Genomic DNA, 482,753 nt, shown 5'->3' on the forward strand with positions numbered 1-482,753 from the left:
AGAATCGGTTGGTGAAGGAAGAACCGGTTTCACGGGGGTTTCAGCCTCCACAAAATGATCCCGTCTGGCTTGCCGGTTCGACTCCGCTTGCCTCCACTGTTCGCCTCCCGCGAGAGCGCCTTTGCTCTGGTGCACCATCTACCTACCTACCTACCTACCTACCAACCCACCTACCTACCTATCTACCTGTTTCTTTACCGCGTCCCTGCCCAGACCTACAGACGAACGTGCCCCGATCCAACGTGAAGGGTTCCAACTCGCGGCATTCCTCGATGGAACATTCCTGCTAGCAGGGTAAACGGGCGCTAAGAACTCTGATCTTTCTCCTTTTAACTGGTCGTTCTACAATTATTGGCAGAATTACGAGATTGTAAGAATTATAAGATTATTGGGAGAGTTACGTATTGAATACAGTAACTCGGCAGTTCTAGTGTTGAATTTTTCTCCTAAGTCGTCGTTCTACAATTATTGGGAGCATTACGAGATCATAAGGATTATAAGATTATTAGGAGAATTACATATCGATCACAATAAAATTAAATTTTCTAGTTCAACACTAGAACTACCGAGTATTTAATACGATTTATATGTAATCCCTAGAAAAATTGCAACAATAGATTATTTCCAGTTTCTTCAGGCATTCATTATAGTACTATAGGTACGGTGGTTCTAGTGTTAATGTTAAATACTAGAAAATAAGGAATGTACATATAAGTCTTCTGCTAAGAACTCTCATCTTCCTCATCCTAACTCGTCGTTCTACAATTATTAGGAGAATTACATATCGACAACAATAACTCGGTAGTTCTAGCGTTGAATCTTTCTCCTAATTCGTCGTTCTGCAATTATTAGGAGAATTACAAGATCATAAAAATTACAAGATCATTAGGAGAATTACATACCGACCACAATAAATGCTTAGTAGTTCTAGTGTTGAATCTTTCTGCTTCTAAATCGTTCTTCTAACTCTTCTAAACCCTTATCGGACGCTAGCTTTGTATACATAATTTTCACTAAGTTATCGTTGTTCCCAGCAAATATGTGAAAAATATTCAATATTGTAAGAACAAGATTTTTGTTAGAAACGATTTATTTTATGAAGCAGCATTAGAAATGTATGACTTTCGAATAATTATTTGTATGCTTTCAATGTATGATACTATTTGCAGCGACAAATTACTGTTGTCACGTTAAGGGTTAATAGACAACTCGTTACATAACTTGATTAACTCTTAGTAGTACGGTTAGTTTCGCAACTGCGCTCGACAGGAATATTTTATTGTCCGTTGGGAAAACAAGAGGATTTCATGATTATTCTATGTACATCTACTTTGAGACACTGCTATTGATAATGGAAAAATCATATTTACTTTAAACTTGAAAGAATTCACTAATACTCGATTGCATTCGGTAAATTCTATTCGAAATCTTCGCTAAGAGTGTGACAGGATATTACAGGCTAAGGGATCAACGTGGATCTATATGGAATTTAGTGTTTCAGCTGAATTTCTACCGTTTGTCAGTTGTTAACGATTGATCGAGAGGTTTTAGAGTATACCGTTGATTCATTGGCTTAAGGACACTCGTCCGAGGGAACGCGTTCGTTGCTGGTTTCGTGAAGGGTTCCAACTCGCTTTCCAACTTGCGACATTCCTCGCCGAGAGCCTGGGCATACTTGCTACCGGGGTAAACGGGCGCTAACAGCTCTGATCCTCTTTCTCTTACATCGTCATTCAACGCGACTATCGTACATGTTAATAGACAAGTCGTTGCGTCATTTCATTAACGAGAGTCTCACGTAAATTTCTGTCGTATGGTTAACCGTTTACGGACGAAGAATCTTTGAGACATTAAGTACCTTGACCATAAGAAGCTAACTTGCACGTCAATCTTTGAAATACTACAATAGAAGAAAACTATCTATTAACCCTTCGCACTCGAAAGTTCACTAGAAATATTCGACATTTTCCGATGAAATATAGACGATGATCTTTGAAACTAATAAGAAAATGTATATAAATTAAGAAGGAAAGTTACTTTATTTCAGTAAAGTAACTTTCAATTTCCATGTATTGATGCGTCATACAGAGCTTGATATTATATATAGGACTTTATAATTTTGCAAATAAAATCAAGTGGCGACTGAATCACTTCTCGAGTGATTAACGTTTTTTTAATCATTATGCTTAGTAAATAATTCAAATTATATACGTTAATCGAATTACTTTCTTGTAAATCACGATTTGATGTACTAAAGTCCTATACGTCGACATTTGAAAGAAGTAAAGAATTAAGGATCGACGAAGAGGATTTATTATTATTTCAAATGTGTCTCTATTGTTCTATCTATTAACCCTTTGTACTCGAGAGGCGCCAAAATTTGTAATAGAAAGTCAATGTTGATACCATAATATCCACAAATAAATAAACTTCATATCGTAACGTGACAGTAGAAATTCAGTGAAGTAATGTTACATTGTAATAAAGTTACTATGATTATTTCAATCGGCATTCGATTCGACCGAACAAAATGATAAAACTTAAAATTCAATATTCAATTTCATATAATGTATCAACCCATCGCACACCGAAATAAAATAATTCTATCACTTAATTTCTACAAGATATTTCTTTACGTTTGTTATAAAACATATCATTAATACTTCTTCAGAAAATAATGAATATTTGTGACGAAAAACATTCTCGAGTGCAAAGGGTTAAAAGACAGAGCGGCACGGAAGAAAACAATTATTTTTAAGCAGGCGTAGTACCATAAAGATTGGAAACCGTTGATTTATAGTATACCGTTGATTCGGTTTAAAGAATTCCTCTAATGAGGAATTGATTTTAAGGATACTCGTCCGATGGAACGCGATCAGTGTGCGACTCTTGTCAGAAGGGGAAGTAAGTATATCTCGGCGACCTTGAACATTACAAAGAAAAGAAGCATGAAAACGAAATACGCCTCGTATTACGAAGTACGAGGGAGACGCGAAGAGAAAACTGGTTTCAGATGGTGGAGAATGTTCTGGTAACATTTGCATCTAGTGTGCGTGCACGGATCTCGCGCGGGGGCTCTGTCAGTGTTTTACGAGTGCCTCTACAATGCACGCGCCGTGATTATGTCAAAATGACATTTCGAATCAGGCCAGGTCCAACAGACGATGGAATCGGCCGTTGATGATCCAACGATCAACCAGTCGCTCGTACTGCTCGCGTCGTCGCCGGCTATTAATTTTTTCTCTCGTCGAATTAGAGACAACAAAATCAAAGCTAATTGGTTATTATATTTTTAGCTTGTGACTGAATCGTCAAAATCAATTTCAATATTTTCGTCGTTGTATCGAAGGCGTTTCGAGTTTAAATGATCGATGAGACGTGTCTCTCGGGGGACTGTTTTGTCTTCTTTGCTGATTAATCTCAAGATAATATGTTGGTAATAGCAAAATAGTTTTTTACTTTGATTCGTGTGCATTAAACATCGATGTTTATTAATCTCATACCAAAATCTTCATCATGAGTCCTAATGGTCAATGTATGGCAAGCGGTTAACACTAGAAATGCCGAAAACTGAATTAGACATCGAACTCTTAATAGTAGATCTACTATGATGGGCGAAATTGGTGTTTGTTTTCTTATTTATTATTGATGTTTCAGAAGTTTAATATTTGGCATGGGTTTGGGAATAAATGGTTTTAACTAAATATTCTAATGAATATCAGAGGAAATCGAGGAAGAATGTATCGTTACAATTATTAGGAGAATTACATATTGATTACAGTAAATCGGTAGTTTAACACTAGAACTACCAAGCATAATGTGATTCATACATAATCCTTAAAAAAATTGTAACAATAGATTATTCCCAGTTTCTTCAGACATTCATTATAGTACTCCAGTGAAACTATTTGCTTTGAAAATCATTTTGAATATCCAATGCGTCGAAGATATCAATAATTACTAAACAAAACAATCGAAACCAGTGATTTTTACTAATTTAACTAGTTCTAACCTTAATGTTAAATACTAGAAAACAAGGAATGTATCTACAAGTCTGTCACTGTTTACATAATTCGATTTTTCGATCACAACTTTGAATTGTTGACACGTGTACCTAATGTGACCAGTAGAATTGTCTACGAAAGGTCAACTCTGCAACGTTGACCCAAAAACGTTGATTAAAAAATGAAATCTTCAAAAAAACAAGTCAGGCATAAACGGAAGTCTATATAAATTGATCACTGATAGAGTGAGTAATAAACATTTTATCGAATTTCTATACTACAGACATCGTTGTCGCGTGTTCCGTGCACGGCCGGGATTAGTGCAGACAGCCCCGACACTGACCTTGGAACCGAGCCTCCGACACTGTCTCCCCCTAGGAGTCCCTGTAACGATAAGTACCCAAGAGCATTCTCTCGGCGTTGGCGAAAGAAAGCGCGCGCAGAAATGGCTGAGCTCCGCAACATGCAGTACCGGAGAAAGATTACCTTTTCCAAGACTGACGCGGCGTTAACATTATTGACTCTTTGCACTCAAGAGGTGACTCTCACCACTTGATTTCATACAGCAAAACTATCAAGTTGAATTTGATTTGATTGATTTAGTACTTTAAATTAAATTTCGAATTGCATTGTGAAATATTTCAATAAAATAGCTTCGTTGCTTAATTTATCTGTGAATTATCGTTAGATTAGCATTAAACAATATCATCTGTATCTATAAATGAAAAAGATTCAATATTAAACCATTTGATTGAATTGCATCATTATTATTGCACGATGATCTAGCTGAATGTGATCGTATTAGGTAGCATTATTTAATTGAGTGAACTATAGTAATTTAACTATAGTAATAAATAATTTAACTATTAACTTAACTAATTTAACCATAGTAAATTTAATTGACTGAACTATAGTAATTCGATTTGGTTACCGGTGACGCCCATGGCATTCAATATGTCAACAATTAGCGAAAGTTTGCTAATCAACACTAAAACTACCACTCGAAATGCTTATTCCTTAATATCTCCTTTAATAATTATTGACAAAGTACAGGTGCTTTGAGAAATCATTAACGAAGCTGATTCACTAATGAACTGAAATCGAAGTCAATTAAAATCTTAATGAATACATGCTTATACTTTGTATAAAGAAAAATTCAAGTTACCTATCAGGTATTTCTAGTGTTAGAAATAAAGAGTGCACTGATCTCGATGGAACAGATGAATGAAATTCGTTGAACGTATTTTTTCCCAGTGCTGCCACGTAACGGAGTGAAAAATATTGCTGCGATAATATTTTATTATATCCGAGAATTTCACGTGGCTCGGGGAAATGTGAACTGCTTCAACGATGGCGGAAATCGAAACAGATGTAACACTTAGGTAACTCCAGATAACCGATACTGATGGCTGCTTTTACTGCTCGCGTCCACTACAAGTCTGACTACTGTGTAACGGCACAATTAAGACTAGTCCCGTTGGGCTTACGCGATCGCGGAGAAATGGGATACACGTTTTATACACCACACCGAGTGACTTTTAATGGCACGCGAGTGATCTTGTTTGTTATTGCGCTATCTGCTTCTTGATTACGCGAAGTCCATTATTTAGGACACCGGTTTCCAACCTGGGAGGCGCAGACTATTGGGTTACCGTTGCGTCATTTCATTAACGAGAGTTTCACGTACATTTCTGTCGTATGGTTAACCATGTGCGGACGAAGATTGTTTGAAACATTAAGTACCTTCCCCGTAAGAAGCTAACTTACACGTCAATCTTTGAAATATTACAACAGAAGAAAATTATCTATTAACCCTTTACACTCGAATGTTCACTAGAAATATTCGACATTTTCCGATCAGATATAGACGATGATCTTTGAAACTAATAAGAAAACGTATATAAATTAAGAAGGAAAGTTACTTTATTTCAATATTCCATGTATTGATGCATCATATAAAGCTTGATATAATATATAAGATTTTATAATTTACAACAGAAGAAAACTATGTATTAACCCTTTGCACTTGAAATTTTTTAGAAATATTCGACATTTCAATATTCCACATATTGATGCTTTATACAAAGTTTGATATTATATATAAAACTTTATAATTTTGCAAATTAAATCAAGTGGTTACTGAGTCACCTCTCGAGTGGTTAACGTTTTGTTAATCATTATGCTTAGTAAATATTTTGAATTATATACGTTAATCGAATTACTTTCTTGTAACTCATGATTTGATGTACCAAAGTTCTATACGTCGACATTCAAAAGAAGCAAAGGGTTAAGGATCGGCGAAAAGGATTTAGAGCCACAGTTTGCAACCTGGGAGGCGCCAAAATTTGTAATAAAAATTAATGTTCATACCATAATGTCCACAAATAAATAAACTTCATATCGTAATGTGATAGTAGAAATTCAGGGAAGTAATGTTTATTTTGTAGTAAAATCATTATTATTTCAAATCTGTCTATATTGTTATATCTATTGAAAGATAGGGAGGCGCGGAAAATAAAATTTTGTTTAGGGAGGCGTAATAGCATAAAGGTTGGAAACCACTGATTTAAGATATAATGGCTAGTAAACTGAAGAAATTCCTCGGTTTTTGCAACTATAGTTGTCAAGTCAACTGATTTGATTCATAACCATCGAATATGTTGCAACCACTATTTTTCGTACCCAGTCGACGTCATGGTAAGACATCGACGGCCGGTATCATTTTCACTTCGCTCAGGCATCAATGACCATCACGCAAACATTATTTTACAAGTTTGAATCAAATGTACATTATATTTCAGTTATATAAATTGTGAATATATTAATATTTTTAAAGTACCTTTTAGATTAGAATCTCTAAGTCTCTAAGATATTTTAATCAATGGATGTCTCGTTAGCAATGTATGAATTCATAATCTTGTATTATTATTTTCAGAAGTGCCCCCAACAAAATTCCTTAGATAAACAAAAGAATATAATACCTGTTCCCTACATTCACTCCAAAGGTTAGGGATCGATAGGAAATATTCACATTTCTCAAATTCAATGGAGAATCTTCGCGAACCCAATACGATAGGACAAGGGGTTAACCGATTCAACCAATAAGCGAACCAACCGATTCAACGAATGAAATATTTGAATTAACCCTTTGCACTCGAGAGTTTCTCGATAGAAATATTCCATATTCTCTGACGAGACAGAAACATCTTTGAAAAGTTATTTAAAGAGAAATTACACGTGAATTAAAGAACAAAGTTGTTTCATTTCAATATCCTACATACTGATGCGTTACACAAAGACTAATGTTAACCCTTTGCACTCGGGAGGTGACTCTCAGTCACCATTTGATTGAATGCAGTAAAACTATAAAATTTGATATTCAACACTGAACTGTGTATAATAAAAAGGCTTTGTTTTTCAATTCAAGAGTCACCTTTCGAGTACAAAGAATTAACACGTTGAATGCCGCACGATTTCAACGTGTAAAATATACAGAATAAAAAAGATACATTAAATTATTTCATTGAACAGCGTTGTTGCTATCCCAGGTTTGTTTCGCCGAATATCACTACATTATCTAACATTATTTACAATATAGAAATATTTTCAAATAATCATCAAGTGACTTCCATGGAATTCAACGTGTTAACCCCTTGCCCTATGATTTCTCAACTCTGATCGATACGATTACATTGTCATTAATAATTTGTTGGAAAAAGAACAAATTACAGACATATGTTATGCCTATGTTTCCTTCTAAATAGATTAATGAATTACAGAAGAAGAATATTTCCTCTGAAATCAAATGAACCGAGTAATATTTATGTTTGATGACTCATGTTAGAAATCTTCACCACGAGTCTAGCACGTTGTTATAAGGCAAGGGGTTAATAGGATATCAGGTTCGACTGGCCGGAAAAGATGATGGCGGGTGTCAGGGTGCTGATAAGACGCGGGGAATTAGAGAATACCGGATGGCGAGCGTGCCGAAACGTTTCGCGGTCTCGTACTCGCGCCGAGCACAATTCCTGCCGGCCGATGGAAAGTTGGCCTGCGTGTTGCTCGTACCATAGGAATTTAAACGGGGATATAGGTATAAGAACACGGAGACGGGGAGTCGTTCGCGGTAGTGTGAGGCATAAACGCGCCGGCACCACACCCAGCGTGACCACCATTGCGAATACGGGACCACGGGACACGGCCATGCGCGTCGCAGTGATCGTGAGTACCCAAAAGTGTTCCCCTTTTTCTCTTTTTTCTTCTTCGTCTTCTTCGTCTCCTTCGTTTTCTTCCTATTCTTCTTCTTGTTCCCGTGAACCCCCGTTGAACCCTCGGAATGGAGAACATTTTTTTACGAACTGTGACTAAATCTCTTTCGACCCTTACTTCTTGCAATGCTGTTCATATTTATTCGAACGATATGCTTTATGTTCGTGCGAGGTTAATAATAATTAAGGTAAAATCAATGAACAGTTAAGAAACGTTGTCTGAATAATCGTAATGCTGCTTGAATTTCTTGTTTAATAAGAACTTTTTCGAGATATGTTAGTCCGGTTTTAGACATTTTTGAATATAAGATAGTTGCGTCAGAAGTTGACCGTTCTAGGAGGAGGAAAGTAGTGATTGACCATATGTTAGTTAGCAGTTGACCGCTTGTAGTAAGACTGAAGACACTAAGGTGGTTACTTTAATATCGTGCATTTGCAATAGTTATGAGAATTAGAAGTAAGAGGATAAATAGGAATTAAATGAAGTTCGTTGCACGTTGAAAATTGCATACGACCAACGTTAATGAAATAGATTAGTTTTCGCGATAAACTATTATTACTTTTAGAAACTGCACTTTTTTACTTTTCCTGAAGAATGATAGCTACTGATGCCAAGTGAATTACTGATACCTTTGCTTTAATGGTTTTATTCTTTTCGTCGATGTGGCTGGTTATAACTCTTTCCAATTGATTGCTTTTTGCATTTGTTAGTTTCCCATGGAATATTGATACTTTTTGTAAGGAATTTAAGGAAAGTCTTGTACATTGAGAGAGCGATATTTCGGGATTTTATGATGTGTTATGAAGAATTTGGTATTGAAGTCTGAATTTAATGATTTTACTGGGAAATGCAATTTTATAATTCTTAGAAAAATTACATATTAATGGTAAATACTTAATTAAAAATACTATTAATGGTATAATATTCTTAAATAACTTAAAATAAAAATACTATTAATAGTGTAATATTCGAAATATTAATATACTTAACGTATTGCCATTCTGGTTTCATTTTTTCGAGACTGACTTAAACGTTCGAATAATTATGAGCAACATTGTACGTCTCGCGGAATGTACGCTATAAATTTTGTATCGTTAACGTTGAATTAAAATTGAAAGATTCGTTAAGATTTTGTTAACCGAAAGAGTTGAATTAACACGGATTTTTCTAATAAATCTGACGTAAGAAACTAGCTTGACTAAGCTACCGTTATGATTAGTAGACTGCGAATACGTTTATGAATGTTTCTAGTATGAAATGCTAGAATGAAAGTGAAATTTCTTATTTGCATCAATGAAACGAAAAGTTTGCTCGAGTTTTTCTACTGGTTGCGTTCTGTTACATTTTATACGGATGAATTAGGTGAACCTTCAACACTAGAACTACTAGAGAGGTCAAACTGACCCTGCCTGATTTCTTTTTTTTACAACTATTAATTATCAATTGTAGGAATTGATTTACCAATAAAACAACAAATTGTAAATCAACAGAAATCTCAATAGCACTATTGAAGTTTCTATAGAAAAATTTCAAAAAGTCAATTTGACTGTTCGGTAGTTCTAATGTTAATGATCTATGATTTCGATGGTGGGTTAACAAATATTTTTTCTCCACCCTAGTAAATGAATAATAATAAACAAAGTGACCGCGTATAATTTACGAGCGCAAATGATATAAAATGAAAATAATTCGATTCAATTCATATAATTCAATAATAAATTTAATCAAGTAACATTCATTCAAGTTTATTTTTTATATCTGTTTTATTCGCAACTGACAGAATCCTTGACATAATAGAAAAATTTTTTATTTTCGTATTTAAATGTTAACTTGTCGGTTGATCCTTAAAAAACTAGTCGATTTTTCAATAAGATCAACTTATAAGTATTTTATTATTATTTCATTAGTATTAAACAAGTAATCAATTCCAATAAAATTCAATATCATTTTAAATACTACAGTCAGCAAAATTACAAAGATAGGTTTCAATCAAAGCGAGATTTCTCGTTTCCAGTGCGCAATGTGTTAATCATATAACTAGATTCCAATTCTCACAATTTCGTGCCTGGAAAGTGTATAATTGTCTAAACAGCTGCAGCGATAGTAATTCAGTAGAATAACATAGTTATTCCATGGCAACACCTTACAATCTATTTTAGAGCGGGATAGTTCTCCACGCGTATCAAACGAGTTAGCAAAACACAGCGCACTCAATGAACCGTAGTAACGCCACAACGCCGAGAGAATGAAAGGGTAAAAACACGAGTAATGTTCGTTCACCGCGTATAATAGAAAACCGACTGAACTCTAATCGTACCACGCGTTTTTGTAACGAATCATACCACGATGTGACTGTCAGTCGCTTATGAGAATAAAAGGAATGATTAAGATGTTATTGTTTTCGTTTATAGGGCCGAGATTTTAAAAGGCCAAAAAATTTTTGGAAATGCAATATGAAATAATTTAACTTAGACTTAACCCTCTATGGGCCGAATTTTTGTTCGTGATTATAACAAAATCTATGCAGTACAAAATTAATAAATATCCACATATGAATACGAGTTAACAATGTATCCAATAGTTTCAATAATTTCATCAAACGAGTATATTTTGTAACTTTCAAGTTACAATGACGTTAAACTTTCACGCCTGAGCGTATAAAAGTTGAAGTTAACTGATTACTTAATTTCACTCGCCACTTTGAGCGCAAAATGAAATAAATCAACAAGATTCCAATATACTGACATGTGATTTCAACGTTACATGGGCCTACAGAGGTTTAACTCTAATCGTACTACGCGTTTTTGTAACGAATCATATCACGATGTGACTCTCAGTCGCTTATAAGAATAACAAGAATGATCGGAATGTTATTGTTTTCGTTCATAGGGCCAAAATTTTAAGCCCAAAAGAACTTTCGGGAATGCGATATGAAATAATCAAAAAATTTCAGTAAAAAGTTCAAATGTCACTCGAAGTCACATCGTGGTCCGATTAGGGTTAACAATGAAGGTACACCTCGATTTACGTGAAAATCCATTTCACGTAGGTTCGTTTTACACGAGAATCGCGTAAATAGAGGCTGTCGGTGCAAGAGAAAACGAAATATTGAAGAGAAAAGCTGGTATAAGTTTTAGAAATACATAACTTAAGAAAAGAAATAATAATAATGACATTTTAGAAAAAAAAAGTATATTTTATTCGCTGTTACTATATTTATATCATGTAAAAACTACCGCGTTAACAGTGTTCTAATTTACCGCGTAAAAAGCAGGCTCGCGCGAAAAAAGTCCGCGTAAATCGAGGGTCAGGCGTAATTCGAAATCCATTCTTGAACACACAGTCTTCCGTTCCACTCTGTTTCATTCGCCACACATCTGAAAGCGTCGACCGCGAAGTACCAAATAATACTTCGTACTGGAAACATTTATGACGAAGCATACGAGAAAGTCAACGGAACCATCTAATAAACAAGCGAACGAACAACTTTCTACTTTACTTGAGTCTCTGTGAACCATGTATTTCAGAAAAATACACATCTTCGTGATCATCGGTTCAAAATCCTCCTACGATCTCTTTCTTAACTGTATATGATAAAACTTGTGTTATCATTAATAATTCATTACAAAAAGAAAAGGATTGTATACTTATTTTATCCTTACGTTTGTACCAGACGTTAACTGTTCATAATACGAAATAATTTATATAAAATTATCGAATATTTCTAAACATGATTCATTTTTTCGAATATAAATTAAGTATTCAATATTAAGTATTCAATTAAACGATTAATCAAGCTCGTGAATATTTTCAACTGATTTCGACAAATCTGAACGTTGCTCAACTTTTCCAAATATAAATCGAATATTAAATCGAATAATTTAATATATATATTAACACTAGAACCACCAGATAGGTCAACATTCCATTCCTTGATTTTTTCTTTCGTGATTACTGAAACGGTACGAACACCTCTTCGAGAAATTACTAAACAAGCTAAATTAAGTAATATCTAAGCTGAAACTTAAAGCCACTCGAATTCTAATAAATCCACGTTTGCAGTTTCTATAAAGAAAGGGTTAAATTATCAAGGATTAATTCAAGTGCTCGGTAGTTCTAGTGTTAAGTATTCAGTTAAGTATTCAATTTATTCAGCAAATCTGAATATTACTTACTTTTCCGAGTATAACTCGAATATTAAATCGAATGATTTAATATACATTAAGTATTCAATTAAACGAGTAATCAAGCTAGTGAATATTTCCAACTAACTTCACCAAATCTTATCTTTCCAATACAAATTTCACATTACTCAATGAACCTCAACGAAAACAAGGGACGAAGATCAACCTCAATCTTGCGAATACTTTCAAAGAAAACCACCGCAGTCCACAGAAAATCGCGAAGGCAGACAGAAACACTGTCACCGGGTTTAGTAACAGCAAAACGATCGAAAGTCATCGCGTGATGCAACAGCCGCAAGCTGCATACCCAGAACAGGATACCCCGGTTCGTAATATTCGCACTTAAAAAGCGTATCAGAGTATGAAGTTAGAAGATCGGCTGGCGAGAAGTAATCCGGAGCGTAAGCCTGAGTCCACAGACGAGTTGTGTTAGACAATATATAAAATGTGTATCGGCTTACAATATAGAGTTTCCATTATACTTGACATTCCTTTCGATCAGCCCTCTCGAATGTCTTGCACGCACACGCTCGACCAGCGGGCCCGCTTTCCGTCTCAACCTGTTACTTTGTAATCGGATTATGTAAAACCCACGGACGGGCTGCATATTTCCCTTATCAGGCTCGCGATCTTTTCAGCCGTTTACTCTCATTCAGCGGAACAGAGTGTTATCAAGCGGCGAAGCTGACGCGGGCGAGATCGTACTCCGCTGCGATCGAAGAAATCGTACGAAGCGTTCGCAAAACTCGCGATGAAAAACGCTCGAATTCGACCGAAACTATCTGTTTCGTTGCGTAACTCCGACGTCGTGCTGCTGTGGAACGGTTTATGCAATTGGAAATCAAAACCAGCTATAATCTCAAAAATAACCGTTCTACCGGCGTTTACGCTGGGTTTACCGTACCAGCAAAATGGCTGGTTTCGGTTTTGTTATTGAGTTATTGGTGTTTTTGAAGCATTGAATTCAAGCATTGAGTTCAAGATGATTTTGAGAATATATAGTTTCACGTGGATATTGCAATCGATGTCTGAGGAAACTGGAAATAAACAATTTTACAAATGTTTTTACAATTTTTAAAGTACAATTTTCAATAGAGATAAACAAATTAGATGATAAATTCTTCTTAGTGAAAACAGAAATAAGGAAGGGTGAAAATTGAGCGGCGCGATGGCGGTTCTCCGTTGTACTGTCTAAAAGTGAATCAGATGAAGCTTATCTATTTCTTTTCCTCCTAATCGTTCAGTTCTATTTTTCTTATTGCCCGCTTAGAACAGGAACAATGTAGCGATAGCACTATTTAAAATTTGTTTTTGTAAAAACAAGAAAGAGTCATTCAGTTTCTGAATTGAAACGAAAGAAGCGCGATCGCACTGCTTGGAATTTTTCAATGGAGTTTCTTTTTAATCCTCGGCAGTTTTAGTGTTACAAAGTGAACAAAACAATCGCGATTTACTGAAACCATACGTTAACACGTTAACCGCCACGAAAAACTCCAGCGTTTTATGCGTCACTTAATCTTTTGTAGCAAAAATAAAAAGGAATTATCAATTATTTGGTACACGATTATTAGGTTATACTATGATCCAGTTATTTGCGTTATTAAACATTTTCATTCGGCGCTAGTTACCTTACGAATTATAATTGTTTTCGAGTAATTTGAAAACTCTGCTCATCGGTGACCACCGTGGCAGTCAACGTGTTAAACTACTCGACGCAACAGCGAACCGTCGACGATTCGCTCGAAGCATCGAACGTCTAAGTGATTCAATTTCCAAAAAGACGCGGGACAAAACGAAAATCACCACGGACGTCGCTCAAAATCAATCGGAATCATAAATAATTAATATCTCCGGGATCCGGTAAAAACGTGGATGTTTTTTTCTCGATCGACGGGTTCGATCCCGCCGATCTCTCGTCGCCGGGTTAGATCAAAAGGGTTACCGAGATCCCGATCGAGAATATTGAAAAAAATCTCACGTCACCGAGACGTGACGGCGATCGCGAATCTGGCCCTGAATAGAGATGAAAATCGTCCGAGGAAGAAAGTGAAAGTGCGTCGAAGGGTGGGGCAGTGAATGAACAAGCTGGCCCGCGGTCAGTGAAAGAGAATAACCGTTTGAGTGCCACGGATCTTTGCAAACACCCGCTCGAAAAGTGGCAAGCGATCATTCTTCTTTCGTTTCAGTTCAGAAACTGAATTATGCTTTTCTATTTTTACAAAAACAAATTTTATATAGTGCGATCGTTACATTGGTCCTTGAATAATTAGAAGGAAAAGAAATAAGTAAGCCGATAGACTGGCACTTCTAGCTTGGCACTCAAACGGTTAACAAAACCAAAACTAAAAGGTTAGAAACTACTTTTCTAATAATCTTACATCTCGTATATCCAGAAATTTTGTTTATCCGTCTCAGCAGTTCCGATAAAATAACTCAATGTATATCAACAGTTGCAAACTGCCATCGCGCTCGTCAAACAGACAAGACAGAGATACCGAAAAAGCCGGCGGAAAGAGAGAGAGAGAGAGAGAGAGAGAGAGAGAGAGAAATTGTAGCAAGATCTTGAACGTGTTCTTTAACGATCCCCGTGCACGAAGGACGAAAATTAGTAGCCGCACCGGACAGTAGGCCGTGCCCGAGTGAAAGTGACTCCGCAAGAAAGTCGAATAGGCTTTTCGTCGTGTACCCCGTATAAATATATACGCGTGCTTCGACTCGGAACGAAGTGCAAGCCCCGTAAGAAACAAATCCGCGTCCACCTCGCCTCTGTCTTGCCTCTCTTTTCTTCTGTATGCCTGCGCCACTGTCGCTCTTTCTCTCCTTGCTTCACTTTATCTGTATCTGTCGCTCTGTCGCTGTCTCTTTCTCTCTCTCTCTCTTCCCGCCCCCCTTTCCCACTCTCGAGCCGACGAGACCGGTGCATTCCTGCGGACTGCAGGAACTGTAGAGGATATAGCGAACACCAATACTCGGACTTGAATTCGACGGGGATCGCTACGATACAGGGTGTTTCGCGTGTTTCGAAGAATAAAAATGTTTGATTTCCGTTGCCGGTTGTTTTAGGGATGATTTTGAGGGTGGGTTGGATTGGTTAACATGTTGACTGCCACGAGAATTTCGAGCGTTTTGTTATAGTAAGGTTTATTCCTTTATGAGAGAGGAAAATAGTATTAGAAATAATTATTAATTTTTTTGGTATTACAGTACTGATATTACACTATTATCTAGCTTCTGGTGTTACTAAATATTTCGATTTAATATCAGTTTTCTTACTTTAATTGTTTTCAAGCAATTTGGAAGCTCTGGCCATCGGTGACCACCGTGGCAATCAAAGTGTTAACCCCTTGACGTACTATCTTGTTTCGGTATTAACCCTTTGCACTTGAGGTGACTCTCACTCACTACTTGATTACGTACGGTAAAACTATAAAGTTTGATATTTAATGTCATACTTCGTGTAACGTATCGATTTGAGAAATATTGAAATAAAATAGTTTTCCTCGATGTACGTGTGATTTCTCTTCGAGTTAGTTTCACAAGATATTGTCTTTATCTGGTCAGGAAATGTGAAAATATTTCTAGTGAAAAACTTCCGAGTGCAAAGGGTTAAACTCGCGTGACAGTTTACTATATAGAAATGGAAGGAAATTGTACATTCTACTTGAAGTGAATATTTCATTTGAAGATAATATATTTATAATGGGGAAATAGTTGTTTGCTTTGGTTCGTGATTTATTTCTTAACCCCTTGCCTTATAACAACGTGTCAGACTCGTGGTGAAGATATTAAAAAGAACTTAATAATCATAAATGTTACTCGACTCTTTGGAATTTAAATGTAACATTAATCTTCTGTTATCAATAATTATACTGTCGAGTAATCAAACCTTCGCCCCTTGCCTTATGACAACGTGCCAGACTCGTGGTAAAGATTTTAAAGAGAATTTAACAAGCATAAATGTTACTCAATTCTTTTGAATTCAAATTAAAGATTATTCTTCTGTTAACAATAATTATACTTTCGAGTAAACATGAGCATAGGATATACCTACAAATTTTCCTTTGTTTCAATAGATTATCACTGGCAAGGTATTTGTATCGATTATTGTTGAAAAATAAATCGTAGAGCAAGGGGTTGAGTATGATCGATACGAGTACTTTATCATTGATAATGTATTAGGGACAGAAACAATTTTGATGCAGTTGTATTTTCCGGTTAATCAGTTTTTCACTTTTTGTCTCTGAATTTGCTTGCGTTTAGACTGAGGAAAGGTTATCGACTAACTTATTTACGTTTCTTTTATAGCCAGTTATTTGTCTGGTTACAATATTAAGTGTATAGAAAGTGTGGTTAGTATTGAAAGAACTGGTTTTAGAGTTTGTTCTTGTGTGTTTTGGAATTGTTTTATGATCATGGGCGTTATGTTTCTGTGGGGATATGGTGAATGTTATTGCTTGATGTGGATTTGTTCGGAGTTGCTGTAATATAAGGTGTGCCATGTTTTTGGAGGATGAGGAATAAGAATTCTTGACTGTAGTTGCAGTGATTCCCAGATTTTCATTTGTTTCTTTAAATTGGGACATTACGAAAGAAATCCATGCAGTTATAGCTGTAATAGTTGCTTAAAATGTTGAAAAACATAGCCTTGTTGCAGTGAATTATAGATAAGTCGCTCTAATTACTCGGTAGTTTCACTGTTAGTCGAACGTTACAGGTTTCAAAAGAACAATAAGAGCAACAGGCGATTCGCTTTTCCTTAATTTTCGGCGTTTCAAGGTGAAAGCGGTTATTAAATGCTAACGCGTGCTTTCCTATTTCCTGCATACCTAATTTTTATGGGCGTGTTATCTCCTTTTACGCTCTGTAAAATTCAGAAAACTGTTTTCCGAACGGAGGCCACCGAGAATACTTTTTACTCGAACTACACGTTTCAAACCTTTCGTAGGATGCGTTCATTCTCGAGAAACAGGAAGCGGGGAAGGAATAAAACTGCTGTTTCCGTCGAGGTCTTGCAGAGATTTGCAAAATTGAAGAAACGTGAAATTTTTGGGTCGCCGGAACTCATTTCGTGTTATTAAAAACCTGCAGCCAGGAAATTACTAGCGGTCTTAGAAAAGAATATCGCTGTTTCTAACAAACTGCAGCGAATGGAAGAAAGTTTCCTCGTTTCTAAATTCTCTCGTTGTTTTACTGGGAGATTTTAGTTTAGTTCCCTTCAACACTTTTAGGGACAGTAATAATCATCAAATTTTCCAACCTTTTCAACCCTTTGCGCTCCTATGTCGAGCGTTCTAACTATAAGAGCAGATCTTCCTTCGTTCAACCGAAAGGGATCAATTTTGCTCAATGACAATGCTTGTATTCTCTTCTGAGATAATTGATTAGCGTTAGATTGTAACATATGAAACGTCGGATTCTGGGTGGTCAGTACTTTAAGTTCTGTTTGAATGAAAAACAGAAATCTTTCGACATATTTTATATCTAACTTTGACGACAGACAATTTTGCTCAGCGACAATGCTCGATCACATGTGTTAACGTCTTGCCTAATATCGAATGAGAGTCATAAAGACGATTGCAGGATCGTTTCTCTTCTTCCTTGATAATCATTAAAACATTAAGAACGTTCTGTTTGATCCATTGAATTCTAATAAGAAATATCGAAAAAATTGAAAATAATCTATTGTTACAATTTTTATAGGGAGTACATATCAATCACATTAACCTTTTGCGCTCCTATGTCAAGCGTGAGTCGACATCAGTTTTATTCATAGTTGCGCTTCTTTACCAAGATATTTTTCAAATCGATTATATTACTATATTATTTCCAATATTATCAGCAATAAGAATCATTTACACTGCTCTCTACAAACTATTTTTCCAAATGCATCTCAAATAAAACATCCTAATAATACAGAGTTATCGAGGAAACAATGCAAAAGAATGTTTGCAAATTCGAAGTTAAAGATTTCCATTCGACATCGGTCGTCTTACACGTCGCGAACACTCGAGCAATTCGGAAACGCCGGTCACCGGTGAGCACCGCGGCAGTCGACGGGTTAACCCTCTGGAAACGAGCGTTCTCTCGCGCGGATCACGCGTTATATAAGAAATATGAAATACCGGTCGCGTTGTTACCATGAACGTAACAACTTGTCGCGCCGGAGCTCTATCGTACGATCCAAGAGAAAATTAAACGAACGAACGAACGGCCACAGCCAGGCACGCGCGTTATCGGCGCGTCAGCGGAGCAACAGCCCGTGAAAGAGGGGTGGGAAACGTTCAGCCGTTTTCCGCGCCACCCGATGTTACGCGCTAAACTCATACATAGTGTGACACAGCTTCCCTATCGAAAGCAACTCGTAATCCCCAATAATATTTGAATCTTAACATTGCGTACTGGTAACGAGAAACCTCCTTTCTATATAAAGACACTTAGCTATGCAAATTGCCAATTACCACAGCATTTAAAGAATATTAAATTCGATTCGAATTGATTATCTATTTAAAATATATTACATAACGTTATGATGTCTGAGTTTTTGTATGTATAGTGATATAAGTTGATCTCACTGAAAATTGCCATCTGCATAATTCAGTTTTCTGAAAATTAGTCGGTACGCAGTGTGTTAAGTCACCAGCCTTGCCATCATTTGTAAAACACTGTAAAAATGAGCCCATGGCCCAAAATACAGCAGTTGCATTCCGCTACGCTAAGAAGAAACGTGTCAGTTTCTTTCTCCCTCTGTTACGCCAGCTACGACCCGTACGAGTTTGGAAGTAAAGTAATTCACGAGGAAAATACCGTAACACCGGGAACGATGAAGCATTGGAGGACATTTAATTCTTACTTCCTCGCGTTTCCAATAGCTGGAATTTCGTCGGCCTACAATCTGTTAACCCCTTGCGTTAGAATAATGCAACTCGTGAAACTCGTGGACATTTCAAATAGAATTGAACAAACATAAATATTACTCGAGTTGTTTGAAGGCGATACTGTTACGTACTATTCTTTTGTTATCAGTGATTATACCTTAGAGCGGTTTATGTAGAATAAGACTGGAATTTTCTCTTATTTTCGATAAATTATTAAGAACGAAGTAGTTAGATCAATCAGAGTTCACGAAGAAATTATAGGGAAGGGGTTAACACTTTTTGACATTTTAGCTTATAACTGTTCTTCCAGTTTCAGCATTTTTCCTCAATTGGATTTCGGACATTCCCGGTAGTTAACCCTTTGCATTTCGAGTGTAATAATAATAAAGATAAAAATTCAATATCAGTCAAATTGACTCGTTCCGTAAATCTAGCGTTAACAGGTCGAAAACGACCGTCGATCGGCTGCCTCGAATCGACGCCGATGTAATTCCGATTGTTCTTGTTTCGCGTTTCTGCGTAGATTTCGATGTATCGTTGCGACAGGTTTCCCTCGGGCCGGGACCGGTATCTCCTATATTAAAAGCAGGTACCGGTTCGAGGTTCTGGTTTACGCGTTTCAGCGGGCACGTACACGCATAATTAGGCCCGCGGTGCACCACCGACACGTCCGAGCGTTACGTGCGCACACGTAAAATTCGACGAATGCTGGAGAAAAGAGAAAGCCATTCGATACCGATACCCTGCGTTGCCAGCTTTGGCTCGGCGTACACGTAACACACCGAACAATTGACATTTACGCCGAACGCGATGCGAATAAGAGGAACTGGAACAGTGCAAACAACGAGAGGAGTGCGTAGAAGGACGCTCGCGTTCGCGGGTTTCCTATTTATGCATAGACGCGAGCTTACGTGACGGCCGGACGCTCACGCGAGCGTAGACCTTCACCGGAGGAATTTATAGAAACCGGAATCTGGGAAAAATTCTACGTAGGACCTCGCATATCCGAATATGTCAGGAACAAATCTGTTCAGATGAATAGAGATTTACCAACTATCTCTACTGTAGTAGTCTAATTTGCTTCGATAAGAGAACTCGATGCTTGGCGACCCTTTGAGACGTGACTCTCTTGATCTGATATAGCAAAGTTATAAAGTATCGTATATGGGATAATTCCGGGAACAATTTATTGAAATGCGTTTCGAAGATGTTTCCCAGGGAAATACCCTAATGTTAAGCTCTGTCGCATATTTTCTAGTTAGTTGAGGTAAATCTTTCGAGAAAGGATTAGATAAGGTCGGAAGCTCATGAGCGATTGAACGGTTTATTGCTCTAAGTGCCTTGTTACCATGAAATCGGATGAAAATCAATTGACGAATACATTTCGTTGCAGTTGTTGGCGAGCTTCACTGCTTTAGCTTCAGCACAATTCAACCAAGATGTGGACGGTGGTTTGCCAGCAAAGGGGCTGCCGCTTCCTCTAAGATCAGCACGGTTTCAGAGGCTGCCAGCCTCCAGACCAGCGGTACCAACGCAGGCTGTACTTGCCAATCAACGAATCAGACGTCCGATTACATTCAAGTGATTATCCAACGCGATTAGTATGCTCTATAATAAAGAACAATTGAATTTTCATCGATTCTGTTCGCTAATTCCAGACCGAGAGGCCCGGAAGATAGTCCGATAACTGGACCAGGACTGTTCACGCCGTCGAAACCTCTGCGGCCGAGTTTCCCGTCAGGGCCAGGACCAACGTTGCCTTCGCAGATCAAGCCAGTGAGCGAGGAGCCGGAAGATGATTCGCGAAACAAAGATTCAGCGCGGAACCATGATCAAGACGATGATATTGAGCTGAGCGACGAGCAATCGGAGAGCCAGGAGAGCGAGGAGAACGTGCCGCGCGGTCTGTCGAATCTTGGAGGTCCTATATCTAGAACTGGACTGGCGCCTCAACCGTTGCCAGTACAATATCGTCCACTTCAACAAATACCGATACCAACTGCCAGGGGACCACCCTCTCAACCAACGACACCGCCACCGCCACCCATTCAATACCGACCCGCACCGAAACCCAACAAACCCAGGAAACCCGTAGAGGAAGCCTTCAAACAGCCCGCTAAACCACCCACGAAATCTGTGAAACCGGTGCCGGTGTACGACGGACGCGGGAAGAAACCTGTTGCGCAGGTAAGTTACGTATAGAACCGTTCTAATTCTGGCAATCTGGTTTTTAATACGTTGTACTCGGAAGCTTTTAACTGGAAACATTTGACACTTTTCGATGAAACGTGGACGGTACTGTTTGAAACGAACCAATGCGAAAATATACGTGAATTAAGGAACAAAGCTATTTTATAGAGATGTTTCACATATTGATGCGTTATACAGAACTTAATGTTATATATCGTACTTTGTAATTTTGTTATATAAATCAAATGGCGGCTAAGAGTCACCTCTCGAGTGCAAAGGAGTAACACATTTTATATTGATACAGTTTGAAACATTAATGAAACCGAAATTTGTAATTGACAAAAAAAAATAAGAAATTCGATTTTGTAATTTTAATTTGACTAAAAATCTCGCATTGTCAATGTGTGAAAGTGGGCAATTATCAATGGTCGAAAATGTATTATTCACTCTTTAGAGATGAATGTCGAGGTTTTGACGAGATTAAACTTTCATATTCGGAACGCTGGGTTGTAGACAAATGATTTAGTTACTGAAATAATCAGAGATCAGTAGTATAATCTTCTTTTTTCTATTATAATTCATCCAACATTGGGGATTCCAAGCTTTCTGTAAGACTGAAGGAACTCGATTTGATGTATACCGTAACAATGGCGAATGGCTTCGTAGTCTCCACCTCGAAACTTCTTCGTTCATTTTCCGAGTTTATAGTTATAATCGACGTTTCAGCGAGGTTATATTTTCATATTTGAAACGCCGAGTTGCAGTCAAGTGACTTAGTTACTGAAATAATCAGAGATCAGTAGTATAGTCTCCTTTCTTCTATTACAGTTCCGAGCTTTCTATAAGACTGAAGGAACATGATTCCATGTAAGCCGTAAAAATGGCGGATGGCTTCGTAGTCTCCACTTCGAAACTTCCTTGTTCATTTTTCGAGTTTATAGTGAAACGATTCGGTGAAATAAGAGAATTATTTATAGATCTACTCGGAGGAAGTTCGAATCGTATTAATTTTTAGGATAAATGTAATTAATCGAAGTGAAAAATTCGAAAGGAGATTGCCAAGCGGTACGCAGCGGGCGTCGCATTGAGACTTGATTATGAGTAATAGATTATGTCACTCGGCCGTAACAGGAAGTCATTATTGATACTGTGTATACCATTAACTGCTTAAATCTGGAACACGATACTTGTAAAAATTACGTAACAACGAGAAAGACTTTGCCTGACAAGTAATAATTGAACGCCGGTAAATCGTGCTCGTTTTATAAAAATACCTTGAACGTATTCGTTTTGTAACAGATCATCAGGAGGTATCGCAATGACAACCCGGACGGTTCGATCACCTGGGGATTCGAAAATGATGATGGATCGTACAAAGAAGAACTAATTGGCGTCGACTGCATCACGAGGGGCAAGTATGGTTACATTGATCCGGATGGTATTCGTCGAGAATACACGTATGAAACTGGTATCAGATGCGACGAGGAACAACGAGAAGAAGAAGAGAATGGGTTTGTAGACTACCAAGAGAACAAGCTAGTGCTTCCAGATGGTAAAACCATAGACCTCTCCAATATGGGTAAAAAGCAGGCGCGCAGACCTCGCTATAGCAACAAAAATTAGTAGCAGCGTTAAATTATACTTTTATTAATTGAGAGTGGTAACATAGATGTTCGAGGTCCGTCGTTGCCAAAATCCAATAATTTTTAATCCTTTGCACTTCGTTGGCTCCGCTATAAAGACATAATTTGCATCACAGATATATGATTCATTTCAAATTGCGCAACTCTTCTCCTTTTTATTTGAATAAAGCAAATTGACAAATGAAATTAAAAGACGTGAATCCATGAATATAACTTTCCTTTTCCTAAACGAAACTTTAGGTTCTTGAAAGTTCCTCTATAGAGATCAACTATTAAGGTATCGAAAATGTTCGGAGTGCAAAGGGCTAATGTTATTCTCGTTTCCCGAACGTTGAAGTATATTAACATTTCTATAAGATTAAAGAGAAGATCGAAGCTTCTTCTAGAAGGAGAAACGTATTGCGTAAAATAATCATTCATGTTAATAATGACAAGAGCTTGCGAGCCTCATATTTTCTTTAACAATGAAGTCTGGAGAGAAAATCAAGGCAACAGCGTTTAATGTTTTAAGTTTTATTGTGACAATTGTCGTTGTGTTTGTATTGTTCGAAATTCGTATTTAGATTATTTAGCATGTATTTCTATATCGTGTACATATGATTGTAGGTACCTGTACGAAGTTTATCGAATAAAAAGTAACAAGACGTAATAAGTAATACACTGCGTAATATCATGGTAATCGATAAATTATAACAAATTATCCTAATCGTCCTAGATGTCGGTGTTCCACAGATCCACGTAATAACGATAGAATTCGAATAACTTAAAGCATAGAGAAAACGCGTTCGAGCAACTATAATCTCCTTATTGCCTTACATGTTCTACCATTGTCTTTTCCCCCGTTCAATGTGCAGAATTCATAAATAAGTTCAGACAATTGTCTACCAAGATATCGCTAACAATGATCGATGCGACACGAGGCAATTAAATTGCCATTATACAAAATTAAATACGAAGTGAGTAAAAATAAGTTGGCTGTCTTCTGGTATGAACACAATACTGATTAAACGATCCTTATATATCTATACAAATATATATGTATATATGTATACATATACATACATACATATATATATATATATACCACTTGTCCAAAAATATTATTTCAATATTAACAAACGTTAGAGACTCATTAGACAATATACAATTATCATACGATTCCATTAACATATGTATAGATGAAAGAATATGCGTATGTTAGAATATCTGTATAACGTCTTCTTATAGTACAAAAATACGAGATTATCGAATATCGTGCTCGTGTGATGTCATACATGTGTAGGTGTACGTACACTATGCTACGTACGTACTACAATAAAATATAACAAAGTCAATAAGACTGACAAATCCGTTGTGCTCTGTTCTTATGAAGTGTGCCACGTTCGAGAAGTATTACAATCAGGAACGCACGAGAGATACGGCGAATCTATGACAGATAACCTTGACTCGTTACCGTGGAAGTTTGCTTAGGTGTGTATTGCCCCTGAGCCAAGGCACCACTTCTCGACAGATGGAATTTTAACCAGGCGTCATAACCGTAAGCCACCATCGCACAGAATCCAAAGAACTAAAAAGAGAAGTGTATTTAAAAATATTAAATAATTATATACACATTTAGAAGCTTCGAGGATATACTAGATTCTAATTGTACATTCCTTGTGGTTATATTTACTTCGACTTTTTTTATTTGCAATAATGATACAATAGTGTATAATTCTATACTATTAGATAATATAATTATACACTACACTATCATTAAGTATACGATTATACGTAAGGGCTATTTTACTATCTTATATATTAACTTACTATCAGTATATACTTAATGATAGTAATTATATACTATTATGTAATATAATTATACCCTGTACTATCATTAAGTATATAATTGTATACGTAACTACTATATTACTATCTTATATATTAACTTACTATCATTATATACTTAATGATATAGTATTATATACTATTATATAACACAATTATATTAATTAATTGCCTTATTCTATCATTAAGTATATAATTATATTATACAATAGTAGTATATTATATAATGATAGTAATTATATACTATTATACAATATAATATAATTATATACTTAATGATTGTATAACACAATCAATTACCGTTTCCCAGGCAATTTTCCTCACACAATACTCACCGCTGCAACTCCAAAAACTTCAGAGTACCTAGCGTAGTCTGCTGCGAGGGCAGCGGCCAATAAATAAAGTGCCGTCCAGACCGAGCAAAATATAAATTCCTGCAAATAGCGAGATCAATGTTCCCATTCGTACATGACATGTCAAGAAAGCTTAGCGCAAAGTACAGTCACGAAAACGATATTATTACAGATAAGATTTATCATGTAGAGTATCGCACGACCGAATACCCATAAATCTGTTTAACTTTTCAACATTTTCACTTCAAAGTTGATACTTTGTTCATAACTAAAAGTAATTCTTTTATTCCAACGCTTTCAAAAATGTATTTGCATCGTTAGTTCAATTCTAGAAAGAAAGAAAAAACAGAAGAAAAAGGGAAAATTATTTTTTCAACTCACAACTTTCAACCAAGGAATTTTAGAAAACTTTTCGATGATATGAAACAGATAGAACACGAGCAATATTCCCGTGAACCAAAAGCCGCCCATGGATACTGTATTAAACCATCCTCCCCTGCTATTGTTGCTCATACCCGACACGGTAATGCATATGAATCCTAGCAGATTCAAAACCTACAAGAATATATCGTTGATATTAAAAAAAATAAAAAGTACATAAATGCACGAGACATTAACAAATACATATTAAAAAATATATTAATAATTAAACAGCAATTTAATTAAACGCTAATCACATTACAATAATGTAAATCGTTCTGAATTATATTTTCAATTGTTCTCCTAAAATTGTATTATATGTAATATATACTTATCCTCCTTATTTTCTACAAATTTAATTACAATATAAATTATCAGACCACATTTGTCTTATCTCAAAAGTACATACGAAACCATGAACATTATTCAGAACAGTAATGATTACTAACACATTGAACGCACAGAATACACAAAATACCCAAAATGGAAAAAATCTAATATTAAATCATTTGATTGAGTTGCATTGTTATTATTGCACGTTGATCTGGCTGAATGTCACCGCATTAGGTGGCGTTATTTATAATATCGAAATGTTTTCAAATAATCATCAATTAACACGTTGAATGTCATGGGGGTCACCGGTGACCAAATCGAATTACTATTTACTCAATTAAACGGTGACTATTTGAAAACGTTTCTATATTGTTAATAATATTACCTAATGCAACGACATTCAGCAACATAAACGTGCGATAACAATAAAATAATTTAATTCAATAATTCTAATTATATCTTTTTCCATTTCGCGCATTTTGCTCGATGAAAATGCGCGGCAGTCAACATTTTAATTGAATTAATTGTAACAATTTGATTTGGTTGGAGGTCACCGGTGACTCCCATGGCATTCAACGTGTTAAAATGATGTGCATCTCTGTTTAGAATCCTTAATGGCAACCTTGTATAATTCAGCGTTCCGTTTCTGTTCGGGCGTTCTGCATATCAGACACGATAATTAAACGATAATAAATATCAGTATTCACGCTGGTTAATTTAGTAACAGCGTGTACTACACTGGGCGTGCCGTTCTTTCTGCGACGACTCGCGAGACGTTAACACGTTCGGTGCAATACCATTTTTTTTAAGACTTTCCGTTCACACCGTGTGGGGTGTATATGATCCGCACTTTTACAATGAACACATTTGCATCATAAGCGTATATATGCGCGCCACCATTGTGTAATTTGTATATCACAAAAACAGGAAAAGATACATTTTATGAGTGCAATAATTGCCGTGTGGCTATATAGATTTTGACTTTTTTATACGTTCCGAATCATTTTTATTTTGATACGATTGAGACATTTACGGTGGTGAGGACCAGTATTCCACTTTTTCCTATAAAACAAATGGGTTAAATAAAATTAAATCAACTTTATTTAATTTTATGAAAAATTCGTTTAACACGTTGAATGCCGCACGATTTCATAGAGCAAAATAGACAAATCGAAAAGATGTAATATTAAATCATTTGATTGAATTGCATTATTATTATTGCATGTTCATCTAGCTGAATGTCACCGCATTAGGCAGCATTATTTATGATATAGAAATCTTTACAAATAATCATAGTTTAACTGAGTGAATTATAGTAATCCGATTCGATTGGGGGTCACCAGTGATAAAATTAATTAATATCAGTACACATGATATTAAGATGCCTATATTTGACTCTACAATAAATATTTAAAAAGTTCCTCGTTTTTCAATGATAATACCAAGCAATCTGAACGGAAAGTTCAACGTGGGTCGTGTACGCCCAACGCGGTACGGAGCGTGTTAACGTTGGTCATGTGACACGATTCGAATTTAGCTAGATATGTACCAAGCAGTGGTAAAAAGGGCGAAATATCGATTCTAACGAACTCACCACTTGAGCAACCTTAAGCATGCCATGCATCGTTCTTATATAGGATGGGTCAAATCGAATAGTAGGCTGTGTGGTGGTGGCCGTTGTCGTCACCGTCGTTGTGGTGGTGTGTTGGTTTGGAAATCCTTGGTCCATCATATTTGGTTACTCTAAAAACGTCACATAATATTTGTAGAAACTGTGTGCGAGGATGCACTGAAGTTTCATTGATTTTAATGAAACCACATATGTTTCACAGAAACTTAACTGAATGACAAATAAAAAAAGAAATGGCTTAAGACAGAACCATTATTACTAATTAACAGGTTGACTTCGTAGAGCAAGTTTCCATTTTTTTGCAGTTATTAATATCTTGACAGTGTTGAATATTCGAAATGATCGTGAAAATAAATAGTTTCACTTGATTACTATAACGAGTACCCGAAAAAAACTGAAAATAATCTGTTGTTCAAACTTTTAAAGGGATTACATATTAACCGTATTAAATGTTCCGTAGTTTTAGTGTTAAGAGCATCGAATATTCGAAATGATCTTGAAAATAAATAATTTCACTTGAATACTATAATGAATATCTGAAAAAACTGAAGGTAATCTATTATTACAATTTTTATAGAGATTACATATGAATCGTATTAAATTCTCGGTGGTTCTAGTGTTAAAAAAACATTTTATGGTAAAATGGACGACTGTTTCTGTTTTCTTTCGACACAGATTATTTTATTATCCATTTTCCGTTACACAACTGCGCAAATTAATTTTCGTTTCGAAGTACTCAAATCGAATTAATCCTTGTGTGATAATTACTAAATAACAAATTACAAAAGAAAATAAAAAAGATCATAATTGAGTCGAATAAAATACTTTGTTGCCTCGGAAACTCCAACCATCTTACGAAAAATATATTTAAATAAATTCTAGGACAAATAACGGACCAATCTAGCTGTACATCGGTCGTAAACTCGATCGATAAATTCGTAATTTTTTGTTAGTTAAATTTCTTGCTCCCCGGTAACAGTCGATTAACCCTTTGCACTCCAAAGGTGCCTCTCAGTCACCACTCGATTGGTGCATAAAAATTGTAAAATTTGGTATTTAACATTAAGTCTTGAGTAATCTGTCGATACGTGAAATATGGAAATAAAATACCATTGTCCCCTTATTTTGTGAATAGATTAGTTTAAAAAAATGTCATCTATATCTCATAAAAATAAATTGAATATTTCTAGTGGCAAATTTTTTTAGTGCAAAGGGTTAAAACTCATTTTACGTAATTATCCATGAAACCTTAAAATAGAATTATTTTAATTTCTATATCATTTATATTAATGTTAGCTATAAAACATGTCTTAAGCTTCATATAACCAACCCTTTGCGAACGAAACGATTCGAAACCGAACACAACGTAGGGCTGAACCACTATTGCGATGTTCGTTTGAAATTACCAGCACGCACTTTTACCTACGCACTAGTATCGTTCATAGCACTCCAAATGTCAAATTCTGGACATTTGTGCACGCACAGATTCTCCATAGAGTATACAAAATATTTAGTTGATGCCTACCAGTTGTTCTGGCCGGATGCGTATAAACCGTTTATTTTGAAAGTGACTTAAATTTTAAAGTCCACTTAAAAAAGATTAAAAAACTATTAAAGAATAAAAAGGTTATATAGAATTGTAAGTATTATAATGATTAACACGTTGATTGACGCACGATTTCATAGAGCAAAGTACACAAAACGGAAAGAATTTAATATTAAATCATCTGATTGAATTGCATTATTGTTGCATATTCATCGAGCTAAATGTCATCGCATTAGGTTGAATTATTTGTAATATAGAAATGTTTCTAAATAATCGTCGTTTAATTGAGCGAACTATATTAATTCGATTTGGTTTGGGGTCACCGGTGACCCCATGGCATTCAACGTGTTAACTTGATTTGCTTGAAAAATGAACTTAACGCTGTTTCTACCGAACGTGTCAAAAGGCACCTTCTGAAATTTCAACTTAATCCCTTCTATAATATCGAGTCAGGCTCGTGATGAAAATTTTCAACCGAAATTGCACAGAATTCACAGAAAACGAAAAAATCTATAAAATATCGAAAGTGTAGTGCTCCCTATAATATCTGTTAACAATAATCATTTCCCACGTGATTCTAATTTTCTAATTATATATATATATATATATATATATATATATATATATCTTTCCGTTCCATCAGTTATTTTCGTCGAAGATTGATAATTTATACAGAACACATACAAGCTGCGGCAATCCGCAAAGGATTAATGCTCTTATCTCATTTAAGCATTCCCGACGTAAATATGGAAGTATCTGGAATAAAGGTATCGGTGAAAACAAAGTGGTGTAATTCCAGGCGCAAGGCATTACATCACCAAAACAAATAATTTCAATGAATGACTTTCTATTTTTGTCACGGCGAAACAATTCCACTCGCAGATCTAAAAAAAGACATTCCACAACAAACAAACGAATAAAGAAAGTTCGAACGCAACGGAAGAACGCAGAAAATGCCCGCCGGATCGATTGTATACGCGAAAAATGCGTACAAGTGTGTCTCATCTTCGGATAAAACCGGAAGATGAACAGATTTCTTCCTGGATCAAGATTACTCAACGTAATTATGTCATATTCTAGTAACATACCGTAGGAATTACTTAATGTTATGGTGTGAAGTCATCCCGCCTGAAAATAGCGAATGACATGCTTTCTGTCCTATGCACTACAAGCGAGAGAGCAACGTACAAGACGAAACGAATCTCCGAGTGCCGTTGCGTGTGTGTTGCCCGTACACGTATTTACCGTTGTGGGCGGTGAATTCGATTGTATGACACACTGTTATCGTCACTGAACCTCCAGAATCAACAGCACATACCGAAACGCGTAAAACGCGATGCACGAAGGAAAAAAGCGTATAACAACACGTAAAATCGATTTCGAAAAGAAGGCACGCGAGAAATTCGAATTTCCTCTTGGAAACGTCGTTTCAGAAATGATCGGTGACACTGGAATATCGTAACGCAGTTAGTGCGTTCGAACTTGTTTTCTCGTGAACACCGTTGAATCGTTACATCGTTGGAAATTTATTTTCGCACACGACAGATTGTAAATTAATTTTTTAACCTGCAACTTTTGTTTCCGTACGTTGCCACGAAGTAGCGGGAAAAAATCGTTTAGCATTCTACGTGTGTAGTTAAAATACTGTTAGCGCGTTCGTTGCGCATTTACCAGCGTTGTGTGTAAATAACAGTGTTAGGTGTGTTTTTTTCTCGGTTTATTTTGTTAGCGGTTTTTCATGCACATGTTGAAATATTATTTGTATGTGGCATACATGATATACCTTTCTTGACAGACTGATCTATGCGTTCGATTATTTGCGGGTCTTGTTTACTCCGTGCACGCTGCTAACAGGAACACTCACGTCCTTGAAACACTTAGGAACAAAAATATTTGAATTCCTTACTTTCACCGAAACAGGACGCATGAATATGTCGGATAACGAAAATAACACCGAACCCGTTTCGAAACAAACCACTCTGTGCAACAGTAACTTACAGTATTACAAATGGATCTATGAAACCTGGTGAGTATGAAGCGCTCGATCCAACCCCTCCTTGTTGACCATACGCAGCTCACTCCAATGGAAATGTCCACAAGTCGTTCTGTGAACTTCAGTCGGTAACGATGTTTTACAGGTATCTGTAACTGGTTCAATTGGAAATGTAGAGTAAAACTTAAAATATGATTCATCTATTATGCAAGTTATATGAAAATGTTGTATGTTCTTTTTGTTGGTTAATAACAGATTTATGGAGAGATTTAACAATTCTAAATAAAATAGTATGTAATGAATAATTAAAAAGTATATGATGGTTATATTATAAGAATTCAATTTCATTGAAAATTAATAGTAGCTTTTAATTAGTGATACAGTTAAAATACTTTAAGTGACTTTGTAATATTAATCATTTTGTAAAATATTATGGAAATCGTATAAGGATTCATATACGTAAATTTAATTTTATAGTATTAAACGATATTAATATTTTATATTGAGAGAAATAATACTATAAGTAAGACATATTTAGTTACTTTATACGAATATGCGTGAAGTGCTTCTGTGGAATCTACTCCAATTTCATTATTATTAGCACATTGTAAACTTCAGATTCCTTCAAATAATGCGCCGCACTTTTTGAACTCAAGTTAGGTTAGTTGTATACAAACTAACCAACGTAATCTTGTAAGCAAATTTAATACCGGGAGACTTAAATTTGTGTGTATACATTATTGACAGCACATTAATTGTGACTTAAATATATTCAGCAATCCAAATCGTTTAATAATTTAAATAAAGAAAGTTGTACAATTAATGTTACAACCTTCTGTGTAGGCGTCAATGTTTTTTGATTCAAATATTGATACACTAGGTTATAATGTCTGTTTAAACAATATTTGTAGATTATTTACAATTCTAAACTGTTATTTGTGAAATTAAGTGGATATTCCATTCTGTCATTTAATAAGAAGGAATGGTCTCCACTCGAGGACCAAAATTTAAATTCTGTGATGGTGAAAAAGTTCTTTGTTATGAACCTGATCCTACAAAAGCAAAAGTACTCTATGATTCGAAGGTATGTAATAAGAACTAAATTAATTCAGTTTTAAATTCCTATCATTGATCAGTTCAATCAATAAATTAGTTCTTTGTAGATTGTATTAACAGTTTCAATATTTGTCAGTGTATATGTATATATATTTTTGCATTACATTTTTTTTACAGGTGCTTGATGTTATAGTTAATAAAGACCAAAGAGGAAGAAAAGCCGTTGAATACTTGATACATTTCCAGGTAAATATTGGATAATCAATTAATTTTTTATTTGATCTATAAATCATTAAATTAGATAATTAAAAATATTTGTATACAAGGGATGGAATTCATCATGGGACCGATGTGTAACAGAGGAGTATGTGTTAAAAGATACAGAAGAAAATCGTCAATTACAACGGGATTTAGCCCAGAAAGCGCAATTACAATTGTATGTCCCTAAAGCAACTTTATTCAAACTACATTAGCTTTATGTCACTATATACTAACTATAATTATTTCTTCTTATTCCAACGTCTAAACAGGGGAGCTTATTTATATCGACGAGAGCGTAAGAAAAGAAGCCATAAATTATCTGATCGCTTAAATGAAACTGAAAATCAAGAACCACGAAGAAGAGCAAGAAGTGGTGGTAGTCGAGCAACATCTGCAACAACTGGATCATCAGAAGATGGTAGTTCAGGGCAACATGCTGATTATGACACAGAAGTCAGTTAATTAATTAATAATAATTGATTACTTATAAACCATTACAATATACGGAATTAAGAAAAAAATATTTTTATTACTAAAGGAAGTAATAACTGAAGAGGATACAGAAAGTAGTTCTGACTATGTTGGAGAAACCAGTGATGATGAAGATAGCGGAGGTGGCAGTCAGTCTGGAGCCAGTGTAAAACCAGGAATTGATCTTGATATAGGTACCATGTTAAGAAGAATTCTAGACCAAGACTATGATTTAATAACTAACAAAAAGAAGGTAATTATTTTGTAAAAATTTTTACTTTATATAATCTAATATTTCTAAATATAAATGGTATGTGTATTTTAGCTAGCTGTTCTACCAGCTCAACCTACTGTTGTAAACATGTTGGAATCATGGGTACAACATTTCACAACAACACAATTAACAAACATTCCAGAAAAACCTCAGAGAAACAAAACGAATAATACAATAGAGAAAACGATCAATGAAATAAACATATGTAGAGAAGTTGCAGATGGATTGCGTATATACTTTGATTTTACGTTACACGATCTTCTACTATATAGGCAAGAACGAGAACAGTACTGTAATTTGAAATCATCTTTTTTGTATAGTGAACATCCAACGCTTGTAAAGGAAGAACCAATTGAGTAAGATTAAAATTTCTGGATACCTTCATTTATTTCAAATTCCACTCTTTTATAAAAGTATGTAATCATTGTAATTTCAAGGAGTTCCGAAATATTAGTTAAAGAAGAATATGAAGATACTGAATACGCTCATTTACCACCATTTCAAGAACATGATTCAGAAATCGACAATGCATCAAAAACTGTGGCAGGTTCCAAACGAAGACTTAGATCGTGTAGAGTGAGCTCTATTGATGAGAATAGGCAACTGAGATCTTATGAAGAAATTAAACCAGATACAGGGACTTTATCAAGGTAAACATATATCTCAACATAATAAAGGGGTTAAGAAATCAATATATTTTACTTATCATTTTGTAGTTTACAGAATTGATGATTTCTTTTTTTTTCGTAGTATTGCAAGTACAAGTTCTCGTTGTTCTAGCCCACGCGGTGTAACGTTAAGAATACCGGTTGTTACATCTGCACAAGTCAATGCTTTGCTTCAGCAAGCAAATAAATGGAGATTAATGCCTGAATCATCAAAGACAGCAGGTCCGCCAAATCCTTCTACCTATTATGGTGCCATTCATTTAACTCGACTATTTGGTGTGTAATTTTATTACATATTTATCCTCGGAAAAGTTTACTAAATAAATTCATTTAACGAATTTTTGTACTTTCAGTTAAATTACCAGACTTACTTCAATCGGCAGATATACCAAATAAAAAATTAAAAGTTCTCCTGAAATTTTTAGATATGTTTCTCAGGTAATTTAGATTCATGTGTATTTTAAATATTTTTTCTTTTTATATTCTAAAAGCAATTACTATGTTTTTATTATTACAGTTACCTAGAAATGCATAGAGAATGGTTTGGAGAACAATTTTACATGCAAATGGAAAATCAATTGATTCCTCAAGCAAGTAATTCTTAACATAGTAGCACTGACATGCATACCTTCCCTATATTCAATTACAGATATGATTGTGTATACATTATGTGAGTACTATGTATGGTGTACAGCGAATGTATGTGAAGTCGGTGTAAGCGATAAACGCAATTTTATATTAATTACTAAGTAGTGTTTTATATGCCTTTCATAATACAACTTTCCCAGCAAATTACTTCTATTCAATTTATAATTATCTTTACACAATTTTCTTTCTAAATAAAACTTTTCAATAAAATATCAGTATTTATTTTCGTGCTCGATTAAACATTGAACATTTCTTATAAAAATATAGTTGTCAATTATCTAGAAAAAGGGATTTCTCGCTGATTTTTATGACTTTGAAATATATTGTTCAGAATCACATTTCCTATAATATATGAGGTCATTGAAATCAACAAGGAGGCCCCTTTTCCAAATAATCGCCATAAAGTCTTCTTCAATTATTATATTTATGTTTTCCACCATTATTGAAATATTATTTCACGAACTAAGCGTCATAACCAATGCGTCTCTGAATGCCAATCGGTTTTAGAATATTCAGACAAAGTTTTCTCTTATAAAATACAAGGTTGTGAGACAATTGAATAAAAGGAATTATTCAGGAAACGGTTGCACCCTATCTCAAATAACATACTTAGAAATCTTTTATTTTTACAGATTTCACACGAGCATTGCATATACAAATAACAGTAGATCTGAATTGCTATATAAAATATTTCCAAATGAATCCATTTTATTTATTATTCTTTAATTGTATTATAGATCATATAGCGCAGAGCTGTTCAGCAAGCCTTCTCACAAGTAAAGGCAACCACAGGAATTCGTTCACAGAGTGGAAGAAAGATACTTGTGTTAACATAATTTCCGTCAGGCGATAAAGGACGATAACTAACAAAATCATACCTAAAAGTGTATCAACTTATCCGTTAAGTCTGTGCTACTGCGTATCTCAAGTCTGTGGTAGTACACATAACAACCACCGTTGCTCATGGCAGCATTGCGATGCCCAGACAATCCGAGAGATGCCCGGAGAGGCAAGTACAAGAATAACAGATAGTCGCAAATATGTTTGGCACCTGCGTACAAGTGTTGTCGATCTCGATCGATAATTATTGATTAAAATCAGCTGTTCTAGTAAACAAAGAATCTCGTTTCACTATGAGTACCGTTGAAAATGAAGCGGAAAATCACAGGAACGGTGAAGAAGAAATAGTTGCATCAGATAATGAAAGTGATTGTTTGTTAGAGATACTTGAAGATGAGAAATGGTGTTACATGCCAGATTCTATTCTTTTAAATATTTTTCAATTTTTAACACCGAGGGAATTAATAACCGCCGGAGAAGTATGCAAATCTTGGCACAGAGTGTCCTACGACGAATTTCTTTGGAAAAATCTATTCTATCAAAAATATGAAATAGATTCGAATGTTGGCATGATGCCAGGTTAACTTCATCATATAAATAACAACAAAGATATCATGATTTGGTTGCCTTAGTTATGTTGGTACATATAAAGAGTTATTTTTTCCTGCTACTTGTATAAACAATTTTATTTATTTCTGTCTTCCATTAGTTGTGTTTGTAGTTTTGTATAAACACCTTTAAATATGTATGAGAAATAAGATTTATAGGTACCAACTTAATGTACTAAAATTTGATATTTTGTTCTATAATTTTTTTATACTTTGTACAGGAGAATATAATAAGTGATTTCATTTTGTAGGGAAAACATCTTGGCTACAAGAATTTAAACGATTGACATATCATATACCACTTGTAAAAACAGATGAACTTACACAGCACTCTAATGAAGTATTACACGTAAGCTTTTCACATAATGGGAAAATGTTTGCTACATGTTCAAAAGATGGATATATTTTTGTGAGTCACTTCAGTCTATGATCTGAACAATATAATATTCTTATAATGTGTGTTTATATTTATAAATATGAAACCAATTATAGAACTTCATTTAGGTCTGGGAAAGTCAATATCCTGTTACAATAAAGTATTTTTATGATATGAAAACATTTAGATGGCAATATACACAATTTTCACAGTTTAATTCCTCTGATACTTTATTGCTGGTTTCTGGTGCATATTTTGGAACTCCTTATGCCACTTCGGGTGAAATAGCAATATTTAGTTTAACACGTAAGAATATCAATGTATACTAAAATATTTAACAAATAATGTTAAAAGACATATAGTAAATAAGTATTCAATTATACTTATTGTAGCTGATTTTGATCTGCAATGTAGAGTAGCAAATAATCCTCATGACATGTTTGGTACATGGTATAGCGAACATTATCTTCTAAGTGGAAGTTTGCATTGGTTAACACACACTGTTAGTGCTAGTGTCATTTGGCTCAATAAGGCAAACCAAGAATCATCTAGTGAAGATATACCTATTATAACTCAACTTTTTAGGTTTGTTTGACGCTGTAAACATTTTTCTTTGCTGTATATATAATTTATTAATATAGATAAAGGAATAATTTTTTAAACCAGATTTTGCAATGGCAATGGTTCATCAGTTCGTGCAATTATATTGGCTGATTGTTTAACATCTGAACAAGATGAATCCGAAATACAAAAGGTTCAGTCTTCATCTTCTAATGTAGAAGAAATAGAGGAAACTCTGCCAAATCAAATTGTTCCTCTGGATGTATCATTTAAATCAGGGTAAGAAAAATTTACACAGGGTGTACAGATAAATGTGCAAATGTCCTTCGCATTAACCGAAGTATGTGCAAATAGGTCATGGAACTTAAAAGCTACATCAGAAGAACATATATTTAAGAAGTGGGAAAAATTCAATGACTGTTTTAAGTATATTAGTCCCTTACAGTACAACCCAAAATATAGTTATCAAAATAGACTATCCTTTCGCACAGAAAATTCTCGGCAAGCTAACGAACGTGAGGGAAATTTAAACTAAATTAAATAATTATAATATTCACAGTTTATATTTTTCGTTTACAGAATCCATAAATACGGAAGATGCCAACGTAGATGAGATCGCGAACAATTGTGAAAAGTATCTTATATTTACAACGGGAACAGAAACTTTTATTCCACATCAAGTGGCTTTCAAAAGAGTGAAAAATGTGAAGTTTCCTACGAGCATATATCCAGGACGTTTATATACGTTAAAGGAAAGAAAACGAGATAGAAAATTAGAAAGGGAACGAGAAAGAGAACGTCAAAGGCAAAATCCTAATGATAATGTTTTGGACATTGAAGCCATAGCTGACAAATTTGATAACGTGGATCATGTAATTGATTTTAATGGACACATAGTAGGAATGGGACTTTCTCCAGATCATAGGTCAGTTATTTGTATTGTGAATATATTTTACTTTGTTGCTAATTATCACATTTTGCACACAGATATCTATATGTCAACGTAAGACCATGGCCACAAGATTATGTTATTACAAACTTATATCAATATCCACCAGCAGCTAAAGAAGTAGACATACATGTAATCGATTTAATAACTTTAAAACAAGTTGGCTGCATGTCAAGAGCATATAAAAAATATGATCTATATAACAAATGTCTTTTAATTTTTCTTGATGTGTGTAACGAATACGTAGCCAGGTACTGTAAATACACATTTTAAAACAACATATACAAATATGTATAATTGATATATTCATATTGAAATTTTTTATTAGCGGCGCTGAAGAGAAATATGGTTATCTTTGGGACAGATATTATGGAGTATGTTTAGCTAAGTATCCTCATTCTGATGTTGTCAATTCAGTTGCCTTCAATCCACGTGATCCCGAAATGTTAATTACAACTAGTGATGATTGTACTATTAAAGTTTGGCGTAGCCGAGCTAAGGTGCATGCGTTAGGATTAAACAAAAATTCTTTCCCTAGAGGTAAGGAAATAAGAAATAGATACGAGTATTCTGAATTCTGGAATTCAAAATAGCCAAACAACAGTTTTCTGTGAATCTGCCTAAAATACAATGTTTTATTTTCAAACCATTAAACTTGTAATATATCATATACTTTTAAGAAATTGTATACTTGTATATACCTTAATGATTTTAAGAGAATGATTTATTTATGTAACTGTTAATAAACAATTAATAAACAGTTTTAACCCTAATATGGATCAAAATATTTATATTTTTTCTTTAACAATTAACAATAATAAGTGCATGTAAAAAATTCTATTATTCTTTAAAAAGTTTAATGCTTTTTAGATTTTTTTTATCTTAACATATATAATTTTAAACATTTGTAAGGTAATAATAGAATTTTTAAAAATACTTCCATGACGTATGTTAATTGACAATATTTGCTCTTTATATAATTTTTTAAAAAAATTAATTGTTTTAAGCTTGGGTGCAATAGTTTCAAATATTTCTTTCTATGAAAAAAATAATTTTTATACATTTATGTAGTGTATTACCATGATTGTACAAGTATCTAATCTAATTATGTATATTCAAATAAAGGAACTATGTTGTAGATAAAAATTAAGAAAGTGTTCTAACATCTATATACATAATATAAAGTTATTTAAAAGAAAAATACTTTATTGGTAATTTGTAACAGAATACAAGATGTTAAACATTATTGTAATGAAATAAGCAATTTCTTGTTACAAATATTTAATATATACACATACATATGAACCTAATATTTCAGAGAAGAAATATATTTATACTAGAGAGAGAAAGAGAGGGAGAAAGAGATAAATAATAGATAATCAAAACTTATGGAAAATTTCTTAGAATTTACATAAAGTATAACATTTTCTTTAGTACATTTAAAACTGTTATTAGCTGCTTCAAATTTTGATAACGGCGCAACTTGTTTTGTATTATAGTATTACTTTCAAAACTGTAAGGAAATAGCAGGATGCATGCATTATGTTATAGGAACTATGAATATTTCTACTCATACCAAAAGGACATGCGTATATATACATGTATAAATACATATATATACAGCTATAATAATTTGAAGATTACTAGTTATTATTGTAAAATTCGTTTCAATTTAACGTACTATATAAACATTAGATAATATAACAAGAATTGATCTTAGAATAAAATTCCATATTTTTCTTCTCTTTTTATTTAATAATGATATGTCCTACCAGTATCTTTTTATTTAGAATCAAAAAAGCTCAAAACTGGACTTGAAGCACTGATTCAAGAATCTTAACGTCAGTAGTGTCAATATTAATAATACAATTGCATTATAAATTGTAATATGTTCATTTAAATTTCCTGTAAAATTAAGTTTACACAGGTACTGTAATAAATTTGATTCAGTATAGAGTAGTATAAATTAGGAATGGCATACCTATGCTCCATCTTCTTCTTAAAATACACAGATAATGCATTTGTCTTCATTCGAAAAAATTATTTAAGTCATAAATGTAAGTTTATATGGATGCATTTACTATTGTTTCTGAAAAACAGTAAATGAATGCTCAACCCTTTTTTTCTGTTCATAAGTTCAATTATGTATAATTTATTTTAACATATTTTTTTGATCAAGTAACATTACCAGGATTAGGAGTAATCGCTTCCTTAGAAGTCTCTGTATTGTGTGGTAACGCTCTCTTATGAGCATCTTTGGGACCATTACAATGTTCACATTCATCATCACTGTCTTCCGAGCTACTTTCACCAAAATTTCTTGGTTTCTCATAAATGCAACAACCTTAAAATATTATATTAATAAATAAATAGTTAAGAGTAGGAACTTATTTAATAAGTAAAATTAATGCTAAATAAAATCTTACATTTAGATTTCTTTTTATTCATATGTTCATTATCCACAGTACCCTGAGTCCACTGAACTTTTTTATCAGACTTTGGTTTTCTGAGCCGTAAACGGACAGTTGGCACCTCCTAAAAAAAAGAAAGTATTAAAATATCATCTTTCACCGTTTTAATCGATTAGGGATATGTACTCAATAAACTGTACAAGCATGTATAGTAATATATTTATTTTTTTCACATTATATACAAAAATGTATATAGCACCCAATGTATGATAAATATTATGAGATTATTTTATAAAAATTATAATTCGATAAAATTTAATAAAATTCATATCTTTGCAGCATAATTTTTAATTATTAAAGGGTGATCTTTTTTTACTGCACAATCTTAGCTTTCTTTAAATTTTGTATTTTGTCATCTGAATAGTTCAAAATATTTTTTAATATTTCGTCGGTATGTTGCCCTAACATAGGAGGTGATAACCTAATTTTATTCGTGGCATAACTATAGACTACTGGAGGCCCAACAACTTTAATTTTTGCTCCTGAGGAATGCTCCATTTCTTGTATCATCTTTATATGCTTTACATGCGGATCTTCAAAAACCTATAAAATTGTCTTATATAAAGATGTTTCTAAGATACTCTGAATACAAATGTTTATTACTTTATACCTCTGCTATTGTATTTATTGGACCATATGGAAAAGAAGCACCATCAAATATAGCTGACCATTCTTTATTACTTTTTTCTTTAAATTGTTTTCTAAGAATTTCTAATAATTCATCTCTGTTTTTCACTCGAGCAGTGTTATCTTTAAATTTATCATTCTCAAATAATTCTATCAACTGCATTCTTTTAAGTAACTCTAAAAATTGTGCATTACTTCCCGTTCCAACTGTGATATATCCATCTTTTGTAGGAAAAGCTTCATAAGGTACAATACTTTCATGCTCAGAACCCCACCGTACTGCCTCTTTATTAGCATTCAAGTAGTTTGAACCAATATTTATTAAACTAGCAATTTGCGTCGACAATAAATTGCATTGGATCCATTGTCCATTATTAGTTTTCATTCTTTGATACAATGCTGCCATTATTGCACCGTGAGCATATAAGCCTGTAGCTAAATCAGTTACTGCTACCCCAACTTTACATGGAGATCCATCCTTAGGACCTGTTATATGCATTAAACCTCCTACAGAAGCAGCGATTACATCATATCCTGGTCTATTTGCATAAGGACCTTGATACCCATAACCAGTCAAAGAACAATATATAAGATGTGGTGCTATTTTACAAATGTCTTCATATCCCAAGCCAAATTTTCCTAATTTTCCAGGGACATAATTTTCTATTAAAATATCTGACTTTTTCGCTAATTCGTAAATAATATCTTTTCCTCCTTTCAAATCGATACATATACTCTTTTTATTTCTATTAACACTAAGGAAATAAACTGATTCTTGTGTTCCTTTTATAAATGGGGGACCCCATTTTCGTGCCTCATCTCCACTACCAGGTTTTTCTATTTTCAAAATTTCAGCTCCCAGATCGCCAAGGATCATAGAGCAATAGGGACCTGCCACGATTCTTGTTAAATCCAAAACTCTAATACCAGCTAAAGGTGACTTATAATCTTCAGCATTAGAACACAGAGCCCTTTGATTTTTTATATTACATGTACTCAGCACAGGTCTTATTTTTATTGTATACTTAAATAAGGAAGCAAACATATTGCTGTACAGTATTTTTTATCAAGAATGAGTACTGTTATTTTCAACAATAACTTTTTTTTATATTCACAAAAGCACTACTTTTCAATTTCACGAAACTAATGAATTAATGTAATACAATGTTTTGTAATAACATTTTATGAGATAAAACAAACAAAATTCAATTCTTGCATCTCATTGTTTAAATTTGTAGTTAACATACAAACGTGTGCTCACAGTGATTATTTACTATCATATCAGAATAATGACGTACCTGCGATACGGAATCCGTGACATCCGTCTCCAAAACAGTTTCCGTCTGAGTCTGACTAACAGATTGTTCAGACATCATTGCTCTTTCCAGTCGAAATCCACCTTCTTCGAGACAAAGCCGTGAAACTACATATAATCGTTTTACCGTGATTCAATGTTACGGTTACATCCAGGTTACTTCATACTGTCATCATTCGTAATCTGATAAAAACGACGCCATGTTTAGGACTGATACAAAGCTGTTTACTGACTACTATTTTCAATACAATCGTGAACGAAACATGTCTTTCGATTTGTGGATCAGAGAAACGTAACTATTTAAAAATGTGTTCATATACGTCTTACGTTTTCTTTATAATTACTGATTCTAATTATAGTTTACTATACAAAGAATAATCTCTCAAGCTTAAATTTTTGACAATAATAAATTCTGTTGATATCGTAAAGTATAAATGAATTCATTTTAATATTTAGCATTCGATACGAAGCATAAAAAAAATGTTTGTCTAATGTACTGAAATTATTTTATAAACAGTTCTTATACCGTTTACAATTATTACCCGTGTGGATGAACAATTTACTAAACTGTCGTGGTGCTGACTGTGTTAGTGATCTGCTGTATTTGTAAGATTTCCTATAAATACTCAAATACTAATGCCTAATTTTCCACGGGAACACATTTTAAGATCAATATCTGCAACTAAGGTTTCTCAGTATTAATTTGATACCATTTATAGACACTATCGATATGGAGGTAAGCACTTCTTCACGTTTCAATCATATGAAGGTTAGACGACCGTACTTAAAGTCCGTCGCATACATCAAAGACATGAGCATTCCGAGTTTACTAACATAATCTTTGCTTTATTTACAGCCAGTTAATAAAGTTCCTCTGCCATTAGAACCAATAAAGTCAAATCAGGTGGAAGATAGGAGGTTGTGGGTGGGCAATTTAGATTTAAGAATTAATGAGTAAGTATTTATTTGGATTATTTCTCATAAAGGAGAGTCATTATTGGGAGAAGAGTTGTTTAAAGAAAAAGTAGTTTAAATCATAAGTTAACAAAGAATCATATAATAACATGTAGAATACTTGTCTTAATTATGACTTTACCTTCAAGGAAAAGTCTCAGGTATTATGCTAATTCTTCTATAAGTTTCTACAGAATGATAAAACTTGAAATGTTGATGATACAATGTATGACTTTAATGGCACGTGACCAATTGTTATTTCTCAATTTATATAATTATATTCTTTTCTAAGTATATCTAAATCATGTTAAAACTTTCCTTAGTAGTCTATTTTTATATTGATCAGTGTAATACCTGGGTAGTCCTTGTTTTTTAGACTGTTGTAGAGCAATATTTTACTTTCATAAAATATTCCTTTATACAATGGAAAAAATCTGAAAAAACTAACTCTTTATCTGTCAACCGGTACCAACTCCTAAAACTCGTCCAAAAACATGGAACTATTGAAAAGTTCGACCTCCTATTCCATCGGTCAGGCCCACAAGCTGGTCAACCAAGAGGATACGCATTTGTTACCTACAAAACAGTTCAGGATGCAGAAACAGCCAAAGATGCTTTACATAACTTGAAAGTAGGAGCGAAAAATATTATTGTCAGATGGGCTCATAGCGTAACAGAGGTAATTTGTTAAACATTGTAACTGTTGATCTTCTCTTAACAAAAGATGATAACAATGATTTTTTTTATTAAAGCCTGACATAGATAAACCAAAGCCAAAAATAGATATACCTGCTTTAGCTGGAGCTAAGAAAGAAGATAAAAGGATAAGGTAAAGTAACATAAAAGGAAATACTATAAATATTTTTTATATGAATATAATTTTTTACAGCCGTGAAACAGCAATCCAAGCTATAGAAGCCAAACTAAAGCTCATGAAAGAATCGGAGGAGGAATTTGAATTAAACAAACCTTTAAATGGATCACCTATAATACATTTATATCAGAAACCAGAAAACCCAAAACCGTCCACATCAACTCGTTATCATAATCGAAATCACCATCACAACAATAAGCCGTATAATCGTTATAAACCTAGAAGATAATTTAAGTCCCTTTCTATCTCATAATATTAAAATTAAAAATACAACTTATTTTTACTGATCAACATTTGTTCCATGACTATAGTTGATATGTTATTTATATTTTCTATTTAAATCTCGTCTAGTTTGTTTTTTGTATACTGTAAACTTTTAAGTTCACATTTTGTACCTTTTTCTACTAATCGAACATGATTCCTACAGCAATGTGACCGTGCGTATGATACAGAAGTATCTTGATTCACTGATAATGCAATGCTTAATATGTACACTGATGTACATGTATTTTCATAATCTACAATATCTTTTTATAATAAACGAATATATACTTTGAACACGCATCTTTTTATTCTAAAGTAAACAGATCGGAAAACGTTTAAATATTTAAATGTATATAATATACTACTTGATAAAATAATAAACGATAGTTATATTTATTAATTATAATATGTTTACAGTACAATGCACAAAATTATTTTATGATTCTTTATTTTTGTTACATTGATGTTTCCCACGCATATGAAATGGTAAAGGTACTGTACCAGGACATGGTACTTGACCTGGAATCACGCATATACAACTTCTTTCACAACCATAACCAAAATATGCAGGATTATCCCTTAAATTTCTAATTTGTTCTTCTTTTTGCAAATTTTCAGTTGTTTTACCAACTACTTTTATAAGATGATATAATATATCTTCCTTGGATTTTCCATCTACATCTATTAACATGGTTTTTCCATCATCTGTGTAAAATGAACAGTTGGTTAAACTAATTGGTCAAATATGTACATACTTATATACTACAATATTACCTACCATAATAACATTTTATAAAAGGCGTTGGTGTTAAATTTTTAAATGTGATCACTTGCACTTCTGGATTTTTATACTGAATTTGTGGTACATTCCAGAATACAAACTCTCTAAAAATGAATGAAAGAAAACAATATTAAAATCATGATTTCAAATAATTATGTTTAAGACAACGAAAGATAGTATATTGTAAAAACAATTGTACTAGTACGACCCTTTTCATTTAAATTTATAATCTTTTAGATTGAGGGATAAACATATTTTTATAAACATAACCTTATGTCTACCTAGCTCCTTGATGATGTTCTCCATGTGTGTTATAATTGATTGAAAATATTTGTATTGCATCTAATAAAATTAATCTGCCAGCTCTTAAGTATGGTAATGTTCTTCGTATAGGTGCTGCACCGATCATAAACGGCATTTTGACAGTGTTTCAATAAAATCTATGCACCAGAGTAAATTATTTCTTTCCTGGTTATCTGAATTGATTTTCGTTTGCGTAGCACTGAAATATTGAAACCCTAGTATAAGTTTTAAAAAGTTTGCATCTTCAATAGTTGTATTCAGTGTAAGTATGTAATTCTTCTACTTAATAATAAAAAAAGTCTTAGAATCACAACATTTACCTTCTATTATTTACACGTAATTAGTTTACAACATTTGTAATTCAGAATAAATAAAATTTTACTGGTAAACAACAAGTTTTGAACCTTTATAATCTTATACATGAAATAAAGAACATTATTAACCAATCATAAAATGTTTAAAACAGGATCATGATTATGTTCGATAGTTTCGTTATTTATTGCGTGACCACGTTTCCCGTTGGTATAGTCTGTGTACTGTAGTTACGGAACGATCTCATTTTCAGTTGCCGGTTCGAATGGTATGCACGTATCACCGCTGAATTCTTTTATTTCCTTTCTCTTTTGAAAGACGTTATCAGTACTGCTGCATAACCAGCTGTTTTGACATAAAAGTGATTATTTCTGAAAAATTTATAATAATACTGCGATAATAATAATACGATATTATCAGTATTTAAAAAATTGTTATAGATAGCTTTAATGCAACATTAGTTGCACTAAAAGTGTTGTGTTACTTGTACATACAGTATTATTTATTCCCATATGCTATGATTATCTTTGAAAACATTAGTAATTTGTTATTTTTTTCAGAAAGAAAAGAAGATAATATAAAATATGGGTACATTTATGACTGCCAAGGATATTCGACAAGCTTATATTGACTTTTTCCAAAGCAAAGGTCATGAGTACGTACATTCCAGTTCAACAATACCTCATGATGACCCAACATTATTGTTTACAAATGCTGGAATGAACCAGGTACATTAAAAAAAAATGTTATACATCATATGAATATAAAATTGCATCATTTACTTTCATATTTCTTTATAATCTATTTTAGTTCAAACCAATATTTCTGGGAACAGTAGATCCTAACAGTGAGATGGCAAAATTTGTAAGAGTTGTTAACAGTCAAAAATGCATTAGAGCTGGGGGAAAGCACAATGATTTAGATGATGTTGGGAAAGATGTTTATCATCATACATTTTTTGAAATGATGGGCAATTGGTCTTTTGGAGATTATTTTAAAGTAAGCATCAAGCTGACAATGTTTTTACTTTATCAAGAAAATATTACATTTCTTAAATATGATGTAATATTTTTTAGAAAGAAATTTGTACTTGGGCCTGGGAGTTTTTAACAATCAAATTAAAATTATCACCTGATAATTTATATGTAACTTATTTTGGTGGAGATGAGAAGAATAATTTAAAGCCAGATGAAGAATGTAAAAATATCTGGCTTTCACTAGGGTAACTGGGTGTTAATTGATTTATTTAATTTATATTATTAAAAAACTAATCTTCTGTGCTTCCTTAGAGTACCTCCTACACATGTTTTGCCTGGAAGTATGAAAGATAATTTTTGGGAGATGGGAGAGACAGGGCCTTGTGGACCATGCAGCGAACTGCACTACGACCGTATAGGTAACAGAGAAGCAGCTCATTTAGTAAATCAGGATGATCCAGATGTTTTGGAAATTTGGAATCTTGTATTTATACAATTCAATAGGTAAGTCATTTATAAGATAGAGAAAATGTAACAAATCTTACTTACTTGATTCTATTCTGTTGCAGGGAGTCTGATGGAAGTTTAAGATCATTGCCAAAGAAACATATTGATTGTGGTTTAGGTCTAGAAAGATTAGTGTCGGTTATTCAAAATAAACGCGCTAATTATGATACAGATTTATTTTTACCACTTTTTGAAGCCATTCAAAAGGGTACAGGAGCACCACATTATGAAGGAAAAGTTGGTGCGGATGATAAAGATGGAATAGACATGGCATACAGAGTTTTAGCTGATCATGCAAGAACTCTTACAATTGCTCTCGCAGACGGAGGTGTACCCGATAATACTGGCAGAGGGTGATTAACGCATAATTATTTATATATACTACTTTTAATATATTTATTATTAAAATAATAATCTATAATATAGGTATGTGTTGAGACGAATTTTAAGGCGTGCTGTACGTTACGCGACAGAAAAATTGAACGCGAAACCTAGATTTTTTGGAACATTAGTGAATGTGGTTGCAGAGTTGCTTGGTGATGTTTTCCCTGAAGTAACTAAAGATCCACAATATATCATTGATATCATTAATGAAGAAGAATCTCAATTTCTTAAAACTTTATCGCGCGGTCGTAATTTATTGAATCGTACTATTACAAAACTAGAATCATCCACTATTGTTCCCGGTGATGTCGCTTGGCGTTTATATGATACATACGGTTTTCCTGTTGATTTAACACAATTGATGACAGAAGAAAAAGGTCTGAAGGTGGATATGGTAGGCTACGAAGAAGCAAAAAAACAAGCTCAGGTATTATATAAAATTCATTGTAATAATATTTTGAAAATATTGTCTATGGAACAACTGGTAATTATCCATTTTCTATATTAGCTTGCCTCCCAAAGCAAAACCGGTGGTGTGGATGATCAACTTAATTTAGACGTTCATGCAATTACTGAATTACAAAACAAAGGGATCAAGCCTACTGCGGATTTACCAAAGTATAATTACTCTGTTATCAATAATAAATTATACGAGGAATACGATTTTATTCCATGTACAAGTACGGTACTCGCTCTTAGACGAGCTAAAATTTTTGTCGACGAAGTGTCTTCTGGAGAAGAAGTTGGAATTTTGTTAGATCAAACTAACTTTTACTCTGAACAAGGTGGACAAATATATGATGAAGGATTTTTAGTGAAGACGGATGATGAAGTAAATAGTAAATAATTTGTTTACATATGTGTACGCATTATTAATAATAATGTTCATTATTTTAGGAGACAGAAATTCGGATAAAAAATGTTCAAGTCAGAGGTGGTTATGTCTTGCATATGGGCTCTGTAGGTCAAGGAGTATTAAGAAAAGGTGATACAGTTTACTTGAATATAGATACTACACGCAGGAGACTCGTGATGAGCAACCATACGGCGACTCATATACTTAATTTTGCTCTTCGAAAAGTATTGGGTACGGAAGTTGATCAGAAAGGCTCTTTGGTAGCACCTGATCGTCTCCGCTTTGATTTTACAAATAAAGGTTCGTAAAAAAAGAAATATTTTAAAATGCAATATGAAATATAATTTTTAAAGTTCTTTTTCAGGTGCTATGACTCCGGAGCAAGTGAAACAAGTTGAAGAGATTACTAATAATATCATACAAGAAAAGAAAAACGTTTATGCTAAAGAAAGTAAGTTAGCATTAGCAAAAACTATCCGGGGTTTACGCGCTATGTTCGATGAAACATATCCGGATCCTGTCAGAGTAGTTAGCATAGGAATTCCAGTTGAAGATTTGGAAAGTTATCCTTTGGGTTCGTATGCAATGGAAACCAGTGTAGAATTTTGTGGAGGAACGTAAGTAAACTTTAGATTATTAGTGCAAAATAATTTAGATTATAAGTAAGTTGTAACTTTAATTGAATATTTTTTAGCCACTTGCATTGTACACAGCACATTGGAGAATTTGTTATAGCTAGTGAAGAAGCAATCGCTAAAGGTATTAGGCGTATTGTAGCTCTTACTGGTCCTGAAGCAACAAAAGCTCAGAAAAAAGCGACAGTACTGCAGAATCAATTGGATCAGCTTCGAAAAACTATAGCAGCCGATAAAAATGGCATTAATTCTAAAGAACATGTGAAAAAAATTGTTGAATTAACAGATGATGTCTCACGAGCTACAATTTCAAGTTGGAAAAAAGTATACATGTTATAATGTTATTATATAATATTTTATAATGTGTAAATATATGAAACAGACGTATCGTTTTTGCGTAGGACGAAATACGTAAAATGTTGAAAAACTTGAAGAAAACAATTGACGATCAAGAACGCATTATAAAAGCAGCAATCGCTAATACAGTGGTCGAAACTATTCAACGAATAATTCAACAAAATGTTGGATGCCCAGTATTAGTCGAAGTCTGTGAAGCGTATAGTAACACGAAAGCTTTAGATTCTGCCTTAAAAAAAATAAAAGCTATATCTCCGGAAACAAGTGCATTACTTGTTAGTGTGGATTCTGATACTAAAAAGATATTTGCACTTAGTACAGCTTCCAAGGTGAGATGAAATATTTAATGATAACTTAATATATTAATATAATATATTATATTATAAATAATAACTTAAAAAATAATTATTTTTCCATTTTGTGACGTACACTAGTCTGCTGTAAATAAGGGCTTGAAAGCAAATGAATGGATTCAAGAAATTGCTCCACTTATGGGAGGAAAAGGTGGTGGAAAACCGGAGTCTGCTCAAGCTTCGGGTACCAATATTTCATGCTTGAATAAATTAGTGCATACAGCTAAAAATTTCGCTAATTTAAAGCTTGGAATTACAGGTAAATATTATGCAAAATACATACACTAATAAAAGAACATTACAAAAAAGGAAATAATTTCTAAATTAAAAATAATCGTGGTTTGAATTTCAGATATAATTAGAAAAGATAATCAGGATAATAAGTCTATAACTATTGAAAATTCCGTGTGTTCGAAAGTTTCAAAGGATAATTTAATACTTCACTGTGATGTTGGAAGTATGAAATATTATCGTGCTCAGATAGTAGCAAAGTATAGTGGAAAAGAATTAATTATATCAGAAAATAAAAGTAATCGTGAAATTCCTACAGATATAAAGCTTGAAGGAAATGGGTTTGAATTATTTGATAGTAACGCAATTGCTTTTTATTTAGCAAATGATCAATTGAAATGTTCAAAGGATTCATATGCATTTAGTCAAGTTTTACAGTGGTCAAGTTATGCGGATAATCATATTTTGCCTGCAGTTTCTGGGTGGATCGTTCCATGTTTGTTAGAAAATATACCTAATAATATGAAAGCGAATTTCAAGACATCTAAAGAAGATCTTCTTTCTTCTTTAAAAAAGTTGAATAATATATTACTTACAAAAACTTACTTAGTTGGAGAAAGAATTACCCTTGCAGACATTTCTATGTTCACCGCTTTAGTACCTCTATATGAACATATTTTTGATTCAGTATCAAGGAAACAGTATCCAAACTTAAATAGGTGGTTCTTTACCATTTTAAATCAGCCAGAAATACTTTCTACATTAAAAAATTTTCAGTTGTGTAAAAAAACTGTAAAACTTTAAGATTTAATGATCTTGAATAATTGTTTTTTTTATAACTGTTTCTATTAACAAACTTTATTACAAATATATAATATAATTGATTAGAATAATTTTAGTCTTTCAATATATTTTCCTCTTCACTTTCTTCTTTCTGTATGTCATATAAAATTCTTATCTCCTTTAATAAAGTAGACATATTTGTACCCATTTTAGCAGAAATTGGTATAATTGGTAAATTAATTTTTTGTGTAAGTATTTCTAAATTTTCCTGTAATTATATAAATTAAACCCATTATTAGATCCTTTGTTTCTTAACTTATAAGATTACGATATCTCACCTTTGCTTTTGGTATATCCAGCTTATTCGCGGCAATAAGTAGTGATCTTTCATTTAACTTTATATTGAACTGTGTAATTTCATACTTTAAAGTTTCAAAATCTACCCAAGGCTCATCGGATGAAGCATCCAAAATAAATAATAATGTTTTACAACGTTCAATGTGTTTAAGGAATTGTATACCAAGACCTTTATTTTTATGAGACTCAGATATAAGTCCTGGTAGATCAGCCACTTGAAAGTGAAAAAAATAATATTATTTCTGTATACAAGGTGTTCATCCAATTCTTCCACTCTTATTCTTTTGTTTATCACGATATAAGAAAATGTTACAGGAAAAAGTTATTATCAAAAAAGCAGGTCAACTCACTTAAGAAAAACATTGCTCTTAATAAAATCCCAAGAGATATATCTTAAGATGATTCGTTTCTCTAATTTTGAAACACAATAACTTTTTCTTGAAACATTTATAAATGAAATAGTGTTAAATAATAATTATCAACCTATAATTTGTTCATAGTCGTCATATAATACTATTCCTAAATGAGGTCTCAAGGTAGTAAATGGATATGCTGCTACTTTTGGTCTAGCTCTAGATATAGCTCTTAATAAAGTACTTTTACCAGCATTTGGAAGGCCAATCTGAAACATATTTATAAAATATGTATTTTTCAATAGGTATAAATATTAAACAATACAATCTAAACACACCAATCCAATATGCGCCATGCTTCTTATTTCTAATACATATTGTATATCTTCTCCAACTGCACCATATTCACATACGACTGGTGTTTGATGCATATTAGATTTAAAATATGTATTTCCATGGCCCCCAGCACCACCCCGTGCAGCAATAAACATTGATCCTTCCTTAATCAAGTCGCCCACTATTTTTCCGTCTACATTTCGTATTATAGTGCCGACAGGAACATTTACTATAGTATGCTTAGCATTTTTACCAAAACAGTCTTTACTATATCCTTTCTCTCCGTTTTCAGCCATAAGAACACTATGTATATGTGAAAGATCTTTAATATGTAGCGTTGCCTGCAAAATTTTAGTTTCAGCTAGATGTATCCCTTACTTCAAGAAATTAACTTTATACCTGAAATATTACATGACCGCCATGTCCACCGTCACCACCATCAGGCCCAGCCTTTTCATTAGCCCACAACTGAGAAAACGATATGGTTCCATCGCCACCTTTACCTCCGACAGTTCTTACCTAAATATGTATACAGATTTATATGTGTAAATATTATGTTAAAGTTATTAATTTCATACTTGCTTCATATCGAGAAACATTTTTTTTGTATTCCTTTCTGACTTTGGTTTTATACTGCGTAACGGTTTAGGAATATCTTCTTGATTTTGAAACCAATTGGAAGTATACAATGGTTTAAATACAATTTCAGTTATATTCATACATCTTTGATAGCTTACTAATGTTTTCATTTGACGGAAACAATTCATCTGTAAAGAATTGAACTTTTAAGCAGCTGTATCGTATCATAAATTAAGGAAGAATATAATATATTTTCCATATAAAATAAATGTAACTTTATTGAAATATAATTACATTAAATTATGTTTTGAAAATGTATATAATAGCATGTACTATTTTGAAACTAAAACATTTAAATTATCTTCCAAAATAGTTGAAATTAAATTTTGATGAATATCAATAACTCTCTTTCTATATAAAGGAAAGTGGACAGATTTATAACTTATTCTATAAGTTCTTTTTTGTACTTTGCCCATATCATATAATCTTATGAAATTAACACCACTAATAATGGCCCCTGCATAATTATATAATAGTGTATAAAATTCAACTGAATTAAAATCTTTATGCACACTGAAAGTTATATCAAATGCATATGTATGTGCACACAATGTATTTATGTTTGGTATGTTCATTATACAACAAATATCTTCCCAAGAAAAATTTTCATCTGGATGAGAAATATTTATTTTTTGTTTAGGAGCAATATTTTGTATACTTGGAAGCTCAGACTTAACAAATATGTGAGTTAAAGCTTTTTCAGAATGAAATTGTTTATCCAAACTACGATAGCCAGTTACTATATAGTTTTCAAAGGATGACCATATGAATGGTTCAATTGAGTTTAATATGAAATTTCCATATGCTCCCATTTCTGTGATTTTCCATGAGTCATCCCATCGTCTTGGTGGGTTATCAATAGATGTACCACCTTGACCATTGCATAAAGTAACTAGTACTTGACCATCACTTTTCAATACTTCTGCTGCACTAATAAAGAATTGTTTCAGTAGCTCCCTATTTTTTTCTATTCGCATTTTACCACCTACATGAGGAAAGTTAAAGATAATTTTATCAAATAATGCCATTCTTAACATTGGATACTTTCTTAAATTTGTAGCATCAACTCCTAATAGAACTCGAACTTCTGAAAAGAAAAGCATAGAATTGTTTATATAATTGATTACATCAAATTGTTATACAAACACAAAATTTTAGTCTAATTTTAAATACTGACCGTTATTTATTAAGTATTCTATGTTTTTCTTTCCAAATTCTTGAGTAATATCAGCTTCATAACATGTACTAATAATTGTAATGTTTAAATTAAGTTTGAAAAGAGCAACAGTAAATGAAAAATTGCCTTCTCCTACTAAAAGTACGCTGTCTTTCTCATTAAATAGAGAGAGTTTCATTGTATTAACAAATATCCGTCTTACACTAATAACTTTTTATTTAGAAAAATAATTTAGAATACAATCGGAATAGCTAACCTTAGTGAGTAATATATACTGCATGTACCAGTATCTATTTATCAATTAATATTAAACATTTTTAGAAAATTTATTTAATAATTTCAATCAAGTTATTAAAAACTGAATATATCAATACTTATATCATTCAAAATACATTCTTTGCGACTATTTCTGAGGTATCACAAAACTAACCCCAACAGTTCTAACTTACAATGATGAACCGGAGACAGTACTGCCTCTTTATTTTTCTGGGAACGCTATACACGCGTGCATACAGTCAAAAAATAATTATAAACTAAATAAATACTTGAGTACATATTTAACATTTATATTAACTGTTTCATATTTTGTATATATATTTAATAACATACGGTAAATAATGTACTTATACTATATGCTCAAAAAGTAAAATATATTTACACATCTTACATAAAAGTTAGAAATTAGAATTTAGTTATGTAAAATTAGAATTATTTAAATTGGTATCTATTAAAACATTCTTTTATGTTTCTTGATTGTTCGGAATTATTTTGAGAATCATCTGTATAATAATTATACATGCCCAGTAATCGTATCAGATGTTAGTCATATATTATATAGAATCAATTTAAAATAAATATCCTTTACGTTTCCCAAATATATACTTTGGCCAACATGCAAAAGTCTGTGATATAATAGCACGACGAATGAATGAAACTATTTTTATACGATAGTTCGATGAGTATGTTACGAATTTAGAATCATGAATTCACTCTACGATTCCATTTTTACATTCGTTAAAATATTTACGATTCAATAGAGTTGTTATGTGGATTTAATCGTACAAAAGTAAACTATGTACCTCTAATTAACGAATTTCTACTAGCATAGAAAAAATCGAAATAATTTATATTCATTGTAATAATTTTTTCGGGGAAATCTGAATCATCTGACCGAATAAAATCTTGTTATGCTCATACAAGTGGATTTTTACCGAATGGTCGTCATTTCAATGACTTGTAATGATTTATTAATAATTAATAATAAATATTCATTATATTTATTATACATTCATAATAACATCTATACAATTAACGTATCATTGACGTAACAATAATCCATATAATTAATGTATCATAGTAGCCATGATGGTCTTTTGTTAGCTACTAGATTATTATTATTATTATTATTATTATTATTATTATTATTACTAGCATATATTTCAAATACATTTAAAACTTTTATTTTTTAGTTTTCCATGCTTGAATTTTTCATTCACATTGAAATTCAAATTCCAGCGATCCTAACATAAGCATGACATTTCTTACAGTCACCCTCGTCCACATATCAATAAACATTTGTAACAATCAAAGCGGCAGGTGTTCGTGTACTCTCCCACGCTTTGACACCGTCTTCTTCGTTGTAATTTTGCAGCACGCAAGTCCACGGATGACCGACATGTGCTCGATTCACAACGAAAAACACGAACTTGCGGTTTGTCATTGTAGCACGCGTTGTAAGTATACTGTGCATTATACCGCGGGCATCTATGCATCATGTCACTCATAGTTACGCTGACGCATGCACAACCGATTCAGTGTTTTCCGAAGCTAAAGGAAATCTAGACTGATCACGATGTAACTGCATTTTGAATTGTAAGTTTCAAAACAACTACGTATCGCTCGGTGATTCTTCGTAACACGACGTGAATAGTACACATTCGTTCCCTGAAAATATTTCACATCGTGACCTGGTATATGTGACATTGCATATTCATCTGGTGACTATTTCAAATAACGCGATAAATCTTTTCACGGGGAACATGAAATAGAAAATCGTTATGAAAAATCTACATACACACATATGTATATCTATAAAAAAAACGAAAAAGTAAAAGATATTTCTAAAGGTATCATTTAACGCAATTATAAAGAATGAGGAACTTAGTTGCCGAGGGTCAGACGTTTAAATTAGAGATTAACTTATATAAGATTGCGAGTGTTAGTTAAGTACATTAAACTATACAAGCAGATTCGTTAGCTATATTAATTGCCATTGCATCCGTTTATTAAATTCGTTCGAGGGACTTTATTATAAGCAAGAATTATGTAAGGCGGAAAGTACAAAATAGCGATTGTCGTTTTCGATGACGATAGCAGTGACTACGTTGGTTGACCAAAATAAAAGTAGATAGTCTAGCTTCTACGTAAGCGGCCGAACGATGCTATCTTCATTTTGTCTTCCGGATCAGTTCGTAGGTACTGATTACACTTGGATCGTGTCTTCACGTTTGCATGCTTCACTATAAAAATTGTATTCGAATCCGTGGCTTGCACGGCGACAGGATAGTCCTTCTCGATAATTACCATTAAATTGCACACGTGAACACCAGTATTTCTTCTCTGTCGGCACGATGATTTTCGTCGGTAGGAAACAGTTGTTTACGTGATCGTCAATCATCGCTCGTACACACCGATCGCGCTTATCATAGTTAAGTATTTATGTCAACCGAAAAGTTTCGCACTTCTCAGTTTATTTTGGCATTATTGTAACTTGGCAACTAGGCTGATCGGACAAGGCTAAAACAGGAACAGATAACCTCAAACAGATAAATTACGAAGAGGGTTTGTCGCGGAATAGTTGAGGACTAATGTTGACTCCGGAATTAATTGGAAGATTAATTATTATCCTGATTACGATCGATCATTTCTTTTTTTGTTTATGATTTCTAATAACAATTATAGGATTAATTTCATTTTCATTATGTAAAGAGAAATGAAACAGAAACAATTGAGTTACTAAATATGTCGTAGTTTATAATTTTTAACAACAATATCTATAGGATTAATTTCATTGACTCGAGAATTAATTGGAAGATTAAGTAATACCCAAATCACCCCATTATAAATGTTGACCGATCATTTTTTTTTTAATACCACGTAAGTAGCGATCGATTCATTCATATAAAATTCCATCGTGAATTCGATACTCTCGATACGAGGAAAAGAAACGATTTCAGCGATCGAACTTGATCGATAAGAAACCTATGAGTTCCTCAAGAGGTTAGACTCTTAATCAAAGAAATAATCTAATGTTTAAAATTCCCAGCACGGCATGTATGCTTCTGAACATGATATCGCGTTATCGTGAACGTTATTATCTGTTACGTGGTTCGTCGTATCATCGTGATATAACTTATGAAAAACTTAGGGCCTAGCTATTCGGTCGATTTACCTTTGAATAAAGTATGAACGTTCCGTCAGACATGTGCCTACTCTAAAGGACTCTCAGGTCATGCGAGACTTTACAACACCACTGTACATCATCGAAGGTTAAGTCTGGCAGGTTCTTTACCTTCCCGTTGTACGATTTAACTAGTATCCGATAAGACGTTGGTTATCAGTGAACTATATTACTTGCACAAATTATTCTTTGAGCACGTATAAGCACTCTTAAGAGCGTTACGGTATCAGAAAAGTGAACAACTCGATGACTATAAGTATGTAAATACCATTCTGAATTGTAATATGTTGTTAACCCTTTACACTCCATTGGCTCTGCCATAGAGACATAATTTTCATCGCTAATTGTAAATCACACCTGACCCTCGACTTACGCGGACTTTCTTCACACCAGTATCTTTTTTACGCGGTAGTTTTTACGCGATCTGATTTTAGTAACAGCGAATGAAATATACTTTTGTTTTCTAAAATGTCATTATTATTATGTCTTTTGTTAAGCTATGTATTTCTAAAACTTACACCAGCTTTTCTCTTCAATATCTCGTTTTCTCTTGTACCGACAGACTATTCACGCGACTTCCGTTCGCGTGAAACCAACCCACGTGGAACGGATTTTCGCGTAAACCGAGGGTCAGGTGTAGTTTGTATCAATTTCAAATTGTAAAATTTTTCTTCTTTTTTCTACTCGAATATAGTAAATTGACAAAACAAATTAAAAATTGTGAATCCATGTATACTTGTAATTTTATTTTTTCAAAACGAAATTTTAAGTTCTTGAATATTTCGCTATAGAAATGAACTATTAACACTTGACCAACTATAACGAATTACGTCTGCAAATTCTTCTTATAGTGAGTAACTTGCCGATAAAGTAAATTACTTTTCTTAACATTTGATAACCATTATATTTATATCACAATATATCGCATCGAGTCTATGATTCAATTTTTAAGTCTGCTCTGCAATGTAAGTAACTCAGTAACTTAACACATCAAATAATTTCTTACTGTATAATTATATTTGAAATTCATTTTAAATACGAACATTTTTCTCGATAAATTGATAAATCCTTTTTCATTAACTTTAATTTACTTCAATCAACAGATTTCATTAAAAATTGTACGTAAAAGCAAGAGAAGTACTTAATAACTTGCAAATATTCCCAGTTGAAAGCTCACTGAGTAACAAGGAAGAAATAAACAAAATAAAAGGCAACACTTTGTTAAGAGAAAAATGAGAGATCTCTCTATTCGGTTGGCTAAGTGTTAAAGTATTAAAAATGCTCGGAGTGCAAAGGGTTAAATGTTGAACGATACTGGTCGATGATCGCATACTTATCCTTTGTACTTGGATTTGTGTCATACAATAAATATAGATACTTGAAGAACGTGAAATGTGATGTGGACAGGAATGGTCATACCGTGCTGCATGTTTCATCGATGACGTACTTATCATCCGTGGTCTCATACTCGCCTGCGCGTGTTTTACGTGTAAATGACATTACAATTAGTTGTAACATTATGAGAGATGTAAATGAAATTTTTTAATGGTACGACAGAAATCTTCTATTCAGATGAATATTCTTTTTGAAATAACTTTAATAACGTTTAAATGTTATTTGTATACTTTTCTTTATTTCTAACAATTTTCGTTTCTTGCAACCCACTTGCCGTGTCACGTGAACTTCAACAACTATTAGCTTCTCGTTGAAACGGGACAATCGAATGGCAGTGGAAACGAAGTATCGAACGAAGTGCGCCTCCAAAGCGAGACTGAAGTTATTCCTAGAAGTAAAGCACTTTCCCCTCCTGTAATTCCTTTACCATAGTTACGTGACGCCGCTCATCGCCGCGTTGTGCGACTGGGTTAGTGTTGCAAAAATGAGTCCTGAGCCTCCGTAGTTACAGCCGCGATTCAAGTCTTAAGAGCTCAAGTTCTCAGGGCTTTCAACCTCGAGCTCGAACAATCGAACCGCCTGTTGCTGTATCTATGTTGTAAAACCGAAGCCTACGGAAATTCGAAATGTTCAATTGAACTAATTGCATTGAAATTAAACCGAAACCAGTCAAATTAATTAAAGTGAAATTAAACCGAAACCAGTCAAATTAATTAAAGTGAAATTAAACTCAAATCGATTGAATTAATTCAATTGGGATTAGATTTAAATCAATCGAATTAATCATATGGGAATTAGATTTAAATTTATTGAATTAATTACACTGGAATTAGATTTAGATCCATCGAATTAGTTAAATTGGGATTAGATTTAAATCAATTTAATGAATTACATAGGAATTAGATTTAAATCAATTGAATTAATTACTTAATTAATTGGAATTAGATTTGAATCCATTGAATGAATTAAATTTGAATTAAATTTAAAGAGATTAACTTAATTAAATTGGAATTAAATTGAAAAAAATTAAATTAATTAAATTGGGATTAAATTGATTTTAAATATAAATCAATTAGGATAATTAGATTAAAATTAATTAAAATGTTTTGAAACTTTACGGCTCGAAGTTCAATCTCCAACACGCTTTTTATTTAAAACTATTAATCTTCCAATAGAACCTAGTAATTTACTATTTCGTCGAAAGCTCAAATTTCAGTGTTAACCTCCGAGACCTCGAACTCGACAGAACTCGAATCCTCCTCTCAGCCTTTACCTCTCTGAGGACTACCATCTTTTTACCATCAATGTGGGCCCGACAAAGGCCCAACAGTGATCCCAGAAACGTCAATGAACAAACAGCACCGTCTCAAGGCGCTTCATTAAATCCGGTTCAGTTTGGATTGTTCTGTCCGAAACTGCCGAAACGGTGAGTGGCCGCTCCTCCCATTTTGTAACCGCGATACACGAATATCCTCGGCTGATGTCAATTGCTGGTTCTTAACGCGGGCATCAGCTTAATAGGGCGTTTTCGGAGTGGGGTGAAATCGCGTCGCGTGAGAGCCTTTTGCGGGCACGACCGAGCAACGAATAAATGAAAACTCGGGCGCACGAAAGGAACGATCGTTAACCACGATCGAACGGAAATCTTCAGTGCGAGCCGGAGAACGACGATTACGTCGGAAAGGGTAGCCGTGTGACGGCGCCACGGGAGCGTCGCGACGCGGCGCGACGCGAGCTATGGTCGTCAGGCGGCGCCGGTCGTTCGTCACGAAACGAGGCGGGGTTGCGGGAGAAGTTCGCACGAAAGATAGAGAGAGGGGAAGAGTTCGTGAATTCACGCAACGTGAACTTGAGGAAAAGAGAAAGAGCCGAGGAGAATCACGAACGGACGGACGTGTGCGAGCAAGGCGAGCAAAGGCGAGGCGAGGCGAGGCAAAGCGAGACTAGCGCCCCGATTTTACTCGCCTCGTTATTTTTCTACCTATCGGTTGCCGAGAGACAACCACAGTTCCCGGAGTTAAATGCCAAACCGTGACACACCGTGCTCGCCTCGATCCTTGTCACCAATCCACTCCTGCCGCCCGTCCTTTTTTCTACGATTTTCTATCATCTTTTTTGGACGTTCCCTAACACACTGTAATACATTACTCTGTCTCTTCTAATCAGAGAATATAGGAAACCTGTTATTTGTTCGAGTTCGTGCGTGAATCTAGTGTTGCTAAAAGAGGAAGGAGAAGAAGAAGAAGAAGAAGAGAAGAGAAGGCGGAAAACCACGAAGAAAATACTTGTGCGTGAAACGACACGAATGCATGTGAACATCATGCGTGCTTTCCTTGAGTGTGTATGTGTCACATCGGTACGAGGTACGATAGTGTCTCGGCGTAGGTCTCTTTCGATCCTACCAGTGACTAATTGAGCGTGCACATTCAGCGACTTTATGGCTGGACAATGCGTCGACCAGGATAACACCGGAGCAACCAGATCAAGAGATATCCTCGAAATTTCTTGAGCACCGCCTGTCCTACTCGTCCCTGTCGTCCGTCTCATGGGTACGCTCTCGAACTTATACAACCGACGATATTTGATACGTTCAATCGCGCAGACCTCGAATTTTTACCGACCGACACCCCTTGTCTATATGCACACACATGGTCCCTGGTTTTTCACTCATATTCGGCTAGAAATCTGCACGTGTTGCACGCGTGTTGTATCGTGGCCTATACGTGCACGGTACGTAACCATGCACGCCGGTTTTAAAATATTCGTGTAGGCGCGGAGGTATCTGTGCGAACAACGCTGATAGAGAACCGTGTCTTGTGATCCGCACGCGGTATAGAACTCGCGAATCCAACGCGTCTTAACTCTTTGCACTCGGGAGCTGACTCTCAGTCACCATTTCATTTGATGCGGTAAAATTATGAAATCTGATATTTAATGTTGAATTTTCTCTCATGAATCGATACGTGGAATGTTGCGATGAAATAGCTTTGTTTCTCAACGCTTGTGATTTCCCGTCGAGTTTCAAGGAATATCGTCTTTCTCTTGTCAAGAAATGGTAAATGTTTCTAGTGAGATATTTGAATTTTGTAGCATGCCTCGATACGTGAAATATTCGGGTAAAATAGTTTTGCTTCTCAACGTCACACAATCGCAAGTAGATTTCAAGGAATATCGTCTTTCTCTTGTCAAAAAATGATAAATATTTCTAGTGAGAAATTTGAATTTTGTATGATGCCTCGACACGTGAATTATTGGAATAAAATAGCTTTGTTTTTCGACGTACTTGTGATTTTCCTCCGAGTTTCAAGGAATATCGTCCTCGCCTCGTCAAGAAATGGTAAATGTTCCTAGTGAGAAACTTCCGAGTGCAAAGGGTTAATGTCATAGGATTTTCAAGTCGGCCCGGTGACCAGTGAACGTTACAGTTAACGTACGCTCGACTGCCTCCGCTGCCGCGATCTCTAACTCAACGAGTCACCGTAACTCCCGTATTAAACGGGTTTCATAATCACGACGGGATCAGATTTCTGTTGATTTTCGCGTGCCCTCGCGAAATCAATTGATTTATTTGATACTTCTTTGTATACCGCATTGGCGGTTCGGTCTCGGACCCGAGTCAGCTCTCGCCGACACCGGACAGGTGTAACGTATGAAAATGGGTTATTTGGTGTATGTTCACGAAGGCAGGACAGTGTGTGCATGATACGAAGGAGCCTTTGAATTATTACGATTTCTGTGTGCACGCGTGGTCAAAATAGGAGCAGGGGTGGTCTAAGCAGACTGTCGGAATTGTACGTTAGGCTCGTGTAAAATTGAAGTTACAATTTTGTTTTTATGTATGTGACATGAAACGTGCTGGAAGGTAGAGATTGAACAAAGAATTTAATCTGTGAGAATATTTTTATTGACAATTTCGGTGATCGTGTAAAAATTGAAATCGTGCGAAATTATTCGTGTAAAAAGAGAATTGGGTGTCACTTATTTAACCGGCGTCCACATGTAAAATTGTACGGTAGACTAAAATTGAAGTTACAGTCAATTTTGTTTTTATGTAATGAATATATGTGAAATGAGATGTGTCTATGGAAAAGTATAGATTGAATAAGGAATTTAATCTGTGAGAATATTTATTGACAATTTTGGTGACCGTGTAAAAAGAGAATTGAGTGTCACTTATTAAACCGGCGTCCACATGTAAAATTGTACGTTAGACTAAAATTGAAGTTACAGTTAATTTTGTTTTTATTCAATGGATATGTGTGAATTTATACGTGGCTATAAAAAGGTAGAGATTGAATAAGGAATTTAATCTGTGAGAATATTTGTTAACAACTTTGGTGATCGTGTAAAAATCGAAATCGTTCGTGTGAAAAGAGAATTGGGTGTCACTCATTAAACCGGCGTCCACATGTAAGTTTGAATAATACTGCTGTGTCTTCCAACGGTCTGAATACTTTTGTATTGTTATCTTTGTTCTACTTGGAAGGACCCAGTTTGAAATATTTTGTTCTTGCCTAACTGGTTAGATTGAATCTATATCGCAGATGAATTTTCTGTATTAAAAGGTCGCACCGTGTACGCAATGGTACGTCTATCTACATCCACGAGTAGAAATCATTAATTCAATGAAACTAGCAATCGTGAAACAATGAAGCGTCGTAATTGAGGGAGATAAGGAAGCGGTTTCGTGTGGCCGGGCAAGGAACAGATCGGTGTTTATAACAGACCGCGTTATGACCACTACGAGAATCAATATTATTACTATCAATTACCCAGTAACGCAGTGCCCGTAAGGAAGACAGGGATATTTGAAAATCATTAAAAAAGAATTAAACGACGCAGTTCGAACAGCTCGTCCGTGGTGCCAGAATATATTGCATAGTTTATTACCAGCATTTCGACTTGTTTATCGATATTACTGATATCGTTACGAAAACTGTTATCTCTCGTGTAGCGACGTGACAAAAGACTGACTGTAATATTTCGAACAGATGTTATCAGACAAGGAAGATCTTGATATCTGAATTCGTCACTTTCGTTCGTTTTATTGTCCGTTGCCATTTAGAATGGAGGATAACACACGTATACCATGTACGTGAAAATGCTCTATACCACGGTCAATAATAAAATTATTCTATCATTAACACGTTCAGTACTAGCGCTTATTTCGGTGACGGCCCCATCAATTATATTTTCTTCGATTTAATAAATCTTTTAAACAAAATATTAGAAAAGTGAAACTGAAACGAGTCATTGAGTTTCAAAATATAATGTAGTTTATAATTTCTAATAAGAATATTTATAGGATTAATTTAATTGTCATTATGCAAAGAAATATGAAACTGAAACGAGTCATTGAGTTCCGAAATATAATGTCGTAGTTTATAATTTCTAACAACAATATCCATAGGATTAATGTTGACTCGAGAATTAATTAGAAGGTTAATTATATTACCCCACTTACCCCATTGTAAATGCTGACCGATCATTTTTTTGTTTGTTTATAACTTCTAACAACAATATTTATAGGATTAATTTGATTTTCATTCTGTAAAATATAATATTACGGCAATCACAAATATGCGATGCTACTAGCGAACGTGTTAAAACGATAAAATTATTATCGTCAGACGTTATCGATAACCTGTTGAAAATATTTCTCGTTGTATTAATAAACATTTCCGTTTGCTTTGTTTCCAGCAGGAATTCTGTTGCACAAGAAGTCAGTCGCAAAGTATTCAAGAGGGAAATCGAAAGAAGACACGACAACGACAAACGAAATCGTCGATACCGGCCGATAATGACACGATAACCGGCGAGGGTGAAATCGTTCTGAAGGCAGATGGATCGAGCGATAGATGATACAGGAATCCGTCGAATAATGTGCAACACGTTACGGCCGTGTCTACACGCGAAATTTAAAGGATCGTCGTTCACGACTCGCAAGCAGATTATCCGATAAAACATGAAAACTTTGGACGAACACGTATAGAGGGCAAACGGGTTTTACGATGTTTTCATTAGTACAACAGGACAACGTCGATTCGTAAAAAAAACAACAAACAAACAAATAAACAAAGCGGAATATAAAATAAAGAGAACGGATGTTTCCCGATCGTTCGCTCTGGATTGATAACCGTAAAAGTTATGGACGAAATAAAGGTGGCGAACTTAGGCCAAGCGGCTTCGGCCGCGTGCTCGATGGCAACGAATTTCTTGGCGCCAGTAAAAACCGAACGGCAGATCTACGAGAACTCGATGCTCGAGGACGATCCCAATGCCAATTCAGTGGTACCGACCTCGCAAGAGGATAGAATCGTGCCGAGATGGGGTCCTAATCACAAAGGCGCCCAGGAACTAGCAAATCTTTACAGTACCGGTAATTATTTTCAGTCGTTAACGTTTCTCGATTAACACGACTGATTTATTATTCGATTAATGGATGTGAATAATAATATATTATATATAGTATCCTAGTGTCATGGTATCTATAATAATATATTAATGGACGGAATATTCTATATTACTATCATAATAATATATTATATATAGTATCATAGTTTCTATAATAATATATTAATGGGCGTGAATACTCTATGTATTCTATCTATAATATCCTATGTGAATGTACATACGCTCTGAATGTTTTTAAGAAAAATTATTTCTGACGCGAATAACTTTTCGAGTAATTAATAGTTGCGATTATACCGAATTTAAAACGGTAGTGTAACGTTCATACGATACGTACTCGTGTTGCATGGATGTTTCCGATTTTAATACTTGCCAAGGTATTGACTATACATCGGCCGCACCTTGGAATCCTCGCTTGTGTGCAAAAATAAAGAGCGATCTAACAATATGTATCTTTGCGTCTATACTGCACGGCACTTATAAAGACATTATTATAATTTTCATTTTGCGCGAGCGGTTGTATGGTTCTAGAAACTGATTTTTGTTTATTTTTCTGTAGAACGGTGTTAATATTTGTTTATATCTGTTTTAGGTAAAAGGACGCAGGAGTGTATTTGCGTCGGTATCTGCATTACGCTCATGGTGGTTAATTCAATATTTATCCTTGTCAGGTTACGATTTGAAAATTTGAGCCCCATAGCGATGGCAGCGTTTTGCGGCATCATTACGGCGGACTTCGGGTCTGGATTGGTCCACTGGGCCGCCGATACATGGGGTTCTGTGGAACTTCCGATATTAGGAAAGGTATAAATAATTGTGATGGAATATTAGAAGAAAGTAATAAGGAACATTTCTTGTAAAAGATTAAGTGAAAATTATATGGCCATAACTGTATGAATGTTTATTAGAATTTTTCAATTAGAATTTAAATGGTTTCTTAAATATGATTTTTCTGGATTGTCATTGAGTTATCCTATTTTATGGTACATTTAGGGAATATTTCTTTTAAATATACGCGCGTAGAATGTTTCATGTGATGTCAAGTGTAAATATATATATTTATTTACAGAATTTTTTGAGACCTTTTCGAGAGCATCATATTGATCCCACAAGTATAACGAGGCATGACTTTATAGAAACTAACGGTGATAATTTTATGGTTACAATACCATTCCTCTGTAAATTGACGTGGGATTTTTTAACACTCCCGGAACCAGAGATTCAGCAAAAATTTGTTTGGACGTGTTATTGGTTTCTACTTGCCATTTTTGTAGCAATGACTAATCAGGTAAATAAATCAGAACCTTATAAATCATATTTTACGAAGGATGTATCACGAAAAATAGAGGAATAGAATATTTCTAATAAGTGTTGTAACATTATTAGAAATTTTCAAGTTGAAAGTCATTTGAAGATCATATCATAAGACACAAAGTTTTAAAGATATTAAAAACTGTAGTTTTATGTGGTATAATCATTCAAAAAATTGATAAACAACAAAAGGAAAGGAAATTCTTTCAAAACCACAAAGAATTGGTCGGCATTTTTTAATATTTTCAATTCCATTGAGTATATCGAGGTATCATGTTTCTTGTGTGTCATCCTGTACAGCTTATCTACCTATATTTTCAATAAAATAATTCACATGCTCTTTATTACTTTTATGCATATAATGTTAATAGAGGTATATAGTGGCAACAACATGAAAGATTTTTTTCAGATACATAAATGGTCTCACACGTATTTTGGACTACCTACCTGGGTTGTGTGGTTACAGGAACACAGGATTATATTACCTAGGAAGCATCATCGTGTGCACCATGTTGCACCACATGAAACTTATTTCTGTATTACTACTGGATGGTTGAATTGGCCATTAGAAAAGCTTCGTTTTTGGTACATACTAGAAGTCATAATTGAAAAGTCTACTGGTTGCAAACCAAGAGCGGATGATTTGAAATGGGCCCAGAAACGGTCTTGAGAATTAATGTGCTTTATTGTTTTATGCATTTTTACGGACAAAAAACAAATTTAGCAAAAGGGTGGTAATTCCTATGGATTTATAATTTCGTAGGAAGATACAGAGAGGAATTGCAAACGTCGGAAAGAAGATTGAACTGACGGATGTAATTTTTTTTTCTTACACATACGAGGCCTTTCCTACAAAATAGATAGCGTGATTAAAGACATTTAGTATTACTTGAACATGCTTTTGAAGTTTACACATTTATAATACATATATGCAATAACATAGATATGTATATATTCTATAAGAAAGATACGAGTACGAAATCATATTTGTGTAACTATGAATTAACAATTGGCCTGACAGACTAAGCAATTATACGTTTATGCACCGCACAATCATTATACAAGTAGCATAAACTTCAATAAAACTTAATTCAATGTTTTACATGCTGATTTGAAAAAAAAGAAGGTATTATAAAATTCAGGTCAAAGTATTGCGCAGATTGTAGAGAATCTTTTTATGATTTATGATGATTCATAAAATACAACGTCCAATGGCTATGAAATGAAACTGAATATAAAACATAAGCATCAATACGTACATATATAAATCGACATATATGTATGTGTACGCATGTGTATATGTAATTATACACACATATTTATATGAATTAATTTAAATTTTTTGCTTACACTTGTTTGCACACAATTTAAAGAGTGTAATTTCGGAAAGGATTTATAATTTAAATTAATGTGCTAATCCACACTAGTTTAGTCTGCTGTAACTGCTCGAGCACAGTCACCAATTTCCCTGAACCTCTGAAAAAATATTGAACTACGAAAGTTAAAAGTAAAAAGTATTAATTTGTAATAATGATATTTTATGTCAAGCGAATATTGTCAATTTAACTATTATCTACTTAATACACGCACACTGTAAAATCAAATACTTCTTATCTTTTCTTAATCGAGAAAGATTTCACTCACTGTACAATCTATACTTTATATTTTTAACACGACACGCCACAAATATTTATAATGTTTAAAATTGGCAATATGATCTTTAATTCTAATTTTGCTTAGAGAGTTGGATTGTATTGTCACTATTTGAGCTAAGATGTGTGAAACAGTATCCAATAGAGAATTTATAATAAAAGTAATAAAATTTTGGTCAGTGACAAGGGTCTGTAAAGTAATAATCAGTATTAATTGATGGTGAATTAATTTAAAATTTTAACTATATATATGTATATATATAGTTGAATTTACATTAATTATAAACCTTGTTATACCTTTATTCAATATAAAGGAATGTATGATGCTTCTTTCTACAATTAAATGTCTTAGCTCGTGACAAATGATCTAACAAACATAAAAATAAGGTGCTAAATATAAGTGAAGTTATAGGTTCAGGGACCAATCAAGGGCCTATTGCTCTATGCAGCAGTCTTCTAAGTGATTGGTTTGATTTGGGTAAAGTATACTGATGTACAAATAAATAAGAAGGTGGCTGATCACTTATATATAATAGTATCGAATTATATGCTGGTGACTTTAATTTTTATACGTATTATATTTTTTTATTGGCAACCACTTTAAATGCCTTGTGACTTTCAGTATACTTTATGCAGAGCTTTACCATGATATATGTTCCTTGCAAGCAAATCATTAGTAACGTCTTTTAAAGAAAACAATAATTATAAGACATTGCAATTATTATAAGTACAGTAATTGTTGTTGTTATTATTGTTATTGTTATAAAGAAAGGAGTATAAACTTTAAAGAAATTTGTCATATAGTAACGCGTGCCAGAACTGAAGCTTTCTCTTTACATAGATCTATTTAATAGTTAACTAACAATTACACAAAGCGAAGTGAAACACAGAAGTATATTTTTTGCTAATTTAATTTTCTATGCAATATATTAATGTCACTACCATTATTGCGAACTCTGATTACTTTTTGCAAATGTAATTTTTTAAAAACAGACTTCAAACAATGGCATAATTCTAAAACTGTATATTATGCTATTAATGAAGAAAAAACAAAAATCTAAAAAATTGTATAAGTACTTAGTCAAAATGCTTCAAACCATTTAGTCATATATTTTACTAAATGTTGATTTGAAGCAGAGCTTTTCAATATTCATCACAACGAACAAAGAAAATGATTAAACCATGAAAAATAATATATGAATGTAGCATAGACGTAAAATAATTACATAACTCTATTTCATTAATTTAATTAGTACTGAGTCACAAATTATCTTGATTAAAATAAAATGTCTTATTCACATTCCATAAGTCTAATTATGTGGAAATATTTATTGCACAAATAATTTGCGAATTGAAATAGTAGGAACTTATTTACGTATTATATTTAATAACATGTAAAGATCATTATTTATTTATAAATTATTTTATTTAAATTATTTCTGTATATACTTGCATAAACCTAATGGCAGTCAATATTAACAACAGCCTTATAAAATAAAAACGAAAAAAACATTTATTATAGTATAATCTTAAGCTTTAATATTTTGAGGCTATATTTATTTCAAAAGTTCATTTCTGTTCTAGAAAATATACAGCGATGAGTATTCAGGCAAGAAGAGGGAAATAATGCTATTACATAAAACACAATTTTAAACAGTGGTATTAATTATTTTGAATTTTCAGCAACATGTTTAGATGTAAAACTGTATGTTTTTAAGCTTAAATTTATAAAAGAGAAGTATAAACTGCATAGTTCAAATAAAACAAACAATATAATGGCTGTAAATATATTGAATTTGATACACAAAGAACATTTATATCTAATTCTAAATGAAAATGGCAAACCTATTTTCATATGATTATAATCAAACACTTTTAATGTAATTATATTATCTCATTGTTAAGCACAATTTTTCATTCAGTTTTATAAAAAATTTTAACATGTAATTCAATGACGGGACAATGAAATTGTAACAGTTTTAATAAGAATGTTGTGATGGTTTGCTTGATTTCATAGCATAAACTGCATTTAAAGTTTGTGTATTAAAACATACATTACATGTAAAATACAATTATTTGTTTCACAATCTCTAAAGACACAAACGTAAAAAAAGGCAGAATATTATTTTTAATCTCTGATATTAGTAAAGTATCTAAGATACTTTGGAATAATGTAGATTCATATATCAAACATAAAAATGTCTGAAAGAGATTAATATGTCAGAGTATCCATATGTTTTCTTTCAACAAATTCACCTTTTCTTCGTTGGTAAAATTTAATCAATAAGAATTAACAAAACTTGACTGACAAAAGAAACTGCATTTGCCACTATGCATGTGTTTGATATAATCAAAAATTATTACTTGGTAAGATAATAAGTATGTATGTAAAAGTGATATAAGTTCATAAAAAAACCTTAAAAACCATAAGCCTTATGAGTTTAAAACTAGTTAATGTTATTCCACTAATAATCCACAACGATGCCTTTGACAGTGTCAAAGTGATAGTCAAACAAAACTTTAAACTTGTATTTTATACTAATATAGACAAATGTTTGTGCTATCTAATTATGATTTTGCAATGCTAGAACTTTTACTTCTTTATGCAACTGACAAGGCATAAAGGGGGCAAAGACGTTATCTTGTGATATCGCAAATTTTATATGTTTATAATTTATATAGTGAAGTTGCACACGAAGATTTAATATTCATTAATGTCAAATTACTCTGTAAGTACCGATATTGTACGAAATTTTATGCCGCAAAGAAAAGGATCGAATGGTTCCTTAATAAATCGTAAAGTATTCATTTATACCTCTTATATCATCGCTTTTTTATATTTTATTTTAGCGACATGTAGTATTTCAGCAAACGTATTTTCTTTTATTTATGAATTCATACCAACGGGCTTTTTCTAACGAACATTCAAAAATTGTATGATACAGAAGGAGTGCCAATATTAGAGCATGCTTAATATTTGCTATGACATAATATTTCTGGCTATAGGCTTACGATTTGGCACCGAACACAAGCTTATAGTAAAATTTTTGCTGATCGAAGTTTGCTTTTGATTTTGTCAAAGAAAAAAATCAGAGGAAATAGGGAAGAACTTCCAAACGAAAGATCGTTCATACGATCAAGTAAAGAAGATAGAAATAACTATGAGTTTATAAATTTTAGTATATTTATATACATTAAGTTCTCTTTTCAATGTTATAATAAATTAATTCAATCATTCCTATGATAGCATAGCGATTACTATATTCTATGTACTAAACTAAAAATTCAATGGAATTTTTCATCGTTTCTCAAATTTTATTATTATCGTAAAAAGATATATAAATTATTTTATAATCTGAAAGATATTTCACGCATTACTGAGACAATTATTTAAAATAAACATTATCCATATCAGTGATATCGACAATTAGTACTTTAGTTTGTAGGTTGAACGCGCAAAATATTATTTGAGAAGTTTCAACTTTAAATTCTGCCCTGCTCCGTTGATAAAACAGCGTTCTGTTGTGTTGGCGTTGCATCGACGTCAACGCAGATCGATAGCTCTACTCACGGTACGAATCTACAGTATCTTGAGAATGTTCACGGTAATTCGTCATCCGTTTCTCTAAACAGTTGGCAGAATTTGAGCGTTCGGTGTGACGATAGTCTGCCGTCGGCGTCCGTTCGTAGGAAAGCTAGAAGGCATTGTAGGGTACCTTTGTCAGATTAAAGTAAAGCGAATTGGTTGAAAAAGGAATCTAATACTGAGAAAAAGAGGGTTTAGAAACTGAAGGATAATTGATTAGCAGTTTCAACTACGTTTTGGATTCCCTGATCTCTTGAACTCCCCGCGGGTTTTTTCTTTCTCGCGAGGTGAATAACAGTGGTACATAGTCGAACCCCTGACCCCTCCTCGGGAGGTTCGCGCCTCGGCGCCTAAGCCATACCAAAGGAAAGAGCAAGACATTGCGGAAGCAGGAAGGTTAAGAGGACGGCACGAAAGGGAGATCGCGCCGTCCATCACCATGAAGCTCGTTGACCACGTGGTGAGGAGCTTCAAGGTGGCCAAGGTTTTCCGTGAAAATTCCGATCGTATAAACAGCATCGACTTTTCACCGAACGGGGACACTTTGATCTCTTGTTCAGAGGATGACCAGATCGTGATATATGACTGTGAGAAAGGCACTCAGGTGCGTACAGTCAATTCTAAGAAGTACGGTGTAGATTTAATTCATTTCACACATGCGAAGAACACCGCAATACACAGCAGTACCAAAATTGATGATACAATCCGTTATCTCAGTCTACACGACAACAAGTATATAAGATACTTCCCAGGACATAGCAAGAAAGTTGTGTCGCTGTGTATCAGCCCTATAGAAGATACATTTCTTTCTGGTTCTTTAGACAAGTCATTGAGACTATGGGATTTACGTTCACCTAACTGTCATGGTGTTATGAATGTCTCAGGACGCCCTGTTGCCGCCTATGATCCAGAAGGTCTGATTTTCGCTGCAGGTGTTAATTCAGAGTTCATTAAGTTGTATGATTTACGCAGCTTCGATAAGGGCCCATTTGTCACATTTAAATTGTCACAAGAAAAGGAGTGTGATTGGACAGGATTAAAGTTCAGCAGAGATGGCAAAACTATTTTGATTTCCACGAATGGTAGTACAATTCGATTGATCGATGCATTTCATGGCACACCGTTACAGACATTTGCTGGTTACCTAAACAATAAGGGAATTGCAATCGAGGCCAGTTTTAGTCCCGACTCGCAGTTTGTATTCAGTGGATCTACAGATGGTAGAGTGCATGTATGGAATGCCGAGACAGGATACAAAGTTTGTGTGCTAAACGGTGATCACCCCGCACCAGTCCAATGTATTCAGTTTAATCCAAAGTATATGATGTTAGCATCAGCATGTACCAACATGGCATTTTGGTTACCAACTGTCGATGAAAGTGCATAAACTTAATGCATTAAACAATGAGCAACGCTCTTAAGAATTTACATAATTTTGTGCAAGAATGAGACGCCGGTGTTGGAATGAACCCAAGAAGCAAAAGGACTCGCTATAATATCCAGGATCGGCCCGCTTGGCTCATTGGCTCACTTTGAGTACGTCATGCACTGTTTACGTATTTTGCCATCTTCATCGTCATGTACTTTATGGTGCGATGAACGTGACCATTATAATACCTTGTCAATATTTAAGAACCGTGATATACATTGCTTCTCTTCTTTCTCAAAGTATACTACAAATATTGCTAGTATTTGAATGTGTCATCTTGTGTACATAATTCCTTCTTGTGTACCTGTGTGTAATATAATGATGCAGAATTATCTACCATATTGCTACGAAAACTCTTCAAATTCTACATTTCAACTGATTTTTACATGATTAATGATTTTACACGAGCATTTTATTCTTGCATTGCATCTCTCGTTATAATTCCACAAAGTCATATTAAACATACAGAGTTTTGGATAATTACAGAAAACAAAATTGACACGTAACGCCAGTATTCTCTAATGAACATAACGTACGCATACGCAATTTTCGGCTAAGCAAACTTCTTCATGCGAGTCAGCGAACTTGAAGCGAGTTCGAAGCGCAGACAAAAAGAAAATGGACAAAATTTTGATGAATTCGTAACGACACTTGAAAAGAAATATCATCATATGCTATGTACACAATGAAGTTCCACGACACACGCAAATACGCGCAGATGTGCGTTCGCGTTCAACTCTAGGATATATTAGTATCCGAAAAAAAGGGGGAAAAAACGGTGGATCGTAGCCGCTGATATTACGTATGAAGAGATCGTTATGCTCGTGTTGCATCGATGGAAAATTAAGCAATTGGTTATGTTGTTTAAATTTCTCCCCAGTGGCCGTCCGAGATCAGGGATATTACTTTCTTCTCCGAGCATTGTCGTCGACGGTGTCTGCACGAAATTTAAATAATATGCAACGATACATCGTTAAGTGTGTAAAAAAGCGAAAAAAAAAACAAAAAAGAGAAAAACGATAGTTATCGAGCTTATTTATTGTGCGAAGTAAACACGGAGGACATTTAAAATAGTTACTTCGTTGACGGCAGTAAGGTATCACGTATTTCTACGACTTCCATGCGATAAAGGTATAATAATTCAGAAAGTATACTGCCAACGATGGCACTTACGTTATTACATATGTATTATTCTAGATATGGTATCGTTTTTAATCTACATGCGTGGAACCGGCGGGCCGGGTGAGAAACATTCGATGACGGTAGGAAGTGCAGTTAAGTCTAATCGTCTCATAGTAGTTCAGTAAAATTTTAATGTTTATGTCATCGCGATATGACATCTCATCTTTAACAAGGAAACAGGGCGCTATCGAACGGACAAGCAACGCGCATATACTCACGGTGCGGATAACCTTTTTTTCTCTTTCCAATAAAAAACAAACAAACAAACAAACAAACAAACAAACATACATAAGAAAAGAAACATTGTAAAATTGACAATCTTGTTTTCTACCACGTGCGCACGAAAAATAGCCTCGCCAAGGTTCTCTCTCTCTCTCTCTCTCTCTCTCGTTTCATATGTATAGCTATTTTATACAAAAGAATATTCAATAGTTTTCTCGTTGCTTCGAGAGGAATCCGCTCGGTAAACTGTTACACAAGTTTTCTGTGTAACCTGTATTTACAATTTACGTGTGTATACATTGTCTGCTTGCCTGTCCTCTGTTCGACTATACAGCCCTGTCTCCATCATACGTGTATATACCATTATATTCACAATGTCCTCTAGAATTTCTAGACGTTTTCCTTAACATACTTTATGCAAGAGTAGATAATTATAATATACTATACAAACAAAAAACGCGCGTGTATGCGTATACGTACGATTGTGTTTTGCGCATTGTTTATCAATTCTATCGACGACAGTGTATGTATGATATGTATGTGTATGCATGTATGTATGTATGCATGTATGCGTGTGTCACGTGATGCGTATATGTGCTGCTTGTCTGCTGATTACGTGCGTGCGTGCGTGCGTGCACGCGATGTGTGTTGGGTATGCGTAAATTTCGCGTCTGTACAAGAACGTCTCTTTATTATAACGTGAAACGTGTTTGCTTGTACATCTTCGAGTTTCGAGTGCATCATAATCGTGCGTCGAATGCGGGAGAGTTCAGCTCGTCTTGTAAAATAGTATTTTTCTAAATGGCGGAAACGGTGTGCGCGTAGTTAAATGTCGCGATTCTAATCAGTGTCGAGAACGAACGAAGTATACCGATTACATGTTATTTAAGAAACGCGTGCCGTGCGACTCGAGATAAAGAGATTCAGAGTGCGAGGAATCGCGTCTCTCAAAAAGTACCACGATCGATCCACGTATATAGATTAAACACTCTATCTCATACTGCCAACTTATAAAAATCGAGAATCAATGTCCCAACCACCGAAACAGAGAAAGAAAGAGAGAGAGAGAGAAAGAGAGAAAGAGAGAGAGAGAGAGAGAGAGAGAGAGATAGAGAGAGAGAGAGACGGTAATACCAATTTAATCGCAGACTTTCCGTTACTTGCGCAGGACATCATATATGCGACGAAAACACTGTGTTCCCGGATAGGGAAGGAAAACGACAACGGGACAATTTGTATATATACAATGGTGACAAGTTACGGGGCGGAATATCATCCGATCGTGCGACACGGAAACGGAAGACGGTCGATCGTGTCCCATTTTACCTGTTCGAAGTCGGAGGCGTGAATGGAACGTTTAACGGATTCTCACTTTTATCGAGATCAACTTTGACGTGCCACCCTCATCACTTTGTACATATATATATTATCTGGAAACGAGAAAAGAGAAATCGACAAAAAAAAAGAAAGAAAGAAAAAAGAAAAGAAATAACAACGGAGGAAAATAACAAGAGATTTTTGTTTCTTTTTCTTTTCGTGGATTTTTGGATGTTTCGTCAGTTTTTCCGACCGTACATTTTTCATTCTGTTGTGTTGCGCGACGTGGGACATGCGTGAAGACGAATATCGATGTGTGTGATTTTGATAGATGGAAACAGAAAACGGAGCGGAAGGACGTCGCGATTCAAGTGTACTGACGTTCCGCTTACGCCGTCTTCTCCTCCCCCTCAGCCCCCTCGTAATTGTCGATTCATGCGGATACTTAACATAGGGATTTAGAATTGAACGTAAGACGGTTATGCCACACCCGTGTGGCGGTTGAAGTTAACACTAGTTTTACTGAAGGTGTCGAATGGCTCCTGAGATTTTGTCTTAACCCTTTGCACTCGACAATAGTTTTTATCACATTCATTATTTTCTGACGAAATATGAACAATATTATTTGCAACTTACATGAAGACACTTCGTGCGTAAATTACGGGGCAGAATTGTTTTATTTCTACGCTTCATGTGTTGATACCTTATTCAACATTTTATATTGAATTTTTCATTTTATCATTTTGCTGCGTTTTTTGCAATATAATATTATTTGCAACTTACATGAAGAAACATTGTGTGTAAATTATGGGGCAGAATTGTTTTATTTCTGTTTCATGTATTAGTACCTTATTCAACATTTTATATTAAAGTTTTCATTTTATAATTTTTCTGTGTTCAATTAAATGGCAATTGAGAGTCGCCTCTCGAGTGCAAAGGGTTAACGCTAGAACTACCGAGCACTTAAATCGTCTTTTTAAATTTTCTTTCATTTTGACCCATCTGGTAGTTCTACTGTTAAAATTCCTTTCCGAGTTTAGTGGTATATTCTGAATTGACTTTTAGAGTTTTCCAATGACAATTATAAAATTAACACGTTGATTGCCACGGTGGTCACCGATGACCGGTGCTTTCAAATGACTTGAAAACAATTATACCTAAGATAACTGACATCCGATGAAAATGTTCAACAGCGTAAATAAATAAATAATAACGTAAATTAAGAATTGTAGTACCAAATATTTGATAATCATTTATGTCTTCGCTGCAAAAAAGATGACACATAAAACGTTGAAGATTTTCGTGGCAGTCAATGTGTTAACTACGGGAAATGTCCAAAATTCAATTGAGGATAATTTATTAAACTGAGAAAATAATTGTAAGTTAAAACTTGAAAAGGTGTCTTTTGACAACTAAGGTAGAAATAGTGTTAAAAGAGTGGTACTGGTGAAATGTTGATTTGGTAAAGAGGGATGATAAAGGATAATTGAATATTTTATTTCTCAGACACGATTGTTTTTGCATTGAAATTATTCGTTATCTCGTTGCGTCCAGCACATCTAACGCTTCTAAGTTCCTACGTTAAGTTATCGTACGAGTAACCGTCGAGTGTTTTATAAACGAATCGTAGCCACGGTCAGTACTAATGTTTAAAATCGAGGATTCACGTTTTTTGCGCAACTTGAACCAGCCGAACGTTACGACGAACGATTACACGGTAGAATGTCTTAGGGAACTAGGAACATACGTAATATCTTCCAACGGTGACACGAGAGTACGCACATTTCTAATGTTACATTTTATTACAGATCAATGTTGTAACTTCCATTTCGTTCTTCTGATTGTTTAACGCTGGAACTACCGAGGATATTATATGATTTATATGTAATGCTTATAAAAATTGTAACAATCGATTATTTTCAGTCCCTTCGTTATAGTACTCAAGTGAAACTATTTATTTTCAAGCTCATTTCGAATATTCAATGCGTTTAAAATAATAATTGCGAAACAAAAAAATGAAAACCAGTCATTTTAATTATTACAGTAGTTTTACTGTTAATATCAATAATTGCCAAACAAAATAATCGAAACCAATGATTTTGACTGATACACAGTAGTTCTAGTGTTAAAAAGAAGGAAAGAAAAATATTCTGATTATCCGATTAAAATATTAAAGTCGTCGAACACAATTTGATTCAACATGACCTTTACAAAGTGTGTACTCTAGGTATCTTTTTTTAAATTGTATATGCTTTTCACTTTCCTACCCATGCAAGTAGGTAGCGAATAAGGGTTACAGTTCAGAACGTAAGATTGTATTATATACGACATACGAAAAGGTAATCCGTACTGTTTTGTATAATTGTATATCGCAGGAATCCATTTAAGACAGTAAACAAAGAGAAAGAAAGAAAGAAAGAAAGAAATGGAAATATTTAGTGATCAGGTTTATCTATGTTCCAGTTCGCTAAGTCTAGAAGAATATTAATGCGAACAGACGAAATTCTCTTCCATTGACAAATAAACGTAACAACATATCAAGCGCGTTTATTGACAAATTTTTCATTACATGTCTTTGAAATATGTATCTAAAAACAGAAACGACTATGCATACATTTGAATTTTCCTTGCTGATTAGCTCAGCGCGCAGAGTCAATTTTTATTTTCTTTGAAACGAGAACAACTGAGTAAGAAACACTTTCACAGAGCGAACGAGATTTTACCGAAGAATAATAATAATAATAATAATAAAAAAGAAAATAGAAAAATTCCAATAAAACACTTTTTTTGTACATCGAAATTTGGTCTTATCATTTTATTTCTATATTTCGTTTCCGACGTCGATTAGGTTACCACCTTGTCAATGAACAACCCAATATTAAAGTATAATTTTTTTCTACAGACGATTCTTTCATAATTATTCACATTCTGTATTGATTTTAAGATTCATTAGTGATACTACTATATATATATATGTATATATGTATATATGTATATATGTATATGTATACATATATATATATTATACAGCGATGAAATCGCTCGAAGCTAAATAATACGTGTGTTAATATAACTTGAAAAGTAAAAAAAAAACTAGCGGTGGAGTTTCTAGCAACTAATGCTGTTCGAATGTTGCGAATTTCATTTATACGATTCCCCTGGTGAACATCCGTTTTTCTCCCCATAGCAAATTTCCCATTTGTGATATAACGATAGAAACCGCAGAAGTTTCGTTCGAATTCGGTATTGTCTTTGATAGTTTATTTTTATACTTTTGTAGGTTGCATCTGCCGCATTTATCGCGATTTATTTGAGACTATTCGTATAGTGCAATACGAACGGGATATTTGTGAATTACAAAAAGAAAAAGAAAAAATAAAGAGAAACCGAATTGCACTCGTGATCACTGTCACAAGAATCGTTTCATTTATGACTGTTTGTAGTTACGGAAATCCAACGTACACGAATATTGTAAATCGTAAAACAGGTTCTTGAAATAAATCCGAATAATATGTATGATATTATGTCTGTTGTATTTTACGAAGGAATTTTTTGGATATTTCAATATAGTTTGAGGAGGACACAGACTTTATCGTCCCTTTGAACTAAACGATAAAATGACACGTACAAATGTAAACCGGGTAATTTATAAAAAAGAATAGTAGTAGATGTTAGAAGGATTTTGATTTTTAAAGTCTTTAGAAATTGTTGAAGGAACATTTTAATCTGGTACTGATTTAACAACTGTATTATTATCGAAAGAGTTTAATAATTCAAATAAAAGAAGTGTGTATCTTGAAGTACTCTCATTGGATTTTTAAGATTAAGGTTTAAAGTCGTATTCATTTCATAGTTTTATATCTAATAAAATAGATTGATCTTGAAAATAATAGGAATGATCATTGAAAAAGGTCGTGATCACCAGGTTTCTTATTTTTAGAATGAAAATGAACATTTAGATTTTGTTTTTCAAAATGATCATTTTTTCATAACACTTCCTACATTCAATATAATTTCTTTTAAATTATTTTTATATTATATTCAAAAGATAAAAAATATTTTACAATTATTTTATTATTTTGTTATTTGTATATGATATAATGCTTTATCCTTATCAGAGATTGAAACTGGTGCTCCTGACATCATATCACGACCTTCTGAAGTTTTTGGAAATGCTATTACACTTTTTATACTCTCTGTATTGCACAGCAAGGACATTAAACGGTCCAATCCTTGAAAAAGAATTAAGTTTTAAATAGTAATTGGATTAATTCATTGTTTATTCGATATTGTAAGTGAAAATACCTATGGCGATTCCACCATGGGGAGGTGCACCACACTCCAAGGCATCAAGCATATGTTCCAATAATGACTCATCTATATTTAACATTTTTAATATTTGTCTTTGCAAAGACGGTTCGTGAATTCGTATCGATCCTCCTGCAATCTCACAGCCATTTATAACCAAGTCGTAATGCAACCCTCTTACCTGTAATTACATGATTATTTTACTTAATCTTAAATGCATCGTGATAGTGATTACATTATTAAATAATAAAAGTACTCTTGTTGGATCTTCAGAAAGATACTGAATATCATCTGGATGAGGTTGCGAGAATGGATGATGTGTAGCTTCTAGTTCATTTGTCTCATCATTAATTGAAAATAATGGGAAATCAGTGATCCATAACATTTCATTGCCAGGAGTTCGAATTGTTTGCCCTGAGCTCTCTAATATATTCGTGAATTGCACACGTACTCTTCCTAATAGTGTTTGCTACAAATTTACAAACCAAATTAGTATATTCGTGAAAACTGTGCAATTTGTAATTTGAAACTTACCGTGATAGACTTCTCCCCGCAAGCTAAGAACAAAACATCCCCATCCTTTAAATTTAGTTTTTCCCTCATATTTCCTTCTACAAAAGTGGAATAAATTTTATTTGATGCTGCTGCTGATGATTTCTGAAGTATTTTTAATTGAATTAATTTTGCAGAACCACATTCGCACTGTAGTTTGGAGATAGATTCTCTGGTAGATTTTGTAAGAAAATTCTAGAATGAAGATGAAGAAACACATAAAGAAAATACTGCATACAAAAATAGATGGATTTATACAGAGACATAAATTTGTTTACAAACATACATGTTGATTGGGAAAAACTAAAGCATAAATTTCAAGATTCTCATTCCACTTTATTTTTAAGGTCTCTTCCATTATAGAAGGGTCAACTGCATTTGTAAGCCTACAAAGCTAAAATATTGGTATCATTAACTTCAATAATAAATAAAACAATTTTCAATGACATATACAAATCTTACTTGATATGGTATCCTTAAATCTGGCCGGTCTGAACCGTACAGTTCCATTGCTTCATTAAATTTGAGTCGTTTAAAAGGACTGGCTATAGGTTCTGCTTCTTCAGGCCAAGAATACATTAATAAATTCTCAATTAATTCCATTATCCCATTGCAATCAACAAATGACATTTCTAAATCTAGCTGTAAAAAAATGTATTTATAAATTATAGCTTGTTCGTATTGTTATACATTTACAAGAAAATACACACCTGCGAAAATTCAGGTTGCCTATCGTGTCTGGCAGTTTCATCTCTGTAACATCTAGCAACCTGAAAATATCTGTCAAATCCGCCAATCATTAATAATTGCTTAAACTGTTGAGGACTCTGGGTTAGAGAATAAAACTGTCCTGAATGTTGTGTCGGAACAATGAATTCTTGGGCTCCCTATATATACATTTAATAAATTCTAATATATAGTTATTCATAGAAATGATCACCTATTACAACATATGTATTGGGTTGATGCAAAAGTTTTGACATTTTTTTTGTAAGAAATAAAAAATATTCTTAACCATTCACTGGTTAAACTAAAATTAAGTAGAAACGAAGAAATAAGTGTCCTTTACGCATGTTATAATAGTTTAAAAACAGATGTATGTTTCAAAAAAACAAATGTGTCTGTTATTCATATGCAAAAAACATCAAAATTTGTGGGCATCAACCCAATATTATTTCAACATACATACTCCAGGAGTACATTTAAATAATGTTGGCGTTTCTATGTCCACGAAATTACATTCTTTAATTAAGTATTCTCTCATCTTTCCTATAACTTGAGAACGTAATCTTAGATTCTTTTGCAATTCGGGATATCTCAGAGCCAAATATCTGTGTTTCATTTGCGTACTTTCCTTTGCTTTGGTGGATTTTGCAATAGAAAATGGAAGATCTGGTTTTGCTAAATTCAAAATTTCCAAGGATTCTATATGCACTTCAATATCTCCAGTTTTCAAGTTTTTATTCTTTTGTCCCTCTGGTCTCTCGTACACTGTACCCACTATATTTAATACACTTTCAAGAAACAGACTACTAACCAGCTCTTTCAAGTCATTTCTCTAAAATAAAAATCAATTCTTACATTACTGTGTCATATTTGTTATTAATGGATTACATATGTTAAATTACATTATTTGGTATTATGAATTGTGTAAGACCATAAGCATCTCTTAATATTATAAATTTGTCCATTCTTAGATATGATATCCACCCGCATAGCTGAACATTCTCTCCCACATTTTGAATGTTTAATTCACCACACGTATGAGTCCTTGAAACAAATTTGTTAACAGGTTGTACATATTGTTTTGTCAGGTCTTGTTTTGTAATAGCCAAATCATGAGTGCAAGCTATTAAGATTGAACAATATTTTTTCATAAACTGAAATAAAATTGAACATGTTATTTATGAGTTATCATGCATATATTTTTTACAAATGAAACTTACATTATGTTTATGTAATTTGTTTTTACAAAATAACTTGAGGAACTGATTGCCTAGTATGATGGAACTCCGAAATTTAAACATTATAATAAATTATATTATAATAAGATGATTGTGTTTATGATTTATAAATATGATGCTGTGATGAATTCTAATATTAAATTTGTATGCGAAGTAAGTAAATTGGTATCATAGTAATCATAATAGTTTACATCAAAAACAAAGATATATTGACACTGTGCATGTACTTAATTACCCCTGTCCAATTAAATATTTCAATTGCACATATATTACATCATTATGTTTGTAACTTATCTAATTGTAGATATAAGTATTTATTGATAAACTATTAGTATGTATATACTATTAACGTCACACAAAATTCTTATAGCAACGAAACTCCGGAGTTCTTTAAAACCGACTTCTAACGTGTATGCGTACGGAAAATGTGTTTCATGAATTACGAGTATTTTTTAACTCTGTATTTTAGTTGGTCACCCTGATTACAAAAGCTTTGCCGAAGATTTGTTTGGCGTGAATGTTTGGTGTTTGGATATACGTCAAACTGATAAAAAATGGTATACTTAAGAATTATTAAATAAAGAAGGTATTGAGATAGCTTATTTTATATTTATTACAATAGTTAATGTTATTTTTCAGTTACCATTGTCGTTATTAAAGACAGCGCAAAATCATCCTATGGTATGTTTTTATCGTATATGAAAAAGAAATATATTTTCAACACGTATACCTATTTAAGTAATGGAATATAATATTTTACAGCTTGTTGAACTAAAAAATGGAGAAACATATAATGGACATTTAGTTAGTTCCGATAGTTGGATGAACATAAATCTCAGAGAGGTTATATGTACATCTAGGGTATAGTATCATTATTTTTGAAATTAATAATATTATACTTAGAAAGACAAAATATGCAATTTAAATACGATTAATTCAAGATGGTTATGTTTAAATTTTTTATAAGTATTTGTAATAGAAGTTCTACATATAACAAATTTTAATTAAAATTCTAACTTCCGATAAATTTTGTTTGTACATAAACTAAATAATATAAATTAATTATTCGTGGAAGTGCAATTCTTTCTATGTTTGAGAAAATTCATGAACACCTTACAAGTGATCACTTCATTAAACTGTTTATATCGGATCTAGGATGGTGATAAATTTTGGAGGATGCCAGAATGTTATATTAGGGGGACTACAATTAAATATTTACGAATACCCGATGAAGTTATAGACATGGTAAAAGAAGATGTGCAAATGAAATCACGAGGACGAGGAGAAATGAAAGGCAGAGGACAAAATCAAAGAGGACGTGGTAGTGGAAGAGGTACTCCCCATCTCACATAGAAATATTCATAAATAAAATGCGTAATTCTTTTGAGTTGTATGAATATTGTTGTTTCATTATTTTTTTAGGTACTTTTGGCCGTGGTGGAAGAGGTCCAGCACCTCTTGGTCGAGGTGGTGGTAATCCAGGAGGAAATAAACCACAGAATAAGGCAAGAACTAAATAAATCTAAATAATGTTATTATTTTAGACTAATTTAGTTAATTAATAGATATATTTTCTTGTATTTTATTTTTACATTTCTAAAAAAAATACAAATCTATTGTGAACTGCATTATTATCTCTTGAATTGGCACTTTGATTTTCATAATTTTGAAATGTATTATTGGAGACATGATTTTGAACAATTTTTTCCTTTACATGGAAATAATCATGAAAAACTTTTGCTATTACTACACTGAATTCTGTATTCATGAGCGCGTCACTTCCTGACAAGAGAGAGAGGGAATATAATCTTGGCAATTTTATAGTACATGCGTCTCCCCTCCTTCCATACCAATATCTATTATTTAAATGTAATTCATTTCTATATATTATACGGATCAACATTAAAAACTGTCACTACTGAGTAGAGAACTGATAAAACTTTTGTAGAGGACAGTATCCATGTGTAACCTGAGGAGCTCGAGGAGACCAGTGTGACTATGAAAGCCTTCTATTGACAACATATACAGGAAAAAGTTGTTCAAAATCATGTCCCCAACAACATACTTGAAAATCATCAAAATTAGAGCAGGCGTAGCACATCAACAACTTGACCTTTAAATTTAATGATCATCTGTACGTCATAGATACATTACCGACATGTGAAGATACAAAATAGATTAGGAATGAATTGTTTCAAAGATTTTTATATTTATAAAAATTAAATTAGATTTGTACATTAAAAGTTGTGTTGATATACATACGTACTTCGATGAAATGCATGTGACGGACACTTTCATAAAATTATGTATTCTATTTGTTAATAAATGTTAATGATCTTCCTACATTGAAGTTCTAAAAAATTTTACATGTATTTCAAATATCAACCTTAATATATACTGTTACCGTATAACGATACTCTATTAGTAATATTCCAGAATAAAGTATATAATAAATTCTAGTCTTCGTAAAAAAAAATTTATTTCATTTACACATACTACAGGACAAAACGTATACTCCTTAATTCTATTATACACAATTCTTATCCGCTAATTGTGGAATTCAAATTAACTAGTATTTTACAGTAATAACATGAATTATTTATTGTAGCTTTAAAAGAATAATAATTCAGCCATTATAATTCACTTTTGCGTCAATCGTTCTTGAAGTTTGTCAGATGAATGAAAAGAGATTTGCATATAGATACAAAATATGATTTATATGCTCAACATGAATACACAATGATAAGTGTATTGAATGAATGTTTTTTCATAATCTGGAACAAAAAGAAAGGTATTGAGATGTCAAAATGAAAAAACTTTACTATAATTTACCTTAGTAATTATATTTACCTTACGTGAGAGGATTTCGAAGTTTATAGTTTGTAAATTGGAATTTAATTTATCGTCCTTCGACTGAAATAAGGAAAAAAATAAATTAGTTGTAGAATTAAAATATTTTCTCTAAATTATTTATGTTTCAACATTCTTCCTATAAAAATAAACTTACTGTACGAAGCCAGATCTATCTCATCCGGTAATTCGGTAATGTTGACGTCGAATCTTTCCTGAACATCATTTAAAATTTTTGCATCACTCTCGTCGCTTACTAAAGTAATAGCAAGACCCTATAAAGATTAATAAATTATTAACATCGAAATAAATCAAAAGATATAGATTATTAGCTACATTAGCTCCATTCACCTTTGTACCAAAACGGCCAGCTCTAGCTACTCTGTGGAGATACGTATCTGAATCTTCAGGCATATCATAATTGAATACTATGTTTACACGTTCAATGTCCATACCACGTCCAAATAAATTCGTGGCTACTAGAATTCGCTAAAAACGTATAGATAAGCTGTTACTCATGAAGTATCACATTTTAATATGATGGATGTAATACTTATCTAGTTGAATAATTGAAAAATAATTAAAGGATATTTACTTTTTGGAAGTCTTTGAATTGTTGATATCTGGATAACCGTTCCTCTTGCGTCATGCCTCTGTGTATTCCAATGGCGGGGAAATTTTGTTCTGTTAAAAGTTGCGCCAAGGCCATACACCTTTGTACAGATTTTACAAAGATAACAACCTATAGAACAATACACGTGTAATTGATTCAATATTTACTCCAGAAATGTGAAAGTTCCGAACGAACAACGAAATTTTCATATATTCCATTGGACAAACCTGATTGAATTCAAGAACATCTAGTAATTCAAACAGCTTCTTATTTTTTTCGTTCTCCTTAAGTTTCACGTAATGCTGTTGTAGACCGTGCAACGTGAGTTTAGCTTCATCATCCACATAGACTTCCATGGGCTACACAAAGAATGTATTTTACAAGATTACCTATTTTACCCTAACAATTCTCATACCGTGATAAGTTTTGTGACTCAATAAAAGGTTTTCTTTTTTGTGTACTCTAACATATTCGAAAACATAATTGTAATCATCTCCGAAGTTAAAACATACTATAAAAAAAAAGAAGTAATAGATGCAGATTATCAGAAAATAGAATCATTAAAATAGAACGAAATACTTTTGAGACAATAAAATTATGTATCTACATAAACAATAATATATATATATACACATATAAAAAAACAACAAATGAATCAGATGATGCGAAGATGTAAACATTAATTTTGTTAATGTCCCAATTTCTCCCGCTTCCTTGATAATGACCATTTTTTTTGTCAATAACTATAAAAGAAAATGTATTAGACACACTTCAGAGAACTTTCCGCTCGAGCTCTCATTTTTTCAATTATTTTGTCGATCGGATTATCATTACTGGTTACATACGGTCCGGCGACTTCCACCTCTGGGTAGTGCCAACAATGAAAACTCAGCAGTCACCCCAACAGAAATAAGATGGCGCACCCATGAATGTTCTTTGTCACATCCGCTGGCCACTCGATGCTAAACCTCTTCTCCCAAAATTCTGGCGCATTCAGAATGTATGCCCAAAATTTGCCACGATTATTGTTGGTACGCCCGATATATCACAAAACTTTAAGGCTTCTGGGATTCTCTAACATCGCGACTTAATTAGCTCATGATTTGTGATACACGAACTGATTAATGCATTTGCTTTTTCACATACAGATGACCACGATCAAACTATGCATTTTTTTTTTTAACACTTCCATTGCTGTCCAATTTCACTCCTATTACTCGAATTACGGACCTCCGACAAGCTTTTTGTAAAGGATCAAAATGTGTCGCTTTCAATTACAATACATGAAACGCTAATTAATTTCTAGAGACATATATATAGATGCCACTTAATATGCCATCAACACTGGTAAATTCCTCAATCCTAGCTAACCCCGGGTTCCCCTTAATCCTCTTGCATCTTCTTTCTTGCGCTCTTCTGTCTTCAGGTTGTCTTGAAGTCTTCTTAGCCCCCCACCCAATTCGAAAAGTGCTTTCAATGCTGTGCTCTAACGCATTTCAAAAATCTACTACCCCTCCCTCGCACCTGCCACGATTATTGAATATTACAAACAATTGAAATTCGTTTTTCACCCTAACCCAATCCCAATAAACATGATGTTCTTCCCAAACATTTTGCACGACATTACATTGAACTTTTTGGCAATTTCATAATGCAGCAGACAATAAAAAGATTTGAACATCGAAGATTGGAACTAAATGAAATCATTTTTTTTGTAATATTCCCAACGTCATCTTCAGTTTGAGAAACGACACTAACTGAAGATTCTCATTTCCATTTCACGAGCAGATCTCGTCCAGTAAACGGAGGAAACCTTTGGAGCAGTAACTCTTTTACGTTTAACTCGTAGAACTTGACTTTGCAAAATCCAAAGACATTGAGGGGCTTATTTTCGTTATTGAACTCTGTGTCACTCCTTCAAAGTGTTGTCTAACTAGCCTAACCCGCGGGTGCGCCGTCAACGATATTTAGAGTACGGTCAGAGATTTGTCCTGGGTATGAATACAGGGCCAACGAAGTAGGAGCAATCGAAGATCGAAGTGAAGAGGAAGATTGGTTAATTACATCTTGCATAAATTTTTTGCAGACAGGACGTATTTCCTTGGATAACGTAGCGCTGAACATCATGACTTGCTTGCCGTGCGGTGTGCTTCTAAATATTTCCTGTACATCCCTACGCATGTCTGTAAAGATAAATTCAAAATGAATTTATATTTTGACATTTTTCATAAAGCGAATTATTATTAGAGGGAAAAAAGAAGGTGCATTAAATTTATAATTACCTAGGAGTTCAAGCATTTTGTCACATTCATCGAGTATAAAATGTTTTAGGTGCTTCAAGTTTAATTTCTTATTTCGTACAAGAGCGAGAATACGACCGGGAGTACCGACAACGATATGAGGACACGTGTTCTTCAAAACTTCTTCATCTTTTTGAATTGGCAAGCCACCGAAAAATACTCCTACCTGTAATTCCATAAAAGAACATTTCATTGTACAAGTGCTGAACTTTCAAGTATTTTTCAGTTATTACAAGTAATAAAAATCTTCTTCAGTGGTGAGTGGTAGTAATGAAGGTGTCATCATTATTTACTAAGATAGTTATTTCATCATATGAAGATTCTTTAATATGAACTTAATTGAAATACTATAATACAACTCGTTGATACATGTGTAAAGCTTACCTTTACATGAGGCATATATTTGCTAAATCTCTCATATTCTTTGCTTATTTGGAAAGCAAGTTCTCTTGTGTGACACATGACGAGAACATAGACTTGGTTTTCAGTCAATTCTAATTGTTGCAATGTAGCTAACACAAATACTGCAGTTTTTCCCATACCAGATTTTGCTTGGCATAATATGTCCATGCCAAGCACTGCTTGAGGAATACATTCGTGTTGAACTGTAAAAAATGTTATATGTAATTAATTGAGTTCTTTTTTAAGGGAAACATTCTATATGTTTATGTAATGCATCAGTGGTGTATATTTATACGATATGGATCATTCATTTGAAATCAGTTGTCCCTATCTATTATCATCATTCTATTTATTAAATACGTACTAAACACACAGCAGGAACATTGCGGGTGAAATATTAAAAAATTAATTATTAATATTTTAAACAGTTTAGAAACAAATTTAAGTGATACTGTTGCATGATTCACTCTGTGTGCTTTGAAATAAAATATTATATTTACAAATATAGTTACCTTCAGAAGGATGCTCAAAACCGCAATCCACAATTGCTCGTAATATTTCAGGTTTAAGAAGGAAATCCCTGAACCCGCTACTGTGGATAGATACATATGTGCCTTTAACTTCCTTCTTAGCGGGAATATCCCCACTTCCATCAACTACTTGTTCAGTCTGTTCCTCGTCTTCATAATCCAAAAGATCATCATTATCCGCCATTTTTATGGGTATGTATGTATTGAATTGCACCTGAAATATTTAATATGATATTCTAAAAACTCTTTACATGATCAACATATTTCTTTAATCATTTCACTGCCACAAGTCTTCGCAAAAATCGCGCTTCTTTCGTTTCAGCTCAAAAATTGAATAACGCTTTTCTACTTTTAAATAAACACATAAATGTGCGCAATCGATCCATTTCCTCATTTCTAAGCAGGTATTAAAAAAGATAAAAATAAATAACTAAAAAGAAAGCAAATAAACTCAATTAACCCTACGAACCAATAGACTGGCACTTTCAAGTAATATAATGAAGAAGCGTGATTACGCAGCTTGGCATTAAAACGGTTAAAGTAAAAATCATTTCCTTCAAATCGGTATTATATTTCGAATAAACTATACGTAATTTTAAAAAATAATATATATACATTAATATCTGTATCGCATTTTTAATATGTGATAAAACATTTCAGACATTATTTATGCAGTTGGACTAAGTTCTTTTAGGTTCTAAACAATAAAATTAGGTATATCCGAAGTAAAATATTAACACGAGCATCAATTATTCTTATATCTTTTCTTCATAAATAAAAAATTTCTTTAAATGCAAGAAATAAATTAACAAAGCGCTTGTCTGGAATGATAACGATTTTTGTAGGAACTATACACGTAATGTAACCGCCATTTTAGCGACGCTATGCTGTTCACCGCTAGACCGAGTAAATATAACGAAAATAAGTGAAATACTAACAATTTTCACGTTCTATTACAGCTTCGATGTATAAATTTGAATAGAAGAAATATGTGTAAACTTAAAATTTTAACTTATATTATTCATAAATCCCAAATATGATCGCGTATTGTATAACGTTGCACGTCTACAAAACAAACACTTGTGTATCATTTAATTCGAAGAATGTAACAAAGCGGGTAACGAAACTATTAATTCCTATTGAAACTTCAATATATTTCGCATGCAAATAAATATTTCTTTGAGTCGGATCGATTTTTAATAAATGATAAAAAATGGATTACACGCGATTCATTACACTTACCTCTGAACGCTACTTCGACAAACTGACGCTATCGATATAAGCACCACGTTCACTTCACATATGTAACTAATTCCGGAAGACTGGTGCTGCCACCTGTTAAATGATATACCAAAGAAATACAAAATAAATCTATTATAAAATACTGTAAAATGTATATTTCTTTCACGTAATTTAATCCAGCAAATTATATTATAATTTTAGTTAATAATTATCACGAATGAAAGAAAGTACGAGAATGAATAAATCATTAATAATGAGCTTGGCGCGATTATGAAGTATCCCGGATATGATATTTTGGCTACTTATAAGGAATTGGCGGTTTTTTAAAATTAAAATTGAAAATTAACTTTCAACCAGAGAACATGTGACAAAATTTACATTGTTTGTTATATCTATCCTATACCTCGTCTGTGCTTATACTTACTCCATACCGTTATTGTCGCATTAAAAAATAAATTTATTAAGATAGTTAATAAAAGTCACACAAGATTTTTATACCGGACAAAATTCCGAGGAACCATTTTCTATATGCATATATTACGGAAATTTCCGATCTCATATTCTATGCTAATTTACTATTCGTCAATATGATTACACATAACCAATCAAAATCATAAATAAAATCGTTAGTGAGGGATCCTTCTTCCCCTGTGCCAATCTGTTCATCATGTGAACAGCACCAAATAATTGCAGAATTTTGTAATAACAAAAACAGTGTGCAAAAAAGTGGTAATACCGTTTCATAATTATGTATTAACCCTTTAGCTACTGATATATATTCACAAATGTTTATCTAAACGTGAAAAAAAAAAAGAAAAGTTGTACAAATGCTGATACATTCATTTCTTATCTTTATGTGATGATTTATGTGCATAAGCATAAACATAAACAAACACTCTACGCACTTGTTTTATCGACGCAATCTCGATAAAATAAATAAAAGTAAATAAGCGACCCCCGTTCCATAATTCATCAAATCGTTTATTGACGACAGCCGTAATTAAAAGGTTATGGCACTCAATTTGTTGTTGTAAAATCAAAATTGTACAGAGAAGTTTCGTTTCTATAAGGTTACTCTTTTAATGTATGGCAAGGGCTTTTCTCTCATCATGTTTACAGTAGATAAGTATACTCTCTTCTTTACCGTTTAGTCAGGTGACATTGTAACTTATCGATAGTCGATAAACGTTGCATGTATTGTGCACTACGTCATATAACATGTCCTTGGTGCCCGTGGAGGTTGTTGGGCGGTGCTGCTAATGAGAAATGGAATCGTAGAAGGAGTAGGAAAGAGTGGGAGATACATCTTGATCTGGCTACACTGTGAGGAATCCTATAAAAGATGAAGACGGACATTATTGATCCATGGTGTGGAATAGAAACTCCAGAGATCAATGACAATAAATGCGTTGATCATTTTGAAGATTCCTTTGTGGAGTGTCAGTCAGAGCACTTAAAATTAGCCGATTCGGAGGAGTATTTGAAGAAACTTTGTAAGCAGTTAATATTTTTTACTTGTTTTGAAAGATTTAATGAAAATAATGCTGAACATATTGTAGCCATTATGCTTAGTTGTTAATTAATGACCTTGTTTCATTTTTTACATATTTTAAGTATGGTATGGAAGTGTATAAGACTTTTGCAATACGTTGTAGATACTAAACTTAGGAACCTTCAGAAAGGAACATCAAAGAAAGATTTGATAACATCATTAGTAGAAGTAAAAGAAGATTGTATTGCTCGTTTAATAACATCTGGTTATAAACTTGAATTAGAAGAGGAAACTGAGTTAACTTCAAATCCTTTGATAAGACACATAGCACCTCATTTACAAGTAACTATAATAATACTAAATGTAGTTATTTCAGGATTGAAATACTTTGTATAAAATAATATATTTATACTTTTAGGCCTTAACTACCAGTGAATCAACTCATCTTTTAAAAGCAGACATTCTTCAAGTAATCACAGAAAACGAACAAGAGAAAGAAATAGAAAAAGCATTTACAAATAAATAAAATCTAGTTGTCAGATTAAAAGTTCATAGTAAGAATTTATTTTCTTAATCAAATATGCCGAAAAAATCATTATCCGGAAAAGTATTCCTATTAATAACCGGCGCAAGCCGTGGAATTGGGAGACAAATTGCAATATCATTTGGTTCGATGCTAGAAGAGGGTTCACATGTTGTTTTATTAGCAACAAATTTGAATGGTTTAAAAGAAACTGCTAAAAATATTCCCAATAATATATCTGTGGACACTGTTAGTGTTGATCTAAGTAAAGCAACAAAAGAAGAATTAGAGAGTAAGTATAATTATGCATGTATATTGTGAAAGTGATAATATATAACTTAAAATATTAAAGAGTTATGAGAAATAGCATTTTAAATATTTTTGAAAGCAAAATGATACATTACTTTTTCGCATAGTCTATCTTTTTTAAGTAATAATATTGAATCATATATATTTTAGGTATTATAATGACTTCTCTGTCTCAAAAGAATAAAGAACCACAACAATTTGAAAAAATGGTTATAGTACATAATATTGGTACCATGGGAAATACTTCTCAAGCTGTAGATGTTGCAACTGATATAACTGCATGGCATAATTATTTTGATTTAAATGTTTTTATTCCTGCTATGTTGAATAATGTTTTGATGAAAATATTTAATGAAGCCAAAAATGTTAACAAAACAGTTATAAATATAACTTCATTATATGCTCTGGAACCATTAAAATTTGCAACTCATTATTGCACTGGTAAAGCAGCACGGGAAATGTTCTTTAAAGTAATAAATTTGTTTATATACACATTAGTTATTCATTACTTAATATAATTGTTACTTATTTTCTAATTTTTTGTTATGAAGGTGTTTGCATTAGACAATCCAGAAGTGGATGTATTAAATTATTCTCCAGGACCAGTTGAAACTGATATGTTCCATGAGTTATGCGAGAAACACAGCGATGATGCAATAAGAAAACAATTCAATGAAGTTGTAACAAATAAAACTATCTTAACGTGTGAACAAACAGTTAACCAACTTGTAAATGTTCTTGAAGCTCATAAATATACATCAGGTGATCATGTTGATTATTATGATCAATTGTAAATTATATGTGAATCTGTTCTGGATTAACCACATTCCAATAATATTTTTATTAAACTGTTTAAAACAACTAATTAAAGTTTTATATTTTATTTCATGTTTGTTCTCACTACATTGTAAAATGTATACAAGGTGTTTGTAATTAAATAATTATTAATAATAAAAAGATTAAAATCTTATCTGGTATTAAATTTTCCTACTTTTTTGTGCGTATCTTTGTACATTTTTTTGTAAACATCATTAAAAATAAAAGATTATTCATTATCTTGTATCAATGGCTCATATACCATACGATTATGCTTTTTATTTTGTCTTCGCATGTTTATCAGTACGAGTATTTCAATAATACAAATTCCAGCAGATACCAGCCAAACTGGTAGAGGATACGTAGGTGGCATAAAATGTGAGTATATCATCCCATACAATGAAGTTGCTGCAGATGGTATTAATGTTTCTATAGATACTACCAATGAAAAAACTTTACCTGCAGAAATGTATAAACATTAATAATTTAATATTAAACAATAATAAATGGAATTAGTTTATATATATATATAAAATACACTAGGCTTCTTATATTTTGTAATATTTGCATTTTGATAATTACAAGAATATTTCTTTACTCGTAAATTTGTCAAGTCTAGCACTTTTATAATCTATTTTCCTTTGTTTTTTTTTTATGCGACATTTAAGACATTAATATTAAGTACAATTCATACACATGACAATATCGATATAATTAAAAATTTCATAACGATTTTTACCAGTGTCCTTTGCAGGTATAGATTTAGATAATATAGTACGTATCATTGGAGTAGCAACACCACTGAATGCACCAATAGCTGCTGATAAATACATGTGCCAAGATTTCCATGTAAAACTTTGAACTAACGAGGAACATAAAATTGAAAATAATGATAGCATAGTTATTGCTTCTTCAGAAAATCCTAAAACAATTATTTCTTTTCAAAGATTTTATTTATTACTCCAAATTTATTTGTTAAACTATTTATCATTAAACCTGTATATGTTGTCAAAACATTCACTCCAAATATTATTCCAAAAGTTATGAGAGATAACTTAATTGCTATAAAAATGGAATATTTATTTACATCCCAGCCAAGTCTGGCACTTGTAAATAAAAGTCCAATGTTCATATCTCCTGTCAAAATTAATACTGACAAAATAATGACGATTATGCAGCACCAAACTATGTATCGATTAAAGCCATCTCGTTTTTTAGTACATGTACTAATAAGTTCCTTAACTAGATGTATATCGAACAGACTCCCTAAAGTTATCTACAGAAATAAAAAAAATGTACTAAACAGAAAATATTTGCTAATCCATATTTTAAAATAATATCATTGTTGATAGAAGAATACGTACAGAATTTCTATTGCATATAGTCTCAGGAGTTAAACAGCAAATATAAGATCCTGCTAAAATGCAACATATAGTAGCAATACCAAATACATATGTATATCCATATGTTCGAAAGATAATAGGGCCAATTAATAAACCACTTATAACACCAACAAATATTAAAGTTTCCATCCAAGCTAAATGCTTTGCTCTATCTTGTTCATCTGATATATCAGAAATATAGCAAATAGAGCCCAATAAAATTATACAAAATCCTCCAAAACATGCAGACGGAATATATGCAATTAATAAAAACCATGGACTGATATCCCAAATAGTCATAAAGGAAAAAATGAAATATGTCAGAGTTACACCTGTGATACAAAAATATAACAACAAATTAAAAATATTTTTTAAGATATGATATTAATACTTGAAATATAAATATAATACCTATATATCCCAATATTAATATAGGTTTTCTTCCATGTTTATCACTCCATGGCCCCAAAAATAAAGATAAGAATGCAGGAAAAATACTTTGAATAAAAGTTTGAGAAATTAAAATTACAGTTGCTTCAGGTTGTACTTTTGCATCTATTCTCAATGCTTCTGGAGAACTACTATTTTCATGCATAAGCATACACTCTGACTTATTTATATTTAACGTTACACTACAAACACGATACACTATCAAATCTGTTAAAATATTACCTAAAATTTTAATGTAATATTAATTTTACTTTACTATTAAATAAATAAATAATAGCAAATTAATTTCAACTTGTATAATGTGTTTGAAACATTTAACTTCATTAACATCAAACTCATTAAATTCCTAACAACAAAGAAATATTGTTTTTAAATGGTATCCTACTATTTTGATATTTTGTTAAAATATTTACACAAATATTTAAAAGAAGTATACTGTAATTACTTGATATTGCTTGAGCAAATATTAATATCATTAAAGGTGGTTCCACCAAAACATAACGTTTCCATCCTGTTATTCTTTGATCCATTCTATTGTTTAAAGATTTTGTCTAATAAGTATAAAAATAGCACCAATATTTCACTATAAAAAAAATGATTACTTAAACATTCACAACAATATAGTACATTTAATATAACAAAGCTAATTGCACCTTGCGTGCATTGCAAATTCTTGTCGAAACTGCCATATCTGATTAAATGTCATTATTTAATTCTTTGCGTATTTTAACGCGATACGTCATCCGTTGTAGTCAGCAGATGGCTTTATATTATTATTGTGATTTTTAGTACTGTCAGAATGCATGATAAGGTGAACTTTTATAAATTCTATTCTGTACCAAGTCCTCTCATCAGGATTGAAAACTTTAATGTGCCAGATGAATAATGCAGTTGAACAGCTGACAGGAAAATAGATCCATATTAATAACACGCTAATTAATCGGGAGTATACATATAAACAGATAATATATAGTTTCTGTCATATTGTAGGAAATAACTATATAGTTTGATAACTGATGGGGATAAAATAAGGCGGCTAAGCAGGCAACACTGATATTGTTGTGGATTAGGGGTGTCGAATTACCTCCTCTCAAGTTAATGACTCTGGATCAACAATTTCTCTAAGTACCTACCTACCTATAAAACTTTGTTCAGGAGTAGAGCTCTGAAAGGAATGCGGGTCTTATTGCTTAGCTTCCATCTTTTCTCATCTCATTTTTGATACTAATTTGCTATTCGTTAATACGGTTACACATAACCAATCAAAATCATAAACAACATCTCTAGCGAGAGATCCCCCTTGCATCCCTGCACCGCCCCGGGAGCAATCTTTCAAATACGATAGATACTTTAATCTTGTTTTAATTCTTATAAAATATTCTATGTTTCTGTTACAATTATATTCTTTGTTTCAATTGAATGAAGGAAATGTAATAATGAATTAAATATTTTTCTTAATCATATTATTATAAAATGATATGATAATACATTATTTAAAATAAGTTTGTATAAATGACTAAACACAGTCTTCAAGTTTGCTACATGTCAATGTAGGAAATTATATAACTATTTACCTATTAGGTTAATTTGAAGCTATTAATACGTCGACATTGTAACTAAAAATGAATTCATGAACATAATATTAAATATGATGTTACAGATTTGTTTATATATTTCCAAGCTGTACAAACTTTTTGATACATATTTTTATAAATGCATATACAAAAATAACAATTATTTATGATCGTATTAATTTTATTACATTCATTACACGTATCAAGCAGTTTGCATACCTTTTCTCCTTTTGGGTTTATTATTGTCTAGTGTTTGCTTAAGTATTCTTTTCTGTGAAGAATTTGGGCTAGTCTCTTCGTTTTGTGAATTTCCATTTTGAAATGGTTCAACTTCGCTTTGTTCATTGTGTGAAGCAAAAGCACTGAAGTTAAACGATTCAAAACCTTCTGATAATGTTTTCTCACGTAACAATCGTGCTTCTTTCTTTAATAGTTGTTTTTCTTTCTGTTTACTCTTATTTTTTTTCTTTTTCTTTACCTCGTTGTTCGTTACTCCAGAAGTATTCGAATTACTATGTTTGTCTCCATTTTCTACAGTATTTTCGTTATCTACAATGTTGTTTGACGTGTTTTTCGTATCTCCATTTACTTTATGATTTTGATCGCATGTATCCTTTTTCGTGGATCTGTAAAAGATACAAATGAGAAGCAACGATTATATATTAATACTTAAACAATGTTTATAATTGTTTTAGTTGCTTACATGTTGAATGAAATTCCAATTTGAGATGCTAGCCTATTACACGCTGTTTTTGTGTCTTTTGCAAGTGATACATGAGTTCTGTACATTATTAGTGCTTTTCCAATATCTTTCCAGTTCCATGCTTTTGGCACATGTTGGGTATAAATATGTCGCAACAATACTAAAAGGTGATAAATGTACCTTTGTTTGACTTCTTTCCCTATTTCGTTACCATTATTCAGAGTAGGCTGTTTATTTTCGGTTTTATTTACAGTAGATAATTCTTGAAGAGTACTTATGACATTTTTACATAATTTTTTTTCCATTTTCATTCTAATATCAGAATGTTTTGTATCTAAATGGACCAAACGACTATTATGATAGAAAACTGTTAGGAAGTCAAGTGCATGTCTTCTTCGAAAAGATCTTATAGTAACGTCGAAGGCAAAATCTACCTAAAAAGAAAATAAATAAATAAATAAATAAATAAATAAATAAATATATATATATATATATATATATATATATATCATTATATATATATATATCATTATATATATATATATCATTATATATATATATATCATTATATATATATATATCATTATATATATATATATATATATCATTTAAAAACATGAATTCGTTATAGTTTATTTGATAAAAATAGAAGTTTTAAAACGTACCAGTAATGGAGCTAGTTGCCAATTACCCTCCCACTGTAATTGTAATATACTTTTAAATAACACAGGTGATAATACACAATCTCTTCTTTTGAAGAAAACTGTTAAATTTTCACTATAAATTTGCACTATAGATGTAGTAGATATATTAGCTTGCTGTGCACATCTTACAAGAAATGTACAACATTCCGCCAATTTATCACTCATTTCCTGATAAACTGACGTTGTTCTCTCTCCTTTCTCTACTAAAACCTTAAAGAACAAACAATTGTCGATTATGTATTAATTTCATTTTATTATTTGCATTTTCAAATTACTTTTAACTACCTTCAATATCACTATTAATAAATCTTCATCTACATCTTTTGTGTCTTTAAATCTCTTTACAGCTGCCAATTTTTTTAAACAAGACCGAAGTCGGTCTTGAAGAGGTTTTTGATGAGGATCTTTTATACAGTACTCCAGTAATGCGAATAACGGAAGTATCATGTCAAGCACAATTGCCATTGACGGGCCACATTCTAGATACGTTTCTAATAAATCCATTACCCGAATCCTAAAGTGCGTCAAAGCTTGTGCCGATTTTTCTTGCTTCTTTGATCGTGACTGACGATTCTCTCGAAGAATTCTAAATGCTGCTGATAATGATTCGTTTAATCGTTTTCCCTCTTCTTCGTTGATTTCATCCACATCAATGTCTTCATCATCAGTTTGAACAGAAGCTTCACCTAATGCTTGACGCACTGCCATTCGTAATCGATCAGTTACTGTGTCATCTTCATCTTCATTAATTGATTCTTCATTAGACTCAGAATCATTATTATCCATTAAACATTGCGTCTCATCATTGGAAGATTCTTCTTCGGTTTCACTATCATCCTCACTACTATCGTTTGATTCTGTGTCTGATGAGTTTCCTCCACCAGCTTCACCTTCCATTACAAGCGGTCCCTTTTCATTTCTTACATCCAAAACCTGAAAATAACCTTGAAATGTAACACTATTCAATATTTAAAAATCATACTTACATACCTCTAAAATTTGATGTATAGCCGCTGGTGTTATGTATGGACAAATGTGTGGAAAAACACATCCCACCAATGATCTTAATAAATGATCGTTCTTAGAATAAAAAGATAGTAGTAAATCAACTACTACTTCCACCCATTCCGGTTCATTTTCTTGTTTTTCATTGATCTCCACTTTCCTTTTTTGAGATCTTTTATTCAATCTTTCATAACAACTTTGAAGTTCATTGATAGCCATGATTGCCATAGGTGGGTCTGAAAATAATTGTAATCCCATATGTAAATTCATTGTATGAAATACTGGTACAGCCTCTGCCTTTTTCGAATTATTCTCTAACTTTTCAATTAAATTTGTCACTTTCTCCCAAGCTACTTTTGCTTCATCCGATAACGGATTTCTTAGCTTTAAAGTTTTATTGCTCAGATGAGTATCTAAGTAATGAACTAGGTCACTTAATATATTTCGTAAGTTGTTCAGTGTTGGTAATTTGTGATCCAACGCATGGTAAAATGCTTCTTTAAGTTGTGCTACAAACAAAAATAGGAAAATAAAATATAGGAAAAGGAGATATATTGAAAATTATATACAGTAGTTTATACTTACGTGCTAGATCTACTCCAACATTTGATATTTCACACAAGCCTTGAGTAAATAAGAATTTTAATTGTTCCAATCTCCACTCTTGATCCATAAGTGTTACAGAATACCCCATTAGTCTATAGACACATAACAAATTACATATTTAATTGCTTTTAAGATTATTACATTAAAATACGAAATTTATTTCCAATAATACCTCTTTAAAAAATTAAATACCTTGTTAATAAACGAGCAGTATAAGTTCTTTCAGTATTTGTCCAAAGTGTCTTTGTTCCTGCATCCAGCATTTCTTTGGATATTATATTTTCAATAATATCTCTGTATATTTTTGATACTTTCTTAATACCTTCTAAACTCAAATTTCCTGTAATCATTTGAACTACTTTTATACCTGTTTTCTTTTCTATCATTAAATCGCCTGGGTACAATATTAATTTCTTTAATACAGCAATTTGCGTTTTTAGCTTAGTATCATTACTACTTGTAGCTGATACCAATAAATGTAAAATTTTCTTAAATGCAATAAGTACTTCATCTTTGTCGTGTCTTTTATTGCCATAAAACTTCCTTAGCATATGTTGCATATAGTTTGAAGATAATAATGATGGAAGTACTGATTTATCTATAGTACTCGATAATATCAATTTGAGAATTTCTACAGCCAAATATTCATCAATTTTTGATGGCTTTGTAAACTTTTGATCTATGTACATCCAAAATTCAGTGATAAGTTCATTTGATATTAAATTTTCACAAACTAATTTAAATACTGGATGGTGACACAATATAACTTTAGGCAAATCCTAAATATTAATAAAATATTAGTTTCTTTATAAAAATAAAAATAAAAATATCATGCTCTTAATGTACACTTACCAGTAATACTTTTACTACGTCAGTCATAGATTCTTTGGTAATAATATCAGCTGTACCAAAACGTTTCTTCCAAAATTTTGTATTTACAATTAGTGGACACTTGCTTCTTATTACTAATAAAGCGTAAATTGTATCTAAAGTTTGCTCTGACCATGGTTTACCAAATTCTACCTCAACTATTGGGTAAATTAATTCTTTAGTTGCCTTTGCATTAATTTGATTTACAAATTCAACAAAAAATGAAATAGTAGGAAATGATAAGTAACTACGTTGTTTGCCCCCCTTAATGAGATCTTGTATAATTTGCTGTTGAATTTCACTTGTACTTTTTAAAAGTATTTTAGATCGAATTAATGCTCCATATACTAGTATACGTCCCATATAAATATCTGCATTTTCCTAAAATAATATTGTTGAATTAAATGGATGATGATGATGATGATGATACATGATAAATATAGTTATAACAAAAATTTGTTACTTACACCTTTGTTGTTGCTGCTGACTGGTTGTAATTCACTGTCTACTATAGACAGTATGTCTTCTATTGACATTTCAGGGTACATTATTAAAAAAACTGTCAAAGTTGTATAAAATCCTATTCTTGAAGAGGTTTTTGATGCACCTAAACCTCGAATTAATCTTCTTATTGCATATTTAAACTCTTTACTATCACTTTCTGCCTAAAATATTAATACTTGTGGATAATTCACTTGTAAGAAAATGCTATGAACATGTTTCGCGCTCTATAAGAACAAGCAAGTTGAGGTTATTTTTAAATAAACACTTACCGAACTTCGTCCAAGCAAATACTTTAATAGTTCGATGCCGCCATTTATTCTGTCAAATTCAGTGTCATCTCTGAGTTTTGTAAAATAATCAAGAATTGTACAGTCCATTTTATTCTTTTTCCTGACTTTTAAGTCATTTGAAACAACCTCTACCATGTGCATACCTTCATCTGCCATCTTGCCTCATTTAACTAAAAACTACGTTAATCTTAAGAATACCCACATTAAAGTATAGTAAGATACAGAAAAAACAATTTAATATATTAATAATCTTTTAATAATTATTATTTAAGAATAACACATAACGAATAGAATACAAAATCAAAAGAGAATATTTCATATTTACATTGCATAGACTGTCAACCGTTTTATTAAAAAATTTCGTAACTTTGAGCAACACTTTCGAAATACTGTCAACGGAAAATTTTAGTAATACTAAACAATATTAATATAAAAACAAGTATTTTTCAACAAAGTATTATCGTAACTTAATTTTTTTATAAATTTATCGTCCAGGTAGTTATAAGAATTCAGTTCTACTAAATAAACATTTTAATTCCTTTGATGACATATTGTATGCAATTATCGATTGAAATAAGTAAATTTGCATAGTTTTGTGATTTGAAATTCTTTGATGGTTAGGAAAGTGCCATCTTGAACATAGTAACTCGCTCGACCCGCGCAGTCCCGGTCAGTTTCGTGCATCCAATATGGCTGGTCGAGGTGGTTACGAAGATTTAAGGTAAGTATAGACTGTAATTTCTTTTGTATACAATAATCATTGAGGTTTTTCTGAAACAGTGTAATGGTGGTATATGGTCAGTACATCAAACTAACAAAAGTATGCCTCGTTTCTTCAACAATCTTACGATTTTAAGGTTAAGTGAGTTTCGATTAGAGAGCAGCGCAGCAACTTGCAGATATGGTGCTTTCGACACGCGGCTTTATTTTGGCCGGCCAAACATTGATGTATTATACTTGCAACGTTATTGACGAAGGTGTTGCTTGATTGTTTGTGCAACACACCTCACCACTTGCTTGAACATATTCTTTATCGCAATGCAAAATATAATTGGGACTGTATTGTTTGTTAAAATCTATGATTAGAAAATTAATGTTTAAATGAATATTCTAAATATAAATTTCAAAATTTTATCACTATCACATTTTGAAGTACAGACATAAGATTTAATTTGTCTGAAATATATTCAATCATATAAATGTATTAATTCCACAGTCTCTTCATGTTATCAATTTTCTTTTTAAATAAATTTACAGACTCATTTATTAAAAATATGTATATACATATGTATATATATTCTTGTGAAAAACAATATCAGTAATGTCATTTCCCATGTGAAATTATTAATCAGTTATGGTTTTCTTGTTTCCATGTAGAGATTATGGAGGCGGATATCGTAATAACAAAAAGCCTTTGCCAAGTGAACCACCTTATACTGCATATGTGGGAAATTTGCCAAATGGTGTTGTTCAAGGAGATGTGGATAAGATCTTTAAGAACTTTAAAGTTAAAGGAATCAGATTGGTTAAAGATAAAGAAACTGATAGGTTTGTGTAACTTAATATAACTTAAAACAAAATTACAAGTGATGTTATTAATATTTTTTTCGTTTCATTTTTAGGTTTAAGGGCTTTTGTTATGTCGAGTTTGAATGTTTGAAAGATTTAGTAGATGCTTTGGAAATGGATGGTACAGTAGAAATTGATGGTAGTCTCGTTAAAATAGATATAGCAGAGGAGAAAAGAAATGATCGAAGTGGTTTCGATAGAAGAGGACGTGGAGGAGGTAGTGGGGGAGGTTTTAGAGGAAGGGATAGTGGTCGCGGTGGATATGGTGATGATTTTGGTAATTTTTTTATGCAAATACTTCTTTATAGCTCATGTTTAATGGTTAGATTGATTTACTTATTATAGTTATATTACTGTCTACTATTAATAAATTCGTAAAAATAGGTTAATAATTTATTAGATTAACAGACATTTTAAGTTGTTCATTTGTAATATACAGGAGGTTATGGTGAGAGAGGTCAACACGGTGGTCGACAAGGTAGTACATGGGATATGAGAGGAAACAGAGGTGGTAGTAACAGTCAGTTTAACGATGATCCAAGTGGAGGAAGTCGAGATTGGTCTCATGGTGTAATGTCTAGAGGATATGGTGCTGCTGCCAGACCACCCATTCGTGGAAAAGGATCTGATCAGAAACCACCTCCAGGTTTGCTCATTTTCTATACAATATATTATAATTAACTGAAATAGCCTAAAAATTATTAATATTATTAACGTAGATACAACTGGAAGGAAACGTTTGGTACTAGCGCCGAGAACAATTGAAGCACCTGTCAATGCAATTGCTGAATCAAGTAAATCAAGTTCAATATATGGTGGAGCAAAACCTCGAGAGGAAAAACTTAAAACTTATGACAAGTAAAAATATTATTATGATTAACAGTTTCTGATTCCCTAAATCGGAGGGAATGGAACTTCCTCAACAAAAATTTTGAAATCAATGCGAGATTCTTGTTTTCTCACAGACAATGGGAAGAATCTCTTCAAAGCTGAAACAATGAAATTACAATAATTTTTATTTACCCCTAAAGGGGGGTGTCTTCCCCGAAAATTCATAAGGACAAAAGGTGAATTAATGAGACTCTTAGGTTCTACGCATTTGACATTTTTATTTAAAAATAAAATTTTCTTGTCTAATGCCCTCTCTATTTACATTAACTTCTTAGTTAAAATGAAATATAACAGCAAATTGGGAATTTAATGCACATACTATGTGCACAATGCAGCATGCTTCAATAGTGTTGCTATTAAAATAAGTATATATATATGTATGTATGTATATACATATATATATGTAAATATATATATATTTATGTAAATATATATTTACATATATTTACATATATATGTGTATATATATTTATATATGTGTGTATATATATATATATATATAGATATATGTGTGTAAATCATAATTGTTGAGATGACACAAAAATACATTTTAATATTCATGTCAATTTCATGTTGGGTTTTGTATCAATGTGTAATAATACTGAGGGTATGTGTACAAACTATTAAAAATATATACTGTCATTGCATGTGTATTTGATCCCGTGCAAGCCGTATTTTCAAAAGCTGTACTCTGCAATAATCCCTATTACAAAGAGTACAAAGCATTGTCTGTATTATTTTTCCTTCCTTACAATTTTTATGTTTCACTTTAATACTGATCATTGTATGCGCTTGTTAAAATGGTTTGAGAATGATTGTTTAATAGGTAAAGTCGCATTTAATTAAAATTATTAAACAATTGTTTATTCGCTCTTAAAATAAATAATTATAAAGAATTAAAATATTTGAGTAATTGAAGAAATTTATACACCACCGAATAATACGAAAAATAATATGTCGATCATTAAGCAATAACATTATGTAACGAATTAATTAACTATGTTAGTAATAAATGTCGATTATTTGAACGAAGTACTGATGATTATGAGATAAATAAAGGAAAACTCGGAATAATTACAAATGCTATGTAAAACTATGCTTGTATATGATATTATTTCCTGAATAAAGTAGTCGTTTGCCTGGTATATTATGTATATGATGTATCATCAGAAAATTGGAATAGTAAATGATAAAAAGTTATGTGCAATTTGAATTGTAAACTATATGGAATATTCTCAACACATTTTGTAATCTATTCGTAAATATATTAAAACATTTATTCCGGCAATTTTTCATCAAATAATTCAATATTTAATTTTTGTTTAAATTTTTACGTATCTATGATATTTTAAATAAAAATATGGGAAAATAAATTACAGTTCCTAATTATAATTATACGTTTAATATTCATTTTTCATGATGAACAGGTCAACAAAAATAAAATAGTTATCTTATTTTTTATAGAACACTAGAGGTATTTTAGTTGCCACGCCTAAATTTCTCCCAATTGTAGAATATCTTCCTTCCCCCCACTTCGCACAGATATATAGTACATTTCCTGTACAGTCGGTACAACATCTTTCGCATTTCAATGAAGTTACAATAAAAGCTTTAAGAGTTTTGTTAGTTATGACTTTGCTCATCAATTAGTTAATAACAAAGGAGGAAAGGTGATGTGGATTGAGATAAAAGTTTTGAAGTAAAGTCACTTCTATGTCACTTTATTCAATGCATGCACATTCGGTATGGTCGTGATATCGCGTTCTGTCACAATACGGCGCCTGTTTGCTTGAAATTGGTTTCAGATTATTTTTTTAATATTCCAAGCCGCTACATAATCTGAAATTCTTTCCCTGTTCATTATTCCATTAGAAAACAATGTCGACTGAAAGTGTGAAAACTGTAAGTATTGTTTAAATAATATGAAAATGATTCGTGATATTTTTTTTTATCGTAAAAAATATTTATTATTCACCAAATTGATTAAATTTCGTTATTTTATATTCAATAGTTTGCTAGCCTTGAAACTCCTGGATATGTAGGATTTGCAAATTTACCTAATCAAGTACACAGAAAATCTGTGAAAAAAGGATTTGAATTTACGTTAATGGTTGTTGGAGAATCTGGTCTTGGTAAATCTACATTAGTTAATAGCTTATTTCTTACTGATTTATATCCAGAACGTGTAATTCCTGACGCGATAGGTAAGATTAATGTTGTATTTGTTTGTTTTATATGGATTTTATATTTTTTATAATGTTATTAACGTATTAATGTCATACAAATAGAAAAAACCAATCAAACTGTAAAACTTGATGCTTCTACTGTGGAGATCGAAGAAAGAGGGGTCAAACTTAGGTTGACTGTTGTGGATACACCTGGTTACGGAGATGCAATTGATAATACAGATAGTTTTAGAGCTATTATACAATACATAGACGATCAATTCGAAAGATTTTTACGCGATGAAAGTGGCTTAAATAGAAGAAATATAGTAGATAATAGAATACATTGTTGCTTTTATTTTATTTCTCCATTTGGTCATGGGTAAGAAATATATAATTATGATTTTATTTTAATAACAATGAGGAAAATGATAACTTCTTATATTCTTCAATTGTACTAGATTGAAGCCGTTGGATATTGAATTTATGAAACAGCTTCACAATAAAGTAAATATTGTACCAGTAATCGCTAAAGCAGATGTACTTACAAAAAAGGAAGTCTTACGCTTAAAAAAGCGAGTTATGGAAGAAATCGAGGGTAGTGGTATAAAAATTTATCCTCTGCCAGATTGTGATAGTGATGAAGATGAAGATTACAAAGAACAAGTTAGACAATTGAAAGAAGCAGTTCCATTTGCAGTGTGCGGAGCAAACACTTTGTTAGAAGTAAAGGGGCGTAAAGTACGTGGACGATTGTATCCATGGGGTGTTGTAGAAGTTGAGAACCCTGATCACTGTGATTTTATAAAATTAAGAACAATGTTGATGTATGTATTACTACTTTAATGGGTTATGGGCTATTTGGAAGTAAAAACAGATTATTATTTCTTATTTCTATATGTTTACAGTACCCATATGCAGGATTTACAGGAAGTAACACAAGAGGTACATTATGAAAATTATCGCAGTGAAAGATTGGCAAAAGGAGCACCTGTACCACCTCGCAGACAAACGTAATCTTAATGATTTTTATGTGTAAAATTATTTATATGTAGCATTAGAAACAGTTTTATTCATTCATTGAATTTTTCTGTAAACAGGATTGTGGAATCAGAGAAAGCCAATTCGGTATCTGAAAAGGATCGTATTTTACAAGAAAAAGAAGCAGAACTACGGCGTATGCAAGAACTCTTGGCAGTGATGCAAGCGCAAATGCAACAACAACATCCATAATTATATACTCGTTATGCACAGATCCATGAAGATACACAAATTCATCACCATTGCAGGTGCCAAAAACATATATTAAATGATTAATATGCTATTGAAGATACAATTGTAATGGGAGTGTATAATTCTTATGAATTTATTTGTGACGAACGTATTATATAAAGATACGTTTTTCAATTCAGTATTTCTTTTAACTACTAAGTCAAATAATATTATTCATATTCGAGTGTCTTAAAAGAGTCAAAACAGAAATGTACGATAAGTGCCTTGCATATTTCTTTTAAATAGAACAATTCGCAATCTCTCATTACTGAAATATAAATATTAAAGTAATAATTCATTGTATAAAAATAAATTTATGTAACACACAGCTGTTATAAACATTTTAAAGTACTTAGAAGATACAGTACAATTAAAATTTGATAAACGACTGTAGTAGTTATATAATAGTTATACAGTATAGGGAATATACTAAAATATGCACAATTTTTTAAGCATTATATGAAAAATCTCATATCAAAACAGATTTAAGAATTATTAATACAATTTGTATAGGTACATATATATCCCAATGTTCTCTGAATATTGATATTTTATACAATTGACAAACAAACTGAAAAAAAACATACAGTTTGACAGCCATATCTTCCAATGTTCCATGTATATTTTTTTAAGTAAAGCAAAAAGACTTTAAGACTGTTTTAGTATCAAACTGTCAGTAATAATTCAGTATACCTAAGAACTGAAAAATTTATTTTTTACTGTGATAGGCAATATCGTATAGAGAACATAGATTTGAACGTGTTTATGTTTCTGCAATATGTAAAGTATTATTTTTTATTTCAAAACAACCATGTATGTTATTTTTACTTAATATTAAATAAGACTAGCCATTAAATTCTTTCTTACAATTTATGTAAAAAGAATTTAAATAAATCAAATCGTAGCGTTATATTTAATAAATAATAAATTGTAAGAAAACATTTTAACAATGTAAGTGAAACAAGTATGAATGTATTACGTAAATTTATTATTTTCTTAACCATTGTACTTATTTGTATGCATTTTGGTACTGACAACATTGTCGCGCTATTGTATGTATTATACAGATACACTCAGAATGCGCTTTATTATACCTTTTTTATACAAATATATCGATTATAATTTGAGGAATTCATTATCTAATCCCTATGATTCATATAGTAGTCTATTGCAGTTGAAAATGCTGCAAAACCTGCTGCTCCAATTATACCTGCCTTTACACCGGCTGAAATATGAAATGAAATTAAGAAATATGTATTTCAAATTTGTTTACATTAATGTTTAACGTTTTAATAGCTATTGGTATCTATAGAGCTTCTTCATAATATGCTATTGATGCAGACAAGTATTTAATCAAGTATATTCGTCTGATGAATATACTAAAAATTGAATAAAAAAATATGGATTTATGAAAGTGCTGCATTGGTTGTGATTGAACTTTGATTGCAACGTAGTATTAATTTAATATACATAAATAATTAATACCTCTTAATCCTAATATTCCACCTGTAAATCCACCAGCATATGCAGTATTCTTCCAATCATTTTTACCTCTGTACTAAAAGAAAATTATAAAATATTTTTATGTATATATATAGTTATACATTTGCTTGTATCATTAATATTTTTTGAGACAATTGGGTGTTCTCAGATGAACTGAACATACTGTATAATAAAAATGAAAATACAATTTTATATAAATATATAGAAATATTACCGATTCTATTGAGCATTCAATTGCAGTAAATACACAACCAATCACAGCAAAGTTTTTTGCATAACTCGATATTGTAATTCTCATTTCTTTAAATGTTTCACGGACAGTTTGTACCTTTTCAATACTAGCATAATTTGGATTCACACTAGCTGAAAATAAACCTATTGCGCCTCCCAAAGCATATCCTAAAAATATCATTCTTTTAAATTACAGTCAGTTAAACAATAATTACTCAACACAATTATATAACATTATGTAACATACCTATGAGACAACTGCAAATACTTTTAAAAGTACAACTTTCTACTATACTTTCTATACGTTTCTCTTCGTTGCTTTTAATATACACTGGTCCTATAGTCCTTGGTATTACAATATTTTCTCTATATCTATGTTGATTATTGATGAGATAGACTGCTATTTTATCCCATTCTGCATCATTTAGAAAAATCCTTTTTTCACTATTTTCTGGTGGTTTGGGTGAATCCATAGTAAACATTTTTCTTTATGTAGTTTATACTTTTTATGGGAAATGAAGCCGCATTAGTTGATGTTTTAAAAGGTCAATAGAATTCCTTCAGATTTGTTGACAGTGAAAGCTAGAGTTTATAAGATATTTATTAGAAAGTTTCATTTTATACAAATATGTTTATAAATACAAGGAAAAATAGACTTATGATAAATACTAATAACTGAATTATATTTTTGACACGCTGTTCCCTTTAACCTATCAGTACTCGTTTCTATTAAATTTTAAATTGAAGTATGTTAAAAATGAATGTTTGTCACTTTAATATTAAATGATATTTTTATGTAAGGACAAAAAGCAATATCTCGATTCAAATAGAAAATGAATCTACAGTTTCTTTTTCGAAGAACGAACGTACCGCCTTACATTTGCTTTATTACGAATTTGGAAGTTATATATGCATACGTACTTATCAACATTCCTACAAGAATATATAAAATTATTCGTATTATCAGATGATAAAAATTGTTTTATAAGAAATTTATTTAAATTACATAATAGTAGAGAATATATAATCGTGAAACAAATTTTTATTCTAACTTTTCATTGCAAATATTCTAGAAAATGTCTAAGGAATGAAATATACTTAATGATATTTATCATACATATAAAAAAAATATTTTTTAATACAAAATATTAAAATCATACATTTTCGAATATATTAATTTGTCTTGCTGTAGATATTTTACATCCTTGTTTATAAGACGATCATGTGCAGTTTGACTTCTCAGAATGGCGCCAATATCCGACGATAATGACAGGTTACGTGCACGTGACAGTTATTTTATTGTCAAAGTTAAATAGCAAGATTTCAAATCTGTTGAATTAACTCATTGACAAACTAATAACGTGATTATACGATTAAGTGTGCTGTATAATATATTACTATTATGGAAGGAAAAAATCAAACTGAAGATGGTGAAAAATTTATTACTTACTTTATTTACATACAGTTCATATTCTTAAAAAAAGAAATTGAAATTTAATATATTGATATGTTTAGAGACTGATAATGTTATTGCGCTCAAGAACAGAATACCACTGTTAAAAGAGTTGTTTCATATACATGGAAAGGTTGGGGAAGGAACTTTTAGTTCTGTATTCTTAGCTACATTAAAATCTTCTGACGGATCTAAAAAATTTGCGTTAAAACATTTAGTTCCTACCCGTCATCCTGAAAAGATTGAACGTGAATTATTATGCATGCAACAAATAGGGTAATGGATATATTACATTATAATTGTAATTAATTATGAACCTAGCATAAAAATGATGTATGCAAATTTATAACAAACAGAACTTTCTTTTCAGAGGGAAAGATTATGTTGTTGGATTAGAATTATGTTTACGAAGTTGTGAAACAGTAGTTTTTGTAATGCCATATATGAGACATGATAAATTTTCGGTATATTAACATTTATATTTCAATGCAGTATATTTAATTTTATAATTTGATAACACTTTATCAATAATTTAATATAGGACTATGTAAGAGATATGACTGTTCAAGAAACAAAGGACTATATGATAGCATTGTTGACTGCATTAAAAAGAGTTCATCAATTTAGTATCATACATAGAGATGTTAAACCTAATAATTTTTTATATGATCGCTACAATCGAAGGTGATTACCTGTAACTCCTTTTTGTATAAAAAAGATATAGGATAAAATCAATATATTAGTTTCTTCTACTTTGTAGATATTTACTGGTTGATTTTGGATTAGCACAAGAATATGTTACTGAAAATAAATCTAATAATCCAAAGCCAAATAATGCTATCACACAATCTATCAAGCGGAAAAGATCGGATGAAGTATAACATTAATTATTAGAATTTGTATGATATTATTGATATCTTTATAATATGTTACATTTTATATTTTTCAGAATAGTATAAATCAATCTTTAAATTTAAGAAAAAAGGTGGAAGGAAAAATGGTTGGAAAATGTTATTGTTTTGGAAAACCTAAAGTTTGTTCTTTGTGCACTTCAAGGCCAGAACAGGCAGCTCCTAGGGCTGGTACACCAGGATTTCGTGCACCTGAGGTTTTATTGAAACATCCTTCACAGACACCTGCAATTGACATTTGGGCAAGTGGAGTAATGATGTTATGTATTCTCAGTGGTACCCAACCATTTTTTCATTCTCCAGATGATTGTACAGCTTTGGCAGAAATAACAACTATATTTGGGTCAAATAAAATGCAGCAATGTGCGCACAAATTAGGTATTCTAACAAAAAGTTTTATTATTTAATTTATACTGCAAATATTTTGTTTCCCTTCTACTTTTATTTTTGTTTATTTTTCATGTTTTATATATTTCTTTATCGATTTAGGAAAAAAGATTATCTTTTATGAAGATATACCAGGCATTGATATTGTATCTTTATGTCAGAAATTAAGAAAGAGAAGTAAGGGTTCGTTAAACAATAGTAGTGATCATAGCATGTATGAAAAGGTATTTTAATTTATTTGTTTATTTATAAACACAACTAAATATAAAAAATGAAAAGAATTCGAAAAGCTTTGTATAGTGCAGCATATTATATGTAATGCATCACATATATTTATTTATTTTTTATTATTTTTTAAGGTGTCATCGGATGTTCAATTTCCAAAAGAAGCTTATCATCTTTTGTTAAGACTAATGGACTTAGATTACAAAACTCGGCTTACTGCGGACCAAGCTTTACAACATCCATTTCTAAAATTATAATCTTTGTTATATTATAATAATTCCAGTTGTTAATTACTTTTGGCGGATTGGTATAAAGAAATATATATTAAGAGAAAAATGAATTTAACTAGATATTTAATTTTATTACAATGAAAAATATTGCATAGTTTATGCATACATAAAATGTATGTATGTATATAAACATATAAATACACAGTTTTTTATACAAAATAAATATAGATTTTTAAAAAATAAATAATTTTAATTACAATCATACTGCAAATTTATTCAACACTCTCCACATTATTTGAATTCTGAAGTGGTTGTTGTTCATTATTTGTAGTTCTTATGAGTTTCCACTCTGCTGCTGCTTCTAATGCACTGGCAGCAAGTTCTTTAATCTTTTTATTTTCTATAGATTCACTTTTTGTTAGAGCCATTAAAATTTCCATCACGTCAGTTTCAATTAATAATGCTGCAACATCTTTAGTACTTTTGATCATATTTGAAACAATCACAACTCCTCTGTGTTGTAAATCAGGGTTTGGATTAGCAAGTAGAAATCGTAGGGATTCTAACCATTCTTTCGAATCAAATATTTTACTACAGGATTTTGTACTAACTGATGTTAACATTGCTAAGGCTCCTGCTGCTGCCATACTTGTATTTATATCTTCATCTTCACAAAGAATCACCAGATATTTAACTCTATCGTTTTCTTGTTCATAATATTTTATAGTATCTTCGCACATCATTAAATTATTTATCACCTCAGTAGATGCACGTCTTAACATGTCATGATCCTCAAACATATAAACTTCTATTTTTTGGAAACCCCCTTCTTTTAATATCCGTCTTCTAATGCTATCATTGATACCTGCTAAATTACACAAAGCCATTAAGGCTTCAAAATTTTCAAGCGCAGAACATTCTGGATTTAAAAGATTTAGGAATGGTCGAACTACTTCCATTATTCTCTGTCCAGGAAAAGCAACTTCTGGATTTATTGTAATTCCTAACCGTGCAAGAGCTTGTGATGCTTGTTTCTTTCCTTTATCAGTTCCATCTAAAGCCAATGGTAAAAGAGCCTTTGCTCCACCTTGTTGAACAACAATTCCTCTCACTTCTGGTTGACTACAAATTGCATTGAAAACGCGCGCTATTAATTCTTTACTGTTTTGACTTTCCGTTTTAGAAAGGCTAACTAACGCGCTCGTAACACCAGCTTTGGCTAATGCAGTTAACCTCTTGTTTACAAAAGCAATGTCATCAAATTCATGTTCTTCAGGTATATGATGTTTTGCAAATTTTGCTAGCTCTATCATTTCTGGTATCATTTCTTGCTTGTCATAAGCGTTACATAAATTAACTAATGTCGTAACGACACCATAAATTACGGACTGATCTCCAGTTTTAGCGAGTTCTATCATTGCTTGAACTGCTGCATCATCTTCAATTAATTTTTCTTTAACTTCAGCATCGAAAGTAAGATAAGACAATCCTTCTACTGCCCATTTTCTCATGTCTTTCTGCTTCTTCGGATTAATTAAGAATCTCCTACAAGCTTCTGCTAATTTTATTGTTGCACCATCTGCAAATGGTCTTATTGTGGCATCTGAACCACCCGAACTACCCAACTTACACAAACCTACTAAAGCGCGTACTTTGACAGAATCATCTTTAGATTGATATAACTTTTTCAAAATATTTACACCTTGATTTATAATTGCAGCAGCTTTGTCTTTTTTAGATGCAGCAGCAACTATACATTCACAAGCAACTTTTTGTTGTAATAGGTCATCTGTACCTGCCATTACAAGTATCATTTCTAAAATACCTTCTTTAGCAATTATTGTGTTTCCAACATCCAATGGACCAAGCAATAAAGTAGTTATAGCAACTACAACGCGGACCTATTTAATATGCAAACAAATGCAAGTTTATGTTAGAAACTTATGTCTTTTGCAATAAAAGTTTCCCAAAGTGTAAAAAAATTGACTGTTTACCTTAGATTCTATGTCTGGCGTAAGTAGTTTATCTTTAATGAATTCATCAATAGCATTTCTGAATTTTTCTTTTGCTGCATCATAGTACATATTTTCGTAAATTCTTGCTAAGCACACACTGGTAATAGTTCTAGTAGATGCTGTAATATCCATTGAAGATTCATACTTATATTCTTCAAGTTCACTAGCTACTTCCATTAAACGTTGTAAACCATCTAGCTCCACTAGTCGTTCTGCCCAATTTAATGCAGTATAATGAATATTGCGTGTAATAAGTTCTATAATTGCATCTCTAGCTAATCCAGAAATAGTTCTGCTTGTTACACTGTATAATAAACAGGATAAAATGGTATCAATTTGTTTACTATATTTATCACATAGTTCTTTATTTGGCTTTGTATCTGGTTTATTATCCATACCACTATAAACATTAAGTATTGTCTGCAACATAGTTTCAAATGTAGATATTATTATTGCCTGTATATTGCTAAAGTAACAATGTTCCTTTGCATATATTAGATTTACGTACCTGTAAGCAATACTGAGCAGCATTTACTCTTTCTGTAAGTTTACTATTAATCATTTCTAAATACCAGGGTATACCAATGTCTTTCAAAGTAAGTTCAGTCCGATTAATATTATCTCTACATAATTCAGCAATGATACGAATTGCAATTATTATTATCTCCTCATTTTTTTCAAGTTTCAGAAGTTTTATTATTTTAGAAACAATTCCATTCTTAAACATAACTTCTGCTCCTGCCCTTTCTCTTGCAAGAACAAGCAAATTATTCATTGCTGTTTCTCGATTTTCGTCCTTTCCTTCTATTCCAAAAGCTATATCCATCATTTGTGATACCTGAAGGAAAATATAATTATATATTGCATTATAAAAAATTCTAATATAATTTATCGTGTTATATAATTAATGTTACTATACATACTTTTGAATGAACACGAGAACTTTCTTTATATCTTTCCTGTACAATTTCATGTAATCGTGCTGCTAAAGGTTGAATTGCTTTGTTGCCTGGATCTACTGAAATAATGTACCTAGCATCACGATATGCTTCTTCAAATCTTTCTAATGCTTCCAATGCTTGACATCTGCGAAACAATGCTTTCGGATCATTTGGGGATATTTTCAAAGATTCATCACAATCTTCGATGACATTATTGTATTTCCCTTGATTCAGATACACAGCAGCACGATTTTTATAATATATAGCTTTTTCAGAGCTATCTTCATTTGTAAGTTTTAATGCATTCGTATAACAACTTAATGCTTCTGACCAGTTCCCTTTCTTAAATTCCTCATTGCCTGCTTCTTTCCATTGTTGTGCAGTTAGATTTACTTTTGTCATATTGAATGACCTTTCAAACTAAAAAGTTATTTTAATATAGCTTTCCATACGAATTTCCATGAAATAAAAATTAAATATTATATATTAATTATAGAATTAAATGAATCAATGACAATTTCGAATTTAAATGGACAAAATTAAATAACACACGATAATAGTAAGAATGTTGATATAAATGGTTTAATTATATACTTACACTTAACAATGAATTTTATGTAGCGTCAATTTTTTGTTAAAACTTGAATGTGCACTTTTTGCTTTGATTACCGGTAACACCCTCGAAAGTCTGCAATGCAGTACTGAGACTGCTACCGCTTTTGCATCGTGTTAAAAAGGCTTCAGAAATGGCTAGACGTTACTAGAGTATTTCAAGTTTATTTTAAACCGCGTTCGCCCCACGATCTGAACAAAAATATAATCGCCGGTTAAAATAAACTTCCCACACTGTAGGTATCAATGTGTTACCTTCGCTACAGTATCGGCAATCCTATGACTAAATTTCCCTAGGAGTTTTTAAACTATAAATTGGTGGTAAAATTTAAATGTCGCGCCATTGTGTGTTATAAATTAGGTATGTTCAACTATTCCCTCAAGCTAGTAACTGTCAATCAGCGTTCCCCCATTACCTCTACTTTAGGAGCTGTCAGAGACTGTGTATATGTGTGCAGTTCCATGTAGTGTTCAATACAAACAGGTGAAAGCAGGTACGAAAAGAGTAACTTGTCGTGAGGGGAAAGATCCTAGAAAGCTCGCAAGCTCCCTATTCGACCCCTCGTGTTATAGATCACGCATTGACATGAAAATAAAATGTTACAAAATCATAATCATAAAGAGCAGCTATTTTTTAACATACTTTTATTTAGATTTAAGAGTTATTTCAATTATCAATATAAATAAATTATAATTTTGCAATTTTTATTCAAGATTATTTGTCTAAAATATTTACAAAATATAACAGCATTTTAAAAATTTTTCTTCTCTTTTTCTTTCCTCTCTCACAAATTTTCTTTTAACCCTGATTTTAAATGTTACAACATATGATCATATAATGTAGAATAAAAATGTTTATAATTCTTTAACAGAAAAGGAATTTTAATAATATTTACTAGTACAACTATCATTTATATTTTTTAATATTGCTACGAAAATATGAAAATATAATTATACAAATTTAATATGACAAACTACACTTGGATAAATAAATAAAATGAAGATATTGAAAAAAGTATTTTATTTATTTCACGTTCTTTATTACATTGCATTCTCCACATGGCAGTTATATTGCAGCGGCATACAATGATTTTAAATTCTTGTTTCTAATTCCTTCGTTATGTATGAGTTTATAATTTTCCATTAGATACTTTTCATCCATCAGTTTAAGATTACTATTAATTTGGAAGTTATGAGCGAAATTCGAAATTTAATTTTATATTATATTGCTAATGACATTATTTGTAATAGAAGTACACATGCAGGAAAAATATACATTTACGTATAAGTAAACAAATTTGATTTAATAATTAAACTAATTCGAAATTGTAGTAGAAGTGATTGCCTATATTATTATAATTTGACGAAAATTCGTTTATGGGATATTATTTTTAATTACATGTATGTCCAAAAATTCTGCTAAGTGATAAAAATAATCAGTTGATTGAACTAAAATATATTACAAGATTAGTTAAATAATCACCACACATTAATCTATTCAAACTTTCGCAAAAACTGTTATGATAAATGTATTTTGAGACTGATTTTAATCGTAATTATCTTTGAACTGGAAATAAGAATTAAATTAATGTTCATGTATAAGTTTATATTATCTAAATTATAATTTTATAACTGCATTTTATAAATGTTAATATTTTGGAAGAGATCTTGGATCTTAATATAAATCAATATTTCTAATAGTTATAAGGAGTATTTAATGTTATATTAAAAGTATGTGTCAATGTAGTACGTTTTAAATATAAAAGATCGCAACAATTTTTACACAGTATGTAAAATATACTTTTGTTTATAAAGCTTCTTAATAGTCTTCATATAATTGTTCTGATATAATAATAACAAATATTTAAGATAAACAAATTTTTTATTAAATGTATTTATCAACAACTTTGTAATTTTTATGTAACTATTTGTTGATTTATTAAGAAGCATAATTAAAAGTAAAGCGAAAATATTATGCGTCCTATTTAAAACTTTGTCAATTTAAAAATATTATCGAAAGTAGATTGTGTGAGTTGCACAAGTAAATCTTATACCAAAATATTTTATTTCTAATCATAAGAGTTTCTGCGACAAATTTTAGATTGACTATGAATGGTGATAAATAATTATTACTGAACTAGTCTCCAAAGCAGAATCTATTTAGAACATACTGCAAAATCATATTAAGATAAGCTACTTACATTATTACTGATTAATAAAAAATATAGTACGAATGGTGATAACTGAAATGTTGCGAGGTTATGACATAAACAGAAATTTTGTTATTAACAAAATATGATGATAGAAGAGATGAGTTCGTTTTATTTCAGTGGACTATTTTTATTGAATGTTTCAGCTGCCTCTAACTTCCGTTGACGATGCTTCTTTACCTCGCTGCATTTTTAACCATTCAACAAATTCATCAAGCATCACTGGCCCTGTAAAAATTACGTATATAGTAAGTGTTACAGTATCAAAAAATCACTGCTAGCAATATAATGAAAATACATACATGCTCCATCTAAATCATAATTAGATAAGTCGTGATTGATTGTACGAGAAAATTCTAAAATGTTGCACCATTGATCTTTATTAATCACTTTGTACTTCGATTGATCTAGGAACTGGGCAAATTGTGTAAAAAGTGGCCAATGTTTTCCCAAAAGTAATTGTAACATAACTCTAGCAGTTTCCATATCCATGCTTCTTTGATCTTTGTCCTGAAATGTAACAGTATTAATAAATATATGTGCAAACATTTAAATATATTTTGAATAACTTAATGACTTACTCTAGCAAAATCATAAGCATATCTGTAAATTCCTTTGAATGTATGTGGATCATTTAATTGATTCCTTAGGTACTCAAGTTTTTGTTGTATTTTACTAATAGAATCACACTGTAATTCCGAAAGGCCTTTCAACCATTCACTTAATGTAAAGAAACCCATCTGACGGGCATTCATTTTATATGCAAGAACAAGCATCACTACATTTTCAGGTTCTACACCAATGTCTTCACAAAATTTTTCCATCCCTTCAGGTCCAAGAGTGTCTGAATCATCGGGTGTTGTGTATTCTCTAAACCAAGTGATACAACGTTTTTGGGAAAAGGATGAAGTACTTGAAACATCTTCAGTTTTTGTGTAACGTCTTGCACTAAAAGAAAATGCATCAAATTTACTGTCTTCATAACATTGAAATTCATAACATTAACATCGAAAAGTATCACCATACCAGTTTTATCCACAATATTATTTTATAGAATTAAATAAAATATTTTTACATGCCCAAAAATATGTAGATTTTAAAATACCATACTATTTTATCTTTCAACATTATGGTTATTAGTGTAGATACTTGTAAACATTTTATGTTACTTCAAGCACATATATTGTAACTTTTATTAACATAAAAGAAATACTTTGATACTATTAAATACTTAAAGTAATAAAGTATTTATTTATAAAGAATTATTGCTATGAAGTTTAAGTTCATAATGCTATCGATTTCAATGCAAGTAATATAGATTTCTAAATATTCTTATATAGTTTACCTAGATGTATGTCTAAGTCGTTTAGATGGATGCCTTGGTATACCCTCGTCTTGGGCACTAGGTGACATTTCAATAGAAGTATGATGATGATTTGTGCTAGAGGGCGCTCTACGCTTGCTGCGTGGCATCCCTCTTTTAACTAAAATCAAAATCAAATGATTTTATAAATAAATATGACACAATATACATTAAGTAATAACTAAAATACAAATACATCTGCATTTGCAAGATACACAAGAATCAATAGTACAACAATTAACATAGAATACAAAATAAAAAGTATATTAAACATTATCAAACTTTTCATTGAATTCTTAATTTCATAAAATTATTAAGAAACAAGATAAACTTCAATTTCATTTTTGTATTTGAAAATTAATCTTTAAAAAGCAAAACATATATAAGCAACCTTCATAACTAATAATAACTAATGTGTTAATATTTCTAATATAATAAATATACATGTTTATTAGTATGTATTATCATTGCTTTTGATAGATACTAAATATAACAAGATAACATATTGTAACCATATTCTTTTTATCTTTGTACATACATCAAGTTTCTATAAAACGTTATTGACATAATTATTACTGTAAAAAGATTTCAATTTCACTTAATTAAGAAACAAATGAATATAAACTGATAAAACATCGTTTTAAAAATTAACCCAAAAAAAATTACATAAAATGACAAAGAAAGATTTGTGTATATTTTAATTTAATCATAAAATGAAAGGGATGTTTTACTTACCACGCAGCAAAGACGTAAGTAATCAGAAAAATTAAGGAGATTCAAAAGATCCGTAATACACCTGGTTTGAACTGGCTAAACTGACATCTCCTTCCCGTGTTACAAGTTCGAGGTTAGGTTCAACAATTAATTGAAGTATCACGTAACTTTCAACTTTCCTTACACTAGTTTTGACCGCTTTGTACATGTGATATTGTAAACGAATACCTAAGAGCCATTAATACATTGCATAAGGAAAACTAATTTGAAATTATGCTTGTAATGTAGAAATAGGTGTAGGTTACTACATAAAAGAGCTTATGTATGCAAATTATTTTCAGCTACGACACGAGACGCATTTTAATACTAGACATTTACAGGAAAGTAGATCGATGATTACCGCGTAATTATGAAGAAATATATAAATGTATAATGAATCGAAGTGACCCTCCCTACCTTGTTCAACGAATCACTAGAGTAATTGCACCAGAAATGTATTTCTCACAGTCAAAAGTCAACATCAATATAAATCTTGGTTTGCAGTTCGGTCTATAAAAATAACATTAAACATAGTGTCAGCGTTGTCAAATATTTAACGAATCTACTAATTTGGATATCTTGTACTACCTAAACGCTGCACAGTTAAATAAAACTTTTTCACAGATCCGCTTTATTTCATTTTATTGCCGTTTCGAGTCAGCATGCCTTTTTCGCAGGGATGCCAAACACAGAATCTATTTCTCACTAGTGGGGGTAACTATTGGAAAAAAGCGAACATTAATGTATTGTTATTATTAAATAATCGGTGTTATTTCGATACTATCGATACATACTTATAAATTAAATTAATGTAAGAAATATAATATAGTACTATATATAGAATATAAGATATTTTAATATCTTGAAAAATAGTGTTTCTAATCGTTATGAAAAAGATCTTTAACCATTAAAATTTAAACTATTATTGTACAATAACAAATAATCAAATTTTAATGATTCTTTTTGAATATCACTTAACAAGATAATATAAACGATATATTCTATATAGAACCATACAAGTAAGTTATATTTTCACATAAAAAAGTGTTGATGTTTCTATTAATGTAATTTCTGTAATATCAATTAAGAAAGTATTAACTGTAGATATTACTTACCTCCGTAGGTACATTGAAATACTCAAATTACCGACGAGAAACAGAATAGTCCGGACACCCAATGTAAATGTTTACCAACAGAGTATAAATAAATACAAATAAATAAATAAAAAATATATATTCTTTTCTATTTTCCTGCTGCAATATTAAATATTTCAAACCATCGAACACGAAATCCCATAAAATGCTCAGTCTATCCTATTTCTCAATAGTGATCCCTCTTCAAACGTCTGAAATATTCTATAAAAAAGCAAACGTTTTTACCAAGGAAAATCTACCTTACCAATAATCATTTCTCCTGTTACCGACACCGAAAAAATTCCTACCTCTTATCCGTCGCGATGCGTCGCGTTTGCGATGGTTCAGAAGAGCCACGTAATCAATAACGCAGCGCGATTAGTAATCCGCGCCCCCACGCAACGGGGTCGAGCCAATCAGCGCGCGAGTACGCGTAGAGCCGTGGCTCGGAGTTCGTTGGCAGTCAGTCGGTAAGGAGTACTCTGCGCGGCTGTCCCGTTGGTTTCGATGTACACGCTCGCATAGAGATACTCACGCCTTCTATACAAACCTACATTGAAATCGTTGTCAGCTGAAAGGACTCACGATATGAACCCGCGGAAAATCGACGTGGTCGCGTCACCCGCGTGAACGGTGCGGACAATTGCGCGGGTGATCGCGTCGCGGTGCCGAGGCAGTCGAGGTTTCCCCGTTGGAAATCGCGCGCAGATTTCCGACGGAGCTGTCAGGCTCGCGAACTTCGGTGTGCACCACGGGCTGCTCGATTAGAATGTCGGCGTTGGCCGCGTCCTCGACGTCGCCGCGACAGTGAGAACGACGACGCGCGCCCGCGATAAGGAGCCGGCCGAGTGTCGTTGATAAAAACAGCTCCAGGCTGAGCCGTGTTCGCGTCGAGAAATTTAGAGACCACCGAGGAAAATGGCGGACCTCGAGGCGGTGCTGGCCGACGTCAGCTACCTGATGGCCATAGAGAACAGCAGGGACACCCCGGCTGCTCGTGCCAGCAAGAAGATCGTCCTGCCAGATCCCAGGTCTGCGTTGTAATCGATATACAGAATCTGTCGTGGTTTTTTTCGCGATACGCCTATTAACCCTCTATAGACCCGACTTTCAAGTCATATACCAATATATTTCCATCTCGTTGATTTATCTCATTCCGCGTAGCAATGTGGCGAATCGAATTAAGTAGTTAATTCATTTCGACTTTTCTACGGTCACGCGTGAAAGTCATTGTAATTTTGAAATTATGAGGTATACTTGTTTTAATAATTATCGCAACTATCGAATATATCGTTTATTTGTGTTTACAGGGTCATGTTTGATAATTTTTTACTGTGTATATTTGTTTATAGTTACAAAGAAAAATTCGGACTATAGAGGGTTAAAGTAACGCCTTCCTTTAGCGATGGGAACGATACGCTCGTAACCTAGTGCCACTAGCAATTTTCTCGAACATGTATACGTTCCATTTATCGTTCTCAATATTTCGGGAAACTTTGGACATTGTTTATCAATTTTATTCTATGATGTATGAAGCAATTTTGAAAGTTTCATTGAATATTCTTGTAACCGTACAGGTGCTTAGGTATAGAACCATGGCAGCTGTGAAAAATATTTAATGATCATTGTACTGGTGGTTTGACAAATTTATAGAAATTATTAGTGTCATTTTACAGGAATCTTTTGTTTTGAGAAATTCTGTGCGCGATGGTTTAAGATAACGTGCTTGGAATATTGGTTTACTTCCTGTTCCGTTAGCGTTTATATGCAACGTACGATTAACTATTTTGTTAAATATCGTTTCGTTGAATGATCGTTTTCGATACAAAGAACCTTTCACGTTAATTCTTATTGAATAGCATTTAGTGGTTACCACCAACTACTTACATCGATTGTACGCACGCAAATGGTGATTGAATTAGGCCCATTACTACGCCTCACCACGTTTCTTGCCCCTCCCTTCTTCGGCTCCGTATTCGTCTTTGTCTGGCAGAGGCTCACCAGCTTCGGTCCTCTCTGTTCCTCTTACGCATGCGCGTCGAAACGACGCTGCGATACCCTCTCTCACACGGTTCGCCGCTCTAGCGCGCCATTTCGGAAAAATGTTTACGTACGATAAAGGCGTTTATAATCACTGCGGATCTTCCTGCAAATCCAAATGTTTAAGAAAATAAGTTTAAGTTACATTATCTTAAATAATGTTTAAGATAATTCTATTTTGAAAAATAGAATTATACAGAAAATAGTGTTTCTTAATGATCATTATACAGAACACTACGCTCCGGTTATTTCATATATTTTTTTCAACCGTGCATTCTATGCAACCTTGAAATTTTTAATTTCCCACAAATGCATAAAGATCCGCAGTCTAATAATCACCAGTGATAATTGTTGACATTGATCAATTAATAGCACGTTTCTCTATTAACTGATTTTAAACCACCATTGGATATATTTACGTCTTAATAATTTATTATAAGACACGTTTAAATTGAATACATTTATTGTTTGAACAATTTTAAACTACTTCAAATAAAAATGGGAATAGAAAATAAGAATAATTTGCACTCGATGAGATATAAACGACGTTCTTTAAAACTAACAAACAAGAAAACGTAGGTAAATTAACCCCTTGCCCTACAATATCGTGTCAGACTCGTGACGAAGATTTTAAATAAAATTTAACAAACATAAATATTTACACAAATTACATATTATTCCTCTGCTATCAATGATTATATTTTAGAGCACATGTTTACACAGAATAAGACTGCAATTTTCTTTTATTTTCAATAAATTATTAATAATAAAGTAGTTAGGTCGATCAGAGTTCAGAAAGAATTCATAGGGCAAGGAGTTAACAAACAAAGCTGTTTCATTTCAGTATTTCACGTATCGACTCGTTATATGAAGCATAGTATTTTACACGTAACTCTCGATTTACGCGAAAATCCGTTCCACGTGGTTCGTTTTACGCGAACGAAAATCGCGTAAATAGAGTCCGTCGGTACAAGAGAAAACGAAATATTGACGAGAAAAACTGGTAGAGGCTTTAGAAATACATATTTATTTCACATAGCTTAACAAAAGAAATAATAATAATGACATTTTAGAAAATAAAATTATATTTTATTCGCTGTTACTAAATTCAGATCGCGTAAAAACTACCGCGTAATAGTGTTCCAATTTATTGCGTAAAAAAGGGGTTTGCTTAAAAAAAAGTCCGCGTAAATCGAGGTGTATATAAGACTATAATTTTGCTATATCAAATCTGGTGGTGGCTGACAGTCACTTCTCGAGTGCAAAGGGTTAATACATATAATAATATAGATACGTTTGAAATAATAATAACTTTATTACAAAATAAACATTACTTCACTGAATTTCTACTGTTATGTTACGATATAAAGTTTATTTATTTTTGGATATTATGCTATGGACATTAATTTTTTATTAAAAATGTTGACGCCTCTCTATGCACTCCGCGATTTCTATGCACTTGCACAATTATTTCGACCAATTATCGGTCTTCAATCCTCCCACACTCGAAGTAGCTAATAACATTCCTCTGGAGTCTTCTGCGACTTGAAACATTAATATTCATTTCCTAGTTTCACATTCAATGGAATTCTTTTTCCGAGTTTAATATGATAAACCAAAACATGTAGTACACGAATGAGAAACACGTTTTATAATTTTGTCTAAGCTGAAGTTCTATGTATATAAATGTTCTCCCTGAGGTGTTTTCCTTGAGTTTACGCATTCACGTCTCACGTGGTTCTGCGATAAATCTTCGCCTCAGTGCAAAAAGATCGCGCGAAGTGCATGAACAATTAAGGAAGAGCGAATGTGCATAGAATATGCATATTTTCGCTTGTTCATGTTTTATGCATTTGTTGATTACATCATTAAATTTGTTGGTTTGAAAGAACTTATCAGGTGTTCACTCTTTGCATTCGAAAGTTTTTCACTGGAAATATTCAACACTTTCTGGGGAGATATAGACGACAGTTGCTTGAAACTAATTGAACGATAATTCATAGATAAATTAAGCAACGAAGTTATTTTATTGAAGTATTTCACATAGCAATACAACTTTTCAATTAACACGTTAGATACCATGGAGGTCACTGGTGACGCCAACCAAATCGAATTATTATAATTCATTCGATTAAACTATGATTATTTGAAAACTTTTCTATATTATAAGTAATACCACCTTATACAGTGACATTTGACAAGATAAACCTGCAATAATAATAACGTAATTCAATTGTATAAGTTGTTGGTACATTATTTTCCTTTTGTATAGTTTTTTCGGCAAAATCGTGCGACACTCAACGTGTTAAAATACTAAATATTCAACTTGATAGTTTTGTTGCATCAAATCAGGTGACTGAGAAACATCTCTCGAGTGCAGTGGGTTAATATGAATTCTGCAGAATTAAATTTATAAGAACCACGTGCCGCTGGATAAATTTGAAAGAATAGTATAGGGCAATAGAGAGCAATAGACAAAAAAGACTTAGTTTTCGAATGTTTAATGAAGATGTGTGTTTCAGAAACATTTTGGACAAGGTAAAAATTGCTTAAATCACGGTCAGAAAAATATATTGAAATGATCATTGTTTCATTCAAGATGATTATATAAATCTGAATAATACAAGTGATAATGTTATTATTGCCATTATTGGTATGTATCTGCGCAATATGAGGTGTCTAATATGACGTAATTATGCTGTTTAAAATGCGTGATGTGAAGAACGGATTGAAAATTGTATGAACAATGTTAATAAGCAAGACTTGTTCGTGATGTTAATGAAAGCAATAATATTTTACAAGGAAATGCATGATTACTTTGTGTTTAAATTTCAAATCATTACCGAGCTTTATCAATTTATATGGTGCAAATTATTTGTTTGTCGAGCAGAACACGGTGCCCTAAAATGGAAATTAAAAACAATTTTTCATGTTACAAACAATATTGCCTTTAAAAATGTCCAATCACCAAATGATTCCTTTTCTTTTCCCTTAAATTTTCCCTTTCCTCTTTCCTGTTCCTTTTTCTTCAAATTTCTTCTTTCCTGTTAATCCTAAATTCCTGTTTTCCAAAATTTTTCTTTTTCCTGTTTCTCTTTTTCAAATTTCTATTTTCCTTCCAAATTTCCACTGACCCGGAAATCCAGATTGTCTTTCCAAAGTAGTAGCTATTGCTTTTGTTGCACTCTGTTCATATCGGTATCCTTGAAGAGGTTAAAGACCGAAGAACAATCATAGCAGGCCGTGCAAAGAGAAGATCCGCTACGGGAGCATCGGCCTTTGTTTTTCGGCTGTGTGCGCCGGTATACGTGGCCGGCCGCTCAGCTGACTGGGATTCGAACTGCACTGCCCGGAAATTGAACCATTAATTTCCGGCCCTTTTCTCTTCTGAAATGATAGGCTCTGTTTCCTACGTACGAAATCTTTGTTTACATGATGTCGAGATACGTTGTCACTTGTACTTACTTGAAGAACATGTACATTCTATTCTTTTGAGACACCCTGTATGTATTAACGTCTGCATTACAATACCATTTCTTTATTTCTTCAGTTTCATGTTTCTTCGTTGGAAACTGTTACATATTTTTGGAACACCTTGTATATAGTAACAATTAGTACCTTATTTCTTCATATCAGTTTCACATTTCTTCTTTGGAAGCTGTTCTATATTTTAGGTTCTATTTTTCTTCAGTTTCATGTTTCTTCTTTGGAAACTCTTTTATAATTTCTGGACACCCTGTATGTAACAAATAGTACGGTTTCTTTATTTGCATTAATTTCAACAGCACATGTCTTCTAGGAACGATAGAATAAAGTGTAAAATACCTGTAAATCCACCGTTAAATCTATCCACGTTCTTATTATTGTTCTTTACCGGATCACAACTAAGTAAACATAATTAATTGAACAAGAGAAAGAAGAAAAAAGTAAAAAAAAAAGAAAGATATTTAACGCTAAACGATGTCAGTCGGTTCGTTTATTTCGCTGCATTGGTATAAATTTCCGGGAAACACCGCTCGGAGGAGAGCGTACACCTTGCGATACTAACGATACTCCACATTGATTATAATGTGCCCATGTTTACGCTATCGGTGTTATTTTCGATCCGTAAAACACGGACGTTACGAAGGTTCGCCGTGAAAATAAGTCGACTCGATAGCAGGCTTCCTTCTTGCTGGCAGCACGCCAGGCGGCGCGGCGCGCGGCTGAGCAAAGATTTCACGTGCTTGCACGGTGCTAGATAAGGAAACTCGGTTTACCAACTTCGCCAAGATATTTTATTGGTATCTCACTTTTTTTGAGTCACCAAATTTCCTTTGTCTTTAACCTGTTCACTCGAGAACACGCGGTTACTAGTAGAGTGATTTATTTGTTCTCATGGTGAATCGAGTTGAGAATAAAAATATGGTCGTGAGAGGCTTGCTAATCTTTAAAATTAGCTTTAAATTTGATTTATAATTAGAACAAGTATTATATTGATTGATTACGTTGATGGATTTTGATTTTGGCGTGGATCTCGTGGTGAATCGAGTTGAAAATGAAAATATGGTCGTAAGAGGGTTCGTAACCTTTAAAATTAGCCTTAAATTTGATTTATAATTAGAACAACTGTTATGTCGATTGATTACGTTGATGGATTTTGGTGTTAGCGTGGTTCGTAAATATTCAATTTTTCTTGAAATACTATGCAACCTTGTTTAAATTAATCGAATCCATTAAATCGTTGGCAACCAATCCCTTTTAAGCAAATTCAATTGTATTTCAACTAATTTTAATGAAATACCTTTAAGATAAGGTTGTTCCCGATGGAAAATAAATTGGCATGCATGCTCATTCCTTTACTTTATAACGAAAGTCAATATAAAAATACGTTTCATATTATTATTAAATTAAATATTTATTTTCAATTATTAAAACATTATTAAAACAACAATCAAAATTATCGAGTTTATCCAATGGAGTATTCAGATCGAACGGAACGAATAGATAAACTAAAGATTAATTAGGGCTGCGTGTAAAAAGTTTAGATTAATGCAAAAATTATTCACAGGATGGGAAACGAACATTGGATTAAAACTAACCGCAGGTACTTATGAATATTTTATACTGAAAGTTAACCTCGTAAAAACGACGTTACCTGCGGAACTGACCTAATAATAATGTTAAGTCCCGAGGGAACAGTATGAACTGTAATCCTGATATTTTAATCAAACTTTTTTAAGGTGCGTGAAGGGAGGACATCGAAAAAAGCCTCGCATAATAATAGGGTGTGCCCCGGCCTCGTCTCGTTGAACATGTGAGAATTTCAACTCTTTGCACTCAGAATTTTTTCATTTGAAGTATTCAGTACTTCCTAATTAGATATACAGAAGATTTTGTAAAATTAATTTATCAACTCACACATAAATTAGGGAACAAAACAAACATTTCCATTTAAAATATTCAATACTTCCTAATTAGATATACAGAAGATTGTTTCAAATTAATTTATCAAAAACCCACACATAGATTAGGGAATATAAACGAAAATTTCTACTTGAAATATTCAGTACTTCCTAATTCGATAAATAGAAGATTTTTCAAATTAATTTATCGACTCACACATAAATTAGGGAACAAAACTATTATCTTCTAATATTTCACGTATCGATGGAGTACGAAAAAGTTAACGGTAAACACCAAAGTTTACAACTTTTCTGTATCAAATCACGTGGCGACTGGGAGTCGCGTCTCGAGTGCAAAGGGTTAACCGTGCGAGTGAAATTCTTATCACGGGACTAACCGACATTTATGTACATATTCATAACCACGAAAAATCCGAAGGAAATCAGCGAAATACAGTTTTCAGGAATTCGATATCATTTCACATTATTTGCTATTGCGGAGGGTAAGATTTTTCGTTTGTCTTCAGATTCTCCGAATGTCTCTCTGATACTACGTCCGTTCCTGTGGTTAATTAAAAATACACGAAATGGAGGAAAATATAATATCAATGTATTTGACTGAACTGCGTTATCATCGTTACATGGTTATGTTGGTAAATGTCACCACTTTAGGTTATATTATTTCTAATATGGACACGTCGTCGAATAATCGTCGTTTAACCGAGTGAATTCTAGTAATTCGATTTGGTTGGGGGTCACCGGTGACCCCCACGGTATTCAACGTGTTAATAGAAGTTTAAGTTTTACATACTAGTGAATTATTGCACAGTAGTTTTTATTATAGACATTTCAAACTTAGTATAAGATATTTGAATCAATAATATTCACTTGATTAATGATTAATATGTAATTTAATAATAACTATAATAATAGTAGTAGTAGTAGTAGTAGTAAAAATAATAATAATAATGATAGTGACAACAATGATAATAATAGTAATAGTAGTAATAATAATGATAATGATAATAATAATAATTAATGGTATAAATATTTCTAAATGTTTCAAATATTAAAATAAAATATTGGTGTCACATATAACACAGTAGTGGAAGCAGTGAACTTTTCGCCAGTAAAACTTCATTTTTCTGTTTGACCCAGTTCAAATCGCCGACCCACTTATACTTTCTGTTTACCTTCTGGTTTATGTTCTTCCAACACTTTATCTATCGAATATCCGTATTGAGCATCATTAGAATAAAATTTTGTTCGAACGAAGTTGTCATGATATTGTTTATATACTTCGACGCTTTATCTCGGATAACGTTGTCTATGAAATAAATGTATTTTGCCGTTCGTCATTTGAATTGGGATTTCGACGTTCATTATTTAACTCCATTGTGTGAATAACGATGCTTTTTTCTATGTTTATCACGTAAAAAGCTCGTCGCCACTAAACGATATATAATACTGGACAAACGCCGTTAACGAATATTTCAACGAAATTCAACAGTTCGGCGGCGACTCAGCTTTCCGGGTTATTCCAAGTGCACTTCCGGTTTCCCTTGACGAATGGTCGAAATTTTTACAAGCGATGATTGTTCTACATGCCCTGATCGTGTTTCGCGCGGTAGAAGTTAAACGTGACTCGAAAATAGAAATATTACGAAGTCGAGAGGCTTGCGCAGTGTTTCTCAGGTTCCCTCTAGAGAGCACACGCTAATTTCGTTCGGAACTGAGTTTTAATCGAATTTCCAATAGAATCCAATGATTCTTTGAATTGTAACTTAATGGAATCCGTGTGTGTTTCATACACAAGATCGCATCAGTTTGGAATACTGTACATTCATTGAATTTTATCCTGAAAACACGGTTCTATGAATCATTAATCAGCTTCCTTATCTCTTATCATTCTCAAGAATTAATACCACGAATATTTTTACTTCTAGAACAAACGGGGAAACATTGACTTTAAACATTTCCTGCCTTAATAGGTTTAATGATTAATTATATAATACAAAGATTAAAAAATTGATTGCTCAAAAAACATAGAAATCGATATGAAATTATCTCTTGCGTTGGGAAATAATTGCTAACGATATCTTACACACATAGTAGATTCCTTTGAAAATTATCATTCTAAAAATTATTAATAAACAAAATCAGTTATCATATCCGTGTAGAATAGGCAAAAACGACAGTGTTTGAAATGAGATTAATTACATCTCGGAATGAATTTCCAGCGTAAGAGATTAAACGAACGAAAGAAAATGGAGAATTTTGGAAACGATCATTTGTTCGTTTAACGTTTTTCCTTTCCCGAGGAAACACGCGACACGCATTTGTTTAACAGGCTAAACATAATGAAACTCACAAATATTCGGTTTCTTATTGTTTCCGTCACGAATGTTAAATACACGAGGAAACGTTAGCATTTTTAAAACCGGTGCCACCAAGGTGATTCGTACGTAGATTCTTATTGGTACTTACGAACCACTGCGCATCATGACTCAATTACGATCCAGGAACAGTGTACGTTTCAAACGATTCGTTTCGCTACATTTAACCGGCAAATGTTGAGTCATTCGATTCACACAGCAAGCAAAGAAAGCCGACGGAAAAAATGAAATTGGAGGGCAATGGAAAAATCCTGTTAGTGCTGTAACTTTATTTACCAGAACATGAATGTTGCGGATAACAGAACTTTTCGATTAACAAGTGAATAATCCTAATAATTTTTTAAATTATTATTTTCCTTTTCATCGAGTATTTCGAGTCGCATCGACCACTTGTATGGATCATTAGCGACTCGGTTAACCCTTTGCACTATAGATGCGCCTCTCAGTCGCCAATCGCCTTACGCAGCGAAATTGTAAAGTTTAATATTAAATAACAAACTATAATATAATACATCGATATATGAAACATTGAAAAAAATAATTTTCTTCAATATATATGCGACTTCTCGCTTCGTCGCTTGTTTTCTCCGAAATGTCCGATCAATTATAGAACAGTTCAACGCTAGAACTACCGAGCATCTAAACTGACTTTCTTTTATCCTTCGAGTGTATCCACCGAGATTTTCATTGGCTTATATTTTCGTCTATACATCAGAAAATCAGGTCATTCAGTCAATTCTTTGAGAAACGCTTGTATTTTCTCAATGATCGTGGAAGGAGAAGCTAGGAACAGGTTAATTCGACTTGTCCGGTAGTAGTTAGTGTTAAAATATCTCGGTGTTCAGCAAATGAATCCGAAACTGAAGACCTAATTGTGATTCCCGAAAACGATGGAATACCGTGAACTGTCTCGAAGTATCGGTACACTCGATTCGAGATTATTTGCAAACGAAATGTCGATTTCGGTGCACGGGTTCTCTCCCTTTTTTTCGATTCTGCTCGTGAACGTGGTCAAGCCGGCGGCCGCTTACGAAATCGCACTATTTGCGGTGGAAAATTTAAATATTTAGGAAACGTCAGAAGCATTTCCAGCAGTCAAACCGATACTGGTTTTCGTTTGGCGATGTTTGCACGGAATCGGGGGAATTATTTTGATTGTTGGCTGCGCGTGAACGGTCACGTTTACGCGTCTCAATGGAACACCCGAATGTCTGCTAATATCGCGATCGGAATGCTCAAACGCGTGTTAACACTATAACTACCGAGCAGTTAAGTTGACTTTTCAATATTTTTCTACAGAAACCCCAAGAGTGCATCTATCGAGACTTCGATCGCTCATAACTTGATTTGTGTATTACTAAATCAATTTCTTCAAAAGTTTCTTAAAGAAAGATCTATTATCTTTTCAAATCTAACTTATCCAAATTTTATAGATATTTTTGAACATTCGATACTCGCGTCAGAAGTTGACCATCCTTGAAAACGAGGAAACTTAATTGATTTAATGATAATTATTAGTTGACCACTTATGATAAAACCAGAAACACTGAAGGTGATTGCTTGAATATCGTTTGTTTGCAATACTTACGACGGATTACAAGTAAAAGGAGAAATACAAATGAAAAGAAGTTAATATTATATAATAATAGAATTTAATAATAATAAATTTAATAATAATAGAAGAAATTCGAGATATACAATTAGTATCAATGAAATCAATTGTTAGTTTCTACGATAAACAATTTCATTCAGTTTATCAATCAATTATCGAAGGTTTATCACTTTGAACAACCTTACGATGGTTCCCCTAGAAATAACTGGGACTGGGATTATTCGATTCGACATCGCCATTATATTCAATTACGTAATTCTTTTTACTAATAGTACCGTACTAATGGCGAGAACACCGTATACGAACAAGAACCGCCCACCGCTGTTTCCTTCGTTGCGTTAGATGCCGCAACATCTAATTTTACCTTTTGTTAGACTTTTCTTAATTCGTTCTTATGGCTACAAACATGGCGTGGATATCGTAAATAACGATGCTTATTTTCGTCTATCCCCGGCAATGGTTGCAACAACGCGACGCACGGCAACAACCGTGTATTCGCTGGATAAGAAACTGTTCGGGCGAAAAAGTTAATCGAGGAAATTGATCCGGGAAGTGAACGATCCCGTTTCACCTCTACGATTTATTCTTCCCTCTCGTTTGCCACCTCCCTTTAGGCGCTAAGTTTTAAGGGACAACGAACCGACGGCGGTGATATTAAGCCGCCCTGATTTATGGTGTTCCCTCACGAACTCTATCTTCGCCTACCGTAACGTTGAACTAGTTTCCGGTCGGGGGTGAACGAAGTATGACATCTAATCTCCAATCCCCTTACGGTTTTCTTGATTCGAGTATGTAATTGCTCGGACTGGCATTATTCGATTCGACATCACGATTATATTGAATTGCGGAATTCTTTTTGCTAATAATAACGTACCAATCGCGAGAATACCATATATGAACGAGAAAATGGCGACGGTTCCCCTAGTAATTGCTGAAACTGGCATTATTCGATTCGATATCGCGATTATATCGAGTTACGGAATTCTTTTTGCTAATAGTAACGTACTAATTGCGAGAACATCATATATGAACGAGAAAATGGCGGCGGTTCCTCTAGTAATTGCTGAAACTGGCATTATTCGATTCGATATCGCGATTATATCGAATTACGAAATTCATCATTCCTTGCCATAGATCGGTTTCCCTTTCAACGACGACGAGGAATGATCATTGGGAATAACGAATTGTTTTTACCACTTTGGAATATTTATTTTAGAAGTTTCACGGGTGAAGTCGTTTAATTTTCTCCTGAAAATCGAATTGATCGTTTGTAAATGATTCCTTGTTGGAGTTTGTTTATTCGAGGTACAGGGTGATTGGTGAAGTGACAGTTGTGTCATTCAGAAGCTAATGTTGTTAAGTCCAGAAAACAAACATTGAGAAAATTAATGTTTTTTAAGTTGTTTCTAGTTTAAATATTTTCAGGAGATATATAATGGGCTTTCTGACCTAGAAAAAGCGAAAGAACGAGTAAATTCTTTGATAGCTAAAAGAATATTATTTACTGCATTAAAATTTACGAAAATTAGAAAATATCGAAAAATCGACTTAACCGCATTGGCTTCTGAGTGTCTCATCAATAAAGGAAATATCAATTTCATTAATTTCGATCTGACTTTCTCGAACGTAGTGTCAGTGGATTGTTGAGATCGTTTGACAGATCGTCTGTGGACAGTACCGTCCGTTACAGGGAACCTGGCACTCGTGACGTCATAGGGGCGGATCCATTCGCTCCAAGAAATCCAATTGTGAGTCCTGAAACGACTTTTCGCATTCTCTGTTGCGCGACCCGATTGATGGGCGTGAGCGCCTTAGCCAATTAAATATCAGAACCAAAAATTTACGTGAGTAAGGCGTGCGTCTTAGAATTTGACCACTCAGACGCAAGTGCCAAGTTCCCTGCAACGGACGGTACGTTTGTCCGATTGGAATTGATGAGAATGAATGTTTAAGAACTTATTTGTGGAAGCATTTGATCAAATGCAAACTCGAGTGAACATTTATTTCGTGTTTTAACTAAGGAAGGATATAATTCGGAGAAAGATCATTTGATTCTTCAGTTGAACTAACCCGTCGTTATTTTAAGAGGTAACATCGAATAGAATAAGATAATATATCGTTTGAATAATTATTTTTCGAATAATCCTGCGAGCCATTGGTTCCTAGTTTTCATAATTTGGTCAGTAATTGCTCACAGTTTCTTTGGATCGCCAACTATATCCTTGAATGTTTCCCAGTGCCAAATGCATTTTGATGCATCAGTGCATCGTTTGTTTTTGTTCCGTGCCCGTTCGCCGTGATTCAGTTTGCAAATGTTTGATTCAGTGTAGAGTTCCTTCCTCGGAAGTGAAGAAATGCCGATAAAACGTTCTGTCATTTCTTTGTTGTCGCATGGAAGTGCACTGTCTGAATCGATAAACCTGTTGACGACTTTATTGACGAATAATTTTATAAACGCCTATCATTAGTGACTGCGCAAACTATTTTTAAATTTTCATTGCACGCGTTACCACCGCGTGATTACGTATTAAATTTAGATTCCATCGAACTGTTTTATTTTCGTTCGACACTGGAATAGTTTTATTCTTAAGCTTTCGGTAATCCTCGTCGCGGTTAATTAGGATAAATAATACTATGCAATGCTATATGATAATACTATATTACATTTGACAAATAACACTATGTAATATTATACAATAATAAAATATAAGATAAATAATACTATCATCGCCTGTATGAGAATGTTATTATATCGTAGTCAATATTATTTACGAAAATATGTCTACTTGTAAATCTATTCTCTTAACGTAATTAGATTTCAAGTGAAAAGCGAATATTTCGAATAAATTTATAATAAAACTCACGAACAGTCTAACGTTCCCCTTATCGACCCACTTATGCCTACCGTAATATTTTAAACTAAATGAATGGGAAAGACTGTCCTCGTTCCATGTAATTAGTAATTGAATCTTGTTAATCGCTCTATAATCTTGCTGCTTCGTCAACATCTGTTATAGAGCAATCATTTTATTTCAATTGAACCTAATATATTCACTGTAAGTAATTGCTGACGATGACATTTTGTTTATTAGCAAAACTTAAACTTTAATTCGAACTAAACTGAACTTGGACATAACTCGAACTGAACTTAAACGAAACTTAAACTTAAAGAACAATATGCATCTATTTACAATAAAATTTCTGATTTCTTGCTAACCAATTAACACTTGATGTGTTTTAAAATAAAATATATACGTAGGAGTACTTGATTTGCAAAATGGTGAATTTCATTTGCAAAAGCATGAGTTTGATTTGCAATAGTGTGAATTTCGAGTGCAAAACCTACTTAAAATGGAGAACTCGTTGCTTCTGCCATTCCGTGTAAGCATTTATATTTTATGCTGGTACACACAAACGATGTAATGCACGGGAGAGCGCATAAATAAGGCAATCTACAAATTGCGAATCGATTTCCCGATTCTTTGCGTATCATTCTCATCGAACATAGAGGGAGGTTTGATCAAACATTTCGGCGACTACACGAGCTAGGCAATTACTAACAAGAGAAATATTGGTGGTATTCCCTTCCTATCTTAACTGTCTGCTTCTATAGTAGGATTAGGTTTCCCTTTCGCGTTCGACGTATACACAGGATGTCTCAAACACGCGAAGCTACGAAAGAAATACTTACTGAAAACCAAAGATTGAATATTAACACGTTGAATGAATTACTATACTCCACTCAATTAAACGATGATCATTTGATGACATTCAGCTAAACTTACGCGCAATAATAATAGTACAATTCAAACAAATGATTTAGTATCATATTACTTCCATTTTGTGTATTTTGCTGTATGAAATCGCGTGGTGTTCAACGCGTTAAATTGTTATTTAGTTAAATTCAATGTTAAATATATATTCCTTGAGTATTATATGTGATAAATATTTGATGATATATAATGTTAATGAACAATGCTGTTTACTATGTTTATTTTATACAAGAATATCGAAGAAGGCTGCAATTCTGTTAAATTCCCCAATTAATCAATTATGTAATTGTATAAGATCTATGAATGGATATTAAATTATGGGGAAATACGAATATTCCTCGAGTATTATATAATAAATATTTAATAAAATATAATGTCAATAAACAATGCTATTTATTATGTTTCTTTATTTTATGCAAGAATGTTAAAGAAAGCTGCAATTCCATTAAACTCACCAATTAATCAATTAAGTAATTATATAAGATCTATGAATAGACATTAAATTACAGGGAAATATGAATATTTTTTAATATTAGCAACTTTGAAGAAACTTTGCAACACGCGAACAGATGTTTAATTTTGTTTAACGGTTGGAGACAGTTTCCGGAAGTTTATTTTTATCAATGATGGCGAGTCCCTTGTTCCAGACAAATGGATATGCTTTACCATTGTTCTCGGAAGCCCTCGTTTCACAACTAATTTACCAGTAGCTGGTATACCTGCCTAGGATAATTTTAAAAATAGCGAAATCCGGACATCCGTATCATAAACCTACTTTCGACTGTTCGAAAATTTTCTTTAAAAATAAGCTTCTGATTCCGGGACGAAGCGATGATTATTTTGCGATACAAATCGACGTTGCCCAAGTCCAGTTTCAACGACAAACTAAAATGCAATGAGCGATTTTTCTCGAAAAAATGTCCTTCGATAGCTTACCTTTAGAAAACATTGTACACCAATTTTCAGCTGTCTATCTCAATCAGAAGAGTACCAGTTACAGGGTAAATTGGAACCATCAGTTTTTGCCCTATTTTTCCTATGTGATGGCACGCAAAAATTGTGAAAAAATTCGGAGACATTTCTAGTACAGCAGTGCATGGCTAAGAATTTTTTGAGATTTTTCCGATCCACATACGTAGCGTAAAAAATGAAAAACTTCGTGAAAAATAGGAGAATGTAAATTTCACAGTGAAGCTTTCGAGCGATGACTTTTCCATTTTTACAGTAGTCTACATATTAGTATGACAGACATTCTCAATTTTTCCGATTTTTTGACCTGCTGCGTCATAGTTAGAAATATGAAAAACTAACTTTTACGAAAATTTCTCGAGAAAAATCGGTCTGAGGCAATTTTCACCTCATCCTGCTATACCCTTTATCAAAATGGTGCTACTGGAATTCAGTGTGAGTCAAGCTGATCTGTTCCGTGAATCTAGTGTCGAACGATCGGAAAATTGAGACGAACGCGAAGAAATTGAAATTGGTACATGTTTTCCTCCTATTTGTTTAACCCCTTGCACTCCGAACGTTTTCAATATGTCAATAGTTCATTTTTATAGCAAAATATTCAAGAACTTAAAATTTCGTTTCGAAAAAGAAAGATTACAAATATTCATGGATCCGCGTCTCTTAATTTCTCCTCTCAATTTGCTTCATTCGAGTAGAAAGAAGAAGAATTTTACAATTTGAAATGAATCATACGATATGTATAATGCAAATTACGTCTTTATAGCAGAGCCAACGGAGTGCAAAGGGTTAATAGGAATAGATCGTTGCGTTGAAAACTGGGAAGGGTTTGAGCGAGCTAAAGAGGGTTCACCACCCTGTGACGTCTAAAAATATGTTAGGGATTTTGTTGGTGGATAATCAATACATGAAGAGTTCGGATATTGTTCGGGATATATAAATAAATCATAAGTTTCGACTTTGTTTCGCAATTTTCCGTTTTTTTTTTCTAAAAATGAACATACCGCGGGACGTCGCAGAATTATGTTTATAGATGCGTGATCGTAGGAAACTTGGTATTCCTTGTGTGTTGAGTAAGGTTGAATATTAAAGATTTTATAGCTTAAATGTTACACGAGCTAACCGTCGGAATTTAATTGTTACATTCGCGCTCTTCTTTCTGTTGCAGTGTCAGAAGCGTAATGCACAAATATCTGGAAAAGAAGAAGGAAGTAACCTTCGATAAAATATTCAATCAAATGTTTGGTGAGAAATTTTCAAGTATATATTTCATTCTTTATCCTTATTACACGTTAACGATTAAGGGAATCCGCCTTTAGGTCGAATCTTGGCGAAAGTAACTGCAGTGGGGCTCGCTTAAATTCCACAGAAATCTGCTCGGTTAAATTTCACAATGCAAGCCCTACTTTTCTCGCACTACTCGCTGTCTCAAGCTCAATGTATTCGTGATCCCAGTAGACAGGGATGGGAAATGAATGCAGTGAGAGGAAAGGAGACAGACAGATCGAAGAGATGTATAAACATGCAGTGAAGAATATTTTGATTGCAATCATTTTAATCTTATCTTCTCAATCATAGTACTAATGGAATGTTGAGATTCTTCTGATTAAAATGAGTCCAAACACGATGGTAATCGGACTAGTTTGATCGATTTCATGGAAATGTACCTTTAATTTCGTTAATTACATTGAGTCGGTGAAACTAGTCCCATTCCCATCGTGTTTGGACTCATTTTAATCGCGATAATCTCAGAAATTTATTGGCAGTACATTTGAGAAGGTAAGGTTGTATTTCTGCTTGTGTAAATTCCACTGCAGGGACCCAAATTTGTGGAATTTAAGCGAGCATTACTGTAGTCGAGATCCTTGTATCGGCTAAAAAATCAATTACAGATTTTATAATACCTGTCGGACAATTTTTAACAGGGATTCTACCAAGTAATATTTTATGAACAAACATAAGGAAAATATATCATACAATATGGGCTCATGAACGTTTCATTAAAGATATTGACATATAGAGTTATTTCTTGTATGTCAAAGGTATTTTCGCAGGGAATAATGTCTTACTCAGTTACACTGTTAATAAAGATAGTTATGTCACAGTTATAACAATTCCAATGAAGCATTTATGAGTCAACGTTTATATAATGCTTTCTTTATTTTAATCTACACAATACGCTGGTGGCAGATTCACGAGAAGGAATCCAGAACACCTTGTATAGCTTTTGTTACACTGTCCGTCATTTTGTTTACAACACGAAACACGAGGTGCAGCAATTTTCCGGTAGAACGGATTCAGAAAATTCCAATTCTGCAAGAAACAGCAGTCATTTGAATTGAAGTCATTTTCACCGTAAACATCCACTCTAAAGCGTAGCGTCTATATCGATCTGATTTTGCTTAAAATATATTTCGTTTAAATAGAATGTTTATCGGATTTCAATATAGTCGGTTCTCTTTTTTTGATGTATACTTAGGCAAACATACACATCGATGGACACCGTTGCTATTTTATGCAACGTTTTACTCTTGTTCTTATTTCTGATGTATTATAATGTTTGACAATAATATTTAAATTCTGATATATTAGTATTTTATATACATATTATATTAATTAATCATATTAATATAATACATAATTCTATTAATTAACCACGCAATTATATTAATTAATTATATTAATTACTTATATTAATATTATACACATATATAAAATACTCTAATACAGTTTTACAGATCTTGGATATAATATCATTGCCTTGTTTATTTATTTATACTACTGAACTAATTAAAAGTATTGTTCAATCAGAATTGACTGAGAAACAGAAAATGTTTTCTTTCTTCATTTAGTCAAAACTGAAAATTTGTTTATTAATTTATTAAATTTACCTTAGATAATATATATCTTTTTATGAAATATATTTTATTTGTTATTTCTTACTGGGTTAAAATGGGGAAAAAGTCTTTTTGGGGCCAATTCATGTACGATATACATTGAAACAGTGCAAGAAGTTTCAGGTGACCGCTCGTTCCTTAATTACGCATTGTTTGTTGCTCCTGAAGTGTCCTTTTGTAGTTGCAACGACACTTGAATGCCTACAATGCTTGTTTATTCTTAACTAGAGAATATAGAGTGCTTTTCACTCGCGGGACAAGTGATGCTGCATTTTAACACGCCATTGGCAATGCTAGATACGACGTTATTCAAACAGGATCATTAGAACGCAGATATTCACGCGAATAATTATTTTCATAGACGAATTTTAAAACAGCGAAATCACGTAAAATTTTATTTTCTGCCACTATAATTTTGCAACTTTGCGTTTTACTGGTTCTCAAAACTTTTCGTAAACTAAAACGAAGATTTTCCAATTTTTTAATAATTATTTTTACTAAAATTGAAGCTGAATATCTACTAACAAGAAATACGTAAAAAAGAATTTTCATTTTCACTTTTACCTATTAATTTTTCGCCCCAGAATTCGAAGCAAATCCGATTGCTTGCAAGCTTCTTGCTTACAAAACGAAGATTTCCCAATCCGTTTCAATTTTTATTCTTAACATCGAAGCTGAATATGCATTGACCCCTTGTCCTATGATGCCTTTCACAATACTGCTTAATAAACCAATTTATCGTTAACAATTTAATAGAAAATAAAAAAAATTCCATGCTTATTCGGTCTGTTTACACCGAAGCTTAAAGATTGACACTATACAAGTAATATTTCATTTCTATGAAAAATAACTGAATATTTAAACTTCTCGAATTACATCGGAAATTTTAATCTCGAGCCTGACTCGATGTTAAGGAGAAGTGGTTAATAACAAATTTACAAACAAACAGAATCTCCTAAACCTAACCAAGGCCCACTTTAAACTTTCGAAACCTGCAAAATTTCTTGAAATTCGCGATGCAAAACAACGCGTGGGAGGGCGGAGATGCTAATATTATAATGTGAGCACGTAACACTGTCAATGATATAACGAATGTTATCTGCCGAGGCTGTTTTATATCCGATTTTTACGTTACGCACGTGAGCATACACGTGCGCGCGGGTCTCTACGGTTCGTCGGCTCCTTTGATGCTCGTCTTCCCGTGAAATCGAGTGCCTCTCAAGTGAATCTCACAAAGGACACGCCGAACTGATATCCGCCGATATCGATGAAACTTCGGCGGGCAGTAATTCTTAGGAAAATATTCACGCACTTTTTTTATCGGCCATCATTCATATCGAAAGGGTGAAAACAGACGTCGACGTTTCGGGGGTGAGACCTATATTCAGTCGAATATCTTGGAAACTACTGGAGCTACGCGAATGTTGCACATAAGAAAATTATGTATTACATAATAAGGAATCTAGCTACGCGAACGGATTGCACGAATCTCAGACGATATGCTGAGTCTGACGCGTTCACTTATTTTCCGGGTCATTGATCTGCGAATTGATCAAATTTTACTTATTAATTCGTTAGATGTTCATCATTTATAGCTGTTAAGATTGTTTAATTATGTAAGCTTTGTATAATTGATCTTTTTAATGCTTGTTTCCTCTCATGATGCTTTATTTAATACAATTATCAATGACAGTAATCCTAAGTGAAGGATTATTGATTGTTCTTGTACCCAGAAATTAAATTTCACTTTTTATTAATTTATTATTTTCATTTTGATTAGTTTTAAGGAAAACTTCAGTCGATGCTGGAAAATACGAAGAGTAATAACTAGGCTAACTTTAATTGAATAAAATACGGAAGGAAATTATTTGAAATATGAATTGTAGTTTATATTCTTGAATATTTGTCAAAAAACAATCGTTTTCTGCTATTCTGTTTCTTATATTCCCGTGAATTCGAATTTGCACGATGATCCGATGTCGAGTGATAACGCACGCCACATTCGATTAATTAGCAGGAACAGTGGAAGCCGACAATAAAATGTAAGGAACCCGTTGAAAGCTCGGAATTGCCTCGATATGTGCTACTGTCGCCATATTTCGTGCGGAACGATTACATATTTATGGATAGAAGCCACACGACGAACAGCTTCTAGAAACATGCGTCATTCTCTTTTCTCGTTTTGTATTTTCAGGTTACCTTTTATTCAAAGACTTCTGCGAAAATGTGTCGGAGGAGCCGGTTCCGCAGCTTAAGTTTTACGAAGAGGTTCGTGTTAGCCCGCATACACACACTGACAATTATTAAGGGGGTATTCTACTCGGCAAACGCGAAGAAGGCCAATTTTTCAATCGAATTTTTTAAATCCATCAATTTCATGGCCGATAGGATTTATTTAATTATTTACAATTGGATGTTTATCAGGAATAATATTATCAAATTTATTAATTGATGTGATTCTTTATGATACGTATTATGTAATTGGACATTTTCGTTTTTCTCAATCTTTAACACGTTAAATGCCATGTCAGTTACCGATAACTGACGCTTCTGAATTACTTGAAAACAATCGTAAAATTCACATCACAAGAAGTTATATTTTTCAATTTACTATAAATTTTACTATTGATTCCATAATAACAAATATATTTTATGCCAGCTTTCACTTTTATTTAGCAATACTGAATTGTAAATCGATTAAAGTCTTACAGTTTCTATAGAGCAATTTCAAAAAGTCAATTTAAACACGTTTATTGCCACTGTGGTCACCGATGACCGGAGCTTCCAAATTGCTAAAGAACAATTACAATAAAAAACTTGATTTTAAATAAAATATTTAGTAACGTAAGTAGGTAGACTATAGCGTAATATGACTACTGTAATACTAAATCATTAATAATTATTTTCAATATCATTTGCCTTTGTTATTAAAGAATAAATAGCACTATTCAAAACGCTCGAAATTTTCGTGGCACTCAACGTATTAACTGCTCGATAGTTCAGTGTTAATCTATGTTCCTTCATTTCCTATGAGGGAATAAGATGATTAGCTCGAACGATTTCGCAGAGGACACGTCTATCGCTGCGAGAAACGTAGTTTCGAGAAAAATGACTCTCAAGTTCCAGAGTGACCACAATGTAGGATTTTTCTCGAGTGAAAGTTTGTAGAAGCGGATGGAATAAATTACCGAATGAGTACAGGTGGCCCACCACGTCCACGCCGAGAAGCGTAAGCTAAAAAGTCCCACAGGCAAAGGGACTCTCATTCGGGATGCTCGAGTCAATAGCTGTTGAACAACAATTGACGTTATTGGCAGGGACGCGTGTAAGAAAATCTAAACGAAGGGAAAGTCGAATGTTGATCGCCTGTGTTTCGACGATGCGTGTCTTGTTAGTCTCTTGCCTTACGATTGAATGTCCAAGGTGCATTTGTTAGAACTATTTCTCGTCAACACATTGATTGCCACGAGAATTTTCATTGTTTCGTACAATAATATTTATTTTGTCGTAAGGAAGTTAACCCTTGACTCGAATGTTTTTCATTGGAAATATTTCACGTAGCGATGCAATTCATTTGAAATACTAAATATTCATAGTTTTGTTCAAATCATATGATGCTATGATCTAACTACTTATGTTACTAAATATTTTTATTTAAAATCAAGCTTTTTATTGTAATTGTTCCTCGGCAATTTGGCAGTACCGGTCATCGGTAAACACCGTGGCAGTCAATGTGTTAGTAATGCATCAGTAAAAGAAAACATTCCATGCTCTCTCTGTGTCTAGATTTAGTATAAACCATATAAATTGCTAACTTTTTTTTTATTTGAACTTAATACAACTCAATGACATTTATCTTTGTTAAACCATATTAGAAATCTTCGTCTCGTCTGACACGATATTGTAAGGGAAGGGGTTAAAAGCACATATACACTGTGAAACATTGATGCTTGCATCGCTACAAGTGATGGACTTAAGCCTCTTTCACTTTTTGTTTGAGTACAAATGTCATGAAACTCTGGGGGACTTAAACCCATCGCTACAAGTGATGGGTTTGAGAATTTTCAATTTTTGTTTCAGTGCAAACATGTGTCATTAAACTTTGCAAGACTCAAATCCATCACTTGTAGAATTTTCAATTTTTCTTTAAGTGCAACATGTATCATGAAACTTTGCAAGACTCAAGCCCCATCACTTGTAGAATTTTCAATTTTTCTTTGAGTACAAGTATTATCCTGAAACTTTAAGACTCAAACCTATCGCTACAACTGATGGGTTTAATCCTCTTTCACATTTTATTTAAGTACAAGTATCCTAAAACTTTAAGACTCAAATCCATCACTCTTAGCGATCGTTTTATAACCGCCAATGCGACAGCATCGAAGTAAAACAGTTTCCATTCCACAGTTTCACATTTACTTACACCTACGGTCCTGCAGCCAGTTATTCCATAGATAACAATACTTAAGCATAAAATGTATACTCAAGTATAAAAATAACAAATTTCTTTTTAGTGCCCTTAACCCTAATCGGACCACGATGTGACTTCGTGTCACGTTTGAACTTTTTCCTTAAATTTCTTGATTACTTCATATTGCATTTCCAAAAGTTTTTTTGGCCTTTTAAAATTTCGGCTCTATAAACAAAAACAATAACATTTTAATCATTCCTTTTATTCTCGTAAGTGACTGAGAGTCACATCGTAGTATGATTCTTTATAAAAACACATGGTACGGTTAGGGTTAATATTCGCGTAGAGTATCTTTAAGACTCCGAGCATCCGGAGAAATGTAGGAGATACGATTTGCCAGTAGCCAACGAGATAGAATACCTCCTTCGGTTCCAGTAAAGCGTCGTGTCACGCGATTCCATCCAACTCCATAAGGAATTTCTCATTTGTGCATTGTAGATCAAGGCGTACGAGAAGCTCGAATGCCCTGAAGAGAGGAGAAAGCTTGCCAAAGAAATCTATGACAATTACATCATGAAGGAGCTGCTATCGCACACACATGTGAGTAATATTCTTCCAGGCTCTGTGCAATTTGTTTTTGTAATGTTTATGGGGTTACGGTGTTAAATACACAAGCATGTCAAATGAAGAAATTCTTCCGAAGGTGCGTGTCAATGTGAATTTTCTACTTTCACTGTGTCTTTGCTAGAAATTTGATTCAAAGTAGAATTAACACGTTCGTCCAGTAAAAATTTTAATGAGCCGAAAAAATAGACAAAATGCGAATGCCGTACTCCGAGGGTTAAAGTGCATAATAATTCCGAAAAATTAAGGCTATAATTGAATTGAATCCATTTCAACTGACTCATATTCAATTTTATAAGCATAACTCATCGTCTACTTTGAAACCTCTAACTTCGAAGATCTAAATGAATGGATGTTCATTTTTTAAAGAACATATAACGAACTGTACAGTGAATGTCCTTGAACTTAACGTTAAACAAATTCCACTGAAGTACATGTGATTCTCATCCATTTGATCCAACTCATCCATTTCAATTGACTCAAATTGTCTACTTTGAAAGCTCTGATCTCAAAGATCTAAATGAATAGATATAAATTTTTTAAAGAATAGAACGAACTGTACAGTGAATGTCCTTGAACCTAGCGTTAAATTCCACCGAAGTACACGTGAAACTTCCTTCGCCGACTCTATTTAGCGAAACGTGTTTATGTAAGGTTCTATCGGGAAGACGGGAAAGAGAAGCCTTGAAGAAGATCTTCACCTTTTTGTCTTTTAACGCGCGCAAAAAGCGCCAAAAATCGCTTCTGAACCATGAAAAACCGTATAAAAGCTCGGACCCTTCCTCGCCTTTAGCTTCTTCATGAATGCTTGAATAAGGTCCGGAATAGGTCTTTTGGTGTCACGCGAGGGCTTCTAATCTCTAGCCCTCGACGCGCTCAGAAGAGGAACTATTTCCGTGGTTTTTTCTTTCCCCCTTTTTCTTTTTCATACGACTTTTACTTACCCGCTTTCTTAGTACATTTCTAATTTTAGACTCGCATTCAATCGCTGTCCCTGCTTGCGATTTACCTCTTCGACACGTTTAATAGTCTTCTTTGTTTGGCAGGAGTTTGGAATACACTAGCTTCGGGGAATAATTTATTATTTATGTTGTTTGGAATAGCAGTATTTATGCTATTTAAAGTAATATTGTTTGTGTTATTTAAAATAACATTGTTGTGTTGTTTGAAATAGTATTGTTTGTGTTATTTAAAGTAGCATTGTTTGTGTTATTTGGAATAGCAGTATTTATGCTATTTAAAGTAGCATTGTTTGTGTTATTTAAAATAGCATTATTTATGCTACTTAACACTAGAACTACCAGAGAGGTCAAAATGACCCATTCCTGATTGCTTCTTCTATAATTATTAAAAACACAACAGATAATTCTCTGAGAAATTACTACAGAAATTGATTCAGCAACAGGCAAACTGAATTATAAATTTAGAGAAATCTCAATAGTAGTACTGTTGAAGTTTCCATAGAAAAATTTCAGAAAGTCAGTTAGACTGTTCGGTAGTTCTAGTGTTAATAACGTTATTTATGTTATTTAAAATAGCACTATTTATGTTATTTTCACATGCAATTGATTCTTATCCCACAATACGAGTACAATACTAGATTTAGTAATAATTAATTTCGTTTTCCTGTCGTACATTTTTTAAGTTCATGACAATATTAACAGCATAACCCAAAAACATTTTCTGCAGAAAATGTGAAGTTAATAATTAAGATGACTTACATTGTAGGAATTTTATATCTTTTCTCAAAATTTTATTCGTAGAAATAAATTTCTAAAAAATACCTTCGTTCATAAAAACTAGATTTCACTTCCCTCTTCTCAGAAACCTTTGTCCCCGACGAACAAAAGGTTCTTTTCATCCTCTGCATAACGATGCATGACAATCTGTAATAATAATAATTTCGATAACAAATTAAAAGTGTGTAACATTCACGATCTAATTGCGTAATGGACAATTTTTATATCAACCTTAATGTTCATGATAAAAATCATAGGTTTTGTTCGTTTTATGTCGTTTTTGCTGTTACATAAAAGGCAATATCTATAGAATCCTGTCTATTGTTGCATTAATCATTGTCATAACCTATAGATCGTAAAGAAATACGATAAATGAAAAATTAAAAAAATATCCTTGCTCCTCCCAGCTTGCTTTTCATTCAAGAAATGACTTTTTCGTAATATTTTACGAAATAGACGCTGAAATGGAAAATGCGTTTAAAATTTAGTAGAAATATTTAAAAAATAAAAATGAACTTCAATGAAAACTTCACCTAATAATTTCGCACAGTACATAACACGCGCGAATAGTTTAATAATTAAAGTTCGATGAACATGTATCACTGCATCGAGTTGTAAACAATTTTCATCGACTATCTTGTTCAATAGAAAACAATATTTATCACGTTACAACAAAAAGAATGACCGCAGTTGATAATGATGACGTCAAGTTATTATATAGTGTAATTCATTTAAGATTTAATGACTTTTACGTCAGTTCTCGATGAATTATTTTTAATAATGGCAAATCGAAGTAACAGTGTTCTACTAAACAGTAAATGCAAGTAAATACATAGGGAATGTCGAATAAGTTATAACTACGTTAGACGTTCCTATCATATGGCAATATATTTCACTTATATTTAAATTAAAAATTCTACATCGCAGACAGTTCTGAAATACAAACTGTAATACGGCACATTCCAATTATACTTTTTTAATTCAGCCGGACCATTCACGGAAGAAATAGAGTTTTATTTAATTTCAGTTCCCTCGTGTTTGCCTGCGAAAAATATGACTTTATAGAAACATTTCGAGTCACTTCCGCATTTTCCAAACCTCGAGGATTATTTGTTCAGGAAATCGAAGTAAACGCCGAAACATCACTATGAAAGCGACAATGAAGATGAATAAAACAGATGGACAAACAATATTTATATTATACAGTTGTCTACGCGATGAAATATTGCTCGATGCGCAGCATTTTTATTGTACACATATTCTTGGCCATTGTCACAGTTCAATTTACATTTGTTATCTTCGTTGACGCATATTAAACATTTCCCACGCTTCTGAGCTGTTGAAACAGCTGCCTTTTTATGTATTTTTCTTTCCACAGCCTCTATTGCAGAGAACACTTCATTATTTAGCATCAAGAACAGTATCATTTTACTATTGAACTTCAACTTCGAGTGTGATTCACACATTTCTCAATGGAACCATCGGTTTCTCATTAGAAATTTATATTGAGGAATTCACAGGCAGTTCAATTTAACTCGTAAAGATTTTTCGAACAATTTCATGAGAGTCCATGTTATTTATTATACATGGATCGACGTGACAAATTATTCTGCTGTTCTCAATGCTTTTATCCTCGGAATAAGCTTCCATTTAGAATCGATAGGGAATTTGTTTTTCTCGGGAATGATTCGTAGTAAAATTTGTTAGACGAACATAAGGAGAATAGTACGAAATAAATAATAGATAATAATAATAAACATCAATTTAGTTATTCTTTAAATACACAACTATGAGGACGAAATATTACGGTTTCTTTTGTAGTATTCCTCCATGTAAATATTTCCTTATTTATTATATTAATGGAAATTCCTTTTCTGGCTTCTAGAGATTTGAATTTTGCACAAAGAAGCATTTGAAAGCGTTATTTAGTAAATAAAAAGAACTCGGGAGGAGTAATACGAAATGATTTCTTGGAGAATTAATATTTTTCGTGAGTCAGAATTTATAACAATAGTTATGTAATATTTATATGACATTATTAATACGTCTTGTGCAGTATATTCATAATGACCAGGGACATAAAGGAACTTTTACGTTCATTATAGTTAAATGTTTGATAAAAGGGTTTCATTAGATTTTCTGTCATACTTATTTAACTAAATATTCATTTGCAAACGCAGTCTCCGTAACAAGCAGCGAAAAAGCTCTGGGTTTTCCGAATGAATGTTATAAAAGTTAATAAATTCGAGGGGGAACTTTATCATTTTAGAAAATTTTAATAAACTCAAAGGTAGCTTTTTCTTAAAGTCGCTTTTTAAAAATCATTTCCTCGTTAAAAGTAATACCTTCGAATTTAATCATTTCAATGACGTCAACCAGAATTTCATATAATTTACAACGTAACTGTGAGCAGATATTTTTATCGGTGGTTTTATTCAATGTTGTTTGAAACGCTACACAGTATTCCATTAAAGCGTAATTAGATCGCGAGAATCAGTACAAAAGCAGATTTTCACGAATGGCTTTGGTAAATGAAGAATAAAATAAAGCTCCATTAAATCCTATTAAACTTCGTGTGCCATAATTTTCTTTTAATGTGATATTGTTATTAGGCTGCAGACCTTCGAGCATATTTCTGTTTCCATAGGTCATTTTAATATAATCACAATAAGGCAAACATTTATTTGACCTTTCAAAATATCGTATGGCTGAATTGAAGTAGAAGTGTCATTAATAAGCTGAAAATTCTGAAAATGTTACATTTTATTGTCATTTTTGGTATTTCGAATTTCGGGAAAAGTTCACAGTCTCATTATCAATATTTCTTAATTGTAACATTTTCTTATATCTTTCAAACTTGCATGGAGAACCTTAATTTATTTATTATAATGCTCTGAATAATGTATCAATTAAAAATTTAATTGTAATGTTCTGAGTAATGTATCAATTAAAAATTTTCAATCCGTTTATTCAAACCACAAATGATCTTTTATTTCGCATATTTCCACACACGTAATACTATACTAATAAATATGGAATAATCCACATTTATTTTGATAGTATTACGTATTTCATCACGCGTAACACTAAAAATAATCGTCGAGTAATCCATAATAAGTGTATTTAACATTAGAACTAACAAATGGATCAAAATAACCCATTTCTACATTCTTATTCTACAATTATTGGAAAGGATCAGAAGCTTCTCAGTGAAATGAATAATGAAATCGATTTAAAAATACGCAAACTAATTTATAAATCGATTGAAATCTCAGAAAACACAATGTTCGAGTTTGTATTGAAAAATTATATAATTTAATTGAATCACTCGGTAGTTCTAGTGTTAAAAGATCTCACCTCCAACGGAAACGCAAGCTAATTTTGTTGTTCTCCGATTGTTTTCCAGGAATACTCCATGGAAGCGGTGGCCACCGTTCAGGATTACCTCATAAAAAACGAAGTTCCCGTTAATTTATTTGAGGTTGGTCCTTCACGATCTGATATCGCTTAATTGTAATAACGTTAACAACTTGGTCAAACTGCGTCGATCCAATTAAATCGCATCGATTACCTTTGCAGCCGTATATCGAAGAAATTTTTAATCACTTAAGGGGAGAGCCGTTCAGGAAGTTTTTGGAGAGGTAAGTTGTTCGTCTAATGCGAAATCAGATGAAACATTACATCCGAATGATCTCTAAAAGACTGCTATTGTTTGCTTTCAGTGAAAAGTACACCCGTTTCTGTCAGTGGAAGAATTTAGAATTAAATATGCAGGTAAATTCCAAATATTTTCTAACGCAATCTGTACATTGATTTGAGACAACATGGCGGACGCAAATTCAGGGATCATTGCATGGATTGCACAACTGGGCGGTCTTTTAACCAGTTAACTGTGGAATTTATCTTGAAAAATCTCTCATTGTTCGCGCAGTAAAATCAAATAGTAAAGTATCCACTCGCCCAACGCAGAGCATATGCATCTATAATATATTTTATCGAAAAACTAAAGCACAATGAAGAAGAATTACACGTTTACCTGGAAAAATAAATAATGTATCGTTGAAAAACTTAGTACAATTTAAACTAAGTACAACTTAGTTCAAATTCATAATATTATAGTATAATTAACTAAATAAAGATACCCAGGAGTGCAGTTCTTTTACTAGATTTATTGTTATCTTCTTTTCTATTACTGTTTTAGTAAATGGATAACACTCACTTGTCACATACTTCGATATTAATATTATTAATAAATACAGTGAGCTGCTACAGATCCAACATTGCAAATGATACCATAAGTTTCTTCTCTCACTGTGTAGCTATGTATAATCGTAATTAGAATCTAGAGAATATGGTATTAATAATCCCAAGAGGAAAAACACGGGAATGGGCTGCAAAGTAGCTAAGAGAGAACTTAATTAAGCAGTAATTGTTTCTTAAACTCTTGAACATACCTTCACTACAATGAATTCAAACGCTTTATGAAGTCGTTTTATATTTAGCTAACATCAATGCTGCTTTTTATTTAAGGATTATGGTTTATTTACAGCAAACAGTAGGAATTTGTGTTTTGGTAATTATCAGAACTATCAAACTTCACTTGTTATACGAAAATTAATTATGGATTATTTATTATAATTTTTATAATTTATTTCTTACCATGCTGTTCAAATACTTTCATTGCTGACTATATATATTAGAGATTCAAAACATGAACACTGCAGGGACGACTTCCAGAATATTACTCAATGGATTCTATTTCCATCGTACACGTGTGTTGGCCGGGTTGCATCTGTTCAGGCGAACTTCTAATTACTAAAATATAGAGAGCATAGTCAAATATTTGATTTATTTTAACATTTATATTGTCATGGTGAATCACTGTTAAACATTTTCTCAATTTGTTGGTTAATATTACGCAATCTTACATATTCTAGCGAATACATATCTAGTGTACGTCTAAAGAAAAAGAGGTGTCCGTAAGATCCTCGTTAGTATAGTGGTTAGTATCCCCGCCTGTCACGCGGGAGACCGGGGTTCGATTCCCCGACGGGGAGATAAATTTTTGTATTTAACAAATTCTATATCTTCTTTTTTATTATTTATTACAAAGTAAATTATGGACCATAAATCTGTATATATAGAATTATACAAGAAAATAGAGGAAACAATAATAAGGCAGCAATGGAAAAATAGAAGTAGAGGTAAAGACAAAGAGAGAAAACTGGTTACTGGTTCTCCAAAGTTAATTTTTTTATAGAGAGCCGTACCGTTTTTTATAAACTTTCCATTCAGACTTTTACAATTAAATAAATTTGTTTTTGACGTCCGCCTTACAATTTTACAATAGTACAAAATCATAATTAGCAAATTTTTCAAAAATCCTTCGTTTTTCAATGAGAACTCCAAGCAGCCTGAACGGAAAGTGTTAACCTGTTAACACAAGAATTCTAATTCTATATTGTATTCACAAGTAGCTTGGACGGATTACTGTTTCAGTTGACAATGAACGACTTCAGTGTGCATCGAATAATTGGCAGGGGTGGTTTTGGTGAAGTTTATGGCTGCCGGAAAGCGGACACGGGGAAAATGTACGCAATGAAGAGCCTCGACAAGAAGCGTATAAAAATGAAACAGGGCGAAACTTTATCTCTGAATGAAAGGATAATGCTTTCGGCAGTCAGTACAGGAGTAAGCTATGTTTAATATAATGTTCGATTACCTTAAAATTATTTCATACCGCAGACATTGTAGAATAGTACAGTAAGTGGAATGAAATTCCCGACGGAAATCTACATAAGCTATACAAGATACACCCATGCTTTTGGGAAGAGCATCATCAGTGTATATTATTCAGTGTACATATATATGTCTATGTTGGTTTACGTATACACATATATATGTATTTATTAATGTAGCCACCAAAACAGTTGGCTGGTCACGTTCTTCGAGAAATAAATCCTATCATTACCACCTTAATTAATTACTACTCCTGGCAGAAAGTATTCGATCAAACGGGTTAACCTGATCGCTATAAAAATTATTTGTGTGTTACAAATCGGATGTGTAATTGTATAATACTGGATAGATAACAATTGCTGTATAATTATGCTGCATGTACGTTATTGTTTGTTAAAGGGCATTGTGAATGTAGAAACGTAGAATCTGAAATATTAAAGACATGTTACTTAGAGAAGAACGACGTGGAAGAATAAAACTAAAGATATTGATGATAATTGAATATTGTAACGCGATTGTAACTTAAAATACTATTTATGATATTACAGAATTGACAGAACTATATGCTAATCTGAATTTAATAGGAAAATTCAATTTAATTTCGGTAATAGTTTACAATAACACATTATAAGGACAATAACGGTATTATTTTGCAAAAGTTCAGAAATGTCTTATGTAAATTTCTAACAGGATACATTTGTAATAATCTTAGAATATTAGAATATCCTCTGTATATAGAGTAACTACTACTCATGGAACATTCTTGTTTTGCATTATGAAATCATAGTATTAATTTTCTGCGATTTCATTAATCTTTTATACTTTCCTCAATTCAAATACACTCATTTGAAAAAAAAATAATCATTTGCCCAATACTGTAAGCATATTATATAACGAGATTTTTGGGTACTGTTTGTACCCGAAAAAAATATTGACATTATAAAACTTGTCATGTCTCTATGAAATAATATAACAAAACATTATTCTCTTTTATTTTCAATATCTGAAACAAAATAAGCAAAGAACATAACAAATCTGCTCCGAAGCTTTCATCAACTAACATTTAACCATTCGAGAGCTAAGCATGATGGTGGTTCTCGATTATACTGCTGAAAGGTGCCAAAATTTGTTTACTTATTTTTTTTCTAATTATTTCTTTTCATTTCTGTTATTACCAGCTTGGAAATGTAAAAACGAAACGTTGACAGTATTTAGAATTTTTTTCTGTAAAAATACAAAATCGTAATTCAGTTTCTGAATTGATGAAACAGAAAGAAGCACTCAAACGGTTAAACATTTCTTTTGAGAACTCCTTTTAAAAAATTGAATCTCTTTACCTTCGATCTGCGAAATAGAAAGGGGACGTTAATTTTCACATCGACAGTTCGCTCGAGCGAATAGAGGACCGGCTTACACGATTCCTTCCCGGCGCGTATTGTCGGAATACCTTTTACGTTTCGTCTGTAAATAAATCGAATTCTCACTCCACTGATTTCGTTTGTTTGATCAAATACTTTTTACCAGGGGTAGTATCGTTTGCTTTAATATTAACGGAGAAAAGTACAGATTTATTTGCTAATGAAAGAACATTTCCAGAAACAGAATGAGAGATTACATGTAACAAAGTGAAAAACAAAAACAGACAGTTACATTTAAACTTAGATGACAAACGAAGATAGTGTCACAGTGATGGTCATCTATGGATTCAAACATGTCCGCCTGTATCTGTGGCTGTACGGCAAAACGACGTAAGCCAAATGTTTTCATTTTTATTGTTACCGGTCAATATTCAATGCGAGTGTATCTTTTATTTGCTACTGTATCATTTCTCGACATTCTTTTGCTCCGTGTGAACAACGAACGAATGTACTAATTGGAGTGTCATTAAGACAAGGTCACCGTGAGCCTTGACTTAACCTCAATTCAACGCAGTCGGCCGCGGAAGTCTTCGTCCACCTGTTACTACTCAACGTCTTTGTTTACAGAGGTTAGGTCTGCCAAGAAGTTTTGTCGTGACGTGTTTGTTTGCTTTTTTCAAGGAATTTTTGTTAAAAGTATGACTTCATTAACCTCTTGGCGTACTTTAACAAGTTTGACTCGTGATAAAAATTTTAAATGATAAAATGGCATGGCAAGGGGTTAACACTAGAACTATTAGGTGGGTCAAAATGATCAATTCCTAATGTCTTCTTTTACAATTATTGCCGAGATATGGACACTTCTTTAAGAAATGATTAAAGATTAAAGAAATGATAAAGAATTGAGATATAAGTCAATTGAAATCTTGATAAATTCACGCTTTTCACTTTTATAAAGATGGCTTAAGTGCTCGGTAGTTCTACTGTTAAATGAATTTATATTTTAAAAAGTCGATTCGTATAAATTCCATCTATTATCGTTTTAAAACTATTTAAAAATCTGGCAAATTTTCATTGTGTCAGAAGATCTTTGGAAACACGTCATTGTTATGAACGAAAAATCTTATACCATGAAATCAAATGAGGCTGTTGTGCCCACAACTAAAATTAGTGACCATCACATTATAGACAGTATATATAGTGAATCATTAATTATGTTCAAACATATTAAAGCAGCACTTATTACAAAACAGTTTAATCTCATTAAATCAGCATTTATGAAATTGATCATAAAAACCAAGTAAAAAGAACAATTTGATATTTTATAAAAATTAGCTCCATCCATAGATGTTAATCTAACTAAACATTCTATATAAAATAAAAACAAAAATAATTTTAAAAACATCCCCTAAAAGTTAATAGAATTTAACCCTTTACAGATGAAAATATTGTTAAGATTCAAATATATCATTTACGTGATTTGTTACATTAATTATATATTTTTAGAAATTTCAATATTAAAAATTAAAAGAAACATATAATAACATAGTAATTGTTCAAACTAAATAGTTATTCATTGCAATAAATAGAATTTTCAATACCACAAATGAATTCGTCCGCGTAGAGTTAAAAGAATGATTTTTGCTAAAATAAAAAACAATTCCTTCCAATTTTACAGAAGAAACAGTAAACGAATTAATGCTCATTTTACACACAATAATCCTGTAACAGATTGATCATTTATTAACATGTAAGTGGACGAATACTTTTGCGTTCGACTTTTCCAACACATTCAATTTTTCTGTCGTGTGACAATTATAAATTTCTTTCCTGTGCTTTTTATTTAAGTATCATACACGTTTTTTTTTCCTTTATTATTTGAATGTACATACACACACGGTGCGCGGCCGACTGTGAAATCGACTGAACTCACGGACGTTTACATTAAAAAAAAACACTGTTCTCTGTTTTATCTGTAATAACGCACTTGAAATTCACGTCGAATGGAACGGGAATTGAATAACTGTTTTGATGAATTACACATATGCAGTATAAGAACCTGAGGTATTTTATTTCTGGCCAAACGTAAATTCAATAGAAAGATGAATGAAATATTCAGACTCGATAGACTTAAGCAGAATATGCAAATCTATACATAAATATTAACCCTTTGCACTCGACAATATTTCTCATTGCAAACATTCATTATTTTCTGATGAAATGTTAACAATATTATTTGCAACTTACATAAAGAAACCTTACTTATATAATACCTTATTCAACATTTTACATTGAATTCTTCGTTTCAGAATTTTCCTGTATTCAATCAAATGATGACTGAGAGTTGCTTTTCTAGTGCAAAGGATTAAATATATATTTTTTGAATGTCTATTTTATATTCTCCGAATATTTAGTTGATATTTTCTGAACATTTACTTTGCATTTCTTGTACATATGTACAATATTTAGATCTAATATTTTATTCATATTAAAAAGTGTGGCTTAAAAAATATTTTTCAAATATTTGAATAAGATCGTAAACCAATATTTTTGTACCACTAGTGTATGCTTTGAACGTGTATCACATAAGATTAATGACTGTGTCATCGTTTGTATAGAAATGTGATTATTTTATATGTAATACAGAAAATAGGAATAGTATTTGAATTTTTGTGAAACGATTTGTGAAAATGAAAATAAAGATCTACAATCTGATAATGATAACAATAAACATTTACTGAAATTTACAAATATTTCAATGAAATATTGATTATTAAAGTGGTTAGCGATTTTACTTTCTTAGTTCAATTAGGTTTTGAGTGAGAAATATGTTTTTTTGGAGGAATTTATAATGAGAGTTAACAATTGGTCAAATGCCTTTGTTTATTGATCGACTTCAGAAAATGCTGGCTATAGGTGACAAATTTTATAATAGAAATTATGACTATGAAAGTGTTACAAAGGGAATGTGATAATAGTAATAATTATCTAGTGTCGTTTTTCACTAATTGTTGATAACTGGTTCATCTAAATAGTGATTTACAACTTGACCACGGATTTTTATGAATTTGCAACTTATATAGATTATTCAGAAACAATAAAATAAAAATTTTTCATATAATTTCGTCATTTCGTAATATTATCTTCTAATACACTATTAATATAACTATTATTGTCACAAAATTTTATTTACCTTTGGTTCTGTAATACTTGTAACTGTAACAAATTAAAATTTTCATAAAAATCCACTGTCTATTGATGGCTAAGCTGCACAGTGAAAATAAAATGTCAGCAGCAGTGTTATTTACAAAAAAATTAAACGATAATCAAATAAATAAATGAAATCAATTAATTATAATACATACCAAATATTGTTGACATAAATATGAGTGTTAAGGAGTTGAAAGGGATTCTATATGAAACAGAATTTATTAGTTCATAAGTTTAATCCTTAATTCCCAACAAAAATTCTAACGATGATTCATTTTTCAGGTGGATTGTCCGTTTATTGTGTGCATGACATACGCCTTCCAAACGCCGGACAAGCTTTGTTTCATTTTGGACCTGATGAATGGTGGCGACCTTCATTATCACATTAGCCAACATGGTGTGTTCAATGAGAGGGAGATGAAGTTCTACGCAGCCGAAGTGATATTAGGATTAGAACACATGCACCGTAGATTCATCGTTTACCGGGACTTAAAACCTGCAAATATCCTTCTAGACAAGCATGGTCATGTCAGAATATCGGATTTGGGATTGGCCTATGATTTTTCAAAGAAAAAGCCGCATGGAAGTGTGTAAGTACAATCAAAGAATTCTATAAACGATCAGCAATTGATTTCTGTTGGTTGTTTCAGCTTCTCGCCTTTCAACCTTTTTACTTTCAATTTTCATTTCATATTATCTTCTGCACTCGTTGTTAAATATATTTTAGAAAAGCTTGTATTTCTTTGCATTACCCATTACTTCTGGAAATAAAAGATTCTATCATTTTGCAATAAACAGCATTTAATATAAGTGCATCATTGTAGCAAGCTCTAATTCAATTGCAGTATGACAGAATAAAATTTAGATAAGAAAAGAAAAAAACAAATCTGACAGATTTACTGAAACTTATTTTCATTTCAGTGGTACACATGGATATATGGCGCCAGAAGTACTGTCGAAGGGAGTTACCTATGATTCCAGTGCGGACTGGTTCTCATTTGGCTGTATGTTACATAAATTATTAAAAGGTCACAGTCCATTTAGGCATCATAAAATGAGAGAGAAACACGAGATAGATCAGATGACACTAACTAAGGTGTGTACTTTGTGTCTACTTTCCAAGATATTTCAATTTTTCTTTTGCACATGTGATTAAACAGAAAATGATTAATATTGTTTTATTTATATTATAATATTCATAATGCCTTTTTCCCTTTTTCATTTTTCTTCTAGCACTTTTGCTCATAATTTATTTTAATTTGCTTTAGTTTTGACTGTTTCATTTCACACAGTTTCTAACAACGATTACATGAGTAAAAATACTTTCAGAAGGTTGAGCTACCGGAAACATTCTCGCCAGAGCTACGTTCGTTAATGGAAGGTTTGCTGGAGCGAGACATCAACAAGAGAATCGGTTGCCGGGGAGGAGGGGCGGACGAATTAAAAGAACATCCTTTTTTCAAGGGTATTGACTGGCAACAAGTTTATCTTCAGAAATACACGCCGCCACTTATACCGCCACGCGGTGAAGTTAATGCCGCGGACGCCTTTGATATCGGGTCCTTTGACGAAGAGGACACAAAGGGTATCAAATTAACGGAAGCTGATCAAGAACTCTACAAAGATTTTCCTTTAGTAATTTCGGAGAGATGGCAGGCTGAGGTTGCAGAGACTGTGTTTGAGACAGTTAATCTTGAAACGGACAAGGTAACAATTTTTTAAAAATTGCCACATCTGCTTTCTCTTATCTTTCAACATTGAGTAAATATCTTAACGTTAATTCTTTCTTCCTTCTCTTTTTCTTTGTAGATAGAAAGCAAAAAGAAAGCAAAACAGAAACAAAGGTTTGACACAGATGAAAGAGGTAAGGAATATTGTTGTTTTTATTTAATATTGTCTTTGAGTATCAGTCAAGAAATATTATATTGATTGTAGTTATCGTTTACAGGCTCAGATTGCATTTTACAAGGTTATATTAAGAAATTAGGCGGTCCTTTTGCCAGCGCGTGGCAGACGCGTTATGCTAAACTGTACCCCAATCGATTAGAATTATATCCTGAATCCACAGTGAAGCCAGAACTTGTTTTCCTTGGTCAGGTAAGAAATGAATTAAATAATGTTGATACAGTTCTACAAAGATCAAATGATGCAAAAAGTAGTATAGTGTCATTTAAGCATTAGCAACTTAATATTTCTAAAAGTTGTACCACGCTTTTAACCCTTTGCACTCAGAAGGTTCTCACTAGAAATATTTTAACGTTTTCTGATGAGATAAAGATGATATTTTATTTCAATATTTCTCAAATTGATGCATTATACGGAGTATAATATTAAATATCAAATTTTATAGTTTTACCGTGTGAAATCAAATGGTGAGTGAAAGTTACCTCTCGAGTGCAATGGGTTAATATAAACTAAACCCAAACTAATATCAGTATTTTATCCGAAACTTTCAGGTAGAAGAAGTCAGTGCGGATCTTCAACAAGTAAAAGGAGAACAGTGTATTATCGTTCGTAAGAGAGATGTAAAAATAGTGCTCACAAATCCAGTAAGTAATACATTTCTATCCGTATTTTAAGAAAAAATGACATCATAACGTTTAATCTTTCAGGATGAAATCAGTTTAAAAGAGTGGGCGGTATCGTTGAGGTCCGCGCACAAGTATTCTATGGAAATGTTGGGAAACATGGCGAAGAAGGCTGGCAAAATCTATGGAACGAATGGCAACTAGCCCAATGCTGTTACCTGTATGCCGTTGTCATACTCCAGCCCCACTGCCTACCAGCAGCAGCAACTTTTTTTATACTGAGAATCACACGGAGAAAGAAAGAGGGAAAGAGAGGGGGAGAGAGAGAGAGAGAGAGAGTGAGAGAGAGAGTGAGAAAGAGAGAGAAAGAGAGAGAGAGAGAGGCCATTGAAGAATTCCAAGGAGAATGGCACCGAGTGGCGTCTTTCCACAATTGGAACCAAAAGTGTATCTAGGTCTCGTGAACTTTGAACGGCGGATAGCGTCGCGCTGTATAGAGACTCTAGGAAGTAGTGTCGTACGAATCGTCACTTCGTTATATTTGTACGTTAGCTGTATGTGCAATGTGACGTAGAAATTAGCAATTGATCAATGCCCATTCAGTATACACTCTTACGAATACAAAATTCGCGGACACAGGAAATTGTACACTCGTTACACGCGGTACACGCATAGACATAAACACACACGACACGCAGACGACACGGACAGAAATGCAACCAGTAGTATATTATTGTTATATCGATACGAAAAGTATGCCCTGGCCCCGATTATACTTCTCTACCGTTTTATACCGTTCGTTTACTTAATTTATTTAACTAACGCAGGACAATTTTATATTGTGGTTACGTATTAGTAACATGCGCGCAAATTCGTTTATTTATTGTGTTGAAAGAGATATGAGAGAAAGAGAGAGTGAGAGTGTGAGAGTGTGAGAGAGTATGTATGTGAGAGAAAGTGAGAGAAAGTGAGAGAACGAGAGAGCTCGAACAGTTTGTACATTGTCGGTAGCCAACCGAAGATGGTTATAATAATTGTATACGCTCGAGTAGGTACTGGCGAGTTCGCTCCGGCAATAAAATTGTGCGACGAACGCAGACTTTGTATATATTTCTTTATTCCACTTGGTCCTGTATACAAAATGATGGAAAAGGAACAGAAGTAGATGCATAAATTGAGAATACTGAGAAAGTTGATATTATTATGAAAAAAGCAATCATTGTCCTTTACTTCTTTTACACAGTGTTGTACAGCAACCATAGTGAAGACTCGTTTATCTTTAGAAATCTTGAATGACGACTATTATAGTATTGCACTGCATGTATAACCTTTTTTTATACATGTGTAAGGAAAATATCTTTCAAATTGTTTTCTACGACTCATTCGTTATCACTATACAGAATGTCGGACATAGAATATGACAAACTGTTTTTGACAACTATTTTAGCAATTATTACTGACAATAAAAATTGTTACTGACATAATTTTGTTTTTCTTTTATACCAAACGAGCCATCCGATAATAAGATATAATAAATAAAGGAACTTCATTTATATATGTAAAAGCAATGGAGAATTTTAATGTTATTAGCAATAAGTCTTCTAGTATGCTAGATCTCTTTTACTTTGCTTATTGTCACCTGATTGATTCTTTAATTTAAACATTTAAAATATTACAACACACTATCATCAAAAATCAAACGAAAATAATGACAGTTCTTGTGATAGTGATAACGATCATTAATTGAAAAAATCAGTTATTATAACTATTACACAGAAAACGAACTTCTATTAGTTTTGAATCATATTAGTAACTTATTTTCGGAAATTCTCAATATTAGGTAAGTATATGTTTTACAAAGATATACTAAAAAATAACTTATAAAACTTTTTGTGCTAAACATAGTCTGAATTGAAAACAAACGCAAGTGAATACTCGTTACATGAATACTCTAAGTACAAATTCTGTCACAAACATTGGTACACATTTGCAAACATTTTATGAAGTCATACAGCTATGTTATTTGACCGCTTTTGTTAATTGTTTTACCACTTAAAGACACATTCATTAACACTAGAACTACCGAGCATTTAATACAATTAATAATGTAATCCCTATAAAAATTGTAATAATAGATTATTTTCAGTTCCTTCAGACATTCATTATAGTACTCAAGTGAAACTATTTATTTTCAAAATCATTTGGAATGATAATGCCTTTAAAATATCAATAATTACTAAACAAAAAAATCGAAACCAGTCATTTTAACTGTTACAGTACTTCTACTGTTAATTGTTTCACTTGTCCCGAATTTCTTTTAAAAATCTAGCTAATTGAGGATCCACATCAACGGAATTAAGTCTCCGTTCCAGAGCCTCGAAGTCGACTCTTTCCAACCATGACGCTGGGTCGACGTCTTTGTGTGGAAGGGGACACAATAATCGTTCCACCGCACCGCACAAGCCGCACCAACTTCTAAAATTTAAGGACTCATTGATCTCGCCGATCACAGACTTCAAGTAGGCCTCTTGTTCATCGGTTATCGGCTTTCCGATAACGTCTTGAAGAGCTTCGCGAATGTCATCGGGTAAAATGTATCTGGTGGTTCGTAACGCATCCTCTTGAAATTTATTGAAAGCTCTACCGAAGATCAATTTCCTTCCGGATGAAATGGAAACGTGTTTGCCGAGGTAATCCGAAACTGTTAAATCTGAAAGAAATTATGTTGATTAGTGTCAGTTGCTGGCAATCTGTTCTGACACATGTAAATAGCATTACTATAATAAAAGACAAATTATTCAAAGATTATGATTCAAAGAAAAAAGAAGAAATTTTAACACTGGGATTCAAACTTCTGACCTCCAGAGTTATAGCTGCAGATGCTACCAATGTTGATACAACTTGTTAAACTAAAGTAAACTTAGACTTCGTATAAGTATGGAGTTATAATACTATACTATATAATGAGATTTAATTAATATAATATTAATATACTACACAATATCTACATATATATATATACTACACAACATGAATAGTGTTTCATTTAGACACAGATTTTTATGTCTGTCACTCTCGTCTGAGTGGTCAGATTCCAGAAACTAACACAGAGACTTTGCTCGCGTTTTCATTAAAAAACTTTAATTGTCAATAACTCGAAATCGTAGCAAGAAATGCAGTTTATATATTCGGATTTTTTATTTCTAATATCATGACAATAATAAAATGTCAGAATTATAGTTGAAATATAAGTCGTAGCTACTTGTTACGTTGTTATACGTACTGCGTAGACTCTCTCCGTCAAGGATTTCGAAGCGAACCACTTGACGGGAAAATACTCTTGGTGTATTTGCTACTTTAGAGTTCGAGAATGCTTGATGTCCTCTTGTACGTGAATAGCCTTCGCCCTTAGCTCGCAGAGCTTCCTCTAACGCAAGTCTCCTCTAAAGATACAAACGAAAATTTCAATTGGTATAATCATTTTGCACATCAATCTTAACACTAATCATACAAATGTATCAGTCTATATCAAATAATTAATAAACAAAAATTTCAGTTGGTATAATCCTCGACATCCTAACACGTGTTCCCTAAGATATTTCTAGACCGCGGATTTTTATGAAGCTATAGGGAATCTGGAAATGTAAAATTGCACAGAATTCACGGAAAACGAAAAAATCTATAAAATATCGAAAGTGTAGTGCTTTCTATAATATCTGTTAAGAATAATCATTATCCACGGTGGTTCTATTTTTCGAATTATATTCATGAAATTTTTAATTTGCATAAAGATCAGATGCTCAGATATCTCACTAATTCCGGTGTTCACCTTAAGTGAGAATTCTGCTTCCACTTTGTCCCGATCTAACTCTCGGAGTAAGTGTTTTAAAATGTCTATATCGATGAAACTGACAGGCGTCGCGGGAGGTACTGTTGTAGTTATCTTCTTGGGAGTCAATGACGGATTTTCTGTGTCCTCATTCGTTGTATGAACTCTGCAATAAAAACAAAAAGAACGAAGCGTTTCTTCCAAATTTTCGGTAGTAAAATGTTACACGAGCTCAGCAGCGAAAGTAAATGATACATCAAGGAGTTAACCCTTTGCACTCGAGAGGTGACTCTCAGTCATCACGTGATTTGATGCAGTAAAACTATAAAATTTGATATTTAATACTGAACTGTATGTAATGCATCGGCGTGTGAAATATTGGGATAAAAAAGCTTTGTTTCTTAATTTACACGTGATTTCTCTTTGAGTTCATTTCAAAAAACATCGTACTTGTCTAGTTGGACAATGTTAAATATTTCTAGTGAAATACTTCCGAGTGCAAAAGGTTAATAATAAGGAAATTCAATATTTTTACTAACGAAGTCCTTCTGGAACCATCCCCTATATGCGATATTTGAGTTTCTGTTGGTTCCAACAAATCGTGGACTTCTGTGTGTTGCCTGTAAGTTGAACCGCTGCGATTCTTCCCTTTACGCAGGCGTTTCCCTCTCCGGCGAATGATTCCGAGATCCTTGTTTGTTCTTCCTGTATTTTCCTCTTCTACGACTCTACTTGAACTCTTGATGAATGAAAGATTCTTTTATTGTTTAATACAGACTTTTATCAATAACATACACAATATATGAAACATATAACATATGAAAATATTAAGGAATAATTAATATTTAAATTAATTTCAATTAAAAGTAAATTAAGAAATAGGACTGTTTTATTTCGATGCTCAGTGTGTTGTTACATTGAATTTAATATTAGATTTTTAGTGTCGCCATTTTGTCGGGCCGAACTAATGGCGGCCGAGAGTCGCCTCCCGAGTGCAAAGGGTTAACAATACATTCTTTCCATTTTGTGTATTTTTCTTTGTGAAATCGTGCGGCTATAGTTTTAATATGTCGAAGAAGTGTCTTGCGTTTAAATAATTACCTATTTTCTTAATCTTAAAATTGAAAATGTGGAATCTGCTTTACCAACAGCTGATACTAACGACTCTATTTTATATATATTTTCTCATATGAAATTTCAATAAAATATCTTTATAATTTAATTCAATTCAAACCGAAAAAAGTGAAATATATGATTGGATTGAATAGAAAATAAGATCTAGTCCACACAGTGGTGAAAAGAGATGTTTTCAAGAAAAACTTGAAGTCTGTGTAATTAATATCTACATAAATGTAGCGAAAAAATATTACAATACATTTTAAAATTAACCTTCTATTTTGATTGTATTGAATTTACAAATAATTCTTACCGGCTCATATATTTCTTCACGTGGACTCGAAGATGACACGTCCGCCAACGGCTTCGGTGAACGTGATCGATGTCGAACGAATGATTTTGGTGCAACGATTCTGGCTTTACGAGAAGTTGGCGGTGGTTCTAGAGTCAAAGCATGCCAAGTAAAAGTTTCATTTTCCTAAGAACATAAAGAATATTAAACCGTTAGTCTATCACAATTTACTGTTTCAATGAACATATCAGTAACCGTTTTATACTTTACAGAAACTTTGAAATCAGAATACTACTCTCGTTCTCAAAAAGTTAAAAGTGATGAAACTCGCGATGAAAACGTCCAACCGAATTCAACAAATTTAAATGTCATTCCTCTCGTATAAATGAAACATTACTTGTCTATTATCACTCTTTAACCTCCAGAATAAATATAAACACAGACGAAGCATCAGATGCTTTTCTTCTCTTACTAAATTATTAACGATAAAGCAGTTCTATCGAGCACAGTTGAAAAAGAAGTCATAGGACAACGAGTTAAATGCAAATAAAATAATGGTACCGCCACATAATTACAAACCATCTGTTTCTTTGAGTTTGCCCTGAGGTCCAAGATCAAAGTGGTTCGTTCTTGAGGATTGCAGGTCGCTGGCAGATCATCTTGAGGTCTGTTGGTCAACGCAGGCCCACTGGCAAGCGTAGGTGCAGGTGTCAGTGGTCTGGAATCGGTCTCGGTGTATTTGCGAAATAATTCCTCTGGAACGGCGGCTGTGTCCACGTTAAATCCCTCCATGTTTTCGGTCGGTCCAGCCATGTCTGCAGTGCCAGTAGCTGCCGCTACACTTGCCCTAATCATGTCCATTTCTTCTGGTAGCAGCAGAGCTTTGCCTTCGGTGGCCTAGTAAATCCTTAGCATTAACTTTCTGATCCTCCAACTTAGTCCATAAATGTGCTAGTTTACAGCAGGAACATGGACAATCTGATTCTCAACTGTTGATAGATCAACACTGAAATTACGTCTCTGAGAGCTAATTTATTACGAGGCAGAGCTTTGTCTTCAGTTGCCTAGTAAACCCTTAGCATTAACTTTCTGATTCCTTAACTTAGTTCGTAAATGTGCTAATTTTCAGAAGGAACACGGACAATCTGTAGCTAATTTATTACGATGCAAAGCTTTGCCAGCGTTTGCCTAGTAAATGCTTAGGATTAACTTTTTGATTCCTCAACTTAGTTCATAAATGTACTAGTTTTCAGAAGGAACATGGATAATCTAGTTCTCAGCTATCGATAGATCAACACTGAAATCAGGCCTCTGGAAGCTAATTTATTACGACGCAGACTTACTAACACGTGCGCTTCTAGCGTCCTAGTTTTAAACTGAATGGCGATCCACGTGCCGTAAATCTTAAAACAGGCGCAGCTAGGCTCAGATCGACTTGCAGCACTTAATATTTGTTTAGTTGTTTCGAATAGAAGTTAATCTGACTGCGAGAAAAATTGTTGAATGAATTCTTCTTGCAATTAGTGGAGTATTTTTGTACCTTTTTCAGAGACAATTCTTGTGACAAAAGAATCGTTGTTATACTATTGTCTTGAATATCGAATGACGTTGCATTAGGTCGCTAAGATAAACGAGGCATCTGATATTGTACTAGAATATAAATAATTATAATTGTAATTATAATTATATTAATTTTATAAATGTAGACGATGGAATTTCTCGAGAAACAACGAATTTATTATCCAGCTTTTAGGAGAGAAATTTTTCATGTGTTAAGAGTAAAATTACCGAACAATTAGAGTCATTTATTTCCAATTGTTAATCTAAATTCCAAACTTTGAGTTAAATAATTTTAAACAAAAGTTCTAAAATTAAATATAATAGGTTTCTTGAGATTAGAAGAGTTTCTTAATTTTGTGTTTGTACAGATCCACTTTAACAGAAAATCTTTCGCAAAAACACTTTGATAATTTAAGTACTTGTAAAATACAAGTGTTCAAGTGAGTCAATTTGACCTGTTCAGTAGTTTTAGTGTTAAAATAATGCACATGTACCGGGTAATCAAAGTTATTGCTCCGACATGTATAATCTTACAAAGACAACCTGTGAAATGTTAAAATAAGATTTCTTACCCATGAATCTTTAGCTCGTCGCAGTACTTCTTTGGCTTCGCAGTCAGCTGGATGATTACACAGTACAGAACAACCATAAGGGTATGGATTAAAGAGACCAGAAAAGGGTCGAAGTATAAGAGGAGCTGGTTTAGAAATTCCTGAAAGTTCTACACGCTAAAACACAAAATACCTTCTAGTTTTCTTAAACTTTTACAGTACAATAAATTGGATCCTACTTCATTTAATTTTCACAAGAAATATAACCGAAATAAAAATTTACATCTTGACTGCTGGTGTCACGCACTATGTGTGACTTGTATCAGAAAACGATTAATGAAATAAGTAATGTAGTAAATTAAAAGTACCTAATTTATTTATTTATAAGCTTTGTGTATCTGAAAATAGTTCTCAATAATAAATTCTGAGTTGATTAACATTTAAAATCTGATCTATTAATACATTATGGAAATTTTAAAGAATACCTTAGTTTTAAGACGACGTATTGGTTGAATACGTGCTTCCAATAATCCTGTTGCACTTGTGATATTCGACATTGTCGTCCACAAAATTCTTACCACTGTACCTGGTATGTTCGAAATTACTGCTAATACTAACGAAACAGCTGCGAGCTGCCTCGAGTCGCGTTGCTATGTGTATTTGATTGATCGATCGACGAAATTATACTATTCGGTACGAAGTACCTTCTCAAGAATTTTAACAATAATTTCGTAAAAACAAACTTTTCAAAGACTTTTATGCCACTTTGCTAAGAAATAATTGTTCAAGGATTTTAACGTTACTTTTGTAAAAGCTAATCTTCCAAAGACTTTTATGGTATTTTGCTAAAAAGCAACTTTTCAGAGATTTCTATCGCACTTCGCTAAAAAGTAATCGTCCAAAAACCTTCGTGCCACTTTGTTAAAAAGTAATTGCTCAAGGATTCTAACAATACTTTGGTAAAAAGTACCTTTTCATTAACAATACTTTGGTAAAAAGTACCTTTTCATTAACAGTACTTTGGTAAAAAGTACCATTTCAAAGACTTTTACAGCACTTCGCTGAAAACTAATTATTCAAGAATTTTGATGAAACTTTCCCTTATTAGACTCCAATAAACATTTATTGTGACTGTCAGTATGTTCTCAGGGCTCTTCTTTCGAAAAGCAGACTATAGTCTCATTAGACAGGCCGCGAACACCTCAAGATGTATCGAGATGTGTCGGCGACGGCGCGCCGTTGGCGATGGTATTCCGGTCGATTCCGTTGGCAGCTCTGTTGGATCGGTTAACCTGGCCCAGATACTAAGCCGGAACTGCTGGAGGAATCAATGACCTTGGCACGAGTAATGCCAGGACACGCGTCTGCGAGGAAGAAAGTTTCATTTGCATTTGTTGCGCTGCGAAGCGGAATCGAGAATTCCATCCTCGTAACCAGACTTTTGACCGCTTCTCACTTGAAACGAGAGTACCTAACCACGGATGTCATAAAATAATGATTTCCATGGAAACAGAGGTCTAGGACCTTTTCTACGATAAAATGGGAACTTATAATACCAATACATTCACGTTGCCATTCATCGATATTTCTTTCTTCCTTTTGTCTCCTCTCATTTGTTGTCTTTTGATCATCGAACATCGATCACGACAATTATCAAAAATGTAATTATTGTATAAACTTTGATAACATAACATTTGTTATGAGAAATACACAGAAGATTCATCGATATCGATGGAATTGAACTTGAAACTTGATGTTTCGTTTGTAAGTAGTTGAACCATTTTCATCCTTCTCCTAACATATTTTTCTTTTCATTTAAAAGCTGGTATTTAACACTAATTATTCAACCTTGTTTTCATATGTTAAACTAACTAAGATTTGAACTGTTTAAAATTATATAAATATTATTATTTCGCCGGTATTTAACATTGTTCCATTTTCATTGTTAATTAACCGATGTCTAACCCTTTAACACCAACCATAATGGCACTTTTCCTAGCGTAACTAGTCAAATAACTAGCTACAAAATAGCGATAGACAAATTAGATGATAAATTCTTTTTAGTGGAAACAGCAACAAAAGAAAGAATGAAAATTCAGAAACCAATTAATCAGACAATACAGGAGCTGCTATAAACTTCAATGAACAAAGGAAAACGCAGAATTTGAAATCCGGCCGTTTCATCGGTCCTCAGTTAGGTTACTGTTAATGCATTTTATTTAAAGTAATTTAATATAATTTGCGATTCTTTCATAACCTTCAACGTGATTACGTTCACGATTAAGTATCATCGATGAGAATACTTTCAAATATGTGTTTATATACTGTAGTATCGCATAACGTAATGATTAATATTAAATTTTATCTTCCTCGGTTGGTGTGGCGTTACTGATTATAATTTCAATTGCGTCGCTGTTTGTCAAGATTTTCGTGTTTACTTAGAAAAAAATGGCGTGCACAGTTTCACAGCTTATCTCTAAAGACGGTATCAAAGAATATTTCCCGACTGTATTTACATGGGTACACCTATATCATGAATCACATTTCCTTGTACAATGCTAGATGCAACAACACTGAATTCAGCAATAATGACGTAGGTGTTGAGAATAGCATTAACATCATCACTAAAATCAACGTACAAACGATTACCATGTAATCCTGATAAATAATATCATATTACTTTCAGTATTCAACTTTTCATCCATCAGAAATTATACACACTACCAAACACAAAAGACGCTTCATATACAATAACAAACTTTAAATTAATCAATTAATTAATTAATATCCAATCATTAACACGTTCAGTGACACGTGTACCATAAATGGTACACGCCAATTTCTACAAGAAAATATCTTTAACAATATCAAAATATATAAAAGTTACCAAAAACTTGAATATAAGTTAATATTTTATTAAAAATATCAATACAGTTCACGAGCAAAATATGACCGAAATTTCCGTGGCACAGAACGTGTTAATAGAACTGCTTCCTATCACTAATGAAGTTCCTATAACAACCACCATACCACACAATTCATTTCCCAAAGTATAATAATATTCCACATTATTAATTGTCCCACATTAGACACCATTACCTTAACAATCCTTTATTCAGTTTACTTAGTAATAAATTGAATTAAAATTAGTAAGAAATTATAAATATTTGAAATTATTTTTGATTAATTTATTAAGTCCGAAACGGATAAATTATTGTCCCATATTAGACACCATTACCTTAACAATCCTGTGAAAAACGCGAGGAAAATAAGGGCAACGATGCCAGGCCCAGTGAAGTTAGCCCGAGTCCCCTAGCGGCGGGAGCAGGATCTTCAGGATGCGCGCCACTGAAGGTTCGAGTTCGTTCGAGTTCCGCGGGTGACGTCATATGACGAACCATCACTATGATCATGCACCAAGCAATTAACCCTTTGCACTCGGAAGTTTTTCATTAGAAATATTTGTATTTATTATTTTATTTATTAATATCTGTATCAAATTAAGTGGCGACTAAGAGACACCTCTCGAGTGCAAACGGTTAACTTCCCAAAACATAATAATATTCCATATTACCAATTATCCCACATTAAACACCATTACCTTAACAAGTCTCCCTATCCCCCCCTCCCCAAGAAAATAAGTGACACAAAACGCAAATCCTTTCCGTAACAATAAACGTGAAAAACGCGATAAAATAAGGGCAACGGTGCCAGGCCCAGTGAAGTTAGCCCGAGTCCCCTAGCGGCGTGAGCAGGATCTTCAGGATGCGCGCCACTGGAACGTTCGAGTTCCGCGGGTGACGTCAGACGCGGCACCAACAAGTCAGATGACGAGCCATCACTATGATCATGCACGATGACGTTGCCAAGGCAAGAGAACGCGACGGCGAGCTCAAGAAGAGGAAGGAATAACAGGAACTCGTTTCGTTCCGTTCCGTTCCGTTCCTCTCCTCATCGGCCAGTTCTTTCCAGCGCCTCGCAACGTCGACTTCGCGGCCGTTCAATCGTGGTGCCGAACCGCGCTGGGAAACGAGTTGCTCCATCCGCTCGGCGACTTCCTTCTTACAAATTACCACTGTACAACACGATATCGTTTCGAATGACAGCGACCCGGTTAACCGAGCGCGCCGTTTCTACGCTGTCACTACCGAAAATCGCTTCGACACTTGGACTACCGTGTCATTCGGACTCGAGTGACATAACCTGTATCGAAAATTCATTTTCTCTGCGATGCGTCGGTTAAACTGAATTTTCTTGGGTCGACAAGTCGTGAGAATATCGAGGGATCGACTGATATTAGAATCTCGATTTTTCTGTTCTTCTTTCGTTCAGGAACATAAGTTTCATTGTACCAGTAATTCAATGACCGATTCAGCGGTCAACGTATTGAATCTGTGTCGCGGATCGGCAAGGTCGATGGCAATGAAGGATCGAATTGTTGTCGATCTCCGTGATCGATTGGCTTAGTTCAGTTTTTACTCGGAATTTTGTTTCTTCGCAGTTGCGTGTGTCGTTTGCGGAGCTCTGTGGAACTTTCTTTGAAATTTTCTTTAGAATTTTCTGTGGAATTTTCTTTGGACTTTTCTTTGGAATTGCTCGTTACTGGTTGAATGGATGGGAATTTAGTTCTTGAGTAAATGAATAGAATAGTGTGAGGAACGGTTATTACTCGGAGATGTTTGAACAGCGAGATGTTGAATATTCGATCGACGAATGTTTAAATTTATTTCGAACGTCACTTGAGTTTCCTTTCGTGGTCCGATTGATAATAGGAGTTGCTGTGCGATTGTTGGTTGGGAAGCTAGCATATTGGGAGCCGTGATTTTGAAATTCCCATCCACCATAGGACGTCGGGCATCCACGTGGATAAATCGTCTACGTCATCGTGCGAGCAAGTTAAGTATCTTATTGACGATTCTCCTCTCGCGAAATTATGCACCGTGCGTTACACAACTAAAATGTTTCTTGTCTGGGTAATACCGTGGAATATTCAGTATTTATACTGTCCGCTGGGAAACGGAACTTTTCTGTGTATTAATATTAACCCTTTGCGGAATGTCGACATTTCGAGATGAAAGTTTCGTATTTGGAAGACTAAGTCGCTGACGAATCATTTGATTACTCGAACAGCAAGAGATCAGTACGTAGTTTCACTTTTTTTAATATTAATTATAATTATGATTTACATTTGAATTACTATAATTCACTCAATTAACCCTTTCGGCAGTTTTTCACTAGAAATATTTTAACATTTGACGATGGTATAAAAACGATATTTTGTGGAATTAATTCGAAGAAAAATCATACGTTTAAGGAACAAATCTATTTTATTTCAATATTTCTCAAATTGATGCGTTATACTGAGTATAATATTAAATATCGAATTTTATAGTTTACTGTGTGAAATCAAATGGTGAGTGAGAGTCACCTCTCGAGTGTAAAGAGTTAAACGATGATTATTTAAAAACTTATTAGAAAACTTGTTATTATCCATATTAGAAATAATGCAACCTAAGGCGATGACGTTTAGCAAAATAACCGTGCAATAATGATAACGTAATTCAATCAAATACTTTGATATTTTTTCGTACTTCGTGTATTTTGTTCCTTAAAATCATAAAAATAATAATAATAATAATAATAATCTGATTAAAATAATTAAGAAATTGATAGGTAATTCAGCTGCATCTGCTGAAAGATTCGTATATTTTATAGAATCTCCGTCCGCAAAGGGTTAAATAGCAAATTATTACCCGTTGTCGTTAGTATTTATTGATCATTTTATAGTGCATATTTTTTTACATCGTAAAATTGGCTGTTGCAAACAGGAACTTGCAAATGAATCAACTGTACCATTTTATATTCGTATAATAGCTCGATGTTAATGCCGGAAAGAGTTTATTAATGGATTATTATTATTATTTATGAATAAAATTGTATTATAGTGAATGGGACTCAGATCTTTCAGGTTTGAATGGTAAAAGCAGGAATCGAGTGTAATCATTAATACAACGATGAAGATTTTTGTAATTTTCAAAGATTTATTTAATTACTGTTATAATCATTACTCCATGGATATTGATGTACAGTGTAGTATATTTAAATACGTTACAGGTTATCAAAGCTGGTTTACTGTACTCATTATTGTGACGCACTAGGTAACACTTGTTTCAATGAAGACTGCGTCAGCACCTAATTCTGATTTTTTCGCTGACGTTATTCATAGTCATGAGTTTTCTACGGTACGCTTGTTTCCTACTCGTACGCAGTGTTGTCCTAACCAATCCGTAGTGTTTCGAGTGAAAGGCAGAAATGAATGGTCCAACTGTGCTACAATTTTTCTATCTGTATTATTTTTTTCTTTACCTAATTTTTCTGTATAATACAATTCTATCCATAATGTACAAATTGTTGTAAAATGTGTCGTTTAAAATTTATTGGAAATTATGATGCAGCTTCCAACACGTGCTGGTGACGGTACTTTTATTTATTTCATTTAATTTATTTAGTAATAATCATTGAGTATTAATCAATTAAATCAAAAATAGTAAGAAATTATAAATATTCGAAATTCTTTTCAATTAATTTATAAAGTCCGAAACGAATAAAGAAATACTCTAAATAGACATCAACAAGTGGCATGATGTTTTAAACGAATTTATTTCATATTACATACCACTGAGCTGATAAAAAAATTATCTCAAAAAACTTCGAACATTAAATAACAATAAAAGGCACAAGATTCGTCTAACCTGCTTATCAAAACCTCAGAATCAATCCTAAAAGATTATATCAAACTTTAGTAAAATTATCAAATTGCACCAAAATTGAGAAAGAAGAGTTCTTATTGCGCTAGATATGAAATCCGTTGCACATGTATGTAAATGAAAACTTCCTCAACTGAATCATCAGATGCAGACAGTGAGTGATTCATGTTCGCAATCTGCTTCTGTTTTCAATGTAAAATTTCGAATACACGTCTTAATTAATATTTAAAAAATTCTATAATTGATATATAATATATAATTAATTGATATATAATATAATTATTAAATTATTAAATATGGAATATAATTAAGTTATAAGACAAATTAAACCATAGGTTTTTTAATTAACCCTCTGTAGGCCCATGTAACTTTGAAGTCACATATCAGTATATTGGCGTCTTGTTGATTTATTTCATTTTGCACTCAAAGTGGTGAATAAAATTAAATAATCAGTTAACTTCAACTTTTATCTGGTGAAAGTTTAACATCATTGTAACTTGAAAGTTACAGAATATATTCGTTTGATGGTGTGGATATTTATTAATTTTGCGCTGCATAGATTTTGTTATAATCATGAACAAAAATTCGGCCCATAGAGGGTTAAATTATATAGGATATAATTAACTTGTAAGACAAAGTAATATAGATGTTTTTGATGGAACCTTTTTTTTCTATTGGGTGGCCGTGTAAGTACTCACTGGAAAGATCGCACGACGAACCGCATAAATTATTGGCGTCAGTTCCGTTCGACGGGAATTCATAGAGTTTCTACGTAATCGAAACTAGTGCCAATTGCTTCTGCCGACACAATTCTACTTCGGCTCCTCCACATCCTATTCGTGCCCGGGTTACGAGCCGATTATCTCCCACTGTGCACAACACCTTTACTCCTCCATGATATTTAACAGAATCGTTTATAAATAGATCGTGGAAGTTTATGTAAATTCGCAACTTTACAGGCAAATGAAAAAACGACCAAATGAAAAGGAAGAAATTTATTAAAGATTCAATCGTTTTCGTGTAAATGAAAAATTTTGTTGAAACTAAAATTTTATTAAATGCGTTTAAGTTTCTTATAAGAATAATAGATGTACTTTTATAACAATTATTTACGTTAAACTATTCGAATTTATTTATAAACGTAAATTAAATTTAAAAGAAAATCGTACGAAAATGTTTAAATTATTTTCAAGATGAACGCCGATCTGGCTTGTTTTTCGAAACGGGATACAAATTCTCAATAATCGAAATTTCTGTTATTTAACATTAATATAAATATATTAACATATCGAAAATTATACGTTTAATCAACCACAATGTAAATCACGGAACATACATTTTACTAATTACAAAATAGCATAGGTTTGTTATCTTGTTAAAGGATCTACACGTGTTTTCACTACCTGTTAATTCCAATGATACGATTTAAAAATGACCGTGCAAATAGTTTTCCTTATTTAACAAAGTTAAAAATATTCATTCTCCGAGCGGTGAGATATAACGTTACATAACCACTTGTACACGAAACATTGTCTTTTGCGCGGGCATTATGCAAAAGTAAATATTAGATAAGAGCACATATTTTGAACACCGATAGCACTTTCCTACGAAGAAATATTTATCGAAAAAATGTCGTGCAAATAGCTATGGGACACAGAACACATTCAAAAGCATTGTTCTTTCTTTGTTTCGGGAGAAACCGTTCACTAATCTCGGTGGAAAATTTTTCGGCCGAAAAAAAGTAGAGAGACGTAGAAAAGGATTTCGTCAGTAATTTTGGTCTGTGACTTCTTCTCTGTGAACCATAACGATATGATAAAACGACGTCTGCTAATTGGATAAAGATCCGTGAACTATCCTCGAATTTACGTAACACGCGAATTTGCCACTTAATGAACGATAATAAGAATGACAACGATGAAAATATCTGTAAGTTGAAATATCGTCTTGGAGAACCAGGAAAGTCGTGCTCTAAACTTAAAAGCTGTCTCGTGGAATGAATTTCAGGAAAAGTCTTTTCACGTTGAAAAATGAGAATTACTGTTTTCAGCTTTTATTTATATAAACACCGTTGTGATTCTTTGAAATTTTTTTAAGAGATCTTACACTGAGAAGTAGAGTACAGCTGAATAACATGACACACACCTGTGCACATTGAGGCTATTCTAAAGTGTGACTGAACGATCACGTGACACCAACATGTTACACTTATTTTATGGTTATGTTTAGAAAATTTAGTTAAAGGAAAGAAATTGATTATTCAAAATTGTTACACTTTGAGAATTCTATAGTTCCTTCTTTTATGAAGACGTGTACTGTTGCTCGAAAATATTTGATTATTTATTTGATTATTGAATAATGATATTTGTCGTCCCAGTGAAAATTATTAGTTTCTTTATATTTTTTTTTTACACTTCGATTATTTTTGAAGTTTTAGTATTTTTGAGGGACACTATATATTTTTCGTGTAGACTAAATTCTTTCACTGTTCTGAAAATATGTTAATACAAAATTTGAAAAATGTCACCGAAGGAAGGTAAAAAGAAAATTAGTGGATCAACCATTTGAATTCGATCGAAAAAGTTTTATGTAATTTGTCACCTTGTGATAGTTAATTTAGTCATGTCAAATTTAAATTCTATTTTAGTTCAATTAAAAAGAGTTTGCTGTTATTTTTATTATTTATTTTATCGTTAGAATTTAAATGTAGAGATCGTACAGAACGGAGCCATTACCGGTAGTGCTGAGCATCGATAAAACAGATTTTGTAACTTCGTATTTATGTTGCATTCAAGATGTCGCATGATTTAAACTCAGGAATTCTTTTAACGGTAAATTATTGATAATAAATGATAATAAATTCAGAAATTAATGATAATAATTCGCCAATGATTAATAACAGCCATTGAAAAATAAAATAATAGGGGAAATAATATTAGTACTCAAGTTACCTTTTAACATTTTCATGGACTTGTTTTAAAATATTTTACAATTATAATTTTTATATCTATTTTGGAAGGAATTGGAAATATCAACATAAATATCATTTCATGCGACACCACATGTCTAATAACAACCAGTTATCTCTTACAATAAAAATCCAGTAAAAACCATTTCGAATTAGAATATTTTAATCTATACTTTCAAAATCCTGTGAAATCCAATTGGTTTGAAATTTTGAATAGTAGTTCCCCTTAGATAGAAATAACGTTTGCTAAAAAAATTATTGTCGATTCGAAGCTGAAGATTAAAAATTTTACAAAAATCTGTTTTATCATTTTAGTGTCACTCCCTGTAACTTCTATACTCTAATTAAACTGACATTTTACATATGTCATTTTGCTTAGGGAAAATGTTTACGAGAACAATTTTTGATAATTCCAAATTTAAGGTACAAACTTTTATGAAAAAACGGTTTTACCATTACAGTGTCAGTCCCTACGTTACCGTCGGAGTATAGACAACCACCGTTTTATCACCGACGTAAGGCAGGACATTGGGAATATTAAGATACGCAAAACTATTTTTGAAAATGAACATAGAGGTTAGAAACATGTTTGTGATCACTAACAGGAGCATCTTCGTTATGTTCTAAATCTTAATGTAAAGCAATAATAATTTCGATAATTGAAAATGCAAACGGAATCACATATTTTATACTGACAGTGAATGATTTCAAATAGGATGTGTAATTGTTGAGAAAAAATAAGTAACTTAATAGTAATAAGCTTTTATCTACAATGAAACTGTTTGCAGAATTTTAACCCTATCGGATTTGACAGGTCTTTGGAAATTTTGACTTAATTGTTGTTTCAGTTATCATTGATTGCTCGTTATATTCAGTGTGTGATGAATAAGTTTTAGAATACAAAATTGGAGAACACGTTGTTCTGAAAGCTTTTCTTGAGGAAACATTACATTTTTTTTCAGAGACTGTTGTAAGTCTTTATTGAAGAATGAACATACAAACTCATATTTGAAGGATATCATCTGATGAGTGGTGCGCCCGGATGAGGTCTTCATCGGCCGTAAATAAATATCCACGGGTCGGTGGGACTTTCGTCCGTTTGCAAAACTCTTTAAATACGTCGAACAGAAATGTACTTACGGGAAATAATAATAATAATAAATAAAATTAATAATAATAATAATGATGATGATGATGATGATGATAATGATAACAATAACAATAACAATAGTAATAATAATTGAATGCATCAAACCCTCAAAAGATATGACGAATACATTAAACAAAATTCTAAACTATATAGAAGTTGTTCCATATTTAATGAAAATTATAATGCTTTATTAAAACTGGTTTTGAAAGTATTTAAATATTGTCAGAATATTTCGGAATATGTATATATATACATATACAATATAATTAAAATTTCTGACTCCATTTTCATGTGCAACTGTGTTAATACGGGTCAAAAGTGACCCAGCCTCGGCTGAACGGTTGAATAAAAGATTTTAGATAGTGCTAGTATACATATAACACTTCACTAAACTAAACTGAAATGTTTGAATTTTTCTTATATTAATTGCAATCACAGATTTACTGTACAATTAAATAGTGTGCACCAGTTTGAAAATGAACCATAAGTTAAAAGGTTAATCTGTTAATTAAAAGCGCCTTCTATATCATCACATGTCTAAGACACATATAAAATTTGTTCAATAAAATATTAAGTTATGTCACCGATCACTGACGTTTCCGAACTACTTAAAAACACTCCTAACATGCAAGATAACTGATGTCAAATAAAAATGTTTAACAACATAATTAACTTGATAATACTGTAATGCAAGAATTGTAACGTCAAATAATTAACAATTGTTCCTACTTTTCTTACTACAAAAGAATAACTCAACAAAAAAACGGTCAAGATTCTCGTGGCGCTTAACCCTTCGCACTCGAGCGGCGCCTTTCAATCGCCGTTTGATTTAACACGTTGACGCCGGCGCTTTTTAGATCCCGTTTAAAACAAGGCATGTGTGACCCACCGGTTGGTCACGCCGGCGTCAACGTGTTAACCGAACAAAATGATCAAATTTAGAATTCAATATTAAATTTTATATGATGTATCGACACATGGAGCATCGGAATAAAATAGTTCTGTCACTTAATTTATACAAGGTATTTCTTCATGTTAGTTGTAAAACATATTGACATCTCATAAAAAAATAATGAACATTTGTTGAGAAAAATATTCTCGAGTGCAAAGGATTGACGTGTTAAAAATATTTTCGTCCAAAAGTTGACGTGTACCACGTGTGTTACATATGAACGTATTAATCTGTTCTGTACTCACACCTTATCGCCCGATTGTCACTTTCCTCGATTTCTAATTTTGAACCAGGTCGTGGTAACTCGTTCGCGATTGAATTCCCGTCCAACAACCGATACCACTGAAATCTGTACTGAGATGGAATAACACCATTCCGTTGGAACACGCGGCCATCACGCGGCAGTTGACTGAAGATTATTCACAAATCCACGGTGTCTCAAGTCGACCACTCTTCAGATATACCTCTCGTTCAAACCGATATCCTTGTTATTCATTCGCAGACAGTTAGACCATTCTCATCTCCGACGCCTGTTTCGTTCCGGGCACTGTCCCACGCGTGTAGCAACACTACGTTGAAACATGTAAGTTCTACTTCCTATTTATTCTTCCTTGAACAATCGGTCGGTCTGCGCGCACCGGTTTTCCCGGCGAGGTGAGCTGGCAAAATATTTGTTTGAGGTTAACGAAACCATCTGCCAAATGATAATACTTATTTACCTATGGTTACGCGATGTTTATCGATGTCCGATGATGCAAAGTGTTATTGTCACACGTCGTTGTGAATACGCCAATCTGTTATACGAGCTGGATTAGATTATTCAACGAATTTGGGGAAATGTATTCGAGACTTCTGATCGTTGGACAAATTATTAGAAATCGCGTGATTTGTTGTAACTTCGGTTAACCCTCTGTGGGCCGAATTTTTGTTCATGATTATAACAAAATCTATGCAGCGCAAAATTAATAAATAGCCACATATGAATACGAATTAACAATGTATTCAATAGTTTCATTAATTTCATCAAACGAATATATTTTGTAACTTTCAAGTTACAATGACGTTAAGCTTTCACGCCTGGGCGTATAAAAGTTTAAGTTAACTGATTACTTAATTTTATTCACCGCTTCGAGTGCAAAATGAAATAAATCAACAAGATGCCAATATACTGATATGGGCCTACAGACGGTTAAAGAGAATTGTAGTTTTCGCGAGTTTAAAAGCACTTTTCTTTGTACCGTTGGATTCGTTGTTACACCATTGACTACGGCAGATCAGACGACAAGAAATATTACATGCTTTAGTAAAAATTATTTTTTACCTTAGAATTAAACGTTTTCAATGTTTATTGTTTTTTTTGTAATTGATATATTTATGAATATGTGATAAATTTTTTATTGTGAAAAGTATATGTTTGTATGTTTCGATTCGTAATTTTGACAATTAAATACTTGAGACCTGTGTATTCTTATAAAGCTTCTAAAGTAACTTGCTAGGTTTTAATGAACATGATTGTAATCTCCCACGAGTTTCTAAACTGAAATCGATTTTTGGAATTTTGACGATCGCTGCCGGTTTCTTGTGTCTTGAGAAACTATTATTATTTTGTTCAATCGAAAATAAAACTCTAGTTACAACTTTCTTTTATGATTTTTTATTTATTCCTGTCTTATAATGATAATATCAATAAATACTGTTGATATTAACGATTTGTTTAAATTTTATCTATTATCTACATACCTATTTAAATTTTATCTCGAACCCTTTTCAAAATAAATTAGTCACCTTCACAAAAGCTGACATTTTTCTTCAATATTCTCTAATTAAATCTAACTTCTTAAAAACTGAAACTAATCGAACAATCCTACTTCCGGTTTCGTGTTTAGGAAGAGAAACTCTACAAAAGCCACACTGTTATCAGTGGATCTCATCCAACTTAAGTGTATATACGACAGTAACAAATTTTATAACAATTTGACAAAAATTTTGAAATAAAACATTTTCGCCTAATTTTTTCAAAGAACGGTTACACTTTAAACAAGTACCTCCTTTCTATGGCTATAAATATTCTTATGCCTAATTCGACGAGATATTCAATAAAAAGAAATCCAATTTTTTGATATTGCACTAACATTCTTTTATCGCGGTCACTTCATGGAACTGTAATAATCAATAATTTCAAGTAGAAACATTCGATTGACATTTCTGGACATTTGATCTCACATTGAGTGTTCCCATTTATTTATAGCCTACCTATATACATATACCAAACAGATAAGTGAACATTGCAACGAGTGTTCTATTGTTTGGATCTTAGTCAGCCCTGAGGAAAACGCGTTAATTATGCGATGACCCGATTATACACATTATGTACTATTTAAAATATGGTACACTGGCAGAGATCACCCATACGACCTTCAAGTGTGCTGTAACAAATAGTAAGTTTTCATATGTCCTCATATTCAAATGAAATATTCTGATTAATCGCAATCTTATCGTGTCTAGACGCTTCTCATAATTGGCGACGATAAGCGAAAGTCACAGATTTTCAATGTGATTTTTATGTTTCTAATTAGTACATAAAATTCTGAAGACAGGCGTACATAGCGCCCGGCGGACGCGCCTTGAATCGATTCGAACGTCCATGGAAGCTCTGCGATTAAATGTTTTTGGACATTTATGATATGTTTGATAAAACTTGCATACACTTCCTTGTTGTTCTGAAGAAACTTTTCTAATGAAATTACGCGTCCCGCTTATGTCTTGTACTAATATATGTATATAGTATAATTATAATAATTATAATAATACGTTAATATAATAATATAAATATATATATATATATATTATAATATATATTATTATAATATAACTATAAATAATATTGAATAAATAAAAAAGATTATATTCTAATTACATATACTATACATATGTCATAATTAGATTATATATAAATTATAATTGTATATAGATTATAAGATTTATATTATATTTTATATATATATATATATATACAATTTTATAATCTATATATAATTACAATAATATATTAATATTTATCTATATAATAATCTATATTTTCTATTATTATTTATCAATTACTTATCATATAATATTTTACTATTTATCTGTATAATCCACATATAATCTTTATTTAAACACGGCCTGCTTAGTGAGTGAGTTTGGTGTACATAGTTGTTGCTATTCTCCACCATTCATTCCGTTCTTCGCTACATTCATTCAATTCTACGCACATTCTATTTCCCTTGCCCTCCTCTGTCTATCCATCACAACAATTTTACTGCACGTTTGTTTCTCTTATCCTTTAAAATGAATATGTATATATATGTAGTCGGTATTAAAAAATAAAAATAATATCCATTGTCTTCAATAAATAAAATGACAGACAAGTAGCTGAACAATGAATATTGTAGTCACGAAATAGAAAGTATTTTATAGTTAGGTGACTACAATATTCATTGTTCATCTACTTGTTTATAATTTTATTTTATTCAAGACAATGGATATCCTTTTCATTTTTTAATTTCTCTTCCTCTGGTGTCTTTCAATAATATTGTAATGGCGGTTTTCTACAGACACTGTGTCAGATAAAAAAATGTATTTTTAGAAGTCTTTATCACGCTTTCCGAAATTATCATTCAGTTTTTTTCATTATTTTTATACTAAGTATGAGTAAACTTTGACTTCAAACGAAAATCCAGTATTAGTCCCTTGATGCACTATTTACTTTCGCTACCAAGCTCGGGTATCATTTTACTGTCGACAATTTAGAAGAAACGCAACAACACATTACATTCTACTCGAAATGGAAATTTCATTTGAAAACGATAAACTGATAATAGCAAAATAATAGTTTACTTTGATCCGTGGGTAATGAACAACATTGATTGTTGTTAAATTGGTCTAAAAATCTTCGTCAAGTCTCGTTGCAGTCCATGCAAAAGGCAACCAATGCCTTTCGGTGCTTCAATCACATAATTCAATTCTTTCGTTATTTCTTGTTAAAATTGTATCTGATCTACAGCAAGTAATGAAATACTCCCAGTACAATACAACAGTATCGTTATCAATTTACATTATTTGTCTCGTTGCAATCCATGTAAAAGGCAACCAATGTCTTTCGATGCTTTGGTCAAGTAATTCAATTATTCCATTATTCCTTGTTAAAATTGTATTACTCATCTACAACAAGTAATGAAATTTCCATTATTTGTCTCGTTGCAATCCATGTAAAAGGCAACCAATGTCTTTCGATGCTTTAATTGCTAAAATTGTATTACTCGTCAGCAAATAATGAATTGCCTTGTACGACAAGGGGTTAAAAATCAGTTTCATTGTTTAGGAACACACAAGAAAGGAGGACGGACAGCATCAGCGGTAAAATGTCGATGTCGACAAAAGAGGTACTACCGGATAAGCCGATTCAAGAAATCCGCGTCGATTTGAAGCAGACAGTTCCGTCGGGGAAATTGAAGAGTCCTACTAGCAACTGTTTCGAATGTAAATTAGATAAGGAGAGTAAAGAAACAAAAGTTAAGACTGAGGAAAAAGAACAGTCGCAGAGTCAAAGTACCACGTGTCCGAAAGTGGAGAAACCGAAAATCGAGGCAGTGAAACCTAAAGCTACCGAGGCAGAGAAAAGTAAACGGAAAATAGAAGAGACGATGGTGAAAAAAGTGACTGAAGTTGTGAGCACGAATCAAAGCAAACCAGCGAAATGCAAAATGACCCCGATCGTCGGGCACTCGGTAAGTTTAGTTTACGTTGTATAATGTGCTGTTAATAGAAATAATTATGTTTTATTTGAAAAAAGAAAACATAGGAATAGTTAACACCTTAGGCGACCGCCTAAAAAGAACTATAACTACAACCTCCTCCGTTATCCTCAATTGAACTCGTTCGATGAATTCGGTTAGAAACTGTGTTTTGTAAAAACAAAAACCGTATTCGATGAATTGTGAATAATTCCACTTAAATACTTACTAAATAACAAAAGAAAAGATAAACAAACAACGTGATAATTTCCTTTTGGTGAGAGGACTGACCATAATTTGAATCCGACGCATTTACCCCTAAAACTTGAAAAGAAACTAAGTATATCTTCAATTTATTTATAAATAAAAATTACAAAAATATAAATTCTACCCGATGGGGAATCGAACCCCGGTCTCCCGCGTGACAGGCGGGGATACTGACCACTTTTTTTTTGTAACAGTATGTTTATTGTGCCGATAAATAATATTTTTTCAAAATAGTACAATAAACCTAAATATACAAAAAAAGGATAACAAAAAGATGTAGGATTATTTACAGAGATCTAAGGCTCAAACATTGAGCACGCATAATCTGGTCGCTGTATACATGGGAACTGCACTTAATGCTACAGGTGGTATTTACAAGTTGGTTGCTTATATTCTAACAGATTAATGTGTATAGAAGTGGCACAGGTGAACTATACAGTCGGTTTAAGATAGTGGTAGAAGGAAAGAAAGAATGAATATTTCGGAGACTATTATCGCTGTAGATTAGAACAAACCACGAGGTCCGGTGAATGCAAAATTAGGTTATATGCTTCTAAAACGGGCAAAAATTAATTTATCTCCCCGGCGGGGAATCGAACCCCGGTCTCCCGCGTGACAGGCGGGGATACTGACCACTATACTACCGAGGAGTTTTCGGATGATGGGAAATATGCATTGATTATTTAAAGTTTACAATTGTTTCTATGGTTAATATGAATGGCATACATTTCATAAGGTTACAACCACCAATATCTGTTGATGTTCTGTCTTTGTTTGTCTCTTTTATCCACATTAGATAATTTATAGTTGTAGTGCATGTGTGGGTCATTGAATCTGATATTCTTGTTGTATGTAATATGTTTGTCAAAAGTTCTTCTGTGTACATGGTAAATTATTGGCACATTTTCTGAATTTTGTATATATCCTTCACTATCGAGATAGATGAAGGACTCTGGTGAGGTATATCCTGTTACCATGGCTTTTCTGAAGTATAGAGGGTTTGGAAAAGTGGAGCACTGAATGAGACTATTGGTTGTAACATTATGAACGTTAGCCCAATGATTTCTGATTAGCTTTAAAATAAATAGGTCTATTCTGATGATGTTGGCTTCTTCGTATAGTCTGTGGTTCTTGGCGAGCTTGGTAAAGTTGGACTCCGGTGTCCGGTATCTGCTAAGACAGGCTCTCAGGCATTTCCTCTTGAAGACTCATAGTTGTTCTATGGTTCCAGCGCTAATGTTGTACCAGATGGGGCAGCTGTAGGTCAGGATTGGTCGTATAAGAAGCTTGTAACAGAGAATTTTGACAGCTTATCAAGGTCTTTCGAATAGAAAAATCTTTTATTGGATAAGAATGCTTTCTGTGCCTTTTCTATTTGTAAACTAACATGCAAATTATAATTAAGTTTAAAGTCTATATGTATGCCTAAGTAGCGAACAATGTTTTTGTGGGGTATTCTACAATTTGGATCTAACCTGTCCTGAATGTGAAATTTACCAGAGTGTCTACATATATCAAAATTGGCATCTGATATTATTGAAATATATGGTCTAAACAGTATTGTTTTACATTTATTGATGTTTAGTTTTAATTTTCATGTATGGAGGAAATCTTGAACTTTATTGAAAGTTTCCTAAAGGGTTTTTTGAATTTTGGATACTTTGTTGTCTCTAGTGTAAATTACTAAATCGTCTGCAAAAGCTATTACCATTTTATCATTATTGATATTTAGTCTGTACATTTGTAGTAAGTCACTTATAAATATGTTAAACAAGACGGGAGAATTCACTGTGTCTTGTTGTAGGCCATTGTCGATTCTAAAAGATCTACCAGAACTGAATTGTCCATTTACTACAAAGAATGTTTTTTAAAGAATCAGAAAAAACCCTTGTCAGAGACACTCAGAATAGAATTAGAAGAGAACAGAATTAGAAGGGCACTCGAAGAGACAAGTTACAGTCCGTGGCCATCGAATTAGGACCACTACAAATTTTAAGCATTTTTCGCGTTTTTCGTAAAATTGCCATGACATAATTTATTAACTACTAACATAATACACTACTACTGTACATAATATTGTTATCACATGTTAATACCGTGTATTTCCACCCTTTGCTTTGATGACAGCTTGTATCCTTTCTGGCATGCTCCGTATACATTGCTTGATCATATCCTTTATATCTTCATTATTTTCCTAAATATCTGTAATTTTTGTTTTTTGTTTTTTGTTTTTATTTTCCTAAATATCTGTAATTTTTGTTTTTTGTTTTTTGTTTTTATTTTCCTAAATATCTGTAATTTTTGTTTTTAAGAAATTCTAAGGATCTCTCATGCATATGTACAACACATTCTCATCATGTATATACAAACAAATCTTGCATTCTCCAAATCTGACCTCACGCGCCATCGACACTTAAGCCTAACGTAAACGCTGGGGCGACTCTTAATCGCTCGTCACCCACACAATTTGATTATAATCACGATAGTAACAAATCAATTGTTATCTATAAATCATTATCAACGTATTTAGTAATAATTTGAATGACCTAAGACAATTTTCCATATATGACATACTGTTATAGACATAAAAGTGAAATTTTCGTACGTGATTCTAATTCAATGGCCAGGGACTGTAGAAGTAGAAGGCCCTTGTGTCAGTCAAAATTAGAATCAGGAACACGTTCAATCAGGAACAAGTTAGAAACAATTCAGAAAAACTCCACCAGGGAGTTTAGTCAGCCAGTCAGTCAGTCAGTCATTTAGAAATCTTAGTCCCAACATTGGGTGGTCCTTCGATTAGTAAAAATTCAGCATGTGTTCAAAGTATTCGTGACAGTCTGATTATTTAACATTTGGTCCTACAATCCGGATGCCATCGGTGAACAGTCCAAGTGCTTAACACGTTAATTGCCACGAAGAACATCAGCGTTTTATATATCACTTATTCTTTCTATAGCAAAGATACAAAACAAGACTTATTAGTTCTGTAGAATTAATTTATTTAAATCTCATGTGTTGTCGTGGTGAGGAATAAAAAGAAAGAATTAGACTCACTAGATAACAATAACAAATACTTTATTCTATTATAACTCACTGACTCGCTAACTGTTACTCGCTAATTCAAAACGTCCCACTCTATGTCTCGCTCAAAAGATCACGCTCAACTGCGCCAGGCACGCATCATTTCCACTCGCTTTTCATGCACACCCCCATTCGCTCTGTCTTTCTTACCCTTGCACCCTTCTCACTCGCATCTTTCGTCCATGTTTAAAATTCACGCAGTCACGTACACGCTTCTCTATGACCGTACACTATGACCTGGTCGCCCGCACGCACACACAACAAACCATTCATCTCACACTCAGTCACTCATTTGGAAAAACCCTACAATTCTTTGATATGAAAATTCTTATATTACCCTATTATCTCGTTACTTACGATACGGAAGATTTGTATTCGAAATCAATTATTTTCCTAGTCATAATTATTTTCTTACAATTTGAAAGCTCCGGTCATCGGTGACCGCCGTGGCAGTCAAAGTGTTAAACACCTCGTTTCCGAAAGCTGGTTTTGCTTTCTTTATTGTGGGTCCGCGTGATGCGTCATGTCCTGTAGCTGATTTTGCTTCGGTCTTGAGGGCGAAGCTATTCTTTTTAACCCTTTGCACTCCAGAGGCGCCTCTAAGTCACCAAATGATTTGACACAGCAAAGCTGTAAACTTTGATATTTAATATTAAACTTTGTATAATGCATCAATGTACGAAATATTGAAAGAAAATAGTTCTCTTCCTCAATGCATGTGAGATTTCTTAATTCAATCTAAGAAAATGTCCTATCTCATTAGAAAATATTGAATATTTCCGGTGAAAAACTTCCGGAGAGCAAAGGATTAACCCTTAGCACTCCGGGTTGTTTTGTAATCTATCAGCAACTGCAACTAATTCTTATAGTATTCCTAGCGAAAATTAGAAATGCTATAACATTTATTCGATCTTTTATTTTCCTTGTTAGTACAGAATTTGGATGTGTGGAAAATCGAATAATTTTAGGGTGGTTTCTTTAAGATTCATTAAAATATTTAATATTATAACTGGTGTAATATTGGAACCTACAGAGTTCAAAGGGTTAACTGGGGGTGCGGACGTTCCTGCGGGTGGGCCGCTTTTCATTTTGCCTGCCGTAACGGTACTCCAATGTCCCGCGCCGCTATTTTCTTCGGCTTGGAAAATTCCACTCGACCCTTCTGGTTCCGTTGAGGGGCTCGATGTACTTGAAGTACTCTGCGCAGGTATATCTCCTCTCCTATTTTGTCCTTTTTCTTGCTCTGCAGCTATTTTTCTGTTTCTTTCTTCTTCCAGTTACTTTGACAGGTTTTCTATTGTTTTATTTACGTTTACTATTATTTTGATTAATTCTTCGTATGATGGTTTTGATGTCTTTGTCTTGGCCATCTTTATCGTTGAATTTTAGATGCATGTATTTTGCTTCTTGCGTTTAGGTTTGGAGCTTTTCACACTTTTCACACTAGCGTTGGTATGTAATTTATTAACTTGCGCCAAGAGCGCTGAATTTTTATTTAATAGTAAATCTTTTTGTTTGATTATTTTTGTTATATCTATCACATTAACTTTCTCGTTTCTTGAGCGCTCGTGACATGGGGGTTCGGCCCCCTGTATATTGTTTTCACTGTCTATTGTCTTCGAAGTATTTCACTTTCAACAACTTTATTATGGATATTTGATGAACTTTGTGGTTGATTTAAATAAAATAACTCCTGGCACTCTTTCACTTTCTAACTGCACTGTGTAGACTTTTGAGTAAATGCGTATGCGCAATAGATCGCACTCAGGTATACCAGAGCAATGAGATACTGACCATTATATTATCGAGGATTTAATTGTTACAACAGTTTTTTTATCGGTACATCAAGATTCATCGTTACAGAAATATTATTTTTTAGTATATTTTTCTTTTTTATAAATGTTTATTGTGCCAAAATTATATACAATATTTGCAAAGCTGCAGTGAATATAAATGATATAATGTCAAAGCTAAATTCGAAAGGATCATTTATTAATCCACGAGTTAGCTGATTTACGATATTGTAAAATAAAGAATGCCTCGAAAATGGCCATCGCATTGTTTATCTCACACCGAGTCAGATTGCTGCAAGTGGGTGAAAAATCGTGCGTCGCGTTAGAGGTAACACCCTGTATAATGTACTACGATGGGTTTACAGGATGAACAGAAGCCAACAAATGTTGCTGTTCCACGGAAATATCCACCTTTGTCAAAGCCGTTGTTAAACGTACGTCCCATCGTATTGGCGACTCACTTAGTGCCCTCACTACCGATCGGCTTGTTCGAGGTACTCGCGGAAGCAATAGAAGTTGCAACTGAAAAGCCGGTTGCACTGATGTACGAGCCTAGAAGTCATAGACCAGTCGCAAAAGATGTCGTTGATATCGGTAAGTTCCCGTACGAAATAATTTATAAACTTAATACTTTAATTCTGTCACAGTTAAGAAATTTTATTTTTCGAAAATAAACCCTTGCGCGATGAAATTTTATTACATATTTTCAACTTTTTCCTTTTTTGCGTAAAACCACCCCTTTCTAATGGATCATCCTGTACATTAACGTGAACTTAAAAACAGTATAGAGTCTAAAAAATAAAGGATTATTCACAATATTAATATTCTAACAACAACAATAACAACGATAATAATAACAATAACAACAGTAATAATAATAATAATTTAAGAATTAACCCTTTGCGGACGAAGAATCTTTAAAGTATACAAAACATTCTGCAGACTCTGCCAAGTTACACGTCGAATGGTTAAATAACCGAGGATAAAGGAACTATGTACTGATTTCTTGCTGTTTGAGTAGTTCAATCGTTTGTTTGTTACTTAGTATTCCAAAGATAAAAGTTTGATGTCAGCAAAATGTCGAAATTCGTCCACAAAGGGTTAAAAATTACATCTCCAAGATGTGCTATTCAAATCCTCCACAATTGTTTGTTTCAGCTATCCTACCAGCAAATGAAGAGTGGGAGGACGGTGAACTTCTACCCGCAAGTTTTTCTTTCAAACACCACTTAAATAAGAATAATTCACCCTGTGTTTACGCAGACGTTATAGTTGCAAGTGACCGGGCTGCACATGTTGAAGTAAAGTTAAAATTTCGGTAAAAATAATAATTGGAAATGTAAACGTATTAACATGTACGCGTCAATCTACAGGACATTATAGATCTCCGTGGTCATCGGTGTGCACTGCCAGATCGTAAAAAGAAAATTGGGGCAGCAGCACTGATATTTAATTACTTGTATACTAGAGGCGAGAATCCAACTTTCTTTGGTAACACACTGGGTTCGTATACCATTGAAATCAATTTAGGATGGGTAATTCTAGGGAGGATGGCTATATTTTTCTTTGACAAGCATACAAATGGAAAGTAAAAAGATTAAAACACCAGATTTGATTTTTAATCGAACTTTAATTACTTTCTTATAAAATGATCAAGAGAAATTAAAATTACAAGTGAAGAAACCTTAATTGTAATAATTATTGTCTCAATTATTTATAGGGGATAATTAAAGTGATCCCATTCTCCCATGGGATTATACTATATATTAATTGTTGTAACGTGTATGAAAAATATCAATGTCAAATAACAATTTTTAGATGCTGACACACAAGTTGCTGCCTTGCAGATGGTTGCAGGGAAACAAGCAGAAGTTGGAATTATAGAATCACCTGTTATTAAGTGTCAGAAGAATCTACTTCCAGGGATCGATTCAGTTCAAATCTTAACGAGTCTGGGACCTTTACCACCTTATCGCATCATGGTAAAGAGGACACTTTCGGGTAGGTTAAAAATTTAGTGCTAATGATAGTAAATTTATATTGAATATTTGAATATTTCATGCTTTATTTTCTATACGTAGTAAATGATATAATGTTTGTTTAATTTACAGATGACCTGACCAAAAAAATCACAACTTATTTGCTAAATGTACACCAAGATAAAGAATGGGTGGACAAATTTGCTTCATTTGGCATTACAAACTTTGCAAAAAATTCTATGGAATTTTATGATCAAACTGATGTAAAATCTGTAGTTACAAGTGTACCATATTACTAACACTTATCTTCTTTTTATTCAATTTTATAGTAGATATACACACTCACATCATTCACTTTTTTTTTACATTTCTTTACTTTTATACTTTTCACAAGTTAAAAGTTTAATAAATACAATATTTTAATAATAATTTTATACATATATACAAGTTATTCTAAATTATATTGTCTACGTATTATCTAATAATATATTAATTATTAAAAGTACATAATTTGTAGATAACAGTAAGGACCCATTAAATGCTTACAATTTTGAGACTGTTAATAAAATTTCAAGAAATATTTTAAACGATTCTCCACTAATGGGTTCAATTTAAATTATAAATGATGTGTACATTTCTTTTAACTATATAGGGACATTTACAATTTATAAATATTTATATCAGATAATTCAAAACATGTATCATCTTTTCTAATGGAAATAGTCTGAAAAAGTAATAAATTTAATTCAACTATTGAAATTATTTCAAACAAATTAAGAAATTATATGTACAATTATTTTTTCAATTATATTTATAATAAACTAAACTTAAATTTTTACTATGAACAATACTATAATTTTATTTCATTTGAAATCGGTGCAAGCAGACGTAATAATAAACTATTGATTTCGTTGACAAACATTTACATTCCACATTATGTCCACTTTGTACAGACAAAGAAAATACTTTAATAACTTTACTTACACCAATTGGGAGTTTATATAAACGCTATAAAATAGTATTTTCGAAACTTTAAGATAAACGTTGTAAACATATATCGGAGGAAGGTGTATTTCGAAATGTATCAAATTTCAAATTGTACAAAATAATACCAAAGCATTTCCGCTGGACTTGTAATTATCATTATTAACACAATAAAAATTAATTAACACATTTGAGACTGGTAACGTAGTCCTGCATCATTTTACAATTTTAAGGAGAATGCCAGTCACATAATTCTACGTCATTTCAAAATCCGTAGCTAAATATTGATAAGATAGTTTCATTATATACTTTTTATATTGATACATTTAAATAGCAGTCTCACTTACATAATTTTATATTAGATGGCAATAAACTTTATCGTTGAAGTGAAACATAATTAAGTTTTCTAATTTTACGAAAACAACATTTACTTATAAGTTAGAGATTACAGTTTCAAATAATAACGTCTCTGAATTATATTTATGAACTTGTTCATTATTCTTTAAAGTTTATGTTCGTTGCTTTAAGCTCAACATTGTCAATATAAGAAAATTTTTAAGTCTTTTTTTTTATGAATTTAGTAAAAATCGCCTTAAACCTAAATTTTATTCTTATTTGTTAGACATGTAACTAGGCATTACAAGTATGAATAAATAATTTAGTCGTATTAATGATACAATTTAAAGAAGGTGACTCTGTAGCATTTTACAAACTCTTATTGTAATTCCTGTGGCAAGCAAAATATTATCAAATAGACATTAGCAACATTCAATATTAAATCACCAAAAATTTGGAGGAAGTAGACCATCAGGCGGTGGAATAAACCCTTTTGCTAAAGTATTCTTCAAAAATTCTTGAAGTCGTACCAATGGACCACCACCAATACACCCTACATTCTGCATACGCGAATAATATTCTTCCGAAAGTAAAATTAAAAGTTTATGAAATTGATGTGGATAAGCAGTCCACAATGCATTTCCAGCAACTTCAAGCATGTCTAGTAATAGGGTGGCACAAAGATCTGCTATTTCTGTTCGTGGTTCTAGAATAAAATTACACATTAGAAAATATGAAAATAAATTTGTTTACAATATTCTTTTTTATCTATTACATACCAATATTTAAAACCGCAGCCAACCATCGCCACGCATACTGAAGTCCATGTGGATTATTTTTCTGGATTCCCTTTCTTTGTGGTGTGATAGTTATAGAAGCATACAATCTCATTAAACCAGACATTCTTTTCAAATATTTATCGTGTTTTTCAACTGTACCATCTTCAGAATATTTATAACCCATCGATTTGTAATAATCTGTGTTCGATTGATCTACCATTTTCGGTAAAAACACGGGAACAATAAATGGACAAGCATTATGAAAGTGCGACAAAAGTAAGAAACCGAAATCAGAATGATCGTTCCAAAGGGCTACAATTATTGCAGCAATTGGAAATGCCATTTTTGATTTACTTGAAACAAGTGTTTCACCTTGGTTCTGTAAAAAGAATATATGTTAAATGTTGAATAGAATTACTCAAAAACTTTAATAACAATGACAAATTTGTATAAAAGTACATACCACTATTTTTTTAGCTAATATATTTTTACAAAACGCTGCACCCTGAGGATATTGATTCACGTTTGGAGAAGATTGCCCTATGAGAAGATTATGTAACCTTTCATATTTATCGGTTAAGTGTTGTTTATTAATTCCAGAGATTGCATTTACAGGTATATTTATTGCCTTTTGACATTCAAAACGGAATTTCTTTGTGCTTGTAGATTGCAAAAATTCATCATAACTTTTTACATAATTCTCCAAAAATTGTTTACTATTCATATATATTTCTAATGATTCTTTGTCAACATATTCATACAATTCACCTAGAAATAAAGAAATTATATTTAGTACTTATATTCAATAATACATGTAAGTATTACAGTTGCTAAACCTACATTTACTATCATCCTTTTCATTCGTTGAAACAGTTTCTTGTGTATGAACAGTTGGTATGATTATCACTGGAATGTTTGAGGAAGTCATATTTTCTGGAGTTTGTATAATTTGTTGTTCTTCTTCTTCGTATCTGTTTTCACTATTCTGAACATTATTAGTACTAACTTCTTGCACACCAATTACTTCACTACTAGTATGAGTATTATCAGGTTCCTGTATTTGTAAAACTTCAGGTTCTAATGGGGTTTGCTTTTCAATTTCCTTATTAGCTAAATTTGCCCTGTATGCAGCGTTTATCCTTTCTAAAATTGTATCAAATGAAACGTAAAATTTTTAAAAATTTACACTTAATGGAAATATAAACAAGATTTTACCTATTTCTAATTTAAATATGCACAGTATTTCATCAATTTGTTGCACAGCTTTTTCCATAAAATTTAAATCAACTGATGTCACATCTCCAGCCTACACATACATAACACAAGTTAATGTTTTCTTGAACTACACTGTTTTACTGTTGTTTTCATAATTTTTTTTCAACTATTTCTTACCTTAATTTTTTCATTCATAAATTCTACTTGGTGATCTAATTCCTCCAATTTTATATTGCAAGAAGAAAACAGAACAGCGACAGAATTTTTATCATCACAGTTCTCAGATGCAAGTATAATATCGCTATACTTCATTTTAAATACATTTCTCAAATTCACTATTAATTTAGTTAGCTCCTCCTTCTCTTTTAATCGTTTTCTATACTCTTCAACCTCTCTTTGCCGCTCATGTCTTTTCCGTATTTCTTCTTGTTCTGCAATCTTTTCTTCTTCTAATATATACGCATAATTCTCTTTAGTTCTACGCTCGCGTTCTTTTGCCATATGCGACCGTGAAATTTCCATATGTTCTTTAATAGCTTTTCCATTTTCATTCATATGTTGCCAATGACGTTCAATTTCTTTCTATATGTAAAAAATCATATTTTATCAAATCTGTTTTATACATATTAATTTCAACAACTACACTTTTATATTATATTAAAAAAAATTCTATGTTACCCGAACTTCTTCCTTCCTTTGATATTCACTCTCCAAGAGAATTTTCTTTACAGAAAATGTAATACCACTTTGCATAGATATTTTGTTATTTTTTAAGTGAGAAGATTTTTGTGGGGCTTTAATATTACAAGAATTTTGTTCATTTTCTATATTCTCTGATTTCAGATCATCATTTTCCTTAACTATAGAATCAGGACCTATTGTAATTCTATCTACATTGCTTGATATAAGAGAAGCTTTCTTTAAAACTGACATTTTGAGACAAGAGAAATCAGCAGTGATATCATTTATATTCTGCATCTATCAATGAAAAAAGATATAATATTATAAGAAAAAATAAATATAAATTCAAGTATTAGAATTATACTTACAATATCGTCTTTGTCACTAACAAAGTGCGGCATGTTTGCATCCACTTTGGAAAAATATAATATGACGTAATAAATTTAAAAAATATCTACGGATATATACAGTATTATTATAACCTATAAATTTCTTTAAGTTTACAGTATTATTATAACCTATAAATTTGTACTTGATCACATTCACTCTAAATATATTCAAACATGGCTTAACGAATTATTCTGGACGTTGTCATTACAATAGAGTTTGTAAGAACTCTATTTTATTTAAAAGTATGAACATTCCTTCGATCGTTTGGAAACGTTTCAACAAATACACCACTCACCCTTCAATCATACCAAAACTAACTGCAATATACCTTGTAAGTATTTGCATGTACTATATCAATGTTGTACCTCAAATTTAAAATTTATACAGACGTTGTATATAACATAATTTTCTGTCAACTATTCTAAAATATTAATACCACGAACTTAATCTTCAGTCTGTATGTCCGAAATTTTAAAAAAATCACAATCTTTATGTAGAAGGAAATTCATTGTTTATAATATTCTTCTGTAACTAAAGTATAATCATTTTTTTTTACTAAGAATTAAAATAAATACATATTTAAATGAATATATTTTTATACTATACAACACTTTAAACTACTATAACAAATAAAAGAAGAAGTAAAAGAGATGAAATTTATTTACAGAAATTTATTTTTTAGCATTCTAAATAATGTTACATAAATAAAAAATTAAGTACAATGTACTATTTGAAACAATTGTAATCATGTACTTCATATTATATACAGTATATTTTATTTTACTCTATTATTACCTTAATCTAAAATGTCTTACAAAATTGATTAAATCAGGAAATAAAATTAGTCTTACTACCCCACAGTTATTTCAATCCTATAATACAATTGTATTTTTATAAGAATACAATTGCATATTTGTTTTATGAAAATAAAAATACATGTATAACGTAATGCTATAATAAAGGTATCAATATTAATGAATAATACAGGTAAAAAAAGTCATGTGTAATATTTCTCAAGAGAGTATAAAAAAAGAGGAAACATTGTTGAAGTACAATTTTTAATTGATAAACATTTTTGTTATTAAATGTATTATGCGTTTATCAAATCAGTTTAATGTTGAAGTCTTCAATTAAAATTTTTAATAATAATTTTATATTCGATTTGAAATGTATAGATAGTTTGTTATGTTTCATTATGTCAATATAAACTTAAAATTATATTCTAATCTTAATTTCAAGCTCTACATATACAATAATTTATACCATACAAAATGATGGACTTGTTTGGCACAGTTTCAATATCTTTTACTACAACAGATCATGAAATTCTTTCAATTATGATTAATTCGATTGAAATGTGCAATATTCTATATTGTCAATGATTATTACATTGAAACGATAAAGTAAATATAATCTTCACAAATTTTGAAAATCCGTATTCTTTGATGAAATTGGATATTTATATATTAAATGCGTACTTATAATATTTGAATAAAATTTTTATAAGTACATTGTAAGTGTATGGTATTTTTAAAATATGAAACATAATGAAGTAATTTATGATGGCAACTGTTCTGCAAACTTAATTATGACTACAGGTACTTGACTAATGTCATTGTATTCGGTACTACTTAATATAAAAGAAATAAATAAAATTTCTGTAACTACCCCGAAATAATTTGAACCACAGTGGAGCGGTACAGTAGCATGATACATGATTAGTAATTGAATAAGCACCTTATTAATTAGATTAGATTTTTAGTCGTTTGTTTTGTTATCTAATCTGGTTACACTCCGCTTTTGAGTCAATTCATTACGGGAGATGTACAGCGTTTCTTCAAGAATGTGATATATGTTAAAGAATAAGTAATTCAATGCAATTTTACTGGTGTAGTAATGGAAATTTATAGAAATTATGTTAATATTCAAGCAGTCTCTTCAATTCCATTATTATTATATTACTCTATACCGATATCCATTAATCATCATCCCTGAAGAACATATTTGCCCATTATTCATTTCACATAAAAAATTACTCGCACATGAATTCTTTTCCATAAATTTATGCAAACCATATTTACTGATAATGTTAATTATCATTCTGAATCACATAAAAACAAATAATTAAGACAAAAGTCAATTTTATGTAAAGTGTTTGTGTTCTATAGAATTTTATACAAAGTTATTGAAGATATTTCTCAACAGTTGCATATATTTGAGTGATATTCATTTAAAAAATAACAAAAAACAAATTTCTACCCATACATAATAGTAAAGTAATTTTTCCCAAACATATTTAATACATACACATTTATGTAACTTTTTTTGATCCATCCAAAAAATACAAGATACAATCAATTTTAATTAAATGCGAAAATTTGTATTAATATTAACTGTATTACTCGAAGAAACAAGAAAGAAAATGAAACAAATTTTTATTGGAATACTTCCATATTTGATGTGACAATCGAATAGTAATTATGTACTTACAGAGTAAAAATCCTTTACAAATATAAGTGCAACTGTTCAAAAATATAATGCTCATTATTAGATTTTGCACAACAACAATATTTCCATGTTATACTATTTGCATAAATATAAATTAACATCGTAATTCTAAGGTGCACGATAAATCTACAACCCTATGAAGGAGCAAAACAATCAGTGTTTGAATAATTTTCCATGTAAAACAAATTTGTATCTTGCAATCATTAAAATTCATTACTAGCTACCCTTATGTGCTGTTAATACGTTCGTAAAACAGAAGATATGGTGTAGCACACAGAACTTCAATGAAAGATATGTTTTCAACTACATTGTCAGAAGTATACAGCCACTGATTCGGTTTATTTCCATGTCTGTAGCAAACGAAATGCCCCGAATCAACGGGTCCACGATGTTCTACAACCGCGCGTAGCTGATACTTGTATTTATCCAGTAGTGTTGTTCGAGTAGCAAGCAACATTGTTGCCTCAGGATCACCCTGCAAATATTTATTATGCACATCATTTCTATTCTGAGTTTCTTTATATAAACATACTAGTTAAAATGAAATATACCCGAGCATTTCGTTTTTTTGTTTCTGTGAAAGTATAAGGGTCCAACGTCAGTATCTGAGGAAACTTTACTGGATCATCCCTTTTAATTGGTGTTCCTGTAGGACTCCATGTAGTTCTCGATATATGTAAGCATAAGCATTTAGGAAGTTTACCAAGAGTTAAAGTTTTAGCAGCTAAACAACGCATTCCACACCCATCACACAAAACGTCTTGTACAATTTCACTAGTTACAAAACGCGTCAATAATTCCTCCAGTGTATGGTGTGTTCTAATGTGTGGGCCCAACGGTGGTAAGGGTAGGGAAACTGTTTCAAGTTTGTCATAACGGACAGGAGACTGTTAAAAGATTATCTTATTTATTTTCTGTAATTGTTTGCGTTTATGTGATTAGTAAACTATAGAACTAACCTTCCACTTGCAGTTACTGCACTGTAATTGACTAGTTAATAATCCTGAAAATGGATGTACTTCTATAGACATTGGTGGAAAATTAGGAACAGGCATGGCACATAAAGAGCTCCACGTTCTAAATGATTCTTTATTTTCTTCATTTCCAATGTTCTTTGAAAGTAGCTCCGAAGATCTGGCAAGGATCTGACCAGGCTTACTATAAGCCAAAGATATACTTGATATTGACGATGTAGAGGACATAACATGATTGTTACAATTCCTATCAAATCCATTTGGCATATTTGACTTTTTGTTAGCTGATGCAATATCATTACAAGATACGCTTCTAAACGTTAAAGGATCTCCCAATTTTTCTGCATCTGCCAACATTGTTGGACTTTCAGGCAAAGCATCAGACAAGCAACCTTTCTGAAATGAGTTATCAATGCTTCTTATTTGTTCATAATATCTATGATTTCATTTTAATAACTTGTGTTCAAACATACCCTGTTCACAGGTTGAATTTCTGCTTGTAATGCATTAAGTACAATATGAAACAATTCATGAGCATCTTGATAACCTGGTGCAAAACTCCATAAATTACCAAGAGATGAAATTATTTCAATTGGTGTTACATCACCATACAAGTCTTCTGCGTATCCATTAATTTCTAACAAGAAACAGCAGATGTAAATATACCTCCTGTTCATAAACTTTAATGACTTCTACCTTACATATTTTATAATTCAGCTAATAGATTGTTTTATTACTAATGTACACCAAAACTAAGAAAGTACTAACTCCAATATATTTTTTCCAATAACAGTTAAACACAACTAACAAATGTTTAACATGTTTTGGTTCTACTTTTTATTTTAAGATTTCACCACCTTTGTCAAGAATGGAACATATTATAGTTCAATATACTAATAAAAGCCATCAATTAACTGCCACACACAAATTTCATTATGTACATTCTTTACTTGTATATATAATATATAAGATACTCTTTTTAAAAATACTTGATATTCTTTATTGCCAATTAAAATGAAATAACAATTTATAGAATTAGTTCTTATATATTCCTTTAATAAATCGATAAACCTAAAAATTTAGGTTTATTGATTGATTAAAAATAAACAATTCATATTATGTTAAATAATTATATGATTTTTATATACAAACATTAAAATGCATGTGATACTTAAATATCTGTTGTAAGCATATTGCATCCTTAAATATAAAGCATTCGTAGCACATAATTTTTGAACGATTTAAGATACTAATCAAATGATAAGTAATTTATTACTGATAATTACATACTTTTAAAGACGGAAAGCAAAGTTGAAATAAAATTAACTTTGCCATTTTTTTCAGACTGTTGTTTTAGCCACTCAATAAAAATTGGACATGCAGCCAAAGCTTGTAAAAGAGAATTTAAAAAACAAGTATATCCCAGATTGTTGATTCCAATGACTTTTCCTGGAAAAATATTTATAATATTATAAAACATTTTTCATTAGCAAATACACAAAATACTTTACACTTTGAACAAAAGATTATTTTATAAATTGTGTAAATTGCAGACTATCAATGATATACCTTTTTTTCTAGGTTTGGGAGAAGGTCCCCATAAAACAAATGCAGCAACGGCTATTGCGAATCCTAGGCTAGCAAATACAGCAATTTTTTCCACATCCATGTTTCTTGAATATTCGTAGGAGTGTTTTTCTTGTACAAACTAACCTACATGTTGATTCGGCTGGCAAATCTAGTTGTTTCGAATGCACGCATAATTCGTCGCTAATAACTAATAATTTCGTAACATACAGGATTAGTTTTTCATGTTCCGTTGTAAATTAATAACTTAAAAACAGAATTCTAATATACGATTCAGTCATGCCTGGTTAGTTCAGTAAAGAACGTAGTAAAATTAAAGCATCTCTTATTTGGAATGTAAATTTTCAAGTTCCAATGATTCAATAACGAAGCAAACAATTTTCTGGTTAAAAAGTACTTTAATTACACAAGGAGAAACGAGATGTATTCGTACGTGCGAATTCTTGCGTCCGAACACTCGTTCAGTGTCGTAAATACATGTACTAGTGCGTAGATTCTCATATAGGTTATACCGACATTCGTAACGAAAAATTCCATTGTGAGTACAGAATTTCATCGATAGCTTGAGAAATATTAGAAATAAATAACATAAATTAAATGTATTACAATAAAATAATATAATTCCATTATACATTTCTTGAAATTCCTATTGAAAATAATGTTATTAACTATACGCTATAGTTTCCATAAAAAACATAATGTTATTTATAAAAATAATAATTATTATTTGCATTACCATTAATCAAATATTATGCTTTGCCTTTGCGTTAATTGTTTACTTTAAATTAATCGCGGTGTCATATTATTTCAAATATGATTCTTTGAAATTCGATTATCGACATTTCGATTACTCGAAGTTTTTAGTATCGGGTTTACTTCACATCAATTCGTTCTTGCAAACAACACGATTGTAGTGACGTTGCCATTGACATGTTTTTCTTTCGATCTTTCTTGAGTTTATTGCTGTATGATCTTTAAATTTTATATTCTTCATTACATAAAGGTAGGATGACTGGTCATTAAAGTTCGTTTCTAGAATATTTCTGTGAACGCAGTGATACGTGTAAGACGAAAAATTAAGGTGACCGTGGGGGACTCGAAAATGTTCCCACGTTCCCGCTTCGCAAGTGTGTGTTGCGCGTGCGTGTGAAATTCCTACAATAAGCGAGAAAATGAACGCCCAAGGACAGGAACACGGTCATGCTGTGGTTGTGTGGGAGTGGGAAAATCGTCACGGACGTTGGAGGCCTTACAGTCCCGCAGTATCTCAACACCTAGAAAGAGCACATTGCAAAAAACTCACACGGGTCTTCCTCAATGATGCAGACCCAAATTTGGATAGGTTTGGCGATAAATATTATTTTGATTGATATATAGATATAATATTCCACCTATCTTTCTATGAAAATGTTATGAGAACGTGCAGGCATGGAAAATCCATTTAAAAAAACAATCTAGAATCATGTCCGATTTACACAAAAAACGATAACACAACAGTAAATTATAGGAATATATTTATATTAATGTTATATGGTTTTCATACTCTGAAGTTTACATGAATAAATGATACAGTTTTGTTACATTATGTTAAAGGAAAATAAATCAAAAATTCAAAAAATATTAATATTTTAATATTTTTATGATGTATTGTCTGTAAAAAGTCATTGTATACCCAATAATGATGCGTTTTAAATAGTCCTCCATTCTTAATATGTTTATAGGTAATGTATATATTTTATTTCTGTACATAGAATTAAAAGTACATATATGTATATATCCTTGTGAAATGTCTTTATTTTTCATTTGTATACATAATGTAAGATAAATAATGGTCAATAAATGAGTGTGTTCAATTTTAAGTCAAATGTAAAACTGTGCAATAAATAATATTATATATTATTTGAAAAATTCTAAGTGAATTTATAATTCTAAATAAAATTTAGTAAGTAAATGAAAATCAGTTTTGATTTCTGCATTATTGTAAATGCATTGCTATTTTCAATGTCATGTAACATAACATTGTTCATCAATGAGATATTAAAAATATTGATGTTTTAGTTTATTTGTAGTTTAAGAATATAAGTAACGTAAGTTATGTTTACAATAGGTATTACATAAATTTGAAAACAAAAATGCAATGTAGTGAAGATGGAAATGAGACACATAATGTCAGACGAAAGTTTTATCTTCCAAGTTCACCAGCTGGGAAAGGAGCTAAATGGGAGTGGGCTGGTGATTCAGATGATTGGCATACATATGATATGGAAGTGCAATGTCTCGTAGAAGAAGCATGGGCAAGGGTGAATATAAAACTAGCTTCTAGAGCAGGCACGTCTCATTGGAGCCCACATACGAATAAGAGCATTTTTGTAGCTCACGAGCAGAGTCAAGTATATACAGTATGTCCATTTTATTTGTATACAGTTGAATACTTGCGTAATTATTGAAGACATGAAAAACTGTTTCAGATAAGAATTATTCTGCATGATGGTGGGCATTTAGCAAGCTGTTTTGATTTCTTTTTACATTGTCATTTAAAGAGATTTCAAGGTCAATGCAATTTTTTTAAACGGAACTACATATTTCTGTTAACTTAATGTACTACCTTTATGAATAGGCTGTTTCTAGAATTAGAAATTACACGCTTTATTATACATTATATTGTCCATTATATCATATATGTCTTTGTAATTCTTGTTGGTAACTGTAAAAGGTCTGTAATCTTTCCATTCATAAATTACTCTGCCATGAGACTATTGCCCTTACAAATGTGGCTTGTGTGTTATGGCTTTTCGCACTTGCTCGTCGAAAATTGTTGACATACCTGTTCTAGAGTTACAAATATAGAACAGTTTTCATTATAAATTCATATTCTTATATTCTTTTATTTTAGGGCGACAAGACTATTGACATCTCTAAAACTTACTTGGGCTTCCCTTATATTATAAACTTTTGCAATTTAACTCAAGTACGTTGTTGTACTGGATATGTGAGGCCAATAAGACGTATTCAGCAAGCACCTTACCCCTTAGTAAAAGTTGCCCTAGAAGAGCTACAGGTTATTTCAGGCAAGAAATCCATGTGTGTAACTATAAAAAGTACTACACCAAAAGTAACACATAAGAAATCATCTACAGGAAATTCGAAAAAGAGCAATAAAAAGGTACACAATTAGCTTTCTTTTATCAAATATATATACATAGCTTTTTGTACTAATATGCATTTCGAATAGGGCAAAAATGGTGAGACTGGTCCATCGAACATAGCACGTGTTATACTAAGCAATTTCAACATATTTAGTAACAGACATAGCATTGAAAATAGTACTTCGGTTACAACCATTGAATCTGGTCAAAAAAGGAAAACATGGGACAATGTACTTGATGTGGATTCTAGCAGTACGAAAAGTGGGCGAAGACCTAGTGTTGACACAGTCTCCACATATTTGAGTCATGAAAACCCAGTAGATCTGTTAGATAGTAGTGTAGGAAGTGATGATGCATTTAAAGATTCTATTCTAGGTAATTCACTTTTTATCTTTACATTTAACCTTGATATGATTTGTATCTTACATACAATTTTATTTTATGTGAAATATAGATGCAGAATCAGATGTTATTTCTCAATATGTGAAAGTTGTAGAGAGCAATGATTCTGATTCTTGTCCAGTATGTCTTGGCATTCCCGAACCGCTAACTGTAGAGTTGACTCGTTGCAAACACAGATTACATTTAGCATGTTTAAATGCAATGCTCAACTGCCAGCAACCACCTATGTATATACAATGTCCTGTATGCAGATTAATTTATGGAGAGAAAAGGGGAAACCAACCCCCTGGTACTATGAATTGGACGAGAATACCACGTGCTTTACCTGGATTCCCAAATATAAACACAATACAAATAACTTACGAGTAAGTACGATACGATACTGAACGTTCTTAAATATAAAAATATATTTGACATCTGAAAAAATTGATTTTAGACCTATACTAATTAAACATTTTATTCTTCTATATGAAACCTTTAAATTCCTAAACTGTTAAATCCTTTTTTTCAACAATCTGCATTTTATAGAAAAAAAAAAACAATTTCAGCATTCCTTCAGGAATTCAAGGAAGAGAGCATCCCAATCCTGGACAGGCTTACTACGCTGTAGGTTTTCCACGAGTATGTTATCTTCCAGACAATAATCTAGGTCGAAGAGTTTTAAGACTACTGCAAATAGCTTTTGAACGGAAATTGATATTCACAATTGGACGATCAGTCACTACTGGACGAGAAGATGTAGTAACATGGAATGAAATTCACCACAAGACTGAATTAGGACCATCGACATCTGGCCATGGTTATCCTGACACAAGTTACCTTGAGAGGACTTTAGCTGAATTAGCAGCACAAGGAGTAACAGATGGATAACCAACGGCTACACTATATCAAGAGTTACATTAAACAACACTTTGTTTATTTAGTGGTATCAATATTACATGTACATAGATTACTGCCACAGTTTTTTTAATAATTAATAATAATAATAAAGTAAAGAAATAATTATCTTTGATATAATTAAAATTTTATATTACTAATTAAATCATAGACGTTTGAAAGATATATTTTGGGAATAATGTCCCTCTTTTCTAATGAACAACATAAAAAAATGAAGGTATTTTCAAATTAGTAATACCTAAAATTAAAAATTTTAATAATTTATTTGAACAATTTGCTTTAAAACGCGATCTAAGCAATAAAGTAGTATCATATATGGGACATTAGTTTCTACATGAAAAGAATATTTTAATCGACCAAGTGAATTGTTTTTCCAAAAAATCCATGTTACATTTTTCAAATATTATGAAATATTTAATGTTATTGATTAAATTTGAGTGTATTGTTAAAAATATAAAAAATTTATCTTGAATATATTTTTTATTATATTTTGAGTGCTAAAAACTCCTAACATCCACGGTATGGTTGTAAAACAATTTATATATGTAAGATGATTCAAAAACACATGTCAATATGACATTTGTTATTTGCCGTCTAGATTCACCCTTTGAAGTATTGACATGTATTTATGAATCACCCTGTATAGATAATCTTGCCTTTAATTAAATCACAGACGAGGTCGTTAAATTCAAAGAATAAATTGAAAAAATATATATTTTCTGTAACAGACTCATTTTCTCTCAAATGATATGTTTCATTTTCTACTTAATTTCAATTCAATTTGAACTTGTATTTGCTTACGAACTTCATTATGTTATTTCAAAAGCTGAAATGATCATGCGTAAGTGATTATACACGAAATTCTTCCATTCTTTTTATATTGGCAGATGATAGGTGGCGCGACTTTCAATACAATAAAATGGCCGAAAACTGATTTTTCTACGCGGACGTGAATTCTAAAAGATTTTTAATGTTTACATATGAATGAATAAGTGTTAGTTAAAGAGCAACAATGTGCTGAAAAAATAATAGTTGTGTCAGTGCAAATTGTAACTAATTTTAATTGGATTGGTTTACCTTAGCACGCGAGATTTATGTATTCTCTGGCACAGGCCGTCCAGCAAAATTTCTGATGTTTTTCTAAAGAATTCGCGCTTAAATGAGTGCTAAAAGGCAACATAAGTGTGTTTTGTGTGACTCAAAATTAGAATCCAAGGAAGCTTTACAGGCACATTTTAGGTACCAGCTGAAACTATTATTTTCATTATATTTATAAGAAATGAATTAATGAAATACACAATATCTTTATAGAATCTATACATATTTTTCTTCTTACTTTCATACCTAATTTGAAATATTGATATACAATGAACAAAAATGCACCTTAAACTGCATTGCCGATAGAGGTAAATTGTGCTGTTCTTTCGTTTCATTTTTACCTTCAAATGTTTACATCATAGAGCTGTTAGAACATGATATTAAGTGACAATAGTAAATGATGACTTTTTCAAAAATAATTATTGCAACATTTATGAATCAAATTGCTTATTTTAGATATTTTTCAATATGTTATTGTACGAAACCCTTTCTTTCAAAATGTATAAAGAACTCTATGACTTAAATTGTTTGTATAATATATTATACTTTTCTTATAATTACATGTTTAAATTTTATTTGTGTAAAATTGATATTCGTTGTAAATAAAAGTTATTTAGTTTTAGTAATAACATTTTTTATAAAATATTAGAAAACTTTATATCTTACTGATTGTGTTTTTGTTTAATCTATTTTGGATTAGTCTGATAATATTATCCTCTTATATAAAAAAAGAGAATTAACATATATTCTAATATACATAACATTACTGGTATTTGTAAATGTGTAATATGTAATTACTTTCATGTATGTATGTATGTATGTATGTTAAGTGTATTCCTAAATATTATTATTATTATATTTATTATATTTCTCATATATTATTACTGAATATATTAATTATTACATTACTACTGTTTTGTATTATTACATGAGATTAATTACAACAAACATTTTATTCATATTATAATTAAAACTAAATATTATGTTCATGGAATTTTTCTCATTTTTTAAATTTGTATTGATTCATTAATTCCTAAAAAAACAACAATAAGAGCAAAACAATATTTTTCCAAAGGTTTAAGTAATAAATATGACATTATTTTAAAAATAGAAAGTTTTACTGTATATAAAGTGTGAAATACTTTATACAGAAAGCATGCTAACAAAGAAATAGATACTCGAGGCAGACCTGTGAAATCTAATAAAAATGCTGATACTCAATGTGACATGTGTGGGCAAGCGTTTGATTCAATCACAGCAACAATAAGGCATAGATTTAAAGTCCACCCTAATTCACCAGCAAAATTTTATTGTCATTATTGTGGAATGCAGTTTCCTCTAAAAGTATGTTTCCTTCCTGATAGTAAGTGTATTTTATTTTTAATTTCCTAAACTAATTATATCTCTTGATAGACGCATAGAGATAGTCATCAAGCGTCGCACGATTCGTCAGAAAGTGAGAGGAAAGAACAACATAAAAAATGTGAAGACTGTGATGTATTATTTTATAATGAGAAAGCTTTAGATTATCACTATCGTTCTATACATAAAAGGTATAATACGATATTTTTATTCATTATTTGTTATAATATAAAATTTTATGTATTTAAGTCATACATTAATTTTACAGAATGGTACATCTTTTTCAACCAATTGCAACACCACCTCCTAGCAATAAAATCAAAGTGAATTCTATGAACGATGCTCTTAGTGTATATTATTGCCATTTGTGTGGAGCAGAGTACATTATAAAATTCAATTTACAACAACATTTGGAGCGAGCTCATACTCAAGTAAAACAATATATATACACATATAAATAGCTAGAAAGCCTTATTAACATGTTCACGACCATGTGTCACATATATGTGATATTGTTGATTAGGATTGCTATGATGATATTAACATATATTTGGCTTCTGGTATACTCTATTATCGCTTTGGCTAGATCAAAATACTACACATATATGACATGTATTGACCATGGTCGCAAATGTGTTAACAATGCTTTTGTACTCTTAGGTTTAATCTTGTGTTTTCAACAGGAAGAAAGAGAAGCTGTACCAGAAGATTTAATTAAATGTACTGTCTGTGCTGCATTATTTTGCAGTAAGAAAGCATATGAAGTGCACAATAGCTATCATCAACCAGATGATTTGTATGTAACATCAGAGGAACAAAGGTTACAAACAGTAACTAAAGTAGACCAAGATTTTGATATTAGACGTGTAGAAGGTGTAGCTGATAAGTATCTTCCAAAAATTAATACACCTAAACGGCCTTCTAAAAGTTGCAGACAGGTATAATAATTAAATTGATTAACTTTTTTCGTTATTGTCGTCAATAAAGCATTTATTCTATAGGCTAAAAAAACACAAAAACTAAATGTTAAACGAACAGAGAACGATTATCCCTCCTCTGACGATGAATCAACTGTTATTAATGAATCAAGTGATTCCGAAAGTGATCTTCCCTTAAAACAAAGGATTTGCAGCTAACGGAAGTCGTTTATTGTTTTTAAGATATTTACAAATATTGAAGATTTTTCAAATGTCACAATTGTGTTAAAAATGGTTGTCAGTATGAAATTTTTATTATTTTTGTTTTCAAATTTATGTATTGATATGTAAAATGTATGTCTGAATGATTGTAGATGATCAATACTATATTAGTATTTTTGTAACAACATCTGCGTATATTTTCATTTATTTCATTTACCCTTCTATAAAATCATTTACTTTATGTTAACTAATATGAATTTGTTGTATTTAATATAAAAGAATTTCTATATAAGGTAAATAATATTATTACATCTTCAACATATTTAATATAGCATACTCTAAATCTGACAAAAAATTTAAATATTGTAAAATGATTATAACGTGTAGAAATAATATTTTTTCATGTTTATAAAAGAATCCAATTCATTTCTTATTCTCCATTCTAAAATAAAAAATAAATTTTTTTAAAGAAAATATTTATAATTGAAATATATATATATATATTTTATTCCTCAAGGGGCACGAAGCAGGAACAGCAGCAATATTAACTTTATTTTGTTTTTCCTTTTCAGAATTCATAACAACCAAATGTTTTTTATAAAATAAATCTAAATATTATAATTAATTGTTCTTTATCAAATGTTTAATAAATATTTCATTAATAACACAGAATAATCGTGTTTAATCTATTGCAAAGCCGTTAAGATAATTTTTAAAAATCCCACTTCCTTATCCTGTAGCCAATGTGTCAGTAATGTCGGTTTCTACCTGTAGATAAAGTCAATTTTTATTTATTATTAAAAATCGTTTAACTATACATTTTATTAAATTCTTTTATTAATATCCGTGATATTCTTTTTGTAAATATTCAGTTAGAAGCAAGCCGTAATAGAAGTTGCTCGATAAAATATTTCAACATTATAATTTAGTGAACATTGTAAATAAATAATGTATTGAATAAAGAAACACGCTACAACTATTATGACATATACCTGTAGATATAGTAGAAAATTTAACCAAATTTATTAATTTACAGTATTTACTGATTGTTATATTTTTCATTGCTAAGATTGTCAATTTTATAATATGATTTTCAATCGTTGTAAACATTTATTCGATTCATTAAAAGTTCTTCAAACAGGACATGTTTTGTCTTCTCTTTGTAAAAGTAATAATAAATATAGTTTATAAATTACCAACCAAGCTGTACTATCCCTATCCTTCTTATTCCCATATATCTGTACTACTCGCCTCTCACGTTGGTGCTGTCGGCCGGAGGTTTAAAAGTATCAGGAACAAGTGGAGACGTTCACTCGTGCTCGGCTCAATTTCGGTACGTAATAGAAACATGCTGAAACTGAGCCGCCGCAACAATCAAGCCGACGAGTGAACGTCTCTAAATAGGCGAACTGTACAGAATGACTAATTCCTCATTTATTCTTTCATAATAATTGAAAGCATACAAATGCTTCTTCAAGAAATGATTAAAATAGTTGATTTATTAATGTACAAATTAAAGTATAACTTAACTAACATCTTAATCAACGCACTTTTATGGTTTCTATAAAAGAATGTTTAAAAATCAGTAAATTGCTCAGTAGTTCTAGTGTTAATGATAAAATCATAAACTTAATAAAAGATCATTTTTGTTTATTTTATGAAATCACATTTTGTTTGATATAACAAAAAATTTCTGTTCCTTTGTGTGGTTGACTTAATAGCCATTGTGATCTGTCTATAGTCACTGTTATAATTTTAATGTCATAATTAAAAAAAAAAACACGTTATATACAGAATGTGTACTAATTGATAATATATAATCTTTTGAAAAATATCTTAAATTAATTATAGTTACCATTTTAATCTCGCTGTTGTGAGTTATTGTTACTACTTATGTCATTATATTGTTTTGTTTTATATTTTTTATTATCTTTTTCTAAGTATATATGTAGTTTAATTTCCTATATATACTAATGTCGTTATAACCTTAAAATTAGGCATAATTACAATATCTGTACATGATAGTGGATTAATTATATTGGGAAATATAAATTAATTACAAGTCATGGCACGATGTGTAGTAATAAAAGCCAAATGCAGATGAAATCTGCTGCGCAAGCGCTGAACTGGATCACCTTTAAATCGCAGCTGCTGTTTACGAAATAATATGGTACAGAATTAAAAAATAAAAACTAATTCAAGTGCGTACTTCTTTAACGTGAACAGTAATTGCTTTTAGTATAAAATATTACTCTATGTATTACGTATTGTTCTTATAAACGATATTCAGAAACAAAAGGGGAGAAAATTTAAGGGGTAGTTTCTCCTTAAGTTTATCTTGTACATACAGAATTTTAAACTCAAATTTCCTATAGACAAAAGTCTATTCTAGAGAACGTTATGAGGTTTTAATAACACTAAATACATACTGCAAATCATATCTAGTGTTATTCTAAATGTGAATTTTACATTGTAACACAACCCTTGTCAGTCACACAATATTCAATAAATGAAATAAATGTTATTGGTTTCAGTTTGTATACATATAATATTTGTAAAACCACAAATGTTTTGTATATAAATACAATGTTTTGTAAATAAAACTATGTTACAATAAAATCTTTTATATTTCTATCCATAAAAAAGTTTGTATTGTAAATGTGGTCAAGGAGTTTAAAGATTCTAAAAGCAATACAATTTCAAATGCTGGAAACATTCATGTTTGTTTTATTTTCATGGCATCAGTAAAGATACTTTTCGATCGAGTATTTATGTATAATGAAAAACATATACGTTACAATATTTATAATAAAACTCGCAAAGAAAAGAAAGGTAAAAATCTATTGTAATACATAAAGTCTCGTTACTCTCTGGTTCAATAAAAGTTCAGAAATGCTTCCTAAAAATATGGTAATATTTTTTTCAATTCTCCTATTCTAATAAAATAATTAACAATGAAACATACATACAGCACATCAAAACATATATGTGTTAAACGACGAGCCTAGTCAGTTGAGACTCATATTTATAAAAGAACTGTCTTCGCTAATATTTGTAAAACGTGAAGAGTAGGGAGCACCCACCCGTCATCTGAGAAGGAATATGGCCAGGTGCTTCAATATTAGGGCCGGGGATTTCCGGACGATTACACCATTTTGGTCTACCTTGTAGGAAAATTTAATCATACCAGAACAAGCGGAAATGATAATCTTGTAGGCATGATGGAAGTAATTGTATGTTGAGTCTATTATTAGTAAACTTCTGACTTTTACATTCATTCATAGATCAATATGAATATAGGAGCATTTTTAAGATATTTAGACCATACATCATTACACGCGCAATTGGTAAAAATGGCCCAAAAATGAAAGCAATTGGTGGACTCTTCAAACACGACCTGGCCTTTTGTTAGACTCTTCAGACTTTGTTACAGCTGAATTTTCAATCAGAAACAACCAATTACTATGCAGTTTTAGTATCTACCTAGCGAGATCTGACGACAAAAACATTTGGATATCACCTCAGTGTATGATAATACCGAATGAAACAAAAATGAAGAGAAAGAACTATCAGAGTTAACTTTCATATATCTTAGTCTTAATTAACATTTAGATTTTGTAACCTGTAGCTTACAGCACTGCTTATTTATTCCTTATCTGCATCGCTTACTTTTGCACTTAATGCTGAGGTTTGACCTAATCTCGTGCATGCTTTTTTGTGCATGAACCAATGCAATCTCTGACATTCTCTGTCACAATATTTCACTGTTTTACATTTGCTGCATTTTTTACTAGCTTTATCCTCACCACACGTAACACAAACTTGTGCATTATCAAAAAACGCTCTCTGTCCATTAATTGCAGCTGATACTACTGATACAGCAGATGGAGGATCAAGGGCAGCAAGGGTTGCTACCATTTGACGAAAGATAGTGCACTCTCTGTATGGAAATTCTCTAACAACATCTCGTAAGAAAGCTTCCTGATATTCTGGAGTGCCATCACTTTTGCTACACTTTAAAAATTTTCTTATTAAAACCTCTATAGTGTCAGACTTCTTTTCATCCCTCTCATCACTTATTTTCTCAATTTTTTCCGCTTTCATTGCTTCTTGCCTCTTTTGGAATTTAATTACTTCAGAGACAACACAACTTAAATAATGATATTTGAAAGCCATTACTTCATTTGTTTCTGCTCCTCTAGTCATTATCTTATGGCGCATAGATTCTAATACCTTTTGCACCTGAAAACAATGAAAATGAATATAATGTTGTTTAAACGTTTATGTCAGTACATAGAAAATCATATAGTCTTCACCTTAGCAGCATTTTCTAAGAGCCCAGAGCACATTTGTAAGTTCATAACTACTCGAACAGGATGGACATTAACTTGCATGACAAATTTATGAAAACAATCAGCTAAATGTGGTGGAAGCATCGATTCAGTCTGTAATCCTTGTGGTTTTATATAATAATCTATATCAGCCTTTGGAATAAAATTATTAATAGTTGCTACGCAATTATGATTGCCCACAAATGCAGCCATCTGAGCTGGAGTCCGTCCTACATTGTTTGTAGCTGTTAACTTTGCTCCATAAGACATTAATAAATGGCACAATTCAGCATTTCCACTTAGAGCTGCGAAATGCAGTGCTGTATACGCATTATTGTGTTGACAAGCATTTACATCTGCTCCCTGTAACAAAAAATTAAAAAAAAATGATATCTATTGTTAAATGATTAATGAAACGTTATTAAGAACTCTTTTGTAAAGAAATTTTCTAGTATATAAAATGAGGGTGTAGAAAGAATTGAACTAAACGTTAAAACAAGTTCAGAGTTATTTATTATACTATAAAATTAAGATTATGATATTCATTAATGTTCATTATATATGTAAAGAATAGAGAAATATAAACAGAAAATATACATTTTCTATGTCTTCATTATAAAGGAAAATTATGAAAATTAAGAAAAACATAAAAGTAGGACTTATTTTGTTATATTGTTGTAAAGTTAACCTACCTGATCGAGAAGTATTTGTACTATTTCCTTTCTTCCTTTGTAACAGGCATGTTGAAGTGGACTTATACCATTTTCATCCACGAAATCCATTTTTACTTTATTCGCTACCAATAGCATTTTAAGCTCCAATACTGAATTGTCGCGGATTATATCAAAAATTTTCTTCTGCACATCGGTTATATCCTCCATGTCAGGCGCCATTTTGTCAACTATCGATCAACATAACGAGAAATCGAATGTTTATGGAATCATCGAGAACATTACGATTGGAATACTTTATCGATTCTTGATTATCGAAATTGAAAATTATTCTATTATATAGAACACACAATTTTTCATATAAAAGCGATCAAATATTCAAAATTTGATATGCATGTTACTTCTTCGTATAAAATTATATAAATAATACGATTATTTTAATACAGTATCAAAATAGAACTTTGATCAATAATATTTTTTTGTCTTTCTTCCAAGAATAAACCGTCTTATGTTTCATAGATTTTTTTAATATTAAAATCGTATATGGATACGATTAATTTATATTTACGTTTGTTTTTGTATTGATATGAAATATTTTGCTGTGAATAACAAATGACTATAATCTAGATGAAGAATTCAATTAGTAAGAATTTATTTGACTATTTTCTTTAGATAAATATTTATTCGAAATAATTGGAATAATTCGCAACTTCGATAAAGTTTTACGAACTCTAAGTTACCGTTGCAATTATTTAAGTACACTTTATTGGATACGTAACAAACGAAAACTGAAAGAAGCACTGGAGAGACGGAAGACATAAAATTTTATTGTATTTACTTTACTTAAGGGGTCACGTAACTAGATTAAAATTTATGAAACATGGTCGTGAGAAGAATAAATTATTTTATCCTGATCTTTGTCAGTCATATTTGTTAAACGTCTCTTTCTTCTTTTATCCAATGGTCCGCTGAAAGTGATGAGATGATAATATGAAAGTGGAAGATTATAAGTCTCATCGTTATACTTCAAGGTCATCCAATTTGGGAACGCAAATATCAAAGATCTGACGGATCATTTTATCTTTAGAAAATTACCCTGTATCTTAATTAATATAAAGCGAGGATAATATTGAAAATTAAGTTAATATTAAGTTAATTTATTTTAAACAGTAGATTTACTTGTTACTTGATAAAATAAACAATTTCACAGTGCAGCGACTCTTGATTTGAATAACCAATTAAATAAGCCAGAAAAGATAATGGCGGATTGTTTAGACAGCACCAGGTGAACGGATTATTGATATTCATTTTGAATTACTGTCTTATTTATTTAATTAACCTATAGTGTACAAGTAAGCACAAGCAAATAATGATCTTCCTTATTATCAGTTGTTAGAGTGTTTCCCTGCTATCTTTTCATACGCTAATTTACGTCATGCAATTACCGACTGCGAACATAACCTCTCTTTTATGTTCATTCCTTACCTGATGATATTTTGATGTGTTGCTTAATTTTAAAAATAATACGGATTTATATGTTTGTGCTATTACTATTTTTTTTATAACAGTTGCATTCTTTATCATAAATTTAACATTGTTATTCGTATTGATATTACCAGTAAATTTTGAAAAATAAATGTATAGTAGTCAGTGCCAATCAATTCTCACTCGTAAATCTACAATATAAATAAACACTCACTTGTTAATTATTCGTTCTAATGAAAATTTGTCATATAATTGAAATTTTGAGAAGAACTATATAAAAAAAATGTAACCAAATTAAACATTTTAACCGTGTACTCACAAGTAACGAATTGTCAACAATAGAACTATTGATAAAATGGTAAAAAAAGTTCATTTTAAGGGATACAGTGAAATCGAAACAAGTGCATGAATAATCCAGAAATCAAAAATAAGTTCTTCAGTTTAATTTAATTTTCGATTCACTTTGAAACAAGTTCACAGTGATAAAGAGACATACGCGTCGAAAGATTCGAATATAAACAGGAATTTGAGATCGTTTAACAATCGAGTAATCGTTACAAAGGAAGGAGTAGAAGAGTAAAAAATAATTCTATTCCAAAACAATTTGAAAATGATTTATTACATTTTATAGTAACGTCTTTAATTTCTTCGAACGCTATCGAAAAATATTGGATTGTTGGTTATAATATTTGCAATACGTAGGGGATGATTTTTTTGAAATTATTGAAGGAGATCTTCAAATGATAAAATTACCTATTCTTCAAAAATGTTTTCATGTTTCACAACGATCCACTTAACGGAATACATTAAAAAACTTGGTAAATCGTTACAAACCGTTTTAGAAGTACAATGAAAATTGCATACATTTTTTTTGTTATATAAAATGATAAGATATTAACATATTTCTCTTTGAATATTTCACATAAATTTTGATTAATAAAACGAATACTTCATTTAAAAGTTGAAACGCTATATTAATAATATGGAATAATTATAAACAGAAATCGAAATGTGTATATTAAGAAGCTTGAAATATCACGGATTAAACTGCCGTGATATGCAAACCCGAGATAAAGTATTGTCGCTAATTAATTATAGAATATTGTTTTATTTGCGATAGCCATCCAATTCTTGCGAATATTTATTTATTTATCATGTTAACAAGGCCCGAGCTGCTACCTATGGCTGCGGTCGCAACTCAGATGCGATGTATAAAATATAACATACAATTATACAGGATGATTCATTTTAAACGGAACACCAGATTATCTTTCTTTGCCACTGAGAATCTGAAAGACGTTCAAAATCCGACTCGACCGTTTTTAAAATAGAAATTTTTTACAAAATTACAGAATTTATTGGAATTATTAATTAATCGATTAATCACAAGTTGGAACAAAATGTGTATGATATTTATATTCAAGAGTTTTTCTTGTAATTATTATGTTGGAATAATTTGTAATTTTCGAACAAATGAATATAAAACAGTTTCAATATTATATAAATATATTACAAACATAACATTTCTAACTAATTAGTAACAATTACCAATAATTAATAATTAAAAGAAATTATAAATGTTTTTGTATAAGGCTATGTAATGTTTCTAAATGAAAAATTTAATAAACATTTTTTCGGATTTACCAATGAATAAATCATTTCTAATAACAGCAAAATAAAAATATTTTTAATTAATGAAAACAAAAAGATGGTAATTATAAAATACAATTGGCTTGAACTGAATTAATTTTCGGAAATTATTCGAACGTTCCTTGGAACTTTCTTTCAAACTCTCACAGGGACAGATGAGACATTTACAGGTTTTATATCTGGTGATTCAAGCTTGTACATATGTATAAATATATGCACATGCACCGGTCAACATATCATTATACATACATACTGTTGTGTCTAACAATAATAGCTATAAACTATATCGTACATATATGTATATCTGCACATAGAATATTTTCTAACAAGTTCACGATAATACTTTTTTTTCAAATACTTAATGTCTACTCAACCATTTTTGTCGTCGATAGTCGAAGTCAAGGAGAGACAGACAACTGCTTCGGACACGTCATTTAAAATCAACCGTCACGCATTTCAAAATGTCAAAACAATCAAAAGTATCCTACTTGATGTTCAAAGCATGTGGAATGGGAAATATTTTATGAAAGTTTCAAAGATTTAATTTTTTCTTTTTTTCTTTTAAGATTTAATCGATAACCTTGAAAAATAATCAAAAACTCAATGTTTAATAATAATTATCGAAAAAAAGTGAAATTTTATAAAATAGGATTAAGTATTATTTTATTTTACTATTTAGCGTTATCTTGAGTATATTAATATACGTTTCTTCAACTGTTCTAATTTTTTAATTAATTAATTTCGTGTAGAACGGAGATTACATCGTGTATAATCGAAAATTTCATTTTTCATTATGTCGTTACTACATAGTTTAAAACAGGTTGCAATTTATTATTTATGTATCCTCGGAATTGTCTGCCTAACGATTGATCTAATCTAAATATTAAATCGACAATAATACTTCTTATTTTCCATTTCACATAGGCTCCGTTATTTCAATAACATTTGAACGTTAATACATTTTAATGTAATGTTTTACACCTGATCGGTGATTACACAATTGGCGTATAGTCTACACAGCATGTTCGTCTGATCAAGCCAGACGATGTAAAAGCGTTTGTTGAACAATTAAGTGGAAACAATTAGTTTTGATAATACTGCCATCAATATGCGATCTTAATATTAGGCAAGGTATGTGTTAACCCTTTGCATTCTTTTTAACAGTTAATAGTAGTACATCCCCTAAAGTTGTACGTTCATTTTAGTTCGAAGGTTAGAACATTCATTTCCGATTAGTTTTATAAAACAATTTTATTCGTACACAATGCACAAGTCATGTTTTTAAACAGAAAATTATTTCAAAGTGCAATAGAACGAAATTGGATTTCTTTTATTTTTTTTATGTTACTGGAAAATAGTTTGTATTAAGGTTGAATCATAGATAATTTTAATCTCGTTTTTGCATTTATTTTCGACTAAGATTAAATTGTAAACTTTTCTGTTTAAACTCATATAAAATGGATAATAAAATTAATATTTTGTTTGTTTAATTGTTCTGTGAGAACGTCAAGGCTACAGTGCTTTGTAAACATGACCTTGCCAAGGGTTAGCACGATTGCAGCTGCCTATGGAAAAATGAATTACATTTTTTAAAATTAAAATAAAAATTGTTATAAAAACTCATTTATAAATACCAATAACAAAGGTAGGAAGTTTGTGAGCAAAACATAGCAACGAATGTTAGTTGTTCTTTGACTACATAAAATGAATTACATAGAAGATTTTTCTATTAAATTTTATCCACATTTGTTTCATGATATTTTGTAATGATATAGTAGAGATATTAATTCATACATTTTCTATTCTTCAACAAGATGCATGTAATTATTAAAATATTAACTTTCATGAAACTTAAAGCTGTTGACCAAAGAGATTCTCTTCTAGCTAATGTAAGCCTTATACACATTCATTAAATCTAGAATGGTATCAATAATCTAATTGCTTATTAACTTTATCTAAAAAACTCTGTAATGCCTGTAATATTTACAGGTTGGACCATCTGCAGCGTGTTCTCATGAACACAGTGGGAAAATTTCAAATAAAAGAAAGAATCAAATATTAATATTTCATTGATTACTATAATTTGAAAAAAAAATGTTTCAATGTTTTCATTATTTCTGTTTTAACAGTAACAGAACAATATCTTAGCAATAATGGTTTTTAACTTCTTGACATTTTTTTTCAAATGGAATTATATAGTTCTATTCCATGTTTATTAATATTAAGTGTACCTATGAGTAATCTACTATTTTCTTAATATGACAGTATAAGGTAAATTCAATATATTCTTTTATCCTTATGTCATGAAGGGATCATGAGTTTCCAATCTTTCTAAAAAGAAATAATAGACTTAGAAAAAACAGTGGATTACACCTTGATACGCTTAATATAATATGTCAGCTTTGCTAATTGTATATTCTTGTTAAAGAAATGGAATTAAACATTTGTAATATTTCATTACTATGTTGGTCATATTTTCATACTTCTAACAGTACTGTATTATTGCTAATTATTAAATACGTCCTTTTGTGTTATGTAAGGATGTAGAAAAACATGATTCTGTTTAAAAGAAAAAACCTTTAACATGGTATCTGAAGAAAAAGATAATTCTCAAAGGAATTCTGTAAGTTTTGCAAGTAGTGCCGGAAGATTTATTTACAATAAATAGAGTAAAAGAATGTGTAAGGGTAAAAGAATCCTCTCAATTGCAGTTAAAAATGAATATTTACAATAAGTTAAAACTAATGAGATACGAAAAATTGAAAAAGGATAAGTACCATAATAAATATTCATTTACACGTATAGTTTCTGTTTCTGTCTTCAATGCTGAAACAACATTTCTTTGGTTCAATTTTGTTTTTAAACTAATTTACCATAATGCATAACTCCATAATGCATCCACAGTCCAGTTGACTACTATAAACGAAACATTTAACTATTAGTAAACTAAACGTGATAGCGATGTTATTACAAACTTTTTTGGTACGCTACGCGTATTGTGGTTAATGGTGTAAATGATAAGTTGTATATTGTTTCGTCAGACAGCATTTATGCATATAGAAATGATTTACTTCTGATGTAGAAATATTTGAGTCCATTGAGTAGAGATCCTGTCAGGGATCTTCACCATGCAGGGAGTAAAGAATCGTTAAAACTACCGCATTTTAAGGTCTATGCGAGTGCGTTCGAAGTTCGTGTAGTTCAATGCAACGTAAAATAAACCTCAACGATGAAATATTAGCAAAGGTATACTTGGAACCGGGCACCGTGCAAAATCACAACCGCACTGTCCTAGACTGGCTCCGGAGGTGGATCTCCATTAATACCTTCCCTGGATTGGATCATGACCTCCGTTTGTTCCTTGGTTAATTCTCGTTGCTCGTTGGTGAGGTTAAGGTCTTGATCTGCTATGAAACTACGACGAACTACACCATTTGCTACTGAAGATAAATCCGCGTTCCTTTGTTGAGTATCTCTCCAAGGGGTAGTGAGAATCCTCAATCTCTATATAAAGAGTAAAGCGATCAATAGTAAACCCCTTATTAACATTCGATAAACAGTACAGTAATTATTTAAAAAATGTTGAAACGTATTGTCGAAGTTAACATGTTGAATGCCATGGGGGTCACCGGTGACCCCCAACCAAATCGAATTACTATAGTTCGCTCAATTAAACCATGATTATTTGAAAAAATTTTTATATTATAAATAAAGCTAGCTGATGCGATGAGATTCAGCTAGATAAACCTGCAATAACAACAATGCAATTCAATCAAATGATTTAAAATTATATTTTTTCCATATCAAGTATTTTGTACTAGAAATCATGTGGCATTCAACGTGTTAGCTGAGTACATTATGAATAACAATTTCAATGCTACGGTTATTTTCAAATTTTTCAAACTTCAACCTCGTTCTTTGAAGGTAGCTACTTTAAAGTAGTACTTTGATTAAAGAGTTACTAAGAAGTAAAGATGCTTTGATTTAGGGAGAGAGAAAGGAGGATTAAATTAGTGGTCTTAAAAATTAATTGCTTGTATCCCACTGGTTTGCTGATGATGTTACATTTTTCCTGGAAGACCGGGTACATGTAGGAAAATAAAACATGCAATGGCTATTAAATAATTTTGCTAGAATCGAAAATTAACGTATAAGGTTTTGATATTTGTTATATGCATTTACCACTCAATAATTATTTCTGTTGCTATAACAAAGTGATGTAGTTTAAAGGGGGAAATACCTTTAGAACCTTAAAAAATCGCAATATTTTTTTTCTATAGGATGTTAGTATAACATCTTAAGAGTATGGTGCCAAAGTTTTAAAGCGAAACTCGGAGCCGTTCTGATGCTATACCTCATAATCGGGACTCATAGGCGGTAACCCACCTTTTGTCGGTGGAAAAGGCAAGCTGACTGATGCGCTTATCAGGAAACTCACCGCATACTATGGTTTAGCCATACGAAGAAATATTCATAGTGTGGAAAATATGAAGAAAGCTATAATGCCCTCGTATTATCACTTATGCTCCACCAAAGAAAATCCAAGGCACGAATACTGCCCAGTAGGAAATGACAGCTGGTGCAAGTGGCAGAAAGCTCTAGCTACAGGAGCAAATTTGGACCTTATAGAACATCCTGCACCACTGCACGCAGACGTGCAGACGCACATCCTACCAATTTACGAAGATTTATCTGAAGAGAATTTACTTGAGAGGTGCTTGGGCGGACACACTCAGAACAATAACGAGAGTTTCAACTGTTTGGCGCTTCGCTCCAAAGCACCTGCACTTAGGAATAAAAATTATTGAAATTGCAGAATATTTGGCAGCTGGCTTATTTAACGAAGGATATGCTTTAGTTTTAAGAACTATGAGTGCTTTGAATATTGTAATTGGAAAACAAGCAAAACCATACGCCGACAAAATCGACGAACAGAGAATAATTCGACAGGAGCGACGCACCTCATTAACTACCAAAGAGGCTCGAAAAGCAAGAAGAGAGCAACGTATGGAGGAAAATCAGCTCTACGAGGAAACAGAAGGAATATTGTATGGCGCAGGAATTGCAGACTAGCTGGTAAGTTATTGAAATTATTGAGTTATCACTTATCGAAACTTTGAACGTGTTTATCTCGAAACTACATTTTCGAAATCGGAATCAATAACTCAAAAACTACTCAATCGATCTTGCTGAAATTTTGCACATATATCTATAACAATATTGTCTTATATATGAACCTAGAGATATGAAATAAATTGTAAATAAAAGTATCTTTTTATTGCAAAATATAGCGAAAATTTCATGTAAAATCCAAAGTTTCTGTTTAAAAGCGTGTCATTTTTTCAATTTTCAATATTTTTCACTTTCTGTAGGTTCATCTACAACCTGTAAATGTTAATTATCGAAATATGTCTTGCTGGTTTGTTTCAGATCAATGTAGCCAAAGCTAGAGCTTACATCATTTAATAAGACGCACCACAACCTTCCCGAAAAACAGGGACATAACTCCGCCATTTTTAAATATTTTGAAAAACAAAAAATACGTTGTAATAGAGAAAGAATATAATAAATGATAACCAAAGTTCCAAAAATGTAAAACAATCTTTTCCTTTTCAAAAAACTGCATAAAGATAAGCTCGTTTTCGTCCGTCTAAAGGTATTTCCCCCCTTAAGGGAAGTAATTTATTAGAAGAAATGATGTTGCATTTAGAGTATTTTATAATCTTGCGTGTATGTATTAAAATTTAAATATTATTTAGCGGAACTAAGAAAAACTTAAGATTTAGATGATTACCTGAATAAAGCTGCCGGGTGTGACAATGATCTTGTAAATTGCGATGCCGGGTATCATGGCAATTGAGGAAGTTGCAATTAACCAGCCTAGTACATTTGCCCAGACTGGATACATGTAGTCCTCATAGGTTAATGGCTCGTAGCCCATCAAACCGTAAACGATAATGAACTGTAAGAGTATTGCAACATGTTATAAAAAACCTTTCCGCCTTGTCGTTATTTACAATTTTAATCTCTAAAAATGAAGTTTCGTTCTGTTTTTAAACCAACTAAATATAAACGACAAATTTTACAAATCGAAAATTGGAATAAATTTATACATTATCTTCACTAACTTCTTTAGTTTTAATCAATGAAAAACATCACTGGAACAGTATTAAATTGTAGTTAATTCTGCATTTTATAAATTACTTTATTTACACTTTCTTATTTAATATTTAATCATTCTATTCATTGCACCTAATAAAATAACTATCAACTTAAGATATTTACATTAGATGTAATAATTAGATGCCAATAAATATCAGATATAACCATCAACTTAAAATAACGGGTGAAAACGGTTTATGAAAAGCTGGGTCCAAATGAACCACCATGTCTATAGCTTAAGACACGAACGAGCAGTTTACCATAAGGAATATCGGGGCGACAAATTTCCAGCAAACCCTCCAGTAGATGCCAGGTGAAAATCCGATCATGTCTTTGATGTCGGCGCAGAATCGGTCTGCCCCATAGATCCAGCTAATGGCTATTGCTTCAGCCAGAACTGCGAACAGCATCGAGTAGCCGGCTGCATAACGGTCCAGCAGGTGGAAGAAGTAAAAACCACCCTGTGTGCAAGAATGTGCAAGAATTCTGTATGCAAGGAAATTAATATTTCTTATATCTCGAGTCATTTAGTTTAAAAGAATAAATAAGATTAAATATCTTGGAAATTATGGGAATAATTTATTAAATAATTTAATAGGATTAAATATCTTGGAAGCTCTTAATTGCAATTTATCTTCTGTCTATATAAATTGATATAATTGATGTGATTAATGTTACATAGATCATACTGCAGAATTATTTGTCATTATTATATATAAGTAGAAATCATTGGTAGTATGTAGACATACTGGTTGTATTCTAAAATTCAAGTTTCATCTTATATTTTATATTTTTGTTCGTTTAATGAATTATCTCCTTCTTGGAGATGAATGATTGAATCCATGTTTCGTTGAGTTAAAGGAATGTATATTATACATAGTATATTAGATAGGTGATTCGTTTATTGTACCTGTGAGCACGAAGCCAATCCAACAAGGAAGTACAGCGTGAAAAGAATGGCGACGAAAATTTCACGGTTGTTCCCTATAATTGGGAACTCGTCGCTAAGAGCAGTGATTATTGCTTCAGAACCGCCGAACTATTAAAACAAATTCACATAATTACATCTCTCAAATGGTGATAAAATCGCATAGATGTTAGCAATAACTTTTCATAGAGAAACATTCAAATTGTCATGATTCAATTAATTGGAAAAATAATCTGCATATAATTAATATTAATAGATAATTCATTTCTCGAATTTTTTTAACCATAGTTCAACAACAATATTGTATACCAAGACAATCTTTTACACTTGACTTGAGTTTTGAAATGAAAAATCAAATGTATATATATATATTCACAATATAATATTCATTAATATATACACCATAATAAAGAAAAAAAATTCTAACGATACCAGACAAGATATTTCTCTACTATTATTCGAAAAAAGTGGTAATACTAAAAACTAGTAATACAAGAAAAAAATATTTTGCTATCTATTGCTGCACAGCACTAAGGGATCTCGAAAGTGCAACATCAGAGAGGCAACGCCACGTAAACACGCAAATAAGTTTTTACCGAGCTGTCCAGTCCCAAGGTGAGAAGCATCATGAAGAAGATCAATGCCCAGAACATGGATCCAGGCATAGTTGCGATAGCAGCAGGATAGACGATGAACACTAGGCCAGGTCCTTCCGTTGCTACATCCTGAATGGATTTTCCGCTCGCTCGCGCCATGTAACCGAGTACAGAGAAGATCACAAAGCCAGCAACGAAAGACGTTGCACTGTTGATTAGGCTGGTTAACAGAGCGTCTCTGAAAGCAAGAACAGCGTGAACTTTCAAAGCATTTCTTCTAAACAACCTGTTGATCTTATATGATCTACAAGGTGACAATGACGATTATACCCTAATGATCTGTCAAATACCAGAAAGTTTCTAAGTAAAATATATTTATTCTGAAGGGATGAACATTCTGATAAGAAGGATTTTTAATGATCACTCATCATTCCTTATAAAAACTAAACTTTCTAAACTTAATTAGTATAGAATATTCATAAGTGGCTTTCTATGTGTGCCTAGAAAGACTGTCTTTAGATAGGTACCTAGTTCATGTTCCAGATCAGTAATCACCAGTAGTTTTTAATTGGTCCGGTGAACAATTAAAAAACTAGTGGTGCTCTTCGATCCAGAGCATGAGCAAGGTATTATAGGGATCAAAGAACACCACTAGTATTTTAGTATAGAAGGTATTAAATTAGTTAGACATATCTAGGAACTATTAGTTTAGAATATATTTGAATTGTATCGTTAAAAAGTGTTGAATATTGACAGATATTTTGTGTTAATTAAATTACGTACAAAGCTTGGTAAACGAATGTTTATATCACGTTCGTCCTAATTAGTTGGATAACAAAATCTTACTATTGTTTCTTGCTTTTTCTTACTTGTAAACGTTGTTATGGTATTTATTGTAACTCGCGTAAGCCAGCAGCACACCGAATCCCGGGCCAAGGGAGAAGAACACCTGTGTTGCGGCATCTACCCATACCTAGAAATAAATTCAGTTTTACCCAAAGCTCCAGAATGTCCTACTCGTCTTATAATTAAAACTAGAATTGCCTTTTTTCAGGAATAATGCGATTAAAGCTTCACGTTTTGTAACTGTTTCTGTATATACAGTGTGTACGGTGGATTAAACAAGGTTTTGAGAGCTACTTTTCCTGAAATGGGAAGCATCGCTTTATTTATTTATTTATTCAAATCAGATGGTATAGAAGAGTTAATCATTTGTGATGAGATTTTTATGTAATTATGGTGTCAGGAAATCCGTAAGGTATAGAGAAGCATATGTATTATTAGAAGTTGGTAACACTGATTTGATTATAAAGACACTTAGCTATGGAACTTAACTAATTATCAGAGATTATCTATTTAAAATCTATTACACAACAGCGTGATATTTGAGTTTTCCTATATATAGTGATATAGGTTGATATTACTGATAATCGCCATCAACACAATTCAGTTCTCTAAAAATGCAATGTGTTAATTTTTTCCACTACAAATCTCTTTTCCATTGTTTCCTCGACAACACTCTGTATTATTACGATATTTCCATTGAAATACACGTGAAAAAATAATTACTTTATACAGAGCAGTGTAAACGATTCTCCTTACCAATAAAATTGAAAATTTCTATTTCCTCAAATGCATTTAAAAGGGAATATCGCGATAATACAGAATTGTCCAGGAAAAATGCAACACGATCACACGCTAATTCCATGGAACAACGGACGAAGAATCGCACCTGTGAATGAAACTGAGTCCTCCACATGGTAAAGGGTTAACACTACATACCTAACGCGTTATCAAAAAAAAAAAAAAAAAAGAAAAAAAAAAGGAAACACAATCTATCCATATCCACAATCTATCCAGTCAAAAAAGAAGAGAAAAGAAGTAAGTCTTTCCGAAAAGAAAAGGATTCGAAGAATCAACAAATTTCCTCGGTCGCTGTATAAAATCCATTTTAGCGATCCAGGAGCGCGCGGCCACGGTGCCGTGGAGAAATGCATTCCGCTTACGAGCCGGGGGAGGGTCGAACGTGCGGTTCCAGGCCTCTGACCCGCCGAACTCTAATGGTCATTATGACAGGTACACAGAGTTTCCATTTTCAGCGTCGTCGGATAAACCTGGCACGTTTCTCTCCCACCTAATATTTCTCGCGGCGCCGCCAGATTTTTCCGACCCTCTTACGCCACTGCATTAACTTCCCGGCCGCTGGTATTATTTTTTCTTATTCTTTCCTGTGACCGCTATATATAAGTGATCACTTCATATTCCTGCGATCATCCGCTGGGAAACGTTCCACCGAGCACGTTCGATGCGCAGCGTAGCTCGCCAATGCGAACGTTTGCAACTTATCGTTGCGTGGAAGGGTTAAGCGAAGCTTTTGGACAATTACGGTTTCTTCCTTGCCGTGTTTTTTTAGCTATTATATGAAGAGTAAAGCGATCAATAGTAAACCTCTTATCAACATTCGATAAACGGTACAGTAATTATTTAAAAAATGTTGAAATGTGCTGTCTAGGTTAACATGTTGAATGCCATGAGGGTCACTGGTGAAAAATAACAAAAAGAGAAAAATACTAGGTATATTCTACATCTATGTTTGACGTAAGCTATGATTCGTAAGGGAGGAGTATTATTCAATTTGTATTCACAAAAATTAAGTAATATTTATCTTTGTTGACTTCTGTTTAAAATAGGGGTTAAAGGCAAGGGGTTAAGTAGCGCGAACGTTTCGTTTTGTCATTTCCAAACTGGTAATGACACAAATGAAAATGAACCGTTAGAAGGAAAATAGACAGATAAATTTTATTTAATTCTACGAATCGATCGGTTGGCATTTTTAGGCAGCGTAACAAAGAACCGCGGTTTGCGCTTTATTATTTTAATTACCTCTGCTTTTGTAATGGCGGAAAAGTTCGGGTTGAGATAATAGCGTATTCCTTCCAAACTTCCTGGCAGCGTGACGCCTCGTATAAGCAGAATCAGTAGCACAGCATATGGAAACAAAGCCGTGAACCAAACTACCTGTGACAAAAAGTATCTTCCACGATTCTGCGATAGCTATTAACACTTCTATAAATTAGGAATCTTAATATCTTATTATCTACAATCGATCCTGATACATTTAAAATTATTTAGAAATTTCTTAGAAACTGTGATCCTTGTGTATTTACATAAAAAGAAACAGATATCTATAAATTAATGGATAATAATAAGATATTTTTTATACTTTCATAGGGTGCAAACTAAAACATCCTTGTTCGTACCAGAAATCGTTGAGGATAACACTTTATCAATTAAGCCGAGATTACGGTAGCTGTAATTATGTGCCTCGCTCTGTTCATTAGTATTTAATGAAGACGTAATAATAATAACGCGTAATATGCGGACAGTAATGAAGCAAAATGTTGATTCGTGAAAACAGCGAGTTACTAAACTATCGATTCAAAGAGTGTATTTTAAACAACCCATGGAAATTTCAAGAGTATTTAAAAATATGGTATCCAGGTTTTTGTACAATTTTCAGTGAAATATATGATATTGTCAGATCTATACGTGGTAATCTCACCTTTCCGGAAGTAGAAATGCCCTTCCATAAAGAGAAGTAACAAATGAGGTAGACCACCAGCAAGCACAATGCAATGTCCCACTTAATCGCCCCAAGGTCGTGTAGCCCTTGGCTTTCGTGGAGTTCCAGAATGGCTCGGCTTTAAACAAAATGGTCCGAATAATTTTTCACGAATATGTTTATTTTCTACATTGCGGCAACCTTTTTCCACCGTTTGTAACTTTTATCTCTGCTTAACCCCTCGCCCTATGAATTTTCTTCTGGTCTTAGTTAAAACGGTTCCTTTATTCTCAATAATAATTTTCCAGAAAATTGGAGAATATGAATTGATTGTTACCATCTGATAACAAACCTTCGTATTTTAATGAATTTTCTATTCCAAACTTGTTCATACCCTGAGGAAATATTTCCCTGACTTTCAATGTGGGTCATCAATTTTCTTTCATACGACTAATGCTATTGTTCTTTAATTATATAGAATATTTATACGAATTCACAATTTCCCTCCTAATAAAAACTTTACTGTTCTGTTTTCTTCTGAATTTTATCATTTTATCATTTCGTTGCGTTCAAATGGCGACTGAGGGTTGCTTCTCGAGAATAAACGGTTAAATGTTAATTAAAAAGCTCGCGTTTACTTGAAGTATTCTTGCGCGGCGCTCGTGTACCACGTGTTGTTGTAGCCTTGATTTCTGGTTCTCTCCAAGTATTCCTCAGTCAGGGATGAATTGCTGGTGTCACGTGGTTCCAGCGGCTCGAGAGGAGACGAATCTTCGAACGTGTAAGAGATATTCGCGTCGAACGCGCGACAATGCGGCGTGTTCCAAGGATTGTCGCAGGTGGTCCAAGGCAGGAGGCTGGAGAACGATGCGAAGAAGTACCTCAGCGCCCACGCGATGATCACGTTGTAGTAAAAGTCGACGTAGAATGCGATTAGTGCCACTGCGTACCCGATTCCTGGTTAAAGGATACGTCGAAACGTTTGAATATAGTTCAAGAGTGTATTGGAATGTTGAAACGTACTTGAAAGGTGTATAGAAATATTTAAAACTACTTAACACTAGAACACTACCGATCACTTAAACTGACTTTTACAAATTTCTTTATAAAAGCCATAAGCATGCGTTTATTGAGATTTCATTTGAGTTGCATTTCAGTTTTACTATTACTGAATTAGTTCCATTAATAATTTCTCGTAGAAGTATCTGTATCTTTTCAGTAATTGTACAAGAGGAAATCAGAAATAAGTCATTCTGACCCATCTGATAGTTCTAGTGTTAAAAAGTATATTGAAATGTTTAAATGCAGTTAAAAGGTATATCGGAATGTTTAAACATTCTTAATATATTGAAACATTTAAACATACTTAAAGAGTATATCATATCTATTTTACCAACGAGTTATTAGCAGTAACTATTAACGCAGCGAAACAGCGATAAACCAAAAACCTGAACAATTTTCATAGAACAATAGCATAGAAGAAACTTAAATTAATATTAGACACGTCGCTACTTAACACTTCATTCTTTTAACCCTTCACTTAGAAGATCTGTCAGATGTAATAGGATATTACAATTGAAAAGGATCACCTCGAAACAAATATTGGTAGCGATCATCAACATCAACACCGTACACTCGCAATACTCACCCTAAATGCTCACTCAACAAAAATATCAATAACATTTCTCAAATCCCTCGAAAGGATTAAAAATCTCTGAAGCGGACTGTCGGTTATACGTGTTTATCTTTTGAGGAACGTGACTGTTTGTGTTCAGGGGATGATTTTTAGGAGACATTTGATCGATGAGGGAAAATTATGAAATTAAATGGTCAGCTTTTGTATGATGAGTTGGAAATTGAAACGTTCGAACAGAATTATTGGGTTCGTCTGATTTGCTTATGATAAAAATCATCCCCCGAGCACAAACAGTCACGTTGCCAAAACAAAAACACATAACCAACATTCCTCTCGCGCACGAAACGAAGGACATCATTCGTCCCGAAAGGATTAAAAATCTCCGGAGAGGCAAAGATGGGGATGTGTCTTATGCCAGATCATCGAGTCAAGCGAATATTCCATTATCCCATGGGGAGGGTCGCCGGGAACGACGAATCAATTACGTAGTTCATCGATGCGGATCAAAAGAAAGGGGAAAAAAGGTAGAAGATCACGTGGGAGACAAGAGTCGAGGGGAATCCTGTGCTTACATCGATCATCGGGGCGCGCAATGTTCCCAGCTGGAATCGCCAAGCGACGAGGCAGGAAATCGACGGAAATGGAGGTTCTTCTCGAGTGGTTCGTTCGTCCACCCCACGGATTTCCCCGGATTTATACCCGTTACATAAAGCACGCCACGCCGCAGTGCACCGCCGTGTGCAATAAAAGAAAGTATACCGGATGTGCCTAATGCCTCGTTCCTCATTGTAAGAGATGACAGCGGAGTGCCGCGGAACGATTTTAGGAATCCTCCTGGAGTTAGGGGAGAGTAAAGTAATCGCCTCTGACTGTGGGACAGTTACGGGAATCGGCGAAAATCATTTTGACCCGTTCGCTTGGCCGAAGTGGCTTTATGAATCCCGAGATTCAACGGCGAATCGTTTGGGTCGGTTAGAAGATAGAAGTTAGGACGACTTTTTTTTGGTTAACACGTTCGCTACTTCAGCGCTTATTTCGGTGACGGTTTCTTTAATTATAATATTTTCTTCGATCCAATTGATCTAAACGAAATATTAGAAAAATGAAATGTGAGAGGAATCATTGAGTTTCTAAATATAATGTAGTTTATAGAAACCCAAAAATATAATTTCTAATAATAATTCTTGTATAATAAAACGATATAATAAAACAATAATTTTTAATAACAATTCTTATATAATAGAACAATATAATGAAACAATAATTTCTAATAATAATTTGCATAGGATTAATTTCATTTTCATTATGTAAAATGTAGGATAAAATCTAGGAACATGTTAAAAATAACTAGTTTGTGAGATGTTAAAAGATTCTCGGAGCAGTTGTTACGTATATTTTGTGGAGAAAGTCTGCTTAGGCTATGCAGTGTAGGTATAAGAGAAATATAAGGTTAGTATCCGTTAGTAATAGTAAATATAAGGTATTAGTATTTACTAATTGATAGTAAACATAACATAGCAGTGTTTATTATTTGAATATACTTGAAAAAACTCTGAATATGTTGTGTAATCATTTCAGAAGCTAAAATATTCATTTTCATCGCGAGAGTGACACGTTATTATAGGTCAAGGGGTTAACGCTTTGACTGTCACGTGACCCGAATTCGGTCAGTACTTTTTACATATACTTAAACGTTGATTTCCTTGGTGACGTATCGAATGAACCAAATTTTGTTTGATGCGCCGTGTAGAAGGAAGATAATAAAGCAATCGTTGTGAATTATTTTTTATTAATAAGTAATGAATTATTTCCTCGAAATTAAATTTCTCAGAGAAAATTCTCGGAAAGCTCTCCGAAAAAATCAGTAAATAAGGATCAAAGTTCAAACCAACAATATTAGTATTGATTATTTTTCCTGAAAATTAAATTTCTCAAAGAAGACTCTCAAAATCTCCATAAGAATCATTCAATGAAGACCAAAATTCAAACCAACGATATGAATTTTGATTATTTTTCCTCAAACTTAAGTTTCTCAAAGAAGACTCAATGAAGATTAAAATACACATCAAGACAGAGTTCAATAAAGAGTTACCCAATGAATACAAATATGAGGATTCTACCGAACCTAGCAACAGAGGTCTTGGAAATGTAAATACTTGTCCACTTACCCTTCAACAGGGGCACTATGCGACCCCAGCAGGTGATCGCTCCCTTCCTATTGAACTGGCCAAGTGCAAGCTCCATATAAAACAGTGGAATCCCGCCCACTACCAGCATTATGCAATATGGAACCAGAAAGGCCCCTGTAAACACAGAAGAATCCACATTTCACTTCATACACCAGCAACTCCATTTTCAAATAATAAACCTCAAAGCTTGAAAATTTCATAAATCCTATTATCTCAAGCATAAACGAATAAGCCTGAGAAAACGACCCACGTTACATTTCGTAAAACACATAAGACACTGTAAAACTAATATATTGATCAGAAAAATTGAAAACTAAATACTTATTCGATAACACGTTCGATAACACGTTCGCTACCAGCGTTACATATTTACGGCCGTAATCCTATATTTTACATAATGAAAATGAAAATCAAATTAATCCTACAGATATTGTTATTAGAAATTATATTTAGCAACTCAATGACTCGCTTCAGTTTGATTTTTCTAATATTTCGTTTAGGAGATTCATTGAATTGAAGGGAATATTGAAATTTATGAAATTAATCCTATAGATATTGTTATTAGAAATTATATTTAGCAACTCAATGACCCGCTTCAGTTTGATTTTTCTAATATTTCGTTTAGAAGATTTATTGAATTGAAGAAAATATTATAATTGAGGTCACCGAAATCAGTGCTGCTAGCGAACGTGATAATGAGAGAATCGTTTGCAAATCTGTGAACAATCGTTCAGATGAAAATGGCTGTTTTCAGTGATTTTTAAACCTATCCAAATGAAACACTACTGTTAAACCTCCTTTTCTTCTAATCAACTGTTCAAAAGAAGAAAACAAGGAACCTGTGATCAACATTTCGAAACGATATTAACCGTTTGCACTCGAGTGGTGAACCAGGAAAACTATGAAATTTGATATTTAATGTTGAACCTTATACAATATCTCGATACGTGAAATATTGAAATAAAATGGCTTTGTTCCTCAATGTACTTCGAGTACATACATACGAATATGATTCGAGTTAGTTTCAAAAAATATCGTCTTCGCCTTGTTAAAAAATGTTAAACATTTCTAGCGAGAAACTTTCGAGTGCAAAGGATTAACCAAGTTAACAACTGTTGGCGCCTAAAGGCTCCTGAAAACTTTAGTTAACATACTGTTAACGTCCATAATCAGCTATGAAATGTCATTGACAATAATTGCGACAAAGCTCGTTTAGATTAGACATAAGTGAATTCTAATTCAATAATTACACCTCTCGTTAGTCGTATATTATACAAATCTCATTATTTTAGATCGGTTTAATCGAGTTCGATCGAGTGTTTCGGTGGTTCCAATAGAGTTTCTTAGAAATAACCGTCGACGCAACGTTCTGCCGTAGCAGAAAGGGTTAACCCCTTGCCCTATGATTTATTTCTCAAGTGTGATCGATACAGTTACTTCGGCATTAATGATTCATTGAAAAACGAGACAAATTCTGTGCATACTCTAAGTCCATGTTTTTCCTACAATATAATAATTGATTACAGAAGAATAATATTTACTTTGAATTCGAATGAACCGAGTAATATATGTGTTTGTTGAATTATGTTGAAAATCTTCATCACGAGTCTCACTCGTTTTTGTAGGAAAAGGGGTTAATAACAAAGTAGGTGTGCCGATCATAGTTGAGAAATCGTAATTAAAATTCGACGTAATTGAGTAATACTTACGTTTGTTAAATTCTATTTAAAATCTTCACCACGACGTCTCACGCGTTGTTCTAAGACAAGGGGTTAACGAAAGCACAGGAGAGAATCGGTATAAGGATAATCGAGTGAACGCGTTCAGTGGAGTCGAACGCGATCAATTTGTCCGCGAGCAGCGCGAAAATGCACGGATTCTTATCGTCTTTGATGACATCTGCCGCGCGTCAAGAGGACGGTGTGGAGAGCAGGGGAAAAAAGAGTGATGAGCGAGCCACTCGCATCAGCGTGTGTTAGCTGCATAACTGAATTGCTGGATATCCAGGGCACCCGGCTGTAGCGGGATGCTTTTAGGTGTGTAATTTGATAGTGAACTTTCGAAAATGTGGCAAGGCGAAGCTAAAATGACGATACGGATGGCACCGATCCGCGAAACGGTCACGGGCGAGCGTGGCTGTCGGACATTTTGAAATCACTTTTTCGTTGGGCAAATATTGGATAGGTAAAGTATATAGTAATATGTAAATAAATAATATATGTGTATATATGATAAAATATAATATTTGAATCTAATAGTTGAATCTCTTCTATAAAGTCACGTGAAACATCCTCAACATTTTTTAACAAAATTATCCATAAAATTTTTTCATGAAACATGAAATTTTTCGTATATTCATCCAACGTTTATAATATTGTAGATACAGAAAAAAATTCAAAACTATTATTTACAGTTTTCATAACTTTCGAAAAAATATTGAACATTCTATTCAGTGTTTTGGAGCACTCTGTATCTAAATCATTGCATTCCATTATATTATATCAAAATGGTATAAGTCTAATAACTGTTACTTCAATGCAAGAATAATAATAACGAACGTACTAGTTGGCGATGAGAAAGCAATTGGAACCTTAAATGTAATTTAAGAAACACGATTTCAAATAAAAATGACGAACGTGCCAATTAGAAACGAAACAAAGAATTGAATTTTAAATTTAATTTAACCCCTTGCTTTACAATATCGTGTCAGACACGATTTCGAATATGGTTTAACAAACATAAATGTCATAAAGTTCTGTTAAGTTTAAATGAAACATTGTTCTCGTTAGCAATTCGTATGATTTATACTAAATCTCGACATGGAAAGAGCATGGAATATTGTTATTTTATTTCACTAGTCATTAACCCCTCATTAACCCCTTGCCCTACGGCTTATTTTTCAACTATGATCTACAAAACTACTTTACCGTTAATAATTTACTGAAAAAAGAGACAAATTTTAGATATATTCTATGTTTGCTCTAAACTATAATAATTAGTAACAGGAGAGTAATGTTTCATTTGAATTCACAAACATTGAGTAATATTTATGTTTGTTAAGTTCTATTTAAAATCTTCACCACGAGTCTCACGCGTTATTATAAGGCAAAGGGTTAACAAGAAATAGTTCCAACAAATGCACCCACGAAATTAAATCGTAATGCAAACGGTTAAGAATGAAGTTTTAATAACAAGTAACTAATTATAATGCTCAACATCGATTGTTTCATAAAGGACACGTTGTATATTCCATCTTTTCACCAAATAATCTTACAAAAACACTTCGATTCTGTTAAAACGTTTCGATATTTCTACTATATTTATATATATATATTTTCTAATCGAATAACTCTTGGAAATTATTCAGGACTGTATCGGATGATAAAGTGATCGTGGATCCACAATTCACGATTTAAAACGAGAATCCTCTCAAACGTATTGCGCATTCCTTTTTTCCGTTCTGTCTCTCTGGTTGCAGTTAAGTTCTCCCTCGTAACCACGGAGACGTAATCGCATTAAGAAAGAATATTCCCTTACTTCTTATAGCTCATGGTTACCTTGATTACTTCTTTCCCCCAATAATGAACAAGTTTAATAAAAGTGTACCTGAATGTTTTTTTCTTTCTCTTCTTGCCAGCTTACTGGCAAAAATCGAAGCATTTGATTCGATTTTAACGTAAACGAAATAAGAATCTTCTTGGTGATCGAAAACAAATGTGTTAAACTATTTCGGAATTGAGAAATAATTACAAAGAACAATGGCGAGTAATTACAGGGAAATATGAAATATAAGAAACAAAAACATAATGAACAAATAAGAAATAGTATATCTGTACGTTGTTGGTAAAGAGGATTAACATCAGAATTGCCTAGCATTCGATACGATTTTAAGTAAAATTGTAACGATAGATTATTTTCAGTTTCTCTGGATATCTATTATAGAATTCAAGTGAAACTATTTTCAATACCATTTCGAGTATTCAATGCTTTGAAGATATCGATCATTGCGAAACAAGGAAACCAGTCATTTTGAGTATGGTAGTTCTAGTGTTACGAATCTGTTGAAACAAAGAAAATAATAATATCATCATAGTCTTAAGCATTTAATCGATTAACAAAAATTAAAATCTAATAAGTTCATATCCAAATGTTCAAAAAAGCAGTCAGAAAGATATTGTGCAGTCTATATTAGCTACATAGAGTAATATCAATGGCGGAAATAAAATTCTCAAGCCGACACGGCATATTACGGTTGCCAGTTAAGATCTCGTTATATATAATTTTCACTAGCCACGTAAGATTCAATTGACGCATACAATGTGGGTTAGTCCACATTCTGCAAAGTCTAACCTAGAAAATGGTACAAACAAATGCTGCTTCGTTCACGTTTTATTCAAAGATTTCTCTTAAAAACCTTAGAAGCTATGTTTTTCTTCGAGAATTTTAATGAAGGTTTATTTCTTAAGGAAATCATATATCAGTGACAACGATTGTTCGAACGTTAATTGACGCGTATTCTCTGAATACAATGAGCAGCAAATAAATTCATAACAGCATCTGTCGAATCTGAAACGTTTAATAACAAAAACATTGAACTTATATACGTTACAACCCAACAAAGGAAACGAATAAACATTTGCTATTAACCTTTCGTTAATCACATTGAAGGACCACAATTAAATTCTTAAAATTAAAGCTACAAACTGTTTTATAATTCACACGGTTCGTTGTTCGAAAGAATCTTAATTAAAAGTAATCTGGCAAGGTACTATGCCAATTTATTCTCAATTAGGGGAAGTTCACAAATTTTGTGCATATAAAAGCATGTTACCTGTAACTTCAGTCGTTTAACGAGCGTAGCTCGTCACTGTACAGTTCCAACCAATGACGAGCTGTACTCGTCAGTTCACTCGACAATATTTTTCGAGTTAAATATTAGTTGCAGATTGCATAAAGAAGCATCTTGTAGAAATGATGAGGCAGAACTGTTTTATTTCTATATTATTTTATATCGAATTCAAAGGGTTAATATTGAATAGGGATTCACGCTTAGCCTCGTATGTTAAGGATACTTTAATTTCTTGTGATCGCATTATGATTCATCTGCGCGGCCAACGCACAAAGCCATTTCTTGTCCCGTGTCGAGCGCAAATGTCCGGATTCAAATAACATTTCCGTCCAATTTTAGTCCTTTGAGTACGCGATAATACTGGGCTTGAAACGTCTCTTTGTGTCCGAGACGTTGAAACGATCGTACGCGATGCATGAATTTCATCATCTATCTTTCCCTTCTGTGCCTGTTTACCGATCTCTTCTCGATTGCCCTTGAAGAGAAAGCATCCAGCAAATACAGTATCTGTATTCCAGTAATTGTAAAAGAAACCTGAAATAAGTCGTTCTGACCCATCTGATAGTTCTAGTGTTAAACACTTTTATCCGACGTCACGTTCTAATTCCGTTACGTTATAATTATTTTCCAGCAATTCGGAAGTGTCTTGCTTCGATGACCAACATGGCATTTAACCCTAATCGTGCAACGTGTTTTTAGAAGGAATCATATCACGATGCGACTCTCAGTCACTTACGAGAATAAAAGGAACGATTGAAATGTTATTGTTCTTGTTTATAGGTCGAAAATTTTAAACCAAAAGAAACTGCTGAAAATGCAATATGAAATAATGAAAAAATTTCAGCAAAAAGTTCAAATGTGACTCAAAGTCGCATCGTGGTCCGATTAGGGTTAACGTGTTAACCCCTTGTCCTACAACGAGTGAGTCTCGTGATGAATGAGATTATCAACATAATTCAACAAATATATATATATATATATATATATATATATATATATATATATATATATATATATATTACTCAGTTCATTCGAGTTCAAAGTAATTATTATTCCTCTGTAATCAACTGTTACACTTGAAAAGAAATATAGGCATAACATATGCTTAGAATTTTTCTCTTTTTCCAATAAATTATCAACACGTTGAATGCCGCACGATTTCGTAGAGCAAAATACACAAAGTGAAAAAATATAATATTAAATCATTTGATTGAATTGCACCGTGATCATTACACGTTCATCTGGTTGAATGTCATCGAATTAGGTAGTATTATTTATAATATAGAAATGTTTTCAAATAATCATCGTTTAATTGAATGAACTACAGTAATTCGATTTTGTTAGGGGTCACCAGTGATTTCCTTGGCATTCAACGTGTTAACACTATTTCTACCAAAGGTGTCACAAAACACTTTCTGAAATTTTAACTTACAATTCTTTTCTCAGTTTAACAATTTTCCCCCGATTGAATTTTGGACATTTCATGTAGTTAATGTTATAATCGTTATCGGTAAAGTTGAAGGTCAGTTCAGAATATATGACTAAAGTTGAAAAATAGTTTTAAGTCGAAAATTCGACAAGTGTCCGTCGACACCTCGGTAGAAGTAGTGTTAATGACGAAGTAGCTGTATCGGTCAGAGTTGAGAAAGAAATCCTAGGCCAAGGGGTTAAAAGTATGTTTACCTAAAGTGCGGCTCGCTGTAACGTTACGCGTGATCAAAGTGGCCGGTGGGACCATTTGCCTGGCTGGCCTGATCTAAACCTACCCTCGAATTCTTGCGGCGAGTTCGCGAAGATGCGCGAAGAGAAGGTTCGACGGAATCACGCGTCATAAATGGATCGCGTACGGTGCAGCGTGCAGCAGGTAAAGGCGTCGCGAGCGTCCATGATCAAAGGCCAGCCCGAATGGGAAATTATAATTAATTAAGGTAATTGGAAATTAGCGACCGATCTTGCCGGTACTAATGGCGCGCCCTACTCTCCTCTCAATTGAGTTAGCAGCCGCTTTTGAGGAGTCCCTGTATCGCTGATAGCCGGCTGTAATCGTATTCCTACGGGGGACTCGATAGCACGAGCTAATAGCATTCGACGTCGACGAGCGTAGTCTTCCAAGTCGTTGCGTGCTGCGAGCGTCGATCCGTTATTAGAAGGTTTGTACAACGGAGACTGTAATAGTTATGGGACGAACAAATGACCCGGTAAAATCCAAATTAATTAATCACTGTTTACACGCTCGGCTGATACACCACGCGAATCGAAGCATTTCGATGTTTAACCCTTTCCTGGGATCAAACTTTCATGTTTGTATTACTCAGTTGCAAACAAATGATTCAACTACTCAAACAGTAAGACCCCGATATACAATTTCCATGTTCTGTATTATTTAGGCATTCGATGTGTGACTTGGCAGAATCTAATAAAGATTTTTAGAGAAGTTAATTTAGAGAATCTTCGTGCGCAAAGGGTTAATGGTAGAACTACCAAGCATTTAATACGGTTAATATGTAATCTTTATAAAAATTGTAACAACGGATTACTTTCAGTTTCTTCACTCATTATAGCATCCAAATGAGACTATTTATTTTCAAGAGCGTTTCGAATATTCAATGCTCTCAAGATATCAATCATTACGAAACAAACAAATCGAAACCAGTTATTTTGACTGATACGGAGTTGTAGTGTTAAAGACCCTATAAGTACCATCCGTTGCAACGAACCTGGCACTCTCGTCTGAATGGTCAGATTCGAAAGCGCACGCCTTCCTCACATGAATTTTCGGTTCTGGTATACGATTGGCTGAGGCGCTCACGCACATCAATCAGGCCGTGCGACAAAGAGTAGGGAGAGTCGCTTCCGGACTCGCAATTGGATTTCTCGGAGCGACTGTCTCCGCCCCTGTGACGTCACGAGTGCCAGATTCCCAGCAACTGATGGTATATTATACTTGGCCAAAGTGGCACTGCTGTGACGTACAGTATCTAAAAGGTTAAGAAACGAAAACCTCAAGCTGCAGGATAATAGCAGAAGGGTATAAGTAATTTCAATTCAATTAAATTAAGTTTGGTGAGTTAAGAAATAGCCCGCCATGCATTAACTGTTAACACGTTGACTGTCACGGTGGTCACCGATGACCGGAGCTTCCAAATTGCTTGAAAACAATTATAATAAGAAAATTAATATTGCATTGAAATATTTACTAACATCAGAGGTTAGATAATAGTGTAATATGAGTACTGTAATACCAAAACATTAATAATTACTTCTAATACTAATTTCCTCTACCATAAAGGAATAAATCTTACTATAACAAAACGCTCGAAATTCTCGTGGCAGTCAACGTGTTAAAAAACGAGTAGTAAACAATTTTACAACCACCTAACCTCAAAGTGTTATAGTGTACAGAATCTTCTGAAGACTCTGCTAAATTCTATATTGAATGCTTCAAATATTCTGCGAAATTCTATATCAATACATAAACTGTAGAAAATGTTCCCCATAAAGATAATACTTAACTAAATCAACATGTATCACATTCATGAAGATTAAATCCTGTTTTTGTTAGAAAGCTAAACGCGATATGGAGAATATGAAGAAGCGAGACAATATTGTCTTCTTCTCTTTACGAAGACAATATATCATGCATGAAATAAAATAATATTTGCAAGTATGTATGTACTATACATGCACATTCGTTTATCCATCTCATAATATTCCACGAAGTGGTGTGCAAATAGGAAGATCAAGATTAAGGAACTCAGAGGAACGACGTAATCTAATGGAACAGCTAGATCGAAAACGTAATGATAATTCGTCGAAAATGAAATCTATTTGAACGGCGCAATCTTCCGAGACGGTGCGCGACTGTTGAAATGACACTTTCACTTTAATTCGGGCCAATTTCAAGTGCTGCGGACACTTTCGCAGATAAGAAGGCCGAAGTGAAATCTAAATCTCGGGGTCATTTTCCACGAGGTAAATGCCAATTAGCCGACCGGTTAACGCGGTATTACTTGGCTGCAGGAGTGCATTACTCGACGCATCCCCCGTTCCAGCAGCGAAATAACGCTTGACAACGTTACGAGGCATCGCCGGGACTAAGTCGGGAATATTGAAATAAAAATGACCGGCGGCTCGGGAAGTAACAGTGACATATTTACGATGTTATTCGTTATTTTGGAATTATAGAAACTGTATAATGTTCAGTTGATCCATAGAATGACACCATAGAAGATGTGCATTCTGAATGTGCACAACTGGATAATGTATAAAGTGAAATTATAGAGATTTTACGGAATAAGGTGGTTACTATCTGATAGATACGACCCTAGAGTCAAGGTCTTATCTGGACAAAGCCTCTAGCTAACCACCTAATGAGGGAGGTAGATAATTTTTCACCTAAAACAGGTCTAGACTATGATATTCAGGTGCCATGGAAATTAAAGTGGGGGTAGCTCAGCGTGAAGGGTCGTCAGAGTCATTATGAGAATCAGCTTATAAGTAGGGTAATTCCTGTAGAGGTAGCCATGCTTTCTTTGGAACGAATTTAAATGAGAACTGGAAGAATTAGAACAGATTTGATTTCTCAATAAACATTAGTTACTTGCTTAGAACATAATCACCAAGAATTGATGTTACAATGGTCAATTATTGATTATTTATGCGAGAGTTTTAAACTAGCCATCCCCCTGATAGAGAATAAAAGTCCAAAACGACTACTTATAGTTTTTATAACTTTCGAAAAGATATTAAACATTCAATTCAATGTTTTAGAGCACTCCATATCTAAATCTCACTAGTCCACTTCGAGAAAGTGTTTTTTTACGTAAAAAGACAGATACACGATTACGTAGGAACACATATAAAATTTGAGAAAACAAAGAAGTGCTCGGGAATAAGTAACAATCTTCGGTTACACAGGTACTTTACTGATCAGAGAATACTTCTACCGTCAAAGTTTCGAAGGATACTGGAAATATTTAACGAACAATACAAAACCAAAGTTAAATTCGAATCACTAAAATATTAATCAATTTAATATTATATATTAGATACCGGAGGAAAATTCCTGCGAGTTCCTAAATCAACATTTAAATACCGAGAACGGTTTAGTAAAATAGTTTTACTTCATTTGATACTCACGACATTAACTTGTCGTTAACACCGGTTTCATTCATTTAACCAACGAAACACTACTATGGACATAATGTTAAAATTAATGCATTGTTAACCCTTTGAACTCATTCGCTGTTTGATTCAATGCCAAAATTATGAACATTGAAATTCAATATTCAATTTTGTATTAGATATCGACGTATGAGCCGTAGAAATAAATTAGTTTCAACCCTTAATTTATATAAGATTTTCCTTTATGCTACTTGCTAACAGTATTAGCAATACTTCAACAGAAAATAATAAATATTTATAATGAAAAATATCGTCGAGTGCAAAGGGTTAACAAGAAAACCGCACAAACCTTCCTCGCTATCCAATAGATTATATCCGAACAATTTGGCTGTATACCTGTCTACGGTGTACAACAAGGCACAATGGTGGCGAATAAAGTCGATTTCGCCTGGAATCACAAAATTCACTTACCGCCGCCGTTTTTGTAACACAGGTAGGGGAATCTCCAGACATTGGCCAGATCAACGGCAAATCCGATGACAGATAAAAGAAAGTCGACTTTACCAGACCAGGTCTCCCGGCCATCGACGGCGCCGTCGAGTTTCGGAGGATTCTTCACCACCCTCGACGACATCGTGCGTCTTCCTACAAGAAATCGATCCATTAATCTTCGTCTATCGAAGAAATTTCCATTAACAATTGTATTTTTCTTTTCTTCTTTTTTCGATGACACTGTTAACCCGTTGGCCTATGATTTCTTTCTCAACTCTGATCGATACGGCTACTTCGTCATTAATAATTTATTAGAAAAAGAGAAAAATTCTAAGCATATGTTATGCCTATATTTCCTTTTAAGTATAATAATTGATTACAGAGGAATAATGTTTACTTTGAACTCGAATGAACTGAGTAATATATATATTTGTTGAATCATGTTGGAAATCTTCACCACGAGTCTCACTCGTTGTTGTAGGACAAGGGGTTAAATGTGTACACGTCGTCAGTACCGGACATAACGTGGTCTGTAAATAGTCAGCATAATGCGCTGGTTTTTCTCGGGAAGCGTCAGACTACCCAAATTTCCATTAAACGCTTTACCCCATGATTTACTTCTCAACACGTTGACACGTTGACGTCAACACGTCTGACACGTTGTTATAAGGCGAAAGGTTAACATCGAACGCGAACTTTTCGTTTGAACATCGGTGCGTGACACTGGCAGTGTCAATGTTAAATAATAAATGTTGTGGTTTTAATGAAGTTTAATTAAAACATTGTAAGCAAAGAACCATAGTTGAAACGAATATTGTATTCGGACTGTGCGATTGCTTTCTGCCACCTAAACGAAAAGTAAAAGAAAATCGGCTCTGCCGATATTTTCCGAATGGATTATGTTATTATGTTAATTTGTAGAGAGCAGTGTAAGCGATCCTTCTTACCAATAATATTGAAGATAACACAATAATATAGTCTATTTGAAAAATATCTTGACAAAGAAGTATCTTGAAACAATAGATAGTTTGTAGAGAGCAGTGTAAACGATTCTCCTTACCAATAATATTGAAAATATCTATTTTTTCAAGTGCATTCGTAAAGGAAATATCGCAATAATACAGAGTTATCCAGGAAAAAATGCAACAGAAACAGAGTGCAAAGGGTTAAAAGCAGCGATAAAGAAAGAACACGATTACACGGTAATTCCATGAAACAAGAGACTTCAGGCGGAAAGCGTTAAATTTGTCTGCGTGCACGAGATAGGTCTGCAACAGGTGGGAGAAACTATCAACGCTGATTCTCTGTCGTGATGCAAGGTAAAAACCGACAGCGACGAAATCACGGTTTCGCCTTCGATTTTCCAGTTATTAACAACTGAAATCCATCGATAACGCGTGAATCCGGTCGCTCTGTTCGCACTGACCTACCTCGCGTGCGACATCATTGCCGCGTCCACGTATTAGGTCATCCTATCGCTAATGTTTTTTATGCTAACTTTTACTGTAAAACATTAACGCTAACCGTACCGACACTTTTCCTATCGTAGTCGAGCAACTGGCTATAAGATAGAGATAAAGAAATTAGATGATAAATGTTTCTTAGTGGGAACAGAAACAAAAGGAACGATGAACATTGAGAAACAGTAGTTTCAACAAGTTCGCAACATTTTGTATCTTGCAAAGAGAAAATTAGATTATTTTCACGTGTGTTTGTATTTAAAACCGTAACGCATGATGTAAAGTATAGGAAGGTGACACAATTTTTTTCTTCAATTTCGTTTGCATTTTACGAAGATGATTTCTTATGTTTAGTAAAATATTATAACCATGAAGATTGCTACTGAAACAAACACTGGCCGCGGTTTTCTCCGATAAGTATGTTATAATTATTTCATGAACGTCTGTAAGAGGAACGCCAGTAGTAGACTATACGATTCACGCGCCGCCGATTCGTGAAAGTAACTCGCATGAAATTCGTAGTCGTCAGCGTTAAATTCTGAAATTCTCGAATATCTAATAAATATTAATGTGGTTTCCTTGGAATGATTTAACAACCTGGCCGTTGAACCGATGGGAATTGTATGATATTAAAACAATTTACTTAATAAAACAGAAATGAAGAAGTAAAAATCATCACAAGTTGCTGGCCTCTTAATTTGTCTACATCTTATATGTTCAAAAATTCAATTTCGAAATTACATGTATGAAAATAGGGTTGCGGAAGGAAGAGTTAACCCTTTGTTCTTCAATATTGTGTCAGACTCGTGGACAAAAATCTCAAATAGAATATACCGCTCACGAATATCAATTCTACCAAGTCCAAATTAAACATGATTTACCTATCATTTATTGTACAGCTTCTAAATAAACGAAGACATAGAATAACCATACAATTCTCCTCTGTTCACAATGAATCAAACAATAAAACACCTCTATTGACCACAATCAAGAAAGAAATCACAAAATCGTCTCAAACTCTTGAACAAAGATCTCAAATATAGTATACCGCACATAAATATCCTTCAACCCTCCAAGTCCAAATTAAACAATAGCTACCTATTACCAATCGTAACATTTCTGACTAACGCCCAATAAAACGCCTCTATTGATCGCAATGGAAAAAGAAACCATAAACCGAAGAATTAACGAAATTATGCCGCGGAACTGGTCGCGCAACAATATAAATATAATTTTGTAAGCCGAGCGCGGGGGTTGGAACACGGCGGCCGTGGCGGAGGGTGAGAGGGGCGTCGGAGGGGGTGACGAGACGCGTGCGAGCTGGGACGCGGGCGCGGTCGCGTGTGTAATTTGGCGACGACAAGTTATCGATAGCCCTTCAAGCGACAACGCTTAAGCCCCGAGCGAGGCTCATTGTGCCCCTGTGACGGGTCGCGGACAAACAGCGTATATTTCAAAGGCGGCCGCGGTGCCGGCCTCGAGGGGACTCTGACTCTCGACGAGGGGTTTTCTGTCACACGCACTGATCCACGCTTGTCTATGGAATCGACCCCGATTAATTGATATTCGGCGGTTATTGCCGAACGACGATGGAACACACTGTGCGAACAGGTGCGACGGAGAACGACGCCGCGCCGCGGAACTCGGCCTCGATCGGTGTACTCGGGACAGCGATCGACAACGATCGACGACGGCTGTCCGAAGAAAGTCGCGTGGAAAACGTGCATTGCTAGTGTTACACTCTACCCTATTAACCCTTTGCGAATGTTACGTTCGATGTACTCGCCCCGAACCGTAAACCAATCGACAGCGAAGCGAGAAGATAGTCCCGTAACCAGCAGGTGCGCGGCACTCCGAAATCTTGCTAATTCTAATGATGGTCATCATAAAATACTTGGACGCCACGTGTGACGCAGCGACGAGCTGTCACCGTGAAGAATCCGGAACCAGAAAGACCAAGCAAATAGTTATAAACCACGACGATGATGAGACGAACCTAGACTTTTGACGATTTCCCACTTCAAGACGCGAAATAGACACACTCTCGACCAATGACGAAACACAACTTTCCTCCGCCCAAAAATGCAACTGGTCAACCCCGAAAAACACAAGTTTACGTGAAACATAACCCTACGAGGAGAGAACGCTACGAAACCTCGCGAACGACAACTCTGCAACCGCGCTATTTTCACAAACGTTGCGAAACCTCGGGATCCGTGTAGTTATAATGAAGTATTACTTTTACACCAACAATTTGTGTGTCATTCTCCGATCGAGACAAGAACCCAATCGTTTACACGGAAATCCCTCCGTGTGTTACAACATAACACTTTCTATGTCTAGATTTAGTATAAACCATACAAATTGCTAACAAGAAAAATAATGTTTCATTCAACACGTTAACTGCCACGGTGGTCACCGATAACCGGAGCTTCCAAATTACTTGAAAATAATAATAGTTCGTAAGATAACTGGGGTCGAATGAAAATGTTGTACGCGGGAGACAGCGAATAAAGAGGAGGAAAACGGATTCCCCCAAAAACAACTGCATTCTTGTTGCAGTCCTCGCACGGAGCAAAAAAGAATATATAAAATATAAGATATAAAATATAAAATATAAAATATAAAATATAAAATATAAAATATAAAATATAAAATATAGAAAATAAACTAGAACGCTACATTTTGCACTCGGAAACCTTTTACTAGAAACATTCGACACTTTCCGATGAGACATGGACGACACTGTTTGAAACGAACCAATGAGAAAGCATACGTAAATTAGTCGTTTGAACCGCAAGCGACAAGATGGCGGTTCTCCGTTACACTGCCTAAAAGTACGTCTATCGGTCCGTAGAATCAGATGCAGCTTATTCATTTGCTTCCCTTCTAATTGTTCATTCTTATGTTTGTTATTATCCGCTTAAAATTGGAACAATGTAACGATTGCGCTATTTAAAATTTGTTTTTGTAAAAATAGAAAAGCATTATTCAGCTTCTGAATTGAAACGGAATTGAAGCGCGGTCGCGCCTCTTAGTATTTTTCGAGCGGGTTTTCGCGAAAACCAGTGGGACTCAAATGGTTAAGAAACAAAGCTATTTTATATAAATGTTTCACGTATTGATGCATTATGTAAGAGTTAATATTATATATAACACTTTGTGATTTTGTTATACCAAATGAAATGACTGAGAGTCTTCTCTCGAGTGCAAGGGGTTAAAATATATGAAACTTAACACTAAATTTACTGACATTTACTGTAGTTTGTTCTATTGTTCTTAGAAACATTGTTATCCGTTCATTTAAATCTTAGAAATTGGAGGTTTATGACTTAGGACTTAGATGTAGGCAAGATTCTCCAAAATAAATTTAACAAGAAATCGTACATAAATTAGGTAACAAAGCTATTTTGTTTCAGTATTTTACATATTGATGCAGTATTATCTATTTAAAATATATTACATGACAATATCATATCTGAGTTCTTCTATGTACAGTGATATAAGTTAATCTGAAAATTGCCATCTGCATAATTCAGTTTTCTGAAAATTGGCAACGTGTTAATCTAATATCTAACCGATAATATCGGTTTTGAATAATCGAGACCGAAGCTAATATAGCTCAGAACCGACGTACCTATGTTATTAAACAGTTATGACTCTATTCCGGTTCTCCATAACTATTTTAAGAACCAGAACTGATATCGTAACTATTTTCAACCTCTGAGTTCAACCCCTTGTGCTAAATTTACATTCAACTTCAACCCAAGCAAACCATTTCCTATTTACCGTATCAAAATCCTCCATAAAACATACGCTCTAAGATCAGCAATTTTCACACTCTATATCTACTTCCATAACATCCCTCCATCAATAATAAAAGAAATAAATCAAAAAATCATTCTCAAATATTATTTCTTATAAAACAAATGAATCAAAGAACCATTCTCGAATACTATTTCAACCAACATCGACTTAACCACTCTACTCAAATTTCCAGTTTCCCTACTTCCGGTATCGGTTTCTAACGAGCGTTCACCAATCATGTCACCCCATATCCCTTCAAATCTACAGTAAATTCGATGGTTCCAGACAATAGTTGTAAGGTATAGAGTTAGACATACACATATGGCGGTTATATTTTCTTTAGACTATGGAGCAATGGCGGCTAATAGCTGAAATTAATGATGTTGCTGCTCCAGAAAATTTTTAATCTTTATTTTAAGAAGTTTGTATCTTTCTCATAAATTGGGGGATGGCTACTGACGTTAACCCCTTGCCGTATAATAACGAGTGAAACTCGTGGTAAAGATTTTTAGGACAATTTGTTGAAAGTTATTTGTGTTATTTATTATGTTATTTATTATACATAGGTACAAGTGACAAATGACTTTGCTACTCTCAATGGTTTTATCTTCAGAATAAACTTTCGTTTGCAATGAATAGGAAATTTATTTGTTCACTCGCGAATTATTGATAGTAAAATTTGTTAGACGAACTTAGTCTTGAAGAAAATTATACTTATCACGGTGATTTATTTCATTTTGCACAGCAAAGTGGCTAATAACATTATTTAATTAACTTCAACTTTTCTACGCTCACACGTGAAAGTTCAACGTCATTGTAATTTCAAAATTACAAAGTATACTCGTTTCAATACAATTATTAACACTAGAACTACCGAACAGTCAAATTTATTTTCGTTATTTTACTATAAGAATTATAAGAATGCATTTACTGAGATTTCAGTCGGATCATCTTGTATGTTACTAAATCAAGTTTCATAATTTCTTCGAGTAGCATTTGTATCTTTTCAATAGTTATGAACAAAAAAATCAAAAATGGGTCATTTTGACCCATGTAGTTCTAGTGTTAAAACTATCGAATACATTGTCCATTTATATTCACAGGTTCATGTTTGTTAATTTTATACTACATACATTTGTTTATAGTCATGAACAAAAATTCGACCTATAGAAGGTTAAGCTTAAAACTAGATTTACGAAACGAGTCAATTCGACTCACATTGAATTTTACAAACATTTTTTGTCAATGTTAATTTTGATTCATGCAGTTACGTAAATACATACCCTAATTGACTTTTAAACCTCTCCGTTTCCAAAGTCTATATGAACGAATATCAATTTTTATAATAATAGGACAATATGAACGAATATCAATTTTTACAATAAGGATAGAACAAACTATATATTAAATATCCATAAATCTACTATTAAGAATTATATATTATAAAAATATAAAGAAAAAATTCAAGAAAAAAGGACTAATAAAATCTTATCAATAAAATCAAGTATAAATTGGTGCTGCAGGTCCACAGTGTCTGCGGGCCGCCACTGTTACGCAGATCCAAAGTTTTTTCCAGTTACAATGGTAACACTTACCGAAGAACACGTTCCGCGGGAATTAAACAAGACCGGCGATGTTACGGCTTGGCAAGACACCGCGGCACTGACCGCGTACCCCTTCGGTCCACACGGCTCCCTCGACGTGAACCCGGCACAGGGTCAAAGGTACCTCGAAACTCGAGTTCGTCAGACCCATTCCCGCGTCACTGACAGCCCACGGCGCGCCGTTTTTTTTCTTTACGCGTGAAAACCGATCCACGGCGTCGCGTAGCGCCAGGCCAGCTTTAAGAAAACTTCCTCTACCCCGTGACTACGCGCCGCCACACGGCACAGTCTCGCGGTGTTCCACGATCGGGAGAGTTCGGATAGTTCTGCTTCGAGTGGTTCAGTCGTACGGATATTCTAGTATACCGTCATTTACCCGTGTGACTACTCTCCGATCGTTCTAGGTTAGACGTCATCGTTGACAGCAACGGTCCATTGTTTCCAAGATTGGTTTCTGAATTGGTGTTCTTGGATATTATTATTATTATTATTATTATATTTTGTATAACGGTCACGGTGGTGGACTGATGGAAGATCGGATCGCGAATTCGAAAAGGGTAGCGCGTCGTAAAGGTTCGAAAGAGTGAGTGTGGAACTTTGCCGGCGGACGTACGTATATACGCGGCAGCGTCACGTGACCAGCGCGATCCGCGCTCGCGAAAACGGTAGCCAATCGCGCGGCCGGGATTCCGCGCTCAGCGAAAAAGGCGCGCGCATCGCGATTACATTGTGCGTGGAGTTCTGTTTTATGGAGTTTAATGATTTGCAGAAAGTTTTGTTTCATTCGGTGAGGGAGGATAATGGTTTCTTGGTGACAGTGTAAATCCTCCTTAGATACTATTCAATCAAATACTGTTGCACGTTATTTTAATGATTTGTAGACATTTTTGTTTTATTCGGTGAAGGAGGATAATGATTTGTTAGTGACAGTGTAAATCCTCCTTAGATACTATTCAATCAAATACTGTTGTACATTATTTTAATGATTTGTAGATATTTTTGTTTTATTCGGTGGGGGAGGATAATGAGTTCTTAGTGATAGCGCGTCGCGATTACTTTGTGCGTGGCGTTCTTCTGTTTCATGTCGTTTTAATGATTTGTAGAAATTTTTGTTTTATTTGTTAAGGGAAGATAATAATTTCTCGATAATAGTATAAATTCTCCTTAAATACTATTTCACGTTGTTTTAATGATTTGTAGAAATTGTTGTTTTATTCGTTAAGGGATGATAATGATTTCTCAGTGATAGTGTAAATCCTTCTTAGATACTATTAAATTAAATACCGTTTAATGTGATTTTAATGATTTGTAGAAATTCTTGTTTTACTCATTAAGAGATGATAATTTCTTAATAATAGTATAAATTGAGTTCTTCTAATAAGTGGAATATTTAATTCCTTTGGTATTTTATTTTACGGGTATTATTAAAATTAATTAAAGTTTTGTTAAAAATATATTTGTTAGGGGAATATATGTCGGTAGAATGTATATTTCTTTTTTCGGAAATAAAGATATTTCGGCGCTTAAGAATTAACAGAGTTAACCTATGATTATTCCATGATTTCTTTCACAACTGTGCTTAACAAAAGTATTTGTTTTATAGTTAATAATTTAATGGAGAAAGAAAAGGATTTTATAAGTAATATCTGATTTATATTAAAAATAAATAAGTAATACTTAAATTTCTGGAATTCGCTTGAAAATTTTCTTCACGAATTTAATACCATATTATAGAATATCCCTAGCGCATCCTGCAATTTGTTATAAACGTATTCTAGTGTATTTCGTAAATAAAATTGTTAATATTTATATATTACATTTATATAACGAGAAGTTTATAAAAATTTTATTATAATTAAAAAAGATATGCTATATTTGCTCTACGTATTCTAAATGCAAAATAAGCTATTAGAGAATTAGAATTTTTAATTTGATTAATGAATTAATGCTCATGATTAAAAGAAATTACTCTTTAATCCATCTTCCCTAACTGGTTGATAGTAGAATATTTTTTAATGCTTTCAACGAACCGAAAATGTACCCTCAACAATTCGTCCAAATGGCTACCTAGAGGCAGATGAAAAGATTACCTTGATGGACGTTAATTTCTCATACTAGATTGGTCAAAGAGGATCAATCTCTAAACATCCTAGATCACCAAACATTGCGTTCACTAGATTTCTACTTGAACGTAAATTTAGACTTATTATACGTATCCTCGTAAAGAAAAATCGTAACTTTGTAAAAAAATAAAACCTAAAGGCAACAAGAGAATAAAAAGAAAACAGAAGTATCTTTATAATAAGGTGTACTAATTAACACGTCGAGTGCCGCACGTTTTTACCGACAAAAATTTACAAAATGAAAATAATGTAATATCAAATTATGTAATTGAAATGCGTTATTATTATTGCAGGTTTATCTTGTTGCATGTCACTGCATTAGGTAGTATTACTAGTAATACAGAAAAGTTTCCAAATAATCATCGTTTAATTGAAGAAATTATAGTAATTCGATTTGGTTGAAGTTACCGGTGACCCCCGTGGCATCCAACGTGTTAACGACTTATTATTAACGAAGGAATTACGACAAATCTTTTGCAAAGTGGTTGTGCAGAAAAGTAACTCTAAGAGGATACTTTTATAAAATTACTAACATTGTAAATAAATATTGTAAATTATATGGTTTAATGCGCAATATAAACGACACAGGTACTTTTACAAAATCAACAGAATAAATGAGAAATGTAAATAATGTAGATTGAGTACATTCAAGATACCATAGTTCCTCAATCTAGAATAAAGCTTTTTTTAACCTTAATTGAAATTAGTTTTTTTGTTCCACCTTAAAGTATAGATTGTAAGCACCATTATAAAGCTTCCTTCGAGTATCTTTTTATGGTATTTTATGGTGTTTGATAATAGCTGTTCACCGTAGAAATTTTCCCATTATTCTAATTGTCTTTATTATATTTTCTTTAATCTACTTCCTCGTGATCTTACGCTGCATAATTTAAAGAATACAATAATTGTCTTTGATGTTCGTTTTAAATATAGTTGTCCGGCCATTTTAATTCCAAGAATGTATTGTATTCTAGGTAATGCAGTTTCTCGAAAGTGATATATTAAATAATTTACTTTGATTCACTTTTGAATTTTGATTTTTATAGATAATATTTTCAAGTATATTCTGTTCGAAAAATGTGGAACTGGAATTGCAATTTTGTGAATGAATATCAACAAATTTCATGAATATCGATAAAATTATAATTATAATATAACCAAGTGAAGAAAAATCTCAAATGGAAGGAAAAAATTTCATTGTTTAAATAAATGTTTATCTTCATTATCTAAATAAATATTTGATAAAATTTCTTTTATCAAACATGATAATGCATGTTCCTACTTCGACTGTTAGATGGCCTAAACCAATATAGCTAATCCTCTAATACTTTATGCGCACGCGCTAACATTACGCCATCTTTTAATGAAATTCGCAAATTCACTTATCATACAACATTCTCAATAATAATCAAGATGATATTAGTTTTCCAATAAATAATTCGAAATACAAAAACTTTATTGAACCTTAAGTAAACACTGATTTTATTAAATATTCCTTTTGTTCGATTAGTCTATAAAAAGAAAATTAAAGAAAAAAATATTCTCACCCCTTTTATTAATAACATTATCCTTAATAACATTACTTCTACTACTAAATTTTGACATTTCCACTTTTCCCATAATTAGCAATAATCAATTATATTTCTAAAAATTCTATTTAGACGTTATCAAGTATTCGTATTTCCGATTATTCTAATCTCTAATCAAATTTTGAACGAGGGAAATCAACTGAATGTCAACCATTCGCCATATTAGTTAAAAAATTATCAATCGCTATGCACATTGGAATTCTTATATTATGTTCAATTTAAATTTATCTCGATAAACTATATAAAATAATAATATACAGAATAATAGTGCATATTCGAAATGTTCATTTGACGAATGTAGTCGATATGTGCTGGCTGCACTTCCGGTTGCGCAAGTCATTAGTTTCGTCGCCATCATAGCGACGAGATCGCGATCGCTTTCGGCCGTAGAGCCAGGAGACGGGCTTATCGTCGTTTGCGACGAGAAACAGGACAGAGCTTTTGCTCTGTTAAGAACGTGTCCGTGGTAATCGTAACACCGTCTCATCGAGCGTCGATTATCGGCATCTCGAGGATATTTTCTCCATCTTTGACGCTGAAGAAACATGGCTTATTGAAGAAGATGAAGGGCCTGCAGAAATATACTGTTTCTCCATACGGAGGAGACCAAAGCCTCATTTACGTTGGAAACCAGCACGAACAAATTCGTGCCGGAAATGGAAAAGAACACAAAATTTTCGCAATCCTCGACCAAGGGGGGTACTACTGATGCAAAGAAAACTCAAGGTGCGTCGTAACGTGAATGTCGATCGCTTCGATAGCGACGTCATCTTTTTGCTGACGTCTTATCTACGTACTGTTATAAAAAGGAAACACTCTGTTTCGTAAGGCTTAATTGCTATTCAGATTCTGGTATTCCATTAAATTTTCTTTCCACGGAATGTTATAGTAACAGGTTAAGCAAATCGATATTTTTAACTGTTGCAATTAGAAGGTAACGTAATTATTTCGTATTAGGCTGAAACAAGATTTGTAAATTATTTGCAGAGGTACTTAGTACATGTACCTAACGAATTAAGAAATCTGATTTTAATTTGCTTTTTTGTAAGGTGTATTATTAAATTTATATATTCGTATGAATGATTGTAAACAAAGTGAATAAGATTTCAGTTCGTTAACGAAAGTAAACTGATTTATATTAGTTTACCGTGTAATTTATTATTAGAGATATTTAATGAAAATGAAAATAATGTTTCTATAAGTTAAATCTAATTTTTATATTATTATTTGTTTGTTATTTTTACATTGTGGAAATCATTATCTTTCTAAATGACTCATAATTTCCACGTACTGAAAGATAAACAGATTTGATACAAATTTTTTTATAAGATGTTTAATGTAAGTTTAATAGAATTTATATTAAAGTTATTTTAAAATAATATAGAATATTTATGTAACAAAGCTTATTAGTATCATATTGGTTGTTGTATGTAATATGTATTTCCATAATGACAGAAAGAATATTGGTGTCCTTGCAGAAAAGTATTATGTGTACATTACACAAATGTTTATACATGCGAACAGTTAAATCATAATCTTAATTTAAAGCAAAATACAATGTGAGTTTATTTAAAGTGATAAATACAAGGTAAGTCTAATAAAAGAACAAGGTTCTTGTCCATGTATATAAGTAACATTTAATAGTATAATCTCTAATGAACTTATAAGATCTTTGTTTAAATGTTTAAATATAATATGAAAGAGTTACAAAATTTGTGATTGGGTTATTTATTGCTTTACTTAGAAGAAATGTGTTAGGAATTAAAAAATATTTTATATCATGTTGAGAATGGTTATTTATTGAAATATTGGAATTTTGTATAGAAAAATGTAATTTTAATGCAATTACTGCATTTTCAAATGTAGCTTATTAATATTTGATTTTCTAAATCATTTATCCAATTAAGTTTTAATCTTTGTATAGCCTCCTTGTTATTATGTTTTTATACCCATTATATGTTTAGTTACTTTGATGTCCGATTATGAATGTTTATGACTATAGAGAATTTAATTTCATTTTTATTTTGTAGATGTTACAAATAACAAGCTCTTCCCAAGGACTTCACGCAGACGTGAACCAACCGGATCCTGCAGTTTTTCAAAGAATGAACTGCCAAGGAAATGCAATGTACAGAAAGCAAAAAGTTTTGATAAGAGACCAAAACCTAAAGGACAATATCATGGCAGTTCAAAGGAGGATACCAAGGTTTGTTCTTAAACTCAAATGAGTTATTAATATCTAATTTGCGAGCGAGACTTCAATTGAACTTCATATTTTGTTATAGGTAGTGCAAACAGAATTAGCTGAGCATGGCTCAGTAATGGTCCATGGAAGTAAAAAGCAGAATTTGAATCACTTGCTGAATTTTCATTATGAACCACGTGAAATGCAAGGTGGTTCAGGTATATGGAGTCATGGGAAATCTACAAAGGGTTATTCTCGCAACAGCAATAGATGGCTTCCACCAGTCCAGCGACATAAGTACAACAAAGAACAGTTTTTACAAGCCAGGTAATGTTACATAAGTTAATGTCTAATGTAATAAACTTAATGTCTTTACAAGCTAAATATTATTTATCTTGTAGCTGCCAATTTGTTGTAACTGCCAATGGAAATTATTCATCATATCTGACTGATCCTGACACTCTAGTCGATTGGAAACTAGTAGAACAAATTGTAAGTTATAGATTAAATTTAAAAAAAAAATGTTCGAAATTAATAAGTATTTCCTATATTTTAGAAAATTCATAGCCCTGAAAGCTTGTCGTGTCCAATTTGTTTATGTACACCGGTTGCTGGAAAAATGACCCGCTGTGGTCATGTTTACTGTTGGCCCTGCATTCTTCATTATTTATCACTGTCAGATAAATCTTGGCGTAAATGTCCCATTTGTTATGAATTGATTCAGAAGTCTGATTTAAAAAGGTAATTTTAATATTAATTGAAAATCAACAGATATTTAGAGAATCACAAAATAAACTCGTTAAAAAACTCTATGTTCACTTTTAGCGTTACAGAAATTACACAAACCATGCTGAACATAGGAGATATTGTTACTTTACGTTTAATGCGCCGTGAAAAGGGATCATTACTTGCTGTGCCCGTTGGGTTTGCAACTCAAAATCCAATAAATTTTTTCTCTGCTGCAGAGATTATTGGCAAAGAGGTGTATTCAAAACTTCTAATTGCAAATACAGATGTCGTAAGTATTTACAATTTTGGGAAATGTAGATACGCCATCTTTAAATCTTTTACTTTCAACTTTTTATATTGTTCTAATAAATTAAATTGTTCAGGTGATGAATATTATCGAAAGTGAACGTGTTCAATTGAAATTGGAAATGTTAGATAATCCTGATTCACCAGAAAATTGTTACATTGAACAAGCACTTAATGAACTTTCAAAAAGAGAAGAGGAACTATTCCATGAGGTAATATTAGTATACTTATTTGAAACGTAATGTGCCAAAATATAATCTTCAATATTTATGATGTTTCTCGGTTACAGATGAAACCGAAATTAGAAGAGGACGCAACTGCAACGCAAGAACAAGACAGTGTCGTTGAAAAACAGCAATTATTTCATCAAGAATTAGATAACCATGAAGTCAATAATGATGCAAATAAAAACGAAATAAAAGATAATGATGAGGAATCTTCTAAAATACTTGAAAATTTAAATAGTCCTCAGTCGACTTCAAGTACACAGAAATACTTTTACTTCTATCAAGGTTTTTAATTCACGACATACTTTCTGTTCATACTTTTCTTTTTATTGTTATAATCAATTTATTTAAAAGTGTTCATTTGTAGCGGATGATGGGCAACATTTGTATCTTCATGCGATGAATGTAAAAATGCTGGAACGGCAATATGGTAGTCTTGAGAATTCTCCTCATATGATAAAAGGAAAACTCTTGGAGAAAGAAGGAGGAAGTCTTACCGAAGATCTAAGGCGTAGATTGAGATATTTGTGTCACTTGCCACTTACTTGCCAATTCGAAGTAGCAGAAATCGACTTGAAACCACCAATTGTATCAGAAGAAGTTCTTACGTCGTTTCATGGTAGTTTTCTTTAGTACAGACCAAAAAGTTATTTTACATTTTGAAAACAGATAATCACTGTTGAAATTATTTTTACAGATCAATTGGCACTGAGACATAAACGCAGACAACAACGAGAACGCGAGGAAAGAAAAAGAGAGAAAAAGATCACTGAAGAGCAAAATAAGCGAATGGGAAAATATCCAAGGCCAAATGTACACATTGATTCGCAAAGACATTTTCCTGAATGGCAGCCGGAGTTATTATTTGCTGAGTATGTATATTGTCTATATTGTAGTATGGAAATAAGTCGAGATGATATAAACAAATAATGTTTATACAGAGAAAGAGAAGAAAGCGTTCAATCACCACCGGAGTCAACAAAAACTTCGAGCATGGCCAGCAGTCCGTCATTAAGTACATTCGACGAAATTGTTCATAACAGACAAGCCGACAATACCGCACATGAACAGGGACCATCGTTCGCGGAAATGTTACGGAATACCGGCACGCGCTTAAAATCTCCAGTTGCATGGCCTTCTATAACTTCTACTCACGACAAATCAGTTCCGATTGTATCGGCTAAGTCCATTTCAAGGCATACCGAGGAAGAAGAGTACACCGCGGCACCAACACACAGTCAAAGCTTTGGCGATGCTTTGGCAGCGGCTTTGGAACAAACAAAGTTATTAGGCAAGTATTACACTTTTATAATTCTAAGGTAGTAGTGCGTAAACAAAAATGAAATAATGCCTAAAATTTCATTTTGAATAATTGAGCTTTTAGCTACGAAATTTAACCAATAACAAAAATGTTGTTCTGTTTTTAATTATATTTGACTAAATATATTTATCTATAATAAATATTACCTACATAGAATTTCACTTTTATCCGTATTTTAGGAGGTAAAAAGGATGGTGGAGGGAAAAAGAAGAAAAGAGGAAAGTCGACGGTACTGTTTGCAACTACTATGGCACCCACATCTTAATTTCCTGCCGTAATAATGCTTGTACTTTGTTCTTATTTTAAAAATTTTCCCAATAATTTTTCATTTACAATATTTTAGAATCTTTGATTATATTTTAGAAAACCATTGAAGTATACTAATACTTATCACAGTATAATGGTGTCGCATTGCACGCCTGTCCAATTTTCGTCAGTGTATTATTGGTTACAGATTAATGTTTTTTGTAATATCCTGTTGTGCTTGCAAATAAAATTTTGTTTCATCGAAAAGGTCTTAATGTCTTGTGTGTTAATAAAATAATTTTATATGATCTAGAAGAAACTGAGTAATAATAACTGCATTTTATATAGTTCTTTAATAAAATTACTCATTTTTCTACTCGTTAAGAAAAATATAAGGGAATTTGTAGGTACACACGGTAATAATGGAAGGCAATGACTTCGAACTGGAACATTTTTTACTGACATCAAAATATATAAAAGAAATGCAATTGAATATATATAGATATTATTTAAATTTTATATATTCTTCAACACAAAACGAATGAAATATTTTATCTTAATTAATTTCCTGTGATTTTACAAATTTCATTCGCGACAAGTTGCGGTTCCTACTGTTTACATATTAGAAATTGAACAATTTTACTAAAAATGGTTGAAGTTTTACGTAAATCTGACTTAAGTTTAATTAAGTTACAGGAAAGGAAATAGTAGTCATGTAATAAATTTCATATGATTTATTTTTTTGACGAAGTTCTTCGAACATAGAAAATTAACAGACCTTTCTTTTCATGCTGATTATTAAATAAGTACAATTAAATTATATTTCTTTTCCTTACATATTCGATAGTAAAAAAGATCTAATAATTTTTACAGTTTCACAGAAATAAAATAAATAAATATAATGTTCTCAAATGTATACATGAAAACAAACATAGCTAAATTATACTGAGGAACGAAAATACCACAGCTGTAATGATTCTATGTTCTTCAAATTCGTTGGATCTTTTTTTTCCCTTCGCGGAACCATGTAGAGGGCAGTGGTAAGTGAGAAAATTAATCGACTTCTTCAATGGTAGGTCCACTACCTGCTCCGCCAGTAGGAGCTCCACCAGCACCTGGGGCAGCTCCTCCTGCTCCTGGGAATCCTCCCATACCACCAGGCATTCCACCTGGTACACCACCACTACCCTGGTACAATTTTGTGACAATAGGATTGTAGATAGCTTCTAATTCCTTCTGCTTGTGTTCATACTCTTCTTTGTCAGCCAGTTGATTGGCATCAAGCCACTTGATGATCTCGTTGCATTTATCTAATACTAACTGCTTGTCACTTGCGCTGATCTTATCCTTCAAGTTCTCATCTTCCACTGTACTCTTCATGTTGAAGCAGTAAGACTCAAGACTGTTTTTAACAGCAATACGTTCTTTTTGTTTGTCATCTTCATTACGATATTTCTCTGCTTCGTTGACCATCCTTTCAATGTCCTCCTTGCTAAGACGGCCTTTATCGTTGGTGATGGTGATTTTGTTTTCTTTGCCAGTAGACTTATCTACTGCAGAGACGTTCAGAATACCGTTAGCATCAATGTCGAAGGTGACTTCGATTTGAGGAACTCCTCGCGGCGCTGGTGGAATTCCGCTGAGTTCGAATTTTCCTAACAGATTGTTATCTTTTGTCATCGCTCGTTCTCCTTCGTAGACTTGGATGAGTACACCAGGTTGATTATCGGCATATGTAGTGAAAGTTTGAGTCTGTTTCGTTGGGATGGTTGTGTTTCTCTTAATCAGAGCAGTCATGACACCACCAGCAGTTTCAATACCAAGAGACAGGGGAGTAACGTCAAGAAGCAGTAAATCTTGTACTTCTTCAGACTTATCGCCATGTAGGATAGCAGCTTGTACTGCAGCTCCATAAGCCACAGCCTCATCAGGGTTGATGGATTTGTTCAATTCCTTGCCATTGAAGAAATCTTGCAACAGCTTCTGAATCTTAGGAATACGGGTGGATCCTCCAACCAAAACAATGTCATGGATTTGAGCCTTGTCCATCTTTGCGTCTCGCAGTGATTTCTCTACCGGTTCAAGTGTTCCTCTGAAGAGGTCAGCGCAAAGCTCTTCAAAACGAGCTCTCGTGATTGAAGTGTAGAAATCAATTCCTTCATAGAGGGAATCAATTTCGATACTTGCTTGAGTAGATGACGACAGAGTACGTTTAGCACGCTCGCAAGAAGTTCTAAGACGACGGAGGGCACGCTTATTAGTAGTCAGGTCTTTCTTGTATTTACGCTTGAACTCCTGAACGAAGTGATTGACCATACGGTTATCAAAATCTTCACCACCAAGGTGAGTGTCTCCCGCAGTGGACTTGACTTCAAAGATGCCATCTTCAATGGTCAATATAGATACATCAAAGGTGCCACCACCGAGGTCGAAAATTAGGACGTTGCGCTCGCCAGTGGTTTTTTTATCTAACCCGTATGCAATGGCGGCAGCGGTAGGCTCGTTGATGATACGTAAAACGTTCAAGCCAGAGATGGTACCAGCGTCCTTGGTTGCCTGACGCTGCGAGTCGTTGAAGTAAGCAGGTACAGTGATCACGGCATTGCTGACGGTCTTCCCAAGGTATGCCTCAGCAGTATCTTTCATCTTTACCAAGACCATTGAACTCACTTCTTCAGGGAAGAAAGTCTTCATCTCTCCTTTGTACTGTACCTTAATCTTGGGTTTGCCATCATCATTCACAACTGTGAAGGGCCAGTGTTTCATGTCAGCTTGAACTGTGCTATCTTCAAACCTACGTCCAATAAGACGTTTGGCATCTGGAAAAACAAGAAATCGGGATTAAGTGATACATATTAAAAATTCATTTTATTGTGAATAAGTAATAATATTATACATTTCGAAAAAATAGTATATGAACAATTGCACGAACGTTATAGTTCCAGTAATCTCGAAGTAGAAAACCACTGTTAATTTTGTTTTGATTTTACTATTATTTTGCACAGTTATAGTTAACGTAATTTTCACTTTGTAAACAAAAAACTTTAAGTATGTGGTAAATCATTTCGAAATTACCCGCTACTACCGACGATGACCTAATAAGGTACTAAACAGGCGTCCTCTAGGGACCATGAGACTAACCATACATGTATATGGTTGACACATATACACACATATATCGACCTTCCATTCCATTTCCATGTTAAATCTTATCCACGCCTATTTTTAATATTTCAAACTGCTAGAATTTATTACTACTTTTTTATTGCGTAACATTTTGCTTTTTACATGCATTCAAACTATATATGAATTGTGAAAAACCCTATTGTTACAACATTAATATAAAAATACTCTATAATTACTTATAAATTTCTCATAATCTATTTAAAATCAGCATTATATGATATTATACTATATCACTGATCAAAATAATCTCATTCTTAGCAATGTTACATACACCAACACAAAATTTTAGATCAATTTAACCAGCTTAAATAAAAATAATCAAAAAAATTCTGTGAAATTTAGAACTAACTTTTCATTCCCATGGAACCCACAAAAATCTCATTCATCCACTTTATCACGTGTACTAAACAAATTCGTACAAAATTCTCAATAAAATATACAAAGCCTAATTATCCAAATTTTACACTACTTAAATAAAAAAGAAAAATTGCATTCATGGTTAAAGATCTGAGGCAAAACAAATTTAAAATGTCCACGTTTTATACGTGAAGTTCGTAATTTATTCAAAGTATATTTACCGAAGATAGTGTTGTTGGGGTTCATAGCAACTTGGTTTTTGGCGGCATCTCCAATTAATCGCTCGGTGTCTGTGAAGGCGACGTAGCTGGGTGTTGTACGGTTTCCTTGATCGTTGGCGATGATTTCGACTTTCCCATGCTGAAAGACGCCAACACAGGAATAGGTGGTACCAAGATCAATACCAACTGCGGGTGCTTTGGCCATTTTGCTTTTCTGTAAATGCAGAGAATAAATTGAATTTCTCGTAACAAAAATGAAACGGCAGACTCTCCTTTTCGAATCTATGAATCCTAGACTTTACAATTTATACGCGTACAACGACTACACACCTTTCTTTATTCGCTTATAAAAATTCGTTTTACAGGACAGCGAAGAAGTTCTTCGTTCGACGATTCGCAACGTGAGTGAAGACACTGCACTGCGGTTCCGTATATATTACTTCTCCAGAGGACGCTTCTAGAATGTTCTTCCCACCCGTGCCCCTTAGAGGAGCCAATCAGATGCCGGTATTTACCGAATTCAGATGGCCATTGGTAATATGCTGTGAACTACGTATGTCAAAACTGAAATTCTCTGTGATTATCGACTGGATAAGATATACTTTAGATCTTGTAAATATTCAGATTTGCCTTTCTTTTATTGCAACCAAAATTAATTTATAATTCCATTAACGTATGCTGCAAGGATTAACAATTTTGAGACATCATTTTTTAGAATGACTTCCGCTTGGAATGGCAGACGACACGGAAGTAGAAAACACGAGAAATGTGGAGAAATATCTAGTAGATATTAACAATAAATTTGGATGTACAAGTATGAATATATTGTAATATAAAGAATGTAATTATTACTTATTGCGAATGAACGTAATAAACAAAAAGTCACGTTTGATTAATTTAAATCCTGCATTATTATTTCATCGTTTTAGGAAATTAATGCTTTGAAAGAAATGTTGAACGTATTTGCAACGCAATAATCCTAGACGTTAAACATGATTTGTACATATACGTATGTAGTTACATTTACATCGGATTATAATCGATGTAGTCAAGGACATTTCATTTCGTTGACATCTATAACCTTATAGCTACCTTATAGAATTTTCTATGCAGCAGTTTCGGCACGTGTACATTTATTTCGTGAAGGGATAAAAGGTATTAAAATAATACTACTGGTTTAATGTATATGTGAAATACAGTGTGTGAAATATATGTTTCTTTATCTCGAATCGATAAGATTCAACCATGAACTTGAATTCATTAGCCGAAGTTTAATGTTACTATAGTATGAAACGCATAAGATTTAAATATATACAGTTTTTCGCATACGTTACTCGTTTAATGTTACACTATATTAGAATAAATTATCCCAGCACCTATGGAATATTAATAAGCGAATTAATCGTTCCAGTAAAAGTTTGTCAATTTCTTGAAAGCTGCCTTACGTCACGTATAGTGACGCATATGTATATTCCGTGGACGCATATACATAGTGACGTACGAATCCTATATGTGTGCATGCACAGTTTTCGAGGAGCTTCAAAATATCTCAAATTTTTCGTGATATCATCTCTCAGAAATAATTACTTCGATACTGTAATTAATTATATATTTACTTCGATTCAATTATAAATCTGAAAATATTATATTCTACTGTAAAAAATTATGTTTCATGTACACGCGCACATATAAATTTTAAAAACAAATTCCAACACATTTGTACAGTTACAAATCACTACATATGTTTGTTACGTTCATTTTTAACAAAGAGTTACAAATTGGCGTACTCCTTTAATAACAAAATAAATTGTTGATAATTAAAAAATTTCATTCTCAAAATATCATAGTAACAAATATTTACTATTTTTTTGCAAGTTTGTTACAACAGCGCTAATGGAAAAATTCCACAGGTGAGTAAATTGCAATTCAAATTATAATCGGTGTAAATAAAATAAATCGTAATATTATCAATAATATTTAACAGATTGAATTGATCGAAAAATGTACTCTTAAAGATTTCACGATTTTATGCAAATATTAATTTTTCTATTCTTTCTGTTTCTTTGTTATATTATTATAACCTCAAAACAGGAAACAATTCGTAGGTTTGACAGGATAATAATTTTCAATGCTCCTTTGTTCACTGATGCCATCGAATTATACGAGTAATGTTATTAGAAAGAAAATGTAGTCAATGCAGCAAAAGACGGTGCAGAAAATCGATGACGATAAGCGTTGCAGTAAAGTTTGCTAGCTCTACAGAAATTTCCAGTGCGTTTCAGCATAGTCCAGACACGTCTGTATACACATGCCTACTTGCATTCTGTTCAATACGTGACTGTGTTCGTGCATGTGTTCTTTGCTCGACAATAAGTTATTCATTAGTGTCTCTGTTTTTACAATACTCCCATCGTAAATCTTGGCTATGTGTAAATTACGTCCGTTACAAGAAAAAAATGGGTTTTCATACACGTGTCACCAGTTCCTTTAATTTAGGTTATAAGAATGCGAATTTATTAATGTATAAATCTCCCCACTCGAGTAATCACATTCGTGAATAATTCTGCGAAACAATTGCTGGAAACAGTTATTTCCGTTCAATTAAGAGCCACGAGCAACTACGAAGATACATATTTAAAGTTAACTCTTGCTTCTGCTTTGACTGTACCTGCACTTCCTCTGTCAAATAAAAGGCATAATTTTTTAAATTAAAATAATTTCTACTTTTTTAAGGATTTTATATTTTTATTGTTCACTTTAAAATAATTCCCAATTTTGTAAGGATTTTATGTTTTTATTTTTTATTCGAAATAATTCGCGCAGAATTGTTTTTTCTTATACTAAATTATTATGTCCAGAATTTATTGGATATAACGAAGCAGTCGGCCTTTTTGTGAGTGTTATAAATCAGTGGAAAAATACGAGGAATTGCCATGTCACGATGTAATTGCAAGATCTTGTTAAATGATTCGTGTGACTTGCCAGTGTCATAAAATTGCAGATATCATTTCTTACGGAGCTATATAAAAATATCTTAAATAAAACATTCTCTGTTACATGAAAGTGTGACGGAATATATTCAAATATTTATAAATTAATTTTTAAAAATCTAACACTCTCGAGAATTGAATATCTCCATCCAAGTTTCTACTAACCTAAAAATGCAATGATATCCTCGTATCAAAGTCAGTAGTCTCTTTTTTTAATATTTTGCAAACTAAAACTGATTGAACGTTGAAAAAAATAATATAAATACAGTAATCAATAGAAACTCCTATGAAATTTTAAACAATTTTATTTAATCTTTAATTTATTTTTTAAATATAATAAATTTCATCTTCAATCTTTTTCCATTAGTTTCTGTAGAAATTTGATTTTCTATGATAAAGTTGATTAAATTAAAGATAAAATAAAATTGTTTCAAATTTCATAGTAGTTTCCATTGTTTATGGTATTTATATTATTTCCATTTTCAACGTTCACTCAATTTTATTTTATCTATAATTCAATCAACTTTATCGTAGAAAATAAATTTCAAGTTTCCTCGATCTTTTTACGTGAGTTTCTACAGAAATTTGATTTTCTATGGGAATCTGTTACACGGTTATGATTGACAGAGTACGACCAACAGTGGATAAGGAAACGGCGTGAAAATCCGTTTATCACAGCAGAAGATTGTCTCTGATACCGAAACTTATATTTTATATTGATCTCGTTGCTGATAACAGTGACTGTGTTACGACGAACGTATTTTCAGCGCGACTGTTTTATTTACGTTCGCTTTACTGCGAACAGATTCGTTTACATACCTATCAATAAAAAATTGTCGGTGAATGGAACATGCCACGGAGTTATTAAGACTATGAAGTAATCAAGTTCCGGGGAAAAAGAAATCGCCTTCGAAGTAGTTATGCCAGTCTGAATCTTCTGACAATATTGTTTAAACATTTTTACTATACTCGTTTTACAAGTTTCTTTTTCTTTGGTTCTCTTTACGTTCATTTATTTTATAGATCGATGATTATTATTTTTTAATGTTTTAGTATTATTATTTTCTATTGTTATTATTATATTTTTTTTATTATTGTTATTATATTTTTTTATTATTGTTATTATTATTTTTCAACATTTTGTAAAGTAAGCGTACGAGCTATGTAAATGTGCTTTATATTGTTTTATTTATAGTTTTATATTGCTATTATTATTTTCGATTGTTATTATTATATTTTTTTTCATTATTGTTATTATTATCTTCCAACATTTTTAAATAAGTGTACGAGGTATGTAAATGTGCTGTAAGGAGAATATATTGTATACTATACAGAGAACATAATACCAAAATTGTTTAGAAGAATCATGTTTTTATTATAATTTCTAGTTATCTTGAAAAATTCAATTTCCTAATGATTTATGGTTGACGGTATGTGTAACACACCGTAGAACGATCGAAACTGTTATATTTAACACTAGAAGCAATGATTTTAGATTTTCGATAGTTCAAATGCTCTTTTTTTAGTGATTATCATCAGTCTTCGTAGATTTGCTACTTTGTTAAAAATATTTTATTGTTATATTCGAATACTGAAATATCATTTTGTTTAATACTGTAATTTTCAATTCGCGTATTTTAAGAAGTCAATTGTATTTTAATACGCGATTAAAGTATCTTTACTAATTAAACTTTATTATCTCTGTTTCTTCACGATAGTAAATTAATAAAGTATTAAAAAAGTATATTCAATGTAAGTATTTAAATAAATATCTACATAGATATAATATTAATATATTATACAACCAGAAATGCCCTCTATATATATGTACAACATTAAAAAATCTAACAATATAATTTTCGGTTGTACAAATGAAAAATTTGGATATACTGTTTAGTATCTGCTAATAGATCATACATCGTACGATGTTAGACAATTTCACCTAAGTACTTGCACCGTACACAAGAGTGACCTTCATTTAAACGTTTCGAGGCAAACGACTAATAATAAGAACACCCATGAAGGGAATTGAATTTCAGCTCATATATATTACATATATACTTAAAACATATCTTTTTCTGCAGGGTTGAATTATGAATATCTTCGGCCATAAACGGTTACAAAATGGTACTTACTAAGTAGTTTCTCGTTTTAAAAACAAAAATTCAAACTATATCTTTGGCCATAAACGGTCACAAAATGGTACTTATTAAATAGTTTCTCGTCCCAGAAACAAAAATTTAAACTATATTATCGATTATAATGTAAAGTATCACATTTTAAAGAAGAAACAAACGTTGGTCGCGAACGTGTTAAAACAACATGAAATTGAAAGTACAAATGGAATCATGTATTCTATGCTGGCGGCATGCTCGATAAGATAAGACAAATCATATCCATCGTTATAAAAATTGATACTATTTTAGAATGAAATTTAGATCTTGGAAATTAGAGGATTAAAAGTAAACAGGATATACATTTGCGTAACTGCATTAATCGAATTGACTCATCGTACAATAAATATAAAATAAAATCTATACGGTGTTAATCGCTTGCGCTGGAAATGAATTCAAAGATTTAATCTAATTTTGTTCTAATTCTGTATAGAGTGATACATTTCGAAACAATCTAATAGGCGTAATGCGACAAGATTATCGATGCGTGAAAGACATCACACTCGACGTGTGTGGCATGTGTTTCAATTTTTAGGAATGAAGTCGACTCATCATACAATAAATATAATATAAAATGTGTACAGGTGAGACGACTTCATGCTTAAAAATCGTTCGATGTTTAACACGTACTATAAATATATATATATAAAGTAAAATTTATACAGTGTTAAACATCGAATGATTTTTAAGCATAAAGTCGAACTCCCATTTCGCTAAAGATCGGCACGAGATCAATATTAGCATACACGTCCTCAGAGAAGGATAAGTTGTATCAGCCTCTGGCCAGAAAAAATCTGTGTATTGTTCGGTTTTTCAAAGGACCACCGTTTATGTGTTGCGGGTATTGTAAGGCTTCCAGGTGGTAAGAAAAGGAAGACGGCAATGGAGGCAGGTGAGCGACATTCCCGTTAACGTCTTCTGAATGTCATCCAGGTGTCCCTTCGTGTGCGTTCGCCTTCGAGGAAGTTTGTTTTTATCATAGCTATCTACATTCGCTCGAGATAAATAGACATTATATGGTTTATCGTATAATACGTAAGTATTATTATAATTGAAAATAAAATTGAATTTAAAATAATTGGAAATAAAAATGAATTTAGAATAATTGAAAATAAAATTGAATTTAGAATAATTGAAAATAAAATTTAATTTAAAATTTAATTTAACCTTTGCGGACAAATGCGACACATCGACGAGATGAAATTTTCACATTTGGAAGATTAAATCGTACACAAATGATTTAATTACTCGAACAGCAAGAGATCAGCGCGTAGTTTCCTACTTTTCTGTTGTTCTGGTAATTGATATATATATATAATTTAGCTTTTGACTCGTAACAATCTCAATGTAGCTGTATTGCAATCAAATACTTAATAAAATAGTATTATCTAAAATTCACCAATGTATTATTATTTTTATATTCCTATTAATAGATTTTTCTTTGCTTCGATAACACTATTGAATTTTTTAAAAATATGAAATCATCATCTGAAAATTTGTAATAAATATAAACAAATTTCTTCGTAGTAATTATAATTATTCATATAATTAGTATTTCATAATTGTTATTACTTTTACAATAATAGATCGAGAATAAATGATTTAAAACATTATTTATGAGTGAAAATTTTAGTCGAACTCAGTCGGTAATAGTTGCAATAATATTAAAGGATACCAGTTCACCTTAGATAGAAAACATTTGAAAGCGTTGGAATAAAATGTATGTTAACCACAGATAATTTTAGTCTGAATTATACAAATTAATATTCATTTTCTATTAGATGCACGAAAGAGAAACATTTACAGAGTTCTGTAATCAACACTACTACCTTGTGCATTTTTCATTAAAAGCTGTGTCTACACACCTAACCTGACTCATCGATGACCACGTAATCCTAACGTGGCAGTCGTGAACGTATGTTGAGAAGCGCGTGTTTCGTGTCCCGAAGGGATACATAATATTTGTTGACAACAAATAGAACACAGTATATCAATTCTAATCAAATATAGACGAATTTAATTTGATTTGATAACATGTGTATCTTATCATATACGAAGTTACAATATCGCTGGCCTTAAATGTTTCTCTATTTCAATTGTAACCTCACTTGCCGGTCAGAACAAATTCAGAAGAGAAAAGTTATGATTACATTGTTACTTGGAGAAAGTTGAATTTCATTTTATTGTATGATAAGAAAAATGACCTCGGGATGGGCAGTACATTTGTTGACAATATCAGTATTATTATTCGCCCTTTGTGTGCAAAGTTTTCAGGGTTTGGAAGTGATATATGCAATAAATTGTGGTGGAGAGGCGCACACTGACAGTTTTGGAATTCGTTATGCCAAAGATCCATTAATGAGCAAAGTTGGTACAGCATCTGATTATGGCAAGCAGTTAATTATCGGAAGAATAAATGCTATCGATCAAATATTGTATCAAACAGAACGTTACCATCACAGTACCTTCGGGTATGACATCCCAATTAGTGAAGATGGAGAGTATGTTATGATATTAAAGTTCTGCGAAGTTTATTTTAATTCTCCCAATATGAAGGTAATGTTTCATACAATTTCTTTGCTTAATTCTTAGCTTATAGATATTATCTAATAAAATGTCCTTTGCTGATTAAAAATAATTCTTAGACCAACAATATTTATAAACTATATATGTAGGTTTCTTAGTTTTATAATATCAATACCTTTAGTGGTTCAAGCACTATTGATGACTAAAACTTTTATGTTTCAATAATTTGTTGTAGGTTTTTGATGTGGTTTTAAATGGAGACCATACTGTTGTTACTGACTTAGATATATTTGAAAGAGTTGGACGTGGCATAGCACATGACGAATATATTCCATTTAAAGTTCAGTCTGGAAAATTAATATACAATGACGAAGAATCAGATATTTTAGCTGGAAAAATTCGAGTTGAATTTATAAAGGTATTACCATTGGTTTCTTACTTGCTTCTTATAATTAAAATCGATTGTTATTTAATGAAAATGTAATTAATTTTAATCAATTGTCCACAGGGATATAGAGATAACCCAAAGATAAATGCAATTGTTGTTATAAAAGGAAATATAGAAGGTACTGTGTCAAGTTTTAGTATATTTAAGAGTTTCCAGATCATGTTATGCAATTGACTTCTGTAATTTCAGATATACCACAGTTAGGTCCAATTCCTCAAGAACCGGAGGAATATCAGAATATACAGGAAGACGAAGAAGAGTCTACAGTGCGTAGTCGACACACAAGTGGTCCTAGAACTCCAGATCCATATTCAATTGATGACTCTTCAATAATGTTACCAGTTTTTGTAGCAATCGGGGCATTTATTCCTTTACTATTTTGCCTCTGTAAATTATAGGCAGTGAAATTTTCTGCACAGAAATGCCTTGTACTTAAGAATAATAGTGTTCTAACCAGCTTAGGTAAATTTAGCGTGTGAAGAGACGCAAGCATCGGTCGTGTATATAGAAAGAGGATTTTCGTTTTTAAAGCTACGTCATCACACTTTATCATAGCTATTTATTATTAATTTAATGGAATGAACATATCTATGTACGTTTTTGTATAACAAACGATTAAAATTAGGTATGAAATGGAAGACATGAAAGGTGAGGATTTGTGCAATCATGACTTTTGTTGCCATTTTATGTGTTCATTGGTGAATTATTTAATACGTAATATCTTATGCGCAATTAGCACAAAGGTTTGCACATAATCACCTCTTCCTAAACTGTAAATCAGTCTAATAGCAAAAGAGTGGTAAAAAATGTAATGCGAATGGAGTATTTCCTTTTGTTAGGCTTACGTCTATTGTTTCAATTGAAATTTGTTGTTTCTATGTTCTCAAGTGTTTCTAATCACTTTGCGCGTGAAAAATATTGTATAAAAAATATTTTACACTCATTACATCACATATATTCAGTTGGAAATGGAAGTGCATCCGATAGTCTGTAAAATACCAAAGGGATTTTCATCTTTTGCAAATCAGAGTAAATAAAGCTGTTAATATTGTCCTATAATGTCAGATGCTTCTTTTATTACATGTAACTTAAATTTTTTATATATATGGGATGGGAGAACACATATATATAATATATACGAAATAATTTATATAGAAATATATTCTGTCGTATAGTATCAGTTTACACTGTCAAAAGATTTTAAGATTCTCTATTTCTTAACGAAATATTTTTTATTTTACAGAATATTTAATAATTTTTTTCTTTTTACTTCCAAAGAAATTATTTGACTGGTGAAATAAACTTGACTTTGTGGTTTTCATAAAACATTTCATAAAAATGGAAATTTTCACAAAGATCTATCATTCAGTAGTCACAAATTATTTATTAGATTGATTTAAAAAGGCATAAATGAAACAACAATTACGAAAGTTAAGAAAGAAGATAGTAATACAATTATCCATTAGTCACGAAGTTAGTAAAAAATATTTATTTATATTTTAAACATATTGAATTAAAAAAAAACGAAATGAATCTACCAAACTGTAAAAAAATAGGCAGTTCATTTCTTCTGAGAACAAAATTTTTAAAAAGATGTAATATATTATATTTGACGCTGGTGTCTGTTATATTTAATAGTAGGCTATTATTTAAAAATAACGTTCTCTGCGGAGATATACAGTGAATAAAAAAAAGGAGAAATTAAGCAAAGTATTCAAACCATTTGTAAATCATTTGGAAAAACTTGGAAGCGCGCAGTATTCAGTGTGTATTATCATCATCATTCTGATCATTTTTATTAATAGATATTGTTAATAAAGATTCTATTTTACGGAGTTTATTGTAAAATCAATAAATTGATAGTAAAATTACATTTTACTTAAAAGATTATTTTCGTTATAGTAAATTAGATACTCAATAGCTGATTAATCCTATATATTTTCTTAGAATTATTATATTTATACTTTTATCTTTATTATATACATAACTATATATAAATATTACATTACCTTTATATAGCGACCATTCACAATTATAGTTGTTTATTATCTTTCTCAAATATAATTTATTATTCTCCATTTATTATCCATTATTCTCTATTACAATGTATCAATTGTCTTCTACTATTATGTAAACAATTTTATTTGTGCTATATAAATATATCCACTCTATGTTATACGATCACCCGGTATATAAATATACAGTGACTAACAAGTGCGTATCATTGTTTGGAATACACTAACCTCCTCACGGTAAAACAGAAAATTCTACAAAACTCTAATTAAACTTTATTCGACTTTAAAAATTCCTCATTAAAGGTAAGAGACACTAATCTTCACCACAAGTTTGATAACAGTGTGAATTCGAATAGTCATTTACTATATCTAATTATTGCCTACTCGACATCCTTCAACTCTTCCTTATGTCAAATTAAATTACTTTAAATTTCAAAAATATATTCTGCAAATACAGCAATTTCATCGAAATATAGTGAAAATCCGAAAGAACAATTTTTCATTTTTGAAGTTAACCCTTTGTACTCGAGAGGTGACTCTCACTCATTTGATTTCATACAGTAAAACTATAAAATTTGATATTTAATATTATACTATGTATGATACATCAATTTGAGAAATACTGAAATATTGAAATAAAATAGCTTTGTTCCTTAATGTGTAATTCCTCTTCTAATTTCACAAAATATCGTCTTTATCTCATCATCGAATATTAAAATATTTTTAGTAAAAGGTTAAAAAAGAATTTGAGAAATTGTTGTATTCCACTCAATATGTTTATTATTAAAGTAAAATACAAACGAAGTAACACTAGATACAATATTCGTCGTTAGAATAGCGTAGATTCTAGTCCTTAGAAGGTTCAGAGAAAGTCTGCCCGTCCAGGAAAAATGCTGGGTGTTTTCATTTTACTCAGCAAAATTCATCCTTTAGACAAAATAATCCTCAAAATCATTGTAAGAATCCAAATCAGTTTCAAAATTCAAATCGGCCTAACAATTCAATATCAACTCAAAACTCGCACAGTTCAACTAATCAAATTCAATGTCGATATTGTAAAAATATGGGCCATTCTATCGACGAATGCTTCAAAAGATTTGCTGCAAACGTTGACGCAATAAGAATAACGGGAACAGATCAAACCCTCAAAATACGCAACACTCAAGCGTTCATCTAAGTAACCAGAATTATCAACTTCCTACGCAAAACTCCAATCCTCCAGAGCAAACGCTAACGAATAACGATGAATCTAATGTTTCGACACTTCTTAATTCATTCACTTTCCACAACGTCTACGCAAATAATAATGAGTTAACATTCGTCCTATTCGAATCTTCATCATCAATCTTCCCCGATGGGATCTTAAAATTCTTAATCGATACTGGAGCGTCTGTCTCCCTAGTGAAAAAATCAAGTCTCTATAATTATAAAATTAATGCGCCAATCGCAACTCTCGGAGAAACGGAACTAAATTTAGCGGTCCGTAAGCATTTATTTAATTGCAAATTTCAAGTTCTCGATTCCAATACGGGAATTCCTTTTGATGGTCTCTTAGGGCAAGACTTTTTCGACGCGCAAAATTGCAAAATTGATTTCCAAAAATCATCTATTTCAAACAAATCGATTCCATTCTCAATTTCTCTGCAACGAAATACAGCTCAACAATCGGACACGTCCCTAATATCAATCAGTCCGCGATCTGAAATGGTGGCCAAGGTATCGGTCAAAAACCCTCTTAATCTAAAAGAAGGAATAATTTTAAACCGGACATTGGATCAAAAGGAATCATTAATTACCCCCAGCGCGCTAGTAAAAGTAATAAACAAAAATGAGGCCTTAATCACAATTATTAATCGATCCACGGAAAAGAAAACGTTTGCTAAACCTAATTTACCACTCCTACGTCCTTCTGAACAAGCCCGTATCTTTTATTTTTCTGATAAACCAGTAGATACAATCGAAAGATTTAAGTTATTAAATGAAAATCTACGTACTGATCATCTAAATCCTGAAGAGAAAGATTCAATAATTAAATTATGTCATGAATTCGAAGATATTTTCCATCTCCCCAACGACTCATTAAAGCCGATACATCTTACAAACATCGATCTCACGGAACTCAAATACGCCAATAAGAAATTAGGTGAATTCAATGAGATCATTACCAAACAAATAAATCAGCCATTCATAGTGACACATACTAGGTGGTACGCAGTCGCCCTTGGAACAATTGCGGCACTTCTGGTGCTATTTGTGCTATTAAAATGCTGTAAAAATTTCGGATGCCTTCGCTGGTTACAACGGTTATGCTGTTCAACCGCGGATCCGAGACGTGGAGAAATCAATCCACCATTAATTAAGAACTTCGTTAACTGCATCTTCGATTCATCATCGTCATCATCACCTTCAAGCCAACCCACAACGCCGATCAACGAGATAGTCACTTATCAACCAAGAAGGGACCGAGCAGTAATCATCAACCCAATACCTGAGATGTCAGAAGACGAAGAAACGACCGCTGCAGTTCGAGTCCAATCACGGCAAAGAGCGCGAAGAAGTACTACTCCCCTCTAAAAAAAAAAACGCATATATCATTGATGTCTCTGTATGTTTTTATCACTTTATATTATTTTACCCATAAATTCTATATGTATTCTAAAAACAATCATGTAATCTCTTATATACATATATATTAAAAAAAAAATTTAAGAAAGAAAGGGAAAGATATATTCGTGCAACTATCTACACTCTATTTTTAATTGGATTATTGAACTATTTAAATTATTATTAGGAAAAATTGATACATATTTAAATTATATTTAAGACTATTTATAATCGACGTTTCTACACTATTTTATATTATTCTCAATGCAAAACTTATGTAATTTAACTATTTATATACTCGTGGCAGAAGGTCTTAGAATTTAACATAATTTATGTCAATTTTTTTTTATGCTAAACCCAATTGTTAACCTGCCGTTAACGATCTTATGGCGGAAGGTGTTGTATGCCGAATCAGTCACGCTACTGTAAACAGCAAACATCCCAAGTCCTTCCTTCTGTTCCTCGTGACTCGACCGAAGAAGTCATCTCTGAACCTTGTCCTCACCCTCATGACTCGACCGATCAAGTCATTCCTGAACCTTGCCCTCATCCTCATGACCTCATCCTTTACAGACCACCAAGCTCGCAGTAACTCCCCCCCTCCCCCTTCCTATTTTTCCGATCCTTTAAAAACACCCAGCATTTTTCCTGGACGGGCAGACTTTCTCTGAACCTTCTAAGGACTAGAATCTACGCTATTCTAACGACGAATATTGTATCCAGTATTACTTCGTTTGTATTTTACTTTAATAATAAACATATTGAGTGGAATACAACACTTGGGCTGTTCTACCATTTTTTAGCATAATTTTTAATCTTCTCTTGAACGTTTTTACTAAGTTTTCGGCTGCCCCGTTTGATGCCGGGTGCTTTACGGCCGATCGGATATGCGTTATCCCCAGCTTCCGTAAAAATGTTTTAAACGCGTCGCTGGTGAACTGTGGTCCGTTGTCACTTATTATTTGTTGTGGTAGCCCGTATCTCGCGAACACCTGCCTGAATGCACTTATTGTCTTTTCCGCTGTCGTCGTTTGCATGTGAAAAATCTCCGGCCATTTCGTTCTTGCGTCCACTAGTAGGAGGAAGTTATGTCCTTTATAAGGTCCTATGAAATCGGTATGAATTCTTTGCCACGGTTCCTGTGGCCAATCCCACGGATGCAATCTTGCCGTTGGCGGGTTGTCGCGGACTTCTGCGCAGTCGCGGACTTCCGACACCCTTTCGCTAACTCTTTCCATTTGTTTGTCGATTTGTGGCCACCAAAAGAATGACCGGGCTATCGATTTCATTTGAACTAAGCCTGCGTGGTTTTTATGTAGTTCTTTCACAACACCGCTGCCTGCAACTTCCGTGGCACTACTACGCGATGTCCCCACATTACGCAGCCTTGCTCCATTGCCAGCTCGTCTCTTCTCGCTTCATAGGGTTTCATTTCACTCGCTAGTGTACCTTTGTTTGGCCACCCTAGCTCTATGTATCTTCTTACTTCTGCGAGCGTCGTGTCCTTTCTTGTTTCCCGTGAAGGTTGCGGGGAAGTCACCAAACAATGCATATACTTTGGACACTTTATTATGACTGCTCTGCGGTCCTTCTCTGCGGTCCGCGCGTCAACCTCACGCACGCACGCACCACTTGCGCGCGCATTCATCCTCCCCTCTCCTTCACTCTTTCGCTCTCGCTATACATACACTACAGATGGACTTGATTCAAGTCCATCGACCTCCGTTCCTATTTTTACATCTTAATATTAACGCACTTAGAACTATGGCATTTAATATTGTACTGATTGTTGAGCCTATGCTGAAATACAACACTAACAAATTTGTAAAATGGTTATGAGGTAATCGTAAATGTGCTGCAGTAACATTAAATGAAAATTGTGGTAAGAATAAATGAATAATGTGTCACTGTTAAAGTAAAATTAGACTGAAATTAGATTAAAAGTAGATTACAATTAGAGCTGAAACAAATAAAAATTGTATTAAACATAGATTAATAATGTGTCGATGATAAAATGGCATTAGTTTAAAATTAAATTAAAAACAGATTAGAATTAGAGCTGAAACAAAACTGTATTTTTATAGTAACAAAATTTGCAGCCTGTAACAAAAACGATTTAAAGTTAGTTAAATTAGAAGTACAATTAAATACACTGAAAATCAAATTATACTGAAGTTAAAGTAAATGAAGTGTAAGAGGTGCAAACTGTTGAAGCGTTCATGTAAACCGCGGCAGTGGGCACGCGATAAACAAGGGAACACCGTCTGGGACGCGTTCGCCCCCGCGTTTTTGTTTCATTATTCAGTTATGATACACGTTCCTGTTCGTAGTCGCGTGGTCGTATGGTCGATCGTATAATGTGTAATCTCGTTTTGTTAAATATACTTTATCAATATCAGTCACAATATATTTAATATTATAACCAGCGAAAGTGTTATTGGAGAGTCAACCTCTCCCGTTACTCAAAGAATCCCTTCTACAGAATTGAAAACTCGTTCCGCCGAATTTTCTCCTAACATCTTACAGTGTTAATCCTCAGAAGTGGGATACGGGTTCAACGAAGACTTTTAAGTGAACTTTTATGTGAACTCTTATGTGAACTTTTAAGTAAACTTTTATTTGAAGGATTTTGGAAAAAATAGCATGTGTGTGTGTGATTTTGTGAACTTTGAAACAAACTGTGAAGATGAGTGAAAATTTTACGATTCAGCAACTGAAAAAGTGTTTGAAGCGATTTGATCTGCCAACGTCAGGATCGAAGAGCGAGTTATTAGTAAGGCTAAACGCGGCTGATCCAGAAGGTTCGTGGATGTCCCTTCCGAATGAACCTGGCGCATGCCAAGAACTAGATGAGACAGAGATGGTCGAACAACAGACAGGTCCATTGAGCCAATACGAAAGGGAGTTAGAATTTATTCGACGAGAGAGAGAGACCTTTTGCAACGTGAAATGGACTTGATGAGGCGAGAGAATGAAATTTTAAGAAATTCGCCTCGGTCAGTACAAAGTCATGGGCCGAATGTTAACGTGAGAGCAGTTGGCGATTTGTTGAGCGACTTTGATGGATCCACCAATACCTTTTTAGCGTGGGAAAAATCTCTCTTATTATTGAAGAATACGTATGAACTGGATGAAAACGCTATCAAGGTTCTCATCGCGGCGAAACTGAAGGGAAGAGCGTTAGAGTGGCTTCACTCAAAGCCCGAACACATTGAAATGAATGTGGAAAGTTTGTTATCCAACATGAGAAAAATGTTTGATCATCGCCAAAATAAGTTAGCGCTAAGGAAAAAGTTTGAAGAAAGATCGTGGAGAATTCAAGAAAACTTCAGTGAATATCATCACGACAAGATGATTTTGGCTAATCAAGTGGGTGTCGAAGATGAAGAATTGATTGACTGCATGATCGACAGGATTCCGGACGATCTGTTACGTAATCAAGCGAGAATGCATCGCTTTACGGAACCGTCCGGATTGTTAGAGGCGTTTGAGAAGATATCCTTGAAACCCAAAACGAATAAAAACGTCGTTGTCGACAGAAGAATTGTAACGAATCGACAGCCCAGTGACAATGTTAGTGCTGTAAACCCACTGCAGCCTGTGCGGCGGTGCTACAACTGTTATGGAAAAGGACATCTGGCAGGCCCCTGTCCCAAACCTAAGAGAAAGCGTGGGTCATGCTTTTCCTGCGGTGAATAAGGACACGGCTACCTGAGGTGTCCAAAATCTTCAAAAGTGGAGGCACCGAAGCCGACAGTGTGTCGCTGATATCGACGGGTCGCAGAGTTCAACGACTGAAGGACAACGAAGGCATTCACCACTCCAGGGTCCGTCTCAGGATTATTGTGTCCTATTGACGGAGGAAAAAGAAGAAAATTACTTTGTGGAAGCGTTAGTGGATTCAGGCAGCGCGATAAACCTTATGACTTGTGAGATGTTTAATAACTTTTTTAGTAGATACGAACTGCTGCAAGGTAAGGACAATTTTAATTATGCTAGAGTAAACCAATCACTATTGTCGGTTATGGAAATACTTTAATCAATGAGAATTATATCTAATACATCGCATTCTATCAAATGCGATTATTTAGTTATTCGCTACGCTATTTCAAAATTAAAAGAAGTACGTGATGGTTAACATAATTGCGCTTTATATTCAATAGTATGAAAGTGAAACGCGATCAATGTTTGTCATACGCAAAGCTATCTTAACAGCAATTTCAAAAAACAAGTATAAAAATCAATATTCTAGTAGAAATCGCGATTATATCATTCGCAACTCCAACATCCAACCCGTAATGTTTGTCTTGCTACGCTAATTAAAAATCGTGAAATGCTCTTTGCTGGACGTTGTGACGGCTATGGCCAGCCCGATTCAACTACAACGAGTTTTCTACTACCGCTACTACCATTTCTACTGAAGCTAAAGTGAATGCAGTGACAAAGTAGTAACATAAAATGACGCTCCATCTCCATGCTAAGACGGAGGACCATTAATAGCTGCCCTCTTGAGAGACATTTTGTCGGGGCCTCCTCGGCATACGCCTCTTCGTTTCTTCGGCAGTCCGCCATTTCTGAAACCCTGAGCTTTCTCGATAGCGAATGGCCAATGGCTCGAAAACAGCCATCGACCATTCGACCAATTACAATCGAGCAATTTCGAACGTTTCGCCTAATCGAGCCTGATACCGATCGCGAACGCGGTATTTATGTGGAACTTGAAAAGTCGAGATCAAGGTTGATCTGCAAACGGCATGCTCCGTTTTGCTGTCAACTCTGAACCGATTTTTCAAGTTCCCCGGTAAAACTGACCATCCCGCAGAAACGACGGCCAGCACCGGCCCCTGCCTTCTTAAATCTAACATTCATTTCAGAAAGTATGTTACCTGCCTACCTACAGCTATATTTAAAAAAGGAGTAAAATACACATTCTCACAAACACACGTCATTCCACGATTGTCACTGATGCACCCGGGTGCGAAAGAACCTAACTCCTAGAGAGAATGTCTCGGGACGTTCGTTGACAACATTCACACTCTAGTTTATCAATTCCTGAAATCGACTGGCAATGGATAACGATCTTTGAAAAAATATTTTACTTGGCACGAAAGATTCATTGAAATTGATATAATTCTACTGTCGTTTATTTCATTTCGTAACGCAAGGAGAGACAAAAATATTCTAATCTGTTAAGGTATGTAACATCCTCGGTGTGAAATACCTAAGCTGGTAGTCGTTATAACTAACTTGTAGTTGTACATAGATTTGGTTATACAGAGCAAGGAATCTTAAGGGCCACGTTCTCTGCCAGTTATTTTGCATGTATATATTTATTATATATTATACGAGTTAATTATATATTACACAGGGAAGATAAAAAGAGAACATTAACACAAATTTATATGGTTAAATGGTAAGAAAACATAAAATAAGGTTAACCTTAACATAAATTCATTAATATTAGTATGCATATAGTTTTTTACAATGTCAGATTTATTCTAATTTTAATCGATTGTTTGATACAATTTGTTTCTTTATAAAATGTTTATTCATTCTTTCAAACGTGTGCACTGTTTTCTGTTGTCATGTAATGGTAAATTTATAGAATCATCCGGAATTAAATCATGCTGGATACCTATTCTGTTACAGAGTTAAAATCCAATGTACAACAATGTTTCTGCCTCAAGTAATGAATACACTAAAGAATCCAATGCATAGGCAGTGAGTAATATTATGCATTTGTTTAGAATATATTATTATACAAACTTAGTTTCATTATAATTAATGTCATATTACGTCTTGATTAAATGGAATTTATTTTTTATAGTCAACTATATTGGAGATGTTTACAAAGTATTCGGTCACATTCAAAAATATTTTATTATCCCGATAATAAGAAGACAAAAAGGAATTTATATATAATAGCTGCTAATACAGTAAGATTTATTAAATAATTGTTTAGAATTACCTTACTTTACCTTAATTGTTTGAGATAAACACTTATTTTCAGCGACTAACCCACAGCTCTAATGACGAACAAAAGGGATTTCATAGCCAAAATGATGTACGTGTGGTATATTGTTTGGAACAGTATCAGAAATTTTTATACGCGTTACTAGTATAAGATAATTTTTACAGAAACATCATCGATATGAGCAATCAAAAATGTTTAATGCCAACCAGCATGAAAATCCAATAAGCCAACTTCATCAGATTTATTCTACTGTAAACCATGAATTTGGAAAACAACACATATCTTTCATTTATTCGGAGGATACCACAACTCATCCCCGCAAACAAATATGTACTATTAATGTATCATGGCCTGAGAAAGTTTGATGTGGCTGAACCAAACTGGAAACGTTAAAAATTTAATACCTAAACTTTATACGCAAACAGAAATTCAATCATTATTGGATCATTTTAAAATAGACCTTGATTCAAAGTTTAACAATGAAATCAAATTTATGTTGGAGACATATTATCATGTAAGTTTCAGGATTAGTAACAATGTATATTCTAGAATTCTGTATAAACCTTTTCCATAGAAAAAATATTGTTAGGAAATAGAGCCTATTATAACAGAATCGCCTAGTATGGGCATTGATGAAATTGATTTGGAAGCAAAACAAACACCATTTATGAACTCAAGTGAAGATCACGAGTTTCGTAATCGTAGATTATATTGGGAACTTGAAGACAGAAAAGATTCAAAGAAGAATCTTCCGATTGAGCAATATAAGTATGTATTAAGAATTACAGTGTACTAAAATTTACCTTAATATGCTGAAAATAACTTTTCAGATCACATATACTTAACGCTATAGAGAATAATCAAGTCGTCATAATCAAAGTTGATACTGGCTGTGGTAAAAGTACTCAAATACCACAATTTATAATGGATTTATACACAGCAAAACTTGAATCGCACGAATGTAACATACTCATATCGCAACCGCGAAGAGTCTCAGCTGTATCTTTAGCCCAACGTGTTGCTTCTGAGAGGAAAGAACGTCTTGGCTATGTGGTAGGGTACCATATACGATTTGAGTCTGTACTTCCACAATCGAGTGGTTCAATCTTGTTTTGTACAACTGGTATAGCTTTACGAAGATTACAACGTAATGCAATTTTAGAAAATTTATCGCATATAATTATAGATGAAGCTCATGAAAGAACACTAGAAATTGATGTTCTGCTTGGCATAGTGAAACAATTATTGAATGATAAACCATCTCTGAAACTTATAATTATGTCAGCAACTATAAACGTAGACATATTACAGAAATACTTTTCCTGTGATGTAATTGAGATACCTGGACAGGTATATCCAGTAAAAACACATTTTTTAGAGGATATTAAGATCTTTAAACAGCATAATCTCAGAAAAATGTTGAAGGAAAGAGAAACTCCTCTTGACGATACAGCAGAATTAATACGTTGGATTATCGAAAATAAACCACTTGGTGGTATTTTGTGTTTTCTACCAGGTTGGAGTGAAATTCAAATGCTTAGAAAGACATTACAATATCTACAGAATTATAATGTACATATAATTCCAGTTCACTCAAAATTAACGAATCTGGAACAACAGGCAGTTTTTAAAACTCTTCCCCACGGTTCTCAAAAAATCATTTTGGCCACAGATATCGCTGAGAACAGTATTACTATTCCAGATGTTAAGTATGTTGTTGATACTGTCCGTAAGAGAAATTTAATTTGGGATGAACGTACATCTATATATAATATATCCACTCATTGGGTAACACGTGCAAATATTAATCAAAGGTAATTATTAAACTGTAATATTTTACTATGTTTTGTCATTGAAGGGAAACAATAAGAGTGAAACAAGTTTTCGTCTTAACGTCTAGAAAAGGAAGAGCTGGTCGCGTTTCATCTGGTGAAAGTTATCACTTGATAACAGAAGATATGTATCATCAACTACCATCATTTCCAGAGCCCGAAATACGCAGACTATCGTTAAATGAATTAATTGTTACTAGTAAAAGATTCAGTAATGAAAATGTATGAGATTTCTTTAGTAAAATGATTGAACAACCTAAAGAAAGATCAGTATCTAATGCTATCGAAACTTTGACGAAACTTAATATTCTGGACGAGAATGAAAATCTCACACCTTTAAGGATACGAATAATGTATTTCTCAATGGATGTTAGATATAGTAAAGCGTTAATACTTTCTTGTATTTTTCAGTACGTATGTGTATACAAGTTTCCGAAGTGAAAACAAATTATTTGTAATTAATAGAGTTCTTCTATTTTGTAGATGTTTGAGTCCTATATTGTCATTAATCACAATGCTTTCCACTACAACCGAAATGAATACTACTTCGTTGATGTCAAAGTCGGTCAAAAAGGATATAAAACATACGTTTCACAGTACAAGTGATCATATCGCTTTGATACGGTATTTTAGGAATTCCGTGTCGGATCAGCAAAACTCAACAGAATTTCATAACAACGCGGATAAGAATGACAATTCTCAGAAATTATGGAGTATGATCTTTACACATTTACGGTAGTAGTATAAATCACACGACGATTGATTATTGTGTTATTTCTTTATAGGTATGTACAATATAAATGACCTTATAAGTTCTAAAGTTCTACTTTCTGCGGATGACTGTGAACATTTAAATACAAATGCTAAACATTCAGAACTACTTCGAGCTATTTTATTCTCGGCCAGCAATCAATTATTAAATGTTAAACCTTTTGGATTTAAACGTGGGACCTTTACAAAAACTATAAACACAATAGTTTCCGAGTGAGTATCAAAAACATTTAGGACGTTCATAATACAATAAGAAAAAAATAATTGTGCGACCTAACATTCACGTTCATTTAGAAAAAATACAACAGTTGCAATATCACCTGATAGTGTAAATAGTAAAAGAAAAAATTGGCCAAGTCCATTTTTAATGTATTTTCACCAAATTGGTCAAGATGGAAGGAAATCTTCGATTTCAGATACAAGTTTACTTTCACCACTGTCGGTGGTGTTATTTAGCCAGAATGAAATCACTTGTGACTGGGTAAAATAGTTTTATATATTTTAATGTCTATATATGATAAACAGACATTAACAGTTAATGTATTTGTAGGTAAGTGAAGAGAATGTTGTTATGACTATGAAGGATTTTCAGAATGTACGCCTGTATTGCGATAAAAGGTGTGTATTTTGAAATTCTTAATTTTTATAATGATTATTTTATGTTGCCTTTTTTCCAACAGGACAGCAGAATTACTATTAGAATTTCGAGGTATTTTCTGGAAAGTTACAAATTACGTAATTCAGCACTTGACCGAAAAGAATAATAATGATGTAATATCTGTCTATTTCTATAAAGAGAAAATGTTGCGTTTAGTAATAAAAATAATCAATGAATCGGCAAAAAATATAGACAAACCCGTTGTAGTAAAGGAACCACAGCAAGAGACGACGTCATCAGATCCATTTATGTAAATAAGGTATTCGGATACGATACGGATCTCCGTTAAGTCAAAAGTTTTGAAGTACGTTCTCGTAACTGTGACACACAATTACTAATTTTTCGCGTTTCTTTCTTTTACTTTTTTTGAAACATTTGAAGAATTAAACGTCTGCACAGATAAATTGTTAAAAACAATATAACTTTCTATGCATGTAAGTATTATGCACATTAAAGAAGTATAATGTAAAATAAAATATATATGTACATATACATACATATACATACAAATTTAGATTTCAAAATTATTTATTCATATAAATGGAAGTTTCACGCATATGCGTGAGCATATGATCACAGTACAATGTTTTGTATGATAGTTTTATATATTTATTATATCTGTCCAATAAAAAAATTTTAAGTAAGTACGTAATTCAAGTCCCGAATCCCTACCATCACCGAACGCAATTCTGAGAGTAATACGAAAGATTTATTCTCGACCCCAAATGAAAAAGTATCCTTTTCGTTCTGGAGAAGCATTAGTATACAATTCATTTTTTCGTTCATTTCTACACGCGCATGATCTTACAATGAATCGTATATTTTTTCATATTTCAATCGTTAATTTACCTAAATTCATTCGCGGTGTTCCATTCGTTACACACGTGTAAAGTCGCACAACCGACTTAATTTGTTTGGCCGTATAAAAATATGACAATCGGTTCGCCATTTGCACTATTACAATATGTATATATCTACAATTCAGTTAAATACACTTTTTCATTACAAGCTTCCCGTTACTATTCATACAGTGTATAAAATGTACCATCATTATATCCTAATAAAACATTATATTCTATATAATTATGCATATGTTTGGCAGGTACATTGAAGCGTGCGCTTCTGATATAAAGAAAAAAAAAAAACGTTTTTGTCAAAAATAAACAGGCAAAATTATTACATCCTAAATAACAACCATCTATTATTCTCTCGTATCTTCTTATATGTACAATTCTATCATAAATTAGTGCAACAATTATGACATATATTAATCTATAAGTTAAAAGATGTATAAATAGCAATGTAGTATGTACCTAAGTAACTTATGAACAATATATCGCCTGCATAGTAGTATTAGATGTTATTTGGCTCTATCTTATTCGGCTATGAGTATAAATATCGTTTTATATTCAATTATTGAGTAATAAGATGAACAACAACAAAGAATACAACAATTACATTAATAAAGTACGAATATAAAGTCTTGGGCAAATCGTAAACAATAATTACACCAATAAAGAATAAGTGAAGAAGTTAACATTGACTTTTTGTAACTCGTAACATTTTTCGATGCTACATTTGGTGATATGTTTAAAGATGTTTCATCAGATTCTTTTATCTGTTTAATCTTACTTCAATGGTGTTTACTACTAACATAATACTAATAACTGGTAATATCTTTATATTACTTTCTTAGAGAGTTATTGTATCGACTAGCAATTAATCCTAATTACCGCGTATTTAATGCACATAAGTACTATTCATCGATAAGGATACAAGTATCGCCATTAACAAATAGCTACAGTGCTCCTCTCTAAAATGTAATATTGCACTTCCGGCCGTTTTGTATAGTTGAATTAGACTCTATGATGGCAATGGTTAAGCAACGTCGGGTGTCAATGAATGCCGCCCGAATAAAATACAAATTCGTAACTTGTAAAGCTCGCGTAAATATAATTGTTTGATAAGAACTACGTATATATTAGAAATGCGAAGTATATAAGGTTCCTGACATCATTGCTAAATCATTATGTCAATCACGTACCAGCTTCGGTTACTTAAGATTCTTTAACTACCTCTGAATGTCGCAATTGCAAGATTCTTAACCGAGCAGACAGCAATTGAACATTTACCCGTTTGACGAACTTTTAAACGCGTGGCGTTTGATTCGTGTTTAATTAGTCTAAATGTAAACTAAATGCTTAACAGTAACATACTGGCCGGAAACATATCACCGGACAAGCCGAAGGATGATTCTACGGTATCGTTTAAAGATTCATTTACGTTTATCGATGGCAATTTACTTTTGATTTTATTCGCTATTCAGTTGCGTGGACGGAATCTTCGAAATCAGCTAATTTCGTTGAACTTCTTAGAAAATAGGACAGAAATAGAAAATGGGAAATATAGTCTCCAAGAGGATGAAGAATCGATGCGTCAAAGTGACGAGACAGTTAGGATTGTCCCGAAATGCAGTTATAGCTGAAATTTCAATTACCATCGTAAATTTAGATCAACGATAGCGAGAACTATACACGTGTTATCGTCGTTGACTGAATTAAACCAGTTCTGGGGTCGTTTCACAAGGCGGAAGAACAGTGACAAAGCTCTCTGTCTCGCTGTCGCTAGCGCTGAAGCATATTCTCTCGAAGCCTACATTATCATTTCTCGCGGTGAACGGCTGAAAAATCGCGTTCCTTGGCTTAATTTCCGCATCTGAATGTAAGCTCTTCGAGAAGCCAGAGAATTCCGACAGTCTGCAAACGTTCCCGAAAAATACGCTGTCCGTTCCTACACTCTCAGCGCCACTCTCACTAGCTCCGTCGCAGACGGATTCGGTTTCGTCCGTTTCCGAGACGCTACTCGCTTCGTGCCTAAGCAACTGTTTCTGCGAGCTATTGCTGTCCGTGCTGCTCAGGTATCCACTATCCTCGACTCTAGCCCGTGGTCTACGATAGTCGACAGGCAAGCAATTCATTGTATTCATATCAGGAAGATTGTTCGAATGTTTGCGAGGGCAAGACGAAGCGTCTTCACAATTTCTTTGCTCCTCCCAGGACTCTCCGAACGTACTATTCTTCAAGGCAGATCCGTGAAGATGACAGCGAACCGGAAACTTCCTCTTGTTCACCGGGTAACGAGCGTTGTTCCAGCACACGGGTAACTGCTGACTAGAATTTCCGGCGTCCTCGGTACACTTCTCCTGCATCGTTTCCTGGTCGTGCCTCTTAATTTTCTTCCTCCTTTTCTTCGATGTCTCGATCGACGAGTTGTCGGGTAGAGCCGTCACCAATTCTTCAGATTGTACTGGAAGAACCTTGCAGCGGCAAGACAGAATGGTCCCTACGTTGGAATCGTTGCTGAGGACAGGAGCACCGTTGCTGGTCGTAGGGTCACCCGCTTCGGCAGGACTCCTGTCCCAGCCGTTTTTTGACAGAGACGAGTTCGAAGATTGCCTCGCGTCTTTCACGCATTGCAAAGATTTCGGATGCTGATAAACATCCTCCATAGGTGGTAGGGGCACCACATCCGGATGGTTGCTCGGTTGACGTTGCCTCCTCGCTTGTCTGGTGTCGGGCGTTAGATACTTGCTCCTTTTCGAGGTTCCGGCGTCCTCCAGATGATCGTTCGACGACGACTCGTTCGTTTTGCAATCCGGTAGATTGAACTTCAATCGAGCTTCATAGATCTCGCGGAGGCTGCCGTAACTGCGGTGTAGACAGGCTTCGTTGCGTGTGGACTCCTGATCGCGGAAACTGCCTTTGCTCTTGAGCAGTATTTGAGCAGGCCTCTCGAGGGAATCTACGTAGACCTCGCTCGGGACTTCTTTCTCGTAGTTCACGTCGTCATTGATTTTTAATTTCATCGGTTTCCGGTCCAGCGTGTCAGGCTCATACTCCGATTCGTCAAGCCTCGCGTAATTCTCAGGCGAATCCTGCACCTTGATGGTCAAGTGGCCAGGGTTCTCCGGCTCGTACCGAATCTCCGGACCAGACTCGTCGCTGCAGGCAGGACTGTCGTAGCCATCGTTCACGTAAACCTCGCTTACCAAAGAGTAGCTCTCATACCTTTGCGAAGAGATCAACTCGGGTAGACTGTTGTAGTAGTTTCTTTCGAGTACGTCCTTGTTCAGCGCGGGGATCGCTATCGTCATCATCTCGCCGGTATTAGTGTCGATCACCGCATTCTGCATCGTCAATTCCTCGTCCATCGGTAGGGCGGTGGACAGAGCGGGACTTGACTGATCGGTGGACTCCGGCGAAATGGACGACTTTCTACTACATTTCGACCGCTCCAAACTATCCACTTCGTAGTCCATCGCGTTCTCGGATCTCGCATGGTGTTCCAACACTTTGGCATCCACCATCTCGCGAATCACGGCGTCCATAATGCGTTTCGCTGTACTCGTACGGTTGGGAAGTTCGTTGATCATGTCCGGCAGATCTTTCTTCGTCAACGTTACATTTCTCCCCTTTTTCGTTCGATCACACGGAGATCTATCCTCCGTCGGTAGGTTCGTCGAGTTCGCGGTGCGCTCGATTTCGATCTCCACAGTTTCGTTCTCTTCCATGCTCCTCCGTGTCTCGGTAGTCGCCTTTTCTGTAGCAGCGTTTTCCTCCATCTGCTGAACGAACGAGTTCTCGATCGCTGTCCTCACTTTTGCGTTTACCGCGTCATCGCCGTTGGCCGCGTTCGAGGCGTCTCTGTCTCGTCGACCGTTGCAATGAAATTCTTCGAACATTGATTTGACGGAGCGCACGGAGAGGCTCTGTCGATCGTCGCTCTCGAGAATCTCACTTCTCGTCCCGCTCCGGAAGTTCTTCGACATCGCCAGTTTCGTCTTCCACGAGGACAGAGTTCTCTCTGCTGAATTCTCCGCTTTTTCGTCGAAGTCGTCGCGTTTCGCTAGCTCTTTCGGAAACGCCAAGCCGTTTGCAAAGGCGGCGCTGTTCTCTTGGAAGCTCCGTCGGTTGTTATCCTCAGCGTCTCGCCAGCGACGTTGCGGCGCACTCATGTCTTCCAGCCATGCTCGAACCTTGCTTTCCCCTGGACTCGGTTGATCCGATTCCGAGAGGCCAAACGTATTCGGGGGAAGCTCGGTACATCCGGGGCATCCGGTGCATCGCTGAGACATCCGTGTCTTCGCGAGAGAACCCTGAAACGAGCTCGAGGACGATCGTTGTCGGTTCTTGCCTGTCGAGTCGCACCAATCCGAACTGTTCTCCTCTTCCGGTATACCTACGACGTAACAAAAGACTATAAGCGCGGATCCATGAACGAACTTGATCGAAGAAAATTGACTCACCGTTCAGGGTAGGAACAAATTTCTTTGCAGCCATCTTGTGCTTCGCGATAGAGATCACCTCGCGGATCTTCAGGAGGAACTCGATCGCTGCTGGAGGGGGAGCCTGGAAAAAATCCGAGCTACCATAACTCTTTGCACTCGGGATTTGACGCAGTAAAACTGTAAAATCTGATAATTTTGTATAATACCTCGATACATGAAATAGAAATAGAAATAAAATAGCTTCGTTTCTCAATGCACTTGTGATTTCTGTTGAAGTTAGTTGCAAAGAATGTCGTCTTTGCCTCGTCAAAAAATGATAAATACTTCTAGTGAGAATCTTCAGAGTGCAAAGGGTTAATATTTCAACTCTTACATTTAAAAATCTTAATTCAACGCCGAGATCATAATCCTCTAGAGCGCTATTCACTTGAAAACTATAATTGAATAATCCCATCTTGATTTAATATAACATGAGCTATATTGTTTAATTTTATCCTAAATGAATTCACTATATTAATGAAAGAAAATCAATTTTCTTGTATCGATGCCCTCGACAAGGTGTTTCGATCCGCGAACGCGCCTGAAATCACAGAGGATTCCGAATGCTAAAGGCAACGCCGTGCATTTGCAATATCATGGCAAGTAACTGTATTTTACATTAAACAATTACAATTACTTTTCCCGACGATGCTCTGCGATAAACGGCTTACCAGTAACAGTTGTTTGTCAAAGTAGGCAGGATTAAAATACAACTTCCTCCTTTGAGCCCCGGGTAATACGGGGACGTCTTGCTGATGAGGGTTGTCCGCAGTCTCCACCACTCGAACATCTTCTTCCGGCAACCTCTCGCCTAAGATCGATCCGGATCCTGACCCGGACCCGAAACAAACTTCCGACTGTTCGAGATAGATGCAGTGGGGATGAACGATGGCCGACGTTACCTGTGGTTTCAGAAGACGTTGAAACATCTCGGAACTACTTCCGAGAAAGAGAGGAATTCGATCGAGCAGACAGACTTGTACCGCGTACATTTTCAAATCCTTGCTCGCTGTCGCTGGCCGGAAGATCGTCGCCGAGATCGCTTTCCGTTAAGCCGCTGTTGGTGTCGCTCTCGAAGTGCCTGGAAGCGGCGAGCAACGGGTTGCTCTTGACCAGTCCACTCGGTTCTCGGCCTGGTGTAATGCTTATTTCCGGCTCTTCGATGATCTTCCTCTTGGTCTTCTTGCTGTGAAGGTAGAGCGAGACGCTCGCCACGTAGATCAGAGCCAAGATCACGGAGGAGAGACCAATGGCTGTGTATTCCGTGGTGGAAAGCCCTTGGGACAGCTGCGACGTCGAAGAGAACATCACTTCCCGGACGCCTGAACGAGAAGACACGCCGGTGAAAGGAAAGCGTTTGTTCGCGACGCGAGTAGAAAACCGTCGCGCGCCGGAGCGCCGCTACTCACTGCTCTTGGAGGGTGAGCCAGCCACCCTGAAGGCTACGCAAGGCGTGAACACGCCGGTGTACTTTGACTTCGAGGAGGCGTCCCTGCAAACCAGCTTCGCCGTGACCACGCGACCTTCGGCTGCTTCTTTCAGCCCAGTCTCGCCGATCCACTGGAACGAGAGGTCGCTTGCAATTAGAACCGTTCGCCCGCCGGACGGGAGAATAATGAAAATTAAAAGCTGCCGTTCTCGTCGTGCGTTCAATCGTAAACGATTGTGATCGTTTCATATCTTCCGTACCCTGCTGCGACCGTTCCTTTTACGCGGACGATTCAACCGGTAGAACCGTGTTATTAAATTTTACGTCGCGCTCGTGGTCCGCGTCCCCAACCGTTCTTTCGGACACGGCACCCCTCGAGACTCCGATATTACCCTTACATCACCGTTTTTACAAGTATCGAAGGGACTCTGCTGTGTTCTTCGAAATTATGACAAGTATTCGAAGTTTAAGTGTACCGTATTTCATATGGAGATTAATATTCTCGCGGAGATAAGCGTTACGAAATTTTGTATCTGCGAACCAACCATCGAAGGAATCTCTCGAATACTAACGGATCGCAGAAGAGAAAAGGAATTTGTACGTGAATTCACTCGATAGCTCTCGTAGCAATTGAAAAGTGATCTTTCGGTTTAAAAGAATCGCTTCTCGTTCGCTTTATTTGCGAAAATTGCCTCCTTGCAGCATCAAAATTACAAGAAAATAATTATAATTTATAAGACAACTAACGTCGAAAATATTCAGTGACGTAAATAACTAGACAATAGTGTAACGTAAGAATTGTGATACGAAATAATTAATAATTCTTCTGTTTAATCTTTACTACGGAAAGAATAAACACATAAAACACTGATGTTCGTCGTAGCAGTCAACGTGTTAATTACAATCTCACCCGTTCCGAGAACCTAATAACTTATTTATTCAATACCAACGAGTGTCACCAACCTGCAGAAACGTCCTGCCTTCGTCACGATATAGCCTGAAGGGTGGTTCGGTGTCCGAGAGGTTCCTCAATTCCGACCATCCTGTTCGGCCTAATTGCTGAGCGCCGGTGATTCCGCACACAGGTGTCGTCACACCTTAGTATTTCGAGGGGCGGCGCGTCACGCATGGAAAAGACGTCAAATTGTCTTTTGAAAACGCTCGAATCGATCCAAAACGAAACCAAGGGAAAATCGAAGAAAAGACTGACCTTCGAAGCGAATCTCCGCGTGAGGATAAATTATTTGTCCGCGTTGAGGCAGGAAAACGTACGGTACTCTCTCTACCTGGCCCGTGTTGCTCACGAAACCCGCGACGTTGCACTCTGGAATCAGAAAGATAAACGTACCGTCCACTTTTCGAAATCGTTCTTTCGATTCTCCGTTCGCACTGTGTGATTCGTGGAATGTTCGCCGTGGGAAACAATTCTGAAAAGAACACCGCGCAATTCGGCTGCTTCGTCGCGTTGAATCGTATTCGTTCAGAATACTTGTCCGATTCATTTGCCTCTTTCCACACTTTGTTCCGTAGACGGTAATTGCGAGACGGATAATGGGCGGCGTGGACAATCGCGGATCGAACATCTCCCGCGTATCCCGTCGAGTTTCCAAAGCGCGGTGTGTCTTTCGAGGAAGCATAAATTAAGGCGTATCCATTCCCCCTTTGCAATTTCGCGTCTCCTTCAACTGACAATTTGCCGAATTCGAGGGACAGCTTGTAATTTCGAAGCAACTATCGCTCGAAGTGATCTCAACGGACTACAATTATACTGTTCGTTGCGAGGAGATGGGAAACGGCGCACGAAACTGGTATCCGTCGATGCGGCCGAAATGTCTTTAGCGGAAACGCTCCTTTCGATGGAGAAACCGCCATGCAGGACGAGACGGTCGCCATTGAAACGGAACCTCCGCGATCGAAAGAGACTTCGACGTTGTTGCAAGCGATGAACACGTTCGCTACTAGGGTCACATATTTGTGACGGCCGTAATCCTATATTTTACATAATGAAAATGAAATTAATCCTATGGATATTGTTATCAGAAATTATAAACTACGACGTTATATTTAGGAACTTAATGACCCGTTTCTGTTTCATTTTTCTAATATGTTGTTTAGATTTATTGGATTGAAGAAAATATAATTGAGGAGACTGTCACCGAAATAAGCGTTGATAGCGAACGTGTTAAGGCGTTCGCGCACAGTAGTTTCCTGTAGAGTGTAATGTAGATTTTAATGTTGTTTCAGGAAACCCGAAGTGGAAAACGGCTTTGTCGAGAGAACTGTTTTAGGGTATAACAAAAATACGCTATAATATACTTTACATTTCTATGCTCAATCGTGTTTCTAGTACGGATTCTCTACACATACTTTCCCCAAGAAATAGAATGTCTGAATGTTTGAGTTTGTTCTTCGAGACAATCGTCCTTCAGATCGAACCCGAATTTCGTTACAGCGTTGTCGACTGCTGAGAAAAGATGCGACTCCAATTCCGACGTAGAGATCGAAGGATCGTTTCCCTCTTCCGTCTATCAATTACGAAGACCTCCCAGCCTATGAAATGTGACTTTCGTGTTCTCCGTCAGAGAATTTCTCGGACATCGTCGCGAAACACATCGTTTAATTCTTAATTAATTACTACCGGCGGGCGAGCGACGCGACGGAGGGAGACCAATCGTTAAAATGTTAATACAAGTCCCATCGGTAATGACCGAATTCGGTTGACCGGTCCGCGAACTTCACCGCGAATAATTCCAGAGCTGATAGAACCGGTCTTAGAACGTTTTGCCCGGACGTTCTTTCTCGTCAAAAATAACTGGACAACGTGGAACGGACGTCGCCGGCGTTGATTTTAATAACGACAATTGTCCAGAAAAAAAGAATACTGTTTCGGCGGTGCGTCGGACAAATCACCGGATACCACACCGGGCCGTCCGGAATATCGAGCTAATAAACCGAAGGGTCCCGAACGAGTTTGATAATAAACTTTCGGTCTCGCGTGCCAATAAAACCGGACAGCGAGAGGTTCGCGGAACCCATCCCGAGCCTCTCGGTCGAATGAATCATCGAACTTTCGAACAGCGCGCGGATTCCTTTTCCGGAGGACATCGAGAAGTAACGATGTTTCTCGTTGCGGGTCTGGGTCATTGGATGCAACGACCGGTGCAGCTGTTGTGTATGCAAATCGTCGCGAACCGCCGTGTATCGCCGCACCGTGTACCATCTCCGAGCACTGGGAACGACGCGGCCCGGTAAACGTATAATCCGAATTAATGCGTTCGATTTGAGCAGGGCGCGTTCCGCCGCAACCTTTAATCTTCAATTCAGGATCACATTCATCGCGGACGATTCGAACAACGAGCACGTTAAACTGTAGTTTCAATTTTACCGTCCACAAAGTCACGCGAAAGTCGCGTCTCATTGGTATGCTAATCGACCGCAGACTTCTGGTTGCGTTCGATTCCGTGTACCTCCGGGATAGAATCTCTTTTGTTTTTTCTCCCGGACGAACAAGACAGAAAACGAAAATTATAATCGAGCCCAGTCGATTCAACTGAATTTTAACTACTCTCCCTGACAGAGAAGCATTCGTGCACATACGACAAAACGGTGCTGAACGAGCCTCAATGGAACAAGACGGTCAAGGTCCTGACCGTGGATCGGTAAATATGCAAATCAGACTGGTAACATTTTCTCCTTTAGCGTCCACGTGCCACGGAGGGCACGCGAGTCTCTCGAGGAAAGTCTCTGAAGACCTACGAGACTCTCCCACAAGCTTTCTCCGTGAGAAACAATGATATCCTTTTAACGAGTTAGCCAGAATCGGGTTAATGGAAGTCGCGTAAGGGTCCGCACGATTCAAAAGCACTTTCAAAAAGGCTCGTATCCTCCTTTGTCCGATCGAACGCTCACGCGTGTCTTCAGCTATCGACCGTATTCGGTGATAAACGGTTGCCTTCAATTCCTTGTATATATAAATACGTTAGACAATTTTAATATTCGGCGTCACGCAATTAAGCGTGATATACGCTCGTTAAAAGGCCGCGTTCTATGCCGTACAAGGCAGCATTCGCGATAAATCTGTTCTTTGGTACATTTCTCGAAATTTATCGCTTGATTAAGCAATAAAATTCGATAACCCAACTCCGGGAGTTATCCAGCAGCGCATAAATATTTGTCTTCGGCTACACACGGCGCGAGCTGCAATCGCAGGGTAGCGATTGACGCCAGGGTAGCTCTGTTTCGCGACAGTTCACCGAAATGGCCGCGCCGTATGTCGGATTTTTTGCAACCGGTTCCCTTGTAACCGGTGAAGAATGGACGATGACGTTTCAAGGTCCTCTAAAAATTCAGCGTGGAACGGCATTTTCCGGAATAACCTGTTTTATCCATTTTCAGGCATTCGAGCTGCGCGCACGGTAACCTCATCAGACGCTTAAATCTTGATAAACGGTCAAGCATTATCCTATCGCGGACTCTCTTTAAGGAACCGGTATCTCCCTCGACGCAATCGCAAATCGCGTCGACTCCCGTATACAGTTTAATGTCGTTAGAGTGCCGCGGATTTTCCACCGATATTTCGTTCCCTCGGAACCGATTCCGCGAATCCTCGGATGGGATCCGCGCGTCCGTAAATTCCGGGACAACTGGGCTCGAATTAGTCCCGACTACTTATCCGTCGCGTCAGCGAACAGCGGTGAAGCTGACAGATACGAGGCTGTTTACATCCACGCGAGATCTGTTCATCGGCCGGAACCCCTGCCGGCAGTGCGCAACGTAACATCGAGATACAGTCGGCCGTCGACAGATGCGACCGGACGCGTTAATGGCGCCTCGCCTGTGGCGAATCGCGGCGTAAAGGTGCTAAAGTATCCCCGTTGCGGGAACGTCTCTTGCATTCTCGACACGGACCCTTCCTCCGTCGGTGGGGTATCGTCGTTCCGATCGAAACGAGCAACTTTATAAATCTCGTGTCGCGCGGAGTTTTCCCGCCGTCGATTCCCCTCGAGTTTTCCGAGCCGCAAACGGTACCAGTTTTACTAGTTTCGCGAAAACATCCGGGCTCGCGGGCCAAGCTCGTTGGAGGTATCTCAAGCGTACGCTCGTGAATTTTCTTATCCGACGTAAGCTTCGATACACGGTATCGAAGTGTGTTCGTACATTAGTCAAGGGGACAGGCTGGAAATGCCTGGGAATGGGGTTCCTCCGACGCTCGGAATCTTTTGAGTTAGCACTTGCCGGGTTTGGCTCGAGTATCGGTATCGAATGAACGGCAGAAATATCGCGAGGTTTCTTCTTATTTCGCGACTGACGGGACGGTTTACGGTTAGAGGACGGAGTGGTTTTTACCGGCGTCCCTCCCACGTTCGACGATGTCGACTACCGAAAGAAGGAAGCCGCGTCCGAGCCGGAATTATCGGTGACACCGGTCCCCGGGGTTAAGGGGCCGTGTCAGACGTTGTCTTTCGCCGTTTGCAAGGCCGGCCGTGTCCCTTCCGCGGCCGATAAATAACCGATCCGGGAGGATACAGCTACGCCGAGAACCGGAGGCCAAGGGACTCTGCGTCGCGCTGATCAAAAGTACCGCAAGAAACGATATCTCATTCCGGCTGCGTGTCTTCTGTCCGCTCGGTAAGCGGGTCTTCATTGCATTCAGATTCCCCCCGCGATCGTCCTTTTCCGCTCCACGCACGCATTTCTCACCGAGATAACCGACTGTCGCCTTATTACCGGACGGAAGTGTTACCGACGAATTTATCGAACCTGTCTTCCTTAAGCGAGCGGGGAGAACTACGGAAAGGGACGCCTGAAACCTTTTATTGTACTTTAACAAAAAGGAATGGTAACGAAAGTTCAGATGAGAATAACGCAGGAGAAATATATGCAACGAAAGTAATGAATCAGTTTTAGTTAATAGTCTTTCGCGAAAAGACTGACTGAAGATTAACGGTGAAACGTTCGGTGACTGTAACGCGAACAGCGGAGCTCCACGAATCCTGTCGGCGAGGTATCTGCGTGGGTTATCGGCACGGGAGCCCATAATTCCACGATTTCTATTCCTCGGTGACACTATCTATCAAGCGGCGAAGGAGCGTGCTCGTTCCGCATCCCGGGGATTCGGCGGCGTTCGACGAAGGTCAGGGTTCATCGGCGCGGATCGTCCCGTTGACTCGGTTCCCGAGGTCGCGCTTGCCGATCGTTAATCAACGGGTCGTTATCCGACGCTCGATCGTAGAAGGCAGAAGTAGCCGAAGCCTGCGCGAGCACTCCTACGACCGAATGGGGACACACCGTGGACACCGCTGCCGGTGTTAATTGCTCTCCGCTGTCCGATTATCGTAAATCGTGCGCCGTTCGGTGGCCGCTTTAATGAGAGACGTCGGCTGATCGACGCTCGATCGAAGGAAATCAGACGGGACGTCGTTCGCTTCGATCGTGCGCCGCTCCGACGAAAGTGAGAAGACAATTTCACGATTTCCTGCCGGTTGTTCGAGAGTGTACCGACCAAAAATGAACGTTCCGCGAGCAAGTTCTTTTTACGAGAGACTCCTATAGCAGTCCGCGATCCCCTTGATCGTATTTTCAGCGATACGGCTCTTTACGGGGACGTAAATGTCGTCTTCGGATTTTTAAATACGGCTCCGTGAATGTTTACGAAGTATTACAATTTATTTCGAACGTTAATTGCTAAATCCTTTTTCCCTGCAAGCTGTACGCTTTCATAAAACCGCGGCGGATGTAGCCACGGGCAACAACAATCTCGGCGACCAAGACCTAACCGAAGACCTAACCAAGACAGATCAGAACCGAAGTGCGTTCGTAACGCGCGACCGTCGCGTCGGACGAGCAATCTTTGTTCGACGTGCTCTCGCCCGTAGCAATGAGTAATAGGCGCACGTGTACAATTTACAAGGCACGTCGTTCGGTGTAATTAACATGGAGCCTGCGCGGATGATGGACAGGCGATAGTGGCTATTTCCTCGAGTTTATGGCTCTTGCCAACATCCAAGTTGCGCTGGTAATACCGAGAACAATGGGGGTTCGCTTAAAAATCAATGATCTGTTGGTTACCGGTCGAACGATCATTTGAATGAGAAACGTTTCTCGAAAAGGATAATCGAAACAATAACGTTTCAACTTATTCTCCGTCCATCTGCCTGCCGCAGATCAACATTGCACCGCTTCGATCGACGCCAGTTACGACTCGAGAAGACGCGCGTTTGCAATTTCCTTCGGAGTCTTCTGCTTCGTTGCTGAACATGCGATTGGTACGGTACGCCGCCGGTCACGCGTCCCATCGGTGCTCGCGGATTGCCGGAATATTAAGTCTCGCCTGTGTAACATACCAGCAACGTGTACTTAGGGCTACGCTATTGCATCATTACTAGGAGAAAAGATGATCGAAGGATGAACTACTACCAAGCCGCGAGGTGAAACACGATGTGACCTTACCAGATCATTCCGAAGACCGCAAGATACAAGATTAATTCATCCGCAGTGATGAGCGTCAAATATAAAGCGAAAGATATATCGCTGAGATCAAAAACCGATGTTACTCTTGTATACTCACTGTCAGTTTATTATCCCGAGAACAAAAAGTTTCCCATTCGAATACCTTTAATTTTCCCTTTCCAGAGAAAATTCATCAGAAATCACTTTTACCTCGTCGATGCGAGAAATTACAAAGACATTACGAGTCATCTACAAAGAAATTGATTATTCCCGCAGCAGACGTGCCGCGCTCTTTGAAGAGTATACATTGACTTCGGTTAGTTACCTATGCAAATACACGCGTGATCTTCGTTAATCATCGTAAATTTTGCTACGCACGACGATTGCGATATTACCGGGCGAACTTGAATAGGGTCCTGCAGCAGCCAGTCATTACGATGGTATTTCCTATTAATATTGTGGGGTGCGACGCGTAAGGCCGGATACTGCAGGTGTACTCGGACCGTTACGACCAGGTTACTTGGACTCAGACGGTTCGCAGGCGGCCGATGATGGCCTGCAGAATCATGCTCCGTGTTGACGGGATTAGTATTTATTAAGACGGTTGTAAGGCCTTTTTTGGAAGAGTATAGTTTTGGAAGTTGAGAAGAGCAGATCAGAGTGGACTAGCGTGAGAGAGTGTAGTTTCGTAGTTGAGAGGAGCGGGACAGTGGACTAGCGTGGAACAGTGTAGTGCGAGAATCTAGAGTAGTAGATCAGGGTAGACCAGCGTGAAACAGCGTAGTATTGCGTGGAATAGAATAAGATATATAGTTTAGTTTCATTCTAGTCGCTTATAGTCCATTTCAATAAAGATACAAATGCACTTGTGCTTGTTCTCGCCACAAAACCCCGTCATCCCACAATATTTGTGATTGCGATCGCGGCGATCTGTGCATGAATCGCGTCGCCTCGCGTTGGGAAATAATGACGCATTACGCGTGTCCGCTTCAAAGTTTGATGTAAAGTAGCGATCGTCCGACGTTTCTTTCGCGCGATGCTAGAGCCCACCACTAGCAGCGCCTCATTGAAAATCAAAGTGCAGCCATGAACCACGAATCGCGGAAAGCCTTCCCCTTCGTCGAGGGTCTGTTCGGATGCGCGTCGAAGAAAATTATATGCTCGTTGGCTCGAGTACCGCACAATGGCGCGATTAAACGCGTAAGCGTGTATTTATCGGCGGTAAAAGGCGAGAGGATTCTACGGTTAATCGTGAGGTGTTGAAAATTGAGAGATTCGAACACAGTAACGGAAGGAACGAGTCACGTGGGTCACGGAAGGTGCTTCGATACCACGGCGAAACCGCTAAGGCGGACGCTAATGACTCGAGATGGTTTCCGAGGCTGGAAGGTCATCGGTCGAGGTCCCTCCGGGGCGGACGCAAATACAGGAACGCACGCCAATCGAGAATTGATGCCGCTTCGATTGAAAATCAACGCTGTTCCGATCGAGGATCGGGTATCGATACGCGAACTGCGTTTATCTTATCCTGCGATCGAACAAGCTGCACCGAAGAGTAATGAAAAACAACCGATGCATCCGCTTGACGCGCGACACTGCTCGCACAGCTCTTTACGATGCATTTACACGGCTTTACGAAGAGGACCTCTTCCACAGTGCTAGGGAATGCTCCTAAAATAGCTGCGAGATAAAGGATTCACGGTTTCACCGTTGTGAGGCTTCGGAGGCCTCGGAAGACTTTTACGCGAACCTTCGTTAACTTTACGATTATCGGTGAGATAAACCTTTGCTCCGAGACTTTTATCGCGGAGGAAATCCTCGGTATCTGATATTGCGCATTTGGCTTTTTCAATGCCGTTTAATTAAGTTCCCCTTCCCCGTGGAAGCAGCAGGGTCGCTAAACGGTCGAACTGTCGGGAAATTCATTCAGCGAGCGTATTCGCGGCGTAGTCTATTTTTCTGGCATTGTCACGTTCTATGCGCGCATCGAAGTCTCCGGACGCCTGCGCGGCGTCCAGCTGCTCCCGCTTCGCGTCGTCAATGCTTCGTTGGTATTTTAGAAATGCGAAATTGGCGAGAAATGCCGCTGCAACGGTCCACGAGGGTCACGAGCGTTTCACCTAATGCCAGAGCCAATAATATTTCAACCTCGCGCCTGCGTCTCGTTACTTGCCTGCTAAGAGATATAAAGCCGTGATCCCCGTAATCGTCAATTTACAGCCCTGCTCCAACCTCGTAAGCGGCAGCCTTATTGATATTTTTTATTCCACGGTCATGAAAAGATTTCCGTCGATACACGTGCATGTAACTGTTCTTATCCCTCGGTCCAACAACTTTGTTGTCGAAGAAGCGCAGTCGCGTTACAGGATTACTAGCCGACTATGGTCCCGTCGGTATTGATGCGTTCACTGGAACCGCGTGCGTGTCCAATTACGATTATAGGTCCAAGGTATCGCGAGGATACCTGACAACGATCGTCCGTGACGATGTGTAACGAGATTTTAAGTGCGGAGCATTACACGATCATTACCAGTTGGAAATTCGAAATCGGAGGCAGCCACCGGATTTTTTAATGGCGAACTTGATCACGATTAATTCTTCCCCGAACCGGAGACCCCACGCGATGCGTTTCATCTTGCAAATTAACCTAATTGGCCTGGACAGCCGTACTCGGCTATTACGTCGATTCGGCTACACGCGTTATAGCCGATTCTCATGCGGACCGATTAATTTGCATTCGATAATAAGGGTGCTCGTCGAATTCTATTAATCAGTCGGAGCTACCGACGAATTTTTATTGCTACTCGAGTCCGACCGCTGATCAATCTAGAGCACACTGTCGCCCGTCCGTAAACGTTGTAACGTTTCGCGTACTCAGACACGTATAAAATCCGGACGAACGGGCTGCGAGACGCTCGGCGTTCATCCTTTCGTTACGCCGAGGTCGCCTTTAGAAACGCGCGGCACGAGGACGATTTGCGTGAACAGTTGGAGCAATCATTTCCGATGACACGGTCCGATTGAAAACGGTACGTGCGCGGAACTAGTCGCTCGCGGAAAGGACAGCGGACGATCTACCTGAGATTGCGTGATCAACGGAGATATGGGGTGAAACCCTCGCGAATTTTCCTTAGGAAATAAAGTCCACGGAAATTCCCGTGTTCACTCGAAAACGATATACTGGGAGGGTTCCCTCGGGTCAGCAATAGAAGACGCGTCGCGCACCGCTGAACGGAATAAATACCGGGAATTATCGCTGAATAGCTATCGAAGCGAAGATGAAACGCGACTCGGATGAACAGAGGAGGATTAAGTCCTAATAAATCGCAGGAGAACGACGAACCGTTACGAACTTCGTTTTGAAAAGTGTTTCCGCGGATGGTGAGACAACCTAGCACGATGCAAAGCGAATCTAGGTTAGAGCTGAAAAGAAGCAGACTCGAATTTCGTTATATGGGTTAACCCTCCATAAGTACAGCTGACTTTGTAGTCGCACATCGATATACTGAGATCTTGTTGATTTCATTTTTACCGAAAAATGACGAATGGAATGAAATAGTTAATCAACTTGGACTTTTATACAGACAGTTGTGAACATTCAACGTCATTATAACTTGAAAGTTACAAAATATATTCGTTTTAATTTATAAGTGACAACTTATAGATTGATAGTTGTTAAATTTATACCATGTAAATGTCGTTGTAGTCGCGAGAAAAGATTATTAACCATAGAAGGTTAACTTCTGACAAAAAAGGAAACTTCTGGGAACGTTCAGCTACAATGCATGGAGTAGATTGTTTCTTATATTCGATTCGACTCGATTATGTTCGGTGGAAAGTACCTGCGCGATGCGAATAATTGGTCGACTTACCGTGGATATCATTCACGCAGATGTGAAGGTCCTCTCGGAAGGTAGGTAGGCCGTAGTTGCATTGGCAAGTGCAGGTGTTGTTGAGAGGAACGAGGCCAGCCGTCGAAGGGCGCCGCGTATAAGGGCTAGCCGTGCCACTGCTGAGCACCGAGCAAGCTTCCGTGCAGGAACCTGATAGGTCAAATTTTGCGTTTCGATTCAGCGTTTTGTTGTTCAGAACTGGTCGTTTAACACGTGAAGCGTCACGAAGATCTTAAGCGTTTTCCCGTAGAGTGTTTCTTTTGTAGCAAAGAAAAGCAGGGACAATTATTAATCATTTGGTATTACAATGTTTGCATTACACTATTATCAACTCAGTTGAGTCATCAGTGACTGGCATGGCGCTTAACGTGTTAATCGTTTAAGTGCTGCGATCATTCGCGAAAATCAGGTGACAGCGCGATCACGCTTCTCTAGTTCGGCTTTAACCCCTTGGTCTATGACTTATCTCTCAACTCTGATCGATACGGCTACTTTGTCATTAATAATTTATTCAAAGAAGAGAAAAATTCTAAGCATATTTACTTTGAGTTCGAATAAACTGAGTAATATTTGTTGAATCATGTTGAAGATCTTCACCACAAGTCTGACTCGCTGTTGTAGGGCAAGGGGTTAACCCTTTGCGCTCCAGAAGTCTTCCACTGGAATTACTCACTATTTTATAATGAGACGCAGACGACATTTCCTGATATTGACTTGTCGAGAAATCGCACTTACATTGAGGAAGGAAACTATTTTCTTTCAATATTTCACATATTGATATGTTATACAAAGTTTAATATTAAATATCAAACTTCACAATTTTACTGTGTCAAATCTATTGTAGACTGAGAAGCGGCTTTGAAGTGCAAAGGGATAACACTAGAACTACCAAGTAAGTCGAAATGACTCTTTCCTAAATTCTTCTGCAAATATTGAGCTAATAAATGCTTCTTCGAGAAACAAATAATGAAATTTATTCGATAATACGTAAACTGAATTATACATCGGTACACTCTTGGAGTTTCTATAGAAAAAGTATGAAATTACTAACCGCAGTAGTTCTAGTATTAACGAATCTTAAATGTCACAATTTCGTTGGTTCTTTATTTCTAAGCAGAAAACGAAAAGTGAAAATGAATAAACTACAGCCAACGTGACACGGGCCGATAATATGGTATATTTAGGTACTAAACGATAGAAGCCCGATCCAACACTCGAACGGTTAATATCAGTGTCTTCGAACGACACGGGTAACTGTACACGCTCGCGCTCGCGAAAAAGGACAGCCGGACAGAGATGAATTTCTAAGATGAGTAAATTCACGCGGTGGCTTGGACAAAACGCGACGTATTATCCGGACAGGTGAAATACAGCTGTCAAACCGCTACATCGTAATTTCATGGTTAATCAGCTGCGTGCCTTTTTCCATGCAAGTTTTGTATCCGCACCGGCGAGCACGCACGAAATCCTCGCGTTTACGTTTCTTTTCCGTGCACGAGATCCCACATGATTTCTCTTGGCGAGGCAAATCACAATCGCGCAATTTACAGTGCCGTTCGGCCGCGGACAGGAATCGTGGTGGTTTTTCAACGGATTCCGAATCGACGTTCGAGTCCGACGTCGCCGTTCGAGAAGTTCGCGCGGGACAAGCAAAAAAGAAACGACGTCGGCGGCGGCACGCTGAGGAGATTTATAATCGTCCGCGTTGTTGCCCGGCTTACCTTCCAAGGTGAAAATATCTCCATCGGAGTGCCTGATGACCGAAAGCTCTTGACAACGAGTTATTTCGAGAACGTTCAAGCAGCTCGCCACCACTAGAACTAGAAGACGCATTTTCCCCGCAGCATTCTGAAACAAAGTGAGGCAAATTACGTGTAACGTTACACTGCGAGCCGCTGCGAGCACGACAAAGGAGCTCGTTCAGGCCTCGACTCACGAGTGAATCGAATACATCGAGTAAATCGTTTCTCTTTTTGCCTCGCGCGTCACGCGGAACCCGTCCTCCCACCCCGTTTATCTTCCCGTTCTGCTCATCTGTTTTCATAATTCAACCCGTTAAGAGATTAACTTGTAATCGAGTCTGTTCGAGGTGGAAGACCACCGCTCAATTTCAAGTGTCTTCGATCCGAGAGGGTTTCGTGCTTAATTAATTGCCGAATAACTCGTTGATTTATGGAGGATATCAAGCATCGCGGGCGAAGCCGTGAAACTGCAGCAATTACGGTGTTAAAATAGTGAGCCGCGAGCTGATCGGTCGGTTCAAATTAATAACGGTAATTAATCAGCGTTAAAGGTTCCAACGTGATTGAGAGTAGCTGCCGGGCACGTCGCGTTGCGACACCCGAATCGTGTCCTCTTCGGAGTGGTCCATTAAGACGAGAAGCTGTGTGGAAACTTCCCGTGTTCCTAAATCATCGGTATCCCAGCAAGAAAAAAGAATCGACCGCTATCATTCATAGGCTATTTAACGTCGGCGCTGTTGAAGACGGATGGCTTCTGCTCGACCGCGTTTCGTAAAGCTTATTCCGATCAAAGAGACAACTGTTAGCGCAAAATCGAGGCGTTTGCAGATCGAAGCTACCAACAGTTTAGTTTTCTCAATTTTTTCAAATATTTATTAAATTATATACAGTTAACGGTGAATTTACAACTGGAAGTAGGCCGATGACACGAGCGACAAGAGAAGGAAAGCATGATAGTAGAAAATACTTTACAGTACGATTGATTATATACCCAAGTGTCTAATTACCTAAAAACCGCATTTGCAAAATGATTAATCGTCATTCTACCGAGTAGGTCCGAGCTGGACAACCTTTGCATACCATACGACAATTTTGTTCACGGACAAGTTCAGATACACCATACAATTCAAGAACCTCTTCGACTATCTTATGTTCACGGTTGTGGTAGGAAAATAGAGATAGGAGCAGGATCTGCTTCGCTTAAATGTGGAAAACGAATAACTCAATCTCGCTATTAAATTCATTAATTTACGTGAGTTCAAAAGGCACACGTTTATTGAAGCACTTAAAAAGAATAAGTAGGCGCAAGGATGCAATGTGCCACTTGTAGTCATCCAATGTGCCACGTTTGGCGCGTGCGCCACGGTTTGACCAACTCTGGAGTAGATGAAATTGAACTCAATTGTTAATCGAATGTCAGTGATAAAGCGGTCAAACTTTTCTTGTCCTTGTTTCGCGGAGTTAATCGCTTCAGCGAATGAACAGGTGAACCGTCTCTAGGTCTGGGCTAGACTCGAAAAACGAAACAGTCCCGTTCGAGTCCTCGATCGGTCTATCCCGGCGCGCGTGGAATTGTAATTCCTTCGGAACGAGGGTTCCGAGCGCGTGCCGCGAAATTACAGCATGCGGCACCGTGTCCGTCCGAGTATGTTACTTCCCGACCGAAAAAAGACGACCGCGAAGAATCAGCGAAGCTGCAAGCGTATCCTGTTGGGCTGCGTGCTCGCGGTAAGCTACGAATACAAGAAGACCGGCATCGAGCAGGCATAAATTACACGTTCCAGGCATGTCGCGAGCGGCGCGCATCAACGCGACGCGTTCTGCACAATCGAATCGATGGCACGCGTGAGATAACGCCTGTTATCGATACCAAAGAAATCTCGGAAGAAGCAGTGGCGCGAGAAGATAGCGCTAAAACATTTTCCTTCGAGTTTACTCGTGATTTTCCTTTCGGTTTTGCCGTTCTGAACGGACCGCGTGGAAATAACTTCACTCGCGTGAAGTTACGAGAGTTTCATGACCGAAGCGTGTGACGCTGCGATTTCTTCCTGTCACGATCGAGTCGTCTGCGAACTCATTTTTCCATGGTATCCCGTGAAAGCGCGAATTTTCAATTTCTTCCCCACGTAAATGGAAATCGAACGTTTCGTGGCATGAAGAAGCGAACGGAAACGAATGACGGACAATCGACGAAGGCATCCGTTTCATTCTCAAAATCCTTGACGCGCCGTTGATCATCGTGATAGGGTTTAAATATTATAGTTCACGGCACGCTTCGGTGAACGAGAACAGCTGCATGCCTCGCGTTCACGAAGAAATGCGGGCATTCGTCCCCCTGATTAATCGCGTCTTTCTTTTTAACCCTGTCACTATTGTAACGGGTCCTCTTACCGAGTTTTTGTGCATTTTTAGGGTATTTTGCATTTTCAGTTTCGGTTTGACGTTGATGTTATTAGTCGAACAGCAAGAGATCAAAACGTAGTTTCCTTTTTTTCTATTAATTAAGCAATGGATATCTAATTAGCTTCATATGTTGAAGGTTTTGTATCTTTCGAAGAGTCTTCGTCCGCAAAGGGTTAACACTAGAACTACCGAACGAGTCAAAATGACCCTTTCCAGATTTCTTCGTTTCGCGATCATTAAAAAGCAGCAGATGCTCCCCTGGGAGTTATTAAAGAAATTGATTTGGCAATATGCAAATTGAATCATGCATCAGTTAAACTCTCAATAGATGCACTCTTGAAGTTTCTATAGAGAAGTTTCAAGAAGTGAATGTCAAAGCTCGGTAGTTCTAGCGTTACAGTTCACTGGAAACTTGAAATCGCACTGTAAACAGCTCGCGTTTGCGTCACATCGTAGTTTACAGTTGAAAAATGCGATTTTACCTTGGTCCGGGATTCTCAAGAGAAGCCTCGTCGGATTCCGACTGCGCCTACGTATTCGGAAACCGTTTCGAAAAGGTTGAACTTAAAATAGCTAATAAGGGAAGCGTCGAAAGGCTAACAAGAACAGAAACGGGAAGCGCGCGAACGTGGTTCCGAAGGTAACGAGGCGATGAAAGAACCGAGCAGCGCCGTGACCGCAACTCGTTCTTCTTCAAAGATTCGTCGGCCATCCGAATTGAAAGGTGCTGCCACTTTACGCAACCTGTCATCAGTTCGCTATTTTCGGATACGGATTGTCACTGCGAAAACTGCCGCGATGAAATACGCCTGGGTTTTAACCGGTTCTACGCGGACGAAGATGGGTTACGACGTATTTTTCCGAAACGACGGTCTTCTAGTTTACGAGCCGACGGATCGCGGTCCGCGCATCGGGAATTAGTTAACACGGGACACGTTTATGGTCGGCCGACGAATCCCGAAACTCGCATTACGATTCCGCGGCAGGCGTGAAAACGCTTGTACCTCAGCGAGGTCGATACGGTGGCTAGACGTGAAACACGCCGATATTAGCATATATCGATAAAAGTTTGATATATATATTGGTCTTTAATTCCTAGCGTAAGACCGTGGAACAGTTATGCTCGAAACAGGCGATTGTCGGCGAGCCGATTCAAGTGGGCGAATAAAACGATTGAACCGTGCTTCACGCAAAACGCGTTTCTGTGTGATTGTTCGATAATCGGTGATTATTCAAGGCAAGACGTCTCGCTAGCAGGATTAATTCCAAGCTGATTCGATGTATCCGAATACAGTTATACGGCTGACTAATTTTGTCAGCGGAGAATCCTTTGATACTCTTCTCGATGGAAGAACTCTGCTAAGCAAAGTGAGAATGTTTGCTTCAACGCTAGAACTATCAATCGGAGTAATTCATACAATTTCTTTTCAAAATTCAAAGAGTACATTATTTCAGAGTTGAACATCTTAATGTTGCAGCCATAATATACAAATTTATTTTACGATTCCTTGAAAAGAGACGTTCATAACGTTGATAATCGCAAGATAAAAATGTTCAAATGGCTCACTTCGGTTCGCCCGGTAGTTTTAGCGTTAACGACTTCCCGAGCTGTAATTCCGCGTCACTACGGACTCTATACTTCTCGAGATTTCCGGCGAACCGATTATTTCCGATTGCTCGAGGGGTCGAATCGCGAACCAGCTATTCGATTGCACTAAATATACCGAGGGGGATGAGAGTGCGCGCGGAATTCGTGGCTCGCGAGACTCGCCGAGTAGTAGGAATTCTTGAAGCCCGCGAACTCTTATGACTCTTAAAGACTCGGTTAACCGTTGCTGATACAACTTCGAGATCTGAAAAAGTCGGAAGGGAGACCGACACGCTCCCGGTCGGACACGGTGTTTTATGTGCCCCGGATTCGCATTATCTTGCCTGTCCCGACGTATTCTTCGAAATTCCGCGCGATCTCTCGCGGCCACGCGTGATGAATGGATCGCAATTTTCGAGGCGTTTCTCGGACCATGCGTCATCTACGGGATCCTAATTGCGCGCGGTCAGAGCGAAATGCTCATTAACACGATTTTCTGGAACCTTAAGCGATCGCGACGCGACTGGAACGGCGTAAGCTTCACATCGCTGCGATTATAGTTTTGTCTAGCTTCGTATCGAGTATTTGCTTACCAGGAGAATTTCGTTTGAACCTGTCGAGCATAAAGCCGCCGAGCATCCGGTATTTCCGCGAAACCCGTTGAACCGTTGTAAAAACTGTACCCGGGTCGCGTTTCAATTAAATTATAGTGTAGTTTGCGACTTCCCCGACGTTAATCGAGAAACGATCGCCCGGATAAATCATTCGCGATTACAAGTTTCATTTCTCGTGAGACGCGAGGTTTGTTTTTAAAATGACCTGCAGTTATGCCTTGTCGGTATCTCGCTGACGAATTACAGTCGCCCTGATTTCGTCGTGATTGGTAGCGTTAAACCCGTTTCTTAAAACCACTTCGCCAGCGAAATCATACGCTTTTTCGTGTAACGCGTATTACTTGCTTGGTCCCCGAAACGAGCAGCCAGTCGGCGCACTGTCGCGTTACGAATGAATTGATTCGGTGTTCCGGATGATTCTCGTCGGTCAGATTGGATACAATGTAATACGATTACGCGCCAACGGTAATGATTCAATTGCGAGTTACTATTTTCTGTGGACTTTAATCGCGTCACGGTATAATTACGTCGTGATTGTAATTACGGGTCGATAACGTCGAACGATTACGAAACAATTTAATCGTCATCGGTATAACGCGTAATCGGATTACACGTTGGCCAACTCTGCAGCTGGTGTACCTCTCATGGAGATTTACACGTCCCACTCGCAAACCGTATATCATTTTCACGACATTATCGCATCGTCGGCTGATTCCGGATAGTCGCAATCGAACGGTCTCGATGTTAACGACGGGACCGCAGTCGGAAAAAAGCCGAATATAGAAGTCGATATTCGCGCCTTTCACCTCGTTTGTTTTGAAACAAGTGCATCGAAATTTAGCATTAACCCTTTGCCTTAGAACAACGTGTCAGACTCGTGGTGAAGATTTTAAATATGATCTAACAAACACAACTATTACTCAATTCATTTGAAGTCAAAGTAAAGATTGTTCTTCTGTAATCAATTATTATGCTTAAAAGCAAATGTACACATAAAAAATGCCTAGACTTTCTTTTTATCCAATAAATTGTTAATGATAAAGTAATCGTATCGTTCGGAATTGAGGAAAAAATCACAGGGCAATGGGTTAATGTAGCGGTAGCAGAAGCTTTTCGCGATTATCTCGGAAACTAAAGCCTTCCGTGAGCAACGCGTAAAGGAGAAAGTTGTTCAAAATCGTGTCTCGCAGAATATATTTCAAAATCATAAAAATCGGTGCGATACATCGACATGGCGACCCTCATTATTTACGCCTACTACAGGTGGAACCCAAATGCATTCGACAAGTCCGCGTTATCATGAACAGCAGGTGTTCGTTGATAATCGGGAACAGTTGCGCGAAGCGTGCACCGTTTCCGGTTCACGATTCGAGGTAGCGCAAAGGGGAGAGATTGCAGGCGGACGCGGATGAGAGCAGAATCGCGGCACGGAGATCGTACGTGACCGATTGCAAAGTGGAATGTCGCGTTCTGTGTCAAGGTGGATGGCATTGAGCGCAGATTGTATCGCCGCCACGAATCGTCCGACAATACGGAAATATATCTTCGACTTTGAATATGTCCATTCTCCTTCCCGTATGATTTATAACACGTTCCGAACTTAGCGTTAAAGCTACTTGGCAATCGAACCGATCGTTTGTAATTCTCTTACGCGAACCGTAAGAGTGAATTTATTGAAACTACGACCGACTTATACTTCGGTTTACTGAATCCACTTATTCGAATAATTTCTTAGATCGTCGCGTTTGTAATAATTGTAGAAGAGGAAATCTAAAATCGTACACATTTGACTGATTCGGTAGTCCCAGAGTTAAAGAACCAGGATCCGTTCGCAGTAAAATATCGCTATTTCGTTCTTATCCGAACGTTACTTTAACGTTTACCTTGCGAAAGATTTACGTCTCTTCGATTTGTGAGAATATTACCATATATCTCGCGTGTTAAGTTCATTTTACGGATGGATGAGCCGTATTAGCCGCGTTAACGATCGAAACAGAGTCGGAATTTATTTTTCCGCCTGTCGTCTTCATTCATCTTTCCAAGTTCGAGCAATTTATGACTTCGACTGCGAAAAAAACACACTAGCCGTCTACGAGTCCGACTTCTACGATGGACAGCCTCTTGGTACATCAGTTGACATCTCTTACTCGTAGGAAAAAAGAAATTTGGAACAAACACGAGAAAAACGAGAGATGATTGGGCAGGTCCATCTTAATTTCACCGATAAGCTTTAGACGGGACTGATATCGCAAAGAAACGTACGAGTCAATTGTGACAGGATTCGCCGGATGTCGGAGATGAAGCGATTATTTCCAATTATTGGCAGCTCGTAACGATCCCGTTTCGGTGAACTTGTAATCACAGGATCTTCATGAAAATTCCGTGTAATATAAAAAAATATATATATTTGATATCACATGGAAGCGTTACTTCGGTCACAGTACGAAAAACTAATAAGGATACGCGGTCCTTCATTACGAACGTGTCGACCATCGATAAGATCGGTTCGATCCATAATGGCGATCCTTAGCCGAGCAGGTTCGATGTTCGTTGAATATTCGGCGGAACGTTTTTTTCATCGAGTGCGTCCGAGAAAATCGGAACGAGGCAGGCGAGCAGCCTCCGATCGGTTGTTCGAGGTGCGAACACGTTTCTTCTCTCTGATTCCCCCTCGAGCCCTTTAATCGAAAACGAGCCGGCACGAATTTACAGGCGTGGTTCTTCGGATTCGAATTATCCGTGACCGTGCATCCCGATACATTGAGTCGCGCTTTCGTCCGAGATTACAACGTACCGAGAAACATATTATGAAACATTGTACGTTTTTCTCCTGGGAGGCGGACCGCGACATTCGACCGTGAAATCTCCAGTTGTCCCGCCGTTCTATTGAATATTTTACTGAAACCAGACGAATTTGTCATACGGACAAGTATCGTTCCCGAGTACCGTTCGGAGATAAATTTCGCCCGCGGGACGACATCGCGACACGAGCCGGGTAGTCGAAAACATACCAATATTTTTCCGTGTCAACCGAGTCTCCGAAATTTATTAAGAATCTAAGATGGAGATAACTTCATCTAATCCTTCTCGCACGTTTACCTGCGCGGAGCAGAATCGACCTCCGCTAAATCATCCCGATGATTTTGTCTTCCGATTATCGTGTGCCGATCTTTCTTTCGAACCGGCGCATTACAGTATTATTAAAATACCGTTCCGTTGGGGCTTCTTGATTCGTGGACCGTTAGTTTTTGCAACGAGCACAGGACGTTAAATAATAGTATAAAATTACGTGGCTTCACCCTCGGCGTTTCTCGGCGATTCCCGGTGAATTCCATCGTTCCTAAACCGGGTTGCCGGTTTCTCGGTTTTAGGCGACAGCGTGTCCACTTTCTTCGAAGAACCGAGAAAAATGGGAAGCAAATGGCTGCGCCGTCGGCGAGAGGTCGCTTCGTGGAACGGAACTGTTCGATTTCTACCGAAACACGAATTTCGCTGACGAGAATAATAAATCTGACGAAAGCGGTGATTAACATCGAACGATCTCCATCATCGGATATAGGTATCATCGTATTCCAGTTGAAAGTGATACCATCGAGAGAAATACATCTTGCGATATGCTAATTCCTCACGCGAGAATTTAGTAAATTTCAAGAGTTTAAGGCTCTTGAACGACAGACGGTTCAACGCAGGACACGAGAAGTCACGCATCGCGTTCACCGTCTCGTTACGTCCAATGATCATGCAAGGGGAGGGGTAAAGTTCCACGATCCGACCTCGTAAATCTGATCGCTAACGAACGATGGCGTTAATTGTCTCCGTGATTCCCGATGATGCGAGAGTATGAGCCGAGTGAAATCGCGTACGTTCGTTAGAACGAAACGGTATGGGCGGTCGACGAGTTGCGTGCTCGGTTGCGCAACGTTTATCGTCGATCGGGACCTTCCTAAATTGGTACAAGCACAAGAAAACACTGTTGCGCATGAGATGCGACGAAAAAGGTGCGGCTTAGAAAGAGCTTACGTCGACAAACGATCGTGACTCGGATGAAGGAAAGGTTTATCATGACGACTCCCTTGGGACAGTGTTCGAATTACTCGAACACGGCGAAACAGGGTGTCGCTTGTTTCAAGATCAGGGACGAGTATTTCTCTTTTGAGCACGGGACAACTGTCCATCGGCGGGTTCGTAGAAAGCGGCCCTCGACCAAGTGCACAGCATTTATTCGATCCGACTCCAGATGGGATCGGATCTACCGTTAACGCGGTCTTGCTCCGAGCCGAGCGTCCGAACAGGTGAAACCTGCAGAAAATTCACAAAAAATCGCGATCGATCGTGCCGAAGTTTCTTTATCATTTTTTTATCGGCCGATTCGGCTTGTCCGAAGCAGGCAGTTTCGTACGTGCGTTTGCGTCTTTATTAGCCAAGAAATTTCAATAATTATGTAAATGGTGCGGAACGTGATATTTACCGGTCGTACAAGAGATCCGATCGCTGAACCGAAATCGGAGGCGCCGAGCTTCGGCTGCGGCGACCCGCAGCCATCGGTATACAAATATCGGAGTTCCCTGATATTCGAAACGCTCGTTGGAAGATTCTCCTGGAACGTTCCGAGCGAAGTGCGGCCAACATCCGCGCGCTGCGAGCCGTTGGATCCGTCGACGCAGTACGAAGGAGAAAACGCTTCTCACCGAGAACACGTGTTTGCCGTTAAACACGGAATATTGACCGAGGTTCGTCTCGTTTCCTGAACTTCCGATTCCACCAGCGCGCGTTATCCTCGTAAAACTGCGCCTTCCGCTCTCTGGTTCGACCATTCGTGAGCTGGCGCGAACAACAGTCTCCTTTCTCCGGGAAGCAGCTGGTTTGTTCGCCTATGCAAATTTGCGGGCTGCCGAAGTTTGCGGAAACTAGACGCAGTTTCGTTTCGACCGAGCGAAAGTCAACGATCTCTAGACGCCGCGCTGACAAGTCTTCTCGAAAGTCGATCTTCGATACCTGGGAGACTTCGCTTCTCCGCGCGTGCCTCCGTATTTTCTGCAACTTGATTTTTGAATTCCTACTTCGAAGACTCGATCTCCGCCTCCGATCGAGATAAGATCGCCATATACTGTACATGGTAAGGGCGGTGGTCGTAAAAAAAATTAGCTACCTAGTGGGTTTTTTCTCCTTTCTTCGACCGGTTCTAGCAACCGGAGACTCTCGAGTTTTCCCGCTGATCAAAATGTAGGAGGCGTCCCGATTTACGAGTCGAATTCCTGCGCTACATGGAAAACGGGATACACGGTCCGGCGAACAAGCAGGATCAGTTGGTACAAAGGAACGCCGACACGAGTATACTCTCCAGATGTTTCTACCGATTTTCTCGGCCCGATCGAATAGGACGCGCAACAAAGTGTTTCGACGACGAAATCACTGCTCTCGGCGCGGCTACGGAAAGAACGATTATCATCTTAAGTAGAATTACCGCGGGGGGATGGGCGTGTAAACACGTTTAAACTCCGGCAAAGGCAACTGCAACGCCGAGGAGCATTCTAAATCACGGTTGGCCACCCGCTAACGAGCGAACAAATTACGCGTGCCCGTGAATCGTAACATTCATCTCGCGAAACGGTAATAACCGTCGCTTGTCCTCGTTTCGGAGCGCGGCAGCGCGCCGGGGTGCTCTCCTCATTCTGATTTACGGATTGTAATTGGCGGCCGGAAGTCGGGGCTCGGTCCCTCTTCACGCGCCAGTAAAAAATGCAGCTCTCATGAATTTATTGCGACGCTGTGACATCGCGCGTTTCAGCAAGACTCGCGAATAAAGATAATGTTTCAGCGTGAAACTTAAGAAGGACGCTAATGCCGGCTCTCGATGGTAGATAACCGATCGCGCCTGAAATATCGTGGATTATCGTCGTTCGAATAGTCGTGGTTGAATTTCAATTTCAATTCCGACTGAGTAACGGCGAACGCGAGCCCGCGGAGCGCGAGCGGGCGCGAGGTTAATCGCGAACCACCGCAAAGCGCGCGAAAACTGCGAGCTCGCGAGCATAGATCACGCGGAGCAAGGCCTATTCTCGGATCACGCGCGCTGAGACCTGTAACCGATCATCAATTCCGCATAAGCGTCATTTTAATGTTCATTTGTGGAGGATATACTCTCGTATACATCGGTGAGCGTGTTCTCGAACCGTGTGAGATTCTCGGGACGGTCCGAGCCGGGTAGGACACGGAAACCCATCCAATCGGCATCTCTAACGGCGAACGTCAACGTTCCTGGCAAAAGCCGTAAATAAATCGACGTACTTGTCTGAATAACTTGTCTCGGTAGCCGTGGCATCGATGTTTTTCCTTTGTTGGCAACTCGGCCTCCCGTACGTCGATGTGTCTTTTCAACCCATAAAAAAATGCATCCACCCGCGATTATACGATCGACTCACCGAGTCTCACGATTTGGTCTTTCCACTGATCCTCTTGTTGTAGACGAGAAGATCTTGATGTTTGAAATCTTCAATGAAGTTGAATTATAAATCAAACTATTGAATAATAGCGAATAACTATGTATCGGCAATTGGTTACACGAGTAATCCAAATACTCGCAGCCTGGTCTCCAAGGAGTTAACCAAAAGAAAGTCGCACTCGGCGAAGTTAGGGTTCGGTTGACTTGACGTCATCGGTGATCGTAACACGCGATCTCCGGCGAGCTCCGCTTAAATTGTCGCCGCGGCGAACGGTTCGGTGTCGCGGACCGAGGTAATTTAGCGCGGGTGACTGCGAGTTTCGGTAAAATCAGGGTCGCGTTAAAGAGGAACATGATCCGCAGTAAAAATGGCCCCGATATCTGCGGCGCATTGAGAATTTTAACGGATAAGAGCCAGTGGCCCGTAAGCGATCCATGTGAATTGAACGAGGAGCTTTTTATTTTTCATGCAAATCTCAGATTAAGAGACGTCGCAATGCGAGGAACTCGCTCGGCAATAACATGGAAAGACGCGAGACAAGGCACGGGACAAGGCTGGAGACAAGGCTGGAGACAAGGCTCGGCACCAGATAACAGGCGCTGTGTAATTACGGGGATCGGGTTCGCTGGAGCCGTGAAATCATCCGAAAGCTCTGTACGCGCCGATCGCGACAGCGCGACGCGGTGCAACGCGTTGCAGCGGTTCACTTCCGCGCGATCGTGCACTCGACTCCCCATGCATGTATGCGACGGATCAAAGAATTCGCCAATTGCCCATGAGTCAGTTTTCGCGCTCGGGAAGAACCGAATCAGCGGACGGGAATGCTTTCTGGGCGCTGGAAGCTGACGTGAAAGGCTGCTGACCCAAAATTCGCGGTCGTCGAATCTGCTTTGGATGAGAGTAAGTCCGCGTTAATCGTTAAAACGGTATTTTATGGTTATAAAACGAATCATCTTTGGTTAGGCTGTTGTAGACAGGGAAAAGATACACCGAAGTATGGTAGAACCGCAATTATTCGAGTTAATTCGTCGATTAACAGCCCAGGTAAATGGTGCTTGTATTTATACTGAGTTATAAATTATGAATCCGAATTGTCGTGTCTGCGGATAAGCAAAACTCCGAGCCATCTATCTAACCGGTGTCCCAGGTAAGCACTACGTTACTTTTTTCTGGAAATTCGATCGCTGTGCACCTTCGGTGCGCCACGAATTAACGTTCGATCCTGCCGACGATACTGCGAATCGTGGCTCGCGTGACGGGAGCACGGAACGTGGTCCTAAAGTATTAATTTCATCTGGCAACGTTTCGTGTCGTCGGCGATGCTGCTCCGAAAACCGCCGGAGGCAAGTTGCGCGCAACTTTTTGAGGAAAAAACTGCGAGCAGATTGGCTGAAAGTTGACTTCCTTCGACCAGATTCGTTGTAGGCCAGCTCGATTAACACGTTTCGCGAGAAAGAATCTCTCACATTTCATTGAAAAAATATCCTCTCACTACCGACTTAAATTTAGCTCGTCGTTATCGACACATATCTTTCGGTTACTCCGCGTTTTCCCTTAACAGTAGGTTTACGTATTAATCTAAAGCATATGGAACTTTATAAATCTTATTTGATGAAGGTTTACGTTGATTTTTATTAATGGAGTTGCACGAAAATATATATTATAATTATCTTCTATTTTTAATTTCCAAGATCTAAATAAACGAACAACAATCTTTGTAGGAGCGATAAAGTGTAGAACAAACGTCCGTACGTCTAGTATTAAGAAACGACGAGTCCTAGCCGCGCGTGGTAAAAATTCGCGCGGTTCGCGCGGAACGAGTCGGAAACGAGAAGGAATTCATCATCGCGGATAGGGGTGTAATTACCAAGATTGAACGAGTCCCGGACAAGGCCTGGAGTCTTCATCAGCGCGGGTGAAACAAACAGCCTGAACGAGCGTAATCGGTCCGCAAGGGGAACGCGTCGTGTGATTATCGGTTATTAATTTTGATCGAGCCTTGTGGCATCCGTCACTGGCTCGGCACGTCTGCGCTAAATTAATTCGTGCGCGGAAACTATTCGTACGTCGCGGAACCTACAATTACACGGAACAACTGTAATTAAAGTAAATAACGTGAGAAATAATGAAGGTGGCTCGCTCGTTGGTAAAGAGGGCGATAAAATGTGGTCAAGTGGCGCTTACGTGACACGACCCGCCGAAATTCGTTCAAAATTAATATTCAACAATGTCGGGAAGCAGGAACGGCCGCGGGTATATAGACCAATTTTATTCGAAAAATTCTCGACGGCCATTCTCCGTTGAACGTCCGAACAGATATAATCCGAGGGAAATCTCGAAACGATTACACGTGGTCCCCGGGTGACCGAACTTGTTGGAATTTATATGATAATTATTGCCCTGTTCGTGGAACGGTGTCGATAAGAGAACTCTTTGGTTCTAGAGATCGGAGCTGCGCGGCCAGGCTTCCGTTCGATTTCGATTGGTCCCTTCACTGTCGGTGAAACGTGGCCGTGAACGACGTTGATTCACTCATGTTCAATGTAATCCGTTGCCATGCGATCTTCTTTCTCATTTACACTCGTCAAAATGTTACTGTTCACAGTTTATGAAGATCCGAAGAGATCCGTTCAACGTGATTGAACGTTTGATTTGAAGGTAGAACGTTGATAACAGCAAAGTAGTCCTTCACTTTGACTCATGTAGAACGAGTAATATTAGTTTCTGAATTCGAAATGTTCACCGCGTATCTTCCTCGCCGTTGTACGGCAAGGGGTTCAATTTAAACGATTCGAAGCACACTCGAGGAGGATGCTTGCATGGAAAGGTAGCTGCTCCGTCGGAAACCGTTCTCACGCCTGATGCCACGAGCATGAGAATAACGCTCGCCCTGTCAAGACTAGGCTTTGCTTTCCTCGGCTATTATCTCGGTCGATGGGGCAGCTTCCGTGGGTTTCGATCGTCGTTTAGAAAGATTCTGCGGTATCATCGAGGATCGGCGGGAACGCGCGCGCGGCTATTGGTATTCGGTGGAAGATAAGAGGAACAGCTGGACCTGAATCGCACGTTTCACGGTAGCGGGCCGTGTCGGGCGAGCCCACGGTTGCACTTAACGCAGTTAACCGCTTCTTACGTTGCACGAGCACGTCGTGCGGCGGGTTCTATAGGGATGCATTAACCGGATGAATCAACGCGCCGTGGGATCGTTGTTTGCGTAAACAACCTCAGCTACCTGCATTAGCTCGACACGTTCCACGATGCGAAACTCGCTGCAAGCGTCGCCCCGGCATTCCCTAAACCTCGCCGACGCGAGAGATGTCGATGATTTTATAGACGTTTACAGGCATGGTTTATTTCGACGGTAAATATTCTCTAAATTCCTTTAAGAGACGCGTGAGATATAAGCAATTATATGATCATCAATTCAACTGCCGGAAATGAAGAAGTTAGATGCAATCGTTGGAACATCGAGTTCGTACGGACCTCTTGAGGTTTCCGCGCGGCAGTCGTTGGACAAAAATGAACCGCGTATTTGTTAAACAGCCGATCTCGTTGCGTGCACGTGCGTAGCGTAAACGTTTCCACGATGAGCACGAGATACGACCGCGTGCTAGCACCGGCCGGCGTATAAAATTCCTCGGGGAACGTGATACGATTCAATTGTCGAGGGAGACGAATGAATTTGCCACGGGACGTCGTTCGTTTTAACGGGCTTCCACTTATCAAGATTGGCACAATTCCGTTAGTGCACGCTCCGGAGAGTAGAGGCCGGCTAAATTCTGGCTGATGAGGCACGCCGAAAAGGACCACCGTGTTTACACTTTACGATGGCTCGAAGGGGCGAGGCCGCGCGGCGAGTGGATGCCCGATAAACGCACCAATAATGGCGCTCGTAATAGATCAAATCTTGAATAATGAACGCTCGAGGGCCACCGAGGACCCGAAAAACCAGTCGGTTTTATCACTCGCGCGATTCTCTCGCGCACCGATCACCGCGGCCTCCATATTTATTGAATGTCTCGGACCTAATATTATTCTGACCGTAAACATCGCGCTCAAACGGTTCCCATCGTTTTTACCGTAACACCATCGAAAACCCGGCGCGAAGAATTCCGCGTTCCTTTCCCGTGTTTCATCTGCCGATGAACAATACACCTCTCGCGGGGACTATAAATTAAATTCCCAGCGATCGGTGAATTCCACCTACAGCGAAGGAGTTCGCGGGCGCGTGCACGCGTGCATTCACACCCGCGGAAATTGCAACAGCGCTTCTATGCGAGATTTACAATTCTTCGCGATAACATCCGCGGGGTCTTTGTCTCGGCGAACCGCCCCTATTCAGCGTGCAACACTGCAGCGCGGTACAGTGCATCGGGCACCACCGTAGCGGCAAGCTATGCACCTCCGAGGCGCGTCTGCCGGCCTCGGTTTCGATAAAAACGCGAAAGAAAAAGAGGTAGCTTGAGATTTATCACCATCGGTCACTTTGCTCGCCCACGGAAACGGCTGGACCATGATCTCTCCCCTGCGATGATATATACATGTTTTCCACGCCACGATCGAGTCATCGCTGACTCGACTCGCCGATTAACCAATTACACGCCAGATGTGCAATGAGATATGCACTTCGACGAAACTGGTCACACGCGAATGAAGGAAAAAGTTGTATTGGTTGTAGGTAACTATTTGATGGAAGAGAAATGTAAAATCTGTATGATATTAACCTATGTATAATGTAGTATGCGAAATATCGAAACAAAACAGCTTTGCTCCTTGATTTATATTTCCTCGTTAGCTAGTTTTAACGAATATCGTCTGTACCTCATCGGAGAACATTGAATACTTCTAGTAGAAAACTTTCGAGTGCAAGACTAAAAATCTTCTCTAAATCCTCGATATAAATGAAATCATTTTAACTCTCGGGGGGCCGTGTTTCCAAGAAACCTAGTATTACCGATCTCTCTCCTTCTTCTATCGGAACCGCAGAGCTCACGACGATCGATCAAATTTCTCGAAGATGAAAGTTTTCTCGCTACGTTTCGTCGCTTTCGCACTGTCCGACAATTATCACCGAAAGGAGAAATAAAATAAAGAGGGTTACAAGTGTGCGCGCATCGCGCGGGATGTCTCCGCGCATCTGTTTGCGTGCTGACAGGCACGTAGAGAAGTCTAAACGTGTTCCCGTGCGCCGACGATAAAGTCCGCCCGGTCGAGGCGTTCGTTTTTCCCTCCGTTGTGTTTGTCTTCCTTTTCCACCGCCGCCGTCATCCTCCGCGCTCGTCCTTCCCACTGTACTTCCTCGTCGAATGTATCGACTTTGACTAAGCGGCTTTTGTGCAACTCGAAGGCAAAGGAATTGCAAATAACGCCGGCAAGGAGGCGGGGGACTCCGTGTTCTCTTACGGTTCCAACTATCCGTATTCATCGAGAGGGCGGCGAACGATGCCGCGAAACGGACTGACAACGGGAATCGTCGAAGGGATGGGATACCCGTCAGTTCGTCGAGCAATAAGACCCGACACGTTCGACAACGCGAAACTACAACGGGACCGTTCCTGTTCGTCCACGAAAAAGTATCGAATTTTCCGAGCGAAGTACATAAACTACGACGGTTGTAAAGTTACACGAAGCAGTTCCCGTAAAGAGCAAAGATGCGTAGGTTTAGTTGGGCGCAAATGAGCATCGAGAAGGAATATCGTGATCGGAGTACGCAAATCACTTCACCGTATAGCGGGCCTCACGCGCACATCATTCGAAACGAATCGCGATCCACGCGGCGCGACTCGGTGCGTTCAAGGTTCGCGCGAGTCACGCTCGTGGATGCGCGTTTAATAAATACGTCGCGATTATCGTGCACGCTTCCTACTGTTCGAAGTACAACGTTCTGCGGTGTTGAAGATCCTGCGGTTTCATCGGCAAAACATCCGATTCGAGCTGTTTGCCTATTTTTATGGTCTATTATCCAGCTCGAGCCCAACACCTGCTCCTTCTCGTCGACGGAGCAATAAGAACGCCGCTTTCTTTTTCTTCTGACATCGCGTCGGACTTTGTACGGCAGTTTAATCGTATTAACCGTGTAATCATTATCTAATGGCTCGTACGACCGACGCGTTAATATCGGTAATGGTAGGTATTAATAATAATGATTTGATTTCAGTCGGTATAACTGTTGGTTCGTGAACAATCTTGCTGATAAGGGAAGCTAGCGTTTACGCGTCGCAGTGATCGCTCCGCTTGCGAAACGCTTCGATTACTCTTCAATTATCGCAATCGTGTTACCGGGGAGACCAGTTTCCGTAATAAACGGGCGGACTTTGTATAATTAAGAAATGATCGTCTTCGCAGGGATAATAGGATATCTGCCGACGAGTTGCGAGTCGATCATAGCGTTCGATGTCTAATTATGTTATTCAGCCGCGACCGATCGTTTAATTACGAAGCCGTAAATAATTCCCTCTCTATCATTTCGGCCGTATTATTCGGTGAGTAGCTGTTAATTCGAATAAATTTGGCAATTAATTATTTAGAACGATTCCCGGTGACTGGAACGCTGTCCAAGAGAGAAGAAAATTTTAGGTTCCGATAATTAGCTATTCAAATTGGTCAGCCTCCAGGTTTCGAAACGATATTGAGAGTTTGAAATAATACTTCATTATCTCTACACTTAATTACAAGGAAACCGTAGCGTTCGATTCTCGATACCAGTCATCGATGTCGAGGCGATGCACACACATGCCTGGTGGAATTACGGTGCCGCTTTAATTACGGTGGATTAGACGTTCAACCTTTTGTGCTAGAAAAGATACTTATTCCTCGGTAATACAATAGTCATTCCTCGAATAGCTCTTGAAGGTGAGAAACTCATTATTTTAGGGCGCGAGCATCATAGCTTTTATCCGTTTGAGATCCGAGATACGTCCTACTATTTAGTTCTTTCTCCGAGCACTTCTTAGAGTGAAAGATGGAGCACGAAGTATTACTTAATCGTCGATGATGCGCTATCCGCGTCGCATTAGTGGGCGCGTCACGTTCCCGGCATTTCGAAGATCGGATCTAAAGCAGCGGCGGTGTCGTCCAGACGCCGAAAATCTGATACCGGCAGACAATTATTTCGGACCCCGACCGTTCCGACCCCTCGCGTCGAAAGAACGCCGAGCTCCTCTGGAATTTCACTAGAACCGGGAAGAATACGGAATACCCGGAAATCGGGGATCCGTGGAACGTCCGCGAAACGGGACCTCGAAATTATTGGAACCGAATCGGTCGAATCCATTAACTCTTAATTGCCTGGCAGCTCGCGCCTAATGTGTTCACCTATTTCCGAGGAACGCGCCACAGCGCCATGATATACTTAAAAGACACTTCACGGACACATTTCGGCAGCTCGTTTCCTTATCTGGTCACTTACCGAACCGAATAATAATGAACGCGTAATCGGTTTAAACCCTTTCTCATCTTCCGCGCGCATTAGGAACGTCGAAGAAGATCGAGCGAACGTTTGTTCCATGATCCTTCCGCTGAAGGAATAGGTATTACTTTAGCGGAGATAATTAACGCTGTGAGAATGTAATCGATAAATTATTGAGACGTCAAGGGTTTGTTACATTCGCTTTCCAATTAATTCTTTTGATTAACCCTTTGCACTCGACTCTTCTCTCTAACGGGACATGCTAGACGCAGGCAATCACTGTACGCGAAAGCTTTATTTTATTAAAATCAGCAGCGGATTAATTACTTACCATTTCGAGAATGAAAACGTTCGAGTTGTTGAATTGTTTAAAGAAATCTCTGAATGCAGAGAGTTATATTTAGATAGCTACAATAGGAAAAGGCGAATAAATTAAATTGCACATATTGAGTCATCATTTCAGTGAATGACGAGTGTGTTACTCGTCCGCAAATAATAATCAGATTGCATTTATTCGTCGTTCTTCATTGGTTATTTGGAATAAGTTTTGTCCAGCACTGTTATTATAGTATACGAAGCTCCGCAGTGACCATCGGGACATTCAAGGAAGTCGTACCGGCTACTGTTGCGGTTGTAGCAAATGAGCCTAACGCGTGCTACATTTACCCGCGATCCTAGAAATCCATTTAGCGGCGCGTCTCCCCTTAATTCCCGGTTGTCCTCAAAGAAAGTGCGGTAATTGCGGAAAAACAATGAGCGCCCAGTGTTGTCGGTGGTACGAGCTAAATCCGGTCTCCAAAGCGCGTGTTCGTTAGCTTAATTGAATGAAGTCGGATCGCAAAGATTGCGCGCGTCACCAGTTTTTACGGAACCGCAGGCCGTGGTGCACGTTGATGCAGGCTGAATCGCGTCTACGGTCTCACGAATCGCTCGGCCGAGCAGAGGCGTAAGGCCTTCCCTTTAATTGAACGGTTCGAACCTCTTTAATTGCCGCTCGCGTTGTCCCGTGATGATGGGAAGGTCTAATTTATGGATTGGGCGTGAAATTCGTTGACCTTCCGCGGATTTTATTCCGCCCGTTCTCCCTCGCGAATCAAAGTATCCGGCTGCTCTGCCGAGGGACGCAATTTAATTTGGCCGGGTAATTGATTTTCAGGAAGCGTTTAACGTCGAGTCGCCGCCGCGCTGTATCCGAGTAGGATCAACGATCGACCGAGAGCATCGATTTATCCTTAGCCGCTGCACGGTAACGACTGCTCCTTACTCCCGCGATTGAGCAGAGGCGACTGCTCGAGGCTATAATTTTTCTACCACATCTAGACAGTGTTACACGTGTTCGACACGACGAAACGGAGGCAACGACGCGCCGCGCTGTTTCTCGTTTTCGCTCGCTCGATCGTAAACACGTCTGTCTCCGCCGTTCCTACTCGGTATCTACCAGTTTCGACTCGCGTCACGATGACAGCTGTTGGACGAGCAACAGCAATCCTGACGCACTCGTATCCCGCCAGTTCGATTTCACTTTTTTCGACGAATTCCATCGTCCCGCCGCAGCGTATCGCCGATCGAATTCACGGGTGTCGATTGAGACGTATCTCTCTGGACGTTTACGACTCTCGATTTATGGACTGGCGTTCACTCGTGTACCTCTTTTTTTACGCTTCTATTTCGTTGATCGAGCGATCGCTATTCGGGCGCCGATTGTGCCGTTCACGAGAGCTGGACGAGTCTTAAATTCAAAGATCTGCCGGCGATTACCGAGCAGCTATCAAAACCGCCTCGAATGTCTGTGACGGCCAACGACATCGTTATCCCCTTTATACAAGTGGCGATTAAGCGTTTTATTGAACTCCGTCGAAGGCTTTCCGCGCCGCTGACGAGTTCATTCCGCCAAACGGAAGATTCTCGTTTCGCGGCTGTACGATTATGCTATTTCCCGGAACATTTGTGACAGGTGTGTCGCTTGAACGACGAATCATTAAGAAACAAGCTATTTTATTTCAATGTTTCACGTATCGATACAGTATACACAGCTCAATATTATATATAGAACTTTATAATCTTGCTATATCGAATCAGGCAGTGACTGACTAGAAAACTTACCGAACCTGGAAATTCAAGAAATTATGGAACTTTGTATATGAGCAGAGTAAGTCAATCCTAATACATTGCAAGTATTTCTCGCATCGAATTTCATGGGTGCAAAATTGCAAAATAAAATTTCTTTCGCTATTTCTTATAGTTCTCAAGTTAATCCACAGGAAAGAAAGATTTGCATTTGTTTCAAGGGATGGTTTCACCCCTCCAAAGTGAAATTCAGCACGAAAGAGTTTGCAGTGCACGAGGCTCGACTTACTCCATTTAAATACAAAATTTCATAAGCTTCTGAATTTCCGGGTTCGATAACTTTCCTTGCCAGTCGCCTATCGAGTGCAAAGGGTTAATTTCACGGTTCACGTGTGACACGATCAACGAACCTCCACCAGGCCAGCTTGTTTTCGGCCCCCTCGAAATCCGGTTGTGAGACGACCACGGTTCCGTTGCATTTTTTACGCGTATCGCCGGTTCGCTCAATGACTGTCGCATTAAAACCATTCGGGGGAGAGGCGCGTCCGAACTTGGAGGAGTGCACGGCTGCGACGACGAAGTGGTGCCGCCATTAGCCGAACATTTTCACTCAAGTTACGTGGACAGTGAAAAATTCGACAGGTTATGGAACCGACCGATAGCCGAAGAGGCGTGTCGGCATTTTTATTCCCAGGTCCCTGTATTAACACTTAATCGCCGGTCACTTCGTTCGTCTTATCAAACCACTTTTCGTGATTCATCAATTGTCGTGGCCGCGTGAATCGTTAACGGAGAATCGTAGCGGACGCGCCGCCGAACCAAACATTCTTCAATGTTCCTCGAGCGGTTAATCCACCGATCGCGCGTTCATTCTCGAGACCCGCTTTATCTTCGCTCCGGCGAAGACAGAAGAATCGTACTCGTTTCGCCGAGCAGGAAGAACGCGATTCCGTGCGTCACGACGGGCAAGGTACGTCTATGGACGTGAAGCTGAACGTCGAATCGAGCGATAAAGTATGCTTCCTCGGTGAATTTACAGTGGCGCGGGTGAACATTACTAAGAAGAATTATTTTCGCGTGCCACTAGGTGGTAGGTACATCACGAAAAAGTACGGTGTTAATGTAAATGTTATGTATTGCGTTATTCGTGTCATTGACCGATTACGGAATCCTACATGTCGCTTCGATGTAAACATTATCAAACGAAGGCACGCATTTCTACGCATCGCTTGGACCGAGTGTCGCAGCTCCGCTGTAAACGCACCCTAATGCGAGAAGGGTGAAGCAACATAGCTGGTCGTTTTACACGACACTCGAAGCGAGAAGTATTTGCACGACTATTCACGAGTCGGCGTTGAAACACTTCCGATGCTGCCTCGCGTGGGAATCGATACGGAATACGAAAGCTGTCGCTGTGTTTTCACGAACAAGACTCTACGATATATCGGAAGAGATACACGTGACGCGAGAGTAATTGTTTCCTGACGACATAATCTGGAAAATTAATGGTAGCCGACGTTTCTAACGGCTCCTCGCGCGTGCGCGTGTAAAAAAGCCACGTTCAACTTATGAATCTATGATCCTGCGAGAACAACGACGTAACTGTTTCCCCAAGCGGCTTTGCCGATTATGACTCGCTCAGAGGATAGTTGTTTAAGGCTTTCAGGAGTAAAATGCTGTCCAATGCAAGGAACGTTTTCCTTTCGAGCAGAAGGATTCGATTGGAACCATGAAATACTTGGATAATATCAACTGGGACACATCTAAATCCCATTTAAAGCATCTTCCTACTATTTTTTAATTGTCTTGATGAACGATCAACCCTTTGCACTCTGGAGGGGACTCTCAGTCGCCACTTGATTTGATACAATAAAATTATTTAAGTTTAATGTTTAATATTAAATTTTCTATAATATATCAACATTTGAAATACTGAAATGAAACAGCTTTGTTCCTTAATTTATGCTCACTGACACTTTAAATTAGTTTTGAAAAATGTTTATTGGAACAACGCCTTATTGGAAAATGTTGAATATTTCTAACAAACAATCGAGCGCAAAGGGTTAACTCATTTTGCCCTATTTTACTAGCAATATTTTCTTTGTGCGAGAAAATGAAGGGAGAAACAACTGATAATCGGTTATCCGGAACTCGAGTATTGGTATGAGAAGTTCTTAGGAGTTAGGCTTGTTATTTACTAACCGCAAATATGATAAATGCGTCAGGCATGTACTTGACTAGGTTAAGTTAGGAAGACTCCTACAAAGTGACCCGTTTGCGTTTTGCACGAGCATACGCACTGCGGAATTCCAACCCCTGACCGAGAGCAGGTGTGCTCGAGGGACGCGGCGCAGATAAATCTTTCGCCTCGAGACCCGCGTGAAATGCAAAACGCAGCCGCGTCGTCCTCCCGTTGAATTAGACGTTTGTACCCGCCTTTTTTCCGTCGGCCGCTCTAACGAGCCACAGAAGAAACGGTACCGACTGTTTCCAGCTTTTTCCTTTCATCTAGAACGCGTTGCAGCAATATGCGCTCAGAGAGCAGAAAATACCTTTTAGCGCGACCGAATCGCTTTCTACCTTGACCGACTATTATCGAGTTATGGTTACACTACTTACTGGAAACGATAACTCGTGAAAGTCACGGTCGGAAATGAAATAACGAAAGCACGTACCTATAACGTCGTGTCGCGATCCGCGTCGATGAATATTTCATGTTTTCCCTCATAAATTCTCCGGCGCATTCATAAACTAATCAGTTCCGATTCCTGAATCGGGGCGATGTCAACAGATCCTTTCATAAATACTTCATACAGAAATGTTCCCGGTGTGTGCAGTTGCGTTTTTCGCTCGTGGGAAACTACTACTGAAAACATCGATGCGGGGAAGCGTTCGTCGCGGAACGATTTCGACATTGATCGATCGATTATCCAAGATAACGGATAATCGACCGGAGCAACAAGGGTCGGTGCTGCTCGCCGGGGTCCAATCGCTGCAGCAGGTTACAAAGAAGAGAATAAGCGGGGACCTGATTCGCGCGAGCGCTGTCATCGTCAAAGAACGTCCGCCGTAATGTTGCACATCTGTTCGGGTTCGCAGCGACGTCGTTCGCATTGGAACAACGGGCCGCTTTCGTCTCAGCCGATTCATCCCGGCCGAGTAGCAGCGCTGCGACGAGTACCGTTCTCGAAGCTGCTGATCCTATCCCATCTGATACTTGATGGTTATATATGGAGGAATATGCGAACAATTTCCTGTTCGGACAGCTTTCGAAGCTAACCGGGGGGCAGGCTAACGCGAACTCACAGTCGCACGGTGCTACCGCGTACGAACACAATGCACCGTACGGCGAATTTGCAACAGATGCCGTCTGCGCGGTAATGTTCGAGAGCGAAAGAGCATCGTTGTTTTACGAGTCACGCGACAGTATTTCCTTCTCCGATCTACGGTTTCAGCGATAACATTAGAAAACGAGTAGGAATCGTTCGACGTAATTTATTCGGAAACGGATATGGTACACTCTTAGAAACCTGAGTCAAAGGTTAGGGAAAAGCTTCGAATAAGTTTGAATGAGAGATGAAGATTTTCGTAGCGAATCCGATATAAGTGGCCGCGGGAAAGTAGCGCGAGGAAACCGCGAGTCGTGTCTATAATTCTTGTCGTTCGCGTCTTTTCGTGCGGGTTCCTCGGCGTGCCCAAGCAGCAACGAGCATTTCTATCGCGTGTGCCAAAACCGAACGCAGCGATAACTTTCACTCGGCAATTTATTCGCGATCGAGACGTTGTCCCGATCGAATCTGCGTATCTGCGCGATGTTCGGTCTCGTAGCTCGTCTTTCCTCCAGGGATTCGTCGAGTGTAATTAGCAAAGAGAGGTTCCACCGTTGCATTATTGCAAATCAATTTTCAAGGGTCAACGAAGAGGCTGATTAATGCGTTGACAATGGAAATGTGTCCGGGGCGTGGAAACCTGGATGACGTTGCGATCGATCAACCAACCGTAACACATTGGGGTATGCGCCCGATTAGGCTGATTAAAAGTCCATTTTAAAACTTTGACATGAATTATTACTTAAGTGGCTTGGTAATTAAGTAGCTCAGTAGCTAGGTCGCCAAGGACCTAGGTAGCAGGGTAGCTAAATTACTAAGAACCCAGGTACTTAGGTAGTTAAGTTGCTAAGTAGCAAGGTAGCTAAGTAGCTACCTATATGCCTTGTATGCTATTTAATTGCATACTATTGTATGTTATTATATTACTTTTTCATATTTTCGTGTAAATAGTCGATATAAACCTGCCTTTAATTTTGTCCGCTCAGATCGGGCAAGCACCCCACTACGCGTCGTTTAGAAACCCAAAACTTCTTCGAGTCGAGCAATCGGGAATGTATCCCCTTGAAAAAAGAAATTGTCTTCGATACGTTCGTATTTCACGAGAAGTCAGTGGGCGCGGTGCTGGCGGCACCGGCGTTCCTTCGGGTGATTATACGCAATCCGGTACGGAGTCGCGAGCGGCTGGAAAGCAAAAAGGAAATCTCGGGTTCTTGCGGCGGTAACGAAAGTAACCGAATGAAGGATCGCTCGCCCCTGTTGGGCTCGTCGCTTTTTTGCGGAACCGCGCTGCGACAAGATTTATGTAAGAGGGCACTTGTTATCTCTGTTCCTCGTTACACGCTCGCGAAGAATCTGCGACACGTACGTCGCCGGTACATCCTCGTGCGACTTGTAACGTATTGTTAGCGAATATTTTGGGGGAAACAATTATAGCGAAAGTTGATTACGCTTTTCGATAGGCGTATTTACCAACGAGGAAAACGGAGAGAAGAACGGACGCGAAGACGGACGACGCGTCGAATATCCTTTGTCGGCGATTAATGGACTCGCGGTCGCCGCTATCGTAAATCTGTGAATCCGAAGGCGAACGGTGCCGTTAATAACACCGGCGGGCTTAATTTTATTGCGAGCAATCGCGCAGTTAAGATCCGCGAGGCGAACATAGAGGAGAAATGGTCCGCTTATCGCGACAAAGGCACGCCAAACGCCTATAGACCTTTTTAACGACTAAATTTGGAAGAGGCCCGGGTCGCGTGAACGGAACTCGCAAATCGTATGGCACTTTTAATTGACGCAGACAGCTTTTTTACGAGCTTCGACGTCCCCGAGCTGCATATACGTATACGTATATGTCAGCGAGGAGCCGGTGAAGCCGGTGAAGCCGGTGAACCGGTTATTTAAGACCGTAAGAAACATCCCCGGTCCGGAGCGCACGATTTTCGGGCTTCTCCAGTTGTTAGGAACTTGACGGAATGTTAATTGTCTTTTGACCTCGGTCGCTTTAGAGACGTTTGAAAAGAAACGCGCCTCCCGTTCTTTCATCGGCCGTAGGTCGATCAAGATCTTTATCCCGCAATGTTTTGTCGTCTCGTAACATTCGATCGGAACTTAAAGGTTCCCTTCCAACTGTGCGCGTTTTTCTCCGATGTTTAAACAACATTGTCGCAAATATTTACTGCCTGCCGACGTTTAATGGAACGTGAACACAGCCACCCGATGCGACGAATAATTTCATCGATGAACGATACGACCCGGTGTTATAGAAGATGTAAATATCCGAAATTGCGGATTCCAGGTTTATAGAAGTGCCCATTGATTTAACGAGAATCTCGAGCGTTCGACCATCATCGCCGTGGGGAACATGATTTTTACCGGACCTTGTTCATTTGTCCATCCCGAACGATCTCGAAGCAGTTCGACCTGAGTTGTGAATACTTTGCACGCGTGATCGTGGACTCTTCCACCGGCCGATTGATATAAATTGGGGAGAAGAGGCAGGGGAAGGGGGCGGACAATCAGGTTGGTATCGAGAATTAGCGAATTCCACGGGGACAATGGGTCTTTCAGTACTTCCAGAGGGACTGTATCGTAAAGCAGCACGCTTTTTTTGCCGGCGACACCATTGCAATTCCCTGCAGGCAGGTGCATCGCCATACTTCGTGCAACAGTAGCGTGCATCGCATTCCGTGAAAGCAAAGAAAAAACTGCCGGGAATATGTACGAGAGGCGGCGTATACCATACCGAAGGCTCCGCGCTTTGCATCGAAAAAAAGAGCAACATAAAAAGGTCAACGAGTTCATTCGAATCGAAAGGTCGGACGACATTTTGGTAAAATTTCGTGCCGCCGTCGATCCGTGAGAGTAGCCGCGGTTCCGCGCACATCGTCGACGAGATACAGATAGCCGGAACGATTAGTAATAACATTACCGCGGTACGTTGCGCGAATAAGGAATTCCGTCTACACACGAGCGCGAGCAATTAACACTCTTATTTGTGTAGCACACTCGTTTCCACGAGGAGGAGGAAATACGCTTCCTGTGCAGGATGCGTTTTAATATTTCATGAGTTTGCGCGATGTTAACAGGATGGAAAGTGAGAAGTACGAGACCAATTTGGCTCTGATTCTTCTTCTTCTCTTCTTCGTCTTCGCAACATCGGGCTGCGCGATGGGAAAACCGTACCAACGAAGAATGATCCGCGATTGCCTTCATTATCGATCGTACTTCTCGCGTGTGCATGAGCAGGCATACCGATCGCGCGTTGCCGGTCCCTCGAGTTCACCGTCGAAAAGATACGCTATTCTCTTTTCTCTTCCCTTCTCTTTGTTCTCTTCGAACGAACGATTTTCCCAGAAGCAGCGAATTTAACACGCGCTCGTCGATGCAGCTCGCTCAACCTTTGTTTCGCATTTTCAATTGCGATCCTTTATGCTCGCTGATTTATTTGACGTCGTCCGAGGGGAAGCAATCTGCGAATAGCGCGTCGAAGACGATGAGATGCAACGATACGCGAGCTTCGTCTTCCGCGTGTCTCTCGAGAGGAAGATCGTGGCGACGATCGGCCGTTTATTAATTAGAATCGACCACGGTACACGCGAGGACGCGGTTAAACTAGCCGCGGAAAACATTAAACTATCAGTTCTCTTCATTAAAGCCATCAGGCTGTGACAAAACACCGTTGCGGTCCGCGAAATAATGGTCCATTAATTAATATTTATACTCGGCTTGCGCGGACCATGACGTTTCACCCGTGCGCCTGTTACCGCGCACGCTCGTCGCGGCATCGCGCCGTGCCGTATAAATGCCAGCCGGACGTTACCGGGCCACTTTATTTAATGAATATTTAACGCACTCCACTTCTCATCGTGTCGCATCGTTGATCCTTTCTTTTCTCTTTCCTTGCGTCTCGCTTTTCATATTCTAACCGGAGCGAAAACAACTTCGTAATAGAGAGCGGAACGGAATCGATTGGAAACGGGATCAACGACAGAGCGTGCCTCGAGGAATTGATCAAAATATAATCCGATTACCTATCCTGACAACCGCTAAAATACAGCGGTTCTGAGGGTGAATCGTTGTTGACCGGCAATCGCGATAGAATAAAGTACGATTAACAGTGTCGTAATTGACAGTAACAACAAGAAACTCGTAATCGTGCATATAATCGTGTAATCCGGTTTAATTCGTTGTTATCGACGCATAATCGACTTACATTTCGCGCAACGGTGTCCGATTTCCGCGTCGAAATCAACTCTAACGAACCAATTAAACGTGAGGCCTCCCCTACGGCGTTTCGATAATCTGCGGGGCCACGAATTGTCCCTGAATGAATAACAAGAAACCATCCGCGGAGTGATACGCATTCGTGTAATTATGCCGACAAGCTGTTGCAGGAGGAACAGTCGTGAGCGTTCCTCGAACCGTAATTCGTTCCTGAGATAAATGAAACGCGCGCGGATCGATTAACGGATGTAGCGTACAATATAACTCTTTGCATTTCGCATGCATCGGGTTTCGTTGCTGCTTCCGGAAGACAATTCCCGCGGTAATGAAACGCTCAGACTAACTTGTATCGCAGTTGGAATTAAACGAACACGGGGCTTCTATTCCCTTCGTGGGACTTATTCGGAAATGTCCCGGCAATTTACTTTCTGTTTCGGTCGGTATTTTTTCTCTCTCAGATAAACTTGCGAGTAATCATTGTTCGCAGACGGATGAGCACGCGGACTAGAAAACGAAAGGGTTCGCCGGGAGTGTTTCGGCCTGGCTTAATTACGACCAAGTGGAAACAATGTAACTAAGAAAAAATCGCGATCGCGAGCGTGTAATAAAGCCGCGAATCGAGAGAACCGTATCGTGAGGATCATAACGCGGAAGAAGCTCGTTTGCGTGTAGTTACTTACCCTGCGGAATACATTACTCGCGTACACCCTTCGCGAACCAACGACTGAGGAACTGAGGCATCCGCTGATTCTACCGACGTCGGACAGCTCTCCGCGCAACAATAACCAGCCGAGTAACAAGTGTAAGCGACGAAGCCGTGAATGTTTCATGCCGCGCCATTTGCATGGAGGCTCGCCGCCACGTCGATTAGACGCTTCCCAAGGAAACGTACGAGGTTGCCGGGGCAAGCTCGAACGGGGATATTGTTAACGACACGTCGCGCGAGATAACGGTATCAATTAAGATATTCCATTAATATTCAGCAGCCGGGTAAGGATTAAACTGCGCGATAAGCGCGTGCATCGACGTCTACATAGCGTTTGAACTTTCCTGCCCTACAGGTTAGCAGCAGCTCGGCAAACAACTACGCGACGGCAACCTGTCACATCCGTTCGGACCAGTTTCGCGGGAATTTTAATGAGAATGGTAGAAATGTGACGCCGCTGGCTAGGTTCGGAGTTCACGCGAGCGACGATCATCGTCGCGGCGCGTTTCTGACTGCATAATTAACCCCGACGCGGTTCACGGTGCACCAGGCGAATCGGTTTCCTTTTCGTTCGAGTGATTAATCGAGGAATTTTCGTCATTTCGCGAGGAACGTTCCATCAGTCTTTTCGGCAAATTAATTAGTAAAACAGCCGCATTACGCGGTAAATGTACCCCGGTTTCGAGGACACGCTGTCTGAGTTGGTGACCGCGCGTACATTAATTTCACCAAACAGCGAGTGTCAGCACTCGGAATACTAGACTTGATCCGGTTATCGCTGGCTGCGATCTGAAGCGCATCTACGCGTATGCTGGAATGAAATCGAGAGACTGATTAATGAACAGCCGCACGCGTTATTAATGGACTGTAGGGAAATGAAGAGCACCGAAACTAAAACAGCCGAGTCCTCGGAGCGTGGCATTTCTTCGTTCGAACGACCCAACAATCCAGGAAGCCCCCTATCTTCCGTTTGATTTCCGTGTAACTTCAGAGTGCAACAAGCGCGATGAGAATCGCGGCGCGAACTCAATTGAATTATTAATGAATCGTCAAGGTAGGTCGTAGGTATCGGTCCACTGAACATTCCAAGTGGATTCCTTTCCCACCGTTTCGGCTGGATTATGGAAAACCAAGTCGTGGGATATTTTATTGTCTCTGAAGGCGTGGTGAGATTCGAGTAAACACAATAGAATTGGAGAATATCAGGAGACGAGATACAATCGCAGATCAACGGAATAGATACGACAATCGGTTACGATTGTCGAACGATCGGAGCAGCGTGGGTACCAAATCAGACGAGTGATGCATGATCGAGAATTTCCGGGAGCAAAAAAATCGGCGTATCACGCAATGATTACAAACAGAGCACGTTCGAATAAACAGGATGGAAACGCGGCAGCAACAAGATCTTGAATGCGCTTTTACTTTCAAAAGGTGTTAGTAAACCGAGATAAATTGCCATCGGACACGCTGTAATTAGAACAGCCGCATAATTAAGCTATTCTCTTAGCGAGCATATCATAACGCTCTCCAGTCGAGTGAAAGTGCTTACACACGGTATCATCGGCATCGTTCCTATCTCGATGCGAACTAGGACCGATCGACCTAAAGCGAATACCTAATTCGACCCGACACTTTCGATAATCGGTGAATAGATTGTCAACGAACGCGATGCGTAATTATTACAGAACTTGATTTATATAATGGAAGTGTTACGCGTGATCCTATCGCTTCCGTTATTGAAAGTAAATTGCATCTAACACCGCTCTCTTTTTTTCTGCGATCGCCTCGAACGCGTCGGAGTTCGACGTCCGAGTGGAAACTTGCCAACAGTAACGTTCTGTTAACTATAGGAAATTATTGTTAACTATCAATAAGATTTTGCAGCGCGATTCGGGAAGCATCTTCTACTGAAATGAACTTTTCTTGTGCGCATTTGCATCCGTTCTCTTCTCGCGACTCAACGAAGTGGAGTGCTTCCATATTCGGTAGTAATTAAATGCGATACTATCGTGCTTCAGTTCCACGTAACAAAGTACAATCAAATGAATTACACGCGACACGAACGGAGAAGGCGTGACGAAAATAAGATTTTTCTCTATTCGAACATCACAGATATTGCATGTGCGTGCGCAAGGGTAAATAGAACAAACGGCGAACGATACTTTCTTTGCAAAAAACCAAAAAGCTGAAAAGACAAATAAAGACGTCGTACCGTTAAGTTGGTCAACTCTTTCGAGCGAACATGTTTAGAAGAACGTAACGAAACTATCCAAAAATGTGACGAACATAAAGTACGACCTGCTGAAACGAAACTTTCGCGCGATTAGCGATGATTAATAGCACGAGTTGTAAATCATCGCGCTAAATCTATAGAATTCGGTGTGTGGCAAGTCCTTGGAAGAACTACACAGGAACGAAATGAACACCGGGACGACGCGACACTTCCTCTCCTCAAATTATTCATACAATTTTTCTAGAAGCTTTTAATAACGGCTCTCATATACGAGCAATCTAATGCGACGCTTCGTCATTCGGAATAAATTATCGTAATACTTAAACTGCCAATTGATGGTCGTCTAATGACAAATATTGAATATTTGAATATTAAAAAACCAACCTCTAAACTATTCCTACAGTCTAATGGCCACTACTCCACGAAAAATGACCAGTGTATCAACTACGGCACAAACATTGTCCATTAACGACTAATCGCTTACGCAAGAAACAAGTAATAACTCGAAATCTATTAAAAAGTCGGTTAGAGGATTACGATTTGACGACGCAATAAAAATCCGACGCTTCTAAAGCGATCGTTCGAATCGCTTTCTACCCATTGCGAAACCCTGATCGCACCGTAACTACTGTAATTACAACTTAATCGGAATTAGCCACCGCTACTAACAAGCTTCTACTTGGGTATGCTGTACGCTCGCAGTCCGATACAATTCAGATTACACGTGTTATTTCGACGATCGAAAGTAACCGAATTAAGCGTTAGACCATCGCAATGGACGAATTTTCTCGTTATCTTGTCCGATGTATCGGATAATTTAAAAAGTACTGTAAGTCCCTTGCTGCGTTATTTGCAACAGCTGTCGTAACGTGTAATTAAATGCTCAGCAAACACTTGAAGCGCAATCGAAGTCGAATCTGTAAATAAATATATTAGCTATCGTTAAAACAGGTTCCCAAATCGTCAATGACCGTTGCGGGAACACCTTGTACGCCAGCGTATCGTTAGCAGCACTGGTAGCCGGCTACCAGCTGCGTTCGCGAATAGAGTCAACGGGATCTGCTACATCCGGATGTATTATCCGACGGCGGAGCGTAGTAAATTAGTCAAGGACTAATTTTAAATCATTTCAGTCGACCATATGGCGCGCAATAGAATCTTGACCGTAGGTAATTCGAGAATTTCGGATGAGCGTGACGAGCGAGACGCGATTAATTGTTCAGCGTGTTCCGCAACGCAACAGACTGTCTCAATTCCGCGAATAAAAGCACTTGAGTGATATACATGAGACGAGAACCGATAGCGACATCCTCGTTTACGCGGGCACGCGAAACCGCGACGTGCCAATAAACGTCGGAAGCGTTTTACGCGCCGACACAAACGATATTTCGAAACGAGCGTTGTCAGGAACGCGTTTTACAGCCCAACCATCTGGTCCCCGGACGATAATTAAAACGATTCTCCCCGACGCGGAGGTAGCTTAAGCAACGTTTGATTGCGGGTTGTTAGACGTCGCATCATCCAGACAATTGATTAATCGCGCGCGGTCGAACCCCGTCGTAATCCGTTCCCGCGGGACGCGACGAGTTCGATGCTGTCCGGCCGCATCACGCTCGTCGAACGCTCTTCCGCGTTTCGTCCCGGCGAATTTCATGGCCGATAAAAACGCAGAAAATGTCGTGTAGCGGGTTACCATCGAGGAGGGGTGGAAGCGTCGTGAATTAACGGTTTAGCGATCTCGTGTTCGACTTAATCCAATTTTTTGGCGGACGGAAGACCGGTAAGGGGCTGATTCGATTGCGGATGAGTACGGGGAAACGTGGACGAGGAGATCGCGAGAGAAGGATCGGGGAAAGAGGAGAGAGAAAGAGATGAACGGAGCGGCGGACGGGAATTGGAGCATCGAAGAGAGGCGTGGCAGCTTGAATGAACGGCGTTGGCGCGGCGTGAAGCGGCGCACAGCAGCACAAGACCAGAACCCGTCTAGCGAGAGAGAACTCGCTTACTAGCAGAGATCGGCAGACAGTTTCTAGCACGCTCTCGCGACTAGCTTGTCCCTCTGCTTTTATTTGACGGGTGTAAAGTGGGTGTGTGTGCCGCGAGTCGGCTTCTACGTGGCCTTGCAAGGTCGCTTCTGTACACCGCTCCGCGCCGCACTACACCATGGAGATCGTATCTGCCGGGCCGTATCTCCTCGGTGCTCGGCCGTTCGATCGCAGCGCGTCCGCCGGACACAGCCGCGGCGTTTTTATACCGCCGTCATCTGGGATTTTTTTTATAAGCCGCGCGTTTAATTAAACGAAAATCAAACAACCGGCCGCCGTGCGAACGTAACTGCGACCGGCCCGGTCGCGTACGGATGCGAGCTAATTGGACATCGCACGGAGACAAGATCGTTGTACGATCGGCAGATCGATACGCGAGAAACGAACAAAGCGAAATTCTATTAACGTCCCGAGATTGGCAATGCGATTAATGGGACAACGCTGCGATCGCCGCTCGCTGTTGCGTCGAATCGTTAATCTTAGGAGCGCCGAGTCGGCCTATTTTATCCTCGCGTCGCTCGAGAACGATTGTCTCATAGACCGATATCCAATTAGAACAGAGAGTGGTAACGATGATTCTTGGTCCACGATTCTTGGAGAAAACCTCCAACTTTGTCAATTTCTCGAATGAACCGCGAAAATCAAGAAACCGGCCGGCCGGCCGGTCGGGAGCGATGGTGTTTTATGAGACGCTTCAGCGTTTAAAACATGGGATTAGAAATTTGTCAAGTGTTCGCCGTGTACCAGGGAGACGGTAGATAGTTTTATTGCCTTCGAGTATGATTTAGTAGGCAGGTGGTCTGCCTAATTAATCGGTAAGGCGATACGATTGGCTGGGCAAACGTAACAGATGCAAATCACTCGGGCGAGACGAGGTTCGGGAGCCCGTTCACCACCCAGTTAGACGTGTTTATTCAAACAGTAGACTTCTTCGAATGCGATGGAATGTCACAGTTTTACTTTTCTCTCGTTCCCGACGTGACTAGCCGATTTATATAGTTGTACCAATAGCTGCGAGCGTACCGCCTCATCGACGGCCATTCGTCTCACCCGACGATCGGGTAGATCGAGATTAATGATTAAGTTCGGCTATTTACGACTGGTAAACCGATGCGGATTCATCGTAACAAAAAACATGTGATATCGTTATTTTTTCTTTTTTTTTTGTACAGTCGCTCGCTTCAGGATACTGCAAAGAAACATGTTCCGTCTGGTGGATTACAGAACGATGATTAATGAGCGTTCGTTAATTGACCAAGAATAATCACCCAGCCAATTTCGGTAACGACGAAAGTTGTTAAACCTTAATTGGAAAAACCATCGACACCGGAATACAACGAAAGTGTAATAGATAGCGTAAGCGATTTTCGATTCTTCGAAGGACCGACGATTTTAGTTGCAATGACGATTTCCGAATGCACGCGAAATACCGTTTCGTCGAATAAAAGAATAGCCTGCGATGTTCGAGAATTGCGCCCTATGCGGGGAAATAAAAGAAACCAACATACCTGTGAAATTTCAACCGAATTCGACGAGGCAGTCGGTGAATCCAATCGGCCACGGCGATCGACGCGGATCGATGATCGATGATATTCGCAGCACGTGCAAGGTGTTCGTTAGCGGTGCAGCAGTACTTGTTCCGCTCGTTCAGAGGATCCTCTTAATTCCACAGCCTTCCAGCATCATTTCTCTCGGTGTTTCCGCTTCCCTCTTATTCACAGTATTTACCACCACTTTTCATCCGAACTGTCCATGTTCGTGTCACGCGTGACGCCGGATGCGCTCGATCGCGCAACAGCCTCTCCTCGTATCCCGGTATCGATCAAGCGACTCCTCATCGAAAATCCTCGGAGCGAACTGTGTCGAAAGTATCTCGCCGGAGTAAACTGACGCCGCGCGTCGTAATTTTACGCGACGCGGGAAACACTACCATCCGTCGAATCCTCGGAAGCCAACCAATCCGCAGCGATCGAAATATTCTAACGGGTACCCGAAGACAGCGCAGAATTTAGATCACGCTGCGATAGCCTGATCATCGAGGTTCGCGGTCGTGCATGTGACCGCTGATGCAATCGCAAGAATCGTATCGATCGCGACCGGTACCGTTCAAGAAGAGATTGCCGATCGGCGTCCTTGATGCTGCACGTGAACCCGGCGTCGCGTGTTCGGGACCGCGGGTTCGTTGTATCCCGATTAGAAAAACAAATGGTCAATTATCGGGATAGGGCGCAGGGCTGTCGCGGGTCGTATTCTGTGACGCGAGGAGAACGTGTTCTAAGAAACGAGCGGCGAGAAGCGCAACGCAAGGTAGAGTTTCGAATCCGTGCTGCTTGGTGGTCGGGTAGTTTGTGCCTGAGAGCGCAAGCGAAGCTACGATGATCTTGCTCCGTCTCCTTTCCTCCGGCACCGTCCGAGTTCGTCTTTACCTCGTGATTCCACGTCCCTCTTTAGATCCTGCGTCTCGATCCCCTGGCGAACTTCTTTCTCCTTTGGTCGCACGCGCGCGCGCGTTACCAGATGGCGCCGTTCAGTGACCACCTCAACGCGGTTCGAATGTTAGACAAAGTTTTACAGTTACGCGCTTCGACCGTTCCGAAAAATCTGTTGCACTTCCGAACAATCGGTTCGAACTCCATCGTTTGCGTGGTTCACGCTGCAAGTTTCACCGTTGCCTTCTAGACTTTTCCGAGCTCAGGTGAGGACTTTCGATTTTGTTCGCTTCCCTAATACCTCGATCGTTTTCATTTGCGTTTCTAAACGTCGATGTATTCTATCCTTGTTAATTCCTCGTTTTTTTGTACATCGAACATTTCATGGAACCATCGCGCGACGTATCGTGCTGTCATCGGCGAAAAATAATGTGCGACTGACCTCCCTGCTACCGTTGCAGAACAGGAGGCGAAGATCGCGCTGCAATTTCCGTAGCTTTTCATTTACAGTTGAATAGAATGGATTGCTAATAAACATTATAAGCCGTGTCCTATTTCAGGCAACCTCGATTTCCGAACCAAGAGATAAATAAAATTACGTGCTATTAGAAACCGAACTTTGATCGAACCATAGGAGTGTTCGGGACATGAAATATGAATCTAACGTTGGTAAAAGAGCCACGTGTTCTTAGCCGATTCTAAAACGACTCTATCAGTTATAATTAATGTGATTTTGACATTGACAAATAACGACAAGGTATCTTCGCGTTGTGTGGACACATTTCACAAAAATTCTATACGCAGCACTCGTCACAAACGATTGAACACGCGACGTTAGCATCATCAAATAACACGCATCGATCACATACCCGTTAGTAGCTTATCTTTGCGTAGCAAAACATTAATAAGTTTCATTCACACTAGACTGATAGTGTCACCGTTGTTCCCGCATTTTTGTCCCCGTTTAGACATGCGCTTTAGAAACCATTGGTCGTAATCCGTCCCCAACTCGTCGTGGTTACCATCAGCGTCCCACAAAATAAACGTTCCGCCGATTACACTTCAGTCATTCGAAGCGCCACTTTTTCAAAACTGTACCCGACGAACGTCGTACGTCTCGTAAATATTGAAGTATATAGGGCAATTTAGAGGCGAAGCCCATGTGTCGGCCGCGCCCCGAGGTACGCCACATAGTGCAAGCATCAGCGATACTTATCTACCAGACAGAAATCTGGAAACGGGGACGACTGTCACGCGATTGAAAGCGTCAAGTCGTGCCACGCCGGGTCGGGAAACGGCGCTTTTCACGATCGACGATGTCGTTCACGGACGACCACGCGCCCGCTCGAGCACGCAACAGGTCTTCTCAGTTTCTAGTTTCTGGATCGCGAATTATCAAAGGCTATCATAATCAGATCGAACCGTGAGCAAACTACGCGGAACGTCGTTTCACATTCCGTTTCGCGCGTCGGGCATACCGCCTAGGGAACGAATTCTGCGAAACCGTCGAGAATTGCGATACCGTTCACAGTAACGCGACGGACGGGAACGCGAAATTTATACGTCGCCGCACCGAAAGATCGTAGCTTTATTTGCGTTTTATCGACGGCCTGGCTCGATAACCGCGAGCAATTCTTTTTTACGAGGTGCAATAGATTCGGAGACCGAGAACGTTTCGCAATTGTAAAGCGCCACGAAACGGTGATCAAAGCGTAACGAGCGTTTAACCGTATGAGGCCGGTGTTTCAACGTTGCTTCGATCATCGCGCGATGAAAGGCGGAAAGGGTGATAATGCCCGTCGGTGCGAAACGAAAGGCGAGATTCAGGTAGCTCGTTAATTGACATTCTCAGCGAGGATTGATCAACGAAACATTTTAAGAAGCGAACCGTTGCAGCGATGTCGAAGACCGCATAAACTGCATCGTGTGCGTGAGCAACCACTACAATTTTCCAGGCCCCGATGAAGAATCCAATAAACTACCAACGGCGATAAATTTTTAATGAACACGATCTACATGATTTCCTTTGGCGCCGCGGGTCGGTACAACGTAATCAATATTTACGGCAATCTCCGATGATTAAGTGACGATTATTTATACTCTGAAACAAACCAAGTGGCGGTTAACTGTCGTTGTATTTTAAGTGTCGGAAACTGCTAACTCTTAGCTGAGAACGTTTTATCGATTTATCGACTTCTACCTGTTCCGAACATTGGAACAAGTAAAAAACGATCGTGAGAATACAGAAGGGGAAAGAAAAGATCGGACACCTGTTTTAGGACTAACTTAATTAGGCTCCTCGAATGATAAGAAACTCCAAAGTTTATCGAGCACTGATACGGTCAGTGAATAATATCGGAAAAGATCTTCCAAGCGATAATGCCTGCGCAAATCAATGCAGCGAGCAGTAAGCTTTCGAAATAAGTATGTGTGGTTTCTTGTTATTTGAAAAACTCGTACGTTCACCGAAAGAGTCGGTCTACCTTTACCAATATTTTACGCAATGAGCGCTACTTTTAGGACATTCCCGGGTAGATCGCATCGGCAGATTGGGACCGGTATCAGCCGCACGATCAAATATTCTGTTTTAACTCGCTTCGCCAGTGTTATGCTCGGGTACTTGCTGAAAATATTTGATCTGACCACCCGGAAGATAATGAAAAGGTAATCGCATGGTGTTCTTCTGCTCGTTGAAAGTTCTTCCGGCGTAACAGTGATAATCGCGGCTCCGGATTCCTTCAAGAAGGAACATCCGAACCCTTGTAGTCACACGGCTTTCGTACGTAACACTTTGGAATTTTAATAAACGCGAATCCTTCGATTAAATCTCTACCTCTAATATTGCGGAACGCTTCTCACGTGTATCGCGTGCGTGATTAAACTCCTTCGGTAAACATCGGTTCTTGATCTTTGCTCTATTTTCGGATACTCCGCCTCCCAAAAGGAAGCAGCGTTTAAAAAGAATTTTTTAATTAATAATCTTACAAAATTACCTGTATAAAGTTTAATATCCTTGTCGCTTATTTTTATGATTCATCGCACGCACATCGTTGGCATAATTTATCACTGTCTGTTTTGTCGACCGAATTACAGGTAACCAATATCGTCACACTTCTCCTCCAACGTACCCGCATAAATTTATTAAGTTTCACCGAAAAATTTCGAAAATATGACAGCGACCTGCAGGGATCTTGTTGCTCATAAATTTCATTACGTTCAGGCTATACGTCATTTTTGTTCACTCTTTTAAACCTGCTCACGAAAGACTGGAACGCTAGCTCTACCGCACCACCGCCGTACATCCTTTTCGAAGCTGTTCCACAGCGTTGCTTACAGCATACGATGAATTTAATTTAAAACAATCTGTCATATTAATCAGCTTTTAATGTAATAAATCTACCGGTTAAGGAAACATAAACTTGCCATCGCGTTATTCCTGTATACAAACTCTTACATTACCTTTACACGGTAGTAACGTCTTACAGTGTCTTTCATTTTAGAGAGAATGAACTGCAAAAGATACACAGATATATCGGCAACAATGAGACACGCGAGGATTCATGAGGAAACGTGTGACACCGACGGCAGAAATAGTGCTCTAGAGAGATCTACAGTTATCTAAGATGCGCTAAAGCGACCATCTGCTTCGGAAGCATGGCTCGTCGTAATGATGTCGTTTTCGTACCCTCGCTCCTTTTCTGCATTAAATCAACTTGTAAACTTTTCACGCAAGAACACAAATGATATAGACGAACGAATCATACAGCACTGCTGTAAAACGTTCGAATTCATTGAAGCGTCACAGTTCCATGAAGCTGGAGTCTTTGAAGCTGAATTTTGAAGATTAGGAAGCTCGATCTGAGTCTTAAGAGTCTTCAACGTTCGAGTCTTTATGCTTGAAAAACCGAGCCAGCAGTTACTAAGATTCAAGCATTAAGAACTTCAGCTTTTAGAGCTTAAGGTTTGAGCTTTGAGTGCTTTCAAGGCCCGAAGATCAGGATTCATTTTTGTAACACTACCGTGGACCAAAAAGTGATCACTATTGACCATTACTGACAACAGAGTATTAAACGACTGAATAGATTAATAATGTTAATTAATCGAAATTCTTGGAATATCCCAAAGTATCCAAAGATATTGGGAATAGAGTAAAAGCTTTTTGTACTTCAAACTGTTTTGAATTGGAAATATGCTGGTGAAAAAGTAATAAAAGGCAGATCAATAAAAATATAATTATGGTTATTTAAATTTCACTCATGTTCGCAAAGATTATTTGAGCGGCACGAGGCTGAGCTTCGATCTTCTCGGTGCTTACTCGATACACGGCGACATTTATGTTTAATCGTAAATTAGCGGTGTAACGATTGCATACAAATGCTCGGAACAGCCAATGTTACAGTTAATTAACTAATTCAGTCGGATAAGAAGTTCCCGATTCTACGAGATATGTTCCTTATGGACACTTTGAATCCACTTTGATTATTTTATCTAATAAAGTGAAAATTGTAGGTATCACAGTTACTATTTGATGCGTATTACCGAGTACGAATAGAACGAATCGATAAATATTTAATAGATAAGGCGAAAGTTCTTCCGACCATAATTTTCGAGGATGCTAACCCGACGTTAGCTGAAATTACCGTAAGCGCGATTACGGAACAGGTTCCCGACAGCACTAACATTTTAAATCCTCTTTTCTGCAATTGCCTGCGTAACTATTATATATTACCCTTTAGGTTCTCCGTTCGCCTGTCGTATTAAAGACATCTAGAGCATATACGGTATTTCGAAAATGAACGTAAGCTAATGTTTAAAGACTAAAAGTTCATTCATACCTGCTACAACAGTAAATATATGCAAGGCGTACAAAAAAAAGGAATAGGACGTTGTAGATTAAGAATCCGTTGTCTGCATGGTGTTTAGTAACGCGAACGCCGAATAAGAAGTCCGAATGATCTGAAAAATATTTACAAGTGAGGCACGATTAAACTGTTTAATAATGTATGGTGAAATAAAAGGAGTCGTTACGCATAGTACCGCCATAAATGTTTGCAAAGACAGCACATAGAATGGACCAGCTTTCAGATATATAGAGTGTCTTACAAACATCGTCGATGATGTGAACACTTGTACGATATCACGAAAATTCTCTTGATGCCAATTCGAGAGCCATTGACTTCTGTCTAGCACGGAGCACTGAGCAATGATTCATGCGTTAAGATTCACCGTTTTCAGGAAAAACGATCGCCAATTTATTACAGCATGCAGCATAATTAATCTATGCTATTCTGATTAACCCTCACCGAATAGGTCAGTTCATTTCCCACCCAACAGATGTAGAAGAGCTGAGATATGGCGGCGCTCAGATATACCCCGAACTTTATAATGTCCGAGTTCTGCCCTCCGACCTGTTCCAAATGATGCAAATCGATCACGATCTGGCCAGCGTACTCAACCAATCATGCCTTACCACGACAGCCTGGAAACCAGTCAAGCAAATAATCGAGGTGCTCGAGCACATCTGAAAGAGTACACTCAAGCTATAGATTTTATTGTAATCACTGGCCATAGACATCAATCGCTGATGGAATCGGAGGCAGGTCTTGTAACGACTCAAGAAAGTATAGCTCGGTTCTCTTTCGATGCTCCGTTCTTTGTAAACTCTGTTAGTCTATAATGATGAATAAATATATTGATATTTTTCGATAAGTTTACACTTCAGTACACACTCTTTCCTTACATCGTTCACTGCTTGTCTCCCACAATTCTCAAAATTTACGTTCAAAACATCAAATTGCATAGTGATTAAATTACTGATTAGCAGCGTAATACTTTCGACGGAAAGTATCGCTAGTACACCGCCAGAAACGGCAACAACTTCTATGGTAAGAGCAATCGCGTGCCAAGGTGGTATCGTTGTGTTGAAGGGATACTTTGCTCTGATAGGTAAACCATCCTCCATCGGCGAAAAAAGTAATAGAGCTATTACTAAGCCAGACCCTAATAAGTTAAATCCATACACTATCGTTCTGTTGAATAGGTAATGCCTTTTGACGATATCTCTAACGTGATCGACATCTAAAAATAAAGACTTGTAGATAACATTGATTAACCAACTAGATTCTGGAATATTAATTTCCATGTTATTCGGGATATTTAGAATTGCGTTATATGAAATGTTTGCGAGTTCGTTGCGTGCAAAGTGATACACATCCAAGATTAGTGTTACATATAACTTACTGGAAAACTCGACGAGATCATCGGCGCACTTTAATACTTCTATTATTAATCGCTTTATGAACTCGCGGTTAAACTGATAAATCATCGCTTTGAAAATTACAACCGCCATTCCAGCACAAATACAACCACTGTCAGTAGCAGCTGACATATTGTCTATATTCGAGCAGACATATGCGAAGAGCGTAATCGCGAATACGTACAAAATCGCAAATATCGATATTTTCCAAATAAAATATCCGCATTGTAGAATCGATGCAGTTTTTGGGTGTATACACCAAAGTCCACAATACCTGTACTGACAGAAGAAGCACTTCATTCTTAGCTTATTCTTCCGTTAATAGAATCGAGTTAACAGTGAATGGTTTATTAACACAACTCTTACGTTAAACAAGTAATTTCCAAATTCAGTAAATTTCGGAATAACTGTAGCCACGAATGTGTTGGCTTTGGAGCCATTCGTAACGTGTCTCTCTGCAGGTTGCAGGACAAATAAAGTGCCCTATGCTATAAAGAGCCACGCTGTCGTGTAGGTGTAACTCATTGGATAGCTTATGACTTGGTACAATACTGCCCCGTTATCAGGGGTTATTTCCTTTCAATCTTCTACGGTGCCTTTCGAGAAAATTGCGAATAAACGATTGTGACTACATAGCTGTTTTCCGAAATTATAGACTTCGCCGTGTTGCACGTGTTGGATCCCTTAAACACTTCCGCGAATGTCGATAAGAGTGACAGTAATTGCATAGCGATAGACAGACGAAACCATATTTTATTGTGTTTATGCAAGGAAAAGATACGATGTAAAGAAACAAGTACCGAGACAACTCTATTGAGTGCTGTGTGTGAAACTTTTGCAGCTGCAGCGACGAATAAATGGTTCAACGACGTCAAAAGAAATTTTAGGGTTTCAGTGCTTCATTACGAACAGTGTGGATCTTTGATACCAAGAATATCGCGCGTGCGTGAGTGAACCTCGATCTTCAATGTTGGAACCTTTTTCCTTTCTAAATGTTTTTACTATTTATACTAAAACCATATTTTTTCATATTAATTTTCACTATTTATACTAAAAACATTAATAAAAAAACAGTATTTACTACATTTCATATTAGAAAAAAGAATATTGAAAGGCAGGAATCGAACACGAGACGGTGGTTGGGTGTGCACACGAGAAGCTGTAGAACTTTTAAGAAGAATTAATGTGTAAAAAATGTGATTTGTAATAGTTGTTTTATTTGTAAATGGCAAAATAAAAAAAAATTGTCAGAAGTGGGATTCGAACCCACGCCCTCAGATGAGGACCAGAATGCCCAGAAACTCAGCAACGAACTGAGAAGGTATACCATAGCCTTGAGTCTGGCGCCTTAGACCGCTCGGCCATCCTGACAGTTGAAGCACAGTTTCCGAAATATATATCATATTGTATACAATATACACATTAAGTGAATTATTTTGTTCTGTAGCACAATTCAACTTTCTGATGAAATATTATAATATATCCTGTAGAATTATCACTTTTATTATATAATACACTTTCATATAAAATGTATTTAGAACTATTGTAATTATCGAATGATTAAAAATAAAAATAAGAAAAATTGATAAAGTTTAAATAAGTTAAGCATGATCATGCCAATATTTTTAATAATAAAATAAATATATTATTAAAAGGAGAAAAATAAATTTGTTTCCGCCCGGGATCGAACCGGGGACCTTGTGCGTGTGAAGCACACGTGATAACCACTACACTACGGAAACAACTTGACAGTGTACCTCGAAAAATTTGTTACTACGGTGCAGAAACTAGAAATCTTTCAAATTTTATTTTACAGTACCATATTTTACGAGTGAGTTACTTTACTTAATCCTATTACGGAAGAAAGTACACATATTTAATCATACAGAAAATGTTTATTCATGTTTTTTATTATTCAAAAGTGTACAGAATTATTAACATACTATTACAACAAATTAAATTGCAACTCTTAACATAATTTTGAGTTCTACAAGATTAAGAGCAATAATAAAAAATAATAAATATGAAAGGAATACAGGAGGACTTATTTTCGTCTTTTATCACGGCCAGTAGTTTTCTGAATAATCAATTTATTTCGTTCTTTAGTTACTTTGGTTGTTGGTCTTTGAACTGCATTGGCTGGTGGTGGTATCCTAACTGGATATGGATAATTTTCATTTTCTTCTATATGTCTAGCAAGTTCAGTATCCGTGTCTAACGTTTCAGGTCCAGAACTGCTTGTTTCTTCTCCAATATGTCTATACATAGCAAGCAATTTCTGCTCATATTTCCTTTGCATTAAAACGATTCTTCTTTCAGCTTCTAATTTTGTCTGTTTTAATGCATTAGTAAGAGTTTGTATTTCCCATTTTTGAGTTTCTATGTGACTTTCTAATTCGGCAACTTGTACTTCAAGATTCTTCGAGCTTTCTTTTAAATCAATTACTTTTAAGAAATACTTATAAAATAATGTTTTCATTTCCCCCTCCGATAACTTCGCTAGTCTCTCCATCAACATTCTCTCTCCTTTCTCTCGTTGTGCTTGATTTTCGTCGAAACCTTTTCTACCGCATATCATTTCATTCTTATGTTCAATCATAGCATCGATAGCTTCGATAGTTTCCCCACACTCTAATAATTTTCGTTCTTCTACAGTCGACAAGGCTTTCTCTTTCTGAAATTTCTCATCAAGATCACATTTTTCATCAACCAAACAATCCCTGGTTCGTCTTAAGTTTTGGATTTCGTTACGTAGAGCTTCCTTCTCATCTATATCTGCGGTCCTTTCCAAATCTATAGATTTTTCTTTTAAAACAGTATCAAGATGTGTTATTCTTGCACTGACATCTAATAAATTTTTTTTCTTATCGGGATAATTACTTTTCAATTTATCATTAATTTTTGCATCCTCACTGTCTGATTGTATCTCTTTTAATTTAGAAGCAGTCAAATTGTACTTTTCTTCTAATTCGTGAATTTTTTTCTGATCTTCTGCGAGTTCTTCTTCTAACTGTTGTTTCCGTTCTACTTCTGTTATCAACTGCCTTTTCAAATTGATCATTTCCTCTGTAGAAGCATTCAGCGACTGCCAAATTTTCGTGCTGTTCTTAAATGATTCAAGTGCTGTCTGATGTATCATCGCTATGTCCCTTAATCGATTTTTATAATAAACAGTTCTATTTCTATACAATTCGATCTTCTTTTTTAGGAGAGGTTTCTTGAAAAAGAAGTCATAATCAGGTCTTGATTTTACTTCGGATATTTTTGATTCGGTTTGAGAACATCTTTTTTCTAATTCAGTTCGTTTATGTTGGAATTTTGCTGTGGCCTTAGCAAGTGTATTTTCATTCTTTGCTAAATCCTCCATCATGAAAAGTCTAATCTTGGCAGTTGATTTAAGCTCTTTCATATGTTTTTGAGCCTCATCCAAACTTAATTGAATCTTTTTCATCTGAGTTTGCTTTGCATCATTATTTGACATCAAAATTTTCAGTTCTTTTATGGGTTCTGGTAATTTCTTTGTTTCAAGAACATCGATTAACAAGTCTGTAGAATTATTTTTACTTTTGGAGGGATTCTGTTCCATAATTGGTTCAGGAGTACAGTCATGTACAATCTCACTACCAGGAAATTCTAGTATTTTATTATTCATCATTTGGTTTTGATTAGATTTCAAATTATTATTAAAAGCTAATATTTCATTACACATTTCAGATCCTGGAAGAATTGAGTTTCTTCTAGAATTTCTACGTCTAACTGCGACAGGCTTTACTATAGACTCAGACGTATCGTCATGACTTCCTGCTTTAATAATATCATATGTTTCTATTTTAATAATATCATCTGTCTGTATTTTAAACTGTTTCATATATTCATTTAATTTTTCTTGAAAAACTGAATTATCTAAACGTGTAACATAGTCATCTTCATCTTCTTCTTCATCATCAATATCATCATTTTCTTCTTGTTCTTCTTCATCTTCCCTTAATTCATCTTCATCTGTGTCCTCTTCTTCTACTTCTACTCCTTCGCCTTTATCATCCGATACTTTACTTTCCAAACATGCAGAACATGTCAAGCAATTACTTGCAGAACTGTGTTCCTCTACTTTAACAAGTTTAAGACCTGAATTCTTTTCAATTTTAATTCGTCTCAATGATTTTTGATTAGGGGACTCCGAACCTGTATCATAATAATCTGGATCTATTTTTTCTTCATCATTATCATCTTCTTCTTCGTCATTTTTTTCATCTCCTTCTTCTTCATCTCCATCAGTTTCATCCTCTTCTACATTAACATACTTACCCAAACCTATGGCTTTTTCAACTTTACTTGATTTTTCTACATTTTGACTATTATAATTATTACATCCTTCTTGCTCAAAATGTTTTACTGCTGTTTTCTGCTCTTTATCAGGAGAGCTTTGTCGTAATGTTTCCCTATTTCTTTCACCAGTTCTTTGCACAGTTTGCATAGTCTGTCTTGTAGTCTCCTCGTACCACTGATTATTATTAGAGAAAATATAATATTCATATTCTTCTTTCAAAGAAAACCAATCTGCAATATCTTCTTGCAAATGTAGAGGTAACATATTTCGATTGAGTCTTGTAAAAATATCTTCAGCCTCTTGAACTAATTTAGGGAAATGTTCTAAAAGCATTTTAAAATTCCATATCTGCATTGAATAAATAGGTTCCTCTAATCTACCAGAAATGTCTACAGAACCTATTTCTTCCTCATTTGCAGCCTTTTCTTCTGTTGTCAATAACATTTCTTTCAATCCATCTATAAAATACTGAAAGTCATAATCATCCATGCGTACAGGACATTGTGATTTACTATAAAACCACATTTTGATTTGAACTTGAATTATATATAAGTTACTACATTCATTTAGTTTCTGGAGAATCATTTCTGCACTACATACTAGATCATAATATTTATACAAGAAACATATGATCTTCCAATTCTCTATGCCATTATTATGTTCCCTTAATGCGCTTGAAGTCAATGCGTTATACGCATGATTTAAATTATGTATGTTTTCTTCTTCCATGGTTTATTATTAGTTACAATCAATGTATATGTAATGAATCATACATTTGAAATTTACAGATTTTTACTATACTTTAATATAGTAAATATAATTCACTTTCCTCTATACAAAGTGACCTGTAAAGTCAAGATTCAATGTTCCTACATATAATAAATGCAATAAATACAATTACTTTTCAATGGTGGCTGCCAAATTTAAATGTTAGTAAGTTACTAAACATTCATGCTTACAAGAATCACTCTTGATACATTTAGATTTGTTTGTGCTCTTCAATCTTGTTGAGAATACCTTGCACATAACCAATTTCTATACTATATATCTGCCCTTTTGTCCAGGAACAGAACATTTCTTAACGAACAACAAGGTCATATCTCATATCAATAAACTTACGATACACTACAAAATATTGACTATTTTGATAATACTTTGTTCATTAAATACGTTGGTGCTTTTTAAAAGATTGTCTTGATTGTCATACAATGTACATTCACTACATTTGATTCTTACTACATGTGTATACAAACACAGCCAAGGGAAACGCTAGCTAAATTGAGACTCCATCCTATTGGTGAACTAACACGTGTCGTCATTGCATTCTACCAATCGAGATTTGCAGTTACCTTGAATCTGCCTTAGGTGTTGGTAAGGATACACAGATGCAAGCCATTCGCATGTGCAGAGTTTGTTTACATCAGGTACATTCGAACATATTTATAAATATAAAATACATATGAAATATATTATGCAGTTACCTTGGATAAATAATAACAGACGTTTCGATTTTCAACTTCTAATCTTCATTCTTTATTTGCTAACACTTTTTTCATGAGTAAGTACGTTTCAAGTATTTAGAAATCGCGCAGAATCATTAAAAAAATCGAATAACTGATTCTTCATACTGTCCGCTTGTACAAACAATATCTGTATCGTTATTTATGCACTTTCTATTCATTGATTTAAAAAGCTAACATATTTCCCGAGAAATTATTTTAAACAATGTGACTTCGAAGCAACAGTAATCTAGTTGGTTCCTTAAGCTTGGCGCCATTTTTGCTAGTCTCCTTTCTGGAACAGTTTAAGCGTTGCGATTGGTCGTCCGCAGAGGTTGCAACAGAGTCTTGTCAGTTGCTTTACCTCTGGCAACACGATCGTTTTAGGAGTGCTTGTGTTTCTTATCTTTTCTACTTAAAATACATACCAGCAGAATTCTAATGCAACACTGTAAGATATTCGATGACCACGGAACAGATTATGCAAAATAATGTTCTTGCGGAAAGTATAATTGTGTAGTCTTACTTGTGAAACTATAACCTCTATTTCGCTAAACACGTTTACATTTGGACTTCTAACATCGTAATTCACGTAAGTGTTTTAATGCAGTACAAATTAGCGTTTTTGCTTTCCATTTTATATATTGTAAAGAACAATACAGGATTTCAACGTGTCTACAGCTTAATTGAAATTGTCTTGTCAAAAATGCGAGAGGAGCGGTTACATTGACGCGTGAAACGTTTACGTCATGTTTGTCATTGGTAAGCGTTAAAGAAAAAAAAAAAAAAAACGTTCGGGTTCTGTATTTTTTATACATCACGTAGTTAGATGCTTACATAATCAAACGTACATACATTTTCCGAGAAGAACTGTAGAGTTACGGAAATGTGTATGCATGTTCCCTGAGTATTGTAATGGGAATATTTATTAATAAATGTTTTATAAGATCGATTATCGGTGCACTGTTACGCCGTTAACTTTTTCACCATTGCAACTCGGCGTTTCAGTTTTGCATATTTATCCTGAATATCTTAATTTTATAAACGAACGATAACTGATGGTCGATGATATGATTTTACACGATCATCTGAACGACCTTGCAGTCATTTCATCGAATATATCCATTGCACTATTAATTTGCAAGCATTTGCAACATTTTACTTCTTTCAATTAAAATTTTAATAATTTTGGCAAATCTGGCGAGATTACGTCACTATGCATTTTTCGGTTCACCAATAACGGAAATGCGTGCATAGTCCGGGCATAGTCAACTTGATGACTCAATGTTTTGAACGCGAAGGTTCACGTTCCGATTTTTATCTCACGAACGTGCTATCGAAGGAATCATGGAACTGTTGAAAATGAAAGGCCATCGTAGGAGAAAAGCAGATGAGATTATTTTGACTTCCTAGATGCGGGTGTGCAAAGGCTCACGCGTCTTCATACATGCATGCGTTATATATTGCGTTATTTCGGTTACTCAACACATCCGTTCAACTTTCTATTCGTTCGCGAGCACTTTCGCGCTCGTCTGTCCTCTTCACGGTGTGGCGCGGCGCGGCACGTTACATCGCGTTCAAACACCTTCTTTCGCGGTCTTCTATACGACCCAATTGCGCTACATATCAAGGCCAAACTGAAATAATGTGCGATAATGATCGAACCGACTAAAAGATGCAATGGAACAAGCTCTTCGATCTTTAGTAAGCAATAACTGAATTGCCAATTAACCTTTAGACTAGTGAGTCGTATTTTCTTTAACACGTTGAATGTCACCGGTGACCCCCAACCAAATCGAATTATTCACTTGGTTCACTTAATTAAACCATGATTATTTGAAAACATTTCTATATTATAAGTAATGTCAGCTAATGTGGTGCCATTCAGCTAGATGAACCTGCAATAATAACAATGCAATTCAATCGAATGATTTAATGTTATATTTTTTCCATTTCGAGTATTTTGTACTATGAAATTGTGCGGTATTCAACGTGTTCATTCGATTTAACGTTTATACTCTCATGTTTGGGCGAAAATATTTAAGACAGTTCAATTGCACGAAACGATTTAATTGATTAATTTATTGATATCTTTTCAGAAAAATGGAGAAGAACATGGGTTTTGCGGTCGGTGGTACAGAACCGTCGGCACCGCCAACAGCACCGCCTTCGTATGAAGAAGCTGTTGGAAATATAACTAGTAATCCGGCACCGCCAACCAACCTTCCATATCCAGTAGGAGAACCTTCTATGCCAAGACCGTTTTGTACGTATTATAATGCTGGGTTGATAGTACTGTTCTATCCATCTAATCCAGCAGCACTACGTTCTCGCGAATAAACGATTCATCGCTGCCACGACAAGTTTAACTATAGCATAGGGAATGATTTCAGATAATCAACCATCGAGTCAACCGGCGCCGTCATATCCGACGAATTATCCAGGGCCAGGCGAGCCGTCGATTCAAAGGCAGATGCCGTATAACCCGAGTCCAAATTTCGTACCACCGACGGAAATTCGAATTATTCATCAGCCAATTGCGTACCAGCTGAGCCCAAATCCTATAAAAATGACCTGCCCTACCTGCCATTCAAGCATCAAAACAACCACAATATCGGATCATCAACCAACCGCTCATATTTGTTGCATCGTACTCTGCTTACTCGGGTGAGTAACTAAAGATACTTTTCTACATTTTCCAACAATCAGCAACTCCGTTCCTTTGGCTTTTATTTTCTAATCTGTTGCTCTTCCTGCTTTTTCTGACCCCGTGATTCATGGACCTGATACGCTTCTATCAGTCGCACCGTATACACGTCCTTATCGCCGAGTCATTTAGTGTTTCTACTTTCACCTCCTTCTACATCTATGGGTTACAGAATTATTTCGAAACTTCGCATTAGGCCAGCTCTGTAGTTTTCCTTGTTTTCCTCTTGAATGTTTCATATGTTATTGACTTTCGTCCAATTCATATAGTAGCATGCGTATGTCGTACAGTTCTTCAGTTATCATCGTATCCGAATGTAATCTGTTTTCCACTTATCCAGCATGGCTATACATAACGTTAGGTTTTATAAGGTGCCGGATCGTAGGTGAAGGGAAATTTCTCTGATCGAATCTTTCAATTTCAGATGTTGCCTTTGCTCGTGTCTGCCATACTGCATGAGCAGTTTTATGAGCGTCCATCACTTTTGTCCGAATTGTAAAAATTATATCGGTACGTGGAAGGGTTGAATCGAGTTATATCTAATCGAACACGCACATTATTTGTATAACCGATTAAGATCTTTTGATGATCGATCATTTCTCCGAATCCTTGTTAGCAACAAATAGAGTTACTGATGAGATGTTCACCTTATTTAATCGTTACGAATTTTCCAAGCGCAATCGATGTACGTGCGGCCGACAAAGTGTCTTAAGAATATCGGCAGTTATGGGATTGTCATAGTTTGTGTCAAAAATACTATTATATGACGCTTATTTCCTGCGAGAAGACACGGATGCAAACTGTTATGAGTGATAGTTGTCGACGATTATACATTTCATGTTTGATTCAAGTTAGACGGACGGATGGGTGTTGGTGTGCGTGTGTGTACGTGTGTTTTACAAATAGAATTAGGTACTGTTAGAAAGATATTTTCGAGCGCTGGGTCCGAGAACAGATTCCTTCCCACTTGCATTTGACGCATTCCACTACTTTTTGGATGTTTTTCTTTTTGAGAACGGTGCGCGTATTGTATAGGTATTTTTAAGTTCGAAATAATCGATTATTCTTAGAACGTTAAAATGATGTTCGGGCTAAAATCTGAAAGAATGAACAAACGCGTTTGTTCGGACTACGCAAAAGTAGCGACATGTAATAGTGTTCTATGGAACGTGTTCGCAGTCAAGTGTTATTGGTTAGAGAAGTCTTAACTTGCCATTCCGAATTTACGTGAGATCTCTCTTTTGGTAATCTTCGACGATCAGTTGATTTTATACTAAGTTTAAAATGTCGAGAGACTGTACGTTCTTATTTCTCGTTAGTTTTTAGAGCTCCTTCCTTTCGATTTACCCCTTTTTCATTATTATTTTACTCGCCTTTCCTTGCTTCTTCCGATGTATCTACTTCTAGAAGGGAGCAAAAAGAAATACGAAATAGGGCATGTCGGTTAAAATATGCCTTACTTCCAGCAGTTCGCGGCTGATTCAAACATTTGTAAGATTATACTCTTTATTAGTTTCTCCATGCTTCCGTGATTTTCGATAATCTCACATAGATTCAAATTGCCGCATAGACTCGGAAAAAGGAATGTGATAGTTGTATGACAGCTGCAGGAAGATTCGAGTATTTGACCAGCGTCGTTTGATCGTTTATTTTATCGATTCGGTTAAAATCTAATTAATTTGATCTGATTTTTGTCTCGAGCGATAATTATACTTCAAGCTACTTATGTGAACTGAAAAAAGAGGGGGACAGAGAGAGAGAGAGAGAGAAAATTGAAAACGGTTTTTATGGCTGCGTTTGAAATGTATTCCGCAGAATGTGCATTTAATGTATAATATTTTTCATGTATGTGTTTGGAATAATAAAATATACGTTTGTTTTAAACGGTGCGAAGCCGAAAGATGAAATTCATACGATCCGCAAGCGGTCGAGTGTGCGTAAAACCATTACGTTATATATAAACACGAACAGAAACGTATTACATTGTAACAGTTTTATTTGTATTTTATTTTTATAAGTGTACAAGATGTCGAACAGATTCGAGTATATACATACTTGTATCGTAAATGAAAAACGATGATTTATATTTTAATACTTGTAAAAGTTCCATACATACGCTACGTAACGATATTCTCGAGCGTAGTTCGAGAAGTTATTAGACTCGAGCAGAAGACGAGTTGCGCTATACGCGGCTAGACTTTGATTCATACTTAGTTATATTCCGTTCGGAATCAGTTTCTATGTAACTGATGTTTACAAAAATCCCTACAAATAGTTGATATTGCAATCTTTCTATTAACTGTACGATAACGAATTTACTGTGATTCAAGAGCACTTGTTCAACGTGCGCGCATATTATAGTGATTAGTATTCGTATAAATGAAATATTCCTCAACACAATATGCTATCGAGGATCGTGTGAGGAACATGTGAAAAAGGGACGAAGAGAAACCACTTTCAGGAGCTGCAGGAACTATCTTTCGTCCTACAGAGACTAACGTGAAGTCTATGAAGAGAAATGCAGCGGCAATAAGGAAATAAGATGTGGATTCGATACGCGGACATTCGCGTTTTCCAATGGCACCGCGCAGTCGATTCTACGCGAGTGTTTCCAACAAATCGCCACGCGGAAGAAATTGTTGTTGGGCCACGGACGAGTACTCCATATCGATTGGTTTGGTGTCGTCGTACAGCGCTGGAGCTTCGCAGAGGATGGTAAACGTGCCGACGAACGAAGCTATCGTGAAGATCCAAAGGAATAGTCGATCGAGAACCATCGCGACAAAACCCCAGTCTTGATCCTCCTATAGTGACGAAGAATCACGATAATTTCAAACAAGGAACATCCGTTTTCTTTACTTTAATCATAACAAATTATTATACGCACGAATACCTAGATGACAATGGAAAAAATGAATTGTTCAATTCGACGCAAGTTGCTTACCGCGTTAAATTCGTCTTGCCGTTGTATGTGATGCTGAATGAACATCACGTTGTGTAAAGCCTTCTCGAGCTCGAACGGATATTTCTTCTTCGGTGTCACGTCGCTCAGTGATTCGTCTAAACCGGACATCACTGTAGGAAGTCCATTATATCCACCTATGCCTCCCAAGAATCTATTATGCGCGGTCGTCGTGTGCAAACCGTTGCATCCTAAACCAAAAATAGAAATAGTTTCTTGATTAATTCACTCGGCGATGCTAATCAACATTATTTCTATCGTGAACGCGTACCACCTATTCGTTGATGTCGAGCGGAGTCTGGAGAGGACACTATCGAGGACGATTGCATGGCGGCCGCAACGGCTGCAGTGAACTTACTCTTCGTCCCCGATCTACCTCTCCCGTGTATCTTGTGCGCGGCGAGATCGTTCAGCAGATCATCCGGCACTCGCATCAGTAATAATTTTGGTAATCTTCTGATGAAAATTTTTCGAACCCACGGTGCCATTTTGTGGGTGCTGGGCTTGCGGTAGTGAACGTTCAATATGATGATCGTTATCACTACCGATAGGCCCACTAGAATCATCGTGAAAAGCAGGTATTTGCCCAGTAGTGGTAGAGCTAACGATGTAGATGGTATGATCTCGGATATCAGGAGGAAAAACATGGTCTGCGACAGCAGGATGTTAATGCAAAGGGCGATCTTCTCTCCCGAGTCAGCGGGTAGGTAGAAAGCCAGCACCGACAAGTAGGAGATGCTCACGCACGGCACGATCAGGTTCACAGTGTAGAACAGTGTTTTCCGTCGTAACGTGATGTTGAAGAAAATGTCAGGGTAAGGTTCATGACAGCAGGGATAGTATTTCTCGTGCCGTTCCGCTGGGACACCTAATATGTCCCATTCAACACTGGGGTAATATTCCCGGAGGTCGATGCCAACCTCGACTTTGTTCCCCTTGTTCTGATTAATATGCTTAAGATCGATCTAAGGAGGATGCACGGGGATTATGAGAAATGGCGGCAACTCTAGTTAGCTTCTCGGCTGAAAATTCGAATGTTCAATGTACCTGGAATCCATCGTACGTCCACGAACCGAATTTCATGAAGCAAGTTTGTTGATCGAACGGGAAATACCGAACGTCTATTTCGCAAGACGATTTGAAAATCGCTGGTGGTGTCCACAGCACTTTTCCGGTGTAATGTAAAATGGCCTTCGTCATTGTGGTGACTCCGTACTCCCCGTCGGCACTGAAAATTCATTTCATTTATTATGTTTAACAGTCAGCAGCAGGGCAGCTTTGTTTCTCAAGTCAGACTTCGATCGTTCCTACTTGTTGTAAAGAACAATGTCGGGAAGCCATATGTGCTCGCTGGGGACGTAGAGTTCAGTGACACCTCCGTATTCCGCAGGATCCCATTGAAACTTGTGATCTTGCCATTCCTAAGGCAAATTAGTTAAATCGAACGCGTGTTTCTCATTTGCAACTGACAGCCGGCAGTAATTTACTCAAGTCTACTTACGTGTTCCAGCCAAACGTTCGTCGTGAGGATCTGATCTTTCAAGTTCTGAAACCGTTGAACTTGACTTTCGTTAATTTCGTAATGAAATCGTTAGATGAATGATTTGATTTATGTGTTAACATGCGAGCTACATACGAGATCTATAAGCTGGGAAAGACGTAGTCCGAGTTTAACGACTACGGTGTCTGTGTTGTTGGGGACGGGCCGAATTAGTCGATTGTAATTGGACAGCAAGTCGTCGTACAGTCTCTTCGCGTCGGGGTTGCCATAGCATATCCTCGCCAAGAGGATCAAAATGAACGTTCGCAATAGCATCTTCATGAAACGTGCGCGTCTAGATCTTCAGGTGTATTCGGCCAGGTTCCTGTTCGTTGCGTAAGTTCAAAGGACATTGTAATCGATCGAAATGTTCAGAGTATCAAGTGCATTGAATAATGGGGAAGGTGTAGCGTGCCGGCTTTCAGCGTGACACCGATAGGTTAATCAAGCCCTGCGAGTTGTCGCTACTCCCGAAATGACAAACCTGTTGCGCGTGTCAATCTTAGATTGAAACGAGTCACGGTTCAATTTTCTCATTATCGATGTTGCACGAGGCATCCTCGTCGAGTTTTCGATCGTCGATAAACATGACTTTCTACAAACAATTTTCATTCACGACACGATTCGACGAAAGCAGTTTAACGTATCGTGTCTTTGTGCTTCTCGTAGTTGTTTCAGGAGTTTTCTTGAGGATGAAAGCTGAAGCGTTCCGACGTGATCGTTTGCGTTTCTCGGCGTTACGCGAGAACGTACCGGCTGCGAACGTAGCGCTCCGTGTTATTCCATGCTCGGCTGTAGAAGACAAGTTGTCGACAGTAGTCGATGAAAGTGTCTCGCTTTACTTTACCTGAAAATTTCAAATGTTAATTTCTTTACGGGACGGAGGATGCTCGAGCAGACGTTCGTTCGTTTGAACCCGCTCGATCGATTCACTAAGATCGATGATCCGTCGTAGGTAACGACAAAAATTCAAAGTTACCTACTTGAGATTCGATTCTCTTGAGGTTCCCCCGAAGCACGACGCTTCCCAGCAGATTCGATCCTGCGTCCTCCCGAGAGTATCATATTCTAACGCGGTCCTTTCGAATCTTCATCTCCGCGGTACGCAGGCCGATCGGGTACGTAGCGAGCAATCGATGCGTTGTCTCGCATTACTGGCGCTCCTCCGTTTCGTTTCGTTCGCGGGATGCCGGAAAAACCGTGAACAGAAATGACATTGTGTACAGCCAATGGACCACTGGATGATGTTACGTGTATCTCAGATTTACCGGGATCAATATACCATTGCGCATGCACTGGACTGGCCGAGCGTGGCTGCGCACTACGAGCGTCCGATCATGGCGCAGGCCCTGTTCGTTGCACTCGACAGTAGAAAAAGACGGTTTTGCACGGGCTCTCCGCCTCCTCGCGGCTCCTACGCCCTTTTGAACGGGCTCTTCTTCGACCCGGTCCCGGCTCAAATATTTCTACCCCCTCGTCGAGTGTTTCCAACTGCCGTGCGCTGGGTCAAACGGCGAATAATCCTGATGAAACGTCGAAGCGATCGATTTTATGCACGAATCGATTCACTCGATTCGACCTCCCTGCGAACCGATACGATTTAAAATCCATTTCTGTTCAACGATAATTCTATCCGAGATATTTAAGGAATATTGCGGACACTTTAATGGCGCATATCCAGCGCTATTCCCGTTCTTTGAAATTGATCGATCCGCGTGCGATTTATAACAAGCTGGCCAGTTCGACTGGTCATCGAAAGTTACGTCTCGCGATAATTTTCTACCGGAACGCTTCTCTCGGACGGTACGCGTGTTGATAAACGGGATTATTTTTCTGGGTTTCCCCGTTGCGAAGCACTACTGAGCGCGCCAGGGAATAACTTTCGTGCGTCGGAGACTGAGGTAACTGCCCTCTTCTCTCCGTAGAAGTGCACGTGCACGCTAATGCGTTTTATATGTAGTTTGTCATTAAGCACTTCCTTCTTTCTCAGTGTTAACGCGGACACTGAATTACCATGGGTTCGCAAATATTACCTTTCTCCTCGTTTGAAAAGATTCTGAGGTAAATTCCTCGACCATACGGATACATAGGTCGAAGGCAAATGCTATGGCGGACGAGACGGCAACGTCCTGTAGCCGCAGCATCTTTGACAGAGGTGACGGAAACGAGATGTTATGGGTCTGGGCTTGGTACATTAGAGAGCCACTTTATCCTTGCATGTCGGTCGTTTTCTCGCGCTTATATCTCCCGGTAGGTTTATCCGGTTGCGCTCGCGGATCCCGATGATAAACGTGACACTGTTTTTCCGGGTTTCTTCGTCACGAAGCGCCTGCGGGAGGAAGGCCGCAGTGGCACTTTCCAGCGCGGAATAGTAGCTTCTCCCTGGAAGGGGTGTGCGTCCGCGTGTGTGTACGGCCGCGTAGTTGCGCGGCTCGCGTTCCTATCGTGTAAGCTCACAGAGACAAGCGCGCCGAGTTGCACGTGCACTGGCTGCATCTGCTTGTGTCTACGAATATGTTCTGCACCGGGGTGCATTGAAATGCGCTGCGGCTCTCTTCTTTGCGCCCCTCTTCCTCTTTTCCCCATCCCCCCGCTCCGAAACCCTTGCATCGCTATTCGAAGTGGTAACGCCAAGATCCTGGCCCAGTAAACCATGCCGAAATTTATGATTTTACCAGTGTCGCTTAGCTCAGGAAACGTGGACGCAGCGACGGCGGTAATACGTTTCAGTAGACACAGTTGCGAATTCGCTCTGTCGTTCGGCTCTCGTTTGAGATTGAGTTTTCAGGCGAACTCTAAATACATTGAGGTTCATACGTCTGCTGCCGAAGTCTGGTTTACCGAAGTCTGCGCGATCGTGAAGTTTCGTTCGAAATTTTCGGGAATGAAACGGAAACGGATGCATCGGTTACCAAAATGTAAGGGAAAATCGGTGGATCCTCCCTCCATCGTGGAAAGAGGGTAGTTCAAACTAGTTTAGGGGAAAGGGATGGTCAAAGGAAAACTTGTTGGTTTTCGGGACGAAGCGGTAATTAATGTGGCCTCACGTATCGAGCAGTATACTATCTCTAGATCCGTTGACCGTTCTCTCGCTCAGTTGCACGGGAAAACTCTCAGGACCATGAGATAAGCTGAAATTCCATTATAGTTTGTTGTTAGGTTTGCCCGTCTCTGCGCGAACGGTTGACCGCTACGAAACGTTCCCCAGCCGTTCTCTTTTCTCTCTTGTCCTTGCTTTTTTGCCATTGCGTTCTGCCACGTTACTTTCTCTCTTCCTCCTAGCCGTTATCTAAACTCAGATATGGTAGTCAAGGTACGCGTTGGAGTTCTAACGAGCGTTTAGATCCGTAAATTATAGCGATTTCGTTCGGTGACACCCGGTATACACGTGCGAACGTCGCTCAGATGGTGCACCGTCGTCCCGCCTCATGCACGGCTGATCATTCTACACCCAGTAGACCGCGTTAACGTTGCGATAACACTTTTAATTCTCTGCCTCCCCCCCAGAAAGTTAGTTTGAACCAGTTGCCGGCTCCGCTGCTCGAATTGTTAGCCGCGTTGCTCAAGAAACGACGTTTGTTCCTGTAATTTCCACTCGCGTTGCCGTTGCGGACTTTCTCAGGCACCGTCGCAATTTGCGACGTTCCTCTAACAGTGATGGAGCAGTTCCCCGCTATTCTTATTCGGGACGATTTCGAAGAAGTACGAGATACGTACACATACGTGCATTCGCAGCAGCCTGCGAGGGACATTATTTATTTTATTCCCATCCAATAATTTTACAGAAGCTTGCGTCGTGTAATAATTATTTGACAATTCAGGTAAAAGCTCAACTCGATACCGCAATACCAAAAACACGAAGGGTTTCAACGGTTACAGTTTTAAATCTTGCAATCGCGTTCGGAGATAGCGGTCACAAGATGTATCTCATTGAAGAAGAAGCTAATCGAGGTTTAGTGTTGTACGTGTTGTATTCTGCTGCTTCTCACGGTAATGAACTCTACTTTTACCGTTGAATCGAGGAAACTGACGCGGCACGTTGCTCCTTCGTGTAACAGGGAATTCGGAGTAAGGGCCGCACGGACGAGGGCAGATCTGATGGGTTCGTTTATTGAAAAGCATTGTCCCTTTCCACTTTCGAGGGTCTCCGTTGCAACCATCCATCCATGCACGATCCATGAACAAGAGAAATGACTCGCTCGTGAACCGATCTTTCCCGAAACGGGCTGCGCTTCGCGTATTCCCTTCTCGCTCCCTCGGAAGTTAACTTCGTCGGCAGCTGAAGGGTTCTCCTCTCTATCCGCTCCGACTCCCACGAGAGTTGTCTCGGGCCGTCTGTCACACCGACAACATTCGCTCGAGTCCTGATCTTCCAGTAACGTTAAAGCAAGATGTTCGGTCCCACGAGGTCGAGGAGATGGATAAAAGACAAAGGCGGAGACGGGTCGGAAAAAAGAGGGAATTCGAGCTCGAGGAAACATCATTACAGAGGGACGGGGGAATCGGGGAGTCCCGTGTCGTCGCGTCGGGAATAACGTTAAGCAACTACGCGAAACGAGGTAACCGGCCGCTTCTTAAATTCGACAGCGGTGCCGTTTTGCGATGCGCTGAAAGAACGTTCAACGTTGAATATGAATTGAATATAAGATATATATTAATTAGAATAATTTTGAATATTTGGCGTAAAAGAAAAGAAGCAAACGAACCTTACACGTTGAATTTTATTTATTTCATTTGTAAATCATATCGCGTTGCATGGTTGAACTCGTTTAAAGGCTCGCAACAATATACAAGGGAAAGGAATATGCAATTCCATGAAAAAAACGTTGGTAACCTTGAAAATACTTAAAGAATTGCATCGAAAAAAATAATATTGGATCTCTGCAAATATCAGTAACATATCTGTAATTTTCATTTTAAATGAAAGTACCGAAAAAAATATTACGATGGCGGTGTACGTCCTTCGAAACCATTCTAATTCTGCTGTACACATATTTCATTCCTTTAAATCCAACAAAGATATTTAGGTATTCTGCTTTCCGTTATTCTTCCTGTACGTATATATGCGGAATTATTATTTTACTTTCTTTCTCCTCGAAGGCCTCGCTGAGAGTCCAGTCAACATATTCGAGAGAACTTTTCGAAGTCTGTAGCTGAATATCGCAAGAATCTGTGGCATCTATTCAAATGAGTGTTAATATAAATAGAATGTTACGAATAGTTAGCTACAGATTTTGATGTAACATTAGGAGATTGTAAAGTGTCGTAGGACTATGTTAGCGGCGTTCAGTTAAGAATTTCAAATGACGTATGACTACGAACGTGTTAAGATAATATTTAGGTCTAGTACATACGCGATTCACGGAAAATCGTGTTTCCTGCAATTTCCTTGCGGCGGGACTCGCTACGGTGGTCTTCTGAGCGTTGTCTCGCACAATTCGCCTCTAGCTGCGACGTCTTTTCATTAAACACAATGACGGCAAGGATCTGTCGCCATCGGATCCCGAATTAATAGATATTCGACAAACGGGGTGTGTTGAGATGTCAGGGAGTGTACTACTGACTCGCGCGTTGCGAACCGAACGAGAGACCGATACAGCGCATTCGCGCGCTCGTTAGCGGTTACAAATACATCTGGCCCGCGCTGAGAGGCGAACTCGAAAACAGTAGCGGCTCTATCATCCGCTAGTTCTGTACTGGGACCGCAACAGCCGCAATGAGGAATCAATATTCAAAATGAATTTATTCGTGGAAATGGGCTACGGGCGAAACAGCACGTAATATTGTCCGTTGACGTTACGTATCGTATTCTTCGTCACGGTAACATCGTCCTAATTCGTCGTTACGATTACTGACAACATTTGTCCTAGTCAAGGTGTAATTGACTTCACATATCAATTAAATCGGATTCGATTTTGATCGACGGTCGAAGAATACCGTTGATCGTTTACCATTTCGCGTCCATGGCAAACTTGAAATTTCCATTTAGGCGAGTCGTCGCAAATTCACGTGACAAGACGTCGACGTTCGGATCCAGTTCATCTTCCATCGCGTCGAAAACACCTTTGGGAAATAATCCGGTAGTGGGACTGCGCTGAATAATTCTCGGGTAGCTCCATTTTTCGGGAACAACGTTAGGATGATTCCACGGCTGCCGCGAATCGGTTCGCGTTAATTAATCGGCGAATCGATGGCCGGCGTTGCCCCGCAAAATTGAATTTCGCGTCCGGTGTATATGCATAGTAGACTCTCTGGCGGGGACAGATTCTTCGTGTCCGGATCACGGGGATAAAATTAACGACGTAATTAGAGTGGGATCGTACGGATTATGGGCTGACACCTTCAAATACAACGAATCAATTTATGGGTCGCGAACGCAAATGGCATTCGGTCAGCGATCGTCTCACCGGGTCATGAATTATTGATATCGCGATACATGCATCAGTAATATTCATCGTCGAGCTTTCCGCGCGCGAGCTGGGGCGCGGGCGCGAAACGTGAAACGCGAAACGCGAAACGCGAGCGCGGACGCGGGAATGCCTGTCGAATACGCGAACAGTTTCGAATTCCGTTGTACTTTCGCCGGTATACGTATCAGGCCGGAGGCTCGGGCAGGGCGTGTTCGCGTTGTCCAAAGGCAATGCAGAGCGCGGCAACCCTCGAGGCCCGAGGAATTCCGGCGTCTGCGCCTCGAAACAAGAACTTCACGCATACCCGTTTATTTTGGAGAATCCCTGTAGATCGGAGGTAGCGGGGCGCACCCGGAAATACCTTACACATACCCCATCAGGCCAGAGAGCAACGGACTATCGCATATCTGAGGTTATCTCGCGTACCTGGCTGCATTTACGTGCACGCGCTTGTCACATATTTTCCTCGATTTGACCCGTTTCGCTCCAATTAACCGGTACCCGTTGCGATCCACGATTACGCGAATATTTCCCCGGAACTTTGAGGTGTATCGAGAACCGATCACCACGCGCGGTGCACTCGTTGACCGGTGGTATGGATCTGCCCCGTATCCGGTAGAAACCTCTCCAAATATTTCTCCAAATAGTGGTCTCGTTCGATGTTTACCGTTCCTGTTTCGATGCGAGACACGATTATCGGACACGGTTGTCTTCGCATCGACGTGGACTGTCGGGGAGTTCGATTCCTCGAGAACCGATCGGGTTCGAGAAAACGGTAAAAGAACGAAGTCTCCGCAGTCCGACAAGTAGACGCGCGAATCTGCGATCTCCGGAGCTCCAGTTTACACGAAACTCGGTCAATATACGCGTAGCGTGTCTCCCGACGCGTTCTGGACGTTTGCTCAACAAGTTACCACGGGACTCGTCGATACGTATCTTTTTCATTTCGAGCTTTAATACCGCGAACGCTAATAATGTTGCTTCTTAGTTTAACGTACGCTTTACGACTCAAAGCGACGTGTTCCCTTTTCCGCGGAAGACGGACCTCATGGGCTCGACAGCCGTTGATCCGCGCAAGTTGCGGCTGCGTTTCATTATTTTGTTCTCGTGCTCGCAGAGCTCTGCAAATCCATGTTGCTCCAAGGCTGCGGAATCACCGGGGTCACATTTTTTCCATATCTTTTCCCATCCCCCGAGCGTCGAATTATACCGGCTGATGGAGTCGCTGCGTAAATACGCCGACCCTCGACCCGGCGTCCACGTGGGAATTACACGTGAATACTTTTGCAATGATGTCCCCGCGAACGTTTCTCGTATCGGTGCCACGCTCGTTGTATCGAGATTTGTTTCGTTTTGTTCGGGAACGCGGACGGTGTTCAGGGTCGATTACGCGTCCCGTTACCATCATCGATAACGATACCCATTCACGGGTCCCACCCATTAAAGTCTTTGCCCCTCGGCGACGCGGAAAACTCGAAAAATCCTCCCGGCGTTCCGGCGAGCGTAACAATTTTGAGCTCGTCAGCGACGAACGGCGCGAGAAAAGCGGAAAGTACAGCGCGGAAAGGCATGGGGGATGCTGCGAGGCTCGGGGGGATGCCGAGGGAGCAGTGTCCGATACGTCCGCATCGGATAAGGCGTCATTTCTATTGTGCAATTTCAACGGAGAGAGAAACGGGGCGAATGAGAGTGTAACGTAGGGCAGGCGGCTCTCTTTTTTCGCAGCTGTGCCACAGCCACCCTTTGCTTCGCCTCCTTCATCCCCTTGGTTGCTTCTGCACTCCGTTCAGCACCCTCTGACGAGTCGATCTCGTACTGTCTGTGTCAGTATCGACTGGGATACCTCGCGGAGAGGAACGGCAAACGAGGAAGGATAGAGGGTAGGCGAGATGCCGAACACACACAACGGAGAGCACGGTGTGGATCGGGCTAGGGGTGGGCTGGAGGGACAGCGCGCGCACGCACGCGGAACAGGGACCGACAGATAGGGCGGCTCGTCGATTCTCGGCGAGCATCGTGTACAGTGCCGTGTTTCAGGTGGGCCAACTCAGCCCGAGCAAAATCCTTGGGGCAAATCCTTCGTTGTCCTTTCACAGATCCCGGCGATTGCTTTGGCCACGAATGCCAGCGATTAGAATCCTTTGTTCGCCGGTCGATTCTCATTTTACCATGAGGGGTCGATTGGCTCAGTATCGAGGTAGATTTCAGGAAGATCATTAGACAGACGCTCGGCTTTCGAAGGAAATTTCGAAAACCGTGGGGTCGTCGATGAGCGATCGACGGATCGGCGAGAGGGAGTGGTGGGAAATGGATCGCCGATAGAGAAAGATCGCAGCGTTACGACCCTGTCGGCGCGTCGCCGCCTCGAGGTTTCCACATGGTCACGCGTCCTCTTGGCTCGGATTCGTGCGAGCTCGAGGGTCGTCGGTGGTCCTCGTAGCCGGTCCTGTCGGTGCTGCCACATGGCCGTGCGTCGTGTTTTGCGGGCTTCGCGAGCTTTCAGGGGCGGCACCTGAATAGTGGGGGATCGTCGATGTACGCGTTCAGGGAGCGCGAGGGCGAGCGCGAGCGGTTGCGCCGGGGCACAAGAGAGAGAGAGGAGCGTGGTGGTTACGCGCAGGGGTGGCAGTGGCGGTGGCGGTGGCTCGGCTACGTTCGGTCGACTTCGCAAGTCATCGCCAGCGTCTCGCGTCGGAGCTTCCACATGGGTTGGTATTGGCTCCCGGGGCGCAGGGTGGCTTGTGCGGTGGGGCTCTAACCGGAGAGAGTCTCCGAGCGTAGAGAGTATAGCGAGGGAGGCGGTGGCGGAGGAGCGACGGAGAAAAGGCATCGAGCACGGTCGGAGGGAGACAGCGAAGAAGACAGAGGGTGAACGCGCGAGCGAGCCAGCCAGCGAGAAAGGGAGAGACACGGCTCGCCACAACACCCCTCTCCTCCTCCACCCTTGGAACGGGCAGAGCGTCAGTGCTAAGGTGGGTTGCTCGGTCGGAACATTGCCAGAGAGAGAGAGAGAGAGAGAGAGAGGGAGAGGAAGAGAGAAAGAAAGAGAGAGCGAGAGAGAGAGAGAGAGAAAGAGAGAGAGCGAGCGAGAGAGAGAGAAAGACACGTCCTGGGAGTGCCTGCCTGCCTGCCTGCACTGACACGACTCCCTGGTGCAGATCCCGCAGCGGTGCAAGGATCGAGAGAACGCGCGCATCGTCTACGAGTGAGCGAGTGACCGAGTGAGACTGGACCGATCGACACGCGCGGTTAACGTCGTTGCGACACGCTCCCAGTCCGAGCAGGCACGCGAGCGACTCGGCGAAACGGTGGCGAGGAACGGGAACGGTAATGTTAACGGGAAGAGGAACGTGAACGGAAACGGTCGGAGAACCGTCGACTACGAGCATCCGCGTCCGCGAGCCGAAACGGAAGGAACGAAAAGAACGGGCTCGCGCAGACCGTTCGGCCGTTCTTCCCAGATGTAACCTGCTCGCGCGAAAGCTGCTAGAGAACGGTGATACGCGGCGCCCGTGACGAGTCGGAAGTGAGCGCATCCGAAGGTAGGAAAGCGCACGGTGCTACCTATGCGTCGCAGTCATGAGAGAGACGAAGCGGTGTCCGAGGCTGATCGAAACGGTCTGCGCGGCTGAAACGGCAGCAGCGTTTCGTTTGGTCGGCTAGACCGGTGAGCAGTGCACGTATGTATGTACATATTGTAGAGAAACGGACAGAAAAGCTGGACGAGAGAGGGAGTGGGAGGAGGAGAGGAAGTGGAAGAGGAAGAGGAAGAGGAAGAGGAAGAGGAAGAGGAAGAGGAAGAGGAAGAGGCAGTGGCAGTGGCAGAGCCAGGGGTGAGGGAGAGGGAGGTAGAAGAGGAAAGGTGTGTCGAGGAGACGAAAGTTAGTAGGAGGTCAGCGTGGCTTCAGGGTGGCGGTGGCCGACAGTGATGGTGGTGGTGGTGGTAGTAGTGGTGTAGTGGTGGGTGCTCCGAGCGGTGAATGATCGTTGACAGCCTCGTGGAAGAGGCGGCTGCCGCTTATGCGGGCTGCCGCGCGTGCAGCCGCATCATCCTCACCGAGTAATCCGAGTCCGGGCTGGTTGGAAGATACGCCGGAGGGAAAGGAAGCGCGACGGTGGCGGCGAGCGAGACGTAGGACGAGGCGAAGGGTGGCCGTAGACGCGGTCTACGTGGTTCTCGTCGCGACGCCCGTTGCCGCGAGTCCGGTGGATCCTGCCGGGTACGCGGCTCTCGCATCGCAACCTAAGGTGGAAGTTCGCGTCGAAGGGACACGAGGAGAAGGAGGAGGCGAACGAGGAGACAGAGAAGGAGGCGGCACGAGCCCGCAGTCGTCGAGCTGGCGGCTGCCAGGAGCCGCTGCAGGATCCCGCCGGTCGCGGCGAGTCGGATCGCGATGCTGGATTTCCGTCGGAGAGCCATGACGAACGCGTCGAACGGAACAACGACCGGGTCGCGAACGAGCTCGAGCCTGATCGGGACGACGGAACTGATCTTGGGAACGCGGACCACGACGTTCAGCGCGACAACGAGCACGAGCAATAGCCAGAGCAAACAGAGCGGACTGAGGAAAACGAGCAAACAGAGTAAACAGAACGCAAGCGGTACAAGGACAAGCGCGATCGCACTAGCAGTTGGCCCGAAGAAAACGAGGTCGGCGACGATGACGTGCCTACCGAGAAACGAACAAGAGAAGATGAAAGCGACCGGCTTGTCTGAGATCGTGGCTACGTCGACGCTGCTGGCGGTAGTTGTTGCGATCGGCGATCTCGCAGTTTTTCGCTCGTACGGTCTCGGGTCATCGAACGGCTGGTAGCGTGGAGGCAACCGTCGCTCGCTCTCCGTGTTCTTCTCGTCGTTTTTACTCCCGTCGTCGAAAGCAGTGTGCTGTTGTTGTGCCGTCCGGATCTCTTTTCGGGCGCTATTATCGTTATCATTCGTATCTTCCGGTAGTGCTCCGCGTCAGGTGGGTGTTGGTGTGTTGGTGCGCCGTCTACCGTTATTTTCAACGTGTCACGAGTTTACGTCCGCCGCTACTGCCGGCCGGCCGGTTGGTTGGTCGGCCGCTCGGTCCATCGTTTCGATAGCCGCGTACCCGCAGTGCGGTCGACTCTCGGCTGACTACGAGGGCCTGGTATATCCGGTCGCGCGCGCGTCTCGCGTCTCGCGTCTCGCTCTATCGGCTTCGCTGTGACTGCTGGCCAACGACCACGGCGACGACCGCGACGGTTGCGTGTCCGGTTTTCACCCGCGACCTTTCACGACCACCACCACCACGACTATCTTAGACGCGACGACGGTCACGGTGGCAGCCGCTACGACCGCGACGACGTCGATTACGTGGGGGATATGTGCGGGTGCGCCACGTCCACGCGACGAGGACTGGGGACTGCTGCGGGTAAATCGGCACGGCGCACCGAGTCCTCGTGCTCGCTACACAGGACGCCTGGGATACGGTAGCTCGTCCTTCACCGTTACTTCTCATCGACGCCCGCGGGCAATGTGCCCACCCGCCGGCAAAGCAACGTGAGTCCACTTTACCCTCTTCCCATTTACCTTGCCATACCCTACCCTACCTTACTTTGCTTTGCCTTACCCTGCCTTGCCTTACCTTGCCTTGCTTCATCTCGTCTTGCTTCACCTCGTTTTGCTTCACCTCGCCTCACTCTACTTTCTGTGAATGTATTCTTTCCTCGCCAACATCGACGACCCGATGGAATACCGCTGCACCCAGCGGACCACGGGTCGCGATGGTGTAGATTATTATTGGAAACGAACATGATCGCTGGAAGGAACGTATTAGTACTCAGTTTCTGTGTACCCTACGGTGCACCGTGTCTTCGTTAACCGAATTCCGATCGGTGTTGCAACTCGCTGGGGAGCATTCGTTGCTGCCGCTTTCTACGATGACGGCAATTGCGCTCGGATTGTTATTCACTAATGAATGCCAGAGATGTTACGGTTCGTTTATACAAACAACGCGCCGCCAGCGTTAAATATTTGCGACAGTCACAGGGGAATTGATGTTTAGGACGTGCGTGTAAATTAATTTAATTAGTTTACCGGAGTGTATAATTTTAAGGGCGTTGTCGTCGTTACGCGCTTCCCCTCTCCGAGGAAAGCAAAAGCGTGTAATTAAATTTTTCTCTTTTTCTTTTTTCACTCTCTCTATTCCATTCCCCTCGTCGCCCACCCGCTTACCCCGCCACTACACCATCCCATCCGATCTCATCCCATTCTCCACCCTCTCCCTTCTCGGCTTTCGACGAGGAAGAACTTTGAAACACAACTTTTCCCGTTTGACAGACAAATAATCGCATTCTTCGTTCTCTTTCGAGGGTCTCCCTTTCAGAGTTTTCTTGCTACCGATGGTTGCGCGCGCGATCGCTTTTGTAACGCGAATCTTAAAAGCTTTCGGAACTTTATGCTCGGACCAAAGTAAGTTTCCCCTGCTCCGTCCCGACTTAAAAAAGAGAGGAATTAACGGCCGCGAAAAGAAGGGGCGGCTGTTTGTTTCGCGTACCGCGACCCCTTCGTCTACCTATCAATGGTCGTCGATGGAATTAACCGTTAATATTTACACGCTGCTCGTGTTCGGGAAAGCGGCACCTATGATCGAACGTTCGATCGTTCGGTTGTTACTTTCGTTTCCAATTTTCTCTCTTCGAACAGTTGTTTTCGCGTCGAGCTTTTATTCCGTTGGAAACGCGCGTACGTCGTATTTGAATTCAACATTCAGCAAAAACGAAGCTGTTCCGAGCGATCGATTCTGGTAGAACTCGTGCTTAAAAACGTAGCGAGAATGGTTTTTCTCATCAAGATTGTGTATACGTTCGAAGTGACGAATATATTGCTTCTTTCTTCGAACTTTTATCGGAAAAGTTCATCCAAAAGATCCTGTAGAATCGCGCGAAAACGTCGGAGTACTTTCAAGGGGTGCCGTAGTTCTGGGCGTAGTCCTCTGATCTCTCACTCCCTCTCTCCCGCTCTCTTCCTCCCTCCCTCGACCCACGCCTTCGACTGTCTTTCTCTCGTATTACTTTTCCTCTAGGTACGATCTCCTAGTTCTTCTGTTATATTCTTAATCGATACTTTATTGTTTCAAACTCACGGACGAAACGGAGGGGGTGAAAGTTCGTCGCGTAAAATTGCTGTCCCGTGTTCCGATCGTCAACCCTTAAATATATATCCGCTATTATATACGAAGGGTCGCGTATTCGAAACAGAAACGGAACGTTAAACGAAAGAAATCGAATTTTTTATTCGACCATTCGGAATACGATGAACGTTCTTCTGCAACGCAAACCGCACACTTTGCGTCGAGAATTGAACCGTATGCCGTGTCGTAAATGTTGATTCCCGCATAATTAACCCGCTTTTACTTCTGTAGGTGTACGCTGATCCCCTCGTTTATTCGTGTTCCCCTCGGAACACCATTCCGAATCGTGATAATAACAACGATGTTTATTTATTGGAAAATTCTCGCGTTGAACGTTCACGCTCGGCGACGCTGTTTATCGTTCCCGCAGCTGAAATATCGATTCGGATCCTCTTGAAATTTTCCGTATCGTTGAAAGAAACGCTGCGATTGTCAGACGTCCCTCCGCCCCGTCGAACTCGGTACGCGGATGCAATCAGATTTCCGACTATTTGCGTAGCGAGTAAACACAAATTCATCATAGGTTCCAGCGTCCCGTTCGTTTGGCAGTTTCGATGAAATTCCGTGAATCCTGTCGATCATCGAACGAAGATTTGTTTGCGATGTTTCTCGACTGGTCGTAAAGTCGACGTTTAACATTAAAGATTTCCCGTCGTCGAATAATATTTATTAATCGCATTCGTTTCGCGACAGGGCGAAATTACATACCGTCCGATTATGATGTCGTTTTCTTTACTTTTCGTTGGAAAAAGTTTCAACTTTCGCGAAGCCTGAACACAGGCTGTTAGATTAGAAGAGCAAAGTTTTTCTTAGCCTATTCGAGAGGTAGCTCCGTCTTCGCTGCTCCTTTTTTCAATGAAACCTGCGAGTACTTAGACTTCCGGCGCGTCGAGCGAATTCAGGTCTTCATGGAAATGCGAGAATGAACGGTCAAAATCTGCTGACGTGTCGCCACTTCCGGAACCGGTTCCGATTCGACGTCATTTTATTGGCGCATCTGTGATCAAAGTCCTCTACACCAAGAATTTTGGCGTAAAGGACGTCGAATTTTCCCAGGATAACGTTTCTTTTTTGTAAGTGAATATCTCGTGTCTTTGTCGAGTGATTTTCCACGGTCGCCTTTCGTTTCAATGCTTCCTCGTCCGAGAGTTTTAATGATTTTGCTCATCAAGCTTCCGGCGGTTGCAGAAACGTTAGGTGTTTTCCGGCTAAGTTTTTCCGTGTCATCCGTTCTAGCTTGACGGAGGCAAGCTCCGAGCAATTTTCTTGCAATAAAAATGCAAGTTTTTCGCGACAGGCGAGTCGCATAAAACGTAAAACGTCCTCGAAAGAAACGTCATTAGGTGCGAGAAGATTGTCGTCGTCGGTCAATCGTCTCACCTAAGCTTGACGGGGCTGTGATTTAGCGGCCTGGTTGGATGTATTGATATTATTCAAATTTATGATCCATCGAACATTATGTGCGCGTGCGAAATTTACATATAAAGTAATGTTTCCCGCCGCTCCGTCGTATTCGGATTCCCTACCGCGCTTGCCACACTTTTCACGGATTCTCTGGGATTCCCTGGGATTTTCGCGCCTCGAGCAATTATCTCTCGAAATTATTCGATCACGGCCGAGCCGGCGGCGATTACTTCGGAAACCATCGCGAAGTATTTCAATTATACGACGACCTACGTTCGCTATTAATTATTCCTGTCACGAGTTTCTGATTGCCCCCCGTACCGACGTTTTCACACGAATCGTCGTTTGATAGAGATAAAGGCGGGAGAACGAAACGGGGCAAGTTTATATAAAGCCGTATCTCTGATACGCTCCGGGGAATGGATACTTGTCAACTTGCATTCCTACGTTTTAACGCCCAATTGGGACAGGAGTTATTCCGCGGAGCGGCAACCACCGTTAAATTATATGGAGCGTTTAATCAGGTTACTGGCTGGTAACCACGGAATAAAAATTGAGCCAAGAACTGCAAGGGGATGGACATGGCGAGGAGAGCGGGGGAGAGCGGAGGAAAAGAGATCGATTCATGGCTCGCGGCTTGGTCCGACCGGCCAGCCTCCACGGAATTTACGATAATTTTTAACCGGCTCTGCATTTTTCACGCTCGCATCTCTCCGATGCATCCACGGAAACTTGAAACGTCTTGAAACGACGCGACGTTCTGTCAGCCTTCCATATCGATTTGCGTTCCCTTGTAATGGATCACGTGCACGCGTTATCTCGTAATTTGAAAAGTTGCGAGCCTCTACTTGTCTCGTGTTTTCCACGGTGTTCTCCGCACGCCAGCGTACTCGTACACGCGAACGCGCCCGCTTTCTTGCCTTTTAATGCCCATTGCCGCGTCGAACTCTTTCAAGTTCTCGCTTTATCGACTGTATAATCCACTCGATTACGATCCTCCGGTTCTCGCTGAATTCCTCCCGCCACGGCGCCCGCTGGCTCCGCAAAATTAGTATTCGCAACGGTGCGCTTCTGTCCCTTCATTTTCGCTTTCCGTATTGTGTAAGTACGCGGGCACACGTGACCAGGTAGAAGCGGCGATCGACGGAGACCGTCCCCGTAAACAAAGTCGACTTATCGATTTCTGATAGTCGAGCGTTCGTAAGCCTGGTTTTGTTAATTGACGAAGTAATCGCGATTACCGAACATCTATAAATTATTTCGAACTTGTTCCCGCGCCGCGGGGGTGTAGAATTAGCGAGAGCATGTCAACAAAGAGAACGGCAGGGACGTGGTGGAGGGGGGGGGGGGGGGGCGACAGCTTGATTAAAGGCGAATTTAACGGACGATTGAAATTAACGGAGAGCAGCGCGTGTTCGACGAGTTTGATCGAGTTACGCGAGGCACGCATATCCGAACGATTCGGTCCTTCCATTGTCCTTTGCAAATCGTATCGAACGGATATTATATCAAAGGGCCGCATCGATAATTACAATGTCGCGTCACGACGTTTCGCGAATCGTGTCGTTGATCGAACGAGGTCAGGTCGGGGTCTTTGAAATCAGGAAATCGTAAAGGGAGAGGAAGAGAGGGAAAGAGAGGGAGAGGGAGAGAAGTTTAATCGCGTGCAGTAAAATCATCGACTTAATGGCGCGGTAAAGGTAAAGCTGCCAATAATTAATAGTCGAAGCACACTTTCATCGCTTTTTTTTTATCCCGGAGGGTAGCGCTTGGGTAGCTGCCGGGGATATGCAGGTTAAAGCGACCGAGTTGGTCGGTCACTGTGAAGCGGTGGTGTTACACCACGTAACCAAGTGAACCGCACCCACCGCACTGCTCCATTTTCTTACTCGAACGTAATTCAGTAATAGAATGCAACGTTCTCGTGTGCGCAAACGTTTCTATTGTACCGTCATTGCGTGCTGAAATATGAACAACATTTCCCTAGAAAGTTTCATGGTAAATTTTGTCACGTTGCTTTCGAGATATACGCCGGTACGCGATGCCCGAATCTCGCGTTCGTAGCTCGAGAACGGCCATTATTATCGCGAGCCTGGTCAATCGTGATATTTGCCGAGTGTAATGATTTTCGACCAAGCGAACGTAGGTGTCAGCTACGAGAAACGCTCGCAACGTAAATCGAATCGCAGTTTAGCTTAACGCGATTGTCGTCAAAATCAGCGGCGTTTCAATCTGGGCGTGGCGTGGAGCGATGGCGTAGCGTGCCGTGGCTACGGCATTCGCAAAATTTCGTTGCTTTTGCCATTTTCGATTTGACCTGCTTCCACTTGCGCGAAAATCTTGTTTGCCAAGTGGCGATACAATTTTATTCGCTCGTTATACCGTGCCCCGCTAAATCCTCGCGAGCTGGCGCTACAATTTTATTCGCGCGTTATATCTTTCCGGTTACGTTCGCCCGAGTCGGTCGTAATTACTATTTTCAGGAATTCGTCGTCTGTTTCTGTTACGTGATTTCCATAGAGTTCACTGTGATCCTGCTTATCGCACACACATGCGCACTTGTAATCAAAGATATTGCGAACTCGTCGGTGTTTCCAGTGCTAAACCGAAGAAGTTTTCCGATGAAAGCTGATTTCTTCCGGGATTCGATGCGATGCGTATTAACGTTGCGGTTCGTCAACTGAAATTCCATCAACCTGTCCTCGAGGACTCGGCGAAACTCGAGCGATTTTTCTGGGAGATTTAATGAAATACTCATATCGTTTAATTATCGGTCGAACGAATTCGTTTCAGTTTTATCGAATAGAATCCGGATTACTGAATTTCTTCTCTTAAACGGTCCGTTACGATCGTGCACAGTTTGGATAAGAGTTTATCCTGTGCAAATCGGATCCAGAGCGATTAAAAGATCTCTGAACGTTGGAACGCGGCATCGAGAATGTTTCGATTTCCACTGAATCGCGGGAAAATATACGTTGCGCAGGGTGGATTTTTCATTTGGGGGCTATTCGCGAATACAGGTTAAAGCGACCGAGTTGGCCCCTCGGTATAAAGTGGCGGCAGCGTTGCACTCCAACGCGAGGCGAAGCGAGGCCGAGAGAACCGTATTCCACGGCGCTGCTCCATTTTTCTCCCCTTTTCGTTTCTCTTGGCGAATGTACCCGATGCACCACTTTATAATGCAAATGTTTCGAAGTAATAATTTTATCCCGACGGTATCGCTCGCGCCGTACACGCGACGCGGTGCGGCAGCTCTCAACACCGAAGAGTATTAAGGCTTGATTCACACTAACGATCAACGTTAAGGTTAGATCACAATTATTTGATATCAAGGACTTTACCGCGTCGTTCATATTCAACGGTCGAAAACGATCAAACTCGTTCACATATTTCTCACTTCTATTCATTCTCTCGTATAATTTTTTCTGAATATATATACCTAATATTCTGTCGAACGAACTTTTAACCGTCCGCCGTTTGCAATTGGTAGTTCGTATCCAATGAAGGGGTGCTGCAATCTTTGATCGCCAGTAAACCTGTAGCTGTAATTTCACTTATATGTAAAACATAGGAAATAGTATATCCTAAGAAGTACTCTTTCGAGCAAAAACAAGGAAATTTGTATTATGTAGAAAACGTCAAGAGATAACATTTTAAAGAGCTCGAAAAGTGAAATCAACCAATTCGTTCAATTAGCGGATGAACCGTGAACGGAATTTTCGTTGAATAACAGGTTGTTACGTTAGCAATGATCATGGTCGATTATGACTTCACCCGTTCTGACCGCTGACCGCTAGTGTGAATTAGGTCTGAACATCTCGTCGGTGCGTCGGGGCGACGAGCTATGGGCCACCGTCCATTCGATTCACCTTGTTGCCCGGCGTTGGCCGTGTTAACCGTGTTAACCGTGTTAACAGGGCATCCCGGAAACCGGGCGAATGAGAAAATAAGAATTTCTGAGCAGCTTGTGGCGAGCCTATCCTCTCACCGCGAACCACTCGGTCACGCTGCTCACTGCCGCATAATCGTCAATGATGCACGAGGGGACGCGGTAAAAGTAACGTACACTCGTAGTCCGGCAAAATTGCGCGATTGTTAGTTTTTAATGAGCTTGTCCACCGGCTGCTTCAAGTCGACACCCATACCGCGAGTCCTAGAATACCCAAGGTACCTTTAACGAGTGTCTGAAGCTCGGCACGAACGACTTTTCGAGCGTAAATACTAGGTCCACGCGGTTTCACCTGCCCGCGCTCTTATGAAACGATTTCGTAACGTCGCTCCCCCGTTTCGCGGCCGCGTCACGACCATTTCCCTGGAAAATTGCAGACGATGACGCGTGGCGGAACGATGGGTTCGTATTCCGTTATAGATCGTTCGACCTTACCCGGGCCGGTGAACTCGGTGTATTATCAGAGCCTGTTCCAACGAAATTCCAGCTCGTGCATCGTCACGCGGTGAAAAATGAGTTGTGCGCGATTATTGTTTACCAGCGAGCGATCGCGTTTCAATGAAACGAGCAGTCGATATTATTGGCCGTTGTTCCGCGTAAAAAGTTGTTGCTTTATTAAAACCATACGGTGTTGCTGCACCACTCGCCGGAAGTATTAGCACGCAAATATTAACATTTTAGCAGGAATTTCCCGGCCCGCTCTCGACAATAAAACGGTGCTTAGCCTGTATTCGGAAGCTAAATGCGCGTATATACCGCGCTTCGCGGGAAATTATTAATCGGCTTAGCGTTTCGAGGAGCGAGTATAACCAACAGGGGCTCGTTCGTCTTTTGTTTCCCGACAATTCGAACTCTCGGCCGTTTCCGCAACGCTGATCTCAGGATTCACCGGTAGAGTCGCGCGCTTAACCCCTTGCCATACAATAACGAGTGAAACTTGTGATGATGGTTTCTAGATTAATTCCACAAAAATTATTGCCACACATAACACAATTTATTATCATCAAAGTAAATTTTCGTTCACAGTGGAATAGAACATTTCTTTGCAATTCTTCGAAATTTTTGATAGAAAGATGTTACACGAGCTTACGGACAAAAGTAAATAATAGGGCAAGTTGTCGACCGCTCCGAAAGACTTGTTTGCGGTAGAAATTGCGGCAAAACGGTGAACACGCAATTTCCAAATTAACGTTATGATACCAATTCGCTGGATGGACGCTGAGGGACGAAAATACATATTTACGGACGTAGTTAATTTTTAATCGGTCTGTGAAAAAATGATCAGGTGCGATCCATTATTTTAATAATGAAATAAATAATACGCGAACAATTGAAATTTAAAGCTTAACGCGCGGCTACGAGCGTTTCTGTCCGTTGAAATTAGCGCTCGCTCCGCCGCGGACCGCAACGTTTTTCGAATTCGATTAAAACGTCCGCGGCCGTTGGACGTTAACAGCTTGGCCGACATTAGTCCGTGTCCAAACCTGTCCCTGTTTATTCAATGTTCCTATCTGCAAAGTGAACAGTCTCCGAGCGTAGCGGTCGGCGAGACTCGAAAGTTTCGGTCGGCGAATTCAGTTGCCGCGACGCTTTTAACGACGGTGCACAGCGGACAATAATCGTTTACGTTTTCCCCGCGGCCGATAGGAGCTCGGATCGCTGAACGATTCCGGACCTTATACGCGTTTAGTTTGTTAACCGAGGTTTGAAATCGACGGGATCGTTGAACGCTCGGAGGACGTCGAGCTTTCCAGTCGAGCGATGACGTCGGAGGATGGGAAAAAGGGACGGAACCGAGAGAAAGCGGCTAGTAAAAAATTGTGCTCGTTAAGTACGATGACCTCCATTTGTCTCGCTATAAAAGAATTTTCTGACCACCGAGTGGACGCCGACGGGTGAATTACTTTTAATAAACGTGGTCCATTCGGCGGCGGTGGCGACCATTATGGTTCGATCGCGATCGACGATCCCCTCCACCGAGTACTAATACTAATTAAACCTTTTTCTTGTTTCTCGTAGCCGAGCCCGTGAATCTCGTGCGCATGACATCGCGAAATCGATTCGCAAAACAGGAACGCGCTTCCGGAACTTCGTCGCGCGTGTTTTACTTCGTGCTACTGATCAGGTTGGCAGAGATCCGCCTGGCTGTGATAAAAGTTTGCCCGAGGTTCGATTAGAGTTCGGCAAAGAAATCGTTTCGGTTCGTATACGTTGCGCGGCTCCCAGGCGTGTTTATCGCGCTTCGTTTCGCTGATAAGCGCGCGAAATGCCAACGCGGAACGTTAGTTTCAATTTCTCCCCGGTAATTGTAGTTTCAAACAAAACCTCGCGGGCTCGATCGTAAACAAAACGTGGAAGATCGCGCGGCTCCCCTATTGTCCGATTAGGGCGGGGGGTTGGTCGTTGAAAGGGCGAGAGAATAAAACCGCGAGCGCGCGTGTCCGCATTAAGCGGAGCCGTGAAAAAAAAGAAAAATAAAGAATCACGTTTTCATGAATTCGAATATGAAGGAAGGTAGGAAAGATCGTGCGGCGGGGGTAGGGGAGGCGGGCGAAGAATACGGAAAAAGAAAATGAAGCAACGGGCCACGAATCTGGCCGTTCGACGTCCGCGCCAGAAGAAAAAGGCAGTTAACTCGGTAAAAAGCAAACGTGCCCGTACAATAGCGCGGTCGGCGAACCGTCGAATCGACTGGAAGTCTCCGGAGCATTGTGTTCCGAAAGATTTTATCGCGAAAAACATGGAAGCGCGACGGGATTTTCGGTCGGTCACCGATCGACCGTTCTCTCGAACAGTCGGGATCGGTCAGAATCGTTCCGTCGCATCAGTCGTCGGGCGCGCACGCCGGGGGAACATTTCTTCGTTCGAGTCCGGTCCGCCATTAACGTCGAAATTAGCGTCACGATCGGTAGAAACGTTCCAATTTTCGAATTGCCGTGTTCCAGCGGAATCGCTCGTATTTCCCGTGCATCGTTCGTCAGGAGCGCGACACTGGGCTCCGCGATACGAACGAGCATCGTCAAACTCGACCTGAATGGGCAAGAACACTCCGGCAAATTAAAAAATATGGCACCGGTCCAGCGCGCTGGCACCGGCAGCACACTTTCGACTTCTTCTCTTCCATTCGGCGGGCTCGCTCATCGGCCGAATAATCTCCGCGAGAATCTCTGCGATTTCTCCTAGCGCGTACGTAATCGCGCGACTCCTTTTCTTGTCCGCGCGTGCCTCTGTGGAGCCTAGAAAAGTAATTAGAGCTATCTTTTCCCTCGTAAAGACGACTGGTCAGAGTTTCTCAGACAAAACGTGGCCCGACGGTGAATTAGGGCGAGCCGCTGCCGGATTTGCCTCGAAGATTTAGCCGCGCGGAATGAACCGGACTCATCGAAGGGGATAAGAATGTGACACAGTTCTAATGAACTATAGAAGCGAGGACTCGCCCGCGAATAACTTCCCGCCGCTCCTCTTTCCACCGAATCTCGCTTCTTGTTCGTTCGGTTCTAGGCTCGTCGGTGCTCGCGCGAATCCTCGGACGAACCGGATCACGTATTTGACGAACCGTGGCTTTGGAATCGTCGACGTTCTCGGCGTTCCGAGTAACGAGAAATCTAATGAGAAGCGTTCGAAGTTTTTCGATGTAAGTCGTGTACATTGAGAATTGTTCTTCGACGTTTCGCTAGCAGCTGGCATCATTGTAGCCGTGAAAGTCTCAAACAAACTGAAAAAATGTAATGTTATTCTTCCTCGGTAGAATATTTTGCATTCGTCGAACGGGTTTTCGGATTATTCCGACGCGATTCGGTGCTTCGATTTCCACGCCTTCCTTCGCGTTCCTTCGCCGAGAGGCATGCGAATGGAAAGGGATCGCGTATACCTTTGCGATTTTGGTCCCGAAGCTCATCTTCCGTTTTCGCGTGTAGCGCACGCATGTTTTAATGGTTGCCGCATTCATATTCATTCTCTCTTTCAGTGGAAACGAGCGCGGCAGTATCCTTTTCAAGCTTACGCTCGCGCAGAGCTCTTTCCCTTTGATTTTTACTAGCGATTCGCGGCGGGTAACGGTGATCGGGACTCGCATTAATTTTCGAGAAATTCGGTGTCCGTCGAACACGGCGAACCCGCCGAGGCCGTGCAACGGGAACGGACGCGCGAGAAAACAGAGCGTGCACCGGGAAATCGGATTCGCAAAATCAGCATATCGCCGCGGAGGGACGCGGCGCTGTGTTCCGCGTAAAATGGAGCACACGACCGCGGAAAATCCCGCGAACAGCGTGCCTCTCTGCCTCCGGCTGCTTTATCGACGAGATCCGAATAAACGGTCCGTTGCGAGGCACCGAATCGCGGAAAGCGAAAAACAACGCTCCCGGTCACTGGAATACGCGGTATTTATCGCGAAACTGATCGATAGGGATCGCGCAATGGTTTCTTGGTCTGCTAATTTCGAACGTAGGATTATCGAGTATGGAATTTTGGGACAATCACGGTTGAACGTCGTATCGCGTAGGTGTTCGATAGACAAGATGTTGAAAGACAACGATCTTGTAGCGATGTATCAAATGCCTTGCAAAGAGTTAGCCTTGAAAGGTTCCAGAAAGGGTCAGACATGAGAAACGTTGCTTTTAGAGATTTATCTTGCAAATGGTGCAAGTTAATATCTCTAATTATTAATGTCTAGTAATTACAAATAAACCATATGCAACCATGTTAAGAAATGAGGTCTCTTACGAGCACGGTTGTAATAATACATGTATATTTAAGGTGATAGGCGCCAGGCAGGATATTTTATTTCGTTAAATGGGAAGACGAAAAAGGGTTAACGAATCTCGGAAAAAGGGTTAACGAATCTCGGGGTGATGGACGCCGTCTGTCGAGAATTAAGTGTTTATTCGGCGAATAGCCGCATCCGGTGTTCGAGGGAAAAAGCCGACAGAGTAAGAAATTTATCGATGAAAGTAAGTCGTGCCACTGGGGCGTCGTAAATACTCCGGCACTCCCGTCACTCCCGTGAAACCCTCTGTAGACGCGTTACCCGCCGGGATCGTTCATAATTCACATCCGATTTGAACAAAGTTTTCGAACTAGCGCGATTTGCTTAATACACTGCTGTCCTCCTTTTCACTGTCTACTCTCTCCTCTCTCCCTCGCACATCCGTCTCCCCTCGGCCTACCCGATGTTTGCTCTCCGATTGTTCGAAGCGCTCGCGTCTCCGCGGTTCATCTGGCCCCGCAAGGAAACTTTTTCATTCTGTTACCAGCTTCGCTGGCTTCCTCGTCGCGGATGCGGCTCCTCCTTGAACACGGCTTCATCGGGGCCGAGCTTTCGACGAATCGGCGAACGTTATTTTTCACTTTGAATATCCGCGCGACGAATTATCTCGCGTCCAAAGTTCCGGCACACATCCCGGGACACCTCCTACAAATGACTTTCTTCCAGCGCGCGGCTCGGAATTACCCGGGCGACTCGAATTGGGTCACCGGAAGTAGACGGCGGAGTATCAAACTCGAAAATACGCTCGCGTTCCTCGGAGATTAAACGAATGGAGTTTGTTCTCGAAACAGTCGAAGCGTTATTATTTATGTTAACGCCCGTAATTAATGGATTCCGGCATGGTCCACGCGGCTGGCTTGTGTACGCGGCAACTTCTAATTCAGAATTAATGGGGATGAAATCATTTGTTTCGCCGTTGCCCCTACCTCTTATTAAAGTCTCGACGATCGGCGCGCGCGGAGCGGCTGAAATTTACGATGCTACGCCGCTGCGTCGCTCGCGGCGACTGTCTTCGGTCCGTTCCTAGTGGAAGCGAGCCAGAGTTCTCGAGTAACGCGGACAATTCGTCAACATCCGGGGGACCGATTAATCGTAATCGGGTTTCCTGCTTTGACGCGAAACTAAATGGAAGACACCGGTTCTCGCGCTTCCGCGTTCAATTAATCGCGTCGAGTCTGTTGAATTCCGGTTCCCCGGAATACGCTCGATATCTTGCGGAGCCGGCGATGTTTTTCAGACCGATAATTCGCTCCCTTGCTCGGCGAGCCCGCGTGATTTGATCGGAATCAATCGCACGGACGACTCCGGCGCTCGGTTTTGCAACGAGTAGGCTCGCCGGGGCTTTTAATTAAATTCCACGGACGTGCGGGTGGACGAGCGAATGGACGAAGCAGCCGTGAGGCCGGTGGACCCGCATTCCTTTTTGATTTCGCGCTACAATCTCATTTATTCCTTCGTCGCGATCAACGAATTCGTTCGCGACGCGTTTGATCGGACGCGTCCCGCTGAAATTTCCGCCTCGCGACACGCCCGCGACACACCCGCGATCGAGAACCGTGCCCGTAGAGGCTCGCGCGCGTGCGCGCCGGATAATTAATTATCGAATTCGTCTGTCCGTTATCCGTTCCGGTGGCTCGCGGCTTTATTCACCGTAAAGTTTTACTCACTTAGACTGTTATTCGCTGGATAATTTTAATTCACGGGCGTGCCCCCGTGATCTCCGAGCCATCCACCAGCGAGCCGCACCTCCGCAAGGAATATTAACGGCTCGCTGACAAGGGCCGGAATATTTGTAAAACTATGCATAGCCGAGGGGTATTTACTCGATGGGGGACATGCCAGCGCGCGGCTGGAAATATGACGAGCTTCCACGGAATAAATACTCGGGAAAGCGGCAGTCGTGTGGTGAGCCGACTAAACGCGCTTTAAACTATAAACACACGTACCTGTACATATTTACGAGTCTCGAGCAGCGCGCCACCGGAATACCGACGGTCGGCGTTCTTTTCCTTGGAATTTCCAAAGGTTCCGATGTAAACCGTCTTCTCCTCTCGGAAAAAATGGCCGCGACGTCTCGGAGAAATGTCCGACCACCGCACCGGTGGAAAGTTCCGCGGCCTTTCCATTGGCCGTGTCGTTAGACCGAAAATTCCGGCGAGAGGGAAGAATAAGAAATTTTCGGGATGAACACCGGCCGCGATGACAGAAAGTTTCGTCGAAGGACAATACGACCTGGATATTCGCGGGACTCGAAGATATTCGGACCGAAGCAGCGCGTAGGGCAGCACCCATCGGGACCATCCATAATTTAACAGCGATCCGAAGTTTCTCGGTGCTGCTGGTCTGGCGGAATACTTGTTCGACGCAGCGGTGTTCCTCTTTAACCCCCTTGACACGTTTTCGTCGTGGATTCGAGGCAACGGCCACTCGCCGTGGAAGCAAGCCGGTTCCCAGCCAGCTTCTCTCTCTGCCCCCCCCGGGGGGGGGCGTCGTCTCCTCTCTTCTCAGCTTTTCACCTCGGGACAAATTCTGCGGTTTCCCCGGCAAGATTCTACTTACAAAAGCAGCAGCAGCTACGCTCCCTTTGACAAACTTCCAATCCAATCGACAAACGAATCGATCGACCGCCCGACCGACCGGTTTTCCCGGGGATATTCAATGGTCCCGCTCCGATTCAGCCCGCTTCTCCTCGTTTTCTTTTCGCGTTTCCCCGAGCCGCATTCAACCGACACAATACTTTGGCAAAGTAAACTTCAGCGTTCTTATTGCGTGTAATTTCGAATCTAATTACTGGCTACATTTCCTCGAGCTCGTTTCCTTCGATTGAAACCGCCCGCAGACCGCCGCTCGGTGGCCGCTCGTCTCCGTCGAGAGGAAAGGAAAGGAAAAAAACTTTCGGTCGCCGTTCCCGTCCACAATGTCCCGCGCAACGCGAATTTTCGTCGTTCCCCTCGCGCCCCCTTCCGAATCGTATTTTCCTTATTTCCTCCCTCTTGTGTCCGCTCTCTTCGGCGAGATCCATTTAATCTTTCAAGTTCGCGCGAACTATCGGGTAAGAATACCGTCGAATTACCAGTAAATTTGACGAGCTCGTAATTTTGACAGCGAGCGACGACTCGATGGACCGTTAACCCCGCGGATTCGGATGAATTTACGGGGCGTACCCTAGAATCCCGGGTGGCTGCGTCCGAAGATGTACCGGCGCGACGGCGATTTACTTTCGAAGGCGGGGGACGGTCTCGTGTTTCCGGCCTGCTCGCCGCTGAATCGACAACCGCCCGTTCCTCTTTGAGCATCCTCCGTTCCCGACTCTTTGATTTCTCTCTGGCAGGTCCCGCCTCGAGACGAGAACAGAACTTTGATGCTGGTCGCGCGGAACCGCGCATCTTTTAGCGCCCGACGAGAAACACGTCGACCGATTTCTGTTTGTCTTGTCGCTGCGCGAAGTGTCCCGAGACAGCCGAATGCGTCGGTGTCGGGGTTCGTTAGGCGTGTAAATAGATCGCACCGAGTGGTTGCCGCTTTCACGAGAAGGACCATTGATTCCGACACTGAATTCGTTGAACGCGAGAACGCGCGAAACGCGCGCGCTCGATACTCCCTGCCGTTGTGCGCGGCAACTATACCGGTTTTTCCTTTATCCCTGGACAAAACGGGCAATGGAATGAGACGATACGACACGAGGCGAAACGAAGCGGGACGAGGATCGCGCGGCAGCCTCGGACAAATCGATCGTTCGACGGGGCTATTCGGGAATCAAATTTTTGAATCACCGCGGCGGATTCGTGAAAAGAGTAGGCTTAATTCCCGCAGTCCGTTGGTATTGCCGATCGAACGTTTATTGGTGTCCACTGGTGCGTTTGCAACGGCGCGTGTTCTAGACGTATCTTCTACTTCACGCGTCAATCAACACCGGATGTACAGGCGGAGGTTAATGAATCTGTTTTCGGGAAATGGAGTATTCGGTGTACCGATAAACTGTTTGCGAATTCCGTTATTTTTGCACGGAGCTCGTGACGGTTCGGTCAAACAGAAATATTAGTTGACGAAGGCGGGTCGGAACGGTTTAATTTGTTTACAACGATCCGGTTGTTGATTTTCACGGCGTTGTGCACGGTACCCGAGTACGACTCGATGCGCTGTACGATGCGATTTCACGTGGAACCACTCCGCTTTTGTTCGATTCACCGGTGAAATAAACTCGCCGTTGCGTCCGCGGGTGTGCGTTCGCGCGTCGCTTCCGCCGTCTGATTTTCCTCCCTTCGGTCACGAGAATTCGGCAAATTAGCAACGAGTTGCGGAGTTTCTCGGGTGATCGATGCCGCTCGAGTTGACGCCCACACCGTTCAAGGTCACCCGCTCCCATCCCGCCATCCACTCACCCGTCCGTCCGTCCTACCATCCATCTACCCATCCCGCTTAACACTGGAATCACCGGATAGATAAAAATTACTCAACTAGGCTTTCTTTTCTCGCGGTTACTAAAGAGATACAAATATTTCCACCAGAAATAAATAGACCACTTGATTTGGATAATATCCAAACTAAAATGTCTCAATCAAATTCCAAACCTAAGCTAACATCTAATTTATACTACAAGAAAATTCGAAACAGTTGGTCGTTCTAGCGTTGATCAAGGTCCTTCGAACCTGCCGTAAGACTGTTCGCGTAATTAAAGACTAGTTAGAGGTTAACGACGCGCGATGCTGAAAGATGGCAGGCGGGATAGTAGCTCGTACGAGGAGGCGGAGGAGGAGGAGGAATGTAGAAATGAGTCGTCGAGTATGCGAGAACGCATCTAAAATCCGAAGGCTTTGTGCGAAATCTGTCTGACGAAAGAGACATGGTGGCGACGGGAACGAGGAAAAAAGAAAGGGAAAGGGAACGGGAATACGAATGGGATTGGGAATGGGAACGAGAATGGGAACGAGAATGGGATAGAAAAAGACGCGATGAGACGCGACGCGGGGGGCGGGCGGAGGTTGTAGGAAGCGGCGAAGAGGGTAAAGAGGAACTCCGACACGACGTGGACGCGCGAGACAAAGGAACGATGGGAAAGAAGAAGCAGAGGCAACCAGCTAGCGTGTATTATTTTCCAGGATGATGAGGGCGGCTGCTGGTCGAGTTGGTTGCTTTCCAGCGACCGCTGGAGGCTGGCTGAGACAGGATGAGAGGATGAGACGTACAATTAGTACCGCCTGCTCGCCCTTCCGCCGCTCTTTCGTCCGTGGACGACTGTCAACTCGCTGGGGCTTGATGCTACGGGGCTGCGCCAACCTATCGCGTCGGTTCCAGGGTGAAGGGTTAAAGACTTCGAACCGCCGAGTCGATATCGCTTTCTGCGAGCTAACTGCAAGCTAACTACGAGCTCATCGGCCATGCCGGAACGTCCGAGATTAGTTGGCACTTCGATCTCCCTGGGGTTTCAGCGTTAGAAGCGACGATGGTATCGAGGAAGAGATGGTTCTTCCGATTTATCGATCCACGACGTCATTATTTGTCTTGCGAGTTAAAATGTTGCGATACACCGAGCATTTTGAAACAGTTGCGGGAACTCGGCAATGCTTTCAACATTTATTTATTCGAGCGTCGTTCGTTTCCACGCTCGCTTCGAGTTGCTAACGGGAGGAGGTACTGGGTAGGGGAAGGAAGAACAGCTTTGTGGATCCAGCCCACCCTTATCGCGGATTCCAGGCCATTGTCCAGGCCGTGACGCGGCCGGGCATAAAGTTTCACTCTCTTCCCCGGCGCGTTTCTCTCCTCCGGCCCCCTCGACCGAGCAGCAAGTAACGCGAAGTTGATGCACGCGAAATTTCCACTTGGGCTTTTCTGCCACGGCGGCGTCGAGCGTCGCGAGCGGTCGGGGCGGTGTTTATTTGATTTCGTTCGCAAGGCACTTGGATCGCTCGGCCGTTTGGAAAGCTCGCGAGATTGACGCGCACTTGGAACGCAAGCTCCGCCATTGCCGTCGGTTGACCCAGTGACACGCATTGGGTTCGTTTCGCCCTGTTTGAAAACTCGACGCAAAAACACGGCGTAAAGACGACATTAACACGCGTTGTGAAAGTTTCATCGAACGACGTTATCCCTCGGTAGACCGTGCTGTTTCGTTCCACGCGGACTCTGTTGTCAATGGACAAACGACAGCTGAATATAGTGACTTTCAGTCTGTAAAAGTAACCGAGCTTTCCTGCCGAATGACGCGCGATTATACGCTCGCGTCGAGCTGCCGTCTCGTACGCTTTCAATGCGCCATCATCAACCTGGATCACGATGAACCGAAATAAAAACCGAAAGTTTGCGTTGTCTCGTACGCGACTTTTCGCGAAACTACCATTTCAGCTCGGACCGTCTTGCAGACGTTCGGTCGGCCCGGAAATCGTATCGGCTAACAGAAAGGATCCGTTTGTGGAAAGACGAAACCTCTGATACGCGTTTACCGTGAAACGGAAGGACTTTTCTCTCTTTCTTTCTTCCCCTCTCCCCTCCACCGCCGCCGCGAGTCCTCAGACATTTGCTCTCTTTGAGATCCGATTGGACGGGAACGCTCGATTACCCAAGGCAAATCTTAGCGCGAGATCTCCACGAGAACGTGACCCGGATTCACTCGCGCCGCCATACTTACTCGCGAAAATCGCTCTCGTGCGATTCACAGAGGGGCCTGGGCGCGACATTTCATCCGGCGAGGACTTGACTTTTCGTCCTAATTTTGCGTTAATCGATTTCGGCTTGGCTAGGTTGCATGCACGCGTCGCGGCCGTCACAGGCCCCGTATACACGCGCGCGAGAACACTCGATGGGAAAGTTCGCAGAGTTCGCGCGGGGAATTCTCTCCCCGTCGAAGATCTTCCGAAGAATTTCGAACTGTGCGGAAAAAATCTCGGCACTCGTTTTACGACGTCGACTCGACGTTGTGATCCCGCGTCGGGTTGGTTTTTTCGGTTCGCCGGACGCGAAAGAAAGGTCGTTTGGGAAGCGCTTTCGGAAACTTCGTTCGAGGTCCTTCCCCGATCGAAATGGCTCCGAGCCATTCGTAACGGGAAAAGTTATCATTGAATTCTCCCCCTTTTTTTTCGCATCATCGATGCGGTGGCCGAGCAAAATTTCGGGAAACGAGTCTTTTGCCTTCCCATCGACTTCCGATAGTCAGTTTTCTGCGATGAGTTTTTTATTATCAATATCTATTACGTTGGCGCATCGGAGGATGATATTATGTACAATCCGTTGACCAGAGGTAACCGACCTTTGCTGATTGATCGTAAAGGTTATATTGCAGGGGAATGCGTAATAAATAATTTCGAAGCAGCGGTAGGCTGGGTCAACGGCGATCAGTGTGTTCCTTACGGTCGGCCGCGCACGACACGGTTCGGGTCGGTGAACGCTCGCTGTCAAGGAACGTCCCTGTTTCTAACGGTCGAACGTCATCCTTCGTTCCCTCGTTCTTTCGTTTTCATTATCGTAGTCGGACTTTTTTAACGTCCACGACCGCGCGGTTAAGTGCTTGCTTTAATATTGAATCGATAAAGTGGCTGTGATCTCACGGGAAGTCAGTGATGGGGACATAGAACGGTGCTTATGTACATCGTAAGTACAGTGGGACCTCGATTAAACCAGTCGTTATTCTCCGCGATCTAGATTATTGGTGGTTATCCTAGAATTTGGTGATTCGAATAGATGAATTATACCTTAAAATATCCCCGATCGAAGTTTGCAAACACGCTTCGGAGGGTTTCTTTGCGAGTCTCCATTTATTTGGACTCTTAGACGCCATATGAAATGGGACGATCATGATTATTCTATATTCTCGTTAATTCAACGTGCATATCGTGGAAATGCATATATTGCATAGATTTTAGTAATACAAAAGTATGTTTGAATGGGAAATTGAGGGTTGAATCGGAGGTTTCGGGAAATTACAAGATCCCGATGTTAGCTCGATAATGACCCTTCGCAATTCAATTGGCGACCAAATGTCTTGAATAGAAATCAGGGTTTCGGCGAAGTATCCGATCGAAAACGCTCTGTGGGAGCGCGCACCCAAAAGGACTGGAACGCTCGTGCGTGGGAGTGTGAATGGGTGACGAGGGCTGGATCGAACGAGGCCGGTTGAAAGGGAATACGGAGGTGGAGGTCAGTTGAGATTCGGTATTCCGCTAATCTCGGACATCGATAATAGCGCTAAGCCTTAGACACAGAGCTTGATTAGCGGGGAAACCGCTATTCGGTGTGTACATCCGGCTTGTACGTGATACATCCCGATGAATCATATTATATATGTCAAAGTGGCATCGCGAACATCAAATCCCGTTGTAACCGGCTTTACGAATCTTTCTCGAACAGCGGTCGTTTCAGCTCAACATTTTCCAACCAGTCGATATTACTGTTACACGAAGCGAACTCGTTTCAGAATCCGCGTCTCTTCTAAGAGGGAAGAAGGTTAACCCTTTGCACTCGAAAGTTTTTCAGTAGAAATACTCAACGTTCCCTGAAACGATATTCAGGGTGAGTCACGAGGATCAGAACACCTGAATATCTTCGTTGGATTTAAAGATATGAAACATGCGTACATCAGAATTAGAATGGTTTCAAAGAATGCACGTCGCTGTTACATATTATCTTTTTTGATGTCATATTTCTTCGGTCCACTTATTCTCAATGTCACCAACGTTTTTTTTTTTTTAACCAGAATTGCATACTTTTTCCCCTTGTGTATTGTAGTATATTCAAATGACCTTCAACTGAGAAAAATGGAACAAAAACAATTCACTGTGTACAATTCATTTGCTTTATTTCTGTCACGCTAAGTGTTCAAAATTATTTCGATGCACCCGTATTTCGTATCTCTAAATCCAATAAAGATATTCAGGTGTTCCGCCTTTCGCGACTCATCTTGTAGACGGCGCTCTTTCGAACTAGCGAACGAGAAAACAACATAAGCTAAGCGGCAAAGCTGTTTCGTTTCAATATTTCACGTATCGATGCATCGTGCAAAGCTCAGGTCATATCTGGAGTGTAAAGAGTTAAAACCAGATTAAAAGTTCGTCGACTTCGCATGCGACAAATCCCCAGGATAAAATGGACTAATCGACGGTTGGCGTGTTTCTCTTTTAAATCGATCGTCCGATAAAAGTCTCGTCTGCCGGCGAACGTTATTCGGTCATCCATCTTTCTCCGCGTATCGTATCCCCCCGCCGACACATCTGAAATGAAATTCTCCCTAGGAGATTTTCCACCGTTCCAGTTTCTCTCGAGGCATTCGCACGGTTATTCTCCGGCGCACGCGTGTCTTTCGTTAACAACGAAACCGATTTCACTCTCGCCGGCCCGTTCCCCCCCGCCGCGGCGATCGATCCCTCGCGAGATTGAAATCAAAATCGCCTCTGCGGTAACCGCTGTCCAACATGATTTGGCGACTCGCCGGTATCTAGGCCGGTTGCCCGTGTGTAAACCAATCAGGTATGGTTATTGTTTCGCTTTTCGCCGAATGCGCGGTAGGTACTCGTGGAAAAGATTGGAAAAACGGAAGCGATCGCGCTGGATGGGGTCCGCTGTTAAAAAGTTAGCACGATCGCTGGCCAGCGTTGGAAATACCGGTAGTACTCGGTGCCCATTGAAAATTTCATTGACGCGTACCGCGGTCGTTCCTCGGACTCCCTTCGAAAAACGCTCGCGTTCCGGTCGTTAAGTTTGAATAAAACTAAACCGCGGTCTCCTAATGTTTATGTAATCTGCGTAGCTAGCGGCGACTACACGGTTACGATTCGCGTCGGTCGTTCTCGTGGACGGACCAGTGGCGCGCCGCCATCGGAGGGGCACTAACGCGTTATTTCTATCACAGGAATCGGCGATAACCGCGCGTGATGATACGTATCGGTGGTTGTTTTAACGACGGGATGCCGCTGATGCAGCCGTTCGCCGCCGCAACCTGTAGTAGGGGTCCGGAATTGAAACATGGGACAAGTTAGGAACACTAAACCGATTTCGCAGAGGCGTTGATAGCGATACCGCGTTGTTCTCGTTCTCCCATTGATATAACGTTCGAGTAGTTTCACGTAACATCATTGCGGTTACGTTTCTCGCAGTATTCAAGGAGAACCGTGGGCGCCACGACGGAAATGCCGGCAGTACTTTAAGGAGTTCCGGGGGAAAAACGCAATTACATTTTCAGAAAACTTGGGAACGATACTACTAACCGTTTGCTTTAATTCTCTCACGGGAATTACGGTAGCCGAGCTTCGCGTTGCCGAGGAATAAAACGCTATCGGTTAATTGCACCGTCTTTCGCGAGTGGAATTTTCTTCTCCCGAGACGCGCGATCGGCTCGCGTAAATTCGAATCGACGAACGGTTCGACGCGAGGAACTGTCGGTGCGAAGTCGTTCGATGATGATCCCAGCGGATGAACCGGGAGGGAAAAAAGGACGCGGTACCGGTGCAGCGTGCTAATTTAAATGGAAGTTTCGTCGCAAACTAGAGTAAATTTGCATGGAATGAAAGGTAGGTGGCTGCGGAAGGGCAGGGCAAAGCAGGGGAGGCAGGGCGAAACAGGGTTTCGCGTGCAGAGTCGAGTGTATACCTTCGTCAGAAATTTTCTGCTATTCGGCAAGTTGCAGCATCGTCGACGGTGGCTGATGGGCGTGCCGTGTATACTTTATAGCCATGGGCGGCAGATTTAGTTTCCGTAATAAGCTCGACTTGACGCGCAGCCGCGGGGAACTCCGCGGAACCCGAAGTCTCTCGCGGCGAACTCTGAATTTAATATAAACTCGTCCATTCGTCGCTCCGAAGTTCCGTCCGCTGCGTCGGGCGCGGGAACGTCGAACGATTTATTGAAGCGACGTTCCGTGGCGGTCGGAATCCGATAGTGGGTAAAAAAGTTGCTTGGGAAAAGAGGGAATGGGACGGGGAGGCACGTTTCTCTTCCTAGTTGAATTCGTTGCGTTCCGACGGAAGGGCGAAGTGTAACGAGTATTAAATGGGGCTGGGTTCCTCGCGTTATTCCGGTATCGATCACTTCGCCGATAGAAATCGCGGAATTCGTTGGCAACGCATGGAAGGATATGAGACGTTTCTCGCTCACTTCTGTTTTCGTTCGGTAAAGGAGGACGTGTAAGGTAAATCCGTTACCGTCTGGTTATATCGATGAAACTCGATGAAAAACGAAACACGCTGTTCTTCCCCCGAAGCGATTATTAATTCCCCACAGTTTTATCGACTGGCGCGTACATGGGCGAGATCGGCGCGAGCAATTTGATCGAACGGTTCAGTCCTGGAAGCAGGCGGAAAGCCGGCAGTCGTGTGCGAACGCGATCGTTAGTCTCGTCAGTATCGTTGCAATGGCGCAGAAAAAATTAACAAAGCGGCCACTTTAACTGATGGCACTTGACCTTCGATGTCTGGTGAAAATAGAACACGCCACCCTCTGATCATCTTAATGATCTAACAACAATGGGAGCCGTCTACATGCATTACGGCCAAACATAGCAACGTCCTTTCCTTCTTTGCCACGTCGAACGTGAAACGCGCGTTTCTCGGTCGTGCCTTATTCGTTTACGAATCGTAAAGGAAGGGTTGCTCGAAACGCGATCCCATTAAACGCGCGGAGCGGTGCATGAGTATCATCGATGGGAACACGGTATTCGATTATTGCGGGTACCTATAAGTTTTTCTATTTTTTTTCCAACTGTTCGTACACGTTCGGGTTTTATCTTTCGAATATTCGATTATTCGAATATTTGAATATTCGATCAACGTAGTCCGCGCCAGTCTTTACTTATCGAACGGCCCTATTGTTTGCCCGATTTCCATCGAATCCGCGCGTTCCGCGGCGGACCAGGTAATGCAATATTGGAAACAGCTTTCGTGTAATGTGACCACTTTAGAAACACGTTCCTACGCGCGAACTAGTAATTGAAAAGTGTACCCGTACAACGGCACGGCGTTGATTACGTTCTTCCCGAAGCCGAGCTACTAACGAAGGGTTTAATCGGATTCGCAGGTGACTGGAAACACACGCGACTTGTTGGCGTGTTGCCGGTCATGTACGTTTGTAAATCGATGTATATGTATATATATATTCCATTTCGTATAGACGAGTTTAGACGGCACGAACCGCGTTGCATCGAATGGCCGCCGATATCGTTGAGCCGCGCTACTCGAACCTCCGACAAATCTGTCTCCTACCGGCGAATGGATATTGGAGATGATTTCAGATGAAACAATTTTTTAATTATTCAGAGATCGAACGCGACTTTCACGAGTTAATTATCATGAACGTGCAACGTAAGAATCGTGGTGCCATAAGAATTGAGTTAACCCTTTGTACTCGAAAGTTTTTCAGTAGAAATATTCAATATTCCCCGAGCGGATAAAAACGACATTCTTCGAGACCAATTACTGCTATCCCATTTCAATGTTCCACGTATGGAGGCGTTATATGAAGCTTAACCCCTTTGGGGACGAAGATACTTTGAAATGTACGAAGTCTTCAACAGATGAAGTTAAATTAAATATCAATTACTTAATCAATAGAAAAAAAGGAAATTACGAGCTGATCTTTTGCTGTCAAAATAATTAACTCATTCCTCTGCGACTTAGTCTTCCAAATATGAACACTTCATCTCTCCGAAATGTCGACATTCATCCGCAAAGAGATAACATTACACACAAGACTTCATAATTTTCCTATATCAAATCGTACGGTCACCGACAATTAGAGTCACCTGTCGAGTGTAAAAGGTTAATAATTGTTTCTACCCGTTCCTCTTACGACAGAATAAATGATACACGAATCGCGGCGAACGTGTTAATCCTAAGTCAATTAAATTTCCCTCTCAAAGAAAATTCGTCGGCTTTCCCAAAGTTGGCGTTCCAATTGCGCGAGGTTCAGTTTTGAGCCAGCCGGTACAGATATCACCGCGCATCCCCGAGTCTGGCTGTTTCTCCATTCCTCCGGGAGTTTTTCTTCTTTTTCACTTGTTTCCAAGGCATCCCCGCGCGCCATCGGCCCATTCTCTTGTCCCGCACAGCTCTGCTTTGCATAATTTCTATCGCTGCAAGTGGAACAGAGGCGTTCGTAACTGCCACGCGTTCGCTCCGTCGCTCGGTCGCGCGTTTCGCCGAGCTACGTGTACATTATACGCGCACATTATAAATTGACACGGAGAAGCAGAGGTATCGCGCGCCACGCAACTCGCGCACACGTACCGCCCGCTCGTCCGTGAGCCGTGAGCACATCCGGATACTTATTAGCGAGTAAATGCGGATCAACGGTGTAATGCGGTATCGCTTACTCGTTTTTTCTCGGTGTTTATATAAGCTCGCGTTAAAGTAGAATGTCCGCGGAAACGTCTGAGCATTTACATAGATATTAGAAACGGTTACATGAGAACGCGAAATTCGCGCAACGGATTCTGACCGGATTCCGGTTCATCCATCAGCGGGCCTCGACGCTGCGTGCGGAATTTCTTTTTTGCTGTCGCAACGCTCCGCGGGATTTGCAGTTATTTAATTTATCGAAAATTAATTAGATTCGCTTAGCTAGCTGGCCGTTGCCTCCGCCTATCTCCTCCTATCCTCGGTTCCGACTGCAATTCGAATGATTAAACCCGAATGCCCCGCCGCGCCGCGACGTAAATCTGCGAACGAGTGCGTCATGATTTATCGCCTAACGAAGATTTATCGCGCGCCGAATATTCCAGATGGCGCTGACGGCTCGAGGAATCGCGCGCGCGACCCCTTTTAATCAAAACGTGGAGTCTTGGACGCGTGGGTCCGATAAAATACTTCGGATTCGGGTACTTCGAACCATTCCTTGATCACCATTTGCGGGTCAGTTTCCTGTTTTCCCGGGTTTAGTTTCAGAGATGTCCCACGCGGTCTCAGAAACATTGGAAAATTTCTGACCGTGGATTTCCCCGAGAAGCCATTAATTTGCATCCTAATCGAGGAAATCATTATTTTCACCGGAGTATGCCCCATTTACAAAGTAAGCGGATTAACCCTGGCACGAGTGTTTAGCTTTAATGTGGATCCTTTAATTAATATTAATTCGATGTTAACAAACATTAGCGTTGTTTAAACTTTGGAATCGAATTACGTTTATAGTTCGCGCGGCTTTCGTACTTTAAACGTGGATGTCATATCTTCGCGAGGATTTAATTATCTTAACGTGGCCCGCGTTCGTCTGGGAGGTAGTTGGCCCCATGAACCTTTCTCGCGATTACTTCCGGCAGTTTTATAAAGAAACAGAGTGCACCGAATTGATATGGAACGATTAAAGGAATTAAGAAGTGTAACGAGGACGGCAAGCCGACCCAACTGTTAACGATCACGCCAAGTTTCTCTGGGTTTGCTCAGTTACTCGGCTGTAAATTTTCCACGATACACCGAACGTGGAGGAATGAGAACATTTTGAATCTGAATTTCGAGATGTCTCGTTCTCTGAGTTATAGCATTGCGAGAAACCTATTCGTTGGCAAAGATAGATGCCCTTTTACGAATCTGTTCTCATCGTGCTCGATTTCGTTTCTGTTTCTTTTCTTTCTCGTCCCTTCGTTGAACATTCTCCGCTCGTCTACTCGACGGACGGTTTACCGTATGCAGATAGCAGTAGATTTAGCTCCGCAGCGAATCGAAGACAGACCGAGAAAATATTGTAATCGACGTAAGCGGTACCAATAAATCGGTCCGTGAATCGCCGACTAATGACGAGTCGGTCGTAATAGTTCCGCGATATTACACTGTCTCGTCGATAACGAGCAATATTTCAATACGCCGGCCGTTATTGCCACCCGAAGTGACGGCAGTGATTGTAAATCACTAAAACTCGCTCACGTTGCTCGCGATTTCTACTGGCAACGCGTCGCGCAGCTTCGTTAGCGATCGATGCCTCGAGTAAGAAATTAACGAAGTCCCTTCCCCCTCTTGGAAGTTCGTCAAGCGTGAGCCCCGTCCGTTTTCCTTCCGTTTCTTCTCCCCGACGCGTTAATATTGTCGTTGCGAAACAATCACTCGACTCGCTGCCTTAAATAAACCAGCTAAACACTTCGACACGAGGTCGAAAGCGAGCTTCCGTTCATCGATTGAATCGCGACGGGGAGCTCGAGGAACGGGAATATAGAAAAATACGAGCACGATATCGAAACTACAACTGGATCCGATGGGAGGAACTTCCGAAACGAACCCCGCCGGGTAGAGAGATTTATTGTGGCGGTGTTCCGTTTCCGAAAATTACCAGGGCCGACTCGGCGATCGATCGAAAGAGAAACGGGTTAAAGGATTCTCCGCGAGGGTCGAACGGTAAGAGCGTTTTCTGGTGATTAGAGTTCGACCGAACGGAGCAACCGACTGAAGCCCAATAAAAAAGCGACAAGAGACGAGAAGAGAAGGTTAGACTCGTGCTCGCGTATACAAGGTGTATCTTGCGATTCTCTTCAATGAAATTTCGACGTTGCTTTTCACGGTGTTCGGGTTACACGATGTCCCGAGTAATGGTCCTTTGATCGCACAGGTTCTTCAATCCCACGAGAGATTTTTAGGAGCGAGTTCCACAGTCGACCGGTTAACCGTGTTATTCGAGGATCGATTGTATTTCCTAAAGCAGGCATGAGATTATTCGACGAGCGCCCTGTGTACGCGGATAATCGGCGAGAATTTATCGATGGATCGAGCGCGAGTTAAGAGCAGTTCCGGTGGCACGGGAACACGGCAAAAAACGGCAGCCGGTGAGTATCGATCCGCGCGAGGTATCCGTCGGGCAATCATGCCCGCCATAGAAATGGCACAGTTGTTAATCGTTGCTGCGGCCTGTCTGCGGAATGGGCATCGGCAACCGGTCTAAGATTTATTCCCGGCGTTCGGCCACGTATCGAGCTCGTTCTCTCGTAATCTTTTAATCCGTTGGTCCGGGACCCGAGAACTCGTTCCTGACCCCGATTCGACTGTTTCGACGAATACACGGCAATCTCCGTCGAAGATCCTGCGAGGATTAGTTGACGCACAGATTCCCCCTAGACACGAGAGAAAGCAGATTCCGTCAAGTGTGTTCCACCGTGAAATATTTGCCACTCGATGCGAGTCGAGTCGAGTCGACTAATCCCGAGACCGTTCGTTCCGCCTCTCTAGTATGCGAACGGTACTTTCCTCGAGGTAAGAGAACTTTGAGCGATTAGGTGTACAAAGTGCTTAGTAATACGTGAAACTTGATTCGCGGATCAAAGTCTCGGCCCGATTGCGATTTAGAAACCTCCGTTCCGCCTGTTATTGGGAGGATCGTTTCAGTTCTGGATGTAATCGTCTGAATTTTCATTTCAGTTTCCTCACTCTTTTCACTTCGATCGAAATCTACGATGCGCGTCGAAACGATTCATGGAAGCTTCATACGAAACAGCACGTTTCACGATTCGAAATGGTCCGTCGTTCGTTTTAGCAGCTCACTCTTTCGGGACATAGCATTCACACGCGTTCCTTGGTCCTGTCGCATAAAAATTTGAACACACTTGAAACGAAATCTCCGGGTCCGTCGTTTAAAGGTCTCTCCCTTAACGCGACTGTTTTGACGTGGCGGTGCCTTTCAATTAAACGACGGAGCCGTCGTCTCTCGTCGGTGGCGGTCCTTTCACGCGAAAAATCGAAAGACGCAGGGCGCCCTTCCTTGGCGAGTCTTTCATTCGCGATGGAAAAGGATCGTCTTGGACAAACCGATGTCGCCGGTGGAGAATTTAAAGCCGCACCGACTGGTTGGTCGCGAATAAACCAGCGCGATTCGTTAACGACGCGAATTTCCATCGCGCCGCGCGGAAAGAAACGAAGCTTAGGGAACACACAGGGGCTTTTGAATCGAGCTCGCTCTCGTACGATCACAGCCGGTTGTTCAATGGCCTCTTTCAAGCTCGCTCACTAATTTGCCGTATTAAAAAAACCAGGGAGAAGGAACGGGGAGGGAGGTAGAAAGAAAGAGAGAGGAAGAACGGGAAAGAAGCCGCGTGTCATTAAGCCTCGTTGCTTAATTGGGTTAATGAGGCGATGGGCCCGCTGCGTGAAATGACAGGCGAACCTCCGTTATTCGAAGGACCCGTCGCTCCGGAAAATTCATTAGGAAAAGCCTGTACCCGCGATTATGTAGACGCGGCATCGTCGTAATCGTGGTCGTCGTGTTCGTCGCGCTTCCAACGATGGCTCCCCCTTGTTCCTCTGCTCGAGGAGGCGTGCTCGAAATTCGCAAGAAAACGCGGACGACACCATTCATGTATCTTGCAAGACCGTTCGATCGCGTCGCGTGTGAGAAGTGTCCTGCGCGCGAACCTCGCGGCCGGAAAAGTGGCATCTGCAGCGTCGCGTCGGGGAAGAAGCGTCTTCGCTGGAGGAACGAGTCGCGGAGGAGTGGTTTCTCCTTTTCCCGAGCAAGAAAACAGACCCTCGTTTCTGTATCGCGAAATGACACTTGCAGTATACATTGAACGCCCGTAGAAAATCCTCTGGAAGCGTATTCGCGACCATCGCGAAACACCACGGCGTACGCGTGTAGAGACGTTGAGAGCCGTTGAAATATCTCTCGCCGGATATGCTACTGTGCGTCAGTTGCAAAGCCGATATTTCAGTGGCGCCTCGTATAAACACGGGTAAAAGGACCGTTCCGCGTACCCGTCTCTCCTCTTCGCCTCTCCGCACCTCGTTCTTCTCTATCCTCCTGCCGCTCGTTCGCTATCTCGGCCTCGCCCGAATTTCGATTCCTATCGTCGGAAGTCAGTTGCATTGCGCCCTTTAAATCTCGACGTCGCGCGTCGCATCGCGCCGCCGTATCCAGCACTCCCAAAATTTCGCAGCTTCCCGGGGGGATCGCGTCTCGCGTTCGAAGGCACTCGACGGCGCTTCGAGTGGTTCCTACTTTAAATGATTCCGGGAGGCAGAGGGGGCGCGGTGAGATTTTTTAAGTGTCAACGCTCGCGCCGCGGTTCACCGGATATTCGTCGGTTGCCGGGGAAAAATGTATTGGTCGATGATCCTGCGGCTGACAGCAGCGTACGTAGAGAGCTATTATCTCCAGGCTCGAACTCGAGTAACGCGGCTGGCTGTGTTTGACGATACAATTTGCGAAACTGTACTCGGAGCTTTTCGAATTTCGGCAAGCACCACGACTCGGCTCTGCCGGACCGCTTTGCAAGATCGAAACTCGTTGATTCGGCACTCGGACCGCGGACCACCGCGGACCACGGAGAGCTAACAACGCCCTCGTGGCCTGGAATATGGAGGCCATTTCAAAGTTCGGTATAATACGTCCTCGAAAGTAGGGATCTTGGTTTCCGGCAGGAGAACACGGAGACAGCGCGCGGCGTTAACCATTGAATCGTCGTCCCGCGGAAGCCTTTCCGCATTGTGCGACGCGGACGAGCGATGCACGCGCATAAAGCAGCGTCTTGAATTAGTTTATCCATATGGATCGAGATCGAGCGTACTGACGCGCCGCTGCGACTCTCGTAGATCACCCGGATTGCTTTCCATTGTGTTCTTCGTTCGACCCGCGGCCATTCTCTCTGGTTTGCATCTGAATAGCTCGGCTCTCTACCCTTTCGACCATTCTGTCAGCCCTTCTCGCGCGTCCGCTATTATTGAATTATCCCACACTTGACACGCGAATGCCGTTTTCAACGATTCACGTGCCTTTCAACCGTCCGGGTTTTTCGTTCGCGCCCCGGCCAGTAAAACGGCAACGGATCCAGCATCGGCGCGTCTGTTCCGATTGCTGGGAACAAATCGGTCGAATCGCAATATCTCGTCGGTTTCTCGTTGATTTGGAATTAATCTCTGCGTACAGGTAGAACGATATTGAAATTTATTAACTCATTCCAACTCGCGATTCCGTTGAGATCGTATGATCCGCGAGGACTTGCGCGCTGCTGAATTCAACCATGTAGCAGAGGAAGCACGGTTTCCGATTCGACGCGTCGATGGGTTCGCAAACAACACACCATCGTTGAAAAGGACCGAGCATAATAAAGTATTATGCTTACGCGCGATAAAACATTGACCGTGTTCATTGTTGTAATACAGCGGTTACACGGATAGTTAGTTTCTCATTCGGACTAAACAGTTGACCGCCACGAGCGCAATTTGTGAAACGGTTGCCCGCTCCCTCGACCGTCCGTGTGCGAGCACCGACGCGGCGAGACGCGACGGCCAAATGGATACGGGATGCGTTCGTTTTACCGGCAAAATGTTGCCGGTCACCAACAGCCGCTCCATTTGAATAATTATAATCCATAAAGGGCAGCGTTTGTCATTCCTTTCCCTTGTTTGTCGCCTTTCGACTTGCCGATCCTATCCCTCGAGTGCCGGAGAATTAATCCACGAGCAGCGACAGTACGCTCGTGATTCGCGCAAGAACTCACGTAGGTTTTGCTGAAATTGTTCGGGATAGCAAAAACCATATTCCGATCGCTGGAGGCAGCGAAATGACCACCGGGAACGAGTCCCGGTACCTCTCCGGATTCCAGCTTTTCTCTTGAGCAGTCCCTGGATTCTCGTAATTTATATTTTCATCGACGAATCCGGTCGCGATCGAATACTACTTCCGAATCCGCTTCTCCTTTGTTCGTCGGACGACGCGTTACAGTTCTTTCGAGCACCTCTGCGCTCGTTTGCGCGCCCGTTCGGACGCAAAAATGAAGCGACGACTATTCGCCTGTCAAGCGGATGTTCCTGTTCAATCCAAGGATTAATTCGCGACAGAGTCGCCAGACACCGGTCATATTTTTTCCCTGTGTAATTTCAAACTCGAATCCTCGCCACTTTCGACGCTGCAATCGACGGACATGGAAGTATCATCGATAGTTGAACGGGGTCGGCCTATCGGTCGACGTTTCCCCGCGTCCGGAACAGAATCTATGTACGATCGGCTATAGCAATTCATCCTCTCTCGATTCATCCGAAACGTCGCGCGTCCCAAGATTCGCTGGAGATGGATGCAGGAAACAATTGATTTTTTCCATCGACATCCGCCTCGTCCCCTCCGCGCTCTCCTCGTACGGTTCCCTACCACCCATTTCATTCCATTCCATTCCATTCCATCCCGTCCGTTCGGCCGACCCATCGTTTCAGTCTTTGCAATCTCCAATCCTCCTACGTTGTCACGCGTCAAGCGGAACACGATCCATAACCTATGAAACTCCGAAGAGACCCGTTCTCGTAAATCTAGCCGGTTCTCTGAATTAAGCCGCGCTTCGTCAACAGGGAGAAACATGTCCCCGCTATAATACTCTGGAAAATCGACGACGCTGGTGTGATTCTATAGTCGAGAAGTTTATAACCATTCCCATTTTCTTTGTTTGGAGTCGTGTTAATTACTCAGGTCGAATGAACGCTGTCTAATGTTGTCTAGCGACCTATACGTTTCTTTGCTTCTGGGGATTCTCTAACATTTTTAACTGACTTCTCTTCTTAACGTTTAATCGGCTTCTGCAAAACAATTTTTGTTCTTTCCTTACTCGGGATTCCTCCAATTAGAATCAAGTGATATTATATTCATGTACAATAATACAAGGATTAAACGGCTCACGCGTTCAGTTTAGATTTCTCTTGTATTTTTTCCGTTAATGTCAACAAATACATTCAACGAATTGATGTTAATTCGTTGATAATTAAAAAATAAGGTTAATTCTTAAAACCAGAACTACAGCGCAAACGATTCGAATTCTTCTCATCTTCTAACATGTATTGCAATAGTGTATTTATTGAGACGTCGATCGTATCATATTCCAGTTCGCATATTATTGAATCAAGTTATTAGTTACTTCTCCGAGCAGCAGCCATATCTTCATGGATGATTTCGTGCCGTCTATTAGTCGCAGCGTCTTCCCGTTGACACGCGCAACATCGTCGAACCGCCGCGATATTTAATACTTCGCCAAGCTCTTAGAACGAGAATCGGAGTTGGGCGAACGGGACGGAGCCACGGTCCAATTAACGCGCTATCCAAACGCGCGTATAAAAGCTTAGTTAGCGGGTGTGCGCGACGCGAGACTCGATTAGCCCAGTTGCAACGCTCGAAGAGCTGCATCGGGACAGTGAACGATCATGCCGCGTATTCATGAGGCCGTCCTTTCAATAAATGCGCGCGAACTTTCCATAAATTTAATAAAGCGGACAGCGAGTCGTTGCCAGCTATTATACCGCGTTCCCTGCAACCTCCAATTTCCAACGCCGCGCGGAGCATGTACCATTCGACCAACGAGTCGAGCCGGTCAGGAAAAACTGTAACAGCACGAATAACGTGAATTTATTCTCTACATGGTACACCAACGAGAGGACTCGCGTAATCTTTTCGCAGGTAAATAAAATCACGGTCAAAACGAATAGTACAACGATTAAAAGCCGCGTCCGTCGCGACGAAAGTGATCGAAACTCGTCGGGTCCCTTTCAATTTTTCCGCGCATCGACCGGTTCGGCCGCTCGTAAAGCGGCAATCCGCAGTCCGCGCATTTCCGCTCGAACCTTCGCGAATCACCGATCGTTACAACTCGTTCGCGCATAAAAATCTGGCTCGGGACACGCGCGCTCGTAAAAGGAAACTGTGCGCCCCGGTCCAACGAAACTTTCGTACATCTTGACAAAAGTTACCGTTGATTTTCTCGTCTGCTTTCCGTTCGCGGTCTACCCGCGATCCTTCCCCGGGCAAGTTCCCCGCAGTCGGCTACACTCGCGGCTGGCAAATTTATTGGGCGGATCCCTGCCGGAATAAGCAAACCGGGACGCGCGTTGCGTCGGATACTCGTTACCGTTTCCAAACGTTTCCGATGCGCTGCAAGATTGATGGATCGCGGTGACTGGTCGGAGGCCATTATTGCTCCCATTACAGGAACTTTCTCAAGCCGCGGTTGATCCGCGCTGGACGAACTGCCGGATCGACTCGCGGTTTCGTTTCACCGAGTTGATCGGTGGGCAGCGCGTGCCGGTATCTCGGATCCCTCGGTTTTCCCTGTCCGGGCGTTTAGTCTGCCTGTTGGAGCGCTCGCGGAACAGATTGCTTGTTAAACAATAAATCTGTCCGTTCGTCGCGAGTCGAGGGAAAGTTCCGCGATAGAAAACGGGACCAACTTTCTCGGCAACTTGCCGCCGTTGCTGGCGTTCTAATTAATCATTTATAGTTTAACGCTGTATTCGAAATTGCTTCTCGCGCTTACTTTGATCGTTCCTCGGACTAGTGCGGCCGGAACTTTCGAATCGCTGCGCGAATCGATGGAAACGGGGAGCATCGTTCGTCGAACTCGGCCGACTGGAAACGAGTTCATTCATTTCGGACGGGTGAGAGTTAAGAGTTTCGGCACTTATTTCTATTAATGAGAAATTGACTTTGCGATATGCATGACTTGCCCGAAAATCTTCGAGCGAGTCGAAGGATTTGGTTAACTGCGTATCGGCCGTTCAATCGATATCGGTTGGTGTCCACGAAGGTCGACGGGACAGGACAAAGCACGGTCCGGTTGGACTCGATACAGAGAACAAACCACGAGAAAGTGCAGCGGAAGGGATTCGTGGAAAAGCCGGGGATGTAAGGAATTCCGGCGTAATTAACTCGACGGTCGGAGGGTGGAACGGAGCCGGGAACGCGAGAGGGTTGATAATGACCACAGGGCCGGCTTATCTATGGTACGGTCGACCCGACACGGTCCAGATAAGGGATCCCGCGAGGTCTTTGGCCGACTCGCCCCGTCTTGGCCGGCCGCCATTTTTCATTTGTTAATACGGAAAAATAGTCTATCGGTTGGTAGACCGATAAAGAGTCGCCGGTAACTGCGGATGAAACTTTCGGGACAGGGGAGGGTGCCGGTGACTTTTACGGCTGTCGATGAAAATTATCATCGATTCTTACACTTGCGCGAAATAGGGAATCGCGAAGATATCACTCGCGCTCGTTTCACGTCGGTTATGGAGGAAGTAAGGCGTCGATGTTCGCTGATTTACCGGGAGATAAATTGTTTCGACGGGGATTTAACATTTAGGATTCTGACAACGACAAACCGTTGAAACTGCTAAGGTTACACGGGCGTTTGTTCCGATATCGGAACCAACTCGGAAATCTAACGAATAAAACGCGCCGACACGTATAATTTGATGGGTTGGTAGACTGCACAAGGATGCGCCCGGCGCGAATTCCCTGTAAATGGATCGATACGGTGGCCCATAAAATTGCAAATAATGCGAGCAAACGATCCTCGCGGATGTGCAATTTCAACGGCGCCGATTGTAATTTTATGGGCCTGCGTCGATGAAGCCGTCCGTATTCCGCGAATATTTATTTCCCGTCCCAGCGCGGAACACATCCATTTTATTATATTTGCATATCAATAATGAATACAACTTTTCGTGTAATTCGTCGATTAACCAGGGACGCGGCGAAGGAGGGTGGGTGTGGGATGGGGGGATGAATGAAATGAAAAGCGCCGCAGTGTATCGTTATTAATCGGTTGCTGATAATATGCTCGGGATATTTCTGTTCGCGTCGATGTTCATCGAATTACATGGAACAGCTTAACATCTTGTTTCGTGTTTCTTTTCTATTCAAACAATAACTTTCTCGTCGGACCAACGAATCCGTGTTACAAGGTTGATACGTGAACCTCCGACACCTGTTATTCATAGGTTGAAAGCGGAGTTATCGCGACAGATGTCCGAGTGAAAGTTTGAGGGGCTGAAGAAATTAGCTCGGCGACCGGATTCATTTAAATTCAGAATCATGGGACGAGCGCCGGGTAGCGTAAATCCCTGGTTAATGCGGGAAAGTAGCTTTTTCAGGCATACAGGTACACTGATAATGGCCGCAGGTAGGTCAGCAACGAAGCGATAAAAGTTCCTCAAGAGCTTCCCTCCCTTCCTTGCTTCCCCTTTCCTTTCAGCGACACAACAATGCCGTAGAAGCCCTCCTTTATGGCCGGTTACACTCTTCTCCACGACTAGTAAATGACTTGGTCTAGCAACCAACTTACGCCTTACCGTGCACCATGATTCGCTTGAAAAGTTGACGTCAAAGCATTATGAGATGTCGACGAGCTCGCGTCTCCTGTGCACGAACCGGGTCTTTCCTATGATAACACGTTAACGGAACGAATCTGCGATCAGACGCGCAATGCTTAACGTAGAACTGATCTTCCGTTTACGTATGTTTTTTAAACAAAATGCAGATCGAATAAACCAGCGGTTGCACTGTAAAAGAAGTAAATGATACATGGGAAGGCGTATTATAAAACGACGCGGAACTTCTACAATTATAAATTCATTGCTTCATTGATATTCTACTAGCTTGCCGCCTCGACGGTTAAAGGCCACGCGAAATTTCTTGCGAATGTCGCTTTGCACTGGTCACGTTCCTAAATCTCCATTAATGGTACACGCACATTTCTAAATCTCTGTATTAACACGTTGACCGCCACGGAGGTCATCGATGAGCCTCGAAGTGCTTGAAGACAATCACACGAAGGAAACTAATGTCGAATCGAAATATATACTAACACGAATGAGTAAATAATAGTGTAACTAAAAAGCTACGATATCAAACTGTTAATAACCGATTCTAATGCCATTTGTCTTCACGAAAGAACAAGTAACATCATACAAAACGGTGAAAATTCTCGTGGCAGTCAACGTGTTAACACTAAACGTACCAGCACTTTATATACAGCTATTCCTAATCTAACCAGCTAAAAAATTAATTATAAAATAAAGGTAAACAAATTAGACAATTTTTTAATAGAAACTTACACGATAAGAAAGAGAAAAACTGATTTAAACAATATAAGAATCGATAGAAAGTTAAATGAACGAAAGAAAGTACAAATTTTAAAAAGAAATTTTCAAACCGGTCATTTGACCGGTTATGGTATGTACAGTGCTAATGCGTACTCGGAAATTTGATAAAGATGATATAGTTTAGATGCGGCCAAGTATGGCGCATCGATCGGCATCGTTAGCGGACACCGCGACACGGAGACATCAACACCGGACGTGTAGGCGAAGCTTAACGGTGAAATATATGGTTTCAGGGGTGGACAAGGCGTACGATGCTTAGGGATGCTTGGTCGAACAACGGTGGGAAAGGCTGGTGCCGATGGTGGTCCAGGCTGGGCGGATTGCTGGCGATGGCGACGGCCATATCCTGTCTTGTTGCCCCGTTTCCGGGTGCCTCGGCCAATCCGGAAGCGAAGCGTCTCTACGATGACCTGCTGTCGAACTACAACCGCCTCATCCGCCCTGTTGGCAACAACAGCGATTGCCTTACTGTCAAAATGGGACTACGCCTCTCCCAGCTCATCGACGTTGTGAGTAGACGATATTTCAGCTTACCCGCCATTATCGCGTACAGGGCACCATTAGAAACGGTCCAGCTTCCCTAAAATATTGAGCCTTCATTACTCAGCTAGAAAAGAGTAGCTCGGTTACATCTACGATTCCGAAACATTTGTCAGCTGAAAATATTTGCATATGGCGCTTATAAACACTATAACTACCGGATGAGTCAGAATGACCTATTACTTATTTCCCTTTTCCCAGTTATTGAATAGATAACAGATGCTCGTCTGAAAGATTACTGGGGGATTTGATTTAGCAATACAGAAATTGAATTGCCAACCAATTGAAGTCTCAATAGTTGCAGTATTGAGGTTTCCACAGAAAAATTTCGAGACAACAATTTGACTGTTCGGTAGTTCTAGTGTTAACCCTCGGCTCTGTCACCTTATGATTCGATATATCAAGACCATACAGTTTTATGTTGAATACTAAGCTCAGCATAGTGCAACAATATATGAAACATTGACATAAAGTAGCTTCGTTCCTTAATTTACGCGTGTCATCTCGATAAGTTAGTTCTCAAAAGTATCGTCCGTATCTTATCGGGAATCGTTGAATATGTCCAGCGAATATTTCAAGTGCAAACGGTTAATCTCAGTAATCTGTGAAATAACACGGGTACACTCAATCCGAGATCAAACACGCGAGAAATATTCCCGGAAAATTCGGTGTGCTGCGTGTTACGGAAGCTGGCTGCTCGGAATACTTGTTCCGGCACTTGCGACTGGCCGGGCCGTACCGTAAGGCCGGACGAGACGAGCAGTTAGTAGAATGGGGCCGGCTAACTGGAAATTCGTTTCGATACTCGCCTCTAGACCCGTGGATTATGCAGGCGATCCTGCCCCCGATATATACCGAGCGTCCACGTACTTGCGGCGATAAGTTGAATTCCGGGAGTTCTCCGGCCGGAACCGGAACTAATTTACAAGCGGGCTGATCTGTAGCACTCGAGCCATTAATTGGCATAATCTGATCGCAAGCAATCAATCGTGTCTCGGCGAGGTTTGCCAGGCCCCGAACACCCACCTATACACTCTGCCTCGTCTTCCCCGACGGATCAATGTGCTACAATTATGGGATTGTGTCTCTCCTGGCCCCTTTGCCAACCCACCTTGCCTCCAGACCCACGTCCCGCATTGTCTCCTTGGTTATTACATTCGTGTTACATGCTTATATATCCGAGCGCCGAATTTCGCCTGTAATTACCTCGATCATCGCTGTCTATAGACTAAATACGTGTTCCGCGCTCCGGCTATAATTAATTTGTTATCGACTGGCCAACCGGCCGGCCGGCCAGCTAACTGGCCCGCCGAACTGGCCGTTGCACCGGTTATTATCAACGCAAAGCTAACAATGTCGTTTCAATGGATCGTCCGTTGAGCCCGCCTCCGCTATCATCTGGACCCGTCGATCGGGCCGAACTTTGTCTCGACAGAATGGCTGGAGCATAGCGAAACTGGGCGGCGACCCAGCGCGCGATTGCAAGCAGATCCGGGCCGCGTGATGGGAGGTCGGGACGGTGGAGCGGCGAGGCGAATCTAATCACCGGGACGAGTTATTATAAACCCGACACGTTAAAATTTATGAGAGCGCTGGTTATTCGATTAAATCTGTTTATCCTTGTTTGCGTGTACGCCCGTTGGTCTATGCGGCCTCTGCTAGCCATCCCAATCAAATTAAAATCGACCAGCGACAGTAGCCGGCCGCGTTCCCACGAGCGGACCATGAACCGCGAAAAATTTAATAACGCCGCGACGAAGCAACAGATGCAGATCAGCCGGCCTGATGCCGATAGACAAATTTTACCGAGGAAAGAGCGCGGATCGTTCGTCGACTCGCTGTCGTCGCCCGTCTGTCGATGCCGTTTACAATTTGCGATTCGACGCGATACCCTTTTGCGGAATAGAATCTCTGGCATCTCGTCGACTGAAAGTTTCCCTCTTGAATCGCGATGATGAAATTTGAAAGGGAGATTACGCTTGCCGTTCTCCCCGTAGACCAACGAAGGAATCACCGACCAGTTTCCCGGCGGACAAAAATCGCAGACTCGTCGCGCGTAAGAGGAATCATCGCGACCGTGCAACGCCGACGCGCCATGTACTCGCGGAAAACCGATTTCGAGAGTTACGAGGCGATTAAGATAATGTTAACTCGACTGCTCCGCAACGGTGTATAGATATCCGCGACGATCTACTCGGCTCTTTTCGGCTTTCAAAGATTGGATCAGCGTATTCCTCTTCTAATCCCTGACTCGAAACGCAGTCGTTTCGTCAGAGGTCGCAGTCCCGAAACTGTGAACCCTGACATTCGCCTCACGAATTTGAATCTTCCTTCGAGTACCAGTTTTCCCCTGTTCATTCTATTGGATGACGAATCCACATTTTCATGCATCTTCAGTAGAACCATCTCCGAATCCTAAATCACGACGTCAAGGTTCATCTCTAAAGCTTGGTCATCCTCGAGCTTTCCCTTTCAATTTTAGTATACAAGTAGCTCAATTGCCAGCAGCACAACGCATTCGAATCCTAGACTCAGTACTGTAATTCTCTCGGACTCGTTACTTAGCAAATCTTGTACCTGCGTTATCTTCGTTATTAATAATACATTGCATTACCCGTCACTAAAATATATTCACATAGCATTATTTTAGCACGTCGTTATATTCACACGATACACAATTCGATTTTGAATCGCGTGGACGGCCAACGCCCAGTTACCACAGTGCTCGGAAACTTCAGAATCCAATCGATAGCATCGTCGCTAATCGGGCAATTGTTTGCAGCGCGCGATCGGACGTCCGTTTTTCCGGAGAACTGTGTTCCGTGTCCCTCGACGCGTCTAGAAGTCTAGTATCCATTCGCGGAAACGCCCCCGAATCTTTCGAGCGGTCATCTGGGTGTCATCGGCTCGATCGCAAGAGACGAATTTGCGCGGGACATCTGGACCAAATCGAATCACGCGAACGGCCAGGGAACGGAGAAAGGAGAAAAGCAATGGGTTAATGGATGCGGCAAGTGGCAGGTCTGGTCCACGGAGGAACGATGTCCCAGTAGAGCCATGAGAGGTGCGATTGCTGGCGCTGCGACCCTCGCCCGTTATTTACACGGCCTCCTTTCCTTTTCAAAGGAAACACCTTCTTCGAATCGCGGTTATTCTCCCGGAGAGAGACGCCGAGAGACGGAGAGGGAAAGTGGGAGAAGGCGAGCGGAGACCGGAGAAAGAGAGACGGATAGAGATAGATGGATAGATAGAGGGAAAGAGAGAGGAAGCGGGATTCGACTTTGTAGGGATTTACGAGCTGCACCAGCACCCGGCGAGATTGACTTTCGGCTGGACCCCTCGCGCCGCTCCCTCTCTGCTCCTTTGTATCGCGAGAGGATTTTCCTTGCCCCGCAAACACGCGGAGTCCCGATCGAAAGTAGAGGTCGAGCAAATATTATTGCTTCATACACAGCTCTCGGAGAAAAAGAATAATTAAACGTGGCACGGGACGATCGCGAAGCGGAAAGTCACCAGCCGGCGGCCGAAACTGTTTGTCCTATCGATTATTTCTCGAAAGGAACCGATTGATCCGCAAATATTTGTATGCCTCGCGAAACAGCCCGTCGTACACTATTTACACCCGACCGAATATGAATCAGACGGACTCGATAACTCGCCCTTAATCCCGCGGGACGTTTCGTTTTTTTCTCTTCGTAGATGTAGATTAAGATCTACGGTGATGTCCGTAGATCAGCGCGAACGGAGAAGCAGCGCGGAATGGATACCGAGCATTCACTTTCGGAAACGAGAAATTGGAAATACGCTCGCGACGGGTCGGAAGAGCGTCGATACGAAGCGGCTAATTCGAATCATTGGCGTCTATTATCGAATGCTCCAATTAAATCGAGCATTCCCAGGCAGGTGGAATCGAAGAGCGCGAGAAGGAAGCTGGTTCTAGCTCGGCTCGTTAGGGCCGCTGAAGCTCGGTGCTGAAGCGAAGGGCTCGATCCCCTTCGTTTCTCCTAATTAAGCCTCCGGTTCTCGCGATATCTGACCGGAATTCCTGAGGGGAAATTCGTAACGATTCGATTCGTCTCGTCCCGGGCTCCTCGTTTTAAACAGGCCTCTTGGGCCGATCGTGACGAGCAATTGCCCGGTCAAAGGCGGTTTAATTGGATTTTTAAAAGATCCCTCTTGAACGGCAATTCGCCGCGGCGCGATTACCTTCTCGCGCTTCGAGACGAGTGGCCGATCAAACGCGATATCGACATATTCGAACACAGGATCCGCCACGGTTCGTACCACTTTTCTGCGGTTCCGGTCTTTCCGAACGCTTCGACTTACGTCCGCGAACAGGGACGATCGGTTAATTAAAAAACGCTGGATCGGGGATCCGGCGAATAACTGTTCGACGGGGAAGGTTTTAGTCCGAACAGGGAAATTTCCAAGCGACTTCAGAGGGAAAATCGAGCCGCGACCCGCGAGGAACGCGAGAGAGGTCCGTCCCTCGATATTTCGTTTGGTAAATGGAACAGTGAAATTACACTTCCCGATGGAGTTAAATCGATCGGGTTAAACGGGACGGCACGTTTTCCATTACGCGCATTCGGAGGGGCGATTATACACGGCACAGGGGTGCAACGGCGCAACGCGAATAAACGAGCGTTGCACTTTATTCCGTTTAAAAATATCTCCCGTCTTGCCGATTAATGGCGGACAACGCCAATTAAAAGATTCGCGACGATTTCGCCGGACGGAGGATTTCCTCGCGCGGTTTTCGTTTCGATCACTGTCAATTAGCTCGAGTTACTTTCCGGCAAACTGCACGGTCGCGAATCGAGGAGACGGCCGCCTTTGAAGCCGGCTAGTGTTACAGATATCGCCTTACATCGTCGTTATATCAGCGGCGACGCGATAACGAAGTCGCGTTTCCGCTCGTTAGAGCTGAGAGACGAAGAAACTTTGACGCTTAACGATTCCGGCGTTCCTAACACGCGGCATCCCCGACAGCGATATCGAATAATGGCGGCAGTGGCGGACATCCAACGATTTACGCCGAGCACCGTAAAATTATGGGACCCGTGTCAGCCGGGTTTCGTGTTTCTACTCGCGCGAACCCCGTTTCGATTAACCGAGGATTCGATAAAACGGAAGCGGATTCCTCCCCGTTTAGGACGAGCCGGAAACATCTATCGAAGTTCGGACAAGTTTCCAAAATACTATATGGAAAAGCGTATCATTCCTCTGCCGTAGTTTCAAAGTCAATTTCAAGTTTGACGCGACGTTAAAGGTGCCGCGAAATTTCCATGAAATAGGACAGAGTTGGAGGGGAAATCCCCTCCCTCTTTGTCTCGTAACGCGCGCCGGAGTAATTGTCATGGAGCCCGGTTTCGATCGGAACGGTTTCCAGCGGTTTGACGCTCGAACATGACGTTGAACGACCAAATAAATAACGACACAAGAAATTTCGTTCGATACGTTACTGTCGTGGAATCGTAGAATAAACCTATATTCCAACTGATTTCCGCGTGTACGTTTATTTGGGCGTCCAACGTTATTATAACGAGTGACATGTGTGGCAGGATTTTGTAAGCGTAAATAAAATAGTGAAAACTCGTTGGAATCGTAATCTTTTCACTGCAATATTACTTGCTTGAAAATTGCAGAAAGTATGCCCTCTCGCTATATTTATTGTGCTCGGAGATTTAGGTAGCGATTGACGAAACGCAGACGACCAGCGTTCGACTATCCCTTCACTAAGGTTATCATACCAACAGTTTGAATGTTAAATAAGGGTTGAAGTATGCGATAAAAGACTCTGTTACTACAAGTAACCTGTTTCGTAGGAATCTTTAAGTTTATCGAATTAATGCGAATGGTGACTGGTTATCCGATAATGGTGCACGCGTTCGCGTGTGGTTTCGTAATTAATGGCCGAGCTGTGCTCAAATCGATCGTTACGTTTCACGCTGCAAATTATTACTTTCCGCTGGTTCCATTATGTATCCTCGATTAATTATTATGCCCCGTTTCGCTCAGCTCCCGGAGGCTGTTGCCCGCGGTGACCGCGATGGTTCCACTGCAACTATCGCGTGTTTTGGTAAAGGGATCGTCTAGTTGTAATTTCCACGATCCCGCTGTCTCGGCGATTGAAAAATTCAAACTAATAAACCTGTGGGCCGTTTATTCAACGATGAACTGGTGTGGATTCAACGAGCGGAGCAGCTCTCTCGCCCCGTTGCACCTGTACGCAGTATCAGCCGTCAACTCGGCTCTAAATCAGCCGAGCTTAGTGGCGAGAGCACTCATTTCCTGCCTTGTTACCGGTCGCGGTGAATAATTAAATTTCCTTCAGTCCTCGCAGGTGACTGATCTGGGGCTAATTGCCACGATAAAGCTCGCGATTCGCGTAATTTCTGCCACGCTGTGAGCTGGCTTCGCGAAATCTTGCAGAATTCGTGTCGGTGGATTTGAATGTTACGCGTGCGAACGGCACACGAGCGAGCTTGCTATCGGAAACAAGGGAAATTGAATCCGTTGAATGGATTATAGATCGGGCTGATAGGCCAACAGACGGAATAATAGTAGGGTTCGTAGGCTCCGCGATAAACCGGCGAGAAGTAGCTCACGATAAAACGAACTGACGAGGGTCGAATGGATTCTAAACTGGACGGTTCTACTGACGAATGCCACGTCAATTTGGGATCGTAAGGGATTCGGAGATCTATTGAGAAGTCGAGCTTTCACCGTTAATATCCTTTCGAAGTTCAATGTATTATAGTCATGATCCGCCGATAGAGGTTCCCAAGTCTACAATCGACGAAGCACCGTTACATCAAGAACAATCGGGACTCGGAAAGCTGGGTCTTCGGTTTTGGAAAGAAAGCTGTCTCGCGGCTGAATGGTCATTCTATCCGTAGCAATTAATTATTCGAAACTGTAGGCGAGGCGAAGGTTAGGATTCTCAAGTGAGCGCGTAAACAGCTGGGACGTTATCGGTGGATCTTCGGAGCGTCCGTAATTTCCGGTTAGGCGAGCTTCTCGAACGAATCGCCGACACGCGTCCAAACAGACGCATCGGCTCATATCGAGTCGGGGAAACAAAACGGAGAGGACTTGGGTGCAACAATACGCGATCGATATCCGTTTTCGGCGCGTCGACGAGTCGAGTCTGGTCGAGTCGAATCGAATCGCGGCGCGAGAAGCGATGCGAGACGAAGCGACCAAGCGTGGAAGGTAGGCGCGAGCTTCCGTGCAGTTGCTCGCGAATCGATGACAGCGCCGACAGATCGGCGGGATTCGACGCGCGGCGAGTAATCGCTTTCTCCCTTGTTACCGGCCACTTCGGGTAATTAAGTTTCCTATAGTTTTCACAGGCCAGCAGCCACGGCTGGTCGGAATCCAATTGCCGTAACTACAGGCCGCAACTCTTGCATCCACCCTTTGAGTATCCAGTGATTCCGCCGAGACGGGTGATTAACCCCGCTACGCGGGACCCTACGGCACCGGCCACCGTTATTTTTGTCTCCACTCGATGAACATCCATTTCTGAATGACGCTTCGCGTTTCAGTGGTGGGAACAATTGTAGAGAATCGAATGACTGAGAATGCACGCGCGTTGGATGTTCGAACGACGTATGCACGGAAATCGGCTCGAATTTAAGCTTGTTATTCGGAAAGTACACAATTCCGTGACGCTAAGGGGTGCAACGAAGTGGCGTTAACAGAGCGAAAGTAGTCGGTGTTTCGAGGAAAGAATACGCAACGCGTCTGACGTAGGTACTGACGTTTCTATTGTACCTTGGACAACGCGATTGAAAACTTAAACGAGGGATATCGGATGATTCTGCTTTGGCACCTGGCTCCTTACTCGGCGGTAAAGAGTCAAACCAAAAGTCGACGTCGCTGTGAGTCAGTTGTGTAGTGGACTAAGGATTGTCAACGTGCACTAATAGTCTTCTTTAACAAGAACAGGCTGTATATACAGGGTGTCCGAATAAAGCGTTTTCTGGCATCGACTTATACGAACCTTTTTTGTCTATGCGACCTCAAGAATAAGTAATACAAATTTTGCTCCAACCTTTCTGGACACTATGTATATACTTAATGAACTAACTAAGTTTTTCATATAAGCTGTACGATCGGAGATTCGTACGAAACTCTTTCTTCTCGCCTCGTACTCGGCACCTAGCTGGAAATCGGACTTCATTCCAAGAAGCGTCACGCCGTGAGCGTCCCTCGGAGTAATCGATATCTCGATCGACTACGAATCAATACCATACATAATCGTAATGACACAGCTTCCTCGTCATTACCGAATCACTCTAAATAGGGACGTTAAACGCGTCGACGCGTTTCAGCGATCTCGGGGAAATGTTAATCCGCGAAATGTTCGAACGCGACGCGCCTGTTTCCCTTGTCGTGTCAAAAATTGCGGGTTCCCCGATGCAATTATAGGGGAACGCGTCGGCCGCGTTGAACTCCGCGTCCCTTATTATTTATTCGTCCGTTTGTTACTCGTCGCGGTGCGCGGATCCATTCGAGGCTTTCTTTTCGCGCGCCTCGAGAGTCGGCGGGTCGTTACGAGGCGCAACTCGAATGGCGAAGCATCGGACGGCGACGAACAGCCCCTGAGCTCTCTCTTCAATTCCGCCGGCTTTGTCATCGAGACCCGTAGCAACGTTGCTTCTCTTTATGAGCGTCATTCGATCCCGCGTTGCCTTCCACCCTCCTTCCCGCCACTGTTCCCTTTTCATCCGGCGTACCGGTGACCCACAAATCGGAGTTATTATCGGCGTCTAAGGAATATCGGTGAAATGGAACTGTTTACCGTGCTTTTCGTTCGACGATACGATTCTGGGACGTGTCGGGAGACACGGAGACCGCGTGCCGGGCTATTGGACTCTAGAAAATACAGAAGCCCGGCAAGTATCTAGGCGGAATTCGCGTCAACGCGTCTCCCTCGCTCGGTGCCGCGAAGTTCTCGTGTCAAACGGGACCGCGTTCCTTTGACGACGGAACGGAACGCGTAAACAAATCCACGCGATGATCTTCTATCGGTAAAAACTCCCATTGTATCGTCTAGTTTCGGTGCTTCTCTTCCGTCGAGCTTATCCCGGGGAGATTTGAAGCGAACGTTCCGGCAAAATACTCTATACCTAGTTAGGGAACGGAGACAAGGGGAGGGTGTTAGCGGCGAGAAAAGAAAACGGAAGGGGAAACGCATTAAAGATAAGGGCGACGCGATGAGCAATGAGTCGCGCATCAGTCGCCGGTGCATCTGTGTATCGGAGTTCGGGACAGGATATCGATTTTCCCGTAAAAGCTGCGAAGTTACGTCGGTATCTTTACGCTGACAGCACGTTGCTAGGTTTTGCGCGACCCGCTGGGCCATCCTCCCGCGCGTAAACCGGGCTCTTTTTTCGCTATCGCGCGGAGCCCTCGGCGAGAAGCAGCTTCTTCGAAACGATCGGTGAAAATTCTTCGGTTGCCCATCTCTGCGCTATATCGGCGCGTTATCTATTTCCTGTATCGTGACTCGACTGACGCGTCGTTTTGTGGCAGTCGTTTCCCAAATTCATGCTAACGCGTTCTCTGCTACGAAAATATTCAGTTTCATTCAGTATTCAATTTAATTTAATTCAATTTTATTTAATTTACTGATACTAAATCCCTTAATACTGATACTAAGTCCCTCCTGTACAAATACATCGAAGAGCATAAACTATAATAAGATTTCACAGCCTGTTATTTGACTTACTCAGCAACATTCACATCAGTGTACTAATAACTGATACAACTAATACTATAACAGGTGTTATTGCAGGGTAGGATTGTAAAGGGAGATCAATGCCTCATTGCACGAGAGTAATTGCCCTACATTCGAAGCTATTATCAAAGAAGAAATCTATCACTATTCGTTCTCAAAACCGATTGGTAATGTTATATTATATATTCCTTTGTAACGGAGGTGAACGGTATTGGGAATAATTATAAACGACTTATACCTACGTTACGAATTGTTTATACTCGACGTCAATCTTATTTTAACTGCGCAGGTCGATACGTTACCACGTTCTACGCTCGCAGTAGATGCGACTCTTAATCGCTGGAGCACGCGAATACCGAAACGCGTTCTCAGTTCGCGTTATCGTGTTCCCTGTTCCCGGGAGCAGAGGACTCGATTGTCGGAACTTTGCTCGCCCCGAGGATCGACGCGGAAAGGGGTTAACTACTCCTTTGAGCGAATAGCTTGAATAACCCGAAGTCGATAATAGACGTCGGTGGGCTCGAAGTTCGCATTCTGGTCAAGCTGGCGCATTGTTGCGGGACTCGCTTATATTTGATAACGAATCTCCCCGACTCGCGTATCGGGCCAGCGCATCGATGCCTGTACCGGCGACTTCCGTTAAATTAGCTATGCCTCATTTATATTCCATGTCGGCTGTTTGGACGGTTTCCACGAACTACTTATCCGATGGACGTGCACCAATGGGCTCTGCTACTCTATTTTTCGGAATACCGGTACGATCGTGTTTCCAGGCGTATCGTGGATACGGACGAATATCGTTTACGAGTTCTCTGAATCGTGCGGATCGACTCGAAATACTGACGATCAAGTTGCACGTATCGGATTCTTGAAAAAATAATGAAACGGAAATCGGTTGAATACTCAGTTTTAACGAATATACACGATTCCGCGTCGTAATTGTTTCCAATAAGGTAACGCATAACGGAATATTATCTATGGGAGTTGAAGAAAGGATATTTAATGCGTTAAGAATCCATCCCTGCTTGCGATACTTCTCGAATCGTGCTGATATTTCTAAACTCAATCACCAGTCAGGCTAGTATGCGTCTTCACAGTCATTATTTAACCAAAGCCAGTCGTCGCATGAATGAAGTCGATTCACGACAGGATTCGCGGTCCAATGCTGAACGCGCTTCTTGCACGATGCAACGCGATCAATTGTCGTTTCGCTGAATTGCCAGCTGCAGCAATATTCGAGCGTGCTCCAGGCCAGTAGTCCTCGCCGATTCGGAACGTTGCGCGAGTAATTGGTCAGCTTTGTTGTCGGGTAGGACAGTGTCGATTCCAATCATCGAATCGTTCCTTTTATCCGTCGCTGGCAGCCTCAAGAGGTTCTCGTTGCGTTCCGAACGCGAAAAATATTGTATTCGCGTGTCGCGCGCGTCACTTGTCGTCTCGCTGTCCCGGACAAATGACATTCGAGTCGTCGCGTTACCGTCCAGCTCTGTATTAAACGACTCGACTGCATCTTTCGGGCAAGATGCAATCTACATATGTATGCCAAATTCTAATCCGCGGGTTCTGCCGACAATCTGCATATGGATGGATTGTTCCATCCTAATATGGAGCGCGAGAGTGGAGAACATACCGCGAAGCTGTTAAATAATTATTCGGAGCGTCTGCTCTTCGCTGGAAATCGAAGCTTAGAACTTGGAAGCAATACGCATAGTTATGTAGCTTATTAGCGGCGCGTGTTCGTGCTATGCGAATCGAATAGAATGAATAATCTCGGTTGTTCCGTGGTTAACACGTTGAATCTTATAACGGTCACCGACGACTCCCAACCAAATCGAATTATTATCATTCACTGCATTAAACGGTGACTATTTGAAAGCATTTCTATATTATAAATAACGTTACCTAATGCGTGACATTCGCCAGGACAAAGCGTAACGACAATAACGCAGTTCAATGAAGTCGTTAGTATTATATTTCTTTTATTTCGACTTTTATTTTGCCGCGTGAAATCATGCGGCGTTCAACGAGTGAACACAGTACACGACTATAAAATACAAATCAAAGCGTTCGGTATTCTTCGCAAAACACGTTTCGAACAATCGTAAAGGAAACTGGATCGATGGCTTACGGTCGAACGCGATGATCCGATGGAAACTCGAAGAATCGAACCGGAATCGTTCGCGAAGCTCTCGGTGGTGGATGATTCTCCCGGACGAAGCGTGATCCGGTTCGCCGGGATCGAGGAGGAGCCGCTCGCACGGAGCGCGCGATGGCGGCGTGCTTCTCAACCGTGAGAGGGTGGCAGCGGGTTAATTTGCTAATGAATTTTAAAAAGTGTCGAGCAGCCCAGGGGTGCTCGACCGTTCTTTCATCATAATAATTTGATTTCACTGAGCCAGCCGATGCAGCGATGGTTTTGTTTACTCTTGGATATTAACCGGCTTTCAAGAAGGAAAAGAGGAGAGGCGAAGAGAGGAAAAAAGCAAGAAGGGCGGCGAAAGGGTGAGTTGAGGGCAGGGGGACGAGTGGTCCAAGCACCGTTTGCGATTGAGACCGTGCAATCGACTGGAATTGTTCGCTCGTGCATCGTCGAACTTGCCTCGAGGCTGAAACACCGCGTCCTCTCCCTTCCTGCACCTCCTCCGCTACCTCCGCTTCCATAGCCTCCGTTTCGCTCGAATCGTACAATCCTGTTTTTCTTTCTCTCTTTCTTTCGTTCCTCTTATTTTTCTTTTTTCGTTCGGTTCTCGAGTTGGCGTTAATTTCCGATTGAACCTTGAAAACTCGAAGATACCCGTATCGTAGGTGGATTGGCCGATTTTCGCGTGTCCTGTCTAAGCGGTCAGAGCTTTCACGGATAAAGATACACGTACTCAAAGGATATAATGTCAAATTATGTCATTGAGTCGTTCAAGTTGTTTGCACGTTTTTCTTCCCGAATATGATCCTGCTACACCGTTACTAACTTTCAAATATGTAGGGACAGTTATCGTTTAATCGATCGTATTACGGTCACTCGATTCGATCGGCGTTCACCAGTAATCACGATGATGCCACTGAGAAGTTGAGTGGCGATCATCGGTGACCCCCGCGGCATTCAACGTATTAACGTCCCGTAGAACTACCTCGAGAAGATTCCACGGTGAACGGCTGCGACATTGAATCGCGGTTAACAATCGTATAATAGCGGGGAACTGTTATCGGCATAACGGTTAAGTGTCGAGGTGCAACTCCTTTGTGTTACGGTTAAGCGCTACGATAAACTGCGACGAAATCCGAGTGAATAGCGGAGTGGAGTGTGTTTTCGCGACGCGGGCGTGGAACTTTCCCGTGGAAGTAAAGCGAAATAACGTTGATGCTAACAAGATTTTCAACGATGCAGTTCCTGCTAAACTTTTTTACGCCCCATGAATTCTATTCGCGGAACGAAAATACGTTGGGAGAAAAGGAGGCGACGAAAAAAGGCAAGGGAGTAACCCACTTTGACGGAATTCACGATGTTTGTTCGGGGAATGGACGCGCGCGGCCGGCGAATTAAAGGTTCGGCGGTGTATTGAAATGCGACGCGCTTCAAACGTTTGCCAAATTTCGTTGTTTCGCGCGTCTGATCGCCAAACGGTACCGTTCACCCATCCATCCAACCCGTCCATTTGTTAACAAATATTTCGTTAGCGATCGCTTCGTCGAGAGAAATCGCGTTTTCGGGTGCACCTTCGCTACCTTCGCTGTCGCGAAAAATCACTTTGCCTTGGAACCTCGACGTTGTTCCCGGTGAATTGTTTTGTAGGGAGCGCGCGATGCACCGTCACCAGTGAACCCCGTTTTCGTCGTTGCTTTCAGTAGATTGTTGACGTTCGACAAAGCGTTTCTCTGTTTTAATCGTTCAATGAAAAATCCGTGGTTCCTCTTCGAGCCTCCGACTTATCATTCACTATCCGATCGCACGAGTCGTAACGATACTCGATCGAACCGTTTATCCGCTTATCGCTCCTCGGTCGTTCGAAGAATAGCTGTAGGCATGCTCGTTCCCGTTTCTAACGCGCTCCGAACGTGCTGGAACATTTTTGCAGACGGTAAAAGGGGAAGGATGGGCGCGGAATGGCGGCAGAGGGGTGGAGAGGAGAGAAAAAGAGAAAGACAGACGTTTCGACGATACTTTTGTCGGGCGAATATGGAGGCGTATCGATGCGCGAGAGCGTCGCCGGTGCAATCCAGCCGAGGGTCATCGAACCGTGGCTGCTGCACGCCCAGCTGCAACGACTCCGCGACCGGCCAACCGGCGGCAGTGGCAGCGGCAGCTATTGCAGCTGCACGCCGCTTTTACAACTGTGTCCCGCAGCGAAATAATAACGGGCGTGGCGTCGAGCTGCGACGAGCTGCGACGAGCGGCGACGAGCGGCGCCGAGAGTCGTCAGAGCGCGGTCAACGATCGGCTCGATTAAATACTAATGGTTAAGGACGATAAAGGCGGTGGTTGATCGCGGTAATAACGCACGACTGCAGTTATTCTGATGCTGCATCCTTGAATTTACGGCGCAAAGGGTGGGGTGGCGGCTGCGAGGAAGGGAGACGGACAAACCACCACCGGAGACTAAGAGAGAAAGGAAGCTGGCGCCGCGAACGCGCATCCGCGAGCAGAGGGCGCGTCTACGGGGACGTAATTTCCGAATTTGCGAGGGAGAAAGCGTACTCCGGAAACCTTCTCGACAATACTTCCCGGCGAATCGCTCGACGGTAATTATCTACTTAATTATCAACGAAGGATATTCGTCGAGGAATAAGTCGAAGTAGTCGAGAACGGAGTCGCGCGATTCAATCGTGCGCGAGCCCGTGAAATTCGAGATGATTTTTTTCTTGCTCGGCTCGGAGGAAGGGGTGGAAAGCATCGGCGCGTCGCGTTTCAGCGGCTTCTCTCCCCCTATCCCAAGTTCCCCCCTCGCGACAGTCGAGCGAGTCCAGCTAGTCGAGCGAACGAACGGGGGAAACTTCTTCTCGCGGCGAAACTTTTTTCATTTGCATGTTTGCGCGCGGAACCGCGACGTCGTTGTCAGCCGCGTAGCTCGGAGCCGGGGATCGCAGCGACTGGTTATATTGTTAACCTCGTTAGTCATGTCGGTAATCTGTTCCCGGAGTTGGGAATCGATACGCGGCGTGATTTTCCGTCAGCCGCCGTCCTCGGTTATTATTGATACGTATCTTTCGCCCGTCTGTCCGTTTCGGATGTCTCCGCGCGGGAGGCGGGGCGCAGGTACCTCCTCTGTTTCCAGTTGTTTCGCGTTAATCCCTCGATCTCGTCGGTGCCGCTTTGTCGCTTTCTCCTTTCCCGTTTCCTCGTATCCGAGAAACGAGCCTTTGACGGGAGACGAAACGTTCTTGCGGTCTCTAGACGGTTAGCGGCGTGCTACGCGAACCACTCTTTCCCAGCCTGGGCGAGCGTTCGATGGTTCATCGTTCGCTGCAACCCCTCCTTCCCTAAAGGAGCACCCTGTGGTTTCGTTTTTGCCGTCGGAACGCTGCGCATTCTTTTGTGCGTCGTCACAGGGCTGAAGAGTTTAGTAACGCGACCGACATCATTCCAGTCGATTTCACGCTGCGAACATCCGCGGTCGAGATGCTAAGCGCCGGTAGTAATTAAAGACCGGGTTAATTAGTGGCCGCAGCGCTCGCTCGAGCGTAACGCGGCCTACATAGGGCGCGACCGCCATCAAATTTTACTGGCGCTTGGAAGTTTTTTCATATTGGCGGCTAGGATCTACGAACTACCAGTATTTAAACAGCGTATTCGAATCTGTGGCTATCCGCTGTGCGACGAGCATCTCGTCGCACTTATGGCTCAAGATCGATACCGTCGTTCACGAAGATTTGTTCGAACGGTTTCCCGTTGGCCAAGACGTTCGCGATTTCTCGACTTCCGATCTCGCGACGTGTCTGCAACGACACCAGAAGTTCGAGAACGTCGCGCGTCATTAAGCGCAGCCGGCATCGTATTGAACGATTTTCGGGAAGGTAGCAGCAAGTTTCACGCGTTTTCAACCGCAGCGGCAAGTAACGGGGTTGGGAAGCGCGCGCGCGAAACCCGTCGAATACACGTAAAAGCCTCGTAAATGCGATAACATCTGTAGGAGAGCGGTTTCCCGATTCGAACGCTGCGGTTGTCGTAGCGTTAATTGATAGTAACTTTAAAGGCAGCGTCTTCCTCGTTCTCGCCGAGACTTGTTCTTCGCGTTGCCGGTTGTATCTCCTGTCCTAAGGGTTTTTGATATTTCCGACGTCGTCGTGTGTCCCAATGTTTACAGCAGAAGAGTTAATTTTATTCGTTGAATCGGGAAATCGATTAAAATGCTCAGCGTCCGTGAAACGAGGAGCGCAAAGTCGCGCGAGAATTTGCACGGCGTCGAAGGTGGTTTGAACTTTGCCCGGCGCTCATCGATCGGCAGGACTCTCGATAAAACGGTTGAATTTCCGGTGGCGCCAGCGAATAATTACAGCGGAACGGCTCGGACAAAAATATTCCTTTCGAAAACGGTCGCCGCTCGGTTAGCGTTTGCCCTTTTCGCCGGCGTGGTCGGCCGTTTTTACTCGGACCGGCCTCGTTTCCCCACAACCACGTCGAAAAAATTGCAACCGTGCTCGTTCGAGCTGGCGCCGGCCTATTTCGAACCGGAAACAAAGCGGGAAACGATAGGGAGGTCTCGATACGGGTTAGCGAATCTTGTTTGCCTTGAAATATTCGAAGATCCGGGCTACGGTTAGACGCTCGCCGGCCCGGAAATTTTCAATTTCGCCGCGAACCCCGCTGGCTGCCCTGCCTCGTCCGGTGCACAGCCTCGGAAGAGCAACTGCGAGGGCGTCGAGACGAGAGAGAGGGATAAAGAGGGCGAGAGACGGGCTCTAGGTGATCGTAACCGAGTTAAACCGATCGCGAGACGAGAAAGAATAGCAAATAATAAAGGGAGTGGAAATAAAATGTGTGCGACGCAATTGTTTTCGGAGACAGGGGAGGGATGGGTACTCGGCGAAGCAATTGGTCGATTCATTCGATGGCAGCGCTGACAGATGGAAAGGATATATTGGAAATCGAGGGATAGAAGTAGGTTGTGATTCGGTCGGCGCCGATTGAACGCCGTTCACCGACGAAAGTGCTTTTCCGATATTTAAACACCGAAACGCGTTCCCCCAACACTCGGAACGATAATTGTTTATCATGCGACCGAGACCGTCGAATTTTATCGCGTCTCGACCGATCGTTCGTTTCGTCCGTCGGATGCAATATCTCTCGATCGACAACCGCGGTAATCTGTCGGAAATCAAGTGGAACTCGTCAAGCATCCGTTAACGCGTCTCATTGTTCGTTGCATTTGAACCGCAGTGTTGTTCTTTGACGCACTTTCTTCAACGGTTATCTATAATTTTGCTCAATCGAGTCGGCGCGCGATCGTTGATCGCGTTACACAGGCGCGAAGCTGCGCGTGTTCGAGCGAACGGGATCCGGCTAGGCGACGCAACGGTCGATCCAGTCGCGTTGACGAGTTCCGAGCGCTCGTCAACGGCCAGCGGATTCGATGAAACAGGATAACAAAGCGACGGGATGCTTGACGGAACGCAGTCAAAGTTGGCCACGTGAACGGCGAGCGACTTAGCGATTCGCTAGTTTCAAGAGCGCTCCGGGAAGTTGGCCCTGCCAAATGGATTTATGGATCCTCTTTAAGAGACGCGGAAGAGCGCCCTGAAGGAGGAAGGCTCAGCCATGCCGAAGCAAACTAATATATCCTCTTAGGACCGACTGTGTTCCCGGACTAATTGGATTTCTGTCTGTTCCCATAAATTCTGTGGTAATCTTCCTCGTCCCTCGTGGAAATTGTGTAGTCTTGAACGCGACCTAAGCAAACTCGATTGATTCTTTCGCGCGAAGTCTGCGAAACCGATGCCACCGGATTTACCTCCTCTTGGCTTATGGTTACCCTGCTTTGCGCGTCCACCGCGAGTAATTTGCGGGATTAGCGCATGTTGCTATGCAACGAATTCAACGGAACTCGTAGCACGATGGAATTTTTCTCTGGAACACTTTCAGGAAGGCGAATGTTCTTTGACATTTAGATACATTGACATGTAATCAACCGTACCGTAAAATATTTTCTCCGCGTTTTATTAATTACTCCTTCTTTCATCATAAACCAGTCCATCCATCGTATGTTTCGGTCTCCGTCGCAAACTATACTCCTTGCTAGTCTATATATATAACTGTATCCCTTTCCATTGATCGTTCGAACGTAGCACAAAGAATAAAACCGGAACGAGCGGCGAGCAGGTCGAAAGGAAGAACGGAAATCACGAAATCGGTATTTCTCGAAGCAAATCCATTTAACGAGTTCAGTCCCCGAAGAGTCGTTAGCGCGGCGCTCCACTGGGCCGGGAATAAAAATAATCCACCATTAAGCATTCGTTACTTTCTTCTTCGACGCGGCTCGTGGCTCAAGAAGTGTTGGCGCGATCGATTCTATCTTTAGGGATGGTTAGCAGTGCCGAATCGATTCCCAGTTTCGTTCGTTCCGTTTCTATTTCTTCGGCGTTTCGTTGAGACGAAATCGAACTTGGTCGCACGCGCACGACCGACCAGCGAACCGAGGACAAAAAGCAACGAGCGGTCGGTCGACCGAGCTGAAAACGGGGAACGGAGAAAGGAGGTTCGGCAAAAGCGAGGAGAGAGTCAGGAGCGAAGGACGTCGAAGAACCCGGCTGATTCGGTGGCCGAATGCAATTAAAACTTTTCTACTTGGCCCGGTTAATTTGTCTTTGTTGCCTCGAGCTGGCGGAAGCTCCCTCTCTCGTCGCGATCCCCGATCCACGCGATCCTTCGAGCATCCGGCCAGCCCGGCGACGCTTCTCGGAACCCGCGGCCGACGCTCTTTTCCTTTTCCGCAAGTGCAGGCTCCGCTAATCGTAAATAAAGCCGCCTCTCCTTTTCCCGTTCGTCAAAGCCGGTCTTCCGAATAAGATCGCGGAACCCTTTGGCCGCCCCGTTCCTCTCCAGAATGCGGCGAATGCTCGCGAACGCGGACAATGCACTTTTCAGGAGCCTTTGTCGCCGCGGTACCGTTTTCGAGTGTAATTCATTATTTTCACCGTTGAACGCTTTGCTCGCCAATAGCTCGCGCGGTTATTCTTTCCCCCGGTGAAGCACGGATCAACAAGCGTGTACGAGGAGCCGCGAGCGGGGAGTAGCGAGCAACAAATGTCCGCCGATATCATGCTGGCGAATTGTACGTGTGTACGTGAGATCGGCGGAACACAACGCGAATAATCAACCGGGTTGAACGCGCGCAATGCGGAGTGCCCTCGACGGGCGAACCATTGAATAACCGAGTGCGCCAAGGGCATGAATTAAAGGAAAAAAAACCTGAATTAATGCCCGTCTCGAAACGGGTTGCGGCCGAACCAGGGCCGACGAGCGACCGCCAACCATTCGTCTCCCCTGAATTTCACCGGGAGAAAGCAGCGCCTGGAACGGCAGGAAAGGACATCGCTCGCGCGATCCAGTTAACCGAGCCGGTTAATTGGGAACGAGCAATTAAGTGTCTCGGGTGACGTGTTTTCACGATACCTTCGCGGAAAAACTCTAGGCTGTTCAGCCTAGATTCAACGAGTTCGCTGACACCGTTATACCGACCACTTCCCGCGATGTGTTCGTCGAGTGCCGTACTCGGATCAACGCACGCCTCCCACACCTCTTTTCCGCTCTTCTCGAGCTGTCTTAAGAATTTTCTGTTTCCGGATTCACCGGGCCGCGAGCTATCACTCGTACGCGCATAGAAATCGTTGCTGGCAGGATGCGACTTTCCGCGAACGACTGGCAGGTGGAAACTCGATTCAAGATGCAAGAATATCCTCGGATAAATTACTTGCTGAAATTCTGCGCGAACTGCGTTTCATCGGTCAATTCTCTAATATCGAGTATCGAACCTTCCACGCTGCCGAAGATATGAAGCGTCGCGCGGTCTTGTTCTTCCGGAAGGACCGATAACTGCAGAGTTCGTAGTAAAATGTGAGCTCATTGATCAAATTGGTCATCTCCGCTTATTAAATCTTCAAACATTTAACACTTAGACGACCGCCTAAAAAGAACTATAACTACAACCTCCTCCATTATCATCAATTGAACTCATTCAATTAATTCCGTTAGAAACTGTGTTTTGTAAAAACAAGAACCGCATTTGATGAATTGCAAGTAATCCCACTTCAAGACTTGCCAAATAACAAAATAAAAGATAAACAGAATAAAAGGTAATACGTTGCTAAGTGAAAAGAGGGAGATCTCCCCATTCGGTTGGCTAAGTGTTAAAATATTGCTTTGAAACATAATATGTAAAGGTTGCTTGAACACTTTGACTGCCAAGTACAAAGCCATCGAAACTTCTATGCGGTCGGAACAGTTGTCTTAATAAAGCGGAAATGAAACGGTCAAGATTCTTTAGAACGATTGCTCTAGTATCTATCTTATATCTTATACATTCAACAATATTCAGTTCGATCGATACGCTACCAAGAAGATTAATGTTTAAGTTTATACAAAAAATCGTGTCATGAATTTGGATGACGTGGCAGTCAAAGTATTAAAGATATATTATGTTATGCATCTTATGTACTCGATAGATTAATCCTTTGCACTGCAGAAGCGTTTCAATGGAAATGCTCAACACTTTCTAATGAGATACGTACGGTTTTTAAACTAATTTCACTATTAAATTAATTGGAATAAAATTATTTTATTCCAATATTTCACATATTGATCCATTGTACAAAGTTTAATATTAACTTTTTTCGATCGACACATTTTTCTGGCGGTAATACCAATTAGTCGAAGCAAATATATATTTTTAAAGTTATTTTTTTATTATTATTATTAATTATTATTTCTCTTAAGTTAATGTATTTTGTTGAATATATATACTGCAGAGAATATTAAGTACTTATAATAGCTCTCGATCGAAAAATAACACAGTACCCCCCCCCCCCCCCCCAAAAATAATGCTGCCATGTTGGCGATACCGATTTTGACGACATATGATAAATGTCGCCGCTATGACGACATCGATCGCAATGGGCTAAATATCAAACTTTACAATTTTCTTGTGTCAAATCAATTGACGATTAAGAGGCGCCTTTGCGATGCAAAGGGTTAACACATTGATTCCCACGGTCACTAGTGACCGGAGCTTCCGAATTACTCGAAAACAATGTTAATTTATCGGATAACTGACGTCGAATGAAAATGTTTAATAGCGTAAATAAGTAGATGACAGTCTGACGTAAGCATTTCGGTAGTTTTATGTCTCCTACAAAAGAATTAGCGATACACAAAACTCTGAAGGTTTTCGCGGCAGTCAACGTGTTTTCTACACCTGTAAGAGTAAATAACCGTTCAAAATCAATGTATACTACTGACCAAACCGCGAAAAAGGTCCAGCTGCCGATCGTTCGCGAGTCAACGGCCTGCTTCGCGTCTTATCGAGGCTGCGACGTGACCGTTTATGCGAACCGTTTCATCTTCGGCCGAATAAAGATTTTTTGTCCCGAATAAATTGACGGCAAAGCACGGCGCGAGTCCCGAATATACGAGCGGGGAGCGTGGGGAGCGTAGTGTCGTCGCCGTGACATTGCGGCATCGCCGCGGAAAAGGCTGAAAGGAAAGCCGAACAAAAAGTTCGGTTCGCACCAGCTGGCCGGCCTTTTTTATCAGTAGTCTGGAACTCCCGTTCTTGTCGACGAGATGTTCAAAAATCGCTTAGTCCTTGCGGATAGGCGGTCGATCAGGAAAACCACGAGCTGATATACGACGGAACTTCCGACCTGGCTCGTCACGTTACGTCTAGGGGTGACCAATTTCTGCCCTTTCCTTCTCCCCGCCGCGCTTTTATCTTTCGCCGAGAAGAAAAGTCACCGAACTAATTCGAGTTTAAATTAGTTTCCCGTTGGAACCTCCGCGAGCGGGAGAAACGGCGAATCTGATGAGATCGTCCGGTATTCTTATCGACTAACCGGAAAACGCGCGAACCACAGTTCCCGCGGAAAAATTCCGACCGGAAGGGTCAAAGCACGAATTTTGTTCGTTTTCGTCGTCTCCAAATTTTCGCGAAACAACCTCTTGCAAACTGCCTTCGAAGGATGGACCTTTCATCCTCATATCGTAACAGCGAATACCTCCGGTCGAACGGAAACTATTTCTGTGTTAGTGTTTGTAGAATGTTCGCACCGTTGCAGGTACTCTCTGAACTATATCGAAACAACCTACACTCGGAAATATTTGAGTTCAGATTCAGACGAAATTGATCGTCGATCGAGTCGTCCGACATGAGTTGCCAGCTGTGTTTCCACATACTTGACACGTCGAAAATATCGTTTCCCCTTGATCCGGAGGGGTTTGTTCTTGACTCTCGTCGCGAGAACCGTCGGAATTTACATTCGCATTTTGAACGAGCGTGCCCGACTCGTCGGAGAATCGAAATTCTCCGTGGATACGCGAAAACATCTTTGTTCCCGGATAGAGTTGCGTCATCGGGGCGCAAATGCATTTACGCGACCGGCCGAGGCAGCGTTCGATAGAATTCAGGGGGACGCTCGTCGCAGGTAAATTAGCCCGCGTTACGTGTAACCGTATTACGTCCGTGCTAAAACTTTATCGAAGGCAAGCTTTTATCCGGCAAGTGGCCGCGCCACGCCCCTCTTGAATATTTTCTCCGGCAGTGACCAAGCTTTCGAGGCTGCTCGAACGAACGAATGCATTATGCACATCCTGATGCATAATTTCTGTAGCCGGAGCCGAAGGAATTCGGGCGTTCGCTGCTTGAAAATTTCTCACGGCCCCCGGGGAGGTGGCGCGGAGAAACAGTACGGTTCGGAAGAATGGTTCCGCCCGGCACGGGGCGGCCGTGTTCAGCCTTTTTCCTCGATTTGGATTCGATTCGATCTGACTCGGGCCGATGCGATCCGCTCCGGTCGATACGGCTGCTCGAAAATTTCTCGGAGGTGTCGTTACGGCGCGCGGCCACGTGAATTCGTTGCACACGCGAGTGCTCGTCCGTTCCGAATGCGCCACGTAAACTGGTAAATGGATAGAAGTGTTGCGAGGGGAACGACACCGATCGGGAACGGCATCGGGAAGATGGGGAGGCGATTCAAAGCGGTAGATAACGGCCGTGGGAGCGAGGAAATGCGGTTAAGAGGGGCCGAATTGCGAATAAAACGGACCGAGACGGGGAAAGTGAAACTGAAATTACGCGTGTCAGGGAAGGCGAAGCAGAAGAAGAAGAGCCGAGGCTGAAGGAGGAAGGCTAGGTAGAAGGCGGTACGGTGTAACGGGCGGAAAGTAGATCGCGGCGACTGTGTGCGAGCGTACCACGTGTACGTAACACGTTCCTCTCGTATTCTTCAATTCGTTCGTCTCCGGAGATAGCTCGACTCGGCAGACCCCTCTGTTTTCTTTCGACATCCAATTTCCATAGCATTAGACCGCTTACACGTAAACAGCCGGCTCGTGTTTCCCCCGGGCTCGCCGTTTAAGATCGTCACCCAATGAACGCGCCCAACGAACGCGTTCCACGCCGCACGTTTTTCAGATAACCTGACCGTTTCGCGCTGCCTTCTCACTTTACTTAAACCAGTTCGGTGTCCCGGGGACCGCTGAATATTTCAAGCTGCTTTACACTTATTATTAGACTGTGGATCTTCACGCGAATTGGAACTTTTGCGATTCTATATATACAGAGAAAACGCTAGGACCAAACTTGTATGTATTACCGAGGTCAAGTAGATGAAGGTTTATATAAACTCAAGCCTGGAAATACTTGATTGGGAAGATATACGCACTCGTAGATCTACGAACGAGATTGGTGCTGTAATTTCTTTCACGTAATCGTATACGTATTATTATTCTCAGTGACAGTGATTATTTACGTGACCTACGGCCTCTAGACCAATACGATCAGTCACTATCGTCTAACAATAATCGTTTTAGCAAGCATTGTAAGCTGCACTTTGAGTATTTCATGTTTATACGTGTCGCGTGCAATTTGCGCAACTTCGAATTCCAAAATTCCCTATAAATACAGAAAAATCCGTTGCCCGTTCCTTATTGTCTCTTGTTATTTTGATCACGTCGTCTTCATTAGGCGAGAGGATACGGAAGAAGCTGGCGCAAAGTCTACGCCAGATGCACAGTGCACGTTGGGCGTTGTAGCGGAGCGCGCCAGCGTTACCTCAGTAGAATACACCGCGCGTGGTCAGACAAGCTTTGCGCCTTTGACGCGCGACGGACATTGGATGCGAAATAATTTGAATCTCGCCAGGCACGCTTTGGCCGACCGAACTCAAAGATCGCGAACGATTCCTTTATGCTTTGGTCCCGTTGAAATTTTCTAAGGGAGAGAGAGGGAAGCGATGGGAAACAAAAGGAGAAAAAATCGAGATCCTCGAATGTAATTGCGGCGCTGGCAGAGAATAGTCGCTTCTAATCCAGGTGACGGTATCCTCGTCGGAACCATAACTCTCGCCCCTCTGCGAAAACAGTCGTAGGTTTTGTTCCGCGACGGCTTATCTCGGTCTATCCTCTTATTTCCTGTCCTGCGCTGCAGTTTTCCCCGGGAAACCGGAGAGCTGGGAGCATTCACGGATCGCGTCGCTGGATCTTAGGCACCGGCGCGACGTCTCCGTAAATCCTCGCGGGCCAAGCAACGAAAACCTTTGTCGAAAACTGGAATCTAATTGCAGGATCAAGGGATTTGTTCGGCGCATTCTTGACGACGCTCGTCTCCTCCGCGAGGGAGATCTCGGGAGCGTTCGCGCGATCTCGATGAATTCTCAGGGAAAAAGCAACGGTTCGCTTTTATTAAGTTCGCGATTATTTTGTCCTCTATTGTCCGCGAGATTCGGACTCGTCCTACTTCATATCGGGGAGATCCACGGTTTCTCTGACTCGATCATTCCCTCCGTAAATCCGATTAAACGGCACGGCTGCAATTAACTTGAAGTAACCGATTGTTGGTCCGTCGCATTTTGTAATCGAATTTAGCTGTAATTCGTTATTACCTTGTACTTTGTTATCGCGCTTTCAACATCGCGATTGTTATCGATCAATTACACGTAAACGTTCATTTTCTCTTTGTTGAAGGATCTTCGCCCGTTGTATTAATTTAAGATGCCCCTCCCGCCTCGATTACCGGCGGAGCTCCTTCGGAACTCGTGGAAACCGAATATCGACCGGCGATAATGTCAAGGATTTCGCGATGGTCGGCATGCGTGCGCAACGCGAAGCACAATTACAGATATCTGCGATGACCTCGATCAGCATTGCGCGACCGGCGCGTGAACTGAATCGATCCGCCGTAACGTGAGATACCGATCTCTAACCGTGGCGGTATCATTGATTTACGCGAGGTCAGTGAACTCGGTTGCGCCACCGGTTACACCGACGCTTTTCACACCTATCGAATCGATCGCGTCGAAACTTTGCTCCTGATAAATACCCTGACACGCCGGAGCAAAGAGGAAGACCGTACTCGTTCCGGCGTGACAGGAGAGATCGCGATTCGATTTTTCATCGCGCGTTCCCGAGCGACAGGATTGTCCCGGGGACAGCGGGCAAGTTTTTAATCCCGCGTTTACAAGCTAACTACGGCGGACCGACGCCGCGTACAGTCGCTCCACGCAGCTAAGATGATTCGCTGAGTTTTTCGATGGCCGAGAGGTTCCTTTCTCTTCCGTTCCGCCTTCCATCAGCCTTGGTATCTTGAAAACCCAATAAATCCGTCCTCCAGTAACTAGAAACACTCGAGACCGCGGAGTGCCCTCTGGAAATCCGATCTTCATTCTCTTCTTTCTGCTTTCTTTTTCAGAACCTGAAGAACCAGATCATGACGACGAACGTTTGGGTGGAACAAGTAAGTGCTTTCACGTCTATCTCGGTTCTCGTTAACATTTACGTCGAGTGCGTTTCCGGTGCGGCCGGAACGATAATGACAACCGGCGGACCGCGAATTTTTATGCAAATTACGCTCATTTCTTTTGCCGCGGGCACCGTTGACACGGCATTAATGCGGGGAGACGTTCGAAATTTTCGCGGGATTGTCCGTTCCATCGTGTTTTGCGCGCTTACGAACGCCACGAGCGCATAAAGCCCGGACGTCTAATGACCGCGCTCGAGAACGGGAGCCAGACTACTCACCCCTCGGCCGAAGCGAAATGCATTGTTGTCGTGTTTTTCCGTTTTCCTATTCGATGGCCGGCTGTCCCTCCGCGCCGGATCTGCCCGATGAAGTTAACGAACCGTGATGCTCGCGATTCGCTAAACAACTACCCGACGAGCGCAAGGGGATGCGCTTCTTTCGTGATCGAACGGGGACCGAGCGAGTACGTTGCGGGACGAAAACGATGTCGGGGAAAAGAGTGGTCCGCTGGACCGGCGAAACGCGATTTTCTCGATAACGATAGCTCGCTGGAGCAAAGAGGAGGACACGGGAGATGGAACAGAGGAAACGTGGGGAAATTCAGCCGGGCAACGTCGCTTTGATCGACTGAATCCTCCTCCTTTCCAACGGGAACGTTTGGAATTTCAAAGCAGTCGAATTTCATTTCCGTGCCTGTCGACGACGAATCGGGATCGAGGAATGGTAATTGATCCGTATTGTCTACCTCTTGCGAAACCTCTGCCTTGCATCGGAAGGGATACAGGCCTACCCGATCACCGACTTCCGCATCGCTGTCCGAAATATTCGACGTCTCATCGGATCTCCGTGGATCGTGTTCTCAACCGCACGCACTGTAACCCAATTTCAATTTCAAAATTATCGAATGGATCCAGCTGGATCTTTGAAGTTCGTTTGAAGTGCGTTCGTGAAACAGTATTCCTAGTCGTTCACAAAATCCGCTACGATCGAGAAGCCGATAGACGCGATCAGTACCGCGCGAAGATTCTCGATCGTCTGAGTTCGGCTAATGTTTTGCGGGGGTGTTCGCTGGAATCAGCTTTCGATCAATTGGCAGAGCACTGGCTTTTGGTTTTTATCTCGGTATTCTTCTCTCGCTTGGCTTCGGTCTCGATCGTTTGTCCGCGTCGATAGACCTAGCGCCTCTTTTTCTTGCATCGGCCGTGGAAGAGCGATGCTTGCCAAGCGGACAACTACAAGGTAGCGAGGGAAGACGTCTCGTGTCGCGGCGTCCCCTCGCCCAGGATGCTCTGCCAACAAAAGTGCCTGCTCTTTCCTGGAACGACCGACGATTGTTTGCGATCATTGAACGACAAACGAGCTTTCTTCCGCGGGTGTGGGATGCTTTCGAAAGTCCTGCCCCGTCAGGACACGTCGATCGGAGCGACGATCGCAGCGAAACGCGAAACGCGTTCTTTTCTTTTACAACAGAAGCATTCACGTCGAGGCGGCAGTTAGAGCTGCGTTCGGTATTTGGCCAACGATACGAAAAATATACATTTTCAATTATTCCTTAGAATTTACTCATCGTAACGATCGTAAAAGTCGAAATGACCGAACAAAGATATTTCATCGGTCCGTTAGACACGCAACTTCCCTGGTTTCCATCAAACTGTGCCGTAAACGTACTTTAAATGCGTTCCATTCAGTGAATAATTGAACGCCGAACGAGAAACGCGTTGCAGCGCAACCGATAAATCGCACTCGGCAACTATTGCTGGGGACGACGCGTTGAATCGTTGACACGTGTTTTCGGGAGACGCCGCGTGTAGGCATCGCGCAAAATCAGATCGGCACGTTCTCGTTTTCGTCAGGCCCCCGTTTGCACTCGACGTCTGCGGACGACGAAATAAGCTGGCAATCTTCGACGTGCTCGAACCCTGCGCCGTCTTTCGCGGTTGCGAATTTCCTCTCTGGAATTCGGGACGCGTATCTTTTCACGCGGCAGGGATCTGCCGAAAATCCTCGGAGTAGACCGCGGCTGCGGCAACTCGGTGGCGCAGGAAGTACGCAAATTTCCAGATATCCGTGAGTTTAAAGGGTTACACGAAGGCTTCGACAAGCCCGCAGCAGCAACGGCGGCGGCGATGGCGGCGGCAGCGGGGCCCGTCCCTAAATCGAGCGCAATTTCGGCCGCCGCGCTCGAAAGCCGAGTCTTCGGGGCCGATAGCTTTCCGATAACATGACAGCTTCCGCTCCGCTCGCGAGGATACGCTAAGCGAGCTCCGACAACCGAGCTAAAGGCTCCGCGTTCCGACAACGCCTACCATCGATTTTCACTTTATATTCGCGGCACTATTTTCACTGCGGTTTGCTGCGTCGTTGCCGGCCACCGATCGCCTATAAAAATATCGGATCCGGCTTTTTTTACGTTCGCCTCCGGCGCGAAGTTTCTTTGTTGCGTCATTTATTTTTGTTACCGCGACGTTTATTACGGGTATCTCGCTCGTGGGATTCCAGCCGGCGGAAAGTGTCGCGCGTGTCCGCAAACGCCCCGAGATTGCTGTCCGGTAGCATTGTGGAACGCAGTGGCGCTCGGAGGGACGGAGAGGCAGGAAGAACGAAAGAGATAGTCGGTAGCTGGAATAGAGTATAATGTATTCGCGGTATCCGCGGATCGATCCGTTGCCGGGTCGCGAGGCCGAGAAGTAGCGAGACCGTGGTGTTTTCGAAACCGACGTCGAAAACGGTTTTCTTCCGCGGCACCCGGAAAGTGTTTCTTTTAACCCTTAACGGTCGTACGTCACCTCTGACGTGACAACAGTACTTTGTCGCTACGGTCGTATGGCTCGCGTGAGGTAATAAGACGGATCACTCATACATGTGTAATACTGTTCCATAAAGTAAATCGTTTCTAATAAAAATATTGTTCTTACAATATTGAATATTTTTCACATATTTGCTGAAAACAACTATAACTTAGTGAGAATCATGTATACAAAGCTAGCATCTGATAAATCGTGTTTAACCCCTTGCCCTATGATTTATTTCCTAAATGTGATCGATACAAATACGTTGATGATTTATTAAGAAAAAAAAATCTTATAAAAGAATGATAAACTTACACATTTACTCCAAAGGTTAACGATTAATAATAGGAAAGTAATATTTAATTTATTTTTAAAACAAGTAAATAATACTTAGATTTCTCAAATTCAGTTTAAAATTTTCGTCGCGAGTCTGACACGATATTGTAGGTCAAGAGGTTAATCTTTTGAGGTATCGTGTTATTGACCACATCAGGTTTACATGTCTGGGATTGGAAGATGCGATCAAAGAATTGAATGATGTGAACAGTAAAAGATCGGTACATACTTTATTTTCCGGTACTTAAGAGTTTATTTAACTTAGTTTTCTATGGAACAGATTTCGATTGCTTCTAAACATCTCAAGGGTTATCCACGAAGGGTTACTGTCGCATTAACTGCTGTGGTTATTAACGATCATCGTTTCCTTTACATTATTTCCTTCGGTAGGTGAGCTTCTATAAATTTTATAAAATATCCTACTTTGCCTTTGTTCAGGTCTTCCTTTAATAGCATGCTGGTGTTGCATTTGGTACAGAGATTATTGTATTTGACGTAATGGAGAAGCGTTCCACAGTAATTGTGCACGTTCATTACAGATGGGTATTGTATCTTTTGATAGAATGTACGAGTGCGAGATTTGTATGGCGGATTCTGATTCTGTTCAATGCCACCTGTTCCAGCTTGATTAATTTATTTAGATGTTTGAATATATGAAAGCCATTGTCTGAGTTTCATGTGTGTGGGACCTGTGTTGTTCCACTCTATTTGCCAGTGCGTCAATATTCTTTTCTTCCTGTGTTTTATCAGGTCATCCGAGTGTAGGCTCTTGTACGTCTGTATTCAGATCGGTGACTGCTTCTTTTGCTGCTTCGTCGGCCTTCTCATCTTCGCTAATTCCAACGTGTGAACAGATTCAGATTAAAATAACTTTTCCCCATGATCTATTAGTCTTTTATGTATTTACAAATTCTGTATCGTATTGTTCCAAGTTGCGGCATTATTAACCCTTTGCACTCGGGAGGAGACTCTCAGTCACTTGATCTGACGCAAGAAAACTATAAAATCTGATATTTAATGTTCAATTTTGTATAATGCCTCGATACGTGACATATTGGAATAAAATACCTTTGTTCCTCAATGTACTTGTGACTTCCCTTCGAGTTAGTTTCAAAGGATATCGTCTTTGTCTTCTCAAAAAATGTTAAATACTTCTAGCGAGAAACTTCCGAGTGCAAAGGGTTAATTGTCGATTATTGCTAACCTTCGGTATCCTTTCCTTCAATTACCTTGAACGGAGGAAAGCGTCGCCGGTAAATTGGCGTAACGTTTTTCTCTTTTTCTTTGATCGCGGCGTTTCGCAGCAATTTTATGACATCGTTCGGCCGCCGCACTCCCTCGTGCAGGCCCGCCGTTTTCACGGTCGAGAGGCGCTGGAGAAATCTGAATGCGAACGATGCGGCGACGCAATTTATTGTTAGGTCCAGGAACGGTAAATTTTTATGGCGTCGTCTAGCGGTTATTTCGCGCGCACGTGCCTCGGAAATCAAAAGCATCCGCGAGTCATGCCGCCGCTAATTTCCTTGACGCGCGAGCGTCGATCGATTCGTGGATCTACCATCCTTGATCAGCAAATTGGGGTCACCTACAGGTTTCAACGTTTCTCACGGTAATTGGGTATTATCAGTCTGAAAGGTAATTTGATGAGTATTATTTATCGCAACGTAATGAGCTACGCAAAGAAACTATGTCTGAGTTAGAGAAAATTAACCCTTTGCATTCCAGGGTCGCCTCTCAGTCGACAATTGCTTTGACACAGCGAAACTGTGAAGTTTGATAATTAATATTAAACTTCGTATAATGCATCAATATATTAGATATTAAAAGAAAATAGTTTTCCTCAATGTAAGTACGATTTCCTGAGAAGTCAATTTCAGAAAATGTCATCTGCATCTCATTAGAAAATATTGAGTGTTCTCAGTGGGATGCTTCTAGAGTACAAAGGGTTAACCTCTTGGCGTATTATTTACTTCCGCTATTAAGCTCGAGCAGCATTTTACTATCGACAATTTGGAAAAAACGTAACAAAATTTTCTGTTCTACTTTAAGCGAAAAATTTCATTTGAAGATAATAAAGTGATAATAGCAAAACAGTTTCTTGCTTTGATCCGTGGAAAACGAACCACATTGAGTTTTGTTAAATTAATCTAGAAATCTTCATCACAAGTCTCACTCATCTTATCATCAATTGAATTGTATGGCAATGGGTTAATATAAGTAAACTGATCTTTTCCAAGCTCGAGGCTGATTATCAACGATGACAGGTTTGTTGATCAAGGACTGAAATAAAAGTCGGTTCGCTTTTTGGATAATTCGAGTCGTAGACATCCCCGCGCTGACCGTCGAGCGGAAACGATAGGCGTCGTTCGAAAGGGATGCGGACGGAAAGCGCAACACGCTTCCTCGGGAATTTTGGTCGTTCGATTTAACGAGCGCGCCGCGTGCTACTCGGCACGGTACGAGCGCACCGTTAATTGCTTCGGTGGAATTGAGTCGACTCGGCCGTGCGCGCGGTACAATCAAGCCAAGTATGTATATTCCCATGAAAAAAGTTGCACGTTCCTCGAGTAACTACGATCCGGGCTGACGTTCCGAGTTAGGTAGCTGTTGGACGGCTGCGTATCGTCCCCGGTGTTTTCGGCGGATCGATTTCTTTCTCCGAGCGAAAAAACAGGAGGTCGATTAATTCTCGCGTAGAAATCCACCGTAACGAAGGGAGCCAATCGTTGTTCGTTTTGGCGACGTTCGAGCTCGTTCGCTTAAAACTCGAGAATCGATGCCGTTTCGCGTCCGCGCATCCGTAATGGATTCAGGGCACAGAATTTTACTCGACTGCCCGACCGAACAGCGAACTACGTTAATTACTAGCGGAATGATTCACGTTCCTCCGAAGATCGGTAAATATCCGCGAACTCTGTCGATCGTGCATTCCAGTTCCCGAATATCCGTTGCACCCGCGATCGAGGTAAACACGATTTTGCACCGTGCCGCGCGCGACGTTCGATTCGCTTCGTGAACGTTCCTTATTTCTTAAGTTATTAACCCTTTGCACTCGAAAGTGTTTCAGTAGAGATATTCAACGTTTTCCAATCAGATACACATGACATTCTTTAAATCTAACTAATCAGAAAACACATATGAACTAAGAAACCAAGCTATTTTATTTCAGTATTTCATATACCGATGCATTGTAGGGAGTTTAATATCATACATAAGACTTTATAATTTTCCTCTATCGAATCAAGTGACAACTGAAAGTCACCACTCGAGTGCAAAGGGTTGACACGAGGTTTACCGGGCGCAACATTTTGATACATTTCAAACTTCCGTAGTTTGTCCCGGATATAGTGTTTTATGGCTGTACAAGAAGACGTACCATATTTTCCCGAAAGCCATAAACGGAAAATCGCGGCGAAGACATTGAACAGCAACCTGCCGGTGCAGTTAGAATGAAAATGTAAAGGGTTTGCATTAGTCTATGCCTCTTTCGCCTTGTGTTCCGTTAATGCCCCGGAAGTCAGTCGGAAATATTGTCTATTTCCCGTTAAGAGGCGGATCGATCGTGTCGGGTTCTAACAGGTCTCCCAACGGTGAGATTTTGTGTAGCCGGCTATTGTTGCGCGACGTAACACGAACCAATCGATACACCGACCGAAATTCCGACTGTCGAGAGCGTACAACTTGTCGAATATTTTCTGAACACGCAGCCTTAATCTCGCACGCGTTTCTGCTTTCAGGAGTGGAACGATTATAAGTTGAAGTGGAACCCGGACGACTATGGCGGTGTCGACACCCTCCACGTGCCGTCGGAGCATATATGGCTGCCGGACATTGTTCTTTACAACAAGTAAGTGCTTTTTACGAGATTTCAGTCGAGAGAACGATCGAGATTTCAGACCGTAAACGGGACCAAGCGTGTATCGGTTGGCTATTAAACGACCGAAAAAACGTATTGTCGCTGGCCGAAACAATTTTCCGCTCAACGTCTTGCGCGAGCAAGGCAGGTCGGCCCGCCGAAGCAATTTGTCCGACCGATTTTATTTTTATAACCGGGAACGACCACTTTAAACAGCTGCTCGATACTCTTGCCGAGGATATTGCGAGACGTCCGCGCACGACGGGTGTCCCATACTTCTTCGATCGTCGAACGTGTCGAGTTCATAACGGAACTCCTTAAATTTTATACCTGTTCGTTTGAATCTCAAGGAATTACTAAAAGATCCAGAATTTACTGGGATTCTTAAGAACAATGGAAAATAAGAGATTTTATAGCATTCCTTTCATTCGAATCCGTGGGATTGAGACAACTCGATTGTGGAACAAGACTCGCCTAATTTTCCCCTCCGTCGTTGTTCACTCGTCTGTAGATATAACAGGAGCAGACGTCCGTGCGACTGGATTTCCGGATGTGTAATCCGAACTCTTTTGGTAATAAGAGTTCGGTTTGCTCGGCTGTTTCGACGAAATTAGCTCGGATAAACAAAGTTCGGATAAATGGAGTTTCGGTGTTGGTATATTGGGTGACGTACCACCGGTGCCTGTATCCCGGACATCCGTTCGGGTTAATCCGGTGCAGGTTGATCCCGTTTCCTCCTTTCTTTCGCGGGAGACGGGCGTGTATCGGGCCGGTTACAGAGCAGCAGAGCTGGTCGTCCGTCACCTTGGTCCCACCATGCTTCATAGGATTTTAGCGCGGAGGAAAGTGCAGAGGACGGTACCTCGTAAACCTGCCGTGGAATATTCGAGGACGGTACGTGACGGTTTCACTGGCATCCGGTAAGGCCATTTTGAGAATCCACGGCCGGGAGAACGGGTCACCACATACGTTGCGCGTATCCCTCGGCCGGCTAACGCTGAGAAATAGGATGTAGTTCGCCGCACGGACGACACTTTTACGAGGAAGCTGGGCCACAGGACCGACCCCGAACAACGTCATTCGTTCAACCACGATGCCTTCTATTCGCGTGCCCCCACGACTTCGTCACCGGTTATCGCCTCGCCCGGCGGGATTCCCCTTTGTGGCTGACGGACGACGATCCGGGTCGAGCCGCTAAAACCGACTTTACGTTGCTTCCGGGATGAGTCTAGTTAACATCGGGAACCGGTCACGCTCGTTTCGCTCTATTAAGAGTATGTAATCTCCGCGCGAGTCGCGACTGCTTGAGATTTCGATTCCTCGCGGAGGAGGATCGCTCGAAGCGTTCATGCCTTCAGCGGAAGAAGCTGAGTTAGACGGACTCTTAAGCTTTTGCACTCGAAAGTTCATTAGAAATATTCAGCGTTTTATCGGATATGGACGATCTTCTTTGAAATTAATTATGAGAACAGTTAATATCATATATATTTATGCTAAGTATTGGAAAAGGGTGATGAAATAATGAAACAATATATATATTTTATAGTGTGACTTTATTATAACGGCTTTGAAAAACACGTCTAGCTCTTTCAAGTTCTCGAATGCGAATGACTCGGAACAACCAAAAGTAAGTTGGGGTCCGCTTTTCTTTACAAGACCGTTTATGGCCTTGCCTGGAGAAAAGTCTCTTGACACGTGACAAAATCCAGATACATCTGATTGCTTTTCTATCGCCTTTGTTTAGACTAAAGATATATGAACGTTGGGCATTTTTGCTTTTGCTAGCTTAGCATTAGTAATAATACGATACTAATAATATATCAAAGTAGTCATCTTTATATTCGAGATACGAAAGTTCGATGTCGCCGAAGCAATGACATTCGTTATCAAGATATTCATTCGTGGTCGTTTCGTCTGGAGATAGTAGAATCCATCTGTATTTATCGTCGATTACCAAGGAACTAGAGAAGCCAAGACTCGGGGCATACGTTGATCGGGTCACGTCGCATAGTTTCAATTACTTGGACGAGGGAAATCGATTGTCCTGGAGGCGCGACGGCTCGAAAGGCTCAAAGTATACCCAGGCTTTGTAGCCCGATAGCATGCAAATGCATCCTGGCCGTACTCGGCCTCGATCGCGATTCGGTAGCGGGGCGAGTAATTTATATGGAACACTCGAATCCGATTAATAATTCACCGAGATTCGATGAAGTTTCCGGTGAAAGGGAAGTGCCTGTTCGAAATGAAATTCAGCGGAACCGTACCTCGAGCCGGGTTAGGTATGAAAACGATTCTTCCGATTACAGGATATCGAGATTTCCCCGATATAGTAATGTGCCGTGTTGTTTGGAGCAGGAGGAGGGGGGAGGATGAATTTCGATGGCGTCGTTCGTTTGACGCGGCCAAGACTCGGCGAGCTTGCTCCTTTGCCCAGCACACCTTTGACCGTTTTATCGAATTTCATGTCCCTGTCGTCGGCGATTCGCTGTTTAATAACTTGGCCGCGGTGTTGTGTCGCGCGAATGAAAGTTTCCCGATTGCCCCGGCAAGCTTTGAACGGTCGGCCACCGAGGGGAATTGAATTATTAACTCTTTCACGGAGATATCAATTTTTCCGATGGATCGGCATGCCAGAAATTCCGCTCTGAATTGGAAATTTCGCGATAAGAGAGTAGGAAACACTGGGCAAGAGCGTGCGCGTATCGTTTCAACGACAACGGCCGAGTTAAAAGCAACCGAGTTACGAACGGTGGGCGTCTCGAACGAGGGGAGGATGATTATCGGTTTTCGGAATAACTTGCCTGATTAACTCTTCTCGCGTACAAGTTTGAGGTTGACGCAGACTCTCGGCCGGCACGGGCTCCCAGCAACTCTCGACGAGCATCCGTCGACTCTCCAGAGAGAGAGAGAGAGAGAGAGAGAGAGAGAGAGAGAGAGAGAGAGAGAGAGAGAAAGAGAGAGAGTGAGATGGCAACGGAGGGAACAGGCGGAAGGGTGGTTCCATTAGGTACCGAGAGTACATCAATTAAATCGAAGTCGAGTTGCCGAAGCTCGGGAACCTCGAATCTGTTCCGTGCCGCCCTGATCTTCGACTTCCGACTTCCTTCCCTTTCTACTGTCATTCTCTGCAGTTTTCCGTCGATCGTCATCTTCATTGAAGCTGTGTCTTGATTTAGTTTCGTGTGAACACAAAATCGTCGTAATCAACGAACATTGGTTCAATATCCATAATCGACTGAACCGTTATTAAAATAGGTTGATCTCGCGCCTCTGAAACCAACGAATCGACGCGATCGCTGGTATCTGCGGCACGCTCGACGCGACGAACGACAAACCAGGTGCAATTTGATACGCGGCGAATAACACGTTGAATGCCGCACGATTTCATAGAGCAAAATACACTAAATGAAAAGATATAATATTAAATCATTCGACTGAATTGCATTGTTATTATTGCACGTTCTTCTAGCTAAATGTCACGAAATTAAGTAGCATTATTTGTAATATAGAAATGTTTCCAAATAATCGTCGTTTAACTGTTATAGTGTTAATAGAATTTTGCTTCGATTGTTTGTCTTCTTTGCTCGTTCCCCATAATCATCCAGTTAAGACAAAAGGCGCGAATAAAGTTGCTCGAAGAAACGGTATTTCAATTTCCCTGAACGTCGCGCTCCCGTGCAAGTATTCCCATCGCCGGTGTCGCAACTTCTCGAATTTTAGCATTTTACGGGGAAAACCGATCCGGCGAGGATCGATCCCGTAACGCGATACATTATGTAAAGGCGGGGCGATCGGTAAGCGTCGCTGACGAGCGTCCCCGCCGTTCTCCGTTCCTTCTTACGCTCCTGTGTCGAGAGCGCGAAAAGTGCCCTCGGTTCCGTTCGAGTGTCGAGGTTAGATACGATCGAGAGTGCGACGCCGCGGGACGAAACAAATTCTAGCTCGCGGGCCGTGCAGATATCGAGTGCCGCTCGCAGCTCGCAGGGTTCACGGTTCTACCGGTTCATCGAATATTATCGAATGTTGCCGTATCAGGTTGCCGCGCGGAAAGTTTCTCGGATACGGACGTTTGTGCGGTGCAGATATTTAGAGCCATAGGGAAAAGGAAAATATGGTGCTCGGAAAATTGCGTGCACTTAATAACGACTCGGCTCCGTTCCGACCCTTTGTATTCCCCTCAATTCGATAATAGCTGTTTATCATTAGCGAAATGTATTCGATTATTTTCGTGGAAGGGAACGTTTATAATGGAATCGTCGATGGATCGTTCCTTTCATCCGCCACAAACGCGGTGTCCCTCCCTCGTCGTTCTCTTTTTCTCGTCGAGAGAAACCCCGTTGGTTCGTTCTGTGGTTCGCGGTGCAGTGGCTCGGTCGATCGCTGAACCGGCAAGAAGGTTTTATCCCCTTCACGAGAGTGATTTGTATGTATACATGCAAATTAACTGACACTCGATGAAAGTATTTGTCAGGCGGAGAGCCCTCGACGAAAAGAAAGTTTCTTCGGCGGGGAGTTTCGTCGAAAAAGCTTTTTCAGGGGACGAGAAGTTTTCGAGGGGACGTTCGCAAAGTTTTCGTGCAAAAATCGATAAACGTTACGAGGCCGAGGGTCGCGTCGAGGGTCCGGTGGTTCGCGAGAGTTCGGGGGAGCAGAGATACACCCCCGGATGGGATTTTATTAAGAAACCAGCCTGTGAAACACGCCGGTAGATCGATAGAGCGATACCCTTTCGTTACGAGGAATTTATTCATTCGCGGCGCGGCGAGCACGTGCAATATCACTCCCGTTTTAAATGAACCGGAAGCGAAGGAAGTTGCAACGTTCTTCGATGGGTCCGTTACGGGCGCAATATTCGCGGAGATAATTGAAACCGCGCCATCACGGGACAAGCAACCCGGCTTTCGTTTATCAAATTTCATTTCTCGTTCCGTTGAATGCAATTTGCGTCTGGGGGAGGGAGGGTGCATCGGGCGGGAAGCTAAGGGAATGGATGCGAGCGTTCGTTGGGCTCCGAAAGAGAGGAGAGCGATAACGACAACAATAACTCTGGTTAATTGAAAGTCATACAAGTTTCAAGTTTCAAGTTTCAAACTTCAAATTTCAAGCTTTGAAATTTCAAATTCTAAATATCAAATTTAACATCGCGGGCAAGCTTCCCAGTTGGAAGGATACGTGATACGATACGCGTTCGCACTCGGCATTACGCGGTATTCTTGTATCCCCGGCTTGTTCTTCGGTCGAGGCGAATATCAATTAATACACGCATTTGCTCCGCGGCCAAATTATTCGATTCGTAACGAACTGGAAAACGGAAGCGGCTTTGCATCGGGAGGATAGGTAAACGGAAGGGGAGGGAGCGGGCGCGGGTAAAAGTTGAAATTACATGGGAACTATTTCCCCGGAGGGGCTGTATCTCGACCCGTCTATCGGGTAGAAACGATTTTCGTCGGAAGTGATCCAGTGCAGGGCGAAAAAGCGCGGGACCGTGGCGCGGCGTGTATCGGCCCGAGAAACAGGTAGGCGAGGATCCAATAAACTCGGCGCGAAGCGTCGGCGCGCAATCAACGATGCAAATGCTTCGGCCGCGTAAGGAGAGGGAGAGCACGGCCGCTTTTTTTTCCTGGCAAACTCTACCTCCGTCCCGGATCGAATTTTAAAGGGAAATTCGGATTTCCCGTCGAATCGATCTCGCGACGACTTCCTCGACCGTGGACCGAGCTGGTCCGTCCTCTCCGATCCCGGGGGATGCGAATCGACCGGTGCCGAGTTTAAAATGGTTAGATGCAATCGAGCCGGGGTGAAACGAATTGCTCGCAGAGAAACCCGGGATTCAAAAGGGGTTTACGATTGACAAAAGCGTATAATATGCATTTACAACGAAGTAAGTTTCGCTATTACAGCGTGGTTACATTGAATCTTCGCGGTGCGGCGTGCTCTTCTTCGTTGATGAAGGGTCACGAACGCAAACGCGGACGGGAAGTTTCGTTATTTGGGTGCGCTGCGGAGGTTACATTGAACGCACGCGGGACAATGCTATCCCTTTTCGTTGATGGAGGGCCATGAACGTGAGCGCGATGAACGTGTTCAAGTACAATGACCCTCGGGTGTATAGGCGAAGCGGTCGGTCGGGTGGCCGGCCGAGCCGCGAAATGCAAAGTTAAAATATGCAGGGAACGTACGTGAGCCGGAATCTCGTTACTGCATTATCGTCGGATTACTGCGCCTGCAGCTCGTCCCAGACGCGGTAATCCGGTCGTGGCGGCGCGCGGGTACGCGCGGGAACGCGCGTTAACGAAGTAACACTGGCCTCAAAGTAACCGCGACGGACCCTGTCCGCTCGCGAGATAACTTTCGCCCCCATAGAAATTGCCTGTTACGCGAGGGGCCCGCGTTTAACGCTTAAAACATCGTTCCCGCCGGCAGTATCTCGCGCTCGGAAGCTCGTTACCCCGGCCTCTGAGAGGTTCAATTAAGCCGAACGCATTTTTATGAACCACTGATTCGCTTTTACGATGATTGTCGACTGAGCCGCCAGGATTTCTCGGCGTTTGGATTTTATGGTGAATCCTGGTGGCCTGTAAGCGACGCCGTTCGATGTAACGATGCTTTCGTCGGCTCCTCGAGATTTCGCTCGAGATTGCCGAACGACGACGTCTTTCTTTCCGACGTTTGTTTCGCACTTTCCGAACGACGTTCGAGCGTCGGTTGCGTTGGTCTTCGAGTAGGAATTCATCGCGATTAGATATTTCGATGCATAATTAACTTTCTATAAAATATGTTCTATCTTGCTTTCCATCTTTCATCGTACGCAACGTCAGCTTCCTTTCAGCTATAAACTCTTTGTGTGAAGTTAAAAGCTTTGTTACACCGATATATTGTTCTATACTTATTAAAAGAAAGGATGTCTTTTCCCGTTGACTTAAAATAATTGAAAAAATCACAGCGCAACGTGTTCCCATCAGTCGAGCCGATGCATTATTGAATGGCCGCGTGCTCGATATCAGCGTCGATAAGCGCCGAAGTCTGGCACCGTTATCAGATCGTTAAAAGTGTATTTTCGTGAGATTTACTAGTGCTTTCCTTCCTTCTTTCCTTCCTTCCTTCCTTCCTTCCTTCCGGACGCCCGGTTCCGTTCGTTCCTTGTTTCGCCAGGCGCATCCGCGCGCGGAAACCGAGCCCGTTTCGTCGACGAATCGACGGTGCCGAGCTTTGGATTCATGGAAGCACGCGGTCGCGTCGAAGCTCGCGGCAATCCCCCAACTAGCGGCGGCTTATCGCGCACGGTAATACATTTACCGTCTGAAATGTAACGGGAACGGGAACGGAGACGCGCGCGTGGCTCGCTCCGGAGCGCAGAATTAAAAGGAAATTGAACTGTTCGCGGGAGTATCAAATTTGTGACTTAATGCTCGTAAGTCACGCGTCAGCCGGGCCGCGCGGTGTATCGCTGCCAGCGCGCAAATTAACGCCTCTTTCGCTTTAATTCAATTCTCGTCGAATGCAATATTCCAGGAGCTTCTATTTCCGAACTCGAATTAGTCGATCGCATCGCGATTATATCCGTGATATTCGTTGTTCCCGCCGTTTCGCGCACCGGGACCGCCGGATCGACCGGCTAGAACGGAATAAAACTTTCGAATTTTACAAAACACTCCGACCGTTCATCGAAAAACTTCATTCCGTAATTCGTAATTAAATTTTGTTTCACCGTCTCTTACCATTCTCGAGATAACCCGAGGCAAAGAACAATTTGCATTCTATTCAATGGTGTCAATTTTCCACCCCTTCGAAGTGAAATTCGGCATGAAAAAACCCTTGCATTTCATTAAGCTTGACTTACTCCACTTACATATAAAGTTTAATAATTCGTTGAATTTCCGGGTTCGATAATATCCCTTGTTAGTCGAACAGATCCGCGATAAATTCATTTGGTTTGGGGTCATCGGCGAGCCTCTCGGGGCCAGCGAAAATTCGAGCGTCGGTCACCGGCGACCCTCCCCCCGGCGTTCAACGCGTTAAACGCCAAAGTTCTCGCTCGTTCCACCGTCGTCGCAGTCGCAGTCGTCGCGCACATCACCGGAGTACTATCCTTGCTCTCGGTTGGCCCTCTCTTTCCCGCTTTCCCCGTCCTTCAATCTGTCTCTTTTCGTTCTTGGTTCTCTTTCTCTCCGTTCCTCTCTGCTCGTTTCTCGTCCGTGTCAACCTCGCTCAACCCAGTCCGCGTCGTCGAGTCGAGTACTCAGCGACAACCAGGCGCATTATAACGGCCTAGGTGCCGGCTGACCTAAAATATGCCAAGTACATGTGGCCCTGTTAGATCCAACCCTTCCACCGCCCCCGAGGCACCACACCCTCGTCTTCCGTTGCAAATCCGGCGCCGAGTAAACGCGCCGGTGCACATTTTCCCGCATAAACGCACCGCGTTCCGTCCGCACAAATTGGACGCCAGCTGATACAGACTGATTACTAATTGGTGTGTTTTGGTTTCTAAATACAACGATGCGCGGCGCAGCGCAGCGCAGCAGAGGGAAAACGAACCTCGAGCCTCGTTGCGACGGCAAACCCGGTTAATTCCATAAAGTAATATTTGGGGGCCGATGTTCGCTTGCGTCGCTCGAATCTTGTTAGAAGGTGATTATAACAATAATAACAGTAATCGATTTATTCGCGGAAATTATTCACCTCTTGCATGCAAAAGGAATAATGATGAGAATGAAGCTGGGAGAACGAGGTAACGAAACAGATGTAACGAAAGTGACGAACGTACAAGAAGAATAATTAATAGTATATAGTACAAGTGAAACGAGATACCCGATTCAGCGAGAAACCATAGTCACCATTGATTTTTCATCGCCGTCGTGTCAAACATCGATTTGAATCGATCAAATATCTGCTGCTCTTTTTTCAATAAAGGAACATAGAACTTCCACCGTAGAAAGATCCTCGAGACAAACAGTATTTCTTTCGCGCGAGCGACTCCGTTCGGAAACCGTTTAAATCCGAAAGCGATGAAGAAACGCGTTCTCCGATCGCGCTGTTACGCTCGGTCCGTCGTGGATATTTCTTCCGGCTGTGGAACGAGACAGATTCGCTTGCGCGGGGGAACAACAGCAGCATTGTCACGAATCGCTGACCGTTCTCGCGAAATCTACGACGATCTTTTCCTCCCTCGAACGGGATCCCGCTGGGCTTCGGCCTGCTCGTTTGTCTTGTTCCGATAAGTCGATCGTTACGATACGCGTATATACTCGATTTCAATGAACTCTCGTTTCGCAACCCTGTTTCTCTCGAACGAGAAAAGAACAACGCTCGCTCGCCGGACGTCGAATCTATGACGAGCATCTTCGAATTCGAACGAGGAAACGATGGAGATTTCGAAATTGCCAAGTTTCTCTTCGGTGGGTCGATATCAGCAGCCTGTAATCGACAGATTTATATCCCCCGATATCCCCGTTTTCCCCTGACACGGGAACAGCCCCTGTTTTCTGGCGTCCCTTATTGTGATTTACGGCGACGATGTTTCCATTGCGAAGCCGAACTGTCGCATGTTTCGCGAGCAACGTTCACGCAGCCGAAGCTGCTCCCGAAAAACCCGGAAGATATTCGTCCGGTTTAACGCCGCGCACCGCACGCGCAGCTCGCGAGCCAGCCTTTTCGGGGCATTAAGAGGGATTCTGTGTTTCCCCGGGACGGGTGTTAATGTTTATGGTGATTTATGTCGTTCTTCGTTCGCGGGAAGGCTTCCGCCCAGTTTCCATTACGGTCCTATCGGCTGGAAGAATTCGCGACTCACCGTTACTTGCCGGATTCGCGGCCGCGCGCGCCTATCGATTCATCTAACCAGAACCGGTTAACGTACCGTGGATACTGAAATTAATAATTAAGATTTCCTTTGGCCCGCCCCGGACGCGCTCGATCGTGTCGATCCGATAACGGCCGAGGCGGCTTCCTTGAACTCGAGGAACGTCGTATCCATAACTCGGGAACGCGGACAAAGGGGAAGCCGGTGCATTTTGCAATTTTTAGGCCGGGAGGGAACGAGCTCTTAAAAGTTCTCGTAACACGCTAATGAGATTCCATGCTCGCCGTTGTAAACTACGAATGTAATATGCAGCAGCTAAAACCGTTTACAGTGGAGCGTTTTTCAGCCGGAATCAACGAAAACGCCGGTGAAATTGAGAGGGCGGAGGATAACGCGAGAGAGAGGCTCCAGGCGCTCGCTCGTTCGCCTTCGGAAACCGTATCGGCGGGGCGAAACAGCGAAGGGTGTTTCTAATCCGCTTAAACGCTCCCCGCGTTCTTTATGTACGCGCAAAGTGAATTAAAACGGTCGGTAAGTAGCGTTTGCTCGATCGCGTTCCGTCACAAAATTTCGATAAACCTCGGGCGACGGGCGTCGTTCGGGGAGCCCGAGAGATAGGGGCTGGGCTCGGCGATGGAGTCGATGCTGGGGTCGCGCACAGTGGTGCCTTTCGATGAAAACCTACCCAAAATTCAATTTTCGAAGTATACGGCGGCGTTTTGATGATGTAGTCGATTTATTGTATACACATTGGTGCATCTAATATCGCTTAAGTTTTTTTAAATATATTATCTGGTTATGGGGATATAAACTATAACAATTGACTAAATTTTGAAGCGTCGAAAATTGGAGCCCCTTTAATGGACCAGGGAAAGTTTCTTTTAACGAATTTCTTGTTTGAAAGACTTGACTATTATAATAGATGATACGCGTATGTATTATACGTAAAAGTAAAGTTAGATGACCTCGAATTTACCTTTGCAATTCTTTTCTCAATGTACCATAAATCTTAGAAAATGTTCCCAAATTTGTCCCATTTTGAGATATTTAAATTTAGAGTATACTCTATGCAATATGTTTCGTTAAATCGTTTTAAAGATTTCTCTGGCATTAGTAAGGTTGATATGTTTGTAAAAATTTAATATAAAACGAAGAAATTTATCTAAATCGTCGATGCAGTCTTGCCTAACAATATTTTCGAAATTATACCTTGACAAAGCTCAGTTTTAGAGCCATTGGTTCAATAATTCTTTTAAAAGTAAAAAGTCATTCCAAAAATGTTTTTCAAATCAACAACCCATCGGATTCGATGATTTAACAGCGTAAATATTGTAAAAAATTGAAAAACAATCATTCTTTACAGAAATCTGCTTAAAAATTATGTTTCTATCATTGACGTTAGATTAGCCATTTTGTAATTTTGCATTCTCCATAAAATATTCATACTTAGCAACTCTAAAAATATAAGTATACCAATTTTTATAAAAATCCTATGAGATTACGAATTTTGGCCGGAATTTTTCGTTAAAGGACACCACTGGCCGAACGGCGAACGGTTTCCACGCCACTGAGAAACGTCCTCCCCTCCGGCTCTCCACCCCAAGAGTCACGCTCAATGGCAAACTAAATCTCAAGGTTTAAGGCGAGATACATGCGGCTTCCCCCGGACCAACGGCAGTAAATTTCCCGACTTCGATACGCGTTTTTCCTTTATTCCCGCGCCGCGGACCGTGCGAGGGTGCATCGAACCTGAAAACGAACGGGACGAAACCGGGATGAGTGGCGGAGGTGCCTAAGCAGGATCAGAAAGAACGAGGGAAGGAAAAGAGGCGGGAAAGCTGACGTCACCCTCCGAGTCCCGGGATTTTATTTTTAATTCCGAACGAGGATCGAGCCCGAGCACGCGCGGTACAATTGTTTTCGCGAAACAACGGAAGAAACGGTCCCCGGATGTTTTTATCCGGCGTTCCTCGACGTCTCGCGGATTTCGTTTACACGATTCCCGTGAATTCTTGCCGCGAAGACCGGAATTCGAGGGGGAATTCGGTCGGAGTGAAACGGAGAATGCGCTCTAACCGGGGATTCCAGTGTTCTCTAGCGGCGGAAGATTATTTATTCCATTATGCGAGGATATCGTTGAAAAATACGCTGGAGACACGCCGCGGAGTGTTCCGCGGAACTAGGAGACCGAACGCGCAGTTATTTTCGACGTAAACGGCGACGTTTCACGCGATCCCCTCTTCCCTCGCAATCTTTATCTCCTTCATCCCTCTTTCATCCGCTTTGTATGGATAATAAATGGAAAACAGCGAAACGAGGGGGGGGGGGGTCGCTAAAAATTGAATGTCCTCGGCTAGATCTATGGAAGGACAATGTACCTTTTTTCCGGGGGTTCGATGTCGGCCGAGTAGACAACCGCGCTTAAATGGGACGTCAACTTTGAAGATTTACACGGCGTCTGCTCGCAAGAACTGTCACGCGGGGCGCTGTCTGCCAGAAAAAAACATGATTAATCGAGAGGACCGAAACTTCTTTGGCGCGACTTCCACAGATTCCGAGCTCCGCTCTCCTCCTCTTCGTCTCGCTCTCTTCGCGGAACGAACTTTGCCTGTCCTCGTGCGAAAGCGAGCTTTATTCGAGGACCGTTTCGTGGTTATTGGACTCGCTTCCGTCATGTTTTTGCGTTCGATGGGTTTCCCTGGGCCTGGTTCAACCGGACACTTGGTAATTTGCGGACGCTCGTTATCATACCGCGATGCAGCGAGCTCCGCAACCAACCAAGTGAAATACGTCTTCGAGGAGGAGCATCGTAGTTCACACGGACGACGTGGACGCTGGTCGTTACAGTCACGGTTCGCGCGTCTCGAAGCGTGTCGCGTTAAAATTTTTGTCGCGGGTTCACTCAAAAACGACGACGAACTGTCCGGGAGCAGTCTCGCTTCCGAGACAAAGCGCCGGGTACTGCAAACTCGAGCCAGCGCGTTTAAAACGTCAGCCATCGGGCTGTTGCCGCGAAATTATTGCTCCGTCTACGCATTGTCCTCGCCAACGGCATACCGCTCGTCCGCGTTCCAGGGGCGCGGGCCGCGAATATCGACTTCCGGTCGCCGCCGCGAGCAATTTCGTACGGTTAAGCTGGAACGGCGACCGCGCCCGCGCTTTGCTAATTTTCCGTGCATCGAGCCACGCTTATGCGAATTAGGACGGCTCTCTTCGTCGCACAGTTAACGGAATCATCAAACACTAGATATTTGATATGAAAATTATGTTTTGTTTCTGTAGCGTTGTGCCAGTTTTCTGCTTCTGTTATTATTGTGGAACGAACGTCCATTCAAATTTTGTACGGCCAAACTCATTTGAAAACGTCGCTTAACACTGTTCCAACGTAAATTAAACAGACAACCCTTTCCTACAAACAAGAATGTAAACAATATTTTGGGTAAGCTTTCAGACTTTCACATGAAGTTCATCGAATTCTAGGGAAAGTAGATGTTCTACGATAATAGTAGAAGCAGAAAAGTAATATATACAGAAACAAATAATTATGTTTCTATCGAATGTCTAGTGTTTGACGATTTCGCCACAGTGTGCGTCGTTCAGGCCTATAATCGTTCGTGGCGCGCTGCCACGCCACCGGTGCTCGGACCGCGATCCAATCGATGCGGATTACGAGCCGCGTTCGTCCTTTCCGCGGGACTGGCAGTCCAGTATGGTTTCCGTGGACGAGCTTCAGCATCCTCTTATCATGGAACGAGTAACGAGAGTCTCTAACGAGTTCTCGATCTTGATTTTTCGTTCGTTTCGTCCGAAAGTTGCTTCCCCGTTCTTGTAACCTCCATTGCGCGAAGGTCTCGATTAACTCTATTAAGCAGAAATTTGGCTATCCGTGAACTTAATAATTCAGAGTTTCGGATCGCGCATCGGAACTCGTACAATCGAGTCTCCCGTACGAACACGCTTCGAATAACTCCTTCGCGAGCCTCCGTTTATCCGGTCTGTCGAGCGGCTAATTAAATCGGATCATCGAAGTTGCAGTGTATTCGAAAGTTCGCTGTTCGAAAGAATCCGGGGAGAGAGGAGCGCGATTAGCGGTTGCCCGCAAAGCGCAGATGACTCGAATTGACTCGGCCAAGCTCGCTTAACCTGATTAGTGGCGTGGCGGCTGGTACAGGGGTTGAAAACTGTATTCGGAACAGAAGTTCCGTCGCAAACAAACCCGTGCGCGACAACCAGCGGCTAAAGGCTGACGGTAAATGCCGGAAATCCGCTTGTACGCGTCTTCAAAGCGGATTACCGCTGGAATCGCGTTGCAATTTGACGCCTACAACGCATCCGCCCGGCGACCTTATCGCTTTCCCGTTTTTGACGCCTTGAAAGCACTCGTTTCCCAGTAACCAGGGCTTTTCATTATCGCGGCGAATCTCTTTCGAACAGTTTTGCTTCCGATTAAACGTGAATCGAGCGGTTCTCGATGCAGATGCGTCTTTTAATTCGACCGTTACAAGCTGCCGTCGCGTTTCCCGCGGCCGAAAGCGGAAGAGAGACGGCGCGGAACCGATCGATGGAAAGTGGAAAGAAGATAACGTAATCGACACGCGACGATACAATCCGTTTACACCTCGTTTCCGATCCATGGACATTTTTCAAGCTCCCCCGCGAATTTCCGCGGATAAAAGAGGAAGACGAGGGAGCGAAAGAAAACGGGAAGGAGTTTATTTCGCGATGCACGCTTGCAATCTCAATGCCCCGCAGCGTTCATTCATCCTCGCGCACGCACACCGACTCCGTCATGGAATTCCGGCTATATTAAGATTCAAACCCGGTTTCCCCACTAATTTTCTATATTCCGCTCGGCGCCCGAACCTCTTTCCCGCCGGAGATTTATTGAACGCGCCTCGATCGGGCGGAAGCAATCACGCTCGATGTTGCGCGCCGAGCGAACGCGATCCAACGATCGCTTCATCCCGATGTTTACTCCGACACGCCTCCGAATCGTTTAGAAAGTTTCCCCCTAAATGTCGAGTTCGCAGGCGAGTCCGTATCTTTCGGCGAACGGTTGACGAGGCGATTTCGAGTCCCGAAAGTATCGCGAATCGGCGAGAAACGAGCGACACTCGCGTCGCGGCTGATAAAGGAGGAACGCGAAAATAGCGCAACAAGTGCAGTTGCGGCAACGACAGCTGCTGCTACAGCCGCGCGTATTATATTAGAAATCTTGCCGCGTTCTCCCGTCCGAGTTTACTCCTTCAGCACTCCGGTTTTTCCTGGGTCGCGACTCCGTTGCCGCCCGGACCGTACGTTTTCACGTTTCTCTCTATCGTCTGCTCCGAGGATTTTCCTCTGTCTTATCGTCGACATCGCGCGGAAGCGCATCACCGGAATTTCTCCTCCTCGAGATTGCCGTTTCCCACGGAATAACGACGATTGTCTTTCCGTCGCTTGTTTCTGTGCGATGTGATTCCCCGCGGAAAATAGAAAGTTTCTCCTTCGTGACCCGAGCGAACGATCGATAGCCGGATCGGATGCGCGGATATCGTCCCCGGAATCGCGTAATTGTTTCGTACGGCGAGCGGAACCAGTGGGAGGAAACATAAATCAGGTTGGACGTTAATTTTGTTTTCAGCGCCGACGGCAACTACGAGGTGACCATTATGACCAAGGCAATTTTGCACCATACGGGGAAGGTCGTGTGGAAACCGCCGGCGATCTATAAATCATTCTGCGAGATCAACGTGGAGTACTTTCCCTTTGACGAGCAGACTTGCTTCATGAAGTTTGGTTCGTGGACTTACGACGGGTACACGGTGAGTAATAAGATTTTACTAACAATCCGTTCGCGGTGGCGATTAATCATAGTCGCGGAATTCATCTGAGCCGAGACATTTGTGCCCTGTCGTTATCACGTTTCGCGTACACGCCTACGAAACTCGTCTTTCGACGCGTGATTACAACTAGTGAAATCATTCGTCGCATCGCGCGGTTCGTGGGCAGTTCTTATTTTCAAACTGTTGCGAGGCGAAAAAAATTTCCCTGGCGAAGCTTGTGCGATTATACGATGTTTCACGAAATTGATCAAATACTTTCCTGATACTTGTTATTCAATCAAAATGTAGCGACTAATTATACAGTTTTGGAAATGCATTTCATCGATCATTAAATTGTTATCTTAACAAAATAAAAATACAGGACATAGTGCAAGTATTATGTATTAGTACAATAATGAAACAATAAACAGAATGCTGAATTTTATCAATAACGTGACTCAGCGTCAGTTTCAATATTTTGTATATCCTTTAGCGTCAATAACACCTTGAATTCTCCAGGGCATACTTTCAACGAGTTTTTATATTATACAGTTGTAATTTGATTCCACTTTCCAGCTAGCGATGCGAACAAAGAGGCTAGGTGACCTTTTTCGAGCGTTAACTGTTCCAAGTAAGCCATATTTCAAGGAAACCAGGAACAATACTACTGTGATCAATTCCGTCGGTCACTGTATCCACGAGAATCGATCGTTTCACGATCGCGCGATGCCGGCCATCCATCTTCGACGTTCGTGGTCGATAAATGCGAGCCTTTTAAAGCTCCGATAGACTCGCAGACTGCCTTTAAAAACTAGCAACTGGTCCGGATAGGCGAGAATCACCGTATCATCGACGGTCCATTTATATCTGCGATCACGGACTACATCTTCCTCGCGTATTTTCTTTTACAAGGCTTTTATTCCCGTGCCCGAGCCGATAGAACGATACGCCGGCCACCATAAAAATCGAGCGACCGGGCAAGGAACACCGCTCCTCGGCGAAACGGTCCCCTTATGCATTAAACATTTCACACGCAAATTTTCACGCATCGCGCACTGTGTAAAGCTGACATCGGTGCGCGGCTTACGGCCCCGTAAAACTTTACGCCGAGTAAAACAGTTATTTGTCCGGCAACGCCTCCGATGCGTTCGGTTTCGGGAAATCAATAGGGATTGCTCGCCGAGGATACGTCTTCGAAGAATCAAGTCGGTTCTTCGGGGATGGTCGCAACGATGTATTTATCTTTTGAAAAAGTGAGGAACAAATTCGTGTCTCGTGTTGCTTACTTATTCTTCCACAGCAAAAGGTATCAGTAATTAGAAATGATTCGGTATCGCCAACAGCACCTCAAAGCGTGAACAGCACATCGCGTCACGGCTCGATGGATTTTTTACCCGGCGTTTCAGTAAGTCGATAGTTTCACTTCCAAGAACCACCAGTGTCGTTACCAGGATTGCGTTTTGCGGGAGAACTGTTTGGAAAAGGGTCGACGAATCGGCGAAACGCTTTCTTGGAGGAGAAGTCGTTCCAGAAAGCCGGGAGAGCTACGGAATTTCGTTGCATTAGACGTCGCGTCTGCTCGGAAGGAGTACGGGGCTAAAGAAATCCGAGTAAAAAGCGAAACGTTACGACTCGGCCAAGATATGCAAGACGCATCAATGGAATTTGTTAGATTCTGCTCCTTCCAGGCCGCGCTTTTTCGCTCAGCTTCGAGTCGAGTCGGGCCGCGCGCACTTCCTTTCTCGTCCGACGGATTTATTACATTTATTCCGTTCTTACATCCCGGTCTGCTGGCCCGCTCGCCCACTCGCTCGCCTTTGCTCTCGGTTTCATTAATTCCACGCACGCGTGACCGTACACTGAGCGGAAATTTTCACGGGAGCGATTTCACGGGGGTTCCTATTTCGTGACGCGAATCGGTGCAGGCTTTCAGCCGGGCTGTACGCGAATTAGTCTCGGCCGTCGGGACGATCCCGGAACGATCTCGGAACGATCACGCGGCTGATCGTGCCCCGGCTACGTGCTCTATCTTCGTTCAATCTCGGAGAACTTGGAATTCTTCGGGCGACCCCGGTGACGGCGAGGATCCGGTGACATTTTCGCGGCGCGTTCGCTCGCGTATTTCTCATGGAGATCGATCGCTTTACGGGCCCGCCGGTCATATTTTGATCCGCGTCCGGTTACGGGCCAATAAAGTATTCCTTGAGAGACCGCCGGTCTCGCTCGCTATAAATTCGGTCACGCTCGAAGTCGCTTCAATTCCATCGGAGGAATAAGGAAACGCCACGAGAACGCCACCTTCGAACGCCGACCGGTCGAAGGGCTGACGTCAAAATCGATCTCAATAAATTGGAATAGGACCGGTCGAATTAGTTTGAATTCGGAAGATGCTCGTGGCAGGGAAAGGATCGTACGTCATCGCGCGCCGCGACCTAACCTGTGCGATATCTCGGCGAGACACGGGCTCGAATCGACAGGTGCATTTTTCGTTCGGCCAATAAGCTCGCGGAACGCAAACGAGGTCGGGGCTGGTCGAATGCCGTCGAAGCGGTGGGGAAAACGGCGGCGCGGACGCGGAACCGGAAAGAACGTTCGTTTAACTTTTCACGCCGCGTCTAAACAATTTATTACGTTAGAAGTTACGTTGACAGTTCTATTCCCCGGTGTTTTTCTTTCATTCGTTTCGTGGCCCAGCCGTTACGGATCCCCCGAGCATCTGGATTCCAAAGCATTCGAATCGCTATACGTCTCGCTCCCCGCGGAATAATTCATGTCGCTGCAGAGCCACCGCAAATCTTCGATGAATTACTTAACCGGTCGCCGTGCCTGGTTCTTTCGCTAAATTGCACGTGACGGGAATGTTTGTTCGCCGGTGAGCGCGCCTAGCAGGCGTGTTATATATTCATACGCGTCCGTCTATGATATTTTTGCAGCTGTCGCGATCCACTTGCCCAGCAGGATCGCCGGCGCGATGAAATTTCCACTCGTCTTCGTTCCCTCGTTACCTCGCGGTCGATCGATAGACCGGCGAACGTCGCGGGGATTACGCCCCGCGTTCGAACAGTTTCGACGACTCGTCGGCTCCGCCCCGTTTCTTCGTCCGGCGAACGAAGCGTTCCGATACGATCCCTATCGTTTACCCGCGGAACGAAACACCGGAATCGATTCGTCGTCGGCGATAAACGCGGAGGCGTGGTCGTTCGATTAAAAAATTCCATAGAGTACCGGTTGTCAACGTCGCCGCACTCGCGGGATCGAATTGTTTGCCGTGGCTCGCACCGAGCGAACGCTCAAAGGGAGCGCGTACAAAGTGCCGTCGCGGAGTCTCGGGGACTCGATGCTCGGGAAAATCCGAAAAACAATAGATCGTCGTAAAGTTGGGCGGAATGGAATCCATTCGGTACCCTCGTCGCCGGAAGAGTAACCATTCTCGACAGAAGAAAGTTCGTAGCAGAGTTCGCGCCAGCCACTTTCCGACTCCCCGTTTATCTCTTCCAAGCAATCAACCGTCTCTGTCTCGCTGATGAGACGCGTTACCGCCGAACTCCGCCGGGGATTTGTTTCCTACGCCGGTTCTATTAACATCGACGGCTGACGTTTAGTCCGCGGCTCCCTTCGATCCCCGGTATCGCTCGGAACTAGCTGAATCCTTCGGAAGAATGACGGGCGCAGACGTCGACGTCGATAAATCGCTCGCGTCGTTGAATCCCGCCGTTCTGTACCATCGGCGATTTTTATTTTCGTGCCTGCAACCGATCGCTTCCGCTCAGGTAAAACATCCATTTCCCCGAGCGTAGCCCGTGCCGCGCCGCGCCGTTCGACTGCGAGCAGTCGATACTCGGCTAAGGAACGCAGCCACGCGTCGATAGAACGCGAGGCTTGCCCGAGTCCCGTTTCAACCGGAGGCCGGTGCGTTGCTAAGGTAACTCTTTCCGTTTCCGTTCTCTCGCGATTCTCTGCTCGCGCCTTTGCCCTCCGACGTTATTCCACGTCGCATCGATCGAAACCGGGATCGAGATACTCTGTCGTAGGGTTTTCGACGCGTCTGTTAGCTTAAAACGAGCCACGCTCCACTCGCGAGAAATATTTCACGCCCTTCGGTCTTCCTGCGGACGTATAATCTCTTCGTACCGCTGGAACACCGTGTCAGCCATCGACGAAACGTCACGATTCATCGGCGCCCTTTTTGAACAGTCTTCTCGCTTCACCAGCGATCACTCTCCCCCCTCCCCTCCCTGTTTCATCACTTCGTTCGTCCCTCATTCGGACACCGATGAAACTTCTCCTCGGCAATCCGCGAACGCGCGCGTTCTGCGACTGTGCTCGTCGCGACGCAATCGGATCGAGCTACTATCGTTCGACCGACGATGTCCCGTATTAACTATTCCACGGATTTTTATGCATTCCTGGGAAATCCGAGAATGCGATACCGCACGGAACCCACGCTATTCGAGGATACATATGAAACACCCGAAGCGCAGTGCGGTTTAGAGCGTTCGATAGGAAAATTAATTTTCTATCGTATTTAAATTTGCGGAAAGCTACGCCGTCTATTGATTATCGATGCAATATTGTTACCGTTCGATTCCTGCCCGATAAAAGGTATCCGTTTACATAGAAACACGAAGTCGTAGTCTTGAATTGAAATTGTTACGGTCGACGCACCGCGAGCTGGGTTTTTAACCCTTTGCAAACGAATGTCGACACTGCCGTGTTCAAACTCTCATATTTTTAATACTAAGTTACACACAAACAATAATTACTAAAACAACAAAAGATCAGTATATTGTTCCTTTTTTCTCTGTTATTTAAACATTCGATATGTAAACATACAAATGTAATTTGACAGGATCTGCCTTAGGTTTTGTATACCATAAATAATCTTCATCCGCAAAGGGTTAAAGAGAATAATTAAGAAACCCTGAGAGGAACTTCCGCTTTGAGACTTTAAATACTTCATTACATGTTCGTACAAAGTATACGCGAATATTATTAAGATACGAGAGCAAGGTACGCATAGACGAGTGTACCCGAGCGATTTTCGATATTTCGTTGGCAGCCGTCGCTCGGAAAATACGATACGAGAAAAATAATTCACCACGAAAGAACGGATCGGGATGGGTTTGGGCTCCTCGAGGAGTTCCCCGTGGTCTCTCCCTGTGATCCCGATGACCGTGCGACCTTTCCTTGGATGGACAGATTTATCCTTTCCCGACAAATCCAGCTGTCCGTGGATCTCACCGCCGAGCAACCATTGCGGGAATAAATCCCGCGTCTGGAACGATAAACCGGACCGTTCTTGAGCTCGACGTTGCGGTCAGTCTTTCCAGGCACCCTCTTTCGTTCTCGATTCCGTCGTGTTCGACCTCGCTCGTTGAAATCTGAGGAGATCTGCTTTCAGATCCTCTCCCCGTAAAAATATGAAATTCTCTCGCAAAGATACTCCCTTGTTCCCTGTTTCTTCCTCGATAATTGAACGCGATCTTCTGGCGAACGGATACGTCCTTCCGGAGAACGATCGCGAGTGCGAGGCACAGATTTTAAGGATTTAAATTCGGTACTCGAATACCGCCCGATAGCGCCTTTGCTCCGCGTCGATATTCCCCTTTAAATCGGTGGCTTTCGATACGGCCATCCGTAGCTCGTTACTCGCTTTGTCCAGGCGCTTCCCCCGACAAAGGGTGCGCGCGAGACATCGATTAGAAGCTCGACCTACTTGGACGCATCGATGGCATTATTTTCTTTATTTCCTTCGAGACGGTCGATCCCGGTTCAACAAGTCTCCCGGAAAGCCTGGGATAATTATAGAGACACGGCTTTTCTCGCTCCGTCGGGATGTCGGGGGCGCCGACATCGACCGACGGTTATCCTCTCGCGTTGCCCGGTCGCGATCGGGTTCGAAGTGCTCGTCGGCCCGCTCACGGACGAGACGGAGGAAACGCGTTGAGGTTAACCCGAACTGCGGTCTCCCCGTGAATCCGGCGATCTCAAGGAGACCGGTCCACCGGCGAGGATCGAGGCGCGTTTCGCGACTGTCGGAAGTTCGACCGGAAACGGAGAGATTTGGCTCCACTTCTAAGAGTTTATTTCCGCTCCCGGATACGACAGGTTCGATGGAGACGGAGCCGGAAAGGGGGAGCTAGCCCGGCAGCCACCCATTAGAGGTATCCAATTTCATTGGTTCGCTCGGCTCGACTTTTTCCCGAATTCTCCTCCGGGCCCTTTTCCCTGCTCCTTCTCCCCGCACCGTAAGCGGTGCTGTTTCTCGTGTTGAACAATTGAACCCAGCGTAGCGCGAAAGCGAACGAAATCGAGTGGGCGGAGAGTCGCGCGGCGCGTGTTCCGGAAATTTTCTTCGAGAGCGGCTCGGGCTGATTAAAAACTTACGCTCGAGCGAGGTATCGAAAGTTTCGGATTAAGTTGCAGCGATTTGTTCGGGGGATTTTCTATACGTCTCCGGTGGCTCGTTGCCGGTCGAAAGGAAGTTCAGGTGAACGGCTGTTCGCGTCGGATGCACCGAATAAAGTTTTGATAATTTTATCGGGCGAAAGTCGAACGACCGAGAGTCGACGCACGGTACGCGGTCCAGTGAAGAAACATATAGAAACGAAGTTTTATGTTTCAAGAGAACGAACTTAGTAGAGGTGTTCAGAGATAAATGATAAATTAGAAAATAGCGATAAAGCAGAGAAAAACGGTATTAAATATGTGTAATCGTTTATATAGTATTAACACGTTGACTGCCACAAAAAGCAACAGCGTTTTACGTATCACTTATCCTTTTGTAGCAAAGATAAATAGGAATAATTATTAATTATTTGCTACCACAATTCTTACGTTACACTATTATCCAGTTATTTACGTTATTGAATATTTTATAATTGTTTTCAGGTCATTCCGAAGCTCCGGTCAACAGTGGCCCGTGACACTCAACGTGTTAATAATATTCTTTTTATCGTTTCCTACGGAGAATGTTGTTGCCAGTATTTACTTTTCATTGTTTTCTTTTTTTCTCACATTCGCCTACAATCATATCGGTAAGCTTGTACGCCGCGCTCCGGAATCAGGGTTAAACGTGGCGCGATAATCTCGAGAGAAATGGGTGATCGATAAGCATGGCGAAACATGTCCGCAGGTCGACCTCCGGCACCTGGCCCAGACCGAGGAGTCGAACCGTATCGACGTCGGCATCGACCTGACCGACTACTACATTTCCGTCGAGTGGGACATCATAAAAGTGCCTGCCGTGAGGAACGAGGCGTTCTACATATGCTGCGAGGAACCGTTCCCGGATATCGTGTTCAATATTACGCTGCGCCGCAAGACCCTGTTCTACACGGTGAACCTGATCATACCGTGCGTAGGCATATCGTTCCTGTCGGTGCTGGTGTTCTACCTGCCGAGCGACAGCGGCGAGAAAGTGTCGCTTTCAATCTCGATCCTGCTCTCGCTGACGGTGTTCTTCCTGCTGCTGGCCGAGATCATACCACCCACGTCGCTGACGGTGCCGTTGCTCGGCAAGTACCTGCTGTTCACTATGGTGCTGGTCACGTTGTCCGTGGTGGTGACGATCGCCGTGCTGAACGTGAACTTTCGCTCGCCCGTCACCCATCGGATGGCCAAGTGGGTGCGGGTCGTGTTCATTCAAGTGTTGCCGCGGTTCCTTCTGATCGAGAGGCCTGGAAAGGACGACGATGACGATAAGGACGAGGACGAGGCCAGGAACGGCGGGATCGGCGTGATCGGCGTAAACGCGGACGGCGAGCCGGTCGACGACGAGGATGAGGATGACGAGGACGACGACGACGACGACGACGACGTCGAGGCGGCCAACGGGAAAGCTACCGATGGCATGCTCACCGATGTGTTCCATGTACAAGAGACTGATAAGTACGACGCGTACTACGGCAAGAGGTTCAGCGGCGAGTACGAGATACCCTCCCACGGGTTGCCACCCTCCGCGACCAGGTATGACCTCGGGGCCGTGGCCACCGTGGGGACCGTCGCGCCCTGTTTCGAGGAGCCCCTGCCCGCGCTGCCACTGCCCGGGGCTGACGACGACCTCTTCGGCCCGGCCAGCCCCGCTTACGTTCACGAGGACGTCAGCCCTACTTTCGAGAAGCCGTTGGTCCGCGAGATCGAGAAGACCATCGACGACGCCAGGTTCATTGCCCAACACGCCAAGAACAAGGACAAGTTTGAGAGTGTGAGTACACAATTCCAGTCTTGCCTATCCTCTACAGCTGCACGGAACTCCGTTCGAATAGCTGGCTCGTGGTTACTCGTGTTTAACACTAGACCTACCGAGAAGTTAAATTGTCTTTTTCAAATTGTTCTGTAGAAACCTCAACAGTGCAATTATTGAAACTTTGGTTTCCAATTCACTTTGTGTATTGCTGAACCAGTTTCTCTAGTACTTTTTGAGAAGCGTCTGTTATCTGTTGAATAACTGGAAAAAATTAAATCAGGAATGAGTCGTTTCGACTCATCCGGTAGTTCTAGTGTTAAATGTCTCGACCGGTTTTTCATGGAAAACGTTTATCGGTAACACTTATATCCTATTTTGCGTCGCGCGACTAAACAGATTCACTGCGAGATCGATTTTCTCGATTTAATCCGTCTGGTTGATTGAAATTAGCAAGGTTCCGTTTCGAAAGCGCGAGTGCGGATCATCCTCTTTTCCCTTGTATTATCTACGGTAGCGCGGAAAGTCTCTGTATAGGTGCTTGAATTTGAGGTACGACTCGTCATCGCTCGTTTCGAACCCAGGGCCAGAGAGGTTTCGTTCCGCCAAGATTCCGTTCCGACCGGAACGGTTACGGCGGACCGTGGATAGCGCTCGAAACCCGGGGTTTTCGGTGCGCCACTCGAAGCTATTTGTTTTTCCGTTAAGCGGGAGCGGGAGTGAGCACGGGCCAAGATAGAATCGGACCTCCGACGGGTAAGCGCAACGCGGGATCGAACGAGCGGCAAGAGATCTCGCCTGGAATCGATACTCCATTTGGAAAAGTAGAACGATGCGGATGAAATAATAAAAGCATCGCGTTCGCTCGCGTTGTACCGGTGAAAGAATATCGAGCGGAAGGGGGCTAGGGCCGAGGGGATGCTCGGGTCGGGACACGGATCGGGCCGTAGCGTCGATCGAAAGAACGCTCTTTCATCTTTAGCAGTAATCCGCGTCATGGAATCGGAAATGGACCGTGCAAATCACGGTGAATCGAGCTGCCGCGGGCTGTGATTAGGAGTGCCGGGGTCAGGTCAGCGAAAGCAAATTATAACGAATCAGCCGTAGGAGTCGTGATTCGAAAGCCGGATAGGGTGCCGGCAATAGTATCGGGGATGGTATTAATCAGCCGTAAGCGCCTCGGAATCCGATTGCTGTTAATAGCTTCCCTTCCGATTGTTCGCCGCCGTTCTAGCCGATGTCACTGCAGCCGCCGCCGTTCGATCGCGCCGCGCGATTCCTTGTTGCCGCACGATGGAATCTGCCCGAAACTACGCACGCTTTACGGCGAAACAGAGACGTCGCGTTCAGTCGCGTCGCGTCGCGGCGGGGCGTCAAATTCGACGCGAAACGGGAAATTTCCTTGTGCCGGAGACATTCGAAACTGAAACGCGCGGAACGTTTCTGTTCCCTTTGCCGATGGGGAGTGCGTGAAACCGACGGAATCAATGATTTCGCGCATCGATTTTCGCGCGACCGTTTGGCTCGCGGATGCCCGAAAGGGATTTCGTCGCGAATTACACTCGCCTCTCCCGTTGCGCGACCGGGAATCCAGGTAGCGCGTGCACGACCGTACAACGGTGTATAAAGCCGGTCGTACTGAGCCGCGTAGCCGATCGTTACAGTCCCACGGTCATTTTCCGTTTCAACTCCTCTTGAGAACGGCATTGGAATTCAATGAACGCGTCCTCCCCGAGTCCCAAACGCTCCTCCAGTGCGTCGTGACGAGGCTTTTAATTAAAATCACGGTTCTCCGAGGACAGTGGACTGGATTGAAAAAAATAGTTGTTATTTTGTTGTAACTCGTCGGACGCAGAGGGTATAGGGATGAATTTGCAATAAAATTCATTAGAACATTGATCATAATGATGATCATTGTAATAGATTTCATGTTTTTTAAATCAGTTTTCAATTATTTGGACGATAATAACTTGTAAGGTCGGGCGTGGTCGGAGATGATTCTTGTATAATCTTGCAAAGAAAAGTTGAATGTAACCCAGTTCTTTGTGATCGAAACGTTATTCCTTGCAACATGTAAAGAATTCTGAGAACTTTCATTAGCATATTAAGTTTCATTGTTTCAGTAGATAACAAGCAGTATCGTTTAGTGCAAGTGTTATTTTAATCAGAAAAGTATGCAGAACATTTTAAAACCAAAACGGATGAAAAATATTGAACAGAGTCATCATGACATCATGCAGAAGAAAATCTCTTTGTGAGAAATGCATCTTGGCACATCTAACTTTTGATGTTTACTACAACTACAAACTTTACTAAATTATATTAATCTTTCCGTTTCCGAGGTTCTCAGACATTCAACAACCGAAATACATAAAACCGATATCGATTCGGGGAAGTCGATTTCTCGGCAAAACGACACCTACTTTCCCGATTCATCCCACCGTGCGCCGTTTCAGCCGAACAAGCGCGGAACGCGGCCGAATCTCTTTCGTCGCCGAAAGAAACAGAATGTCTACACGCCGGTCGCAAAGACAAAAGAACGGCGTGTTCTTTGAGGACGATGCCTGGCTGCTGGTTAGCGTATTATTAGTTGGGCAAACGCCTTTAACGTCGTCGGCACACTTCCGCCTCGCGTCCTGTCGTGAATAGGCGAAAGTTAACCAGCTCCGAGACTTCGCTTTGACTTCGCGCAAAGGCCGGCTCGTGCCGCGTTTAGCTCCGACGAACGCGGAAACGCGAAGCGTCTGGCCGATAACCTGACCGATCGCCACCGTTTCCCCATCGATCTCACGGCGTACGGCTCCCGGCGATACGCTCCGCGCGAACATCGGGGAAATCCAAATTTTTCATTTACCGCCGACTATGTTAACGACTGCGTCCGAGCGAAACGGGAGCACGGCTCTTGCCCGCGAAAAAATCCTCAAACGGATTAGCTCTATGTAGTTCGAGTGCTCGTTCCGCGTAAGTTCGTTTCCTCCTTCTCACTCTCTCTCTTTTTCATTCTGTTTCCCGTTGGTCCGATCTATGGCGGACTCATTCCACTAGAGCACCACCACAAGCCTACGCGCAGATTAGGCGGCATTATCTTTCCGCGGCGTGGAAAGTTCGTTGCGCCGGGCGTGCTTCTACTGGAATCGTTCGTTAAGTTCCGACGAATAATTCTCGCAAAATTTCGGAAAAACTACAAGAGCCCGGCGAGCGCGAGCGGCGTGGTCGCGCCAAGTTTCCGGTACGGTCGACTCGGTTTCCCAAGTTCCGTCGCGCGCCGCGAGTGTAAAACTCCGGAAATTGGTTCAGACGTCGACGTCCTCCCGTCCCTGCGCGGGGAATTTCGAAGTTGAGACATTCGTCCGGGCGACCGTAAATTCGAACGAATTTATGCTTCCTATTTCATATTTGCGCGGAACGAGCGCCGTGACACAGTTCCGTCGCGTATCGAGTTTAGTCGGCGCTCGCTCCGCGGAAACCTCTCCGCGCGAAGTCTCGCGTGCCTGGAGCGCGTCCGGTCCAGAGAACTGTACCTAAAGTACGCCCTCCCAAGTTGCCCGAGTACCTGCAAGTTAAAGCTGCATTGGGGGAAGGGGAATCGTTCGCTTGCTCCACCCAATTCTGTCTGAGAAAACTTCCAGCGCAAGGCCTCTGATAGAAAAATTAGGGTTACCACTTTAGGTACACTTTCCTTTACAACGTCAGCTATTTTCCTTATTATTTCATGCGAAACGCTCACATTTCTCGTCGAGATTATTACCTCTAAAAAGATCAACGACGAACGCACTTCGATTATGTACTCCTCGTTCGACTTACTTCGTTCGAGAAGTAATTTTCTATCTAATTTGAAGAAACATTCCCCTTTTTGCCTTTGTGCAGTTTCGTTTTGTCGATAGTCGAGCAGCGGGAGACGTACTTTGCGTTTAGACGCGATCCGCGAAGGATAAACTCATTCTTACCTGTTATTTCGGCGAACAACTTCGCCGGCTGCCGGAAGTCCGAGTCGATGTTTCGAATGGGCGAGGGGCAGGGGGTCGCGTCAGTTGCCAACTTCGTGTTTTTAGCAGACTTTGCGCAGTCGACTGATCCGCGGGGGGCGACGAAGTTCGTCCGGTGGTTCGGCTACCGAAAATATAATTTGTCCGATGACGTGGACGCGTACCGACGGAGGCAGCTGTCTCCAGAAAGTGTCGATGAATATCGTTTTCGTTTTACCTTGGAGTAACGGCGCTATTATTACGCTCCACGTTCCACTTTTCCGATATTACGGACGTGTTTTATGAAACTTGAGCGTAAAGAGGGTGCTATCAATGCCTGGCTCGGTGAAAACGCGATCGGGCTTTCCTCTGCCTCTCGTATCCCTCTCGCTCGCGTTCCTTGCCGCGGCTGATATTTAATCGATCGCGGTTCTTCCGCGGACACCGATTTTTCCGGAGGCCTGGAGAACGTTTATCCGTGAATTATACGATGGTCGATTTCGGGAGCATTCGATATTTTCGTAGCTATTCGCGATACAGGCGACTAGCAAGTCAAGTCGTTAAAATTTCTGTGATCCTGCAGATGCTTTGATTTCCGCGTGCCACTTCCGCTCGGTTCCGAGGAGTCGAACGCGACTGTAAGCCTAAACTCGACGATCAGGGACACGCGAAATCTAGTTGCGGCTCTCGTGAATTATCGACGCAGACTATCCGAGAACGCACTGCGGCGGAATTCCGCTCGCTGCCAAATCTGCCCGCGTGCGTCTACGGCCGAAAACGCGACGCCAGTTAACCGTTACAAACCCGAAAAACGGTCAAACGAGTCCTAGTCGAACGGCCGCCTCGTTTCGCCACGCTTCTGCCTTCCGCCGGAAACAGATGTGTCGCCGGTGAGAGCAGAAGCGGGAGCAAGCAAAATAGTTGGACGCTGGAGGATCGCAAACCGCTCTGAAATTGTATAATTGTTTCGCGAGCCGTTCGAACACCGCAAGAGTGTTTCGAGCGGATCTCGCAGCTTCCAACGAACAGACATCGCGCTAGCTGCATCGACGAGTTCGGCGACTGCCGTGATCATTAACGACCACCGCTTTCAAATCGGCCGAATAAAGATATTTAGCAACGTAGGTAACTAGAAACTAGCGAAACCTAAGAACCGTGATATCAAATTGACCGTTTGTTGAGTCTGTTCTTTCAGTCACAATTCGATTCGACGCAGAATGTATAATTACAAAATTATACATTTAATATTACATTTTTTATAATACATTAGTACTTTAGGTAACCTTTGAAAAATATCATCTCATTAGAACGCTATGTATATTTATAGTAAAGGGATTTGTCGAGTGAAAAGGGCTGATACTTGTTTCTAATGCTATTTCTCTTCGCCCTAGAACGATGGGTAATTTTATACGAAACGCTCCACATTCTCGCGGCAGTGAACGCGTTAACATCCGATCCAGCGCGTCCCCAAGATGTGTTGGGTCTTCGCGACCTAGCCCGTCACAGGTAATCTTTCTCCCGCGCACAAGAGGCGAACTGTGTTTTACGATCGAGCTATAGTTTCTTCCCGGCCGTTACAACAAACCCGCAACCGGGCTTTCTCCGGCGGCTGTGGATTGGCTCGACGCCAGGGGCTGGTGTCGCGAAGGTGCCGCCGAGAAGGATTTTACTCGGCGTGATCCCGGATTAAACAAACTTTTTCGATCGTCGTAATTTCGTCTCGCCCGCCGGCTTAGTCCGCGCGGATCCGCGACTCGGATGAGCTTGTCGCGAAAAATGGGGCTCTGCTTCGCACAAACACGGGTACCCGCGTTGCTGGCGAGTTGGCGCTCGGGAGGAACGCGAGTCTAATTGGTCGGAACGGTAGAGTTTCCCTTCGAACCCATTCCACATTGATTTCCTGTAGTAACAAGTTGCTCGTCGACGGAATGAACGTTTAACGCGGCAGAAACGAAGCAAATGAACTTTGCACGTTGAATTTTATTCCGTTTTTCTCGGTTCAAAGTCATTCGAAGATCATACCCTGTTACACGCTTGAACTCGTTCAAGTGCCCGCAACGATTGGCATTGGCGTTAACGAATAATTTCGCATTAAATATGTGTCTTGTTAAATATCGAGCGTGTTTTATACTTCCCATGAAAACCGGGAATTTTTCTGAGCTATTGAAATACGTTAATGCGTTTTGTTAGATACTGATTAATTGTCGGTTATTAGGAAATTTCGATGTGATCTGACTCTGTTTAACGTTAAAGAAAATTACGTAACAAATGTACAATATACAGTTGCGAAACTTATCGTATGTCCATAGATATGCAGCAGTGCTTCTGTAGTCAATAACTTTGAACGATTATATCTCCGTAACTACACACGATAAAATAACATAATTCAGTGCTACGAAAACACGTCGACGGTCCTGCATGAGTACAAAATTAGAAATATAAAATCGCGGTTGAAATGTTGCTTTTGTCATTCAAAAAATTTCGAGGTATCCCTATAATGTCAAAGGAAATATAACCACCGTATGTTTAGCTCTATTTCTCGCAACTTCAGTCCGGAGCATTTTTTTTTATCGCTTATACTTTTTAAGTTATCGAGTTCTGCCGAGAAAACGAGCGTTCGGCCGCACTCCGTCCCTCTCGCAGGGACATCATAAAGGTATCGGGCGTCCGTTTTATCGTCCACTTCCTCCCGCGTCGCGGAGGGAATCGAAATAAGTCGATACACCCTCCGGATGACGGATCCGTTGTCTGCGTCGGTTGTTTCCGGGCGAAGGAGTAGGGTGACGGTGTATACGTCGTAAGGGTGCTCGATTGAAACTTCGGAGATAGAACTCGCCTTTTAGCTATGTACATAAAGTCAACCGACTGGGAGCACGTTTATGATGGATCCAACCCGGCGTCGAGTAGATGATACTTCGTCGAGAGACGACGGTAGAAAACTCCGGGAAAATGTATCCCGTTCTGAGAACGGGATAGCACAGCCGCGCGGAAACGCGGCTCGCGTCCTGGGAAACGCCGCGTCGTTTACGACGGTGTTCGGTTGTTGGGACTCGCGCTCGTGACTCCTTGTCCCAGGCAATTTCTGTGCCGCGGGACGGTGGTATATCGGAAATCGGACATCGGATGATACGAACGAAGCTCGTTGCCGCGAATAACCGAGCAGCGAGAGGCGACTAATTCGAATATTCGTTTGAGATCAGTTCGATCGGCAGATTAACTGGACGTTCGTCGAACATTTTCTGTTTCCAGGTGGAGGAGGACTGGAAGTACGTCGCGATGGTCCTCGACCGGATCTTCCTCTGGATATTCACGGTGGCTTGCGTGGTCGGCACGGTGTTGATTATCTTCCAAGCGCCGAGTCTTTACGACACGACGAAGCCGATCGACATCAAGTACAGTAAGATCGCGAAGAAGAAGATGATGCTGATGAACATGGGTCCCGAGGAGGACTAGTCGACGATTCCGCGCGGCCTCGCGCCGCGTCGTCGTCGACGCCGTCGTCGGCGTCATCATCGTCTTTGCCTCTGTCATCGTCGTCGTCGTCGTCATCGCCGTCGTCGTCATCGTCATCCTCGTCGTCACCGTCGCCGACGCCGTCAACGTCGTCCAGTAGACGCCGCCCGCCATCGAAACTGCCGATTTTCGCGTCGACGCGGAGAAGGACCCTCTCTCGATCGCCGCTGCTGCTGCCAGACATGAGTGTCCCCCGACGCACAGTCCGGGGACAGAACGAAACGAACGAACGAAAAGTTGCGCGCGAGCCGAACCGGAGAAAGGGGATTGTCAGTCGTGCGACGATGATTCGTTCGGGTGACTGGTTCGTCGTTCTCATCGGCGAATCCGGTATATCCGAGTATCCGTGGCGTGGATCTGTCCCTCTCCGAACTATGGACCTAGGGTCGCCTAGGGATATCTCCGTGACGAACTCTTCGAAACAGAGAGAAACAGGGAGAGGGAGGGAGAGAGAGAGAGAGAAAGAGAGAGAGAGAGAGAGAGAGAGAGCGTGGGAGGGAGAGAGAGAGAGAGCGAGTGTGGGAGGGAGAGTGAGAAGAAAGTGAATGAAAGGAAGCTAAAACGAGGAAAGTGGAACCGCGAGTGCTCAGAAGAAGGATGAAAGTACGTGTGTATGGCTTGAGCAATTGCGGGCGACCGTACCTATATGCGTGTGCATGATCGTCGTATGGCCGAGCGAATGAGAACGAAACCGAAAGCGAGATGGAACGAGGATGCGAGATGGAGGTGGAGAACGAAGGATGGGTGGGGGGACGTGGAAAGGTCAGAGAGGGGAGATAAAGTGCCAAATACGCGAAACACGCGCAACGTATTTTTGTAAATCTGGTTTCATACGTAAGGCTAGAGTCGTGCGGCGAGACGTCGAACTGCCCGAACTGCCGATTTTATATTAAACGAGTATAAAACACGTAAAGACGTTCACACGCGTATACCGGGGATCCGAGGGAAGCACACCTACACACCGACACACGGGACACGCACACATACACACACACACACACACACACACACACACAGACACACTGACACACCGACACACCGACACACGGTAAACACGCACTACGTACTCGCGCGGCTAAGAACGCGTACAACATTTATACGTAAAAACGTGGAGGAGTAGAGAGGAAGAGGTTGGGAGACAGCGCACGCGTGAACATCCGTTCGGTGTGCACGCGTGTACATATATAGGTATTATAAATAGGGATTAACGCGTCTATTACGCGTGTAGATTATATTCGGACGATCTCAAGCGTGCACGAGCGCGCGACGCGATATCTCATCCGCATTCTCGATCGACGTCGGACAACGTTGTATTATCGACGCGAGCACGCACAAAACCGGTACGCGCGGGATGTCGCTGGAAATTCGGGAATGTTTCGCGCGCCGCGTTTCCCGGCGGACGGAGATTCCTTTTTGCACGGGCAATCGTTTCCGGTGACGGAGGAATGGGGAAGCAGCTGTCGAAGCGACGGTCGCGGCCGATTCTTTTTTTCTCCTTTCTGTTCTGTTCGTTTTCCATCCGTGTTCGCTTCGATCGGCGATCAAGCTCGCCTGAATCGAGGGGATGGAGTATTTCATCGCGAGCGAGTCGGCGATCGATCGCTCGGTGAATCGAATTCTGAGACACCTTCGCGACACGCGAGTTCGCAGGAGAATCGGCGGCTACGTCGAGGATCCGCGAGAACCGTCAAGCTCGAAGGGAATCGGCTTCCTCGACCGATCCGGTCGGGTCTCGATAACCGGAGAACGCGTCGTCGCTGGATCTGGATCGAACGGAGGCAGCAGGAAACTGGGCAAAGAGCAATCCGAGAGAGATTTCGGTACGCCTGAAACGACCAACGAGACTCGGACTATCCGCTTTTCTTTCCATTATCGCGATCGCCTCGGTTGGCGGCCGACGTTCCTCGAGAAACATCCGTCTGGCCTGGATTCGCCGACAGCCAATCCCGGTACACCGTGCATTTCGGCCCAGGGGTCGCCGATCTTTGGTTTTTATCGTAACGAAGACAACGACTCTGTTCCTTCGCAATTCCGTTAACCGTGTTCCATCTCTGGTGAACTTCGTCGGACCATCTTTTAAACCCAGCTACCGAAGATCCTTCGGCCATCGTCGGAATCGAGACGCGCGGAGCCATACGTCCTTTTCCATTCGCCGGAGTCGACAACGAATCTGGGCCGGGGGAGGGGCCAGAATCGCCAGAAGGACCAGCCACCGCCATTCTCCGCGATATTATGTTTCCGTGCTCGGCACATGGTATGCTGGATCGGGAAAATAGGTGACATTTTGTTATAACTCTTCGACCGCAAAAGTAATCGGGATGAAATTTGCAGTAGAATTCATTGAAAAGGATATCATTTTGTAATGATAATTATTGTAATATATTTTGTTTTTTGTATAATGGTTTCATTGATTGGTTAAAGAATATTATTTTAAACATTTTTTAATCGTTTATTCTTTACCTCTACCGCATTTTTGAGCATTTATAATACGAGGAATGGGTCTTCATTTTTCTTCGAAAATTTCCTATTATCGGTCATTTGTCAGGGGGTAAATAATAACTAAAATATATTAAACGCATAATACAGTGAAATGTTTAAACAGTATCACATAATATTCTTACCAAAAGAGTTTGTACAGTTGACAAAGTATATAAAACTTAGTGTGAAATCAGTGATTTCGCGTCACTTTGAACACTAATAACTTGTGAATGTGGACGAACGTCATTCTTCCGTAATCTTGTAAAGAAAACTATGCTGAGTATATTCCAGTTTGTTTGATCCTGGGACCTTCTGTGACTTAAAAGACATTCCTTGTCAAACATAAAGAATGTTGAGAATGTTCATTAGTTTCTCAAGCGTTATCATTTTAATAACAAACAGTACTGCTTAGTACAAGTGTAATTTCGATCAGAAAAGAATGCTGAACATCTTAAAATCAAATCGAAGCAAAAATATTGGATACAATTGTCACGGCATCACGTAGAAGAGAAGTAATTTCTTTCATGAGAAATGGTATTCTTAAAACGTCTAACTTTCGATGTTCATTACATATTTCGATATTCATTATAGATATTTAAGAATCAAAACACATTCGTTAAATATCGATTCCAAAAAGTTGACGTTTTCGCAAAATGTCACCTCCGCCGATCCAGCCCGTTGTTCGTTAGTCGGCTACATCGGGAAAGCGTTTCTTCCATCCACAGCCGATCCCGTGGCCCGCCGGGATCGATACCCGCCACCGGATCGCGACGAGGGAAGCTACCCGGCTCGACGAAGGAACGCGTTGCCACCAATCCAACCGGCGCGCGCGGCATCTCCGGAGTCCGGGCTTCCAACGGTCGCGACGTCTCGTTTGCCCGACGCAGTTTTGAAAGAACCGCGTTGCCATGCGACCGGAACATGCCAGCGGGAATGCCAGCAGTGAAATCGGAGCCACCGGGGCGGCCGAAAAACGGTTTCCGACACGAAATTCATCTTTCTAGCGAAAGGGGCGGCCGAGCAACGGAGAGATTCCGATCGCACGGAATCCACGAGACGATACGTTCCCGAAGATTATCCAGCCTCGTCGCACACCCTGCCAACCTTTTTTTTCCATCCATCGGTCTTTCGCGATCTTTCAGCCCGCGAGGGAGACGAAGAGACCTCGCGTCCCGAGTCATCGCCAAGCGAACAGCCAAATTTCTCGCGGCGCGTTCATCGTTGTCCGCGCGTGCCTGCTCGCGCGCCCACACACACACACACACACACGTACACACGCACGCGCGCGCGCACACACACACACACCTCTACGTACACAGAGGACTCGTTTATACACCGACGACAAGAACAGTGTCAGAGAGAGGAGAAACGAGGGCGTTAGAGGGCGGCGGGTGGACGAAGCCGACCGCGCCCTCTGCGAAGCGGTGTAATAATCAATTTATTTGCTCACGTTAAGTATAACGGTATAATTGTACATTTAATATATACGTATAGGGTTAACGGAGGTTAACGGGGCGTAACGAGCGCGAGACACGAGCGCGCCAGTCGTGTAAACGGGGACGATTTTGGTTGTCGACAGCGTTGCGACGCTGCTGGGATTGGCGACGATGGCCATAGTGATTCGCGGATTTTCCGATACCGATCCGCGTGAGTGAAACTAATCGGAACGCATTTTTTTTCGGATGGGAAGGCAGAAGGTATGGCATTGCCGCTCGGATTAACTTTTCCGCGTGTACGTCGGAAGCATCGCCGAGTATCTCGTCGTTTTCACTCAAAAGTCCAAAACTGAACGCCGCGCTTTCATTTCCCGTGCGTTTTCGTGGGGGATCGGATTTCCCGCGGACGAACCATGGAAAACAAAGATCGAACGCGCCGTGTCGTTTCGTTGCGTTTCACCTGTTCGTGTGCGGATCGATGAAACGAGACGAGACCGTTTGCGGAAGACGGAATTCGCGTCCTGTCGACGAGTGATTTCGTCGAAGCGACGACGCCGACAGTTCAGCCGATAACGTTAATTGCGAGCGGGTCGTCGAATTGAAATTCGCGGAGTATTTTCAGTCGAAACCCCATCGACGTTGAAGAATTAATTTGCATCGGTCGGTCCGAAATCATTTCGCTCGGCGGACAGTCGAGCCTCGATAAAAATTTCATCGATGTTTTCGTTAAATCGCGTCGCGTCGCGGCCCGAGCCATCGAACCATAAGCGAAAGTCCCCGACACGCGGCAAACTTAATCGACGCGCCACGATGCATCCTTCCGCCGCGCCGTTCCGTCGGTTCGTCGACGATCGAGGCAACAACTCCATACGATTAACCTTCATGAACGTCTTCTCCGTTCAGCGAGTCGAATTTATTAACCGGTTAATCGATGGTACTTGGGACGCCTTCGACGACCGTCCGGAGACGATGCGATCGAAATACCGTTGGCGGAGACGAACACGGAGTCGACTCGTCGTTAACGGGTTTAACACGGTAAGAGGACTTTTTGGCGGTGATGTTTCAGGGGTCTCGGAGGGAGCTATTAATAACGATAGTTGTTGTCGTACGTTAAGTTGCCAGTCGTTGATAATAAACAAGAAAAAAAAAATGAAAACTAAACCGTTGATAATCGATTATGACAATGAAACGCAAAAGTGGAAGCGGTGGCGCGCGAAAGCGAATGGTAAAACGCTAGTCGAATAATTTGTCGTCGTCGATTCGATCCGATCCGATATCCGATCTGATCCGATCCGATTCGATCCGATCCGATTCGATTCGATTTTCGGTCGGCGATTCGCCACGGATGATCTAGAGTAACCGTGTACATTGTAATACATAGGATTACGATAGGTGTGTTGTGTGTCGTTTTAGTCACGTAATCGCGCATCGTTGCAATCAGCACAGGGACGATCGAAAATGCCTGTTCGTCCCTCGCGTGCGGGGAACTTTCACCCTAAAAATCGTCGAACGATTCCGATCACGCGCTTCCTTCCTATGAACGTCGCTTACCCGGACGCGTCCGACCCTACACGAACAAGATCCAAAAAACGCCGAGGCTGTAATTCGAACGAAAAGATCCGACAACGATCTCCGGGATAACGAGTCACGGTATCGCAGCCGCCGCGCACGAAGAAAGCGGGCTTGGCTCGGTTTCGGGTATACAAGCGCTTCCGAGTGGTGTCGGCAGCTTGAAATCTCTATCCCATCGCGAACGAAGGGGATAAATATGAACCAGCAGAACCGAAGCATTCAACCCGTGTCGCTATTCAGGCCAGTTATTACATCAACCGACCGCTTCAATTCCGCAAAAACTCCTCCCGGTGCGCCGCGTTTAGTAATATTTAACGGGGACTCATTTAGCGCGCGAATAGCAAGTATCGCGGTCAGTTCTCTACGTGACTTTAGGCGATGAGATTCCTATTTTTCAACGTATCCGACCGAGAGATTTCGAAATAACTCTGTTTTCGCCCTGTGCCGCGTGCTCGGGGGTCAGGCCAGTTTTTACGATGCTCGACGCTCGAAAGGATAGCCGCCGCGTGGTAATTGAATTTTTCAGTCGCCCCGGGGCCTTCGTAGACGCCCGATTCATTAGCAGTGTAAACCTCGGGCCTGGAAATTAGGGCGAGCATGTAAGGTAAACGAACGAGAACGAACGAGAACGAACGAGAACGAACGAACTAGGAGCAAATGGATTAAGCGAGTAAGTTCTGATTCCAGCGGTGCACCCGGTTCTCACGAGGCGGGCCGACGCGCGACTCCTCGATTATCGCGAACGTGTGTCTACACCCTGCCGAGACAACGGGACGACTGATTAAAACTCGAGCCAGACCCGGGGGGATGTTCCAATTTCGAATTCGATTCGTTCCTCCCCTATTTATTCACCGCTATCGGGTATCGTACCCCTTAATTCTTGCTCTTCCGGCCGAAATCACGCGAAACCCGGTCGCGTTCGGTTCCACCCTCGCTAGCCGGCGAGGCGCGTGATCGGAAGCCGCGTGAAAAATCCGTCTTCCTGTTCTTCGTGTTTCCAGTTTCTCACGGTAGCCGCGTGATCCGTCGAACACGGTCGCGCCGGGGACCGTTCGTACATACGTGTGACTGTGCGTAGACTAATCGAGTAAGCGTGAACGCGTCGAGACGGTAGCCTGGTTAAGAGAACCCGACAATTCGCGTAAGTGATATAAGAACTCGTGTAAGCGTGTAAACATTTACTTTTAGGTAGACCCTTCTGATTGTGACCCTCGTGCCGGGATTCGGGATCGAACGCGAGAAGCGAAATCACACGCCGAGATCTTGGAAAACTCCATCGTTCCCGCGGACGGGCAGCCGTTCCGGCTAGTCCCTCGCCGTTGTTTCGCTTCGCGCGACCGATCTCATCGAGAATTCGTCGAGATTCGTCGAGGTTCGTCGAGGCTCGAGGCTTCCCTGAATTCCACGTCGATTCCGACCCCCGCCCGGAGACATCCGCGCGATCGTTTCGAACGCAAACCGAACAACCCCCGTTCCGGCAGGCATCGTCTGGGTCACAGTCGCGAAACGCTCAATGAAACAAGTGTACTGTGTATCGTCAGAAGCTTAAAGTCTTCCGTGGGGCATTCCTGACAACCGACGATTTTCTCGGGGTGATCCGTGATAACGTCGACAACAGACAAACCCGGCTGGTCTTGTCGAGCTGAAGAGAGAACGACACCGAGTGGCGAGGAACGGACAATCGTGGCGATCAATCGACACCGATATATCGAGGTCGTCGACAACGTGGGAACGTGAAAGAGTTAATGTTAAACCGTCCATAAGAGAATTTACGTAACAAATACGACGAACGACTGGGATTTCGGTTCCATTTTACAAACGGGAATTTTATATTTCACCCGATAAGCACGATTTTCACTGGCGTCATCTCGATCGAGCAACGTTTCCGGGTTTTTTCAAGGGCCGTATAAAGTAAACGGTGTCGGACGTTTCTACGTTTCTACGTTTCTACTGTTTCTACCGTTTCAGTTCCGGACCCGCCTAATTCGCGGCGATCCCAACCGATTTCCGCGCCGATGTGTCCGTTTCGCGTACCTTCTTTCGACTCGTGATTCCTTTCCAGATTCACAGCGTCGCGTCCCCCTCTCTCCCTTTTCTTTTTCTCTTCGTTATCGTTTCCGTTCGATTGTAATTTTTCACGAGAACGCCTAATTTCTCCGTCGATTCGATTCAACTCGACTCATAAGAGTCTCGTTTGCTCGACACCGTTTTCCTGTCTTCGGTTTCTCATCTCCGCGAACGATATCATTCATTTGACAATCACACGGGAAACGTTTCCATAGTCGAATCAACTGGAAGGAAGGTTCATCTCTTTGCTACGGAACAATTTTTCACGTTTTCATAGGAAAAAGAAAAACAAATAAAGTAAAAAGGTACAACGCGGCGTGTCGCGGGAATTTAGATTATTAAGGCGACGAGGATCGTGGCAGCGGCTCTTTCGCGGAGAAGATCGCGACGTTCGGGGAGATGAAATACACACGAACGAATGAACGAATCGAATTGATCGGCCGGCGGACGCGAGTCGAAGCGATCGATCGCGCGCCGCTCGAGTTCCGCGTACCGGCCGTTAAATCGACTGAGAAAACGATCTCCCGCTTCCAACACGGAATTTTTATTAAACCCGACCGCCTCGGACACACCTTTCCCCTCTGTTGGCGCACACCAGTCGATCCCTCCTCTTTGCCGATCACTGATCGACGCGCGCGAATCGCGTCGCTCTCAGCGGTCCGAGCGGCAAATATCGAACGAACGCTCGACCGTCCGAAGAAGCGGTCGCCGTTCCTCGGTACCAGAGACGAACATAGAACAACATCGACCGAGATCCTTTCGAATTTCTACCCTCTTCTAAGAAACACGGCACGATTTCCGTTTCCACGGGCGAACGGGATGATGAACAACACACCGGGATCGAGCCGTATCTCGTTCGTCGAGTGCAATGATCGATCGCGAAGCGTCTTTGTTGCCCGGGAAGAACGATCGTCGAGTTCCACGATACGAATCGCCAAGCGTGAGAGAGATCGACCCGCGTCAGCCCGTGTCCGGAAATCCGCCGCGGGATCGCGATCGAATTTCGGCCCCACGAAAACGAGAGCAATCGTCGTGGTTTCTGTTCCTAAATCGAAAAAGCGGTCGCGACATCGGAACGGAATGGACGTTTCCTTGTTCCCGGTTCCGGAGGGGAAAGGGAAGGGTGGCTGGGAAAGAGGGATGAGCTTTAGGCATCTCTTCGTGTGTTCGAACGGATTCAAATCGAAATCTTTGCTCAACGTTGCATACGTGTAATATATATATATATACACACACACATATATATATATATATATAATATATATATATTATATATAATAATATATTATATAATATAATATATGTATATATATATATATATTATATATACAAGTAAGATGACGTTATCGTCTAGTGTTGCGAACAGAAATAGCATTAATTAACTACATACTACGGCCGCGGGAAGGTGAATAGGGGGAACGAAGGGTCAGGCGTGATTGAGCATTAGTCGGTGATCTTTCGGCCGGAGGATCGACAGCCTCTCGATCCTGTCGCGAGCTTCGAACGTCATCGATCTCCGAATTGGATTTTTGAATTGGGGAAACACGTCTGGGGTGACACGCCCCGTAGAGAACGGACGAGTCGGCGGTGGGCGTAGTCTATTTAAAAGGAAAATAAAAATGGTAAACAATAGTAATTAATCGATACCAATAACGATTAACTAATAACGATGCTAACGCTGAAAGCGGTAAATGAAGCATAGTAAATAAACGAGTAACGAGATAGCACGTAAAAAGGAGAGAAACCAGTAATAATAAACTATCACTTAACAATAAACGAGTAAACGGTAAAGCATTATACACTTAAGGTAAATAAATGAGATGAATAATAAACGCTACGTAAATATCGAGTAAATTAATTTAAAGGATACCCTTACAAGTATTATCGAGCGCTAACCTCTACGCTATCGACGATTACGAAAAGAACGAAAAAAAGAATATGGAAAACAACGTTCGAAAGAAACGGTGTATATTTCTTGTTCGATTTCGAGGAGAAACGGGCGGCGGGACAATGCTGGAGAACGATGAGGGGGAGCAGCGGAGTTAAATGGATAGAAGGGGATACAGGAGGAACGGGGCAGAGAAACTTGCGAATTGTCGTTAACGAGAGTGAAACGGAGAGGCGAGACCCGATCGTTGAAAGAAAAAAAATAAGAAAAACACGTTTTAAAACTGATAGTATTGTTAAGACAATCAGACACTTATTGCTCCGGCCACCTCGAGAGGGCCATCCGTGGGATATTTGTCGTCGAGGTTTGTCCCTCGGTGTGGAATGGCGGATGACAACGGAGGGAGCGAGGAACGATCGAATTTTCGCTGGGGGAGGAAAGAAAACGCGAAGCTCGGAACCGAGGAACGACGATCGCCGAGAGAAGAACGAGATCTTGTCCGCCGTTATCCGTGCTGTTTCCATTCCCGATTCTAGCCGGCCCCCTCGTCCGCGAGAACCACGAGAGTCTCGATGGGGACAGGAACGGAGGGACGGTTTATCCCAGAGAAAGAGAAAACACGGTGCATGTTCGTCGAGTGTGCCGCGAGAGACGATTCTTTTTACAGTGTCTCACATTTTCTACGGTTTCATGCTAGCACCACTACGAAGAGTAACGATAATCATTGCGTTTTTACGTCTGTTCTTCGAGGAGTAGGAGGAATACCATTCGCGTATCGCGATGCAGGGAGAGCAAGAGAGGATGCGAGCGAGGAGACAGAGTTTACGATTCGTTTCGTTTAAACGGACTTTCGAATTTTGTTATTCCATTTCTATTCGTCGAGTGTTTTCTACAGTTTTTGATTTTAATGGATTTCCTAGGGGGTGGAAGATATCGATGGTAATAGAGATAATATAAAACGAAAACGTTTTCCTAGATTATTTCGCTTCCTGCCGTTTGGACGTTGATTATGTACATCTGTTCATTTTCCGCGTTAGACGGCCATCGATCGAAGTTTCGATTTCACGACCACTCCCATTCTCTTCTGCCGACTTCGGTTAGGTTTCCTCTCGGTCTGGTTTCGATGTCGACATTCTCTTCAGCTTCTTGTGTCGCGACCGGTCGACAACGACGTCGAGACGAAACAACGAGGAACGCTCGGAAAGAGGGACGACGGTGAAAGAAACGGGCGAGAGAGGAAAAACGAACCGTGACACGGACTAACACGCATACACGCACTCTCGCACATACGTACACGAACATAGGCTTAAAACAGAAGAATGTGGCACGAGAAGATAAAGACGAAGAAGAAAAAGAGGACGAAGGAAGAGGAAGAAGGTTGTTGGGAAATGAAAGGAGACGAAGATTCGTATATACGACGATGTTGATAACGATGATAATTATGATGAAGATAATGATGATGCTGATGATGATAATGATTATAATGATTTTGATGATGATGATAATGATGATGATGATACTGATAATGATGATTAAGATGAGGTGGATGATACTGATAATGATAATGAAGATGAGGATGAAGGTGATGATGATAATTATGATGTTGATGATGATGTTGATGATGATAATGATGATAATGATGATGATAATGATGATGTTGATGATGATAATGATGACGTTGATGAATACGATGATGAAGAGGGTGGAGAGGTGTGAAGTTATGAGCAAATATACGAACATTTTGTTATATCCGTACGTAAGAAACGTAGACGAGGAAACGTGTGTTATAAGGAAGTAAAC

The 482,753-nt window shown here is 38.8% G+C and overlaps 46 protein-coding genes and 4 non-coding genes across 138 annotated transcripts; 25 read left to right on the plus strand and 25 right to left on the minus strand.

Annotated features, from left to right (window-relative positions):
• The first annotated feature begins 7,972 nt into the window (after positions 1–7,972).
• On the plus strand, positions 7,973–23,549 carry LOC116432424 (uncharacterized). Its single transcript, XM_031989292.2, has 4 exons — positions 7,973–8,225; positions 20,726–20,913; positions 20,991–21,519; positions 22,822–23,549. The coding sequence occupies exons 1-4, from the start codon at positions 8,043–8,045 to the stop codon at positions 23,143–23,145; spliced, it is 1,224 nt and encodes a 407-aa protein (XP_031845152.1). The 5' UTR covers positions 7,973–8,042; the 3' UTR covers positions 23,146–23,549.
• Positions 23,550–23,662: 113 nt separating this feature from the next.
• On the minus strand, positions 23,663–31,954 carry LOC116432427 (CKLF-like MARVEL transmembrane domain-containing protein 4). 4 transcript variants are annotated; one of them, XM_031989330.2, is made up of 6 exons: positions 31,810–31,954; positions 31,273–31,422; positions 27,693–27,841; positions 25,727–25,900; positions 25,328–25,426; positions 23,663–24,732 (listed from the first exon to the last, which is right to left on the minus strand). In XM_031989330.2, exons 3-6 carry the CDS (start codon positions 27,828–27,830, stop codon positions 24,592–24,594), a joined length of 552 nt encoding a protein of 183 aa, XP_031845190.1. In that variant the 5' UTR covers positions 27,831–27,841; positions 31,273–31,422; positions 31,810–31,954; the 3' UTR covers positions 23,663–24,591. The 4 variants fall into 4 exon arrangements, with proteins under 4 accessions (XP_031845190.1, XP_031845164.1, XP_031845201.1 ...); XM_031989304.2 differs by lacking the exons at positions 31,273–31,422; positions 31,810–31,954 and adding an exon at positions 31,058–31,208; XM_031989341.2 differs by lacking the exons at positions 31,273–31,422; positions 31,810–31,954 and adding an exon at positions 30,841–30,979.
• msl-3 (male-specific lethal 3) lies at positions 31,160–35,523 on the plus strand. Of its 7 annotated transcripts, none has more exons than XM_031989245.2 (11): positions 31,160–31,300; positions 32,179–32,351; positions 32,501–32,569; positions 32,650–32,759; positions 32,854–33,037; positions 33,123–33,308; positions 33,381–33,685; positions 33,767–33,979; positions 34,080–34,273; positions 34,351–34,435; positions 34,515–35,204. In XM_031989245.2, exons 2-11 carry the CDS (start codon positions 32,250–32,252, stop codon positions 34,600–34,602), a joined length of 1,536 nt encoding a protein of 511 aa, XP_031845105.1. In that variant the 5' UTR covers positions 31,160–31,300; positions 32,179–32,249; the 3' UTR covers positions 34,603–35,204. The 7 variants fall into 7 exon arrangements, 6 of the variants coding, with proteins under 6 accessions (XP_031845105.1, XP_031845096.1, XP_031845087.1 ...); XM_031989236.2 differs by having other exon boundaries at positions 31,266–31,412; XM_031989227.2 differs by lacking the exon at positions 31,160–31,300 and adding an exon at positions 31,483–31,557.
• Positions 35,524–35,614: 91 nt separating this feature from the next.
• Positions 35,615–38,752, plus strand: Fbw5 (F-box and WD repeat domain containing 5). Of its 4 annotated transcripts, none has more exons than XM_031989175.2 (9): positions 35,615–36,064; positions 36,345–36,502; positions 36,598–36,775; positions 36,862–37,054; positions 37,136–37,309; positions 37,385–37,545; positions 37,610–37,955; positions 38,018–38,230; positions 38,308–38,752. In XM_031989175.2, the coding sequence occupies exons 1-9, from the start codon at positions 35,779–35,781 to the stop codon at positions 38,570–38,572; spliced, it is 1,974 nt and encodes a 657-aa protein (XP_031845035.2). In that variant the 5' UTR covers positions 35,615–35,778; the 3' UTR covers positions 38,573–38,752. The 4 variants fall into 4 exon arrangements, with proteins under 4 accessions (XP_031845035.2, XP_031845046.2, XP_031845068.2 ...); XM_031989186.2 differs by having other exon boundaries at positions 36,345–36,442; XM_031989208.2 differs by having other exon boundaries at positions 35,724–35,964; positions 36,345–36,442.
• Positions 37,134–42,521, minus strand: LOC116432218 (E3 ubiquitin-protein ligase PPP1R11-like). Its single transcript, XM_031988805.2, has 5 exons — positions 42,376–42,521; positions 40,406–40,514; positions 40,168–40,323; positions 39,961–40,068; positions 37,134–39,884 (listed from the first exon to the last, which is right to left on the minus strand). The coding sequence occupies exons 1-4, from the start codon at positions 42,451–42,453 to the stop codon at positions 40,043–40,045; spliced, it is 369 nt and encodes a 122-aa protein (XP_031844665.1). The 5' UTR covers positions 42,454–42,521; the 3' UTR covers positions 37,134–39,884; positions 39,961–40,042.
• Positions 40,598–42,367, minus strand: LOC116432084 (succinyl-CoA:glutarate CoA-transferase). Its single transcript, XM_031988442.2, has 2 exons — positions 41,061–42,367; positions 40,598–40,993 (listed from the first exon to the last, which is right to left on the minus strand). Exons 1-2 carry the CDS (start codon positions 42,120–42,122, stop codon positions 40,763–40,765), a joined length of 1,293 nt encoding a protein of 430 aa, XP_031844302.2. The 5' UTR covers positions 42,123–42,367; the 3' UTR covers positions 40,598–40,762.
• A 456-nt stretch (positions 42,522–42,977) lies between the features above and the next one.
• LOC116432201 (putative RNA-binding protein 18) lies at positions 42,978–45,830 on the plus strand. The gene is made up of 5 exons (XM_031988734.2): positions 42,978–43,128; positions 43,249–43,346; positions 43,812–44,025; positions 44,099–44,175; positions 44,236–45,830. The coding sequence occupies exons 1-5, from the start codon at positions 43,123–43,125 to the stop codon at positions 44,447–44,449; spliced, it is 609 nt and encodes a 202-aa protein (XP_031844594.1). The 5' UTR covers positions 42,978–43,122; the 3' UTR covers positions 44,450–45,830.
• mRpS25 (mitochondrial ribosomal protein S25) lies at positions 44,854–45,692 on the minus strand. The gene is made up of 3 exons (XM_031988766.2): positions 45,547–45,692; positions 45,263–45,369; positions 44,854–45,189 (listed from the first exon to the last, which is right to left on the minus strand). The coding sequence occupies exons 1-3, from the start codon at positions 45,681–45,683 to the stop codon at positions 44,921–44,923; spliced, it is 513 nt and encodes a 170-aa protein (XP_031844626.1). The 5' UTR covers positions 45,684–45,692; the 3' UTR covers positions 44,854–44,920.
• On the plus strand, positions 45,682–51,073 carry AlaRS (alanine--tRNA ligase, cytoplasmic). Of its 5 annotated transcripts, none has more exons than XM_031988422.2 (14): positions 45,682–45,830; positions 46,441–46,608; positions 46,691–46,879; positions 46,957–47,102; positions 47,170–47,361; positions 47,427–47,717; positions 47,791–48,175; positions 48,257–48,580; positions 48,646–48,904; positions 48,969–49,221; positions 49,299–49,563; positions 49,641–49,925; positions 50,031–50,208; positions 50,302–51,073. In XM_031988422.2, exons 2-14 carry the CDS (start codon positions 46,465–46,467, stop codon positions 50,982–50,984), a joined length of 3,594 nt encoding a protein of 1,197 aa, XP_031844282.2. In that variant the 5' UTR covers positions 45,682–45,830; positions 46,441–46,464; the 3' UTR covers positions 50,985–51,073. The 5 variants fall into 5 exon arrangements, with proteins under 5 accessions (XP_031844282.2, XP_031844265.2, XP_031844255.2 ...); XM_031988405.2 differs by lacking the exon at positions 45,682–45,830 and adding an exon at positions 46,015–46,148; XM_031988395.2 differs by lacking the exon at positions 45,682–45,830 and adding an exon at positions 46,077–46,241.
• Positions 51,074–51,075: 2 nt separating this feature from the next.
• Positions 51,076–59,381, minus strand: LOC116432094 (mitochondrial ribosome-associated GTPase 2). 13 transcript variants are annotated; one of them, XM_076365473.1, is made up of 9 exons: positions 57,277–58,702; positions 56,409–56,621; positions 54,626–55,769; positions 52,588–52,776; positions 52,409–52,528; positions 52,012–52,350; positions 51,804–51,942; positions 51,302–51,534; positions 51,076–51,231 (listed from the first exon to the last, which is right to left on the minus strand). In XM_076365473.1, the coding sequence occupies exons 4-9, from the start codon at positions 52,774–52,776 to the stop codon at positions 51,076–51,078; spliced, it is 1,176 nt and encodes a 391-aa protein (XP_076221588.1). In that variant the 5' UTR covers positions 54,626–55,769; positions 56,409–56,621; positions 57,277–58,702. The 13 variants fall into 13 exon arrangements, 12 of the variants coding, with proteins under 12 accessions (XP_076221588.1, XP_031844346.1, XP_031844330.1 ...); XM_031988486.2 differs by lacking the exons at positions 54,626–55,769; positions 57,277–58,702 and adding an exon at positions 58,911–59,381; XM_031988470.2 differs by lacking the exon at positions 54,626–55,769.
• Positions 55,544–64,542, plus strand: LOC143174309 (uncharacterized). Of its 5 annotated transcripts, none has more exons than XM_076365480.1 (5): positions 55,544–55,558; positions 59,885–60,106; positions 60,847–61,043; positions 61,111–61,229; positions 64,381–64,542. In XM_076365480.1, exons 2-5 carry the CDS (start codon positions 59,985–59,987, stop codon positions 64,540–64,542), a joined length of 600 nt encoding a protein of 199 aa, XP_076221595.1. In that variant the 5' UTR covers positions 55,544–55,558; positions 59,885–59,984. The 5 variants fall into 5 exon arrangements, 4 of the variants coding, with proteins under 4 accessions (XP_076221595.1, XP_076221593.1, XP_076221596.1 ...); XM_076365478.1 differs by lacking the exon at positions 55,544–55,558 and adding an exon at positions 55,576–55,697; XM_076365481.1 differs by lacking the exon at positions 55,544–55,558 and adding an exon at positions 55,576–55,697 and having other exon boundaries at positions 64,384–64,542.
• Kua (Plasmanylethanolamine desaturase Kua) lies at positions 64,540–71,115 on the plus strand. 2 transcript variants are annotated; one of them, XM_076365476.1, is made up of 4 exons: positions 64,540–65,059; positions 65,684–65,895; positions 66,161–66,379; positions 66,801–71,115. In XM_076365476.1, exons 1-4 carry the CDS (start codon positions 64,828–64,830, stop codon positions 66,957–66,959), a joined length of 822 nt encoding a protein of 273 aa, XP_076221591.1. In that variant the 5' UTR covers positions 64,540–64,827; the 3' UTR covers positions 66,960–71,115. The 2 variants fall into 2 exon arrangements, with proteins under 2 accessions (XP_076221591.1, XP_076221590.1); XM_076365475.1 differs by having other exon boundaries at positions 64,545–65,059; positions 66,812–71,105.
• A 532-nt stretch (positions 71,116–71,647) lies between these two features.
• Positions 71,648–73,176, plus strand: Wdr82 (WD repeat domain 82). Its single transcript, XM_031988327.2, has one exon. The coding sequence runs from the start codon at positions 72,080–72,082 to the stop codon at positions 73,025–73,027; it is 948 nt and encodes a 315-aa protein (XP_031844187.1). The 5' UTR covers positions 71,648–72,079; the 3' UTR covers positions 73,028–73,176.
• Positions 73,177–79,459: 6,283 nt separating this feature from the next.
• AspRS-m (aspartyl-tRNA synthetase, mitochondrial) lies at positions 79,460–82,744 on the minus strand. 2 transcript variants are annotated; one of them, XM_031989669.2, is made up of 10 exons: positions 82,597–82,744; positions 82,279–82,530; positions 81,840–82,208; positions 81,361–81,537; positions 81,113–81,292; positions 80,937–81,044; positions 80,633–80,845; positions 80,355–80,567; positions 80,096–80,279; positions 79,460–80,022 (listed from the first exon to the last, which is right to left on the minus strand). In XM_031989669.2, exons 1-10 carry the CDS (start codon positions 82,675–82,677, stop codon positions 79,865–79,867), a joined length of 1,935 nt encoding a protein of 644 aa, XP_031845529.2. In that variant the 5' UTR covers positions 82,678–82,744; the 3' UTR covers positions 79,460–79,864. The 2 variants fall into 2 exon arrangements, with proteins under 2 accessions (XP_031845529.2, XP_031845536.2); XM_031989676.2 differs by having other exon boundaries at positions 82,279–82,420; positions 82,597–82,739.
• Positions 82,745–83,012: 268 nt separating this feature from the next.
• Positions 83,013–84,964, plus strand: LOC116432688 (U6 snRNA-associated Sm-like protein LSm4). The gene is made up of 6 exons (XM_031989919.2): positions 83,013–83,171; positions 83,254–83,295; positions 83,377–83,475; positions 83,770–83,947; positions 84,037–84,119; positions 84,563–84,964. Exons 1-6 carry the CDS (start codon positions 83,169–83,171, stop codon positions 84,608–84,610), a joined length of 453 nt encoding a protein of 150 aa, XP_031845779.1. The 5' UTR covers positions 83,013–83,168; the 3' UTR covers positions 84,611–84,964.
• A 110-nt stretch (positions 84,965–85,074) lies between these two features.
• On the minus strand, positions 85,075–90,644 carry Hel25E (ATP-dependent RNA helicase 25E). 2 transcript variants are annotated; one of them, XM_031989781.2, is made up of 11 exons: positions 90,552–90,644; positions 89,292–89,523; positions 88,762–88,982; positions 88,360–88,543; positions 88,142–88,260; positions 86,305–86,436; positions 86,060–86,206; positions 85,816–85,953; positions 85,622–85,739; positions 85,465–85,527; positions 85,075–85,388 (listed from the first exon to the last, which is right to left on the minus strand). In XM_031989781.2, the coding sequence occupies exons 2-10, from the start codon at positions 89,491–89,493 to the stop codon at positions 85,514–85,516; spliced, it is 1,275 nt and encodes a 424-aa protein (XP_031845641.1). In that variant the 5' UTR covers positions 89,494–89,523; positions 90,552–90,644; the 3' UTR covers positions 85,075–85,388; positions 85,465–85,513. The 2 variants fall into 2 exon arrangements, with proteins under 2 accessions (XP_031845641.1, XP_031845652.1); XM_031989792.2 differs by lacking the exon at positions 90,552–90,644 and adding an exon at positions 90,248–90,519.
• A 1,124-nt stretch (positions 90,645–91,768) lies between these two features.
• Positions 91,769–93,845, plus strand: Sptr (Sepiapterin reductase). Of its 2 annotated transcripts, XM_031989852.2 has the most exons (4): positions 91,894–92,044; positions 92,462–92,858; positions 93,026–93,345; positions 93,427–93,845. In XM_031989852.2, the coding sequence occupies exons 2-4, from the start codon at positions 92,624–92,626 to the stop codon at positions 93,667–93,669; spliced, it is 798 nt and encodes a 265-aa protein (XP_031845712.1). In that variant the 5' UTR covers positions 91,894–92,044; positions 92,462–92,623; the 3' UTR covers positions 93,670–93,845. The 2 variants fall into 2 exon arrangements, with proteins under 2 accessions (XP_031845793.1, XP_031845712.1); XM_031989933.2 differs by lacking the exons at positions 93,026–93,345; positions 93,427–93,845 and adding an exon at positions 92,207–92,385 and having other exon boundaries at positions 91,769–92,044; positions 92,462–92,721.
• Positions 93,424–96,739, minus strand: LOC116432587 (putative peptidoglycan muropeptide transporter SLC46). 7 transcript variants are annotated; one of them, XM_076365469.1, is made up of 7 exons: positions 96,661–96,739; positions 95,969–96,106; positions 95,485–95,705; positions 95,056–95,405; positions 94,688–94,967; positions 94,431–94,613; positions 93,424–94,150 (listed from the first exon to the last, which is right to left on the minus strand). In XM_076365469.1, the coding sequence occupies exons 2-7, from the start codon at positions 96,031–96,033 to the stop codon at positions 93,921–93,923; spliced, it is 1,329 nt and encodes a 442-aa protein (XP_076221584.1). In that variant the 5' UTR covers positions 96,034–96,106; positions 96,661–96,739; the 3' UTR covers positions 93,424–93,920. The 7 variants fall into 7 exon arrangements, with proteins under 7 accessions (XP_076221584.1, XP_076221583.1, XP_031845610.1 ...); XM_076365468.1 differs by having other exon boundaries at positions 95,485–95,745; positions 96,661–96,734; XM_031989750.2 differs by lacking the exon at positions 96,661–96,739 and adding an exon at positions 96,363–96,596.
• A 431-nt stretch (positions 96,740–97,170) lies between these two features.
• Mybbp1A (MYB binding protein 1a) lies at positions 97,171–102,082 on the minus strand. Its single transcript, XM_031989645.2, has 10 exons — positions 101,759–102,082; positions 101,453–101,650; positions 100,968–101,366; positions 100,308–100,894; positions 100,095–100,207; positions 99,495–100,018; positions 98,790–99,437; positions 98,466–98,714; positions 97,801–98,234; positions 97,171–97,723 (listed from the first exon to the last, which is right to left on the minus strand). Exons 1-10 carry the CDS (start codon positions 101,933–101,935, stop codon positions 97,300–97,302), a joined length of 3,753 nt encoding a protein of 1,250 aa, XP_031845505.1. The 5' UTR covers positions 101,936–102,082; the 3' UTR covers positions 97,171–97,299.
• Positions 101,929–105,527, plus strand: eIF4H1 (eukaryotic translation initiation factor 4H1). Of its 2 annotated transcripts, none has more exons than XM_031989828.2 (7): positions 101,929–101,992; positions 102,401–102,500; positions 103,157–103,327; positions 103,402–103,625; positions 103,788–103,994; positions 104,068–104,206; positions 104,314–105,527. In XM_031989828.2, exons 2-7 carry the CDS (start codon positions 102,469–102,471, stop codon positions 104,339–104,341), a joined length of 801 nt encoding a protein of 266 aa, XP_031845688.1. In that variant the 5' UTR covers positions 101,929–101,992; positions 102,401–102,468; the 3' UTR covers positions 104,342–105,527. The 2 variants fall into 2 exon arrangements, with proteins under 2 accessions (XP_031845688.1, XP_031845698.1); XM_031989838.2 differs by lacking the exon at positions 101,929–101,992 and adding an exon at positions 102,124–102,274.
• A 228-nt stretch (positions 105,528–105,755) lies between these two features.
• Septin1 (Septin 1) lies at positions 105,756–108,584 on the plus strand. The gene is made up of 6 exons (XM_031989816.2): positions 105,756–106,141; positions 106,251–106,443; positions 106,528–106,786; positions 106,866–107,231; positions 107,313–107,417; positions 107,505–108,584. The coding sequence occupies exons 1-6, from the start codon at positions 106,118–106,120 to the stop codon at positions 107,635–107,637; spliced, it is 1,080 nt and encodes a 359-aa protein (XP_031845676.1). The 5' UTR covers positions 105,756–106,117; the 3' UTR covers positions 107,638–108,584.
• Positions 108,585–108,674: 90 nt separating this feature from the next.
• Positions 108,675–110,722, minus strand: LOC116432669 (mitochondrial import inner membrane translocase subunit Tim22). 5 transcript variants are annotated; one of them, XM_031989877.2, is made up of 5 exons: positions 110,571–110,722; positions 109,658–109,992; positions 109,394–109,578; positions 109,162–109,234; positions 108,675–108,901 (listed from the first exon to the last, which is right to left on the minus strand). In XM_031989877.2, exons 2-5 carry the CDS (start codon positions 109,890–109,892, stop codon positions 108,816–108,818), a joined length of 579 nt encoding a protein of 192 aa, XP_031845737.1. In that variant the 5' UTR covers positions 109,893–109,992; positions 110,571–110,722; the 3' UTR covers positions 108,675–108,815. The 5 variants fall into 5 exon arrangements, with proteins under 5 accessions (XP_031845737.1, XP_031845747.1, XP_031845726.1 ...); XM_031989887.2 differs by lacking the exon at positions 110,571–110,722 and adding an exon at positions 110,332–110,500; XM_031989866.2 differs by lacking the exon at positions 110,571–110,722 and adding an exon at positions 110,281–110,401.
• LOC116432640 (cell division cycle 7-related protein kinase) lies at positions 110,689–112,663 on the plus strand. Its single transcript, XM_031989804.2, has 8 exons — positions 110,689–110,840; positions 110,926–111,139; positions 111,234–111,327; positions 111,405–111,547; positions 111,624–111,738; positions 111,813–112,152; positions 112,264–112,385; positions 112,521–112,663. The coding sequence occupies exons 1-8, from the start codon at positions 110,813–110,815 to the stop codon at positions 112,641–112,643; spliced, it is 1,179 nt and encodes a 392-aa protein (XP_031845664.2). The 5' UTR covers positions 110,689–110,812; the 3' UTR covers positions 112,644–112,663.
• Positions 112,664–112,726: 63 nt separating this feature from the next.
• On the minus strand, positions 112,727–116,449 carry unc-45 (unc-45 myosin chaperone). Its single transcript, XM_031989655.2, has 5 exons — positions 116,171–116,449; positions 115,555–115,992; positions 115,140–115,469; positions 114,611–115,051; positions 112,727–114,517 (listed from the first exon to the last, which is right to left on the minus strand). The coding sequence occupies exons 2-5, from the start codon at positions 115,972–115,974 to the stop codon at positions 112,889–112,891; spliced, it is 2,820 nt and encodes a 939-aa protein (XP_031845515.1). The 5' UTR covers positions 115,975–115,992; positions 116,171–116,449; the 3' UTR covers positions 112,727–112,888.
• Positions 116,450–117,188: 739 nt separating this feature from the next.
• SCCRO4 (DCN1-like protein SCCRO4) lies at positions 117,189–121,228 on the minus strand. 3 transcript variants are annotated; one of them, XM_031988082.2, is made up of 7 exons: positions 121,099–121,228; positions 120,928–121,020; positions 120,493–120,699; positions 119,740–119,878; positions 118,976–119,342; positions 118,697–118,904; positions 117,189–118,622 (listed from the first exon to the last, which is right to left on the minus strand). In XM_031988082.2, exons 4-7 carry the CDS (start codon positions 119,865–119,867, stop codon positions 118,537–118,539), a joined length of 789 nt encoding a protein of 262 aa, XP_031843942.1. In that variant the 5' UTR covers positions 119,868–119,878; positions 120,493–120,699; positions 120,928–121,020; positions 121,099–121,228; the 3' UTR covers positions 117,189–118,536. The 3 variants fall into 3 exon arrangements, with proteins under 3 accessions (XP_031843942.1, XP_031843962.1, XP_031843950.1); XM_031988102.2 differs by having other exon boundaries at positions 120,872–121,187; XM_031988090.2 differs by lacking the exons at positions 120,928–121,020; positions 121,099–121,228 and having other exon boundaries at positions 120,493–120,865.
• An 849-nt stretch (positions 121,229–122,077) lies between these two features.
• Gprk1 (G protein-coupled receptor kinase 1) lies at positions 122,078–161,417 on the plus strand. Of its 3 annotated transcripts, none has more exons than XM_031988031.2 (15): positions 122,078–122,674; positions 138,983–139,059; positions 142,906–142,979; positions 145,621–145,722; positions 150,892–150,966; positions 151,065–151,126; positions 151,208–151,259; positions 152,985–153,176; positions 158,075–158,382; positions 158,714–158,888; positions 159,122–159,499; positions 159,602–159,656; positions 159,741–159,889; positions 160,249–160,341; positions 160,405–161,417. In XM_031988031.2, the coding sequence occupies exons 1-15, from the start codon at positions 122,562–122,564 to the stop codon at positions 160,522–160,524; spliced, it is 2,025 nt and encodes a 674-aa protein (XP_031843891.1). In that variant the 5' UTR covers positions 122,078–122,561; the 3' UTR covers positions 160,525–161,417. The 3 variants fall into 3 exon arrangements, with proteins under 3 accessions (XP_031843891.1, XP_031843901.1, XP_076222160.1); XM_031988041.2 differs by having other exon boundaries at positions 159,125–159,499; XM_076366045.1 differs by lacking the exon at positions 138,983–139,059 and having other exon boundaries at positions 122,588–122,674.
• TRNAD-GUC (transfer RNA aspartic acid (anticodon GUC)) lies at positions 152,471–152,542 on the plus strand. The gene has a single exon. It is a non-coding gene; the product is annotated as a tRNA-Asp (tRNA).
• On the minus strand, positions 161,418–171,497 carry LOC116431927 (uncharacterized). 4 transcript variants are annotated; one of them, XM_076366047.1, is made up of 9 exons: positions 170,907–171,497; positions 168,154–169,032; positions 167,690–167,845; positions 166,137–166,454; positions 165,579–165,743; positions 164,689–164,906; positions 164,150–164,315; positions 163,604–163,763; positions 161,418–163,030 (listed from the first exon to the last, which is right to left on the minus strand). In XM_076366047.1, exons 2-9 carry the CDS (start codon positions 168,223–168,225, stop codon positions 162,618–162,620), a joined length of 1,668 nt encoding a protein of 555 aa, XP_076222162.1. In that variant the 5' UTR covers positions 168,226–169,032; positions 170,907–171,497; the 3' UTR covers positions 161,418–162,617. The 4 variants fall into 4 exon arrangements, with proteins under 4 accessions (XP_076222162.1, XP_076222163.1, XP_031843917.2 ...); XM_076366048.1 differs by lacking the exon at positions 168,154–169,032; XM_031988057.2 differs by having other exon boundaries at positions 164,689–164,888; positions 168,154–171,497.
• Positions 171,498–179,811: 8,314 nt separating this feature from the next.
• Positions 179,812–192,530, plus strand: LOC116432827 (uncharacterized). Of its 3 annotated transcripts, none has more exons than XM_031990255.2 (8): positions 179,812–180,088; positions 181,754–181,943; positions 183,869–184,274; positions 189,787–190,015; positions 190,580–190,722; positions 190,795–190,924; positions 191,240–191,422; positions 191,533–192,530. In XM_031990255.2, exons 3-8 carry the CDS (start codon positions 183,909–183,911, stop codon positions 191,697–191,699), a joined length of 1,218 nt encoding a protein of 405 aa, XP_031846115.2. In that variant the 5' UTR covers positions 179,812–180,088; positions 181,754–181,943; positions 183,869–183,908; the 3' UTR covers positions 191,700–192,530. The 3 variants fall into 3 exon arrangements, with proteins under 3 accessions (XP_031846115.2, XP_076222166.1, XP_031846105.2); XM_076366051.1 differs by having other exon boundaries at positions 181,823–181,943; XM_031990245.2 differs by lacking the exon at positions 181,754–181,943 and having other exon boundaries at positions 179,880–180,088.
• On the minus strand, positions 185,126–185,197 carry TRNAD-GUC (transfer RNA aspartic acid (anticodon GUC)). The gene has a single exon. It is a non-coding gene; the product is annotated as a tRNA-Asp (tRNA).
• Positions 192,531–193,082: 552 nt separating the features above from the next.
• On the minus strand, positions 193,083–196,169 carry Gle1 (Gle1 RNA export mediator). Of its 4 annotated transcripts, none has more exons than XM_031990088.2 (9): positions 196,151–196,169; positions 195,764–195,849; positions 195,393–195,692; positions 194,892–195,296; positions 194,715–194,805; positions 194,340–194,642; positions 193,963–194,267; positions 193,500–193,878; positions 193,083–193,426 (listed from the first exon to the last, which is right to left on the minus strand). In XM_031990088.2, exons 2-9 carry the CDS (start codon positions 195,794–195,796, stop codon positions 193,164–193,166), a joined length of 2,079 nt encoding a protein of 692 aa, XP_031845948.1. In that variant the 5' UTR covers positions 195,797–195,849; positions 196,151–196,169; the 3' UTR covers positions 193,083–193,163. The 4 variants fall into 4 exon arrangements, with proteins under 4 accessions (XP_031845948.1, XP_031845928.1, XP_031845938.1 ...); XM_031990068.2 differs by having other exon boundaries at positions 196,081–196,163; XM_031990078.2 differs by lacking the exon at positions 196,151–196,169 and adding an exon at positions 196,114–196,142.
• Positions 196,170–196,460: 291 nt separating this feature from the next.
• On the minus strand, positions 196,461–200,987 carry Usp30 (ubiquitin specific protease 30). Its single transcript, XM_031990178.2, has 6 exons — positions 200,837–200,987; positions 200,558–200,716; positions 199,741–199,904; positions 199,253–199,663; positions 198,845–199,180; positions 196,461–198,768 (listed from the first exon to the last, which is right to left on the minus strand). The coding sequence occupies exons 1-6, from the start codon at positions 200,934–200,936 to the stop codon at positions 198,520–198,522; spliced, it is 1,419 nt and encodes a 472-aa protein (XP_031846038.1). The 5' UTR covers positions 200,937–200,987; the 3' UTR covers positions 196,461–198,519.
• Positions 200,988–201,248: 261 nt separating this feature from the next.
• dx (deltex E3 ubiquitin ligase) lies at positions 201,249–205,771 on the plus strand. 5 transcript variants are annotated; one of them, XM_031990120.2, is made up of 7 exons: positions 201,249–201,392; positions 201,891–202,196; positions 202,962–203,253; positions 203,748–204,017; positions 204,087–204,375; positions 204,455–204,767; positions 204,951–205,771. In XM_031990120.2, exons 2-7 carry the CDS (start codon positions 202,027–202,029, stop codon positions 205,270–205,272), a joined length of 1,656 nt encoding a protein of 551 aa, XP_031845980.1. In that variant the 5' UTR covers positions 201,249–201,392; positions 201,891–202,026; the 3' UTR covers positions 205,273–205,771. The 5 variants fall into 5 exon arrangements, with proteins under 5 accessions (XP_031845980.1, XP_031845990.1, XP_076222165.1 ...); XM_031990130.2 differs by lacking the exon at positions 201,249–201,392 and adding an exon at positions 201,733–201,819; XM_076366050.1 differs by lacking the exon at positions 201,249–201,392 and adding an exon at positions 201,738–201,857 and having other exon boundaries at positions 201,936–202,196.
• Positions 205,772–205,912: 141 nt separating this feature from the next.
• On the plus strand, positions 205,913–209,085 carry LOC116432834 (uncharacterized). 4 transcript variants are annotated; one of them, XM_031990285.1, is made up of 6 exons: positions 205,913–206,538; positions 207,509–207,741; positions 207,811–207,950; positions 208,028–208,190; positions 208,443–208,697; positions 208,761–209,085. In XM_031990285.1, exons 2-6 carry the CDS (start codon positions 207,625–207,627, stop codon positions 208,893–208,895), a joined length of 810 nt encoding a protein of 269 aa, XP_031846145.1. In that variant the 5' UTR covers positions 205,913–206,538; positions 207,509–207,624; the 3' UTR covers positions 208,896–209,085. The 4 variants fall into 4 exon arrangements, with proteins under 4 accessions (XP_031846145.1, XP_031846130.1, XP_031846148.1 ...); XM_031990270.1 differs by having other exon boundaries at positions 207,549–207,741; XM_031990288.2 differs by lacking the exon at positions 205,913–206,538 and adding an exon at positions 206,557–206,705 and having other exon boundaries at positions 207,549–207,741.
• A 2,517-nt stretch (positions 209,086–211,602) lies between these two features.
• LOC116432815 (ankyrin repeat and MYND domain-containing protein 2) lies at positions 211,603–215,714 on the minus strand. The gene is made up of 4 exons (XM_031990234.2): positions 215,705–215,714; positions 213,922–214,130; positions 213,215–213,592; positions 211,603–213,140 (listed from the first exon to the last, which is right to left on the minus strand). Exons 2-4 carry the CDS (start codon positions 214,120–214,122, stop codon positions 212,544–212,546), a joined length of 1,176 nt encoding a protein of 391 aa, XP_031846094.1. The 5' UTR covers positions 214,123–214,130; positions 215,705–215,714; the 3' UTR covers positions 211,603–212,543.
• On the plus strand, positions 214,950–222,620 carry LOC116432863 (uncharacterized). 3 transcript variants are annotated; one of them, XM_076366054.1, is made up of 3 exons: positions 214,950–215,252; positions 221,316–222,111; positions 222,466–222,620. In XM_076366054.1, the coding sequence occupies exon 2, from the start codon at positions 221,523–221,525 to the stop codon at positions 221,841–221,843; it is 321 nt and encodes a 106-aa protein (XP_076222169.1). In that variant the 5' UTR covers positions 214,950–215,252; positions 221,316–221,522; the 3' UTR covers positions 221,844–222,111; positions 222,466–222,620. The 3 variants fall into 3 exon arrangements, with proteins under 3 accessions (XP_076222169.1, XP_076222167.1, XP_076222168.1); XM_076366052.1 differs by having other exon boundaries at positions 214,950–215,185; XM_076366053.1 differs by lacking the exon at positions 214,950–215,252 and adding an exon at positions 218,014–218,166.
• DAT (Sodium-dependent dopamine transporter) lies at positions 218,127–250,124 on the minus strand. Of its 2 annotated transcripts, XM_031990097.2 has the most exons (12): positions 249,436–250,124; positions 242,553–242,726; positions 232,088–232,222; positions 228,922–229,240; positions 228,284–228,422; positions 227,605–227,739; positions 225,591–225,694; positions 224,722–224,959; positions 224,108–224,236; positions 223,458–223,658; positions 222,830–222,997; positions 218,127–220,539 (listed from the first exon to the last, which is right to left on the minus strand). In XM_031990097.2, the coding sequence occupies exons 2-12, from the start codon at positions 242,713–242,715 to the stop codon at positions 220,327–220,329; spliced, it is 1,944 nt and encodes a 647-aa protein (XP_031845957.2). In that variant the 5' UTR covers positions 242,716–242,726; positions 249,436–250,124; the 3' UTR covers positions 218,127–220,326. The 2 variants fall into 2 exon arrangements, with proteins under 2 accessions (XP_031845957.2, XP_076222161.1); XM_076366046.1 differs by lacking the exon at positions 249,436–250,124 and having other exon boundaries at positions 242,553–242,745.
• A 3,350-nt stretch (positions 250,125–253,474) lies between these two features.
• On the plus strand, positions 253,475–258,437 carry LOC116432250 (E3 ubiquitin-protein ligase RNF10). Its single transcript, XM_031988842.2, has 12 exons — positions 253,475–253,882; positions 255,187–255,362; positions 255,442–255,668; positions 255,743–255,833; positions 255,898–256,082; positions 256,167–256,359; positions 256,454–256,588; positions 256,666–256,888; positions 256,971–257,222; positions 257,301–257,475; positions 257,545–257,894; positions 258,104–258,437. Exons 1-12 carry the CDS (start codon positions 253,813–253,815, stop codon positions 258,187–258,189), a joined length of 2,163 nt encoding a protein of 720 aa, XP_031844702.1. The 5' UTR covers positions 253,475–253,812; the 3' UTR covers positions 258,190–258,437.
• Positions 258,438–258,889: 452 nt separating this feature from the next.
• On the minus strand, positions 258,890–262,431 carry Hsc70-4 (heat shock protein cognate 4). The gene is made up of 3 exons (XM_031988856.2): positions 262,265–262,431; positions 261,935–262,148; positions 258,890–260,989 (listed from the first exon to the last, which is right to left on the minus strand). Exons 2-3 carry the CDS (start codon positions 262,137–262,139, stop codon positions 259,224–259,226), a joined length of 1,971 nt encoding a protein of 656 aa, XP_031844716.1. The 5' UTR covers positions 262,140–262,148; positions 262,265–262,431; the 3' UTR covers positions 258,890–259,223.
• Positions 262,432–267,817: 5,386 nt separating this feature from the next.
• Positions 267,818–271,131, plus strand: LOC116432261 (malectin-A). 3 transcript variants are annotated; one of them, XM_076366152.1, is made up of 5 exons: positions 267,818–268,133; positions 269,366–269,654; positions 269,860–270,042; positions 270,133–270,190; positions 270,262–271,131. In XM_076366152.1, the coding sequence occupies exons 2-5, from the start codon at positions 269,457–269,459 to the stop codon at positions 270,468–270,470; spliced, it is 648 nt and encodes a 215-aa protein (XP_076222267.1). In that variant the 5' UTR covers positions 267,818–268,133; positions 269,366–269,456; the 3' UTR covers positions 270,471–271,131. The 3 variants fall into 3 exon arrangements, with proteins under 3 accessions (XP_076222267.1, XP_076222269.1, XP_031844737.1); XM_076366154.1 differs by lacking the exon at positions 267,818–268,133 and adding an exon at positions 268,769–268,818; XM_031988877.2 differs by lacking the exon at positions 267,818–268,133 and having other exon boundaries at positions 268,881–269,654.
• A 1,155-nt stretch (positions 271,132–272,286) lies between these two features.
• On the plus strand, positions 272,287–282,789 carry LOC143174386 (ATP-dependent RNA helicase DHX30-like). Of its 10 annotated transcripts, none has more exons than XM_076366142.1 (10): positions 272,287–272,390; positions 279,566–279,885; positions 279,955–280,104; positions 280,341–280,412; positions 280,519–280,627; positions 280,702–280,755; positions 280,830–281,179; positions 281,255–281,433; positions 281,496–282,479; positions 282,566–282,725. In XM_076366142.1, the coding sequence occupies exons 7-10, from the start codon at positions 281,030–281,032 to the stop codon at positions 282,723–282,725; spliced, it is 1,473 nt and encodes a 490-aa protein (XP_076222257.1). In that variant the 5' UTR covers positions 272,287–272,390; positions 279,566–279,885; positions 279,955–280,104; positions 280,341–280,412; positions 280,519–280,627; positions 280,702–280,755; positions 280,830–281,029. The 10 variants fall into 10 exon arrangements, with proteins under 10 accessions (XP_076222257.1, XP_076222262.1, XP_076222263.1 ...); XM_076366146.1 differs by lacking the exon at positions 272,287–272,390 and having other exon boundaries at positions 279,268–279,885; positions 281,496–282,181; positions 282,254–282,479; XM_076366147.1 differs by lacking the exon at positions 272,287–272,390 and having other exon boundaries at positions 279,263–279,885; positions 282,652–282,789.
• LOC143174387 (ATP-dependent RNA helicase DHX30-like) lies at positions 282,741–284,561 on the plus strand. Its single transcript, XM_076366151.1, has 6 exons — positions 282,741–282,907; positions 282,981–283,210; positions 283,283–283,481; positions 283,563–283,749; positions 283,819–283,886; positions 283,949–284,561. Exons 1-6 carry the CDS (start codon positions 282,741–282,743, stop codon positions 284,178–284,180), a joined length of 1,083 nt encoding a protein of 360 aa, XP_076222266.1. The 3' UTR covers positions 284,181–284,561.
• On the minus strand, positions 284,474–338,803 carry sha (shavenoid). 2 transcript variants are annotated; one of them, XM_031988382.2, is made up of 10 exons: positions 338,337–338,803; positions 303,745–303,871; positions 302,003–302,173; positions 291,892–292,005; positions 291,645–291,778; positions 290,662–290,812; positions 290,243–290,574; positions 289,924–290,154; positions 289,232–289,334; positions 284,474–289,164 (listed from the first exon to the last, which is right to left on the minus strand). In XM_031988382.2, the coding sequence occupies exons 2-10, from the start codon at positions 303,854–303,856 to the stop codon at positions 286,484–286,486; spliced, it is 4,029 nt and encodes a 1,342-aa protein (XP_031844242.1). In that variant the 5' UTR covers positions 303,857–303,871; positions 338,337–338,803; the 3' UTR covers positions 284,474–286,483. The 2 variants fall into 2 exon arrangements, with proteins under 2 accessions (XP_031844242.1, XP_031844232.2); XM_031988372.2 differs by lacking the exon at positions 338,337–338,803 and adding an exon at positions 332,522–332,792.
• Positions 338,804–343,921: 5,118 nt separating this feature from the next.
• LOC116431990 (odorant receptor 4-like) lies at positions 343,922–346,098 on the minus strand. Its single transcript, XM_076366150.1, has 7 exons — positions 345,880–346,098; positions 345,498–345,787; positions 344,998–345,335; positions 344,728–344,928; positions 344,561–344,665; positions 344,295–344,453; positions 343,922–344,213 (listed from the first exon to the last, which is right to left on the minus strand). Exons 1-7 carry the CDS (start codon positions 345,951–345,953, stop codon positions 344,151–344,153), a joined length of 1,230 nt encoding a protein of 409 aa, XP_076222265.1. The 5' UTR covers positions 345,954–346,098; the 3' UTR covers positions 343,922–344,150.
• A 660-nt stretch (positions 346,099–346,758) lies between these two features.
• Positions 346,759–346,884, minus strand: TRNAL-CAA (transfer RNA leucine (anticodon CAA)). Its single transcript has 2 exons — positions 346,847–346,884; positions 346,759–346,804 (listed from the first exon to the last, which is right to left on the minus strand). It is a non-coding gene; the product is annotated as a tRNA-Leu (tRNA).
• A 298-nt stretch (positions 346,885–347,182) lies between these two features.
• TRNAV-CAC (transfer RNA valine (anticodon CAC)) lies at positions 347,183–347,255 on the minus strand. Its single transcript has one exon. It is a non-coding gene; the product is annotated as a tRNA-Val (tRNA).
• A 142-nt stretch (positions 347,256–347,397) lies between these two features.
• Positions 347,398–351,656, minus strand: cos (kinesin-like protein costa). 3 transcript variants are annotated; one of them, XM_031990592.2, is made up of 2 exons: positions 350,800–351,656; positions 347,398–350,685 (listed from the first exon to the last, which is right to left on the minus strand). In XM_031990592.2, the coding sequence occupies exon 2, from the start codon at positions 350,567–350,569 to the stop codon at positions 347,558–347,560; it is 3,012 nt and encodes a 1,003-aa protein (XP_031846452.1). In that variant the 5' UTR covers positions 350,570–350,685; positions 350,800–351,656; the 3' UTR covers positions 347,398–347,557. The 3 variants fall into 3 exon arrangements, with proteins under 3 accessions (XP_031846452.1, XP_031846461.1, XP_076222493.1); XM_031990601.2 differs by having other exon boundaries at positions 347,398–350,709; XM_076366378.1 differs by having other exon boundaries at positions 347,398–350,298; positions 350,441–351,656.
• Positions 351,657–351,675: 19 nt separating this feature from the next.
• Positions 351,676–355,935, plus strand: LOC116433028 (lipopolysaccharide-induced tumor necrosis factor-alpha factor homolog). Of its 3 annotated transcripts, none has more exons than XM_031990668.2 (4): positions 351,676–351,931; positions 353,439–353,605; positions 353,733–354,006; positions 354,471–355,935. In XM_031990668.2, the coding sequence occupies exons 2-4, from the start codon at positions 353,443–353,445 to the stop codon at positions 354,571–354,573; spliced, it is 540 nt and encodes a 179-aa protein (XP_031846528.1). In that variant the 5' UTR covers positions 351,676–351,931; positions 353,439–353,442; the 3' UTR covers positions 354,574–355,935. The 3 variants fall into 3 exon arrangements, with proteins under 3 accessions (XP_031846528.1, XP_076222494.1, XP_031846538.1); XM_076366379.1 differs by lacking the exon at positions 351,676–351,931 and adding an exon at positions 352,021–352,101; XM_031990678.2 differs by lacking the exon at positions 351,676–351,931 and adding an exon at positions 352,859–353,043.
• A 98-nt stretch (positions 355,936–356,033) lies between these two features.
• Positions 356,034–360,547, minus strand: nAChRalpha2 (nicotinic acetylcholine receptor alpha2). Of its 3 annotated transcripts, none has more exons than XM_031990625.2 (9): positions 360,209–360,547; positions 359,532–360,131; positions 358,645–359,395; positions 358,510–358,554; positions 358,320–358,429; positions 358,056–358,236; positions 357,280–357,973; positions 356,991–357,199; positions 356,034–356,850 (listed from the first exon to the last, which is right to left on the minus strand). In XM_031990625.2, the coding sequence occupies exons 3-9, from the start codon at positions 358,828–358,830 to the stop codon at positions 356,644–356,646; spliced, it is 1,632 nt and encodes a 543-aa protein (XP_031846485.1). In that variant the 5' UTR covers positions 358,831–359,395; positions 359,532–360,131; positions 360,209–360,547; the 3' UTR covers positions 356,034–356,643. The 3 variants fall into 3 exon arrangements, with proteins under 3 accessions (XP_031846485.1, XP_031846514.1, XP_031846503.1); XM_031990654.2 differs by having other exon boundaries at positions 358,645–358,873; positions 359,302–359,395; positions 359,532–360,547; XM_031990643.2 differs by having other exon boundaries at positions 358,645–358,873; positions 359,033–359,395; positions 359,532–360,547.
• Positions 360,548–367,649: 7,102 nt separating this feature from the next.
• Positions 367,650–471,874, plus strand: nAChRalpha1 (nicotinic acetylcholine receptor alpha1). Of its 2 annotated transcripts, XM_076366389.1 has the most exons (8): positions 367,650–367,930; positions 368,117–370,482; positions 407,267–407,542; positions 433,212–433,256; positions 440,125–440,234; positions 455,669–455,849; positions 462,985–464,055; positions 471,249–471,874. In XM_076366389.1, the coding sequence occupies exons 3-8, from the start codon at positions 407,285–407,287 to the stop codon at positions 471,450–471,452; spliced, it is 1,869 nt and encodes a 622-aa protein (XP_076222504.1). In that variant the 5' UTR covers positions 367,650–367,930; positions 368,117–370,482; positions 407,267–407,284; the 3' UTR covers positions 471,453–471,874. The 2 variants fall into 2 exon arrangements, with proteins under 2 accessions (XP_076222504.1, XP_031846685.1); XM_031990825.2 differs by having other exon boundaries at positions 367,650–370,412.
• Positions 471,875–482,753: the final 10,879 nt, after the last annotated feature.

Source organism: Nomia melanderi, chromosome 3 (genome assembly GCF_051020985.1).
Source record: "Nomia melanderi isolate GNS246 chromosome 3, iyNomMela1, whole genome shotgun sequence".
Taxonomy (NCBI): domain Eukaryota; kingdom Metazoa; phylum Arthropoda; class Insecta; order Hymenoptera; family Halictidae; genus Nomia; species Nomia melanderi.

Coding starts and splice junctions, on each gene's coding strand:
- LOC116432834 (XM_031990270.1), top strand. CDS start 206,459: ATGAGTGCTAAAAGGCAACATAAGTGTGTTTTGTGTGACTCAAAATTA. Junction 207,742..207,810: donor GAATGCAGTTTCCTCTAAAA/GTATGTTTCCTT, acceptor ATCTCTTGATAG/ACGCATAGAGATAGTCATCA. Junction 207,951..208,027: donor TATCGTTCTATACATAAAAG/GTATAATACGAT, acceptor TTAATTTTACAG/AATGGTACATCTTTTTCAAC.
- LOC116432084 (XM_031988442.2), bottom strand. CDS start 42,122: ATGTTTGCTTCCTTATTTAAGTATACAATAAAAATAAGACCTGTGCTG. Junction 40,994..41,060: donor CAATAAATACAATAGCAGAG/GTATAAAGTAAT, acceptor ACAATTTTATAG/GTTTTTGAAGATCCGCATGT.
- Gle1 (XM_031990088.2), bottom strand. CDS start 195,796: ATGCCGCACTTTGTTAGTGACAAAGACGATATT. Junction 195,693..195,763: donor TTAGTGACAAAGACGATATT/GTAAGTATAATT, acceptor TTTCATTGATAG/ATGCAGAATATAAATGATAT. Junction 194,806..194,891: donor TTATGAATGAAAAAATTAAG/GTAAGAAATAGT, acceptor ATGTATGTGTAG/GCTGGAGATGTGACATCAGT.
- LOC116432688 (XM_031989919.2), top strand. Junction 83,296..83,376: donor CAGCGCAAAATCATCCTATG/GTATGTTTTTAT, acceptor AATATTTTACAG/CTTGTTGAACTAAAAAATGG. Junction 84,120..84,562: donor GAAATAAACCACAGAATAAG/GCAAGAACTAAA, acceptor AAACTTTTGTAG/AGGACAGTATCCATGTGTAA.
- nAChRalpha1 (XM_031990825.2), top strand. CDS start 407,285: ATGCTTAGGGATGCTTGGTCGAACAACGGTGGGAAAGGCTGGTGCCGA. Junction 407,543..433,211: donor TCTCCCAGCTCATCGACGTT/GTGAGTAGACGA, acceptor TTTCTTTTTCAG/AACCTGAAGAACCAGATCAT. Junction 455,850..462,984: donor GGACTTACGACGGGTACACG/GTGAGTAATAAG, acceptor ACATGTCCGCAG/GTCGACCTCCGGCACCTGGC.
- Usp30 (XM_031990178.2), bottom strand. CDS start 200,936: ATGGATGTGGAAAAAATTGCTGTATTTGCTAGCCTAGGATTCGCAATA. Junction 199,181..199,252: donor GCAGTAACTGCAAGTGGAAG/GTTAGTTCTATA, acceptor ATCTTTTAACAG/TCTCCTGTCCGTTATGACAA. Junction 198,769..198,844: donor CAAAAAAACGAAATGCTCGG/GTATATTTCATT, acceptor AAATATTTGCAG/GGTGATCCTGAGGCAACAAT.
- LOC116432827 (XM_031990245.2), top strand. Junction 184,275..189,786: donor CCCCGATCGTCGGGCACTCG/GTAAGTTTAGTT, acceptor ATGGGTTTACAG/GATGAACAGAAGCCAACAAA. Junction 191,423..191,532: donor GGTAAAGAGGACACTTTCGG/GTAGGTTAAAAA, acceptor TTTAATTTACAG/ATGACCTGACCAAAAAAATC.
- Mybbp1A (XM_031989645.2), bottom strand. CDS start 101,935: ATGGCAGATGAAGGTATGCACATGGTAGAGGTTGTTTCAAATGACTTA. Junction 101,651..101,758: donor ATTTGCTTGGACGAAGTTCG/GTAAGTGTTTAT, acceptor TTAATATTTTAG/GCAGAAAGTGATAGTAAAGA. Junction 97,724..97,800: donor ATTGGAATTTCATTCAACAT/GTAAGCAACTAA, acceptor TATCTTTTACAG/ATCCACGAAAAAGGATACAT.
- SCCRO4 (XM_031988082.2), bottom strand. CDS start 119,867: ATGCCACGCAGCAAGCGTAGAGCGCCCTCTAGCACAAATCATCATCAT. Junction 119,343..119,739: donor CGACTTAGACATACATCTAG/GTAAACTATATA, acceptor ATTTTCTTTTAG/TGCAAGACGTTACACAAAAA. Junction 118,905..118,975: donor ATGCTTATGATTTTGCTAGA/GTAAGTCATTAA, acceptor GTTACATTTCAG/GACAAAGATCAAAGAAGCAT.
- LOC116433028 (XM_031990668.2), top strand. CDS start 353,443: ATGGAGAAGAACATGGGTTTTGCGGTCGGTGGTACAGAACCGTCGGCA. Junction 353,606..353,732: donor TTCTATGCCAAGACCGTTTT/GTACGTATTATA, acceptor GAATGATTTCAG/ATAATCAACCATCGAGTCAA. Junction 354,007..354,470: donor ATCGTACTCTGCTTACTCGG/GTGAGTAACTAA, acceptor TTTCAATTTCAG/ATGTTGCCTTTGCTCGTGTC.
- Wdr82 (XM_031988327.2), top strand. CDS start 72,080: ATGAAGCTCGTTGACCACGTGGTGAGGAGCTTCAAGGTGGCCAAGGTT.
- LOC116432218 (XM_031988805.2), bottom strand. CDS start 42,453: ATGATGTCTGAACAATCTGTTAGTCAGACTCAGACGGAAACTGTTTTG. Junction 40,515..42,375: donor TCACGGATTCCGTATCGCAG/GTACGTCATTAT, acceptor TCTTTTTTTTAG/GAGGTGCCAACTGTCCGTTT. Junction 40,324..40,405: donor GAATAAAAAGAAATCTAAAT/GTAAGATTTTAT, acceptor TAATATTTTAAG/GTTGTTGCATTTATGAGAAA.
- LOC116432427 (XM_031989330.2), bottom strand. CDS start 27,830: ATGATGGACCAAGGATTTCCAAACCAACACACCACCACAACGACGGTG. Junction 25,901..27,692: donor TGCTTAAGGTTGCTCAAGTG/GTGAGTTCGTTA, acceptor ATATTCTTGTAG/GTTTTGAATCTGCTAGGATT. Junction 24,733..25,327: donor AAGTTTTTGGAGTTGCAGCG/GTGAGTATTGTG, acceptor TTCTCTTTTTAG/TTCTTTGGATTCTGTGCGAT.
- LOC143174387 (XM_076366151.1), top strand. CDS start 282,741: ATGATTGAACAACCTAAAGAAAGATCAGTATCTAATGCTATCGAAACT. Junction 283,211..283,282: donor CAATTCTCAGAAATTATGGA/GTATGATCTTTA, acceptor ATTTCTTTATAG/GTATGTACAATATAAATGAC. Junction 283,887..283,948: donor CGCCTGTATTGCGATAAAAG/GTGTGTATTTTG, acceptor TTTTTCCAACAG/GACAGCAGAATTACTATTAG.
- LOC116432669 (XM_031989877.2), bottom strand. CDS start 109,892: ATGTTTACTATGGATTCACCCAAACCACCAGAAAATAGTGAAAAAAGG. Junction 109,235..109,393: donor TTGAATGCTCAATAGAATCG/GTAATATTTCTA, acceptor ATTTTCTTTTAG/TACAGAGGTAAAAATGATTG. Junction 108,902..109,161: donor TGGAATATTAGGATTAAGAG/GTATTAATTATT, acceptor TTCATATTTCAG/CCGGTGTAAAGGCAGGTATA.
- cos (XM_031990592.2), bottom strand. CDS start 350,569: ATGGAAGAAGAAAACATACATAATTTAAATCATGCGTATAACGCATTG.
- Septin1 (XM_031989816.2), top strand. CDS start 106,118: ATGTCGACTGAAAGTGTGAAAACT. Junction 106,142..106,250: donor CGACTGAAAGTGTGAAAACT/GTAAGTATTGTT, acceptor TATATTCAATAG/TTTGCTAGCCTTGAAACTCC. Junction 107,418..107,504: donor GTACCACCTCGCAGACAAAC/GTAATCTTAATG, acceptor TTCTGTAAACAG/GATTGTGGAATCAGAGAAAG.
- sha (XM_031988372.2), bottom strand. CDS start 332,671: ATGAAACATTCACGGCTTCGTCGCTTACACTTGTTACTCGGCTGGTTA. Junction 302,174..303,744: donor AGATATTTTCACCTTGGAAG/GTAAGCCGGGCA, acceptor TTGACCTATCAG/GTTCCTGCACGGAAGCTTGC. Junction 291,779..291,891: donor CGCGGAGATTCGCTTCGAAG/GTCAGTCTTTTC, acceptor CGAAATACTAAG/GTGTGACGACACCTGTGTGC.
- dx (XM_031990120.2), top strand. CDS start 202,027: ATGAACGCCCAAGGACAGGAACACGGTCATGCTGTGGTTGTGTGGGAG. Junction 204,376..204,454: donor ATTTAAAGATTCTATTCTAG/GTAATTCACTTT, acceptor TGTGAAATATAG/ATGCAGAATCAGATGTTATT. Junction 204,768..204,950: donor ACAATACAAATAACTTACGA/GTAAGTACGATA, acceptor AAACAATTTCAG/CATTCCTTCAGGAATTCAAG.
- LOC116432815 (XM_031990234.2), bottom strand. CDS start 214,122: ATGGCGCCTGACATGGAGGATATAACCGATGTGCAGAAGAAAATTTTT. Junction 213,593..213,921: donor TACAAATACTTCTCGATCAG/GTAGGTTAACTT, acceptor TTTTTGTTACAG/GGAGCAGATGTAAATGCTTG. Junction 213,141..213,214: donor TCTTAGAAAATGCTGCTAAG/GTGAAGACTATA, acceptor CATTGTTTTCAG/GTGCAAAAGGTATTAGAATC.
- LOC116432094 (XM_031988455.2), bottom strand. CDS start 57,309: ATGTCTGACGGAACGTTCATACTTTATTCAAAG. Junction 52,529..52,587: donor TGTTTCTCGATATGAAGCAA/GTATGAAATTAA, acceptor ATACATATTTAG/GTAAGAACTGTCGGAGGTAA. Junction 52,351..52,408: donor GCGGTCATGTAATATTTCAG/GTATAAAGTTAA, acceptor AAAATTTTGCAG/GCAACGCTACATATTAAAGA.
- unc-45 (XM_031989655.2), bottom strand. CDS start 115,974: ATGACAAAAGTAAATCTAACTGCACAACAATGGAAAGAAGCAGGCAAT. Junction 115,470..115,554: donor GTTCTCGTGTTCATTCAAAA/GTATGTATAGTA, acceptor ATTTTCCTTCAG/GTATCACAAATGATGGATAT. Junction 115,052..115,139: donor CTGCTCAGTATTGCTTACAG/GTACGTAAATCT, acceptor ACTATGTTGCAG/ACAATACTTAATGTTTATAG.
- Gprk1 (XM_031988031.2), top strand. CDS start 122,562: ATGGCGGACCTCGAGGCGGTGCTGGCCGACGTCAGCTACCTGATGGCC. Junction 151,127..151,207: donor TTCAGGAAGTTTTTGGAGAG/GTAAGTTGTTCG, acceptor GTTTGCTTTCAG/TGAAAAGTACACCCGTTTCT. Junction 159,657..159,740: donor GTTTGACACAGATGAAAGAG/GTAAGGAATATT, acceptor TATCGTTTACAG/GCTCAGATTGCATTTTACAA.
- LOC143174386 (XM_076366142.1), top strand. CDS start 281,030: ATGTGGCTGAACCAAACTGGAAACGTTAAAAATTTAATACCTAAACTT. Junction 281,180..281,254: donor TGTTGGAGACATATTATCAT/GTAAGTTTCAGG, acceptor AAATATTGTTAG/GAAATAGAGCCTATTATAAC. Junction 281,434..281,495: donor CTTCCGATTGAGCAATATAA/GTATGTATTAAG, acceptor ATAACTTTTCAG/ATCACATATACTTAACGCTA.
- eIF4H1 (XM_031989828.2), top strand. CDS start 102,469: ATGGCTGGTCGAGGTGGTTACGAAGATTTAAG. Junction 103,328..103,401: donor AAAGATAAAGAAACTGATAG/GTTTGTGTAACT, acceptor TTTCATTTTTAG/GTTTAAGGGCTTTTGTTATG. Junction 103,626..103,787: donor TGGATATGGTGATGATTTTG/GTAATTTTTTTA, acceptor TGTAATATACAG/GAGGTTATGGTGAGAGAGGT.
- Sptr (XM_031989852.2), top strand. CDS start 92,624: ATGCCGAAAAAATCATTATCCGGAAAAGTATTCCTATTAATAACCGGC. Junction 92,859..93,025: donor AACAAAAGAAGAATTAGAGA/GTAAGTATAATT, acceptor TATATATTTTAG/GTATTATAATGACTTCTCTG. Junction 93,346..93,426: donor CACGGGAAATGTTCTTTAAA/GTAATAAATTTG, acceptor TTTGTTATGAAG/GTGTTTGCATTAGACAATCC.
- LOC116432587 (XM_076365468.1), bottom strand. CDS start 96,053: ATGGATCAAAGAATAACAGGATGGAAACGTTATGTTTTGGTGGAACCA. Junction 95,746..95,968: donor ATTTGCTCAAGCAATATCAA/GTAATTACAGTA, acceptor TTAAAATTTTAG/GTAATATTTTAACAGATTTG. Junction 95,406..95,484: donor ATTAATATTGGGATATATAG/GTATTATATTTA, acceptor TTTGTATCACAG/GTGTAACTCTGACATATTTC.
- mRpS25 (XM_031988766.2), bottom strand. CDS start 45,683: ATGCCGTTTATGATCGGTGCAGCACCTATACGAAGAACATTACCATAC. Junction 45,370..45,546: donor GAACATCATCAAGGAGCTAG/GTAGACATAAGG, acceptor ATTCATTTTTAG/AGAGTTTGTATTCTGGAATG. Junction 45,190..45,262: donor TTTTATAAAATGTTATTATG/GTAGGTAATATT, acceptor CATTTTACACAG/ATGATGGAAAAACCATGTTA.
- LOC116432250 (XM_031988842.2), top strand. CDS start 253,813: ATGGAAAAGAACACAAAATTTTCGCAATCCTCGACCAAGGGGGGTACT. Junction 253,883..255,186: donor TGATGCAAAGAAAACTCAAG/GTGCGTCGTAAC, acceptor TTTATTTTGTAG/ATGTTACAAATAACAAGCTC. Junction 255,834..255,897: donor GGAAACTAGTAGAACAAATT/GTAAGTTATAGA, acceptor CCTATATTTTAG/AAAATTCATAGCCCTGAAAG.
- LOC116432201 (XM_031988734.2), top strand. Junction 44,026..44,098: donor GGGCTCATAGCGTAACAGAG/GTAATTTGTTAA, acceptor TTTTTATTAAAG/CCTGACATAGATAAACCAAA. Junction 44,176..44,235: donor AAAGAAGATAAAAGGATAAG/GTAAAGTAACAT, acceptor AATTTTTTACAG/CCGTGAAACAGCAATCCAAG.
- DAT (XM_076366046.1), bottom strand. CDS start 242,745: ATGGATCGATTTCTTGTAGGAAGACGCACGATGTCGTCGAGGGTGGTG. Junction 228,423..228,921: donor GCCGCGCAAGAATACTTCAA/GTAAACGCGAGC, acceptor TTTTGTTTAAAG/CCGAGCCATTCTGGAACTCC. Junction 223,659..224,107: donor GATTGGCTTCGTGCTCACAG/GTACAATAAACG, acceptor TCTTGCACACAG/GGTGGTTTTTACTTCTTCCA.
- nAChRalpha2 (XM_031990625.2), bottom strand. CDS start 358,830: ATGAAGATGCTATTGCGAACGTTCATTTTGATCCTCTTGGCGAGGATA. Junction 358,430..358,509: donor CGAACGTTTGGCTGGAACAC/GTAAGTAGACTT, acceptor AATTTGCCTTAG/GAATGGCAAGATCACAAGTT. Junction 356,851..356,990: donor GGCAAGACGAATTTAACGCG/GTAAGCAACTTG, acceptor TCGTCACTATAG/GAGGATCAAGACTGGGGTTT.
- Kua (XM_076365475.1), top strand. CDS start 64,828: ATGGACGAAATAAAGGTGGCGAACTTAGGCCAAGCGGCTTCGGCCGCG. Junction 65,060..65,683: donor AGCAAATCTTTACAGTACCG/GTAATTATTTTC, acceptor TATCTGTTTTAG/GTAAAAGGACGCAGGAGTGT. Junction 65,896..66,160: donor AACTTCCGATATTAGGAAAG/GTATAAATAATT, acceptor ATTTATTTACAG/AATTTTTTGAGACCTTTTCG.
- AlaRS (XM_031988422.2), top strand. CDS start 46,465: ATGGGTACATTTATGACTGCCAAGGATATTCGACAAGCTTATATTGAC. Junction 47,103..47,169: donor AATATCTGGCTTTCACTAGG/GTAACTGGGTGT, acceptor GTGCTTCCTTAG/AGTACCTCCTACACATGTTT. Junction 48,905..48,968: donor CTTTGATTTTACAAATAAAG/GTTCGTAAAAAA, acceptor GTTCTTTTTCAG/GTGCTATGACTCCGGAGCAA.
- LOC116431990 (XM_076366150.1), bottom strand. CDS start 345,953: ATGGCTCCAAAGCCAACACATTCGTGGCTACAGTTATTCCGAAATTTA. Junction 345,336..345,497: donor TGATCTCGTCGAGTTTTCCA/GTAAGTTATATG, acceptor CTTTATTTTTAG/ATGTCGATCACGTTAGAGAT. Junction 344,214..344,294: donor CTTTGCAAACATTTATGGCG/GTACTATGCGTA, acceptor AATATTTTTCAG/ATCATTCGGACTTCTTATTC.
- Hsc70-4 (XM_031988856.2), bottom strand. CDS start 262,139: ATGGCCAAAGCACCCGCAGTTGGTATTGATCTTGGTACCACCTATTCC. Junction 260,990..261,934: donor CCCCAACAACACTATCTTCG/GTAAATATACTT, acceptor TTGTTTTTCCAG/ATGCCAAACGTCTTATTGGA.
- AspRS-m (XM_031989669.2), bottom strand. CDS start 82,677: ATGTTTAAATTTCGGAGTTCCATCATACTAGGCAATCAGTTCCTCAAG. Junction 82,531..82,596: donor ACAAATTACATAAACATAAT/GTAAGTTTCATT, acceptor ATTTTATTTCAG/TTTATGAAAAAATATTGTTC. Junction 80,280..80,354: donor TTTCTGAAGATCCAACAAGA/GTACTTTTATTA, acceptor ATGTAATTACAG/GTAAGAGGGTTGCATTACGA.
- Fbw5 (XM_031989175.2), top strand. CDS start 35,779: ATGAGTACCGTTGAAAATGAAGCGGAAAATCACAGGAACGGTGAAGAA. Junction 36,065..36,344: donor GAATGTTGGCATGATGCCAG/GTTAACTTCATC, acceptor TTCATTTTGTAG/GGAAAACATCTTGGCTACAA. Junction 36,776..36,861: donor AGCAATATTTAGTTTAACAC/GTAAGAATATCA, acceptor TACTTATTGTAG/CTGATTTTGATCTGCAATGT.
- LOC116432261 (XM_031988877.2), top strand. CDS start 269,286: ATGATAAGAAAAATGACCTCGGGATGGGCAGTACATTTGTTGACAATA. Junction 269,655..269,859: donor TTAATTCTCCCAATATGAAG/GTAATGTTTCAT, acceptor AATTTGTTGTAG/GTTTTTGATGTGGTTTTAAA. Junction 270,043..270,132: donor TTCGAGTTGAATTTATAAAG/GTATTACCATTG, acceptor AATTGTCCACAG/GGATATAGAGATAACCCAAA.
- LOC116431927 (XM_076366047.1), bottom strand. CDS start 168,225: ATGTCGAATATCACAAGTGCAACAGGATTATTGGAAGCACGTATTCAA. Junction 165,744..166,136: donor CAAACTCAAAGAAACAGATG/GTTTGTAATTAT, acceptor TTATGTTCTTAG/GAAAATGAAACTTTTACTTG. Junction 164,907..165,578: donor GTGAAGAAATATATGAGCCG/GTAAGAATTATT, acceptor AAACAATAAAAG/AATCTTTCATTCATCAAGAG.
- Hel25E (XM_031989781.2), bottom strand. CDS start 89,493: ATGGCGGATAATGATGATCTTTTGGATTATGAAGACGAGGAACAGACT. Junction 86,437..88,141: donor GCAAAAAATTTATGCAAGAT/GTAATTAACCAA, acceptor TTCTTTGTGTAG/CCCATGGAAGTCTATGTGGA. Junction 85,954..86,059: donor AATTCAAAGACTTCCAAAAA/GTAAATATCCTT, acceptor ATACGTTTTTAG/CGAATTCTAGTAGCCACGAA.
- msl-3 (XM_031989245.2), top strand. CDS start 32,250: ATGGTCTCCACTCGAGGACCAAAATTTAAATTCTGTGATGGTGAAAAA. Junction 32,352..32,500: donor AAGTACTCTATGATTCGAAG/GTATGTAATAAG, acceptor TTTTTTTTACAG/GTGCTTGATGTTATAGTTAA. Junction 34,274..34,350: donor TCATTTAACTCGACTATTTG/GTGTGTAATTTT, acceptor TTGTACTTTCAG/TTAAATTACCAGACTTACTT.
- LOC116432863 (XM_076366054.1), top strand. CDS start 221,523: ATGAAGAAAGCTATAATGCCCTCGTATTATCACTTATGCTCCACCAAA.
- LOC116432640 (XM_031989804.2), top strand. CDS start 110,813: ATGGAAGGAAAAAATCAAACTGAAGATG. Junction 110,841..110,925: donor AAAAAATCAAACTGAAGATG/GTGAAAAATTTA, acceptor TGATATGTTTAG/AGACTGATAATGTTATTGCG. Junction 111,548..111,623: donor TATGATCGCTACAATCGAAG/GTGATTACCTGT, acceptor TCTACTTTGTAG/ATATTTACTGGTTGATTTTG.
- LOC116432424 (XM_031989292.2), top strand. CDS start 8,043: ATGGAAAGTTGGCCTGCGTGTTGCTCGTACCATAGGAATTTAAACGGG. Junction 20,914..20,990: donor AGACGTCCGATTACATTCAA/GTGATTATCCAA, acceptor CGCTAATTCCAG/ACCGAGAGGCCCGGAAGATA. Junction 21,520..22,821: donor GGAAGAAACCTGTTGCGCAG/GTAAGTTACGTA, acceptor GTTTTGTAACAG/ATCATCAGGAGGTATCGCAA.
- LOC143174309 (XM_076365480.1), top strand. CDS start 59,985: ATGTGGGCCCGACAAAGGCCCAACAGTGATCCCAGAAACGTCAATGAA. Junction 61,044..61,110: donor ATGTGTCACATCGGTACGAG/GTACGATAGTGT, acceptor GTGCACATTCAG/CGACTTTATGGCTGGACAAT. Junction 61,230..64,380: donor CCCTGTCGTCCGTCTCATGG/GTACGCTCTCGA, acceptor CTTTGTTTCCAG/CAGGAATTCTGTTGCACAAG.